Source organism: Lissotriton helveticus, chromosome 11 (genome assembly GCF_964261635.1).
Source record: "Lissotriton helveticus chromosome 11, aLisHel1.1, whole genome shotgun sequence".
Classification (NCBI taxonomy): domain Eukaryota; kingdom Metazoa; phylum Chordata; class Amphibia; order Caudata; family Salamandridae; genus Lissotriton; species Lissotriton helveticus.
The window spans coordinates 112,674,270-113,250,985 of record NC_136072.1 but is presented as its reverse complement, the minus strand read 5'-3'; the positions used below and the strand labels follow the sequence as shown (position 1 = coordinate 113,250,985).

Genomic DNA, 576,716 nt, shown 5'->3' with positions numbered 1-576,716 from the left:
GACTCCGGACCACAGCGTTCACGATTCGATCCCCGGCTCTGGCAGCAAGTTAGCCCAGCACCATGTGACTCTGGACAATAGCTTGTTTAATCTTCCAGACGGCCCCCATCGCCAGGACACCTCCGTCGGAGGTAGCTGTGTACTTTACAAATGCTGACATTTAGAAGCATGCACTTCATTGGCTGTGGGTATGTTGCCCCGAACATGTGAGAACAGAGAGCAATAGTGGGACCACACTTCAGGACAGCGCAATGGGCAGAGTAGACAGAGCTTGACTGGAACACAAAGTTTGATCCAAAAGGTTGACCAGATTGCTGCTTTTCCTATTTAATGCTGCATTCTTCCTGATTAATGAGAAAACATCCTTATGCACATTTATTTGCTAAGGGACTGGGTAGGCCTTTGATCCTGGAGAGGTGCTAAGTAAAGTGAGAATTGGAGCAAAATGACTCTGCATCATTGATAAAGTATTCAATTTACTTGGGTTACATTATACTTTGAAATGAGTTAGAGCAGTCAGTTCATGTTTTGCCCAATATGGCTACTGGCCCAGGGCTTTTTCAAGGCTTTGATGGAGAATATCGGATTTAGTTGTCAACAATAAGAATAATATTAGTTCAAGGAACAGCGTTGAACGCGGTTTGCAAATGTCAACTCTGCAGTGCATCTGAGTGATGTACTCAGGTCTGCATTGAAGCCATGGCTGCTCTGAGTCGCTCATTCATTAAAATTGATTTTGCTTTTCTTGACATCTGTTGTTTTGTAATATCTAACATTAACTGTGTATAATACACAGTGGCCCAGCACACTAAAGCATTCCAATATTTCAACAAAAATAACAATGACGATTTTCAGAATGATGGAGGCAGCAGTTCAGTGGAGTTCGTTTGTAGTTCGTTCTTTATTTCTTCAATTAAAAAAACACTGTAGCCAACGCATTTCGTCCTTCATGGACTTCTTCAGGGCTACAAATAACATATACATATATATTACATTACAAATACTGTACATAAATTTACACTATTTACAAATACAATCAGTTCTATGCATGAATACGTGTATTGTAGCACATCTTTAGCTAGATGTGTGCTGGGCCACTGTGTATTATAGAGTTGTGAGCAAGGCATCTGTCTTGGGAGATTTAGGGGCTTGTGAATCTCCGGTGTGTGGCACCTAAAAAAATTAATTCACTATACAGTACTTAGGATAGGTGCAATTGTGCTTGACCCCATTCCCTGCTCTCTTTTTTCAATAACATTAACTGTGTGTTTGTGTCTCATTACCCCACTATAACCTTACCTACAGGTGATCCCCAACATCTGATACTGTTTTATGTCCTGCCTTGTTGCTATGTACAACACCTACAACAAATATACATTCCAGCCTGCTCCATACACAGGGAGTCTCAGACATATCTCAGGATTGAATCCACTTAAATACATATCTATACCTTATATATATGTAACGGATGTTCCTCAGAGGCGCTGGTGATACCACTATAAATTGTTAAGTTTCTAACTTGTACCTTTCCCATTTTTCAAAGCTCAAATAAAAAAAAATATGGATTTTTATCTTCCTTCAAAGTAAAAGCAGGAGCATTTAATGAGAATAAACCTGTAACATGCTAAACCCTTTTGACAAAAAGAGTAGTTTCCACATCACCTTTTGAGAAAATATATACTGCATTTGACCTCCATCTTTCTTCAGATCTACTTCAGAGGAGTTGACACATTGATGTATTCCCCAAGTGAATTAGAAAATGGTTTGGACTAGTAGGTTCTGCTGAGCATTGTGGCCCTTCATTTAAAACTGAATGCTGCAGGCCAGAATTAACCTAATTGCAAATGAGATAGATTAAAAATCAATAGTAGAAAATGCAGAGGGGAGTGATCCGTACACAAAAAGTCATTATAGTGTGTGGAGTAGTAGAAAAAAATCCCTCTATAGCAAACCATATATCAGAGATAAACCAGAGTCAGCATGGCCTATAAACAGCAAATGGCTGAGACTGGTGCAACAACCTTCCCACTCTCCCCCTTTGTCACTATGTCTGGTAGATTTAGAAAGGGGATGTGTCTGTCATCTTGTAAGCTGCTAAAGAGGGTATTGACGCGCCTGTTGCAGTGCATTCTACAGGCCTCAAGTTTATAGTGCAGATAGAGGGCCAACTCTACCTCTCACCCATTCAAGGTTGATATAGAGAATATGAGTGAAATTAAATGAAAAATTGCACTTATATAGCGCGTAACTACCCGGAGGCTTACAATGCAGTTTTTACATCGCGACATCCTTTACATCGCATGATTTTACATCGCATGTCACTACAATGCATACCATTACATCACATGTAAGGTAAATGTTGAATAGTGTAGGTGTAATAATTACTAGTCTAACTCCAGTGAGTGCAACAGGAGGGTAAGTGTTGGATAGTGTAGGGGTAATAATTACTTTTCTAACTCCCGTGAGTGCAACAGTAGGGTAAGTGTTGGATAGTGTAAGGGTACTAGGCGTTGTGATGGTATGCGTTGTAATGTTTTTAGATGTAATGCCTGCGTTGTAGTGACATGCATTGTAATGGTATGCGTTGTAGTGACATGAGATGTAATGCCTGCGTTGTAATGACATGCGATGTAAAGGATGATGCGATGTAATAACTGTGTTGTAATGGTAGTGCGATGTAAAAGTTGCGTTATGAAGGTTGTTTCCCCTGCCGTTATGTCTTGCTGGGGGAAATGTTTGGAATATATAATAACCTGTCTCTATTTCTTGTATTGCATATTACCATCCATTTGTGACATCTCTACTTGTGCTTAATAATAAAATTGCACTAGTACTCTACTCCAATAATTTAATAAAGTCCGCAAAGCGCACTCTGCCTTATGTGGGCCAGGACAAACTATGTACAGGAAGCATTTGATTCACATAGTCCCGACCTAAGAATACTTCCTGTTGCATCACAATACAAACCTCAAGGGCACTGTGACAATTCTACAACCTTTAAAAAAGTTAATTTATATGTGTGAAATAGTGCAAAGGTTATTTTCACCACACAACTCAACTTTCAGAATGCTTCTCTGTATGTCTATGGTTCTGCTAATATCTCCAAAGGAAGCAACAGCTTTTAGAAAAGGAAATCCTGTTAACCAGGTTCTGGCTGCAGCAACATTGTAACATGATTGCCTAGTAAATATTCTGTAACCCATGAGGGATTTAATATGCAGATTCCCAAGATATATGTTCTGTCTCTAAACTATGTGTGAGTTCATCGCCTACTAGGAAATGTAGTTCGACGTCGGGGCACTGTTCTCTAGTATGTTCTGCACATGATGCCTCAGTCCAGACAGCGCCGACGCTCTTCTAGGGCTGATAGACATTCTTTACCCAAAATGCACTCTGAACTAGCAAATTTAGAGTATCTCTCCACTGTATTTGCTGTTTGAGACAAAACAGAACACATGCAAAAATGTGTCAATACTTCTTCAATAGCATACTCTGCAGGAGCATTACAGAAACCGAAAGGTATGACCTAATATTCAAACAACCCAAATTTAGGGCAGAATATCATTTTCCATTCATTACCATCTCAGACTCTGACCGCATGGTCAGCTGCCTGTACATATATTTGTATTTGTATTTCAAATCTGATTACTGAAAACAGAAAGTGAGGGTAAACTGCAATCATTCTTCACTGTGATTCTCTTGAGGATTCTGTAGTGTACACATATACATATATACCCTTTTTTAAAGTAACAAGTATTAACGGAGAAGAACCCAGGTCTGTCTGCAGCAACATTGTATCATGATTGCCTAGCAAATCTGGTGTGGCCTATTAGGAAAGTTAACCCAAATATCTAAAATGGCAGCTGCCTCTCAAACTATGCACAAGTTTATGGCCCACTTGTGAATGTTGTTCGTTGTTACTGTACTGTTGTATAGTGTGGTCTCCTTTGCTGAGATGCTGAGATGAACTCAGTGTGAGCAGTTTTAGAGTATTGCTATTCCGTACTTTCAGCCATGCGCTATGACACCGTCAAATCGGCATTTTACTACACATTTTGTCTTCATCTTTTCAACCATAGAATCTCTCCCATACAAAGGCACAGCATATCATGTATTTCAACTAGGGATAGGGGAGGAGTGCTAAAGTAACCATGCCGGGACTGGGAACCCTGGCAAACAGCTCAACAGGCCCCCCGGGAAGGAGGTGCTAGTAGGAAGTACCACTCCCTTCTCACAGGGGCGCTTTTGTTACAGGGGGCAGATATGCTAGAAACCAGCCCCCGCTAACAGAAACGGCCCCCCAGGGGTGCAAAACCGTCCCCCACCCTGCCAGCTCACCGGGTGAAATCCCAGGTGCCCGCTATGGCCAATCCGGCCCTGCGAGTAACAGTATATTCCAAAGACATAATATAACCTCTGCTTTATTTTATTATTAATGTTGCCTTGGAGTTTTGTGACTTTGAAAAAGAAATCAACTTTTGTCCTCCATGTCCCCATATCGCTCCCTGCTGACTAGCAATCTCCTTACAATGTACAATGGGGGAATTTTATCAAGTATAATTTTCAGTTTCAATTACTGGCTGGGTGTTATGAAGCAAATTACTTTCCCCAGTACCTTTTGTTGCAAGAGCCATGTGTGGACAATGCCTACTAATTGCAGACTTATCATCATTAGAATACATGCTAATTTAATGTCAGATTTTTTTATATGATTTTTGGGAAATCTTTATGAAATGCTATATTTGTACTGTTTGTGTGAAATCAGCAGGGAACAGAATTTAATGCATGTGAAAAATTCACAATTTTGTTTAGTCATCTGCCACGCTTTTGAGATGCCTCCTTCATCCTCTAGATTCTTGTCACAGAGAAAGATGCTGTTCTCCTTTGTGTCGCAGCCCCATGCCCTCCACTCACAGCAGCTCTTCCCTGCTGCACATTGCAAGCTTATCATGTTCCTCAATAGAAACACATTGCAGGCAGACACGAGAGATAACAGTCAAACAGCATCCACAGGTCATTGACAACTGTCCTACCTTCAAAGGAATTTTGTCTTTTTATTTTTTGACTGGATGTTAAATATGTGTTCGAACCTTGTATTTTTCATCCTCCACAGATGAGTTTCCCTTTATGGCCTGTAGGCAGTTTTTCTATTTCTAGATCTGCTTTATTTTCAGAATTCTAAGGCTGTCTAGAGGTGCTAATTTAGAGGTGTACTTGAAAGAAGTCAGTTTTTACCACACAACACCTTTTTGAAGCACAATTATGTGCAAACTGACAGAATCTAGAATACAGTGCTTGCTGCTGTTACCAACCATGACATTTCTCTATACATAATTTCTTTAGTGGTCTAACCACAATAACACAATGATTGAACTCTTGCAAATAGGTGCTGTCATTCCATGGTTGAATCTTTTATTTTTTTACTAAGATTGTATATATTATTTTGAATGATAGTCATACTAAAGAAGCTAGAATTGACTAAGAAATTTAAACTCACACATTTATTAGCTTGTTTATAGTGTATGATGTTTTCATTAGGACCCACAATGGAATACCAGCCATTCACAATGATAAAAAATAGAATAAGAGGTGGAGATTGGACTAATTGACTTCTAAAGGAACTAAGATTTGATAATGTATTGAAAAGGTAATTAAAATTATGTTAAACAACCGAATGGAAGCAGAGAAGATAGAAATTACATTAAAAGGGTGACTGTATATTAAACATTTTATTTTTACAGGCAGCAGAACATTACTGTTGGTGTATGATTATACTTCCCGCTTTGAAAAATCACAATATGTGTGCGAAACACGTGTCAGTTGATTTGTTTCATGCAACATTAGCTTCACAAAGTACATGAGGTTTCTTTTTTCACTGTGTGTGATCCTATTAGGATTACAGCTATATCAGCTGTGCAGAAACAACATTCAAAGCATTCAACAGAAACACCTGTTTATTAGATCTGTCTGACTACAAAGTTTTTGCTGCCACAGTTCAGATGCTGGTTTTCAAGGTTGTTATATTGATATGTGTTCCATTGAAAAAAACATAATTCCTGTTTGGCAGAATAATACGTAGGCTTTCCTTTGATTGCAATAGGTATCTTATGTGTAATTCACATCGTATTGGTTCTGCAAAAATGTGTTTCACACACCGATGGTTAGCTTGCCTGAGCCTATTTTAAGGCTTTGTGTGAAAGATAAAAGAAAGCACAAATAAAGGAAAAAGAAACATGTATTCAGTATGTACACCTGCAGCATTTCTATGGCCAAATAATCAGTGAGGCAAGCAAGCTGGTTTCACACCGCAAACTCTACGGGCTATGAAACAGTGACACACATGGAGTTGAAAGAAACTCAAAAACATCTTCTGAAAATCACATGAAAGAGTAACTTAGTAAAAAGGTAGCATACATGCCATGTTGCACTAACTGGATAGAGATAGTATATAAGATCCCATATATATATATATATAAAAAAAGTCAGAGGTGTAGATATTATTTAACAAATTTGGAAGAATAATTCTCAGACCTAATGGTGATCTAATGGTGTCCTCTGAGTTAAACCATGTAAGGGTAGACTTTAAAAAAAAACACTCTGGGAAAAAGGAAGGCAACAATCAGCATTTAACAAAATATAGAAATAGCATAGGGAGCATGCCTCATGTGGTCTTTCACATAGCACCCCTGATGAAGTTTATCTTGGAATCTTCTGAAAGGAATACAATTAGGTTTACTTTATAAGTGCCAGATGGCTTGGCTACATGTATGTTATCAGGCGACAATGCATCACGTTGGGTTACTTCACATCATGTTGGATCAAGTAACTCATGACTAACTATAAGGCACATTCTTGTGATGGAAACAGATCAGTGGTGGCCATCTTAGTGTTAGCAAAAAGTATTTTTTCACAGTATGAGACATATGACTAGGTCATCTTACAATTAGTTCGGAAACATGAACAATTACGGAAATATACCACAGATATGTCTATCAAAAGAGTATATTATTTTCGGAGTGGGTTAATGTATTCATATCCTGCACAAAAGGGCATAGTTTGTAAAGTGTCTGCACTAATATGTGACCAAATATATCTTTATAGGATTTCAAATCTAAACGCCATTGCATATCAATGGGATATGAGTATGCGAGGTGAAAAGATAGGGCGTCCAAGTTAGGAAAGCCAAGAGATTATAAAGGGTCAATTGTGTTGGGATAGACACCAAATGCAAGGATCTATGTCTACAGCATTCATTTAGATCCAGGCAGGCAGTCCACCAGGCTAGCTGATGGTGCTTCTCCTCTGACTTGACCCTCGCTGCTTCATACCACAGACCTTTTGTATCCTTTCCGTTAGCGCCAAGATACTCCTTGGAGTGAATGTTGCGCTTTATACATATACTCATTCATTCATTAATTCATCCACTCCCCTGGCAGAAAACAGCCTGCCATAGTTAGAGCTCCCCACATTCTGGTAAAGTGTCTAAAGCATACAGCTCAACAGCTCTTACAATGGTTCAAGTGAAGGCTGTGATCAGAGAGGGCGTCATATGTTGTTGCACCGGCTAAGCAAAATATTTTGTTTTCCAGCAACAAATTCACAATTCCAAGAAAACCTTGAAGTTGTGATTTGCTGATTGAAACCAAAACTCTAAGGACCGTGACCTGCAGAGATTTTTCCATTCATTCATCACAGGTTCCCTGTTACACAATATGGTGCATTTAAGATTGGATGCCTCAGTTTTAAATCCCTTCACGGCACATGCCGGAATTTGTTTCCACTCTTATCCAGAGGTACCCCCAGCCTGGAACCTGAGGTCATCACAACCTTTTGGTTATCCACACTTCGAAACGGAAGAGACCAGGCGGGTCTTGATTTGCGGCCTTGTCCCCTCATTTCTCGAACTCACTTTCCTTTCACATCAGATCCTCTACAAGTTACCCTCATTTCAGGAGACTATTAAAAACTTCTCTCAGGCACATGAATCATCCAACGGGCAGCAGACTACCTCGTACACTTAGCGCCAAGACCCCATATGGTGAATGTGCGCTCTATAAATATTTTTAACATAACATCACAGTCCTTCATTCATTTTCTTGGGCATGGTAATCCTGGACAGGGTAATTAAGTCATGGTCACCCTACCCAAAATTGGGTGTTATGACAATCAATATGACAGAGTGGTCTGGTGACTGATCAAAGACTTGCACCTGTGTAACCAGCTGATACTCTGCTGATTAAATCTGATACTTCCACCATCTTTAAATGAGGGTACCCATGGGTTTGATGGAGCAGGAGAAGTGCCAATTTACAGTGGTTCTCCCGCTCCACCAAACTCTAAATGACCCCTCAGGCTTCCCTTACCGCCACCTCATTGAACCTTCATATGCCTTGAAATAATGGCTAAACACTAGGATGCAAGTCTGACTCCAAAGGCTATGACAGGAAATTATTCTAGTCTAGTTACTCAAACATGCATATGTGTCAACAGCAGACACATTGGCACACTGAGTTCCCTTGCATCTGAATAATTATTAAATATCAGGTCAAACCCTGAAGCCATGGAGTTGAGCCTGCATGGCATAATTCATGATATATATCTTTAAGATGCAGTGGCAAAAACAACAGACCAAAACTACTGTCTAGGATAAGTTTGCTTACATGTCCCAGAGACCAAGTGAACAACTTTATAGCCACAGATTTCTTCACCAAGCTAAGGGGCTGATTACGATGGCCGGCGGACAAAGTCCGACCGCCATTGCAGCTGCAAAAGGGACGGCCCGCCTTAGGTGCGGCGGTCCCGCCATATGAATTAGGATGTGCCCGCCACACTGGCGGGCGCATCCTGTATTTTAACATTGCGGCGGTTGGCATCACCCGCCACAATGTTAAAAAACATGTATTACATATGTATGTACAACGTGACAGGCACCATGCGGTGCCTGCCACCTTGTACATGCATATGTAGGGGGTACCATAGGTACCCCCACGTGCAGCAACTCACCCCCCCACCCGGGGGCCTGCAATGGGCCCCCAAAGGCATTCACCACCTGTCTTTTTGCGGCGGCATCGCCGCCAAAAAAGACAGGCATCCTAATACCCACCTACCCACCTAATAATACCTACCTGCACGGCACCGCTGCCATAGTCCCATTGTACCTGGTCCCGCAAGGCGGGCAAAAAAGGCCCGCCTTGCGGGACCATGGCGGACCGTCTTTCCGTCCACCGCGGTACCTTTCCCAAACCTACCGCCATCTAAATTTGGCGGTGGGAATATTCAGGGTGATGGTGGGAAGTCTGCCACCACTGGTCCGGTGGTCCTCACCGCCGGACCAGCGGTGGAGGACTTCCCGCCATCGCAATCGGCCCCTAAGGCCCATGTGTTCTAAAACTGAGGTTGCAAAAATCAGTCTCAATTAACGTACCAACTATTTTTGACCACTAAATTAATTTGCGAACTGATATAGGTTCAAATAGGCCATTTAATAAAATAACGATTCAAAGGGGGTCGCAAAAAGACCTGCCTAATAAATATTCATTAGGCAAGTCACAAGTTGTCCTCTTCTGATTGGCTTAAAATACAGGGATGGTGTACTGCAGGGGACAGCAGAAATCAATGTTTGTCTTTGCATTTCATAACTTAAAATGTATTTTAAAAAAACACATCCTGATTTCCTTAAAGGAAATGCTGAAAACAAATATTCAGCTTGAAAAACCTGAGAGTGGGCAGGTGTTCCCTGAATTTCAGAGTCTGTAACTTATCGCCGACGCCTTGACTCCTTTGGGCAAAGTTTGCGCTTTATAAGACTAATATTCATTCATTCATTCACGTGTGACCAGATTCACGGTTGCAAATCATTGATACATAGGGAAGCGATTCGGTATTTGGATGGAACGCCTAAAATCCAAATCGGTAACCATGTTTAAACACATTTTACAATGCAGACTCCTAAGATGTTTTTAGTATGTTTATAAAAGCTTTTTTTTACTGATTGGAAACCGTTTGATTTACCGAATCTTAGGGTTCCCAACCTGCAAAAGCGTTAGTCCCTCGGGCCATTCATTACATATATGGGATAATTGAGCAGAATTTGTCTTTGATTGCTTGACACGATGTTGAATAGAGCTGGAGGGTGTATTGAACACCTACTGTACCACCAGGAATAGAAAATTACACAATGGGTTTTGAAATAAAAATAGAAATACTAATATAGAAGCGAAATAGAAAAAAGAAACACTTTAGCCAAAGAAGTGGAAGCCAGAAAAAAAGTGTGTATAGGACCTTTTTTTTAACTTTATGAGAATAATGTGAGAGCTACTCAGATTCAATGTGACTCATAATTAGCTGTAGAACTCCTGTTGTGCTGTGTGTATTTTTGCTCATTGGCATTTTCTCAGACTCAAAAGTAACCCCACTTAAAGGTTTCCCTTGATAGATTGCATTATGTATGCGCTGGTGGTTGGTCCTTGTAAATGGAAGAAAATAAATCCAAGTTGTTAGAGGCCATTACGGTGTCATTGTTTTCTATGTTCGGCGTTTAAAGATATTTTTTTTTTATACAGAATTACATTTTTACATAAAAAGGAAAATTGTGGCTATTATGCACTGCTGGGCCAGCCGACAGTAGGATTAATGACTGCTTACCAAGGGCTCGGAAATGGGAAATGTTCTCAGCCCCTTTGCAGTCAAGTCAAGCACGCCTCTTCAAGGGCATTGTGGCTACAATAGAATTTAATAAGACAAAAGACAATGCACATTTTTAAAGGTATTTGTAAGCGTCTACTTATGAAACTCCGACAGAGTTTTTAATGAGGTCGTTCTTAGGAACACAATAGTTCTGAGATTAAGTGGCAACGGGGTTTGCGCCTTCGACGTAGAGTGTTCGACATTGGGTGTGCACGTCCAGTGGCGGCTCCTTAACAATGGCGGAGAAGCGGTGCCCCACTGGCTTCACTCCGTGCCTCACCACTTTCTGTTTGTGTCGGTTGCCGCTGTGTGCACCTAGTTTCATGTTCTCAGTTGAGCACACATTTCAACTGACCTGGAGTGTTTCCCTGCATGCGTTTCTCCAGGTCCTGTCTGAAGGAATTGTTGGGGGACCATGCAAAAGTAGGTTAGTCTGCAGTATGCACTCCCAGTGGGACTTAGAATGTAGGGCATAGAAGACTCCATTAGTTCTACCTCCTCTTGATTCCTGGCCCTCACAATTTGCACCTGAAGCTGGCGATTTGTCCTGCCTCCTAAGCTGCAGAATGCCCTGCCTCTTGCAATCTATACTACATAAAATATATTTTTTAACCCCTTGCCTGCTCATGACGAGCTCAGCTCGTCATGAGTTGTGCCGCTCGCACGCTGATGACGAGCTGAGCTCGTCATGTAACGCGGCTTTTAGAAAAAAGCTGCACAGCGCAAAAATAACCGCCGCACGCATGCGGTTAATGTATTATTGACATATAACTAATAAAATCACACTGGCAAATTCTTCCACAAACTCCAGAAAACACTCCATTCGCTCCTACTGAAGCCCAGGAGTGCATAGATGTATGTGAACTCTCTGAAAGACACTGAGGGCCTCATTTAGAGGAGGAGGGTATCAAGAGATCCCCCCAAAAACTACAAGATGCCCCGCTCAAAGTCCTTGTGGCTTTCCATCTCATTTAGAGATAGTGTATCAATGTTTGTTAGACAATTGAGGTATTGCTGGCTCCACCATCAGCAACACAGTGAACATTGCCAAATGATATTGTCTCAGTGGGGTAACAATAGCCCCTCGGCCCCTTCTGGCCCTGTGCATGGGTGGTGGTTCCCCTGGCCTTAAAGCTCCTGACTGAGTCCAGAGCATGGGGGGTCTTGAACTGTGCAGGGGGGCCCCCTCAAGTTTCGCAACGCCACTGCATCGTCTAAGACCTCTGATATATTGTCTGCCATGTTTGCCTTGTCTGGGTATTACTACCATTCCCAAAAGGTGGTCCCTCCTTTTCTCGGCCGTGAACACACTTACTCCTACCTTTATGAAAAATGTTTGCAGTGTTTGTACCCACAAAGCTCGCTCTAACTTCGCGACTGTGTTCACAATATTTTTCATGGCCACCACCCCTGGCACTACCCCATTCCAGTAGCGGTCGGTGGTGGAAGTAGCTGCCGGGCGGTGACGTGGGGAGGGGGAGGGGCAGGGTGGGGGGTAGTAATCTATGGATTACGGAGGATTACAGGTAAGTAAACATATAAATAAATAAAACTAATTTCGTTGCGCGTACTTCATCCCCAAATTCGATGCAGTGCACGCTACGAAATTTGTTTTATTTATTTATATGTTTACTTACCTGTAATCCTCCGTAATCAATAGATTACTACCCCCCCACCCTGCCACTCCCCCTCCCCACTTCACCGCCCGGCAGCTATTCCAACCACCGACCGCTACTGTCCCATTCCCAGCACAGTAGCCTGACTGCCTCTGGTCGAAAAGTCTCCATAGACAGAAATAAGTGTTTTCCCACTATCTACTAATCCAATTTTCAGGTGTTAGCAAAAAAGCCTTGTACATCAGGCCCTGCGCTTAGAAAGATTATATTCCCAGCAGTACTTTATGTTCTTCATAGAGCCTATCACAAACATCTGAAGTTACTGAAAAAAGATCCAAAAACAGAAATGAACAACTTGCCAGCAAACAGTACCTTATTATCAGGTCTAACAGCAAGCAAGTAATCCTGAGAATTTAATAGACTACAGTGGTGCCAGTCAAGGAAGACGCTGTGTTTTTCAGGCGGTCTATCATCAGCAATGTGTTAAAGCAGTGAGTAAACAATGTTTAAGTTCAAAATTTGTAAATCTGCAGAGTCAATAACACACTTACAGACGGCCCCTTTAAATCGTGATTTTTGTTTCAAAAGATGTGTAAAAAATAGTCGAAGATAAATTGGGGCTGTGATATTCATTTATTTCCTCCAGTTGTGGTCTTTGGTAGCAATAATTGGGAGTAAAGGGAATTTATTTTGTTTTTTAACCCCATTGGTCCCTCTGCTATTTATCCTAATGTAGTGGGTTCTGGCGTGGCCTCTAAAGGCAAACTGGAGTCTTTTCAATAAAACTTGTTGAACTTCCAGCAGCACCCCCAGGCCCAATTAACAAAGCTACATATGCAAATAGCATTTTTTATGAGTGTAAAGCCACTTTTGGGAATCACAAAACTTGGTTTTATGCTTGTGAAATAATTTACTCACTCAAAGATGTTCACATGATTATATTTACTGACTTGGGTGAGGAAGGGCCGTTCCAGAGCATGAATGCCCTAAAAATGTTGCTCTCCCAGAAACATATATTGAGAAACTCGTCTCGTTCTTCCCCTTATCCGCGTCTGTCGACTCCACCCCAACCCTCCCCACCGCTCTTACCTGCATGGGACGCTCCTGCATGGAGAAGCGGAGACATACAAAAGAGTACAGACAAATGGAGAGGCAGTCTCAACATCTGGAGGCACACCTGCACAGATACCGGCACATATACACAATAACAACCACTGCCTTCCATCTAGCTTTCTCATATTTGAGTATATGCAGATGGCAGGTCAAGATGGTAGACTTATTTTCTTTTAATTACAGCTGGAGCTCCTCCCTTTTGCATGGATGTGTATTGGTGGTGGTCTAGATGGGTTGGTGGTGAGAGTCTGCCATGGCCATGGGACTCACAGCATATCTGTATCTCAACCATGTTATGTTATGTTATGTTAACGATATTTATATAGCGCACAGCTGCCCCAGCAAAGGGGCGTCCTGGCGCTTACTCAATGGTGTCCATCTGTATACTTGGCTTTACATATGCCTGCTCTGGGACCACCCCACAAACAGCAGTGCACTCCCACTCACATACATCAGAAAAGGACTGAGGAATGTGTGTAAAGCAATCACACAGGCCCAGCTAATGTAATTGGGGTGCACAGGCAGACCTGCCCCAAGGCAGCATCCACTATCACATGCCAACAAAGGAGGGTATTCAATCTCAATTACATTTGGGCTCATTTCACATTGTTATGGCTTGAATACCACACAGAGTATTTATTCCTGCCAGCCTTTTTATGGTGGATATATATTTTTTTAATATCAGGTTTAACAAATCACTGTGCATGACAAGAAACGCTCGGTTCCAATGCACATGAAAAATTGCTCCTGAAATGTTTGCACATGTTCCAGTGGTGTATGCAACATGAAGACAGCACATTTCCCATCTTGCAAAGTGAGTCTATTGCGAAGCATATTTAATAGAAATTACTGAATTGCTATTTGATTGTGGAAATGAAGCGAAACATTGTTTACTTAAATTAATTCCGTTTTCATTTTTGAGCACCTAAAACTCAATTTAATTTTTTGTAATAGACATCTCAATACATTATAAATTATTATCTTTTTTCTGGAAAAATGAATTTGTTAATTTTTTTAAGCTTGGGCAGAGTTCACGGAGTCACAGAACTCCGCAAAGCGACAAAAAAACTCCGCCAAGCTACGCAGAGATTTTTACTGCCAGGTGTTTTTACTGTGCTGTAAAATCAGCACGCACAGCATTTCCTTGCACAATGCAAAAGGGCCCTGCTTCATTCTGAGCGAGCGGTAGAGACCATCCGCGACGGCCCGCGTTGAGAAATCACACTGCGAAGTGGTCTAGCACTGGATTTTCCTCACACGCGCTCGACAACTTACCATTGGTGAGCGCGAGCAAGGAAAAATCTCCGCTCTGCGTAGTTTTTCGGAACTCCATGAGCTACGGGTGTTTACCACCCAGGTTTACTTTTTATGGGTGAAGTCACGTAATCAAAAGTAAAATTAGTACCTTCACTTCTTTTGACACTTCGTGAAGAAGAACATCTGGGCATAGCACATATGATGGTTTGAAAGACACATACCGTGGGCTCTTACTTTCGTTTGAAAAATTTAACAAGTATCGCATTTTGGTCCGGTGCATAATGTGAAAACATTGCAACAAGTACAAGTATTGTAATGGCACAAAAAAGGGCTTTTGAAGTCTTTGAGCTCATTTAGGAATTTCTAGTATTTTTGCATCCTTTGCACAAACATATTTTCCACAGAGGTTTTCCACAGAGGTTACAATTATCAACAAGGGCACCAATCGACAGTCATATGATTGGGATCGCGGCAGTAATAAATACTAAATACCTGAATGTCAAAGTACTAGTTGACAGTGCTTAATTTGAGCCCGTGGTTTTCGGTGCTCAGCACTAGTGCGTAATTGTCAGCACTGGTAACTATGACAGTCTGCCACATGGTGGCGCTGTTTTTTTTTTTTTATTCAAAGATGAGCATAGCAGCTGTTGTTTATTAATTCAGTGTACATGAAGAATGACTAATACTTGCTGACAAATCCATTCTTTTAAATATTGGGTCCAGAAATTGTCAGAATTGTCAGACTTGTAGGAGTGTGACTCAGTTATGCTGTTACTGTAATTGACTCAAAAAAGAACAAGGAGAACCCTACTCACATAGGAACCAGGGCGTTAAATTATATCATAGAACAACGGCTCATAGCTTAATAGCAGATTATAAAGACACAAAAGGCCTAGCAGGGATGTCAAAAAGAAATACACCAACAACTTGGGAGAAATCTCAATAATGTTTATATACTTCAAAACATTAGTTGCATAATTATGCAATTGTATTCAGTTTGTCACATGGTCATGTGAACACAAAAAACAGGGGGGTGCACAGTGTCCCAAGTGTACATGTGAAACCAAAAAATAACTATAAAAACGACATAAAATAATACAGGCACAATGGTTTCTCATAGAATGACCAAAAAGAAGGAAAATGAACAAGGTATTGATAAATAGTTATTTTAGTGTCTATACATAATCCTAACGATTCAGAAAAGGGGGTGGTGATGAACAGAGTGTCTGAATTAAGCAGACCACTCTTACCCAGTCCAAAGATCAGGGCTTGATCCATCACCGTTATTTATCTCACTGCCCCATCCCAGCTCAGAACCTGGCTATATGCAAATTAGTCTGTCCCTGGCCCAGTGCATCATGGGAACAGGGCAGACCAAACTACCAAGCCAATTCTTCACCAGAAAGGAGACAAGCTACCGGGGACCGGTTTCTGGCATTTCAGCCTCTTCGGCCCGGCTTGCCTGAATCCTGATGGAGCAGTGAGAAAGGGACTCATGTCTGAGTATACCCTGCCACACCTATAGTGGCCAAAAACGATTCAGAAAAGGGGGTGGTGATGAACAGAGTGTCTGAATTAAGCAGACCACTCTTACCCAGTCCAAAGATCAGGGCTTGATCCATCACCGTTATTTATCTCACTGCCCCATCCCAGCTCAGAACCTGGCTATATGCAAATTAGTCTGTCCCTGGCCCAGTGCATCATGGGAACAGGGCAGACCAAACTACCAAGCCAATTCTTCACCAGAAAGGAGACAAGCTACCGGGGACCGGTTTCTGGCATTTCAGCCTCTTCGGCCCGGCTTGCCTGAATCCTGATGGAGCAGTGAGAAAGGGACTCATGTCTGAGTATACCCTGCCACACCTATAGTGGCCAAAAACGATTCAGAAAAGGGGTTGGTGATGAACAGAGTGTCTGAATTAAGCAGACCACTCTTACCCAGTCCAAAGATCAGGGCTTGATCCATCACCGTTATTTATCTCACTGCCCCATCCCAGCTCAGAACCTGGCTATATGCAAATTAGTCTGTCCCTGGCCCAGTGCATCATGGGAACAGGGCAGACCAAACTACCAAGCCAATTCTTCACCAGAAAGGACACAAGCTACCGGGGACCGGTTTCTGGCATTTCAGCCTCTTCGGCCCGGCTTGCCTGAATCCTGATGGAGCAGTGAGAAAGGGACTCATGTCTGAGTATACCCTGCCACACCTATAGTGGCCAAAAACGATTCAGAAAAGGGGGTGGTGATGAACAGAGTGTCTGAATTAAGCAGACCACTCTTACCCAGTCCAAAGATCAGGGCTTGATCCATCACCGTTATTTATCTCACTGCCCCATCCCAGCTCAGAACCTGGCTATATGCAAATTAGTCTGTCCCTGGCCCAGTGCATCATGGGAACAGGGCAGACCAAACTACCAAGCCAATTCTTCACCAGAAAGGAGACAAGCTACCGGGGACCGGTTTCTGGCATTTCAGCCTCTTCAGCCCGGCTTGCCTGAATCCTGATGGAGCAGTGAGAAAGGGACTCATGTCTGAGTATACCCTGCCACACCTATAGTGGCCAAAAACGATTCAGAAAAGGGGGTGGTGATGAACAGAGTGTCTGAATTAAGCAGACCACTCTTACCCAGTCCAAAGATCAGGGCTTGATCCATCACCGTTATTTATCTCACTGCCCCATCCCAGCTCAGAACCTGGCTATATGCAAATTAGTCTGTCCCTGGCCCAGTGCATCATGGGAACAGGGCAGACCAAACTACCAAGCCAATTCTTCACCAGAAAGGAGACAAGCTACCGGGGACCGGTTTCTGGCATTTCAGCCTCTTCGGCCCGGCTTGCCTGAATCCTGATGGAGCAGTGAGAAAGGGACTCATGTCTGAGTATACCCTGCCACACCTATAGTGGCCAAAAACGATTCAGAAAAGGGGGTGGTGATGAACAGAGTGTCTGAATTAAGCAGACCACTCTTACCCAGTCCAAAGATCAGGGCTTGATCCATCACCGTTATTTATCTCACTGCCCCATCCCAGCTCAGAACCTGGCTATATGCAAATTAGTCTGTCCCTGGCCCAGTGCATCATGGGAACAGGGCAGACCAAACTACCAAGCCAATTCTTCACCAGAAAGGAGACAAGCTACCGGGGACCGGTTTCTGGCATTTCAGCCTCTTCGGCCTGGCTTGCCTGAATCCTGATGGAGCAGTGAGAAAGGGACTCATGTCTGAGTATACCCTGCCACACCTATAGTGGCCAAAAACGATTCAGAAAAGGGGGTGGTGATGAACAGAGTGTCTGAATTAAGCAGACCACTCTTACCCAGTCCAAAGATCAGGGCTTGATCCATCACCGTTATTTATCTCACTGCCCCATCCCAGCTCAGAACCTGGCTATATGCAAATTAGTCTGTCCCTGGCCCAGTGCATCATGGGAACAGGGCAGACCAAACTACCAAGCCAATTCTTCACCAGAAAGGAGACAAGCTACCGGGGACCGGTTTCTGGCATTTCAGCCTCTTCGGCCCGGCTTGCCTGAATCCTGATGGAGCAGTGAGAAAGGGACTCATGTCTGAGTATACCCTGCCACACCTATAGTGGCCAAAAACGATTCAGAAAAGGGGGTGGTGATGAACAGAGTGTCTGAATTAAGCAGACCACTCTTACCCAGTCCAAAGATCAGGGCTTGATCCATCACCGTTATTTATCTCACTGCCCCATCCCAGCTCAGAACCTGGCTATATGCAAATTAGTCTGTCCCTGGCCCAGTGCATCATGGGAACAGGGCAGACCAAACTACCAAGCCAATTCTTCACCAGAAAGGAGACAAGCTACCGGGGACCGGTTTCTGGCATTTCAGCCTCTTCGGCCCGGCTTGCCTGAATCCTGATGGAGCAGTGAGAAAGGGACTCATGTCTGAGTATACCCTGCCACACCTATAGTGGCCAAAAACGATTCAGAAAAGGGGGTGGTGATGAACAGAGTGTCTGAATTAAGCAGACCACTCTTACCCAGTCCAAAGATCAGGGCTTGATCCATCACCGTTATTTATCTCACTGCCCCATCCCAGCTCCATGGAACGACAGGAACAGACTAATTTGCATATAGCCAAGTTCTGAGCTGGGATGGTGCAGTGAGCTAAAAAACGGTGATGGATCAAGCCCTGATCTTTGGACTGGGTAAGAGTGGTCTGCTTAATTCAGGCACTCTGTTCATCACCACCCCCTTTTCTGAATCATTTTGTCCACCATAAGCGTGGAAGGGTATACTCAGATGTGAGTCCCTTGCTCATTGCACCATCAGGATTCAAGCAAGCCGGGCCGAAGACGCCTGAAATGGCAGAAACCGGTCCCCGGAAGCTTGTTTCCTTCCCAGTACAAGAATTGGCTTGGTAGTTTGGTTTGCCCTGTTCCCATCATGCACTGGGACAGGAACAGACTAATTTGCATATAGCCAAGTTCTGAGCTGGGATGGTGCAGTGAGCTAAAAAACGGTGATGGATCAAGCCCTGATCTTTGGACTGGGTAAGAGTGGTCTGCTTAATTCAGGCACTCTGTTCATCACCACCCCCTTTTCTGAATCATTTTGTCCACCATAAGCGTGGAAGGGTATACTCAGATGTGAGTCCCTTGCTCATTGCACCATTAGGATTCAAGCAAGCCGGGCCGAAGACGCCTGAAATGGCAGAAACCGGTCCCCGGAAGCTTGTTTCCTTCCCAGTACAAGAATTGGCTTGGTAGTTTGGTTTGCCCTGTTCCCATCATGCACTGGGACAGGAACAGACTAATTTGCATATAGCCAAGTTCTGAGCTGGGATGGTGCAGTGAGCTAAAAAACGGTGATGGATCAAGCCCTGATCTTTGGACTGGGTAAGAGTGGTCTGCTTAATTCAGGCACTCTGTTCATCACCACCCCCTTTTCTGAATCATTTTGTCCACCATAAGCGTGGAAGGGTATACTCAGATGTGAGTCCCTTGCTCATTGCACCATCAGGATTCAAGCAAGCCGGGCCGAAGACGCCTGAAATGGCAGAAACCGGTCCCCGGAAGCTTGTTTCCTTCCCAGTACAAGAATTGGCTTGGTAGTTTGGTTTGCCCTGTTCCCATCATGCACTGGGACAGGAACAGACTAATTTGCAAATAGCCAAGTTCTGAGCTGGGATGGTGCAGTGAGCTAAAAAACGGTGATGGATCAAGCCCTGATCTTTGGACTGGGTAAGAGTGGTCTGCTTAATTCAGGCACTCTGTTCATCACCACCCCCTTTTCTGAATCATTTTGTCCACCATAAGCGTGGAAGGGTATACTCAGATGTGAGTCCCTTGCTCATTGCACCATCAGGATTCAAGCAAGCCGGGCCGAAGACGCCTGAAATGGCAGAAACTGGTCCCCGGAAGCTTGTTTCCTTCCCAGTACAAGAATTGGCTTGGTAGTTTGGTTTGCCCTGTTCCCATCATGCACTGGGACAGGAACAGACTAATTTGCATATAGCCAAGTTCTGAGCTGGGATGGTGCAGTGAGCTAAAAAACGGTGATGGATCAAGCCCTGATCTTTGGACTGGGTAAGAGTGGTCTGCTTAATTCAGGCACTCTGTTCATCACCACCCCCTTTTCTATACATAATCCTAGGCACTAATTGTTGGTTCTATTCCTTGTGGCGTCGACGGCGTTTCGACCCTCAGGGATACGGGTCTCATCAGGACAGGGCATTGAGGGACATCTACAATTAAAAAGGATGGAGTGGGAGTGAGTATGGTATGTGACATTTTAAATATACTATGTATATGGACAAGGGACCAAGGTACCTGAGTAATAACTTGTTCTCACCCATGCATGGTAAAGAATTGAAATTGACTTACAGGTAGCCCAGCCGGGTACTGTTGTCATATGTAGAAAAAAAATGAAAAGTAAGTTAGGGAACAACAGATTTGCTCATTTTCACACTGGCACTTTGTGTTAAAAAAATAGGATATGGGCAGGTAAAGTACTCACCACTGTAGTGGTCAGAGACTCAAAGATGTAATGCTAATTTTTTCATTCGTGAATATGTACCGAGTCAACCTAGTTATGTTCGAGACACTATGCATATGATAAATTTGGTTGACACTGTGTCATTTAATGAGGATACTGACTGGTTGGCTACTCTAGATATTTCAGCATTATATACAAACATCCCAAAGGATGACAGTATCAAAAGTATTGAATATCTCCTTGATACTAGAGTTAGGCCCATGACTGTTCCTACCTCATTTATAATCTCTCTACTATGTGTTGCCCTCCAAAAGAACTATTTTGTGCACAATGGTGTATATTATCAACAATGCTGCGGGACGAGCATGGGAGCAATTTTTGCTCCCAACCTGGCGAATATTTATATGGACCAGGTTGAACGAACCTTTGCCATTAATGATTCGAATCCGTATCGTACCAACATTAAATGTTGGTATCGATATATCGATGATATTTTTTTAGTTTGGAGTGGCACCAGTGAAAATTTCAATGCTTTTGTGTTATATCTAAATGGTATTCAACAACATCTTACATTTACATCCACAATTCAAAAAGACACCATTGCCTTTCTGGATCTTAACATCATGAACGAGGGTGATAAGTTGATCACCTCGTTAAACAGAAAGGACACAGAAAGAAATACATTACTTTCGTATAAAAGTCACCATCCAAGAGCTCTGAAAGATGGCCTTCCCTTCGGGCAGTTTTTGCGCATCCGTCGCAACTGTGCCCGTAGGGATGACTATATGAGGGAAGCAGGAATTTTGAAATCAAAGCTACTTAGTAGAGGCTACCCTAATAAATTGGTAAAGAGATCACTAAAACGCGCGTGGTATTGTCCGCGTGAAGAACTTTTAGTGACACGACCGAAAAAAGAGATGCAGAAATTGTATGTGTTACCACTTTCGGTACACATACGAACAAGATCCGCAGTCTAATAATCAGAAACTGGCACATCATTAAGAGTATTGATTCATCATTTGAGGTCCCATTGTTTGCTTACAAAAGAGCCAAGAATCTGAAAGACCATTTGGTGAATTCCTCGAATAAAAAGACAAGAGATGCAACAGTGACATTGGAGTCGGTATGGCGCCTGTCACCTGTAGTGGGTCACCACCCATGTGGCAATTGTGTGGCCTGCCCCTTTACGTCTAAGACTACCACGATCCAGCATGGGGAAATCCCACATACACTGAGAGCATTTTCAAATTGCAACACACGCAATGTTGTGTATTGCATATGGTGTCCCTGCGGGCTGCCCTACATTGGTCAGACGCAACAGCCCATTAAAGCGAGGATAGGCCAACATCGTAGCCGGATCAGAAAACTAGTCTTGACAGCACCACTAGTGGCACATTATAAAGACCACAACCATACTGCGGACCAAATAAAATGGCAGGTTATTGACAACATAACCATACCTGATAGAGGAGGTGACATCTCCCAGATTCTACAACGTAGGGAATGCCATTGGATCGAGAGACTTGACTCCATTAGCCATGGGTTAAATTCTGCTGATGAATGGAGAGGATATGTGTCCAATATTACAAATTAGCCTCCCCGACATGGGTCCTAGACTAATGTGCTGCTGCTAAACATCAGTATAGAGGTATATTCACAATTGCCATAGATATGTAGGATAATGAGGCAATTGAATATATGTGCCTAAAATTGATGTTTCTGTTTGAATCATTTCAAATTTAATGCATAACTGTGTATTACCATTGTCTTTTCATATATTATGAATAGCAGAATTGTAAATAGAATGTAAATATGGAGCTTTCAAGATATTCGAAATTTGTATAACTTTTCTTAAAAATTTAGGAATGTGGTAATTTCATATTGTCATTCGATCACCAATATGTGTTTCTAATATGTTTCCTTGTGGCTTTGTACTACCTCACTTTTTTTCCAAGAGCCGGCAACAGAATTAACTCGCGCTCACTCACTCGGCAATCCATTGGTGGTCCTTAAGAGGATCGAGTTCCCGTAACTCTCCCCGTCGGGTCTGCCAATGTTTTTAACCGGAAGGGCAGGCAGACTCCTCCAAACAAACCGGCTGAGAGTCACTGCGGAACGTTATCAAGCGGCACACATTTTTTTCAGGTAAACTTCCACACCAAAGCTATTTGTTGACATAGCTTAAAACGTGCATGCGGTTAAATCATTAACAACACGTTTCCCTTACTCTTTCTTTCACAGGCATCGTCCTGTAAATAATATCGAATTCATCCCTGTAAAGCCAGACTACGACGTGGGTGTATCGTGCGCTATTAGGCGCCACTCCCATGTTTCAAGGTAAACCTTATCATTATATTAGCTCCAGACACCAGATGTGCATGGATGCAATTATTAACGGCGTATCCTCTTGATTTGTGTCCTCTACAGGCTTCGTCCTGTATATATTGAAAACACTACCACGTGTGAGCATTACATCTTTGAGTCTCTGACCACTACAGTGGTGAGTACTTTACCTGCCCATATCCTATTTTTTGTACACAAAGTGCCAGTGTGAAAATGAGCAAATCTGTTGTTCCCTAACTTACTTTTCAATTTTTTCTACATATGACAACAGTACCCGGCTGGGCTACTTGTAAGTCAATTTCAATTCTTTACCATGCATGGGTGAGAACAAGTTATTACTCAGGTACCTTGGTCCCTTGTCCATATACATAGTATATTTAAAATGTCACATACCATACTCACTCCCACTCCGTCCTTTTTAATTGTAGATGTCCCTCAATGCCCTGTCCTGATGAGACCCGTATCCCTGAGGGTCGAAATGCCGTCGACGCCACAAGGAATTGAACCAACAATTAATGCCTAGGATTATGTATAGACACTAAAATAACTATTTATCAATACCTTGGTCATTTTCCTTCTTTTTGGTCATTCTATGAGAAACCATTGTGCCTGTATTTATTTTATGTCGTTTGTATAGTTATTTTTTGGTTTCACATGTACACTTGGGACACTGTGCACCCCCCTGTTTTTTGTGTTCACATGACCATGTGACAAACTGAATACAATTGCATAATTATGCAACTAATGTTTTGAAGTATATAAACATTATTGAGATTTCTCCCAAATTGTTGGTGTATTTCTTTTTGACATCCCTGCTAGCCCTTTTGTGTCTTTATAATCTGCTATTAAGCTATACATTGAATATATATTATATAGTACTATACCACAGGAGCCGTTGTTCTATGTTACTGTAATTGACAGCAGCAATGGGCAGTGTGAGCAGAAGTGGCCTGCTGACCAGAGCTCTGACACTTATTTTTGACAAATTAAACACTGGTAGTTGCTTTCCTTTTGCTTTTGTCTATATACTCATGGTAAGAAAACCTGTCAAGCAGGGAACAGCCTATAGAATGTATTATGTTATCAACATTTGCCAAACACTTTGGGGGCAGATGTATAGGAGACTAACGCACGGTGGTGCTGCAAGTCATTTGCTGCGCCGTGCTGCGTTAGTTCTGAAGCACAGGGATGCAACATATTTACAATAATATGTCGCATCTCTGTGCTTCCCCCTGCGCTGGTGCACAAACTGCTGCCATGCACCGGCGCAGGCACCCTTGCACCATGGTGCAAGGATGACTGCATCGTGAGGAGATTGTTTTTGATAAAGTTATGAGGTTGGCGCACAGGCTTCAGTGCGAGTAGTTGAGTTTTTGTGGCGTGCTCCCAAGGTATCACTCTCTACCTCTTAGAGTGTTGTGAACTCAAGTAATTAAAGTATCTTCTGGTTAGGGGATAACCCTCTAGGCACAGCTCTCAATCCGCTATGTAGCGTTCGAATCTTAAGAAAAATAATCCAATAGGAATCTTGTGTTAGATTGCTTATTTTTATTTATTTAGAAGAAAATTGTATTCATTGACTTCTTCTTATTTCCTTTTGTTGTAAGGTGAGTTAATCTTTACATTTTTCAACTTTCATTTTTAAAAAGGCATTCCCAATGCATTTCGTGCACTAAGTGCACTTCATCAGGGGAAATCTAAACAAAAGAATAAATGAACTCATTTTGAGGATAACATCCTACTTACACGTAGGTATACAATGTTAAAGCATGACTATATCATCTGACTATCGAAAATATCGGTAAAAAGAGGTGAGATTAGTTCGCTGCTATATTCAACGATGGTGAGAAGGACTCAATAATGATGAGTGGCAGGATGTTAAAAAATTCTGAATAATTACTCTGGGTAGTTAGTGAATAATCCGAGGTGTGTCTATAAGTTAAAAGTGGTTGTTAATATTGAAAAAGTGAAACGAGCATTGTTAACCAATATATGTGCTGAAAAAAAATGTGCAAAAAAGGTTCGAAATAAACTTCTTGTAACGCGATAGGTTCGAAGTTTTATCCGAACGTGAGAGCTAAATGCCTCTTACCTGCCGTCGTATGGGTGAACTATTTAGTGTGGAAATATCTTCCGCGGTCAAGCCGGAATTGAAAATGACCCGGTTTTCACTCCACTTAGTATGTTTGGAGATCAAAATAGGACTAGTGATTAACCGGGGGTTAGTATGGGGGCCATCTTGGAAAGGTAAATAGGATGGTGTTATTAAGTATTATGATTAAATAAAGAAATCATTCTCTAAGTACAGTAAAAGAAGTCTAAATATCCCAGATTAAATGTGTTCAATGATAATAAATCTGAACATTCTGAATAGTGTCTAAACCATAAATATTGAGTGAAAAAACGATGAAATGAAAACTGTGTTATGGATAACAGAGTTACAAGAAATTATTTTAAAGATGGCACGCGAATTCCAATCTGTCATTGAGTCCGTTCGGTTTCAGTGAATTGAGAAAATATATCCAATGATTTTCTCTCTGTAGTAGGGTTCTGTTTATGTCTCTACCTGGAATTTTCGTGATGGTTTCAAGTATAGCTTATTTCAATTGACTTATGTTGTGGTGTCTTTCATTAAAATGTGTGGCAACTGTAGATCGAATATTGTTCAGTCTGATATTGCTCTTGTGTTCTGATACACGAATCTTGATTTTCCTGATGGTTTTGCCCACATATATCAGTCCGCATGGACATTTCAAATAGTATATCACATTTTGTGAATCACAAGTGGCTGAGGTTTTTAATTTTATAGTTGTTCCTTTCATAGGGTGTGTCATGGTGTTGCCCTTGATTATGTTGTTACAACAACTACAGTTGAAGCACGGCACCGTGCCTTTATAGTTCTCTGTCCCTGTGTCTTCAGTATTCTTCAATATGTCCTGTATGTTTTTACTGCGTATGTAGCCAAATGTGGGTTGCTGGGCTACAATAGTTTGGAAATCCGGTTCGTTCGTGAGGAGTGGCCAATGATTTTTTATAATTTTCTTGTATTGATGACTATGAGTGGAGAATTTTGATATGATCACAGTCTTTAATGATTTACTTTTTTCCGATGGTTTCTGGAGATCAGTTCTGGTTTTTGATGTACACTTTTGTAAGGCTTTATCCAAAATTGGTTTAGGGTACCCTCTGTTTTCAAACCTCGATATCATATTTTTCATTTAAATCTGTAATTCTTGTTCCTCAGATACTATTCTCTTTACTCTGTATAGCTGAGATGTAGGAAGATTTTTTTTGAGTGGTGTTTGGTGGAAACTCCTGTAATGAAGTAGGTTATTCCGATCTGTTGATTTTTTGTACAAGGTAGTTTCTATCCTGTCACCTTTGCGCATTAGTAGAACATCCAAATATGCAATGGACTTATTGTCAGTGGTGTAAGTGAATTGAATCCGTTCATTAATTGAGTTAAGTTGATTGAGTGCTGTTTGTAACTCTTGAAAAGTACCTTGCCATAGTACAAAGATGTCATCGATGAATCTCATGAATAATAGTGCATTTTTCTTCCAGGATTCTTGATTGAGGATGTACTTGTTTTCGAAAATGTTCATAAAGCTATTAGCGTATACTTGGGCGGCACAATTGCCCATGGATGTTCCTGTGAGTTGTAAATAATGCTCGTTCTCCCATGTAAAGTAGCTCTGGTAAAGAGTGAATGTTAGTAATTCCATGAGGAATATTTGAAATTTTTGTTCAAGGTCTGAAGACAAGAGGATCTCCTCTATTGCTTCTAAGCCCAGGTTGTGCGGTATCGAAGTGTAGAGGGACTTAACGTCAATGGTACACATCCAAATCTCTTGTACTTCTTGTAGGTGAATAGTTGACATTTTCTTAATGAAGTCTGTCGTATATTTAATGTACGTGTTCATCTTGGTTGCAAATCTTTGTAAATGTGTATCCAAAAATTTGCCGATTGGCTCGTGTATACTCACTTTAGTCGAAACAATGGGTCGAAAGGGTGGGTTGGTAGCGTGCTTATGCATCTTGGGAAGCATATAGATGATTGGTGTTTTAGGGTTGTCTTGTGTAAGATATTTTTTGTTTTTTTCCCATTATGGTTCCTTCCTCATGGGCTTTCTGTAAGATTTGTTGTAACTGTTCTTGGAATCTCGAAGTTGGATTGTGGCCCAATGCCATGTAAGTTTCTTCATCACGTACATGTAATTGTTCTTGGGAATTGTAGAACGTAGAGTTCATCACTACTAGAGCTCCTCCCTTGTCTGCACGTTGGCATACGATGTTAGGATTTTTGCCCAGCTGCACCTTCCTGCACCAAAACAATCAATTGAGGTGATTTCCTCTTCCAATGCGTGCTGTAGAATGCAGCACACATTGAAAGAGAAAAAAAGAGGAGGAATGAAAACATTTCTCCTCGTTGCACCTCACTGCGCCACCCCTAGGGCGACGCAGCATTCTGACGTATTTCCAGATTTACGATTGCTCATAAATCTGGAAATGCATCAGTGGACATTGTTGTAGCATGGGAACACCCACAGCAACATCCATGTCACACCCCTAATACGAAAGTGTTGTGTGAAAAGGGGGGATATTAACAAGCACTTGTAAAGTCACTCAGGTTGGCTTCACGTGTGCTTGTAAATATCACCCTGCAGGTTGCGCCGCCAGTGCGTCACGCAACCTGATGCACAGGCGGCGCAAGGGGCTTGTAAATCTGCCCCAGGTTAGTTGGTATTTAAGAGGAGAACGAGAGAAAGAGAGAGATTGACTGTGTGTGTGCTTGTGTGTATATGTGTGTGTGTGTGTGTGTGCATGTATGTAAATTTCATGTAAGTTACATATATCAGTTACATTGTTCTCCAAAGTGCAAGTCTCATTTCAACATAAATAAATGTAATGTTTTATTAATCAGAGGCGAATTGAAAATTATTGGCTATTCCCTCGTAGGTATATTCCCTCTAGAAAGTAACAGCTCTCGAAATTGTAAAAAAAGAAAGTCCTGTTTAATAAAGAAGGGAATTGTGATGAAATATAGGTGCAGTACTGTGTTTATGAAGACTTGTTCTAAGAGGTTTCTCTAGTCATTGAAAAGGCTCTTGAGCTGCATCGATTGTATACATTTATAGAATCTCGAAGACTTGAGGGGATGAAATTTCATATAGGTCCCACAGGCGTGCATTGCACAGAACCATTAGGCAGACTCACACACTTGGCTTTTAAAAGGTAAGCTCAGAGGCCCAGGAGAGTCCACAGAACACCTGAGTCTCCCAGATTCCTGCTTCCTGGAAAGGAATCTGACCAGAGTCAAAAAGCACGTAGTACCAAGAGACCCAATTAGCTTAGATGGAGCATCCTCTGATGTGGCACAGTGAAGGAGGTCGAGCCAAGCACTTCTTTGTTATAAATAAGATGGCATTTTGGGTGGCACTAAGTAGCACAGTTATATAATGCTCTTTCTCGAAGCGCTGTCCATTGTACCTGAGCCAGAAAGGATGCAAGGATTTTCAGCGTTCCAAGCAAAATGACATTTTACCCGCTGGGGCACTCACTGTTCATTTAAAAAAAGGCTCATTTTAGGGGCTTTTTTCTGTAATTTGGCATCATCACTGTGCAGCGCTATAACTGTATGGAAGTGTCAGCAGGACCTAGTCTTTGTTGACGCCACTCTTAAAACCTCCTCCACGAATTCCCTCACTACCACACTCCACCAGTGCCCCTCATCTCGTCATAGCCCCTCTCTCACATGCATTTCATTTGCTTTATAGTGCTATTCATGCCAGTGTACGGCGTCAGGGCACTTTACATCCCACAGACATTATACAGAGCCAGTGAATCATATATGTGTAGATCAGTCTAATAGGAAATATTACTTAAGACAACAAGGATTACAAGGTGTAGGAGTCATATGTCACCTATAGTAGTACACAGTATATTTTAAGAGTGCTTGGCCTTGAGAAGCACAAAATCAGGATTTAAAACTCACCACTGGTTGAGTTTGGCTTCTGATAAAAATGTCCTTCTACCCAAAGGAAACATATTTAGCAGGATTAAGATATTGAAAGACTAGGGGGGGCATGACGTTCTAACTTATACCATGCAGTCTGCATGCAGCTCTTTGATGACAGTTCATAGCTCACGGCGCTATACCAAGATTGTAACTTCTGAACTGCAAGTAACAAAAGGATTTCTGTGACAAAAGCAGTAACCTACTGAGCTATCCACATAAAATACAGTTTGGTGGTTTGATTTGTACATGTTCCTTCAGCAGACATATTAGCCCTCTGTGCTACTTTATTATGAGTCAAAACTGCAGCTAGACAAAAATCTGATCTCTCTCTCCAGCAGGAATATTAAAACTTGACATTTTTATTGTTGCCTGAAAACTGTCCTCACACAAGTAACTCTGCAACGGGCGCTCTTTAAACCTGTGTTATTTCTAAAGATGGTGCCCCCTCCAGGTCTGCACTGGTCGCACAATCCTAGAGCCGGGCCTGGGTGTCAGTTCCACCAATATCCAAAGAGAGAAAGCCATTTCAACATGGGGTTGCGGACCTGTGATTAGCTACATACAAAGGGAACCTAGGGTAAATAGCATTTTCCTATGGTCTAGGATGGCTATACCTGTTTTGTATTTAAGCTATCTCTTGTTCGTTTCTCATTTTGTGTGTGTGTGACTGACTGGCTTAATCATAATCCTGTCCCTCCAAACATCTGCTGCGTGTATGGTTCTGGATGTTTCCACAGAAAGCTGCTGCTTCAACATTTTATTTTAATTATGTAGCCTTCTGTGGCCTGATTACACCGCGCACCATGCCCATGCGTACTCCGAGGAGTGGGAAAGTATAAACTGGGTCGAATGTGGTTCACCAATCACTCCATTAGTTGGCATGGAAACACGTGCACCAGTTCAGTTAAAATGCTCTCTCTGAAGTGGTATGTTTTTTTTCAAGTTGGTTCAGAGATGCATGCCCTGGAACGCTATTCATATTTTATTGTGATTAAAAGTGCCACATCATATGGAGCTATGCATCTCAACAACCCCCTCTCCACACTATTTTAAGGCTTAGAAAAGATATTGAGAAACGTGAACTTCGTTCACCAAAATGCTAGGGGAAGCGGAAGTGACATCACGCACACTTCACCGCTCAGTAACATTCACAGGGTTGACACCATGTGCTAAGCTTAGCACCTTACAAGGCCGCTTTTTGCGTCTAATTGGGTAGGATAAAGCCAATGCGTGGCAACTCCGGAAAGTAAGCAGGGCTTTAACCCCTTGGGCGCGGCCGCGATTCTGCGCCTGTGCGGCACTTCTAAAGAGTGGACGGGATCATGACGGCCCCCAGCTGTCATCAGCACAGGCCCACCGTGTTGCATGATGGACGGGGGCCGTCATCAGCATGGAAGGGGTTAAGAGCTCTTTTTTATTACTTTCGGTTGCTGTATTCATTATCGCTGAAATCAAGGGTAGCATTATAGTTCAACTTGTATTAAGGCACAAGCCAGGGTTAGCAAGCTACCACTTCTACCCCTAATTGCCATTGTTGATTAAGACTTGTATGTACACATATCCAATAAAAATGCATCTCAAATCAACCATTTAACTGCAAATCTTGCTGATGAGCATAAAACTTTAGCAAACATATTACAAACATTTTTTAAAGACACATACACATTGTTATCCATATAGAGCCAAATGCTGAAGGGCCATTTCTTTGTTAAAGACATATTTTTTACTTACAGGTTATTTAAATTGTGGTGCAGTGGGATATCTGACAAGAAGGGGAGGAAGCCCCATCCGTTATATTTAAAGTCCCAGTGTCATCAATGCAATTATATACAGAGGATGAGAGATGCAACTTTTTGATAGAAGTCCCCGCCTTCCAAAATCAATCCTCGAAGACCCTCACTACATATCGTCTCTTGATCCCAAATTGGATGTTGTTGACTTGGTCCTTTTTGCAGAGGCATCCCCAAAGGTTTTGCCTTCCCCCTCCTGTTTTCCTTACCCGTTGGGTTTTTTGCATTAAGACTCTGCATGTTACTACTGCTAACCAGTGCTAAGGGCTTGTGCTCTCTCATTAAAACATGGTAGAATTGGCTTACCCCCAATTGGCCAATTTAATTTACTTGTACGTCCCTAGTGAGGCGGTACTACTGATACCCAAGGCCTGTAAATGAAATGCTACTGCTAGTGAGCCTGCAGCACTGATTGTGCCACCCACTTAAGTAGCCCTTCAAGCACATCTCAGGTCTGCCATTGGAGCTTGTGTGTACTTTTAAACTGACAATTTGGCAAAATAAACCTTTGATCAGGCCCATCCCTTCCTTTTTAATACATATAAGACACCCCTAGGGTAGGCCCTAATAACCCACAGGGCAAGGTGCAATGTAAATAAAATGTAGGAAATGTAGTTTTGATTTTTTCATGTCCTGGTAGTGCAAACATCGTAAATTATGTTTTTACTACTGCAAAGCTTGCCTCTCCCATAGGATAACATTGAAGTTACTTTATTACATTTAATAAGCTGTAAATTCCAAATGGGACCAGGTAACCAATTCCTGTTTGGTGTCTTTGGCATTGTAATGAAAAATCCTCTTTTACAGTAAAGTCAACTTTTAATTTACAATTTTGAAAATGCCACTGTTGCAAAGTTGCCATTTTCTTCTTTTAGTCATTTAGTGCCTGAGGCCTGTCTCCAGGTCACATTACTGAGTGTAGCTTACAGTTGGGCTTTGTGTATTCCTCCTAGACAGCCACACACAATAGAAAGCTTAGGTCTGCCTGATGGACCATCACTGGCAGGATGGGATGGTGGCCCTACTTACACTGGAATAGGCTGTGACTGGCCTCCACACAAATGGCTGCAAACTCCCTGCCGTTAGCATGGAGCCAGGACAGAGAAAGCAGAAAGCCTGTGGACTTGAGAGGGAAACCTATAGAAGCTTCTCCACTTCAAAGAAAGAACCAGGTATAAATATTGGACCTCAGACACAAACTCTTCAGTACACTTATGGACCTGTGGAAAGTCTGCAAGAAAGAAGGACTGCTGTACTCCTGATAGGACTGCCACTCCACTGGACTGCTGCCCTTCTGGACTACTGCCTTGCTGGACTGCTGAATTGCTGGATTTCTGCCCTTGTACCCGCCTGCCTGAGTTAGAGGGATTTGGACCTGCAACTGAACCCAAGGACTCCTGTAGTGACTCCAAGGGCTAGTCTGCTGTCCTCCTGTTCGGAGCCACAGGCACATAACTACCTCACGACCACCTCAACCTGCACCAGGGTCCAGCTGGAGCAACTCCCTGACCCCCAAATAATAATAATAATACTGTCATTTGTAGAGCGTGACAGCTACCTCCCTAGAGGTGTCCCGGCGCTATAGTAACTGGTGGTGCGCCAGGCATCCTGCGTTACACAGAGAGTCCACAGGGCTACTCCTGGTTAAAAAGCCAGGTTTTGGCTGCCCTCCTAAAAATGGTTTCAAATAGTGCCCCTTAGGTCCAGGACCCTTGCTGTGGGCTCAGATAGGCTGAAATAAAGTTTATTTGGCTGAAATAAAGTTTCCTTGGCGCCAAAACCTTGTCACTCACACAACCCACCAATGCAAAGTTCTGTCAGCCTGACCCTTCACATTACAGCATCGACCACTCACAGAGAGCGCCGGACTGATCGTTCATGATGACAACAGGATGTTCGTACTGCAGCAACGCCCGTCCACCATGCCAGCCATGCTTTTCGTGATACATTGACTACTGTCAGCAATGCTTCCCTGCTCCTCGCAGTCCCCCTCCACCGGGAACAGGCCTCTTTACCCTGGACTGAGATTGTAACCTTTCAGTGGAACTACCCTGTGCTCCATCGAGATCAGCCTGAACTTGTGACGTTCTCCTGGTCTAGCATGACACGAGATAGCTGCGAGTGGCACATTGGCTTTTTGGCAGTATTTTCACTTAAATCTTTAAAATTGCATCTCTGGATCTACTGATTGGACTTTTGTTGTTTTGGTCTTGTTGTATTTGTTAAAATAAACTCTATGTTTCTAGTTTGGGATCCTTTAGTGGTGTGCTTTCACTGTGTTACTGTTTGAAGTGTTGCCTAAATATGTTACACATTGCCTCTAAGCTATCCCTGACTGCTCTGTGCCAAGCTACCAGAGGGTGAGCACATGTTAATTTGGGGTTTGCTTGTGCCTCACCCTGACAAGAAGTGTGGTTGATGCTTGAGTAGGGTTTCACCCCCCTCATCCAGTTGCCCAATGTCTTACACTGTACCTGAAGAAGAACCAAGGTAAATTGTGCTCTCCTGCAGTGAGTTGACCAACGAAATGACAGTCATGCTTGTTGACTCCCAGCATACAAGATAGCAATCTTGAAGACAACGCACACTACTGTAATAAATTGCAGTTTTTTCAAGTAGTAATTTTCCTAAAACACTTCAAAGTCAGAGATGTGAAGTGCAGACTCATCATGGCTGGAACTCTGATAGATTTCCCAGATATGCTTTGACTATGTATATGAGTTGCAGCTAGATTAATTGTGTGCAAAGCACCTGTGCTACTAAACGCTTCATTCCCCTTGTGCATGGATTTGTCCCAATGTTTCACCTATAAGTCTGAAAGAATATGTGGTGATAACAAAGAAGTTCTAATTCTTACCTCTTGTTGGCCTGCATTTTTTGGTGCCAGACTGACAAAACGTTCATTTTCTCAATTTCAAATTCTGGCAGATTTTCACAAACTTTTTCCCACTAGTGGCTGTCGTGGGTTCTACTGCCTTCATGTTCAGTAGATCATGTAAGGAACATTATTAATGTGCACCACATGATTAATTATTAACCTAGCCTCATTCTAATTTCTCAGAATTTGAAACTAACACTTGGAACATCCTTTGCTAAAAAGCTATCCACTTAGACCATTGATCTGTCCACCTATTCCCATCACTTACAAATTATTGGAAATGGAAGACATGGCACACATGCAAGCTGTGCCTGTCCCTGCAGTGTTTAAGACCCTATTCAGGTTGGCTCTAGACAAGCAGTGAGGAATGAGAAGGTGACAGTGTCTGTCCTACATGTTCTTGTTGGAACATCAAGAAGTCTTCAGTACTATGTACCAGCCACTGCTTTTACAACAGCCCCAAACCTCTGGAACTTTGAGGATGTTTTTTTATCTATATGAGAACTTTTTTTAATTAGACAGAAATTTAGTTTAGTTGTTGTAATACTTTATTCGATAAAAAATATCATAAAAGTACAGACGTAAAAATACATAAGACAAATTACCAAGTATTACTACAATTTCATTACAAATGGTCACTACAAACAATTTAAGAAGTAGAAAGGGGGCTACACAGAGTTAAAAATACATTCTTGATATGGATCTGATCAGACATTGGATAGCAGCCTTGACCGAATAAACCAAGCACTGGCCACATACTTAGCGACCCCGCAAACAATGTACATAGAGGTAGTATTGGTTAAAATAATACGCAGAGCTGATCTATGGTCCCTAACTCCCAACTCCCTACACACTGGTTTCAACCATTTTGCTCTAACCTGCTTATAGGCTTTACATGCAAACAAAAAGTGGCCAAGGGATTCTTCTAGGCATGGGCAACCTGGGCAATTTAAATCATTTACCCTCCTAACATTCCACCCTTCCATACATTTTTTGAGGGGGAGGGTACCGTATCTTAGTTTCAGAAACAGAGTTCTATTGACAGAAATGTTTCTGTTTACCTACTCAAGCAAAGTATTCTTGTTGTTTTGATTTGCATCTCTCAGTCCTGCCATGTACCACGCATGAGGACACACGTACACAGCGCTGGTGACAATACGAAGGGCCAGCAACCGCGCTGCCAGACAGTTAGCCACCCTTCAAAGGGGTGTGCTCAGAGCAACTTGTCAGCCACATTCGTGTGGAATAGCTGGCACAGAAACAATTAATCAATCAATCAAGCATTTGTAGAGCGTACTTGTAGAGCGCGCTACTCTCCCGCAAAGCCTGGCCCCGGAAGACTCTGGTGCCACGAGGTCAGCGGAGCCTCAATAATCTTAGATGTAATGATTTTTTTTTATCTAAAGAGTGAACACAAAAGCCTGGCTCATGCGTGATCGGCACACTGGGCACAGCCTCGTGCTGGCCTCACTGACTTTGTTGACAGCACAGCACTGGATGCTGACACTGCTGGGGGTGCATTCAATCAGGGCTGCTGGGGGTGCATTTAATCAGGACACTACTTAGCTTTTCTTCGAGAGTTGAGTGCAAGAAGCTTCCATGTGTAGAATATTCTGGTGCCCCCCCAGAACACCGGGCAGCTGCAGATTGAAAGCAAGACTGAGTGAATATGATAATTCATTAGCAAGCAACTGAGATCACGCGGGCAGGGACCTCTCACATCCTGTTTAGGACAGTCAGGTCTCACAGTGCCCTTCCATTTCTGGTGCTTTGCAGCAGTTTTAAGATGATCTTGTAGTTTCTCATTGCTCAAATAGGTGTAATTTATGATATTTATGTTTCCCTCGTCTTCATTGCTTGATTTTGCTATTGAGAACGTTTGACTCATAGTCGTTGAATGTCACTCATAATTACATTGAAATTATGAAAATGTCACACATAGCCCTCTATGACCTCTGTAAGTATAGAGATGCCACACAGATTCTCCTTGGATTCTGGTGGGGTCTGGGTCAAATCAGTTTCCCACTTAGCTTCTGTCTTTCCATGATCGGATGAAGGATGCCTGTAAATTTCCTTAAATTAAAGCATAGCGTGAGTGGCATTGTTAACCGCTGTGGACCCCCTCTCTGGAGTGCACATATTTACTCGGCCTCAGTGTCCTTCGGCATCCTGTCCCAAAACAGAGGTTTTAATCACCATTCTGTGAAGGTTTAACCACCCTCTGTGACGGTATACTACAGGTGGTCTTCACTATTGAGGGGTGTCTGAAAACCGCATTCACCTGTGTGAGAGCATTCAAGTCCCCGTCACAGATTTTGTGCTGGTGCATATTTAAAATCCCTTTAAGAAGGATTGTCAGAATGTTGAGTGAAAACGGGCAATGTTCCCCGAGCCCCATGCTTTTTCAGGGTCCCACTTTTGTGCTGAAGCATCTATTTATAGATATTCAAGCAGAACCCTCCCTGATTATTTAAGGCAACTAACATGGCTTAAACCACTAGAAAGTGACAGATACTGATATGTGGGGTCAACAAGGTTTTTATCCCAGGCACCACAAACTTTTCTAGTATTCCCAGTTTGCCCTGTTGGAGCTCTGAGTATCAAAGGTTTTTCAAGTATATATTGTAGATGGTCTCCAAACATAATTAACCATCTATTGGTCACAGCCAAGGTCCAACCTTCCAATGGCAACAAAATGCCCTATTTTACCAGCATCCTCTTTAACTATTCACTGAGATACCATGTTCCATCTATCTACTCTCCGCCTTGTTGTAAGAAGCAGTTTGGCCAAAAATGGCAATATTGGAAATAGACAATGCGGCTTTTCGAACTCAGTAGTTAATGCTGACTTCTGGTGCCAAATTCGAACCTCAAATGGCTCAATTCTTCATCCCTAGGTGGGCAGCAAATTCAGTACCATTAAGCTATGTAACAGCAAAAACTGTATAACGATCAAAATGCGTACTCCGAGGATGAATAGTAGTTTTTTTCCCCTAACATAACAAAGAGGTTCACTCGCCTGCTAGGTCCGTCACCCGTCTCCTGCCGCGGTCGTCTTAAGCTCACATTGAATGCTGAGCTTCACATTCGATGTGTCCTATGACAGCAGCACCACGAGACAGTCATTAGGAGCGGTGTGACAGCAATAACATATCTATAAGTCACAACTTATCACCTTACTATATAAACAAAAGATGAAAGTAACCCAGAAAGAGAAAAATAATGCAGTGAAACAAAAGCAATAACTGTGTAACACCCAAAACAATTAAAGATTACAAGGTGAATTATATGCCATGCAGTACTGTCAACACATTAAATTCCTGTAAATGTTCATTTAAATTGGAAAAAATCACACAACTGTTTCATTACATAATCAGCAAATTTGTTAGGCAAGCGATGTGAATGATAATGCCTACCCAAAGTTCTAACCAAAGGTCCATATTCACCTCTTTTCCCCCATTGACCATTTGAAAGCCTTCTTGTACCCATATCTCTTCCTGCTTTTCCCCCATCACCAGCAATCACCCTCTCTCCCATCGACATGTACTCACCATCTTGCATCTCTGCACCCACGTTTTCACCCGATTAATCTCCAACAATTTTTTTTTTTACAGTTCAACACTACCCTTCTTTTGTTCCATTTTTGCCCATTTTCCAATACCACATGCCATCCATGCACCTCTTTCACTTCTACAGAGTCACAAAACGTATTCACCCCATTCTCCTTCTTTCCAAATGTTATTTTAACCAAGTCTCCCACATCTATCCTTCACACATTTACATTTGTTCTTACTTTCTTGTCCATTTTACATTCAATTAACCATTGAGGGGTCAACTTTGTTTTCGACAGTGACTGCATTCACAGCTGTATTGTATGCAGAGCCATTTGTATGGTACCCTTTAGTACTCTACTCATGCTCTCCACCATTCCATTTCCTTGAGGATTGCATAGAGAGGTGCATACATGTTTTATACCATTTCACTTCAAGAAACTTTGCATGGTGTGAGACTTCAATTGTGTACCATTATCAGTTATCAATACACCTGGACAACTTTCTCTCATAAAAATAAGTCTCACATTTCTAAATACACTTCCAGTTGTGATGTTCCGTAGGAATTTTTACAATGACCCACCTTGAATGAACATCCTTTACCCCCATCGCAAATTTTCTATTCTCAGACAAGAAATCCATGGGATCAATAAAGTCCAGAAACAAACTTACGGAGAAGGAGGGTCTAAGGGAACATTTAGAGACTTAGCATGGACCAATTCCCCATCTATAACATAATAAACACCAAGAGAAGTCCACAGGTCTTATAAGTCCAGGTAACCTTACAAAGGCGCAATGATCTCACAGATAAAGTAGCTAATGGAGGAAAAGTATTTCTTCTATTAATGAAAAACAAAACAAACCCTCTGAAGGAAAATCCTTTAAGGAGGAACGGATTCCCATCACTCACCTAGGTGACATTGCTTCATCATCTGGGATCTCCTCCTGGTTACACTCTAAGGTAACCAAGGGCTAAACCTTCCATCTACCAGAAGGGAGGTCGCAGATGTTTACAAATGAGCGCTTTCTAGTTCTTTAGTATCTAACCAGTATGATGAACAAGAATTATTATCAGAGTGACAGGCGCAGTGCTAAATCAAAAATGTGTGAAAAGTGATTTTTAAAATTGAATGCCTAGAGAAAAAGTTATTTAATGAGTATCTCTCGGTATCCAAACTAAAAACAGTGCAAGAGCAGTTTTAACAAAATAACTGCTGAAAATGTGTCTACCTGTTTCAGCCAACTGGACATACAATCGTCCAAGGCTTTCTTCAGGACCACTGCATGAACTTTTGCTACTGCGTGTGTGAAAGAACTGGTAGTGTTATAAATCAAAATTTCAAGAGGGGTTGGAATAAATACAGCCAATAAACCTGAGCTCCAGGTGTATTAATCCTCCCCAGATCACTGGATGCTGATGGCACCCGTGATTCAGAAAGATCTGACCTCACCTTATCTGGCCACGGCTCAGGAGTAGAGGCCCGCTCTGTCCGTCGGTACCCCGAGCCTCCCCGAAGAGATCAGCCGTGGCCAGGTGAGGTGAGGTCTGATAATAAGGTGTGCACATCACTGTATTGCGACCTGCAAAAGTATAAGGTGTGCAGATCACCGTGAATTAATTGCTAGTAACGGTGCACACTCGAGATTCCAATACGCAGCAAAAGGTGTGCAAATCACCATAGTGTGATCTGCATCTGTTTGAGGTGTGCAGATCACAGTGCATCAATCTCCCATAGCAGTAGACGCTAATGTATTGCAGCACGCACTAAATGCATAGGCAGCGTAGCCGTAGATGTCGACATGTAAAATTCTGATCCAAGAATGGCATCATGTTAAGCACGCTGCGTGTAGCATTTCACGCAAAACTCAGAGGAGGTTGTACATGCTCGAGGAGGAGGTTCTATGCGCGCGAACAGAACTATGTGTGAGGTCCCAACTGCTGCCAGTAAGTTCACATAAATTAAATCAGTACCTTTTAATAAGGACTGCAGTATGCCGGGGTACAATCGTCCAGAAAATAACACCAACCGTCATGTGATGCAAAAATCTTTGCATCGGGCCATATCTCTTCAAACGTAGGTAAGTGTGGTGTCGGGCCTCAGGCCCACATTATGGAAATGATTGACACAGACACCTGGTGAATGTGGTATAGTAACTGGCCACGAGCACATGCACCTGGGTCCTTTTATTGGCGGGGCTACATCACTCGTGACACCCGTGATGGATGGGTGTGGGGATGCATGTGTGTCCAGCCCTCAAGAGAGTGGCTGGAAGTACAGTTTCCTGCGGAACACTAGAACGTGTCCCGCAGGACATTACAGTTAGTACCTCGCTATAATGGGGGAGCAGGCAAGCGTTGCCAAATTGTAATGATTAAAATGCGTACTCTGAGGATGAAGTTGAGTAGTATTTTATGTTCCGCAACATTGCACAGAGGTTCCCTTGCCTGCTCGGTCCATCAGCTGTCTCCTGCCGTGGTCTTTCTTAGCTCACCCAGAATGCCGAGCTTCACATTTGATGTGCCCCACAACAAGAGCACTACAAGACAGTCAAGAGGAGTGGTGTGACAGCAAGATAACATTTTTTTATAAGTCACAACAAACTGTTATTCATAATGCTTAAAAGTGTAAACTGTGTCATGGAGCACTATAGTAAATGAAACACACTGATAGATATGAGAAACCACCAACGAAATATGACAATTTGCCATAGGTGGTGTGCATTTTCAGTATATTAAGTAGTAGCTAAGCTGTCTGACTTACAATGACATTTCCCTGGTCTAAAATATCTCATATGAATCTTTGTGCAGTCGGTCCATTAATTTACTGGTAATTTTAAGCAATAATTTTAAGCAACTTGAGGAGAGGAGTTGGCCTAATGGCTAGGGCGGTCGACCTCGAATCTGTGGAACTGGGTTGAGTCTGGGCACTGACGCTGAACATCCTGTGATTCTGGGCAAATCACTTAATCTCCCTGTGCCTAACAAAAATGAATGTGTTTCCTCATGTAATGCAACTGGTGCTATGTAAAGTGCTCTGATACCCAATACCGGGTCAAGTTTGCGCTACATAAAGCTCCGTAAAAAAAAAATAATAATCATATACTCCTATATATAGAAATTGCAATCTGAACAAAAATAATCATAGCATTAAAAAAAACAGCTTCAGCAGTTAGGCTTTTTAACCATTCACACTTTGGGTTGATGAATAAACCATTTTCTGAATGGATAATAACTTCAGAAAGTGTTATATATTTCCATTGGAAGCGACATGGATGTTGGAGTCAATTTTTAATGGAGCCTGTGCGTGTCTAAAACGAATCTGCAGCTGAAGCACATTCCCGGCCCCGTTGTGTTATCCCCGTACAGTCAGCTTTTCTGCTGGCTCACTGCAGAGGAACCGCGGAGCCTAAGCCAGATAATTCATTTTTAGCACTTTAATTCTCCGGATAATGATTGCTAAGCCCCCGCAAACAGGCGGTGTGCACAAGCAGCAGCTGACTCTTGATGTCTCCTAATGGGAACCTCCTAATTGTTCAATCATAATTTAGTGTTATCTGCAGACCACTATAAATGAGATGCATATTGTGCCCATGTCTCATCCTAAAGTTTTCTCCCTTGTTTATTCTAGGGCTGGATGATAATTGTCCATGTTTCTCTTTTGCATACAAGATGATGTTAAGTACTAATGAGTTTGGCATATTTCCTATGCGATCAGTATGATCTATGTGGCAGTGAAATGTGGGTGGTCCCCTGCATCTACTGTGCGATGCCTACATGCACTGATGAGAGAGAAAGGTGTGCTGGAAAAAGATGTACTGGTCCTCTCTCCATGGATGTTGATTCGCCAAAATGCCTGGGGTTGCGGAAGTGACATTGCATACCCTTTGACCTTATTGGCATCAAAGGAATGGACATCATATGACCTTTGACCCTGAATCTTCCCAGGAAGTGATGTGACCTGACCTTTACCCGGATGACATCACAATAATTGACATCACTAAAGTTACATTATATCTATGTCATTATTATAAAAATGCATCACAAATGTCTCTTATGGATCCACCTATGTTTTTTCGCACAGGTCAGTTCAGTTCAAGTTTATTTGTTTTGGCTTTTCAACCAATCTTAATGGACACCGAAACGGCGACCAGCACCGGGAAATCCTCAGCTGAGGTAGCTGTGTGCCCTACAAGTTGCATTTATTATTATTTTATTATCATGGCTTTAAAACATAAATACATAATATTTTGACATTAGCAGCAATTTAAAAAAGATTTTTGGGAGACAACAACATTTTCAAAATGTCAAATCCGGCCGAATCACCACCCTATCATCCCTTCTAGAGCTCAATCTATTAGTCCTACCTCTGCACACATTACCCTTGCTTGCCGGACATCAGTCCATATCCCTTCTTCCTTTTGGCCCCTGGACTTTAGAATATCAAGTTTAATAATCTTGAGCTAGGCGCCTTACATCACTTTTCCTTGCATTTCGAGGTGATCGAAAAAAAGGGTACAGCTCTGTTACATGCATTCAACAGTATTTCCAAACAGCTAAAAGGCCCTCTGTTTAATCCACTTCTGACAGTCATCAAGGTCAAGCTACTCCCTACAATAGCCTACGGCAGCGTGTTACACCATGGGAGACGTGCGCAGCTTCTAGACAAAATTCAAACCAGAGTCTATAAGCGTATATTCTGTTTACCATACAACGCCTCTCCGGCTCAGGTCCGACTCGAGTTTGGACTACAATCACAAGAACTGCAAAAAAAGTATGAGACCATTAAGTTTTGGTATGACATCTGGATGAACAGGGAAACGGAGATCAATTCTGCCACATGGGAGGCAATGCAAAATAGTCCAAACTCCCAATATACCAAGTTCCTAAACCAAAAGCTGGTCGATGTAGTGAATTTCAATCTGACATTCTATGAATTTAAATACTTTTTAATGTTTTTTTTAATGAATTTTAAACTAATTACCTTCACTTTTGTAAAGGTTTTTATTAACCATACAATAAAATCTTCTTCTTCTAGTCCAAGCATATTTTTAAAAATGTTGCCAATACACGCAACATCTAAAAATTCCACATTTAGCAAGAGTGTAAGTGCTTTATCGCAATGTCTTAAATCATATTTTATATAAAGTGGTTTTAAAATCTGGCAATAAATCCTATAAAAATGACGACAATCAATTAAAAAATGAACATTACAATTCTGGAACCTCAACCCACATGTGCGGTTAGTCACTTTTTCCAGAAAAGCATTACATTTCTCAGCCCTTATGTACCGGACATTCTAAGCTACACCACATTTTAACAATAATGAGTGTAAGAGGGCATCGGGGAAATCTTATATGTATGGTAACACCCTCTTATTTCACCATGATTCCAGCATTTAATTTGCTGAGGGTTTGGTCCCTAAAAACTCCATATCAACCAATCTTGACTCCCTTCTGTAGGCCATATTTAGTTCGCCTTTCGACAGGAGGGATGCCTCAGCCAACTTAAATTTCTCTATTTTTGGGGCCACCTATGTTAGGGTGATGACATAACCATCGAAATTAGATGGGGTGGATGTAATACAATACTTGCCCTAAATTGTACTGAGCAAAGCAAATGAACCAGAGTTCTTCTGAGTGGGCTTAGGGGTAAGCAAGAATACAAAAATATTTTGAAAAATATATTTCTTTAAATGCATTTTAAAGCATATAGATTTGTTACGTAAAATTGCATAGAAGCCATGGGCTATGGAAGGGCATCTGTTAATTATATGAGCCTTTTTATGGTGTGCCAAGCCAATAAAACCTAACACACCACAAGAGTTGACCCCCTTTTTTTCAAAATGTGCTATGATGCCCTCAAATGCCTCAAATAACATCCATTGTGCTGTGGCCAGCATTGTGCCATGGGTGCCCCATAAAAGCCATTAGTGCCCCATACAAGCCTGGGTGCCATCTTATGCCAACATTTTCAGATAATATGCCAGTTCTGGAAGTTTGCTATTAATGTCGTCCATGTATCATGGGTGAACCTTATGTAAAAATTTACCTCTAGGATGATAGGGCCAGCATTTTCTCATGTTTGTGTCCCTCCTATATGCCACATCTGTCATTCTTTCTGCCAAGACTCGCCTTCAGCGTGCTAGCATCATCATTTTGCCAGGAGTGCCCCATACCAGGAATTACCTCCAGTATGCCTGTTCCAGACGTTTGACATGGGTGTCCTACATATCAAGCTCTAGTATGCCAGGTCCAAGTCTGTTAACAATTTCCCTCACTATGCCAACATCAGCATTTTGCAAGGGCCAAAAGCAGACATACCAAAAATACCACATTCTCACTTGTGCTAATTTACATTCACTAACTCACACTCATTCTCGCCTACTCACTCTTACTCAACCATTGTCACCCACTAGCACTGTTTCATTCTCACCCTCTTGCACTCAATCTTACACTCACTCCCACATTGTCCCTCATTCTTACACTGACCAACTCACAGCTAACTCACACTGACTTGCACTCACCGCTACCATCACTCCATCATTCTTACTCATCCGGACTCACTCACACTCACTTACTGACATTTAATCTAATTTATTGCCACTCCTATCACTGACTGCCACTTTCACTTCCACACATGCTCACATACACACACGCTTGTGTATAAACACTCCCTCTCTCACACAAACATACTCTACAAGCACGCACACAACATACATTAAAACATTTTTTTACCTAGCTAATGATTTCGTTTTTATTACACTAATAGTTAATACTATACAATTTTTCACTGTTAGCATCATTACAAATGAGCTATAAACAAGGAGGGCAAAGCCACCCCTTCCATCTTGGCACTGATTTTATCACCTCTTAGGCCAGGGGTCGCAAAGACAGTGACAGGGGTCGCAGTGAACAAGCCAGGGGTTGCAGCTGTGACCTCTGGCGACCCCTAAATGACATCCATACTCTCACCTTTCATTGCTAAATATTGTGATAGGCAAAGTGAAATACTAGGCCCAAAAAGCCTTACTTTCACCTTACCTGACCTGTTTGGGCAGCCGGATGGATCTCCTGCTAAAAAGTACAGGACATTAGGCACCAGGGAATTGTATTTTTCTTCTGCCACCTGGGATTGTACTAACCCTGAGTGCAGTGGGGAAACGAAATAGACACCTCTTCTCAATAAAGCTGTCATAAGGTACTGTGGCAGAGGGGTATTATACCCCAGACCACTTGATTTACAGTGCATTGCTTTCCTTCAGCAACAATCCTTTATTGATTTTTGAACTTGCCTTCTTCAATGTTAATAAGTCAGCTTTAGTGGCCAGACCACTAAATAATGGCAGGCAGCATGGTGTCACTTTCCTTGGGGTACATTGTCTTATGCCACCTCACAAAAATAAAATAAAGCATCCAGAGGGCCCGCATTAAGTTTGGGCTCCAGGACTCCCAAAAACTTCTGACAAGCTTGCTAGTACACTGTGTTGTCTTTCCCCTCTGCTAGACTTGAGGGCTAAGCTCTAGAGCACCAGCTATGGTAGGCAGCTGCTGAGTGGTTAGCTGAAGCCTCTGCACAACTGTGTTGACGTTCAACGCAAGGACCCATTAATACCCATTTTTTTAACTTCACCAGTTTTGTGATTCATAAAACTGGTGAAATGTAAAAAAGAAATTTGCGAAGAAGCAAGCGCTAAAACTTCGCCATTTTGCACACTCCGACCTAAAAACTGGAAGCTAACACTTGGTGCTCACACAAATTAGTAACACAAAAAAGGGAAGTGAGGGTTTAAGGGAGAAAGTTTAGAGACCTGCAAGGAAGGTATCCCCTATTCAAATACAATAATAACACAAAGAATCCTCTGGTCTGTGCTTGTGCGCAAGATGCCGAAAGATAACGGACTAGTGTCTCACAAAATCTCCACTTGGGAGAGATCCCTCTTAGGACGAATACCCTCACCCACCATAGGTGGCATGCTTCATCATATGGGTTTCTCCGTTTCCCACTGAGGGCTACAACCTCCTCAATATGAGGAAGGAACTTGGGATGTTTTTTCAGGTATTTTTACACTTACAATGATGATAAACTCCCATAGATGGATGATAGTGTAGTAAGGACGCAGCGCAAAAGAAATGTGCATCAAAAAGTGGTGAGATTAAAACTACCTAGTGGATGCAAAACAGAACACCTTATTTACTTGCTCACACTGATGGGGTTAAAAACAGTGCAGGGAGCAATATGGATTTGAACTGCTCGGTGTCAAAAAAAGGTCGACATGTTTCAGCCTAAGTGATCCCAAAAAGTATCTAGGCTTTCATCAGGACCAAAAGGTTTTAGAGCTGCTGCTGTGTAAAAGTGAAAAATACAGATTTAAAGATAGTGATACCAAACCAGTAATCCTATGTATCATTTGTCAGATTCCACTGGATGTACCTAAAAGTGTTGGATAGGCGGCCTCACCTCAACCTGGCCACAGCTCAGGGAAGGGGGCCCGCTCTCTCCGTCGGTACCCTGTTGTGGTGCATAAGCTGTCACCACTTTTTGATGCACATTTCTTTTGCGCTGCGTCCTCACTACACTATCATCCATCTTTGGGATTTTAGCATCCTTGTGAGTGAAACAATACCTGAAAAAACATCCCGAGCTCCTTCCTCATATTGAGTAGGTTGTAGCCCTCAGTGGGACCAGGTTTCCCACTGGGAGGAGAAACCCATATGATGAAGCATGCCACCTATGGAGGGTGAGGGTATTCGTCCTAAGAGGGATCTCTCCCAAGTGAAGATTTTGTGAGACACTAGCCGTTATCTTTCAGCATCTTGCGCGCTTGCACAGACCCGAGGATTATTTGTGTTATTATTGTTCTCACGAATTGCCATTCATGCATTCAAGCCCCAGCCTGTAACCAATCCTCGAGGAGGCGGTATGCCATTTAAGCAGCCAATAAGATAAAGCTTGCCATCTGCAACGAACTGGGCAAGGCTACAGTGCTGCCAGATGGCACTAGTGGCAGAGATGTGCTCTACAAAGTGCAATTAATAGTAGCAGTAGAAAATATGAAGGGAATCCTGCACACATCAAAGACATGATTAACTTACTATTTATTTCAGTACTCAACACTCACATGGATTCTGATGCTTTTGGATCAATCAATCAATCAAGTGTCTTTTATAGCGTGACTACTCACTCGTAAGGGTCTCAAGACACTGGGGGGGGGGGAGCTGCTGGTACGTCGAAGGCGCTGTGGTTCAGTCGAAGATAGGATTAGAAACCAAAAGCAGTGCTAGCAAAAATATTCAAACCAGCCACGCCACCTACCCCCTTTCTCTCTGTCTCTTGCTCTTTCCATCCTTCCATTTTCTATCTATCTCTGTCTCCTCTCCTCTCTAATCTCTCTCTCTGGTCCTTAAAGTCCCTGTTGTGCCTGTGGCAATCAACTTTGGGGTGCTGGAGAAAGTGACAGAGGTGTAGTAGTGTCCATGTGCCTTCCATACCGGCGTCCAGTGACTCCAGCCCACAAGGAAACACCCAATAAAAAAAATTGCCACTCTGGCCCTGATGATAGCAATTCCACCCTGTCACACAGGACATCACCAAATACTCTCTTCATCCCCGAGACAGTACCTTCCATGCTAGGAGAAACAACCTAGAAAGTGTAGTCATTTTCCTGCATAAGGCTCCCAGCTTTTAATTTTTACTGATAAATAAAAACAGGAATCAAATGGTTTACATGTCTGTATTTCAGTGGCGGCTGGTATGGAATAGGAGTGGTGAGGCAGGAAGGTGAAAGAAGAAAGAACCTTTCATTTACCTCTGCACGGCCACCGTCTCTCCTCCGCTTCTCTTCCCGGAAGCAAGAAGCACACAGGCTTCCCTAAGCCAAACACAACGCTGCTGTCACCAGCATGACAGCAGCGTCATGATTGGTCTGAGCAGCCTGGTTCGGCGCTCAGAGAGGGAGTGGGAGCCTGTGCATGTTCTACTCCGAGGCTGTGCAATACAACTAGGTGGAGAACATGCTAAGTGTGCATGACTGTTTGGCCGGCCCAAGACAGCCGGCCAAACTGTCATGCGCAGTGAAGTGCACCAGTCACTCCTCATCCTGCTGGCTGTGATGACAGCCAAGTCCCGCCCCAAAACTGGCTTCAGCACGGAAACATAAAATGATAATAACATTGCATTATTATAATTTTATTTTTCCATTTTTGCGCTGCTGAACAGCAGTGGGGCGACGCTCCTCTGCCTTAGCGGAGAAGACACCACTGCTGTATTTATTGTTAAATACAGAAAACATTGGAAATTTGCGTTCTGTACTTTACAGGATTCTCAGTACTGTCTGTCATGACTACCAGACCAAAAGAAGTACAGAGTGGCAAATTAGGAATGTATGAGGTTTACTAATGCAGTTTAAAACTGCTGATATGCACTTATATTTGTACTACAATGCTAATGTTTCATACACATTTATTGATGTGTCAGCTCTGACTATTTATTGGGAAAAAAAACTTTTAGGTATCCAACTGCAAATATACATTTATTGGTTACAAAAATATGAAATTGTACTAGTTGTGCTTCATTTTTTCATAAACATTACAATAAACATGGATAAACATGGAGAACATATGCCCAAAAAAAATACAAAATTACAGATGGAAAAAGAAACTATAAAACTGAGACCACTACTCATTTATATTTATTCATTACTAGATATATTTGATTAATATTTATTTTAATATTATATTTTGGTTGGGGAGCTCTTCAAACCCCCCATGATATTAATTTACTCCTAACCACTCTTTCCTACTACCCACCCTTAAACGCTAAATTACCCCTACCTCAACTTACCACTACCCATCCCTAAACCCTACAATTACCCTTAACACTCTTTCCCACTACCCAGCTTTGAACCCTAAAAGGACATTTATCTTCTTTTTTCACGACCCACCCCATAACCCTAAAATGATACTTACTTCCCTTTAGCACTACCCACCCCAAACCTCAAAATTGCCTGTATCTCCCTTTACCTCTACCCACCCTAAACCCTATAATAACCTGCACCTCCCTTCACCACTGCCCACCCCTAAACCCTAAAATGACCCTTATCTCCCTTTACCCCTACCCGCACCTAGGAACTTTTTTCTTTAAATAACATAATAGTTATATTATTTAAAAATAATACGTACCTGCCTGTTAAGGAATGCGTGGTAAAGGCACAATACTTATCTGCATGGTAAAGGCTTGGTGGTGAAGGCATTGTGTGGTAAAGACTTTGGGGTTTATTTACAAGCCCCTTGCGCTGCCACTGTGTCACTTTTTGTGATGCATCGGCGGCGCAACCTGCAGCCCTATATTTACAAGGACACGTAAAGCCACCCAGTGTGGCTTTTCCTGTCCTTGTAAAAATTGCACCTTTACACACAACAGCATGCCATGGAGTGTTTCTGTGGGTGTTCCATGCAACACTCATGGCTTCTGCTGCATTTCCAGATTTATGAGAAATCATAAACCTGGAAATGCGTCAGAATGCTACACCTTCCCAGGGGAGACGTAGGGAGGCACAACGAGGAGAAATGTTTTCATTTCTCCTTGTTTTTTTCCTCTTTCTATGTGTGCTGCATTCTGTAGCACACATAGGAATAGGAAATCAACTCTTGTGATTGTTTTTGTGCAGGAAGGTGTCCCTTCCTGCACAAAACAATCATCCCCGTGACGAAGGCACCCTTGCATCATGGTGCAATGGTGCCTGCGTCAGCGCATGGCAGCTAATTTTGAGCTAGCACAGGGGGGCAGCAAAAGGATCTGTGATATCGTTGTAGATATGACACACCCCTTCCACGAGAAAGGGCAATATTAAATGCCCAACCTTTACTGGTCGGAATGCGGATAGTAATATAGATCATATTTTAATTTCAAGTAATAGTTTTTATTCAAATTTATGGATTTCTGAACAGGTGGTTAGTGACCATAATAGTATCTCCATCTCACTGTTAAGCTGGGTAAATAAAGTACACAACACTGATGAATGTATCTCAGATATAACCCCAGTAAGGCCTAATGGCATGAGAATCAAATGGCATGGAGTGGACCCCGCAAAGATACAAAGGGCGGTGGTAACCAAATGTCGGAATGAAATTGACCACTGCCTTAGCGAAGAGGTCTACCCACATACACTGCCTAACGTGTTTACAGAGATAAATAAGACAATTAAAAGTATTTTAACAAGGAATATTAAAGGCCCCAAACAAGTAAAAGTAAGCTGGTTTGATAAAAAGTGTACACAGGCACTACGAAACTTGAAACTAGCCTTAGGTATTAAACCCCGTAATCAACCTCACATTCATGACTTACGCCTCAGATATAGGCAAGTTATTGAAGCACGGAAAAGGGAGCTGCAAATGAAGGCATGGGTCAACCTAAGTCAGGCAGCTAATACGAAGAACAGCAAATTGTTCTGGGAATTTGTAAACAGTCCCTTTTTACAAAATGATTGTATGCCAGAACTGACTTCATACGTAAATTGTACTGCATGGATTGAACATTTCTCCAATATTTTTAATCCCGATTGGGAGGTTTTATCTTTAACTTTGAATGATGATTTTACATGGCCTACATTACCCTTGCTGATTAGTGTAGAAGAAGTACAGGAGGGACTAGCTGAAAGCAAGGGGGGCAAAGCACCTGGCCCTGATGGGGTGCCAATAGATTTATATAAAAATGAAATGGATTTGTGGGCCCCAATTTTAACAAGAATGTTAATGCAGCTGCATCAGGAGACTTCCCTATGTCTTGGAGACAGTCATTAATTATTCCCCTCTTTAAAAAAGGTTCTCGCTCCAAAGCTTGTAATTACCGCCCAATATCCTTGCTAGATTCGTCTATAAAGGTTATGAGCAGGATTTTATTAAAAAGATTGGAAACCCCGGCCTCCGACAATAAGATTTTATCCCTCGTTCAATATGGATTTAGGAAGGGCCTAAGAACATTAGAACAATGTGTGAATCTTGACCTGCTCATTAACAAATACACAACAGTGAAGGCGGGCAATCTGTTTTTATGTTTTGCAGACTTGAGCAGTGCTTTTGATTTAGTGGACCATACACTCCTGTGGTCCACGCTGCTCGAATCTGGGGCCCCAAGAGAGATTGTGTATTTCCTGGCACGAGTATACGAGAGATTGTCGAGCAGTGTAAGATACGGGCCAACTGGTGAACGAACCCCCTTTATTGATGTAAGGAGGGGCATTCGGCAGGGATGTATTTAGGCCCCTCTTTTATTTTCGCTATTTATCAATCAAATAGATGTGGTTTTAAGACAGATTCCAGCGGATGCCCCGACAATAGACAGGAAGGTTGTACCAATTTTGTTATACGCTGATGATGCCGTTTTAATTTCACGCACCCCCATAGGCCTCCAGCGGCTTATTAACAATTTTACAGATTTTATTAATGGCAGAAAACTTTTAATTAATAAATCAAAAACATTTATTATGTCATGTGGTAAGAAAACTAACTCAACAAGGTCCTTCTATTTGGATGGAACTAAAATACTTACGATTAAGTCTTTTTGCTATTTAGGCATAACAATTGCAGGTGACGGGAAATGGACTAGTGAACACGAAAATGTACGACATAAGATGACCAGGAATACTAATAGCATATTTAGATTCACCACTAAACTTGGGGACCGTAGATTAAAATATATGGTAACTATATATAATGCCAGGTGTGTTTCCTCTGCCCTGTATGGGGCTGGAGTATGGGGTCACTGTTCTGATAAATTAACTCAGCAAGACGAAAACTATTTCTTAAGCGGCTGCTGAGTGTACCAGCGTCAGCTTCCACTGAACTAACTAACCAGGAAGTTGGCATCAATTATATTTCTGACCTGGCTGCTCTACGTCCCCTGCTTTTATGGCGCTCCATCTGGTCCAAAAATGAGACAGAGTTTACTCAGTCCATAATTAAGGACTGTATAAAGCTAGACCATTGTTCCCGTATCCCTTGGTTAAGTTATATCAACCATTGGTTTAAACTTTTATTTAATTTTAATACTTATACGGAGCCAGAATACGTAGTTCAAATACCTACAAAAGAGTTAAAGGGTACTTTACTGGCCTATAAAAGGGAGGCCCGCAGAATATTGATTGCAGCTCAACCTACACTAGTGTTTTATCAGCAATTGGGTCTTAATGGAGGATTTCAGGCTTATCTGGCAGAAGTGACGAGACGTTCTCACCGTTTTGTTTTGACACATCTCAGGCTAGGGATTGCTCACCATCTTGTAGCTTTTCCCATCATGAAAAAAAGTTCCAAATTGAAATGCCCGTGTGACAACATATCCAAACAAAGTAACTGCCATTTTATATTATTTTGAAAATTTTATATATTTTTAAGAAAGTTTTACCTGAAGCCTATCCTTTTAAAGTATAATATTCGATCCACTACAAATGCCATGAAGTTGATATGTTCATTGGAAAGCCCAGACATTTGCTTCCATGTAGCAATATATATATTAAAATGCATATCCGCCAGAAAATCTATAATATTATGAAGTATCTTCTGTTGGTTTTATTATAGGCACAATAGCACTTTAGGAGTTTTCTTCATTGTATTATATAAGATGACTGTATTCTTCTAGGTTTGGAATGTTACCCCCCGTAAACATTTCAATGCACTTGACACTTTTTCTTTAAGAAATGTTATGAATTACAAAATTGTTGGCACAAGACACTTTATTGCAAATTTGCACTGTCCAGTTTAGATCATTTGTTACCATATGCAATCTGTAATAAATGCAAACTTTGTACTGTAGACGTTAAATGGCGATATTGCACATTATGTATAGTTGACTACATAGGGCCCTTTATTGCGAAAATTTGCACATATTATATATTTAGAGCACTAGCCACTTTGAAACCTGTATAATAAATGTATATAACAGTGACTGTTGCATATTGTGTAGCTTAGTTTAAAGTCTGACAAATAGTAATGATGTTGATGTCTTGTTTTTGTTTTGCTTATATGGTTGTGCCATACAAACCGAATAAAGCTTTTGAAACTGAAACTGAAACTGACACATCCCTTTGCTTCAGAATTAACGCAGCACGGCATAGCCACATGTCTTGCGGCACCACGCTGATTTAATTCCCTGTAAATAAGGCCCTATGTTGTAAAGGCGATTTCCCCCAAAAGATAGCTTCAATTTACTTGGACTATGTGTCGCAGTGCTAAAAAGTGTTGTGTAAATTCCTGCACAAATTTTGCTAAATGAGGGCCGTTGTATATAAGAAGTCCATCATTCAGAAACAAGCCTTGCATCCTGTAATTGTGGTCATTCAAATATCTGTATTCAATAAAATTCTCAATCCTGAGTCTTAGGGGTCCATTAGGATGACAGGCGGACTTTGTCTGCCCGTCATCCTAGCGGGGATTGGGACAGCCCGCCATAAGGGCGGGGGTCCCATGGGGGGCATTAGGATGTGCCCGCCACAGTGGCGGGCACATCCTGCATTTCTAGCATTGTGGCGGGCGGTGCTCTCAGCACCCACCGCCACAATGCTAGAAATGCATTTCAGCATTTGCATAAAGAAAGCGGCAGGCACCCCGTGGGGTGCCTGCCGCTTTTTTTATGCAAATGTGGTGGGGGTACCACAGGTACCCGCCGTGTGCAGCCCCCACCCCTCCTTCACACTGGGGGCCCACAGGGGCCAATGCCGCCACGGAAAGGCATGACTGACAGCCCATACTAATATGGCTGGCGGTGTCTATGAGACACCGCCACCATATTAAACATTCTCCGCCCCGGCCGCAAGGCGACCGGGGCGGAAAAGCGGCGGACAGCCTTTCCGTCCGCCGCGGTCCCCCCCGCCATACTAATATGGCGGGGGGAATTCGGGAATGGATGTCGGGCGGATTGCCTCTGCCAGGCCGGCGGTGGCTACCGCCAGACTGGCGGAGGCAATACGCCCGACATCGTATTGGGCCCCTTAGTATCTCAGACTTTGAGAGTTTTCACAGTGAAATTGTGCTATAGGTTTCAGAGGGCTCAATTTTAACATCTCTTAATTTTGATAAATATTTCAGTACATACATTAATATTTACTACATTCAGGTAAAGAATTAATTTTACTATACAAGCATTATGGCAGAGGTGTGTGAAAAATTACTGTCCATTACTGGAAAAGACTTCAGATACAAAGAGCACTTGGGAAGCAGTAATAACCCTGTGAAGCATTCCACCACCAATCACTGGCAAACAAGATAAATGAAAACACAAAGGTTACAACACACTTGCCTACAGACAACATTAGGAAAAAGCAACTAAATAAAATGTGTGTTCAAAACACACAAAGCTGGTAAACAGTTTTCATGCGCTGTGTTTTAATTGCTAGCATCTGTGCATCTGTGGAAGGATAAAATGTCCCACCAGATACCTAACTAGGGCACAAAGCCCTGCTTGTGCTGCCTGTACATGATCTGCAAACAACAGCTGTGCATAAATGACTCCCCCAGGTGGAAATAGAAGCATATCTGTATTTGGCCCATGTATGCAAATATAAAGTTTAAACTTATCTACATATGCCCAGGGAATGAATGGGAGAATATTTTCAAGCTGGGCAGGAAACAGTGTTGTTAAATAACTTATCGTTTCGACTTGTGAATATTTTATTATAGACATATAACGTTTGTCCATGGGGCGAAAATAAGCAGAAGTAAGTAGTAATCAGTTTTATGGGAACGATAGCACTTTATGCTGTGCTGTGGGGGGTACATATCAGATCGTGATAAATGACTGTGATAATTCGTATTCATAGGTTGTGGGTACATTGTGCAAACTTTGAGAAAGTCTTGTAGCCGAAACGCGTCAGGCGGGGACCGAATAAAGTCATGGTGGAAATTAAATGCAATAGAGTGCTATTTTCTATATTTTGTTGGCTCTGCATTTGAGACTGGACTCACAGCCTGCCTACCTGCACCGGCACAGATAGTGCAGATGAGATCGCTCTACAGTGGGATGTTGGCTTTTAAAAAATACATATTAAGATTAACTTATTTAAAATGTAAAAATGATATATACTTACCATGGATAGTAAAAGCATGCATGATAAAGGCATGACTGGTAAATACATGTGCTTGGAAAAGGCTTGCCCCAAGCCAGTGTTTATAGAGAACACACATAGCATGGGGGTTGTGTGCAAGGAAATAGAAATTGTTTCCTATGATTGGACCTGACCATTTTTGGACATTCATTTTTAGTCTCCTGTATTAATAGGAATTTGGGGTCTGTGCACTTTACCACTTTTAACTAGTACTAAAGTGCAGGTGCTCTCTCCTTGAAAAATGGTAACATTGGCTTACACCTAATTGGCACATTAAATGTAATAGATCCTAGTAAAGTGGTACAGGCCCTGCAAATAAAATGCTACTAGTGGGCCTGCAGCACTGAGTGCCACCCACTTAAGCAACCCTGTAAAACAAGACTCAGGCTGCCATTGCAACATGTGTAGCAATTGGTCTTTGTGTGTTGCTCCAGACAGTGAGCCAAAGGAGCATACGTGTTGACAGGATGGGCCATCTCTGTCTTGATAAGGGAGAGGAGCTGTCACCTACCACACTTTCACATCACAAAGTCTCTGCCTGAGCAAACTCACAGAGGGTCTGACACTTGTCTATTGTTTCCCCAGACAATATGAAGCCAGGGCAGGGAGGCAGGAAATTCCAAACACCTCTGGGGGTGGTAACCTCCAGAACCTTCTACTTCAAAGTGGGCACCAAGTATAAATATTGGACCCTCAGACTGTAAACCACTAGATTTGTGGAAGACTCAGAAGGACTGCTCTGCAAGAAGGACTGCTACTCTGTTGCCCTGCTGTCTGTGTTCAAGGATTGGACCTGCATCTTGAACAAATTACCTCCAGAGTGACTCCAAGGGCTAGTTGGCTGGCCTCCTGATCAGAACCTCATTGACGGAAAAGGCTCCATCCACTTTGAACACAACACTTGGACTCAGCCTGCTGTGAGTTTTGTCCCCCAAGTGGTGCCATACTCAGTCCTTGACCCTTGGATGTAGGCCTGAAGATGCTCTACCAGCCCAGCTGTGGTCCTGTGGGTCGAACTGATGCAGCGCGATGCATCTCCTCACAGTAAAGCTTCGGAATCGCTGCTGCAGGATTCTGCCCCGCTGCCAGACTTTTCATCATAGCCCACAGTCTCCTCTGAACCACCATTATGTGACGCATCCTCGGCGCAGACCTTCGCATCGTAAGCCACTTTCAACAGCATCCTCGACGATGGCGCAGGATTCCACACAACAGCCTTGCAGCTTCTCCAGAAGAACCAGTGAGTGACTCATCTTTGAGAACTTCGTATCACAAGGGCGTCATCTACAGCATCCTTGACGATGATACAATAACTCCCATTGCAGGCTTGCAGCTGCTCGGAATCGCAGATGCGTGACACACCCTTGAAGTGGGATCTTGCAATGCTCCGCAAACAGAATTTAAGGTACTTTGTTCAGGGGACCTAACTCGGTCCCTGTATACGGCCCAAGCTCCATCGTGATAGGCTTGGCCTGAGCTTGTGACTTTGTCCTGGTCCTGTGCGATACAGATAACCACAATTGGCTTTTAAGCGCAATTTTTACTTACGTCATTAAAATTGCATATCACCAGTTATACCGATTGAATTTTGTCGGTTTGGTGTCAAATCATTTTTTACATTTTACTCTATTTTTCAAAATTGGTTGGATTTATTTTTGGGGCGTTTACACTTAATTACTGTTTGTATGCTGCATAACTACTTTACACATTGCCTCCAAGTTAAGCCTGACTGAAGGTCAAGAACAGGTTTGGGGGTTGGCTTGTGTTTCACCCTGACAGAGAATGGTTGCTTCTTAAGTAGGGCTTCACCTCCTCAACCAGTAACCTAATTTACAAGTGCTTTGATATAGCCTAACAAACATAAGAAATGGGAAGGGAAAACCAACTATTGTGAAAATGGGTTTTCAAAGGCATTATTAATTTGGGGGGGGGTCCCTTGAGTGTTTTCTCAGCTTTTCCCACTTAAATTTAAAATTATGTCTTAAAAATATTGATATTTATAACTTCTTGAAACTGAAAGTCATTATAGCTACACTAGTTAAAATTCACACTCCAGATGTCACACTGACCATTGGAAGACTCTCCATCTCTGGTTATCTCATGTTCCCCCATATCTTAGGAACACAACAGAAATGAAATGATTCTTGGCTTGCCATGGGCCTACCAAATCCATTATCAAAAATGCAATTGAACCATTTTTGGAAATACTTGTGCTTAGTTATGAATACTTCCATACTACTACAGTGCTCTTGGACACCCTACAGGGGGTTAAGCAGTTTGCACTTTTGCTATCACCATGAATCTAAATTGAAATGAGATTATTGTATCATGTCTTCTTGGAAAATACATGTGTTTTTCCTATATGGACTTGGATCCAATCATACCTTGGAAAAATTGGATACCTAGATAGACATGGCACCTTTTAAGAAAGTGCTGGGTATATCTGTGACACAATTCTACATGACCGAAAGACAGCAAATCACCATTTTGTCCATACTTAATGGGAATAGATTTGCTTTACTAAAGCCTTTGACAACATACCCCTCAATGAATGAAAACCTAAAAGTCACTGGAGACCCATATAGGGTAATTTAGACTGCTTGCTAAAAAAAATCCAAATCTCCATGTACTAAGTAAGGTCCCTGATACTCTCATTGTGAAAAGAATGACCAACTCTTCCATGTTCAACACTTCTCGAGAAATGATACAACAGCCAACCTCTTGCCGGGAGCGTGTGGCAAGATATATATATAGGAACATATAATAACGCTGCAAAGTGTAATTTTCAGTCCTTTGCAAGCATATCAAGCAAGCAAATGCACTTTTTCGACAGGGCGAACCTCATTCCTAGCCCATCTGACTTTATAGGAATCCAAAACTGGCAGAAGCTCCCGGCAGGGGGGTTAGGCACCTATCGTGGAATGTGAAAGTAGCCACCAATTCAAGTGGTTTTTTTTTTAAGTGGAAAGAAACTTTTATTACCTTACGTTCAGTACTTGCAACGTTTTGCTATGGAAATTAAACCCATTAGAAAAATGGCGAAAAATGTGGCCAGCTGATCCATTTGTGGAAATTATCTGCTTTAGCATAAAATATGAAATTGTTCTGCTCTTAACTCAGTCGACCTCCGTTTGCACACGGCGCTGGGGAAGAGCGAGCAGGAATGGTCCAAATTTGAAGCAAATTGACTTCTGAATGTTGTGTAAAAGCAGGGCGTCGATATTAAAGCACTTGTGTGGGCTTTTCACGTTTAGGCCCCTGCAATGGGTTCTTTGCTGCATGTCTTAAGTGGCAAGGAGGATGATGGGTATTTCTGTTTATTGTCAGCAGGTGAAAGGAAGAAACAGAGAGAATATCTGGTGAGACAGAAAATTGCTGTGTACTCAGTGAAGTCATGTACAAACTGAATGTCACACCTACTTTTCTCTCTCCTTTCTCTCCTCTCCTAATTGTATTGACTATTTTGTGATGCATTGTGTAATTGTCGATCTTTTTCTGTAACATTGTTGATTCTCATGTAAAGCGCTCTGATACCTTCGGGTCTAGCCAGCGCTATATAAAACTCTTTAAATAAAAAAATAAATTTCAATCCTAGCTCTACTGACTCCATCTTTCATCATTGTGAGGTTGATACCCACCACTACAGTCGAGAATCGCTTTGATTTGTGGCGTGCACAGAGCAAAGGTTCGTTATTAGTACAGGGGCTTAGAACTCGAGTGGAGAGGTGAGATGCAGCGGCCAGGGCAGCTGACTTAGGAGCACAGGGTTCATGGTTCGATCCCCCTCTCTGGTGGCAGCTCAGCTCAGCACCATGTGACTCTGGGTAATAGCTCACTTAGGGGCATATGTAGGTAGCCGTTTGCGATTTGCAAATGCCGAATTTCGGCGTTTGCGAATCGCAAACGGCGTTTTGATATGTAGGTGCCACTTAGCAAAATAAGGAATCGAAAAAATTGCGATTCCTTATTTTGCTTATAGCATTTAAGGAATCGCAATTTTGCGATTCCTTAAATGCTATATAGGGGTGCTTTAAAAATTGCGATTCTTGCATAAGGAATAGCAAAATACCACCTACTTCAAGTAGATGGTATTTTGCGATTTCCTTCAAAAATGCATTTTTTTAAAAAATTCAAAGTGCCATGTGGCGCACAGACATGCCCTTAGGGCATGTTTGTGTGCCACATGTACTTACAGGCACATTCCAGGGGTGCAACAGGTGTCCTTTGGAAACCCTGGCACCCTTGGAATTGCGATTCTCAAATAGCGATTTTCACACAGAAAATCGCAATTTGAGAATGTATCCCCATTCATTCCTATGGGCCTTTTGGCCCATAGAAATGAATGGGACACTCATTCCTTAATTCCGATTCGCAATTTGCTAATCGCAAATAAGGAATGTTAGAGATTCGCAAAAAAATTGCGAATTTTTACCTACATTCCATTTTGCTATTCTCAAATAGTGATTCCCTAAAAATCGCTATTTGGGATTCGCTAAATGGAAATTACCTACATATGCCCCCAAATTTCCACGATGGCCCCCAGAACCTTGAGACCTGTAAGGGTGAGTAGTTTGTGCATTACAAATACGGATTTACATTTACTAAGAAGCCCTTAATCTAAATCAGGGTAGTAAGTTTTCTTTTCCTTGTACCGAATGAATTCTTTCTGTCACATAACAAACATGCATCACTGGGGAAACGCCCCTTAACTCTGAAATTTTCCCTCCTAGGTGACAATCTCTGGAGCACATAGGGGTTCCAGAAATGCCCAATTCCTGCTCCTTGAACCCCCCACCTTCAGTCGAGAAAGGTACATGAGACAGTCATTTTCTGGTAGCGCCACCATACCCAAGTACTCAATCCAGGAGACAAACTACCTTCGTTGTGTCTCCACCATCTTAATCAATGCTTGAACCGTGTATGTCCCTGTCCAATGGCTGCTTATTTCCTGGTCACAGCTACCGATGCAATATCTCAGAACGTAATTATTGTAACTGTAACTTGCGGTAACCTTGCGCTCCGATGCCATCTGGCCATGTTCGTGCTATATAAAATTGCAAAAATAAACAAACAAAACACAGCCAGGTGCAGAGCGACCGAGCTGAAATAAAAACAAGCACAGCAGGTACAAAACGCGCCTGTCCCTTCCTTCCGTGAACAGTGGGGGCATTTGTAATACATGAAATGCTGGGACAATGGATGAGTCCAGCGGTAGTCCCCCGGGATGCTCTCTGAAGCACAGTGAAATGGGAACACACTGCCCCACATGTAAACCTGTTGCTTTTCTCTTCCCAAATTGACCTGGATTCAAGCACCTGCGCGCGGCTGCTCCACGTAGAAAGCGGTTGCTGAACAATGGCACCTTTTTCACACAGGAAATACACCACAGAGAGACTTGTTTGTACCAAGCAAACCTATAAAGAGCATTTTTCCTGAAAAGAACAAACTAATTAACTTCCACAATAGAATTGTTGTTGTGCATTCTTTTGTACAGCCTCAAGTCACCCATTGGCTATTGTAATGGTATATCGATTCTAAAACACTTTTTCCCAACGACTGAGCGGTGGGGGTAGCATTTAGTGTTCCAGTTGTTAAAAGGATTAGCGGTTCATAATCTTAAAATGTGTTTAATTCCAACTCTGAGGTCTAATTTCAACAGTGTTAATGCGGAGTCAAACAATAGGGTAAGTATGGTTTTAAAGTGCACATTGTGGTATATTCACTCGTTGTTGTCGAGAAATCAGCACTGAATAGACTGACATTCTCCTCCACGCCATCCCTATCAACATATCTACCTCACATTCTGACACTAAGGGGAAGATTTATTTAGATTTTACATCATTTTTTACGCATATCGGCGCAAAATCTTTTTGTCGGATTGTCTTTCCAGCACTAAACTTGCTTAGTGTTGGAAATAATGTGAAAATAATGCTAAGCAGCGCATAGCGCTGCTTTGCAATACTTAGCGCCAAGGGGGCATACCATGGGTGGCGAACGGGCGTCCCCATTAAACCACCGAACATTTCTGATGCTCAACCTAATTTAGCAAATAAAGTAGACATGGTTTAGCGTCAGAAAATAGCTCACCCCTCAACCAGGCTCTATGAAGGAGAAATGCTTTTAATCTCCTTTATTTTCTGACTCCGCTTGTGTGCTGCACAGTGGGAAAATGTTTCAAATTAGTCTAAGCATAGTATTTTGTACTGGAAGGATATCCTTCCAGTACAAAACCTATGCTGGACTCAAGGAGACACCCTTGCCCTATGGTGCAAAGGTGTATCTTTAGCACACAGCAGCTAATTTCAGTGCCAACGCTAGGGAGCGGGGAGGAGAGTACCATATTTCAGTATATTTGTCACTCTCCTTCTCTCGCCTTCTCACGCAGCACCGCATTTGCGGCTGCTGCACTGCGCTGCGTGTGAAGTTGGTAAATCTGGCCCCTATTTTCTTGATGCCACAACTGATGGCCTTCACAACATTTTAACTAGTAATCTCTAGATAGATAGATGGATAGACAGACAGACAGTCAGAGGGAAGAACAGGTGGATCACACAGTAGCATTATGAAGTTAAAAACAATATGAGTAGGAAAGGTAAATTCTTTAGATACTAGAGGACGGAATGGATTCTATTTAGGTACTCATTATGGGTTCACCAATCATACTGATGGGCCTGGTATATCGTCTTACCCGTCCAACCAGACTTACAAGGTCTGTGGATTTACCACCGACCCTGAGGTTGCTTACCCATGATTTTGCTTGCTCCAAACAGGCGTAATCACCTGCAGGAAAACAAAGGAGAAATGAGAAACGACTTTGGCAATCGGATGTGGAATTGCCAGTTCTCATGGTAATTCCTCATTTATCACAGGAACCTTAAGGCCCCACTAGTAATACCCTCTTAAATCACCCCTGGAGTTTCTGTATCCTGGTTATCAGTAACTGAGGGCAGAGTTAATGAGGATGTGGCTAGGGGGAACTCCTTTGAGGACAGTAGAATCCTGTGGTAATTCCAGTGGTAATTACTTCACAGTTTTACCTTATGATTTCCGGTATAGTGCAAATAAAGGTTTATTAACCTCCAGTACAGCAAGTACCACATTTTAAATACATTTTTTGCCCTTAGTTGCCATCATACATTCCCAAGTGGTAACCTGTCTCCAAATAATTAATATACAATCTGGAATTACCACAGATCTCAAAATTTCCATCCAAGCAGAAATGTGTGGTAATTAGATTTCTTTACGTTTCCACATTAATCCATGCCACTAAAAGAGACATTTGGTACTGAGTGAAACATTGCAGCATGTTCAACACTCTTACAATAGATTTAAACATTATTGGGTTCTTTTGAATAATGTAGATGTTTTGTTCATGGCACAAGGATATAGTCGTAATCATCAAGTTAATTTGATGTTTCAGATCAGACCATCATGTGAAATAAATTAGCTGTAGAGGATCATTAACACTTTATAATCATCTTGGTGGTGAAACAGGTAGATTCAAACAGTTTGTCTTTGGGTGAGGGTATATCAAGCCATTTGATTCCAGTTATGGACGTAGCACTTTGGATTTTGTTAAGGACATACCAAGTCATTTGTCTTAGGATAAGGATGTTTTAGCCCGTTTGGTTCTGGGTAAAGACGTATTATGCTGCTTGGTTGGTGTAAGGCTGTATCAAGCCGTTTGGCTCTGGATATGGATGTATCAACCCGTTTGGCTCTGGTTATGGACGTATCAAGCCATTTGGTTGTGGGCATGGACGTATTAAACTGTTTGGCTATTGTAAGGATGTATCAAGCCGTTTGCCTCTGGGTAAGATCATAGTAAGGGGTTTGTCTCTAGGTAAGGATGTATACGGCCATTTGGTTCTGGGTATGGACATATTAAGGGTGTATCAAGCTGTTTGGCTCTGGGTAAAGACTTATTAAGCCATTTGGCTCTGGGTATGACGTATCAAGTTGTTTGGCTCTGGCTATGGATATATCAAGCTGTTTGGTCTCTTGGCTGTCTCGCCTCTTTCCTCACAGGTCGCACACAAAGCATCCCGCTCCCTCCCTTCACCTGCAAACCAAAGGACATCATATGCAGCATACCCCAAGGATCTTCCCTCAGCCCCACCCTGTTTAACACCTATATGACCCCCCTCGCAGATGTCATAGATCTCACAGACTCAATATAATCTCCTATACTAATCTTCTTGCTCATTGAGGACCCCTCCAGCGCCAAACTCAACTTCTGCGACGCTATGACCAACATAGCCACCTGGATGAGAGGCAAATGCTTCAAACTAACCTCCGACAAAACAGAAGTACTGGTCCTCGGGAAGAGCACCTCTGTCTGGGACCACTGCTGGTGGCCAGCAGAAATCAGACCATCCTCCACACCTCAGACCATGCACACAACCTTGGCATCATCGTCAACAGTAAACTGACCATGAAACGACAAGTCAACACAGTTGCCTCCTCCTGCTTTCACATCCTTTGCATACTCCGCCAAATCTTCAGATGGATCACAGTCTACCCCAGGAAAACCAACATCCAGGCCATAGTCACCAGCCGCCTCGAATCCGGCAACACTCTCTTTGCAGGCATTTTCTTCCAGCTCCTAAAAGTCTCCAATCCAAACAGAATGTGGCAGCTAGACTCATCCTGGAACTACCCAAACGGACCCACATCACCCCCACCTCAGAAACCTCCACTGGCTCTCCATCCAGGAGAGATGTCAGTTCAAGATCCTCATGCACGCCTACAAAGCTCTACGCAATCAAGGACTATCCTACATCAACCATGAACGGAACTTTCAGTTACCCACAAGGCACCTGCGTGCCTTCTCTCTTGCCCTCATGCATCCCCCCTTATCTGTCACAGCTGCAGCCAGCCAGCTCCTTCTCATACATCGCCGCCAATACCTGAAAGGACCTGCCACTCCACCTCCGAACAGCACTCTCTGTGGTGGAATTCAGAAAGAAACTCAAGACCTGGCTTTCCGACTAAGATGTCGCACCTTCAGCACTCAGATACCCCTAGGGGTGACAGTGCTGCGCTATACAAATGCTGCTTGACTGATTGATTTGGTATTGACATATCAGGTCTTTTGGCCCATGGATGTTTCCAGAATCTATCGGGTGTCAAGAGATTATTTGTTTGCTATTCTGTCACCTTTGTCACCACCCCTTATTATTGGCACTTCCACAATGGTTGATATTGAACTTATATACCACTATTAACACTTCAAAAGGCACTGTGGAAGAAACATGCTCTATTTAGCATAGCTAACGTATTTGTGGACTGGAAAGTCAGGTAGGGATTGGTGGGAGGAGCAGAGGTTGATTTGAGCCAGTGCTTTCCGATGCTAGGCACCAGCACTTAACTGTCAACACCAGAGCTTGCGACAGTCTGTCACAAGATGGTGCTGCCTTAGAGAATCTTCCAATACTGAAGTTTTAATTTAATATACATTAAAAATGATTATTACCTGCCTCTCAAGCCAACCATATAGCTTTGGGGGCCTGACATAGTTCGAACTGTCACACTTGAAGGAGTGTGGTGGTTAGTAGTTGTCTTGTTACTATCACTGGCAGCATGGCACAGGGCAATATGTAGTGCAAGCAGCAGTGCCCTCATGACGAGAATCCTGGTACTTATTAATTTACAAATTAAGCACTGGGGAGGGGAGTGGTGGGTGGGTAACTCTTTATTGAGGCTAGAAAGTAATGTTCATGGTCACGAGATTTGTATATTCCGATGTTGACTGCCAGCAGGCCTTGTATTTCAGCGTGGATGTTCAATCCAGAGCCATAGGCCAGGCATTAAATTCGATCTCTAAATATGTTTCCCTGATTTCAACTTTGTTCTCTGTATGGATAGCGGTGGTGCCCATGCTGATTTAAAGTTGTTGACCAACTTATTTCTCTAAGCTCAGGTGATGAACGGTATGGTACTCAATAAAAAAAAATCCAAAATAAAGTAAGTGAATTCAGCCCTAACTGCCTAACAAAGCCAGTCCTGCCAAGTATCACGCATCAGGCGTGATACTAACGCATTTCAGTGTGGTGATCCGCATCACCGCACTGAAATGCTTTGTCACGCATAATAGGCTGATAGCGCCTTGGCTGTCAAACCGGCTGCTATACTGACTAGACTAAGCTGGAGTCGAGTGGCTGGCAGCGCATCACAACGTGGTGTGCTCGCAGCTCACAAAACAGGGCTTCATGTGGGATGGCTTAGTTAGAAGCTGCTAGTGCTAAAATGTATCAATATAGAGACGTTGCAATTTGACTGACTTCATAGGCGCCGGCCGGTCGGCGCGATGTTACGTTCAACTGCAAACTCCCGGGCTTGCAGTTAAGTCTGTGGGAGGCTGCCCTAAGGCCTAGGCTATGGCAAATCATAGCGCATCATGGTGGCAAATTAAAATCAGTCATCATGACCCCCGGACCCAGCCCCACGGGACCGCTGTGCATGTAGAGCCCACTGTGCAGCAGGGGCGCCTGCTGCTAAGCCGAACACCGTGCAAGTTTGCCGAGGGGAGTGACCAGTGTTGTAAAAGGCCAGCGCAGAGGCTCTTGTGATGAATGAGATCGCTGCGCCGCAGTAAATCCAGCGGCCGGCCCCGTCGGGAAATGCAGCTCTCGCTGGCTGCAGTTAGCCGTTTCTGCAAATCATCTTCAAGCAAGTAAGCAGAGGCATACATTAAAAATATTCAGTTAAAGTTGCAGGTATTTTCTTGCTTTCCTCCTTCCACGCACATATGACACTTGCACGTGCAGCCACATATTTCACTTCAGGCACCACGATACCTGACTAAGGTTGTCTGAAAATTGAGCGGTAGAGAGGCGGACTCAAAGGGCTTCATCCTGCCCCCCCCCCCCCCCGCCCTTGGGTGTGTAAGCCTGGGATGACACGGCTTCCCGGGCACACACACAGCTGCAGCTGAGCAATTCACAGGTCTTTTAAAGACCCTTTCCTTGTTAATGAAGCTTTAATGTTTTTCACCCCATTCTAAGAACTCCTGCAGCTCGACTCTGCCTTTTGCTAGAAGCATCAGCCCCCCCCACCCGACATTTTTTCTTACCGCCCCTCCTCCCCCGAAATTTGGCTCTAGTTACGCCTCTGGCGGTAGATGTACATTTGACTCCCCTGTAGCTGGCCTAAACGCTGTCACTCATACGTCTTCTGCTAATGCCACATATTAATTCACGGTCCGGACACCCACGTGCTCGCTGTCACACACTACTGCAGGTGCTTCACAAGACGAGACCTTCACCCTGCACCATTCCCCGCCCCCACCACCCCCCACCACACACAGACACGCGTCCAGGTTAGGCTGAGTTATGGGCGCATTTGGGTGGCACATGATTTGTGGCAAGAGAGTACACAAAGCCTCTGTTTGCTATTAATTACAGCGCTGTTAATGAATGAGCACTGAGTGCAGCTTATTACAACGTACAATAGATTATAACCGGCTTGTCATTTCTGCCTGCTTTTTATCTACAAGTTTTGGGCGTGAATCTTTTCTCAGTTTACCTCGTTGCTTTCTGGGACATTAAGTCCAAGCTTTCCTAGATTCCTTTGGAGAATGAAAATGGAAGAGCTACAAGCCCCAGAAAGGCCCTCGCTGTGAATCACACTTTCCTGTGCACAGAGCCTCGAAGTAAGGTCAGTACGATCAGCTGTTCCAAAGTGAGTGGAGCTGAGGGTCACAGCAGGAGGCGTAGGACGGGCAAAGAGGAGCAAGGCTTCAAGCTACCCTAGACCCTGCTGGTAAGGAGAATTCCTGGGAGGGAGAGGAGCGCAGGCAGGGAAGGCCAAACAGCAAAAGGCAGTCAAGACGGTGAACAATAGACAGACCCCTGGTCTCCAGTGTACACCTTACAGTGTCATTCTATAACCCCTATCCATTCTGTGTGCACTTGCACTGGCTGTAGAGTCCGTGGACGTCTTTTGTACACCAAGCAGGCCCAGGCCTCCCCGGTATCTTGTACAGAACCCACAGGAAAGCCATTGGCCCCATGTAAACACCGTAACTTTCAATACTTAGTCTATTGACATCCTGTATAACCGTTAAATGTCCGTTCCTTCTCTGTGCACACTGCTCTCCTATATAAACCCAAGCCATCGTTAATCTCTGGGCCTCCTTTGTACACTGTGACTTGCAAACCCCGAGCCTCCTGTACTGTACACAGTTACACTGTGACTGGCCTCCTCAGTAAGCAGTAGCTGGATCTCCGGGGCCCCACGATACCCCTCCATTTCTGGTGATTACAGCAATTTAAAGATCTTCTTAGAGTTTCTTTTTTGCTCAAATGGGTGTAATTTCTGATATTTGTATGTTTCTCTTGTCTTCATTGATTGATTTAACTTCCGAGAAAGTGTCACTCATAATCGTTGAATGTCACTCATAATTTCACTGAAATTAGAAAATTGTCACACATAGGAATCTGAAACCTTGGCAGCTATGCAAAGCACTACTGCGCCTGAGCTCTAGGCCTCTTGGCACACATTGGTTTTAAAAAACTGGATTAGTCGAACTGAAAGAAACCATTCTTGCTCTGCCTGGTGTTTTTAGCTGGAGACAGAGCTCCAGCCATCTTAAACTGACTCTTCAATGGACAGCGCCACCTTTTCCAGGGGGTTGATTTGCTGGAAAATCAAGTCTAAACAAACGTCGCTCTCTGATTGGCTCGGGCCGTGAGTTCAGCGCGTGCATGGTAAACACTGGCTGCAAGGCCCCCGGGCGCCGCGTGAGCTGGTGACGTTTAATAACTGTGACAGAAGCTGTCGTGCAGTTTAACCTCCGCAGCTGCAGGGTGGCCGTGATTTGAAATGCGGCGATGCGTTCCTCGCTCTTGACTCAACGGCACAAAGCGCGCGGGACCCGACTCCAACTGAAGAGAGGGATGGATATGCTAATGAGGGCTTCAGCAAAATGCCAGGGGCTCTGCAAAACAACAACAGTGCCTTGGAAGAAAGGCCACGATAGAAGAGAGGGTGTTTATTGCGCATTTTCTAACGTGATATCAGTTCAAAGCGAAAAAAATCCTTTACAAAGCCAACTGGCATAACATTAGTGTGCCAACACACATTTTCATCCTTTGGCTGCAGGAATGCTGTTTAGCATTTAAAAAAAACCCTGTTGGCTTTCACGATATTTGAAATAACGAAAAAAGGATTGTTTCCTGTAGAGAAGTTAAAGGGACATATAACATGCAGATTGATAGGAATTTTCAGGTGTAAAGTAGTTCCTCATTCCTTCTAATAGAAGCATTTCCTTGAATGAGGAATGTTACACCTAATAGCTAGTAGCAAGAGGTGAGAGGGTTAGCCTCTTCTGGGTGTGTGCCAAAACTTACTAAAGTATATTTTAAAGGATTGGTAACAATGCTTTTTGCAAATTGCTGCACTGTCAAGTCAGCTAAAAAAAGTGTGCTACTCAAAATATTTATTCAAATATCTAATAACAGTGGGGTTGGTTAACAAAAGTATTTATGAGTACATGAAGTATTACCTCAGTAGTGGAATGTGTTCTTGACCAATTGTCTAAACTAATTCCAGACAATTTAGCCGTGAAGAAGTTCCTAAACATATTTTGAACATATGTATTTATTTATATGTTTGGATATATTCTTGAATTTAAATTATTGTTGGCATATTGCTTTAATCGTGGAATGTAATATAATTATTTGATAATATATTTTTGCATAATCACCATAGACGTTTATGTTCTGTAGTTAAACTTACTCTTTGTGAGAATCTGGTCAAGAACCATATTATTATAAATTCGGTAAAGGTTTTTGAACCCAGGTAATGTATTACAGAGCAGAATGTGTTTTGGTACTTTGTAGTGGTATATCGACGTGAGGGGGCACAGCATATAGACGTACGCAAATTATGGAAAAATTGCATGCTTTACAGTGTATCTATACATGTATATTTACCTTTGTGAATCAGACTATTAAACTTTAGAGCCTGGTTACTAAAAGCCTTTTTGAAATTTTATGTGTAAAATGCCCAGTTTGCACATGGACGTGTTCATAAAGAGCCTTGGTTGAAAAACGTGTGCTGCATGTATACAACTGATGCTGTGCACTCCCTTAGTGGCAATGCGCATATTCTGTGCAAAGGGCATAGACAAAGTGGGGGGGAGGGGAGTCTGGCAGCGGAGGCTAATCCAAGATGCATAAAGTGACAACTCTTGTAGTGGGCCTACACAAGGACTATTGGAACCCACTCCTGATGCAGTCAAATGTGTTGGTGGTATAACACCAACTGAGGGGCAAGGGTATATACCCGACTGATCACTTGCAGCCTATCATCACATAATATGGGTAAGGTAGTGGGGTGAAGTGATGGGTAGAGAGTTCTTTGGGTGCTGGGTTGAAGGGATCCACATCAACCCCTTAATGGTAGACATAATGACAGGCAACCTTGGAGAGGAAATTGTGCTTCGTCTCAGTGATTCTGAGTTGATGACAGCAGCTGTGGTATGAGTCAGGATGCTCTGTGCCACTGGATTCAAGCTGTCCTGGCTGATATGTGTTGAAACCCTAAAACCGGTCCTAGCATGCTTGTTTCCGGTCCAGGGAGGACCTTGCTTGGCAGTTCGGGCTGGACTGTTCACATGAGACACAGGGTCACAACTGATTTGCATATGGCCAGGTCTAAACTGGGGTGGTATGGTGAGCAAAAGAATGATGGATTTAACCCAGATCTCTTGACTGGGGGTGAATGTTTTGATTTCTTCTGCATTCCGTCCATCAATTTTGTGTATTTTGCTTTCTCGCCCTAGGTGCACCAGGTATGCCCAGACCTGGGTCCCAGGCTCACTGTGCCATTGGATTCAAGCTATCCAGGCTGATGAGGGGTAAAACCCCAAAATTGGTCCTAGGATGCTTGTTTCCGGTCCAGGGAGGTCCAGGCTTGGCAGTTCGTGCTGGATTGTTCCCATGAGGTACAGGGTCAAGACTGATTTTCATATGGCCAGGTCTAAACTGGGGTGGCATGGTTAGCAAAAGAATGATGGATTTAACCCAGATCTCTTGACTGGGGGTGAATGTTTTCATTTCTTCTGCATTCCGTCCATCAATTGTGTGTCTTTTGCTAAAGAACAAGGCAGCATGGAAAGTTATCCTGGGCCAAGAGCGAAACAGATGCCTGGATTCATGAAAGCCAGTGTGAAGCTGACCGTTCACTCGGTTTGGACACAGAGCCCACTACAGCATGGGACCAACCGTAAGCGCACATAATAAAAAAAAAAGAGCCAGACTACCTTCAATTTCTCCTGCTGCTCATGTAACAGCATCGCTGATGCCCACAAAGTGTCCAACAAAAGAGAAAAATGCAAACAGCTGAGGTATAACATTTCGGACCCTCCCTACATTCTGCCCCAGTAACGAGATGTTCTCACTCATCCCTTTTAGCCGCTGGGTTCGCCTCTGCAATTATTGGGGTGCGAAAGTAGAAAGGGTGGCTTACTTGGCATGATGAGTCCACTCTAAGGCTTCCACTTTCAAATTGTCACCCATGCAGCTACAAAACCACAAGGAGCATTTGTAGGAGTTGTGTGCATCTGTGCAACTGTGCACACCATGACTGACCATGCACAGAATCTGTGCAAAGGGAATTGGCAAAGGGGGATGGCATGTCTCAAGCAAATGCAGATTCATTCAAGATTCAAACAGGGATGATCCATCTAGTGTTTTCCCAAACACTTGAATTATCCTAATCCAGATCTGACCACTCGACAAGGAAGACGTGTTACAGAAGGGGACAAATATGTCCATTATGTGGCTAATTATTGTATAATTGTGGATTTGGCTTGCATAGTTTGCTGACTTGCTTGAGATCTTCTATTTCATCTGAATTTAATTCATAATTACCAGGAGCCTTGCTATATCCCGACGGTTTATCTGGTATTTACCCACAAAGTTTGCATGCTGTCTTCAGAAGGTTGAGTTTCAAGGAGTGTTTGTTAATCAGTGAACAACTAGCATTTACAGAATTAAGGACAAGTCAGAACAATAAAAGACAAAACAAATACTGGCTGGCTTTGTTTGGAAGTCAAGGACCCACCCAATTGAGGCTGTTTCCGACTTGTTGGACCCGGCCTCGTGGCGTGGTCCTACCCCTCCCGCATGGCGGGCCCCGGACGACATCGGCCCTCCATCCAGCCCGGGTCGGCCTCGGGCACACCTCTGAACGCCCTCCAAACCACCAGATCCGCCACCCGGCGGCCCACAACCACTGACACGGCACCCTCGGGCCGCCCCAGCATTACCGGTCCGGTGCCCACCCCGGACCCTCATTCCAGGCCCGACGCCATCTTGGGACCATCACGTCACAGACACGTGGTCCCGGACCAGCCGCGGCCACGGCCCCAGCGAGCCCGCCATCGAGGCACCAAGAACCCTCCGGGTGGTAGAGTGGCCACTCAACCAGAGACAAGGAGAGGGGAGTTTTGATGGCTCTCCAACCGTCCCCGGATGCCTGGTTTCGATCGGCCTCCGGCCTCCCTGAGCGCTGGCTCCACCCCCTGCTGGGTGTCTGGACACCATCATCCCGGCCCCTCTGACCCCCAGGCGAGAGGGTCCGGACATCAAAGGACTCCAGACCTATATCTGGGCCAGCCCCGGAGTAGGACGGCAGTTGTATCCCGGAGTCGAGAAGCCCTGCTGACGCTGTCGCGGCTGACCCTGAGACGAACTCCCCTTGCTGTTCTACCTGGAACCTGCTGGCGCTGCCGCGGTCCATCTGTGCTGTAACCATCTTGGAGCCTGCTGGCGCTGCCGCGGTCCACCCTCGCTGAACCATCTTGGAACCTGCTGGCGCTGCCGCGGTCCACACTCGCTGAACCATCTTGGAACCTGCTGGCGCTGCCGCGGTCCACACTCGCTGGACCATCTAGGGACCTGCTGGCGCTGCCGCGGTCCACACTCGCTGGACCATCTTGGAACCTGCTGGCGCTGCCACGGTCCACACTCGCTGAACCATCTTGGGGCCTGCTGGCGCTGCCGCGGCCCAACCTCCCGGAACTCCCCAGCTCGAGGATTGAGAGCTGTGCGTAGAGTCACCTTGCAACCGACCATCTATAAGACTGTCCCGCTACCTTGCCCTTTGTCACAAGACTTTCCAGATCTCGGGATCTGCTGTATATCTTGAAACGATACTTATTGCCAGATAAAGATTGAAAACTCTATCTACGTGTGGTGTATATTTGTAGTGGTGTGGTTACTCTGCTGTACGATTCTAGGTGAGGGCCCTCCCGTCGGAGGCCTCTCGACATCGCTCGGTCCCTTCTCTGAAGAAAGGGTAGACTTAGGGGTGGTCAGTCAGACACCTTCTGCCTCCCCCGGGTTCGCCTTTCTAACATTGGTGGCAGGCGCTGCGATCCGAGCCAACGCAAAATCATACAGAGAGTGATCTACCCGCTACGACGGAAAAACACACAGAGACCATGACGACCCAAGGAACCAACCTACCTGCGGAATTCCTTAAAGAGAAGATAGAAGAATACAGCCACAAAGAACTAAAACAATTCTGTAAAGACATGGGTATCGCTACCACTGGCCTGAGCACAAAAGAGGACTTCAAATTGGCCCCACAAGCCTGGGTGGAAACCCGAGACAGACCACCCCAAGAGGAGAATAGCCCGAACGGGCAACAGGAAACCAGCGCACCCCCGACGGGGGAAAGAACCGCAACACTAAACGCGGACCTCATCTATGAAGACGCTCGAGAACGAGAGCGCAACCGGCTACACGAATTGGAGCTTGCATGACTCCGGCTAGACGGAGAACTCCAGCTAGCGGAGAGAAAGATAGCCCTCGAGCAACTACGGCTGGAGGGGGATCTAGAAGAGAAACGGAGACAACATGACCTCGAAGAAAAACGACTAGCATATGAACACGAATGAGGCCTGAAAGAACTAGAAATCAAGGCCAAGAGCAACGAAGATAGCGCGGCCGGGGCCAAGACCTCGGCCCCTCCCGTGGACACCAAGGTTCACCTACCGAAAGATGTAGTCAAAGAATACTACAAGAACGATGATATCCAGCAATGGTTCAAAGCCTACGAGGTGGCCATGACCGCCCATCGGGTGCCCCTGAAGGATTGGGGCGCCGGCCTGTGGGGAAAGTTCGTCAACGAAGGGAGGGACGCCCTGCTGGAACTCCCTGACACCGAAATGACCTCCTATGAACACATGAAAACGGCCTTACTCACGCGCTACGGACTCACCCCCGAAATGTACCGGCAGAGGTTCCGAGACTGTAAAAAAATCCCCGGTACCACTTGGGTGGAATATGTGAACTTTTTTAGCAGAGCCTTCGAGGGGTGGGTCAAAGGCAGTCAGGTCACTACCTACCAGCAGTTGGTCGACCTCTTGTTATGGGAGCACCTCTCCAACAACTGCTTCATTGAACTACGACAGCACCTCCTCGACAGCAAGTTGACCGAGCCGCGAAAACTAGCGGTCGAAGCAGATCGGTGGGCGAGCAACCGCGTCCACCGGAACACCACCGGAGAATACGGACGAGGGTCCCCAGGGAACCACCGGCCTCGAGGCGGCGGGTCTGGCATCAGCCGAGGCCGAGACCTTCTGCCTGGGTCTTCGCCCGCCTCCTCTACACCAGCCTCCAGCCCGAGGGGGGCCCATCCAGCCCGACCGGGGCCACGCCCCAACGTTATGTGCCACAGATGCCAGCGGCTGGGTAACTATGCCAATGATCCTCTCTGCCCCATGAACCAGCGGCCCGGCACCACCGGGCCCCCGGTCGACAAATCACTGCAGCTGCTCTGAGCGAAGAAAAGGAAGAAGAAGAAGAGGTCCCTATGGAACCAGAAGAATGGGAGTCCACGGCCATGTGCCTCACCTCCCTGGGCGACAAAGACATGATCCCCCGAGACCAGATTCCGATCAACACCCAGAAGTACCGCCAGTGGGTCACCATCAACGGACGCCAGGCCGAGGCTCTCCGTGACACGGGGGCCAGCATAACCGCCGTCCGCTGCCATCTGGTGACCACAGAACAAATCTTGCCCCACGTTCTGTGCCCTGTCCGGTCAGCGGACAATTCCGAGAGCCTGTGCCAGATGGCCCGCATCCCCTTCGAGTGGGGAGGAGTGTCCGGCATGCTGAAAGTCACCGTCCGAGACGATGCCCCGGTGGACTGCCTCCTAGGGAACGACCTGGAAAGTTCCCCCTGGGCACAGATCGAGCGAAGAGAGCATCTGGGGATGCTAGGCCTTCCTGAATGAGTTTGCGTAACGACCCGATCCATGTCCACCCGGGACGCCGTCCCAACCGAAGACAATCTGCCCGAAGAACCTGAATGGCCGGCACCTCCGCCACCCGCCACTGCCACGGCCGAACCCGAACTGAGGCCGCAGGGCCCCAGCCATGAAGAACTTCCCGAGCTCGGGCCCCTTCCCGAACTAGCCCAGTGGCGCCAAGAAGGGGGCCCCACCCGCAAGCAGTTCCGTCGGGAACAAAAGACATGTCCTTCCCTTGAGGGACTCCGACAACAAGCCGCCACGCAAGCCACAGGAGACTCCTCGGGGTCCCACTGGATCTATTGGGACCAGGACCTCCTGTACAGTGAACAAAAGATCGCCGAGCTGGGGGCCGGCCGAGTGCTAGTCGTCCCCCTCCACTTCAGAGACTTTCTCTTAAACCTGGCACATGACGTGCTCCTCGCCGGGCACCTGGGGCAGGACAAAACCTACAGCCGCTTGGTGACCCACTTTTATTGGCCGGAGATGCGCCGCGATGTGTACAACCACTGCCGAACCTGTCCGACCTGCCAAGCCAGCGGAAAGAGTGGGGGGAAAATCAAGGCCCCACTCCAACCGTTTCCCGTGGTGACCACTCCCTTCGAGCGAGTAGGGATCGACATCGTGGGGCCCCTGGATCCTCCAACCTCTCAGGGGCACCGCTTCATCCTCGTCCTGGTGGACCATGCCACCCGCTACCCAGAAGCTATCCCCCTCCGGACTATCACAGCCCCCGTAGTGGGTCGGGCGCTAATGGGGATCTTCTCCAGAGTCGGCTTTCCCCGAGAGGTCGTCAGTGATCGGGGCACAAACTTTATATCGAAATATATGCGGTCCCTGTGGCAACAGTGCGGGGTCGCGTATAAGTTCACCACCCCGTATCACCCTCAAGAGAATGGACTAGTGGAGCGATTTAATAGGACCCTGAAAGGAATGATCAAGGGCCTAGAAGAGCCCCTCCGGCGCAAATGGGACGTTCTGCTGCCATGCCTCCTGTTCGCCTACCGGGAGGTACCCCAGAAGTCCCTGGGGTTCAGCCCCTTTGAACTATTATATGGACACCCGGTGCGAGGCCCCCTCAGCCTGGTCAAGGAAGGCTGGGAGCTGGCCGCCTCCGATACTCCGCCCGATGTTTTCCGATACCTCTTGACTCTCCGCAACCAGACTCGGAAGTTCCGGGAACTGGCCAAAACCAACCTGAAGGCCAGTCAAGAGGAGATGAAGCGCTGGTATGATGAAAATGCCTCGTCCATTGAATTCGAGCCGGGCCAGCAGGTCTGGGTCATGTCCCCGGTCGACCCCGGCGCCCTCCAGGACAAATGGACGGGGCCCTTCAACGTGGTGGAGCGCAAGAGCCCCGTCACCTACCTAGTGGACATGGAGTCCCCCCGGAACCCCCTCCGGGTCCTACACGCCAACCGGCTCAAGCCCCACTTTGTCCGCACCGAACTGAGCCTGTTGTTGGCTACCGATGACGGAGCAGAGGACGACTCCGAGCCTCTACCAGACCTCCTGAGCACCTCCGAGAAAGATGGCTCCGTCGAGGGAGTCTCCCTCTCTCCCGCGCTGACACCCAAACAGCGCCAGGACTGCCAGAAACTGCTGGGTCAATTTGCGAACTTATTTTCCCTCACCCCCGGAGTCACCCAGTGGTGTGTTCACGACGTCGACACCAGGGACAGTCCGCCCGTGCGGCACCGAGCTTACCGAGTCCCCGACCGAGTCCGGGCCTGCATCCAAGCCGAAGTTTCCAAGATGCTAGCCCTAGGGGTAGTCGAGCCCTCGGACAGTCCATGGGCCAGTCCCGTCGTCCTGGTCCCTAAGGCCGCCGCCCCCGGGGTGCCCCCGGAGCTGCGGTTCTGTGTCGACTACCGGGGACTGAATGCCGTCACCAGGACCGACGCCCATCCCAAATTCCCGAGCGGATGAACTGATGGATCGCCTGGGAGCCGCCAGGTACCTCAGCACCTTCGACCTCACGGCCGGATACTGGCAAATCGGCCTCACGCCAGGGGAACAAGAACGATCCGCTTTCTCGACCCCCGATGGCCACTTCCACTTCAACGTGATGCCCTTCGGCATGAAGAATGCGCCGGCCACCTTCCAGAGACTAGTGAATCGGGTGCTGGCAGGGCTGGAAGAGTTCAGTGCCGCCTATCTGGACGATATTGCGGTGTACAGCCTCTGTTGGGACGAGCACCTGACCCACCTCTGGAAGGTCCTGACGGCCCTCCAACGGGCCGGACTAACAATAAAAGCCAGCAAGTGCCAGATCGGTCAAGGGTCCGTGACCTATCTGGGACACCAAGTGGGGAGCGGCCAAGTGGCTCCCCTTCAACCCAAGATCGACGCCATCCAGGCCTGGGAGCCCCCCGTCACCCAGACCGCCGTCCGAGACTTCCTGGGGCTCACTGGATACTATCAGCGGTTCATAAAGGACTATGGGAGCATTGTGGGGCCCCTCACAGAACTAACCTCCAAGAGACTACCCCCGAAGGTGCACTGGACCCCCGAGTGCCAAGTAGCCTTTGAGACACTAAAGACTGCCATGTGCACCGCCCCGGTGCTCCAGGCCCCCGACTACAGCCGAGAGTTCATCGTCCAAACTGACGCCTCGGAACACGGCATTGGGGCCGTACTGTCCCAAATGAACTCTGACGGAGTTGACCTTCCTGTGGCCTTCATCAGCCGGCGCCTGCTGGCCGAGAGCAACGATGGAGCACCATCGAGAGGGAAGCATTCGCCGTCGTATGGGCCCTAAAGAAGCTCCGGCCCTACCTCTTCGGCACCCACTTCCGAGTACAGACCGACCACCGGCCCCTGCGGTGGTTGATGCAGATGTGGGGCGAGAACCCGAAGTTGCTACGTTGGTCCATCTCCCTCCAAGGGATGAACTTCACCGTGGAGCATCGCCCTGGCAACGACCACGCCAACGCTGACGGCCTCTCCAGATTCTTCGGCCTTGGCGAGGAGAATCCCCAAGAAGATGGGTGACTCTCCCCTGCCTTCAACTGGGGGGTACTCGTGTTGGACCCGGCCTCGTGGCGTGGTCCTACCCCTCCCGCATGGCGGGCCCCGGACGACATCGGCCCTCCATCCAGCCCGGGTCGGCCTCGGGCACACCTCTGAACGCCCTCCAAACCACCAGATTCGCCACCCGGCGGCCCACAACCACTGACACGGCACCCTCGGGCCGCCCCAGCATTACCGGTCCGGTGCCCACCCCGGACCCTCATTCCACGCCCGACGCCATCTTGGGCCCATCACGTCACAGACACGTGGTCCTGGACCAGCCGCGGCCACGGCCCCAGCGAGCCCGCCATCGAGGCACCAAGAACCCTCCGGGTGGTAGAGTGGCCACTCAACCAGAGACAAGGAGAGGGGAGTTTCGATGGCTCTCCAACCGTCCCCGGATGCCTGGTTTCGATCGGCCTCCGGCCTCCCTGAGCGCTGGCTCCACCCCCTGCTGGGTGTCTGGACCATCATCCCGGCCCCTCTGACCCCCAGGCGAGAGGGTCCGGACATCAAAGGACTCCAGACCTATATCTGGGCCAGCCCCGGAGTAGGACGGCAGTTGTATCCCGGAGTCGAGAAGCCCTGCTGACGCTGTCGCGGCTGACCCTGAGACGAACTCCCCTTGCTGTTCTACCTGGAACCTGCTGGCGCTGCCGCGGTCCATCTGTGCTGTAACCATCTTGGAGCCTGCTGGTGCTGCCGCGGTCCACCCTCGCTGAACCATCTTGGAACCTGCTGGCGCTGCCGCGGTCCACACTCGCTGAACCATCTTGGAACCTGCTGGCGCTGCCGCGGTCCACACTCGCTGAACCATCTTGGGACCTGCTGGCGCTGCCGCGGTCCACACTCGCTGGACCATCTTGGAACCTGCTGGCGCTGCCGCGGTCCACACTCGCTGAACCATCTTGGAGCCTGCTGGCGCTGCCGCGGCCCAACCTCCCGGAACTCCCCAGCTCGAGGATTGAGAGCTGTGCGTAGAGTCTCCTTGCAACCGACCATCTATAAGACTGTCCCGCTACCTTGCCCTTTGTCACGAGACTTTCCAGATCTCGGGATCTGCTGTATATCTTGAAACGATACTTATTGCCAGATAAAGATTGAAAACTCTATCTATGTGTGGTGTATATTTGTAGTGGTGTGGTTACTCTGCTGTACGATTCTAGGAGAGGGCCCTCCCGTCGGAGGCCTCTCGACATCGCTCGGTCCCTTCTCTGAAGGAGGGGTAGACCTAGGGGTGGTCAGTCAGACACCTTCTGCCTCCCCCGGGTTCGCCTTTCTAACATGACTCCACCACTAATGTTGGTGCTACTAGATTATTACTTTCCAGCTATTCTGTCTGTAATTGAAAAATGTATATCAGTGACATGCATTTAAATCCTCCACATCTGTGGTGTTAGAACATCAACTTCGACGCTGTAGCACTGAATATGTCAGTAGATGACCCTTTCCAGATGTGGCTCTGTCTTGCACACATATGAAACACACTAGCCCTCTTGTACTGGCACACAAAGTGCCACACTTCTTCAGTATAGCAGGGTCTTCCATCTTTTTACTATTCGCATGCACTATGGGACCGACCACTGTTACGGCTGGATTCTTAAACAGATTTTCTCTTACCAACCTTAAGAATCCTTGGTCGACTGGACCGTCTGGTCTGCTAAGAAGTGTGAAGGGAAGAACAACAGGGTCATAATAACTTTAAAATCAACAAACTAAATCCAATTCAAGAACCACTGACTACTAAATAAAATTTTGGGGTTTTATTACAAAGCCAAAAATAGATGAACACACAGACACCTCAGCAAGAGGTTGAGAAAATACACGGGCACCAATACAAACATAATCCCACGCAAACGTCTCATACGACTCAGAATAATCAGCAAAGTTATTTCTAAAAGCATTAAGCAAATGACGACAGTCCCTGCTTGAAGCTTTGACTGCATTCGTTCAAAGGGAAGGAAAAATTTAGTCTGTCCCTACACTAACACTAAAAGGGCATCCCTACTTAGCATTATTCCCAGGTAAGAGAATAAGTTGTCAGCTGTGAAGACTTCCTAAGAAGTACATTCACCTTTCACGGGTAAGTAGCCTAAACCAGTGAGCTCGTTCTAAGATGCTCCTTCTATTCTCCTGCCTAGTTCCCACTAAACCCAAGACCCCTACTCTAAATGCATCTCCAACTGGACTGACTCTTCATCCTCGGGGCACTTGTATGGCCAAAGACACTGTGGCTTATGCGAGCCATGCAATGGTGATTGACCATTTCTCTCCGCTCTCGTTACGTCACCGCGCCAGGCGCGCCAGTGCCACATGAGTAGTCAGTCACTAGACTAGAGTCCAGGAGTATGTTGACAACCTCGTGCCACCCGGTGTGTGTCAGAGTCTTCTCTCGCGTCAGTCGAGTCACTGTTAGTGACACAGTCTGACTGTGCATGACCGTGACTAATCTACTCACTTTTTCCTCAACAGTATGAGATAACGTAAGTTTTTATTTTTCAGTTAACACATTCAGTTGTTTATGTTTCGAACATGGCGGCGCCGGCGGCGCTGGCGCATGATCGTTCTTCATACGATGGCAGGCAGTGGCAGCACAGCGGCTCTTCTAGCCTTTGAATAATCTGGGTCCGGTCCGGGTGGGAGCCTTTGAAGGAATGCATTTGGCATTCTCTGCAGCTCGTCTAGGGACATGATTTGGCCTGTTCAATTAAACTGATGAAATGCGGGAAATCTTCAAAATGTTCCACCTACATCATATTAAGTAGGAAGTTAAAACTGCATATAGTAGGCGAGAAAATATGCATGTTGTACGCCCATGCATTGTCAAACACGCATGGATCCGGCCCGTATTAAGCGTTTCTTCTCAAATGGTCTTGAACGCCAATTTGGGTAGTGTTATGCCTTCGGTGAAGCAAACTAAAAACCTGTACACCCATGTCAAAAACGCATGGATACGGCCCGTATTAGGCTGTCCCACTTAAGTGGTCTTGAATGCCAACTCGGGTAGTATGTTGGCTCAGGCATGGTGTTACCCATTGTAACTCTATTTAACGGCCCTCCTGCTCGAATACGGTTTATGCAAGATAGATCCGTTACCCTCCCATGTCTCCCTGATGCCGATCACATCAGAATCAGGAGCAAAAAAATTTGGAAAATGTTTTCAAACGTACTTGTTTCACTGCGTAGACCAACGGTCTCTTCCTCTAAGCCCTATCGGTGTAAAAAATGCAAATTGAATTTCAAACTAGGGGCGAGCTGCCAGCTCTGAAAGCCTGTGGAAGACAGTTCCTTCAGTAATGATTTCGAGCCTTCTAACACAATGTGTACCTCTTATTCATTAACTCATTGCAATTGGGAACCTCTGCTCTGCTTGACACGGTTTCAAGAGAACTGTGACCTTACACATCCTTCTACAAAAGGTGTCCAGCACTTAGTGCTTTTTCTTGAGCCTCCGTTTTACATTGAGTCGTGTGCTACATGTATACATATTTATGTACAGACTATAGCTCCATACAGTGAAAATATTATACATGTAACACACGAGGCGAACTGGAGGTTCGTGAAAAAAAATAATCAGTGAGCGCTGTTTGAGTCTCGGCCTCACTCTCTGTTCATTAGGATAATTACAGACAAAATGTGCTTGAGCTGGCAACGTCTTTATCTAATATTTTTCATAACAATTTCGAAGGAGTGTAGATGTCACTGGAATTCAATAGTAATCTCTCGAAGCTGGAACAATGTTTCTCAGTGCCTGGATTGTGTGTATGTAACAGGACTGCACCATCTATCTTCTGCATGGCATAAAAGAGCTCTGCATATGGCGCACAGACAGCATAAATATTGAAGGCTGCAGAGAAGCTAAGAGATTTTATTATATGAATGCTTGGGAAGGTGCTTGGTATTTGTCCAAATCAGTGAACCCTTGATTGTCGCAACCAAAAACTCTGTAAATTGCTGGTTTTATTGTTGGGAAGTCATAAATTGAGAGCTGGATGTGTTCTCCCTGGTCAATGCCGCCTGCTGGAGTGTGTAGACTAGAGTAAAAATAAAGAGGGGAAAGGTGAAAGCTGGTCTGAGGTGACATTCACATTTGGAGCAATTAAGTTGCTTTTTGTGAGCTTTTAAGCCTTTTAATTGCCAATTGGTGATCTGACAGTCATAGTGTTTATTTACAGCAGCCAAGTCTTCAGATTGCTTACGTGTGACAGTTCAAGTTTTGGTGTACTAATGTCCACTTGTACAAGTGGCTCACTACAGAAACTGTTGAATGTTTTTAATGCAGTAAGATATGGGTCAGTTCTGATATGTTTAAATATTTTAACACCACACGTTCACAATTGCTATATAAACTTTCTTCCATTCTCAAATTTGCTTTCAAATGTACTATTTGCCACTGTTTTCTTCAAACTTTTCTCTGGGGAAGAACCCCCAAACACCCTTTCTGTTGGTTGGGCTTCTGTGCTTCGCATGCTTGCGACATAACACTTCTTACCCAGCTTTTACACCTCACCACTTTCAAATGTCACCAGCCGCCACTGCGTGGCAGTAGGAGTTACCGCACTTATTGGTATTTTGCGTGGCACTTGCATGGAGGGTCTTAATGAACTTGTATGGTCTTTCCTAGGATAATCCAAGGAGTGTGAACTACAATTATTCTCCTCTGACAGCTCATTTGCATATATTAAAATGTATTACAGCATCTCAAGAAAGAACAAGACAGCTGAGCAGCAGATTAAATATATTCAAAGGCCAGTTTAATTTGTAATTAACATTATATAACCTTTTAAAATTAAAATGTAGAAATATCATATCATAAGATTTATCTGAAACATGTGAGTTTTAATGTAATTTGCATTTACCTTGCGATTTACTATTAGCATTGTAGGCCCCATTCTACCGGAATGAATGTAACTATTTAATTCAAAGGGGTTAGGTTTCATGAAATGGTCTAACCAATGTGTAACCATGTTTTTTAGAACTAACACAAGTGTGGCTACAAGGCAGCAGTAAAAAACATTTCTTTTTAGGGATTGTTTTGATTGTCACCCTCCTCTCGTTTCCCTTCCCGGTTCTTCTGCTAACCGAAGAATCAGTACCAGTACAAGACACATGCTTTCTACAATCAGCCAAGCATTAGAGGTTTAACTATAGAACATCAGAGGAGATTTTTTGTAAAAGGAATAATAATATTGTTAGCTTATGTTCAGGAAGCATGTACTTCAGATTCATATGAATGCTCTGATGTGACTCCTGTAGGGTCACCATGTAGGCCCTGTAGGAATCGGTTGTATGACAGAGGCATGCATGGCTACACCACGCGTGCTTCTACAATGCTGCCCGAACATGGTATGCATCTTAACAATGCGTTCCTTTACATTGCATGCCTTTACCATGTAATTTTGTGGTAACAAGATGACTGGTAAATAGTAAAGATCACACCCCAGCCCCCCTACCCTGAGCCCTAACAACAACCACGACCCCCCCTGAGCTTTAAAAACACTCCTGACACCCCCTGAGACCTAAAAACAAACCTGACCCCCATAAACCCTAAAAACAACCCGTCCCCCTTGAGCTGCAAGAATTTTCCTAGCCTGCATAAGGACAACACTAGTCACAGAGGTTTGCACTTCCAAAGCCTGAGCCACTATAGACCAGTGGCATGTGCTCTATTCTGCTAAGAGCCGAACTCATCACACAAATTAGCAAAAAATCATTTTCATTTGTGTGAATAGGCAGTCAGGTAGAGAACCTGCAAAAGGCTTTATAGATCGACTGCTGCAAATGGATCTGAAATGCATATTTTACTGTGTCATAAAAACTTTAAGCATTTCAAATGCCGGATCTGGCATATTTACTCAAAATACAGCATGATGTAGATGCTACTTAATCACTGTAATGTAGACAAAGTCTTATCATAAATAATCAAAACAGGATTGGATGAGTCTGGTGGGATTGGTCTTGGCTGCCATCTGTCTAGCCTATTTGGTATGATTTTGTCCAGTGTAAAATCCATGAAATTCTAAGCTTTGGCCCCAGCTGTTCATATTCGTTTCAAAGGCAGATTTTATTTATCTCTGTTGCGCCAATGGATATTAATTTCTCACCAGAATTAAAGAATTTTGATCAAAATGATTGCTTTCTCATTTTCTAGACTGTTAAACAAAGTGGATGTTTAAAAGAACCTGAACATACCAACTTCCATCTTACATCTAAATCACAAAGTAAATACAAACTGTAGACAAAAAATTGTGATTAACTTTCTGAATACTTGCAATTACGTTAATTAAAACAAGCCCCGGATTTACTAAGGGCTTGGGTTGCCATTGCATCACGCAAGGTGACGCATGCCCCAGTCAGTGCAGGTAACAGCGGTGGGGCAGTGGGGTCAGGTGGGGAGGATTTCGAGGGACGATGCAGAGGAAAAATGAAATAAATAATTAATGTTCCCTCTGCATCGTCCCTCGAAATCCATACGCCCCCCGCGCAGCCCCACAGCTGTTACCTGCACGGACCGCGGCTGGCATGTCCATAAGTCAGATTTACTGAACCACTCAAAGCCACCTTCCATGGCTCTTCGTAGCACACCACAAAAATCGACTCCACAGAAGGTTATACAAAAATATCCTTTGTATTGTACTTAAAACACCTTAGACCACACTTACATAAATCACATTGCCAACTTGGCAATTGTCATGGATCACAGAGACCATAAATCACTTTGTAGTATGTAAAGCACATTAGGCCACAATCACATAATCACAAATCGCTTTGCCATAAGGCAATTGTCATAATATCACAAGTAGTGCACTGAAGTAAATACTCATAAGTGGCACGTCATCAAAATCATCCTGAAAACATTTATGCATAACATCTCCATGGGGGGCGATAAAGCAATCACTTATAGTTTGCACCTGTCATAAAAACAACAAGTCATGAAACAAACATTCAGTAGTTAGGCTCACATACGCCACTACATATCACTGTGCAGACATCTGCAAAATATCACCCCTCAGAATATCTCCTGAATTACCAGCATGCCCCCCAACCATGAGGCCACAGCACTCCTGCACTGGTTTTATGGTATATATGGTACTTCTGGGCCATCTGCATGGCACGGGAGTTCCTGCCCGTCCACTGCTGTTAGTTTGGTAACTCTCTGCAGTCACCCGACACCTCAACTGCACCCTGGGGATCCTCCGTCGTAGATGCCCTCTGCAATCACCAGGAAAGAATGCCCCGAAGGTGTTTGTTAGGATGCGGCGGCAGGGCAGATACGCCCTGCCGCTGTCTGTGGGGAGACCTCACGGGGTCCCCACAGGCAGAAATCAGCAATGGGGACTACCCGCGAACACGCAGTGCAGCCACTGCCACCTGATGTTCGTCAGCCCTCAGTGACTGAGGGCATCGATGTAGGAGACCTCCTCAGATCTCAAGCGGCATCTCAAGGTGGCACACGGGGCCGCTGTCTGCCAACCTGGAGTGGATGCTAGGTTCCAGCTCCCTTTTCTTCAGGGAACGCCTCGCTGGGGTCTATCTTCGCTGAAGGGATGGAGATGAGATGTGCAGCCAATCTTCTTAAGGCTGCTACTTCTGCTTCTGCAGCTGGGGGCCAGGCAGCGCCTGGTACTCCTGCGGCACTCGCTCGGCTGATGAGCGGCCCCGTTGGATTTTAGCAAACCTCTTTGGCCTGGGCTGGTCACGCAGCGGGTAGGGGTCAGCCCTGAGACAGGTAGTGAGCTTGACAATAACGCATGGCCAGAAAACCCACCAGAGGACTTCCTGAATGTGCATAGATGAACTCACAGGATTATAAAGCAACCCTCACACACTTTCTGCAGACAGAAAGTGCTTCTGCCAGGTTTCCTATTCGGCCAGAATGGATGAAGGGGGATGCACTGTTCAGGCTATAACCAGCGCTCCTGACGCACTTGAAAAATAACAAGTTGAAGAACAATCCAGTCCTTCTCTTGCCCCAGACAGGCACAGCAACTGCAGCCCTATCCTACCCCACACATTCATCAGGGGCAGCGCTCCTCACAAGGTTTTTTCCGCTCTCCTCCCAGGCAGGTTACTTGGTTTGAAGTATTTGATTTCTCTGAGACTTCCAACAGGAGGCCAGCACACACAAGCCCTTGGAGATTTCCTTTCCAAGCAGGATACTACAGCAGGGCAGAAAGAGTCAGTCCTTTTGCTCCACCACAGGCAGAAGCAGCAACTGCAGCCCAACCTACCCCTCACACAGAAAAGGCAGCGCTCCTCACGCAGTCCATCTGCTCTTATTCTTGCCAGGGTCCTATTGTTCCTGGAAGTAATATGAGGTTCTGGGGTTTTATAGCCCATTTTGTCATTGTTCTCTTTGCTGTAAGGGTCTCAGAACCTAGTCCAAACCAGTCCTGTCCTCCCTGGTGCAACATGACCACAGGGTGCGGAGACAGCATTGTGAAAAAGGAGACACAGCCTATTCAGGTGCACGTGAAACTCCTCCTATCACTCCAAATGCAGACCAGGTCTATTCAGCCCAGCAATGAGTCACCCAGGCAAGGCAGGGCAGACCTCAACCCCCCTAGTGACTGCCTAGAGTGAATGCACATCCCCAGCTCCTGTCGCTCAAACACCAGATACTGAATACACAAATAGCCAGAGGCACAAAGAATGATAAAGTAAGAAAATGCGCACTTTCTAAAAGTGGCATTTTCAAACACAGAATTTAGAAACCACCTTTACTAAAAGGTTCAGAGAGCCTAAACTCCATTTTGCTATCTGGTTCCTATTGAAAGTTACACATGTAAAAATAGGTTTCAATGCAGCCCCAATGCTACGCCTATAGGAAAGATAACTTTTCAACAGTGAAAAACTAACAGTATTTCACGAACAGGACATGTCACACACCAGTACTTGTACTACCTTTCACATACAATGCACCCTGCACATGGGAGTACCTTGGGCCTACCTTAGGAGGGCCTTATATGTTAGGAAAGGGAAGGTTTGGGCCTGGCAAGTGGGTGCACTTGCCAGGACAACATGGCAGTTTGCAACTGCGTGCGCAGACACTACAGTGGTAGGTCTGAGTCACATTTACAGGGCTACTCATGTGGGTGGCACAACCAGTGCTGCAAGCCCACTAGTACTATTTGATTTACAGGCCTTGGCACACAGCATGCACCTTACTTGGGACTTACTAGTGAATCAAATATACCAATCATGGATAACCAATCATATCATAATTTATACAGAGAGCATATGCACTATACCACTGATCAGCAGTGGTAAAGTGCCCAGAATCCTATAGCCAACCAAAACAGAGTCAGAAAAATGGGAATTAAAAGACAAAAAGATTGTGGATGACCCTGCAAACAGGGCCAATTCGAACAGCTGGGGCAAGCTGCCTCCTGACGAGACCCCTGGTTCCTATTTTTCTACAAAATAACCACTGAGAGAGACAAAAAAGATCTGGAAGTGAGACGAAAGACAATACACAAATTTGTAAAAGCGAGAGACATGGAGAAAGAATGATTTGGAAAAACAAAGGCGGAAAGGTTGAGAGAAGAAGAGAAAGATCTAGGAAGGTAGAGAAAGCTAAATAAAGAGAGAGAAATACACACACACAGGGCGCGAAAGAGAGCAGCTTATAGACAGAAAGAATCGTTGTCAGTCTCTGTCAGTGTACCTCTCGTGTGTCTGTCCCTGCCCCTCTTTGTGCCTCTCTTTGCAGGAGTCATTGTCAGTCTCTGTCAATACTTCTCCATGTCGCTGTCCCTCTTCGTCTCTCTCTGTCATCAGTATCCGTCATTGTACCTCTCCGTGCCTCTGTCCCTACCTCTCTTTGTGTCTCTTTATGCAGCAGTCTTCGTCAGTCTCCGTCATTGTACCTCTCCGTGCCTCTGTCCCTACCTCTATTTTTGTCTCTTTATGCAGGAGTTTTTGTCAGTCTCCGTTAGTGTACCTCTCTGTGCCTCTGTTTGTGCTCCTCTTTCTCCCTCTCTATGCAGGAGTCATTGTCAGCCTCCGTCAGTGTACCTCTCTGTGTCAATGTCACTGTCCCTGTCCCTCTTTGTGTTTCTCTATGCAGAAACCATTCTCAGTCTCTGTCTGCTCTTTGTGTCACTGTCACTGTCCGTGTCCCTCTTTGTGTCTCACTATGCAGGAGTCATAGTCACTTTCAGACAGTGTACCTGTCCATGTCCGTGTCCCTGTCCTTTTCTGTCCCTCTCTATGCAAGAGTGATTGTCAGTATCTGTCATTGTACCTCTCCGTGCCTCTGTCTCTGCACCTCTTTGTGTCTTTTTATGCAGAAACCTTTTGTCAGTCTCTGTCAGTATACCTCTCCGTGTCACTGTCCCTCTTTGTGTCTCTCTATGCAGGAGTTATCATCAGTCTCCTTCAATGTACCTCTCTGCGTCGTTTTCTCTGTCCCTCTTCGTCTCTCTCTATGCAGGAGTCATCGTCAGTATCCGTCATTGTACCTCTCCATGCCTCTGTCCCTGCCTCTCTTTGTATCTCTTTATGCAGCAGTCTTCGTCAGTCTCCGTCAGTGTACCTCTCTGTGTCTCTGCCGCTGCCTCTCTTTGGGTCTCTCTATGCAGGAGTCATCATCAGTCTCCTTCAGTTGACCTCTCTGTGTCACTGTCCCTTTTTGTGTCTCTCTATGCCGAAACCATTGTCAGTCTCTGTCAGTGTACCTCTTTGTGTCACTGTCCGTGCCCCTCTTTGTGTCTCACTATGCAGGAGTCATTGTCTCTTTCAGTCAGTGTACCTGTCCATGTCTGTGTCCCTCTCTATGCATGAGTCATCATCAATATCCATCATTGTACCTCTTCGTGCCTCTGTCCCTGCACCTCTTTGTGTCTCTCTATGCAGAAACCTTTGTCAGTGTCTGTCAGTATACCTCTCCGTGTCACTGTCCCTCTTTGTGTCTCTCTATGCAGGGGTCATCATCAGTCCCCGTCAGTGTATCTGGTCGTGTCGCTGTCTCTACTCCTCTTTGTGCCTCTCTATGCAGGAGTCATGGTCAGTCCCTCTCAGTGTACCTCTCTGTATCTCTGTTCTTCTTTGTGTCTCTCTCTATGCAGGAGTCCTCATCAGTCTCCATCAATGTGCTGTCCGTGTCTCTGTCCCTTTTTGTCTCTCTCTCTGTGCAGGAGTCATCATCGGTATCCGTCAGTGTATCTGTCCGTGTCGCTGTCGCTGTCCCTGTCCCTCTTTATGCCTCTCTATGCAGGATTGCGCTGTGCACCGCTGGGACAGTAGCTTCGGCCACAAAAATCATATCTATATAAATAAAAACCAAAGTATATCAGTTTGTCCTTTATGCATTACTACACCGTTCATCCGATCAGCACGAAACTTTGGGAAGTTGTTGAGTACACTCCCGCAAAGGTTTCTGGCAAAAATAAATTGTTAATTATTGGCCCCCCGACAACCAGGGCCCTCATAATCTTTCCAATACTGAACGTTTACAGTTTACTGTGCAACTCGCTTTTGCAATGACCGTCAACAAATCACAAGGACAATCGCTGCAAGTGTGTGGACTAGATATGGAGAATCCGTGCTTCCCACATGAACAACTGTATGTGGCCAGCTCATGCGTTGGAAAACTTTCTGATTTATTCGTGTACACAACATTTACAGTTTCCGGTGCGACTCGCATTTGGAATGACCATCAACAAAGCACAAGGACAATCGCTGCAAGTGTGTGGACTAGATTTGGAGAATCCGTGCTTCTCACATGGACAACTGTATGTGGCCAGCTCACACATCGGAAAACCTTCTGATTTATTCGTGTACGCACCAGACGGAAAAACAAAAAATAACGTGTATCCACAAGCACTCGAATAAATAAACAGAATTAAAACAATACTTTAAAAAGTATTCCATATTAAAATGAATAAGTTTCAATAAAAATGACACAATGTAAATTGAATGTTATCATAACAAGTTTCCTTAAATTTCCTTTCTTCTGAGATCGCAGCAACGCGCGACGGGTAAGCTAGTCATAAATATAATTTGCTTTGATATTTTTTAATATTAATCGTTGCAATCGAAAAATTTTATTGAAAGGGAACCAGCCAACTGTGCAGTGGTCGTGTCGGGCCTTTTTAACGAAAACAGTCGGGAACAATATTCGGACGAGTTAAACTAACGTATGCGTACTCTGCAGGGAAGAGAAGAACAGTCTTGCAGATTCGAGGAGCTTTTATTGAGGTATTTGGCTATTTGTTGAATTTGGGTATTTCTATGGTGCGGACATTACCAACTCTACGGTATGTAGATTCGCTCTGATTATGGGATCCCTAGCTCATTGTGGTGCTAGGAAGCTGCAGCACAATAGATAAGGCGCTCAGGAAGAATATGTAATATTGGGATTATTGTACCTGGGCCAGGTTCATTATGCGCGCAAAGCACAACTAGGTGATAGAATGTCTTTAGACAGATGCACGCGCATGTACATACGTCTTTTGCGGTGCATACTTTTATGATACACCCATACCTTGGTGCCGCGCTATGGGAGTGACAAAATAGCAGTTACACCCGGCGCTTGCTTCATGCCCTCTTGCTAGCACAGCTTTTGCTCAGCAGTCGGAGCTGAGGCCTGATTTTGTCTCCATGCTATGTCAATGTTGTTGCACTGGTAAAAGCAGCACAGTGCAGCATAGGCAAGAAGGAAATTGGTATCTAACATTTTGTTTCCGTGGGGCACCCCCGCAGGAAGGTGCCATAGGATGCTGATCACTTATGCTTATAGCGCCTTACATTTGGACACAGGAGGCACTTTGTAGAACTTCCTGCCACTTATCTTTATCTGTCACATCCTGACAGATATCTATTTCCAAGGTTGTAATCACCTTAGGATAACGTACTATGGTCAGCAGTCCCACCCCTCATGATTTGTGCATAAGTAGGCATAACTAAGGGGTCTACCTAGTAGAATGACCCATCATTTGTTCTTTTATTTATTTACTGATCTTTTATTTATGTTATTTTTATGCAGTCATTTATTTTTGTTTTTTGTATAGCACTCAACACGTTGCAGTTATTTCAAAGCTGTTCCAGGCCTAGGCTGGGGGGGTCTCCTCCCTACCCCTGTCCCCCATTATCAAGTCATTCTGCACATTTGCTGGTGTTAAACTCTTGGCAGCTTGCCAGTGCTTAATTTGTAAAAAAAATAAGTGCCAGTGTTCTCGTCAGGACGTCACTGTAGCTAGCAAAACGCATTACTCGTACTTGGCGCTGCCAGTGATAGTAACAACACAACTACTAACCATCACAGTCCTACAAGTGTGACAATTCAGACTATTTCAGCCCCCGAAAGCTATGGCTTGGGCAGCAGGTAGTAGTCATTTTTAGTGTATATTGAATTAATAATTGACTGTTGTTGTGGTCATCTCAAAATTATCCACACAGCGTCACCTTGTGACGGACTGTCACAAATGCTGTTGTTGACAATTAAGTGCGAGTGCCCAGCACCGGAAACCACCAGGACTAATTAAGCACTGACTCACAACATGTCCAACTGCAGATGTCAGCAAAGCCAAAATCTCCCTGGATCAAACTATCTCTTCTTCTCCTGTTAGTCAGTGCTGCAGCCTGAACCGCATGTTGCGATTGTCCTGCACAATATATTTGTGGAGATCCGAGTCGTAAAGGCCTGCCTGTTGCATGGTCTTCTTAAAGTATTTTTAGATTGACTCTGGCTGTTTTTCAGTCAGTGCTTTATTTGAGCAGGTGGTGCCCACTGGCACTCATTTTTGCAGACTGCACTTATTTTTCCTCATTAGACTTTGTCCGAGGGAAAGAGAGAGACAAAAAAACATAAAGGAGAAAGAAAGAGAAAGAGAAAGCTAGAAACACTATGACAAAAGGGAGATAGCAGAGATGAAAAGAGCCTGTAAGTGTGAGATAAAGGGGAGGGGCTGCCTGGTGGTGGAATAAAGAGACATGTGGTGGAATTATAACAACGCAACACTGGTGTTCGACATGCCAGCATTCAGTAGCATGTCTGTCTTAAGACAGATGGGTTGAGAGGTTTAAGGTGCGCATGTCTGGCTGGCCATCGCAAGACTTCCGGCCAAAGAGACATGCGCACTTTAAACAGTGCACAGGCAGCCCACCACTGTTGCCACTCAGCAGACCCTGCCCTGTCCTGACACTCGGCTCAGGACGGGATGATGAAAGTGGGGCGACGCTACTCCGCTCTAACGGAGGAGCCACTCCTGATATTGTCAGGTACGCTCCACAGGATCCGAGTGATGAATATAAAGCCCACCTCCAAACGTCACAAACACTCTGATATTGAGTCAACAGAGGATTTGAGCCATTAGGTGAGGGGAAAAGTAAAATAATAAACAGGGAAGGGAAGGAAGGGAACAGCTGGGAAAGGGATGTACCTGAAACGACAGAACATACAGGGGTAAGATCACCTATCGTGCAACACCGTAACATCTAATGTACTGATAAGTAGACTGAATACCTGTGGGGAAAAGGCAGGACTTTTCTACTGGTTGTTTCTCTGTTCTCCCTTTAGGTATACAAGCTTGAGACCTATGATCACAGCCTATGCCTGCACAATAAGGGATTCCGTGTGGATTTCGCCACCATGAAAGAAGAACATAATAGAGAGAGAACAATGCAGCTGTGTAAATGTCTACATCCAGGACACGGTAATGCGTGGGAAGCAAAAATCACTGCACTCCGCTCCCTCGAGAAAAGTACCCTTTGAACACCAGGCAGTCCCCAGGTACCAATAAAGAAAGAGAGCAAAGTAAATAATAAAGGTTCTTGAATAGAAAGCAGAAATGTTCCACTATGAAACAACACAACCTCCTAGTCGTTTCTACTCCTTATGGCAACGCGTAGCTGCGACCGCCACAGCGCTCCTCGAGTACTTTGAGACTGATTGTCCCATAAACAAAGAACAAAACATACAAGCGCTTGTACTGGCTGCGTGGAGCTGCGACCGCCACCACGCACCGCCTACTTCAAGAGTAGCACACAAGTATGGCCATAATAGAAAACACAAGATAGAAGACACGGCAACGTGTGGCGCCCTACCACTCCGCTCCGCTCCTCTGAAAGTCCAAAAACAAAAGGCAAACGCTGCAGTTCCTTCACTGCGCGTTTCCACAACAAACGGCAACGCGTGGATCCCCACAGCGCTCCGCTCAATGACGGGGATGTTAGCGGCGAGGGGCCGCTCCTACCTGACACGCTGATTGTATCACAGCAGCCGTCCAGGACGAGCCCCTCAGCCAGCAGCAAGACGCGACCTCCTTCCTCCAAAACGAATAGCAGGAAACGGAATAACACGCAACAGGATGCGTGTCAACCGGACTGATGTAGCCTCAGCCGAGGCCTCTGGGTAATGTAGTTTTTCCTCAATGAAAAGTGTAGGCAGTCTATCGTATAGCATTGCGCTGTACTGTAGGCGCCCAGCTGGGATCTGACAGATATAGTCTCCAATTTGTTGGTTTTACTCACTTAAGGGATGCCAACTCTGCACCCATTAGTACCAAGACTGAGGAAATCAGCAATTCCAGATTGGGATATCACTACGTGGTTACAACCCACCTTTGTAGGCCCTTTGAAATGGGGAAGAACGCAGGGAAATGTAGCCCTGTGAAATGGGGAAGAACGCAGGGAGATTTATGTAACAGCTCGAATTTGCATTTATTTTGTAATTCTGGTCACTTTTTTCCTGCAAAACTTCCTCCAGGTCTGGCCTGGGGCATTTGTCCCTGGATAACATTGCCAGAGTGAGATTAGTGGTATTACCATGAGACAGATAGAGCCATTTGGACATGAAGGAGCTAGCTTTGCCCTTTTGTTTCATGAGAGGAGGTGGTCCAGATGCAAATAAAACCAATCTCAGACCACTCTATATTAGTGGCTAGTAAAATACTTTTTAATCTAATTGTGCTAATTCACAGCAACAGTGAATGATGGCACTAAAACTCGCTCGTTTTGCTGTTATCAATATTTAGCCTGGGCATCATCTCAATATTTAATCCAGCTATGGCATGACATTTCAAACTGCTTTACAACTAATGCGAGATTCCAAATCCCCTCAGATTGCATTTAATCCAGATTGGTTTTAGCAGTTCTAACTGGTTTAGCGTTTTCTGTGGATTAGCGTGTGTATGTGTACATGCACATGTCTGTCTGGTCTGGAGGGGTAAAAATAACTTTGACCTGTGACTGAGTTAATAAAAGCTGGGTGAGTCAGGATAAATGTAATGCTTCCAGGAAATGAGTGGTGTTCCCTGTATTCCAGTAATACCAGAGAAAACTAGCCGACTGAAATATCTATGCTGTCTGAGTACACCGTCAACTACATAATATTAAGCACGCCATCTCCTTCACATAGGGATAATGGCATACAATGTCTTTGTATGCAGAACTGTACATAGGTGGGTTTCAAGAACACCATCAGGTTATTAAGTGATATTAGGAAGCGGCTCAGGCAAATCGTGGTGATTACGCTAAATTTACTCCTTGCCTTCCCTACTAAATTCAGTATAGATGGTCTTTTATTTGCCTGCTGAAAGTGGTTGAGGGGAGCAAAACAATTCTAGATTATACTTACAATCTAGTCATGCATCAAAGACCACAGAGTCCGAGCTCCAATTTTGTAGATTTATTATAAGGCCAAAAATAATTGAATATAAACACACCTTAATATCAGAGTATATAGGTGCATAAAAATCAATACAAGCAGAGTCTACGAATATAATTCATTCGGCATAAAAGGCATAATGTGATGAACTCTAAAATCAAAATGCAACACAGAATAGAAACGGAGTCCAATTCTCTTTTCATTGAGAAGAAAAACAAACATTATCTTTCCCTACACTGCTCTCTATGAGGGCCCTGTCTATCACCCTTATATCATACCCCAAAGGTGTCAGCAGGTGTTGACTTCCTAAGAAGTACTCACGTCAAATGGGTCTGATAGCCTAAGGCTATGGAGCTCGCTCTAAAATGCTGCTTCTCCTCCGAAAAATGCGGAAGTCTGTTTCTCTGACCCTGCGCTTCATACAAAAAGACAATCTTTCGCCTATAATACGTCACATGATGAACTTTTTTCACTTGCAACATTTCTGTAGGTTTCCACAGGAGCTGTGCATGTTCAGCTCCTTCTCAGTGGCCTTGGTTTCCAGATCGCCTGGACACGAAAGGCGTCCTCCCTTTTCGCCTTCCAGTCTTCTTCAAAGACATTCCGGGTATCTCCTTATATCTAAGAACAACGAGGTCGAATTCCTGCACCTGCAGTAGGATGGGAACATGCTGTCCACAAGTACAAAAAGGATTCATTTAATTATTTCTTGAGGAGATTCAAAACTAAAAACAATCTGCTGTTTTGGGCCTACAGTGCAGACAACCTAAACAACACATAATTACATTTGTATGAGTATAATTTCATCCTGCATAATACACATACAGGAATTATAAGTATCTCTAATACATGTAAAATCCTGCTTGAATGTGCACACTACCTTTCAGTACTTATATAACGTGAATAAATGCATCTTAATAAGCATAAGACACTGCAAACCATAAAAATACATGTGAGTGCGTTTGAACCATGAGTATAATGCACCCATACAATTTAGAGTGCTGTAAGCACTCTATCAGGGACATGTGAGCGGGCTACTTGAAGCGGCTCCAGTCCCTTTAATGGTGTATCAGCAACGCCCTGCATTATTTTCTGAATGAATTCTGTTTCACAAATTAATTGCAACAACCAATCACTGTAGGGTGCCGACATTGGGAACACTAAAAAGCAGCTTCTGGACTCCCAAATGAATTACAATATATATTTATTAATTGCAATATTCAACATGTATTAACAAACAGTATATTCAAGTGTGAAAAAGTGAATAGCACAGTGAAGGCGACGCAGCGCTCACATTTAAATACATAAAAACAAAGAAGCCATATAATACTCTGTACAATTTGTAATGGTATCGTTTCATTCTAAATTCTTGAACCGTATGGGAAAGTATGTTGACGTTTTGACCTCTAAATCACTTGTGAGTTCTCCTCAGGACTTCATCATCTACCATTCACACATCTCCTCAAAAACAGCTTGAAGGGATCGCACCTCCATATATGAGCTGTCTCAATTCAAAACGTCACAAACGTATCCATCTGCTCCAGATAGAATAATCACCACTAATGGAAACAGCACAGGGAAAAAATACTCCCTCTATGCCGAGGGTCTGCAATCCTCTCAGGTTGCTTTTGAAGAGATGTGTGTATGGTTCAAGAATTTTGAATGAACAACGATATCATTGGGAATTATACAGTGTACAGAGCTTATATATATATATACATATATGTCTTGCTTGTATTTATGTATTCAAATGGAGAAACAACCTTTACAATGCAGTCATTACATCGCACTACCTTTACATAGCAGTCATTACATCGCAACGTCCTTTACATAGCATGCCATTACAACGCAACCATTACATTGCATGTCACTACAACGCATGTCATTACCACGCATGTCACTACAACGCAGGCATTACATCGCAAGTCATTACAATGCATACCATTACAATGCATAGTACCCTTACACTATCCAACACTTACACTACTGTTGCACTCATTGGAGTTAGAATAGTAATTATTACCCCTATACCATCCAACATTTACCTTAAATGCAATGTAATGGTATACATTGTAATGGTATGCGTTGTAAAGGTATAATGTGATGTAATGGAATGCGTTATAAAGGTAGTTTCTGAAAATACGATGTAATGGCATGCAATGTAAAAGAATGCGTTGTAAAGGATGTTGCGATGTAAAAACTGCGTTGTAAAGGCATGCATTGTAAATCTATGCGTTGTAACATCATACATTCCTCGAGCACTGCATCGCATGCCCTGTTCTATTCACTTTTCACACTTGAATATACTGTATGTTAATACATGCTGAATATTACAGTTAATAGATATATATTGTCATTCATCTGGGAGTTCAGAAGCTTCTTTTCAGTGTTCCCAACATCAGGCATCCTACAGTATTAGATTGTTGCAATTACTTTGCGGAACAGAATTCATTCAAAAATAAAACAGGGCTTTCAGATTTTTTTGTGTAAAGGTCTACACAAGTGAGTCCCATGTGATATTTGTGATGAATGTATGTGGTGTCACTCAGAACCTGAAAGTGAAAAACACCCTATTTGTTGATATCTTGTACAACTATATTCTGTGTAAGCTCCAATACCGAACTCCTCCCGCTCCAAGATGACCCTACAAACCAGCTGTGGTGAGGAGATGAGTGTTGAAGATCCATTCAATTCCACACCCAGTTTTTTCTTACCCCTGCTCAATAATCTAAGAAAACATATGTTCAGCGCCCAGATACCCCTAGGGGTGACAGTGTTGTGCTTTACCAATGCTGATTGATTGACTGATATGTGCCACCGGTCGCCCTTCCCAACCTCTCTAATGGCTTTTTCCATCCTTCTATTCAAACCTATTTATAAAAAACCTGGTGTTCAACCCTACACCCCACTTACTCTTAAACTCCCTCTTGTTTCAACTTTCCCATATATTTATGTATTACCTACCTTCTTCACCTTCCTGGCCTTTATTCAACATCAATCCTGGAATGTGATGCTTTGCTCTTTCTGTAGAACAGACAGCAGGAAATGTACTCCCAGCAGCCGCTTTCTGCCAGAGTTATTACCGGGCATGACAGATATCTGCTGACTGCTGAGAGTCGGTACAAACTAGCAGAAAGAAGGTGAGCTTCTGGATGGAGATGCAGCATCTTGGTCCCACATTCCACTGCTTCTCTGGCGCATGAGTTTGTTTTTTCACTTGCATCATATCATATCTGTGAATAATGTAGAAGAGAAAACCAATTCACAATAATATCTTTCATTGGAAGCCTTTTGCAACACATAGAACTACAGATGGGTAGCTGTCAGTAATAGAGATATTTTTCAGCTAGTGATTCTGGGTAAGGTTCATGGTGTCACCTTGAGAGTTGGTCCCTGTAACCCCCAGCTTCATTTAGTGATGGCAAGAGGCCAAGACAAGATCATAGGACAACCAGTGTCCACTCTACAGTTGATGGAAACTATTAATCCAAAATGTAAGCAAGCCAAATTGCAGAATCAAATATCTTCATACTGGGTCTAGTTCTATTTCAGTATTATGGGTTAAAAACATATGATCGTGGTATGTCATACAGAAATATATATGAGTAGCTGTCAGTAACACACATCTGAGAGACAATAATGGCAACCCGAGGTGGAAATTAGCATTGGTACTTCTTTATGCTTTGTGTGTAGCTATCACATTCTCTTCCCTTCCCCATCTAATCCAATGGATCTGCTGCAAAGGGGTAGGAAATCATGGGAGGGTCATGCAGAACATGACCTCATCTCTCCCATGTCCCTATCCCCAGCAGTGCAACAAAACTAGTAAATACTTGGGGTGCTGCCTCCCACTCCTGCCTAAATAGTTAATAAAAAACCTGTCATCATGCCACCCTTAGTAGACATAGTTATTGGTACCCTCTCCTCCTTCACCCAAATGTACAAAAGTACCTGCCATCCTGTCAACGTCTCCCATCACCCTAGGTTCTAGAGTAATATTTCTACTTTTCTAAAAAGCAAATACCTGGTGATCTGACCACTCCTCACATATCACCCTCTGCAAGTATCGCACAAAGAAAATCTATAAATGGTGTCCGGCCAACTTCCCCCCATCAACTTCAGCATCACCCCCCTGCACTCCATTCCTCTGTTTAAATCAATAATAACTGGCCTCCTGCTGCCCTCCCACAGCAACCTTGGTAACTCTCACCGCCTCCCAATATGTGAAGACTTTGTATAGGGGATCCTGCTACCCTACTCCTACCCCTCCACACTCTGCAGTATACCTCCCACTTACCACCTGAACCCAGCTGTGCTCCCTGATTGGAGCACCAGCACCTCCCTGGCAGCAGCGGCGATAGAGCAGCTGTCACTGATACCTCAAATCCCCTGCCAACGGTGGGTTGATCCAGGTCTTTGTCTGACAGAGTGGCAGGGGCTGACTTTCCCACAGCTTGTCTTGTGTCTGCAAACACTATAGAAGGATGAGCAGATGGTGGTCTGCAAACCGCCATTCCACCGCCTCCCTCAGGTCTCTAAAGGCCTGTGGAATTTGGCAGATCATCATGTCCTGGAGAGCAAAAATCAGAACTTAGAAAAATAAAAAGCAATCTTTCACTGCTGACATCAGAGTAAAGAAAACTTGATTTTGAAAACCATGTTCATGATAATGGCTGCCAGTAGAAGATATACACAATCTGTCTTCCACATATCAAGGAACAGATGTCCTAGTTGGCCTTCAAGGGTCCAAGAGTTTGTGTTTGCCTACAAGAACATATTAAAACCTTAGGAGCTAAAGACCAGTTTAAGCCGGGGGATTTTGCTAATGATTATGCAGGACGGGGAGTCTGTTTCTGACTATCTATCATGGAACACACCATGTCTGTCACAGTCCCAGCCCATATCCTGGCCAGTGCATGGTTTATCCAACTGAGGTTCAACCATGTTTCCTGATGGCTGCCATCTGTCCTTTAGGCTTTCCTACGTGGAGTCACAGGGAAAGCAAGGCAGGCTATGGGAGCCGGAGTGATGGTTAACCCATGCCTAAAGGGCACCTTCGCAGCTCATATCTGATTGATTGTATCTGTTGGAAATCATTTATTAATTTATTGTTGCTGCCAACTGGTCACACGAAAGAACTACATGTTTGTCTTTGAATAATTATCTAGAACAAAGCACTTCCATTTACCCTACACATCTCCCTACACACTCTTCATTCACAATCACTAACTTTCTAGATCATGGGGCACATGCATAAAGCAAAATACTGGTCGCAAACGGGCCGATTCACAGAATTGGCCCCTTTGCGACTGGTATTTTGCCATTTGGGAAGCATCAAGCCCAAAGTAAATCGCAAAATAGGGAATTGCAATTTTTTTAATGACTTATTTTGCGAATGCATTTAGGGAATCGCAATTTGCAATTCCCTAAATGCAATGCAGGAAGCATGAAAAAACTGTGACCCTGCATTAAGGAATCACAATTTACCTTCAACTTCAAGTTGGTGGTAAATTGCAAATCCTTAGAAAAATGCACCTTTTTCAATTTTTCTAAGTGCCATGTGGCGCACACACATGCCCTTACGGCATGTATGTGCGCCACATGTGCAGACTTACCTGTTTTGGAGGTGCATCATGGTGGCATTTTGGCCCCCTATCACCCTTGAAATTGCATTCGCAATTTGCGAGTACCTATTTGGTACTCGCAAATTGTGAATGCCTTCCCATTCATTCCTATGGGCCTAGAGGATGCGAAGATATTCCTTAATACCGAATCACAATTTACGATTCGCTATTAAGTAATATGTGAAATCACAATTTTATTTGCGAAACCTACACGCTTAGGTAATTGCGATTCCCTAATAGCGACTCCTTAATAATCGATATTAAGGATTCACAATTCCCTACTTTGATGCATGTGCCCCCATATTCCTTTATGTCCACACTGATAGAAACCCAAATAGTGTTCAATTTTTTTTAGCTGAATTAGAGAGACAACTTTAACAAAAAATGTTATGTGCCTTTAAATTAGGTATTAATGGAAGTGAAAATGTTAGCACCTTTGAAGATGAATAGTACCTATACATTTTAAGTTACTGCAAAAAAAGTTTTAAAACACTTTGATTTTTTTAAATTGGTCTGCTTGAGTTGGCTAAATGCAAGCTAAACTATTAAGTCAAGCATTCTTATGTTATTTGTTTACCTGCATTTATACTGTCTGATTATCAAATGCAGAAACGTCTCAAACATTTAGACCTTTTTATAAGAATAATTGACTATACTCTACTTCCGGATATCATTGAAATGCTTCAAAATGTGGGATTGTGATGAAGTGAATTTGATGACTGAGTGGCCATTGTAACCGCATATAGAGCAGTCCTTGACTTTAATAGAAATGCTGAGCAAAGAGTGTATCAAAAGGACTTTCTGCTTTGAATGTAGATTCCCAGTTTAAGCACATTGCTTGTATGGCTTAATTACAATTGCAATAATTGAGTTTGCCCCAGAGCTTTAAGCAATGGCTATTTCTAGAATTGTGATTGCAGTTTTGTCACACATTGCTTTTCTTAAGTCAGAGTAAAACTTTAAGATTCATGTTGAAGATTATTCTCAATAGCTGAAAATTGTGCCATGAATAGTTTCAAAGATTATTCATTTTGGCATGCTGTGTTTGCTTCATTATCACAATAAAGGGATTTATTTGTAAAGTTTAGGGCCTGGTTTAGAGTTTGGTGAATGCAGAACATCTTCCAAAAAGCAATGGACACACTGTTCACTCCATTAAAGTCCTGAATATGAGTTAGGCATAGATTCCGAGTGGCCAGAATAATGGTTACCGGACGGTGTTTCCACATGGGATACCACCTATTACGAGTTAGGACCTCTGAACGGGGGCTATGTATGTGGACACAGAATTACCATGCTTAATTCTGCACAGTATTTCAGATTTAACACAAATATTTTATTAATAAATACACTCATAGCTGACCTTGTTGTAAGCCTTCAGGTATACTTTCCATCACTCATACCACACTAACCAGTACCATAGCGGAAATCAGTTGCAGCTCCTCCACTAAGGCAGAGGAGCATCGCCCCACTGCTCAGTGAGCAGTAGTTAAAGAAAAACTAAAATGATAATAACCAGCGTTATTATCATTTTAGTTTTCAGTTTCCTGGTACGGGCGGGACTGGCCTGCAAGAGCAGGGGCCAGGAATAGGAGTGGTTGCTCCACTTTAAAGTGTGCATAACTGTTTGGCCGGTATTCTTGGGCCAGCCAAACAGTCATGCGCACTTTGCATGTTTTGCACCAAGACTGCATTACAGCCTGGGTGCAGAACATGCCCAGGCCCCAATTCCTCATCTGAGCGCCGATCCACGGCGCTCAGAACAATCACAACGTTGCATTGCAGCATTGTGATTGGGTAGGGGAGTCAGGAGCCTGGGTGCTTCCTGATTATCCAGTATTAGGGTATCTTTCATAGATTCACATGCCTGAGTCCCCGTCGTCGGGATGGGAATCCCCGGTACATAAATAAAGTAATATCTCATAGACATATATACATAGTAATGGGCCAGAGGCCTCTCATTAGTAACATATCCATGTCCTTTTGTGAAAAGGACCAAACTTTGGCGAAGAGCCAATCAGCTATCACCACCCTCTGGAACTTTCCTGGAAGGAGCTCTAGTCCCTCAGATTTTCTACCGCACGTCATGCTAAGGGAGTCTCCACTGAGCTCGGCTCAGCTTTCCTTAGTTTCTGGATTTCAAGTACTTATTTCTTCAAAATCTCTTCCTCTGTGGGGAGTTTTCAGGTTACCCATGGCTGATACTCCTAAAAAAGGACTTTTTAGGTCCTGTGCTTCATGTGGTAAAAAGAGACTTCATGTGGATGACCAGCACAAGACTGTCTCTATTGCCTCTACCCGGATCATTCTTCAAAGGACTGTAAGGTATGTTGTACCTTTTCTACAAAGACCCTCAAGGACAGGGAGGGACGCCTCTTAATTTGGCTGCAGAGGCTAAAAGATAAAGACCAAGCAGTATCTTCTGAAGAGAGTGAATGTTCTTCAGGACTTCACATTCTTCTCAAAAGAGACCTGGGATGGCCTCTCCTAGGTCCTTCATCGCAGCCACCTCAAAAGAAGACACATAAAATGTCTACAGAGGCGCATTCCAAGGTTTTATCGGCGAAGGTTTCTCCTCAGGAGACTGTTGCAACCTTCAAGAAACCGGTTTCCACCTCGTCGACTTTGAATGTTACCTCGTCAACGACGACCATATCTACTTCTGTGGCATCTTCTGCATTATGCACGTCGACGTCGACGTCGACTACTTCATCGTTGGTGGCCGGTAGGTCTATCTCGTTGACGATTAAAATAAAGAAATCGTCGACGTCAAAACTGTCGGCGTCCATACGATCGCCGTCGACGAGCAGGCCCACGTCGACTAAGATTACCTCGTCGACATCTACTTCGTCATCGACAAAGGCTCGGTCGATGACGACGAAGACACCGCCGACGTCAAAATCGTCGACAACAGCTTAGACGACGATACCACCGTCGACGCCACAACCGTCGACGCCGACTCCGTCGACGACGGCACCGTCGATGATACCACCGGTGACACCCGTCGACGTCCCACCGTCGACGACCACTCCGTCAACGGGCTCGTCAACAGCACCTGAACCTACCTTGCAAAGTGCGTATGTACACCTTAAAATTACAAAACGCATGCTGACACCAGCCTTGACTTCTCCAAGCAGAGTCCAGCCTTTACCACCTGCCCACCTCCTGGCGGAGGAAGACTCTGATGGCAGCAGTATGTTCAGAACTGCTACCAGCCCATCCGAACTTCATGTCAAACATCACGAAAGCTCAGACTATGATGAACATGAGCAGGAGGACCAGCTGGATTACCAGGAGGAGTACCATCCCCTCAACCTCCTATGGTTTGCCTGCCAGCGACTCTGGTTTCTGACCTCCAATTCCTAATTTCTGATTACAAACAAAGGTTTCCATCTTCGGTTACGCCTCCACCTCCTCCAGAGGTCTCTCCACCACCTAGACCTCGGCCTTCACCTCTGGTAATACAGCCTGGCCCTTCTACTTCACAACCTCCACCTTCCTCAGATGATGATGAGGAGGAACAACATGAAGAAGGGGAACTTCAAGATTCTCAATCAAAACACAATGAATGGGACGATTATGTAATTCCCTGTCCGGCATCCCCTGTGCCTACTCAGGCTGATTCACCCCCTGAGGATATCGGGGGCTACCACAATATCCTTGAGAGGGCGACTCAGCGTTTCCAAATACCTATGCCTTCTCACCAACAAGACTGTTTCCTTTATGAATTTAAGGAACTGTTCAAGAAGTCCATCAGGTCTATACCTATCATCGACTACATTTGGGACCAGGGTGTTAAGATTATGCAAAACCCTTCTTCTTTACCCCCGGTGCTGCCTAGGCTGGACAAGAAATATAGGGCTCCGGACACATCTCCAGCTTGCCTGACCGGCCATCCCAAGCCTGACTCTGTTATCACACAGGCTGCGCAGCGGAAATCTAAAATTCCTTCTGCAACGCTAACTGCCCCTCCAGATAAAGACGGGAGACGGCTAGATAATATTGGGAAACGTGTCTCATCTATGTCCACGTTAACAGTGCGTGCTTCCAACTCTTTGGTACTGTTAGGACATTATAACCGACAAATGTGGGCATACATTGCCCCATATCTTGGATCCTTGCCGCAGGAGGCAAAGGAAGAGGCAAAAAAGATCCTACTAGAAGGCGAAAGCTCGGCCTCTGAGATCATCGATTGTGCAATGGATATCGCATCTACTGTTTTTCGCCAACTGGCGGGGTCTGCGGTGTTAAGACGCCAGGGTTGGCTGAAAGCAACAGCATTCCATCCGGAGATACAAACTAAAGTCCTTGACATGCCTTATGACGGCCAGCTTCTCTTCGGCACACACATTGATGATGCTCTTCAGGGCATTAAAAAGGATACTGATACGGCTAAGGCTTTGGGTACCCTTCAGTTCAAAACCCTTCCTTTCGTGGCTCAAGAGGGAGAGGACAATCTTCTACGAGAGGAGATTATCAACACTACCGTTCCTCTTACTCTTCCAATCAACAATATCGACCGCAATACCAGCAGCGTCAACAACAACAACAGTCGTCTTACACTAAGTCCTCCTTTCAAGGGAAAGAAGGTAGGCAAAAGGACGCAGCTCGACGACAATGACTTCTTTCTGCCACAGGTCTCCACTTCCTTTCCACCATCCAGGATTGGAGGAAGAATTTCTCATTTCCTACACAATTGGAAAAATATAACTACAGATCGATGGGTCCTGCAACTAGTTCAGTTTGGACACTCACTGGAGTTCATAGAATTTCCTCCCAGACCCCTCCTCGTCCAATGCTCCACAAGAATTTACATCTTCTGCTCTTGGATCTCTCACTAATGCTCCGGAAGGGAGCTATAGAAAGAGTTCCTCCTGGTCAACGGGGTAAGGGATTCTACTCCCGTTTTTTTCCTGGTCTGAAAAAAGGAGAAGAAATGGAGACCTATACTGGACTTGAGGAGTCTCAACAAATATCTAAAGAAACAGTTGTTTCGCATGGTTTCTATTCAAGAGGTGCTACAACTTCTCAACGCAAATGACTACATGGTATCTTTAGACCTTCAGGACGCCTATTTTCACGTCCCAATCCACCGGAATCACAAAAAGTTCCTCAGATTCGCTGTGGCGGGCAGACACTACCAATTTCGGGTCCTGCCTTTTGGCCTAAAATCAGCGCCGTACATCTTTACGAAATGCCTGTCTCCAGTGGCCGCATATCTCCGGAAGCGACATCACCAAGCCTTCTCTAGCAGGCGTGACCGGGTCCTCCAACGCCTGTCTTCAGCTTTTCAACCGCTTAGGTCTCACTCTCAATCCAGTCAAGTCTGTCCTTCAACCTTCCCAGCGTATAACTTTCCTGGGTGCTATTCTTGACACAACCCAGAGAAAAGCTTTTCCATCAAAGGAGTGGCAAAACAAGCTAATTTCTTTAGTAACTCGCATACAATCCAAAAAGTCCCTCACAGTACGCCTTTTCAAATCTCTGCTTGGGATGATGTCTTCCTGCATCCTGTTAGTTCCGCACTGCCGCCTTCACATGCGCCCTCTCGAGGAAGGGCTGTCGGCTCAATGGCTCCAGTGTACAGGATCGTTCAACTATGTCATCCGCATTACCTCTCACATGGTCCAAGCTCTACAGTGGTGGACTCACCCTCAAAACCTTTTGCTAGGCTTGCCTTTCTTGCTTTCAGCTTCTCCGCATATAATTACAACAGATGCGTCCCTGGAAGGTGGGGGAGCGTTCCTCCAGGAGCTCCGGATAAGCGGACGGTGGTCCCCTTCCGAGCAGAAGCTACACATAAATCTCCTCGAGCTGCGAGCTGTCTACCTAGCCATTCTGGCTTTCCTTCCACGGATCAAAAATTCTCTAGTGCTCGTGCAGACAGACAATACCACAACAATGCACTATCTAAACAAACAGGGTGGGACCCGTTCCCTGACGTTATCTCACGAATCGCAGCAAATCTGGCACTGGTTGCTTCTTCACAACATTTCCCTTCGTGCAGAGTACGTCAGGAATGGACAATGTCCTTGCAGATTCACTGAGCAGACAGCGAACAGTTTGCCACAAGTGGGAGTTGGATCAGCAGATTCTCAATCGCATTTTCTCCTAATGGGGCACTCCTCACCTGTACCTTTTCGCAACCAAACAGAACACCAAATGCCAACACTACGCAAGCTGGAGTCCCCAGAAGGGGTCTCTAGGGAATGCCTTTTCGATCGCATGGTTCAACGTCTTTGCGTACGCACTTCCTCCATTTCCCCTGATTCCCAGGGTCCTCAGGAAAATGAAGGCGGAACATTGCACTCTTATCTTGATAGCTCCAGCATGGCCGCGCCAGCACTGGTTCATGGAGCTTCATCTCCTGTCACTGGAACCACCGATCCCGTTGAGGCCGTTTCCCTCTCTCCTCACAATGAACCAGCAGCAAGTCCAACATCCGGATCCAGCATCACTCAAATTATCGGCTTGGTTCCTGAGTTCAAAGAATTCCATGGCCTAGACAACCCACCGGATTGAAGGGCTGTTCTAGCTCGGGCTCGGGCTGACAGTACCAACAAAACATATTCCCTGAAATGGAAGAGGTTCTGCATCTGGTGCAAATCTAAAAAGATACACCCTCTCTCTTCTTCTCCGGAGCAAATATTGCCTTATCTTCTTCATCTGGCAAACTCAGGTCTTACACATGCTTCCATTAAAGTTCACGTTTCAGAAGATCCTCTGCAGGACCTTTTCTTTGGTCTAGTAGACTAATTAAACAATTTCTTAAAGGCTTATTCAGAATGTTCCCTCCAGTGAAGACTTTACCTCCTACCTGGCAACTTAACACAGTTCTTGCTCAGCTTATGAAACATCCCTTTGAGCCGATACACAGAGCTGATCTTAAATATCTTTCCTGGAAAACGGCACTTCTACTGGCTCTTACTTCTATAAGGCGAGTGAGTGAGCTTCAGGCATTCTCAATTCAGGACCCTTTCCTTCAGTTCAAACATGACAGAGTGATCCTGAGGACCAATCCTAAATTTATACCCAAGGTCTCATCGGACTTCCACCTTAATGAGCCCATAGTCTTGCGCTCTTTCTTCCCAAATCCTCAAACGGCAGGAGAGAGGACTCTCTACTCCCTCGATCTCAAACGCTGCCTTAAATTCTACATTGACAAAACGAAGACATTTCGTAAACCTAACCAACTCTTCATCGCTTTCGTCTTCCATTACCTAAGCAGAGTATTTCACGGTGGATCTCTGCAGCTATTACCTTTTGTCTCCAGCAAGCAGGGCAACCCCTGCATTTCAAGGTTCGGGCTCATTCCACTAGAGCTATCTCAATTTCCTTGGCGCTCTTTGCTGGAGTGCCCATTACAGACATTTGCAGAGCGGCAACATGGAAAATGCCGAATACGTTCACCAGGTATTACTGCTTGGATACAGAACTCATGAAAGATGCAGCAGTGGGACAAGCTGTGGTCCATCATCTATTTCACTAGAGTTGAGCCTTCTCTCTTCATCCCACCTTCCTCTTGTATACACGCACATTTCTCTCTGATATTGCATTTTGGTACCTTTTGCATTTCACATTGATGTGTTATTATCTGGTGATCTTTCATATTGTACCATTCGAAATGTGCTTATCATTGCTTGCTACTCTGATTCAGGCATGTGAATCTATGAAAGATACCCTAATACTGGATAAGGAATGCGTTACTTACCAGTAACTGCAGTTATCCATTATTGGTATCTTTCATAGATTCACATGCAACCCACCCACCTCCCCTGGAAGGACTCACTTTAGTTCTCTCAGTAATACATCTACTTAGCACTGTGCTTACGAAAATCTGAGGGACTACAGCTCCTTCCTGGAAGGTTCCAGAGGGTGGTGATAGCTGATTGGCTCTTCGCCAAAGTTTGGTCCTTTTCACAAAAGACATGGATATGTTACTAATGAGAGGCCTCTGGCCCATTACTATGTATATATGTCTATGAGACATTACTTTATTTATGTACCGGGGACTCCCATCCCGACGACGGGGAATGATTCAGGCATGTGAATCAATGAAAGATACCAATACTGGATAACTGCAGTTACAGGTAAGTAACGCATTCCTTCCTGCTTCCATAGATCGAGAGGCGAGCGGAGCGAGTAGCAGCAGCCGAGACAGGTGGCTGACATGAAGGGAAGTGTCTTTTTTTTATTTATTCATTTTCATTTACACCCCCAATCCCCCACAAAGCCACCTCCAGTCAATAGCAGCCGTCGTTTGACTGGAAACACACATATATCTATACTTTTGTAAATCCCCTTCTCTGTGATTGCAGACTTAATCCTGTGGAAGCATCCTCTCACATAATCATCCATTCCTCATTATAACTGTCCATATAAATCACTCACCAGTACTTTAATGATTCGTGTTTGCTCTAAAAAAAGACCACACGTTTTCTGACTAGACCACAAACTGAGGGTGCAGCGAAAATTTGAAGAGCAGTATCCCACCCTTATTTGTATACGACATCTGCAATGGTACCTTAGAACAGATCTTACTGTGTGACAAACACAATGAGAGTTGATGCTAGGTATGGAAATGTCATCCGTGATCAGCCTTTTTCATAGTACATTGCTTCTGCCGTTAGACTAGCACATTCATTTTCTAGATTCACTCCCAGGGGTAGATTGGACACCAAGTCATGCGACACCTGGAAGGAATTTGTGTATGCCATTCTGGGTCAAATGATTAAATGTAGAAGTTAAGAGTAAAAAAGTGGTATATATAAAAGTCTGGAACCCCTTTTGTAATACAAAAGTGCCCCAGGGTGCAAAGCATTTTCAACCGCCCATTGTACACTCAGGACATTAGGTAATATGGTCCAAAAAAGTGAGCTAAAATATACCCCAGAATATGTGAATGACCTAATCACCCAAAATATCTTCCAGTGGTGGTTCATTTCCAGCCAAGGAAAACATAGGAGAGGATGTGACCTAATGGCTAGAGCGGTTGACCTCAAGATAAGGAACTGGGTTTGAGTCTCGGCAGGGGTGGTCAATGTCCTGGTATTCTGAGTAAATCAAGTAATCTCCTTGTGCAGAACTAAATTTCATGTGTCTGTCTGTAACGCACTGGTGCTCATGTAAAGTGCTCTGATACCTTTGGGCCAAGTTTGCGCTTTATAACCGTCCCCCCCCCATAAAAAAATAGTTAAGATTTGCACCACTGTCCCTTAATTTTGAATATTTTGTATCCATGTGTGAAAAATTCATTACATAGCTATCAATATTGTTGATTGGCTCCTGAGGCGAAAAGCCGGGAGCAGGGTTTTATAATTTTTAAAGCATTTGTGATCTAATACTGTGTCTTTTAACTGTTACCCTCACCTACCTGCATCTTTGGCTTCCCAGAAACAGCGCTTCTCGCTGCAACGACTCCCTTCCTTCAGCCGCCATTCCCGAGGGCGAGGCGAGACACGCCCCCTCGGCTGGCCACGCCCCCCCGCCAAACCTACAAATAGAGCGCGCCAATTCTAGGCGCTGCATTGTTGATTGGCTCCTGAGGCGAAAAGCCGGGAGCAGGGTTTTATAATTTTTAAAGCATTTGTGATCTAATACTGTGTCTTTTAACTGTTACCCTCACCTACCTGCATCTTTGGCTTCCCAGAAACAGCGCTTCTCGCTGCAACGACTCCCTTCCTTCAGCCGCCATTCCCGAGGGCGAGGCGAGACACGCCCCCTCGGCTGGCCACGCCCCCCCGCCAAACCTACAAATAGAGCGCGCCAATTCTAGGCGCTGCATTGTTGATTGGCTCCTGAGGCGAAAAGCCGGGAGCAGGGTTTTATAATTTTTAAAGCATTTGTGATCTAATACTGTGTCTTTTAACTGTTACCCTCACCTACCTGCATCTTTGGCTTCCCAGAAACAGCGCTTCTCGCTGCAACGACTCCCTTCCTTCAGCCGCCATTCCCGAGGGCGAGGCGAGACACGCCCCCTCGGCTGGCCACGCCCCCCCGCCAAACCTACAAATAGAGCGCGCCAATTCTAGGCGCTGCATTGTTGATTGGCTCCTGAGGCGAAAAGCCGGGAGCAGGGTTTTATAATTTTTAAAGCATTTGTGATCTAATACTGTGTCTTTTAACTGTTACCCTCACCTACCTGCATCTTTGGCTTCCCAGAAACAGCGCTTCTCGCTGCAACGACTCCCTTCCTTCAGCCGCCATTCCCGAGGGCGAGGCGAGACACGCCCCCTCGGCTGGCCACACCCCCCCAACCTTCCCACCCACTGGCATAAAGTATGTGTCTTGGCAGGAAGCGCAGCGGACGAGCGCAGCGGGCGCGACTTTTGCGCGCCGAAGGCGCGCCTAAGGCAAGCCCGTCTGCGCCCGTCCGCGGCCGGACGGGGCTAGGGGCACAACTCCATGCCAATCCTTTATTCTACTCTTCCAAGGATCTTATTGCCCTTCAAGGTAAATGGCCACTTCCAGATCCCACCCGCAGACTGATCTCCTCTTTAGGCCTTACCTCCTCTTCCTCCATAGGCCCTCATCCCCCGCTACATGCTCCCTTGTCACCCTGCCCCCTTCCTCCCGACCTCCCCCCCCGTTCGCCGGCATTGTCTGTTTTTCTACTCAATACCAGGTCAGCGGTCAAGCACCACCATGAGCTGTTCGTCTTACTCGACTCTGAGAAACCTGACCTACTGCTCCTGACCGAAACTTGGTACTGTGACACTTCCCTCCCCGTTCTCCTGGCCACCTTACCCCCCTCCTATGTGGCCCTCCGAGCTGACCGGCCGGCGGGAAAGGCAGGCGGTGGGGTTGCCCTGATTGCTCGGTCGGAGCTGAACTTCCAATCACTTCCCTCACCCCCCATTCCCCCTGCTGATTTCCTGGTGGCCCGCTCTCTCTCATTTTCCCCCCCCATCACCTGCCTATTAATGTACCGGCCTCCCCAGCCCTCGCCTGCATTTTTGCCGGCCTTTCAAGACCTATTGGCCAACTTAGCGGTCAACTACGCCTCGGTCCTGGTGCTAGGGGACTTCAATTACTGGCCCTCTGACCCACACGAGTGCTCAGCCTCAAGAGAGTTTACAGACTGCCTCTTAACCCTTAATTTCGCGTCGCACATATCCGTTCCCACTCACTCCCATGGGCACACATTGGACCAGGTCTGGTCACTCAACCTCCCCGTGGCCTCGGCCACTGTCTCGCCGTGCCCTTGGTCCGACCATGCCCTCATTTCCTTCTCTATTCCCCGCAACATGATGCTTAAAACTCCGCATGCCAAAAACACCTGGGCACGGAACTGGAATAGATTGGATTACCCCTCCTTGACCTCCATGCTCCGCTACTCTACTCCTACTCTTACTGGCTTAACATCTACCTCTCAAGCCACGGCCATTAACACCTGGCTGGCGGATGGCTGCGACTCGGTGGCGCCCCTACGCCGCATCTCCATCCGCCGACCAAAGGACTCCAATAGATGGTTCAATGACCACCTAAAAGATCTCAAACTGAGCGCCCGACAGGCAGAAAGGAAATGGAGGAAAAATTACGATCCCCTATTAAAAACCCACTTCTTATCAGCACTGGACAAATATAAAACAGCAATCCTGGCTGCTAAGTCCACCTACTTTTCGTCCAAAATTACTTCTGCCGAAAACAAACCCAGGGAAATCTTCGGGATAGTGAATGACCTGGCATTCTCTGACCGAACCTCGACCAATATCCCTCCCTCCCAACCTCTCTGCGACCAGCTCAATACCTATTTTTTAGATAAAATAGCAACCATCAAGCTTAATATCCCCCCACCCTCCTCTGCCTTCGTCGATCCCGCCCCTCCTTCCCTCCCCTACACTCTTACCTCTATCCCCCCCCTCACGCAGGACTCTTTTCTGGAGATACTCCCTAAAGTGAAGTCGGGATCTCCCGCGGACGTCTGCCCAGCACGAGTCCTGCAGCAAATCTACTCCAGCTGCCCTGACCCCCCCATTGCCTTCCTCAACAGTTCCCTGGCTCAGGGTGTAGTGCCCTACTCGCTTAAGGCAGCTACCATAGTGCCCATCCTGAAGAAATCTGGCGCTGACTCCTCTATCTCGGCCAACTATCGCCCCATCTCCCTGCTACCCTTCCTGGGCAAGGTGATGGAACGCCATGTTACCGCGGTGCTCAGCGCCCATGTCGAGACAAATGGGGGACTGGCTTCTCGCCAAGCCGGGTTTCGTCCCAGGCATTCGACCGAGTCAGTCGTGGTCTCAGTCTTGGACAAACTCAGAAAGGGTATGGACGAAAACAAACACCAGGCACTGGTCCTCCTTGATCTTTCCGCCGCCTTTGACACGGTGGACCACACCATCCTACTCACCCGTGTCAAGGCGGCCGGCATCGGGGGATCAGCTCTGATCTGGCTCTCCTCCTTTCTGAGGGAACGCACTCAGGCGGTCCGGTTAGGCGACTTCACGGCCACTCCCCTCCCTGTCACTTGCGGTGTTCCCCAGGGATCCTCGCTCTCCCCCTTACTTTTCAACCTTTATATCTTTCCTCTCATTTTTGCACTACAGCAGCTGGAGGTCACCGTCTTTAACTACGCGGATGACCTCCAGCTCATCTTTGATCTGTCCCTTTCTCCTCTCTCGGTCTCCAATTTCCAGTCAACTATGACATTCATCAGGGACTGGATGAACCACAACCACCTCAAGTTGAACCCGGATAAAACCGAGTTGGTTCTCACTGGTGGTTCATCCAGTCCCTGGAACTCTCGCTTCTGGCCCTCTTCTCTTGGCTCTGCACCGACCCCCTCCACCACGGTCAAAACACTTGGTGTCAAAATAAACAGCCAACTCACTCTTCATTCACAAATCAGCTTTGTGGTGTCCTCCTGCTTCCTTTCTCTCCGCACTATCCGCACTGTCTCCCGCTTCTTTTCTCCCCAGGCACTTAAGATCATTATGGCCGCACTCGTGATATCAAAATTGGACTACGCTAACGCTCTTTATCACGGTATCCCCGCTTACAGTTTGCGTAGACTCCAGACCGTCCAGAATCAAGCAGCCCGGCTTGTGTACGGCCTCCCTCGTTACCACCACTCCACCCCCCTTCTCAGGGAGCTTCACTGGCTCCCCATAAAGGAACGGGCCCTATTCAAGATCGGGTGCATGGTCTTCCAGGCCCGCCAGGGCTCTGCCCCTGCCTTCATCTCCTCATTAATCAAGTCCTATGTACCTACTAGACAACTTCGGTCTTCCTCCAGGGCCCTCCTCCAGATCCCTCGCTTCACTCGCAAAAAGTGGGGCGGGGCTAATTTCTCCACCCTAGCTCCAACCTTCTGGAACTCACTTCCTGACCACCTCCGCTTTGCCACTCAGTACCTCCCCTTTCGCAGAGATCTGAAAACGTTCCTTTTCAGCCAGGCTTTCCCCACTTAGACTTCCTTATACATCCCTTTCATCTCTCCCTGGTCTTTTTTTCTTTTTTCACCTCAGTTGCCGATCCCCCTAGCGCCAAGAAACCGCAAGGTGGACGCTGCGCTCTACAAGTATTTTAAATTAGAAATTAGAAATTAGAAATTACAATATAAGGCCTGTCTTACCAAATCAGCCCCACAATTTTCTCCATGTAAAATATGCCCTTAAGAAACCCTAGGTAGATAGGTGCTGTGGTCTAAAGTTAAGCGTTCACGTTACGTAAAAGCTCACCCTTTTCAGGATCATCTATGTTCTTTATAAAAAATATCTAATATTCAAAACCTAATTGGGTGATAAACAACAACTGAAATTCAACAGTGATTCTATGACATTGGAGCTATGCTCTCTGCTTCATTTAAGGTCTGGCATAAGTAAAACCTTTTGTTTTCAAAAATATGTAATAGACACGTGTAGTGAGCTTTGAGGCAGCCACAGGATTCCTTGTCCCAGGACCCTTCGGCCACAGGCTTGAGACATTGCCAGTCACAACTAGGATCAACCCTCACAAGCATTTTAGTTTTACCATTCTGTATTGATTGTTCTGATGTATCCTGTCTTCATTGGAATGAATAAGAAACTATTTTACTTTTAAAAGATACATTCTGTAATCAGCAGTGTATGTTTTTATTTTATAAAAGAATTTCATTTTCAACAGAAATAGCCTTCATTGGAGTGTAGATTTTATATTGTTTATTCACCTCTCAAGAGAATGCTGACCGTATCATGTCTGCCCAGATTTTCTGTCTGCATGGTTTCCATATCTTTCCCACCCCCTCTCTCCCACTACTCTAAGGGTTCTCTTTCCATCCCAGGTATCCCCCAAATTGCAGCTTTTTCTCCTGTTTGCAGTGCGGCTCCATGGCCCCTCCCCCAACCACTGGGGGGCTTCCCCAGCCCATCTGGCTTTCAGTGCAGCTTCCTTTCTGTCACTCCCCCACTAATACGCCCACCCCCAAAATTCCTCTATCTTTCCCACTGCTCCTGTCATCCTCCAGGAAGCTTCACTGACCACTCCCTGTGTGGGAGACAAAACACAAGGTTACCTTCATAAACCAAACAAGAGCCTGGCGTATGTTCAATATCATAGACAATGGCTTCTGATGTAGGATTTAGGGATACAATCTACTTAATTCAATAAATGGGCCCCAGTGGCGGGTCCCAATAAATACTTGATATAAGTTCAGTATTTGATGAAGAGACCGAATCATTGGCGTCAAAGTTGTATATTCACTTTCCATCCACTAAATACATTTAGAAATATAGTGCAGCAAGTGCAGTGCACATTAAACAGCCAGTGGAAAACAAAGTGTAATTGCAGAAATTCCCTGTGCCTACAAGATATTACAAAATGTACTTTTAAGGGTGGTCCCGGAAAAAGGTTTGACGTTTCAACCCTTGGCAGAAGAACTCCACAGACTTCATCAGATCAAAAGCTGTCTGCCTGGAGCAACAAAAGGTGGAGTTATCTCCTTGACACAATGCCTCAAAACAACTCCAGTTGGCCTCATTAGGGGCTAAAATAAAATCATTGAGATGAATATATATATCCACAATGAGGTGCACTTGAGGTGGTCTTTGGAGTTTAAATGTAGTTAAAATAAATTTCAAAAGACAGCCCAGGAATTCAGGATCTTAAAGTTTACAGAGATAAGGAGTAGTGCAAATGGATCAGTAGATCCGCTGTGCGCAGGCAATGGCAGGAGCTGTTTGGTAAAAGCTGCGTGGAATGAATCAGTGTGTGTACTAAAACCAACACATTCTACACAATCAGTTACAAGCTGATCAAGATATAAGATATAGGTGATATGAAGCAACCACAGCATCGAAACCGCCCTCATCGCCATCACCGATGACATCAGGACCCTGCTTGACAACAGAGAAACCGCGGCCCTCATCCTCCTGGACCTGTCAGCCGCCTTCGACACGGTTTGCCACCGCATCCTACGCACACGCCTCCATGACGCCGGGATCTAAGAGAAGGCCCCGGACTGGACCACCTCCTTCCTCTCCAGCAGAACACAGGGCATCTGCCTCCCCCCCTTCCGCTCTGAAGGCACCGACATCATCTGCAGCGTATCCCAGGGCTCATCCCTCAGCCATAGCTGTTTAATATCTACAAGGCACCGCTCGCCCACATCGCCCGACTGCACGACCTCAACATCATCTCCAACGCCGCTGACACTCAGCTGATCCTCTCCCTGACCAAGAACCCACACATCACCAAAACCAACCTCCACGAAGGAATGAAGACCGTCGCCGAATGGATGAGGAACAGCCGGCTGAAACTGAACTCAGACAAGATTGAGGTCCTCATCCTCGGATCCACCACCTCGGCCTGGGACGACTCCTGGTGGCCGACCGCACTGGGAACAGGTCCAACGCCCACTAACCACGCACGCAACCTAGGGCTCATCCTCGACTCCACCCTCTTCATGACTAAGCAGGTCAACGCCGTCTCTTCCTCCTGCTTCAACACCCTCCGCATGCTCCGCAAGATCTACAAGTGGATCCCCACCAAAACGAGAAGAACGGTCACCCAGGCCTTTGTCAGCAAAAGGCCTCGTCCAAACTCCTGAAACGGCTCCAACGCATCCAGAACGCCTCCGCATGCCTGATCATCAACATCCCTAGGATGTATGACGTTACATCGCGCACATTGAGATCGCGCGCTTTTACCCCGCATCTATTACATCGCACAGACCATGATATCGTCTGTTTTTACCTCGTTATCTGTTGCAACGCGATTCCGTTGCTTTCTATTGGCCAGAACATTACCCCGCAGTACACGAAGTCGCATGCCAAAACAACGCGGTGTTTGTTATCTGCAGCGTGAACCCGCCTCTAAGCCCTGGCCCCCACTTCCCCCGATGCCAATTCCTCACTTTTTATTGCATGGTTTTTTTTTGGGGGGGGGGGTGTAAATTCATTTGTAAATTTATTGTATAGGAGGCTCGAACCTTAATTTACATCACCAAAGTCTGCAGCGCTAGCCGTCAGACCATATCCTCTCCAAGTCACCGAAGCTGTAATTATAAGATATATAGCCTGTTATTTACCAAAAACATACATTGAACTCGTTGGCATCCCTTTAAATATTTAAATTTACATTTAGTATACGAGGCTGAGCTATTTATTTGTTCCTTCACACGTTGTCACGCTGCAAGGCTGTAATGAAACCTGTTCCAAAGCAGTGAGTATGTCATCCAACGCCCTTTATTAAATATTGAGTAAAAGAAAAAATCTATTGAATGCAGACGTTGTCACCGCTAGTGATAGCCACTGTTTATGCAAAAATCATCTCTTCACAAGTATAAGCTGATGTCGCCCATCACTCTTTTTGAAATATTGACATATGCTAGGCTGAGCTATTTATTGTATAGGAGGTTCGAACCTTCGTTTACATCACCAAAGTCGGCAGCGCTAGCAGTCAGACCATATCCTCTCCATGTCATCGAAGCTGTCATTATGAGATATATAGCCTGTTATGGCATCCCTGTAAATATTTACACAACGTTATTCAAAAATGTGGACTTGTAGGCTTGTTGTCCTAAAATGGTATGTGAATTCCATGTAAAACAGAAACTTTCAAGCTGTAAATCCATCCATCATGCATCCACCACACACACATCCACCCATCATCCATCCACCCACCCATCCATCCATCCACCCATCATGCATCCACCACACACACATACATACACTCATCCATCCACCCATCTACCCATCATACATCCACCCACACATCATGCATCCACACACACACAACACCCATCACCCATCCACCACCCAGCCATGCATCCATGAGTGGAGTACATAAAAAGCATCACTGGAAATATTTACATTTACTATAGGCATCGCTAGCTCTGCGAGGCTAAGCTATTAATGAAATCATCTCTTCACACGTTTAAGCTGATGTCACCCATCATTCTTTTTGAAATATTGACATCTGAGAGGCTGAGCTATTTATTGTATAGGAGGCTCGAACCTTCGTTTACATTACCAAAGTCGGCAGCGATAGCCGTCAGACCATATCCTCTCCATGTCATCGAAGCTGTAATTATCAGATATATAGCCTGTTATTTACCAAAAACATACATTGAACTCGTTGGCATCCCTGTAAATATTTACACAACTTAATTAAAAAATGGCGACTTGTAGGCTTGTTGTCCTAAAATGGTACGTGAATTCCATGTAAAACAGAAACTTTCAAGCTGTAAAAGTGGACGGAATGTAATTTCGGCACATGAATGCACATGGACTCGTTGTCCTAAAATGGTACGTGAATGCCATGTAAAGCAGCAACTTTATTAAAAAATGTGTGACTTTCAAGCTGTAAAAGGGGACGGAATGTAATTTCGGCACATGAATGCACATGGACTTCTTGTCCTGTCATCCATCACTCTCTTTTATGAAAAGATGTCATATTTACACCAAAGATGTCATCCAACATGGACTTGTCGGATTGTTGTCCTTAAATGGTGCGTGAATTCCATGTGAAACCGAGCATCTATTTACACGTTGGCATGGATTGTTGTCCTAAAATGGTGCGTGAATTCCATGTCAAACCGAGCATCTATTTACACGTTGGCCTCGCTAGTCACCCATCACTCTTATGCTAGCGCGATGTAATCGCTAGCTATGTACATGTGAATGCGATGTAGTAGCATGCGTCTGGATAGCATGCGTTGTGAAGCCGGCCGCGATGTAATAGCCGCGTTGCGCTGGCTTCACGATGCGATACATCCGTTGTAACTGGTGTTTCCCACATCCCTAGCCATAGCCACATCACACCCCACCTGAGAGACCTGCACTGGCCCCCGTCAACAAGAAGATAACCTTCAAGCTCCTCACCCACGCGCACAAGGCACTCCACAATACCAGACCAGCGTACCTCAACAGAAGGCTCTGCTGCTACACCCCCACCCGCCAGCTCCGCTCCGCCAACCTCGCCCTCGCCACAGTCCCACGCTTCCCAAGAGCGACCTCCGGCGGCAGATCGTTCTCCCACCTCGCCGCCAAGTCCTGGAACACCCTCCGTACCCACCTTTGACTGACCCAAGACCTGCTGACCTTCAGAAAACTCCTCAAGACCTGGCTTTTTGAGCAGTAGCAGCCCCCCCCTAGCGCCGAGACCCTCACGGTTGAGTAGTGCACTTTATAAATGCTATGATTGATTGAAGTACCTATAACAGGTAATACTTATGAATATTACAGCACCTTCACTGATTTGTCCAGGGAATATATCAGAGTTGAACTGATAGCGTAATAATGAGTATCACCATCGATACCCAACATTCACATATATGTTGAGCCCATGTAGAGCAAAAAATAAATCCTAGTAATCGTGATATGTAGATTTATATGTTCAAGCCACACCATCTCTTTGATCTACTCCCCCCAAAACAAAGCGGTTTTTTCCACTCTACCATTCTACATTTAAAAAACAAAAGACACAGGGTGTGCTCTCTTCATAAAATTCTCTAGCATCCTTAGTTTTAGTGGAGGCCTCTGGTACATCTATTAATTTCCTAAGGTACTGCAGCCTGCCTCAGCAGGGATTTGTGTTGGGCTCAATGGACTTCTAGCAATGGCCTAAGGTAATACATCCCACAACAGACTCGGGGTACGTCGAATAACGACCGAATGTACTGCATCCTGGTATAACAAGCACTTGTGTTCGATTCAAGAGGGATATCTAATAATGAATAATAATTTGTGAAACATTCATCAAGCACTAGTGCCTGACCCAAAAGGGCATTTAGTAATACAGGGGCGGCTGCTCCAATTTTGGGGTTGTGAGGCAACACGGTGGGAGGGGAGATGGGGAGGGTAAAATATATATTTTTTAAAACTTAGCTGCTTCTGTGGCCACCGCCTCGGTGCTCCTCTTCTGATGCGGGTCACGCTGCACAGATTTTCAGGGGGGTAATCACAGCGCTGCTCTCATGCTGGTAACACCAGCATGAGAGCAGGGCTGTGACTGGCCAGAGCAGGCCAACTTCAAACTCGCTCAGGCACAGGGAGCCTGGGGCTTTTCTCCAACCTGGCTGCACAACACAGCTGGGTTGGAAAAACATGAGTGCGCATGTCTGGCCAGTCTGAGACAGACATCAAAACAGACATGCGCACTTAAAAGTGCCCAAAAACTCCTCCCTGACTGTGACGCTTGGCAGAATGGCCCCGCCTACGCCCTAACCTCGGCTGGTAGTAATGAAAAATAAAATGATAATAAAGTGGTTTTATTGTCATTTTATTTTTTCAGTGGGGAGACGTTCCTCCGCCATTACGAAGGAGCCGCCCCTGTAGTAACGGCTGACAGTACTGCACTGCTTTAAAGACTTGTACCTCACGTAAGGGAGCTATCTCATAACGGCTTGCGTTTCTGCACATTAACGAAAAATGTTTCAAGCACTTACGTTTAGCTCAAATGGGACATTGAATACTACTAGGTCTACTACGCCTTTGTGTAAGAATCTTCAAATGTAAATGTGGGATACTTGTAAAGCGCACTGTTACTCTACCCGAGTGTCCTGGCGCTGTAGACCGCTGGGGAACCCGTCCTGGTTTTCCCTGTGAGATGGTCCCTTTCTGGGTATCTCCAGGGTGAAACCAGGCATCCCCGGCGTCTGTGGGGGGCTGTTGTAGAGATAAGGCAAGCTTAATGCCCAGAGTTACCGAGTGTGTTCCCTGGTTAGAGTAGGCACTGAGGCGAGAATTATCAAATTATCGAGTCCGTTGACCCTGGTCCAAGACCCGTTGACCCTGGTCCAAGACCCTGCCGCATCGGGAATTGAACCCTGGTCCCGGGCTGTTCTCGGTTTACAGGTCTGCCGCCTCTAACCAGTGAGCCACACCTCTCCACTCAAGAACTTGTGTCAACTAAATCGCCTCATTTAGTACGGACTTGCTTAAACAACAACCCAATAGGTCTGACGTTAACCTGAAAATGCAAACCAGAACCTTTAGAGTTGCTAGTGCCTGTTCCTAAGTATGATCTGCAATGAGGCTTTTATGTCAAGTGTTCTCTAATCCATAAAACAGGCAATCAATTCCCTAGAACTACTACCTGTAGAAAAGGCATGATGAACTATCCCATTTAAACAGAAATGTATTAAAATGCCTGCTTTGTTAGAAAAACAATCAGCCATAAATATAACTTCAGATTCTATATCCTAGTAAAATTGATGTCAAAATGGCTGCAGAATTGTTTAGTTATGCCTGCATTAGTTCTGGCTACTCGAATAGTGTTATGTAAACATAAACATAAATTGTCTTTTTTAACATTGGTGTGACCTCAGAGGCGTTGATCTGCACGATGGATGACTCCTGGGAATTGAACAGTCTATTTATTGCAGCAGGGTTATCTGCTTCAGGCCAGCTTGATAGGAAAGGCATGTACATATGAAACCAGAGGCAATTATCAAACTGGCGTCTGAATTGTAAGCAGAGTGGGTACTATACAGGCCTTTTCTTCCATATTTTCTGACCTTGCTGACTGATACTAGTACCTCTGAGTTCCAGGCATCCATTCCTAGCCCTGGAAAGAGCTCTCTTTGAAGAATTAAAAAAAAAAAAACCAATAAGAAACATAAAAGTATGAGTGATTACTGTTATCTGGGATACAAATATTGGAAAAGGCGTTGCATGTTGCATTGTCATATTTCAACTGAGTTGACCTCTCCTTTTATTCTTAACATCTAATAATGACTTTACAATATTTTACCAGCATGTTAGTTTTGTTTTACAAGTGTATTAAGAACTGTCTAAAAAACTTACAATGAGATCTAATCTAAACATAATACAACATTCGGTTTTGTTCAAGGATTTCGAGTTATAAAAACCCCCCACTTTTTACAAACATGTGAATTGCACTTTCATGCATAGGAAGCTTGTGGAAACGGTGGCTATTTATAGCACACTGCAAGTGTAAACTATTAAATTTAGAAATTCAGTAAATCTGCTCTAAATTCCTGGAATGCTCTGGTAAATGCGTCAGGCTTTTTAACAAGCATCAAAGTGTTCAGGTGCTCAATTGGAATTTCAGTCTTATCTGAAAATTACCTCTAAAGACACTGCCTGTATTTCATCTTTTAAAATTTCAATTTCGTGTTATCTGTCTTTCTGAAGTCATGCTGTACCCAGCAAGATTACTTACTATAAAATGAATTATGTAGTCTCTCAGTCGGTTTGGTTCGAAAAACTTTATTCAGCAGTAAAAACAGCCACAAAAGTATATATAACTGTAACATCCACATAAAACATTATAAAAATCGATTCAGTTAATCCGCATAATACATACATAATAAAAAACCATACATCGATAAATATATAAAAACGGTTGCAGCTAATACATCACGTTTTTCCTCAGATTCATAGATTTCAAAATAAATGGTTGTATGATGTTACAACGCGATCAAAATGATTGCGGTACCTCACAACGCATCTTTTACAACGCAAGTCGTTACCACGACTTGCGCTGTAGGGTGCTGGACTTAGGAATAGTAAGATTTACTATTCCAACTCCAGCCTACGTACAGTAGGGAAGCTGTTGGAATAGTAAATCTACTCTTCCTTAGTCTAGAGCGCCCTCCAGCGCAAGTCGTGGTAACGACTTGCGTTGTAAAAGATGCGTCGTAATAGCACCGCGGTGTTTTCACCGCGTTGTGATGGATGTTTACCAAATAAATAGTGATCGTTCAGTGCGAGTAAAATCACAAGGATATCTTTATGAGTTCTGATATTCTGTGCATTAAAAATTGGTTTAACATAATATCGCCTACACTGGGAATATTGGTTGCAGAACAACATAAAGTGCATCATGCTTTGTTTACTAACATCGCGGTACAAAAGGGGGTGGTGATGGACGGAGCATCCGAACCAATCAAACACTCACACCCAGTCAAAAGATCTGGGTTTAATCCATCACCGTTCTTTAGCCCACTCTGCCACCCCAGTTCAGACATGGCTACATGCAAAACAGTCTGACCCTGTGCCTCATGGGAACAGTCCAGCCCGAACTGCCAAGCCATGCCTTCCCTGGACCGGAAACAAGCTTCCGAGGACCGGTTTCTGGCATTACAGCCGTCTTCAGCCCGGCTTGCTTGAATCCAGTGGCAAAGTGAGCAAGGGACTCACGTCTGAGCATACCCTGCCACACTTATGGCGGCCAAAAGCGGTACAAAAGGGGGTGGTGATGGACGGAGCATCCGAACCAATCAAACACTCACACCCAGTCAAAAAATCTGGGTTTAAACCATCACCGTTCTTTAGCCCACTCTGCCACCCCAGTTCAGACATGGCTATATGCAAAACAGTCTGACCCTGTGCCTCATGGGAACAGTCCAGCCCGAACTGCCAAGCCATGCCTTCCCTGGACCGGAAACAAGCTTCCGAGGACCGGTTTCTGGCATTACAGCCATCTTCAGCCCGGCTTGCTTGAATCCAGTGGCAAAGTGAGCAAGGGACTCACGTCTGTGCATACCCTGCCACACTTATGGCGGCCAAAAGCAGTACAAAAGGGGGTGGTGATGGACGGAGCATCCGAACCAATCAAACACTCACACCCAGTCAAAAGATCTGGGTTTAATCCATCACCGTTCTTTAGCCCACTCTGCCACCCCAGTTCAGACATGGCTATATGCAAAACAGTCTGACCCTGTGCCTCATGGGAACAGTCCAGCCCGAACTGCCAAGCCAGGCCTTCCCTGGACTGGAAACAAGCTTCCGAGGACCGGTTTCTGGCATTACAGCCGTCTTCAGCCCGGCTTGCTTGAATCCAGTGGCAAAGTGAGCAAGGGACTCACGTCTGAGCATACCCTGCCACACTTATGGCGGCCAAAAGCGGTACAAAAGGGGGTGGTGATGGATGGAGCATCCGAACCAATCAAACACAGCTCAACGAGATGAGGTGCAAGAGGAGCAGGGAGGCCGAATATAAATAGAAAGAGTTGGTGAATTGAAAAAGACCGCTCCTATTAATAAATTGAGGGAGACATCGCAAGCATTGACTAATCCAGTCACGCGCAGTCCCTTAGGCTGAATCCCTGCTTTTAAGGAGAGCTTCAAAATCTTCACAATACGGTGGCTCCCTTGCCCTCTAAATAGAAAACAGAATACACCGAAACTTGAGGTATCTGTGTCGGAAGACGAAACCAGAATCCTTTTAACGAAAAAATACACCCAAATAGAAGGAGGTGTCCTGGAGGATTAAGAAAAGTCCCTCGAATTGATAACAGAGGAATATAATTTTAATTAAACCTTTTCTATCCTATAAGAACCTTGTCCTGATGAAGGTGTTATTACAAAAATCGAAATGCTGCGTCGACAACTTGTTTTTTATTGTCCCTTGACAAACTGTATTTTATTGTTCTTGATGTGTGTGGACACATTTTTTAAAGTTTATATTGTGGCACTGTATTCTGCAAATTATATATTGTACTGTATGGAATAAATTGTATAAATGTTATAATATTGTTTTGCTTATTTGTCTATTTTGGATCTAGAATGTGGTTGACTCTCTAAGGGGTTCTTGAGTTATGGAGGTATATAAATAATGTTCCATTGTGTGGTACAAATAGGGAATTGTTTAGTTTTTCTGCAGTACAGGGATACACATTGTTTGAAGTAGTTTGTGGTTCTCTGTGTTCATTATGTGCTCCTGTAAGTGGGCATCAACAACACATACCTCTATCCATTTGCCTCTTCCACCTGTGGCTGCTTGGTAATACTGAGGAGATTCATGTTCAGTGTGCCCCTTTTGCCAACAGTAGCCAAGCACCGCCATTTTCTATCCAATGCTTACTTCCTTTCTCCCAGTCCATGGTGCTAATTTTGGGCACTCCAATTCTGCTCCCTCAGTGAAACTCTGTATGTCTCTTACCTCTCCTTGGCCCAGTGAATCCCTGTTTGTGCCTTTTAGACATACCTTGAGCGTCTTAATCAAGTCTTGTTGACACATTCCTTTTTTTCTCCTTCTTCAAAGCTAATTTGTGCATCCTCGAGGCACTTCTAATGAAGTTATACATGAAGTGTATTACCCTCCCCAGTAATTTGAAGGATATATCAAGATCAAAGAACCATAGAGTCACCTGCTTTAAGGAAAACCGTCCTTGAAAATAAGTCAGGGCTGCTTTCTGAACCCAACAACCTGGTTGGAGCACTGCTACACAGGGTCTGTGTGAGACATTCCCAGGCACATAACACAAGTCCCTCAGGAAACCCAACTCCATAACCAGCTTACTCAAAAGTACTCATGGGGTGGATGCCCTCCATTTTTATCTGGCCTTCTCGGTGGACCTCCGAAGATAGTCATTGCAGACTCCCTCAAGTTCTCCACAGTTGTCTAAAAGAAATAGATTATTTCTATAATGTTTCACATATTCTTTTATTTACTTTTAACTTGAGCATCTATAGAGCAGATTGTTATATAAAAGCATCTACAGAGACATGGTTCCTATATGGCTGTTAAGGCTAAGTATCATTCACTGAAAGAGGAAGGGTACACAAGAAGAAAATGCTGAGTATACAGCAATTGTAAGTGCACTTAAGCGAGGCAAAAAGGATGCCCCAGTTTTGGCACTACTAAGAAACTGATGCCTTGATTCTTGTTGATACAAACTAGTATTATAGTTTTTGTCTAATCAGACTTTGCTTCAAATTGATTTAATTTGTTTCTTTTATATAGTGTATTCAGGTTTAAGAACTTTGGGCCTGATTCTCAAGAGTAATTTTAGACAAAATCCTTACTTTATGGCTTTCGGTATTCACAAAAGGCATTTAGGAGTAGTAAAGTTAGGATTCCTAACTTTACTACTCCTAAACTGAGACAAAATCCTAACTTTACAACTTTCAGTATTCACAAAAGGCGTTTAGGAGTTGTAAAGTTAGGATTCCTTTTTTACTACTCCTAAACTGAGACCAAATCGGGAAACAGCCTTTACACTACAACCGTTACAACGCATGCCATTACATTGCATGCCGTTGCAACGAAAAAGGTGTGCAGCAGTGGGTAGAAGGTGTTGGGTTTAACTCCAACACCTTCCCTACTGTGGCACACACTGGACTTCCAGCTCACCCCCGACAGAAAGTCGGGGTAAAGTTTGGCGTTGCAATGGAATGTGATATAATGGCTTGTGATGTAACGTCACATATTCAACAAAATCCTAACTTTATGACATTCGGTATTCACAAAAGGCATTTAGGAGTAGTAAAGTTAGAATTCCTAACTTTACTACTCCTAAACTGAGACAAAATCCTAACTTTACAACTTTTGGTATTCAGAAGCATTTAGGAGTAGTAAAGTTAGGATTCCTAATTTTACTACTCCTAAATGCCTTTCGTGAATACCAAAAGTCGTAAAGTTAGGATTTTGTCTTAGATTACTTTTGTGAATCGGGCCCTTTACAATCAATAGAAAACAATACACATATTACCAAATATAACAAGTAATCTCTGATAAAAAAATATGATTGAATCTCATGCATCAAAGTTTGCATTATATGTAAATATAATATAAAACCCCGTCACAAGAAGGGCTAATGCAAAATGTTGAATGCTGAACTAACTTTCACATAGTGTAGTGTTGAAGATGTTTTCTTGCATTCAAAAGGAAATATTAGAGATTGACTAATTATTCAACTGTGTTAATCCTTTTTTAACACAAATATTAAATACAGTTTCCCTAAAATACTCACAAATAAATGTACAATACCACATTCACTAGAAGTACCCACATTTTTTATTCGTACCAATTGTTCAAAGTTAACTTATTTTGTCTATGAAGAAATATATACAGACAATTGTTTGCTGCCACGAAACAACATTGATGGTTAAATGATATGACATTAATATGGTTTTTGTTTTGCATTCTAGAGCCATTAGTATGGGTTTGTAGGACTTTTATTTGTGTATGTTTGGTGTGATTGCAAAACAAATGATATGGTGAAAAATAGAATCCACAAACCTATTAGCAACACCTGAACGTTTTGTATAATCCTTCCCAAAGGACAACTTTTTTGTACAATCACTTAAACTAGCTGCACCAGCTAACTCTGTAAAAATAACCTAACCTTTCTAAGTTACAGAGAGTTTCTATGAAAAAAACTGTTTTGCCACGCTTGAACTCCCCTCGAAAAAGGCCTTAAGCATCCAGATACAAAGGGAGTCAGTTTATTCAAGATGCTGATGTGAGAAAAATTATTTTGGAGTTCAGCAAACTCAGGCAAAACCCTCCAGCGGATGCATCTCAGGGGAGCTGAAAAAGTACATCATCCTTTCACACCTGCCAGACATCTGTGAGCATTGCTTGGATTACAGTATTGTGAGCTTAGAGTTCAGTTTCCTCTGATACTCACACTGGTGCTTGCTGGGTGACACCTTTGCAAATTTCTTTTTTCAATTTCTAAATGACAGGCAAGCTGTACTCACAACAACCTTTTGCACTTGATGGCACCCTTGTTTATGGGGCAGGTTTTTAGTAGAAAAAGAAAGGCAGATATTTGTGTTCTGGAAAATATATAGGATTTGTCAAATGCAAGACTGATAAGTCATTGAAAAATCAAATTGTCATAAATATATACACATTACAATATCATTCCGTACAATGATTGTGCATTTGGATCACAAGGTAAAAAAAAAATCAGCAATTGAAGTACAGTGCTGAACAATATTGGCAGTACACTGAAACACAATAAGTGATTCTTGTAAAAAATGTAGAAAAGCATGAACACTGGGGACCGTCGAGAAATCTAGGATCAGGGCATTGTTAGACTGACTTTGCTGCATGGATTTCAAGACTATAAGCAAATCTCACTTCAGGGGTAACAAAGTGTTCTGACTGCTGCTTGCATTGCACAGTCGTCTATGGTCAACAAAAACTGTTCAATCTCTCTGGGCATATTCAGGGAGCAGTACTGGTACAAGCAGTGCTTAATTTGAGCCAGTGGTTTCCGGAGCTCAGCAATGGCACTTAATCATCAACACCGGCGCTTTTCGTGAGCACCCGTTAAGACACATTCATTTACAGGTAGATTAGTTGATTTGCCCAGAATCACCGGATATTGAGCTGATGCCAAGACTTGAGCCAGGTTCCTCAGCTCTGAACTTGGCAGCTCTGGCCACTGTGCCACATCCTCCCCCCACTTTCATGGTTAGTAGTTGGCTCTGTTTTAGGTGGCGCTAACAGGAGAATCGGGTGGGACAAGCTCCCTCCTGACGCGAGCCCCGGCACTTATGTTTTTTACAAGTTAACCACTGGGTTCAAGGCGGACTTTTAAATGTTCATCAACTAACACATCAGGCAAAAGTTTCATTCATGCCAGCAGCTGAATGTCAAAATATCACAGTCAAAGATATTAACCTGCAAAAATATGAATTCTGCAGTATTACCCAGCACTATATACGCAGGCATAGATTTACTAATCCCAAATCCACATTAATGCACCTTGACATCATAAAGGTGCATAGATGTGGTTTTTGGAATAGTCAATTCATTTTTTATATATGTTCTTACTTTGACGATAAAGTGGTAGTCAATATTCTGGAGTCGATATTTTTGTAGATCGAAATGAAAAACTCGATATTCTGTTAGTGTGCCTAAAAGAAGTTTGTGGTAATAGAAAACTGTTCAAAATCCAAAGCATACTTACAGTTTCTGAAGCAACAGTCCCAAGGTTAGCAACACACTGCAGTTTTGATTTGATAGCATTTTTTGATAAAAAAGTATTAATCTATTTTCATATACATTATATATTACAGTTAATGTGTACAGCAGTAGAAGCTTTTAGGAAAACATCATTTGGAGGCAGGTGGTCCGACATTTCTTACCTTTACTGCAATTATGGAGAGTCCCTTTTTCGGGTGATAAGGATGGTAATTTGGAGTTAAAATGCCAATCAATCCTTTCAAATGTAGTCCCTGGGTCTGTTTATCAGGCCTCAGAGGCTGCAGATGTCAAAACTCCTGACGATGAGATCAGAAAAAAGCTAAACATGGCAAAAAAAAATGGATTTTCTAAGACTGCTGCCATCAGTGTGTGGTTGCAACTTCAGCACCACACCTCTGCCTTCCATCCTTCTGAAGTCAACAAGTTAAATACCATTAGATTGGGACGCATAAGTCCATTACTGCCCATTCTTTACATAAATACACAAATTGGCAACCCTGCAAATACTCATCTACAAGGTATTCTCCTGCACTGCTGAGAGAGTGTCAGCTGATGTCAAGTTCTGTGATCCCTTCCAGTTTTGACCCAGAAGCCATGAGTGTGCTCACTGGCACTGACAAATGATGTTCCCTCTTACTTTAGTCTATCTGCAAAGCTCATTAATCTGTAAAGGGATGTTTCTATTGTATCTTCTCCTTTTCAGGGTTTATGTTATAACCTTTATTTCATCTTAACCTCACAGTGGCTTCTAGTTGCTTCCATGGGGCTTCTCTGGAGGCAGACAGATAATGCTAACCTGGCAGCTTCATCTGAACTATTGTTCACCTTTCCACATGAGAAGTCAGTTCCATTTTTAGCTTACTGGCTGTATTTATTTTTACCATCAGTCATGTAAAGTGTAAAGTTTCCTTCAAAACCTGCTTTCTGCACATTCCTCTATGATTGGCAGGTTCGTTCTTCCCACGAATAATTCCTTATTCATTTTTTCTACATTTTACGTTTGCATTTTATTACTTAATCTCCAAAACTAAATCAATAACTTTTATCAGAAAACATGTGAGCTGAAATATAATTTTAAACTGGATAGTTAGTGGATTCCTTCGAATATTTGTTTAAATATATAACTCCTCCAACTATTATAGCCTTATAGGCACTGCTGAGGGCTATGCTGGTTGTTAATGGCCCTGAACCCGAGTTATAAGACCGAGCCTCAGGTGAGGGCCTATAACGAGGGGAGGGCCTTTAACAGCCAGTATAGCACGAGGCAAAAAGGCTATGAGGCGTTTAGAACATTCCACCCTCTAAGGGTAGAATGTTCTCAATTAACAGGGAGAAACAGATACACAAACATTGAAGTGTTTGAGAAGAAGGCTTATAACAGTCATTAGAACATTGGAATGTTGGGAGCTCCATTGAAAACAATGGAGTGCTCCAGGCTTATAATGGCTGGTATAAGCCTGGAGCTCCAACATTCCAATGTTTCTTTGTTCACAGCTCTGGCTGTGAACAAAGGCTTCAAGGGCCCTGAGGGGATTCCAATACCCCCACGCTCCTATAAGGCTTTGTTCTTTTTTGTTAGAACATTATGCCCTCTAGTGGCAGAATGTTCTAATAGCCTTATAGCCCTTCGTAGCTGGGCTATACCGGCTATTAAAGTCCCTCTCCCTTGTTAAAGGCCCTCGCCGAACGCTGGAGAGGGCCTTTTATAGCCGGTATAGCCCTCTACGACAGGCTATATTATAAACCCGGAGCCATTCTGTGGTCTTCAGTGGAGCGCTCAACATTCCAGTGTTAAAATGAATGTTAATGCATTGTCAGATTGCAGTGGGAGCCTTCCCGTGAAGTGACATTACATTAGACAAATGCATATAACAAAAAATAAAAGAATGCAGCAAATAAAAGGTATAGCCTTATCTGCATGGATATGACGTGTTAATCAAGCCTGGCATGATTTATCAACCTAACAATTAAATCGCATTTAAAGTTTATTGTAACTTGATGTGAAGTTAAGAATAGTAAATACACAATCACTTTGGAGTGTAGCAGTAGGCAATGAAGTCAGACTCCTGGGCCCTGGTGCCACTGCACCTGCTGCACTATCAATAGCTACATCCGTGTAGGAGGCATGTTTATAAAAAAAATGGGCCCTCACAGCACAGGTATTTTCGTCTGTAGACTTGAGTGTATGGCTGGAAATACCTCATTTCAAAAATAGATTCTTAGCAGGCGGTAAATGGATTTGCTACTGCAGTTTTTCCCACCACGTGTTCTGAGAAATTCGCAATAGTAAATCCCATTAAAGAGCTTTCTCCGTTGCTGCAGCTTCCAGGTGGAAGTTGTTACCCGTCCATCTCCATCAAGATCTAATCTGTGTGAATTTAGGAAATTATTGAAGACAGGGCTGTTTCCATCTTGCCTTTAGCCATTGATGAAGTCTTACTAGCCTTTTCATACCACTTTATAATGTAACTTAAAGTTGGTTGAAGCTTGGTTTCTTGGCGCACCTTGATACCCTTTCTTGGGTTAGAGTTGTGCTATACAAAAATAGTAGCCTAACCTTAGAGGTGGGTAGTAGACATAATAAGCCAATATGTTTGTGAGCGCACATCAACATTTATTTGTGCCTGTTCTCAATCTATAATCGAATCTTTTCTGACCCGAAATAAGTGTCATCACCACCTTTCCAGGATGGGAAAGGGAATAATTCACCCCTAGATTTGCTGGGGGTTATCCGCCTGGCACAGCCTTCAAGACTGATTTGCGTATACCGGGTCCCAAACTGAGATGGCATGGTGTGCGAAATAACGATGGAATGGGATGTGTCCCGCGTGATTACCAGTGGCTGAGATTAATACAAGCATTCCATCCATCACTGTTTTGTATACTTATTGTGTCGCCCTATGTGGGATGGGTATGCCTAGATGTGGGCCCCATGCTCACTGTCACTGGAACCAGGCTGTACCCAGCTGATGAGCTCATAACTAGGACAAAACTGGCCCTGGGTTACTTGTGTTTCTGTTGAGGGTGGACCTGGCCTGGCAGTTCGGGCTGGACTGTTCGCATGAGGAACATGGTCACGACTGATTACATATGACTGGGTCCAAACTGAGATGGCGTGGTGAGCAAAAGAACAATGGGTTGGAGTGCTACCCCAAACTATTGCCAGTTTTTAGACCTACTGCAAGCAGCCTTCCATCCCCTTTTGTGTGTTTCATATCAAATTAACATGGCAGTTCTGCACTGGACTACCCATGCCACGTGCCCTGGAGCCCATTTACTTCCACATAAAGCCTCAAAACATGGTTTTATATTATATGGCAGTAAATCTGCTTACAAGCATGAATTCACATTTTGGTGAATATCAAATTTGTACTTGCACTTTTAATTCATGGAACTTGTCCACAAAAACGGAGCTTAGGTGATCAAATGGCTTTTAAAAGCGAACCAAGGGGCATATTAGCAAGAACTTTGATAAAATTATCGCCTTTTTAGCGGCAGGAAACTGCAGCTAAAACGGCGATAATGAGCTTGCTAATATGCGTTATAGAGTTCCAATAGGAGCCCAGGTTAGATGTGCAGGACATCTAACCTGGGCTTCTATTGGAACTCTATGACGCATATTAGCAAGCCCATTATCGACGTTTTATCGGCAGTTTCCTGCCGCTAAAACTGCGATAATTTTAACGAGGTTCTTGCTAATATGCCCTCGTGTTCTTTATTCGGAACAGAGTACACCGATTGTTTGGTATATCCAATAAGGTCCTATTAGGGGAACATCTTATTTAGGAATACAGTTTACTACTATATTTCCCAAACAATATGTCACAATATCAGACAAAAAGAAGCTTTGTAAAAGCCAATAGGCCTGGCTTGCATTTTTGAGCCAGACTAAAACATATAAAAATACTACACTTGATGCAATGGAAAATAAAACAAAAAGCGAATTGCTTTGTGTGACAATTCAGATGTAAAAAAGTTCCCTGCACATTGCAAAGCCATCACTCCAAAGGAGATGGAAGCTGGTCGTCATGGAAACAGTCCATCCCAAACGTTGGTCATCTCACCCCTCCACCCTGAAGCCCCCTGCTTTTTTAGTCGGGAAATTTCAGATTCACACCCCACGAATGTTACTGATTAAGCTACGCCCCTGCGCTTAAGGGGCTTTCTCCCCTTCAGGAATTTTGCCAGGAAAAAACTAGTGAAAAGTGAACAAGCAAAACTGCTAGGAAATATGCAAAACAAGCGCCAATTAGTGTGCAGAACACACCGTCCGCATGGCAACTTTCACCACAAGCAGAAAAAATCAAGAATAGTAAATACTGCACCCTGTGGCATCGGTATTTACTGAGTGCATTACTATGCCAAAAAAAACAGGCAATTCAATAATGTACAGTAAATCAAAGATATGTGATATAGGGTAAAAATTGTATGTAGGGTAGGCGCATCACTTCAAAAATATTTGTTAATATTAACAAGTATTGTATTTTTCATGGTAATTGTGCATTTTTTAGTTGCTACATTCATTACGTTTGTGAACATCAAAACAGTTTCAGAAAAACAACATACTTTTGCACTATACGTGCAAAAAAGCCTTCTTGGTAAATTAAGTGGCAACATCTAAGTTGCAAAGAGGCTTTTGTGAAGTGGAATTTACGAAAAGTGCTAAAAAGGAGAAGAAAGTGTTAGCCTGTGATAACACCTACAGTCTAAAAGTGTTGGGTCTCTCCAAGGGCCTCAGCCATGCTTCTTATACCCTAGAGAAATGCAAGGCTTTCTCACTGACAAGTCATAGTGCAAGCTTCAGTCACATTTCTTTACATTCATTACACACTGGTATCAGTTAACCATATAATGCAGTGCCACATAATAGTTACCGAGCATAAGCATTGCCTCTGACAGTCTCCCCAAAGGGTTCACTCTGTTATCTTTACAATCCATCCGAGGTAAGGACATGGCCTTTGAAAAAGTCAAAATATTAGTAAAATATGTACAATAATTTCGGAAAGAAAAGATCCCTAATATTCCAAATGCTAAATATCACCTTCCTGAGTATAACTGCAACTGTAGGAAAGATATGGTCTTGTTATGTGGTACCATACAAAAGTTGTGTCGTGATTCACACAGGGTAGAATTTCACAACACAGAAGACACGAGAGTGCTTCTTGATTTACATTAAAACAATCAACACATGTAAGTGTCTGTGGGTGCAGATGGCGATAGTTATCACCCACTACACCAGTATTTCTCAAAGTCTACTTTGCCCATTAAAAACCTGCGTAAATAGCCTACACACACCTTATGCTGCAAAGAATAGCTCACCTGACGCAGATCACAGGGTGTATCAGCTCACACTGTAGCTGACCCAGGAGATAGGATGTATCATTCTCAGATACTTGGTCATTCTCCAATAAAATATTTCAATGTGTGAGATGTTAATCTAACCAAAATGAAAACTACAGTATTCAGTGAAGCCCTCCCTTAAATATAGAACGCATAACCTTAATTATAACCTTAATATAATTTCTCAAAGTATTTTTATAGAAATGTGGGTGGTTTAAAGAAAAGTAGCTCAAAGTTCACAGTGAATATATGTATTTAAAGCCAATCAGTAAAAATAATAATGTGTTTTGTTGTAGATTAGTAAAGGTTAGGAAGCACATTAAGTGTGTCCCATGTTAGGGGATACTGCTCCGGTTAATATAAGTTCTACAGGCTGAAATAACATTCAAATTCATGTTTTACGTCAGTGCCTTTTAACCAATGGCGGCTGGCGTCTACCGGGAAGGGGAGTGGCGGCGCGCACAAATTCACAAATTATATATTAAAAAACTGTGCAATAAGACTGTCTCTCATATTTTCAAAACTCTGCATCGGGCTTGTTGCCAGGCCAGTGTATTTCTGTCGTTTACAATTTGCCACCCGACCTCCGGGTTGTGGGCTGAATGGCCGTGTATCTGTTCTGCAATAAAAAAAAATTAAAAAAAAATAAAAAACTGTGCAATAATATATTTTAAAATTTTTACCAGACGCGAACACGAAGTCCTCCGGTCCGAACCTCTTTTCTGACAGGAACTGGAACCGAATGCAGCAACTCTCCTGTCAATCCTAGGGTAGCTCTTACCAGCATAAGAGCTGCCCTAGGATTGGTGGGAGCGGCCTCACTCGGCACGCGACAGCACTCTGGAGGCTTTCGTTTGCTCTAACCCATCTGTTTTAAGACAGGTGGGTTAGAGATGTTTAAAGTGGGCAAAAATACATGTGGACTGTAACCCGTTCCGTGCTCGCGTCGGCCAACGGTTGGCACTACCTTCCGGGTGCTGCGCACAACCAACGGCCGACCCAGCCCCGCCCACTGTGTCGAACGCCCACACCGCGGCGGAATGTCCACCGCAGTAAATGGGTTAAACAATGCTTTGAAAGCCCACTCTAATCCCTGCTGAGTGACATGCTGCTGTCACTCAGCAGCGGCCCTGCCACCGTCCTGACGCTCTGTTCGGGGCGGGGCATGAAAACCAAACCGGGTAAAAAATTGCCATTTTATTTTTCAACTAAGGGGCTTTGGCAGGAGGTGGTTTAAGTGGAGCGACGCTCCTCCGCTCCAACAGAGGAGCCGGCCCTGCCTTTACCTCCAGCAGTTAAGAAGTCAGTGTGAACATTTCTAGGTCATCCTCAAATTTGAAATGCCATTGCAAAAAATGAAGGCCAAGTCATGAACTAAAAGATACTGCACAAGAACAGAAGTGCATTTCTGGTTTGAGGACATATGCAAAGGCCTGATTCACAAAGGCCGGGTTTTAAAAGTCCTGTAGCCTCTCCTCAAGGTTTACCCTACCTTTGATTTACTTCATTGCACAAAACCTTAACTTTGCACACAGAATTCCGCAATTGTGATTCACTGACTCTGAGTAAGTAAAATATCTGTAAATGCAGATCTTTCACCAGTATAGTGGAACACCCGCTATAACAAATTTATCGTAAGTTGTTTGTGTGTAGGTTTCTGTTAGACCTGGCATCCTTGGCGTGGTTTCCCAAGTCGTTTTGATCCTACCTCCTGTCGTTTTGACTATGTACTGGACTTCAGTTTTGCTGATTTATATACTCTGGGCACTTTACCACTGCTGATCAGTGCTAAAGTGTAAGTGCTCCCTGTTAAAATTATGATTGTGATTGGTTATCCACGAGGGCATATTTGATTTACTGGCAAGTCCCTAGTAAAGTGCATTGTGTGTGCCCAGGGCCTGTAAATCAAATGCTACTAGTGGGCCTGCAGCACTGATTTTGCCACCCACATGAGTAGACCTGAAAACATGTCTCTGACCTGCCATTGCAGTGTCTGTGAGCGCAGTTGTAAACTACCATATCGACTGGCAAGTGCACCCACTTGCTATGCCCTAACCTTCTCTTTTACTACATGTAGGGCACCCCTAAGGTAGGCCCAAGGTAGGCCAATGGTCAGGTTGCAGTACACATGAAAGGTAGGACATGTGCTGGTGTGTTTTATATGCCCTTATAGTGAAATACTGCCAATTTAGTTTTTCACTACTGCAAGGCTTGTGTCCCCAATAGGTTATCATTGGAGCTGTAACTTTCAATTCGGACGAGATAGAGATTTGGAGTTTGGGCTCCCTGAGCTCAGAATAAAAAAAATACATCTTTTAGTGAAGTTGTTTTTTAAATTATGTGTTTAAAAATGCCACTTTTATAAAGTGGGCATTTTCTTGTACATCCTGTGCCTCTGCCTGCCTGTAGAATCAACATCTGGTTTTAGACTGACAGGGGCTGGTTTGTACATTCACTCTAGACAGCCACACAAAGGGAGTTGAGGTGTGCCCTGCATATCCTGATGGGTTTCCTGAGCTGGAGTGGTGGGAGGAGTTATCGCTAACCATGAATGGGCTGTGGCTGCCTTTCACAATGCTGTCTACACCTCCTGAACTGTGCCTGGCCAGGGCACGACAGAACTGGATATTTGTAAGCAAAAAAGACTCTCTTTGAAGTATGCCTACTCAAAGGTCAAAAGGGTATAAGTATTGGACCTATAACCCCATGTTTGTAGAACACATCTGGATCAAGAGGAAACTCTGTCAAGCAGAAGAGCTTAAGAGCTGTGAGGAGGAGTACTGCCCGTTTGCTGTGTATTGCTTTGCTGGGTTGGCATGCAGTTGCTGCTTCTGCTTTGGAGAGGAAAAGGACCGGACTTTTCTGTGTATCCTGCTTGTGTAGTTTCTCCAAGTGCTTTATGTAGAGCTTGCCGCCTTTTAAGAAGTCTCAGGGAGGTATACAAAGACTTCATCTGCAGCATCCCTGCACTCCACTGCTGGGAGTTCTGACCTACCTTGTGGTGCCAATTCCCATTCTGGGCCTTTGAGGTTGTTCCTGCTGAACGGATCTGCTTAAAACCATAAAAATCGATGCATTGCCCTTCCAACACCTGTTCTTCTAACACAGCACAGCCGTGCAGGAGAAATTTGAACACACCACCGCCGTGCGGCCAAAGAAACAGATGCAGCCAAGTCAGTGCATAGTGTCTCCAAAGTCTGAGACCACCTGCTGTGCGGCTGAAAGAATCGACACATCGTGAGACCACAGCTGAGGAAATCAATGCAGCGCCTGTTTGAAGCCCCATCGACCTCCAGTTTGTTCAGATTTTCACAATTCGCACCTGTGTGCCAAGTTTTTCCGATGCATCACCCACAGGCTAGAACCATCTTAGATTTCAAAGCCTCTCTTCCCCCTACAGTCCGGTTTCGACACAACACTTCTCCTGCATGCAGCAGAACTGAAGCATTGCCTACCCAAGTACTCGGTACCTGGAGCATCCCTGTGTTTTCCGATGCTTTCATCCTCTGCGTTTGTTTTGCCTTGTGAATTTTGATGCAGTTGGAGGTATTTTGTGTAACATCACCGCATCCATGATTTTCAAAGGACAGAATTGCTAAAACATTCTAAGAGTAATATTTTGAGTTGTGTATGTTGGATTGTTGTTGTTTTGGGCTTGTTTGGTTTAGATAAAGATACTGTAGTTTTCTAAACAGATGAAGTGTCCATTTGTAGTGTTTTCACAGTATTACTGTCTGTTTTGTAGAAATGCTTTGCACATTGCTTCTGAGATAGGCCTAACTGCTCGTGCCAAGCTACCAAAGGGTGTTAGAAGGGTTATTTTGAGTGTGTAACTATCTTACTCTGACTAGAAAGGAGGGTCCCAACTTCGACAGGGTACATACCACTGGCAAATAGAGAGCCCCATTTCTAACAGTTTCCTGTTTGAGTTCACCTATAAATGTTGATGAACATATACATAGATTCATAATTTTGTGGCTAGTCAGAAACAATATACAGCTACTTAACCACAGTGGAAACACTTTTTAAATGTATTTCTGTGAAGGGCAGGTGTAATGCATTTTGAAATGTGGGACTGGAGAGAGGGTACCCCCATGTTTAAAATTCTGATTAGAAGACGTGGATTGCACCTAAATTAACAAGAAGGTCATGTAGTGTAAGAAGAGACAAAACTTATATGAATTGCAAAACCATATTATAAGTAGCTTTAGGAAATTGGGTTACTGGTTGAGGGGAGAGGGAGATTCTACTTGAGCAGCAACCACAATATCTGTCAAGGTGAAACACAAGCAAACCCCAAATTAACCTGTGCTCAACCCTCTAGTAGCTTGGCACAAAGCAGTCAGGCTTAACTTAGAGGCATTGTGTAAAGTATTTATGAAGCCTTTTAAACAATAACAAAGCAGAAACACAACGCAAGGAAAATCCCATACCAACATAAAAATAAATAGAGGACAATTTAATACATTATTTGAGACCAAAACGACAACAATCCAATCTGTAGAACCATATATCTTCAATTTAAAAGTTTTAGGTAAAAATAGTGCCTAGAAGCACAAAGCACCAACTGTGATTATCTGTTTTTGCTGGACCGGGACAAAGTAACAAGTTCAGGCCAACATCGATGGAGCGCACGCTGGATACAGGGACCAAGTTAGGCCAGTTGAACAAAGTATGTTACATCCTGGTTGTGGAGCGTTGCAAGACTCTATGTTGAGGATGCTTGTCACAGTGGCAGCTAGGAAGAAGTTGGGAGTTGTGTGACCAATGTGGAATCCTGCATCGTCATTGAGAATGCCATCAATGAAGGGCTTACAATGCGAAGTCCGGCACTAAGAATGCATTGCGCAGCAGCGGGTCCGGAAAACTGAGACGCAAGCTCTGGCATTGTCATCAAGGATGACATCAATGAGGGGCTTGGGATGCAAAGGCATGCATCGCAGATGATTCGCACATTGGCGGCTCAAAGGAAGATGTGGGCTGCGATAGGAGACCCTGCTTTGGGGATTCGTCACACAATGGTGATTCTGAAGCTGGGCTGTATGGAGATCGTCGCGCTGCATCGAATCTGGCCATAGGACCACGGATGGGCTGGCAGTGCACCTTCAGGCTAACTTCCAAAGACTGGGGTGGCACCACTTGAGGGCAAGACTCACAGCAGACAGCAGAGTCCAGGTGCAGGGTTCAAGGTGGTTGGAGTTTTTTCTGTCCCTCAAACTCTGATCAGTAGTCCAGCAAACTAGCCCTTGGACTCACTCTGGGGGTCTGGGTTCAAGATGCAGGTCCAGTTCTTCTCACTCAGGCGGCTTGGCAACAGATTAGCAGTTTCACTGGCTGAGCAACACAGCAGTCTTTCTAAGTCTTCCACATGCCCAGAGGTGTACTGAAGAGTTGGGTCTGAGCGCCTATTATTCATTCCTTGTTTCCACTTTGAAGTAGGAGAAGGTTCTGGAGGTTTCCACTCCCAGGGGTGCTTGTAAATTCCACCCTCACTTCCCTGGCCTCAGCTTATCTGTGGTCATAGAAAACTAGTATCAAACCCTTTGTGAGTGTGCTCAGGCAGAGCCTTTGTGATGTGTGACAGCTCCTCCCCATCAGCATGTCAGAGATGGCCCATCCTGTCAACACATATTCTTTGTTGCCTCACTGTCTGGAAGCAATACACAAAGTCCAATAGCCATCTACAACGAGTCATGTGACGCAGGATACAAGCTGCAGGAGCCACATGATTAGGACAAGAGTTTTAAATTACAATTCTTTAGACATCAAACTCGACATTCCTACTTCTCAATTGTAAGTTTACACTTATTAATGTAATAAGCTAACCCAGTTTTACCTTATGGGAAAGGTAGGCCATGCTGTAGTGAAAAAACTATTCAAGAGTTTTGTCACTACCAAGACATGTAAAACTTAAAAGTATACATCCAACTTTATAAAAACACTGCAGGCTGCCCTATTGGCTGTTTATGGCCTCCCCTCGGGCTGAATTATATGTATTTATAAAATGGAAGGTTTTGGCCTGGCAACAAAGTATGTTGCCAGGTCAAAATAGCAGTTTAAACAGGAGGCTATCTAACCATGTGGGTGGTCAAGAGAGGAGAGCAGGGACAGTGTGTCAGCCTTTTGAGGAAAAGAATCAACAAAGCACAAAGGACGAACGAGGTGTACCCAACATTTGTTACATATTGGTAGGTGTCCTAATCTTCACAAGTTCTCTGGGAGAGTGAAAATATAGGCAAGATGGTGTACAATGATAGCTAGGCTCTGGCTATTTGATCACAAGTAGCATGATGGACTAGAATGTGGCCTAGAGTAATTACCAGTGGCTCAGATTAATTCAGCATTTAATCAGAAATTGTTTTTATTAAAGTGTAGCAATGCCCTTCCTTTACAGTACTTTCTAGGAATGTAGGCATCTTTCCTCACTGTTCCATGCAATACACTGACATTTTAGGAAGATGTTTAGTGTAAATGGAGGTAAAAAACAGTGGGTCATAATGCAATCATACCTGGTAGTTTTTGTTTGCAAGGTACCAGTGTATATCCCTAAATATCCCCTGTACCTTCTCCAGGTTGCAGTGGAGGAGAAATGATGAATGACTTTTCAAGGAGGCATAGTTCTTGAGAACCATCAGAGGACCAGATGGTAATGCAGATGTTGGTATTTTACCCCCCCCCCACCTTTATAAAATTATGCTTAATGTAGGATATAATTACTGCACGCTGGTAAGATATGTGTATTTTTTCATTTAAACTCCCACTCTCATATGCGTTTATCTCTTAATTATATATTTTCTAGCATCTGGCTGATTTTCTTTAATTGCTTCCAGCCTAGCTGGAGGAAGATGGGCTGTCTTTACTGACATTCATAAGTACTGTAAGCGCTGAATTAATTTGTCTCAGTGGTAGTTCTCACTAAAGATTAAGGTGAGATTTAGGCAGACGACTGAAGGAAAAGGAAGGTGAGTAGTAGTTTCCAGCCAGCATGCAAATGCTTATTTTTTTAATAAAAGGCACCAAGTACAGGGAAAGTTTAACAAATTATAAGACACCAGTGGAGTTTATATTCCAAGTAGCTGTTACTGTAATTGTTTATATTAAGCATTCACTATAGGATGATGAAATATTTATAGTGTCCTGACAGAATATTGATTCCCATAATATTATGAAGTAGCATCATATAGGTATGCATAGATTTATTTTTCTACTCCATTTTTACAATCACTGTAAAAAAAAATTAAAAATATATATATATATATCCAACCAAAGACCCCTTCGTGAAGAAAGCCAGAGGACACAGCAGGGAGCTTTCGGGAACGCTTTAATGACAGCTTGGTGTGGCATAATGCATTTCGGCGTTAGCCTTCCTCAGATGCCGATAGCTTGACCGGGAACACACCTCCTTGCACTCTTGATATTCTCAGGTCCTCCCAATCAGGGGATGTCAGCTCGCTCCGCCTATTGATCACCTTCAGCTGCAGTTTGATATTGAAAGAATCACAGCTCCCATGGTACACTGTTCTGGTAAGTACCATGTGGGGATGAACGCTGTAAATACTGGCAAGGAGTAGAGATATTGTTAATGTTTAAAGCTCCCACAAATGACAGTCCAGCATTCCCTTGGGTCCCCAACGTTCCAGCCGCATTACCAAAGTCAAAACGGGGCCATGAAACTGGGATACAGTCACGGGCTGTGCCTCACAGTGGCCGCTCGCCTGTCTTGATTCTGTGGCGGTCCTGCGATATCCGACCCCTCGGGTGAACAACTGCAACAATGCCAACATTCGTAGGACACTTCATGGAACGGGTCCTCTTAATGTGTTGATATATATATATATATATATATATATATATATATATATATATATATATATATTCACTGAAAAAACCATAGGTTATAGACCATATATAGTTAGGAATTAGCATTTACAAAACCTTGAAAATTCACTGAAAAAACCATAGGTTATAGACCATATATAGTTAGGAATTAGCATTTACAAAACCAATGAAATTCACTGAAAAAACCATAGGTTATAGACCATATATAGTTAGGAATTAGCATTTACAAAACCTTGAAAATTCACTGAAAAAACCATAGGTTATAGACCATATATAGTTAGGAATTAGCATTTACAAAACCTTATTTTACTCACACAAAACCATTGAAATTCCATATATAGCTAGTTGCACTAACTATATATCGCGCACCCGCAATCCACTGCTGATGATGTCACATATTACATCATTCATGACATGGTCAGTGACATCACTGATGACATCACTGATGACATCTCAAATGACATCACTGATGACATCACTGATGACAACATCCAGTGACTGTATGTTTCTGTAAAGTTAAAATATGTCTTACATATTGAAGAATGAGTGGATGTATAAGTGTCTGGATGAAGGATTTAGTAGGTGCATGACTGACTGTATAAGTGAGTGATTAAATGTGTCTCACTGAGTGCATGGGTTAGTGACTAAACTGTTTTAAATTGTGCATCATTGTGTCTGTTGTTTTGTAATCTGATGCATGTGTTGATCATTAGCTATATGACTAACTATATGGGTTATTGATTAGTTGGCCAAGTATTTGTATGGGAGACTGAGTGTGTGTGTGGGTGTCTTGGAGGTGTATGACTCTGTGCATAGATGTGTGAGCAGTTGATTCACTAGATGTATGGTTTCAAAAGTGCATGTGGAAACAGCTGTATGGGCGGTTGACTGTGTGCATGAGTGTATTGGTGAGTGAATGGATATCTCAGTGCTACATGTCAAAGTAAGTACATATGTAAAACACAGTACATGTGATAGTTGACATATATAAATAACTGTGCATAAGAGCCAGTGAATGTGTGAGTGGCTGTATGGATTATTGTGAACTTGTATCAGGGATTGTATAACAGAGTAAATATGTGTTATTATATGTTTCAATAAGTAAGGTGTGTATAACTATATAGTTGAGGAAATGGAGGTGTGATTGATTCTTTGCAAGACTGACTAGGTGTGTGAGTAACTCCATGGATGAGTGACAGTCTGTGTACTTTCTGTTTACACTGAGTGTATCTAAGGTTATATTAGAGTCTGAAGAGGTTCATCGTATCATCACATGAATGATGTCATCAGTGATGTGATGGGGCGTGGCTAAGGCGCCGATGGTGGAGGTCGCCTGAGTGCTCGGCTCCGCGATCGAGCCGAATCCATCCTGCATAAACGGCTCCAAGGGCTCCCCAACCCCACACCGGGGATCTGACCGAGGGCGCTCCACGGGGTGCCGCGAGTGGAGAGCTGCGGCGACGCGAGGGATACAGGATCGGCCTCTGGCTGAGCGGACGGGGGTGAGCGGCGCCGAATCCAACATGGCGCCCGCTCCGGCCCGGAGGTTCTAGAGTGCCCGGCGGCCCTCGGTGGTCGCGCCTTTGCTGGATCTCTGCTTCCGCCCCCTGTTCCTGGCAGGGCGCACCGGGAGCCGGCCGCCTGGATCACCGGCGGCTCCGGGCGCCCTGTAGACATTGCGGTGGCCTGCCGGCGGGTCCCCCGGGGGCACTGCAGATTGTCGGGGCTACGGAGGCCCTCCTGTGCCCCATTTAGACCGGGGTGAGCCCTGATTTCTGTTGCCGGCGTCCCTGTGCCCGCTGCTGACCTGCGGACCGTCGCGGCTTTGCTGGATCTCTGCTTCCGCCCCCTGTTCCTGGCAGGGCGCACCGGGAGCCGGCCGCCTGGATCACCGGCGGCTCCGGGCGCCCTGTAGACATTGCGGTGGCCTGCCGGCGGGTCCCCCGGGGGCACTGCGGATTGTCGGGGCTACGGGGGCCCTCCTGTGCCCCATTTAGACCGGGGTGAGCCCTGATTTCTGTTGCCGGCGACCCTGTGCCCGCTGCTGACCTGCGGACCGCATCCAGCCCGCAAGACAGTGGGGGGGAGCGTGGTGGGCCCGAGTGGGCTGTCGGGGTGCGCGGGCCGGCCGAGCCGGAGTGAGAGACCTGTGCAATAAGATGGCGGCGGAGGTGGCTTGAAACGGAGGAAGCCGCTAACGTCTCCCCTCCCCGCCTGCATTTTGCCTCAACGAGGGCGAGCTCCTGACCCTTCCAAGTCAGGACGTGGCTCAGACAATCACGCACACGGACGCAGAAAGCCCTGAACCACGTGAACGTGGACGAGACCTCGCTCTCGGCGTTTATGGAGATCGGTTACTGCTGAGCCCCTTATCCTGGCTGTTGGGACCCGGTCAGGAGGTCCACAGACTGCTAGACCCGAGCCTGGACACGACCATGCTGCTCCTGAACGCGATGTGAGACACTGGCTGGAGATTTGCGCCGGGGGCTGGTCCGAGGTCGTGAACCAGCAGGGAGCCATCTGCGTGCTGGCCGGCGCCTAGTCTGGGATACCAACCTATCTTGAGGCTGACACTTGCGACCACCATGGGTAAACCGAGGGGCGCCAAGGGGAGTGCGCAGGCCACCTCCGACACGGAACTGCCGGACAAGAGTGACCAGCTGGACCTGGAAACGCCAACTGACCCGAGTCTTCAGCGGCAACTCGACAAGATCTTGGCGGCCATTACGGACACGAGGTCAGCACTCCAGCGAGACATCGCCCAGGTGGTCACGGGCTTGGGCTTACTCAGAGCTGACCATGGCAAGCTATCGGACAGGGTCAAGGAGGTAGAGGACACGGTTGGAACCCTAGAACCGGCGCAAAAGACACTGGCAGTCGTCATGAAGGATGCACTAACAAGAATTGATGTTCTGGAGCGGAGGGCGGAGGAAGCGGAGGGGCGCAACAGACGGAACAACATTCGCGTGGTGGGCCTGCCGGAAAAAGTCGAAGATGGCGACATGGTGTCCTACCTGGAAAACTGGCTCAGGGCGGAGGTGGCGCCCGAGGGGCTTTCCTCCTTCTACACTCTGGAGCGGGCCCACCGAGTTCCGTCCAGACCACCTCAACAGGGACGCCCGCCGCGCCCTGTGGTGGCGAGATTGTTGCATTTCCGCGACAGGGACCTGCTCCTCAATACCGCCAGGAAAAATGGGCCATACCAGGTGGACAACAGCAAGGTGAATATATTTCCGGACTACACCTACGAGACTCAGCGCCAGCGGACCTCCTTCTTGGCGATTAAACGTGAACTGCGCACTGAGGGTGTTCAATATTCATTGCTCTTCCCGGCCCGGCTCCGTATCATCCTTGATGGCAAGACCAAATTCTTCGACACCCCCGATGAGGCGTGTAGCCGGCTGGAACTTTATAGGGCTGGCAAGGATGGTCCTGGTTCTTCTTTCCAAGCTACTTCAGAGGCGGGACTGCCACAGAGATCTGGGAGGGTCCTCAACCGTCGTGGTGGTTTTGGCCGTCCTTCCACGATGGTGACTACGGCGGAACGAAGGGGAGTGCTCGAGATGCTATCCAGCATATCGGGTTCCCAGGGTGAACCTGTGACCGAGGAACCGGAGCCTGGAGGTGGCGGAGAACACTCAGACACGGAGGACTCTCAGACTGATAGTGTAACCCTCCCTGTGGTCACCCCAAATACGGCGGAGGAACTGCTTGATGGCCGAGGGTGAACTTGGGTGAGTCGTCCCTGACGGAGCTGTGAGTGCTGTACTATATAGAATTGCACGTCCCTTGTTGAGACTGTTAAATGACTGGTTGTACCATGGGTTGGGGATGAGCCCGGGACTTGTACATTCATCTTATGGCTCGATCGCAACTAGGTGGCCTGAGTGCGGGAGGGCCCCTCTGTCGGTGCTAGACCCCCTCCTTTGCCCCTAAGGCACACCTGCGGTGACTACCGTCAGGTTGGATTTCTAGTTTTGGGACATGGTTTGGATGGGAACTGAGGGGCAATCTCTGGGTCCTGTTCTGGGGGGGAGGGGGTGATGTCCTGGTTGGGGGTTAGTTTGTTCTGGTTAAGGGGGAGGGTCACCATCGGTGCAATGCGATCATTGTATTTTCTCCTATCTGTGGGAGCTGCGGGGGGACATGCTGGAATGCACTGGGATAATGGCTGATCTATCCAACCTGAAATGCATTACTTGGAATGTACGCGGGCTGCACACCATGTCCAGACGTCACAAAATACATGCATACCTGAAGCGTAGGGGTGTTCAGATCGCGTTGTTACAGGAAACGCACCTCACGAAGGCGGAGGGTTTAGCCCTACAACGTAGATGGAGGGGGCAGATATTTAACACCACATATTCGGCTTATGCTAGGGGCGCGCTAATTTGGGTGCGAGCTGGGGTCCCCCTGCAGGTGACGAAACATACAATTGACCCAGAGGGGAGGTTTGTTGCTATTGCGGGTAAATTAGGGGGGAGAGAAATGTAAATGTAAATGTACAGGAATTTATATAGCGCAAATCACCGAGCGGTTTCTAAGCGCTTGCTTAGGGAACCCGTCCTGGTATTCCCCTGTGAGATAACCCCAGCAGGGAATCCGCAAGGTGAAAGCCAGGCATCCCACCGCGAGGGGCCGTTGTGGAGACTAAGCAAGCTATTGCCCAGAGTCGCAGAGTGTGAACCCGTGAATCGAGTAGGCACCGGAGCGAGAATTGTCAAGTCCATGGACATTTTAAGACTCAAGACACCGCCGAGCCGGGAATTGAACCCTGGTCCCGGGCTGACCTCTGCTTCCAGGTCTGCCTCCTCTAACCAGTGAGCCACACTTCTCCACTGAACTGAACATTTGTAGTATCTATGCGCCCAACGTGGACCAACTGGCCTTCCTCGAGACGCTTTCGGGTTCGCTGGCCCACTACATGACGGGGCCGCTTTTGATTGGGGGCGACTTCAATTCGGTGGTGGATGTGGATCTCGATAGATCTCATCCTCCCCTGATGAATTCGCCCACGCACCGGGTAGCTAAGGGTAGGTTAGACTGGCAGACAAAGTGGGGACTGACCGACGTATGGCGCGCCCAACACCCACACACCCGGGACTACTCCCATTTCTCTGGACTGCACGAGCTACACGTGCGGCTGGATGCCCTGTTGGGGTCGGTAGACGTGGTGTCCGCGGCTGTGCGATCCGAGTACTTAACAAGGACTATATCCGACCACAACCCTTTACTGGTCGACCTTCGGTGGCTCCCGAGTGCCCCATGCGTCCCGATGTGGAGGTTGCGGCCCGAGCTGTTAGACGATCAGGTATTTAAGACTGAACTGGAGGACAGGATCGCTACCTATTTCGTGGAAAATGAGGAATCGACTGGGGCTAGGGCCACCGAGTGGGACGCCTTCAAGGTGGTTATAAGGGGCTACTGCATAGCTAAGAAAGTGGGGGTACGCCGAGTCCTATTGGGGGACCTAGACAGAGCGGACCGGACGCTTCGTGACCTGGAGATAAGGCGCCCCGGCAGGCCGGAACTTCGGGAGCAGATGGCGGCCGCGAGAGAGGCGGTGGCAGTGGAGGTTGAACGGCTGCGCAGCTTTGATTACAAGGCCTTCCTCACGAGATCGCTGGCGGAGGGTGATAAATCGGGGGCGCTCTTGGCCTGGCTGTCTAGCCCTGCGAGGCAGACCTCTCCCACGGTGGCCATGCGCGATGCGGCGGGTGTGGAGGTCTATACCCAGCCGGAGATCCTGGACTGCCTCACGAACTACTATGAGGAACTGTACCAGAGCAGGGCGGGAGGGGACGCTGACCCCATCGGCGCCTTCCTGCAAGATCTGCCTATTCCTACCCTGGAACCCGAATACGCCAAGGCGTTGGGGGGAGAGGTGGAGCTGGGGGAGATCCGCAGCGCCATCAAGCGGATGGCACGCAACAAAACCCCGGGTCTCGATGGCCTCCCGGTTGAGTTTTATGCCACCTACATGGACCTCCTGGCCCCGCGCCTACTACTGATCTATAAAGAGGCAAAGCGCTTAGGGTACCTCCCGGGATCGATGCGGGAAGCTTTGGTAGTGCCCCTTCTCAAACCGGGTAGGGAGGCTACTGATCCGGCGTCCTACAGACCGCTGTCGATGCTCACAGTGGACTATAAGATACTGAGCAGCATCCTGGCATCGAGGTTGCTGGAACACATGGGTTCTTTGGTCCACGAAGACCAGGCGGGGTTCATCCCCAGGCGTAACACCACCATGAACATCCGCAGATTGCTTCGTCTGCTGGAGGATAGTCATGAAGAGGCCTCCCAGCCCATGATACTGTCGATCGACCTGGAGAAGGCTTTTGATAGCCTGGAATGGAACCACCTCCATGGAGTACTTGTTGCGTTTGGACTGGGGGAAGGTTTCGCGCGCTGGACCGCAGTGCTTTATGCCTCGGCGGTGGCGAGAGTGAAATCAGGCCCGTTGATATCCCGGCGATACTCGGTGGAGCGCGGCACGCGACAGGGTTGTTCACTATCTCCTCTGTTGTTTGCGCTGGCGGTGGAGCCCCTGGCGCTGTCGCTTCGCACCGGTGCCCACTATGGGGGGCTACGCACCGTTGGGGGGCAGCAGTTCATTTCCCTCTACGCGGATGACCTGCTGTTGTTTCTGGAAGATGCAGAGGAAGCACTGGCCGCCGCCGATGCAGTACTTACGTCTTTTGGCGCGTTGTCGGGCCTGCGGGTGAACTGGTCGAAAACCTGCTTGTTCCCGGTTCGTCACGGGGCACCCCGGTTTGACACATCCAGGGGGATTCGGTGGGCGCCCAGCTGCTTCAAATACTTGGGAGTCCATATTTACCATTCCCCCGCCGATGTCCTTGAGGGCAACATATCTCGTTGTGTCCGGGCATTGAAGGGCAGCATGTTGTTCTGGGCTACTCTGCCGCTGTCAGTGGCGGGACGAATAGCGCTACTCAAGATGGTGGCGCTCCCCCGACTCCTTTATTATTTCAGAACGTTACCGATATGGATTCCACCAGCTGAATTCAGGCGTTTGAGGTCACTCATGGTTGCATTCCTTTGGGGACCGGGCCGCCGCCGGGTTGCGCTTCAGACCCTTATGAGACCAAAAGCGGAGGGGGGACTAGCGGTCCCGGATTTTGAGACGTATTACCTGGCCGCCCAACTGCAGACTTACACTCAGGAGGTGGCGAGGGAATTCCGGGGCCCGGAGGAGGGGAGAGGCCTGGGTGTTCCCCGGCACGTTCTCTCCTACATCGCGCTCCGGCAGAGGATAGCAGTGAGGGATCTCACGCAGGAGGAACGTACTATTAGACTGTGCTGGAATCGTGCTCAGCGCAAGCTGGGAGTGGGCCACCCATACGCCCCCGAGATCCCACTGGGAATGCTTACTGCGCTCCCCCATGGCGGCGATTGGTCCCAGTTGCGTGCATGGGAGGAGGCGGGTATTCAGGTCTTAGGTGACCTGTATGAGGATGGAGTACTCCTACCCTTTCAGACACTATTGGATCGCTACGATATCTCCAGGGGGGACTTCCTATTGCACGCGGCGGTCACGAGAGCGCTGCAATCACATTGGCGGACTGGCCTGGAGGAACCTCCGTTGTCCTCGACGTGCCAATACGTGATGATGGCAGCTGGCACGGTTAAAGCCGTGACATGCTTGTACACTAGGATGACCCAGGAGCAGCTGACTCCCCTAGAGGCGCTCAAGACCAAATGGGAGGCGGACATAGGAAAACACATCCCGGAGACCACATGGGCTCAGCTGCTGCGCCGTGCTTGGAAGAGTACGCGCAACGCTAGATTCCAGTTGGTTCACTTTTACATTCTGCACCGTGCATATCTCACCCCGGAGAAGATACGGAATTACTTTGCCGCTGACACTGCGGCTTGCCCGAGATGTCAGACAATTGGAGCGGACCTGACCCACATGCTATGGTCTTGCTCTGCCTTGTCCTCTTACTGGACGACGGTTGGGGACACCCTTAATGAGGTCACGGGGCGGACCCTCCAGTTCGACATGGCAGTGACGCTTTTGCACTGGTTCCCGCACACCCCCAAGACGCGAGTGACCAGCAAGTTTATAGATATGGGACTTATCCTGGCCAAACGTGAATTGACGCGGCGCTGGAAGGCACGAGTTGGTCCGACGAGCACTAAATGGCGCACTGAATTACTCAAATGGGCAGAGGGGGAGAGCACCCTGCGTTACCAATTGGCGAGGCGACAGCAGAATGATAAAGCGCTGGAATCTGCACAGGCGTGGGAGACACTGGTGCAAGCCCTGCGAGATCATAATTCCTCCAGCGACACGGACAGTGACGCCGCTGAGCTCCCCGCGTCCCTGTAATGCGATAGACTTTTAATATACTCCTGCATGCTCCAGTTAGTCTTCTCCTACACGCTCACAGTTGAACTATTATTGCTACTGCACTGATGGTGAGGGGGGGGGGGTTGCTGGGCGGACTACGCATACTGCTCATACCACAAACCTTTGCTCCTATATCACTGTTGTTCTGCCTTCGGAATGGTGGGTGGGCCTTGCTACGTTCGGGGCGGAGGGTAGGGGGGCTTTCTTTTTGAGTCTCTGGGATTGTTACTTCTCAAGTTTTTATCATTTCCTTCAAAATTAAAAGCGGAACTGAACTACATGGCGATGATTATCCGCATCGGCCTTTGCTGGGCTGCAGTGTCTATGTTGTACCTACTTTGCCGCCCGACCTCCGGGTTGTGGGCTGAATGGCCGTGTAACAGTTCCGCAATAAAAAAATGTTTAAAAAAAAAAAAAAAAAAAAATCAGTGATGTGATCAGTAATGTCAAATGAGATGTCATCAGTGATTTCATCAGTGATGTCATTTGAGATGTCATCAGTGATGTCATCAGTGATGTCACTGACCATGTCATGAATGATGTAATATGTGACATCATCAGCAGTGGATTGCGGGTGCGCGATATATAGTTAGTGCAACTAACTATATATGGAATTTCAATGGTTTTGTGTGAGTAAAATAAGGTTTTGTAAATGCTAATTCCTAACTATATATGGTCTATAACCTATGGTTTTTTCAGTGAATTTTCAAGGTTTTGTAAATGCTAATTCCTAACTATATATGGTCTATAACCTATGGTTTTTTCAGTGAATTTCATTGGTTTTGTAAATGCTAATTCCTAACTATATATGGTCTATAACCTATGGTTTTTTCAGTGAATTTTCAAGGTTTTGTAAATGCTAATTCCTAACTATATATGGTCTATAACCTATGGTTTTTTCAGTGAATTTCATAGGTTTTTTAATAGCAAATCTTTATAAAAATAATACATTTTAAATCAAATTTTATATTTTATAATTCTGTCATTTTTTAAAAAAATTCTTTTGGGTGCGCTCCCGGGGCGCGGACAGGTGAACGCACGGGTAAGCACACTCTTGCGGCGTGCCCCGGGGCGCGTACTGATGAGCGTCCCGATAGCGCTATTGCCGCGAACGAAAACAACATCGTGACGTATCGCGTAGCCGCCACGCCTTGCGTCATAAGACACGTATCGCGTAGCCGCGAGATGCGTCTTATGACGCACCGCGTAAGCGCACCCGGAAGCGCATACGATCGCGCAACGTAAGCGCCCCGATGCGCTTACGATACGCGCCCCGGGGCGCGTAGCGTAAGCGCGTCAAACCATGTGACTTTAAAATAACACTTTTCATTGGTTCAGAACTTTTTTTTTCTCCAAATTGTGTGAAACCCACCCATTTCTCTCACTATTGCTTTGTACTTGGAGAGAGGAAGAGCTGTTCTGTGTACTGTGTTCATCTCCTACTTTCCTGATCTACAGCAATGGCTGCAAGAGAGTCATCCAGCAGTGATTCAGATGGATTTTTAGATGAGGACCCTCCTCAGCAGAAGAAAAAAACCCATTTCATCTGGAAATTTTATGACATCCCTGAAGGACAAAAAAAAGTCAACGCTCCCAAAGTAACCTGCAAAATATGTGGGAGTAGTTTATCCAGAGGCAATCCTCTGAAAAAATATAGCTTTGGAAATGCTATTTAATCAGGCATGTGAAAAGAAGACACCCTAACAACTTTGCCAGGGAGAGTGTCAGAGAGCTGGCACGGAATGTACCCACAGATGGCGGCAGCACCTCCACTGGTGGAGCAACACCTTCGGGACCACCCCGTGGAAGAATGGTCCCTAACATTCAGCCGGTGTTTGCAGGCATCAAATTTCTGTGCACGGAGTGTGACGAACTGCTCTGCTATGGGGAGCAGAGTGTTGAACTCATTGCCCTAAAGAAACAGCAACACCGCTGCTCTGCCAGTCCCTAAATTTTCAATTTTTTTTGCTCCTGTTGAGCAGTTTTGGAATCCCTGTTTTTGTTTTTCCCTTGACAAAAATACAAAAAAAATATAAAATTGTTTAAAAAAGTCTAAAAAAATATAAAACAACAAAAACCAAAAAAAATATATATAAAACAACAAAATCAAAAAAAAGTTCTTTTCAGAACTACCTCCAATTTATAAAAAAATGGTTTAAAAAAAAAAAAAAAAGTCTGTCATTTTTTATCTCCTGGTACGCTCCCCCGTAAGCTCCCCGGTGCGCGTACCGGGCGCTCCCCCCCCGCGAAAATGGTTTTTTTTTTTTCTTTTTACCCGCGGGAGCCTTTTATGGCCCCCACATCAAAACTAGGGGGTCAGGGGGGTGTACCCTGCCCCCTTTTGCTCATTTCCCCCCTTTGATTTTTGCCACCTCTTGTGTCTCAATCCTACCGAGACACAAGATGGCGGCCGCTGCGGACTGTTTGGAATGTTGACAGACACCCGAGAACCAATCAGCTTTCCGCTCGCGTACTCGCGTGGCGCGCCCGAAGCGCTCCCCGGTACGCGTACCGGGCGCGGCTCTAGATATATATCTTTTTTTTAACCTAATTTACTCAAAATTCACAGGACCACATATCTTGAGACCTAGCAAAGGCACATCGGGCAAACAATATCTACAATTTTGCCAAGTTTCGTGGAAATCCATTCAGCCGTTCGAGCTAAAAGTGAGGCCAACCGCCCTATGGAAAATTGCATTGTAAAAACTCGTTTTGGGACCCCCCTTTTTTCTCGGCCCCCCTTGACGACCCCCCCCCAAATTTTCAGGGGCTGCTCAGAAACAAAATGTTCCATTTTCCTGAAAATTTCAGCCAATTCCGTCCACAAACGCCAAAGTTATTAGACATAGAATTTTCAAAAATCCCATAGAGAAAAAATCCTAACTATATATACCTACTGGCGACCGCCAGTAGGTAATATATATATATATATATATATATATATATATATATATATATATATATATATTTATGTGTATATCAAAGCAATACCCTTGTAGTCTTAGAGTGGTGCATAAATTATGCAAAAAAGAAGCAGAGAACTCTGGGTAGTTCTCAAGTTTAGGTGGAAAACAGCTTCAATATAGAGCACCCTCAAACCAGCTACACTCTAAATTTGCTCACCTCAAATGTCTGCTTTTCCATCAAAGTCTTTTGCCATTTCTAAAGCAAAGTTTTTAAGCATAGGACTAGCACAGTGCTATCCATGCTGAGCTGTAAAATAAGAAAAGCCTTTTACCACTCCAGGGAGCCATACATAACATGGCTTCTGTTGTGTATCTGTATCCTAAAAGTAAAAAAAAAGTCTTAAATGCCACTCTTGATCAAACCCCACCCCGTTCACTGCCTTCCTTCTCCCTCCTACAGCTGTGCTACCTGCTTTGACGAGCAGAACTGCACTGGCATGCTCTCAAAGAGTTCTGCCAGCCTAGCCTGGAAGGCCTTTATAACATCGCAACACTGGGTAACCAGTTCAGTTATCAACTGTTGCTACGTCATAGAAGTGGGTTGTGGGATCCAGAAACTAAAATAGAGGCTCTCTACGAGAGCCATACATAACAATGCACTGTCTTTTTGCTTATTTGAAAATTAAAATGCAGGTAGCACGTTTTGGTGGGGCCGGAGTGCCAGGGAGGGGATTAGTATTGCCATCCTGTAGTCCTGAAAAGGTCTGTACAGTTTCAACAGTTAATGGCCAAACTTCTGAATATGAGTCTCTCCTATGTTGGATTGTAAAATGGTATGTTTCACTATGTAATCATGAGCACACATTTTTGTATTTTTTTGTATCTGCAGATTATTGTTTTTAAGACTTTTTGTTTGCAAAAAGTCATCTTTACTAGATTTTGTAGAAAAACTGCAACATAGCATCCATCATGTCACAAAATCTTAGGGCATTCTGGCACTGCCTGGCAGAAATTCTTGGTTTGTTATAAAATGTATACATACCCCTCCTCCTCCAGGAATATGGTGAAATGTCACTACATTTGCATGACATAAGAATGAATGTAATAGAAAGTCGTACATTATTAAAATTAGAATTGATGCCACAGACCCTTGAAGCCAGAATGCTGCATTGTCTTTTGTGATAAGAACTGGAAATGGCTATGTGGATTTGTCTCCAAAAATTGATGGGGAGTTTGTATATTTTTGTTAAGGGTGATATTACAATTTTTAAGAATTCATCACTGAACAGTGGTTCCCCCTTCTATTCACTCATTCCTGGTTGAAAACTTTGTGCCACTCTAAAAGTGTTGTTTAGAACTTGGAGGTCAGACGTGCGACAGAAAATCAATTGTTCTCCAACCCTGTCAACTTTGCGATACCCCTGTCATTTGGAGGTGAGGAAACCCTGACTCACCACCGGAGACGCATTCGTCATCTATGCCGGTGGTCAAAAAGGAGGTGACCCATCCGTCATAGGGTCACCGCCTTTCAAACATCAGCAGGTCCTCCATAATTTGAGGTGTCTTCCCAATTCATAATTTCCCTGCCAGTGACAACCCACAGCAGAGAAAACAAGCATAGCAACCCCATGCATGGAGAAAACTACATAAGCATGAGGGGCATTTTTTTTTGTTTTATTACACAAACTTGCGCTTTACAAGTTTAATTGTGAAAACCAAAAGAAAGATGGGCCTAAAGAACATGACACCCACTTACCATTCATTTTTGACTAAAGTGCATAAATGCAAACATTTTAAAAGAGGAAAGTGGGAGATCTTAAAACAGTAATCGGGAAAATCTATTTCTCCCATTGACTTCTATTGCAGCCTGCATTAGGTCTATTGGCATGTATGGGACTTGCCAGAGTGCTGCTGCAGGATCAAGTATCAGAAATACAGAAATACAGATATACGTGTTTTTTCATTGTCTGTCAGGAGCACAGAGAAAGCGCTATGACAGGCGGAGAGAGTGTGACAAAAATGTGGTGCACTGGCCTGCAGGAGCAGTTTCCCGGCTGGGCATACTAGGAGTCTCACACGACCAGCCTAAGTGGAGACTTAGGAAGTCTTCAGTAGCTGTGATTTTAAAGGGGCCATTTGGTGAATTATGTCACAAGAAACCTCAAAAACCCAGCTGACATCATCAAACAAAGAAACATTCTAGTAAGCCTGTTGTTGGTGATTGTTTTCTACACTTGAAAGCCCCTTTGATTGTGGGCAACTGACCAGAGGCTGGCCTAACTATAGCAAAGAATGATGGATAGCCTTCGATGGAGGGTCTCGGACAAGTGGTTGGGGACTGGCTTTAGGGATCTCTCATTTCGAACCCATTCACCTTCTGGTAAGGCTAAAATTATTGTAGTTATTAAGTAGTCAATATTGGAGGCAAATCCCTTCTCACTAATTTACAAGCGTGATATATTTCCACTTTTAACTATTTTAAGATTAGGTTCCATCATATATTTTAATACAGTACTTTCCTTTGCCCCTGCCAAGAAGGGACAGCATGTTTTTTTTACTTCCTCCGCCAGGCGGGTGCACAGTTGAGTTCCCTGCGCGGGAGAGTGCAGGCAGGGTATGCGTTCTGCTTGATATTGCTCTAACTAACTAGAACCTTGAAAGTGGTGATTGCTGCATCCTATGAAATGTGAAATGTGAGTTCTAACTCTATACAATCTCCTTGAGTAAGTCTTCTTAAGTAGGACTTGAGTGCTTGATAAGATATATATATATATATATATATATATATATATATATATATATATATATATATATATATATATATATATATATATATATAATTGCTCGATTCTCCACGCAATTCCACAGGCACAAAGAAAAGCACTCTCGGGGGCAAGTCCAAATGATTTATTTAAGGACTCACGGTGAACAAACCAGACGCGTTTCGCCAACCGCCTTTGTCGATGGTAATGCGGAAAGCACGAAACGGCCCTCTTTAATGTCTATAACATTTCATTGAAGTCGAAAACGGCATTCGAAAACAACATGGCAGACATATTGGAATGTGTTATTTCTTTGTCAACAATACTTTTTGTCATAAATTCAATACATAAATTGCATTGTACTCGTTTGCTAATATTCCACATCTATGCCTTTGCCCTTTGTGCCTAGTTGTATGAATTTACACAGTTCATTGTATTGCAAGCATTTCTAATGCCCGGGTCTATAAGGAACTACAATTCCCAAGATTCCCCCGATCATGCGTCACAGCTCATTATCACATATCGAGCCCACTGATGGGCCTAGTTTTATAGCACTAGTTGATATAGCCCTGTATGGGCTAATGCAAATCTTGAACACATGTATTCAAATGAAATGCCTAAATCAAACAACAGAAACCCACTGGCAATTTCATTACAGTTCTACAGAGACCCACCCAACATAAGACCAAACGGTTATCAAATATCATTATGGTTAAAAAAAAAGAATATATATATATATATATATACCAGATCTAGAATTATTCATCAGAGCTCTCAAATTAAAGTTCGTTTGCACATAACTACAGCTCAATAAAGCATGATTGCGAAAAAGTTCATTCCTACTACCGTAACAGTTACTCTCCCAAATGTACAGCCAGTTCCTCGTGAGAATTTAGACCTCCGGGTGCTTTCGTCTGCAAATCAATGATAAATCTTGATTCTAATCTCCTCAGACTACTCCACCTATCACCACCTTGTGGATTTATTGGTACATGGTCTAATGCGAAAAATCTTAACTGTGTTCTATCCCCTATGTGTTCTGTCTTAAAATGGCGAGCTACCAGGTAAGTCATATCACCATTCATGATCACTCTAGAGTGTTCTAACACTCGTACCTTGGTTTGGTGAATAATGCTCCTGATATACTTAAGTCCACACGGGCAGACAAGACAATAAACTGTGTACGGTGTACTGCAGGTTAGAAATTTACTGATATTTCTCGGCGTCTTCATCCCTGGTACTTGGTATGTCAGGACCCTTTTACTTCCCGTGCAGGCCTTACATTTCCCACAGGGGTAGAATCCCTTCAAACCACTATGTAATGCATTAGGTGTCTTTTTCCGCATACAGCTGCTGGTTAGGGAGTCTCTGAAAGATCTGGCTTTCCGAAATGTCAACCATGGTTGATTGGGGATATCTGTCCCAATCACTGGATCCATTTTAAGAAGGTCCCAATGCCTTCTAAAAATGCTCCTAAGTTTTCCAGCATCCTGTGAAAAGGTAGTTATCATACGAAAACCACTAACCTTATCAATCTTTTTCTCCTTATCCTCCAGAAGATCCCTTCTGGCTATAAGGTTCACTCTCCTCAGGGCTTCATCCAAAACCCGTCCACCATGACCCCTGCCTCAAATCTCTCTATACACTCCCCTGCAACTTCTGGAAATCCTCCTCCGTACTGTCGTTCCTCCGTATTTGTAATGAATGTATGACGTTACAACACATGCTTTTACCACGCATGCTTTTACAACGCGGTTTTTACATCGCATACCATTACAACGCATAGCGCTTTGGGGTGCTGGATAGTGAATAGTTTAATTTACTATTCCAACTCCAGTCCCCGTGGACACTAGGGAAGGTGTTGGATAGTAAATTAAATCAATTCCCTATCCTAGAGCGCCCCCCAGCGCAATGTGTTGTAATGGTTTGCGTTGTAAAAGTTGCATCGTAAAGGCACTGCGTGGTAAAAGTTGCGTTGTAAAGGATGTTTCCCATTCGTAATAGTTTTTAAAAAAAATATATTTTTATTGCAGAATCATGAATAGAACCATCCAACACGTCAACCCATACACCGACGGCACCCAGCATACAGTGCGATATGAATACAATACACAGCCGATTAGCCCACATCCCGGAGGCTGGGCGGCGCTTCAATGAGTCAGTTCACTGGAGATACCTCGGTGCACACCCTAACCGGGACACAGGTCAAATGTAGTGCTTCGTTTCTGCTTTTATCCCAAAACAACCTACCCACCCTCCCCATCCAATCTTAGGCCACTCCAATGTCAAATCACGAAGTCACCACAACTACCTCCCTGGGCCATCCGGTTCCGGGAGGCTGCCGCTAGCCGGCAAACCACCCCCACCTACGATCCCTTCTCAGTACCCTCCCCCCAACTGCTGCTAATGCGGGTTCCACCATCCCCCTCCTGCTCCATAGGTACAACTATCAGGAAGTGTTGGCTAGCAAGTAGTCACACGGAATCCCTGCCTATAACTGGTCAGTTTCTTCGCCTTCAGTCAGGTAGTCCCTTAAAGCCTGCACCACCAGCTCCCAGGACCGCGCCAGGTCCAAGCTCTTCTCATTACTAGTTCTAGTCGCTTGGCGCATTCGTAACACACTCTCACACTTCACCAATTCATTCCTCCACCTCCGTACTGACGGCCCCTCTTTGGACTTCCAATGCCAAGTGATCTCACGCTGCGCCAGTATCAGTCCCAGCCCAATGAATTTGCTCGTAACCTTGGTCTTTTTGGTATGCGGGAACCAAAGAAGCAGGCATGCGGCCATGTCAAAGTCCACCTCCCGATCTGTGACAGCATTCAAGAGGTCCCCTACCTCGGACCAGTAGTCCCCCAATTTCGGGCAACCCCACAGCATGTGGTCAAGATCCACCGCCGGTTCCAAACATCGGGGGCACATGGCACCAAGCACCTGGAAGTGTCGACGTAACCTCTCCGGGGTCAGATATGCCCAATGGATCACAAAATAATGCACCTGTTGGAATCTCGCGTTCCTCGTCCCTTTCCAGGTCCTGTATAGTACCTGACCCCATACGGCATCCGGGATTTGCCTACCGACGCTGGTCTCCCAGCGCGACTTCAACTCAACTAATGGGGCCAGACCTTCATTTAGCATCCTATTGTGGAGGCAGGTCACCGCCTTGACGGTGCCCGCTGCCATCACCACATATTGGCACACCGCCGTCATCTCCGGTTCAGCCAATCCGCCCCCCCAATGCTTCTGCAGAGCCGCGACAACCGCCGCATGCAGCAAGAAGGTTCCACTCGGCAGGCCATACTGCTCCTGTAAGGTCTGGAACGGGGCCAGCGTCCCGTCCACATAGAGGTCTCCTACCATCTGCAAGCCCAGGTCCTCCCACTCTAATAATCTGGACCAATCACCCCCGTGCGGCAAGGCAGTGAGCATTCCCAACGGAATCTCCGGGGCGTATGGCCGGCGCTTCCCAGCCCTCTTCATGTACCTGTTCCAACACAATCTGAATGTCCATTCCTCCACCGTGAGGTCCCTACTGGCCAGCCTCTGCTGCATCACGATAGACGACAAGACATGCCTCTGAACGCCGACCCCCCGGCCTTCTTCAGGCCCCCTGAATTCTCTGGCCACGTTCTGCGTCAGGACCTGGAGCTGCGCTGCCAGATAATACAACTCGTAGTCGGGGACGGCCATCCCTCCCTCACACTTGGGTCTCAGCAGGGTGGACAATGCTACCCGTCTGCGACCGAGGCCCCAGAGAAAGCCAGTCACCAACGTCTTCAGTTCCCTAAAGATACTCTGCGGGATCCATACCGGCAGCGTTCTAAAATAGTAGAGGAGCCTCGGGAGTGCCACCATTTTCAACAGCGCCACACGGCCCAGTACAGACAGTGGAAGAGATGCCCAGAAGTCCATACTGCCTCTCAGCGCCCTAATACAACGCCCCACATTCCCCTCAAGGAGGTTCGCCGCGTCATGGTAGATGCGCACTCCCAAGTAAACAAAACAAGATGGTTCCCACACCACCGGCCTCGTGAGCTGCGGGCAGAGCGTGGTCTTTCGCAGCGGAAACACACAAGTCTTAGTCCAGTTCACCCGGAGGCCTGAGAGCTTCCCGAACCTGCCCAACATGTCCACCGCGCCCTCCAGAGCCCTTCCAGCGTCCGCCAGGTATAGTAACAAGTCGTCGGCATACAACGATATATAATGCGAGTCAATTCCCTGCGCAATGCCGTCGAACACAACTCCTGTTCTCGCCTGTGCCGCTAGTGGCTCCATTGCCAGAGCAAAGAGCAGTGGGGATAGCGAGCAGCCCTGCCTCGTGCCCCTACAGACCGGATAAACCAAGGAGACCAAGGTCCCCAGCCGCACCCGCGCCTTAGCCGAGGAATAAAGCACTCTCGTCCAGCCCCGGAACCCCTCCCCAACCCCGAACTTTAACAGCACGCCATCTAAAAAATCCCATTCCAAGCTATCAAACGCCTTTTCAATATCAACCGTCAGCACTACCGGGCCTGGATCCGCCAAGGCAGCACTATCAATGACCCCAATCAGCCGACGGATATTCATCGAGGTGCTCCTAGAGGGGATAAACCCCGCTTGATCCCTATGCACCAACGCGGTCATCAGTGGTAGGAGCCGGGTGGCTAGGATACGGCTCAAAATCTTATAATCCACAGTCAGCATAGACAACGGACGATAAGAAGAGACATCTAGAGCATCCCTGCCCGGCTTCAGCAGGGGCACAACCAGCGCCTCCGTCATAGAGTCAGGCAACCGCCCCAATTGTTTCGCCTCCGCATACACAACCTGCAGTCTGGGCGCCAGTACTTCCATAAATGTGGCATAAAACTCGATCGGCAACCCATCAACCCCAGGGGTCTTGTTCCGCGCCATATGACTAATCGCCCCTCTGATTTCGGCCAGGGTGACAGGGCCCCCCAGATCCCGGGCTTCCTCCTCACCCAAGACCGGCAAAGGGATCTGATCTAAATAATCGCCAATGTCCGTGGCTTCCACTTCGAGGTGGCTGGTGTACAGACCCGTGTAGTAGGATTGAAAGCGCCCCAGGACCGCTGACTGCGAATAGACCACCTCCCCATCCTCCAGTCGCACACTCATTACCGGGCAACCTCTAGGGTTCGGGTCAGCCAGCTTCGCAAGGAGCGTGCCCACTTTATCGCGCTCCTCATGCACTTTCACCGCATACAACTTATAATCATAGCACCGCAATCTCTCCGTCTCAGTCGCCACCGCCTCCTTAGCACGTAACAAGCTGTTTTGCAGCTCCGGCTTCTCGGGTCGCTGGCGTTCCACCCCTCTCAGCACTTCCTCCGCCTTCGCGAGGTCATTCAGCACCGTCCCTCTCACAGTCAGAAACCGTCCTATACACACCCCCCTCACCACCACTTTCATCGCATCCCATTCACTCGCTCTAGTCGCTGTCGACCCAGCATTGACCGTGAAGTAGTCGTCTATGCCCTGTCGGACCGTGTCACAGAACACCGGGTCCTCCAGCGTCTCCGGACGAAGTCTCCACGTAGGGACCGCCGACCTCGCCAACTGCCATTGTACAGAAATCAGCAGTGGGTTATGGTCCGAGATGGTTCTAGACAAGTACTCAGAGTGAATCACCACCTGCACCAGAGCCTCACAACACAGCACCGAATCCAATCGAACATGCAGATCATGCAGTGCTGAGAAGTAGGAATAATCTCGAGTTTCGGGGTGCTGCGCTCGCCATACATCCACTAAGCCCCACCTCTCCTGCCAGTCCCGCCTATGAGTCGCAAGTCTGCGCACTGGGGAGTCTACCAAAGGCGGGTGTGACCTGTCCAACAGCACATCCGAAATAGAATTAAAATCCCCCGCCAGCAATATAGGGCCCGCCAAATAATACGCCAGTGAGCGCGACAAACCCTCAAAGAAATGCGCCTGATCAGCGTTGGGGGCATAGATGTTGCACAGCACCACTTCCCTACCACACAGCCTTCCTTCCACCACCACATAACGACCTTCCGGATCAATCTTCTGACTCGTGACTTGGAATGGCGTGCCCGCTCTGATCCATATTAACACCCCTCTGGCAAATGCTGAGTAAGTCGTGCCAAACACCTGACCCCGCCACCTCCTCTGTAATGCCCCACATTCCTGCTGCGTCAAATGAGTTTCTTGAAGCATCGCTATCTGAACGCCCCGCCTCACCAAGTAGGCATGTACTTTGTGGCGCTTAACCATAGTTCGAATTCCCCGGACATTCCATGTGACACATTTCAAATTAGGTAACGTCCCCATAGAGCATCAATCCCAACAATGGCGCTCGCCAAGAAATGTGACCCGCATCGCAGCAATTGAACAACCCCTGCAAAACATACCCCATAACTCCCATCCCCCCCCCTCCCCAGGACAGGGCCTAGTAACCCAGCTTCAGCCCCGTTCCAAACCTCAAATACCCAACACATCACACTAATCTGTGGTCGACACCACAGAAGACCTTAAGGGTCTAAAGAGGACTATGGAGCCCCGAACCAGGACGACAGAGCAACCACCCCGCGCCCACAGCCCCACGCTGCTAATGCAGCCCCATACCTGGCAGTCCAAAAGAAATCAGGAGCGTCCAGGCCTGAGACAAAGTTCAGCAGTCCCGAGCTTCACCCATTAAAGATACCATCCGATGTTTGCGGGGTAACCTCCGGCCCCTGCGCTCCCCCCACCTCCGAGTCTTCGTCGCCGGTCTTCTCACCTTCACCGTCGCCCCCCGAAGCCAAGCCCCTGGAGGCGTCATCTCGCTGTGAGCCCGTGATGCTCGCCGTGGCCTCCAACGCACTCTGTTTATCAGCCAGCATTTGCACCTCACGCTCGGCCCGTTGGCGCCTGCTCCGGGAGCGGATGCGCTGGGACTTCCTGACCCTGACCGGTTGCTCTCGAGCCCTGGTGGGCCTGTGTGCCCGATCGGTCCCTGCACGATATAATTCCAGCCAGGACCATGCTTCATCAGGTGTTTGGAAAAAGTGAGATCTTTCATCAACGATGATCCGCAGCTTGGCCGGAAAAAGCAAGGAGTATTGGATCCCTTCCTCTCTCAGCTCTTTTTTCACCGACAGAAAGGAGGCCCTGCTCCGCTGCACCTCCTGCGTGTAGTCCGGAAATATCGTCACCTTACTGTTGTCCACCTGGAAGGGCCCGCGATCTCTCGCCCTTTGGATCAGCAGATCCCGGTCCTTATAGTGCAGCAGTCTGGCCACCATCGGTCGGGGCGGACGGCCCTCCAGGGGAGGCTTCGCAGGCACCCTGTGTGCTCTTTCCAGGGAGAAGAAGGGGGAGAGGCCCTCCGGCGCCACCACTGTGCGGAACCAGTCCTCCAAGTAAGCCACTGCATCGCCCTTCTCAATTTTCTCTGGAAGCCCCACCACCCTCACGTTGTTCCGGCGGTTGCGTCCTTCCGCGTCCTCAGTACGACGCTCCAGGATCGCCAGTCGACGGATAACATCATCGAGTTTATGCTCCGCCGTGACCACCGCTGGTTTCAGCTCCTGGAGCAGTAGTTCGTTGGACTTCACACGGTCAGAGAGCTTGGCGTGGTCTGCTCTCAGCAGGCCCAGCCCGGACGCCACCTGCGCAATATCTTGGTGCAGCTCATCCTTCGTAGCGGTGATCGCGGCCAAGATAGCATCAAGGCGGAGGTTTAGCCTCTGTTCTTGTGTTGAGGCCTCCGTTGGGACCCATTCGTAATAGTTCCCCGTAGGGGATACTATTGATGAGTTTAGGGGGATGTCCACTGCGGGCATGCAAGATCGAATTGCTCGCAGTGGGTTTCCTGTATAGTCTGGTGCAGAGTTTCTTTTCAATGATTTTCACTTCTAAATCCAGGAAGTTTACCACTTCGTCACTAATTTCTGCACAAAATTCCAAGTTTAAATCATTGTCATTAAGAACCTGCACATATTCTCTAGCTGTTTATGAGGTTCCCCTCCATACTAGAAAAAGATCATCGATATACCTGTACCAGGCTATCACCCTTTGGGTCCAGATCACATTGCCCCCTGACCAGGCCACCTGCTCCTCCCACCAGCCTATGAATAAATTCGAATAACTGGGGGCGAAGCAGGTATATATTACCTTCTGGCGTCCATTTTACCTGCCAGATCTCCTATGGAGTCCTCAGCATGGAGACTATTCAAAACAAGCTCTAAAATACTTCCATGAAAGTAAATAACAAGCTGGTACCTTGTTATCATTCCAGGTTATTCATGAGTCTCCTGCAGTAATGAATGTCTGCCCTATAGGAGATAACATTTAATTGAAAAGCAGATAAAAAGATTGAAATTATAGATGTGCCTATCATGTGACTTACCTTTTTAAGATGAGAAAATATCCAATACTCCTGGGTTTGCATTTGTACCAAGATTACTGCTTCAGAGAAATCATTTTGCAGAATAGAAATGTAATCATCTCATTGGGATACTAGTCTATTTTGCAGTCTAATTTATCATTATATGCACTTATTACTGGTCATTTCTTGGGTGTGTTTATGAGACTTATTTTTTGTATACAGTTGGAGAGTCACATAGTGGCAATGGCAGAAGACCACAAGCCCAGTCTCATACTGATCAACTTTCATTACTTTGAACATCGGTGTAATAGACTGACTTACAGTGATCATAAGACCCAGATTTGCTCAGATCGTCCCAGTATTTCAAGGTCTCCTAAATCTTTTTATTAAAATATATAGCTGCCCAAGGTTTGAAGACAGGGACCTGTAAAGGTTTTCAAGCTTTTTTATAGACCCCCCCCCCTTAAATCACCTAAATAACCGACTAGGGTCAGCCTTAATATTTTCAATGCTGAGCTGCTTCATCTCATTCAGTAGAGCAGATGTTTAGCCAGGGTGACTTAGAAGTTAAGACAGTGTTTGAGGAGACACTCCATCAAGTAAAAAGACACCAGCCTATCTTTGGGTTGACCAATGCATTGGGAAGTTAATTTGCTTTCAGGTGCTTTTGCCTGAGAATCGATGTTTGCACAAAGTAAATAGCTTTATTAAGCTGGAAAAAGGTCCTGAATGTTGTGCTTTTTTAAATTTCACATTTAGGAAAAGCAAATGATTCCCATTACTAATTTTATGCACCTCTCCACCATCATCCCAGCTGTGCCAAAAAATAATAAAGCTTATCCAGTACCGGTTTTAGTCTTGCTTTCTGGTACTTATATTTTTCTTCCATTATAAATGGTTGATTTCAAGCCCCAAAAAGGAAAGAAAACTCTACTAAAATTGCGACTCCCATGCAATATTTCACAACTAGATGTGTATGTTATCTCGTTGGCTAGTCAAGCTTTCTAAAATACAACAACGTGCACAATCTCTAAAGCACTAGTCTTTTGTTTTGCCTTTCTTATACCTGATTGGTCACATAATCAATGGAATTTCCCAATCCCTGAAGCCCTCCTTTGTCAGTAGGTAATGTCACAGCAGTCCTTCTATGTGAATGCTGTGGGTCACTATATAGGCCTTCTTCTATGTCTCTGGCCTGTAGTAGATTTCGGTTTGAATGGCTGGTCACCCTACTGACTCCCACCCACAACAAGAAAGTGAGAGTTAACAGCATTATACAACCTGACAACTATTTCCCTAGCCTCTCTGTTTATTCATAACCCAATAGTTTTTTTATAGATATGCCGATTTGTTGCAGTTTTTTTCTTATGCCTGTCAATCCAAGTTCCCTCTGAACAAAGCTGAACCTACTAAAATAGTTTCTCACATTTAAATCATAGATCACATTTATGAGAGGCTAGTTCTCAATCATTTTTGCAAAAGGTGAAAAACAACTTTTTTTAATACAGACATAGATTTCTCATTTTCTGATAGTTATGGAAAAATTCACAGGATTAGCTATAGAAAGTTTCTCAAGTTGTTGAGCTCATGAGTACTCCTTTATGAAATGTCGTCAACAGAAATTCTCATTAGCTCATTTACCGTTTGATCTTTTTTTCTTTTTTTTTGTTTAAAAATGCTTAATTAAAAATTAACCAGAAGGAAATAGAGCAGCATATTTGAGCAAGCGTTATTATTGAGACATGTTATAAAGAAATTGGTAACCATAATGATAAAAAGATAAAATATATATGCAACAAGTTAATATACATTTTATAGAAATAGAACATATCTCAATGGAAACTAAAAAGACAATGTTGCAGTATTATACAGATGGCATTTTATAGGTTTTGTATTCTTATGGAGAGGAAAGAAAAGAAAAGAAAAATGGAGAAAACATGTTTCCTGGAGACCCCTTTATGATACACACGAAATATGGGAGTCAACCATTTCTTTCACATGCATTCATTTTTACACCCCTGAAATAACAGTCAGGTTTGGCTGTGAATGTAGGTCCCTGCAGAACCTGATATTCAAAATCCATTCTGGGCAATGATACATTCATATTTAAATGGAATATTTAAGCAGAATTAAAGGGCCAGATGTACAATGGCCAAAATAGTGCCTCGTAAATTGCGAATCTTTTGCGACTCGCAATTTGCAAGGCACTATTTAGGATGTACAACAGTGTGTAACACAGTTAGGGCCAGATGTAGGTAATTCATATTTACCGACTCTTAAATACCGAATTTTACCGATTCGGTATTTAAGAGTCGGTAAATATGAAGGGGGGAGATGTAGGTATTTCCAGATGTTGAAATACCGAATCGTGAGAAATCGGTATTTACCGATTCGGTAAATACCGAATCGTTATTCCCTATTGATTCCTATGGGCTGTGAAGCCCATAGGAATCAATGGGAAATACCGATTTGGTAATTACCGAATCGGTAAATACCAAATTTTGCAAAGGTGCAGGGGGTGTCACATTGACACCCTCTGGCACCCCAAAAATAGGCATGTGTGCCATGTGGCACACAGACATGCCCTAAGGGCATGTCTGTCTGTCACATGGCTAGGTGTGCATGCACACATGTGCATGCAGACCTGAATTCGGTATTTTAACACCCAATTGGATTGGGTGTTAAAATACCGAATTTGTAGGGCCTTTGGGACTCAGAAGAGTCCCACCTACATCTGGGATTTACCGAATCGGTAAAAATACCGATTCAGTATTTTACAGAATCGGTAAATTTACCGAATCGGTAAATTTACAGATTCTGTAAATTAATGCCCCTACATACCAATTCTCAAATACCGCTCGGTAACAGCCGAAAATACCGATTTTCGGCCGTTACCGACCGACCTACATCTGGCCCTTAGTGATTCCAAATGGGGTCGCAAATAGAGAGGCTCATGAATATTAATGAGCCTCTCTCAATTTGCGACCCCATTGGGAATGGCAGGCCCTCCCAGGTATGGTGGCCTGCTGGGCTCAGAAGACCACCATGTCTGGGACTGGTTTTAAATAAAGAAGGTTTTTTTCCTGTTTTCCTTAAAGAAAACAGGAAACATTAAAAAAAAGAAACGTTTTAGTTTCATTTTATAAGGGCCGGCAGTGGTCCCTGGTACCATTGTCTGCCCTTAAAAAATATTTTCCCCTGCGTTTGCAAACGGGATGGGGTCCCCTGGGGATCCCTTCGCTTTTGCAACCCCATTACCACCCTCTTGAAGAGGGTGGTAATGTGCGAGTGTTTTGCGCCCGCAATTGCGGACACAAAACATTTGTACATAGGGTTGCGCACGCTATAAGGAAGGAAACGCCCCTTCCTAATGCCAGCCACAAAACGCTATTTTGTGAGTCGCAAAAAAATGCGAATCGCAAAATAGGGGTTGTACATACCCCATGTTGATTTTGCATGTGCAAATGGGTTCGCAGACCCATTTGCGCTTGCAAAAACCGTGCATGTCGCCCTAAATGTTTTATAGATCTGTCAGTGTGAATATGGAAGGGTAAGTCTATGTAGCAGAGGGATTAGTCACCAAGGTGTATATACACTCCTCAGTAAACATGTGTGCACATAAGACCATTACCCTTGTAAAAGGGATTTGTGACTTTCGAAATTCTAGAATGCCATCATTCAGAAAGTGGTTAGGAGAAGTTTGGATGCATTTATGAGTGTCCTCCTGCAAAACAGGTGAACACTCATAACAATGCACGTTTTCGGTTATTCAGATGCCCTTTTCAGGTAGTCCGGTATTTTGGAGACCTACATAAATTCATTTTTGTTTAACGTAGTGTGTGAAAGGTGGGGTTGCAAGGATGGAGAAATGAATGCTTATTGCCTTGCATATTCCATCAAAAAATCACTTTAGATATACAGCTAATTACCCAACCTTTCAGCAAGCCAAACACAGGGACCCCATTTTGTGTGTTAAAAGGGCCGCTTCATTGAAAACAGTTGCATATCACAATGTCCAACCTAGGCTCTTGCCTTACAAACTAAAACCTCACAATACATAAATTCACTCAACTTCCATTTCCCCCCCACCCCTACGATCCCCACATAAATCCCCCACCCTGCCGATAACATAACGATACATAATATTCCATAACAATCCCAATACACAGTATTGCAGTTCCCAACTCCTGCCCTCTAATAAAACCTACCCCCTACTGGTCTTGCTGCAACTGTAACTACCTAACCTCTATTCTAAACTTAGCCTACCTGCCTAACCTTTCCCTGGCCCTGCCCACAAAACTTCCAACACTTAACTAAAAACTTCTGCCAATGTGGCCAACTTTTTAACAACCCCGCCACCCAGGAAAAAGCGGTGACGCCGCCTCCCCCTTTTTTTTGCACCCCCTGCCCTGATAGGAGGGTTTCTGAAACCACTTAAACATGCAGCATCCTAGCCAGAAACTCCCTAATCTCTAGCAAATACAAGTCCATCCCCAGACGGGACAAATGGACCCCATCACTCCTAAAAAATTCCACTGTGTCAAACATGATCTCCCGATGTGCAGTCCTGGAAAAACCCAATTCTCTGCAAAACCGCACCATCTCTGTATTCAGCTTCCTCCTAGCCCTGTCCACCGCCCCAGGGTTGACGGCACCCCTCCAAACGCTGTGCGGAACAAACTCTGTCCAAATGACAGAACACCCCGACCACTGGCAGTTCTACAGGGCCAAATCCCTCTTCATGCTTCTCATCATGACCAAACCCTTTTCCAGAACCATGTCATTTTCCCCCAAGCGAATCAACAAAATGTCCGAGCACCTACCAGTCACCATCATACAATTCAGTATACGCAAGAGATCCCTCCAAAGCATGCCCCCATCCCCTCCAAGAAACTTTGAATAAATCTTTATTAAAACCCAAACTTTCCCCAAAATAGCTGGCCGGTGCCTGGACCTGGGCCCACTTCACGAATGAATGTCCGACTATCCATATTGACATCTCCCCGGCGAGGGGGCCCGCAACCGAACCTGAAACAGAACAAAATGAGTGAAAGGAAGAAAAACACATAACCGCGCTATATCTCTCCATAAGCGCCGCACACATGTCTCCGGTAGCAGTCGGAAGACCATCTCCCCAACCTCATAATGTCCCCCCTCCCCCATCCCCTGTTCCTGGCCTCAAATACCGCACCAATCCTGAAACCCTTTGCTGGGCAGCCCAAGTGCATCAAGCGCTTTACGTAAAACCGACAATAACTGAAATGCAGACACTCTGCACCCATCTCTGTGCGTAAAAACCCCACCTTGATGACCCCCCAAAAGCTCCCTCCATCGTGCTTCCCACCTACAAGGACAAGTTAAAGGGGGGTCCGCTGCTTGCAAGGATACCCATTTACCCACGCCGTGCTGGTCAGTCTTAGATTTACAAAGCCATATGCAAACCTTATCCTGCCGCGGAACCACCGGGAAGGCTATTCCCCATGCAGCCCAAACTTACAAAATGGCCGGTGCGACCTCCCCTTCCCCTCCCAAACTTGCCGGGGGGGCAGACCTCATGGGGCTCGGTTGTCCCCCAAACCCCCTTCTGCCCCGCACTCCCACGCTCCTGTGTCCTGTGCTGCTAGAGAGAGCAGAGGTTTCATTTTGCAAGCTGCACTCTGTGGCACCAGACATCCTCCAATTTCACAGTATTCTGCTGAAGACTCTGCAAGGTTACAGACTGTAACAAACTGTGGCTTCCAGCTGTGACAGAGCATATAGCAACAGTCCTGCGCACTCATATAGAATAGTAATACATCCGGTTGAAGCAGTGTAAAAGCAAATGGAACCAACCCAACGTTGAAGTTCTTTCTCCTTTCCTGTCAGCACCATAACCTATCATTGCCTTCCATACACTATCACGTTGATATTTGCAGAGTGCCATCATTTCCTGTCCACGAAAATCCTGTCCTCTTTACCTGTGACAGAGCATAAGGCGTGCAGGTTTTTGGTGACAGCCATATTTGTGACTACTGCAAAAATACGGCAAATGTTGAAGTTTCGGGCTGCATACTTTGCTTCTTTTGGACCTTAAATTTGCCAATCGAAGCCACAAAATCCTGGGATGTCTGATCATGTGCTGTAGGTTCTCATGCTGTTTCTTAGTGAGTGGAGTGGGTAGTGAGTCACCCTTTTGCTCCAGTGGAGCCTGTATAATATCTGATGTACATACTGGAGAGAAACAGAATGAAGTGCAAATTAATCTGCCAGCTTTTGCCTAGATATAATTTTACATCATGCTTTATTTAGATATGACATGTAGCTACATGTTATCTCTTCAGTTTCCCATCCAGTATTGTTGTACAACTCAACAAAATGAACTTATGAGTGAGTGGCAAAAGGAGCCTGAGTGATGCACAAAAGGTCAATCATTTGTACAATCCAAAGTGTACTGACCTGGAAAAAAAAGCAGCCAGATGGCATTTATTTGATCAGGGCTGGCTTTGGGGGGGTGCAGCCAGTGCCACCGCACCAGGTGCTGCCTTCGGGTGGGGGGGCACCCTATTTGCAAGCACATTATGGTTTTAAAAGCACATGCTGCCACATTCCTTGCTTCCAGCAATTTTTAGTCAACAATAAAAATGTCAAGATAACTCCGCTGATCGATGTTCTAGCAGGAGGGATATCAAGTTTTTCCTAGTGGAAATGTTGACTCATCATAAAGTAGCACAGAGGGTTAATATGCCTGCTGCAAAGAACGTGTGCCATGCAGTCATGCAGTTGGTTACTGCTTTTGTCAGAGAGCTACCTTTGTTACTGGCAGTTTACAAGTTAAAATCCTAACATAGAACAGTGAGCTATTGACTGTCATCAAAGAGCTACATGCAAACTGCAAGGGATAGATTAGAGCGTTATGATTTTTTGTGCCCCTCCGGACCAAGCACTCTTTAAACGATACTGCCTACCAGTACGTATGACATGTGACTCTTACACTTTGCAGTTCTCTGTCTTATGTTACATTTCCCATACATTGATTTTCACATGTATGATTGAGTGCCTCTTTGTAATGTGTGTGTGATGGAAAGTGCTCTGACACCCTGAACTGGTATGAGAGGCCCTATAAATAACTAATTGAATTCATCTGGGAGAGATTGGTTCTAAAGACTTGAGGGGCACTGTTAAAGGGTAGTAGTGAGGGAATCCATGTTGGAGGTGGTCTTTAGGCGCCACCAATGCTAAAGCTGGCCCTGTATTCTAATATGCCTTGGAACCCTTTTATAGCAAATGCCATGAAAACTCTTATATCGACATAGCAGTATTGTTTTTGTATAAATAAAATTGCTTCTTAATTTGCCACCATAATTCACACTTAGCTATGTCATGTCAAAGTGTTCAGTATACACAATTTAAATATAATATATCTGGGTGAACTTGCTGATTATCATACGGCCATTGTATCATTTTACTGAGTGGCTTTGACTGAGCAACACAGTAACTGTTTTTTTAGTTTCGCTTTAGGCATATGAAGATGAAGGCAGCAATTGATGGAAACAGTATATTTATTTGCATGTAAGATAGCTCAATGTGTTTGGTGTTTGATACTGATGTTGCTCTGTAATCCTGGTCACATGTTTCATGGTCCTTTAGGGCTTACTCAGACCTTATGCTAAGATTGGCAGGCACACCCTTAAGTTGGCCACTGCTAAATGTTGTTATATTAAGCACTATTAAACAGAAAGATGTGCAACAGCAAGCATTATGTAAAATCCAGCATTATTAAATTAAAAATGACATAATGATTGGCTTTCAAGCTCACACCTGCTAATTTGGTATCTTTATTTATCCATAGTACATAATATCTTATGCAGATCCTGCACATGTAAAATAGAATCAAAACAGTTGTGTTTGTAATTCACGTTTTAAAGAAAGCCCATATTTTTACAACAGGTAAAAATGTAGATGCTACTGTGTTACAGATGATGATGCTGAAAACTCTGTTACTATGAGGTTTTATAAAGTAGAGCACATTGTTCATCTTTGGTTGTACTTTATGAAAATTGAAAAGGTAAGATGGTCATGAGGCATAGACAGCTCCCTATGTAAAGGGATTCATATTACTTACTGAGTCAGGACTTTTCTATATTATTCTTAAAACAAATTGACTCTAGGCAATTAATCCCCCACCAAGATAGCTTTGAGTAGTATGGTACAAATGCAGTCATACTACCAAAACGTTAGTAGCAATGCCAAAGTTGGAAAATTCCTATATTATTAATAATAGCACTCTGCTATCCCATACTATCAGAAGTATTGCAATTTTTGTACTACCACTGGTGGTACAATATTATGTCTCTGAAGTAAGTTGTTAAATAGACATGCTTCAACAGGATGTGGTGTTCTATGTTTAATGACATAAACAGAAGAGAGTTCACTAACAGACTAACTTCCATTAAAGTTTCAAAAACTCGGGACCCACTGCTTGAATAGGGTTACTGGGACAGGGACAACAGTCAATAAAAACAGAAAACTATGTCAAACTTCAAATTTAAATTCAGCTTGTACATCTTCAACCAGAATACAAATATATGTGCCACTCAGCTCAGAGAATGAATCTTCATTTGTATTTTTTATTTTTCCTGCAAAAATATTTTCTCATCTTTGACATCATTCATACATATGACCTTAATACAATAGTCCATTATAGTCAGACAATCTGTCCTGACTATCTTAAATTCAGGTCTCAGTGAAAGCAGACGTTTTATCTTGTAAATAAGGAGAAATGACCTCATCTTCAAACATGCACAACCGATCCACATTCATACTTCCGTACATACATACATAAATACCTATTCTGATATTCATATATTTATATTCAGATACTTTTTAGACAACTTGTTTTCTGCTTTTTGTATTACTGTGGCTTTTGCAGAAATGTGTCAAACGCACTTTTCACCATTCCTCAGGAACACCAAATATTCAAGGCCTCTTTTTCAGCAACCAAGAAGGAAATGGTTAAATCCCGGGCCAGAAGGAAATAACTTTATTCTCAGAATCCTAAGGGGAAACCAGTCGGGGGCACATAGATGATACTCACTGTTGAACTCCTGTGAGACACGGAAAGGACGGGTTGAACATGGCATCCCAAACAGCAAGGATTTATTTACAGAGATATATTGACAAGATTCAAAAGAGAAGTCAACTCTTTCACCTTTTATGAACAGATGGCACACTCTCCTCCTTAACCCTCAAAGGAGATCAACAGTGCGCACCATCTCTGCTACCCGGGTGTTCCTGATGAAGGCATTTAATGCTGAAACACTAATTGAAAAATGTTTTTCAGAAGCCACAGTAATACAAAAAACAAGAAGTTGTATATAAGTATCTGACTATGTTCAGAAATGAAAATACTAGCTTTAGACTAATGCAAAGTTGTATATAAAGTATCTGACTATGTTCAGAAATGAAAATACTAGCTTTAGAATAATGCAATCAATAAATTGATATGTTGAGACATTGTAATTTAAGCAACATGTGTGTTGTCATGAATTTAAAAATATACTAATAGAAAGGTTTTTTCTGTATCTATATTTATGTATGGAAGTATGAATGTGGATGGGTTGCGCATTTTTGAAGATGAGGTAATATGTTGTTTTATACAAAATAAAATGTATCCTTTCACTGAAACCTGGGCTTAAGACAGTCATGCCATACTGACTGACTCTGAAGGGCTATTGTATTAATATTGTAGCTATGAAAGACATCAAAGATGAGAAAATATTTTTGTAGGAAAAATAAAATAAAGAATATAAATAAAGAATACAAATGAAGATTCATTCTCTGTGAGCTAGACTAATATTTCTATTCTGATGGAAAATGTACTAGTTGAATTCAAAATTAAAGGTTAACTTTTTTTTTCTATTTACTTACATTAAAACATGAAAACCATTGTTCATTAACAGAAAATAACAAAGATAAGATTAACATTGTTTAAATATATAACACCAATGAGTTTAAACACTTTAAATGCAACAATGTTTACAATATAACACTCAGTAGTAATATTGAAGTTTTCAAAAATGTGATATGATGCTTCTTCACATCTTAAAATACTTCAAATTCAATATACATACTTGTTCATGCACTAGAATGACCATTTAGTTTAAAGTACTGGGAAGTCCCTAAATAGTACAAGGGGAAAACACAAAAAAGTGTTTTTAAAAGAAAAAAAAGGTATTGTGTCTCACCTTAAGACAATTTCTCCACACCTATGCAAAGTTTCTTCCTTCACTCAAGCCTATTGTACGCCACCTCTGCACCATCTCCCCTGCACAGCTTTAAACAATAAATACGATGAATTACATGGGTGGGCGAGCGATGGTGGTAGAATGGCATCGCAGTGCTGGAGAAAATCATGGATGTGCAATCCATGCTACACTGCCAACCGATTCCTACATGACCGGGTTCTGGCACACGTTGTAGTAAGTAACTGGAGTTCCAGTGGCAGTCCACCTCCTTCTGCCAAGGTCTAAATAGGGGTCACAGTGAATAATATTTGTCCTCTATATCATAATAGCAAACTGGAGAAACCATTCATACGCTCAAGCCAATTTAAACATCTCTGCACATTTAGCTTCAAACTTTACAAACGGATTCTGCAAGAAAATGTTTTACATAATATGCCTTATTTTTCACACTTAATCAAGACTGTGCATAAAACATTCTAAATTCCATATTATATTTTTAGATTCTCTTCGAAAGCTTATAATGTCTATGCACGGTCATAGTCAGTGAAAAGTGCAGACAGATTTGAATATCTAAAACTGAATCCACCCCTAAGTTTCCAGTTACTTTGGTGCTCTACAACAAAGAAGTGCCCCTAGTCCTGATTATGGTGCTTTAGACCATAGGCAACACATGCTTTTGTATAATTTGTGGCCATATAATATTATTGCACTACATATAATGTCATATATGGGCAAGTGCATATATCTTTTTGAACATAAAACACCAATAAGCTGAAAATAACTGTTGCTTTTAGGAAACCACCATATATGTTGTCACTAAGATTCTTGGATACTAACCAATAAACATCTGTTTCAGATAGTGACCCGTCCCCACTTTCCTATTCTTTTAAGTCCCTCCTTGAGCCGTTTCGGAATTTTCAGAAACTATGATACTATGATTTACCTTTGTAAATAGCATGCCTGTCTTTGACTAATGAAGTAACCTGGCATTGTCATTACTCTGCCTAATGTTATAAATTGCTTTATCCATATTCCTTTCCCTAGTTTTAGAACTATTGGTGGATATATAAATTATTTCAGATTTATGTATGGTGGGGTTGTCTTATACTTTTGTCTTAATAAAATATGCTAAATAGCAATGAGTTTATTGATATACTTTTATTTAATAGTATGTGTCTTAGCACATTAATGTCTATATTCCAATTTTTAAGATAGATGTTTTATCTAATGGGTAGCCTGGGATAATCCTGGAGGGCCAATTCTGATGTGTATTAAGAATTTTTGCAATTAAGGTCTAACAGATGTGTTGACATGCTGGTAACCTGAAAGGGAAACCATATTTCTTTATTGTAATGTAAAATGAATGAGATGTGGCCTTGAAGAAAATCAGTAATTTGTTGGGTATCGTTGTGAGGATTAGCAATAAACTCTGCTATTCCTTATCTTGTCCTGGGTATCTTCTTTCTGAGTGTGAGTCAGAGTTTTTCAGCACTGCTATACCAATGAGCAAAATGTGTAATGTGTAGTAGGCAAATGTTGTTCACAGCACAGCTTGCAATAGTCTCAGTGTGTTTCAAATATTGTATTGGCACATTTTATTCTGTACCATTTCAATAATGTTTTACTATAAAATAGGGATCTTAGAAAGTGATAGACACATGTATAGTCAACTACATGATAACCCTATTTGACTAATGCGATATAAATATACATTAAAATCTACAAAATTGTTTAGCTTTTGCACAACAAATAATGCATTTTTTGTCAACAAATTGCATTTTTAAAAGCATTCATAAAATGTAAACCTGTTGATGTAGACCATTTAGTAACTATTTAGTGTGTTTACATTCAAATTTTTATTTTTACAATACTCATATAAAGTTGTTTTGCTTTTTTTAAGTTTGTTTTTTACAAAATAGCATTATGTAGCTGATGCATGATTTGTATTACAATTCACCAGTAATAATGAACATGATGTCCATCTAGGAAGAGGGCCAAATCAATTTTCAAGTGAAAAATGGCAGGTGAACTGTAATTGTAAATCACACATCAAGCATGTTATCATTCTGATTAAAACAAAATCAGCAAATATTAGGGATTGTTCACTAAACAGGCAAACATTTCTAATTGCAAGAATCAAAACATCTTTGCTTTAGGTGAAAATTTCAAAGGAACAGGAAATGAGATGAAAGCATTTTTGAAGAGCCAGATGAAAGGGTGTCTATGTATTATTAAAACAATCATACTGAGTTATGAAGCATTTGGTTAGGAAATAAAACGTAAAATAATTTTTCCTTTTGCACCAGAAACCTTGAGTCAGGTTTCCCATTAATCTTACAAATTGTTTTGCGTGCCAGGTTGGTGTTCTATAAATATCCTGTGTTAGATTGAAACAGAAGCTACTGAGCTTGAGATGTTTAATAACATTATCTAATAAACACAGAGTAGATTCACAAACGTTCTGGAAAATTTGAGTAGCTTAGTCCCTATCTAAATCACATGTAGCACTAATTTAGAAAAAGCTAGATTAAAAACTTTAATGAAACACTAACCATAAGCCTCCATTTTTAAAATAAAAAAATCATGCAGGGACAATTGAATCAATGTTAAAATAGACCATCATTTCCATTCACTATACTTAGTCATTGCTTGACATTCCTTTGTGTTCACTCACTTTTAGTGTGCAATACATATGTATCCCTAAAATATATTAAGCAAATGCAGCTCACACAGTAGACACATAATTTGTTTTTGTGTTTTTTCTCTTTTTTGTGATTGAGATTCATTTTATATAGGTATGCATTGTGCATTCGTGGGGGGCAAAATTGCAGTTTAAAGCAACCTATCTTATTGTGACTTAGCCCCCACAAATCAAGCACGTCATTTTTTAATGTATAGAGTGAACAGGGTTGATAATTTCACCAACCCCAACTTCATAATCGTTTTTTTAAACCTGGCTACCATTCTTAAGTGCATGAAGCTCCAAATGTTTCTAGAAAGGGAGTGGGGAAAATATCTTCTATTGGAAGACTTTATTGGCAGAAAAAATAGCAACATCTACTTTTGTTGGGTAATTATTTTTCAAAAATGTTTTTGTGGAAACATTCTCTGCTAAAAGATTTAACTCTCCATTCAAAAATGTTTCCTACAAGAAATTTCCATTGCAGGAAAATGTGGGCAAAATACAGAATTTTTCGACTTTTCAAAATACATTGTCTCTGGCATAGTATAGTTTGCTGCAAGTGGCCCATCTGATCATTAGTTTGTCTGAAATTCCATTTTATGTAAATTGAAAAAGCAGATAAGATTTATTACAGATAAACCCGCACATGTAGGAAAAGAGAAATCATAATAAAGTTGGTTGTATGTCTGTTAGATGGGAAACAAAAGATTTCTCCATTTTCATGAACACTGAACACCAGCTGTTTTACATCACTCCCTTATTGAGAGCCCTCTTCAACTGCTGATTAGAATTCCTTCAAATGGTTTTAGGGTCAGTCAGCACAATATTGCAATGCTGGCCACTTGGGGCCAGCTCCTCTAAGCTGAATACAACTTCACTCACAATATTTTATCATGTGTTATGTGTAGTTTACTGCTCCCATCAAAGGAGACATAGTTGTGCAATAGGAATACCAGATACAACAGCCCAAAGTAGTATATCAGAATCAACAACAGGGTGCCATGACAAATATACTTGCAATGCTATGTGGAAAAAATTAAAATTGCACAACATATGAAACCATTGAACATTTAATTCAGTTATAAGGGCCAAGGAATCCACATTTCCAGTGTTACATCAGAATTGTTACTACTAGTAACTATTAATAATTTTTTCATATTTCATAATTTCAGAACATCTAAAGTGATCAAAGAATCACTCAATGAGGGAATGATAACATGATGTAGCGCTTCTAAAAACATAGACTGCATATTAAAAACAGGTGACAAAGGCAAATTTCCTGACGCAAACCATTGTTGATTTCACTGTTGTAGGGGAAAGGCTCTAGGGCGGCAGATAAGGCTGTTGCCATGGTGATGAAGGAGATACCAAGAAAGGAGTCCGCTGAAGGGAAGCCCCTCCTTACTATGACATCACAGGTGGGCTGAATGTTAGGAGGACTCTAGGAAGCTGGCATATGTCAATCTGTTGGAGAACCACACGCAATGTTGTGTGATCTGAGTCAAAGGCATGTCATTTCCACAGCATCATTACAGAACTGACAAAATGAACAAATTCAGCCTACTGTGAGCAGTGGTTATTGTTATAGCATTTCAGTTTCAAAACTTTGTTAACATATCCAGAACTGTAGGGTTTGCTAACTTCATGAAGTTACAAACAATTTAATTCCATAAATTTTGAAGTTAATGAACTAATAGTTTTACAGAAAACACAGAATACATATGTCAGTTTCCAAGTGCAGTCTTTATAGTGATACGTGTCAAGCATCTCTATTACTGTACATCTGTGTCTTTGTGTGAATCTATATTTTTACCTTAGTTATACACATTTCATTTTCATTAAACTGACAACCTTGTGACACATTATTTCAGATACATAATTTCTAGTATTTCATCTTGTTTACTACCATAAGTAAACTGATTCAATGTAATCAGATGCAACTTACAATTACAAATGTGGAAATGAAAGAAATGTGTAAGGAAGGTAGTTCTCAAAACTATTGGTTTCTCTTCGGCATGTAAGTATATTATGTTTTTACATAGGATCTCATTGGCTGCCAAACTATTTGAATCGTGTTAACTGGCTTTATTTGCTGTAGACTCACTATTTATTCGCTGAAGACTCATAACTGTTAATTATTACACAAGACAGAGTGTGCGCCCTCAAAGGACCAATATGTGAACATTGTTGAATTGGCTTGAAACCTATGTTTTATGAGTGTTTCGCTAGATCTCAGATATCATGCAAAAATTATATTCAATATGATATATCAAAGTATATTGTTTAACACAGGTTGCCCCTTCCACTTTCATGTAGCACCAGCAATTGCTCTTCAGCTGATGCTCCTGTTTTTTCCCCCAGTGTTTACAAGGGGGGCACTGTAATGGGGTAATGGAATAAGTTATCTGTGATGACAATAAACCCATAGCAGGTCATAAAGTCAAAATGAGCAGAACACTGATAGTTTCTAAAAATTCAATGTTGTGGCCATTGATAAAATCCACAGAGATGGTAGGCAGAGAGGAAATCCACAGAAGTAGATGGCAGTAGCTATTATTCTAATTGAAACAGAATAATATACATCCCCATTCACATCAATCAAGACACCAAGTTTATTGAACTCTAAGTTCACAGTCTATAACAGTCACACTCACATGCTAAATAAACGTCTGCTCACTCACATTCTACTAGGAACTTAAAGCACACTATTCTGCACTCTCATTCTCTCACTCTCTTTCACACAAACATAAGCATTTACTTTCTAACTTACAAAAGCATGACGAAAAAGTAATGTAAATGTAAAGCACCAGAATTATTGTAATTTTTTACTTATAAAGAAGTCACAAAAATGCACCCCTCTTACACCAAGCCCTCATTTACATTATGTATATTTGTATTTCGTTCAGAAAGATTCACAAAGGCGATACATTACATTTTAAAGCATGCTCCTCATTTCCTTTCAATAATGAATTCAACGTTAGCTTCAGATTTATCCAAACCTGTTGGATGGTCTTCATTGTTCTCTAACCTCCATTTGTTTATGTTCCTTATACCACCATACAGAGCAATCATATCCAAAGGCAGTTTTTACCATCTATGGACACAACTCTCACCCCATCCATTTCATTAGCTAAAATTGATTCAAGAAGTTGTATCATGTCTTCAGTTTTTACTTTGATACCATAATTCATCTACTTCCCTACTGTTACCTTTTCTAATTAAATTCATCTTGTTGAGTGTATTCAGCAGGTTAGGCCACACCTTTTATTCCTTCACTTTGACAGCCTCATAAGCAACTACAAAACAGGATTTTAGTGGGAACAATTGTCAACGATTAAAACGGAGTTCAACCATTGACAAACCTTTGTGTTATTTTGTATGACTGCAGTGTGTCATGCACAAGCATATCATATCACATAAAGACTGCCAACTTCAAAACATTTTTTAATGTCTGAGACAGAAATGCGGTGGGAAAGGCCATTGTGAGGGATTGGGGGTTTATGCCGAGCACCCACTAAGGCCCACGCTTACCGGCCCTCAAAACACAAAGAACATCTTCTGATGCTACATCAGATGTTCAGCAGGGATGTATGACATTACCACGCATGCCTTTACATCGCAGTTTTTACAACGCATGCTGTTACAACGCATAGCGCTAAGGGGTGCTGGATAGTGAATAGTTTAATTTACTATTCCAACTCCAGTCCCCGTGGATAGTAGGGAAGGTGTTGGATAGTAAATTAAATCTATTCCCTATCCTAGAGCGCCCCCCAGCGCAATGCGTTGTAATGACATGCGTTGTAATAGTTGCGTCGTAAAGGCACTGCGTTGTAAAAGTTGCGTTGTAAAGGATGTCTCCCGTTCAGCAGACATGACAAAAACCCTGCTGACTTCTTCACAGAGCCACAACACAAGGCCTGGATATACACTGGGGTTTCAAGTTCATCTTTAATTACACTATGTGAAATTCACTGTTCCACAGGGGATTGGTAAAGGGGGACAATATTGTGGAACAAACATGTTGGTAGTATGTTTATTGCCAAGTCTGCATATGGATGATTTAATGGATGTAAACCTGTGTATTATCTTTCAACTACAAAATTTCCATCATGTGCTGCAAAGCAAATTCCACATGATTATCGTTAGCACTGTTTGCTATACCTTTTTCATAATCCTTGCATATGCTTTTGGCGTTTGGTGTAGAAACACATTTAACATCCAACTATATACTAGAATAGTATGGCAGAATGATTGCATGCCTAAACTATGAAGACAAAGCAATTATGTTGTGGTTGTTACACTTTTTTTGGCACAGCCACGATGCACAATGGTATTTGAGATTTACAAAACCACATGAGGACCAATTTGCATTGCCTTACATGGCTTCATGAAAAAAAGTAATCCAACACAGTGCATTGTGCAACACTGTGTCAGGTAGGAGTTGAAACATGGGTGTTCCCATGCTGCACACCACCACATATTTTTTGGTCCTCATTTCACCATGGCATCGGCAACTCTTAGACCATTTGGCAACCTCGGTCCGTCTTGCGGTCCATTACATTCACTTGCCGCAATGCCACCCAGGCTCTGGTCTAATCGGGAGAGGGCAAAAACCCGCCTCCGGGTCCATGGCCTGGTGTAATCATAGGTCTATATTTGGATGTTTTTCCGGCAGCCCTACTTATCGCCATGAATGCTAGCTTGCTCATTTTTTAAATCCTCTCAGATTTCCCCCGACCTTGGTGATTTGCATTTAATGTCCATATTACCAGTCGACTTGAACACCTTTAACCACTCCGTTGGATGTGGGAGAGCTGGATCTAACCAATGTTTACAAATTCCCTGCCCAGCCAGAAATAGCAGGTAAAATTCTAGGCCCCATTGCTATGCTATGCTATGCGGTTTTATATAGCCCACAGCTGCCCCAGCAAAGGGGCGTCCCAGCGCTGAAACAGAAAACAGCAGAACAATAGACAACATACAACAATCTATAGGGGAGGAAAGAAGTGCATTTTAATGGCCTTATGAAAAGCCAGGTCGTTTTCCATACTACGAATAGCGGTGGGGACCGCATTACAAAGTCTGGCTGCCAATACACCAAAGGATCGACCACCAGCACGAACCCTCTTCACTCGTGGAACAACTGCCAAATGCTGGCCCGTAGACCGGAGTTGGTGGGAGGGTGTGTAGGGTGTAAGCAGATTGGCCAAGATGTCTGAGGATTTTAAAAGACAAGCAAAGAGTTTTGAACTCACTACATTTAGCCACAGGCAGCCAATGTAGCCAACGGAAAACACTGGAAGTGGGGCATGTCCTGGGCAGACCTAACAAGGCTCTAGCAGCAGCGTTCTGGACCCTTTGCAGTCTTGTAACTTTTGCTTTGTTACCTCCCAAGTCGAGTGAGTTGGCTTAGTCCAATCTAGACAAACTAGATGCCAGGATAATTACTTGCCTCACGGCCGGGTCAAAGAACCCCAGCACTGGTTTGAGCCCCCGTAAAATGCCAAAACATGTTCCTGCTACTTTCTTTGTTTGTGTCTGAAAGCTAAGGGCGGAATCCACCCACACACCCAGATTTTTTACCACCTGTTTGGGGACTGGTGCACAGCTCAACTTGGCAGGCCACCAATGCTCACTCCACAACTCAGTGTTTCTCCCGACCAGCAGGACCTCGGACTTGTTGACATTTAACTGAAGACAGTTGGCAGTCATCCACTCAGATATGATCTCCAAATCCCTCTGGAACTTGCATGCGCCCTGATCAGAGTCATCTGAGAGAGCAACTACCAACTGTGTGTTGTCCGCATAAGACACTGCTGTGAGCCCTCTGATTTTTGAACTGGTTGCACATACACTTTGAACAACGTAGGGCTCAGGGCTGAGCCCTGCGGTACCCCATATTTGATGGTATGGATCTTGGATGCAAAAGGGGGAACTGCAACCTGGAAGGTCCTGTCAGCTAAAAAGGAGACAAACCACTCAAGGGCAGAATCCCTGATCCCCACCTCCTCCAACCTCTGCAACAGGATCTGGTGGGAAACAGTGTTGAATGCGGCACTCAGATCTAACAAAATCTTGCTTACTACTCAGATAATTGAGCTTTTTGTTGTCCACCCCAAAGTGTAACAAAGTCTCTGTCAAAAATACATGTTCCCCTAAAAATCCCCCATAGTTGTTTGCACCATTTTCCAATATTCTTGCATCTTAGGGCGTGAGAAGAATATATGTACGTTGTTCGCTCTTGGGAGGTTACATCTCTTGCAACGGGCACTTGTGTGTCATGAAAGTAGCCACTTTTTGAGGGGTCCAATACAGCTTATTAATTACAAAGAAGTGGTGCCGCTTAAGGTTCGCAGGCATGACTGTTGAGTATAATAGTTTTGCCTTCCAAATATATTAATTTCAATGCAAATTGTGCACAGTTGCAATGTCTCACGTGTTCCTAAGGTATGTGCTGATTTTTACACACGTTATCAAGTCTTATACTTTTAACAATGGTTCTAAAGTGTATTTGTCCCCAAATATTATAATGTTATGTTATGTTTTAATTGAATTGTACCCTGCCTTGGTCGGACTTTGTGGGTAAAATCCTTCAATTTCAATACCATTTATTCAAATAGGGACAGCCCTGCCAAGCTTCCCAGGTCTATGCTTGACCTGCTTCTCCAGTCCATGTTTTCTCTTTGAATGCAGACTTTTACAAAATAGGACTACAAGACACAGAATTCAAAGAAAAACATGGACTGGAGCAGCACATTTACTCATGGACCTGAGAAATATGGCAGCTATGTATGGATATACATGTGTCTTCTAGCATTTGCTTAACTCTCTTTGCTGTTTCACCATCCACCTGCATAAATATCTTCTTTATACACTCATTTCTTATCAAATTCTCTTTTTGGACTATACACTTTTCCACACAAACATTCCTCTTCTTGTAAGTGATGTATGTCCTGTACCCTTTCTAGAGCTGCCTTACATCACTGTAATCATTCACATGTGTAACTTTTCCTTTTCTGATTTTCAAGTTTCTGTTGACTTCAGAACACATATAACACCACGCCGTTCACGGCCTTTGGCATGAGTGGTGCAGGGTTGGGCCGCGGTGACACCATCCCTTGGGCATTTTTTTTTACAGTGTAGAGGAAATGTCGCCCCCCTCTCTTAGCACTTTCGGCCCCAAAAACCCTATCCCTGAAGCCAAACAGTATTTGTAAAGTGGAGGGTGACACATGGCCCGCTCCCTAGCCAAAAGGGGCCCATGGAACCCTATGTCTTGCGGCCTTTAGGTGGACACTCTAGAGCCAATAGCAGCCCTGCTATCCTATTCCTTGGGGCCAAACTGCATGTGCAAGGGGAACGGAGCACACTGCCCACTGCCCCAACCCAATAGTGGCCAAGGGGACCCAAGAACACAAAATATATATATTAAGGGAAGAAGGGCACACAGCCCCACTTCCTGAGCCCTAATAGACCCCCTTGGATCCCGCCCTCCAAGGCTGAATTCCAGTAAAAAGGGGAGGGGACTGCACTGCCTCCCTCCCCAAGCCATACTAGGCCCTGAAGATCACATCCCCAGTGGCCGCATGTCAATATGAAGGGGAAGGAGGCCACACGCCCCTTATCCCAAAGCCCATTGTGGCCTTAGGGACCCAATCCCTTGGAGCCTCTGTAAATTAGAGGCTGGTGCCCCCAGTGGCCACTTGGGGCATCCATAAAGCATTCCCCTGGGAGCCACAAAAGGTGCCCCAGGGGCCCATGGCCCTTGCCTGCTCCCTGCATACACAGGGGCCTACTTTTCTCCTGCCCAGAGTTAACAGATGCTTATGCTTGTTCCCGCCAGCTGGGAGCAACATCTGTTTCCATGCCGCATCAAGGTAGGCAGGAAACAGAAGTTTGCTCCCACCCTGTGAGAGCACTTTTAAACCACTAGTGAGCAGACATACTTTTCCTGCCCACAATCCTGCAGGCAGGGAAAGCATGTTTGCTCTCGCCTGGCAGGAGATTTAAAAATGCTTGGCAGGGGTGTTAATGACACAAGTTATGTGTCCAAAATGGATTTTTACGATAACGTGCGATATTCGCAATGGCGCCGTGACCGCCAGCGTGGCTCCAAGTGTACCATCTTGGGGACGTCGCAACTATTGTGACATAATCGCGAATATTGGTTGAAATATAAAACACAAATCATCTATATCTATATATACACACTGAACGGTCATAGCCTCAGACTCATGTATGCACTCACAAACTCACTCAGACCCTTATACACCCTTTCACATACACACTCACACACTTATACATCTAGTCACATACCCACTCAGATACTCATGCACCCACTCACATAACTATTCAGGTACTCATGGAGCTACTTACAGATTCACTCAGAGAGTGACTCACCCATGTATAGACCTACACAGAGACTCATGTACCTACTTAGAGACCCACTCCTAGACTTATGCACATAGTTTCCTACCCACTTAGATACTATTACACCCACTCACAGACCCACCTGAGCACTCATGTACCCACTCACAGACCCACTCAGATACTCATGCACCCACTTTCAGACTCACTCAGAGAGTCGAGCACCCATGTACAGACCCACTCAGAGACTCACGTACTCACTTACAGACCCATTCACAAGCTCATGTATGTACTCACAGACCCACTGAGACAGTCACACACCCACTTATAGATCCACTCAGACACGTATACACTTATGTAATCAGTCACTCACTCATACACTCAGAGACTCACACACCCTTCACTGACTTACTCAAATATACATGGACCAACTCACTCACCCACTCAAAGACTCATGCATCAACTCACAGATCCACCCAGACACTCAGCCTCCCAGTCACAGACCCACTAAGACACACATGCATGCACCCAGTCACTAACCCACTCAGAGACTCATGCTCTCAGTCACAGACCCATTGAGACACTCATACACCCACTCACAGATCCACCCATACACTCATACACCCACTCACAGAACCACTCAGACACTCAGACACCCATACAGTCACTCACACACTCACCCAGAGACTTGTTCAATATATAATTATAGAAAAAAAATACAAGGATGTTATAAGCATGAAATAAAATTTAAAAAACTTAGAAATTCACAGAAAAAAAACAAAGGTTACAGGGATGTTATAGTTAGGAAATAGATTTTGAAAAACCATAAAAATTCACTGAAAAAACAAAGGTCACAGGAAGTCTGAAATTTCACTCGTACAAAACCAAAGAAATTCAGTAGTTATAGTACGCTGAGCTAACTATAGCTTGCTCTCCCACAATGCACTGTCTATGACCTCACAAATTACATCACTCATGACATGGTCTGTGACATCACTGATGACATTACTAGTGACATCTCAAATGACATCACAAATTAGCACAGTAATGTTTTCACACCTTTATTCCTGGCATACCAAAGTGTGATACATGGAAAATTACTTCTCATGTCATTTGCACAACTGTCTTTAGACAGCGCCACCAAACATGGGTGTATGAGCACATATTGTCAATTTTTATAGATGTGAGTGAAGAAAATACCTCATTGGAAAAAGATTGGCACTGGGCAAAAGTGCTGTTAATCCATCTGTGCTAACAACTATATCATAGACATACAGACAAATAAATAATTACTCTAGATCCACATGATATACAAAAATATATTCTGTTTATTATTCTTATGAATTTTTTGTTTTCTTCTTTTTATCTTTTTGTATCTTTGATTTTTGATTATATATCAAAAGATATTAAATATCATTACATACAATCAAGCGACAATAAAATTGGTCAGAGACAAAAAATGATTCCATCATTTGATATATCAGCCAATATAATGAGGTATGACCACACACAAAAACAACATTAAAAAGATGAAAAAAAAGAGAAGACCATTTGTAAACATGGACAATAATATGTCAGTAGATCCTGGGATATCAGATAGGAATTAGATGTTAATATCCATAATTGATTTGGAAACACTAGTTAAAAGACATAGATGTCACCAATGCGTTTCAGTCTTGGACCTTCCTCAGGGTGAATCTACTAGTGGCATACTAAAATAAAGAAAAAAATGACATAAGCGTATATCTATGATACAGATGTAAGTTGCACTGCACACTTTACTGTAGAAAATTGGCAACCCCCCCTTCCCCACAATATACAGACTTCCAAAGGACAGTTTCACTGAGGCCTTCCGATCACACCAGAAAGATAAACATAGAAAAGGCTAAAATAAAGAGAAAGACCCCAATTTCCAAATCATTGCATCCAATCACATGACCAATTCAGTACTAAAGGTTAAGTGTATGCTTACCTAACAAATTTGTATATGAAATACTATCATACAAGGAATCTTGTGGACACTGTTTTTGATATCCGCTTTCTCACTTTTTTTGCTCTCAATACAGGATATGATACCTATGATAATGATATAAATGTACAGAGTAGTTCTTAGGGCTGATACCCAATATGAAAAACACACCTTAACTAGTATGTACACTCTGAGTGGTATTTACCTTCAAGATTGCTCGTTATGATACCCTGAAATTGTTGAGCAGCAATATTGCTTCAAGTTAAAATGTATTCAAGCAAGAAGGAAAAACTTAATATAAAGAAAAACTAGAAAATATGCACAACTGAGACTTATGAAGTATGTTTAGAGAAATGAGGGCTGTCTACAAACTGATTTCCACAAAGTCAGCAAAATTCTTACCTGTTAATTTTTTCTTTTTTTCTGCAAATTCACCTATTGATGACCGGCGAATTCCATTAATCTAAAGCCTCAGGATAGGTGAAGTTCATACTATTTGCTTAACGAGCTAGATTAAAAACACTGGTAGGAACCCCATAAATACGAACCGCAAAAACCAATATTAATAAAATGTGTCTACGAACGGGATGGGATAGATACTGATAGAGGCCCACCCCGCGATAAGGAGCAACATTGTATCCAAAGGTCTGGCCGATAAAAACTCACCAATTCCAAAAGAAAGTTGGACGCTGTCCATATAGCCCGGTGTGTTGATGATCCAAATGAGATTCTAAATAGCGCAGACCGGAAATACTCTGTACGGTGCGCCCACGTTACGTGGAAGCGTCATCATAATGTGACCGGAACTTGTGTTTACAAGTGAATGCAGGCTACCATTTTTGTAGTTTATAATGCGGCAAAAAACTACAGAAAGAATCCTACCTGAATAATAAAGTTGCAAAAATTGACGAATCGAAAATGGACTCATGCCAGCGAAATTCTTAACATGTAAATGCCGAATATGATAACTGAATTTACTGATCCCGAGTGTGGAGTTGACAATGATAAATGTACTATAGTCTTATGTAAAAACAGAGCTTTACAACTACAAAACACAATCGTATATGGCTATGGCATGCATGCTAATAATTACAAAAAACTATGTTTTCTATCATAAAGATACTAGCAGATAAATATACTTACATTAATATTCATGTCTATGGCCTCAGTGACTATATTTAGCTGGTAGACCATAGAGGGCAGAGTTTAACTGGAAGTCGCATAACTAAAACAGTAGTTATCAAGATTTAAATTCTGCAAATTACAATTAAGTACTCAAAGGATTTAATTTAATTTTATGGCCTGCTCCCAGGGAATTTCCATATTGTCCCCTTGGTGGCAGTGCCCAATTGGAATATCCAATAAACCTCTCACATTTTGCGTATGGCTTCTGTGGACTTCGCACAACTGTCTTTAGACAGCGACAACAAACATGGGTGTATGAGCACATATTGTCAATTTTTATAGATGTGAGTGAAGATAATATCTCCTTCAAACGTATGTCCCAGATTTGTATTTGGCAGACGTGCAACAAATGGTAAATTCCACACAAAAACAAATCAATCGTTTAGGCAGAAGATGTGCAGCAGAAGGTTGCCCCTGCTGTTCCATAATCCAATTGGCAGATATAAGTCTAAAATCGAAAAGATTTGGGGATTATCCTCCAAAAAAGCTGGATTTTATATAATGCTATCAGTAAACTGGAAAACAACACAAGTGCCAGTACTGTAACTTGTTCTCTATAGTCAACTACAACCCAAATGAATAAAACAAATTGGTCTGTTTCGTATAACGTCGCTAGTTAAATGGTTTATTTAGTCCATCAAGTTTTTTTTGGTTTTCTTTTAAATTTCTCAGAAAAAACCTTTTTTGTGCATATACACAAGTAAATACAATCTTATCACAATAACATAACATACCTATACATATTTACAATTTGGCCACCGGCCAAATAAGGTCCGCCTACCTTATTCCTAACAGGGTTCATCTCCCCGTATGTAACTCGTATGATGAGGGGACCAGAATTCTAAACATAAACAAGACATTAATGTATACATAGGACTTTTACTCACAATTGACATTAGAGACAACTACAACTTTGAGCAAGGACTGACCTTTTTTAACGTAGCCCAATGGCAATAGTCTGCATATTTGGCCGGTGGCGGCATGTTTTTTGTAAACCAGCTATATTTGAATAGGTCATTAAACCTTGTCTTTCACTTTTTGTAGATTGATATTTGGTCCTGAGGAGAACTCCGCATTCAGGGAGTTCGAAACGCGTCGACTGTAGGTGGCTGAGTGTCATTCACTGGGATTAGAAGGAAACTGTTACAAATATTCAGAATAGTTTTCCAACATGTACATTTGTATCTGACATTGTTGTACTGATAAGGCGACTTGGGTACATTAAGTGTTAAGGAACGTTTCTTTAGACACAAAGCCACTTTTGTTTCATTGTGTGTGTGAGGATGGTATGACTGTCGAATGAATGCATTAGATTGTAAATATAGAGAGGATGAATTGTAAATATGTATAGGTATGTTATGTTATTGTGATAAGATTGTATTTACTTGTGTATATGCACAAAAAAGGTTTTTTCTGAGAAATTTAAAAGAAAACCAAAAAAAAACTTGATGGACTAAATAAACCATTTAACTAGCGACGTTATACGAAACAGACCAATTTGTTTTATTCATTTGGGTTGTAGTTGACTATAGAGAACAAGTTACAGTACTGGCACTTGTGTTGTTTTTCGGATTATTCCTGGCTTAGCCTTACTGTGGTAGGAGCCTAGACCCTGTTTTGTTCTACTATCAGTAAACTGGAGGCATACCAGGTTATTCAACTCAATGGGCTCGATTCACAGAAGTAACTTAAGACAAATTCCTAAACTTACTACCATTTTGGTATTCACAGAAGGCACTTACTCATTTTGGTATTCACAGAAGGCACTTACTCATTTCGTTATTCACAGAAGTTAGGAGTCCTAACTTTAGGACTCCTAAATGCCTTCTATGAATACCGAAATTCTTAAAGTTAGGATTTTTCTCAGTTTAGGAGTAGTAAAGTTAGGACTTCTAACTTTAGGACTCCTAAATGTCTTCTGTGAATACCGAAAGTCTTAAAGTTAGAGTTTTACTCAGTTTAGGAGTAGTAAAGTTAGGACTCCTAAATTTAGGACTCCTATGTACTTTCTGTGAATACCGAAAGTCTTAAAGTTAGGATTTTTCTCAGTTTAGGAGTAGTAAAGTTAAGACTCCTAACTTTAACAATTGATTGGTTCTGATGCTCCGTCCATCACCACCCCCTTTTGTACCATGGTGCAGAACACGGCGGCTCGGTTGGTCCTTAATGTTCCACCTCGGACCCCGTCCCTTCCCCTTCTTGTGAAATTGCATTGGCTCCCCATCCATCAACGGCTTAAATTCAAAACATGCTGTATCATTCATAAGGCTCTGGTTAATCTGGACCCTTCATACATTGCCGAAAAATGTTTGCCTTATGTTCCCACCAGATCCCTACGTTCAGGTGTTAAACACCTTTTGGTGGTACCTTGAGTGAAAAGGGCCGGATTAGGAGGGAGAGCTCTCCCTTATCTCAGGCCCCACCTTTGGAATGAGCTTCAGCTCCCCTTAAGACAGTGTTTGAACATTTGCAGTTCAGGAAGATGCTTAAGACCTTCCTATTCTGTCCCTGCTGATCCTGCTGGAATATGTTGCCTCTCCTCACAGTTCTGCTTAAGCGCAGATATACCCCTTCGGGAGTCGATTCTAGCGCTATACAAACAAATACAAATACAAATAAGGGGTAACAAATTTCAATATCGTCCTAGACACCATTTTGATAGAGAAGACAGGGTAAGCAGGACTGTGAATGATATATCTGAATACGCACAATCCTAAGGACATTGCACTGAAAAAACATTTATTTTTGTTTTTATTCCAAATTAACCCAAACTACATTTCTTACATGTGTATCTTTACATGACACCACTGTGAGCCACTTATATTCACCCGGGATATTACACCATCCTCCTCAGGGACACCGCTCCATCTGACTTGTGATGTGAGTCCATAAGGCTGAGTTAAGCACCAAAATATATGAACTGTATGGAAATAAAAGATTGTGCCATGATTTCTTTCGACACCTTGAGTACTGGGAAGGCAAATCATTCTACAAGTATATATAGGTAATAGTTAGATAACTGAGTAAGACATGCAGATTGCCTGCATAGCAATTAGAAATAAAGAGTCCATAAAATAATACTTAATACAAAAGAAAAGTATTTTAGAATTCATTAATATTTAAATGTCAAGTAAAATACATGGAAATCGGCACACGCACCCCCTCCCCCCACCCATTATGTCTTGGATTGAACAAGACAGAAAGGGAGGGTCTGTATGGATAAAAAGAAATATTATCAACAGAAGACATATGTTATCTCAACATTATTGAATTATCTGTCCTCCATAATTACATGAAGGTCTGATATAATGGGGTCATTAGGATTTGTTCTTTGTAATTCAATATTTTGTGAAAGAGGTATTTAAATGCTTATCATTTCAATGCATAACCTGTGTGAGCCATGACCACTGACTTGTACAACGTGCCAGGACCCACCAACCTGCAGAGTAACACAGTAGGGATGTTAATACTCTTTAATGTGGTGCTAGTTTTATTTGATTTTTGAGAACAAATACAGCAGATGCAAAGAAAGGCAACTGTTTCCTACAACAGTGGGTTAATGTTGAAGTAAATCTTAATTATTCCTACTCTTTGGAGAAATCCACTTAATTAGAGACTTGGAGACAGCAGTTGTTGCCATGTTTATGTAAGGAAGAATTGATGAAGGCTTAATCCTTTTATGCCTGCACAAAAATATTAAAGAATCATGGAAACGTGTCAGCTGATGAACAAACCCTTATTAATGCACTGGCTGTTAAATATGATCAAACTCCCTGTGCTCTATGTATTATGTGTCCTAGTTGTGACTGATCTGTTTGGATGCTGCAGCCAATTAATTTTGAATTTGCATTCTACTGAATATTATTAGAAAATGACTCTACCTCTTAAGTAGTCCAGTGTCTGGTAATCAAAAGTTCAAAACGTGACTAGTTTCCAGAATAGAGGCAGACTGGAAATACGTATTAATTTCAATGAAGATAGATGCATTTTAATATGAAAACACTCATAGAAAGTGTTTTGTTGCAATTGTGAACCCGGAGTGTTCTCAGTTTTATAATACACTGCCATACACTGATCTTTTTCATGAAAACTAGTTTATTCCTTTTCACAACGGAATTTGATATAGGAGAGTGAAAAGTTACAAGGTTTTTTCTCTCTCAAACATCCTGTCATTTTTGCGAATAGAGTGATTATTATCCCTGCTTCCTTAAGTTTTCTGTAAGTGAGTTTTCTTGTTAAAACCAGGAATGTTGCTCCTATTTTTTGTTTTTTCCTGAAAAAACAGATTGACAACATCCATCTAGTTTCGAAGTTGCAAGGACAATTTCACATCCATCCATGTTCAGCATTAGTTAGCACTAAACTGGCCAGGGTAAAGACATAGGAAAAGTAAAAATGTGAATAATATGGATACAAGTTAGATTTAGAATATGAAATAAACATTTGTACACCACTCAATTGGAATTGCAGCAGAACATTAAAAAAGTGACTTTATCACTGCGGCGCTCTTGTCCACCACTGCCTTACCACCTCTCGCTACTGCCCTTTCAGCCAACCCAGAGGGACTGTACCAAAAGAAAAGTCACGGCTCTTGAGAGAAGCTATATGACACTTCACCCATGTACAGTCATCATGAACCTCAAAGTAGTGCTCTGACACATCCAAAATGACATGTAATCGGGGGGTGTTTGTGGTGTGACACCCCATTCCCACAATTAAATTTCTTCTTTGGTTGGTAGTTGGGTCTGGGGGCCCTGTGTCAAGTCTGCTATGACTGTGTAGGCTTTTCCTGTCGTGGTCCAAGAATAAAAGCCATAACAATGATCTTTGATGTAAAACAGGGGAAAGAGAGGCACACAAAACTACATCTGGTGGCTGAATTTCAAAATGTGAAACTAGATAACCTGGAATATATATATACATGGTTCCCTGCTTGTCCAAATGGTGTAATCCTGGCAAACATTTTATTTCACAAATCCTCCATTTTGTTTATTATCACTTATGAGAGCAATTTTAGATACTTGAGTTCAGAATGTGAGCTGCACAATAACTTCTTTTGTTTGATTTAATACTCTATAATGTTGCTCCATTAATATTATTAAGAATGTAGACCTTGTTTAGGGTATACATTACTTCAGATTTGAGTCTTAGTTCACTAAAGGCATTGTTGTTGGGGGCAAGCCATAAATGTTTCTGAGTTCATGTTTAAAAACTATAACTTTTAATAAATGTCTGTCTATGCAGTGATATAATCTGATGTACTAAGGTGAAACTTCCACATGTTAAAAGAAGTACACCTTTTTTAATTTTGAAGTGATTGTATCATATTTTACATCAAGTTTGTTGCATGATACACATGCTAAACGTTTTCATGGCTTGGCTTGTGCATGGACCCTTAGAGCCAAACCAGCCCATGGCTCAGCTTTGGATCAGCCAATTGCCCTATTAATCTGCTAGCATTCCCACCTCTATTTGTGACTTGGGCTTAGTACATAGGCCATCAGTCAGTTGATAAAATGATTTGTAAAAAGCACGGACTGGAAACATGCAGCACTGCCTACATGCACCAATTTGACAACTCTATTGTCAAGGCTCATAGTAACAATGCCACATAGGAGAGCATGTGATGAAAATACATTTAGAATAGGCGATTCCCGGGGCAGGAACTCCAGCCTATTGTGCTGTACATGACATGAGTTCCCAGGGAGAACTGCAAGGCCCGGGTGGGATGGGTAGGGGCACAGCTTCCTATGTATGGCATGCGACACCCCCTCAAATGCATTTGTGTCTTGGTAGTTGGGTCTGAAGACCCTGAGTCAGGTCTGCTATGTCAGTTTTTCTCACCATTCTCATTTCATTATGAACTTTTAACTTGTCTTGTTTATTTTCTGTAGCGCAAACCTAAATATATATGGTAATTGGGTTACCAAAAATAGTAGTAAATCTATTCCCATTGAAGTACTTCTTGATAGGTTGCAAATTTGCTACTTTATGGAATTTACAAACATTGCAATAATAGGCTAGGAAAGCTTTTCCAGTCTCTGATTTCCAGACATACTACTGGCAATTAAACACCCAAAAGGTGATGAGATGAATGCTTGGAAATAGCCTAACCAGTGGCAATTGCTCTGGGTAGCATTCCAAATCATTGTTTTTTGCCCACCATGCCACTGTAGACAGAGGCCCACCTAGTTCAAAATAGTACCGACGCTCCTATTGATGAGAGCAACCCAGCCAGAGCCTTGGTCGTCTCACCCCTCCACCCTGCAGTTCACCTCTTTCTTAGTTGGGGAGTTTAAAGGCTCACAACCCCCAAATCTCACTAACTAAACAACTCCCCTGCATGCAATAGTTTATGGTAGGCAGACAAAATATAGAGTTTTAAATATCGACATACAATAATGTCGATGTTTAAATATCGAAGGGACATAATATAGAAGGTAAGTTATATCAATATGTTTAATATCGCTGTTAGTAATATCTATGTTACTAATATCGATGTTAGTAATATCTATGTTACTAATATCGATGTTACTAATATCGATGTTAGTAATATCGATGTTACTAATATCGATTATTGTATGATTTTTATGTATATCATTATGTATTTAATTTTTATTTATGTAATTTAAGTACATTTTGGGGTCGATTCCGATTCGGGAAAAACCACTCCGAACAGCCGTTCAGAGCGTTTTTCTCGTACTAATCGTAACCTGCAATGTCCTCGGTATGTACGACGAAGTACGATTCGCACCAGGAGCTGGACTCCGTACGAATCGTACAGAGACCGTACGACTCTAATCTCCGTACGATTCTCCCTCAGAACCCGATGTACACGACATCTGTACGGTTCGCGGCTGGTTTTTACGACCCAGCAAGTACGATACGTGTCGGGTACGCACCGTACGACCCTTTTTCTACGGCAGCTGAAAACAGCCATAAAAGCAGAGTTCGCGCAGAAACCGGTACGCAACGGCCCCCCCGGGTATGGTGCGTACCCCCCATGATCGCGGGGGTACGCACCGTACCTCTGCGATCATGGGGGGTACGCACCATACCCCGCGATCATGCGGTGTACGCACCGTACCCCATGTTGGCTGGGTGTATGGTGAGTACACCCCATGATCGCGGTGTACGGTGCGTACCCCCCATGATCGCAGAGGTATGGTGCGTACCCCAGCGATCGTGGGGGTACGCACCGTACGGTGTGTATGTGAATGTGTGCTTTTCCGTACGAATCGCACTTACCTGACGTGGACCGTACGAATCACGTCCTAATACCCCGATCCGGATCGTACTCGTCGGGTCGTACGGCATGTGTACGAGTCGTACGGTTCACTGTTTCAGCCTTGCAATACGTACGGATCGTGACGATTCGGACGGATTGACGGAATATGGATCGTACTGCGCGACTCGGACGGACGGGTACGAATCGTACGGCGATGGCTCCGGATGAAAATCGTACGGACGTTTTTTTTCCAGGATAGGAATCGGACCCTTTGTATTTTAGTACTGTAGCGGGTTCTGGGTTTATAGGGGAATAGGGTGGGAAGTAATTTAATTATAGTAAATTAATTATTAATTATTAGGAATTATAAATTAATTGTAATTAATTTTTATTAATTAGTAATTAATTGTAATTAATTGATTAATTGATAATTATGTTCTGTAGCGGGTTATGGGTTTATAGGGGAATAGGGTGGGAAGTAATTTAAATGTAATTAAGTAATAATTTATTTTAATTCATTGTTTTGTAAACTATATTGTTAATTAATTATTAATTTGTAAATTATTATTATTAATTGTTATTTATAATTAATTCATTTTACTTAATTATTTATTGCTAATTATGTTTTTAATAATTATGTATTGGTATTTGTAAATAGTTTATATTTATTTAATAATTAATTTTTGTATTAGTTTAAATTATTCATTTATTTATAAGAATGTTATTTTTACCTTCTACGCTATCCAATACTTTCCCTACTGTTGCACTCACTGGAGTTGGAATAGTAATTTTTACCCCTACGCTATCCAACACTTTCCCTACTGTTGCACTCTCTGGAGTGGGAATAGTAATTTTTACCCCTACGCTATCCAGCACTTTCCCTACTGTTGCACTCTCTGCAGTGGGAATAGTAATTTTTACCCCTACACTATTCAACACTTTTCCTACTGTTGCACTCTCTGGAGTGGGAATAGTAATTTTTAGCTCTACGCTATCCAACACTTTCCCTACTGTTGCAGTCTCTGGAGTAGGAAAAGTAATTTTTACCCCTATGCTATCCAACACTTTCCCTACTGTTGCACTCTCTGGAGTGGGAATAGTAATTTTTACCCCTACGCTATCCAACACTTTCGCTACTGTTGCAGTAACTGGAGTTGGAATAGTAATTTTTACCCCTACGCTATCCAACACTTTCCCTACTGTTGCACTAACTGGAGTTGGAATTTTTATTTTTACCCCTACGCTATCCAATACTTTCCCTACTGTTGCACTCTCTGGAGTGGGAATAGTAATGTTTACCCCTACGCTATCCAACACTTTCCCTACTGTTGCACTCTCTGGAGTGGGAATAGTAATGTTTACCCCTACGCTATCCAACACTTTCCCTACTGTTGCACTAACTGGAGTTGGAATAGTACTTTTTACCCCTACGCTATCCAACACTTTTCCTACTGTTGCACTAACTGGAGTTGGAATAGTAATTTTTACCCCTATGCTATCCAACACTTTCCCTACTGTTGCACTCTCTGGAGTTGGAAAAGTAATTTTTACCCCTAGGCTATCCAACACTTTCCCTACTGTTGCACTCTCTGGAGTGGGAATAGTAATTTTTACCCCTGCGCTATCCAGCACTTTCCCTACTGTTGCACTAACTGGAGTTGGAATATTAATTTTTACCCCTAGGCTATCCAACACTTTCCCTACTGTTTCACTAACTGGAGTTGGAATTGTAATTTGTAACCCTATGCTATCCAACACTTTCCCTACTGTTGCAGTCTCTAGAGTGAGAATAGTAATTGTTACCCCTACGCTATCCAACACTTTCCCTACTGTTGCACTCTCTGGAGTGGGAATACTAATTTTTACCCCTACGCTATCCAAAACTTTCCCTACTGCTGCACTCTCTGGAGTGAGAATAGTAATTTTTACCCCTAAGCTATCCAACATTTTCCTTACTGTTGTTTTTTGGGAGTTGGAATAGTATTTTATTCCCTCTGTTACTTAAAATTTTTGTATTGTTTTAGGTAATGTAGTATATAATTAATTTAAAAAATATTAAAAATGTTTTTTTATTTGTTTTGCATAATTATTTAATTTTTATTTATGTTATTATTTTATGTGTATAGATGAATTTGTAATATATAATATTTTAATTATTTAGAAGTTATTACAATAAATATTACAACTGATTATTAAGTATATATATTATATATTATATTTATATGTTTAATAATGTTTTTATTACATTATGTATATTACTTATTAATTTTAAATAATATAATATATTTTGTACTATGTTTATTACATTTTAAAGTATTTTTTAATTAATTTTTGTAGATAAGATGTCGATATTGTTGACATCGATATTATTGCTCCGATATTTTTGTAGGTCGATATTTTGTCTTTCAATATTTTGTCATAGGTCCATTTTATATAGTATATATATTTTTATTAGTTTTAATTATTTGACTTGGTGGAAGTGGTGAACTGCTTTGAAGGGTATATAGTTATGACTACAGGATGGTCTGAAACAAGGGGCGCTATCCACACTAGGTATTCTACTAATAGAGGCTTTCATGGTAAAAAAAAAGGATGGAAATATTGGCATTCATTAACTCCTTGATATCAAGGTGAGAAATATAGGAGCACACTCAAAATCTAAAGAATGACTCCAACAGCAATAAAGGAAAAAGAATGTTAGGAGTTGTGCTAAATCAAATAATGCAAGAACTGTTCAAATGAAGACTCTTTCAATGTAAACAAAGGGACAGTAATATTTTGGTGTTCTAACTGCTGTTGCACCAAAAAACAGACCCAAACTCCAATTGAAGAATTCTTTATATAATCTTTTGTAGGAACAAATGTTCAAATCGGTATAGATGTTATGTATAATGGTGTATGTTCTTTGACCGAGCACTGGTATTTTTACATTTAACATAATAATAACACATATCCTATTGGAACAACGGCTTATCAGCTTTGTTCTCCAGTAAGTAGTCACTCTAGTTAAGAACATATTGTAGGTGTTTTTTTTTTACTACCCCAGTTCTAATAAGGTTACAGGGTGCTCCTTTGTCTATTGCTAGTTCATGCTGGAGAAATCTGGCTCTCATGGGGAGATGTCAGTAACACATAATTCAAGCCACTAGGTCCAAACATTCTGACCCACTCATTTGCTGTCGACTCCTAACCCTTTTGTAGTTTGGTACAAGCTGCAAGGCCTTCCACAGAGAAAATGTATATTCAATATCTTCACAGATACGAAAATAATATTGTTAAGAACTAAAGAACTTGAAAAGTTCAAACCAAGTCAAAAATCTAAGGATCAAATATAATGAAAACAAAAAACACTCCATAGAAAATCACTGGACAAAAGTGTTCCATGTTCACTTCTAAGAAATGTCAAAAAAGGTGACAAATGACCAAGTGTCTTCGATACTGTTTGCTTTGTGGCCAACTCATGAATGACTGATGGTTGTTTCTGCTGAAAATTCAGACTTGGAGCATTTTTTGATGTCAAAAATCTACAGGAGGTAAGCCTTTAAGCCAGTGGTTCTCAAACTTTTTTGACCCGTGGCTCCCTTGACCAGGTTGGCAGTTGGACGTGGCTCCCCACCATTTTTTTGCCGGTGGGTCAGGCAGAGCACTGTGCTAGGCACGGATTTTTGGCGTGAGTTTTTTAGGCCACGCCCTTTGTTGCATCGACCACGCACTTTGAGACACCCCCCCCCCCCCCCCGGTTTTTTTCATCCCACTTGGGGCCCTGCATTTGCATGGTTGTAGGAGTGCTTCTCCCAACACATTTTACCTAGAATTCATGACTAGTTTTGCAGTACAAAGTGTGGGAAACGTGCAGTATTACCTTGTTAACTCTTTGTTCTTACTATGAAACTCATAAAGGGGAGAGGATGCCACACCCTGGCGCCTCAGTTTACCAGGTGTGAAACACGGGGTGGGGGGGAGATAATTGAGGCTCATAGTGTCCTGCCACTGTGATCTCTTATCAAAGGTGCTCAGGTGCGCATTGTTTCCTTGAACCATAAATTCTATAATCTGATGTAATGCCGAAAAGTACAGGAAGATCTACAGGGCACTTCACTTAACCACATCGATGCTCAGCATATTCCCCTCCTGTGCTGAGATTTGTTGATTCCCATTGTTTCATGACGAGCTGGGCTCGTCATGAGCGTGCGAGGAGGCTACCTCATGACGAGCCCAGCTCGTCATGAGCGTGGAAGGGGTTAAGAATGTGATGGAAGTTACATGTAAAAGGTTACAAGGTTACAAGGGAGTGCCAAGGAATTTGAGGATTATTCCTCAGGTTCTGCGCTCTTGTCTCACATTTATTGATAGATTTTAACCTTATACTTCCCTATTTAACAATCATGATGTAGATAACACGGCTGATGCCACGAGCTGGAGTTATTTTGTTATTTTTACAAACGTTAACATTGTCTGGGAAAAGGGTCCACATTATTAGTACTATTAACACCCAAATGCAGCAATAAACATCTGAAAAGTAACCAGTAAAAATGTGCGACTGACTTTCAGCTGTGTGGCAACACTTGTAGCTGTGTTTTCAGTAACTTTTGACCCTTTGAGCCAGAACCAATTTTTGGGGGTCAAAATTAGCAAATTATGCATCCATAATTATGTACAAAACGCTGCAGCTGCACAATTGCATATTTCAAGTGGCCCTGACTGAAGTTGAAGGAGCATTATTCAGGATAAAGGTCATTCCATCATAAACTCTACTTGAAGATGCATGAGCAAATAACTCTGTGGAAGTAGCGTCGCTGCAGTCGTTACCTACTGCACGTCAATAATGTGTAAAGGAATAAGTGCATAATTACAAAAAAAATTCTTAGGAGCCCCGCTTCCGGTAATGCTGAATGCCAGGGTTTCCATATGCCAAGGCTGCCTAGATTTCACTCCAGTTTGCACCTCTTTCTTCCACCTCCCTATACGCCCTGTCCCTTTGTCTCCCTCCTAAAATAGTTTTTCCATTCCTGCCTTTTCCCCTTTGTCACTGTTTTCCCACCTTTCTCTTTCCTTTTCTTTCTCCCTTTTCTGGCTTTCTCTCTTCCTGTGCCAAAGTTTGCTAACGAGAAGTAGGCTCAGCCCTAAAAATATGTGCCTGACCCACCACCCTCGTCCACATACAAATTAAGCAATTTATTTTCGGCTTCCTAGAGCCAAAGAGCTCCCGCTCTTTAATAACATAATTGCAGGCTATTTCTGACCTTCACCCAATCTCCTTTCTTGCAAGTCATAGTCCGATGTTTTTCCTAAATAGCGGGGGCTCCTAGAGAACCCTTCATACTCCACAGGACATGTTGCATTGGCTGGGATTTGCTGGGACTGCAGCCGGTGACCGAGGGGATGTGTTTGGAGCTGGAAAGGGGGGCGGGGCACAGCTGCCCAGTCCGGTCGGGCGCTCTTGAAGAGTGTGTGTGGTGGGGGTGAGCTTCTCGCAGCCTGAGATTGCAGGAATGGGGGCGGGAGGTGGAGAGAGACCGCTCTGCGCCAATGTTTTGAAGCACGTGCGATGTGGCAGAAGGTGGCATTTCTTTCAAGCCCCCCCACATCCTGCGCGGTGCCGCGGCGCCCCTGGCTTCTCATCACGGTGCACCGGGGTGCCACAGCGCACACTTTGGGAACCACAGCTTTAAGCTATAGCTGAAATAGGCTGCACGAGGAAAGATGCATTAAATACGCCATATCCTTGAACAGTCTGTTAAAAGCATCATCAAGGAAAGAAACTCAAAGAACTCATCAAACCCCTTATTTTTGGTAACTTTGGTGGAATGTTATGGTCCTCCAAGAGTAAATTTATTTCTTTGTCCAAAGTCTTTTGTACATATTCTGGTAGCTCTGTAAACTTGAACTAAAGTTCTTGCTCCTCAGAATCCAGGCCACTGTACCCAAATTGCAGGATGATTTCTACTACTGTGTTTTCAGGTCCAGAGGAAATGGTCGGGTCCTAGTCTGTAATATATATATATATATATTTCTCACCAAAGGAATGATTACTCGCACTCCACCAGGAATATGATTTCTTGCAGGTTTATTATTATGCCATTACAGCAACAGCTTTACCAAATTTATTATTATGCCATTACAGCAACAGCTTTACCTTTGGTAAAGCTGTTGCTGTAATGGCATAATAATAAACCTGCAAGAAATCATATTCCTGGTGGAGTGCCAGCTTTACCTTTGGTAAAGTTGTTGCTGTAATGGCATAATAATAAACCTGCAAGAAATCATATTCCTGGTGGAGTGCGAGTAATCATTCCTTTGGTGAGAAATTGACGAGCAGGGAAAGCCCGTCCCTGGAACTCGCACCGGCTGTTAAATGGTGTGCCTTCAGTAGCGGAGCAACTTGGTGAAGAAAATATATATATATGTGTGTGTGTGTAGATGTAGATAGATAGATAGATAGATAGATAGATAGATAGATAGATAGATAGATAGATAGATAGATAGATAGATAGATAGATAGATAGATAGATAGATAGATAGATAGATAGATAGATAGATAGATAGATAGATACATCCACAATGGCCAAAAAAGGAGAGCACTCACAGGAATTCTTAAGAAAGTGCTTTTAATGTGTAGAGCCTGCCAGAACTGACAGATGGGTTTCGGCACTACGCCTTTATCGATGTCAGTAAATTTACATTTGGAACACCATTATAAAGTAAAAAGGGCATGACATGATAAAATGTCATTGACAACAAAGATGGCTTAAAATCATCCTTCACAAATGTGTCATTGATGGCTGCCATCTTAGAACATGTTTCTGGAACAGAATGACAAAGACAATACGCTATAAAACCTAACCAGAGTTATGATATCATGGACATGTGGGACCCAGATCCAATTACATTACCGGACAGAGATTAAATAATGAAATCATTCATGGTATTTAACAAAGTATATATTTCGTTCTGACATACAAATGAACTTTAATTATAACAATTTTTCTTAATGGATTTCGCAGTCTCCCCAGTTCACATGCAATATAGTTCTGAATGGGCAATTATAAGGTGTAGTCACGGAAAGGCGAGAAGAGGCATAAAGATATCCAATTACAAATGCATATAGTCTCTAATGTATGCACTGTGATTTCATGTACCCCTAATAATTATGTCCTGTATGGGCCATTTGGTACTGGGATTGATGAAAATCAAATATATATGTCACGATCCCCATGGGAAGCATAACAATTACAGTGGGAGGGCGTCATAGTGTAATTCCCAACCGAGGATATAAGCAAGGAATCATATGATCACATTAGTGACAATGTATGTTACTCAAGATGAACCCATAATTCCCCATCGGGGCCTTTGTTCGTAGGTCAATTATATACTTAGATTCTAATGCTCGCAAACTTCTGACCCTGTCTCCCCCTCTTTCATTTTTAGCGATCTGATCAATGCAGAGAAACCTTAAATGGTCAAGATTGCTGTGTGGGTGCTTTCAAAATGATGGGCTCCTGGATAAGTGGCATCATTTTTAGCTATAGCACGCACATGTTCAAGAATGCGTTTATTGGCAGGATTAATGGTACTTCCCACATAGCGCTGAGGACATGGGCATTCCAGACAATAAACAGTAAACTCCGATTTACAATTTGATAGCCAATTGATACTTCTAACCGATTTTGGTCCATTCTCTGTAGTGCTATAGTTAATCACTTTCTGACTATATTTACATGATCCGTTTGAAGGATATGCCACTTCTTTCTAAATATCTGGACTACCTGGGAAGGTTTTACATTATAACGAGAGATCATTCTTGCCGGTCCCCCTTTGTTTTTCTTTTTACAGTCATCAGTTGATTTGGGTACTAAGAGTTCTAACATGGTTATTTTTTCCGCCCTTTTCTTGGCTTCATAGAGGATATTATTAGAATGCCATCATGCTCTAAAACAAATCAAAGCACCCTCTTTAGCTTTTTGATACTCAGACTGTGTAGCACAGTTGCTTTTAATACGCAGGAGCTCTCTATAGGGAATGTTTTTAATCAAGCTCCGGGGTTGGTAACTAGTGGCATGCAAAACAGAATTCTCAGCTGTGGGTTTCCTGTATAATCTTGTGAGAAGTTCAGTATCCTCTACATAGACCTCCAAATCGAGATAACATACCTTGGTGTCACTGATATGTTCAATAAATACCAGATTAAGATCATTGGAGTTAAAATAGGCTATATACTTTTCAGCTGAAGAATGACTACCCTTCCACACAATGAACAAGTCATCGATATATCGGGCCCACATTGTCACACTATCAACCCATTTGTCAGTTACCTCCCTCCAGGCCACGTGCTTCTCCCACCAGCCTACAAAAAGACCCGCATAGGTGAGGGTGCAAGTTACAGTTAGCTCTGCTAACTATAACTGGTGAATTCTTGTGAATTTTTTAGTTCAAAACATTAATGTTGTCACTGACATGTTCACCTATCTATACTTCATCCTTCGTTTTTTTAGTGAATTCCTAAGTATTTTGTTAAACAAAAACGGATCTTTTTATCACACTTAACTTTAACTTCACATTTGTTTTTTTCAGTGAAGGTTTTTTTAAGTAATGGCCCTGTGGCAAACCCTGCACAGGCAGACAATCCTATACTGCACATAGCCTTTGGCCCTGCACAGCAGAGAATTTGCCACTGGGCCTAGCCTGCGGCCAGGCCCTGTGGGCAGCCCACCCAGAGCCAGCAGCATTGCTTACTAGTAACGTGGAAGGGGGGGTCAAACAGGTGGAGCTTGTAGGTGATTTGGTGCCTTTGCATACTCAGCAACAATTAAAAGGGAGAACCTTGGTCTCTGCCCTCAGACCAGAAGATGAGAAGAAAGAACCCACTTGTCTTGGACAGTGACTACAGAAGAGGTTGTGCTCCAGTAAATCAACAATGCATTCACCTCCACCAATTCAAGGATTTCAGATCGTTTTTCTTTGTGCAATTGTAGAAAAAATACTGTTCATCAGCCTAGAAAATAGCGGGAACACCGTTGCATGCTACCAATGTGAAAGGGGCTGGGCCAAATGGGCGGAGCTTGTAGGTGATTTGGCGACTTTTTTAAAGGGGGGGGGCTGCGTGGCTTTCCTCCTTGACCTGTTAACTGGCCCTGAGGACCCCATCCCCCAGGGCCATCATTTGTTTCCGAGCCCACATCAGATCAAACAGATGAAAAGCCTGCTCCTATCTGGTAGGGGCCTTCTTTAAGCTCCCACCTGCTGGGGGCTGACTTTGTGTTTATTCCTGTTTGGCAGGAGTTTTAAAAACGCTCTTGCCAGGTGGGAGCTAACACAAGTTTCCCTGCCCCTGTCGTTGTTTGACAGGGAAACGGCTGTGTTTGGGGGTGAGCTCCCCACGACACAGCAAGTGAGCAGACCCCAGTGGATGGGGTCCCTGGGGCTATTAATGACTCGGGTGGAGGCCGCGTGGCCCCTCCCTTTTTTCTAAATTAGCAGCCCTGCAGTATTGGGTCCCCAGGGCCCGTTAAAGGGTCTCATGGCCCCTCCCCTTTTTAGTACTTGTGGGCCGGTGGTGTGCTCCTCATGGTGCACAATGACTTGTGAAGGGGGTGTTGCACGCACCCCCCTTATGAATGTTGGCACCAGGGGGAGTCCCTCTGGGCTCTCCTCATGGGGCCTGGGAGGCAGGATATGCCCACACTGCCTCCTTACACCTTTATATTTATCAAACTTCATGACAGAGGACTAAGTCCCTGATTCCCGTAATGGCTACCATCAACGTATTTCAGGGGTTGCTGGCAGCCAATCAGAGCGCTTTAAGATGTCTATGTAAAATGCATAGGGATTTTGTGTTTTGTTAGCCCCCTTTTCTCTATGTCCCTGCATGATGGACCACCCCAGATCTTTCCGTGCCAAACTAGTAAAAAAGTAGTACCTTTTTGGAAAGTGTATAAAGATTTGTCTAACGAGGCCAAAGTTGTTAGCAACACATAAAAAGCTTTCCTATGGAACAGCTGACCTAACTATAACTTTGCAGTAGAGTCTGCCACTGTGATATATATGTTACCCTAGGCTGCTGTGCTGTTGTGTCGAGCACTCCATGCTTTATGCTGTGATCTTCGTAGAGAGCAGAGAGTGGTGTGGTGCTGTTGTTGGCCTGGGTTTGAGTGAGTGCGAGATGAAGGCAGGATTTGTGGACACCTTGCATTGCGCAGATACTTTCCCTTTCTGGCAGTTAACCAGTGTTATAGGTATTGCAGTGTGAGCCTTGCCAATCAAGCCTATTTCTCAATATAGCGTCCATAAATTTGACCCTGTGGTTAGCTATGGATACTTGCAGCTCATGGTTTCTGAATAGTCCTATTTGTCAAGATGTGGCAGTATACCCTTGACTAATCTTCTGTTTAGAGCAACACGTCTGGGCATACCCTTCCCACTTAGGGCGACTATAGCAACACAAAAAAATGATGGACGGAATGCTGAACATTGTCAAACCTTCTCCACAGTACAGCGATCCATAGTTTTTTTGCTCCCCATTCCAGTTCGGACCTAGCCACATGCAAATCAGTCTTGACCCTGCTCACAGTCCAGCCCAAACTGCCAGGCCAGGTTCTCCACAGACCAGAAATAAGCATCCCAGGACCAATTTTGGGATATCACCCCTCATCAACCAGGCTAGCTTGAATCCAATCGCATAGTGAGCAAGAAACCCATGTCTGGGCCTACCCTTCCCACTCAGTGCGACTATAGTCCTACCTTCCCCAAGCCAATTTTGTCCCCGGGGCATGACTGAAACTCAATGGGGGACAGGGTCGGCTTTAGGGCGGTGCACTGGTAATGCCACACCTATCGCTGAGTTTGGGGGGGCTCTGTGGTGTTAGGAGACAACTTATAAGTTTAAAAGCACCTACTGCAGAGTTCATTGTGTGTCCACCAGGTTTGAGGCAATAATAACAATGTCAAGATAACACTGGTGATTAATGTTAATGCTGACACGAGATCGGAGTTTTGTCTAGTGGCAGTTTCCGTTCATGATAAAGTAGTTCAGAAAGGTAATATGGCTGCTACAAAGAACGTTTACCATTACAGATCATAGAACTGTTTTTGTGTGGCAAGCTCAGTGAGCTGCTGTTTAGAAGGGGAGGGTGAGGAGAATTGTTGCACCTGGCGCTACCAGTGCCTAACCCGACCCTGATCGGGGGGGGGGGGGCACTCAACCTCCCTCCTGTGCTGATTTCAGCCCCAGGGATCCCATCCCCTGGGAACTGGCCTTAATGCACGGCCCACCTCCACAGTCCAATTTTGGTCCCTGGGACCCTATCCACTGGGGCCCAGCTATGTGCCTCTGGGTGTCCTGGTCCTAGCCAGGGCAACCGATGTGCAGGATGGGGACTGCAGGGGAAGCCTCATGACCCCCGTGGTCCCAGCCTGCTCCCTGCTTCCTACAGGAGCCGACATTGCTGCTGCATGCAGGGAGCTGCTGGAAATGCAGCTCCCTCCGTGCAGGAACAATACTTTCATCTCTTTAGCTGCCAGCATGTCTGTGGGTTGAAAAAGCGATCAAAACTCTGATTTCAGCCGGTGGGAGCACTTTGACAGCTCCCACCCACTGGAATCAGTGTTTGCTTTTGTTTGGCAGGAGCTGACAGCTCCAACCAAACAATAGCAAACAGCTATGTCCCTGGGGTGAGCAACCCAGGACATAGCAGAAGCTGGACCTGGGGGGTAGCGGTCTCCAGGGCAATGTATGGCTCCAGGACAGGGGCCACACTGCCCCGCTCATTTGAATTTCAAGGGCCTCTCTGGGGGAGGCGGTGGTACCCGGGACCGAGAATGGTCTGGGTAGGTGACCAGTATTTTAAGTGATATGGTCCTGGGCTGGGGGTACTCGTGGACCTCCTCCTCAATCTTTATGATAGCCCCAGGGAGGTGGTAGTACCCCTCAGGCTCAGGGAGGTCCTTGTGGCTCCCTCTATTCCTTTTTTTCTAGCCCCAAGGAGGTGGTGGTCCCAGGACCCAGGGAGTGAGAGCCCTTCCCACAATGATTAATTCTTAAGCGAAAAGGAGATGGTGGTCCCCGGGGCATATAAACGCCCTAAAAGGGGAGCACAGTGCACCCCCTCCTTTCGCACATGCCCCTAGGACCTGGAACTTCATGAAGTCACTGCAAAACTTAAAATACAAATGGTCTTTTGCTCTTTCCGGGTCCCTCTAGGACCCCAAGACCAAGGCTTGGGGGTCAGGGTATGCCCCCATTTCTTTTTTTTTTGCATTTTCTTTTGGGACTTAGCTGAAGCCAAGTCCTAAGATGGATGCCTATCAGAGCTCTACCTGAGCTCGTTATTATTCATGAATTAGCCACGATCGCAGATATCTATATTTGGATGTCCTTAAATTTCTCAACAACTATTGAATGGATTTATTCCAAATAACAAAAAGCACAATCCGCAGACAAAACGCTAGCTTTCTACCAAATGGGGTATAATTCTATTCAGTGGTTTAGACTGCAGCTGTGTCTAAAGAGTCTATGGGCATAGACATGGGAAACCCACTTTTTTTAATCCCAACTTTTTTCTTGCTTGGCAGATCACCCTGAAACTTTCCATGGACAGCAAGACTCACTATGACACTTTTTGGGAAAAGTTCATGAAGATTCATCAAAAGGCGCCAAAGATATAGGCACGTCAAAAAAACACTCTTTCTATGGAAACATGGACTTAACCATAACTACCTACTGGCGACCACCAGTAAGATATATATCTATACACTTCAGCTGTTATCTGGAAAGGGGGGTCCCAAAACACATTTTCCCCATGTTAATTCCCATAGGGACTTTAGACATGACTTCAGCTAAATTTGGCAGAAAGGTAGATATTGGTCCAGAGTAGTGCATTTTGGTTGCTTGGTATAAATTCGTTCAGTAGTTTTAAAGACATTAACCAAAATCCAAATTTGTATATCTGCGAACGTGGATCCTCCGCCGATCCGACATTCCCAGTGCTGAAATTTGATTGGCTGCCAACACTTCAACTACGGAGTGTTGGCAGCTATTTTGGGACACGGCTTCAACCTAGTCCCATAAAAAAATGTGTGGTCCCAGAAGGACCCCGCTGGTGTTTAACAAATGTTTTTTCAAATTTGCCATGAAATCATGGGTGGATCGGAAGCAAAATTGGAAAAAAACAAGCAGTCTCCTGTGCTTGTTTTGAAAAGGGTTCCCGGGTGGGCCGGGTCTTGGGTTCATTTTTAAAAAAAGGAGGGGGGCACACGAGCCCCCTACTAAGGGTCTTAGAGACCCGGGGACCACCACCTCTCCGGGGCTTTATTTACATAATGGAGGGGAGCCGCATGGACCCTTCTCCTGGGCATCCTAGTAATTATGGAAAGGGGTGTGCAGACCCCTTTCTTCAGCTTATTACAAGCCCTTTGGATCTCCACCTCCCCGAGGCAAAATATGAAAGGAAAGGGGGGCAGTTCCCCAGGGCCAACTCACTTAAAACCCTGGGAAGAGGCCATGTACAGCCCTCTTCCTGGAGCCAACAATGGCCCTAGGGACCGCCACAGTCAAAGCCAGCTCCTGCTATGTCCGGGGGTGCCCCCCCCCCAGGGATACAGGTGTTTGCTCTGACTTGGAGAGAGTCTAGACATCTCCCGCCAAGTCAGAGCAAACATGAACTCCGTTCTCAGCAAGCAAGAGCTGTGAAACCGCTCATGCTTGCTGAGAGTATAGTTTTTGTCTGTTTCCCTACCAACTGTCAAGCAGGCAGTGAAACAGAGAAAAGGATTGCTCTCACAGACAGAGATCTGCAGTTCCCGCGGAAAAAAAGGAGAAAGAGAAAAAATGAAGGTCAGAAATGATCAGAAAAAGGCAGAATAAAGGTCAGAAACTAGCAGAAAGAGGTTAAATAAATCTCAACAACAAGCAGAAAGAAGCAAAATAAAGGTGAGCAATGAGTAGAAAGAGGCAAAATAAAGGTCTGCAACAAGCAGAAAGAGGCAAAATGAAGGTCAGAAACTCACAGAAAGAGGCAGAATAAAGATCAGCAATCTGAAGAAAGGCGAAAAAAAGTGTAAAACAAGCAGAAAGAGGCAGTAAAAAGATCAGAAACAAGCAGAAAGAGGCAAAATAAAGGTAAGTAACGAGCGGAAAGAGGCAAAATAAAGGAGAGAAACGGGCAGAAAGAGCAGAATAAAGGTCAGCAACGAGTAGAGAGAGGCACGAAAAAGATAAGAAGTGAGCAGAAAGAGGCAGAAAAGAGGTAGGAAATGAGCATATTAAAGGTCAGAAATGAGCAGCAAGAGGCAGAATAAAGATCAGAACTGAGCAGAGAGAGGCACAATGGAGATCAGATATGATTGGAGAGAGGCAAAATAGAGATCAGAAACGAGCAAAAAGATGCAAAGTAAAGGTCAGAAACAAGCATAAAGAGGTAATAAAGAGACCAGAAATTATCAGAAAGTAGCAACACAGAGATCAGAAACAAGCAGATAAAGGTGTCAGAAATTAACAGAAAGAGGCAAAACAGAGATTCGACTAGATCCGAAATGAGGAGAAAGAGGCAAAGTAAAGACCAGAAATGTGCAGGATGAGGAAAAAAAGAGATTAGAAATAAACAGGAAGATGCAAAATGAAGGCCAGAAATGACCAGAAAGAGGCAAAATAGAAATCAGAAATGAGCAGAAAAAGGCAAAATATAAAGCCCAGAAGCGAGAAGAAAGAGGCATAATACAGGTTAAAAACGGGCAAAAAGAAGCAAAATAAAGGCCAGCAACAAGAGGCAAATTGGAGATCAGAAATGAACAGCAAGAGGCGCAATAGAGGTAGGAAACAAGAAGAAAGAGGCATGATGGAGGTCAGAAATGAGCAGCAAGAGGCAGAATAAAGGTCAGAACTGAGCAGAAAGAGGCAAAATAGAGATCAGAAATCATCATAGAGAGGCAAAATAGAGATCAGAAACGAGCAGAAAGAGGCAAAATAAAGGTCAGAAACTAGCAGAAACAGGTAAAATAGAATTAGAAATGAGCAGAAAGAGGCAAAATAAAGCTCAGAAACAAATAGAAAAAGGCAAAATAAAATGCTCAAAAGGGAGCAGTAAGGGGCAAAATAAAGGTCAGAAACAAGCCAAAACAGGCAAAATAGAGATCAGAAACTTGCAGAAAGAGGTAAGATAAAGGTCAGAAACTAGCAGAAAAGCGCAAAATAAAGGTCAGAAACAAGCAGAAAGAGGCAAGTTAAAGGCCAGAAACAAGCGGAAAGAGGCAAAATAAATGCCAAAAACGAATAGGAAGAAGAAAAATAAAGCTTAGCAACAAGCAGAAAGAGGCAAACTAAAGGTCAGAAATGAGCAGTAAAAAGGCAGAAAATGAGCTGAACCCACTCAGCACTCATGCACCCACTCAGAGAACACGCAGACACTCTCACAGCCACTCACAGACCCTTTCACTCATGCACCCACTCACAGATGAACTCAGCCATTTACACCCACTCACAGACACAGACATTTATGCACCCACTTATATAATCACTCATACTCTTTCTCACCCATTCACAGATCTACTCAGGGAGTCACATTGACTAACAGACCCTCTCAAACCCACTCATGAACCCACCTAGAACTCATATACCCACTTACAGCCCCACTCGTACTCTATCACACCCACTTACAAACCTACTCAGACACACACACACTCACTGGGACACTCATGCACTCAGTGTCAAAGGTTAGTGGTTAATGTTAGGAAATAAAATTTTAAAATGCTTACAAATCCACTGAAAAAAACACAGCTGATCGGGACATAAGAGTTAGGAAAAAGAATTTAAAATAACCTTGGAAATTTACTGAAAAAAAATGAACTATAACTATAACTTATGTATCCTGCAATGCACTGCTTATGGCCTCACATGTTACATCACTCATTACATGGTCAGTGAGATCACTGATGACATCTTCTACAGAACTACTCACATACCCACTTACACCCCATACAACCTCCCATACACCTACTCACACACCCACATAATCACTCACATACCCATTCACAAACCCACACAAGTACTTATACAACCACTCACGTATCCATAGAGCCACTCACACCCCTATTCACTCGCTCTTAGAGCCTGATCATATAATCAGTCACTCATCCATACAGCCCAGCCACTCACACAGCCACAAACTCACCCATACAGCTACTGCCACACCCAGCTATTTACCTATACAGCCACTCACAGACCCACTCACTCACCCACACAACCTCTCACCACAGCCACTCACATACCCATACAAGCATTCACTTACATACCCACATAACCACTTACATACCCATTCACACATCCTTACAACCACTCACACAGCCACTCACTCCCCATACAGCCAATCCCACAGACACTCCCTGTTTCATACAGCTGCTCACACACCAACTCACTAAACCAAAAAGTCACTCAAACAGCCACTTACACACCCAGTCACTCACTCATACAACCATTCAGACTCCTACTCACTCACCCATAGTTACTGACATACCCACCCACTCATACAGCCACTCGCACAGCCACTCATTCACTCACCCATACAGCCACTGACACACCCACTCACTCACCAATGCAGTCACTCACACAGCTACTCACACACCTATTTATATACCCATACAGTCACTCAGACACCCACTCACACACGCGAGTAGCCACACAGACACCACTTACACACGGATACACACAGTCAGACAGCAACTCACATACGCTATGTTAATAAAAATGAATCACTCATTAGTAGCACACAAAGTATGCTAATTACATTTTTGTGGTACCTTAGCATATGCATTTAACATAAAAACATTTTGAAAACACCCACAATCACTGGATGATGTCTTCAGTGTTGTAATGAGTGATGTTATCAGTGATGGCACTGACCATGTCATGAGTGATGTAATTTGTGAGGCCATAAGCAGTGTATTGTGGGGAGTAAGTTATAATTAGCTCAGGTAACTATAACTGCTGAGTTTCGCTGATTTTGTACGAGTGAAATATGAGCCTAGCTATAACGTCCCTGTAACCTTTGTTTTTTTCAGTGTATGTGTCTGTGTGTGTGTGTATGTGTGTCTTATAGCTAATAAATATTTACCTTTCAATTGTATTCTGCCATTCAGTCCCCTCTAATTTTGTCCTATACTTCAAAGTTTTTCTCTGTTTCACTACATTCTGCACTCTCCAGCAGTAGCAGGGTATTTCCATATGACCAAGCAGGATTACTGCCCAGTTCTATATGGTTCACTCCAGTTTTATGAGGCATGTAACAGCTTCTGCTGTTTTCAGGCAGATCTGCATGCCGCAGCCAGAGGAGCCAAACTTCTACCTCCCTTTCCTGTAGGTCTGTCATGCTTATCTCACATCTCCGCTAGGATATATCAAATCTCAAATTCCTTATTTAGAGTTTGGGAGACTGGTTACCCCATCAAAACGTTCCAGATATCCGGTATCTGTAATACAAGTGCCATAGGCTAAACTACTTGAACTATGGAGGATGGGCATTCCGCAACATATATGATCTGCCAAAATCTAAATAAGGCCCTTAGTCTGACTGTTTTGCCTACAACGCACACCACACACTTTCTCTTTCCCTCAACCCTTTGCATCTGAATGAAATAAATAGCTGGACACCCACCTTTTGCCCCACTTATGCTACACATAGGGGAAGAAAAGTACCCCCTAATGGCATTAGTACAATCAAATACATCCAATGATTTAGCATCAACCACACCAGCTAAAATTACCATGACCCTTATGGCAGGAAATAAAAATAAAACTCCAACAACTGTGTCTATAGATGGTCTAAAGTAAATGTAATAATTACCTCTGGACATATTTAGTTACAGACCAATTATCTGGTATAATTTGTTCTTTCTGACAATGATTTAATTGCCTAATGTTTTTTTATTTTTAGTACAGTACACATAATTTCTGGAAGTGTATTCTCCTAAGGCCAGTAAATAGGTTTCCTTGACGACAAGATGTCAAATGCATGACTTGGCTGCCTGCCAGAACAAAATAGAATGTTCTGTCACAGAACAATGTGGAGTCTTAATTTGCCAAGGGAGACAGTGAATAATCAAGAATCCTGTGGCTTGTTTTGATAGGTGTCTGCCTTCTGAAGTCACAAATCTGAGCCAGTACTTGGCATGATCAGAGCATTACGTTTAATGCACATCATGGATCAGATTTACAAATGGATGTATGACGGTACAACGCGTACCGTTTCAACGCGTGCCTTTACAACGCGTCTTTAACAACGCAAGTCGTTACAACGACTTGCGTTGTTGGGCGCTGATAGTGAATAGTATAATTTACTATTCTAACACCAGTCCCCGTGGATAGTAGGGAAGGTGTTGGAATAGTAAATATACTATTCTTTATCCTTTAGCGCCCTCCAGCGCAAGTCGTGGTTACGACTTGCGTTGTAAAGGACGCGTCGTAAAAGCACTGCGGGGTAACATCCGCGTTGAAAAGGATGTTCCCCTTTACAAATACATCACACAATGCAACGCAGCAAGTAAAGTTGCCATACTGCATTGCAGGAATGGGAGAGAGCAGAACAGTGGCATATCTACAAGGATGTGGCAGTGTTCTGCTCTCTACCTGTGTTGGCACACTTTATGCTGCCTTGTGCCAACGCTGACACCCTTGTACTATAGTGCAAGTGTGTTTGCGTTGTGGTCAATACTTGTTGTGCAGGAAGGTGTCCCTTCAAGCACAAAAACTATCCTACAATGTTCTCCTTGCAGGGATTCTTGGCACTGCAAAGATTTATTAACTTGAAAAGTAATTTACTCAGACCTAAAACTGGATTTACCACTGTTTCCTGATTTTGTGTTCACTGCTTCATACCAGAGTGTGGTCTTTTAAAACATGGGATTTTCACTGGGCTCATTTTGAATAAGCCTTTATTGAATCATTATCAAGGTATATTGAATTTGCTAAGTTACTGGCAATTGGTGGAAGAATAAGATGGGTGGAAATATTGGACTCCTCTGCCCCAACTTTACTCTCTTCTGTACTGAGCATCCCGTGCTTCTGCTGCCCCTCTCACAGGCCACCCATCCTTATTCCTCACTCTTCCCTTCCTCCCTTGATGCACACATTCGCAGGTCAACTCTCCTGCAAATGACTATTTCTGTGCCATTTTCACTCCCACAATGGTAAACCACTCTACTATTTTGTAGCTATGTTCTCACCATATACATCCACATAGATACAAAATACAAATGGCCCCACTAGTTGAAGCACACAATAACAGAATAAAAAGTATGTCCGGGTAGTGGTCATGCTGAATATGTAATAATAACTAACCAAACACTCTATTTTTTCATGTCATAAACATTAGTAACTACAGAAGAATTACGATACCATCTACAAATTACAAACCTACCAAGAAACTAAGGGCCCCATTACAATGCTGGTTGTCCGACTGACATTGTGTTGGAAACGGGACAATAGGAAATAAGCACTGTTTAAACATCCATGCACTTGCGGCAGGCACCATGCAGTGCCTGCCACATGATGCATGGATGTTTGGGGGGACACTACAGGTGCCCCAGGCCTCATAGCGGAGGATTACAGGCACTGTCAGCCCATCTGACCTCCAGTATCGTAATACCGCGGTCAGACGCAAACCTCTGATGTCAGGCAGAAAGACTCCGACGAGCTGTCAGATGGCTTGCCACCCGACATCATAATAAGGCCCTAATTAAACAAATACCTAGAAAAAAGCACATAAAGAGTAAGTGAATTAAGAACGGTTCTCTATATCAAGTCACCTTAAATGCAAACTATAAAACTAAAATCCCTCAGTCCCTACTACCTACAAACAAATAAACCTTTACAATTAAAATAAAACTTTTTTTCCCCCACCACGTCAAACAAAGACAAAACATTACTCTTGCACATGGATGTATGACGGTACAATGCGTACTTTTACAACGCGTACCGTTACCACGCAACTTTTACAACGCAAGTCGTTACAACGACTTGCGTTGGGGGGCGCTGGATAGTAATTTTTTTAATTTACTATTCCAACTCCAGTCCCCGTGGATAGTAGGGAAGGAGTTGGATAGTAAATTAAATTATTTACTATCCTGGAGCGCCCCCCAGCGCAAGTCGTTGTAACGACTTTCGTTGTAATAGTTGCGTGGTAACAGTACCGCGTTGTAAAAGATTCGTTGTAAAGGATGTTCACCCTTGCACATTTGCTACACTAACAGCCAAGAAAGTACAAGAACTGAAAATATTTATCGGAAATGTACAAAATATTACTCCAAAGAATGATGTTTTCATTAATGGTAGAGAATGCAGCCACCCACTAATTGTCACCGAAATCAAAGTAAGGCATGTACTACAAGATTTAAAAGAGGCAAACACTAGTTTCTAAGAGCCGTCTAGTAACATACTAAAAGATGTACTTCCTAAAGTAACTGAGTACATTACGGGCCGGCTAAAACCACCTTGAAACACTCAAATGCATGAACTAAAAAAGATGCCAGTGGTACTCCTCCTTCCCCTAGAAGGTACCAAGATATCTTAGTTCCCGAACATTTAACCACCACACATAATGAATCACCCGCCCTGCTAAATGACAACATTAACAATAAGAAAAACATTATTTATATTTGCTACAGCAGATAACTCATTAAAACTAAGCCAATGTCGAACATGGATGATAGATGGGACATTCAACATGTGCCCAAACCTATATACTCAGATATACACCATAGATGGTGAATATAAAAACACTATTATACCACACCTAGCTATCTAATAAACAAAGTAGCACTTACTACAAACTACTAAAACAAATTAGAATCACTTTGAACAATGGATGATACAAACAATACTATACCCGCACACAGCCATACAAAGTTATTACGACCATTTTAACCAAAGCACTTGGAAACACTTCCAACAATCTGCACTAATTGTAGCATACCTATTTTGCCTTTAAAATAAAACTAATTATTGCACTAGCCCATGTCCCCGTAACAGAGGTAGCTAACCCAAATTCAAAATATCATTGCAGCATGTCTACAACAGCACCCAGGCCCAAGAAGCTAAAACCAACCACACAGTAGAAGGATGTCACAATGTCTTCCAATCTACACTAGGGAGAACCCAACCTACACTATACAAATTCCTAGAAGCCGTAGAAAAAGAACAAAGATACCACCAACTAAAAATGGAGCAATCATTAAGCCAAATTAAACCTAAAATTAGAAACCAAACCAATAGAATGTAAAACAGGCTACAATGTAATGTAAAACTCTTTATTAACAACAAAGGAGTACACTACTTCAATAGCAAATACCAATTACAAAAAAACAATCAATCAAAACACTAACCAATAAACCTTAACAAAGGTGAACACCTGAATAACTTAAATAGGTTTACTTAAATATTAAATATTAAATATTAAACAAATGTATTTGTATACATTAGTCAAAACAGCATACAAGTAAACTAACAAAAAATACTGAAACATAAAAATATGTTTTTTTAGTTAAAAACCAACAAATCACCAACCACAAAGCTCAAATACAAAATAACACCTAATAATGACCTCAAATACACATACATTATTAAAGGTAACTTTTCTCATGGCAAAATAATTACATAAATAAAACATACTATTCTGTAGCTGTCGATATCCAGTTTGTAAAAATATAATCCATCAAAAATTGGAAAAATAAATGCAGAAAGCCTAAAAAAATACAAAAAGTAAACAGGCCTATTTTACAAACATAAATGCACAAATATATTATTATTCACAAATATTAATAATCTCCTCATCCTTTTCCCCTATAAAACTCAGCATCCGACTCCTATATTAAATATTTATAATTATTCAAAATAACAAAACAATTAACTCTAAATATTAACATTAACATACAACAATAATAAAATACCACAAATAACTTAATAAATAACCCATAAAAAATGATATTATAAACAGCAATATTTTACAAAGCAATATTTTTGACAATGATAATAAAAGCAACACTTGAAACAATATTCTTACCTACAATATTCCTATCCACTATATTTTTTACATCACAATATTCTTGGCACAATATTTATGTTGCAAAATATGGCTCACCACTGCAAGATCATTTTTTGGCAGAATTACCTGAAACATATCAGTCAAACACTTTGTCTCAGATACATTACCTATCCCAACAAGCATTGCAAGCATTTCCAATGCAATAGGCATCACATTCATGGGACATTGAGCTAATGGCACTGTAAATGACAATGCCTTTTATTTATGTTACATAAATAAAAGGCATTGTCATTTACAATGCTAATAGCTTAAACTCTCGGAAATGCAAGACCTATTGCATTGCAATAAAGGGCCTTCTGTACCGCTTGTTAGATTGTAAATATTAGAGGAAGAGACCGGCCGGCAATGTTTTCCAAGTATTCAAGTGTTGATAAATAGTGCAGTGAAGAAGAAGTGTAACTGTTGTAAATTACACGGACACAAAGTGTGAAGTGAGAGTTATATATGATCCGAGCTATAAACACTAACAAAGCTTTCCAACACCTTTTGCTCTGTAATTACACTGTCACGGCTCAGGAGGAAGAACAGGAGGGGGGGGCTATTTTCTACCCTCTCCGTGATTTGAGCGTGCATTGTGGCATTGCATAATGTCATTGCTATCTTTGGCCTAATAAAAAGACACTCCAGCTGTAGTAGGGCCCTGGCAGGCATGGAGGGAACGATGGCCTCAGCTGCAGCTCCGGCCTCGTACAGTGCCCCTTACTAGTGAGCGAGAGGAGCTGAGGTGGTGGCATTGGTATTAGTGGTGGTGGTACTGGTATTGGTGGTGGTGGCATTGGTGGTGGTGGTATTGTTATTGGTGGTATTTGTGGTGGTGGGATTGGTGGTATTGGTGGTGGTATTGGTATTGGTGGTAGTATTGGTATTGGTGGTAGTGGCACTGGTATTGGTAATGGTTCTGGTATTGGTATTGGTGGTGGTGGTGGTATTGGTGCTATTGGTGATGGTATCTGTGGTGGACAGTGGGCACGACTTCTCTCCCTTACTCTACTACAGCAGGCTCGCGGAGCGAGTAGTGCATGTGCGCTGCCGCTAGGCTCGGCCTAAATTTTTTAGTCTAATTATATACAGAAATATCTCCAACCTGACAGACTCCAGAGGTGCCACATGGGGCCATTAACAAGGCCATAATCTGGAAGTAAATTAGATCTTGAAAATCTAGGTCTCCAGTCTGTTAAAATCATATTTGATGAGGGGAGGAAAGGAATAACTGACCACAATCAAATGTTCTGGACTTACAGAAATCCCCCCAACCCCTGCACTGACCAATTCATAATGAGGCACCTAGTCCACAAAATATTGCAAAACATTTTTGCACTGCACATTGTCTATCAAAATGCATTTGAACAAGTATGTTTCAAACAGTTCTAAATATTCTCAATTTAAAAACGTTATGAATATTGCTGGTCTAAGTTGGGGAGACTCTTCTCCTCTGCTAATTTGCTCCAGAACAAATTATATTTGCATTTTTTTCAGCATGGTGTACATCAACTGACTTACATAAGGTGTATATTATGTACTTTTGAATAGCTTTGCATGGCACAACCACTGTATCTCAGTAATATTGCACCCTTTCTTTTTCGGGCCAACTGTAATCGTGATCTCAGTCACCAATCACTGACCTGAGCAGTAACCCTGTTCTATAAGAGTAGGCATGAAGCACATGTTCTGCCCTTGCACGTATTCTGCCCTTACCTGCACTTCCACGATCACAGGTACAAGACAGGAGCACCTCTTAGAACATTATATATCTCATCAACACTTAACTCATAAGTGATATCACATCGACTCGCTACACAAACCCAGACTGTGTTTCAAGCGCAAGCCTACCATCCATGTCATCTTTTTCAGGACTGCAGCAATTGAAAGTATTTCCTTTTATGTGAAAACTTAAAGCACCTCTGTGAACCTCAGGCACCTCACATACGAATCCCAAGTAGGACACACTCGATCCATGCACCCCCACAAGCTAATTATCCTGGCCGTGTCTGCAGCAACCAGTTCAGGCTAGTGGGTGCTGGGGAGCCACACCAGTGGCAACCGTGTGTTATCCAAAAACAAGTGCATAACATACAATATTTTTGCTTATCATATGAATAACAGAGCAGTTATTTCCATATCACCTTCTCAGTGTAACCGTTAACTTCTAACCCTCCAACATCAGAATAAATAGCCATGCAATACTCATTACATTAACTCTGATATGGACTTTTGAGTTGTTAGGCTATGACAATGAGATATAGAGTTAAGTGTTTATAGAACTTGTTTACATGTTTGTGCTGGGAATTTTGCAGTTTTACAAAGTAAAGGAAGAATAAATATGATACAAGAGTTACTGTGTCAGACAAGAGCATACAGTTAACTTCACGTCTCTAATGTGAAATGGTACCAGGATATGCAGTCATTGAGTACAAGGATTGTATGTGTCTCTACTACTTTGCCTAAAGTTGCTTCATACAAGATTGTGAGGGAGGAAACACATGCACATGGAAACAGTTTTGCAATGTCAAGGCTTCTTTTCCACCACACCTCCCATAAAATATGTGGGTGTTGGTCTACATTTCCAAATACTTCTTGAAGGAAATATGGATGACAATAGCGGCTCCATTGAGAGAGCAAGGCCGCAATAAAAATGGCTGCTAATGGGGTTGGTGTGCTTTATAGTGCTTCATCAATTTAAGGGCCTCATAAGGAGTAGCCATTAAAATGGTCAATATTTCCATACCCTCTGAATTACCTGTTCCGTGGATATCAATTACTCTGGGGGTTGGAAAAATCCAGCTCATTATAAGTTGAACCCTGGGGGTTCACTAAGAAATGAGCAATTACTTTCTGTAATTCTGAGTTCAGTTCCCCAGGTAATTCCTCATTTTCCCTTGGACTTTCACCCAGAGATTTCACCTGTTTCAGCATCTCTGGGTATAGGTAAGTGTTAGCATAGATCTCATAGTTCTGATGGGGCTAGTAGCCGCTTTTGCTAGCCCCACCTGAATTAAGAGGTGATTTGTAATAAGGGCCTAAGAGCTGAAAGTTAATTGTGCTCACTTCAGTTTTGGACCTGGTGGTAATAACAATGATAAGCTGATGTTAACACCGAGTATAGCATGATAAAATGACATGGCATTGAAGAACGCAGTGGTTGATAAAACACTTTTTGTGAGTCATTCCCAATGTTTCCAGCACATTTTTACTGTAAACAAATAGTATTTAGACTGGGATGTTTTTTCCCTTCTGAAATCATTATGGCTTCAGGATATTGAAGAAGTGTAAAACCTTTATTTTCTTTGTTACATTTTAATGGAAACAGTTTTCACTGAAAAGCTTTTCCTTCCTCTGCAAAAAGATTATTTAGGTGCACTCTTCATAAACATGCTGCACCATTATTTCTGATTCATCCAAGTGTAAGAAAGATTCTAGTACTGTATATTTGTTTTTCTCAGTGCATTCTAAGTGCAACAGATATGCCCAAACATGGGACCCGTGCTCTCTATGCCACATTTCTTAAGCATCGTCCTACTGATAAGGCCCGAATAGGCTGAAACCAGTCTGAAGTCGCTTGTTTGGAGGAAACATGACCTGGAAGTTTGGGCTGGACGGTTCCCACTGGAGCAAGACCAAAACGTGTTTGCATATGGCTGGTTCTTCTCTGAAGTGGCAGGGTGGGCAAAAAAAAAGATGGACTGGAGGGTGGCCCAGAGTAATTGCCAGTGGCTGAAATTAACTCAAACAATCCATCTATTCATTCAATGAGTAACAATAGCTACAACAAACAGGCTGATTTAGAGTTTGACGGAGAGGGTACTCGGTTTCAGCACCAACAGAGAATCGTGGGGCATATTATCAAGGGGGTTTATCTCCTCTTTTTTGGCTTTAAAAGCCAAGAAAGCGGAGATAAAATTATCTCCCTATTACCTAGCTGTCGCTAACACCAGTTAGCGACAGCTAGTAGGAGATAGCGACCATCTTGGGCCCCACTTTGCATGTCAGTGATATTTATCACTAATGACATGCAAAGTGGGCGTGCCAAGATGTTAGCGACTGGAAACAGTCGCTAACATCGCTATCTCCTATTACCAACTTTTGGAGATATTCGCGCTAAGCGCGAATATCTCCAAAAGCTAACACCTGCCCTGAGCAGTTCTTAGCCATGTTATCCAATGGGAGGTGGATAACATGGCTAAGAGCATTAGCTCGGTAATGCATGAATATCGCTGACTTTTCAGCGATATTCATGCATTGCGGCCGATTTTTATCGTAATACCAAGGTTTATCTGCGATAAAAATCGCCGCAGCTCAGCGGTATATTTTTGTCTCTAACCAAGCAATAGCGATAATTATCGCTATTGCTTGGTAATATGCCCCCTTGTTCACCAGACTTACAGTCTAGTCTGTCCACCCTATTCAGAGGCAGGAGGTCCAAAAGTGTGTCAACGATTAGCCTACTCTAGCTCTGTCACCCACATACTCCTCTGATGACTTGACCGAGTACAGGTCGTCGAAAGCTAGCCATCTGACCACCTGCTCAATTTAGAGTGGGCGATCAGAAGGATTTTACGTCTTTTATCTCTCTGTCATCGCAAGGTAAATCCTGGCTCTGGGATAGTAAAATCAACAAATGACCCCAACACCATGGGAGAAAACTCCCCTGTTGTTAGAGTCAATAGTTATTCGTTTTTCAGAAACAAACTCCAGCTTTGGGAGCTTGTTTTTGGAATGTATGTTGAATTCATTTCTAAAATGCTTCGGAAGCTAATTTCCATTTTTTAATTAACTGTATTAAATACATACAATGTTGTGACTCATCTGGACCTTTTTCTGAAGATAAATTGTTTTATAGATGAAATTAAACTTCTCAATTCCCCCTGGAGAGATTTTGTGTGGATTTAACAAATAATGGGTAATGATGCATTGCAATAAGCATGCTATACAAGTGTGTGAGGGGAGGGTATTGCACACTATAGGAAGCGGACTGATCCTCTTAGTGAAACTTTGTTTGTACCAGACAAACACCATCTTTGAGAGGGCTAGGTGCACTATAGGGACTGGCTTCATAATGTTTTTTCTCATTTTTAAGTATTTTAAAGATGTTGGTTTTCAAATGTTTTAAAGTTGAAACTTTTGCTTCGCTCCTCTGCACAACAGACCTCAGTCTCCAGATGACGTCACACCTAAATCATACATATTTTATATGGCATGCTATGAACCCTTGTGTGAGATATATATAGAAAAGGAATCTTTGTTGAAATTGCAAAAATGGAAGCAATTTTCACCCAGTTTTCTCAATAAAATGTGGCAACCAGGTTGAAATACTCACAAATAATCACACCGGCATGGAAAACATAAGCTTTTTTGCTCTGATTTGGCATTATTAGGATGCTCTAAACCCTGATATGGCATGCACTAATTACAGAACCCGGTATGCCATACTATAGAGAATTATGGTACTTGTAGTACTGTAAATGCTGTAATGAGAAGCTCAAATCCCATATATATGTTTTTTTTTTTTTTAAATGCACCACATAAAAAAAGAATTTCCTAGATGGCCCCACACCGCCGACTCTCCCTATAAAAAAAAATTATAATCTAAATGCAACTATTGCATGTTATAGAGCAATCCTTAAGGTATTACAAATATGGAAATAGATTAGTATATTTGTTTTTAAAAGTATTTAATTTGTTTCCATCTCCTGTAATGACTAGAATTATAGGTTCCACAATCAAACCAATCAATCGAAAAAAAGGTTTTTTCAGCGATATAAAAATGAAATAAAAGTACAACCGACAATCACATCAATAAGCATAACAATATAAGCCACATATCTAAGAATTCTGAAATCAGATGCATCATATACAATTATAAAACAACAGGTTATGGTACCAAACCACACATTTCAAAAATGAGAATTCTCTCCTCGGGATGAATAACATTTGATAATAATACCTCCAGGCTGAATGAGTTCCGCAACCAAATGTACATATGAACTGAAGGTTTAAGAAGCTCAAAAGCCTTGTGTGAGTTGATGTAATTTTTAAAAAAAATGCTGCCTAAGTTAATAGTTTAACTTGATGATGATCTAGGTGTTAGAGAACAGAGACAATCTGTTAAGGTTGCTGGATGAAGATTTAATAAATTTCAACCACAGAATTCTAACTGCTTCAGAAGAGCGAGGACACTCTATAATGATGGCCCTATTAAGAGAGGCTTTAGGGTAAGACCACAGAGACAGCTGAAGGTAAGTCCTCTTCTTGAATAATCATCCCCATTATTTTGAACTGATGCTGCCATTTTTTAACTTTGCACCCTGGGTCTCTGCTAACCCGGCCTCGGTGCATGTGCTCTGTCCCCTAACACATGCGGAAATTCATTATACTCCTAATTGGCATTGTTATCTTACCTCTAAGTCCCTAGTATTTGGTATAAACTGTACCAGGTCCTGTAAGTTAAATTTCACTAGTGCAGAACATGACGGTAGGCATACTACTATAGCTGGTGTGGACAGTGTTAAAACTACAATTTCGACCTGTCAAAATAAACCCTTGTGACAAGCTGACCTGTCAAAATGAACCCTTGTGATCAGCCGAAATCCTTCTTTTAAATATTAATAAGTCATCCCTAAGTAGGCCGCAATGCCCAATAAGGCAGGGCATACAGTATTTAAGAATAGGGCATGTACAAGTTTATTGCAAAATATGTCCTTTTAGTGACAAGGCTCCAAAAGCTGTTTTCACTATATTAGGGTTTAGCTGATCCACAGGAAAGCATTAGGATATAATAATAAAATTAAATAATGTTATATCCTTTTAGAAATCAACTGAAAAATGAATTCTTGGATGTTTTAAAATATCTATTAGGAGCCAAATTCACTGATAAAGTTTGATTGTGATCATTAATTTGGAAAAGGAACTTATAAAAAGTCATCTCCACTTGTACCTGCCTAAAGCTTTGCATGAGCTTTCAACTCTCGCCCAGGAGCTGAATAGTTCCTGGATGACGTGTGAATTTGCTCCCAGGGCTAAGACAGAGTCCTTGGTTGTGGAAATGTGTTTTTTTCCTCTGACAGGATGACCATCTACGCAGTGCCCAGCAACTTAATTAGTTTCATAGAGGCTTTCCCTGTCATAGGCAGATGCAGCTAAAAAAAATGTTTTTTAAGAGTTTTATATAGCGCTAACTAGACCCGAAGATACCAGGTATCTGAGCGTTTTATATAGCACCAGTTTCGTTACATTAGGACACATTAATTTTTGTTATGCACGGGGAGATTAAGGGCTAGATGTAGGTAATTTAAATGTACCGATTCGAAAATTCTAAATGTTACCGATTCGGTATTTTCGAATCGATAAATACTATGTAGATAAAAAATCAGTAAAAATTACCGAATCGTTAAGATTCGGTAATTACCGAATCGGTAATTACCGATTTGGTAATTGCCATTCATTCCTATGGGCGGTAATTACCAATTTGCTAAAATAGGGAAAGAGTCAAGGGTCGCAGGGTGTCACTTTGACACCCTGATGCACCCCTGAATGGTGCTTGTGTGCACATGTGGCACACATACATGCCCTAAGGGCATGTATGTCTGTCACATGGCACAGGTGTAAATGCACAGATTTGCATTTGCAGAGGTATTCGTTATTTACCACCAACTAATAGTTGGTGGTAAATAACGAATCCTGTAAGCACAGAAGCACTCTTCAAAGTGCTTCCTACATTTCATTTACCGATTCGGTAAATACCGAATCGGTAAATGATGATTCTGTGAATACCGAATCGGTAAATACCGATTCGGTATTTACCGAATCGGTTAATTTGCCACCTACATAGGAAAAGCCTTTTACCGGTCGGTAACGGCCGATTTCGTCCGTTACCGACCGGTAATGACCTTCCTACATCTGGCCCTAAGTGATTTGCCCAGAATCACGGGATGTTGAGCGTCGTTACCGAGACTCGAACCTGGTTCCCCAGTTTCGACGTCGACCGTTCTAGCCATAAGGTTACATCCTCTCCCATTGGACCTGCTCCTTCCTTTGCTTTCCTAACCAGCCAGGCTTCAATCCCAGAACAAGAGAAACTGCCCCCAGAACCGGATTTGAGTGATTACATAGGATGGGGTTACTCATTTCCCTGGCCACACCCCTGGGCTTCTGCCACGTTAGATTTAGGTAGAGAGGGGAACAGTGGGGTTGGTTGCTGTAGAGCTTACAATTGCTGACAGAATGGTCAGGGCTACCCCTGGGATAAATCTCCCTATTAGTTAGGGTCAGGCTCTGAATCACCACCACCCACAGGCGAGCGCAAGGCCTAAATGTGACAACCCTGAGCAACCTCTTCAGAACATTACTGGACCTGTGGAAGACAGATGAAGGATTTCACCTGCTGCTGAAACATGTAAGAAGAACCCTAATGGGCTGCACCCGCTCTGATTTGTATAAAGGGCAAAAAATTAACTCCCAGTGTCAGTTGGCTGACGTCCTGCTATTCTACAAGGACACAAAATCTGTCAGCTTTCCTGGAAACGCCAAGCTAACCAGCTTCAAATGGGCCTGCCTAGACTCTGCTGAGGGCTTATGTTGAAGTGAGTCCTGGTCCCTAACTTCTGTTCCTGAGGTCTTAGAGCCCTTGGCTGGTATCAGAGTGTAGTCCTCCTAACATCCTGAAAAAACCTGGGACATACAATCTTTCTACAAACTTTGTACCTGGAGATCCATTGATTGAGAGGCGGGATCAACCTGCCTAGCCGATCCGCCAAGGGTACATCGCCTCCAGGCCACACTTTGTCATAGCTTCCTTAATATTAATCTCTCAGTGGTGGAATCCGTCTATGCCGAGCCCTCTTTGGTGCCAGACCGCACCTCATTGGCATTGCCATCAATGAACAACCAATCAACACCACAGACCTCCAGGTTGAAAACACTGAAACTTTTACTATTAAAGGAATGTTTTGAGGTCTAAGATGCCTCTGATCAGAAATAAATATCACAACTCACTACTCCCTCATTACTAGTCCTGGGCAAAATCGGTGGTATTTCTTTTGGGAAAGTATGCGTAATACTGAAAAGAATTATGCAAAATCACATGTTGTTACACAAAATGCCCATCCAGCATTTGTGCTATTTTTTAATGGAAAATGCAGTCTCGTGTCCATTTTGAATGCGATGATGCATTTTGCCCCACACAGTAGTGTAAAATTGTGTATAACGCGAATACCTGCCACTAGTGTTCGGTTCGTACTCCATACTTCTGTGTTCCAACAATAGAATTTGTACCTATATTAAATGTCAATTTTTCAATGTAGTGTAATGGCATAATCTCAGGCATTTTGGGTAAAAAGTGTAACGAGATTTGGCAGAAATTATATGAAATTACACCAGCATAAGTAGAATTTCTCCTGGGCCTAATTATTACAAGTGAGGTGTGATGCCACAGTGGCCTTTCCTACACCCTGATTAGTCAGCTATAACAGAAGAAACAGTGCATCCCCCCACCAGACTTTCTGGGTTCCGGAAATAGGGAGGAAAAAATGCAAACTCCTTCCTCTAGAGACACACAGAAACTGTGCTCTGGTATTTGCACACTACTTGCCACACATTTTTTGAGGGGAGGGACTATATCCGTCTGCTTCCGCTGTGCCGTGGCTGTAATTCCACCTGCCAGCTTGGACACCACTACCAATATGAGAGAGGTTTCTGACTCTCAAACCTGTCTCTTACTAGCTGCATTTAAAACATGAGTATAGCAGCTGGCTTTCCTACAGAAATATTTTGTTTTTCTTTTCATTCATTCATTCATTCAATATTGCTTTATTTCGATTTTGGTTGCAAATCATAAAAGCATACACTACAAAACATACAAATAATCATTAATAAATACAATCATTTAACCATTTATAAAACATTTAAGAATACAGTATGTACAAGCTAAAAGTGTTATTCGACTGGCAACATGCAAATTGAATTCAGATACCTAAGCATTACTTGTTAGATCTTTAAAATTCAAGTTTCAGTTATTTGTAGAGGGGGCCCATTGGTCAAACGATGGGAAACGACACCTTTGAGGAAGTTTGCCACTAGAAAAACCAATTGCTCACCCTGTAACAATTGTAGGAACAGCAATGCTGGACGATATTGTTTAAAACCGTTACTCCTTAGAATGGGTATAAGCCATTTTTTCCTAAGGTTATAATAAAATGTACAGAACAATAAAATATGGGAAGTAGACTGTATCGAATGGCCATCACAGGGACAAGGAAGGAGTACTTTTGCCCAGTTGTTTCTAGTAGGAAATGCGACCAATCTATGAAATAAGTTCATTCTGAACCTTACCAACAGATATCGTTCATAACTTGTGGTGTTATAAGTGAGATATGGTTGTATTAAAGGTTCCGTTTGTGTAAGCAAGGCATGAGTAACAGATGGTTTCGTTATCTCGCTTGTTAGTCTCAAAGACTCTAAATGGGCCAAACATTTCTTTTTTAGGACCTTTCTCGGTAGCTCACGAATTAGGGAGGGATTAGAATTTCTTTTCAAATGTGCCTTGTTTCATTTGTTCCAACCAGGAACGTGCTTAATCTTCGGGCCAAGTAAGAGTTTTTTTATTGCCTGAAATCCTTCTGTTCTCTAACTGCCAAGAGATCCATGTCAGAGGGGACACCATCAGCCAGTAATGAATTGACAGCCAATTGTGTGCTGCATTCTGGGGCTTGTAGTTTAAAGAACTACACTGTAACATGTCCTACCAGGAACAGTGGTATAGGGTAAAAAGTTATGCCGGGCTGAAGGTGTTCATTTAAATAAGGATCACTTGGCAGCTATGGCAGTGGTGGGGTAAATACAAGCAGGTCGGGGTAAATACAAGCAGGTGAGGCATCAGGCACATTTATTATAAGGAACAAAGTACCCCAACTAAACATGAAAATAATTTTTCAAGTCACCCTTAGAGGTTCATACCTTTAAAACAATACTTCGCATGCAACCTCGTGCCTCTATATCGCTATAATTCTTGTGATTTACAATATCTTTTTATTTATGCTTGAGGGTGCTGTATTGCATGCAGAATGACATAGACCAGTTTATGAGTTAGCCATTACCTTTCAACAAGCTAAAATTAGGTTGGTTAGAAAAACAAAAGATTATATTTGTGGATTTTAGGGATTTTTTTAATGGGAGCCCTGTTAGAAGTCATCAAAAAAAATGTCCCAAATGCATTTTGCATTTGACCAATTTGTCCCTCATTACAATTAATGACAAGGGTAAATGATGGGAATATTTTGATATTTATCAACTACAGCACCATTCTTCTGTCCTACCTTTTATCTGATAAAACATCTCACTCTGTAAGAACTTTGACTATAAGGAGAACAGTGTGTAAATAACTAAAAACTGGTGTGTTTAATAGTTTATGCGTGTTTTAGTAAAGCATTAGCACTAGAAAATATAGAATTTGGTGACTCATTTGATCTTTATGCTGCTCCATATCTATGCAGAACTATACCTTGTCGGGTTCTGCAACACAAAACATGCATTGCCAGTAGCAAACCTTCCGAATGTGGGGCTTAAAACAGTGCTGTTTTCTAGGGCACCTCACAAGCTTTGAATGATATTGATCTTCAGGCAGACACTGTGTTCTGGTTTACAGAACAAAAATAGAAAGCATGCATCTTCCTTTTGTTTCTTTAACGCCATTGATTTGTGGTTTGGAAAAAATGCTACTGTAAGCATATATCTCATCACCAGAAATATACAAATAGGAAATAAATGTGGGTTGGTGAATTGCTAAGACTTGGCGCCTCCAATCTCTCAACAGTTCTTACAAATATTTACACAATTAAAATGTAAAAAAAAAAACAAGGGAAAACGGAGCTGTATAGCATATTCTTTCCTTTTTAAGCCCTTTACTATTTTTGTCACAGTAACACAGCTCACATCATCTTCTATCAGATGATAGACTGTCTCTAGAGAGAAGTCGCAAAGGCAATGCTTCTGTACTTGCTTTCTCTGTATTCCCTTGCTGGCCTTCTTGAAAGAAAGGTAAAAGTTTGGCAACTTGGTATCAAAATATGAATCTCCTTTTCACTATTCAGTTTAGGAAAAAAGATTTGATCTCAATCTAGCAGTATTGTGATACTGAGTTTGGTTTCTAAGGCAGATCTTACTGAATCAATAGTAATCAATAGCAAAGTTTGCAGATCCTGCTTCAATAAAATTGAGATTTCAAAAGAGAAATACTTGCCGCAAAAGTGCAATTGTTGCTGACGAGCTGCAACATCACACACGAGTTAGACCTAGAGGTGTGCATGATTCAATAGTTATGCTGCCATCTTTCACTCAGTTTCAGCCCCTCACTGAAAATCATATGGCTTTGGGCAAACCCCTAAATCTCCCTGCTTCTTGTATCATTTCCCAATCTTGTATAATTTCCCAATCCACACACACACACACGCCCATTTAATGTCCTTTTTAATATATGTAACAAACAGCATTTGTAAAGTACAACACTATCACCCCTAGGGGTATTTGAGTGCTGTGTCTCTGGCAAAGAGCCAGATCTTGTGTCTCTTTCTGAAGTCTGCCAGTGAGGGGGCTGTACAGAGCTGTAGGGGAACGTTGTTCCAGGTCTTGGCAGCGATGTAGGAGAAGGAGCAGCCACCGCTGAGGCGGGTGCGCAGTGTGTATGTGTGTGAGAGAGTGAGTGAAGAGGAGCACAGATGTCTAGCAGGTTAGTGGAAGTTCAGTCAATGGTTGCGGTGCGCAGGTCCTAGCTCGTGGAGTGCTTTGTAGGCGTGCATGAAGATCTTGAACTGGCATCCTTCTGGATGGGGAGCCAGTGGAGATCTCTCAGGTGGGGGGCCATGTCGGTTCTTTTGGAAAAGTCCAGGATGAGTCTTGCTGCAGCGTTCTGTATGATCTAGAGTCTTCTGAGGAACTGGGTGGAGATGACAGCATAGAGGGTGTTGCCGTAGTCGAGGCAGCTGATGATGAGTGTCGAGTGGCGGTCTTTCTGGTGTTGGTTGGGATCCATCTGAGGATTCTGTTGAGCGTGCGAAGTGTGTAGAAGGAGGAGAAGGCGACTGCGTCAACTTGTCATTTCCTGGTTAGTTCGCTGTCGAGGATGATGGCGAGTATGCGTGTGTGGTCAGTCGATAAGGGTGTGGGTCTGAGTTCGGCAGCCCACCAGCTGCAGTCTCATGCGGAGGTGTTCTTACGGGAGATCAGTACTACAGTTTTATTAGAGTTGAGTTGGAGGCAGTCATCTCTCATCTATTTGGCTACATTGGTCATGGCGTTGCAGAAGTTGGTTTTGGTGTTGCAGGGTTCCTTGGTGAGTGAGAAGATCAGTTCAGTGTCGTCTACGTGGGAGATTATGTTGAGTCCGTGGGATCTGACGATGTCTACGAAAGTGGTCATGTAGATGTTGAACAGAGTGGGGCTGAGGGATGATCTTGAACACAATCCACTGCTTAACCCACTCAATGTGATTTTATATTCATCTCAAATGCAACAGCTAAAAGGCTCAAATCCAGCTATTTCTCTAATATCTGGGTTATGGAAGTGCAGTTATGTTTCGGCTCTTAAGGGGTTTGAAGCGGTCAAAGCCAGAGTAAGGTGTAAAACCCTGACTCTGATTTTTAAATGTTTGCTTTTTTGGGGCATATTCATCCTGCCAGACACTTCAGTTTTTCTATATGCTCCTCTTTAAAAAAAATGTTTGTATTGATTTTCAACAATTCATACAACTCTGTTATGTTAATGATAATATGCACGTTATTACACATGCATTTACAGAAGCGGCTATAGTGGGTCGCCAAGCCGTAGTAGTGATAGTGATCGTGAATCATCGTTGGTGCTCTTTCCCGCAAGTCCTCAATCTGCTCCACTTAACTGTTCCCTGTACTAAATGCAAGTCTTAGAGGTGGCGGTGGAGGAAGAAGATTTTAAGTGCTTCACCAAAGATTGTGCACTAAGAATCCACTTCAAACCAAAAAAAAAACAGAAGATGCTGGCTTATAAGAAAGCACTGAAAAGGTTGATCTTTTAATGATCCTTTGATCTTTACTGTATTATATCTTCATGCACTTAAAAGGCTGTCAGTCATTGCAGGGTGCATCACAAATAAATTAACAGCCAAAAGAAAGGACTTTACCCCCACTACTAATCTTGTACTTGGCCAGTCCCCAGCTAGAGCGTTTGGATCCTAAGTGGGGTGAATGGGATTCATTTTTTTGTGCACACTAGCACAGAGAAGTGAATCAATTTTTGAGGTATGCAAAACATGGATGGACAACGTGGTCAAACTCGAACCATTTCGTAAAGTTCTTTTAAATGACTATTGAAAGCCAGCAAGGAAAAATCTCTGCGAAAGCGGATTTAGCTTGAAAATTCTTCCCAAAAATAGATTTTGTAAGAAAACGCTTGTTTTGAATTAAACATTGCCTGCTGCTTAAATTGTGCAAAGTACACCAAGTCAGCAACTTCACAGAGTGCATCTGTTGTAAGTTTTGCTGACGAATGTTATCTTCACACACTTGTATTGTGGAGTTCATAATTTGAATTTTGGTGAGGGTACAAAAAAATATACTAGGTAGTGCAGTGTTTTGGCTCTAAAGAATAAGAATACATATTCAATGAAGCACACATCTAATTCTGCCTCGCCTGTTTAAGCTTTGAATTTAGTTAAAGAGGAAATATCTATAAATTCACAAGAAAAGCGTGAGCATAATTCCCAAATCAGTTGAATATGAGTGACAAGAAGGAGCATTTAGCTGAACTGGGAAAAGGCCCAGAACATTGCATAGTGAAATGCAGTGGCGGCTGTCTTGAAAAAATAAAATAAAATAAACCTACTTGTGAACGCTGCCACCTCTCTTCCATCCTCTTCTCTCAGCAGTGCACTGGCAGAACGGAAGCACCACGGCTCCCAGGCTCTCCCGCCCAATCACGACACTGCTGTACAGCCACTTTGTGATTGGTCTGACCCCCCGTGGTTTTGCCCTCAGAGATGAACTGGAAGCCTGTGTATGTTCTCACCCAGGCTGTGCATTACAGCCTGGTGGAGAACATGCAAAGTATGCATGACTGTTTGGCGGGCCTAAGAGGTCCGGCCAAACTGTCATGCACACTTAAGGAGGGCACACCACTTCTCCCTCTGCTCTGGCCAGCCCCACCCCGCCCTAACCTGGCTTCGAGCCAGCAGTGAAAAATAAAACTATAATAACATGATCCTATTATCATTTTGATTTAACTTTTTTGCACTGCTCAAAGAGCAGTGGGCCGACGCTCCTCCGCCTTGGCAAAGGAGCCGCCACTGGTGAAATGCATTCCAATAATGATAAAACACAGTGCTTCACCTAATGAATGACTACTATAGGAATCAGGCAGATTGTGGACTACATTAGAAGTGGTTGTAGTCCTGAATATCCACACAAACATTATTGTGGTACAAGAATAAAGAACGACAAAATATCAAAAGGTAAAAGCACATATGGAATTAGAACATTGGAATGTTGAGAGCTCCGTTGAAGCTGGTAGAAGCCCGGAGCTGCTACATTCCAATGTTAGTTTTTTGTATCTCCCTTTTTAATTTAGAACATTCTACCATCAGTGGGTGTACCAATGAATATGCAAATTAGTTCCATATACATTAGTTGTATGTGTGTAAATTATCCTTTGGTTATACACTCCCAGTCTGGCTTGGATCTGGGCCTACTGGACCTAGATTGGACACCCTACATTGAAGAAAATACCCACAGTGAGGTAATTGGAGTTTCCACAATATTGCAATGGAGATATGTTAGGTTTTAAAAGATAGTGTGAGACAGTGGATGGTTCAAAACATCATACAATTATCCATCAAGTTAGAGCTAAGCAAGGATAAAATACCAAACTGTACGGGAGCACTCTGTGCAGAATGCTTCTGGGTCTTTATTACCACCATCCTTGGACCAGGTAAGTGTTTGAGCGGAGAGAAGACCTTGAATTGACCTTCTAAGAATTGCCAAAGCATTGTAGGCTGCCAACACCAGCATAGCAGGGGCAAGCATCTACATCTGTGGAAAAAAAGAATAAGGCATACAAGTAAAGGAATGAAAGGTACATTAATAATCTGTGAAAGAAGCGTTGGGAAAGAGGAAAAGCAAGTAGAAGTAGTAAAAGGAATAAAGTTATGGAAAAGAGAATAATGGATGGCAAGTGTCACAGATAGATTAAGGCAGAAAAAAGAGAGGACAGAGAAAGAGGTAAAGGTCAAGGAAGGAAGAGTGGTAGTACATGTGGCTTCACTGATAAAGGTCATGACATGAGTAGTGGTAGTTGTCAATATGTGACATACATTACTTGGTCATTCCTTCTTATTCCCTACAGCCCTTAATTTGCCAGACTTGACCTGGAATAGTTTCTGTGGTATTTTACAACACAACCAAAGCAATTTGAGAAAAGACTGCAATGACCTATTTAGATAATACAAAGAAAATACAAAGCATGAGAAGCAAATAAAACCAGGAATGATCCAAATCAAGCTTTGAACCAGTTAATTCCCTTTCAATGACTGAAGTCCAGTTTGCCATACAATGTAAAGGTTGAGTTTGTAGACCAGCATCAGAAATAAAAATGCATTGGAGTGAAACAATACTCTGCTCAGAGGTTCTGTCCTGATGGCAGATAATCTGAAGGACAGCCACCTGTACAAAGGCCTGAATGTTGCTGGAAAAGAAATGTAACTGTTTTAGGCCTATCTTCGAATAAGAACACCTTGATATAGCCCATACAAATGGCTGTATAGCACTGTATGTCTAGAGTTTAGTTTCTTCTCTATAGCTGTGTAAATATATGTACTGACTGTAGCTGAAAAATGCCCTGTTCGAGATGAAATCTAATATGAAATCAGATGTTGATCTTGGTAAAAATGGGTCTTGGGAACATGGGTCATCACTTATAAAGAGTGATGGCTAAAGCTCTTCAAAGAAAGAGGCTAACATGAAAGCTACTGTGAAGAGAGACTTACCACCAGGGATAGGCGAAATTCATGTAATTAGCTTTCGAGGAATTGCAATAAATGTTGGGAATATTACGCATAATTTCGCATAATTACATGAAATGCATATCCATCATTTAGCACTATGTTTTAGCACAAAATATTTGACTTGAGGATGCAGTTTGCACTAAAAAAGAGAAAAATGGATTTGCTGCTAATAATAGCCATTCCCATTCTTATAGTTTGCATTGTACCTGAGCTCCTATGTTATTATTCTGCCTCTAACAGTGACATACAGGATGTGGCGTAGTGACATACATTTTGAAATTTAGTGTAACATTAAATTCCCAAAATGTTATAATTTATGCCAGTGTAAATTAAATTTCATCTGGACCTACTTACTATAAACATCTTATGTGCACAGAGTTTGAGAATATGCAACGGTTTTAGCGCCCCTAGAAAAGACAGCAATGTACTAACAGAGCTTTCCTTGGAGGCTATTAATTCCACATTGTAACCTAGAAATAATCAGCCCGTTTAGAAACACAAATGCCTGTGCCCCTGTGCATTCCCCAAAGAGTATCGCTAGTATCACTTGAGATTCAAAATTCAAGAAAATATTCCTAAAAAACACCAGCAAAGTATAGAAGCAGCAAAATAACTCTCTTCCAAAACTCTTTATCTATTATCAAAGCAAACCTTTGCACTCAAGGTTTCCTCATTACTGTCTTTCCCTCCATTCCAAATTCACAAACTTTTGGAAACCTGCTCAAATAAGAGGAACTGAAAACCATCTCCAGTTCCAGACAGATTTATAAGATATCTGTTGCCACGCATTAAAAGGAAAAGATTGGGATTACAATAAGTGTGTAATTTTGTATGCATGGCTCCATCTTTTCTCAATCTCCGCAATCCTACATCCTCAATCGCTGAGATATGCTACAGCATGTCGGGAGCACATCTCTTACCCTCACGCACCTCAACCAACATTTCCCAGCTAGGAAAACCTTTCAACCTTATACTCTAAAATGGTACCCATGTACTGATACAAATCAAACTGCCTCACAGTCTCAGCAGAGATAAGAAGCACTAATCAAATGTAACAATACAATTAAGTACAAGATATTTATAAGGCATTCAGAGGAGTCATCATGGCAAGGGCAATTGAATTTCAAGTACTAAAAAATGGTATACACCCGTTACAACGGATCTTTTACTCCGCAGACCCATTACAACGCGACCATTACTCCGCATACCATTACAACGCATTGCGCTGGGGGGCGCTCTAGGATAGGGGATAAGTATAATTTACTATCCAACACCTTCCCTAGGGTCCACGGGGACTGGAGTTAGAATAGTAAATTATACTTACCACTATCCAGCGCCCCAAGGCGCTATGCGTTGTAACGGTATGCGGTGTAAAAGTCGCGTTGTAATGGTCTGCGGAGTAAAAGTATGCGTTATAACGTCATACATCCCTAAAAAGTACAAGCTCTGGAATTCCTATGTGATGGACAAGGCACATCAATCAGCTAGATCAAAGAAAGCATTTAGATGCACAGCAGGTGTCCTGAAATCCATTGAAAAGGCTAAATCCAGTATTGATCATTGATCAACAATCCCTAAATCAATTTTGATTTATAGAGTGCAAACTTAGCTCCAAAGCAAAAGTGTGCTGTACAAGAGGGGATTTTATAATTAAGGGTTCAGGAAAAGCATGCGCTGTCGAGGGGAGAATGGCAAATTCTGATAATCTGGTGGAAGAGTGGGAGTGAGAATTGTAACACTGAACTGGTGACCACCACTGATAGTAGCCCAAAAGCGTGGACTCACATCTGGATGAGCTGAGTAGACTAACTGTCAGAGAGTGAAGGGTGTTCTTTGAAGAGACAGTTCTCTTGCTTCTTTCAGAATTGAAAAAGGAATTGAGTCTGCTGAGTCGAAGCAACTTTAAAGTCTGGTGGAAGAATCTCAGGGTCCCATCACACGGTTATTACAACTAAAGTCTTCTAGTCATTGTATGCCATGATGTGCAGAAACAAGTTATTTGCTTCACAAAGATTCATTCAGGTCTGCTTCGTAAGATGGTCATAGATGTCATGACACTAAGGGGCTTATTACAGTGTCGGTCGGAGTTGCCTCTGACCGACACCGTCTTGAACTCGGGACGACCAACCTCAGGTCGGCGATTCTGACTGCCTGATTGCAATGCGACCGAACACTGTTCTGTCAGATTCCCACTGTTCTCTATGGGAGCTTGTGTTACGACTGTAAACTGGCCATAATACAGGCTCCTATAGAGAAATGGGTGTGTGTGTGTAAAACAATGCACTCTGTGGCAGGCACCCTTTGGTGCCTGCTACGCAGTGCAGGGTTTTACAGGGGGTACCCTGGGTACCCCGTTGACCACAAACCGTAGGCTGTGGAGGCAAAGGGGCCATGCAAGGGCCCCCAAAGTCATTTTCCGACAGCCTTTCCGTGTCGGAAAGGCCGGCACGGAAAGGCTGTTAGAGACCAACATCGTAATCCCAATGGCAGAAATGCTATCCATAGGGGATTGCCGTGTGGTTCCGACCAACAGGAATCCTCCGGGAGCCAGTTGGAACCGAGTTAGAATGACCAGCCAGTTTACATTCTGACCGCCGACATCGTAATCGGGCGGTCGGACTGCAAACCGACCAAGTCGATCGGAAAGTGTCCAACCACGGTCAGAATGCTTCCGACTAGCGGTCGGAGGCTTCTGACCGACATCAGAATAGGCCCCAAAATGAATTAAACATTGAATGAGAAAGGAAAACAACAGAAGAAGTTGAAACTGTAAACGACACACGTGTGTTCATCAATACATCTCTTCTTGCAAGCCCAAAAGGAAATGACTTTAAACTGGTGAGATAAACACAAGCCACTTTTTTACACACCTAGCTATGATGATAAACATCAAATAATAAGTTGAATAAAAGGGAATAAATTAAAGCTGAATATAATTTTGAAGAAGACATGAAACGTTTTACATCTCAATGACAGACATTCATTTGTTATTCCCACAGTGCAAAAAAGAGTGCAGCATTGACCATCAATGACAAACAGTGTTCGGCCCATCTAAGAGCTGAGATGGAGAATTTAATGAAGGAGATTGTTTATATGTTTATTTATTTTATATAGGGTACCTGGACTGTTATTATCTTACACCGCTACACATTATCTGTTTGGATTATATCACAACAAACTGGATAGCATTGAGGATTAAAAAATGAAGTAATGGGGAGGACCAGTTTGGAGAGAATGATAAGAAGTTAACATGGGGCGAATACTTTGCAGGATCTTCATGGGCTGTGAAAGCCACGATTAATTCCTCCACCTGTTTCTATACATTCAAGATGCTCAAGAACATTATCAAGTAGCTTTCCTTCAACTCCTGCAGAACTGTCACCCAGGCCCTCATCGCCAGCAAGTTAGACTACATGAATACACACTACGTAGGAATCGACACGCAACTGACCAGAAGGCTCTGGAGCATACAGAATTTGGCTGTCAGACTCACACTCAGATTTACCCCCCTGACCCACATAACTCCACACTGCAGAGGTCTCCAGGTGCTCTCCATCCACAAATGGGCACTCTTTAAACTCCTCAAGCACACATACACAGCCTTGGCCATCATTGGCCCCCACCTACCTCAACAGTCCCATTAACTTTCACATACCTACCCTACACCTCCGTTCAGCCGAACTCATACTCACACACATCCTCCGCATATGCAGAATCAGGCCTGGTTCGTCTTCTAACTCGCTCCCATACCCTGGAACAACCTACCCCAGCACATCAGAGGCACCTTCTCAGTTCTTGAATTTCCCAAAAAACTGAAGACATGGCTCATCAACTAGTCTCGGCCCTGGCTCGGCACACGTCATTCCTGCTTTTCAGTGCCAGGATATTCTCCCAGGTAAATTGTGTTATCTACAAATATTCATAACCTAACATAACACAACATAACATAACATGAGAATATGGAAGAGATTTGTTTTACGTATTTCCTAATTGCGGTAAATGGTGGGTTTAGCTCTCATTTGAAGGAGTGAAAAGTTCCAAGTGGAGGGCTCAGTACCAAAGAAAGGTGTTTCTTTGCAAGAGAGGTCCTGTTGCCAAAAACCTTGAAATAGAGGGAGTTTAAGCTCCTGGTTCTCATCTTTGCATTCTAACATGGCAAAAAGCTCAGTTAAGTAAGCAGATTTGTTGAAATGTAACAATTTATAGCAGATGTATGCCGTTACAATGCATACTTTTACAACGCATACCTTTACAATGCATTTTTTACAATGCAACATCCATTACAACGCATTCCATTACAACGCATGCTATTACAAATTTAAAAACTACATTTACAACGCATTCCACTACAATGCATACTACCTTTACAACGCATACCATTACAACGCATAACATTACATTGCATGTATGGTAAGTATTGGAGTGTAGTAGTGTAGGGGTAAACATTACTATTCTAACTCCAGGGGGGTGCAACAGTAGGGTAAGTGTTGGATAGTGTAGGGGTAAAAATTACTATTCTAACTCCAGGGGGTGCAACAGTAGGGTAAGTGTTGGATAGTGTAGAGGTAAAAATGACTATTCTAACTCCAGGGGGTGCAACTGTAGGGTAAGTGTTGGATAATGTAAGAGTACTATGCGTTGTAATGTTATGCGTTGTAATGGTATGCGTCGTAATGACATGCGTTGTAGTGCCATGCGTTGTAGTGCCATGCGTTGTAATGGTTGCGTTGTAATGGCATGCGTTGTAATGGATGTTGCGTTGTAAAAGTTGAGTTGTAAAGGTTGTTTCGCATTTATAGCTGAGGCAACTAGTTCAAAGGGATACCAACAGTGCTGGTCACCTGGTGTATGTTGGCGAGATAGGAGAGCATGACTCCATGTCTAATAATTCCTCTATTGATGAGCATCATTAGTGTGGACCGTGCATCATACTCATGCATGACGTAGGAGGTGGCCATGTTGGGTGTGGCAGTGTAGGGCAGGATTGCTGCGGTTTTGGCAAATGTACTACATCTAAGGCATGCAATTTAGTGCATACAAGATTCTCTTCCCCTCTTTTACTAGATTACAAGAAATGGTGACATACTATACATTAATAAAATTGAGGTTACTTTAAAAAACGGTTGCGCTGCCAGAAATATTTGAATAAATTACCACTGAATTCATGCTCATCATCCTGGAAAACTGAAGCTTGAAACCCGAAAGCGAAAATGAAAAATGCCGAATTGAAATTAATGCAATGAAATTAAAAATCAGTGTAATTCTATCGGAAGTAATTAAAAACGCATTTAGGGTTAATGAATGCAAAAAATATCCATTTATTTATAGTGCACTGGTGATAAAATAGAAAAGCTAAGGCATTATTTTAATAGGCCGAGGAGTGGAGATAAACATCCCCTTGGAAGTCTGAGACGGAGTCTTAACGATTTAATTCATTAATATTTCACAACCGTCTCGAGACTGAACATGTTGCAGGTCCTCTGAAAGCTATTAACTCTGAAGTGGGATCCGAGGGTGCCTGAGAAATAAACCAGATGAAGAAAGTGCTCCATCTTAACCTAAGGTAACCCCGTTGTATTTGCCAAAGGAAGTAGACAAATTGAAAAGGTTCAGACTTGGCCGCTTAATGCATTTCCATTAAAGGAGTAAGACATATCAAATCCATATACAGCATCACAATCCTGACACATAAACGCCTTTGCATTTGTAAAGCAAGTGCAACTGACTTAAAATCGCTGTTTGCAATGGATCAAAGTGTATTCCTTTTTTTAATGGACATTACGAATCACTGCAAAGCAAGCATTACACATCATTGGACATCACAAGCAGCATTCCTACCTCTTGTGATACAAAATACAAATGCACAAATAATTTGCAATCATGTTTCAGTCGAAAAGCATGAAATGGTTTGTTCCTTCCTGCTTCAGGGCAGGCAGTATCCATTCCCAAAATGTGAGCTGTCAAATGTAGACAACTCACATTCTGCTTCTAGAGGCTGCAGGCCCCAAACAGTAGTCCCATGAACCACTGTATGTCCTTCCCCAGGTAACATTCACAATGTGCCACTGCTTGCATCATTGTGAACCTTGACCCCTTACAGGAAAGGGTTCACAATGCAGATGCACTGAAAATGCTGGGATGGGGGTCTGCTGTTACTCCATCCCAGCATTAGCACTTTTCAGAATCTTGCCTCATTAATATTAATGAGGTGGATCAATTAGGACTTTTTTGCAAAAGCATCCTTGGTGGTGCAAGGGCTTTGAGCATTGCTTGCACTGCAAAGGATGAGGTTGGGCTCAATGTAATGTAAATAATGAGGGGGTCTGTGCGTGCCACCCCCCCTCCCCAAGCCGGGTATTGGTCCCGGGGAGCCTTTGCACTAAATGTTGGATTGCTCTCACTTTGGGAGGGCCCGTTAAGCGGGAGCACAGACACAATCACTGTGACCAGCTCCCACTGGGACCCGAGGATGAGTGCTGTATGGGGAGCCAGTGGGGCCAAAGGGGCCTTTGGCCATTCCCACCACAAGAGGTTTAGTTGTGGGGGTCCTGGGTGGGACTGAGGCACTCACCAAAAACAAAAGTGTTAAAAAATGTTTTTACTGAATCCTGCACCCAGCATGGGTGCTGGCTGCATAGCCGGCGGAGTTGTGGGGAGCCTTGAGCCTACCCAAGTGCCCCACAACAATATCTTGTGGTGTGGGTGCCCCGGGTGGAACCGGGCACCCATGAAAAATATGAACAAAAAACATGTGGGGATGTCTTCGGGAGATTTTAAGGAATGAACAGATAAGAATATGTAGAACTTCAGTCATCAGGTGTGTTGGAGGGCTATCTATTCCCCTCTCCTGTAATGCAATACAATTCTGGAAAATAGCAGCAAAGGAACTGGAAAAAATTTATCTAAGCTAAGCAGCTAATTAACAACCTGATTGCTGACTTTTCTTAAACATATTGTACTACATGTTAGCCTTTTAACTGTGGTAATGACTCTAAGGTTTTTTCTCCTCTCTCATGTTTTAAAAAAAAATGCTCATTTAATTTTCTGTGTTTTATGATGGTTTGCCATCCTTTTATGGTTTTTGAAGAATCAATAAAAGTATTTTTGACTTGATGTGGGGATGTGCAGAGCAACAAAAACAAATATTCAATGCTCAAAAAAAGAGCACCCGATAATGCCCTACGAGGGCTTTGTTTTTGCATTTTTTGTATGTCATTGTGCCCTTAGGAGGAGCAGGGGACCACCAACGATTGATTTAAACCTTGTGGGGGACTACAGCGAGTGCAGTAGCCCTCCCCAGGAATATTACAAGTAAACATGCAGTAAGTCTTCTCGGTCATTGAATATGTGACCCCAGGAGAGCTTCCCATTATTCTGAAAGCACTTTGAGCTGGATCTGTATGCTCGTCGGATGGACCGTGTGCCCCCTTGTGGTTGGTCTATTGCTGGCTTATTTGTGTAGAAGAGTGTTAAATAAAGACTCAAACATATCCTTCTATCTTTTTTGAAAAAAAGTGCTTGATTCAAAACGTTTAGTGACAAGTTCAATTTTTCAACATTGCAATAAGTGCATTAATAATGAATTTACTGGATTATGGTTAAAGATTCCATTGGTTTTATTGGAAAATTATGACATGTGGTTGATTTAGTGATTTGGTGTCATTTGACAAAGCAAATAGGTTTGCCTTTTTATATGTTGATGTGGTGATCCCCTGCAAAGCCAATAGGCTTGACTATCTTGGTGTTTTGACCTTTTGCCAAAGCCAGTAGGGGTGCCTTTCGTAAAATGACACCCCCTTACGCAGAAATTAATTGAATTGATGACATCACTGTGCATGGCTAAGTTGGTCAACTTCCAGGGCAGATCTTCTATGTTACCCATTTCCCAAATTGCTGCTCATTATAAAGAGCTGAAGTTTCTACCTTGGCTCTGTATATCTTAATTGACGGTGACCCAGACATAATAGCTATAAACATTTTGAGACCAGCAGCATATCTTTGGGGCATTATGGAACTACTCTTCTGGATGTGCGATTCCATGTGATTGACTTGTCGACATTGATGCCCACGAGTCAAATTATTCGGCTTTGACGAAATGGATCCCCAACATCCCAAGACACTCCCAAAGCACTTATGTGGGCTAAGGGTCATGAATTTGGTTATTGAAATTTTTTAATTTGCTCTATAAGGGATTCTCAAGATGAAGAAAGTGTTGTTTGCACACAGAAGTGCTGGGATTGACTTGCTCTGCAGTTTAGAAGAGTCATGAACACACTCATTGAGAGAATTAATTATGTTGTTTATAGATAGAGAAAACAAAGTTGGTGCTACGACGTGCCTTTGGCAAACTCCTCCGTCTATGGGGATGCGACCTGTAAGCTCTACCCGCTAGCTCAATTTACTTGGGCATAGTTCTGTTCATGAAGCCTTATTGAGATGTTCAATATGCAAAATGGTACACTCATTGACTTGAGGGCTTTCCATAGCATACGACTTGGGACCACATTGAATGCAGCCCTCAATTCAACTTGTGTATAAGTGCTTTTTCTCACCTTTAAATATTTCCAAGATATTAGAGCAAATTGGAATTCTTGATCGATTGTACTCTAATTTTTACAATAAATCCTGCTTGCAGGGGAGATACGTTGGAAAGTGGTTTATTAGTAGTGATAAGTAGGGACTTACCACTAGTGATAAGGCCACAGACACAATAAAAGGTTCAGTCAAGGTTTCAATGAATTATTCACTTGCTCAACCCTAGGTGGCTGGCAACAAGCAGACAGGCTTAACTTAGGCAACAGGTGTGTAAAGCATTTAAAAACACCAATACATTACATAAGGAGGACACAATAGAAAATAAAAATCTAACACCAATTTATGAAAATAGGTTACATTTCTATGATCAAATAGACACTATTACTACAAAGAACCAATGTAGGGAACCAGAGGTATGATTTTTTAAAGATTAAAAGTAAAATTAGTGCTTAGAAGCAAATAGCGCTCAAAGGGTTAAAAAAAAGGTGGCGCTGTACCAGGACAAAGTCCAGAGTTCAGGCCACCCACGATGTAACACTTATACACTTACTTCCAAAAGTGTTTCTTTTTTGCAGGAAAGTTGTCCACTCCACAGCACCAGCCAAGGGTTCAGATGCTCTTGTTTGTCTTTTCTAGTCTTCTGAGACTGCAACTCCCACAGTGCACCTGGGCAGCTTATGGAGCTTTTTACAAAAGTTGCCCCAAACTTCTCCAAACTACTGAAACTTCTTCCTGAAGTTCCTCTTGCGGGTTCAAAGTATCCAAAACACCAATCCAGGGGTCTAGAAGCTCTAAGATGGTACTCTGGATGTTGAGACTACAATTTCCACAATGCACTTGGCCAAATTCTTAAAAGTCTACTGGACACACTCCAGGAGGGATGGGTTCTGTTAACCTGTAGTTTTCAGGGAGGCCACTTATTAATTCTTGTGAAGCCAGGCAAAGTCCTTTGGGCTGTGGTACCAGATTGTGCAGCCGGATCAGTCCTTTGGGTACAGTTCCAGCAGGGCAGTCCTTCCCCTTGTTGTCCCAGGCAGTAGATCTGAGTTGCCTGACAGCTCTGCCATATTTATTCAGTGTTCCTGGGCGTCAAGCACGAGGGGCATCCCTGACCAATAGGATGTGGGTGTATGGCCACTTCCTCTAAAGTGTGGCTTATTCTTTTCACAGAAAGTACTAATCCTCTAAAATCCAAAATGGAGAAAGTCTCTCCTGAAGAGTTAGATGTGGCTAAGCCAACCCACTGGTGTGGCTAAGATTCCCTATCACTCCCCTTCCAGCCCCCTCACTAATCTAATTACTGGGGCTTCTTTCTGACTGGGCGTGTAGGATATGGGGGTGAGGCTGTGTCCTGTTCAAACTGTCATCCCCTGTTTGAAGACCAGTTTCACCCTCCACCCACTTCCTGCCATCTGCACTGTCATTATTTTCTACAGGAAATCCTTTGTCTCTCTAGCGGGCCACTTCACACCTCATTAAGAGAGCTTGGCTCAGCCTGCCAGAGGCTGGCCAATCAGAGCAGGTCTGCTGGAAGGCAGGATTTTGGCTCACAGAAAAGACATTTCTATAACTTATTTTCTGTAATAGTTATAACAAATCTATCAATGACAAGTTGTTGGATTTATTACAATTATTAATGAAGTCCTTGAATTCTATTTTTAGCTCCTTTCTGTCAACAATTATACTTTATTACAGTAGTCCCATCATAGCCTAGGAAGCCAATGCATTACAATGAGGAAATGCGAAATTGGCAGATTTTCCCTCACTAGGGCATATGGAACATCTTTTATAATGTCCATAGTTATAGTTACAAGGCACCCTAAGCCTGGGGCACCTAGAGGAGACCTTAGGGGTGATGTAGTGTAGTTCCTATTTTCCCAATAGGCTCTGCGCATTGGAATAGTACCTACAGCAGTAAAGGCCTAGGCCAGACGTTAACTAGGTCTACTACTGTCGATACTAGACTTAATTTTTGGGTTTGCCAGCTAAGCTCAGAGTTCGCTAGAAACTTTCTCGAATGTTCAAGGAAGGATTAACTTCCCTGATTAGACAAGAAGGGATTTAGTTTCTGACAACCATAGAACATGACAACTTTGCTCTCCCCTAATCAAGAGTCAATCTCGAGAGTCGTGTGAGCACAAGGCAATTATTTTACTCAGTCAGTACGTGCATTCTTAGTCTCATCAGAATGTAGAGAAAAGGAAGAGACGGGCGTGTTCAATAAAAGGTGTTATTTATTGATCAGTCTCTTTTCTCGTACAAGAGAAATGGATCGATATTATTGCGATACTTATAGTTAAGTAAAGTGCATACATTAGAAGCAATAGTATAAAATAATACTGTAAAAACATTGATATGGTTTCTGAGCCATATGATGTTTAAAATGATTAAAATATATTTACATACACATATACATTTGACTAAACATACTCAACTGGTGTTTCTAAATACGCCTACCCCGTGTACCTGACCTAAGTCTAATGCGTGGGCGGGAATAGAAAGTTACAGTTTAAGTTAAGTTTGTTTTTGCCAAGTGAATAACTAAAGAATTCTCTAGGAGGGGTTATTCAGTTCTGTACCTGGAATTTAGGATGAATGAGGAATGGTATCTCTTTCTCTGCTCTCGATATTCCAGGCTGCCTGCGAGGGCTACCCGGAAGCGCCGGTGCTGGGTCTCTCGGCTTGAGATAGCAGCGCGTCTCTCAGCGCGTCAGGAAGGCGGGGCTGCTGCCTGCGGGGTCTGCTTCTGCTCTCGGCTTCGGCAAGTATGGCTGCTCCGTCTTGTCACCACGCGTGTGTTTTGCATAGGGCAAGATCGGCAATATTTATACCTTAAAGGTGCCGGGATTGACGTAAGGATGGACATAGGTACGTCAATAAAGATGTCATACGACTTGCTCGTTAGCACATTCTTTACTAAAGTTCTCTGTGAAATCAAAACAATGGCCGCACGGATTATCCAGGTTGTCATAGGTTTGATTTGTTATGAGAACGTCGTATGCCTTATCAGGGGCTGGAGGAATATCGCTTGTCTAATTAGATCTCAAGCGTTATGACCTAATCAGATAACACGTTCCTGTGCCATAGTGTGACTGCGTCAGATAACGGTATCTGCATCATGGGGAATTTCTTGCCTCATGGGCTGACTGTAAGTTAACTAGCTAGGTAGTTTAACCAGAATAGGGTCAGGAATAGGGGGATCGATTCAGAACCTATAGAAATACACGACACCCACTCCACGCTAACTATGGTCATATCTACTAATCTATGCATAGTATAACATAGTACAACATACTATAGAGTATAGTGTATACCTTACCACCCCAAAATACATAAATGCATTTTGAAATTTTCAAATATACTGAAAAATTGCAGTCATATATATCGTATGCACTTAAGCTATGAATCAAATGCAAAAGTAAACACGCATTGTTATGCATTATTGTTTGTTGGTATATGATAAATACACATGAAATGGCTCTTAATATGGCTATACAGAAAAAAAGTCGAAACCATTTCATCACATAAAATATGTTGTGAACATACCAGTGGGCAGCTAAAGTCTATATAAAGACTATAAAGAATCTAAAAAAATAGAAATCTTAGTTCTCTAGGAATAGTTTCTTACTTTAAGCAGAAGATCAGTGTCCCGGGAAAAAATATATAGAAAAATATTTTAGGGGCTTGCTGAAAAAAGTTGCTGTCCGTGAACTGGATTGTAATTGTTCATGTGACTTTATTTTTAAAGTTGAAGGCCGAATTCAGGGAACGCCGTGTGCGAGTTTACTCAAAAGTCTCTATTTCTGTTCCGGAGAGAACATCATATCATTCAGGCTTTCGAAAAAACTGTCAACAGCTTCATGGGAAAGTTCCACTAAGTCGGAAATAGGGGTAACCATGCATTCATGCGCATGATTGTCTCCATTGACATTCTGATTTGCATTGCTGACAGAAGGTCGTACCTGTTCGATGCTGCTTTCATCTTGAACTTCACTACTCTTCAATCGCAGTGGTGAAGATTCCAGGAATGCCGTCATCAGAATTGGCAGCCTTTGAGGGCAGCACAGTGCGTGAACCTTGGTAGGAACCAACAGTGTATCTGCATCCACTGGCGCATCCGATTGTAGCGTCAGACAGGTGTCTAACACGCATTCTTCTCCGCATAGCAGACACCTTAGTACAGGTAAAACACACCTTTGCCACATTGGTCGAAATGATAGAAACCAAGTCATGTTTAGGTCTCTAAGCCGGGAGAGTCCCAGGATTTTTGATATCCGGTCCCGGTATCCAATGGCTAGGATCGTATCTTCCATTGTCGTGAGATTTTGTTCTGTGACATAGGTTGCCATAACGAAAAATAAGGACTAGGAATAGGATTCCTGCAATTAGTCCTAGGATCAGGGGAAGTCCGCCAAAAATCGAATGGACGAAGTCTGGAAAAATACCCAGTATGGCTTTGAATGGTGTTAATGCCATCGAAAATACTGTCTTAAATACCTTTGAGACCCCTGTGGTATCAGAAATATTTAAGATTTCGCTCAGGATTTCCGCGAAATGTACGGGGGAATTGGTTGATAATAATGTATGTATCTCTGCAGTCGTCCTTGCGACTTGTAGATCATACGTTTATTTAGATGACGTGAGCCTTGTAGGCGTCTGAAGAAGCACTGTTTTCATTCTGCTTAAAGTGTCTATTCGAATAGAAGTAATTTTCAGACCGGGCCATGCCCTTGCCTCCCTGTCTGGAAAGGAGCTGGGGAACAAAGAACGTCCACAGCACTTGACCTTCGCCGTCGTAGTGACGAGATAAGGAGTCCCGGGCATAAGACTACAGCATCTGCGGTCTACAATAAGAATGTAACTCCCATTATAGAGTCTTTGAAAGAATGGTTCTATTTCAGTTGCAGGTGCGCCTTGCTGGTGACATGAAAGGTTGTATGAATTCCCTTCACAGGCTCCGTGCAAACTAATACCGTTACACAGAAGAGTGCCGCTCAGTGACATAGCACAATTGTTGCCACTAAGAAACACTTTCTGTCCTTTGTTACTGACACATGCATGTGAATAGGGCAGGTTCCAAGTTGTTTTAAGGTACCCTTTTCCCAATTTCTCGTACATGCCAGCCTGTATATATTTTTGGCAGTATTGAAACCTGAAGGTTGAGATTGGAATATTTATGATTCCGTGTATTATCCATTCACTGACAGGTCGTTCTGACATTGTCATTGGTAATCTTTCTAGTTTTTCAATGCTCAAGATTGTATAATCAGCACCCTTCTGCGCCATACCGATTTGTCTATCAGTAAGGTTAAAGATTTGGAATAGTGACGTTGTGTTGATTAAACGCCAAGGCACATAGCCTGAACGCAGATTTTGTAACGTCCAACCAAGCTGTACAATAGAACGCAATTGTGACTGACCATGTTGTAATAATAGTAAGTCTTGCGATAATATATCGATTGCTGAAGACACAATGCTGTCCAATGAAAAAATTCTGGAGGACAGAGTCATTAACCCATTGTCCACTACAGAAAGTGATTTTTCCAAATTAATACGGTCAATTTCCCGTATTCTTTCTGCTGTCTCAATTTGAGTAACCTTCCAGGCCTCATTGTATGCTGCATATACAGAGGCTGCTATGAAACGCGTATGACGCTGTTTGCGTGGTCCCAGTATGAAATCACGCAAGTCAGCACCATTAGTAAGTAAAGTTAGGTGTTGCTTAATTTCAGGCAGTGTGGAAGTTTGTAGCCATTGAAGGCATAATTTGCCCACACTGTAGGTTGTTATTATCCCTGGGTGATGTCTTTGGGGATATCTAGGGTCTGGCCTGGTCATTTTGAAACCCTGTGTTTTATTCAGGAATCTATCTTGACAGTTATTTGTATCTGTGGGCCAGATCAACCATTGTTTCCAATCAGGATGTGTTCTGTTTTGGTTAAGTATATGGTTTATGTCTATTCCTTCATCTGTATCAGAGTTATTGCTAAACATTGTTGGCTTTGGAATAGATAGGTTATTTAAATCTTTGATTTTTGCTAGGCCAAGACAGGTGGTTTGTTGGACGGTGTCATTTAAAAATATCATTTGTTCTGGGATCATGCAGGCTCTAAACAAAGCTTCTATACCCTGTACTTGCCATTCTTTTGTACCCCAAACACTTTTCAAATCAACATGTTTGTCCCAATAATCAAATCCAAAAGTATTCATTTTTTCAAAGAAAGAATCCGAATATATCAATTTTGTGTTGGTTATCATGGTTTTCATCCCTGTCTTGTTTGACAATTTGTAATAAAATGTTTCAGCATTAGTTATGTTAAAACCTGAAAAATATGAATATTTGTCATATACGGTTCTAGAGCTCCCTTTTGGAGGTGTAGCACAATGTTCCCATTGATTATAATTTAAAACATTTCTAGGTTGTGCAGATTTATGCAAGAAATGGTTACCATAGTGGTTATAGCAATACATACTATCATAATTTGTAGAACCTTGCAAATAATCATGTTTTGTAAATTTAGCAGACATTACTAAGTCAGACATCATATTGTTAATACTTTCAAAGTCCCAATCATCAGCAAATGAGTTTGGTTTTGCAAAGTCACTCAAAGAGATCTTGATTTGGTGTGGATATTTCAGGATCTCGACCGGACCATAAATTTCATAGTCAGTGTTGTCCCAGGCTACCCCACCAGGTATTGGAATTGCTGTGAAGTTGGCTGAAGAAAGTTCTGAAGAAAGTTCTCGTTTCTCGACGTGTGAAGATGTGTGTGGTTTGAGGACCAAGTTGATGTTCTGACTTGCTGTGTCCATTTTAGCATATTTTCCCTCAATGAAGCGTCCCAAAGTAAATACCATGATGAGCCAAAGTATGAGGATAAATGCACCAAAACCCACCCAAAATTCAATCCATGGAGAAATCAGATATGTTTCTTTTAGTTGTTTCAAAAGTTCCTTCGCTTTGTCTTTAAAGGATTTTGATGATGGCTGTGTCTTTTGTTCGCTGAAACCGTCAGAGGAATCATCGAAGTTGATGAAGTAACCGGATGCAGTTCTGTTAATTGTTCCAATCGGTTCAGGATTTTTGTTTCTTGCATTTTCACTTGGTACTTCTGTATAGATTGGTGTGTCTCTACTAAATGTCTTTATTTGGGTTTTCAGAGGTCTAAGTTCTATTGCATTGTTGCATAGTCCTTGTTGTTCTTCTGTAGGCGTTTCGAATGTGATGAGCCTCTTTGATAGGACCTCTGTACTGGTAGCAAACCTTGGTGTTCTGATACTTATTGGGAGTCCACTTGGCCTACTGTTTGTTATCGGCCACATGTTGTGGTTTTACCAGGTCGATGGATACAACTCGGTTCTCCTTTTTTCCAGCAAGTGGCGGTAGTACAACTGATCTTGTCCCGTTGACAGACAAGACAGGAACTGCTTTTCTGTAAGAAGGCCCAAATTCCTTCTTTACCGCGATCTTTTCCCTGACTAGATCCCCGACTTTTGGAATCCAGACAGGTCTTGCTGGGACAGGTGGTGATTCTTCAGTGGTTGTTGGCTGTTGTTTCAACTGTATGTTGCTCAGGTCTTTTCTTGTTTTGTTTAAGTCCTGCAAAATAGCCAAACGGTCTTTGACATCAAAGGTTTTTTCTATTACCACTGAAGTCTGACTATCAAGGTCAGAGATCAACATCCTAGTTCCGAATAATAATTCGTACGGACTGAATCCCTTCAGAGAATTTCTTGGCAAGTTATTTAGACTACGTTGGACACTTATTAGATGTTTGACCCACCCAGCTCCCGAACCTAATACCTTTGCCGTTATAGATTGCTTTATGTCACGGTTTTTTCTTTCAACAATTCCGTTCCCCTCAGGGTGAAATGGACAAGAGTACCGCAATTGCACGCCCATGCTGACCATGGCCTCCTTATAAGCCCGAGAGCTAAAAGCAGGACCATTGTCCGAATGCAGAATGCCAATTGCGTATGTGCCGATAAAGACCCGCAAATCTTTTATAACAGTTCTGGCGTCAGCCGTTCGCTGGGGCCACATCCATATGAATCTCGTTCATGAGTCCACTGCGACCAAGATATATTTATAGTTACCGTCCCTTTGTAAGGGACCGCAGTGGTCTAGATAAACACAGGCTAATGGTTTATCCGAGATTAGAAGGGGCGTCTGTGCTGGACGTCTCACAGTTGATACTTTCATTTTTTGACATATTTCACATGCTAGAACATAGTTCCTTGTTTGTCTTCTCATTTGCGGCCACCAGTATCTCTGTTTTAATAATGATACTGTGGCTGAGACGCCAGCATGGGTAGAAGCAAGCCCTTCGTGTGCCGCTATTATTAGTCCTAATCTGTGTTCCATGTTTGGAATTGCCCTATCCCCCACTCCAGGGATTTGAGCAAAAGGAACATTGTTTTCATCCGTTATGTATGAGTATTTTACTGGAAAGCCTTTAGGGAGTGGTTCTATCGAATCCTTTTCTGAAGCGCTGACAGCTTGTAATATTTCGCTGTCTATTTTTGTTTTTGACCGGGTGATGGCAGCTACGGAAGCCGTTTGCACAGCTGCCTTCGCGGCCTCATCAGCCAATGAATTCCCTGCAACGTGAACGCCATCACGTTGATGACTCAGTGTATGTATCACGTGAGTCTTTGGTAGTTCTTTTTGTAAAAGAGCTACTTGTTCCCATAGCATTTTATGCTTGATTGTGCCTCCTTTCGCATCCTTGAAACCATTTTGAAGCCAGATCTGCAAGTATTCATTGTAAGATTGAACGCAATAATACGAATCGCACACTATGAGTGTGGGGAATTCTCGATCGGTATTTTCAAGCGCCATCTTGAATGCTAGTAATTCAGCTCGCTGAGCTGTGCAATCTCCTAGAGATTGGGTCTTAGTCAGGGTTGGTTTAAATTTCCCTTCGTGCCAACGACCTTTAACAATCGCGCACGCAGCACTGTAAGCTTGTTTACCCCCTACTGCGGGTTGTGCTGATCCGTCTGTATATATTATACAGCCGTATTGGTCTAGAGGCAGAATTTCGGTTGGCAGAGGACATTCGAATTCATATTGTAGAAATTCTTGTGTTTTTAAGTAAGGATCAAATTCGTACACCACGTCTGTTGCAGCAAGAGAGTTAGCCCATTGTATCCATCTTGGATGGAGTGCTTTAGCATTTGGAATGCTTGCCTTTGTTACCGCCTCTAAGGCTGGTATTGGTGTCACGATTATTATTCGTTTACCTTGTGCCAGGGCTCGTTCTTTTGCTATAGCTGTCTGTGTTGCTGTAAGAATTTTTTCCGTTGGGCTAAATTTCATTTCAGCCTTAGTGTACAAGTGCGATTTAAATGCAATTGGTACCTTATCTCCCTCATTAGAGGTTAGGTATGTGAATCCGCATCTCCCTGGGATGACTCGGATCACAAGGTTGCGTGTATTATCACGGGTTTCTAATTTTGTTTTAATTAGCATGTCTGTTTGTAAGGATCTCAAAATTTCTGTGTGAGTTTGAGTCCAACTGGATCTTTTAAAGTCTGGTTTAATTAGATCGTAAAGGGGCTTGACCCTTTCTGCGTAATTAGCAATGTAAGTTCTTCCGAAATTTAGGAAGCCTAGAATTGACTGTAGGTTTTTTAGTGTTTTAGGAGCTTGGATTACGGCACATTTCTCTAGGAAATTGTCTGCCAGGCTTTTGCCTTCACTTGATAACTCATATCCTAAGAATAGGACCGTCAGATGGGCAATTCTGGACTTTTTGAAGTTGAATTTGTAACCCTCTGCAGCGAAACCAAGTATTATGGTGTTCACTCTTTTCAAGTGAGTCTCCAAGTCATCATCTGTTAAATAAATGTCATCGACATAAGATAATGCTTCATCATCATATTGTTGTAGTAATTCTGTTACTCTCGCTGAGAATACCCCCGGGCTATTCTTGTACCCCTGGGCTAACCGACAGAATTGTTTTTGAGTGCCATTTACTGAGAATGCAGTTAAATATCTGCTCTCTGGTGCTATGTTTTGACAAAAGAATCCGTTGGAGATGTCCAAGGTTGTTTTGTATTTTTTGCGCACTATGTTATTCATTAGTGCAGCACTGTGTGAGTTTTGCACTGCAAAAGTTTTGCAACATGTGTTAAGGTGTCGGTAATCCAAAACTAGACGGTACGAATTGTCTGGTTTGGAGACCGGAAACAAAGGATTGTTCATTTGTGAGGTGCAAGTTTCAATCACCCCTTGGTATTCTAGCTGATCTAGTATTTCATTTACTTGTTTTTTAGCTTCTTGCTTAATTGGGTACTGCCTTTGTGCAGTTGGTTGTGATTTTAGCTGGACTTTGTGAGGAGGAGAATCCTCATCCCATCCTACGTGATTTTTATATAAAGCAGGTGCTAAGGCCACTGCCCACTTTCTAGCAAGTGTGTATTTTTTATGAATCGGTATTTGATTCGAGAAGGCAGGCATAATTACTTCTTCGCCATGAGGGCACTCCCTGACAAACTCCGGTGGCCAGTCTTTTTCAGCTAGAAGGATGTCATAGCCCTTGGATAGGTTATCCCAAAATAGTCCCCTTATTTTCCTAGTCTTATCTCCCTCTATACGTAATGTTATCTCGTATATTTTGTGGGGCTTGCTAACTCTGGTATCTGCAGTTTCCACTTGAAGGTATTCATTCGTGTCCACTGTCTCCAGATGATTCATAAGGACTTTGCGAGCTATGCTCACCTCTGCTGCGCTGTCTAGCATTGTCTGAGCCCACTCTCCGTTTTTCAATTGTGTCCTCAGTATTCTCGGCATTGTTAACTACCTTGATACTGGCTACCTTCTTTTTTGGAAATTGTGATTTCTTTTTTAGTTGAGCAGGTTCCTTGTCTTTGGACTTGGCGTGCTCTTCTGATCGTCCTCTTCTTTCCGATTTCTGCGAGGAATTCTGAAAAGATTGAGAGGGACGTGTATCAATGTCTTGATATCTATCAGGTTTTTTAATATTATCCCTATTTCTAAGGTTATATCTATTCCCAGAGGGTTCACTCTGAGGTGACCTTTGTCTCGGGTTTGGAGATTTCTCTCTTCGCCTAGGAGACCTTCCTCTGGACTGGAATTTCTTTTCTTTAGGATTGGATTGTTTGTTCCCATCCCAGTTCTTTTTTGGTGAATTATTATTATTATTAAAAAACATTTTTTCTGGACTTGTAGTCAGTTGCGGTTTTACTGGTATTCCACCTAGACTATCTCTGCCTAGTTCTTCATAGGATTTTTCTATGATTCTGGCAATTTCAGCTGGTTGGTCTGCTATATCTGTCTCTTTTAACCTCTGGCGGATCGCCACGTTTGCTGCTTCACCCTTTATGTTGGCTAGTAATATAGCCGAGACCTGCTTGAAGTCTTTCAGTAATTTCATACCAAGAGTTAAAGCAGGTTCTGGACCATATTCATCTTGAATTTGTTTTAGCACATCTGGTATTACCGAAATGGATGGAACACCGTGCGTTTTTGTGTAGATGGAAGCAAAGACTGTACCCCAAGTGTCACAGTCCTCAATGTGTGGTGCGATTCCCATTGGGAGACATATAGTCAGAATCCTGTGTTTCTCTAGCGGGGTGGTGTCAGGAAACACCGCCTCTATTTGGGTGATTTTCTGTGCCAACCAGAATGGTATCTGTTCCCTTTTAGCTGGAACCTTACCTAGGCAGGATTGGATGTTCTGTGGTGTAATTTTATTTGTGTTCCCCTGGTGAGAGGTCAGCTGTGGTAGTTTAATCGCTGGCTGAATTGTAGAAGTCCGCATTACATACTGAACTAATTGTCTGTGAATTTTTAGTAGTTGTTTTAGCTGTATTAATAGCTCTGGTGCAGTCATCTCGTCGATGTCTGGATGTGGTGTGTATCCGGCTAAGACCGGCCACGTTGCTCCTGGTCTTCCTAAAGGACCGAGCCTTGTAATGTGATTATTATGTTTTAGGGCGCCATCAAATAAGAGCAAATGCTCTTGGAATTTGAGTGGTACTTCCACCTCCTCGAAAGGAGTGTACGTTTCAGGAGGTTCCTCTACTTTGTAATAGTGGAAGTACTTTGTTACAGCATTTGCTGCTGGAAAATGTATCCATGTATAGTATACCTCTGTCTGCCGATATTCGTGTGCCTCAATTACGAATATGACTGTGCCACCTCTAGGTGTCAGTCCATTTTCTATAAGTTTTAAGGTTATAGATCTCCTTTTGGCGACCTGGATGAGTATTATATCCGGGTCTGCTGTTTGCATGGTAGCATCAGCATCTGCTATTTCAGTAGCTAATCTAATTGCCTCTCTTTCTCCATCACTGTCTCCCATTTTACTGACAGGATGGTATTATTTTTATTTGCAGATCAGGTTTCTTTATGGAAACAGAGATTAGATGCACAATATTCTGGAACTGTTTTATCCTTCAACGTTGACTAGACCAAGAACCATACATAGGAGTTCCCTCCTGCGAGGTTTTGGAGGATTTTATAATAACCTTTCACCCACTCCAGACGTCTTTGGAGTATTTGGGAAAAGGGGTCTGAGTGAGAACGCACGACTGAGTTACTCTAAATGTCTTACGTTAGTTTTATCGCCCTTTCCAAACGCGTTGGGCGCCATGTAGTGTAGTTCCTATTTTCCCAATAGGCTCTGCGCATTGGAATAGTACCTACAGCAGTAAAGGCCTAGGCCAGACGTTAACTAGGTCTACTACTGTCGATACTAGACTTAATTTTTGGGTTTGCCAGCTAAGCTCAGAGTTCGCTAGAAACTTTCTCGAATGTTCAAGGAAGGATTAACTTCCCTGATTAGACAAGAAGGGATTTAGTTTCTGACAACCATAGAACATGACAACTTTGCTCTCCCCTAATCAAGAGTCAATCTCGAGAGTCGTGTGAGCACAAGGCAATTATTTTACTCAGTCAGTACGTGCATTCTTAGTCTCATCAGAATGTAGAGAAAAGGAAGAGACGGGCGTGTTCAATAAAAGGTGTTATTTATTGATCAGTCTCTTTTCTCGTACAAGAGAAATGGATCGATATTATTGCGATACTTATAGTTAAGTAAAGTGCATACATTAGAAGCAATAGTATAAAATAATACTGTAAAAACATTGATATGGTTTCTGAGCCATATGATGTTTAAAATGATTAAAATATATTTACATACACATATACATTTGACTAAACGTACTCAACTGGTGTTTCTAAATACGCCTACCCCGTGTACCTGACCTAAGTCTAATGCGTGGGCGGGAATAGAAAGTTACAGTTTAAGTTAAGTTTGTTTTTGCCAAGTGAATAACTAAAGAATTCTCTAGGAGGGGTTATTCAGTTCTGTACCTGGAATTTAGGATGAATGAGGAATGGTATCTCTTTCTCTGCTCTCGATATTCCAGGCTGCCTGCGAGGGCTACCCGGAAGCGCCGGTGCTGGGTCTCTCGGCTTGAGATAGCAGCGCGTCTCTCAGCGCGTCAGGAAGGCGGGGCTGCTGCCTGCGGGGTCTGCTTCTGCTCTCGGCTTCGGCAAGTATGGCTGCTCCGTCTTGTCACCACGCGTGTGTTTTGCATAGGGCAAGATCGGCAATATTTATACCTTAAAGGTGCCGGGATTGACGTAAGGATGGACATAGGTACGTCAATAAAGATGTCATACGACTTGCTCGTTAGCACATTCTTTACTAAAGTTCTCTGTGAAATCAAAACAATGGCCGCACGGATTATCCAGGTTGTCATAGGTTTGATTTGTTATGAGAACGTCGTATGCCTTATCAGGGGCTGGAGGAATATCGCTTGTCTAATTAGATCTCAAGCGTTATGACCTAATCAGATAACACGTTCCTGTGCTGTAGTGTGACTGCGTCAGATAACGGTATCTGCATCATGGGGAATTTCTTGCCTCATGGGCTGACTGTTAGTTAACTAGCTAGGTAGTTTAACCAGAATAGGGTCAGGAATAGGGGGATCGATTCAGAACCTATAGAAATACACGACAGTGACATATATACAAATAAGGTCATTTACTACTTTGGAAGTACCTTTAATTCCAAAGTCAAATTTGCACACAATTCTGCTTAAAAATCAGCCTGCAAGGTAGGGCTGGACTGTTCCCATGAGGCACAGGGTCAAGACTAATTTGCATATGGCCATGTATGAACTGGGGTGGCTTGGTGTGGCTTGGCAGTTCGGGTTAGACTGTTCCCATGAGGCACAGGGTCAAGATTGATTTGCATATGGCCATGTCTGAACTGGGGTGGCTTGGTGAGCAAAATAACAATGGATTAAACCCAGATCTGTGACTGGGGGTGAATGTTTTGCCATTGTGCAACATTCTGTCCATCATCTTGTGTGTTTTGCTGTTCACCCTATGTGGGAAGGGTAGGTATGCCAAGACGTGAGTCCCGTGCTCACTATGCCACTGGAGTCAAGCTATCCCGGCTGATGAAGGTTGATAGCCAGAAACTGGTCCTAGGATGCTTGATTCCGGTCCAGGGAAGACATGGCTTGGCAGTTCGGGCTGGACTGTTCCCATGAGGCACAGGGTCAAGACTGATTTGCACATGGCCATGTCTGAACTGGGGTGGCTTGGTGAGCATAATAACGATGGATTAAACCAAGATATATGACTGGGGGTGAATGTTTTGCCATTGTGCCACATTCCGTCCATCATCTTGTGTGTTTTGCTGTTCACCCTATGTGGGAAGGGTATGCCAAAACGTGAGTCCCGTGCTCACTATGCCACTGGAGTCAAGCTATCCCGGCTGATGAAGGCTGATAGCCAGAAACCGGTCCTAGGATGCTTGATTCCGGTCCAGGGAAGACATGGCTTGGCAGTTCGGGCTGGACTGTTCCCATGAGGCACAGGGTCAAGACTGATTTGCATATGGCCATGTCTGAACTGGGGTGGCTTGGTGAGCAAAATAACGATGGATTAAACCCAGATCTGTGACTGGGGGATGAATATTTTGCCATTGTGCAACATTCCGTCCATCATCTTGTGTGTTTTGCGGCTTTTAAAATGACAGCAGGCACCACAGTAGTGCATACGTAAGTACATTAAGCCTACTGGGTCTCTAAACCTACATGCCCTACCATATACTAGGGAATTACTGGTGGGATATCAGTACCAATTGCAATTATACCTAAGTAACTTGTACTTTTAATCAGAGCACAGGACCTGGGTCTGGTTACCAGCACAGGCCCTGGGTCTGGTTACCAGAGCCCAGGGCACTATCAGAGTCAGAAAACCAACATCTAGTAGTCAAAATGGGGACAAAAAAGTGGGGTGCACTGCAAACAGGACCTGGTTCCTCACAAGATATAACCCGAGTCCCCCCCATCCACCTCTGCAATTTGTCTAATAGCTGCCTGCTGAATACTTTTGTAAGTAATCTATCATGTTAATCAGTCTGTAGTTTCCTAAGGTACTCATAATTTCACTTGCTAACAGATTTATGTAAGAAGCCCAGCCAGTGATCTCATAAAGATATTAGTCCTCAGGAACCTTATCGGGTTGGTGCTTCCCCTTCTTGCAGAGACTCTATCATGTGTGTAGTATCTGTAATTGAAAAAACATTAGTGTAAGAAGCTTGGAGTCAAAATGCTTTATCCAGTGAGTGGTTATATTGAATGTTCAGTGGTGGTACTACCAGCACGTCCACTGTGTGCAATGATATGCTAATAGATGTGGATCTCTTTTTTCAGTCAATTATGAGGTGAGTAGACTGTCAGTCTTTTGACAACAGTGCCCCACTGGCTCTGCCATGAGAAAACATACTGTGAAAGCCCAACAGAGCAGAGAGTGTTGAAGTAAAGTGTAGTATACTCCTATTTCAATTTATCTCTAATGTTATCTTGTCCTTAGCTGCTCAGCCTGTGTGAATGTTCTGAGTGGAATGTTGGTGTGAGGGCTGAGTGTGGAATGCTCGGATGACTGGAGCAGAGCGGCAGTTGGATGGATGGGGCTGAGCAGCTAGCAGGCTGCTCCCGGTGGGACTGTTAATAGACACTTGGTACTTCTGACAGAGATCTTCAATAAAGCTAAGTTGACTTCATCACACCTGTGTTGTCCAGATTTCTACACTTATTTTTGGCGACGAGGATGGGATGCGAACCCACACGTGCATAAGTGTAATAATCAGGACAACACAGGTATGATGAAGTCAATGTAGCTTTATTGTAGAGTAGATAAAGCAGGTAAGAAGGTCTCTGTCCCAAGTCCTAAGTATCCATATACAGTCCCACCGGAAGCAGCCTGTTAGCTGCTCAGCCCCATCCATCCAACTGTCACTCTGATCCAGTCATCCAAGCATTCCACACTCAGCCCTCACACCAACATTCCACGCAGAACATTCACACAGGCTGAGCAGCTAGGGACAAGTAAACATAATAGATAAATAGAAATAGGAGAATACTACATAAAGCCATCAGACCACCCACCCTATTTAGATCAGATTTTCTGTTCATCACTGCCAGGGAAAAACTGTCAATCACAGACATAAAAATATACTATGACCCGCACACACAAGGAAAATTATCCCTGGGGTTGGAGGTCAATAATTATTTGTTGTTCCAAAAGAAAGTCTCATTTTAGGAGGTTGTTTTTGAAAAACAAACGGTGTGGTTGCTGGCCATCAAAATGGACAGCAGCTGTCTACAAAATGTTTGTACCTTCAGATTAATCACTGTGATGGTGGTTCCTTTAAAGGTACAGACTTCATCACTAGGCTGAAGGTGATCTCTAAATTTAACAGGCAATAGTTTGTCAGGGTGGCATATGTAGGGCCTCATTTGTGAGACCTTGCGTCAGTTTTGCGCTTCTGATGCGTCACTTTTTGTGACGCATCGGCGGCGTAAAACATGCCTTCTGTTGCGCACTATTTACAAAGTGACGCATCTAAGCAGATGCCTCACTTTGTGAACCCCTGCGCTACATTATCCCTGCGTCTGGTATAATGTATGCGGGGGGCGTTTCCCCGCAAAAAGCCTCGTAGAAGTGACGCAGTGAAATCTATGAGATTTCACTGCATCACTTCTAGGACGCTGTTGCGTCAAAATCTTGCACCTGCCTCACAGCAGCGTAAGACTGACGCAGGCCCTTTCACATGGAGCTTGTCCCATGTGAAAGGACGCATTGCTGGGGTTGCGTCACTTTTGTGACACACTCCAGCAATGCATCACTTTTGCGCTTACAGATACGTCAGAAATACTGACATATGTGTAACTCCTTGCGACATGATGCGTTATACATTAAATATGACGCATCAGGTGTGTCGCAAGGAGAGCGCACTGACAAGTGACGCTTCGCTGCTTTCACGCAGCCCGTAATGTCCCCACCACCACAACTACGCCCACCAAACTCGTAATAGGATCTTTGTGATTTGTCCAAACCCTAAGGAGTTCAAGCCAAGGCTGGCATTCAAACCTGGTGCCCCAGTTTCAAGGTCAGCAGCTCTAGCTGTAAGACCCTTGTAAGGTCACATCTCTTCTCTGTCCAAACTCCTTTGGAACAAGGGATCTTAGCTGCAGGGCTCAGGTGGGGACTGCTTTGTTCACAATGACTCAAAAAGGCTGGGAACACAGGTGTGAGACTTCACTTCCTCAAGGTGCCCTGTTACCCGGTATTACAAAAAGACAGTATCATACACAAATATATACCACTGTTTGTGGGGATGTCACCCAGTCTTTTAAGTCATTCTAAGTGCAACTTAGCTTTTTATAGGAAAATACTGTCTCTTGTATTGTTAGGTTTTGGTGCCCCTAACTACCTAATAAGCAGTGTTCATAGCATGGCACCTACCCACTGTAGCATTGCAGCAGCATGTCATGAATATCTTATGTAAATTCATTCTTGTGTTTCCCAAATGTCATGCCCAGGGCCAGTGATTTGCAAAATTGTGCCAGCCAGGATTTCTGTCTGATAACTCTTTGAACTTTTGTGCTTTCATGGGGAGTGTTTTTTCTGAGGTTATTGACACAACAGAAGCAAAGCTTCAGGGTGTCACAAGCCTCCACCCCTACCCTTTGTTCTCCAGAGATTAAGAGAAGAGATGCTACTTAACGAAGGGTCCACGGGTGTGGTGCGTTGTGAACCAAGAAACTTATTTTAAACTCCATTATGCTCATTATTAGTTTCTTCAACACCAGGGAGATATGATCACATTTTCTGCTTAAACAAACCAGGTGAGCCATGACATGGAAAACAGGCTTTGTATTATAGTAATATGTAGTAGATATGGCAGTGTTCGGTTCTCTCCATCTTGTGCAATGCAGTGTAGAAACTTTAGTTCCTGCTCTGCATTGCATCTAATATTAGTTAATTTGCCCCTCAGTGCTTTGAGCCTAATTTAGAGATTGGTTGGGATGGCATCTCGAGTGGCTTCCACCCACCAAATTTAGAGTTGGCTGCCAGTCTTGAGGACTGCTTACAGCAGTTCCTGTCAATGGATAAGAGGTTTGAGAGATGTTATTGTCAGCCATGACAGACATCCGGTAAACTTTTCAAAAGATTTTGTTATTAAAAAAAAGAACTCACCCTCCGACCAGGCGACTCTCTTGAACAGCCCGATCCATGTAGATGAGGTGATTTCTGCCATTGCCTGTCTCAAACCCCTTAAAGCTCCAGGACCAGATGGGTTATCGGCCACATTTTACAAAACCTTTTGTAACATCATAGTGCCAATACTAACCAAATTGTATAACGTACTGGGCGACTCCGCGGATGTCCCGTCCATGATGCAGCTGGCTTTCATAGTCGTAATCCCGAAACCTGGTAAGGATAGAATGCATTGCGCCTCCTACCGACCAATATCCCTCCTAAACATGGATCTGAAGCTCTGCACTGGAATCTTGGCGGACAGATTGGGCCCGATGCTGCCGGGACAGGTGGACCCAGATCAGGCGTAGCGATCCGGGTCCACCCAACAGAGTAGCGATAACACAGGAAGACTGATTCATCTCATAGATGAGGCCCAAAACCAAGATCTGAAACTCACACTGCTATCTATTGACGCCGAATAGGCATTCGATATGGTACACTGACCTTACTTAGAAGCGACCCTCAAATACTTTGGAACAGGGGACCTATTTAGGAAATGTATATTCAGCAGCTGCACCCACCCATCAGCAGTGGTGCAGGTCAAAGGGCACATGTCAGCCCCCTTTCCAATCACCAATGGCACAAGGCATGGGGTGTCCACTCTCACCCCTCCTATTCACTCTATATATAGAGCCCAAGGCGCAAATGATACAGGACAACCCCCTGATGAAAGGGGTTCAGTCCGGAGGAGAAAGGCATGCTATCAGCTTATAAGCGGATGATGTCAATCTTGGAAGACCCTCAGGTCTCAATATCAGCATTCATTTTAGTACTGGAGGCCCTATCCCACGCAGTGGGCTTTAAGGTTAGCATACACAAATCACAAGCTCTTGGAATCTCCCTCCGCTCTTCTACGGTAGAGTCCCTGCAACAGTCATACCCGAAACTGTGTGTAGTAGCCTTGATACCTTACTTAGGGCTCCAGCTTACAACTTTCACTCAGGACACCGCTTCTCTCAATTACAAGCGCAACAGGACCTATGCCACTGGAGACCATAAGGCCTCTTATGGCTAGGGCAAATAGCGGCTAATATAATGAATATATTACCGAAGATACTATATCTATTCCAAACACTCCCTGTGGAGCCCATGCTCGGTGTTCTTCAGGCATTTCAGCAAGAGTTTCTCTCTTTCGTCTGGGTGGACAAGAGACCGAGGACCCACAGAGAACTGAGCTATAGACATCCGAAGTAAGGGGACCTTGGGATACCAAATATACACCACTACTATCAAGCTACCCAAGTCCGAAAGCTCCTGGAATGGTCCTGGAGCGCATCATGATCATGAAAGCATTGGCTTTTCATGGATAGAGCCTTAGCTGGCCTGTCGTTGTGGACGATTCCTTTCCTCCACAAGATCCGCAGAGGCTATACCAATCCCCTGTCACAGGTGCCACATTGAAGGCTTGAGACTCAACTGCTACTAGGTGCAGGCTTACCTCCTTCCTGTCGCCCCAGACACCGATTGTAAACAACTTGGATTTCACTCCAGGTCTCGATATAGCAGTCTTCCATCAATGGGACGAGGGAAGTGCAAATCAATTGACCACCTCTTCGATGAGGATGACCCGGTGTCCTTTGAGAGCCTTCTAACTGACATGGCTATGCTGGAATCCAAGTGCAATCGATATCAGCAGGTGCAACACTGATTCACCCATTCCACAATACGACTTAATGCCCAAAGACCCCTTACCCCCTATGAGAAATGGTTGCTCACTAAGACCTCTAGCACATACCTCATTACTGAGCTTAACAACTTCTAATGCCCACCGGAACCGACGACTACAATCCCAGGACAGAGGCGTTGGGAGAAGGAACTAGGATGCACAATAACTCACAAGGAGTGGGAGGATATATTTCATTGTGCCCGGCACACAGCCCGCAACATTTCCAGCACCGAGACAGTGACCAGGATCACAACTTATTGGTACCTCACACCTCCCACACTGCACAAAAGCAACCGAAACCGCAGCCCTGACTGCTGGCGGAAATGTGGGTCCCTAGGCACATCAAAACATATTTTGTGGGACTGCCCCATCATTGCACCTTACTGGACACAAGTCCTTGCCGACCGACATACACACATCAATACGCAATTACCTTGATTTCCAGTGTATGGCATGATGGGCCTCCCCAACGCACTCACTTTCCCACTTAGATCATGCAGAGGTAGGCAAATAGGCTTAGCCTTAGGCACGGCCTTGCAAAACCTACTATCCCATTGGGGCGCAGAGCGGATCCCTACATATCAGGGGTGGTTATATAGATTGTGGCATGTGCTGGGGATGGAACACATATATTTTTCACTACAAGGTAATGGATCCACTTTCTCAGACGTATGGCACCCATTCCTTTCCTTACTGAGCACGGAACTGGGGGAGCTCACCTGTCCGAGATACCTACATCTTCTACGTCTCACAGATCCCCCTTCCTAATACAGTCTGGAGTCACATTGATGTGCCCGAATCAGAGCTAGAGAGAGGGACCAGGTTTTCCCTCCTTTGTTAACAAAAGTCTCCCAGGGGAAAGGGAGGGTTGATTAAGGGAGGGAGGGCTGGGTCTGCGGTTCGGTTAGAGGGGTTTACTGTTTTTCAAATGCACCTAATAATTTGCCTCACTAACAACTGTTTGATTTGATACACTGAATAAAAATATTTAAACCTAAAAATAACTCACACAGTGGGAGTTTGTTCAGAAACAAAAAAACAAATGGCCACCGTACCCTGGGAGTTTTCTCCCTTGGAGTAGGTGGTCATTACTGTTTTTTTCTTATCTCTCACTGTCAGGTTTTTCCTCCAACACGTCCTATTCATTTGGACCGTTGGAGGAAGAATTCAATCAATGGAGCCAATAGGGACTCCATTAATGTAATATTTACTGTCCACTCTAATCTAAATAGGGTGGGTGGACCATCAGTCTGGCCAACCCTGTACTGTGTCGTATTTCACAAGGGGCCTGTAGATTTATTTCAATGGCTCTATAAAAAGAATGTCCTTTAACATGATGAAGTTTTAAAGTATTTTTATAATCGATTAATTTATTAATATTTAACTTACACATTGTATTTTGTAAGTTGCTCCTGTGAAATGTAAACATAATATTATTATGTATATACAGTTATAGGTATCAAAGTCTTTTTTCTATATCAATACAGCAAAAAAGGTATTGTAATTATTGCCAGTCATATTTGAAGAATTCTTCTCATGCAGAGTACAGTAGTCAGTTTTCTTCTACGATTTTCTTCAGTTAAATGGTGGCCCTCATTAGAAACCGCCCGGTTAATTGCAATATGTGTGGTAACTGCTTTTACTGCACATGTCGCAAAAATAAGTAATGTGATAAATATCGGCAAGGTAAATCTACTGATATCTATTGGAAAAATGCCCATTTTTTGGGGGACCACAGAAATTTTTGTTTCTCCAGTACCAAAATCCAAGCTATTCCTCATAAACTCATAAAGGGATAGTATTCAATGCACCAATAAATTCTGACTTCGCGGAATCGGATTTTATCCGGTGCAATAAATATTGCACCTCTGATCATAATGAGGACATGTGTGCTTAAAGCCCTGCACAGCTCATATGTTGAGTCTAGCACAAAGTAAAACACAGTCTTGCTACTGGGAAACCATTGATTAGGTGTGTAGTCTATCATGTTCTTCCTGATCTCAGCATGCAATGAACCAATTTAGGCACTGCAAAAAGGCATAAAAATAAAAGAAATCTTTACTAACCTGCTGTTTACGTACTCACTGAGCATTATGAATGGTTGCGGTGGCAATCATTTCAACTTTCCAAACTGTAGGATAAAGTGTCTAAGTGGGAAAAGTTTATGAACATTTTAAGATTAAGGGCCTGATAGGATACTCCGTCCCAAACGTGATGGACATCCAGTCTGCCCAATTACAATTCCAGTATGTCCTAATTAACTTGTAATTTGGCGGACAGGATATCGGTCACGTTTGTAAAGGATTACCCCATCCGCCAAGATCGTAATCAGGCACTAAGTTTCTCTCTCAATGGAATTCTCAAATAAGCGCCTTTTCATATCTTGCTGTTACTTGCCTTCTTTAATTAAGGGCAAACCTTTTGATTTCCTATGAATGCAATGCTGAGGTAGAGAGTTTAAGAAAATTGAATGAACTGGAACATTTTAATTACCTTCTTTTGCATGTTTAAAGCATTAGCCCACCAGTGAGCACACACAATTATAATCCATGACAGGCATTTTGCTAGAGAGCTGGTAATATTGTGATATATTCCTGCAAGGAGATAAGAAGGCTTAGCAGGCAGTGAGGCGTTTAATCTTTAATTGTATTAATTTGCTTTAGCAATCTCTCCTAAAAGCTCTCCACAATGCAGTTATCGGCCTGAAATATGAATACTTATGGATTTTCAAACTATCTATTTTTGGATTATGCAGGATTAGATGGGACGATTGACCCTCATCTGCTGTAAAATTATCTGTCTTAAATGTACCTTACTGTGCACCTCCTGCTGATTGAAATAGAGTTATCTTAGCTGACTCTGGCATTTATTGCTAGGATAACTCACTACCAGTACTTGAAATAAAAAGCTAAAAGCTCAGAAATTCACTATCCCAAAGTACATGTTTGCCCCTGAGGAGTGCTGATACTCTCTTAGTATTAGTATTACAACCCTGCTAACAAATAGTGAGACTCTCTCTTTCAGAGTAAAGTCATCCATTACAAGAGTGCCTAAGAGCACCTGCTCATTCAAAGCTAATTGACCTACCTTAATCATAGTCCTTACAATTCTGATGTGGGTCTACCTTCAAAGACCAGCAGCTCACAGGCCAACATAAGTTCATACATAAGGCCAATAAAGGGAATTTTGATCACTACCAATAACATGTCAAGAGAGCAGCTAAGTGCCCCAGGGGAAGGAATGTTTTTTGTAGAGGATTTAAGTCAACTAGATGAAGGGAGAATCGTAGTAATGGGATTACCAGGCGGTAAAGGCATGGGGAAGAGAGGATCGGAATAAAAGATTCATTACCTCTTAAGCTTGCTCTTTTCCTAGTGTTTACTGTCACAAAGTACACTCAGGCAACAAGTTACAGCTTTCACCTGACATGTAAAGGACACATCACACTACTGTAATTCAACACACTGGTGAGCTTTAATACCAGTCATAAATTCACACCTATGGAATGGAATCAGAACTCCTCTCCCTCAAATCTCCATCCTCAGTCGATACAGGGAAATGATGGTATAAGCAGAGACCACATTGAAACCCCCAGATATTGGCAAAGTGAGGGTTTTGAGCTTCAAGCACAAACCATAGTCTAGGAGGGTGGTTCCCAAACTTTTTAGAAACATGACCCACTTTTTAGAACTAACTTTTGCAACCTATCTACCTTTAATGGACATGAGGCGGGGCAATTTCTGAATGTAAATAAATTGTGTGGTAGCCCATTGTCAGTTACAGCCAGCACATTTCCATTGAATTGGCCACTAAATTTGGACATACAGTTTTACTGATACACAAATGATAATGTTTGGAAATTGGGTCTCAGAATATTTATCATTTGTGCATCACCAAGTAAGTGTCTTTATTTGTTTTGATCCTATTACAATTTCTCTTTCCAGCAAACTTCCGAATTACAAAAAAACTTCAGTTTTGCTTTCCTAACTGATTGATGCATACAGTACATTTACAAGTATTTACATTTTGCTGTATATTGCAAAAAACATCCTATATTGTCACATAATTCACACAAAAAACTCCTCTCACTTTGCAGTCAGAGAAAGAAAAGTAAACACCAATACCCATTTTAAAAGAATAAAGCAGCCTGACATTGAACCTCTGTCTTTGAATCACAACAAATGTGACAAGTTAGATGTAGAATTTAAACGCCTCTTTACTCATTGCTCCGTCTTTCCCGACCCACCACATAATAGCTTGCGACTCACCAGCGCATCGTGACCCACAGTTTAAGAAACACTGGTCTAGGCGAATACTCAGTGTCACCTGGAAGTTCTTTGTTTGTTTTACAGCCTATAATTCAAAGTCATCATCAACCTAACCCATCGTCCCACCATTTAACTGGACCGCTTGAGACTTGAATTTCTTAAGGCTGCCTAACAGTAGGAAGATAATGTGTTGGTGTTATGTAAGATCTGGTATTTTCCAGGTAAACATATTCTACCATACGCACATTCAAGAATGAAGGGTTGCTGCTGATGATGGCAAAATCCCAGAAAAAATGCCAGAAGTATGAATTCCTGCCTCTTGTGTACCGTAGAGGCAATTTTAGTAGGTGACCAGAGATCCCAACTTCCTAAAATATTTGAGGAGATGATAAGCAGTAGAAAGAAGTTTCTTCAGTGTCATATTTCATAAGGAGAACTCCTGTGATAGCTCAATTGGAGTGCCGTATAGAACAGTCAACAACAAGCTCCAATCTGGTATCACACTTCATCAGTGCACATTCCAATACATATTCTAAGTTCCGAGACAAAGACTCCTCTGCTTCCAGAGTACTCAAGAACTGCATTAATACCTAATGGGTAACCACTATACCATCAGCTAAGGAGTGGTGCAACTCAGCCAAACTCTTTCCTAATAAAACTGAAGAAGCAAGATGTTTACAGTGCCTAAAATAGAGTGACTGCAAGATAACTCTTTGACCTCCTGCTAGATGTGTGCTGATACCTGTGCTACACAAACTATTTGTGTTCAAAATTCCATTAATTGCAGACCAATTCTTTAAGTTTTAATGACTAGAGGTGAAGTTTCCTAAAAGCCATTATCAGGATTTGGGATTCAAGAGATTATGTCAAGATCAGAAAGACACTAGAGTCTTTACAATGCTACAGGGGCAGCAGTTGTGGACAGCAACACTGCTTAGCCGCCACCACCAGACCCTTGCATCAGACAGGGAAGCAAACAGTACACCCCCCAGCCACACATACTTGAACCCTTAATACAGCCTCCCATTCTGCACATGCCCTCTCATTGATATTGTCCATCTGCTCAGGGCAGAGGGAATATGTCAGCAGTTTTATCCCATGAATTGGCAAAAACACATGGTAAAGAACCCAGTATCTCCGTGCCCATGTGATTTTTCCCCATTCAGGGGAGTAAAGTCATAATTACCAGAATTTGGTGTGGGGATACTGGCCGGAACAGAAGATTTTAGCACCCCAATCCCAGTATTCCTACACCAAATTCCATTTGTAATGAGGGCCTTAATATCAAATCAATTTTATTAGATTTCTTCAGAAATCATACACACATATATTTTATAAAAAAAGCGACATATGCTGTATCTCGCCATCATAAGATCAAAACAACTTAAAAAAGTTCTCTCCATCATACAATTAATCTATAAAAGCAATTCTTTCCTGCACAGTAAAACTTTACACAGATAACATGCCATAGTGTAACAAATTGGCTGGGATGGTGGCGTTTGTAAATATAAACAAGATTTTGCGATGCAATAGGTCTCGCATTATTAACCCCTTCCATGCGGGGCTGTTTCCCCCGCTGTGCTAGGGGGCAGGGGGCGTGCACAGCGCCCCCCATGCTCATGACGAGGTCAGCTCGTCATGACGAGGTCAGCTCGTCATGAGCTACGGCGCTCCGGTGCTCATGACGAGCTGAGCTCGTCATGGCCACACCCGTTCCAATGGAACGCTCAGCACTGCAGGGGAATCAGCCCAGCATACGAGCGTTCCACGGAACGGGCGCGGTCATGACGAGAGCACCGGAGCGCCATAGCTCATGACAAGCTGAACTCGTCATGAACGCTGAAGGGGCTGAAGTTTGAGCTATTGGCATGGCTAATAATAATGCAACACCCTAGAAACCAACACTCCCAAAGTATCCAGCCCCACTCAAAAGAAAAAGCACAGACACAACTGCCAGTCATAAGAAGGGCTGGCCTTCTGAACTACTGATCTGGCAGCTCTGTAGTGTCTGCCAGGTCAAAATGTTCTAAAAGCAGAGCAAGCAGAAGCTCTGGCAATAGGAAACCTAGTAGTTCAACCAACTGTAAATAAGGCGTGGAAACAGCAGGTCTAGATAACCAGGATCCATGCTGATTTTCTGCAGGGCTCCTGCTCCACCCCACTGCAATACACCCTCAGATGTGGTTACTGACATACTAACGTACCTCGTCCAAGCTTTAACCAGAATCTCACAGACCCACATCTGAAACTACTGTATACTATACAATACAGTCACAATGCAGAGAGAATGCTACAGGCCTCAAAGAATGTCACACTGACTACCGCTGGTCAGGACGCTAAGACGCCGACAAGAGGAAACAGCGCTTATCTACAGCTCTGCCATGAAAGTCCTTATTATTCTGAAAACCACACACCCATATGTATGAATATTGTTTAAGAAACCTAAAATCCACGAAAGAGAGTTTTTTAAGATTGGAATTTCATTATCTAAGTAATCCCCACATCCATCATTACTGGGATTTCAATTCACAATATTTGTAAGATTTTGACCACAAGTATATTCATTGGACCTTCTTCCACCAGATTATTAACCTCTGATGTAATGATAAAGGTTGAACAAGTTATAGTGATGCCTTCCTGACAAAGACGCAGTTTGCGTCAAAACGCGCGTCGAAGACTACTATATTTTGCTTGCCACAAGAAACGCTGCAATTCATTGGAATTGTTTTTATAATGTATTAGGAACTAGTGATGTTTGTACATATAACTATATGAGATACAAAAATACACTGATACATATCTAGGACATTTTTATTGTGTTTGTATTTTAATAAAATCATGTTTTTAATTTGACAATTTTTTTTTAATGGTTATACTTCAGTAGTCCATTTATCTGTTTCTGCATTTATAATAAGCATTGAGATACAAGGATATTTGACGTATATGTATTTGTAAGATTGCCTAGGGATATACTTGTTGACTTGCTTATTCCCTGCCCTAGGAATTACTCAAACAATTCACCAGGGGGTCCCAGTTAATTTCCAAGGCGGGCATGGCCCCGGTTTTGTGCACACCTAGCATATCCCAAACTGCGTAGTGCCTGCCAGTGACAGGCCCTCCTTTCCTAAGTGTAGTTTAGTGTTTCTGGGACCTGTAGTCCTGGAGTCCCCCAATAAGTGTGTTATCATATGTTCTGGTTGCTAATAAACACCCTATTGTGGACTTTTCTATTTCTTTAATGTTCTTACTTTTTAATCTGATCTTTGCCAAGTTTAAGGGACATGAAGCAACCATGGCTGGATATTAGATAGGTACAATGTACTATATTGAGCCATTTAAAAGTCACATACAAATCATTGTACACATCAATACATGGAGATATTGGATTGCAGAAACCACCAATAAATTACCCTCTTTAATAAATTGACTATAAACGGTCTCCTAGATGTAGCAGACGTATTGTATCTAATATCACATACATTAAACATATTTTCACATACTCCATACATACTTAGCATTTATCCATATAGCTCCTGTATTACTTCTTTGCCCATCTTCGCTTCATTGTCTACCCAATTATTTCATTATACCTAGTGATCATGCCTTTGCTAGTCTTATTAATACCCCTCTTCCTATCCCTCAAGTCTTCTCATCACTCTTCCCCAGTCCCCTGCTTAAAGAAATTTACTTTATCTCATGTTAATTTCTATGACATCTATCACACTGCTCTTTACTGTGCTGCTCTTTATTGCCCCCAAATGGGTTACTGTTGCAGTAAAACATCCAACAGATATTCTGCCACTAGAAAAATTCTTTTGTTTTTGCTAGTTTTTTTTCACTTTACCAAAACACATGTGTTCTGATATATTCAATTTGCTACCGCAATAAGTAATACATTACCACAATGGTTCAACAGTTTTCCAGGTTGAGTTAGCGCCAGGCATGGCCTTTATCTTGTTTCTCTAACCAATATGAGGGTGGATTCCAAAAAGGTATTGAGAATCACAGAATCTGAAACGTACAGACTGAAATTAAAATGTATACATAAGTATTACATATTGAATCTGCTGATATTGGATGTGATCCAGGCCTGAGGGGGTGGCCTGGGTAACTCAGGGATGCCAAGAAGTGCACTGGGGCATTAGAGGTCGTAGTTCAGTTGTTTCAGAATGCCAAAAAGATGGGATATTCAGAGTCGATATCTATTGTATTTGAATATAAGAATCTCAAAGGTAGTGACATACAATATAATACCACCATCTTGGTTTTCTAAATGATGGTATACACAACAGAAAAGAGGTTTTAATAAAACAAGTTCTAAATTATTACTGAACTTCCCTTTTTTACCCAAACTTGTAGGCCCTAGTAACAAAAGTAAATATATACTTGTAGATTTGCTCATGTGTGTATTTACTACTACACCCAGTGGTAACTTTCAACTTTTTTGCTTTTCACACCATATCTGAGTTTAAGGTACACTTACTTGTGAACTTACATGTCTTCAGCCCCCACCCTCTGTGGAGCCTTCCACACTAACATTCTAAGTGTACAGTAACTACTTGTCACTTTTTACACATAGGAGAGACCACCACCATAGTGACAGAGGTCTCCCTACAGTAAAGTATAGGTGAAATTACAAAAGTGTATTCAACTTTTAAAAAATGACTATAAATATTTGAATGAGAAATAGTCATGTACAATATTTTCAAATATGTATTTTAAACCTAGAACTAATAAAATACAATGTTACAGCACATTAACTTAAATTCATATTAAATATTTAATTAGTTTAATAATTAATTAATTCCCGAATCGTATTAAAAAAAAGACTTTTTAAGAAATCCTACCAACACTACAATTTGTTTTTATTTAATAAAACGTTCTACAAATTATGAATAGAATCAATTTAAATTATTTTAATTGTAAGTTTAAAAGTGTAATTAAATAAGAAATTTAAATATGCGTAATATTAAATGTTATACAAATATAAAAATGATTTATAGTTAGATCATAATGTTTGGGCTGAACTTACCTAAGGCAAAAGACATATTGTGGTCTTTCCAAGAACATATCGGGGGTTGCATATCACCCATTCCATCAATCGTATTTGCTTGCCTTTTACTTGTTGGATTTTCTCATTTCAGCCTGTCCATCTTCTATTTGTCTCTCCCATGGAGCATAGCCTTTTTTCCATCTCTGCAATTGGCTGGCTTCTATGCTTCCTCTGCTTGTTTTAAGGGAACTACTTTTTTATTTTTTATTAAAGCACTCCATGAGAGTATGTGTTTTTTCTAGCTGTCAGCATGCTGTGCTGTTCTCCCTCGTTCATATTGCTTTCTATCACCCACTTGCTTCTCTTTGCACATTCCACATTGCTCTTTTTGGCCCATGTTCATGTTATTCCTTCCCTACTTTGGCACACACCCACCGTGTTACTTAACAGCCTGACCACCATGTTGCTTAAGACCCACCCTGCCCCAACCACTACCCTCTCTTCAATTTAATTTTTTGTGATACATTTTAGAAGAGCGCTATTGCAGGATTTGTATTCTTTACATTTACCAGTCCATCTCGGATCAGTAAATAAAAAAGTATATGTGTTATTTTGTAAGTTTGTGCATCATTACAGCTTTTTTTTAGCCATGCTACACAGCAGTTGCGATGCTGTACAGCATTGATAACAAATATCGACACTGGCAATAGGTCTTATAGGTATGACCTATTGGCTTTGCCTCTGTTTATTGAACATGATACTATATATAAATATATGTCTTACTACAGTGGAAGCAGCGCACTCAACAGCTGGTGCCAGCATGTGGGTCAGAGCGAGGCCCCAATCTCAATATGATACAAAAGTATGCTGCATTGCAGGAACTTCAGTTTTCAAAGTCTTTCTTGCCCAAGACAATTGCACCAACACGTTTCGACCCAACTGGTCTTTGTCACAGTTGTGACATGCAGTTTATTTTTGATTTATATATATATATATATATATATATATATATATATATATATATATATATATATATATATATATATATATATATATATATATATATATCTTGCACACGCTCTAAGCTGGAGGACACCGCTGAAGATTACCAGGCGCCGCTGCAACAAGGAACACGAGACCCAAGAGTTCAGGTGAGAAGATTTTAATCTGCACCTTCGTCCAACATAACGTTTCGCCCTCCGAAAGGCCTTGGTCACATGACACACCGAGAGGGCGATCAAAATTTAAAGTGCAAGTGCAAAAATTCGGCCACTAGTGATTGGACACCACCAAGTCTTGAAAGATAACATAAAAGACAGACTTAAAGTACATATAGAATCGCTGGATAATCCAAATTCGTCATTACATATGTACAATTAAAGTGTCATAGTGCATTATTATTTGGCATGGCAAAGTGTGTGTTATTGAAACCAATTGCAAGGAAAATTCATGACAGTCTCATCACAGAGCATCTCTATAATATTTTTCAATATAAAGGATAAATCCTCTTTATATAACCTAGAGAGCAGGTACAAGACCCCTTCCATCTGTTACAGTTGTTAATGAACCCAACAAATAACACAATTATTGTATAAATACCAAACCACCAATATGTGATTTGCAACACCAGCCCGACAAGCAAGTCGAGACTAACATGCCAAAAAAAGCACCACACAAGTGTCCAAACTATTTTTTGGGTCGAAGTGAATAAACAAATTAATAAGTGAATGTGATAACATATGTGTATACATAATTACTCATATGTAACTAAAATCAATGAATTAAGATCCATAGGCTGATCCCAACCTATGATGATGCATTGATTACAACGCTGCTTTCAGGAACAACCACAAGCACAGGTGGTTAGAACATACTCTGTTACTCCAACCTAAAGACATAAATGCTGTAAATGCATTGTGGAACTGGAAAGGAGATAAACATTCAGAAACATACTGGCCCAGAATCAAACCTTGTATAGGTGGTATCACTGTAACACTGATGTAATGTATATACAAAATTTCAAAGACATGTATGAAGGTCTTCAGTGAAATTTAAGCCCCAAGGTGATTTGCTGTTTAATTCAATAATATACTTGGTCTCCAGAGCTCTGAGGAGGCCTTCCCTATTACCACCTCTCCTGAGAGGACCTACTGCATCAATTGCAAAGTATCTAAGGAGTGCATTATTGTTACCGTGACTCTCCTTAAAATGCCTGGCAACCGGGTACGTGGCATCGTTTGTGTTGATAGCCCTAATGTGCTGGAGCACCCTCTTGTGGACCTGCAGTTTGGTGCTACCAACATAACGCAGTCCACACGGGCACTCCAGCACATATACCACATACTCGCTTTTGCATGTGAGCTGCTTCAGGATCTTGCGGGGCGTAGCTGTAAATGGAACGGTGTATTCGGTTTTGCTGACACCATGTAAGCAGGCTTTACAGTTGAAATGAAATGAAATGAAATGAAAAATTGCATTTGTATAGCGCATAACTGCCCTAGGGCCTCGCAGCGCTTGAAGATAAAATGGTTTAGCGCAGGCTCGGGGCAGATCAGCAGGATTTAGCAAACAAATGCGTTTTCAAGGCCTTTCTGAATGAGAGGAGGTTGCTATTTCCTCGGATGGCAAAGGGGAGGGCATTCCAAAGTCTGGTCGCCGAATGGGAAAAAGAGCGGCCACCCCAACGGGCTTTGTTAATTTTAGAGGAGGTGGCCAGCTGCAAGGTACCAGACCGAAGGGGGCGTGCTGGGACATAAGGCGTGACCAAAGGGTGCAGAATCGCTGGGCCTACACGGTGAAAGGATTTGTGCATAATGCACAAAGCTTTAAACTGCACTCTGGCAGCCATTGGGAGCCAGTGGAGGTCTTTCAGAGCCTTCCTCGCCGACTGCCGACGGGAGAGATTGAACAGTAGGCGGGCCGCACTGTTTTGTGTGACCTGAAGCCTCTGCAGTACCGAAGCCGGTGCTCCTAGGTAGAGAGCATTCCCATAATCCAGGCGAGAGAGAATCAGGGCCTGGACCATGGTCCTCCTCGCCTGGAAAGGGAGCAAAGGGAGCACCCGCCGGAGCATCCTCATTAGTCCAAAGCAAGTGGCGGCAGTCTTAGTAGCCTGGACCGAGAAATCAAGGGCGGTGTCAAGCCAGATCCCGAGGCTCTTTATCTGGGACTTGGGGGCAGGAGGAGCGCCAAGACATGGTGGCCAGACGGGTGCAAGAGCAGACGGGGAGGGATTTCCGAGTAGAATGATGTCTGTCTTCTCCCCGTTAAGCTTCAAACAGGAGGCTTGCATCCATCTGGCAACAGCCTCTAGACAGGGGCCTAAGGTGTCGGATGATCCATCTGCGTGGTCTAACGAGACCACAAGCTGCGTGTCATCCGCGTAGGTGACTATACGCACACCAAAGGGATGGACTATCCTGTCCAGAGGTTCCATGTAGGCGTTAAAGAGGGTCGGGCTCAGGGAGGAGCCCTGAGGGACCCCACACCTGAGAGGGTGTTTGGGAGAGACTATCTCACCCTCGAAGACCTGGAAAAAGCGCTCACTCAGAAAGGAGGTAAGCCAGTCTAGAGCCGCGCCCGACACGCCCATGCCCGCCAGTCGGTGTAATAGCGTGGCATGGTTCACCGTGTCGAACGCGGCGCTAAGGTCTAACAGGATAATGGCCACCTTTCCTCCCCGATCCAAAGTCGTTCTTGCTTCCTCTGTAACCGCTAACATAGCGGTTTCTGTGCCATGTTGAGGGCGAAAACCTGTCTGGGAGGCACGCAACAGACAGTTGGACTCCAAATAGTCTGTTAAGATATTGTTGGCGTGCCTCTCCAGCAGTTTACTCAGCCAGGGGAGCAACGAAATGGGGCGATAGTTGGACAAGTTGCTCTGGTCCAGGGAGGGCTTCTTGAGAAGCGCCCTCACCATGGCGCACTTCCAGGGGAGTGGGACCGACCTGGCCACGATGGAGGTGTTTAAGGCTTCCAGGATGACAGGACGAATAACGTCCAGTGCCTTGACAAGGATCCGGGGGGGTGCCGGGTCATTGGGAGACCCGGAAGAAACTTTAGAAATTAATCTATCCAGGCTGCCGGCATCAAGAAGCGGAATTATATCCAGTTTGCAGAGAGCCGGAGAATCAGCTGGCTTAGATGGGACGGAGGGGGCGTTGACCGTAGGATTACTAAAAGAAGAGTATATGGTCGAAATTTTCTTGGAGAAGAAGGCAGCTAGCTCATTACAGCGGTCTTGTGCCCCTTCAGCAGTAGGACGCTCAGCCGGGGGTGAAATAAGGGACTTGGCTATCCTAAAGATTTCCCTAGGCGCGTTGGCTGCAGCACTAATTTTCCCTTCGTAGAAGGAGGTTTGCGCCAATTTAATCTCTGATTTATAGAGCCTTATTGCGGACCTATAATCATCTTTCCTAGACAGAGAATGGTCCTTCCTCCACGCTCTCTCTAGTTTGCGGCAGTCAAGCTTTAATAACCTCAGAGCAGGAGTGTACCAGGGTGCAACTTTAGGTCTTCTGATGAGTTTACAGGGGCGTTTGGGAAGAACTCGGTCTAGGGTGCTGGAGATCCAGTGATCAAAGTTGCTAGAAGCAGAGGCAGGGGTCAAGGCCCTTCTCGGGGGGTCTTGAGTGAGAGCCAATGTCCAGTCGGTGAGGGGAAGTGAGGACCATTTCCTGCCCATGTACTTGGTAGAGGCCTCACGGGGGGAACAGGAGTTAGAAAGCCAGGTGAACGGTATCAAAAAATGATCAGTCCAAGGCAGTGGAACAGGGGACTCTACATTAAGGTTGGTATTACTGTATATGTGATCAAGGAGATGTCCCTTCTTGTGGGTCGCCTGATGGCCTCTCTGGCAGAGGTCTAACGCTTGCATGTTGGCACGCAAGTTATTAGCTGCCATATCCTGGGGGTCATCTGAATGGATGTTAAAATCCCCAAGCAGGGTGAGGTTAGATGAGGTCAAGACTGCGTTGGCAGTGAGATCAGTAATTTGAGTGATAAAATTATTCAGGGAACCCGGTGGGCGGTAGAGTAAAATACCAGAAAAAGTGGTGGTAGGGGAGAGATCAAGTGCAAAGTGTAAGCTCTCGCAAGTCAGCAGGGAATTAGGAGTGACCCGACACTTAAAGCTGTCCCTGTATATAATTGCTAGGCCTCCGCCTCTCCCCGATTGGCGGTCGAGGCGCTTAAGTGTGTAGCCTGGAGGTGTGGCCCATGTTAAGGACGGGTCGTTGTCAATCTGAAGCCAAGTTTCCGTTAAAAATAGGGCGTCAGGATTAAGCTCATCGATCAACAGATGCAGCTCTGTGAAATGTTTGGGTAGCGACCGGCAATTAAGGAGATACATTCTCCAAGTCTCTCCCAAAGGGAGGGAGTCGCTATATGGGCGGGAGGTGCTCCATGTACAATGTTTACAGTGATGGTCGATATTAGCTGGGGAGACAGAATGGCAACAGGAAAGACTGACGGGGGGACGTAAGGAGTGTAACCTCGTGGAGTTATAGGCAATTCGAGTACCCACCATGGTGCCGGTCACCACCCCAGACCCGGGCCAGCGAGAAGCGTCTGGACGCGGACTGGCGCAGACTGGCTTCTCTTTGGCGCCTCTTCGGCGCGTATACGGCGCTACCGCTGCGCGTCACCGCTGCGCGGGGTGGGAAGAGGTCATATAGATTAGGCGAGGGTGGAGACTAGCCCGTCAACCTCCCCAAGATGGCACTTTCTAAAGCCTTTGCTTCCAAGCATCCAATTATCAGACAAAACCACCTCAGGACTAGATTTAACTAATGCGTCCTGAAGAGAAAAGGCTTTGCGATAAGTGATGTACGGTTTCCTAGGCATACGCTCACCAATGACCGGATCAAATCTAACAAGATCCCAGTGTTTGTTAATGATCTTTCTCAAAGCCCCATGCTGTCTATTGTAGGTCCAAATCAGTCTAGTGGGTTGTTCCTTAACCTCAATAGAGGTTGTTAGGGGTTTTCTATGAATGAGGGCAGTGTCTCTAGATATCGCATTAGCTTTGTTAATGGCAGCATCTATGATGTTGACGCTGTAACCTCTCGCAAGGAACCGCTGTTTGCTCGCCTCCTGGGCCAGCTTGCATTGGCTCTCAATGCTGCATACCCTCCTGATTCGAAGCATTTCCCCATAGGGGATGCTTCTTATCAGGTGGGGAGGATGATGGCTCTGCGCATGCAATACCGTATTGCCCGCAGTGGGCTTCCTGTACAAGGTGGTTTGTAACTGACCCTCACTGACTTCGAGAGTAACATCCAGAAAGTGCGCTACATTGGGGCTTATCTCTGAGGTAAATGACAAATTGTATTGATTACAGTTCAATTTGTCAATAAACTGATCAGCTTCCATCTGCGTCCCTTGCCAAATTAAAAAAACATCATCGATGTATCTGTACCATCGGATGATGTTTTTCATGCAGATGTCATGGTGTTCACCAAAGAGGACCTGCTTCTCCCAATAGCCCATGTGCAGACAGGCATAGCTGGGAGAAAAACAGGCCCCCATGGCAACACCTCTCACTTGTTGGTAGTATTGTTTCTGGAACATAAAGTAATTATTATGGAGACAGAAGCTAATCATGGAAGTGACCATTTTGTTGTGTTCCAATAATTCTAATGGTCTTTGCCCCAGATAGTATTGTACCGCCCGTATACCATCCGCATGTACTATGCTGGTATAAAGAGAAGTGACGTCTAGTGTCACCAACAAAAATTCAGGACTCCATTCAACCTCTCGGATTTTTCTTAAGAAATCACTTGAATCCTGAATATAGGACGGTAAGCCACAAACATACTCCTGGAGAAAAGAATCAACATAGATTGTAGTTTTTTCCAACAATCCCCCACATGCTGATATAATGGGTCTCCCCGGAGGCTTGAAAACATCTTTGTGGACTTTTGGAATGAGGTAAAGGACTGGAGTGATGGGGTGATCATTCTTTAGGAATTTCAACTCGTCCATGCTAATAAGGCCAGATGAACGCCAGCCCATTAGCATGGAGTAAAACTCAGATTGAGCTTTCCTGACCACTCCCACATCACAATGTTTGTAACAATTGCTGTCATTTAGCTGCTTAAGCGCTTCTTCCAGGTACAAACTCCTTGGCCACAACACCACATTACCGCCCTTGTCAGCTTGGCGAACAATCATATTCCCATCTTTCTGGATTCTCTTTACCAGGTCAAAATACATTTGATTCTGTCTATTCTTATGTTTCTTAGATGCAAGTGTCTTAACATAAAGATCTTTAATCACCTGGGTAACGGCTTCGTGAAAAATGTCAATATTATCAAAAGTCATTAAAGGTGTGAATGTTGATTTAGGTTTGAAATTAGATTGACATTTAAAACTAGTGATGGGCAAGTCTTGGCTGTTTTGCGAAATAGATTGTTCATATCGCAGTGCCTCCAGATCATCCAAGAGAGGCGCATCAATGACTGTAGGTCCAATAGTAGTAGTAACCTCAGTGGGTTTATCCTGTGTCTTACGTGATTTGCTGCCTGAGAAATGTTTTCTTAATTTCAACTTGCGTGTATATTTAAACAGATCTATACGGGTTTTGGCATAGTTGAAATCATGGGGTGGGCAAAATGACAAGCCCATAGACAAAATACGCAAATCTGAACTCGAAAGTTTGGTAGGAGTGAGGTTTAATACTGAAAGACCACAATCAAGTGCTGGTAAAGTATCCCTTACTTCTTGTTGCTACCTTTCTTGTTGTTTTGTTTTTTCCACTTTGGTTTGGCGTCTTGCGCTGGCTTTCCGTCGTTGCCTGCGCTTGTGGTTGAGGTTTTTGCTTTTGAGTAAGGCTTGCTCCTGGGACGCAGAGTGTCGCGTCGGTCCTGTCGTACACAGTCCAATTCCTGTGCCAGGGTAAGCCGTGTAAACCCCAACTGAGCTCTATTTACGCCAGCTTCTGTTTCGCAGCCACTATCGATGTTAGAGCTCAGATCAGTATTAGATGAACTCTGGGAAACTCTGGAGGAAAAGGTCAGCCCATTGTCGGTGGGAGCTTGGGACAAATTGGGTTTAGCAGCTTTAATTGCATCGTATTTTCGCGCAAACGTGAAAATGCGCCCTTGTAAATAATAATTTTTGTCCCTTTGAAACTTGTACTGTTTCTTTTTGATAATGATATCCTCCTCTTTCTGAACACGCACTAACATTTCATCTCTAAGTTTTGTGCATTCAGCCAACAGATCTTCTCCTAATTTGTCAATTTCCTCATTCAGTTCATCAATTAATGTTTGAAGTTTTTTACGATCTGAGTCTGCATAGCGGATCAAGATTTCAACAAGTCTGCGTGAAGAGTCAAGGTTACACTCAGCCCACTCTCTTAGCATTTCTGGGTCTGGTTGCTCATAGCTAGGAGCCAGTAAAATCCTAAGCCCTCGTGGGATACGATTGACTTCCAAGTACCGGCTAAGAGACCGGTGTTCCCACCACTTGGACTGCTCACGTTTGGTGAGTTTCTCCAATAATTTAAACTTGTCACGCACCGTTGAACCAGCGCTTGCGGTCGGCTCCGTGGAAGCAGCCGTAACCGACCCCCCAGCCGGGGAATCGTCAAATACATCGAGGGCAGTAACCTCCCTCCCTCTCCTTGCGCCAGTTGACATGGTGCTAAGATGTATAGAAAAACGCGAGCTCGCGTACTCACTTGCGGGGCGGTTGTAGTACACAAATGGAAGAGCCGCCGCACACGAACAGAACTCCTCTTCTGGACTTTCCTGTGCACGCCAAACTGCAACGAGCGCGAGAATCGGTGTAGGACAGCAGTCCCACCGCGCCCCGCTCGATTTCAGTCCACGGCGTTACTTCAAGGGTCCAGGGGCTCGAACAGTCTCTCCCCAACGGGAGTTTACAAACGACCTCCGGGTCACCAGGGGTCACAGCTTCCTGCCGTTCTGCCAACTTGAAGAGGAGGGGTCTCGTTACGCCGGAGAAGCAAACAACCGGCAAATAATATCTTGCACACGCTCTAAGCTGGAGGACACCGCTGAAGATTACCAGGCGCCGCTGCAACAAGGAACACGAGACCCAAGAGTTCAGGTGAGAAGATTTTAATCGGCACCTTCGTCCAACATAACGTTTCGGCCTCCGAAAGGCCTTGGTCACATGACACACCGAGAGGGCGATCAAAATTTAAAGTGCAAGTGCAAAAATTCGGCCACTAGTGATTGGACACCACCAAGTCTTGAAAGATAACATAAAAGACAGACTTAAAGTACATATAGAATCGCTGGATAATCCAAATTCGTCATTACATATGTACAATTAAAGTGTCATAGTGCATTATTATTTGGCATGGCAAAGTGTGTGTTATTGAAACCAATTGCAAGGAAAATTCATGACAGTCTCATCACAGAGCATCTCTATAATATTTTTCAATATAAAGGATAAATCCTCTTTATATAACCTAGAGAGCAGGTACAAGACCCCTTCCATCTGTTACAGTTGTTAATGAACCCAACAAATAACACAATTATTGTATAAATACCAAACCACCAATATGTGATTTGCAACACCAGCCCGACAAGCAAGTCGAGACTAACATGCCAAAAAAAGCATCACACAAGTGTCCAAACTATTTTTTGGGTCGAAGTGAATAAACAAATTAATAAGTGAATGTGATAACATATGTGTATACATAATTACTCATATGTAACTAAAATCAATGAATTAAGATCCATAGGCTGATCCCAACCTATGATGATGCATTGATTACAACGCTGCTTTCAGGAACAACCACAAGCACAGGTGGTTAGAACATACTCTGTTACTCCAACCTAAAGACATAAATGCTGTAAATGCATTGTGGAACTGGAAAGGAGATAAACATTCAGAAACATACTGGCCCAGAATCAAACCTTGTATAGGTGGTATCACTGTAACACTGATGTAATGTATATACAAAATTTCAAAGACATGTATGAAGGTCTTCAGTGAAATTTAAGCCCCAAGGTGATTTGCTGTTTAATTCAATAATATACTTGGTCTCCAGAGCTCTGAGGAGGCCTTCCCTATTACCACCTCTCCTGAGAGGACCTACTGCATCAATTGCAAAGTATCTAAGGAGTGCACTATTGTTACCGTGACACTCCTTAAAATGCCTGGCAACCGGGTACGTGGCATCGTTTGTGTTGATAGCCCTAATGTGCTGGAGCACCCTCTTGTGGACCTGCAGTTTGGTGCTACCAACATAACGCAGTCCACACGGGCACTCCAGCACATATACCACATACTCGCTTTTGCATGTGAGCTGCTTCAGGATCTTGCGGGGCGTAGCTGTAAATGGAACGGTGTATTCGGTTTTGCTGACACCATGTAAGCAGGCTTTACAGTTGGAACACTTTCTAAAGCCTTTGCTTCCAAGCATCCAATTATCAGACAAAACCACCTCAGGACTAGATTTAACTAATGCGTCCTGAAGAGAAAAGGCTTTGCGATAAGTGATGTACGGTTTCCTAGGCATACGCTCACCAATGACCGGATCAAATCTAACAAGATCCCAGTGTTTGTTAATGATCTTTCTCAAAGCCCCATGCTGTCTATTGTAGGTCCAAATCAGTCTAGTGGGTTGTTCCTTAACCTCAATAGAGGTTGTTAGGGGTTTTCTATGAATGAGGGCAGTGTCTCTAGATATCGCATTAGCTTTGTTAATGGCAGCATCTATGATGTTGACGCTGTAACCTCTCGCAAGGTCGTGGAAGGAGCACTGCCCGGTGAAGGAGGAGAGAGCCGCTGGAGAAAGGGGGCCGTCGAGGCAGGATTTTCTTGTCAAAGTGACGGCGCAGCAGAGCGTTTTACTAATGAAGGTGAACTTTTATACCGAGGCACACTGGAGTACTTAAATATCACAGTGAACTCACACTAATCACTGTGACCTTTTTAATAATATAATGCAAGTTTGCGGAACCCACTTTGGGTGGAAGTGTTGGCAGAATGGAAAACCACACGTCCCACAATGCATTAATCAGAAAAGTGAGCTACTAAGCGAGAACACCTGAAGTCATGCCTACTAAAGACACATGACTAATGAGCCAGAAAAGACTGCAAACAGCCATTAAGCCCTAAAAGAAAGAGCAGACAGCTCTGAAACGCGTTGGCGTAAGGTTAAATAACGGATGAAATGCGACCTTCATATACGAAAATAAATGGTGTTAACCTACCTGCTGTGAGTGCTTCTTCGTTGCAGAGCGTTTATGTGGAAGATATATATATATATATATATATTATTATTTTTTTGGGAGGGGTAGGGGGGTCTGTAATAAACCCTTTGTAACCACGGAGACCTGCGTGCTTTCCTTTTTTCAACATCTGAATGGATGCTGACTTGTTCTGAAATAAATATATAACAAAACTGTAACCATCAGAAGTTTTATGACCTGTAAAAGTAATTTTGTTGTGTATCTGTTACAATGCTCGTGTCACAAAATATATATAGGTAGTACCACTCTACCTGTTCACCAACGAATCCTTCAACACAGGCGAGCGATTGTCAATCAAGACAGAACGTATCCTATTGCGCGGCATTTTGAGTCCCACCTCAAAGTAACCCTGTGAGCCTGCAATATACATGTATAGCAGAGGTCCCCAAGAAAAAGAGAGGGGGGACAGGGAAAGAGAACTCCGGAAGTTAGAGACATAATTTATTCTGGAATTTAATTGCATGGAACCGCATGGACTCAACGTAGACGAGGACCTTTATACTTGTCTGTCTTGATAAATATGTTGAAGAGTTTATAATAGGAGAATCTGCACTTGAAACCATGAATTGATTGTGTTTTTAAGAAATTCCCTTTTTTTCTACAGTGATAGTATTTTGATATATGTAACAATAGGACCGGTGTTATTAAGTTGGTAAGAATAGTTCTTTCAATTTAGGAATTATTATGCATTTGCACTTTAAGATATTTTTGTACTGAACGGAAACGGATTTTAGAAATTAAAAAGAGTGGTAATGTTTACATAGAGAAATGGTATCTAGTTTACATATGCAGTTGCACTTTATTTCTTATCATAGTTCTGTATTGAAGTTGGTTTACAGTGAAGGGAGTGACATGTTTACATTGAGACGTTATCATTGTTTACATAAGCACAAGCACTTTTCAAGCGTCAGAATTAATTTGAGAATCATACATTGATTCTAGATTTCTGTAAACTTTCTTTTAATTGATATGAATTTTTGATCGGTAGATAGGTCATGGGAAATCATATTGATTTGTGTTTCTGTTTTATAGTGAATTATCTTGAAGTCTTAATTAACAGGGTATGCATAATGTGGAATTGTATTGTTGCACTGGCACTTTGAAATTTGCAAGAACTAATAACCAATGGATATAGGCACTTGCCACCATATTCTAAAACTAGCTGAAAATTCCAAATTCTCGAAAGCACTTGCACTTTTTGAAATTCTAAAATGTAAATTTAAAAAAAAATGCTTTAGAATTAATTTGCGTTAATTTTAAATGTACAAAATTGAGGAAGTGATATTCCCAATCAATAGATGTGAAATATGGTTACAAATTTTAATTGATTTTAACCAAGAATCGATGAAATCGAATAATTGGAAATTGAGCTTGGTTGCGGTATATATATATATATATATATATGTGAATGCTGGTAAAAGTAACACATTTAAATATGGCCGCTCTATTCCACTAGGCAGAGTCCCACAGGTAACACTGTGTCCATTATCGATTTCTACTATCACTGTGGTTTGTATTTTAACTTGAAAGAAATGGTGGCTGAACATCGTGAACAAGGGAGCTTGACTCCCAAAACGCGTTGATGTGAATTCGTCATTAAAAATAAACTGAGTACGTTTTAAACCCTACCCTGGAGTGCCGGATGATTGTCTGCTGCTTTTTGGATGATCCCATATTCTCTCTCTCTCTCTCTCTCTCTCTATATATATATATATATAACGCATGTGTCGGACCCGTTCTTTAGGAAGAGGCGGGACTGGTGGTGGATGTTAGTGCAGCGGTCGGCGCTGCATATCCGACACGCCTCTCGGTCTGGTGCTCCACTGAAGCTGGCATTTCTCTGGGGTGTAACGTGCTGAAAGCACACAGTGGCGCCCCCTCACCCTAGACTGTGTTTTGGTACCGGGGAGAGAGCAGCGTATTCCCGCTGATTGGGACACCACCGGGAGACGATTGCTGCCATAGATTGTTTTCACAGCGGAAAATGGGCAATCTCACATGGCCGACATTTGTCGGGGCATTACTAAGTGCACGGACCGGTCACTGCACCTGAGTCCACGTTGGGGGAATGCCTACATGCCTGGTCTGTGAGAACTGCACGGACTATTTACCAGTGTGGGGACTTTAATTACCAGCATTCATAGCGAGTACTGCAGCAGAGGACTAACAGCGGAGCCTCTGATTGGACCAACTGGACTCCAATGGGAGTATAACAATCAGTACATACCCCACACAAGAACCATCGCATCTGAGAACACAATGCTGGCAATGAGGAAGGCAAACGCCGAAACGCGTCTGCCAGGTGTTTTTATTGGATTCTGATGTCCTGATGGTGGCAATAAAACTTTCCTGGTGTGGCTCCAACGCATGTGTCGGACCCGTTCTTTAGGAAGAGGCGGGACTGGTGGTGGATGTTAGTGCAGCGGTCGCCGCTGCATATCCGACACGCCTCTCGGTCTGGTGCTCCACTGAAGCCGGCATTTCTCTGTGGTGTAATGTGCTGAAAGCACACAGTGGCGCCCCCCGCCCTAGACTGTGTTTTGGTACCGGGGAGAGAGCAGCGTATTCCCGCTGATTGGGACACCACCGGGAGACAATTGCCGCCATGGATTGTTTTCACAGCGTAAAATGGGCAATCTCACACGGCCGACATTTGTCGGGGCATTACTAAGTGCACGGACCGGTCACTGCACCTGAGTCCACGTTGGGGGAATGCCTACATACCCGGTCTGTGAGAACTGCACGGACTATTTACCAGTGTGGGGACTTTAATTACCAGCATTCATAGCAAGTACAGCAGCAGAGGACTAACAGCGGAGCCTCTGATTGGACCAACTGGACTCCAATGGGAGTATAACAAGCAGTATATACCCCACACAAGAACCATCGCATCTAAGAACACAATGCTGGCAATGAGAAGGGCAAACGCCGAAACGCGTCTGCCAGGTGTTTTTATTGGATTCTGATGTCCTGATGTTGGCAATAAAACTTTCCTGGTGTGGCTCCAACGCATGTGTCGGTCCCGTTCTTTAGGAAGAGGCGGGACTGGTGGTGGATGTTAGTGCAGCGGTCGGCGCTGCATATCCGACACGCCTCTCGGTCTGGTGCTCCACTGAAGCCGGCATTTCTCTGTGGTGTAACGTGCTGAAAGCACACAGTGGCGCACCCCGCCCTAGACTGCGTTTTGTACCGGGGAGAGAGCAGCGTATTCCCGCTGATTGGGACACCACCGGGAGACGATTGCCGCCATAGATTGTTTTCACAGCGGAAAATGGGCAATCTCACACGGCCGACTTTTGGCGGGGCATTACTAAGTTGAAGGCACCGGTCACTGCACCTGAGTCCACGTTGGGGGAATGCCTACATGCCCGGTCTGTGAGAACTGCACGGACTATTTACCAGTGTGGGGACTTTAATTACCAGCATTCATAGCGAGTACTGCAGCAGAGGACTAACAGCGGAGCCTCTGATTGGACCAACTGGACTCCAATGGGAGTATAACAAGCAGTACATACCGCACACAAGAACCATTGCATCTAAGAACACAATGCTGGCAATGAGGAAGGCAAACGCCGAAACGCGTCTGCCAGGTGTTTTTATTGGATTATGATGTCCTGATGCTGGCAATTAAACTTTCCTGGTGTGGCTCCAACGCATGTGTGGACTGGTGGTGGATATATATATTTATATGTATATACATATATGTATGTGTATATATATATATATATATATATATATATATATATATATATATATATATATATATATATATAGATAGATATAAATATAGTATTCTTTTTTTATCACCAAACAGTCTGTAGTAGTGCGCACCTTTCACAGTGGGTGCCGGTGTCGAGGGTGGACTGTCACTCGTTTTTATGAAACACCACAAAGATCAAAAAACCACTGCACCCTAGGAGAGCAGGACCCGCTAGGGTTGAAACGCGTTAGTGGTGGTTGTGGTGGAATTTGCACGAATTTAAATAAAATTGCAATTGAGGCAATCCGCTCTCCTGCAGCGCGGTGGTTTTTTGAGAAGGAGAGAACTCTGGGTAGTTCTCAAGTTTAGGTGGAAAGCAGCTCCTGCTAGAGCACTCTCAACACCAGCGACACTCTAGATCTGCTCACCTCTAATGTCTGTTTTTCTATCAAAGTCTTTAAGCATAAGATTAGCACAGTGCCATCCACGCCGAGGTAGAAAAGGACAAAGGGGCATATTATCAAGGACCGGTGTTACAATTATCGCCAGGAAACTGCAGATAAAACGGCGATAATGGGCTTGATAATATGCCCTTGTTAATTCCCATAGAAGCCCATGTTAACATCAGAACATGGGCTTCTATGGGAATTAACAAGGGCGTATTATCAAGCCCTTTATCGCTGTTCTATCTGTAGTTTCCTGCCGAAAAAAATGGCGATAATTTTAACACCGGTCCTTGATAATATGCCCCAAGGTCTTTTGCCATTTCTACAGCAAAATCTTAGCATAGGACTAGCACAGTGCTGTCCTTGCCGAGCTGTAAAATGACAAAAGCCATTTATCACTCCTGGCTCAGTATTACAGCTTTGAATTGGTAAAATACCCACTCAAGCCAACCTGAAATGAGTAAAGCAACCCCTGACACAGTGTTTCGCTCTAATTAGACCTCTTCAGAGAGGTATAGCTTTGTCCAGACACAAGGGAGCACCCAGTATAAGTCAACACAAAACCCTTTCAGGCATAGAGTGACGCATAAATTATGCAAAAAAAGAAGGAGAGAACTCTGGGTAGTTCTCAAGTTTAGGTGGAAAGCAGCTCCTGTTAGAGCACTCTCAACACCAGCGACACTCTAGATCTGCTCACCTCAAATGTCTATATATATCCCGTTAACACTCAAGAGTGGCTCCAGGCACCGACAAGAGAGACGGACAACTTGTTTTTTGCCGATACTGCCGGTTGCAATAGCATTTATTTTTTCATTCCAAAAGTGCAAACTCAAACATGAATGTATCTATCTATCTAGAAGGATAGATAGTTAAATAGACAGACAGCCAGCCAGACAGACAGACAGACAGACAGACAGACAGACAGACAGACAGACAGACAGACAGACAGACAGACAGACAGACAGATAGATAGATAGATAGATAGATAGATAGATAGATAGATAGATAGATAGATAGATAGATAGATAGATAGATAGATAGATAGATAGATAGATAGATAGATTACTTTGTGAATAGCAAACGCCTTACCTCATTTGTGGGTGTGTGTATATATGTGCATGTCCCTCCGTAAACCCCTTCCTTACCCCTCTCTAAACCAAACCTATTTAGGTGTAAATATGCCCACATTTTTAAGGTTGTCCTCATGACCTTTAGTTTTAAAATGTAGACCTACATGTACGGAGTCCTCTGCACTTCTATTCAGAGACCTCCGCACATAGGTTAGTGTATAGCTGTAGTAATATTTCAATTAATAGAAAATGCAGTTTGTGAAAAAGCCCCATAGTATGCCATTGAGAAGCTCATTGGAGATTAAGATTCTGATTAACACCTGCTGCTGTACCTTGGTCTTTGATTAAGACAGTGTTCATTTAGAGGACCCCCCTCTAGTTCCACTGCCCTTGTAATAATTTGTCTTCCTAAGAAGAAAAGCAATTGACATTATCACAACTTAGAATGATCACAAAGGCAGAGTGATCTATTCTTGATGTTATGTCCAGGGATAGGTGTTCCACAATTAAGATCCTAAATAATGTATTTTGCCTCCCTGTTGAACTGTTTAAGTGCCTGGGTCCTACATTTCAGATTGAGTGATATAGAGTATCTCAAACTGATCAGCAGGAATTGCCCCAATTGGTCGTGTGTTTACATGTAATCTACAGCTTCTCTGCAAACAAGCTGCAAAACATCAGGAAAGAGGCAAAAAAAAAATTTCTGATATTCTTTTTGATCTGCTGTAAACAGCATTCTTTGATCACTGTAAATATGAATTATATATTGAACACTGTGCACCACCACTAATTGTCTGAACCTGACGCTATCTGCTGATAAAGGCATGCAGCTCAATATAAAACCAATTAAAATATCAGACTATATTTGCATTTGTTTGGTCCCTGTAGGACATTGAAGCTGTTCAGCAGTTTTATGCCCTTTTATCTTTGGCATAATATAGAGTGTTCCTGGAAGGGAGAACCAATTTGTTGATTTCAGGAAATCTGGACCATGACTAACTCACGATGAATCAATGCAACGGTGAAATGCATTTTTGCACTGAGTAACCAATGCAGAATTAACATTTGAAACAGCAGGTGACCTCCAAAACTAATTTGTACACCAGTTGACCACTAATTATGTAATGTAGCACGCTATGGTACAAATAGAGGTTTATTATTGAATCGAAATGCTGAAAACCTTAGGAAAGACTACACAATTCTGAGAACAGCAACAAGAGAGATCAGAAAAAAGTACACCCTTAGATGTTGTGTGGCAGGCAACATTGAAAACCCCTTTTTCAAGAGTTAGCAATGACATAAATGAAGCATCTATGTATAAAATGGTATGTAAGAGTAAGGTTGCTACTCACAATCAAAATGAAGTACATAGGTTTTACTGAAAAGCATTAGCACATTATTGATGTGCTGAAAAAATACATTTTATATAATACAAGACCTTGCAGATTTGTTAGTATTAAAACAGTTTTTTAGGTTTTTGGATTAAGTTAATAATATGATATATTTTGGTTGTCCACTACATCTCATAACAGGATTAATTCTGTTTCTTTGTAAAAAATTAGAGACTGTTTGAACACCAAAAATCAAATGGATTGCTGCATGCTGCTTTAGACCCTTAGTTAATAAAACGTAATTCCAAATCCCCCTTTCTTCCACTGTCCTTTGGACATGACAATTTCATAATTGTATTCTACTCCCACCTCCACAGCCAGCTTGAAATAGTTTTTCACCTTAAATCGCATTTTCTTGTGTTAGTGTCTGAATTGACTGTACTGGTCCCTTTCCTCCCTGGCTTTAGGTGCAAAAGTTTGCCTTCTACAATGATAACAAAGGCCCATTCCTGAAATATTTTCTCATATGATTTGTAAAAATGTCTGTCTTCACAGTGATCCACCTAAAATTCCAATGACCAGATATGTAAATCTATGCAGATTGCACCATTTCGTGTGTACTTCTCCTCTGCTTCACTGGTGCCTTTGGAGCATGCATGAATGCATTTGGTGAAATATGCATTAGCGCTATAAACTTTACTTTTCTTCTTTTCACCATAGAAAAATATTTATCCTTTAAAGAAACCCTTTCCTCTACATGACAAAAAGGAAGGAAACTTTTTCGACCATACAGCTCCTTTAGCAAGGCTTTTATCCCGGATTCCCTGAAGAGGGAATCATTGTTTCCTTCTTTAAAAAAGAACAGCCATGACTCTGTCATACACTCCCACTTCCGGCCAATGGCATACTGCCTTTTGCAGCTAAGATTTTGTGTAGAGGATTGTGACTACACACCTACACCAGCATCTTGACAATAACAACTGACTGGTACTCCTCCAATGAGGTTTACAACCTAAACAAGACACTAGATTTCCTCTTCTTTCAGGATAGTACTCTCAAATACACAGACAACTGAGCAGGCTGTCTAATGGTTTACACTGCAAAGCGCCAGCTGAGGGTATCTAGTCACACTGGACTGGGACAAAATCACAAGTTCAGGCCGACAACGATGGGGTGAAGGATGAGCACAGGACCAAGTTTGACCTGCTGAGAAATGTACCTTACGTCCTTGGTGCGCGGTCTGCATGGCGTTACTTTGTGAGGCTTTGTGTCGTCCCACGTCAGTCAAATCTATGCGGCAAGGTTTCGAGTCGCTCTGCGTCAGTTCCGATGAGCTGCACTGCAAGGCTTTGCAGAGGTTTGCATTGCTCGGTGTTGATTCTGATAAACCTGGCAGCTGTGCAGCGAGGTATAGACGGATGTGGCTGTGCTTGGCATAAATTCGGATGAGGCACACATTTATTCAGTGCGGCCTTTTGGGGCTTCGCGTGAATCAGCCTCAGTTCCAATTGGGTTTGCAGCTGTGCAACGAGGCATTGCTGGGCTTTGTGGTGCTTTGCAACGGATTAACTCGAACACGTAGTCCAAGAAGGCAAGGAGGAGCTCTCTCTGATGCCAGCAGAGAACCCAGAACCCAGGCCTGGCAAGGCACCACTTGAGGATCAGGAACTTGACCCAGCATAGGCCAGCAGTGGCTCAGGCAGACCCAGTTGCAGGTTCAGTGCAGCAAGTCCACTGGGCAGTTGCAGGGAGGCCTCTGGAGCTTGTTGTGTCCCTGTAGCTCAGAATAGGAGGGCAGTCAGCTGATCTTTGTAGTCACTTAGGCCTGGAATGAAGGAAGCAGGTCCAGATTTCCTTCTCAGACAGCAGGGCAGGTACAGTAGCTGGTCCAGCTAGGTCTAGTGCAGCTTGGCACCCTTCTACTGTTGTACCCACAGGTGCAGGAGTGTACTCAAGAGTGGGCCTGAGGGTCCTATTTTTATACATGGTGCCTGCTTAAGGGTGGAAGAAACGTAGAGTTTTCCCCCACAGAAGTGTCTGGAATTTCCTGCCTCCCTCCCTGCTCCTAGTCGGTCTGCAGGCACAATGTGTGTGAGCTGAAGCAGGGTCTTTGAAGTGCAAGTAGGGCTGTGCACAGCTCCCCCCATCCTGCTTGGATGACCCATACTGTCAACACCCAGTCCACCTGTGACTGTCTGGAAGGAACTCACAAAGGCAAAGTTCCAAGTACACCTATTCATTTGACCTAAGAAACAGGCGGTAGGCTTCAGATGATAAGGACAAGAAAATGCAAACTTTCTAAAAGTAGTATGTTTCAGAATTTTGACGTAAAATCCAACTTTACCATTAAAGAGGATTTTAAATTGCAATCCCTAAAACAGCAAACATGATATTACGATCTGCTCTCAAACAAAAGTATCAGTTAAAAAATATAATAAGGTCACCCGATGTTATGCTATGGAGAGTTAGGCCTCTCTCCAGTGGAAAAAGATGTTTTCACTACCAGGCCGTGTAAAACGTAAAAGTCCAAGACCAACATTTTAAAAACAATGCACGCTGCCCTCTCTGCTGTTTAGGGTATTTATTAGGGGTGACATATTTACAAAAAAATTAGTTTTAGGCCTGGAAAGGAGTTTATTTTGCCAAGTCGAATTGGCAGTTTAATAATATATACACACTACAGTTGCAGTCCTGAGACATGTTTAAGAAGGCTACTTAAGTAGATGGCACAATATGTGCTTCAGACCCACTAGTAGCATTTCATTTACAGGCCCTGGGTACATGCAGTATCCCCTTACTAGACACTTATAAGTAAATTAAATGTGCCAATTGAGTGTAAGCCAGTTTTACCGTGCTTAAAGGAGAGCGTGCAAGCACTTTAACATTAGTTAACAGAGTCCCTAGGCAAGCAAAAACTAGTTCAGCAGAGCAGAAGGGGTGAGGTTAAAAGGTTTGGGGGTGATCCTGAGAGAGAGAGGGTCGAGTCCAACAACCAGGGACATTGAGATTTTGTCGCCGCAGACATTTCTGCCTAATAAAGGATTTGCCACATAATCCATCATCTACTGCATAGTTAGAAAATTTTAACTAAAAAAATGAGTGTCTAGTTCAAGCAGATCAAAAGTTACAAAAAATGTGGCTACCAGTGTTGCCGCAAAGTGGACGATCGTTCACAGAAGGCCATTGGTCACTGTTCTATTCCTTAGTGCAGTATTTGGATGTTTAAATTAGTGCTAATGAGATGAAACATTGCCCACACAGCATGAGCAAAAATAACAAAATCATAATAGTAAACTATTACAAAGTATGCTGCATTACGCCGCATAATTTGTCTGTTTTAGCTGCATAATTTAGCCAACTCTGCTTCATATTTCCAGTGGCCCTGATTAATAATGGTAATTGTGCATGTTACCCATCCCTCATTGCTCAGCGTGCATATGTCTTATTTACCAGCCTGATTTGCACTAGATCTGACGGATGTATGACATTACAACGCATGCATTTACATCGCATGCCTTTACAACGTAAGTATTACAACGCAGTCCATTACAACGCATAGTGCTTTGGGGTGCTGGATAGTGAATAGTTTAATTTACTATTCCAACTCCAGTCCCCGTGGACACTAGGGAATGTTATTGGATAGTAAATTAACCTATTCCCTATCCTAGAGCGCCCCCCAGAGCAATTCGTTGTAATAGTTTGCGTTGTAATGGTTTCGTTGTAAAGGCTCTGCGATGTAAAAGTTGCGTTGTAAGTGTTGTTCACCGATCTGACTAGGGGGAAAATCGCCATGGCAAATGTTCACATTTTGCAATCAGTGGTCAGGTGCAAATAGAATGTTATGCCCAACATGCCTTATTATTCAGGGATTGGGCCTTAGAAGTGAACTACTCCTGAATATTCTGTGGGCAGTTTTATCTTACTCATTAATTTTCAGAAGTAATACATGCTTACTCATTATTCAAAAAACTGTTTTCCTTGAGTAGGTATGCCTCTGCTAAGGATTTGCTGATCTGCTTACTTCAGCTAGGCATGATAACGATGTGAAAGAAGGCGCTAATCTAGCACCAAACCGTAAACTGCCCATTTCACTGGTGGTCTTTGCAGCCCTTGTGGTTCTCCTCCATCATATTTTGCCAAGGAGCTCCCACAATCCACCAGTTTCTCTCGTGTGACTGCTTTTGGGTGGGTAGCGCAGTTTCACTCCCCAAAAAAATTGACAAAAAGGCAGATTTCGACTCCCAGCATCGGCTCTACATCCTGTGATCCTGGGCAAATCACTTAGGGCCAGATGTAGGTAGCCAAATACCGGTCGGTAACGGACGATTTCGTCCGTTACCGACCGGTATTTGGCTTTGAGATGTAGGTGGGTAGTTATTTACAGAATCTGTATATTTACCAAATCGGTAAATTTACCACTTCGGTATTTTACCGAATCGGTAAATATACCGATTCTGTAAATCCATATGTAGGTGGCACTCCTAAGAGTGCCACAGGCCCTTAAGAGTCGGTATTTTACCACCCAATCCTATTGGGTGGTAAAATACCGAATTCAGGTGTGCATGCACATCTGTGCATGCACACCTGTGCAATGTGACACACAGACATGCCCTTAGGGTATGTATGTGTGCCACATGTCACACAAACCTGTACTTGGGGTGCCAGAGGGTGTCAAAGTGACACCCCCTGCACCCTTGCAGGATTCGGTATTTACCGATTCTGTAAATACCGAATCGGTATTTCACATTGATTCCTATGGCCTTCAAGGCCCATAGGAATCAATGTGAAATACCGATTCGGTATTTACAGAATCGGTAAATACCGACTGTTACAGAATCGGTAAATTAGAAATGAGATTTACCTACATATGCGTCCTTCCTATTTACCTTCTCTTAAATACCGATTTGGTATGATTCGTTATTTAAGAGTCGGTAAATAGGAATTACCTACATCTGTCCTTTAATCTCCCTGTGACCAAAAATGTATCTGACATTGTGTAATATTAACTGATGCTCATGGAAAGCGCTCTAATGCCCTTGAGCCAAGTTCCCGCTACATAAAACTGTAATAAAATAAAATAAAATAGGTATCAATGACCAAGGCCAAGTTGCTCTGCCCCTGTGGCAGCCTTCCACCTCAGATTGCAATTGATGATAGTTGAAGCACTGCGATCATGTGATGCGCAAAGTGATAGCCATTGTGATGAGCCAGATGTTTCATTTAGAAGGGATCTGCAACAGGTCAGACCCTGTTAAGTAGGGCCTCACAGACGGAGAGAAGAATAAAGTAATAAACTGGTTATAACTCCCAGTGACTTGCTACATTAAATCCCTCTGCCATCTGCCCCTCAAAGTCCTAACATTGCTGGGGTTTAGTGCCCTTCTATGTGTAATTGAAAGTGACATGGGTGACCTATGAAAATCCCTAGATGATTGCTAAGCACCCATGCCTATCACAGGAGATCATGGAAAATAAAAACAATAGTGTTGCTCCCTTGGCTGCAGGTTACCATCGGATCCTTCCTGCTGGAGGTATAGCTGGTTGAAACCCACACTGAGCAGCTATACTCGTTGTATTGATAAATAAATGCATCCCATTGCATGTGCCTCAAGACAAGTATTGATCAACCAGATACATTGTGGCAATGTGTCTTCAGTGGTGTAACTCAAAATGATGCCCTCACTGCCTTCAGAATGTGGTAAGGGGTCCCTGGGACTCGCATATCTCACCGATATTCATTGGCCTTGGGCTGAATGGGGCCCCTTGGAGGATTGGGGCCCTCCTGCATTGAAGGGCTGGCGGGTCCTCCGTTACGCCCCTGGAACCTTGAAGGTTTCCAATGTATTGTAACGGTGTATGTGACCGAATCAAGCAAATAATGATATCTAATCTTTTTTTTATAGTCTATCAGCCATACTAGAAGCCATTAAGTGTATAATAGGCACTCTAAATAAAAACATTACTTATTTTTTAAAACTGTTTTTCTTTTTTTACTTAATCACAATTAACAAAAGGAACAGTTTTATGCTTCAGATCACAAAAGTAAGAGAGCCACAGTCTATGATGAATTGAAAGATTGTTTTATGAAATTCTGCCCAATTGTTGGTGATAGGAACCTCACCTAAAATGTTCACCTCCATCTTGCAAGAAATCAAGCTGCAGAGTCAACTATAAAGAACTGTTACAGTGTAGATCAAAGTTATTGCTATGTGTGGTGTGCTTCCACCAGTACCGCAAAGTGTTGCTTTCTTCTTTCTTTTTGCTAATTCCTGTTGCTGCAATAAAAGCCGTGGCGTCTGCCTGACCCAAGGAGTTCGTCCCAACTCAGGCCCTCCCAGTGGTGCCCAAACCTGGCCTCACCACAACACCTCGACCTCTGTCTCCCATTTGCCCTCCCTTGTGGCAAACTTCTATATGTTGTTGGGAGAACTTGTACAGTAGTACACTCTCTAACTTAGCAGAGCTTCCAAGTTTCCTCTCCTGCTATTCCACAGCAGAGAGCTTTTACCCAGATGTAATACTAAACTCTCTTTAGCATTCCACTCCATGCAGTATTCCACTCCACTGATCATTCCTCTCTGTGTAAAATTCATTTAATGCATTACTCACTCATTGCTCATTCCTCTCTGTGTAACATTACTCTCAATGCAGTATTCACTCATTGAGCATTCCTCACGGTGTAACATTCCTCTCAATGCAGTATTCATTCATTGATCATTCCTCTCTGTGTAACTTTAATCTCAATGCAGTATTCACTCATTGCTCATTCCTCTCTGTGGAACTTTACTCTCAATGCAGTATTCACTCATTGATCATTCCTCTCTGTGTAACTTTACTCTCAATGCAGTATTTACTCATTGAGCATTCCTCTCGGTGTAACATTTCTCTCTATGCAGTATTCACTCATTGATCATTCCTCTCGGTGTAACATTTCTCTCTATGCAGTATTCACTCATTGATCATTCCTCTCTGTGTAACTTTACTCTCAATGCAGTATTCACTCATTGAGCATTCCTCTCTGTGTAACTTTACTCTCAATGCAGTATTCACTCATTGCTCATTCCTCTCTGTGTAACTTTACTCTCAATGCAGTATTCACTCATTGATCATTCCTCTCTGTGTAACTTTACTCTCAATGCAGTATTCACTCATTGAGCATTCCTCTCTGTGTAACTTTACTCTCAATGCAGTATTCACTCATTGAGCATTCCTCTCTGTGTAACATTCCTCTCAATCCTGTATTCCGCTCCACAGATCATTCCTCGCAATGCAGTAATCACTCATTGATCCTTTCTCTCTCGCGCTGTAACATTCCTCTCGATGCAGTATTCCACTCATTGGTCATTACGCAATACAATATTTACTCATTGCTCACTCATCACTGTAAAATTCCTCTCAATGCATTACTCCACTCTTTTGAACATATACCTGTGTGTAACATTTTAAACATTCCCTGTGAGATTTTGAACATTCCCCTCCATGTACATTTTAAACGTTTCCCTTAATGTAACATTCTGAACATTCCTCTCCATGTAACATTTTGAACATTCCCCTTAATGTAACATTTTGAACATTCCCATGTATGTAACATTTTGAACATTCTCCTCTATTAAACATTTTGAGCTTTCCCCTGCATGTAACATTTTGACATTTTTCCTCTATGTAGCATTTTGAACTTTGCCCTGAATGTAATATTTTGACCATTCCTCTCCATTGTAACATTTTGAACATTCCCATGTATGTAACATTTTGAACATTCCCATGTATGTAACATTTTGAACATTCCCTTGTATGTAACATTTTGACATTTTTCCTCTATGTAGCATTTTGAACTTTGCCCTGAATGTAATATTTTGACCATTCCTCTCCATTGTAACATTTTGAACATTCCCCTTAATGTAACATTTTGAACAGTCCCATGTATGTAACATTTTGAACATTCTCCTCTATTAAACATTTTGAGCTTTCCCCTGCATGTAACATTTTGACATTTTTCCTCTATGTAGCATTTTGAACTTTGCCCTGAATGTAATATTTTGACTATTCCTCTCCATTGTAACATTTTGAACATTCCCATGTATGTAACATTTTGAACATTCTCCTCTATTAAACATTTTGAGCTTTCCCCTGCATGTAACATTTTGACATTTTTCCTCTATGTAGCATTTTGAACTTTGCCCTGAATGTAATATTTTGACCATTCCTCTCCATTGTAACATTTTGAACATTCCCATGTATGTAACATTTTGAACATTCCCATGTATGTAACATTTTGAACATTCCCTTGTATGTAACATTTTGAACATTCCTTGCCATGTAACATTTTGAACATTTCCCTGTATGTAATATTCTGAACATTTAACTCTATGTAACATTTTTTGACGTACAATTTTGCGCTCTGTGCAACTTTCCCATCTGGTCCACTCATTGTAACATCCCTTCATAGAAAACCCAACACTTCATTCTTCTAAAGATGATAAAAGGAGTGCCGTCTTATGCGGAGATAATGACGCCTATTATTTACAGTGCTGAGGAACTGCAAGGCTGCGCTCCACCTAACACATTGATGCTGTAGCTTACAAAACACCCAATGCATTGCTTGTTTTAAGAGTTCATGAAGTCCTTCCTACTTTATTGGAAATACTGGGAATGTAGAGTAAGAACCTGTCAGAGCTACAATGGAGAATTAAAAGTTTGCAAACTGAGGTTGATGTTAAAACGAAATTCTGAATACAAAAAGGCAATGTTTGTATTTCCCACTGTATCCACATCACATCTAAATACCCGAACTTGTAAAATAAGACCAGTGTGATCAATAGTCAAGAGCATGTATGCTTCACACCTGCGGTTCTCAACATTTTGGCTTCTGTAGATCCCCACTTAATCATTAATGGAATCTGAGGACCGCGGCCTGAGCATTTTTGCTGATTAGAAATGCAGAATAATTACACACAAAAATACAGAATCAAACATCCATCAAACAAGCACACAAACTATGAAATATTTTAAATAATTCACAAATATATAGTAAAATCAGCATTCTAAGAGGAAGGTTGGAGCTTTTCTAAAATCAATTGAGGCCGCCCATCATCCATGCTATATTCTGTTTGATGCACTTGCATTGCTCCCACAAATCAACCTGAGGATACTAGCTACATTTTTTGCTTCCAATTTCAAATTCCTTCACATTTACATTTGTTATTGTTTAATTATCTAAGCAGTTGCAGACCTCCAGAGCATGCTTCACGGACCCCCAGAGGGCCACTGCTTACACTCTAGTTTCTGCTGTACCCGCCAAGGACAAGTGGCCAGCATTATAGGCTATATATAGACAAATAGCAGCATGACATTATTTCTATCTGTCTGATGCATTTTTGTGTCTCCCTTTGGCTAACTTTTCTGTCTTCCTGTTTCCAGCTGGTTAATGAGCAACAAGAGAGCAGACCCCTCCTAAGCCCCTCCATTGATGACTTTCTTTGTGAAACGAAATCTGAAGCAACAGCCAGGCCAGTGACATCAAATACAGCAGGTAATGGCCTTTTTATATTTCCTTGTGAAAAAATAACTAGTGATGGAGTGGTGCTTTTAGAAGTACAATACTGCTTTAGGAGAGGCTTTCATTTGTAAGAAATTGTTCTACCAATTACATATATGAAATGCTTTTGACACAACTCATCTTTCACGAGAAATCACACAACAAATAGATAATGGCTCCTCTTATTGTCAAACACACACTCTACCCCCTCTCTCAATAAGGGGTCACACAATGCATTGGTGTAAGATTGCTTTTAGGGCAAGGTTTGCTAATTCACGCAATATCACGCCCGACACCCACACATGATGTCGAGGAGGTGTGGGAGGGGAACATTTCCATTAATATCACTTGAGAATTAAAATATTGAAAAGTTACATACTTACAAGCTGGGGTGGTAACTTATTCACAAAAATGGACCCATTCCATTTTGGGAATGTACAAAAATTTTTTTGAAGGAACTAGGCATTCATCTAGGGAACCAATGACAACTCTCAAACAAAGTTTTTTTTTTTTTTTAAAGTAAACTTTGCTTTTTAAGTGCAGCACGTTTCCTTTAAGAAAAAAAAGTTGCAAAATATTTCCTTTCTTTTAAATGTGATCAAGGACATGGTTGGCTACTTACCTATGGAGGCCACCATGACTATTATCACGTCCAATCGAATTCAGTCTCAATTTGTGACCTATCTTTTGAATATTGAGGAGATTGATCGGATTGCAACCCACTCTGATATGGAGTTTTGGGAAAACCGATATACTAGTACACAGGTCAACTTGCTCAATTCTTTTCCATTCACAAAAAAGTTGATGCATAATTCGCAACTACTTTTTGCAAATGGAAGTTTTGTACATTTGATCCTAAATTTAAAGTTATCAGTGTTTGTAATAAATGTTAATAACTGAGAACATCAAGATGTGCTATAACATCAAGGTTCTTGTTTTGTCCGGTGTGGACAGTAACTGACAATAAATGGTGGCAATCTTGATCACACCCAGTAGACATAATTTGGTCCCCAATAGTATGAGAGCATCAGCTTACCATTTTGAGTGGGGAAAACAGACAAGTGGTGTCTATTTCCTCCTCATCCTTTCCCTCAAGTAAGCACACACGGGAAATCTTGATTAATATTTTATGCAAAGTTGTATTGGCAAACATCGCAAGAATTGCGGCAAGTAAAATTGACAAAACTAAAATAATATTAAAAATGTTTTCAATATTATTCTATAAAAGTTTGATTCCTACTCAGTCTGTGTTAATAGGAATTAGCAAGGACAACTACCTGCTTGGTGTAGGCAGGTTACCTGGCACTCTTTCTATAAGAAATCTTCTTGTTATCTATCTGTGTCTTGTGTAAAAAAAGAGCTCCCTGGCTGCTGTAATGTGCCCCTCTGTCGTGGAGAGCTGAAGACACTGTATTTGCACTGTTTCACAGGCTATTGTGAGAAAATGACTCTGTGATTATTAAAGAATAGAGGGCTGGTGCACAATTTAGTGAGCACCACACAACAATTGTCCCACAACAAATCTCACAGTTCCACTCAGTATAACTACTGGGGGGAAATGTGGCACAAACTCCAACCAGGTCAATACTATCACTGCACTGTTTTGGGTCATTATGGTGCCCTGTTTGCTATTTCGCCTGTGGAATGGGCAATAAGCTGCAGTAACAGTCTTTGCAACCAGTCTAACCACACTATGGGCCAGATATATCAAAGGGTATCACCCATTCTGTGTCAATGGGAAAATGTGTTCATACATGTGGCCCTATATTCCTCTTTTCAACCTATCTTATTTGCAATAATTCCACCAGGTAGTAACCAGGCAAAATGTGGACAGGCAAAATACTGGTTCAAATCGCAATGTTTGTTTTACCTGTAATTGACACAAAGTGTCAAACTGGGTGTAAAATCTCTTTGTGCCCGATTTTTCATATTTGCGCCAGCTTTGTAATGTAGCCATGTTTATTTTGCAGACTATTAAATAGATAACTGGCCAGTGGCGGCTCCTCTGTTAGGGCAGAGGTGCGTTGCCTCACTGCTGAAAGCCAGCAGATTCAAACATGAAAAATAAAATGATAATTAAACAATTTTATTATCATTTTATTTTTCATCCTCACATCCTGCAGGCTGCCAGCCGAGCTGACTGAGTCTAGACTTTTGGCGGGGCCATCCTGACGGATAGCATCTGCAGCAGGGAAGAGGAGTGGTGGGCACTGCAAGTGCACATGATGGTTTGGCTGTCTTTATTAGGATTACCAAAAAAACATGCACACTTAGATCTCTCCAATCCGAGCTGCATTGAATAGCCGGGTGGAGAATAAGCATAGGCTCCCTGTCATTAAGTGAGTGCCAAACCAGCCCGCTCAGACCAGTGCTGCCTAATAGTTTTACCAGCATGAGAGCAGCATCCGGATTTGCGTTGGGGAGTCTTGGAGCCTGTGCACCAGCCCATGGACTGCTGGGACAGGAGCAGAACAGCACTGAGGCAAGTACTCTTTATATTTTTCTGTTACTTTCCCCTGTGCTGGGCCACCACTTTTCTGTGACAGCAGCCGCCACTGTAACTGAAAAAAGAGAAAGCTGGTGCACATGGCAGGGAAGAGGCTTTTTTGAATATAGATCTAGTCATTTGTTTTTGATTTTGCCGTTGAGCGGTCAGCATGCTATATACACCAGATACTGGACCGGAAACGCCCTTCTCTTTTTGTGGCTCCCAATAAGTCGTGTAACTGTCCATGTGCAAAGCAATTTCTATACGTTCACTGTCTTTTCAGTCTGTATGCTTAATCATTTTACTCACAATTTCCTGTCAGAAAAAAATTTACATTCCTTTCAGGGTGACAAAGGAATGTCAATATTGCAACTAATGCACCCTTTCTGCACAAGCCTATACCAGCAGCATCTGACAAGAGGGCCTGATATGGCGCAGCTGTCATTCACTGTTGAATGCTCATGGACAAAGACAAATAAGCCACAACACCAACATTTTAGACAAAATTGAATGCAAATTGTAAATATGTTCAGGTAATTCAAATTAGCAGTTTTGACAACAAATAAGTGAGCCAAAGTCATAATAATAATGAATAGTTAGAATAAAACCTCCAGTTTTGAAAAACAAGTGGTTTAATTTCTTTATGTGTTTTGAACACCAGAGTTTCCATGCTATGTCCATGAGAGAGGCTGGATTTACAAAATTGTTCACCATGATGTGAGCTCCTTTTCTTGTCTATGGTTATTGCCTGCGAGGTCCTAAACATGATTTGCCAAGTTCAAAGAGTACTACAGGTGTAATACATTACAGACTCAATTACAGACTCCAAAATACTTTTGTGAATAGACATGAAAGACATAAAAAACACTGTGTTTATACACAGAAACATATAATCACATAGATAAATCATGGTTTATGGTGCAGATTATATAGTTTTCACCCACTCAAAAAGAAGAGCCTGAAGATAAACACATTTCTCTGACTGCACAAAGCTAGGAATTTGGAACCAGCTATCCTTTAAAAAATACTTGCTATTGCTCAAAAATCCAAAGGACACTAAAAGGCACAAACGCACTGATATATTACACACCCTCAAAGTGACTGACAATGAAAAATTGATAAACGTGCAAACACAAAATTTATTATGGCTCATCAAACACACAATGTATTGTATGAATGTAAAAATATATATATAATTTAAAACACTAGGGCCAACAAATCAAAGTAGTTGTACGCACTAAGTTAACAGATATGCATCATCACAACCATCAGCATTCAATGTTTGACTCACATGAACCTACTTGCACTTAAATGCACCAAAAAAATCCGATGATGGATAATGGCAAAGATAAAAAAAGTTGCATCCCATGAACATGCAACTCCAAACACCAGACATACTCATGCAAGACTTCAGAATCATGGTGTGAATTTATTTAAAAGCCTGTACTCTGAGACTGCGGCGGCCAGGAATGTCTACAGAGATTCAAACTCACTAAGAGCATCCTCAGTGTTCTCTTACAGCATTGATGAAACTGTGGGCCATATTTACTATCCACTTTCACTGCCAGTGGTTCAATTTTTAACATGGAAAAAAGTGATGTACGGGTTCCACAAGGGGCTTTTAAATAAGCCCCGATGTGTCTTATAATTTTTTCTGCCACAAGTTTCCACTCAGAGACACCAGAGACAAAACCACCCAAATTCAAATCAGAATGGTAGTTCTCAGATAGATTATGGTACAGTGTGTCACCTTCCCTCCACCCTCCATTCTTGACTTCAGAAGCAACAAGCAGAGAGGGACTACCAAATCAGTGGCTGTCCCCCTGGCCTTGCAGCTAGGAATTACACACAGCTCACCATCAAACATTCCACATTCAGACATGTGTATTCTACAAACTCAAAAGATCTACCAGTCTCAAAATATAGCTTGCACGCGATGCACACAACTACATGTTATGAAACACAAAAAATGGGCTCCTCATTCTTGATCTTCTGAAGCCATCCTAGATGCCACCATAGTGTCATAATGAATGCAAAGACACTGGGCCCTGCTAAACTTTTGCATAGACAATGCAGCACCTCTAAACTCTAATCCAACCACTCATGACTAATCCTTCCCTACACAGGTGAGAGTAGCTACACCTTGAAGGCACAATTATATCTCTCTGCCATAACCCAAGCATTAAGGACTAGAGAAAACACAATAGTGCATTTGCCCTAATATGGCATAATGCACAATTTAGTGAGACAGTGGAAACCACAAGAAGATATACATATCCCTGCATCAGGATCTATTGTATCCACATCAAGTGCTTCATTGTTCGTCATGCTATACAACATAGTTGTCAACAGAATACCAATCCTCAACAGTCACGTACAACCCATGTCAGGATATATCCCTCAACTGTTTCTGAATAGGGTTGTCAGGCTTCCCACACCATGGAAGCATTAGGAGGCTGTGTTGTGCAGGAAGGTGTCACAAGCCCAGGTCTGCAGCACTCACACATAAATAGGTAACTAGGCGGACTTTGAGACTGGCAGAAAGTGCAACAGAGGCTGCATGATCTCCGTGGATCCTAGACTCCAGATCCACATTACTTGATCCATCAACACTCATTGCAGCTTAAAAAAAGGAAGATGCAAGAGCCAGAGATAGTTGCAGTAGATCACTCTACTGCAATCAAGAGAAACAGACAATGAGGCATACTGTAAGTGGCAGAGGTGGTACCCATAGCAAACGTGACCTGATCATTGTGCACATTCACAATATTAAAGAAGTCATCTTTTCAGTCTAAGATGAGGGTAAGAAGGACTAACCAACAGACTAACCAGAACATGTGCCCTCATTCGCACAATAAAATGTGTTTGGCACATTCATGCTATGTTCATGCTATGTCATCGATGGGTCTCAACATCAGTGCTGCTGCATTATTTAAAGACCCACCAAGATCACCACTACAAATATTTCTGCAGCATAAATACTATGACTTTGCCATGGGTCAGGCTTAATTTAATAATGATTAGAATTCGCTGGCTAAGCCCAAAATTAGATACCAGTCCTTTGACCCTCTAAAAAGCCAAGTTAGTTACTCTGTTGGACAGCTAGAGGGCCAAGTGCCGCCCCACTCAGTAGAGTAATTTGACAGTGGTTGGCACTCTTCCAGAAAGGAAGTGGTGGGGACAGAATCTGCATGTCCTAATTATCTTTCAAACCACACCTGGCCTGAAAAGGCTCACTCCCACAGAACAAAGAAGGACAGCCAGGCCTCTAGAACCCATCACAGAAGGGGCTCCTCTTTGAAGTTTGGGAGGGAAGAGATCAGGCATTTGTGGCAGCTAGAGGCAGGGTTAAGACACTCAGAGAAGATGTTTCAACACCCCACTTCAAGTTGTTATTTTGTAATGTCCCCAAATGGTGTGTTTGAGGGTTGTGGTAAACGTGATAATGTGTCACCCTATGCTTGGAAAGAGGTGTCCACCTTCTAGAACACCCCCCCCCTGAAAACCTCTCTGCAAGGGAGAGACCGTTGGGATGTTTCTGGTCCTGGGGTTGATGAATCCAGATGAGTCCCCAGTTTGAAGACGAATCAATCTGACTCTACTGCAAGGGTGAACTTAAGGACTTTTGGACTCCATCCGGTACTCAGGGACTAGAAATGTTTCGCCAGTGCAGCTGGTGCCTTTGCTCCCGCTGAGGGAGAGTAGAGGGATTGACCTGTTTAGGGGACACCAGAGGGTTACCCTCGATCTTCAATGGACTGATCATGCAACTGGTTGGCCTTCATCAGGAGGGAGTCGCTGGCTCTGGTGCTAACAGACAGATTCCCTGCAAGTCGGCCAAAGCCATGGGGTCTGTGGAGTGAAGCAGGGAGGTTATTCTGCTGAAGGGAGGCAGAGGGGCTACTGAGGATGTCACTGGATGAAAGCATGACAACAGCCCAGTTAGGACAGGTCCAGCATTGGAAGCTAAAAACATGAGGGCAGCCTCATCAGAGGGAGAGCTATGAAACCAAGTTTGCAGAAGAAAAATAAAGTTTAGATGCCAAGAGGCCTGAAGAAAATACTACTAGTGGTTACTGCTTTCCATCAGGTGTATAACACCACCAAGATTGTTAAAATCACCCAACGGGACCAGAAAAAGGAGAATGTGAAGTTTGCCACCCACCTGGAGGGGCCGGGCAGTAAACAGAGCACATCATGCCTGTGAGATTTCTAAATTACCTCAGGAGAGAGCTAAGGCCCTGATCTTCACGCACAGTGATATTGCCACCCACCCCCTAACCATACAAGATGCTTCAGGAGCCACCGTCCCCCCAGGAGGAGTCAACGCAAAAAAATCCTATGAAAATCGGGGTGCCACGGCACACTTGCTAGTCTTGTTCAAAGGACCCTCATTCCCATGGGGGCAGAAGACAGACAAAATAGAAAACTGCTGAATTCCAACTGCATTTTGCTCCCAGGGAGGCCGGATCCTGGGAGCACAGTGGTGTGCCTTCTCCTGCTCCCCATGTCTGGGCGGAGCAATGTGGACACCGATGGATCCGTCCGCCCGCACAGATGTGCAGAAGAATTCAGATGCCAGCTCCCTTGTTGGCAGAGAGAAGTGTCGGCTGGGTGGGGAGCTTGCAGGACCGCATATGAGTGGGCTTCCTGTGCAGCCCAGTATCTTCCAGGACCCGCTTGCTCCACAGAGGGGCAGTGGCACTCAGGTCCCCTTAAATTAAAAAAGTCAAGGAGACAGCATTAGGCTGCTTGATGAAAATAAAAGAATGCAATTTAAAGTCTAATCTTGGGTCAGAATGATCACCACATTAGGCCTAGAAGATGCGTTGCTAAGCAAGGGCTCGCCCATAAGGTCCTGGGGTGGGCCCACAAATCTGCATCTGCATTTTTTGTGGTGCCCCAGAGAGGGCTGGGCCACCACCATCACTTTTATGAAGTATTGTGGGGGCTGCCAGATGTGTACCAGTCCCCACCAAAGCTTCCCCAATGTCAACCCAAGACTCCCAGGGGTTATGTGCATGAACCTGGGGAGGGTTCCTTTATTTTTAAGCTCTTCTGGAGCTTGGCTTTTGCCTAAAGGCTCTGAAATGTGAGGACTCCTGCTTGTTGGCCTCAAACTGGAATTGCACCATGTTAAAGGAAGATAAAAAGATTGTTGCACACATTAACTTGAATGTTTTTGACATGGACAATGAAATATGATATGGTTTAATTAAGTTCATGGAAAGAAATGTATTGACAATCACAAAGTTAACTGTAAATCATTACATGTTTAATGTAAGTCCTTAATGAATAGTGTTACAAGATGGTATATTGATTTTAATGGTGTCTGATTTGTTTTCCAGGGCATGTTTCTGCTTTTATTAATGATGTGACACCCTGACAAAGCCAATAGGTCTGCTTTTTAGATAACAACAGCCCATTATATTGTTTCAACTATAGGTAGAGTTATTGTGTTTTTAGGATGACAGGTTTGTTAAGTTTGTAAACTGTTAGCAGGGTGTGTCCACAGGTATTTCTATTTGTCTACCTGTACATGTTTGTAAGTTAATGCATAGTAGTCAGTAGTGTGGGTGTAATAAAGTGCTTTTCCTTTTTTACAACAAAAAACACCGACTGAACAATGATTTATTTGGTGTTTTTTATGTGCCTAAAGACTAGCACACTAACTCACACCACCTCCACTGAGTAGGCCTTGGACTCCTCTGCTCTGCTACTCTGACAGAGTGAAGTGTAACAACAGGGTACCCAGTAGAGAGAAGATTGCGAAATTATCACTTGTAAAGTACTCATGTACGTTACAACTAATAACCCTCTTTCGTACAACTAGGCTCCAATGGCACTGTTGAAGAGACAGGGTTTAATCATAGCTTTTTGTCAATCTAATTTAAAAGGAGCATTCAACTCTTGGGGAGAACCAACTCTTAGGGAAAACAAATGGAATGCTTTGAAACTCAAAGAGAAATTACAGAAGAACTACCATTTTAAAAAGTATTTTTTCTGAATAATCTATTCTCCAAAGATAGTAAAAGATTATTTATGATTTTGTCATCCCATTGCTTTTAATTTGCATACACAAACATCCAAGGCCAATTGGATTCCAGATAACCAGCAAGTATGATTCTGACACATCAGAAAAAACATGAATGACAGTAAAGATCTCAAATGTATTGTACAACATATTCCCCCAGTCTGGATAATGTGTGCAGGGCTGAACTTAGTGACATATAATATGTTGTCAGCATGATATGTGTTTTACTGGGCCCACATATATAGCGGTCTATGGAAACATGATTGTAGCATGAGAAAAGAGTGGTTCTATTGCCACAGTAAATGTGGCGGCTAAGCATTGGCACGATTCCCCCCATTTTCGCCCTGAGTGCACAGTCATTGGAATTCTATATTGAATCACGCCCCTCCATGACAAAGCTCATAAAAAAGGTCCCAGGCACGGTGGCACCAAATCTACCTCATGTGCCGAATCAAATCCTTCATCACAATGAACCATTTCTGATCCACTTGACAAGTTCATGTCCCCATCACACATTGTTGGGAGAAGCACTATACTCATTGGCTCCTGGTTCCACACTTCTGCACTAAATTGTTCTCCATCTGGTTCGCATCATGTTTACGTTTTTGTGCATCACGTACAGAGGCAACAGTAGCAGTCAGTAATACGATCAGAGTGAAGGTGGCGGGTGAGCCAAACATGCATACGTGCACACTTACTCACACATATGCATTCAAACATATGGACACATTCCCTCACTAATCACAAGCACCTGCACATGCACACCCTTGCACAGCATGCACTAAAAAGTACATATAAATTCATACATACACACATGCACGCATGCTCAAACCAAAAATAAAACAAAATAACACCCACTGGGCTGTAGCAGTGATCTCAGGTGGCTGTGGAGGAAAGCCTCCCTGGTGCCTGAGTATTGGGACTGCTGCCATCTCTCATTGGCAGATATTGTTATGGATTAACCAATGAGAGGAGACAGAAGTCTCTTATTCATCACTGAGTGGGATGGGGTCAGTGAGGTAGCTGCCCCCACCCCACTCTGTGATGATCGTCTCTAATAGACACTTGGCCCTGATCACTTCAGGGCTTAAAACTGTTACGCCCAGGTCCAAGGCTATCAGTGTTGCTTCCCTTTGCCATGAGGCAGAGGACTGCCAAATGTTTTTCTGAGCTTAGGAGGTCATGTCTACAGGGTTGGAACATTTTCAGCAAGTACAGCACCTGGCTGCCTGACCTGAACAAGAAGAGGGTCTGTCTGGCTGACCTTTGTTCAGACTGACAGACACTCTTCACGTCGGGAAAAGTAGGGGCAGGGTCCCACTGCCCTTAAGAGGAGCTGCCGCTGAAAAACAACATCTTGGCTGCACTCACACCACACCACACACATCAACCACTACTCAAACTTGTTTTTACAGGAGATCTAAAAGGAGAAGACAGGAAAAACAAGATTTCGCGTTCATTGCCTCACGTTCTGAATGATTTCTGCTCCTGGCCTCCCATTCCTGCTATTCAGGAAGGAACTTGAGAATATGCTTTTGTCCACCAGCATTCTGAAAGCATCCTATTGTGGTACAGTTTTATTTTACAATTGACAGTCTCTTCTTGGACAGTTCCAATACTTCTAGACTCTTCTAGATGCAGAGCATCCCTAGTTTAATCCTGATGACATTCTGCAGTGCCTTACACCTATCTATCCAGGCAAGCCATGTTTTTTCTTTGCTCATGTGTATGATGTTTGTGCTTCCAATGCCACTCCTTTTGTGGCATTTTCATCTGGAAGCTCTATAGAGAAAAATAGCAGCCTTCCCTCTTTGTACACCTGTCTTCCCTGAAGTTCTCCCTTTGCCTGCAGGAGTTCATTCAGTCATGTCATTTAATCTGCTTTCTTCTTCTTCTCTTTTTGATTGTCTTCCTTTTTCCACTGTGCCAAATACCAGCATACACATTTTCAAATATGACTTAAAACATGCTGCTCATAGTGACACAACTGCTGTAAGAAATGTTGTATAAAAATTAATTATTACCATTATTTCATAACACCCACTGCACTTAGATGCTAGCTTCCATTTACTCTTGTCTGCATTTGATTTGCCAATCTACTTGTACACTTCTAGGAAAAAGTATTGTTCTGCATACATAATTAGCAACAGCTAATAGAATATGCTACATCATTTTCCATCTTTGCTCATTCAGCTTTGTAATTGCATCCTTTTTCCATTAAACTTTGTTAAAATGGATCATACACTGTCAAATGTGTATGCATTAACTGATAGGAGACCACAACCCTGGAAAGATATTGCTTTGACATTAAATGTTTTGCAAATGCATTAGAAACGCCATCAAGGGAAAAGATAGACTTTATATGAGTTTACAATTAGGAATTCAAGATTCATTTAACCCTTGGTCAATATCCATTATTCATGTATATGATTTTCTGCTGATTATTGCATTATCATAAATCATTGATGCATATGTGCTTATGCTTGCCAAAAAAAACACAAATATCCAATCAAGATTTCCAGCGGGTCATTGTGATTGAAGCAATGCTCTGGTTTGTGGGGAGAATGTTCACTTACATATATTGCTTGATCGTGTTCATCTATATAGCCTTCTATATACTATTCAATATCTACCACAAATTCAGGTGGATACTGATGAAGTGTGAACATATTACGCTGCTCCTCCTAAACAAATTCAAATTCTATCTGTCTAACTCAAACTTGTATTTGCTGTAGATTCAATTGCTCTTTGGTACCTTATTAACATCAGACGATTTCATCATACAAATATCTTACAGCCTGTAATGAGCATATTCAATTCAGCATGCCTAGTGGTTGATAGTATTTTGTTTGCTAGTGTGATACCCCTACTCAAAATACTTTGTTTTCTTTAAACTGCACTTCCTCTAAGGCAAGGCACTTCTCCCTAAGAAATCCACTCCCTTGCAGATGAACTAATAATTTTCTCCCAAATCCCACTGACTTGCCCACAAAAGATATTCTTGAAATCACCTGCCAAACCCTTACAAAAGAGAGACAAATTGTTTGTATTGCCTTTCTAAAACTATAAAAAACATTTTGCCAACTTTAAATAATGAGATCAGTCTACTAAAAAGTTCAAATTGCTTCCTAACCTTAAATCTTAATGGAGTTATATAAAGTTATCATCTTATTTGGGCTAAATAAGGCTCTACCCATTTCTTTATTAGTCTAAAGTTAGAACAGCTTCCATGAAAAATTCCCTCTGCATAGAAGTTCACCCAGATTCCTTTGTTTTAAGACATCTTTTTTACTGCTACTGGCATTTGAAGACTTCTGACCAGCTTGAGCCACATATGCTTTGATCAAAATAGTATTCCTTTCAGCTCCCAGTCCATCCCTTGTTTAAGTGGAACTAGTCTAATGTTGTGTAAGGTTACCAGACTCACACTAGGAAGTGGCAATTCATAATATCTAGTTTAATATACACTAGTTATATGAGTACAAGGCCACCTTTCTCCAGTTATCTGTTCGACAGACACACCTTTTACTCTAAAAGGTTTATTTGATTTCAGCTGTCAAAGAATAAGTCTCACAGGATTATCCTTAATCATACAACTGACAACATAGGTGTGGGATACCTTAAGGTACAGTTTTAAGGCTATCAATCATTGAAAAACAAGCTTTTACTTTTAAAAAGGCTATGTTAGGCCCACATGAATGGAACTGAAATTAGAAATAGAGTACGGCTTCAGTGAATTTCTGAAAAGAAGAGTCTTTCTTTCGGCTCAAGAAAACCTAGCCTGATTCTCAAGGATTTGCTTGCAGCCTGAGATATCCAGTATCCAGAATGAGGCTGCTTACCAGTTGAAAAACTGAACAAATGTTGGCAGGACGTTTGAACACCAGTACCGACTGCGGTCTGTTCTCTACAAGTTTATCCAAAAGAAGCGTAAATCAGTCTAACCAGCCCTGAAGCAATATGTTGAAAAATTCTGCTTGGAAATTAGATTAAACTCTACTTGACCACAGGTTTCAAATTCAAGTAAACACTCTGGGCCATGCTCACATGTCATAATTCAGTCACTTGGTCTCTATGTCTCAGTCAGACTTTAAAAAAAGGAATGTTTCATTTAAAAAAAAAACATTTCTAATGTTCCCAAAAACCTACATTGAAAAATAAATCCTTGTTGGAATCCTTTCTCCATTGCTGCAATAGGATATCACTTATTTCTCTAATAAGTCTGGAACCTGTCTAATTACTTTACATTCTTGGCATTTTTCTTATAACTTTTTTCTAATACTGGTTTGGACCGTTTATCTTTATTTCCTCTAACTATGCTGTGTTTTCTTTTTATTACACATATATTCTCATGCCCTTGTATGTTCACTTGAGTTGTGTTGTTTTAACAATGTTAAAGCTAAGTCACAGTACCTATCACACGTGGAATCTCTCTCCACTGTAGCCTGTAAATTGGTTTTCCTACTGCTTGCCTTTCTGACTTATTGTTTCCATTTCAGAATTACATTTTTCTCATTTGTTGCTTTAATATTTCTTTTCTTTTTGAACCTTTGTTTCTTGCCATCTTTTTTGTAGCAAGCTACAAGAGGCTCTCCAGACTAGGTTACATGTATGGACCTGTAACTGTACAAGCATTAACATCTGTGGAGACTCGATATACATTTACATCATTTCTTTCCAGAGTATCATTAATGATGTAGACAACCACATCACCCTAAGTAAACAAGGCATCATTCGTTGGTCTTCCAATGTGCCCACAACAGCCTTGACTTGCTTGACTTGTGGCCCTATAGTGAAGTTTGTAGTTGGTAAAACTGACATGCAGTGTAATAGTAGGCTGGGCTCTTCCACAAGCACAGTTAAGTTGCTGCCCCTTTAAAGTCATTTATTTCTATTGTGCCTTTTTATTTCTGAATATGCCATTGTTCATATGAAATACAGATTTTATGTTAAAGTTAACCAAGTTTGATTTCCTTGCTTCTAGCTAATTAATATCTAAGCAAGACCATATATTTAGGTTTGACTGCCAAAATCACTCTGTAGAACTTCACCATTGTTATATTTTTAACCATTTTCATGGCACTTTAGAGAAAGTGAATTATTAGTTGAAGTGGATGGTGGTCCTTTTCACATAATCTGGCACTATTTCATATTAGGACCTGTTAGGTCTCAATAATTTAAACATCAGCTCAACCTTAGGTGGTTGTAGCACACAGCAGGCAGGCTTAATTTAAAGAAATATGTAAGCATTTACAGTTACAAAACAGTTAAAAGGTAAAAAAGAACACACAATAAAATTCCCACTACAATTTATAAAACTAGAGGGCATTTGAATGAACTAATAGACACCAAAATGGCACAGCATGCATGTAGGGAACCGGCAATATGATTTTTCAAAGTTTCTAGCACCATAAAACGCAAAGCACCAACCACTGGTATCTGGACACACTAGACTGGGTCAAAGTCAAAGGTTAAGTCTGACAGCGATGGAGCTTGGGATAAATACAGAGACCAAGTTCGGCCCGTTGGGACGTTTATCTTTTAACTTCTTTTTCTTACAAAAAGTCTTAGTCAACAAAGTCATGGTGGGCTAGGGATGCCTGCCGGGTTAGAAGCGGGACTCGTCAATGGCAGCTGTCTGCAGTGCTGGATCTCGTTGGCAGCCTCGGTATTGATGAAAGTTTGAGGGGCTCAATGTCGAAGGCGGGAGAACTCAGAGCGAGCAAAGTCCAAAGATCAGGCCTGGGAAGGCGTCGGCAAGGTGCTGCTTGGTGTTGGTCTTGGTGAAGTCCTCTACTTTTAGACTTATACACATTTTCAGAAGTCAGGATCCTTTCAGTGTGACAAACCAGCAAGTTGAGCCTGACTGGCAGTTTGATAAAGGCAGCTGCAGCTCAGTAGCAATCAGTTGGTAGCCTCTGGTTCTTTTGTGAAAACTCCTTGAAAAAGTATTAAAGTCCCAGCTTTTATGTGCAGGCAGGAGGTGTACACTCTGACACTTATCCAATGGCCCCAGGACCTTAGGGGCATCACTAGGGAGTGAGGACTAATGTAAATGTACAGGAATTTATATAGCGCAAATCACCAAGCGGTTTCTAAGCGCTTGCTTAGGGAACCCGTCCTGGTATTCCCCTGTGAGATACCCCGGCAGGGTATCCGCAAGGTGAAAGCCAGGCATCCCGCCGCGAGGGGCCGTTGTGGAGATTAAGCAAGCTATTGCCCAGAGTCGCAGAGTGTGAACCCGTGAATCAAGTAGGCACCGGAGCGAGAATTGTTGAGTCCATGGACATTTTAGGACTCAAGACCCCACTGAGCCGGGAATTGAACCCTGGTCCCTGGCTGACCTCTGCTTCCAGGTCTGCCTCCTCTAACCAGTGAGCCACACTTCTCCACTAACTCCAGGGGAAGCCACCAGCAGGGTCCAAGGCAGGTCCAGTTGGAACTGGTTAGCAGGGATCTTCAGGAAAGTGGACTTCTTGCAGCTTTTGTGACCCTTTAGCTTAACGGGAGGCTGCCCACTAGAATTTGGAGTCCACTGCTCTCTCCTGGGTTCCAGTCGGAGGAAGTCTTACCCTTTGGGTTTGGGGTCACTGTAGGTACAGTCTTCTTTCTGAAGTACAAAGGGTTCAACAGGTGCAGCCATTCTTCTACCTTCCTCATGTCCAGCAGTGTTCTGAAGAAGAAACCCAGGGGTGCCACTTTAATGTCTGACTTTGTCTTGTGGGTGAGGGAGACTCTCTGTCCAAAAGGGAAATAGTTCCCAGGGGTAGCACTTCCCACATTGACATAATATTCTGGAGGTTAGGCCCTAAACAATCCCAGAGTGCCCTCCTCTGTCAGATCCAACATGGCAGAATCGGTCTACCCCTGGCCAGAGTGTGCCTAGGGATATGAGAAACTGCCCTGCAAACTAGTTCTGGAACAAGTTTTCCCACCAGTGGGATTGGTGTCACTCTGACTACTTGGAAAATGGCAGGGGCAATCCTAGGTGTGACTTACATTTGCTTGTGAGAGGATAAGCCCCTTTGAAACATTTTGCAGTTGGTGGATACATACTACAGGCCATCATGTCATGAAGAGGTCGTCCTCCCAGCCGAGGCCCTTTTGTTACCTCTCCTCCGAGAAATGGATACCTCCTAGCAGGCTCCTCCTCCATGAGCTCAACCCTTTTTAATGCCCATTGCTGAGGTCATTGAACACAATGGGTTTACCATCATCTCATATGCCGATGACACTTGGCTCATCATCACTATGTCAAAGAACTCCTGCCATTTGGCCTCCTCTCTTTGCCTTGCAGATTTCGTGAGGTGGATGGACTTGAATTGTCTCAAACTAAACGCTGGCAAGACCTAGGTTCTATCCTTAGGCAATGACCGTAACATCTGGTCCACTGCCTGGTGGCCCAATAATCCTTGCTCATTACTCATGCCCAACAGGGCCGGACTGGGAACCAAAACCGGCCCTGGCAAAGTGCTCGGCTGGCATCCCGGGGCAGTTCGGGGTGCGACCGAGCTCTTTGCCGGGGCCGGTTTTCGACCAATTTTGTTACAGGGCCAATTTTGCAGCTACTGCAAAAACGGCCCTGTAACAAAAACGGCCCCCAGGGGCCCAAAACCGTCCCCCTCCCTTGCAGCGCACCGGGGGATTGTCCGGTGCCCGTAACGGCCAGTCCGGCCCTGATGCCCAAGGTCAAGCATCTTGGCATCTGGTTTGATTAAGAGCTTTCTTTTGACAACCAAATAGCCACACTTGCAGGGAACTGTTTTGGACTGCTCAAGACTCTTAAGAAAATCTTTTGTTTCCTCCCAAGGTCAGCAAAAAATCAGTAGTTAAAGCTTGGCTACTGTAATGATCTGCATCTCGGAGTGACACAGTTTCAGATATAGAGGCTTCAACAAGTGCAGAACACTGCTGCACGTCTCCTATTGAACCTGCTAAAGCGTGCATCTATTGGGGCTGTGCTTGAGAAGCAGAGATGTGATGTTATAGTATTTTTTGTAGTGTGCATAGAGTGTCCCGGCGCAAGCTCAGTGTGAGGAGAAGAATAAGGAAAGACAGCTTAATTAAATCTCAATCACCATGCTGGAGTGCTCCGTTAGCCAAGTTTCGATGAGTAATAGCAAGTCCAAAGACTTCGGAGAAAAGGTCAAAGATATTCTGCGCATGCGTTGCAACCGAGTGTGCATTAATCAGAGCCTCTTTTATCATGAGCTCCCTATGTATATCTCTGGGCAGATTAGTATGGGGGGTGACCAAAGGCCACGGTGATATGCAAAACTTGCATTTACTACATGCAAAGACTGCGTTCACCACAATATTCCACCTGCAAGTTCCCACACATTTCAGGGGATTTAAGGAGAGCAACTCCTCCCTGCTATAAGAAATTTGCAGAGACTCACTGGTAGAGGTGTCACGGGCAGCATGACTGGCCGCTTCCAGGACGCTGACGGGCGCAGATATTCTTGCCTTAGGCGCGTGTCCGTGCAGCTTTAACCCCATCGCTGCTGCCGACGTTCAGCGGACGTCATGTGCACTACCTCTGTAGTGCTGCGCATATCCGTTGAACGTCGCAGCCCCGCCCATGCAATAGAACGTTCTGCACTAGCACGAAATGTTCAGCGCAGGCAAGGGTTTAATTTTTATGTTGAGCCTCCCTTGGACGACTAGAGCACGCATGTACCAGATCCTCTCTTAAAACCCTATTTTCCCGCTATAAGACATTTCCCAACAAAGGTACATGGTACCTCCAACCCTTTATTAAGCCCTATGTACCATGTAGGAACTTAAGATCGGCAGGTGCCATATTGGCTAGTGTTCCCAAAGTAAAGAAAGCTGGCATTGGTGGCAGCTCTTTCAGCTATTTAGCACCTAAACTTTGGAACACTCTCCCCCTTGTAGTCCGTCAGGACCCATCAGAAACTCTTTCTGAAAAAACACATAGCTACATTTTTTACTTCTGGCTGACTTAGAAAACTGCTTCTTTTTTGGCTCATGGGTGCTTGTACCTAGCACTGGGAGACTTACTTTGAAGTAGCCACAAGTTTTTTAAATTGCATTATTTTTTATTATTAGATGACATTTACGGATCAACTCTGAAACGACTACTGGAGGCTTAGGGTCAGCAAAATGCCAACCTTCTAAAAGTGCTACGCAAACAAATGATGGTCAGAATGCTGAATGAATCATACATTCAACCCCCGGTCAAGAGATCTGGGTGAAATCCATCGTTCTTTTGCTCGCCATGCTACCCCAGTGATGAGAGGTAATAATATTCAGAAACTTCCTGTGGAGTGAAATGCTGAATCAAGTTTTTTTGTCACTTTTGTGCTTTAATCCAATGGTGTTGCTACCGCATCTCTGGATGCACTATAGGCATAGTGATCACAAGCAGGAGGGTGGCGTTGTCATTGATTTTTTTTTTCTTTTTTTTTAAAACCTTTATTGACATCAAAAGGATATACAAGTCAAGGCCTACAACCAAACCGGCCGGCCACAATGTGTAAAGCAATCAGAGGTCCCAAGGCAAACATTACAGAATCAATCAGCAAGAAGCAGAGGCAGTACATTCGTAAAAAGGGGAGAAGGGACTTAGGAACCAGAGGGCCAAAACACAGGAGCTAAAAAAGGTTAATTTTATAATATGGGGATAAGGCTTACGACAGGCTCACTTTCAATATAGAGACGTCCGATGTCCCAGAATCAGCCTCAGCGTCAATAAGGGGGTAAGGGGCCGCAGTACAGGAGGGACAACACAATGCACACAAGAAGATCAGGATAATTGAGACATAGTCGACACCTGAGCATAATCATCGTCACATGCCCACCACCCAAACCACAGTTAAGCCAGAACAGAGGGATCGGAGAAACCGCACATCAAAACCAGCCCGTCATAGTGACCTCTAGGAAAAAGGAGGGAGGGGGGGCGGGGACGAGGAAAAGAGGGGGAAGAGGGGGGGAAGGAGGGGGAGGGGGGAGGACAAAATGGAACAATAATAAAAGGAAAAAAAAAAAAAGAAATATGAAAACGAAAGAAAGAAGACACGTCGACACAGGCGTCCCGTGGCGGGAATACAGGAGACAACAGGAGTATCAGCACCAGTGAGGATACAGCGAACGAGAAGAAAAGCAACCGAACCATAAAAGGAGAGTGAACAACGCCACACACCCCACCCAGAACACACCACGGGAGGCCGGGACAGACGCGGCTTTACGAAAAGGAGATACAAAAGGGCCATAGAACCATAAAACAAACAACAAATAGAACCCAACCCACCCATCCCACCCTGCACCCCTGTAGAAGGCTATGGCCTACCCTTCAGACAGTGTGCCTGTCGCCCTAAACCAGAACCCGAAATATAGCAAGAAGGAAAGAGAGAAAAACGAGACAAAAAAGAAACAGAAACGGAAGTAAGAAAACAGGAGGGAGGAGCATAAGAACAGCAATCAATATGGTCGGCCGCCGCCCTCCGCCCAACCAGACAATCACAGCAAAAACGACCAGGACGACACCCCATCAAGCGCCGTAAAACGTACAAAGAAGGGGACCTCCCACCGCTCCACGGGTACAAACAATTGCGCCACTAAGTCGCATACCAGGAATCAACCAAGAGTCGCGCATATCACCCCCATCCCTTCCGAACCACAAAACCCACCCACCACATGACAGTGTAAAATGAGATACTAAATACAAAACCAGCATACAGTCGAAAAGAATGGTGACCACCATAACAACATGGGGGGTAAATCGGTCCGCAAGGGAGCAGAAGTCCAAATAGAGAGTTTAGATGCATCAGCAATCGCAGCACGGATGATGAAAAACAGGAGTTCGGTGTCGCCGCTGGGGAGGGCGAGGGGTTCTCTATGATAGACAAAGGCGAAGCCATCGGAGCAGGTGCAGGCGGCAGTCCACCAATAGTTCCAGGCATCCATGCCGGACAGGGCCGCGGCAAAATGTCCAAGTCCCCGGGGTCAGAACCTTGAAAAACAGGGAGCTCCAGAGTCACCGGCACACAAACCGATCTTCGATCAGCGGCAGCAACATTTGCAGCAATCAAGGGGGGCGAGGCAATGGAGTCACTGAAACAAGAGGGCGGCAAGAAGAAACGGCTGCCCAAAATGGCGGCAGATCGTGGCGGACCCACAGGGACATCGGGGGCCAGGGATGCGCGCAGGGATCTCAGAGCTTCCAGGATATCTCTGACCGTAAGCTCACGCTCACCAGACCAGACCCCCGCGCAATTAGGCAACCCAAGTCCGCCGCAACAGGGCGATTCTCGTTTCAGAGGGTCGGCCGCCATTTCGTGAATTCAGCCCAGTCGCCGCCCTCCACGACCCCCGGAAAAACAGTTCAAAAATGTAGGACTTTGCAGAGCTCCGGGGGTCCCAGCAATGGCAGCCTTGGTGCCGAAAGGATGTCCGCCCAATACGGGTCCCCGCCTACACCAGCACCGGCGCCCCCAACAAGCAGAGTCCGGGCGCAGATGACCAGGGCCGCCGGACAAAGCAGCGGCGGGGGAGGACCCCTTCACAGAATCAGTCCCCGGTGCATCTCACCCACATCAGCCGCGCGGTCACCAGGGCAGACCCGGATCAGGATCGCCAGGATTTTCGCACAACGGCTCTCATCATTGGTTCACGCTCCCGGCCGGGGCCGAGAGCCGTCGGATCCCACAGGCTAGGTCCCGGTCTAGGTTCCACGGAGGCCCCGATCTTGCGGAGGGCACAACTTCGGAGCCGCTGCACGCTGAAATCTCCGGGCCAAACGGTAAGTACAAACAAGGTGTACCGCGTCCAATTCCCCGATAACGTGCCGTCCCCGGACAGGATAGTAGACAGGATAGGCAATCAGGCCGGAGGGCTGCGGGAGCCGAGCTAAAAGGCGACCATTACGCTCGCGAGCTTGGCTCCTCCCCCCCGGCGGTGTCATTGTTGCTGGCAGGCGGTCTAACCAGCAGTGTTTATTTGAGCCCACCAGACAAATGGTGGGTTGAGAAGTTTGGAGACACTTTATTCAAGTTTCAGAATCTATGGTCTGCGAACAAGTCAGCGCTAAATACTCAAGGACCACGGATTAAGAAAAAGGAAAAGTTATAAACAACCTAAGCCTTGACAGAGCCTATAAATAACGGCGGCACTGCTGACCTTGAGATCTTGCAAGTTTCAGGCTTAGGTCCTGATTGCGGGCTAAGGTGCTATTTATCGCACCTGATAAATGATGATACCACGGGGTATGTTATTTGTCGGGTGCTATAAATAACACCTATTATGAGTTGGTGGGAAATAACATGTGGATTTTGGTATTTAATGCACCAAAATCTGCCTTTTTTTAACAATACCTTATGTGTTTCCTCCTATACATTTCAGGTTTGACCCGCTGAAATTGAATGAAGGTTGAGGTATTTAATGCAGCCTACCAACTTGTAATTCCAGCCTGTGTGTAAACAGAAAGTTGTGCAAGGGTCGGAATATAACAACCAAAAACTTGTAATCAGGGCCTAACGCAGTCATTCCCAGGCACCAAGAACACCACATCAGTAGGTCTGTAGCTGGAAATACCATTGCTACAGGAATAAAAAATTATAAAGTGGTATTCCATATTGCAATCCGAGAAATGGAGAATTACCACCCAAATCAGATTACATCCCGACTAAGGTCTCGAGTAGGATGCGGTTTGGAAATCATTCTGACCGAATCGGTTTAGGAATGGTTTCTGACCAACTCCGATTGGGAGAGTCCAACCAACCGATTACGGATACTTCTAGATAAGTTTCGGTCAGACTCCTATTGACTTCAAGCCTATGCATTCGGTCAGAACATAGGCTCCCATTGAAGAAAGGGGTAGCTGGGGAAAATCGGGTAGCCTGTGGAGGGCACCCCTTGGTGCCTGCCACACTGTGCATGGCTGGTAAGGAGGGACTCATGGGTACCCCCACGGGCCCGATTGAGATGGCTCCGGGTGCAGGGATCCCGCTACAGGCCCCCAAAGTCTGATTCTGATTGTGGATTCGAGTCAGAAAGCATGATTCGGAAAGGCTGTCCAAATCCAGCATCGTAATTGGTCGTTCGAAAACGCGGCCCGGAGAGACATATGAGTCTGCTCCATATGGGTTCGGATTAGGAAATTCCTAACGCCTAACTCGCACCGTAATCGGTCAGTCGGAAACCTTTCCGATTTGGTCAGTAAGACACGTTCCCGATCTGATTCTGTCGGAGTAAATGCTGTAAGGTGGAGTAGGAGAGTAGTGTCTGCTTTCCTATGGTCACCCCACTTTTTGCTTTTTGCTTCACTGGTTTTCAATTTTAATGTGGCTGTGGGCCTGCTAATCAGATCCACAGCCCTGCTGTTCTCTCTCTAAAGTCATCCCATGTACTTTAGGTACATCACCATTTGGGAAATGGGTCACTCTTGTGAGTCCCTGTACAGTGTACCATAGGTAACCAGGGCATAGGTGCACCCAAGGCCTACCAGGGGCTGCAGCACATCTTTTGCCACCCCTGGCTGGCCATCCAAACTGACACAACTGGCTGATCACTCACCTGGGGCAAGGTCGTGTAATCACCCCTTGCTTAGGTATAGTATTCCTATACCTACCATTATATAAAGACACATATGCACCTATAAGTCACTCCTATGGCAGGCCTTAACAATCCTGAAGGCAGAGTGCTTTGTTTTATGTGAGATGGTGCTCTAGCATGAGCTTAGCCTGTCTGCAGCTTTCGGAACCATGTCCTTATAGCTGTTCTATGATAAAGCCATACCATATACTCTTAAGTGCATTATAATCCTCGCGGTTATTGCTAACTTTGGTTTGGCTTTATCAAAACATGTCGTGTAAGGTGTCATACACTTTGGAATACTACCCTCTCGCCAGTTCTGGCAACTGGGGTAGCATTCCACCCTTCTAGAGGGAGAAGACATGTTGTTCCTGTTAATCCCGGTTAAAGTTAACCAGAGCCTCAGCATCACAAAATGGATGCTGCTGCTACAGACACAAGTCTGACCTCCTACTGCTGGGAGCCCTTCCAGTGAGGGAGGCTTGGAAAATAGGTTTCCTGTCTTGGGAGGTGCTAGCACCACCCCGGACAGGCCATAGTGTATTGGGGCAGGGAGGGCTGAATGAAATGAGACACTGCCTGGGGCACACAAGGTGTCCCATGCATAGCCCGGTTCAAACCAGTTGCTGGGGCACTACAGACCCAGCTCTGGCGCAAAAATGGACAAAGGGAAAGGGATGTAACCACCCCCTTCCCTGGTCCCACCCATAGGAGGGTAATCCAGCCCACCAGATTAGTATATAGGTAGGAGCTGAGTCTAGAGACTTTAGATTTATCCTGAACTGAAACTTGAAACGAAACTCTGCACCTTCGACGATCTCCTTCACAGAAGACAACTGAAGAATCTCCCTTGTGGTCAAGGAGTGACCACCCTGTGCAAACAGGCACCATCCAACTCAGTATTACAGACATTCCAAGCATTTTTTGCACTTGGCACCAACTGTTTACTGTTGACAAATAATTAAAAATGATTGAGGTAGTTGGCCCTTACCATCAAATGCGTCTACATTTCTAGGTCCTGATTAATGTAACATTTTTTGGGGATTTACTAGTGCACGATTGTTAAAAACTGTGATTCTTAATGGATGCTTATAAGGACCCCAATATGTTTAAAAAGATGCATAGTTGTTCACATCTCTTCATAAAAAATAAAAAAAATGTAGCCAGATGTTGTATTGCGCTAGTAAAAGCTACCCCGCGGTGGATAGAAGTTGTCGCGTTCTCTCTGTAGTGTGTTCACATTTAAGAAACATTTCCATCCTTTGTTGAGCCCCAGCTTTGAATCTTTAGATGTAGTCACCGAAGCAGACCTTAGGAAACATTACTTCTCGGAATCCTGGGCAGAGGTTGCTCATTCATATTAAATATGTATTTCACAGTGTTCAAGCAAAGATCTCTGGTTTGATCAGTCAGCAGGTTTGTCTATGGAAGAAGGCGCCATCTCTTTGAAAACTGTGGCACCACAGGCATAAAGGATTCCTAGAAAGCAGCGACTGTGAGTCATAATGTCTTTTCATCTAAAAGTGTGCAACCTCTTCTAGATCTTCATGGAGTTACAAGCAAGCAATATTCAGGGGGGCGAGGCCTATATAATTATGTGAGGGGATAAATTAGCATCAAAGAATGTGGCATCAAGTGATGTAAACATAAGTGCTATACTGAAAGTGACATCACCGGAAATGGCGTCTGCATTTGCTTTCAAATTAAATTCCAAAATTGTAGCTACATTTAAAGTTGAAGTAAAATAAGCACACTCGTCCAATGCCAGGGGTGGCTGGTACCCTTTGAAAGTGGTGGGTCGAGTGAAGTGCCCCACCACTTCTCAAAAAAACAAAATACCAACTCCCTCAAAAAACCCAAAATAAACCACCTCTTCCTCCAAAAGCTCAAAATAATATAACCGCACCCTCCAAAAGCCCAAAATAAAACACCCCTCCCTCCAAAATTCAAAAAAACCCTAGAATAACATTTTGAATAAATAAAATAAATAGTGCCTCCTCACGGCGGTATGTCTGCTGTCCTCAGTGTTCCACATCTGAATCTGCAGTCGAGTTCCCCTAACCAATCCAGAGCTGCTCTCATGCTGTTTACCAGCATGAGAGAAGGCCTGGATTGGATGGAGTGGGCAGGCTGGACGCTCCTTCAGGCCCTGTAGGCATGTGCTTGGTCTCCACCAAGCTAAGACAGCTGTGTAGAGAGCTTCAAAGTGCGCATTTCACTTTGGCTGGCGCAAAACAGCCAGCCAAAGTGACATGCGCACTTTGAAGCATCCAGTCAGCCACTGCCCCGTATGTCTCTGGGTTCAGCTGGTTGCTGCAGTACACACATCGGAAAAATAAAATGGCAATGGAATCTTTTCCTTTATATTTCTTCCACCGCTGGAAGCAGGCTGGGGAGGGGCACCACCCTCCACCCTCGTGCAGAAACCCCCGCTGTCCAAAACCTCACTGTAGTGAACACACAGCACTTTAAATGTCTCTTAGGGGCCTATTAGGACGGCGGACGGACCTGCGTCTGTCCGCCATCCCCGAGGTGGAGGGACCGTCCGCAGGGGCAGCGGCGGTCCCTCCGGTGCAATTAGGATGTGACCGCCACTCCGGCGGTCACGTCCCGTATCTTTAACCTTGTGGCGGGTGCTGCTTTAAGCAGCACCCGTCGCAAGATTAAAAATGTATGTTTTCCATTTACATGCACAAAGCGGCAGGCACCGCGCGGTGCCTGCCGCTTTGTGCATGTAATTGCTGGGGGGTACTATAGGTACCCCCCATGTGCACCCCCCTACCCCCCGACACCCTGGGGGCCCGTAACGGGCCACCAAACACCAAAGACCACATGCTTTGCCACGGCGGAAAAGCCGCCGTGGAAAAGCATGTTTTGATGCACATCCTAATTTGGCTGACGGTGTCTTGCAGACACCGCTACCAAATAGCCCTCCACACCCCGCAGATCAGCGGCAGACAGACCTGCCGTCCGCCGCTGGTCCCACCGCAATCCCACCGCCATCCTAATCTGGCGGTGGGTGTTTTTCTGTGGCCGCGGCGGTGAATCCGCATCCTCCAGGCCGGCGGTGGCTTCCGCCGGCTCGGATGATGCGGATTCACCGCCATCCTAATCGGCCCCTTAATTAGTAAATACCGCCCCCAATCCCAGAATTTGTATAACCTAAATTTCACCGAAAAGCTCTGGTACACCTGACCTCCACGTATAATTACTGTTCATGTATGTAATAAAATGTGTGGGACCACCTTTTGTTGTCAGTCTAGGCTGAACTTGAACAACACTGGTTAGTGTGACCCATCCGCTGTAAACTGTGGTGGTGGTCTTCCACAGCAATCAAAGTAAATAAATGAAGGTCTTAAAATCCATTGAGCGCAATGACCATCCCAAGGGAGGAGGGGGCAGAAGGGGTATTATTGCCCAGGTCTTGCCCATTTTGGTGCAGATTTACAAGCCCCTTGTGCCACTTTTGCATCACTTTTCCCATGTTCAAAAAATGATGCAAAACTGGCACCGGGGGCTTATAAATCTGCCCCTTTGAATGCCCAGTGGTGCAAAGTGTATTGAGAGATTTTTAACCACTTCCGTGCTGATGACGGAACCGCTCTGTCATCAGCCACGGTGGCACTGTGCTGATGACGGAGCGGTTCCGTCATGGCCTGCCCGACGCGCCTGCGCGGCGATGATTTCGCGCCTGCGAGCGGGCGGGGCCATGACGGAACCGCTCCATCATGAGCACAGCTCAACCGAGGCTGGTGACGGAGCGGTTCCGTCACCAACATGGGCATGCCGCGCGGCCCCCCCGCACCCCCGCCCCCTTAGCGCTGCGGCGGAATAGCCGCCGCAGCGAAGGTGTTAAGTAAGTCTGCAATAATGATGAATGAAGAGGCAGGTTGAACAGGGGCTTTCTGCTGGATGGTGGCAGAAGCTTCTGCTGCTGTGTTTTCTCTTTTCCCTGGAGAATATGTTTTTTAGCTGCAAAACAGGTCCTCCTGCTATGTAGGACCTGCACTAAATGTTTGACCCAGGCCTCACAAAAACCTCTGACATGTATGTTGGACACACACTGCACTGGGCAGACTTGCAGGTTGCAGTGAAGGACTTAAGCTAGCATGCCAAAAATAAGGGGCAAGATTCATTCCCATCACTGTAGAGGTACTTGTATAGCGCACGACTACCCGGAGGCCTCTCGGCACTTGTACGAATACTGCTGAGGAACCCTTCCTGGCCTTTCCCTGTGAAGGGCCCACTCCTGGGCACCCCCAAGGTGAAGCCAGGCATCCTAGTGTTGTTGGGGCCGTTGTGGAGATTAAGCAAGCTATTGCCCAGAGTTGCAGAGTTGGACTCATGATTAGAATAGGCACCGAGGCGAGAATTATCAGGTTCAAGAAAATTGAGCCCAAGACCCGCCGAGGCGGGAATTGAACCCTGGTCCCAGGTCAGACTTCTGCATCAGGGTCTGCTGCTCTAACCATTGAGCCACACTTCTCCACTGTACATGCTCACAAACATGCTGACATTGAAGACACATTCCATCACACAAATAGATTCAACACACCACACCACATCCCCATTGTGACAAACAGACTTTACAAGCGGTTTTCACATTTTTGTGAAAACGAAAGAAAAAGGATTACTTCCTAAATGTTTTTGGCATGTATGAAAAATGTTAACTCAAGCATCAGCACTTACTATTTAAATATCTGTTTCTTTGTTCGACTGACTCCAGAATATAGTGAATTGCCTTAAGCGCTTATTCATATTCACATCTGCTAGGAAATCTTAATATTATTATGGTTGGCAATATTGTAGTGCAGGGAGAAAGGAGGGTGATGTGGGGGAGAGAAGGGCAGAGGGATAGGCGGGTTGAGAAATTGGATATGAGTGAAGGGAGAACGCCATTCCATTTTTAAAGGTGTTTTTACACACTGAGACTTATTTCTGTCTTTAAATTCGCCATGGCAAATTCTTTTCCAGTGTTTTTGGTGCAAGTGCCTGCTTTTCACATAGTAAAACGAGCACCATCGTCTCTGGAATACCCTGTATTTGAAGTTACTAATCTGGAAACGTAAGAACAAAATGGAAACATAATTAGTGAAGTACTGGCGGAAAATGAGATTTCTGTTCAATGCAAATGAAAGGGCCTGGGCCCATTTGTTTAGTACTCCTCCATCATCTATCCTTCGATGGTTCTTTTTATCAGCATGAAAGTGTAAAGGGGATAAAAATACTGTAAATATATTGAATATACAGTGTAACTCATTATGGCTACACAATAACTCAAATCGACAACCAAATGAAGGTTAGTCAAGTTTAATTACAAATTCGAAAAAAATTGGACATATATGAATCCTTACATGAGAGTACAAAAAGAATCAGCAAAAATCTAAATCTTCAGAAAAGATTTACTCGATGCAGCAAGAAAAGAACGACACGTTCTACAATTAGTATGCAAGTAATTAGAAAGCTAGAATTTAGATTTACCTGCATCAGCATTTGTTGGAGAAAATCATTTAATTCTATCTATCTCTAACCTAACTTCTCAAGTGTCATCCCTAAATTGGCATTGAAGTAAAAGGTACGAAAGAGGTAAGGTGTCAGTGGTTAGAGCCTTCCTAAGAAGTCACTCCACCGTTGATGGGTCAAGCAGAATAAAGTCGCAAGCAGGAAAGAAGCAATCTGGCACTCAGGTGACTTCGATGGAAATGGGCATCTGTCTCTCTCCTCCACGCATCATATATTCAAAATTAGAACTTTGGAATGTTGGGAGCTCCATTGCAGACAATGGAGTGCTCGCTGCTTCTACAGGCCGGTAAAGGCCCGCAGAGCAACATTCCAATGTTCTACAAAGGCTTCTCGAAGCTCGAGGGGATTTATATCCCCTCGAGCTTCGAGAACCCTTTGTTTAATTTGTTAGAACATTCTGCCCTCTAGTGGCAGAATGTTCTAATAGCCTTATAGCCCTCCGTAGCAGGGCTATACCGGCTATTAAAGTCCCGCTGTCTCGTTAAAGTCCCTCGCCTTCGGCTCGGGCCTTTAACGATTCAGCGGGCCTTTAATAACCGGTATAGCCCGCTACGGCGGGCTATAAGGCTATATTGTATGCAGCAAATGTCCCATAATGCTTTTCTCACACGTACTCTATAGTAGGCTCAACTACGGAATTTTCCATGACTTTAATTCCTTTCACCGTCTTCTCCACGTACGCCCCTCTGAAACAGTTTGTCCTTGGTGTCTTCTCATTCTCATGTGAACGCACCTCCTTCCACCTTATCTTCAGCAGGCCACACTAACTGTAACTTCTTCATTCCTCAACTATCTAATGAAACAGTACACTTACTCTTCACTAACAATGAGTTTGTTCGCCTGAAATGCAAAGCGTGAAGCAAGTAACATTCTATAAAACTTGCATGGGAATCTAAGCATTAGTTTCAATTCAATTCAATTCAAATTAGCTTTATTCGAGATGTACTCATAAAAGCATAAATAGACATTCCGCAGTATTACAAATATGTGCACAATGAAAGTTTATCAATTATATACATATAAGTGATCCTCATAAAACAATTAAAAACTATTAAAAAAATAAAATTCATCTCAAAGGCTGTATGGAAAAAAGCTATTGTGGCAGATTTACTTATTACAAATTCATGCTGAGTAATTTTTCAGAAACGAGAACAGACAAACATGCTGTAGATACAGGCTTACAACTTAGACTAAATAATAAATGCACCATGTTTTTCGATCTTAGTATTTCCATAAGTCGTTACCATTTTCAGTACACAAGTTCACTGAATCATATTCAAACACCTACTTCAACTACCTCATTTGTCCTAATAAACATTCAAAATACATTTGATGTGTCAATGCATCACGTCACTAATGCCCTATATAAATGTGTTACATCGTTTATATGTATTCAGTACAATTCTACAAATCATTTATTAGCTTTACATTGAATCGTGTTAATCTCACAAGAACATGTTAATTGGCGCACCTTTCTTCTAACATTTAATTACTCTAATAACACCTAATAATATGCAAGTGCATACGATAAATGATTACATTGCACTCCTTACAAGTACCCCATGTAGGATACCAATTTCCACTCGATCACTAACAAGGTGGGCGTTTTTATAGGTGCCAAGTGGGTGTGAACCTGCAGCATGGACTCAAAACATGCTCACTACCCCTTCTCATTATGTGGAGTTCTTTTGGAGTGGGGGCTAATGTCAAAATATATGGGGGGCATTGCAGGTTTTATAGTGCAACTCGGGTTAAGGAGTGCTTTACATAAGTTCCAAGCTCATGAGCCGACGTCGCGATTGGAACGCGGTTCCCCTGTTTCAAAGTCGGCTCCTCTCTCTGTTGGACAATGTCTTTTCCTCATGTGGAACTGGTTGCAGAAGCACCACCTGTCCATCAGCAGTGCTTAATTTAAGCCAGTGGTTGCAGGTGGGGGCCACTGGCACTTGTTTTTGGGGTCCAGCACCTATATTTTCTCTTTCGACATTTCACCGAGAGAAAGAGAGGGAAAACACACAGGGCCCGATTCACAAAGGGCCTCCTAACTTGTGGCGGAGGCTCCACAATCTTGGCGGGGGCCCGCACTCCTGAACAATTGCGGAGGACCCCCCATAAGTACAGGGGCCCATCACCAAGACTTCGTGGCCTACGCCACGAGTGTGGAGGCCCTTTGGGAATCGACCCCACAAAGCAGAAAGAAGGAGAAAGAGAAAGACGAAACAAATATCTCAAATGGGGAAAGCAGGTACATGCCAGAGTGACAGGGAGCATCTGGTAATCAATTGAAGAGGCATGAGGTGGATTCCAGACAACGCAGCCTTAGTGTTTGGCACCAGTGGCCACAGCTGGCCTCAGAGCTTTGGTCACAGGCACTTGTCCTTATACAAGTTAAACACTGCCTCACAGGGTTGGAGACACTGGACTCCGAGGAGTACTAGTCAGTGGGTAGTTGGGTGTCACCTATTTATGCTGCTGGGGATGTGTCAGTGATCATGTGCTGCTAGGGGTATAAATAAGCTCCAGATACCTGCCATTAAAAGATGTACCAAGGTTGGGCAGCAAGTATTGTCTTTTACTCTAGCATATGGGGTGCGCGCATGTAAAGGGCGGACACCCTCTGATGAAGAAGCAAAGTTTACTTTTAAGAGGGGGAATGTCAGAAGCAGGATTGACTATATCATGGTGGATCTTGATCTCTGGCCCCATGTCAACGATATGACTGTCCTAAACCATGAGGACAGCGATCATAACGCTCTCTTTGTGAGGCTACTTGGCCTCCCTATTTTGTATAGCCAAACTCATCAAGCAATGGCCCCTGTTGTTACTACTAATAACAACAGGAGAGTCAAATGGCCCCAGGTCATGGCTGATGAAAAATTGCTCTCCAAGATTTATAAAGCGATGGCTCAGATCCTCACGGTACTGAGGGATCCTGACAAAAGTGTTGGTTTTATTGTGTCTAGCTTTCAACAATTAACAAATAGTATAAAACCCTATTTTAGCAGACAGTGTAACTCTAACATGCCTAAATGTAATATTGCCCCATGGTATAATGAGGAATATAGAATTGCTAGGAATGATCTAACAGTGGCAGTAAAGAAAGGGACACAAAATGACATCCAAAGTAAAAGGAGGATGTATAAGAGGGCACAGGGTGTGGCAAATAGGAGTCGGGAGGCTGAGAACTGGCATACACTAGATGAAGCTTCAAAACCGAAGGATTGCCAGCTTTTCTGGCAACTTCTGTTAAAAGAGTCAGTCAAGCAGGTTAGTGAAGATTACTTCTATATACAATCACATGTCTGGGAAGAGTACTTCCAGAAACGTTATACTGGTACGGCCTTCCAGCCTGAGGGGGAGGCAGCAGTAGCAGTAAGGGAATGCAACTTAGCACCTATACAGAAAGGTCCTGTTAGTTTTTTCTTAGAGGAAACTGTAACAGCAATTAGTTTACTCCAGACTGGGAAAGCTCCTGGGCTAGATAGACTCACAGGAGACCTGTTTAAAGCTGAGCCCATTATCTTGGGATCATTGCTTCAAATAGTTTTCAATGCCATCTTACGAGGGGGGGGATATCCCTTCGACCGGGAAAGGTGCAGAAATATTTTCCATATAATAAAAAAAGGTTATAAAGGGGACCCCTCAAACTACAAGCCAGTAAGTCTCATAGATGTTTCCCAGAAAGTTTGCAGCAAAATATTCCTGTCACGTCTTCAAATCTGAATAGAGGAAAGCAACATTCTCTATCACCTGCAGGCAGGCTTCAGGGCTTCCACCAGCCCCTTAGACCAGGTTCTCCAATTTCTTTTGCTCATCTGGAAAGAAGTGAAGATCAGGAGTGGCCATTTGTATGTCGTATTTGTCGACCTCAAAACCGCGTTTGATTCCATAGATCGCACTAGACTCTGGGCTGCTCTCAGGGACTTAGGCCTCTCCTGTGACTTGCTTCAACTTTTGGTTCTCTTGCCCCAAGATAACAACACCAAAGTTAGGTGAAACTCTGATGGTAGTCTTACCAATAACATATCAGTGTCCAAGAGGGTGCACCATGGTTGTGTTCTTGTCCCAACCCTGTTCACCTTGTATATGAATAAGCTTATAAGCGAACTTTATGACAGTGGAGGTGACCTGCAAAGATTAGCTGGTAACCTTATAACCTCTTTGCTATTTGCAGACGATACGCTACTCATTTCCAAAACTCCAACGGGCATCCAGAATGTGCTATCCAAGTTCGCTGAAGCATGCAAAGACAGGGGCCTTGAAATAAACTGTTCAAAAACAAAGTTTATGGTTTTTATTCCCTATAAATCCACCAAGGGGAAAGTGAGGCTGGGTACCCAATCTTTAGAGCAGGTCAAGGCCTTCGACTACATAGAAGTCAGAATCAGTGGCATATTAGCATGGACTCCCCAAATTCAGAAGAGCGTACTGACACTCCAGCACATGGACTGCACAATAGTTCAGATGGTAAAATGCTCAGCCTTCCGCCCAATTTCCCCTATCCTAGAAATACATTGGGCTAAAAGCTTAGGTGCGGCCCTCTATGTGGCAGAACTGTGGGGGCTGGAGCATTTGAAACAGCTAGAGGTTGCAGAAAATAAATTCTTAAGGGCAATCCTCAACCTCTCAATGAACACGCCCCTATCACCCCTACGCCTTGACCTTGGTCTAAAGCCTATTACCCATTTGCTGTCCTTAAGGTGCTAATGTTTTGGGTAAGACTCTGGACCAGTAGCACCCAGATTCCTGTAAAGGACGCAGTGGAGGAATTATAAATTCTTCAAAGACATACAGGGCGACTGCTCTGGTTTAACAAGGTTAAGGAGTGGCTTTTCAGACTGGGCCTGGATATAACGTGGGAGGACCTGCAATCCATTGCAAAAAAGAATGGTACCCCTGCTAAAAAAGGTATTGGGATTTTGTTGATTCTCTTGGCACTGACATTAGGGCACCTAGCACTTTAACCTCCACTTTTTTAAATGTCAAAAGCTGTTTTAAGTTGGATTTGTATATAAATGATGTTGAACCCCCCAGCCACGAGCACTTTATATACAATTTAGGATTGGGGTTCTTCCACTGAATACAATGAAAAACAGTTGGGTAAATGTTACTGTATACCCTTTGTGCCTGTCTTGTCACTCTACCCCAGAGATTATAGAACATTTTATTTTCTTCTGTACCGCCTATGCAAATTTAAGAAAAACTTGGATTATCCCGGCTTGCTGACTACATTGTTTTTCACGCCTCTCTGATGCTTTACACATATTTAGGTCAGACACAACAAGGTGGCTTGTTTTTACAATATCAAGATATCTGCTTTACGCCCAGTGGCAGAGCCCTAAAGTGGTAAAATAATATCCTGATGTAGGTATATTGAAAAAGCAGGGTAAGCCGGCTCCAAGGTGACTTAGTGGGACAGCAGGGGAATGATGGTGTTGAACTGTTTTTAATGCGTGTGCTTTTAATTGACATCTTTGATTTTACGGTAAAAGCACAAGTTACAACCTTGTGTCATTAAAGTAATTTACTCCAATTATCTTAAACATGGAAAATATGTAGACTCCCCAAAAATTAAAATCCCTTCTAAAATTTTAGGCAAGGTATTTTAAGACTTCCTCTTTAAAAGTACGTGCAGTGAGGCTCTGCTCACCTGCACTTTTTGGAGAGTATGTGTTTGCTGCATGTGCACATACAACATGAGTGGGTCAGTTTTCTTAATCCCATCGATTGACAATCGCCCTATTATAAAACTTTCATCAAAACAGTTTATGAAAGAAAAATCGCAGGAAAAGGACCTCCCGGGCAAGTCAATATGTATAAATGGGCGGTTTGAAGAGAGAATCAGAAACAAAATTTTTTTGGCTAATACAAAATATTTCTTCAGATACAAGCCGGAAGATGGTACAAAATTAAATTGTCTAGTTTTTCTGCACCACTGTAAAACGTCACGAAATTTGCCATGTCCTATGGGTAACAGTTTAGGTAATGAATTTGTTCGAATTTGTTCTTAAGCTCCTCTTCATTTTAGAAGGATTGCTGACTTAATCCAGTATTTTTTTTAAATAATGTATTTACCTTTGGATCTCTGAAGTTCTTTCACTTAAGCACTTTATACACATTTAACAAGATAGTCAAATACTTTTATAAAACCTGGCAAAGGATGCTATATAATAACAGGGAATAATGGAAAAGAATAACAGGGAGTAATAGAAAATAATAGAAAATAGGGCTCAAAATACGAATAGGTACATAAAGCACAACGTAAATAAACATACATCTTTTAATCAGTGATACCTTGCGAACTACAATCATCGCAAACATACTGGTCATTAGATATTGTTAGGCAGGCAGGCAGCCTCTCAACAGGAAAATGGCTGCAACCCATCTGAGATCTTTGAGGAATTCCAGAAGAGGGGCTGGAAGCAACACCAGAAAACAACACGGCACCTGCAAGAGTGATCCATTTGTGGGAAACATCCTTTACAACGCGTTGTTAACACCACGCGACCTTTACGACGCAACCATTACAACGCAAGTCATTACTACGACTTGCGCTGGATGGCGCTCTTGGTTAAGGAATAGTTTGATTTTCTATTCCAACACCTTCCCTACTGTTACTTGGAGTTGGAATAGAATATTAAATTAATCCTCAATCCAGCGCCCTACAACGCAAGTCGTTGTAACGACTTGCGTTGTGAAAACCGCGTTGTAAAGTACCGTGACCAAAAAGATCGCGTTGTACTGACATACATCCTCAATTTGTACAGAGAAACTGAACTCTCCCCCAAATGTCTAAAGATCACTGCTTGCAGCAGGGTTCAGATCAGCTGTCAGCAAAAGGTGGGCAAGTTTACAATCCACCTCCTATCTTTGTTAAACTGAGAGGTTTATGATCTCCTTTTGTGTTCAATAACACTTGTATTATTGTTTGTCAATAACACTTTCAATAAACAGATAAAATTTACCTGCAGTGAAACAAATATATTATCAATCTCATAAAGCAGTTTGCACATAAAACAAGTAATACAACCTTTAGCCATTATGGTTTGAAACAAGAGTAAACAAAACATTCACCCAATCAGAAAAATAAAATTTAATTTGAGGAAACAATATTGAGAATTTTAGAGTTTTTATATCCAGTGATACCCCTGGTCCAAGTTACAAAAATAAAGCACGTTCAATAGATGCATCGACTTCACACCAGATGGGACGTGTTTCCACTGCATTAATGCTAGATTTCGAAGAAAACATGATTTAAAAAACTACAGAAGTCGACCAAAAACTAAAAAAAGTAGGACATAATTATTTTGTCAAGTTTTATGAAACAAAACGCCATAGGATTAGGTCATGTGCCTTGGTATGCATATCTAGTGAGATTTAGTACTGTAAATATAGTACATTCACCTGTAAAGAACGAGGCTTTCATGTGTGCAATGATGGGCCGCCTTGTTTAATGACGCGTGGGATGGTTATTAAATTGTGCAAGTAGCTGAGCAAATCACTTTGGCGACTGAGCCTGAAGGCATATACTGGAAAACAGTATTATGTTCACAAAGTAAAATCAAAGGAAGAGCTACCCACATTTCGCTATGATATATTTACAACAAATCGTGGTCAGATCGACGAAGACTTTTTGCTTTTGCAAACAGCCTGATTCACAGATTCCGTGGTCTGCGATTGCAAAAATGCCTTTTGTAATGTACAAAACACAAAGTGCAACCCAATACTTATTTGGTATTTGGAAGGGGCATGTTTAGGGCATCTTTCCCATATACTGAATTGCAGTGGTATATGTTAATGTTTTGCAACCAAATTCCAGTCGCAAAACATAAATATGTTACCACCACCTCAAAGAAAGTGGTAGGCCTTTCACAAATGGGAAGGTGTCCCCAAGGGTTCTCTTCCACATCATGAATGTTAGCAAAAATATTTTCAATAGTAGGTACATTTACCATTTTTTTTAGACCCATTCAGTTTTTGTTTTACTTAAAAGCAATCACAGACTCTGCTGACCTCAGCAAACCAGCATCCCTGTGATGGCTTCTATTCCATGTGGATCTCAATTTGCCACCTTCCTTATTAATATTCATAAGCCAGGTCGAATTGCGAATCAACCTATTAGAACATTGGTCGGTTCTCCAATTGCCACACTGGTTGCAAAAATACTGGTTGCAATTTGCGACCACTCCTTAGAACATGTGTCCTTGTGTAACACCCTTTTGCTGCTGAAAGTCCACCAGTGTACTTAAGTGGTTGTAAAATAAATTAAAAAATAAAATGCAATACAAATCTACACAAATTTGTGTCAGGCCGCTTTTCCTCCTTTCATTCTGTTTACTGCTGCCATTTATTTTCAGGTCTAGCCTTGCCCTAGGCAAAATTTAAATTACACCTGCATAGTTTGTGTAATTTTTTTAAATATTATTTTGTGCTTTTTATGCAACATACCCGATATCACACCGTTATGCGAGTTGTGTAATTACTTTGCTGCAGGAGAGAGAGAACTAGACAAACAACCAGAACACAAACAGCAGTTGTTCGCTGCAATTGTATTTTACACTGTATTTGTTTAGCGTAAAATGTGTCCCCGCTGTATCTTCATTCTAAAATATAGCATTTCCCATAATAATGCTGAATTTTGTGGAATTTTCTCAAAATCACGCGTAATAGCGCAAAAGCTAATTAAGTTAATTTTGCATACTCCATTCCCAAACTACCTTAATGTTAAATTTAAAGTTGATTCTTGTACTCTGTATGCTACTCCCCTGGTAGTCACATATCGCTCCCTGGCATCCTCCTGATTGTGTCAGAATATCTTATACGGAAATTTCGCCTGAAATAAATATTGTGTCAATATTTAAGACCAAATATTTGTGTCAGACCGTATTCTGATCAGGTTCAGACTGTCCTATAGGGCTATAAGGCAGTACCTGATGGGCTGATCTGACGGGTTAGTGTGTGGCCCGATTGCTCGGCTGTTAGCTGGTTTTTACTCCTGAATTCTCTGATATGAAAGCAGACAATGCCTGAAGCCAGCTCAATCTATACAGTCTTTGTGTGGGGCCTGTGGAACTCCTATCATGGAGATATTTGTCAGCCCCCTCCGACCCCTGCATGGGATGAACCCCTGTCGTCCTAGACCTTCCACCATGCATGATTGTATTGTGTGATATTGCCTGCTGTACCACTGATGCCTATCGATCTGCTCCTTCTGTATTATCATGCTATTGCTGATGTTTGTTTTCTTTTCTTAATAAAAAATGTTTTACAACAAAAAAAATCTATACAGTCTTCCGTACCTTGCAAAGCACTTATACAGGGTGTCAGTACAAAACTGCCCCAATTGCAAACATGGGTCACATTTTTAGCTGTCTAATTCACTAATGGGGCCACATTTATTTTAGTACCAATGACAAATTTGTAATACAGTCTGACCATGATTCTGTAAATGATATTCTGGTACCAATTCAAAGTTTTGTTTAGGTGATTTGTATTTTATTTTGTTACACATGTGGCTCCACATGCCCTCACAAGGTACATTTTGTTGACCATAAAGTCAGTTATGTCTTAAGGTGTCACACATAATATGGTGCCATAGTTTCATCATATTAACAAATACTTATTAAGGCTGACAAGTACCCAAAGCATTGGTAGCTGTTGAGAAATGTTGGTTCTATAAATACTATGCTTTATCGATTTTCCTCCAAAAGTAATCTTGTCTGCTAATGAGTAGGTGAATTGGCATACTTTTCTACAAGTATTCCCATTAACATTTACAGTCTGTCTCTTTTCATCTTAATTAATTGTCCATCACAGGACCAGTCTAGAATGTGACTAGCATTGGGAAATAGCTAATGCCCCATTGTACTGTGGTTTAATTTTCCTTTCAAACTGCAGGTTCAGCACTGAGCAATAAAACAGTCAATGAACCATGAAAGGTTGAGTCAAAATATTTTTTATTGTACCAGAATTCTTGACCTGTTTCCCACTGTAAAGTGATTGGTCCATGGTGAATTTCTAATGTTTTTCTGAATTACTTATTGCTTATCATAGACATTGATATTTTAGTCTTGTGTGAAATTGCAAGTTACTGTGGTTTATTCTCTTGATTGATTTCTATGTTCTGACTTTTTCTGCCCCTGACAGTGATATCCCCAGGGCTGGATCTTCTGGATTTAAGCGAACCAGTCATACTTACCCAAAACAAATCAAAGAAGTTAGAAACAGCATCTAGAGGAGAAAGCTCCAAAGGAACATCTCTTAGGAAAAAAGCTGACAGCATAGACCTCATCAAAGTAGAAGTGGAGAAAACCGGGAAGACTTCCAGAGTTCAAGAAAAGTCATCCTTAGATTTAGGTAAGGTCTTGAGTTATGTTCTACAAGTAATTGTTTAAGGCTTCCCAATGCATTGATTTTGTGGTGGCAGTCCAAAGAGCACATTTGTCACATATATTTTAAGGTAACTATCTGCATTGTCAGGTAGTTGAACAATATACATGATGGACTTCAAGTGTCAAGACAATGATAGTGTATGTCTTCCTCAATTAAATTATCTCATGAACTACAGTGCATATGTGATGTACAAGGTCAAGTGACCCAGGCATAATGTAAATGGGCCATTTGTTGCCATTGGTCCTGTTGTACTTTCTTCACGGTGCATCTCTCCCCTCACCAGGAAAAAAATCATAATTCTAAATAAACATGCTTTGTCTCAGATTAAGAAATTTGATGCTAAGAAACAATCCTCTAATTTTCTAGAGGAAGTGGTAAATCTAGCCACTGGTGGAATTTTCTCTACCATGCTGTCTTTATGGTGAAGGAATCTCCACTGCTGGACTGTGCAATGGATTTTGCAGTTCCACCACAAATTTAAAGAATTTTTGGCTGCCACACCATTACAATAAATTGACATTAATTTGACGTCTTCAGTAGATGTTTCTCCTTCTAATTTTTATTTTTCAGCTTTGCTCCAAAAAGGTTTTCTTCACCTTTATATTAATTTCATCCTGCCTATCTTTATGCGACTCTCTCACGTACGAGCATCAGTTCATTTTTAAAGCTCCGTTTGGCGATCACTTAATTTTGATTCACTTACTGATCTTTACTTCCCCTGTAATTCATCAACATTTCTTATGCCTACATTATATTAGGAAGCCCAATTAGAAGAGAATTCAAATATGTCAGGCATTAAATGTTTGCTTAAAACTATAGATTTTGAATCAGTTACTTCTTTCAAAGATTTAGTGGGGTATGTCCCTAAGGGTATGGAATTACAGTGAGAAAATCTTGTTTGCAATGTCTTTGACATCCCTGATAGTTGTTTGTGCTTAAACTGTTTTAAAATCTAGAATTGTGGTAATCTCAATACTCAGCTCTCAACTTTAGTACATTCATTGTGAAGATTGAGGCTGAAATCATGACACTTCAACCAACACATAGGGGGCGTAATGTTTCATCACTTTGGTAGAAGCTTGAAATGTGGGTTAGTACCTGATAGCTGTCAATATCAAGCCCACAAAACAGGGGGGCATATTACCAAGGGTGGCGATAGGCAATTATCGCCGGTTTAGCGGCCGTTTTCGGCCACTAAGCGGCGATAATTCTATCGCTCTATTAGCAAGCTGTCGCTAACTGATGTTAGCGACAGCTTTTAGGTGATAGCAAGCGGTTTGGGGCCCACTGTGCATGTCAGCGATATTTATCGCTAATGACATGCAAAGTGGGCGTACACTACCTGTTAGCGACTGAAAGCTGTCGCTAACGTCGCTATCGCCTATTAGCAAGGCAGGCGTAGCGATGGAAATATTCCCTCTATCACCAAAAACCAACGCCTGCTCAGACCAGTTCTTAGCCATTTTATCCAATGGGAGGTGGATAACATGGCTAAGAGCATTTCATCGCTAATGCGTGAACATCGCTGTATTCTCAGCGATATTCACGCATTTCGCCGCTATCGCCTGAAAATCTATCGCTTTGGAGATAAACTTTGCTAATAGCAAGTTTTCTCAGTGATAAATTCCGGCGATGCTCAGCGATAAAAAAATCGTCGCTAAGCCTATTTAGCGATAAATATCGCTACTTGTTGGTAATAGGCCCCAAGGTTTTTGGTGGCCTAAGGCTGTCCCTGTCCACTTTTGTGATAATTTTTTCACTTTGTGAGGTCTTCTATTGAAGTTGTCCAAGGCTTTCTGTGCTGGTGTAAGATGATAATGTATGGCTAACAGTGGGACAATCTGCTTCTTTTTTCTACAACATATGTTTCACAACAAGACATGTAGCAGACCAGCGATCAGCTTTCAGTGGACTACCATACCCGTACCTAATGTGACTCAGGAACAACTCGTCAACAAATGGAAATTAATGAACAATTTTGAGAATGGGAATAATGTGAAGAAGTAATGATGTTTAGATACTGCTAATTGGGAGGAAGTACAAGCCACATTAAAATCAAGAATACTTTTTTGCCCTGGGGAAGCTAAATTTAAACCTTTGCAGCAGTGAAGCACATGTTTATATATCTTGCACAAAAAGAAGCCCTGTTCTATGTAAATCAATTTTGACGAAAGCAATCCAGCTTGATGTACTAATATGACTTTGAATGAAATAAAGGAAGAACAATAAAAGTAATAATTTGACTCTAGTAACCAATCATAGAACTAATTGCTTGTACTTTTGTGGGTGTGCTTTTATGTTTGCATGTTCATTCCTATGTCCTTCCTTAATTTTCACTTTTGTTTCTCTCCCCCAACATTGTTGGAGTCCATTTTCCAGTCATTCCCATTTGATGCCCAGGTTTACACCTGAAACAACTACTTAGTTGATGATTGAAAACCTTGGCCAGGATACCTCAAAGGAGTTGTCTCTTTCTGTGTGTATGTGAAAATTCATTAGTATGTATGGACCCTAGACTTTTTTGTGAAGTGTCAGTGATTAGCCCTGGACAGTGACTTTTGTGCTGCCAGGAGAGCAGACCAATGTCCATGTTCATTGATTGTCCTCCCTTCATTCAGATGACATTTTAGCCCTCCCTTGATTAACAGCATTGTGCAAAGAGCCTTCACCTTCTTACCCATGAGTCACAACTGGATAGTGGCACAAGTACTCAGGCATGCTCCCACTGTTTTATAGTGCTAAAGAAGATCCTAATATGATCTTAAAAGTGACAAATAGTTTCAAATGTGTGGACACTGAGCACCACACTTGTCGTCTTCTTTATAAATATGTGTTGCTGATTAAGATCTTGCTTAGCAGCTAGCTCTTCTTAAAGCATTTCTTGCATTGTAGTATATAATGTTGAAACTTGTATGAATGTGCGTCTGAATAAGTCTTCAAGAACCATTGTTTCCGATATACTTGCTGACCCAGGTTTCTTTGATGATGAACAGGCCCGGACTGGCCGTAGCGGGTACCGGGCAATCCCCCGGTGCGCCTAACGGGTGGGGACCGGTTTTGGGCCCCTGGGGGCCGATTTTGTTACAGGGCCGTTTTTGCAGCATAGCTGCAAAATCGGCCCTGTAACAAAATCGGCCGAAAACCGGCCCCGGTAAAGAGCTCGGCGGCACACCTGGGGGTGGGGGGCTGCCAGAGCACTCTGCCAGGGCCGGTTTTGGTTCCCAGTCCGGCCCTGATGATGATATGATAAAAAGGATTTATTTAGCGCTCGTTCACCAACGGTTTCTTGGCGTTGGGGTAAGGAAGCGTGATCAGAGGGAGGGGTGTGGGTTATTGGTCATAGGCATGGGAGAACAGCCAAGTTTTGAGAGATTCCCTGAACATGGGGTAAGACTCCATTTGGCGTAACGTCGGTGGCAGAGAATTCCAGAACTGGGGAGCATTGGACGCAAATCTCAACTCCCCGAGTTTCTTACGTTTAAAGGCGAGGGGAGTCAACAGATTCGCGTTGGCAGAGCGGAGGGTCCAGCGGGGGATGTAGTGCTGGATTCTGTTAGCGATGAAGACTTGCCCATGAGAAGAGAGAGCTCTGTGGGTTAGGCAGCCGATCTTGAAAAGGCAGCGTTGCGCCACGGGGAGCCAGTGGAGGCCCTTAAGGAGAGGTTTGGCTCGATGCGACTTGGGTAGGCCGTGAACAAGTCTGGCCGCCTGGTTCTGGACCACCTGAAGCCTCTGTAGCTGATAAGCCGGGATCCCGGCTTACAGGGAGTTTGAATAGTCAATTTGTGACATTACTAGGGCCAAGGTAACCTGAACCAAGGCCTCAAAGGAGAGGAATTTACAAATTTTGCGAATACTGCGCAAGTGAAAGAAGCAGGAAGAGACTGCAGAATTGACTTGGGTCTTAAGGGTAAGATCGCTACTAATGATGACTCCGAGGCCTTTGACTGCTCCGGCAGGGATAGGTGGGGGGCCCTGAGTGGGTGGCCAGAAGTTAGGGTTCCAGGGGTTGGATGTGGGCCTGGTGAGAACTAGCTCAGTCTTATCTGGGCTTAGTTTAAGTTGACTTGTGTTCATCCATGAATGAATGAATGTTAAGGTGGACTGGAAGGACTCGACTGCAGGGGGAGAGGAGTCGATGGTGAAGACGAGCTGAATATCATCAGCATAGTTGAAGATGGCTACGTCCCTCTTACGTAGATCTGATATTAGTGGACGGATGTAAAGGTTAAAAAGGAGCGGGGAAATGGAGGAGCCCTGGGGGTCCCCACAAGTGAGTTCTTTTTTTTCCGACGTAAGGTCGCATAGGCACTGGGTTGTTCTTGTTTACAATACCAGAGAAAGTGCAATAAGCAGGATTGGATGGAGAACTGTGATGATGAGGATGAAGATGGGAGAGGAAAATAGAACAGTATCTGCGGGTAATGCTCTGAAGAGAGGCTGCATGAGTATTCCACAAACACACATTTTTCTTCATAAATTGTCCAAACAACATTTCAGACCAGAAACAGGAGTTTAGGGCAGTTATGGCTTGGTATCAGAGACATTTTAAAGTATTGAATAAGTGGGCAAGTGCATCGGGTCACCACCTTCCAGCGGGCCACTGAGAAAAGTACGATCTCTCTATTTGATTACTGTCTATTCTATTTGTCTTTATAAATGTACCTTTCTTGCTACCTACTTCTACAACTGATTCTGTCTCACTTGTCATTTTAAGGATTGTTGGAGTCCTGGGCCAGACATATTTCAACAGTTTTTGTGTGACCTTGTTAAAGTTCCACATATAATTTAGTATTGTTTGGCATTATAAAGGCTTGGATTAATAGAGAATGAGTAATAAAATGTAATTTGTTTGGTACTGGTATTACAAAATATGTCTAGCATGGGGCTCCTCAAATCCTTATGATGATACTGTTAGTTATAGCATTGTTGGCTTTGCTGTCCGGTAGGCTATACTCTAATTAGACTTACTTACATTGTTGATGCGCTGTATATTAAAACTGTTTTTGAGCTTTGTAAACATTTTTTTCCACTTTACAGCAAATCAGTCTTTTTTTATATATCTTTTTATTAATTTCAATAACAAAATCACATACATGTTCCACGCAATCTTCCAAAGTATTTCCCTTGTTTCATTACAGTTACCTTGGAGGGAATAGTCACAATCACAGTATTTCCATATCTCTTTCTCTGTTAGGTTGCATTTCCAATTCCACGGATGGGGAGATACATAGATTTCCGCGGTACAACTTCCATTTACCCCATTTCCTATCCCATTTTATCGGGCACCCAAGTGACTTAAAGACTTCCGTCTCTGCAGGCATGCACCTATCGAATTCTTTCAACCACATTCGGGGAGAAAGTGTTTTTGTCGCCCCCCACCTTCTCGCAATTTCTCGCTTGACCATGGTGTAGCCTAGTGTGGTCATTTGTTGCTCTACCTCTGTAAGGTCTGTTGGGGCACAAATATTAAGGAGTCCTAATTGCGGAGCAAGATGTATTTCTTTCCCCAGGGCACTTTGGATATGTGTTGTTGCCCCCTCCCATATTCGCTTTAACCCGGGGCAGTCCCAAATCATGTGATAAAAGGTAGCCCGTCATAGGCAACCTTTAAGGCAAAGCGCGTCTGGTCTTGCCCCCATCTTTACCAGGGTAGCTCCTGTCATGTAAGATCTTTGTAGAATTCGGAGTTGTATTAATCTGAATCGGGAGTTAATTGCTACTTCTTTGGTGGACTTTAATTCTGATTGCCAGTCTTCATCATCAATGGGCCCCACGTCTCCCTGCCATTGCCCTCTAAATTTGTGGAATGTGTCTGGTAGATTATTGCAGAGCTTTCTATGAGTTAGCGATATGGCCTTTGATTGGAGCGGCCCATCTAGCAGCCTATCCTCTAGCGGTGACGATTCTGGTATGTCTGTGAGATCTGGTTGGGCCGTCATGAGGGAATGCCTTACTTGTAGATATCTGAAGATTTCCCTTTGGTTCATATCGTATTTTTCCCTCAGCTCGGCAAACCCGAGGAGTGATCCTTTTTTAATTAAATCCCCAACTGTGGAAATCCCTATTTTATTCCACTTATCAAATCCAGGTAGGTTACATAGGAGCCCAGTCTCTGAGTATACAATAACGGCGTGGCTTTCATTATTATATTGGACCATCGCAGCCGGGAGTTTGCCTGGTGCCATATTGTGACCTTGTGTGAGGTGGGCCTAAAATACCTTTTCCTACTAGTTTTGGAGTATAGTGCCCCCAAGTATCCGGACCATCCCGTCTGATATCTGTCTAATCGATAGGTCGGGTCTACCATGGAGTGATACAACCAGTGGTTTATTACTACTAACTGCGACGCCCAATAGTACAGTCGAAGGTCCGGGAGGGCAATACCCTCATCATACCACCCCTTCGTCAATTTTTTCATTGCTATACAAGGAGCTCCCCCATCCCATAGCAGCGTCTGGATTTCACTTTCCACTCCCGAGAAGTATGTGTCTGGAACCTGATGCGGGCAATTTTGCGTGATGCACAGAAAGCGTGGGAGAGCCAACATTAGCAAATCAGTCTTGGCCGTGTTCTTCATGAGAACAGTCCAGCCCGAACCAGAATCGCAGTTCCGAATGGACTGTTCCCCTGACGAAAAGGCTTAAGTCTGATTTGCATATGGCTGCATCAAAACTGAGATGGCATATTGGGTAAAAAATGAGGAATTAGGATGCGACCCCAAGCGATTGCCAGTGGCTGAGATTAATTCAAGCATTCCATCCATCACCTTGTTGTTTTTGCATTTGACTCCCTGAGTACACCAGGTATGCCCAGACGTTGGTCCCGGGCTCACTGTGCCACTGGAACAAGGTATACCTGGCTGAAGAGACCATAACAAGGGCGAAACCAGTCCTGGGTTGCTTGTGTCCTGGTTCAGGGTGGTTTTGGCCTGGCAGTTCGGGCTGGACTGTTCCCATGAGAAAAAAAGGCTCAAGTCTGATTTGCATAGAGCTGCATCTGAAATGAGGTGGCTTGGTGGGCGAAAAATTATCGAGTGGGATCCGGCCCCAGTGATTTCCAGTGGCTGGGATTAATTCAAGCATTCCATCCATCAGCTTGTTTTTGCATTTGACCCCCTAAGTGTGCCGGGTACACCCAGGCTTGGGTCCAGGGCTAACTGTGCCACTGGAATCAAGCTAGGCCCAGATGAAAAGGCCATAACAAGGGTAAAACTGGTCCTTGGCTGCTTGTGTTCCAGCCCGAGTGGGACTTGGCCTGGCAGTTCGGCTGCACTGTTCCCTTGAGGAACAGGGTCAAGACTGATTTACATATGGCTTCATCTAAACTGAGGAGGTATTGTGTGCAACAAAATGACTTGGGATGGTGCCCCAAGTGATTACCGGTGGCTGAGACTAATTCAAGCATAGTTATTTTTGCATTTGACAACATCAGTGCACCGGGCATGCCCAGACATGGGTCCCAGGCTCACAGTGCCCCTGAAACCAAGCTATACCCAGTTGAAGAGCCCATAACAAGGGTGAAACCAGTCCAGGGTTTCGTGTGGCCTGGTTCTGGGATGATCTGGCCTATCATTTCAGGGTAGACTGTTCAGATGAGGAACAAGGTCAAGACTGATTTCCATACGGTTGTGTCCAAACTGAGCTGGCATGGTGGGCAAAAAACAATGTATTGGGATGCGGCCCAAGCGATTGTCAGTGGCAGAGATTAATTCAAGCATTGCATCCATCACCTTGTTGTTCATGCATTTGGTGCCTCTAAGTGAGCCAGGTATGCCCAGATGTGGGTCCCTGACTCACTGCGCCACTGGAACCAGGCTATATCCAGCTGCAGTGCCTATAACAAGGGCAACATCAGCCCTGGATTGCTTGTATTTTGGTTCAGGGAGGACCGGAGATGGCAGTTCATGCTAGACTGTTCTCATGAGGAACATGGTCAAGCCTGATTTACATATGGATGTGTCCAAACTGCGGTGGCATGGTGTTAGAAAAAAGATGGACTGGGATGCAGCCAGAGTAATTGCTCGTGGCTGAGATTGATTCAAGCATTCCATCCACCATCTTGTTGTTTTTGCATTAGCTGCCACTTAGTAGACCTAATTCTATGTCAGAACCTAATTTATTATCCTCATTCTCTGTTGATGTCTTTTGCCTGTAATCAGCTGTGCAAATATGGTAGGCCTATTCTGGCATCCACGCCGGCTAGAGAGGGAGGAAGAGAGTTGCACTTTCATCCTGATTCCATGCACCATAGGGACTCCAAATGGCTTTTTTCCAGACAGTGCCATCCAGTCTCTTCCACCAGACCTTCTGTTGCTCTATTTGCAAAAATTAGAGAGCAACCAACAACTGGGTCTTCAGAAAAAAGTCTGTCTTAATTCTAGATGTTAAAGAATCACTGCGGAACGGTCAACAGTGAATCATTTTACAAACCTACATGCTTTCTTGTACTCCCACATTTCACTGTAGAAGTTATACCTGGAAGGTAATGGAAAATGGCAAGAGATAAAAGGTACTGCCTAGCGTGATCCAGACATATGAAGGCAAACAATAGCAGAGGAATGTATTCCAGATTTATTAGTTGCAATAGTTTTAGTTTTAAATTGCACACTTGTGCTTGCTTCTGTTTACATGCGCAATGTCTTAAACAGCCAGACCAATTGACATGCCAGTGCTTGTTTCATGTGCAGTAGTTATAAACAAAGGTATGGATGTTTACCTTGATGATTGCAATATCTACATAGGCATGTGAAAATATGCTCTATTACTATATTGCATTCGAAATATCAACCTACAAAAACATCACCACCATCATGTTGACCTTATCTCTATATCACAAGATAAGTATAGGTAAATGGTTGTGGCGTGAGGATGTTAAATATATACTTACCTTGACAATATTTTGGCTGGCAATATTTTGTTTATGACATTTTGCTACCACTAAAAAATGTCTGTGGAGACTTGCCCATAGCCAAGGACTTCTCTCTCGTAGAATAGGATTCTCTATGCAACTATGCTAACACACATTTCAATTTTTTCTGTAGGGAATATATTTTCCACATGGAGAAAGCCCTTCCTGTGCACTCCTAATGAATCTGCCATGATTCATTGCCTTTTCCTCCACTGAAGGAGATATACTTATCCCTGTGTTGAAGTAGTACTACTACCCTTTCAAGGGTGGAAAAGGGTTGGATCATAGTTTGAGAATGCCACAAATGTACAGATTTGTAGTATTCCCAAACTTTCAAAGCAAAACATGTCTTCAAACACCTACTTCCCAACCCTTCAGTGAGATTGAGGGCTGGAATTACCGCAATTGTAGCAGAGATTTCTGTCCTGTATATAGGTTTACATCTGCCAGCAATTCCTGTGCAAATATCTGGCAGGCATAAAAAAGGTAAATACAAGCGTTAAACTACATTTCCAGCTGAGTTTGCCTTTGTAAGTAGGCCCCATGGAGTCCGCAGGCAGTTTAGAAAAGAAAAGTGGCGGCTCCACCGATATGATGGAGGAGTATCTCCCCCTCAAAAACAACATTAAACACTTGTTATATTTTTCATTTCAAATCCTGCCGAGTCTTGGGGGCGGGGCCTTGTGGTGACAGGCACTGAGGGGAGTGGTAGTGCACTTTCTGCAATGCGCATTACGGTTTGGCTGGCCGTCCGAGTTACAACCAATTTAGTAATTCCACCATCTATATACACATCCACTCATTCACCAACAGTTCTACATACTCACTCATCATATGTAGTGATACACCTATACATCCTGTTACACACCGACAGTCATCCAAAAGTTACTCACACACATACTCACACATGCAAATAAACTATTGAACATCCATTTATTTGCATATACAGCTATACACACACTATCACCTTACGTCTAAGGAAACTTACACATACTTACTCTCTTAAACAATCACTTATAGAAACACATACTTATTTAAACAGGAACTCTTACAATCTCTTACTCTCACATATACTCACTTATATACATCAATATTCACATATACTAGATTAAAACATATGTAGTTACTGATAAAGACACTAGTGAGACAGTCATTCACTCACTAACACACACAAATACACACTCATCCACCCATACAGTCCTGCACATATGCTGTCTTCAAAACACATACAAACAGAGAGTCAGTCATTCATGCATCTATGTGCTAAGTAATAGCCCCACCAAACCATACAGACACTCATACTGATACTAAAAAAACATCTAATAACCCATATACATACACATGTAGCTACTCACCAACCCATGCAGCCACTTATACACAAAGTGAAACACTAATACATATATTTAAATATTTAAACATTACTCACTAATATATGTATTCACTAAGATACACTTAATAAGCCAGTTAACCAATCAATTTTTTTTTTAAAAAGCATCCATTTAGACACTTATTTAAACATCTATTCTTCCATAAACTTTTACATATACATATATAAAACATATTTATTTTTCAGAAAGACACACATTCACTGGATGGTGTCATCAGTGATGTCATGAGTGATGTCACTGACCATGTCATGAGTGATGTAATATGTGACGTCATCAGCAGTGCATTGCACGCGCAAGTTATAGTGAGTCCAACTAACTATAATGTGGGAATTTCAATGGTTTTATGTCAGTAAAATTTCCAGCTAACTATAACTGGTGTCAAACCTATGGGTTTTTTCAGTGAATATATGTATATATACATACATATTTTAATGTCAATTAATAATGTTTATATTAGAGTTTAATATTTGTCATCAATTAAATAGGGTATTGAAATATGTAATGTTTTGGAGTGAAGTACTTTGCCTACTGTTGTTTCGACTGGAGTGGGAATAGTAAATATTACCCCTCAGAAGTCCAAAGCTTTCCGTATTATTCCATTGAATGGAGTGGGAATAGTAAAATGTACTCCCCTGCAGTCCTTCACTTTTCCTACTATTGTGCCGTTTGGAGCAGGTATAGTTAATGTAACCCCTACGAAGTCCCACATTTTCCCTACTGGTGTGTTGCTTGGATTGGGAATTGTAACTTTAACCCTTCTGAAATCCAACATTGTGCCTACTGTTACTCTGACTGGAGTGGGAATAGTAAATGTTACCCCACCAAAATCTAATTATTTCCCTACTGTTGCTTAGACTGAAGTGGAAATAGTAAATGTAACCCTTCCGAAGTCCAACGCTTTCCCTACTGTTGCACTTTTTGGTGTGGGAATAGTAAATCTATCTCCTCCTATGTCCATCACTTTCCCTACTGTTGCACTGTTTGGAGTGGTAATAATAAATGTAGTTCCTCCGAAGACCCAAGCTATGTATTTGTGTGTATGTGTGTGTACATATATATAAATATATCCAACAGTGCTCCTTCTCATAAAAAAGAGACCCGGCACTCTTGAGTGGATCCATCAATTTCTTTAATACATGCCGCAAAATTCACCCCATCACTGGAGCCTTCCTCCACACGGCATCTGGCCACCGCTCCTGCCGTGCCCCGCTCTCTTACTCATTGTAATGTTGCTATGGAATACGGGGGCAAACCAACCTTAACTTTCACATCCTCCTTTGCGGTATGTCGGCTTGCTTCTTTACTGCAGGTGGGGCTCGGGAGGACGACCCGGCAGAGCGCTTAAACAGCCTACACTGCTGCTTCTCATAAAAAAAGAGACCTGGCACTCTGGGGTGGGTCCATCAATTTGTTTAATACATGCCACAAAAGTTCATTAAGAGGCGTACTTCGGCATTCCCCATACCTTTCTCAATCTCAAATAGTCCCCAATGTGAATGCACTGTTTAAATACAACAATTATCCATAAACATACTCAGTGTCACGTTTTCATCAACCATTTCATCTTGATAAATGTAATGTCTTTGAGATATCAACAGTTGTATGGTGAGTATGAAAAAGTAAAAAACAATGTTCCAAGGGGAAGTGCAAGCTTTTCCTCAAGTGGGGACAACATGTCAAGTTCTTTTAGAACCTCAATCTTCACCTTCGGCCGATGCCGTGAGGTGCCCTGCTCTGTATTCCTCCTGATTATATCAGCTAGGGTGGGCTTCCTCTTGGAGCCTTGTGGCCCCTGCCACAGGAGCCTTCCTCCACACGGCATCAGGCCACCGCTCGTGCCTTACCCCGCTCTCTTACTCATTTGTACGTTTCTGTGGAATACAGGGGCACCCATCCTTAACTTTCACATCCTCCTTTGCGGCATGTCAACTTGCTTCCTAATGGCAGATGGTGCTCGGGAGGACCCCCCACAGAGCGTTTAAACATCCAGTGCTGCTCCTTCTCATAAAAAAAGAGACCCGTCACTCTGGAGTAGGTCCATCAATTTCTTTAATACATGCCGCAAAAGTTCATTAAGAGACGTGTTTCGGCAATCTCCATGCCTTTCTCAATCTTAAATAGTCGCCATTGCGATTGCGCTGTTTAAATACAAAAATTATCCATAAACATGGAAAACATACTCAGCGTAAAGTTTTCATCAACCATTTCATCTTGATGAACCTAATGTCTTTAAAATGGCAACAGTTGCATGGTGAGTATGAAAAAGTAAAACACTAACCGCCTGATTCATCAAGCTAAATTGCACTCCCAAAGGGCAAGATTCTCAGAATCTTGCCTTTTGCGAGTGCAATTTTTGCATTTGGGATTCATCATCCCAAATGCAAAATTCGCTATTTAAGAATTCGCACATTTGCGAAGAATTGAATGTAAGGAATCTCTATTTGAGATTCCTTAAATGCAATTCATGAAGCATTTTAAAATTGCGAAATTGCAATTTTGGGCCGCTATTTACCGAGAGGTCAGACCTCTCGGTAAATAGCAAAAACTTAGAAAAATGCATTTAAATGCATTTTTCTAAGTTGCATGTTACACACACACATGTCCTTTGGACATGTGTGTGCGCAACACCAATGTAGATTACATTTCAGGGGTGCTACAGGGTGTCCTTTGGACACCCCTGCACCCTTGAAATCGCATCCTTATTTGCGATTAGCTAATTGCTAATCGCAAATAAGGAATAACTCCCCATGCATTCCTATGGGCCTGTAGGCCCATAGGAATGCATGGGGAGTTATTCCTTATTAGCGATTAGCAATTAGCTAATCGCAAATAAGGAACATGTAGGAATCGCAATATTTATTGCAATTCCTACATGAATCCCGTTTTGCAAGTCCTTAATAGCGATTCGTTATGAATCGCTATTAGGTGCTCGCAAAACGGGAGAATGATGAATCAGGCTGAATGTTCCTAGGGCAGTTGCAAGGTTTTCCCCAGGTGGGGTCAACATGTCAAGTTCTTTAGAACCTCAACCGTCACCTTCCGCCTCAGTCCCACATGCCCCTTCCCCAAACAAGCACACCGGGCCAGGGGGATGGAGATCAAAGAGTGGCTTTTGGGGATGTGGTCGTCAAGGACTAACAAGGCTTGGGTAGTGGGACCACACGGCCCACCTCCCCTTTATTTAAATAGGTGGCCCTTGTGTATGGGGTCCCTGGATCTGATAAACACAAGGGGAGGGGGCCACGTGGTCCCCCTCCCCGTTAATTAAAAAAAACAGCTTTGGGGGATGGGGTACCCAGGACCCACCCAAACAGCCATTCCCACACTGCACACGACTAAAGGCTGTGCGGCGTGGATGGTTGGCTATTTTAGGGGGTCTTAGCTGCAGGCTGTGTTGGCTATTGTGAATGGTAATTAAGTATTACTTAACCTTAAAAAAAACTAGAAATTCAATGAAAAAAACAAATGTAAATGTAATGTTATAGTTAAGTGTGATAAAATAAACGGAGAAATTCTCTAAAAAAATCAAAGGTTCAATTAATGTTATAGTTTGGTGAATTTGTCAGTGACAAAATTAATGTTTTGAACTGAAAAAAACACAGAAATTTGTCAGCTATAGTTAGCTGTTCTAACTATAATTTTCTCCCCCTCCATGCACTGCTTATGACATCACTCATGATATGTCGCATGACATCATTTATGACATCACTCATAACATATCGAATGACCTTATTGATCGTTTTTGATCGTCCCTGTTTTCCTATATCCAGAGTTAGCAATCTGCGTGAAGAAGGGTGAACATTGTTCTGTCCAAACCACAGACTATTGCATATTTAAGGCTGTCACAGTTTTTATTCACCATCACCACTAACTTTAGATATCTAGGATAAGTCAGACTGGCTTTGGGGGTCTACCAATGATATTTTAGAGAATAATAACCGTGTTTCGGTAACCCTAATCAATCATATGTTCTCTTTTCAGCTCATATCCAGAAGCAGCTGGAGAAATGGGAAGCAGTCAAATTTCGTGGAGAAAAAGGCAGTGAGGGGCACAAAGCATTGGAAAGAAAATCATCATCAAATGCAACCTCAAAGGAACTTTTGTGGTAAGCCAGCTTTAACACTATGATCTGAAGTAGAATGCAGAGTTTGTAGATTCAGTGTGCTCACCTATAAAGCAAGCACTACTCCGCTCTTAAGGTGCATACATCGGCAAGGGGTGTTGTATTCAATATATTTTACTCAACATTCAAAGTGAATGGACTTTTTATTTTAAAACTAAAAAATATAGGCTGTCAATTTAAGTAAAGAAATAAAAAACATCTGAACTCACCCCTAATCCATACATACCTTCGGCCTTTCCCGGAAGCATTTACCACCTCATCTGTCTTCCTTGTCACAGATCCTTATTCTATTGATGTAAGGCCTCAACCCCTAGAGGGTTGACATTATGGGGCTTATTTACAAGCCCTTGATGTAACCGTTGCGTCACTTTTTCTGATGCTCCAGTGGCATTGCGCAGTTCTCCATATTTACAAGGTGGCGCTACGCTTAACCCCACCTTGTAAATATGCCCCTTTCCGTCACAGTCTGCTGCGGCAAAAGGGCAGGCATTGGGTGTTTCTGTGGGCGTTCCACCGCAACACCCATTGTTTTTTTACGCTGCCCCAGATTTACAAGGCCTGGATCAGCGCCAAACGCTAAGGCCGGGTAATAGCTGGTCTTAGAATGGCGATACAAGGAGACATGATTAATCTATCAGTTTGTGCTGGCTCTAGAGCTAGAGACATTCCATGTTCAGAGGCTGTCACTTTGAAGGGTGGACTCTTTTTTGATCCTCATTTAAGTCTTGCTCTCAAACTGGAACCAGTCTAAAACAATTGTAATCAGAGATTTCCCAATTTTGTTATGTATTACCTGCTTCTAACAGTAACTTAAAAGGTGAAGTTATGAAATGGATGTGTGACATCATTTAAAACGTTTATAATACTGTTGTTTATATCTTAATCCTGCCTAGATTGTCATTCTCTGCTGTGCCTCTTCTCCTTCAACAAAAACCTATTCTATTCTGAGATCTGAACCGTGTCCACATGGACCTACCGCTTTCCTTCGTCCTCTTAATAATTGTGGGCCTTATTTACAAGGATTTAACGCAGCACGGTGCCGATAGCCATTTGGCTGCACCACGCTGCGTTAATTCTGAAGCAAAGGAATGCGTCATATCTACAACGATATGACGGATCCCTTTGCTCTTCCCTGTGCTGGTGCACAATTAGCTGCCATGCACCTGTGCAGGCACCCCTGCACCCTGCGTCATGGGAATTATTGTTTTTGTGCAGGAAGGGACACCTTCCTGCGCAAACACAATCACAAAAGGTGAATTCCTCTCCCTACATGTGCTGCAGAATGCAGCACACATAGAAAGATGAAGAAAATGAAGAGAAATGAAAACATTTCTCCTTGTTGCGCATCCCTATGTCTCCCTGGGGAGGCGTAGCATTCTGACGCATTTCCAGGTGTTCGATTTCTCGTAAATCTGGAAATGCGGCAGAAGCCATGGGTGTTACGTGGGAACACACACAGCGACACCCATGGCATGCCCCATTCACGCAAAGTTTTGCGTGTAAAGAGGCCATATTTACAAGGAGACGAAAAGCCATGCAGTTGGCTTTACGTGTCCTTGTAAATTTGATGCAGCAGGTTGTGCCGCAGGTGCGTCAAAAAAAGTGAAAGACCAGTAGCGCATGGGGCTTGTAAATAAGCCCCAAAATACATTGTCAAAAATCCAATGTATTAATTAATTATAAGATGAAATATATAAACAATGATAGCCACATAAAACGGTGCCCAACTTAACACAAATTAAACCTGAAATTTAAATTGAGGTCACTGTGAAGCTCATATTTAGAATAATTATTTATCAAATTAAATGTCAAAAAATATTATCTGTGGTGATTAGGGATTAGCAGTTCCCAAACTATATACGCCCTATAGATGTAAATTAGTATTTTCCTTCTAAAGTGCAGTGTTGAGCCTGATATTTGTTTGTAATGAATGGCAAAGATAAGAGTTTGAAAAAAAAAACTTTATAATCAAGGTACATGTTAATGCAGTTGGTATATAGAAAACCTAAACTTACCTATATATACATACCTTCCTGATATTATGCTCATCAATATTTAAGCTACAATATTTTGGCACAGCGATATTTCCCACATGATACGCCTCCTAGTAAGTAAAATATCAAGGAAGTAGGCTTGCAGTGACAGCTTTTCGAGGATGGAGCCTAATGTACGAGAGCAGTGAACATGTAAATTAATTTTAAATATTTATTATAAATACATAACTCAATATGGAAAAATGCTGCAGCATAATTAACTTACTTTTGAATTAATTATTTAATTGTAATGATTATTTTAAATTTAATACATTTATTTTATTAAGATCTAAATAAAAAAATCCCACAAAAACAATACACTTTATATTTATTATGCAGCAAAGATTATTCAAAGTTATGTATATAGAATTATTTAAAACATATTTTTAATACATTATGAATTATATATGTTATATATATATATAGATAGATATATAAATTAAATTACATTAATGTATATATTTTGAAATTAAAACAACTTAATTTGATTTAAAATTCGTTAATTTGAACTTTTATTTTAAGTCCCTGGCTCTTTTATTTTCTATAGGAGGGTGTTGCAGCACCGGATTGACATGGGTGGAGGTAGGCATACTGCTCTGGAGTTCATGTACTGTTGCTGAGGGTCTTTTATGGCTGTGGTAACTATGGAACTTACTCAATGGGGCTTTTTCTATTACGGGTGGGTGCTTGTCCCTCCTTAAACCCCTCCTTAAGCCTCCTTAGCCCTTTCACTGCTAGGCCTCTCCCCCCCTCCCAGTGCTAAGCCTATTTTGACTATTTGAGATAGTTTGCGCTTAGACTCCATAACTTTGTTTCCACATAAGGTATGCACGCCAATTGTGCGTCCTTTTTTCCTACCATCCTGGGGATTTCAATGGTACCCGGGTCTGCGGATTCCCCTGGAGGGGACTGAGACATTAGCCAAAATATAGCTACATTTTGTGTTTATGGGGAAAAAAGTGGTGTAGAAGAAAGTGTCTGTTTGTTTTCCTACACATGGCATCAACAAAGGGTGTGCAGTGCTAAAATTACCATCTTCCTAGCTTTCAGGAACAGGCAGACGCTTCAGAAAACCACTTTTTCCCATAGTTAAGCATTTTACTGGTAGATAGCCCATTTTTCTTATTTTTGTGCTTTCAATCTCCTTCCAGTTTGTGGTGGAAACTGGTGTGAAACCCATGGTGGATCCCAGCAAGCTATACATTTCTGAAAACTAGACAGGATTTTGAATTCAGCAAGAGGTGTCACTTGTGTAGATTCTTCAAGGTTTTCCTAATAAAAGTAACAGTTAAAATAAAAAATATTTAAATTGAGTTGAAAAAAACAGCTTTTGTGTCTACGTTTTTATCTATAACTTCTTTTTATTATGGCAGATTTTCAAAAGCAATATGTTAATACATCTGCTGGACTCTTCAGGTTGTGGGGTTTGTAGGTTTTTCAAGAATCCGAGGTGCCCAGAGCCAACAACCGAGCTGAACCTTACAATCGTTTTTCATTATGTACCGACTATACAGCAATTCATATGATAAAATATAACGAATGGAAAAAGGGTATGAAGGAAAACTCTTTAATTCTGAAATGTCCACCAGATACTGAGTTTAGGAGCAGTCGATGTTTGTACATCGCTGAAATTATGGCTACCCATTCTCGCATGTGTTTTAGATGGCATTTTTTAAAATATCTTCTTTGTTACACACTTGCTTCCATTTGAAAGGCCCAAACATAGAGATATTCAAATGGTAATAACAAATATTCTACTATTCTGTATTTCCACATATCTCCCGATAAAAATGGTACCCCACATGTGTGACTTGGCCTTTCACCTGCAACACCAAATACCCCAAAACATGACCTGGAGACATCATATTTCACCCAGCATAATCCATGTATTTTTTCACAAGGTGGCTAGCTTTGGAGTTTGGGCCCCAGCTCAGCCGGCACCTAGGGAAACCTATGAAACCAGCACATCTTTGAAAACTAGATACCTGTGGAAGTCCAGGGTGTGGTGACTTGTGTGACTCTCACCAGGCTTTTTTTACCAAAAAAACCTGTGCAGAGCTCAAACTTTGCCTAAAAAACAAATTTTCATTGCATTTCTGTGTGAAAAAGCCCTAGAATCGGCAGACAGTCACAAATGTACTACCACCCCGCTTTCTTCCAAGTCCCCCGAGAAAAACTGTGCCTTACTTGTGTAGGTGGGCCAAGTGCCAGCAACAGGGAAGGGCCCAAAACATATTGTGGAGGCATCAAAATCATTTATTACAAAACAACCTGGTTTTGCAAGGGAGGGCACCAGCATTTTTGGGCTCAATGACCGTCAAGGGAAACCTACCAAACCCAGACATTTCTGAAAAGCAGACGCCGGGAGGGGTCCAGGGAGGTGTGGCTTGTGTGGAAAATCACAGTCTATATCAATGAGCTCCATTTATGTTAAATATCTTTAAATGTATAACATGCATAACTCAAACCTTTGGATTCTATCCAGCCCTCCTGGACCTATTTTGGACACCCTTGATCTAAACGATATTGTCCTATGCTGTGTTCAGATTTTTTCTTAAGTATTTGTGTTTTAGACTAGTTAATATTGTAATATCTTTTCTCACTGAATTATGTATTCAGGCCCAAACCTCAAAGGAGGAAGTTTTTCCAATCAATCACATATTCAGATTTGGAAAGTGCATAGCTGCCAACCAGTCGTCCTGGCGCTCTAAGCAAAAAATTGAACCAACCAGAGAGAATGATCATTGGCTAAATAGCCAAGTCTTCAATTGTTTCCTAAACTGCTTTTCGTTAGTAGTTTCATGAAGGGAGAGTGGCATCTCATTCCAAGCCTTGGCAGCCACGTAGGGAAAAGAGCAGTCTCCCTGTGTCTTCGTTCGAAACACCAGATCTTTGAGTGTAAAGCTTTCTCTGATCTGAGAGGATGGCTATGCATACTTAGAAGCAATCTTAGAAAAAGAGGGGAAGGTAATAACCAGGGTTTTGAAAATAATATGTTCCATGATAGGGAGTCAGTGATGTTCTTTGAGACAAGATTTTGGTGATTGATTCCATCTAGTGATATACATTTAATTGGAGGTGGTAGCCCTCATAGTAAATTGAGTGCACATCTTATGTGACTCATACTGAACTGATGTTTGGGAAAAATTATGTCTCTTGTTAGATTGCAGGTATAAATAGCTTAGATTAACACCTAAGTAACAATTGTGAGAAATGTAGTTATTGGTTGGGTAAATAATCTTCTCAAGCAACAACCACAATCCTCATCAGGGTGAACCACAATAATCACCAAAATAATCTGCTTAACCCTTTGGTAGGTTGGCACAAAGCATTCAGGCTTAATTTACAGGCAATGTGTAAAGTATTTATGCAGCACATCAACAGTTATATTGTAAAGACACTAGACAAGTAAAATCCCATACGAATTTGGAAAAATAGACTATGTTTTAATAAACAGTTTGCAACCAAAACAACAAACATCCCATCAGTAGAACTGAAGATACTGAATTTTAAAGATGTAAATAAAATGAGCGCCCAAACGGTGCAAAGCAGAGGATTGTACCTCACCTCCTTGGTGCACGGTCTGCGCAGGGTTGCTTTGCATGGCTTTGCATGGCTTGGCATCATCTAGCCTTGGTTCTAAGAAGCTGTGTGGTAAGGCTTTGATTCTGATAAAGGTGTGCAGCTCTGTGTAGAGGCTTTGCTGTGCTTTGAGTCACTTCACACCAGATTTTATGGAACCTTCAGATAGGCCAGGAGGATTATTCTCTTATACAAGCCAAGGGCCCAGTTCCAAGGGAGGCACCTTTTGGGGATCAGGAACTCGCTCAGGCAGGTACAGTTGCCGGTCCAGTGCAGCAGGTCAGCTAGTCAGTTGCAGAGAGACCTCTGGAGCTTGTTATGTCCCTGTAGCTCAGAACAGCAGGTCAGCCATATGGCCTTTGGGGTTACTGTGCCGGGATGAAGTGTGGAGGTCCAGTCTTCATTCTCAGAGTGCACAACAGCCCTCAAGCAGCAGGACAGTCCTCTGGCAGCGGGACAGTCCTTCATCTATAGTATCCACGGGTCCAGCAGTGCACTAAAGAGTGGTTCCAAGGGTCCTATTTTTATATCTGGTGCCAGCTTTGAAGTGGAAGAAGCTTCTAGAGTTTTCCCCACACAAATGATACTTCCACCCTACCCTGATACCAGGATGTCTGGGTACACAAAAGGCTAGAGTGAAGTCCTTTGTGAGTACAGGAGGCAGCACCTATTGAAGTGCAAGTGTGATAGGTGACAGGTCCCCCCCTACCCATCTTGCCAGAATGGCCCATCCTGCCAACATTCAGTCCTCCTTTGTGACATCGTCTGAGAGGAATACACATAGGCCAACCACACCTAGTCATGTGAACCTGGATACAGGCTCCAGGCATTGAATGACAACTTTCTAAAAGTGGCATTTTCTGATTTGTGGCTTAAAGTCCGACTTCATCAATAAAAAGGGTGTTAAATTACAATTTCTTCAGTGTAAACATTACATTCCTATCTGCTCCCAATCACAAGTTATCACTTATTAAATGTAATAAGATAACCGAATGGGAGGGATAGGCCTTAAAGTAGGCCTTACAGTAGTAAAAAACTACCAGTACATATAAAACTTACAAGTACATGTCAAACGTTTTAAATAAACAGCACCCTGTCCTATGGGATGCTTAGGGACCAACCTAGGGGTGACATATGTAATAAAAAGGAAGGTTTAGGCCAAGCAAAAGGTTTATATTGCCAGGTCCAAATGGCAGTTTAATCTGCATAAACAGGATGCACTGGAAGGACTGAGAAATGTTTCAAAGCTATTTAAGAGAGAGGCACAGTAAGTGCTGCAGGCCTACTAGTGCAAAAAGAACAATTGATGGACAGAATGCAGAACAATGTCATACATTAATCCCAGTACAGAGATCTGTTTTTTTTTTGCTCCCCATGCCATTCCAGTTTGAACCCAGCCATATGCAAATCCGTCTCGACCCTGCGCCCAATGGGAACAGTCCAGCCGGAACTGCCAGGCCAGGTCCTCCCTGGACTGGAAACTTGCTTCCTAGGAGCATTTAATTTACAGGGCCTGGGTATATGTAGTACAACTTTACTAGGTACTTATAAGTACATTAAATGTGTCAATTGGGCATAAGCCAGTTCTTCCCCATTTAAAGGAGCGAACACACGCACTGGCTAATAGTGCTAAAGTGCTCAGATTCCAAAAAGCCAATAAACAGGTTCAGAAAACAGGAGGGTTGAAAGCAAATGTTTTGGTGGTGACCCTGCAGAGAGGGCCAAGTCCAACAGCGATGAAGTCAGAAATATGATCCAGTAAATTTGAGATGCGGATGTTCTTTCCCCAAACACCATTCGTGCTGTGTATTATGATTGCAAAGATGCCTCATATGTTTTTTGTTTCATATTCTGAGGCCCTAACCATTGAAGCAGATAGGTTTGAATTGTGTTTTGCAAACCAACAAAATAAGGCTATTAGATGATGCGGCTCGCAAGAAAATATGGTTGAGAACTTTCACTCTGTATTCCTCATGACAGACCAGAGCTTTTAGCATTTTTCAAAGTATGTACTTTCTGCACTTTTCATGATTTATCCCTGCAGGTGTTCACATAGATTTTTGCAGCTGCTTCTGTTTTTACAGATGAGAAAATTAGATTGATGTATTATAATGCCTGTTTTGAAGTTACTGACCCAACTTACTGGCATAGCTATCAATCATGCAGCAGGTGCAGTAGTACCGGGTCTCACGGGAGTGAGGAGTCCTCTGCACTTTGTACTTTGAATCATTATTTATTTAGTCCTCATCAGAGGAGAACAATATAATCACATTTATAAAATAAAATCGAAAAATACTAATGTTCCCTCCTCTGAGCTTTAATTTGCTGGCGATAGTATTGGAGCCAAAATATCATATTAATTACCTATGTTCCCTGTAGGGTGTGCGCGTGCATGTGTACGCACCCTAATATTTCCAGGCACGCAGTGCTCTGCTGGAGCGTGCATCAATCGAAAGGCTTTTTAAATAATTAGTGCTAAAGGAAGCTTTCTTTTGGTGCACACTGTTATAGGAGCAGTACACCTGCTCTTCCATAACTGTTCTGATGGGAATCTCTGGAAGGGGAAAGTATGACTTTAGGGGCAGGCTGCTGTTACCAATGCCATGTGCTCACCTGCTCCCCTGCTCCCCTGCTGGTGTGAATTGCATTCTTATGTAGATGCACTTCAGACCTTTACAAATGCTTTCAAACCTGATTCCTTGTCAGCAAGATTTCATGCAGCTTCTCCTGTATTATGGCCAGAGGTGCTGACTTTGGAGAATTTGAACGAAATATGAGTATCAGCATCGGCTGAACATGCTGTGATTCTAGGCAGATCAATTCATCTCCCCATGTTCACAAAAACAATGTGGCTGGTGCTCATGTTAAATGTTCCAACGCCTTGCCTTGAATAACAACAGCCGAATAATGCCCAGAGCAGTAAAATCAGGGCATTAGCAAAAAAAGTAAAGACAAATGGATACACATTTAGTGGCTGATTTGTGCAAAGTAAATCCTGGTAAAATCACAGCTTCTCTGCTTCTCTGCTTAACTTGTACAATCTTAGGCAAATACATTATTTGACCAAAAACTCATTTTTCTTCATCATTGCATATGAAAGCACATTCAAATGTGTGAATTCAGAATGAATATGTCTCTTTACCCCGCAGTCTTTCTCCCCGCAGGGAATCACAATGCGGTTGTTACCACGACCGCGTTGTGATTCCGCATACCAGTACTTCGCAAGTCAGAACAACAACTTGTGGAGGGGGAGCGCTGGATGTTGGAACAGTATAATTTACTATTCCAACTCCAGTCAGTGCGGACACTAGGGAAGGTGTTGAATTTTAAATCTAACACCTTCCCCCCCCCCGGGAAGACGTTGTTCTGACTTGCGGAGTAATGGTATGCGGAATCACAACGCGGTTGCGGTAACGACCGCATTGTGATTCCATGCGGGGAGATAGTTTTGGGGTAAACGTTGTTTACCGTTCAGAATACCAGTTGTACACAAACCTATTGTGTGTGATTTAATAGACTATAATATTGCTCTTTAACAATTTGGGACACCTACACGATTTACATCACAACTGTCTTGCCTTTTAGTTCACTAGTGGCTCATGTTTAAAAACGATCATTTTTACTTTTTTTTGTCCTCATTCCACCAACTTTCTTGCTGGTATTGCTCTCGTCCCCAAAAGGAAAGGAGGGAAAGATGAGAATATCCACGCAAAGATTACTGCTGTTTCCACATGCATCTCCCTCCCGTTGCAACTTGAGTGGGGGGGGACCTCCAACATTTATGGATTAATCATCTGACCCGTTTTACCCTTATCTCCACTCTACAACCAGTGCTTAAACCTTCTCCAAACTTTTAACGTCACATGCAATATCCATCTGGCTCGTACAATTAATACTTCTGAGGCAGTCAGCAAAAATCGGGGGACTTTTGGATTTCCATAGCCTGCATACCGCCCACCTCGCCAACAAAATCACATAAAAGACAAATTTAGTTGTAGCCAAATTTGTTCTTATACATGGTTCCTGATACAGCCCAAAAAATTTGAGTTGAGGGCTTACCTTGATCTGTTGACCAGTCACTTCTTCTAAAAAGTTACACACCGATAACCAATAGGGAGCGATCTTCGGACACTGCATAAACATATGCAGGTCATCAGCCGATGAAAGCATACACCTTTGATATGCATTTGCATTCCCAGTAACTCTTGCAAGCTTGGCCGGAGAACAGCATACCCTATAAATGGTAAATAAGTGATTTCGCTTCAGTGAGGCGGGTTTCACCACTGCCCGTAGAGCGGAAAAAGAAGCATGCCATACTTGCTTTAGGTTTCCTTCCCCCAACCCATCTACCCACAGGTTTGAGATGTCCGACACGCTCTTATCGTCTGCCTCCATTAAGGCCCAGTACCAGAATGAGACTTCCTTTTTTTGTGGGCCAATTCTCATCACCTGCTCTAACGAAGGCTCATCTTCCTCTCCGACCCACTCTTGAGTAGCCCACCCAGAACGTAACTGGTAATATTTAAATCTTGTTTGTTTTCCCTTGGTACAATTACTTAAAATTTCCCAGCTCACTAAACTTGGTCTCATTCTGAGGTCTGCCGGGTAACGTAACCCTGCAGATTTTAAAGGCTGACTTAGATGATCGATCAGACAATCAGGAGTAACCGGGGAGTTCAAAATCGGTGCCCAACACGAGTAGTATAGTACTCCCAACCTCCTCCAAAAATATATCCATGATCTTAGAGCAGTTTTCAAGATCTTCAATCTCACCTTTTTAAATTTTTCGGGTCTCTATACTTAGACAGGAAGTGACACTGACCTTGACTAAAATCACGAGCATTGCCTCAAAAAGTGACCCCATAGGTGACCTATCTGGCTTGTTTGTTAACATTCGCAAGTTCTTAAAATAGAAACCATGACAATATATGAGCAGATCCGGTAGAGCCAAAATTCCTGCCTCCAACCTCCACCTCAGTTTTTGTCCATGCTATCCTGGGTCCCTTTGATGCCCAAATAAAACTACCTATTCTTCCCTGGAGTTTAGCTATTTCCTCTCTCCGAAATGTTAAAGGTACAGATATTAAAAAGAAAAAAAGTAATTTTGTGAAGGACAATCATCCTAATGAGATTGTATTTGCCATATATATTTAGAGGTAAGTTGGTCCATCCAACAAACTCCCAACCTCCTGGCTCACTTTTTTCCAGTTAACTCTAGGAATTTCTCTGAGTTTCGGTGTAATTAAGATGCCAAAGTATCTCATTTTGGGATTTAGCCCCCCAACTACTAATGCTCTGGTTCCAATCCATATATTTGGTTTTATCTGCGTTCACCTTATACCCAGATATCTTGCCAAAGCTCTGTGCCTTTGCCATCAGGTTAGGGATTGCAGCCTGCGGGTTGGTTGTGTAGAGGATCAGATAATCCGCATATAAAGCCAATTTCGCCACTAACCCATCTGACTGAAAGGGGATAATAGTGGCATCTGCTGAATCTGATTTGCAATGGGCTCAATATATAGATTAAAGAGAAGTGGAGACAGGGATCATCCCTGTCTCGTACCCCTGGGTATGTCAAACCAGTCTGAAAGCTCTCCATTAACCAGCACACTGGCTTTAGGGAGGCGGTGAAGGTTTTACACGGGCCCTCATCATATTCTGTGGAAAACCAAAGCTTTTTAGAGTTTCCCAGCTATATACCCAGTGTACTTGATTGAAGGCCTTTGCTGCGTCTAAAGCCACTACCGTCAAAGGCAAATTCTGGGCCTCCGCCATATTGATAACCCCCATCATCAAATGCGTAAGCTTGTTAAGCTGCCTCCCCGGAATAATACCCCTTTGGTCATAGTGTACAACTCCCCTAATGATATGTGCTGCTCTTAAAGCTACGATCCCTAAAAAGATCTTATAATCAGTGTTCAAGAGCAATATTTGTCTATACGAGTCTGCTCTCAACGGGTCTTTGTTTGGTTTCAAAATTAGGGCTTCCGTTGCCTCTGGCCAAGATTGAGGTGCTCCCTCACCCTCTATATATATTCCATTAAAAGCATCTTTCAAAGGTGGAATTAATTAATCTATAATTTGGGTGTAGATCTCAACTGGAAGGCCATCTGGCCTGGCCGCTTTCCTTGACATAATTTCCTACATTATGCCCTGATCTCCTCCGCTGTAAAAATAAACATGGCGGCAGGTTGATGCCCGTCGAGGGAGCTCCCAGATTGAAGAGAGAGGCGCAGGCTGGAAAAATTAGGAATTTACCAGAATAAGTGTTGCGATTATGAAGTCGGCGTTTGATGTTTGTTCTTGGGGCAGTGAGTGCGGTGGCTGGGGAGACTTCCATCTATCCCACGTGCTCGAGCTGCAGTGTGCATGGGACTCGACTCAAGGAAGCATGGGTTGTTGGTGCTGGGTGGTGGCTCTCTGGCAGAGATCCCGTGTGGCAGCAGCACTTGCCGGCTTCCGGGGGGAACTCAGCAGAGACAGCACTGGGCAGCAACATGCAAGAAAACTGCAGCACCTCAAGGAGGAGACAGATGTGGTATGGGGGCCCAGAAATGGCTTCTGGCAGGCTGAGAATTCTGGTGGTTGCTGTCAGAGGAAGGTAGGGGAAAAGGGCGTTGGCAAGAGTGTGAAACTCAGCAATCTCAGCTGGTACACCTGGCACTGATGGAAAAGAAGCCTTCTCCACAAGTACTTTTCACTTCTAAGGGGAATGTGAAGGGGGTGGAAAGTGTGTGTACTAGAGCAAGGGGTATTGGGGAGAGAAATGCCCCAGCAGATACACCACGAATATTACAAACAAGGAATAGATATCAGCTAAGGTCTGATCCTGAGAAAAAAGCTAAAGAAGTGAGAGCAAGAGAGCAGAAGGCTTATGAGGTAATTACTGTGTCACTCATCAGGAAATCCGGGAAAGCTGCAGGGAGACTAAAGCGGTGTGGTTTGAAAGAGGTGCACTCACTTCCTAAACCCCCCCACTGGAAGAGAGAATATCGGCAGTCATTCTTAGTAACCACTTCCCTCCATTAGTAAATTTGGCGGATGGTGGACAAGATGAAGGTGGCCCAAGTCTGACCCAAGGTACTACAGGGATTCTTACAGTGGGAATCCCAAATCAGGGTGAGGCTAGTCCCCGGATTAAGGTGGGGGGCTCAAAACCAGTTGGTAAACATACTGAATTTGAGGCAGGACATTCTCAGGAAATTTGAGATTTCAGTGATCAACCAAATGTGTATCCAAGAAAAATTTCTGGTGCTAGAGGAAAAGCTAGACAGTATTGCAAAACGCACTGCAACCCTTGAAGGAGAGGTGAAGGTTCTGTCAGCAGGAATGACTCAAGATTCCGGGGATATAGAGGTCTTGAAAACAACAAAACATAACTTTGCAAGATGACTTGGAACGGCTTGAAACTCAATCTAGGCGTAATAATTTGAGAGTTCTCAGTATGCCGGAAGGTACAGAAAAAGGCGATATAAAAGGCTTTATTTGTAAACTTTTTAGAGAAGGGATATTGCAAGACATGCCAGATTTAGATCTCGAGAACGAAATTCAAAGACTGCACAGAAACCCTTTTCAATTAAACCATAACAGGAAGACTCAGCAAGAAAATCCTGATTACTTTTCTCACCTATGCAGTCAAAGAGCTGGTGTTGGGACATGCTTTGAAGGAGAGAACCCTGAAGTTCGAGGACTTTAATTTTCAAGTGAGATCGGACATAGGGAAGATAACTGCACAGAGGCAATGGGAGGTGGGTACTAGGATGAATGACGTGTGGTAAAGGCACCCAGGTCCAGATGAAGTATCCAGCTATGCTAAAAATCATGTGGAGAAACAAGAGGCACAATGTCAGCAACCCTGAGCTCAGATGGAGGGAACCGGAGCCACTACTTCTAGCTCTGGCTTTTAATGGTCCCCATGAAGCATGGTAGTTTCGCAATAGTATGTATTAAATGAAGGTTATATAGAGTGGCCAGTTTGATTAGGTTTTTTGTTTAAATTTTGTGCACTTTGATTATCTCTCCTTGGGAGGGGGGGGGTCACGAAAGGTAGATTCTATCGCCTAGGGATAGGAAAGGCAGTTTCCCAGGAGGGGGGGTAAGGGGGGGGGTGAAGGGGTGCACAGCGTGGTGGGAGCATGGGAAAAGATGTGTCCTTGTCAAGCCAATTTCTAATTAGTTCAATGCAGTTTCTGGGTTTAATCAGCCTAGGTTGCCTAGACAGGAGCCCCTGCAGAGAGAGGTAAAATGGCACTGGGTGTGGGGATTTAAACATAAATAAGTTAAATACAGTTCAGTTTATTTCCTGGAACAGAAATGGTCTGAGGTCTAGGAAGAAGCTAGCTTGAGTGACAGAATACCTCAAGAATAGTGGGGCACATATAATTTTGCTCCAGGAGACCCATTTGGAACGGAAGGTGGACCCTGGATAGGACTTTCCTGTTAGATGAGGGGGTGGTACTCGATTTATCGGATAAGACAGATTACTTTTTCGATCTCAATAGGGACTCGCAAGGATTACAAATAGTCTGGGATGCTTTTAAAGCATATTTAAGGACAGTAATAAGCTCCATAATGATTGGCATGAGGCATGCTGCACTGCAGAGAGATGAGGAGGGAATCGTAGAAATTAAGGCAAGAGAATGTGAACTCCAGAAGGTCTCGCTTGAGAGTTCAGTCAGGGTACCAGTGCTTCGGAGGGAACTAGAAGATTTACAGGCAGAATAGCAAGCTCAGTTAGATAAAAGGATAGATGGAAAGCCATCTAGCTCCAGCACTTCCCTTATTGCGAAAAGTGTAGTTTGCTTTTGGCATGGAAGGTTAAAATTGATAAGGCCAGAAACTCAATATTGAATCTGATGAATGCAGAGACTGGGGTGCCTTTAAATACTAATGCAGATATAAGGGGAGAAGCCCGGAGGTATATGAGTAGGCTATATAGAGAAGTAATACAACCAAGAAAAGAATGTGTAGAGGCTTGGTTAAAGGGGATCGAGCTTCCGCAATTAACAAGTGAGCAAAAGAGGGTCTTAGAGGCAGAGATTACGGAGAAGGAGATCATGGCACTATGTAGGATTATTAATAAGTACGGTGCACATTTAATTTTTAGTCTATGAAGCCGATGGAGTCTGAGGCCTAGTGTGCTTTAAAGTTAGCAAAAGTATGAATTTTCATTACTGCAAAGCAATACATTCAGCAACACAGCTATTTCAGACACGCACTGTCTCCCATGCATGTATACTGTTGTTGAGCTGAGAAGGATCATATGATCAGAGTTATGAACATATGATATCTGTGACTTTAAATGAATGCACATTTAGGGGCTGATGTGATTATTGGTCTTCTTTGAAAATAAAAATGTATCCTCTTTAAGCTGGCATGGAAGATTAGTATATTAATTTCCTTGCTGTGAATGTCACAAGTTAAAATACTCCCACTACCTAATCTCCATTCCATCCTTCCAAGATCTACACTTTGAGTACTATTCTCGTGGTTAATCATGACACAATTTTTCAGTATATCAAGGGGCATCATGGCAAGTGACTGAGATAAAGTCTTTGTAGGCTTCAGAAAGGCTGTTGCAAACCTCTCTTGCACAGTGAGAGCATCTCTTGGCTTCTATGCTAAGCCCAGAGTTATCTACTGAGGCAGATCTAACCTCACATGCAAGGCCTTGTTAAGCAACAGATGTGCATGTTGGTCTGTGTCCTGGGACAAATGCTCAGGTCCTGCAGCTCCATCATCTGTTGCTTACTAGATTGTCTACACTGCTCATTGTATTGTCTACATTACATTGGTTGCATTAGTATTCTGGTCAACTAGGGGCTGATTTACCAGGTTTTGGCACAGGCCAGTGCCTCAAGGAATCTTCCTGGACTGTCCTGTGTCAAAAGAAAAGGGTAGGAATGCATTGAATCTGTGAGATACGGCACATTCCTGTCCTTTTCCCCAGCACTTGCGCACAATGGGCCGCCATGCGCCAATGGAGGCACCCTTGCGCCATGGTGCAAGGGTGCCCGCGTTGTAGGGGTGATTGCTTTTGTGCAAAAAGTAATACCTTCCAGCCCTAAAAACATCACAAGAGTTTTTTCCTGCTTTGCACGAAGAGAAAGAGGAAAAGAAAGGATAAATAAGGATATTCAGCCAGATTCATCAACGGAAAATCAGCTCGCAAAGGGCCAGATTCTGAGAATCTGGCCCTTTGCGAGCGCAATTTTTGCATTTGGGATTCATCACCCCAAATGCAAAAATCGCAAATTGTGAAATCGCCAAATTGCGAGGAATTGCATTTAAGGACTCTCTATTTGAGATTCCTTAAATGCAATTCATGAACCATTTTTGAATTGCGAAATCGCTATTTTTGGCCGCTATTTACAGCGAAGTCTGACTTCGTGGTAAATAGCGAAAACTTAGAAAAATGCACTTTAGTGTTTTATGTTACACACACACATGTCCTTTGGACATGTGTGTGTGCAACATCAGTCTACATTTACATTTCAGGGGTGCTTGAAATCGCATCCTTATATGCGATTAGCAATTTGCTAATCGCAAATAAGGAAGCTGTAGAAATCGCAAATAATGTTGCGATTTCTACATGAATCCCGTTTTGCGAGTCATTAATAGCGATTCCTTAATAATCGCTATTAAGTACTCGCAAATCGGGACATTGATGAATCTGGCTGATAGTTCCTTGTTGCGCCTCCCTAAATCTTACGCATTCCCAGGTTTGCCATTCCTTGTAATTCCGGGCATGCTTCAGATTTCGTGGGTGTTCCGTGGGCACACCCACAGCAACCCCCATGGAACGCTCCTTTCATGCAGTGTTCTGCGTGAAACGGGCACTTATTTACAAGGCCATGAAAAGCCATGTAAAGAGGCTGTGTGTGGCCTTGTAAATATGCTGCCACCCGAGCGTCAAAAAAGTGACACTCCGGCGGCGCAAAAGTGACACTAGGGGCCTCGTTAATGAGGCCTCTAGTGTCTGGCACATGAAATAGGTAAATGCCATGCACAATAAAAATCACTCAAATAGAGTAGCCAGTAGGGTTAACGTTGCTAAACAAAAAGGCATTTCCTACTAATTTCAGTGAGTCTGTGCGTATGTATGTATTTAGGAGACCTACACAGAAGATATATAGCTATAAGGCAAAAGAGGGTTCAAGGTCTGGTAGAGTTATGAGGAGGATCCAGTCAGGAATAACAGGGTGCATGTTAGGATCGCGCTGTACTGACAGTACTGTGTGACTGTTCCCCTACTAAAATACCAGGGTGTGCAGCCCTGCCTGGTATCACGCATCAGGTGTGAGACTGACGCATTTTAGTGTGGTGGATCGCATCACCGCACTCATATGCATTGTCACGCATTCATAGCGCCCTCGGACACCATTGGCACTGGTGGCACGAGTGAGACAGATTTAGGAGCTGTGCTCCATTAGCTAAAGCAGCGCAAGCCTGGAGCGTGCAGTGCACACACTGTGCTGCCTGACCACAACCTACTGTGCTGCATGTCAAGATTGAGGTACACATCAGCACTTTTGTAAGCGACTAGTACAGGTAAATGAATGGGCGGTGTTCTTTGCCGGTAAGGAGCATGAAGACTGTGTGATATCACTTCCTATGATTTCCAGTGGCACTTCCCCGAAGACTGTGCGATATTACTTCCTGTGGGACATGTTTCAGGGTCAAAGGCCATGCTATGTCACTTCCGCCATTTTGGTGAATTAACTTTCAAAGACCCAGTGCAATAGAACTCTTCGGGTTTCTCGAATTGGATAGCAGAAATCACTCACAATGTGAAAACCAAAAAGTGCACAAAAAAGCAATTGTATTCAGCATGTATTAGTTACTAAGCCACATGTTTTAGAAATGATTCTAGATGAAGGCCCTAGAAATAATCACTTCAGGTTATGCTGCCAAAGTAACAAGAAGTATTTTTCCTCCCTAACAGAAATACATGTGTTTATCCGTCAGCATATGTTGTTGCTCACAATAGAAATTCTAAATCCCCACAGAACAATACTTGTACTGTAGAAGAAATAGGGGCCAATGTGACATATTTTGCTTCTGTGAAAAATGTGATCATTAATCATGTGTCATCACAAATCAAAACCATGAACGTTTTTTAATGTACTTTTTATTTCAGCCATAACCAACATAAATCATCTATAAATAACGCAGTCAGTCACAAAAGCATTCTCAGGGTATTCCCCCTACAGCAGTAATCCAAACATCAACATACACAGATAGAAAAACATTTTACAAGTAGTTCTCCAATAGCTCAGTGGCATAAGGGGGGGACACTATACCCTTTTGCTTTAATAATGGTCAGCTTCACTGAGCCTTAAACCCTTCCAAGGCTGATAATAATGACTGCCAATTCCTTGGCAAATACAGACTGTGCATACCTATATTTCTTTAAGCAAAAAGAACAAATGATGAACAGAAAGCCGGGTTTAATCAGTCGTATCTTTGTTCACCACGACACCCCACTTTGGACCCTACCAGCACCTCATGAAACCAATCCAGCCCAAACAGCCAAGCCGAAACCGGTCCTAGGATGCTTGTTTCCAGTCCAGGGAGGACCTGGCTTGGCAGTTTAGGCCGGACTGTTCCCATGAGGAGCAGGGCCAATGCTGATTTGCATATGGCTGGGTCCGAACTGGGGTGGCATGGTGAGCAAAGGAACGATGGATTAAGCCCAGATCTTTGTGACTGGGGTGAAAGTTTGCATTGTTCAGCATTTCGTCCATCATTTGTTCTTTTTGCTTTTGTCGCCCTAAGTGGGAAGGGTATGCCCAGACGTGGGTCCTGTTCTCACTGCGCCACTGGATCCAAGCTAGCCTGGCTGATGAGGAGTGATACCCCGAAACTGGTCCCAGAATGCCTATTTCCGGGCCAGGGAGGACCTGTCTTGGCAGTTTGGGCTGTTCCCATTGGGAGCAGGATCAAGGCTGATTTGAATAGGACTGGGTCCAAACAGGGGTGGCGTGGTGAGCAAAAGAGCACTGGATTAATCCCAGATCTTTGTGACTAGGGTGAATGTTTGCATTGTTCAGCATTCCGTCCATCATTTGTTCTTTTTGCTTTTTTTTTTTTAACCTGAAGTGCTTAGACACCTACACTACAACCTATAAAAACAAAAGACAATGAAGCGATATGGTTATGCCCTCTCTATTGTGCAACTTGCCCATCCCAAGGTAGTACTCATGTGATTTTTGTGGGGGAGGGTGATATCATCTGTAGGAAGTTGGCTCTGTATAAGATATTTTCACTAGGTAGTAATACCATGCACAGATCCCAGGGGTTCCCCAAAAGTGTATAGGGCTCAATGTAAAACCCAAAGTGCTCTATTAGTGGTAGTGTGGGTGAGCATCCTTAGGCCTGACACAGAGGAGTGTGAGACATTAATTGCACAACAGTGATCAATAATGGACAGACGACTCAAGAAGGAGATCCAGATCAATTTTATAAATTTATACTTTGTACTTTATTTTAAGAACCAGGTCTTCATAATCAGGTAAGTACGTTTTTATTTAAAATTACTTTTCACTTTTTAAAATCAACACTTAGAAACTTTTCACACTGTCCAGTGTTATCCTATGGGGAAAACAATATCGCGGTTAAACAGGTAAGTATTTACCTTACAATCTCAGTCTTCGGTGCTGTAAATCAGCAAAGGCCAGGGGTCAGATAAGTACCAAGACAGCACCGCCATCGGCACAGGGGCAGCTGGATGCAGAGGTCAAAATCGGAGTTCGCCCAATGCTTTTCAATGGAGATAGGGGTGCCTGGAGCCAAACTTCTTGCAGGTAAGTAAATCGGCTGCAGGGGCCAAGCTTTGGGGGTAAGGTTAAGCACAGGGTGGGGGCATAAAGCAGCACCACCACCAGCAGCACAGGGGGGGGCGGGGTTCATGGTGCAATTTCAACTTTGGGCACCCAATGCTTTTTAATGGAGATTCTTCTGACAGCAAAGAGGCTGCACTTGTGGCACCGGCGGCTGCAAGAGGAAGACCAACGTCAACAAAGGTAAGTTGGGATGTAGGGTGTCATAGGGACACCATCAGGTCAGCTCAGCAAGGCCCAGGGGCTTCGGGTGGAGGGGTGCCATTAGACTTCGGAGTCTTCTTACCAGAGCCGGTCAGAGTCAGGGAGAGCCTCTGGATTCAAACTGCAGGCAGCGGTGGCACCTCCCGTAAGGTGAAGGAGCATCGCCCCGCTGCTCTCAGGGCAGTGTGAAAGCAAAAATAAAATTATAATAACAGAAGTTGTTTCTGTTATTATCATTTTATTTTTAGTATCAACCAGGTGGGAGGGCAGGGCTCCCGTGACGTCCAGGAGGAGGAGTGGTTGCAGCACTCCAATGTGGGCATGACTGCTTGGACGGCCCCCTCGGGCCGGCTAAGCAGTCATGCGCACATTGTATTTTCCAATTGTAATGCGTGGATGTGCACTGCCGTTTAAATTGTGGGTTGCTTACTTTTTCCGTACTCCTAGGTATCACCCACTACTCTCGAGTGATTGTGTATTTTCCCCACCAGGCTGCATTACACAGCCTGGTGGGGAACATGCTCAGCCTCCCATTCCCTATCTGAGTGCCGAGCCATGGCACTCAGACCAATCACAACGCTGCGTTGCAGCGTTGTGAATGGCTTAGGTGAGGGAGCCTGTGTGCCTCCTGGTTCCGGCTGCAGAGAGACGACAAGGGACAATGGAGGAGAGATGACTGAGGACTCGAGATGCAGCGAGTAGGTAAGTATATTCTTTTATTTTGTACCCCTGTGACCACCTAGTCCCTCCATTCTCGTTCCCTGTCAGCCACTACGGACTGCAGGTGCTGTCTTGGAAGGCAGAAGTGGTCAACCAATGTTGGACACAGGGCCAGGATCGTTGGGGAGACTTCATTGCACAGGTGATCCATTCAGACTCGGGCTGTGGGTGTCGGGAGCAGGGTGGGTGGGAGATGCAGATCCGCCTGGATCCGAAGTCTTTGGTGTAGGTTTCTTCTGGACAGGTGTACTCTCCGTGGGAGATTGGAGTCTTTGTTGCAGGCAGCAGTCCTCCCAGGGGTTTCAGAGGTCACTGGCTGCAAGACAGGTCGCAGGATCGGAGGGGTGAGGCCAAGGCAGTTGTCGTCTTCTGGCTTCTGCTGCAGGGTGTCTTCTTTCTTCTTAGGTAATCGCAGGCCTGAGTGCCGGGTTAGGGGGGGGTCACGTAAATACTACATTTAGGAGGCATTTTGGGTTGGTGGCGTGTAGAGCCAGTGGGCACCTTGCCTGGGGTGACTACACCCTCTATTATGTCACCCACCTGTGGGAGGGGGCATAGAGCTAGCCCTGATTGGAGGGGTCCCCCCATCTTCAAGATGGCGGGTACTGAAAGTTGTGATTGACTTCGCTTCCCCCACCTTTGGGATGGGGTTGGCAGAGGTGGGCACACCTCCTATCTTTTTTAATTTTCCCGCCGGTTTTCCACCCAAGGTGTGGGTGTAGGGGCTGCCATCTGCTGCTAGCGGCAGAGGCTCAGTGTTGCATTACAAAGGCGGCAGGCCTTTGAAGCTTCCCTCTTCAAGCAATGGCCCATCCTGGGGGAGGAGGCATGGCACCTCTGCCCAGGATGTGCATTGTTTTTGGTCCCAGAGAGCCAGGGGCCAGAAACATGCCTGGTTTGCGGCTGGCTGCCTACAGCCAGTCAGAGACCACACCCGGGTTGACAGGGATTCAAGGGGAATTTCTGAGGTGCCCTCTGTGTACATGATACAATAAGTTCCACACTGGCAACAATGTGGATGTATTGAAAGGAGTAGTTTGGTACCAAACAATACCGTATTCAGTGAACCCATCATGGTTCTGTGGAACTCCAGTTGTCGAGTTCCCAGTCCATGTACTCTTTATGGCTTCACTGGCACTTACAATATTAGGAAATGGTGCCCAATATTGTAGGGGTATATCTGCTCCTGCAGATATGCTCTCACCTGTTGTATTGTGTTTCCTGGCTTAGGGCCGCAAGGCCTGCCGGATGGGTGACACACCTATGCCGCCAGGCAGCGCCAGCCAGCACGGCACTCAGGCAGGGTAATTTTCTCCCTGATAGGGGCATGCAGGCTGCAGGCTGTAAGGGCAGTGGCATTGTCCCAGTGACGGAAATCTCAAGGGGCACTCTTTAGCTTCCGGGCCCTAGATATCCAGGGCCTGGACTAGGGACATAAAGGGGGCAGAAGTACCAATTGGGCTTTGTTTTAGGGAAGGAGTACTGACACAGGGGATCTGGTTGGCAGAGACCCTGTGCACTACATTTGAAACCACATCAAAGCCAGGCAAAAAGTGTGGAGCTAACTATACAAAAGAGGCACCTTCCTACACCATCAAGATCTAGATCTATAGAGATAGTATAGTTTCTCCAAAGGTAATGTCCTCATCTGTTTTGGGACAGTCCTTACCTGTACTATGTTGCTCTTAAGCATCTGAACATTCAAGAGAGTACGTGATTTATGTATATACGTGACTTCACTCCTTATATACGAGTATAGCAAGTCTATGTCTAGCTTGTAAAAAACATAGTGAATTTGCATATCGCTTTTGTTTTCTTTGTGTTTATTCACATAATCTAAGCAGGCAAAGACCAACACAGAGCCCCATGAACAAACCAGCCACCCCTTAAGCTACATACATCACTTGTTTTCAATAATTCTGAATTACAGGACACATCCATGCTATGGGCCCGATTCCGGTCTCATTCGGAAAGCATTCTGACTGACTCTGTTCCGGAATGCTTACCGGACGACTCAGATCGAGGGAGTCTGACCGACCGAATACGATGCATCCGGATGCTTCCGGATAAGATTCGGTTGGACTCCCATTGACTTCAATGAGAGTCTGTGTTCTGAACAAGAACACAGGCTCCCATTAAAGAAAGGGGTGGTGGAGAAAAATTGTGCACCCTGTGGCGGGCACCCCATGGTGCCTGCCACACTGTGCATGGTTTGAAAGGGTGTACCTTGGGTACGCCTATGTGCCTGATTTGGAAGGCCCCGTGTGAAGGGGGCCTGCTACGGGCCCCCAAAGACAGATTCCCGCAGCCGATTTGTTCCAGAGAAACCGATTCGGAGCGGCTGTCCAATCGGTCATCGTACTCGCTTGTTCCATTAGAAAAAGGCTGAAGCAAAAAAAAAACGATGTTGGCTAATAAAACTAAAGATTGAAAACAGGCCAAGAAATTAAAATATAGAATTTTATTGTTAAGAATATTTTAACATTTATAAATAGTGTGTAAGGCTCCTTAATACGTCCATCTTTGCACCCTTGGAGATTTCACACTTCGCTTCACCAAACCTTCCCTCCTCAATGTTCCACATGCACCTTCCATCTCCTGGCAAGCTGACTTACTTTTTAAAAAGAAATTCCGGCTGCGGATCTTTGAGTGCATGTGTGTACGTCCTTTCCTTTCAAGGTGCTCTTCTGCATGCAGCTTGGCATCAGAGTAGCTGAGTGAGACAACACTGTTTGTGGGCGATGCATAGCTGGCAATGACGCGGGTGGCAAGGTGAGGCTGAGGGTAGATAAGACAGGATGTCTGTGCTGGGAAAGAAACACAGCAACCTGGGCGCCCTTTTTAAAAGCCTTTTCTTCTACAACTGCCCAAAGAAGTAATGTCACAGAGGCAGATGAGGGCGGTGGTGCAGGTGAGCAGGTGAGACACTGATTGCCACGCCTGCATCTTTGATACTTTTCCCAGCAAATGCATCCAGAGGAATCCCAACCGACAGAAATGGCACTGAATCTGTGACTGCTTTTGTTTTCCAGTGTGGCTGCATGGAAAGGGCTGGCGGGCTGAAAGTGGACCACGGAACGTAGTCTGAGTGCCACCATTTTAGAACAAACAGCGAAGCGGGAGGGGTTTGGGGCTTGAAACAGGTACACTGTGAAAATAGCGTCTGACATTTGATCTCAGTCTTTGAATGCTCAGCAAATGTGACGGGATAAGAACATGATTTACAGCCCTGTTTAAAACGGCGCTTGGAGCAAGTGAAAACACGAGCACTCCTGACTAAGGCTCTTAAACAAACTGAAATGGCTATTAAATAGGAGCAGTGGATGGATAGTAGTAATTGGTCCATGCTCTCACAGAGGGCTAAACACAGGAAGAGGCATGATGCATGCATGCCATACACAAATGTGGAGAAAGAATAGAATAGAGACAATAGAGCCAGCAAATGGGAAGCCTATGGGCGGGCTGAACCTCACTAATTATATACAGCATGTCTCTTTCAAGTGAGCGCATGCGCTGTCTACAGCTGAGACCTAAAACTGGATTCTGTAATTGCTATATGAGAAGTAATGTGCAGCAATAATAAAAGGTCTCAGGTCTCCAGGCCCTGTTATCACTGCACAATTGATAGTTACACCCCTGAATTGCACTGATGCAAGTGTATTCTTTCGCAAACACAGTAGAGCACTGGCTACACTTATGTATACAAAGCTACATGCATATAAATATACTTAGGAATTCCCAAAAACGTATTAGGAGTCCACCTGGAAACCTGTAACTGTCACCGAAAAACACTTGCAAAAGCAGAATGTACGTTAATCCATACACCATAGCCCTCATTATGAGAGGTCCAGTGATAGGTGCGATAATTATCGCACCGCAAAAAATCAGACTCCTCTGTGGGAGAATTTGCCGGTGTGATAAATACTACACGATTATGAACTTTTGGAGAATAACACGGAATTTGGTGCGTACCACCCTAAATATGTCATGTTTTGGTATAGGCAGGGCATTTTCCACTGATAAAAATCGTTGATCTGACAATATTCTATCACAAAAAGTATAATTGCTATATGCATATCCTAATGACCTGGGCAAATAGTAATGAAGGCCTATTTGTTCAGATTTTTGGCAGTGTTTTTCAATCAGGCTCACAGTGTACTGGTTGCCATTGATAGCCTGTTGCTAAAATGATAGATTCTGGTTATAGGTTGTAGTGTAGTTCCTATCTTCCCAATAGGCTCTGCGCATTGGAATAATACCTACAGCAGTAAAGGCCTAGGCCAGACGTTAACTAGGTCTACTACTGTCGATACTAGACTTAAGTTTTGGGTTTGCCAGCGTAGCTCAGAGTTCGCTAGAAACTTTCTTGAATGTTCAGGAAAGAATTAACTCCCCTGATTAGACAAGAAGGGATTTAGTTTCTGACAACCATAGAACATGACAACTTTGCTCTCCCCTAATCAAGAGTCAATCTCGAGAGTCGTGTGAGCACAAGGCAATTATTTTACTCAGTCAGTACGTGCATTCTTAGTCTCATCAGATTGTAGAGAAAAGGAAGAGACGGGCGTGTTCAATAAAAAGGTGTTATTTATTGATCAGTCTCTTTTCTCGTACAAGAGAAATGGATCGATATTATTGCAATACTTATAGTTAAGTAAAGTGCATACATTAAAAGCAATAGTATAAAATAATACTGTAAAAACATTGATATGGTTTCTGAGCCATATGATGTTTAAAATGATTAAAATATATTTACATACACATATACATTTGACTAAACGTACTCAACTGGTGTTTCTAAATACGCCTACCCCGTGTACCTGACCTAAGTCTAATGCGTGGGCGGGAATAGAAAGTTACAGTTTAAGTTAAGTTGGTTTTTGCCAAGTGAATAACTAAAGAATTCTCTGTGAGGGGTTATTCAGTTCTGTACCTGGAAGTTAGGATGAATGAGGAATGGTATCTCTTTCTCTGCTCTCGATATTCCAGGCTGCCTGCGAGGGCTGCCCGAAAGCGCCGGTGCTGGGTCTCTCGGCAGGAGATAGCAGCGCGTCTCTCAGCGCGTCAGGAAGGCGGGGCTGCTGCCAGCGGGGTCTGCTCTGCTTCTGGGCTTCGGCAAGTATGGCTGCTCCGTCTCGTCACCACGCGTGTGTTTGCATAGGGCAAGATCGGCAATATTTATACCTTAAAGGTGCCGAGATTGACGTAAGGATGGACATAGATACGTCAATAAAGATGTCATACGACTTGCTCGTTAGCACATTCTTTTACTGAAGTTCTCTGTGAAATCAAAACAATGGCCGCACGGATTTTCCAGGTTGTCATAGGTTTGATTTGTTATGAGAACGTCGTATGCCTTATCAGGGGCTGGAGGAATGTCGCTTGTCTAATTAGATCTCAAGCGTTATGACCTAATCAGATAACACGTTCCTGTGCCGTAGTGTGACTGCGTCAGATAACGGTATCTGCATCATGGGGGCTTTTCTTGCCTCATGGGCTGACTGTTAGTTAACTTGATAGTTAGTTTAACCAGAATAGGGTCAGGAATAGGGGGATCGATTCAGAACCTATAGGAATACATGACACCCACTCCACGCTAACTATGGTCATATTTACTAATCTATGCATAGTATAACATAGTACAACATACTATAGAGTATAGTGTATACCTTACCACCCCAAAATACATAAATGCATTTTGAAATTTTCAAATATACTGAAAAATTGCAGTCATATATATTATATGCACTCAAGCAATGAATTAAACGCTAAAGTAAACACGCATTTGTATACATTATTGCTTATTTGGTATATGAGAAATACACATGAAATGGCTCTTAATATGGCTATACAGAAAGAAAGTTCGAGACCATTTCATCACATAATAAAATATTTGTGAACATACCAGCGGGCAACTAAAGTTTATAAAGTATCTAAAAATAGAAATATTAGTTCTCTAGGAATAGTTTCTTACTTTAAGCAGAAGATAAGTGTCCCGAAAATTTTGTAAAAAATAATTTGGGGCTGCTAAAAAATTGCTGTCCGTGAACTGGTGGGAAAAATTGTTCATGTGACTTTATTTTTAAAGTTGAAGGCCGAATTCAGGGAACGCCGTGTGCGAGCTTGCTCAAAAGTCTCTATTTCTGTTCTGGAGAGAACATCATATCATTAAGGCTTTCGAAAAAACTGTCAACAGCTTCATGGGAAAGTTCCACTAAGTCGGTAATAGGTGTAACCATGCATTCGTGCGCATGATTGTCTCCATTGACATTCTGATTTGCATTGCTGACAGAAGGTCGTACCTGATCGATGCTGCTTTCATCTTGAACTTCACTACTCTTCAATCGTAGTGGTGAAGATTCCACGAATGCCGTCATCAGGATTGGCAGCCTTTGAGGGCAGCACAAAGCGTGAACCTTGGTAGGAACCAACAATGTATCTGCATCCACTGGCGCATCCGATTGTAGCGTCAGACAGGTGTCTAACACGCATTCTTCTCCGCATAGCAGACACCTTAATACAGGTAAAACACACCTTTGCCACATTGGTCGAAATGATAGAAACCAAGTCATGTTCAGGTCTCTAAGCCGGGAGAGTCCCAGGATTTTTGATATCCGGTCCCGGTATCCAATGGCTAGGATTGTATCTTCCATTGTCGCGAGAGTTTGATCTGTGACATGGGTTGCCATAACGAAAAATAAGGACTAAGAATAGGATTCCTGCAATTAGTCCCAGGATCAGGGGAAGTCCGCCAAAAATCGAATGGACGAAATCTGGAAAAATACCCAGTATGGCTTTGAATAGTGTTAATGCCATCGAAAATACTGTCTTAAATACCTTTGAGACCCCTGTGGTATCAGAAATATTTAAGATTTCGCTCAGGATTTCCGCGAAATGTACGGGGGAATTAGTTGATAATAATGTATGTATCTCTGCAGTCGTCCTTGCGACTTGTAGATCATACGTTTCTTTTGATGACGTGAGCCTTGTAGGCGTCTGAAGAAGCACTGTTTTCATTCTGCTTAAAGTATCTATTCGAATAGAAGTAATTTTCAAATTGGGCCATGCCCTTGCCTCCCTGTCTGGAAAGGAGCTGGGGAACAAAGAACGTCCACAGCACTTGACCTTCGCAGTCGTAGTGACTAGATAAGGAGTCCCGGGCATAAGACTACAACATCTGCGGTCTACAATAAGAATGTAACTCCCATTATAGAGTCTTTGAAAGAATGGTTCTATTTCAGTTGCAGGTGCGCCTTGCTGGTGACATGAAAGGTTGTATGAATTCCCTTCACAGGCTCCATGCAAACTAATTCCGTTACACAGAAGCGTGCCGCTTAGTGACATAGCACAATTGTTGCCACTAAGAAACACTTTCTGTCCTTTATTACTGACACATGCATGTGAATAGGGCAGGTTCCAAGTTGTTTTAAGGTACCCCTTCCCCAATTTCTCGTACATGCCAGCCTGTATATATTTTTGGCAGTATTGAAACCTGAAGGTTGAGATTGGAATATTTATGATTCCGTGGATTATCCATTCACTGACAGGTCGTTCTGACATTGTCATTGGTAATCTTTCTAGTTTTTCAATGCTCAAGATTGTATAATCAGCACCCTTTTGCGCCATACCGATTTGTCTATCAGTAAGGTTAAAGATTTGGAATAGTGACGTTGTGTTGATTTAACGCCAAGGCACATAGCCTGAACGCAGATTTTGTAACGTCCAGCCAAGCTGTACAATAGAACGCAATTGTGACTGACCATGTTGTAATAACAGTAAGTCTTGCGATAATATATCGATTGCTGAAGACACAAGGCTGTCCAATGAAAAAATTCTGGAGGACAGAGTCATTAACCCATTGTCCACTACAGAAAGTGATTTTTCCAAATTGATACGGTCAATTTCCCGTATTCTCTCTGCTGTTTCAATTTGATTAACCTTCCAGGCCTCATTTTATGCTGCATATACAGAGGCTGCTATGAAACGCTTTTGACGCTGTTTGCGTGGTCCCATTATGAAATCACGCAAGTCAGCACCATCAGTAAGTAAAGTTAGGTGTTGCTTAATTTCTGCCAGTGTGGAAGTTTGTAGCCATTGAAGGCATAATTTGCCCACACTGTAGGTTGTTATTATCCCTGGGTGATGTCTTTGGGGATATCTAGGGTCTGGCCTGGTCATTTTGAAACCTTGTGTTTTGTTCAGGAATCTGTCTTGACAGCTATTAGTATCTGTGGGCCAGATCAACCACTGTTTCCAATCAGGATGTGTTCTGTTTTGGTTTAATATATGGTTTACGTCTATCTCTTCATCTGTATCAGAGTTATTGCTAAACATTGTTGGCTTTGGAATAGACGGTTTAATAAAATCTTTGATTTTGGCTAAGCCAAGACAGGTGGTTTGTTGAACAGTGTCATTTAAAAATATCATTTGTTCTGGGATCATGCAAGCTCTAAACAAAGCTTCTAAACCCTGTACTTGCCATTCTTTTGTACCCCAAACACTTTTCAAATCAACATTTTTGTCCCAATAATCAAATCCAAAGGTATTCATTTCTTCGAAGAATTAATCTGAATATATCAACTTTGTGTTGGTTATCATGGTTTTCATCCCTTGTTTGACAATTTAAAATAAAATGTTTCAGTATTACTTGTGTTAAAACCTGAAAAATATGAATATTTGTCATAAACGGTTCTGGAGCTCCCTTTTGGAGGTGTTGCACAATGTTCCCATTGATTATAATTTAAAACATTTCTAGGTTGTGCAGATTTATGCAAAAAATGGTTACCATAGTGGTTATAGCAATACATACTATCATAATTTGTAGAACCTTGCAAATAATCATGTTTTGTAAATTTAGCAGACATTACTAAATCAGACATCATGTTATTAATGCTTTCGAAGTCCCAATCATCAGCAAATGAGTTTGGTTTTACAAAGTCACTCAATGAGATCTTAATTTGGTGTGGATATTTCAGGATCTCGACCGGACCATAAATTTCATAGTCAGTGTTGTCCCAGGCTACCCCACCAGGTATCGGATTGGCTGTGAAGTTGGCTGAAGAAAGTTCTCTTTTCTCGACGTGTGAAGATGTATGTGGTTTGAGGATCAAGTTGATGTTCTGACTTGCTGTGTCCATTTTAGCATATTTTCCCTCAATGAAGCGTCCCAAAGTTAATACCATGATGAGCCAAAGTATGAGGATAAATGCACCAAAACCCACCCAAAATTCAATCCATGGAGAAATCAGATATGTTTCTTTCAGTTGGTTCAAAAGTTCCTTAGCTTTGTCTTTAAAGGATTTCGATGATGGCTGTGTCTTTGATTCACTGAGGCTTTCAGAGGAATCATTGAAGTTGATGAAGTAGCCGGATGCAGTTCTGTCAATTGTTCCAATTGCTTCAGGATTTTTGTTTCTTGAATTGTCACTTGGTACTTCATTGTAGATTGGTGTGTCTCTGCTAAATGTTTTTATTTGGGTTTTCAGAGGTCTGAGTTCTATTGCATTGTTGCATAGTCCTTGTTGTTCTTCTGTAGGCGTTTCGAATGTGATGAGCCTCTTTGTTAGGACCTCTGTACTGGTAGCAAACCTTGGTGTTCTGCTACTTATTGGGAGTCCACTTGGCCTACTGTTTGTTATCGGCCACATGTTGTGGTTTTACCAGGTCGATGGATACAACTCGGTTCTCCTTTTTACCAGCAAGTGGCGGTAGTACAACTGATCTTGTCCCGTTGACAGACAAGACAGGAACTGCTTTTCTGTAAGAAGGCCCAAATTCCTTCTTTACCGCGATCTTCTCCCTGACTAGATCCCCGACTTTTGGAATCCAGACAGGTCTTGCTGGGACAGGTGGTGATTCTTCAGTGGTTGTTGGCTGTTGTTTCAACTGTATGTTGCTCAGGTCTTTTCTTGTTTTGTTTAAGTCCTGCAAAATAGCCAAACGGTCTTTGACATCAAAGCTTTTTTCTTTAACCACTGAAGTCTGACTGTCGAGGTCAGAGATAATCATTCTAGTTCCAAATAATAATTCGTACGGACTGAATCCCTTCAGAGAATTTCTTGGCAAGTTATTTAGACTACGTTGGACACTTATTAGATGTTTGACCCACCCAGCTCCCGAACCTAATATCCTTTCCATTATAGATTGCTTTCTGCCTTGGTTTTTTCTTTACACCATCCCGTACCCTCAGGAAGGAAGTGAGAAGATTCCCGCTGGACTGTGCTCATTTGGCCATGTTTCCCCCCAGGCTGGTGTGCCTGAGTGAAAACAATGGTCGAACGTAGCATGCTCTTAGCGTATATGCCATTTAGACTCGCAAATCTTTGTATAACAGTCCGGACGTCAGCCGAGTGCTGAGGATCTACATTATAAGTGGAAACTAGCCTGTATATGTTAATCGCAAGCCATTCTTTTTACTGGTGATATTATCTGCAGTCAGATTCCACCGTATTATATTTTTTCTCTCCCCACTGCGATTTCTGTTGCAGTTTGGGCAGTTTTTTACAAACATGGTATGATGTAGGCTCATGCCTGGCCACCAGTACCGTGATTGTAATTCTTCCAGAGAATCTTTTAGTTTGAGGTGTCTGAGACCCTCGCCCATATGTGCGTCTGCGATTAACAAGTTTCTCCTGTCCATGTTTGGAATCACTCTATCCCCCACTCCAGGGATTCGAGCAAAAGGGACGGAGTTTGCATCGATTATGTATGTGTAATTGAGTGGATAGTTGATCGGTAACGCTGAGCAGTCGCCTTTTGATGACGTTTTCACCGCCAGCACTGTTTCACCGTCAATGTATTTTAATGTACGCTTTTTTCGAACTACGGGAGCCGATTTAGTGGCTGCCGCTGCGGCTGTTTCAGCCAATGAATTCCCTACAACGTGAACGCCATCACGCTGATGACTCAGTGAGTGAGTCACGTGAGTCTTTGGTAGTTCTTTTTGTAAAAGAATTATTTGTTCACAGAGCAGTTTCTGCTTTATTGGTGCATCTGTGTCATCTTTGTAACCGTTTTGAATCCATGTCTGCAAATCCTTGTTGTATGATCTGACGCAGTAATATGAATCTGACACTATAAGTGTCGGGAATTCGCGATCCGCATTATCTAGCGCCATTTTTAATGCTATTATTTCAGTTTGTTGTTCTGAATTAGTTTCAACTGAGTGTGTTTTTGTTAATAGAGGTCTTAGTTTACCTCCGCGCCACACTTCTTTTGTAATCTCACATGTGGGGTTGTATGCTTGTTCTCCCCAAACGGAGGGTTGAGCATGTCCGTCTGTATAGATTACACAGGCGTAATGTCGTAGAGGCAGAATGTCGATAGGCAGAGGATACGTCTTTTCATATTTTAGATTTTTTAATTCTTCTAGTTCTGGATCAAAGTAGTAGTATACTTTGTCGGTTGTGACTGAATTCACCCATTGTATCCATTCCGGATTCAATGTTGTTGTTGGTAAATTACACGGTGTTGTTAGTGCCTCAAAGGCTGATTCTGCTGTTCTGACTGTGATATGTCTACCGTCAGCTATGTCTTTTTCTCTAGCTATTGCGGTTTGAACTGCGCGAATGATTTTTTCTGTATTACTGAATTTCTGTTCAGCTTCTGTGTACAAGTGTGATTTGAATGCAATTGGTACCTTTTCTCCCTCATTAGAGGTCAGGTATGTGAATCCGCATCTCCCTGGGATGACTCGAATCACAAGATTGCGTGTGTTATCACGTGTTTCTAATTTTGTTTTAATTAGCATGTCTGTTTGTAAGGATCTCAAAATTTCTGTGTGTGTTTGAGTCCAATTGGATCTTTTAAAGTCTGGTTTAATTAGATCATAAAGGGGTTTGACCCTTTCTGCGTAATTTGCAATGTATGTTCTTCCGAAATTTAGGAAGCCTAGAATTGACTGTAGGTTTTTTAGTGTTTTAGGAGCTTGGATTACGGCACATTTCTCTAGGAAATTGTCTGCCAGGCTTTTACCTTCACTTGATAACTCATATCCTAAGAATAGGACTGTCAGATGGGCAATTCTGGATTTTTTAAAGTTGAATTTGTAACCCGCTGTTGCGAACCCAAGTATTATGGTGTTCACTCTTTTCAAGTGAGTATCCAAGTCATCGTCTGTTAAGTAAATGTCATCGACATAAGATAATGCTTCATCATCATATAGTTGTAGTAATTCTGTTACTCTCGCTGAGAATACCCCCGGGCTGTTCTTGTACCCCTGGGCTAACCGACAGAATTGTTTTTGAGTGCCATTTACTGACAATGCAGTTAAATATCTGCTCTCTGGTGCTATGTTTTGACAAAAGAATCCATTGGAGATGTCCAAGGTTGTTTTTTATTTTTTGCGCACTATGTTATTCATTAGTGCAGCACTGTGTGAGTTTTGCACTGCAAAAGTTTTGCAACATGTGTTAAGGTGTCGGTAATCCAAAACTAGACGATATGAATTGTCTGGTTTGGAGACCGGAAACAAAGGATTGTTCATTTGTGAGGTGCAAGTTTCAATCACCCCCTGGTATTCTAGCTGATCTAGTATTTCATTAACTTGTTTTTTAGCTTCTTGCTTAATTGGGTACTGCCTTTGTGCAGTAGGTTGTGATTTTAACTGGATTTTGTGAGGAGGAGAATCCTCATCCCATCCTACATGATTTTTATATAAAGCAGGTGCTAAGGCCACTGCCCACTTTCTAGCAAGTGTGTATTTTTTATGAATCGGGATTTGATTCGAGAAGGCAGGCATAATTACTTCTTCGCCATGAGGGCACTCCCTGACAAACTCTGGTGGCCAGTCTTTTTCAGCTAGAAGGATGTCATAACCCTTGGAGAGGTTATCCCAAAATAGTCCCCTTATTTTCCTAGTCTTATCTCCCTCTATACGTAATGTTATCTCGTATATCTTGTGGGGTTTGCTAACTCTGGTGTCTGCAGTTTCCACTTGAAGATATTCATTCGTGTCCACTGTCTCCAGATGATTCATAAGGACTTTGCGAGCTATGCTCACTTCTGCTGCGCTGTCTAGCATTGTCTGAGCCCACTCTCCGTTTTTCAGTTGTGTCCTCAGTATTCTCGGCATTGTTAACTACCTTGATACTGGCTACCTTCTTTTTTGGAAATTGTAATTTCTTTTTTTGTTGAGCAGGTTCCTTGTCTTTGGACTTGGCGTGCTCTTCTCTTTGTTCTGATCGTCCTCTTCTTTCCGATTTCTGCGAGGAATTCTGAAAAGATTGAGAGGGACGTGTATCAATGTCTTGATATCTATCAGGTTTTTTAATATTATCCCTATTTCTAAGGTTATATCTTTTCCCAGAGGGGTCACTCTGGGGTGACCTGTGTCTCTGGTTCGGAGATTTCTCCCTTCGCCTAGGAGACCTTCCTCGGGACTGGAATTTCTTTTCTTTTGGATTGGATTGTTTGTTTCCATCCCAGTTCTTTTTTGGTGAATTATTATTAAAAAATATTTTTTCTGGACCTTCAGTCAGTTGCGGTTTTACTGGTATCCCACCTAAACTATCTCTACCTAGTTCTTCATAGGATTTTTCTATGATTCTGGCAATTTCAGCTGGTTGGTCTGCTATATCTGTCTCTTTTAACCTCTGGCGGATCGCCACGTTTGCTGCTTCACCTTTTATATTGGCTAATAATATAGCCGAGACCTGCTTGAAGTCTTTCAGTAATTTCATACCAAGAGTTAAAGCAGGTTCAGGACCATATTCATCTTGAATTTGTTTTAGCACATCTGGTATTACCGAAATGGATGGAACACCGTGCGTTTTTGTGTAGATGGAAGCAAAGACTGTACCCCAAGTGTCACAGTCTTCTATGTGTGGTGCGATTCCCATTGGGAGACATATAGTCAGAATCCTGTGTTTTTCTAGCGGGGTGGTGTCAGGAAACACCGCCTCTATTTGGGTGATTTTCTGTGCCAACCAGAATGGTATCTGTTCCCGTTTAGCCGGAACTTTACCTAGGCAGGATTGGATGTTCTGTGGTGTGATTTTATTTGTGTTCCCCTGGTCAGGGGTCAGCTGTGGAAGTTTAATCGCTGGCTGAATTGTTGAAGTCCGCATTACATACTGAACTAATTGTCTATGAATTTTTAGTAATTGTTTTAGCTGTATTAACAGCTCTCCTGTCGACATCCCTTCGATGTCTGGATGTGGTGTGTATCCGGCTAGTACCGGCCACGTTGCTCCTGGTCTACCTAAAGGACCGAGCCTGGTAATGTGATTATTGTGTTTTAGGGCGCCATCAAATAAGAGCAAATGCTCTTGGAATTTGAGTGGTACTTCCACCTCCTCGAAAGGAGTGTACATTTCAGGAGGTTCCTCTATTTTGTAATAGTGGAAGTACTTTGTTACAGCATTTGCTGCTGGAAAATGTATCCATGAATAGTATACCTCTGTCTGCCGATATTCGTGTGCCTCAATTACGAATATGACTGTGCCACCTCTAGGTGTCAGTCCATTTTCTATAAGTTTTAGAGTTATAGATCTCCTTTTGATGACCGGAATGAGTATTATATCCGCGTCTGCTGCTTGCATGGTAGCATCAGCATCTGCGAGTTCAGTTGCTAATCTAACTGCCTCTCTTTCTTCATCACTGTCTCCCATTTTACTGACAGGATGGTATTATGTTTGTTTGCAGATCAGGTTTCTTATGGAAACAAAGATTAGATGCACAATATTTTGGAACTGTTTATCCTTCAACGTTGACTAAAACAAGAACCATACATAGGAGTTCCCTCCTGCGAGGTTTTGGAGGATATTACCTTTCACCCACTCCAGACGTCTTTGGAGTATTTGGGAAAAGGGGTCTGAGTGAGAAAGCACGACTGAGTTACTCTAAATGTCTTACGTTAGTTTTATCGCCCTTTCCAAACGCGTTGGGCGCCATGTAGTGTAGTTCCTATCTTGCCAATAGGCTCTGCGCATTGGAATAATACCTACAGCAGTAAAGGCCTAGGCCAGACGTTAACTAGGTCTACTACTGTCGATACTAGACTTAAGTTTTGGGTTTGCCAGCGTAGCTCAGAGTTCGCTAGAAACTTTCTCGAATGTTCAGGAAAGAATTAACTCCCCTGATTAGACAAGAAGGGATTTAGTTTCTGACAACCACAGAACATGACAACTTTGCTCTCCCCTAATCAAGAGTCAATCTCGAGAGTCGTGTGAGCACAAGGCAATTATTTTACTCAGTCAGTACGTGCATTCTTAGTCTCATCAGATTGTAGAGAAAAGGAAGAGACGGGCGTGTTCAATAAAAAGGTGTTATTTATTGATCAGTCTCTTTTCTCGTACAAGAGAAATGGATCGATATTATTGCAATACTTATAGTTAAGTAAAGTGCATACATTAAAAGCAATAGTATAAAATAATACTGTAAAAACATTGATATGGTTTCTGAGCCATATGATGTTTAAAATGATTAAAATATATTTACATACACATATACATTTGACTAAACGTACTCAACTGGTGTTTCTAAATACGCCTACCCCGTGTACCTGACCTAAGTCTAATGCGTGGGCGGGAATAGAAAGTTACAGTTTAAGTTAAGTTTGTTTTTGCCAAGTGAATAACTAAAGAATTCTCTGTGAGGGGTTATTCAGTTCTGTACCTGGAAGTTAGGATGAATGAGGAATGGTATCTCTTTCTCTGCTCTCGATATTCCAGGCTGCCTGCGAGGGCTGCCCAAAAGCGCCGGTGCTGGGTCTCTCGGCAGGAGATAGCAGCGCGTCTCTCAGCGCGTCAGGAAGGCGGGGCTGCTGCCAGCGGGGTCTGCTCTGCTTCTGGGCTTCGGCAAGTATGGCTGCTCCGTCTCGTCACCACGCGTGTGTTTGCATAGGGCAAGATCGGCAATATTTATACCTTAAAGGTGCTGAGATTGACGTAAGGATGGACATAGATACGTCAATAAAGATGTCATACGACTTGCTCGTTAGCACATTCTTTTACTGAAGTTCTCTGTGAAATCAAAACAATGGCCGCACGGATTTTCCAGGTTGTCATAGGTTTGATTTGTTATGAGAACGTCGTATGCCTTATCAGGGGCTGGAGGAATGTCGCTTGTCTAATTAGATCTCAAGCGTTATGACCTAATCAGATAACACGTTCCTGTGCCGTAGTGTGACTGCGTCAGATAACGGTATCTGCATCATGGGGGCTTTTCTTGCCTCATGGGCTGACTGTTAGTTAACTTGATAGTTAGTTTAACCAGAATAGGGTCAGGAATAGGGGGATCGATTCAGAACCTATAGGAATACATGACAAGGTATGAGTGTTCACACATACATTGAGAGTGCAGCATGCACCTTACTGCATATTTGATGCATACTGCTTATTCAACTTTACATTTCTAATGAATACATAGTAATGAAGAACAGTAATCTATACTTGCCAACGTGTTTTAATTTCTTAATGATTACCAATTTGCATGTTGATTTATGTGTACAAAACACTTTAGGTTCTAATCTACAAAGACATTAAGCAGTCACAAAGGCTGTGATTCACAAAATCGCAGGGTTTTGTGACCGCAAAATGGCTTTTTGTTATGTACTAAATCTATTTTGCGATTCAGTAAAAGAAACCCATTACAAATTACTATTTGACAGGAGCATGTTTAGGGCATTGCACCCAATTTGCAATTTATTAAGCCATTGTATCAATGCTTAACAACTGAAATCTGGTTACAAACATTGAATTTGAAACACTGAAATCCTGCAAATCATTGAGATTTTACCAACATCTCAAAGTAGTTGGTAACACATTCACAAATGGCAAGAGTTCCCCTTGGGATTCCTTTGAATTTGTGCAGTAAAAAACGTTTGTTGGGGACTGACTAGTGGGCCATGGGACCACTGCTTACTCTCAAATAAACAAATAAAAAAGGTTACTTTTTAAATGCAGCTCTGTTTCCACATTCCATTTGAATCATAGCTACTTATTTAGAATGTAATCACAGATATGGTGGTCTGCAAACCTCAGTAGGCCACCATCACTGTGATGGAATCCGGTCCTAGTGAGTCTCAATTTGCGACCTACCTCTTGAATATTGATAAGATATATTTTAAAGGGCACGGACGCTCTACAGAAATCCGATACAGGCACCCACCAGGATCGGACTATGGGGGAAGGGAGGCTTTTGAAGGCTATCTTGCTAAACATCAGGTCGTTAAAAAAACATGAGCTTCAGCTCTTCGACCTTTTAACAGACCTAAAGCCCGACATTATGTTTGTTACTGAAACTTGGTTAAATGACAGCTCCAACCCCACTATTACTAGCGCAATTCCCCCGGGGTACCGGATCCCTAGAAAGGACAGGCCGAGGGGCAGGGGTGGGGGAGTGGCCATCATTTATAAAAACCTTTTATTCCTGCTTGCTACTCCCTATTGCAGAGATAGAGGGAGCATAGGGACTCATTTTTTTCCTAACTGTGTCGGCACACCATTCTATCACCGGGTTGTAATCTAGCGACCCCCGGGAGCGGCCAGAACACTTTTAGAATCAATTGGTCATGCTATAGCCCTTATTGCTGCCAAATACAAGCATTGCCTTGTACTTGGAGATTTTAATATCCATATGGATGAACCTGGAGAAACTGAGCCTTCCAGGTTGTGTGAATCACTGGGTATCTTCAGCCTGGCCCCCCTATGTCTTCTTGCCTACTCATGAAAAAGGCCACATCTTAGATCAGATTTTTTCAGTATAGAAATGGAAGCGCCTCTCCCCATAATATGGTCGGATAATTTTTTGCTTACTTTCAGAGATCCCTAAAGAATCTAGCTGGCCTCTATTGTATTGCAGGCCCTGTCCAAATAGTCTTAGGCCTTTTAATAAGTTCACGGCAGAGGCACTGGATAGTGCACTCAGGCTACACCCTATTCTGTTCAATGGAATGTTGGAGAGCGATGTACTTTCCTTGGAGAACTGGTTACAGCTCCGCTTGTTGGAGCTGGCCCCTTCCGACGACCCAGGCAGATAATGCCAGTAGGGCCTCAGCACCATGGTTTACGGAGGCCCTTCGAAAAATTAAAAGTTCATGTAAATGTCTTGAGAGAATATGGCAGAAGAATTTTAATCCCTCTGACAAAGCCACCTATAAACAGGCCTTGAAAGTTCATTACTCCAAGGTCCGCGACAAAAATAAACTATTCCTATCCACCAAAGTTGAACAGGCGGGTACAAGAGTAAGGAATTGTTTACAAATGTTAAAGACTTTACATCCCCGAATGCTATGAACAGCCCATTTTCCCCGACCAGCAACTGGACTAACGGTTTAGCGCACTATTTCTTTGAGAAGTTTAAAAATATTCAAGATTCTTTTAAGGAGCTGCCTCGGCTGAGGTGCTAAATACAGCTGCTCCCCCCAGAGTTAACTCTACTCTAGGTGCGTCCCTCTTACAATTCCCACCTAACCCACTAGTTAAATCTCTCAAGATAATGAAGGCTTTAAAATCCAGTTCCCCCGTGGACCCTTGTCCGCGTGAGTACTGGCGTCAATCGCTGAAGTGATTAATCCAGCAGTGAACCGAGTTCTGAATTCCTCCTTGTTGGAGGGTATAATGCCTGAGAGCTGGAAACACACTAGAATTCTCCCACTGTTAAAAAAATCTACAGCAGACCCCCTGATAGTATGTATCTATGGGCCAATTTCACTGCTGCCTTTCTTTTCCAAAGTTTTGGAGAAATATGTAAATATAGTTACTACGGAGTATTACATCTGATTCAGTCAGGGTTCAGAGCAAACTTCAGTACTGAGACGGCCTTACTTGAAGTCTCTGAAACTATCGAAAGTACTTTGGATAGTAGGGGCAATGCGGTACTGGTGCTATTAGACCTGTCTGTGGCCTTTGATACCGTGCCCCATGACCAACTCCTGGAAAGACTTAAGGACGGCGGTATTGGCGGCATGGTTCTCAAATGGTACACTTCCTTTTTAAGCGGCCGCCAGCAAACTGTATGGTCCCCCCCTTTCTCAGCCTCTATCACCCCCATGAAAGTAGGAGTTCCCCAGGGCTCAATTCTAAATCCGGCCCTGTTTAATATGTATATGGCTCCCCATGCACTCTTAGCGGAGAAATACAGCGCTAAAATGGTATCTTATGCCGATGACACGCAACTTCTGTTCACCAGCGAGAAGGGTACCGTGTTCAGAGGCAGTGAGATAAACACCTGTCTAACGGAGGTGTTTTCCTGGCTCAGAGAGAACCAATTAAAGTGTAATCCCGAAAAGTCTGAGATTATTTTTTGGGTTCTAATTCGAGTGAGGAGGGGCACCGGTGGGTTCCCCTCCGAAGTCCTCTGTTACCACATTAAAAAACCTCAGGGTGAGGTCGGATTTGGACATGTCCATGAAGACCCAGATTCAAACTGCTTTGGGCTTTTAAAAATGCTGAAGAATTTCATCCCCCTGCTTTCGGTTCTCCTCAGAAACACGGTAGTGCAGGCCCTGATTGCATCAAGGCTGGACTACGCAAATGGTCTATATCTAGGCTTACCGGAATATCTTCTAGGTCGCCTGCAGTTGATTCAGACTACGGCGGCCAGAGCTATTCTGATGGTAGGACTCAGGGCTCACATGACCCCCCACTTAAAATCTCTTCATTGGCTTCCAGTGCGTAAGGGCATCCAGTTTAAGGCTCTTACCCTGGCCTTTAAGCCTTTAAGGCCCTACACAACTCAGGGCCCATTACATTAGGAAAATGATCCAGCACTACGCCCCTCAACGAACGTTAAGGTCCTCCATGCAGTTTCTGGTGACCATTCCTTGGTTTTCCCATTCCCGCAAGGGCGGCCGCTCTTTTCATGTGGTGGCATCCCGCTTGTGGACTGAACATTAATGAGGTAGGTTGCAAATTGTGGCTCACAATGAGTGGAGGGTGTCACTAACCCCGGGCGGGTAACTCCGCTCCAATAGCGGAGTTTGCGGATTTTTGCCTACTCCGCGCACTGTTGCAAACGCGGAGTTTAGGCAAAACTACCCTCCGAGGCGGAGCGGAGTTATCCGGTCCCTTCACCCTCTAAAATTAATTCAAAATTAAAAAAGAAGGCACTTACTTTCATGGCTGCCTCCTCCTCTGCCTGGCCACTTTCCTTCCTGCTCCTCGCCGTCCTTCTTCTATGAAAAAGCCCTACGTTGTACATCATGCGCCTGAGCACACGCAAGACGTACAACGTAGGAGTTTATTTCATAGAAGAAGGACGGTGAGAAGCAGGAAGGAGAGCAGCCAGGCAGAGGAGGAGGCAGCCACGCAGGTAAGTGCCTTCTTTTTTAATTTTTGATTAATTTGGGAGGGGGAGGGATTGGAGCGGAGTTCCACTGAGTTATTTTCAAACTCCGTGGAGCTCCGAGTAGAGGCACTACGCCAGCTACGCCCGCCCTTAGCTGTCACATGGATGGTGGCCTGCTGGACCCAATAGATCACAATATCGGTGTTTGGTATTAAATGAAGAAAACATTTTTTGAAAATTTCTTTAAGATGTGGGAGTGTTTCCCTGGACCATTGCCTACTCTCAGCAAACTTTAATACACATTAACAAAGGGGGTCACAAGGGGAAGGAGTGCCACCGCCTTTGAGGTCTTGGTAACAATAAATGTTTTAGAACTAGATTTCAGTCCAGGGCAGGACTGGGAACCGAAACCTGCCCAGGCAAACTGCTCGGTCGGCCCCCCCCGGGAAGGGGGGAGGGGAGACCGGCAAGTTGTTTTTTAGGGCCGGTTTCAGACGATTTTGTTACGGGGTCTGAAATTGCCAACCCCAGGTATCACAAACTGCCCCCCAGGGGCCCAAAAACGGCCTGACCATGGCGACCCATGGGGGAAATGCCTGGTGCCCGCTATGGTCAGTCCGGCCTTGTTTCAGTCACAAAATATTGCAACATAGAATACGTATTCTGTATTTGTAAGGAAGCCAACAACAGGTCACTTCGAGGTACCAGATCGGAATCTGTTTGCAATCCCATTTTAAGAGTCAGAAAAACATTTCTTACTCTTAAATGGGATTAGTAGATCTGAAAGAAAAATGTTACGGTCGAAAATGCTTATCCAGATCATTTGCAACCATAATAATACCTAGTACAAGTGGCCCTAAGTTATATTGTCAAGAAACTTAAACATGTTTTAGGCATCTGTTACAGAACACATATAATAGTAGACAGCTACTGATCATACTAGAATTGCCAATGATTAAAAGCAAATCAGAGGGAAATAAGTCACTTTGACTAATGCATATCTCAGCCTGTAAGTTTTTCAGTGTCTGTTAAATTAAGGTTTCATATTGTTCATTGGTATTTAGAGCACATTGTTATCTCAGCCATTCTGCATCAAATAATAAATGTCTCACTACCCTTTTTACAGGTCTTCAGGGAATAAGTTGCAGTCTGAACTAACTAGTTGCAAGAGTGCCTTTGAAACTGAACCGGCCCCAGAGTTAGAATTAGTGCCTGCATCTAAGGTAAATGAAAACAATATTGTGGAATGGAATATTCAAGTGAAAAGATAATTGTACTCCAAATTAGCAAAACTTATTTAAAAATGACTCTAAGTCATCTATTGCCTACTGTATGTTCTTTGTTTTTCTTATATTTGGCATGACAAGGGTGTTTTTACAAGATTAGAGTTTCATTTAGGACCCTTAACAACGTTGATGTGTTGCCCCTATTAATGGTTGATAACTACAACAATGGGTTCTGTTGGATTTTTTTAGAAAGAGATCCACCAGTTACTCAATAAAGTATATTCAAACAATTTATAATTCAAGTTGGAATATGATGAACCATAAAAATGGGGTTGCTTCATACGTGAAGAACGAGCAACAGTGCTTGTGTAGTGATTTAACCCCTTCGACGCTGATGACGAGCTGGGCTCGTCATGAGGTAGCCTCCTCGCACGCTCATGACGAGCCCAGCTCGTCATGAAACATGGGAATGAGTAAATCTCAGCGTACGGGCGGAATTCCGCCCGCACGCATGCGGTTAAGTGTAAGTGCAGTGGTGCAAAAGAATAAATGTATTTAATATATATACTTCACAGAGTCAGCCCTTTGTAGATTGAGAAGAATTCAATCAGGATACTGTTTCCAACCTGCCTTTAGGGTACTCCCCCTTCCCAGTCCTGATGAAGCCCCTGTAGGATATTTTCATGAACACCATACACATTTCGGGTCGAAACGTCGTCGGCATAATTTTACAGCCTGTACCCAGCTAACCAATTCCAGGCATTAGAACAATTAAAGATATCCCATTGCCTCTTATGAATTAAGTTGTATTGGACAGGCCCAACGTGCCGTATACAAAAAGTGACTGTGAAGTATATATATATTGTATATCTTTCTTCCCTTGCACTTTTGCACTAAAGTCACAGCACAAGCAATGTTGCACTTTCTTCACGTATGAAGCAAGCACATTTTTATGGTTCATCATGTTCCAATCTGATAAATTGTTTGAATATACTTTATGTTGAAAACTGACCCATGTGTACGTCTGTTATTTCCATTTGTATGTTTTACATAGCTATGTACAGTATAGCATTTAATGCAGCATCCAGATAGGTATTGAGTACCTATTCAATGAGTTGTTACACCAATTCGACAAAACTAGTTGCTGCATTTATTAATATATACCCAGGTTCTGAGGAACACAGGGGGTCACCCCATTGTATTTTGATGTGCTATTAATGGTTGAAAGCAATTGTGTTGGCACTGGGATTTAAAGTTGCACAACAGGCTCATGCAAGGTATAGGCTGGCCAGGTAGAACAATAACATTGTCAAAAACAGGCATAATAAAAGCATAGCAATCATTTGCACCTGTGACAGGCTTGTCAGAGGTTAGCACGAGGCCCGGGGCCAAACCTAAATGTGGGACCCCGCTGGATGCTTCTTCTATTTTTGCCAGGTTCAATAAGCTTCGCCTGAGTATTACTAGGTATTAAAAACATGTAGCTCAGGGAAAGATACACCACAGCATCTGGCGCCATCTAGTACCAGGCCACCTAATCTGCTTCATTATTAATGAAGCAGGCAGGCCTAATCACAATTGAAAATATATAAATTGGAAAACGCAAACCTGGGGAATAATACCCTGGGCCACAAACCCTCACCCCATAATGGCCCTCTGACCTGTGATTCCTTAATACTAGGGAAAAGTAGGATGTCCACAAAGTTTACACCTGATATACCACTCAGGGCTATAAGTGGCCCTGTAACGCTAACAAAACTGTGATGCATCTTCTAGTCCGATGATTAGGTAGAGACAAAGCAAGTTAAATAATAAAAAACACATTTTGCATTAGACAACATTTAATTTGATTAAAAACAAAATTCAATTTTCACTGTCAGAATCCCATTCTGAGACCTGCATGAGCAAGTCTGGTAAATGTAAATAAAAAAAATGTGAGCTGGCACATTCTGCCTCCTGTGAATAAACTCCGTGTAGTTCTTAGCAATAGCATTTGTTTGATTTTAGCTCCTAAAACTAATTTGAAATAGCCATGAACTTTAACACAGGTACTTTTTGGCTAATGTGGATCATATTTGAAGGGGAACTCTCAAGGCAAGATTTTTTTTTCATAATACTGGCGATTTGATGATCACAGAGAGGAGAGAGCTGTCAAATTCATAACAGGTGTTTGTTAAGCGCGACTACTCACCCGTAAGGGTCTCAAGGCGCTGGGAGTGTGGTGGGGGGTTCGCAGGTTCCAGTCCATCAAGAAGGGAGTCTATCGAAGAGCCAGGTTTTGAGGTTTCTTGCGAAGATGGGATGCGATGTTATCTGTCTGAGGTGGAGTGGAAGGTCGTTCCAGGCACTGAACAATGAATGAGTAACATGACCACTACAGGTAGAATGGAGGAAGTCTACATTGTTTAAATATGCTGTAAAAATTAAGGTTCAGAACAGATTATGCATCTCTCATTTTCATGCCATTTTTTCTTTGTGCCTGAAGTTCTCATATTTTCTTTTTGACTAAGTTTAAAGGGTTCTAATTCCAAAGGTCCACCAAACAGCGAAACTGGTACACCAAAGGGACACATTTAGTGCACCCTAAGTAATGGGAAACCCTACATTGGCCTCCTCTTCTGGTAGACTTGTGGGAGTTCCTTGCGTGAGCATTGTGCTCCGGTCGCGTCATTACTTTTCGAGGTGTGGTAGCTTCACCTAAGGCTGAGGCTACTGGTCCTCTTGCACATAATCAATCTGGTAACCACAAGCCTGTCAAAATCCTCATTCAGCAGCGGCACAGTAAGGCCATGGAAAGAGGGGTACCTGGTGCAACCAGCAATAATGACTGTGAGCATACAAGAAGTGTGGATGTAAGATGGGTGACCCTGAATACCATTTTCAATATAAAAGTTGACAGTAAGGTCTCTGCTGCCCATTGAGAAATGGCAAGGACAGACCTATCTCTCACTTCTTCCTTATCTCTCCTCTCTGCTTCCTATGTGCCCAGGGCCTTTCTGAAGGCACAAGGTTTCCTGCCAGAGCAGAGAGCTAGAGAGATGAAGACGTAGGATCTTTTATTCCACTTTATGACTATTTGTTCCTCTAGACAGTGAGTATTTTGACTTTGAGTGGAGGAGGGTGTCTACTTTTCGGTCTCCAGCCACACATTCTGCCTTCAAGCTGAAATTTGTTTTATCTTTACATTTTTAGATTTAGGACTTTATTATGTACAATAATGTTTGACAGAGCTGAGCAAAGGTCAAATCTAAGGTCTGAATTTAGAGGAAATATTTAATTGTTTTTGTAATTAACTTGTTGGGTTTTACATTATAGGAAGGTGGGAGCGCACAAGTCTAAACATCTGCATATAGTTCAGATCTGAGTTGCAAGCTTGAAGGAGATATACTCCCTTTAAAAAAAAAAAATGTGTCCTCATAGCTCCAAAGCTACTGCGAATTCAGGCTATACTATATTCGAGGACCGGTCGTCATCCTGCTGCACTTGCGTTGGCCCCAAGCAAAAAAATGGGTATGGGCTTTGGCCAATACACCCTTGTATTGGTCAAAGCCCATACCCATTTTATTGCTTGGGTGTAATCATAGGGCCACCCAGCATTCTGTAACCAATATGCCCTTCCACTTTATATAGTTGGCCCATACTGTATTCGCCCTATATAAAGTGCGTCTTTTGTCCAGCCTGCAGGTCCGGCGTAATGCTTTTTAACCAACTCTCCGGTGAGGGAGGAGATGGATCCAGCCAACGTATACAAATCTCCCTTCCATCTAACAGTACTAAATAGAACAACAAACGCTGCTGAAGTCTACTGAGAAGACTTCTTGTTGTGATATTAACCCCTAACAGAACCAACACAGAGGTCATCATGATGTTTGCCCCCAACATTTCCGAAATGGTGTTGCTCACAATCTCCCAAAATCTTCAGATCATTTGGCAAGTCCCAATTGCATGTCATGTTCATGGTTTGCTTCAAGACAGCCACATCTTCTACACTTGGGGGTCGGGTCCTTTATGAATCTATCGACTCTTTGAGGTGTCCAACATAGTCTGTTAAGAGTGAAATAGTGATTTCTTTTTAATTTGGTACGTTGGGCCATAGAGTATAGAAATTTTAACGATGTATGCCACAAATTTAGAAGACCAGATCCTGGAATCATATCCTCCCATATCATCTGTGGTGCCACCAAGCGAATCTCTTCGGCATCTAAAAACTTTCAGTATGTATGTATGTATTGGATTTATAAAGCGCAGGAATCACCCCTGAAGGGGTATCTCCGTACTATCTTAGCAGAAAAGTCAGACGACCATGTGCAGATAGAAATTACACTCTGAATAGTACCGTTTTCAGGAGTTTCCTAAAGGGTAAAAGATTGGAGCATTTATGCAGGTCCACAGGTAGGGTGTTCCAAAATTTCGAGGCCAGATGTGCAACAGTTTTACCGCCTGTCCTAAGCTTCTTGAATCGTGGAACCACTAACAGCCTTTTCCCTTCTGACCTAAGATAACGATTGGGACAGTAGACTTTGAATTTTTCCGCCGATAGCTGGGGCTCGTGCCATACAGAGCTCTATGGGTGAGGCAGCCAAGCTTGAAATTAATTATTTGGAGGATAGGGAGCCAGTGAAGCTGTTTTAATAAAGGACCTGCCGAGGTACGAGGTGGTTTTTTTAGAGCCAGGCACGCAGCCACGTTCAGAACAATCTGAAGTCTGCTGAGAAGGGACTCATTAGCGATGCCAGCAGAGCATTGCAGTAGTCCAAGCAGCCAATAATCATTGCCTGAATCAAGGTTTTTTGCACAGAGAGTGGCAACCAGTGAAACACTCTTCACAGGAGGCTTAAGGTATGGTAACAGGTCCCCCCTTGTGGTCATAACTTGGTCCTTCTTGGATAGCTGAACATCCACGCGAACCCCTAGATTTTTTGCCACAGAGGTTGGAGCAGGGGCTGGACCTAATGTAGCAGGCCACCACCTGAGGGACCAGACAGCCTGAGCTGTACCAAACAGCAGGATTTCCATCTTAGACGCATTTAACTGGAGAAATGGTCCGTCATCCATTCTGATATAGCTAACATACCCTTAGCAAAACGCTGCTCAATATCCTCAGAGTCCTTATCAAAGGTCAGAAGCAGCTGGGCATCGTCAGCATTAGAGAAAGGGGTAAAACCATGCTTCCTGATAACCTTGGCCAGGGGGGCCGCATAGATATTAAATGAAGTCGGGCTTAGACAAGAGCCCTGGTGCACCCCTGTAGTAAGTTTCAAGGTTTGGGAACAGAAAGGGCCCAAGCTGATGGTCTGAGTGCGCTGGTCAAGGAATCTGATGAGCCAGTTGAGTGCCCGTCCTTGCAGCCCGGCCTCTCTCAGTTGAAAAATCAGTTTCTGATGGGAGACCGTGTCAAAGGCTGCTGTTAGATCCAATAAGATCAGTATCACTGCTTTATTGCCATTCAGAGCCATTTTGATATGATCCGTGACCCCAATAAGGGTTGTCTGTGGAATGGTAGGATCTAAACCCAGATTGTGAAGGGTATAAAATAGTGTGGTTATCATGATAATCCATTAGCTGAGTGTTGACATAGCTCTCCACCATTTTACTCATCAACGGGAGGAACAAGATGGGGCGATAATAATTTTAGAGCGTGTCATCAGATAGCTGATCTTTTTTCTTGATGGGAATCACTTGAGCGGATTTCCAGCCAATGGTTAAATACCTTCATGTAAGGAGGTATTCAAGATCTCCATAATAGGGGCGGCTAGAAGAGTGGCAAGCTGGGCATATATGTATGCTGGCATAACATCTAGGGGGAGCCCTATTTTGCCGTGCTAAGCACAGCTTCCACCTGAGAGATCTGAATAGCTTTGAAACAATCCAGGCCTACTTTTAAGTCCTCAGCTACTTAAGAACTCAGGTCAGTGGGCTCAGCATAATCAGATTTCACTATAAATCTGATTAATATATTCTCTTCAAGGAACACAGCTATGCTGTCACAGAGGCTCTGAGAGGGGGTGATCTGTTGGGCGCAAGCTGTGGGCTTAGTGAAAGAGTTGAGGAATTTATATAATTCCTTTGCAGCGTTACCTGCCTGGTTCAATTTTAAAATAACATGATTTTTGTGTGCACTTTTTAAGTTCTTGTGGTAAGCAGAAAGGGTCAGTTTAAAACAAGCTGATATTTCCGCCATCTTTTTTCCAGCACCTTACATCTGAATTTTTCCCTGCGTAACTCTACAGTATACAATTCTTCATGTTTCTTTCTAGATTTATTTGTACAGTGTTTCAGTTGGGCTAACATGTCAATTATTGTACTAACCTGTTCATTAAAGACCCTCAGCTTTATTGCACTGTCCATGTCTTCCTCGAATATCATGGGTGTATATAATTTACTAAAAGAGTCAAGCGTGACTCTTTGCCATCGTCTTTGAGGGAAAGTCTGAGCGCCTTCAACCAAATTCTGTTTGATTTAGCTTGTGATCCGGAAAGGGATCATGGAATGATCTGACCACGTCAGTGGGCAGGGGTGATCAGAGTTTATGAGAGGAGAATTAATTAATATAATATCCAGCGTGTGGCCGGCCAAATGTGAGGGGCCAACATTAATCTTTCCCAGTTCCAGGGTGGCCATGTCAGCTAAAAAGCTAGCAGCCTCATAATTATTTTTAAAATCTCCTAGCAGTAGAAAATGATTAGAGGTCACAAGGTGAGTGGCAATTTTCTCAATTAATTTTAAATTAAAATCTTTAAGTGGCCCCGAGGGCGATAAATAAGCTCGCCTTTGCAAAATTTTCAGGGAAGATAGTTCAATTTTTAAAATACACATTTCCATCAGGCTATCCAAGATGGATTTGACAACTGTAACTTTCAGCTCTTTTTTAAAGATAATGACCACTCCACCGCCCACTTTCCCTACGGTAGTTCTCAGGGAGCGCAAGGGAAATATCAGGCGTGGAAGTCGGTTTTGGCCAGGTCTCTGTTAAAAAGGCAAGATCTGGAGAATCTAAACTAACCAAGTCCCAGGTAGTAACTTCTTTGCTCTTAGGCCTCACATACTGCATAAGTGATTCATCTTCCTAAGTATTATTCAACTCCGTATTAACTCTTGCATACCAGGAAGACGGCTGAATATATTTGAATCTTGATAGGGCCCCCCGTCCTAACCTTAAGTATTTTCTAAGGTGTTAGACCATGTGCTGTAAGTATCTCTCCCCAAGTATATAACCCTGACCAGGCATTATGGGGTACCAGGGGAGTCCCAAATTGGTCAAAAGTCTGAATAATAGCCTATACCCAATATCTTCCTAACTCTAACCCAAAGAGTGAGTGCAGCCCTTAAAACTTTTCATCAAACTTTTTTTTTTATTTGGTGCAAAAACGTATACCGAAACCCAGTGGCTCCCCATTCTACAGTCATTTCTGCCAACATCTTCCCTCAAGCAGAACTATCAGGAGTCCCCAAAAGCATTCTGCAATTTTCAAATTGAAAGGCCATGCAGTTCAAATTCAGATCTGAAAGGGCCAGGCCACCTTTCTTTAATCTTTGCCTCAATTTCATCCATGACAAGCCTAGCCCCACCCGAGCTCCAAATAAAACTTGTGATCTTCCACTGTAATTTAACTAGAGCCAGTCTGGAGCATAGGGAGTATTGATATTTTGATCAGGTTCACTCACCCATATACTGTTAATGAGAAGTTCCTCCATTTCGAAAGCAGCGACTCAACCTCTTTTGCTACCCTCCCTAGATTAGTTGCCAGAAGAGCCTCCAGGGAATGGATTATAGATATATTTAATCTCCGATTTAACCTCCCCATCTCAATTCATAATATTCCAATACATAATCTCTGACTTTGATGCATTCACAGAGTATCCTGATAAAGGCCCAACCTCCTTCGCCAACTTCTCTACTCTTGGGATAGTCTGAGCGGGATCCGAAGTATACCATATACGGTCATCAGCATACAACGCTATCTTATTTTTGGGATTAATAATCAACTCTTTGGTGTTGTTCCTGGTCCTTTCTGCCCTCGCCTTCCATGCTAAAAGTGATCCTGATCATTCCCCATATTCAAAATCGTTCTGATACGTGACACTTCATCTCAAGCTTAATTTTTAAATTCAGCTTCACCTCTTCCAGACGTTTCAGTATTTGTTCTTTATCCTGACCTACCGTTGTCTGCAAATTAGCCTCCAAAACTACAATTTCCTGCTCCAGGGAATAAACTCCAATCTTTCCATTTTATTCCTAAAATGTGCTTAACTTCTCAAGACACCCCTAATAAAAGCCTTAAATGTGTCCCATACTATAGCAAGGGAAGCAGATCCCATATTATTAATAAAGAAATCATCACTAGCTCTTTTCAGGGTGGCTGCAATATCTGCGTCTAAAAGGAGGGCGCTGTTGACCTTCTAACTTGAGTTCTGGGCCCTTCCGGGGCATTGAACAAGCATAGTTATGGGTGAATTATCAGGTATGTGCCCTGGGAGGTGGTTAACCTCTTTAATATTTTCAGCTAAAACACCATCTGTAAAGAAACAATCCAGCCTTTGAGACATGCCCATATTATTTATATGGAATGTATACCCCAATGCCGAGCCCATTTGATGTCTCCATGCTGCCACCCATCCAAAGCCCGGTGTCATTCTTCTTGAACCTTGTCTGGTCTTGGGTGTGTGTATATATTCCTTTTTGGTAGATCTATCCAGATTAACAACGAATAGGGTATTAAAATACCCCCAAGAGCCACCAGGAGTTTGGCCTCTACAGATTCCACTCCAAAGATGATAAAAAGGAAGGATCATCCAAGTTTGGTCCATAAAAACCTGTGCATGTAAATTCAAATCCCTCACACCTTAAAGATACCATAATCCATCTACCAGAGTTGTCCATTTTTGAGGTCAAAACCTCCGTTCCCACAACTTTCCTCAGAAGGATAGCGACTCCTTTACAACAAACATCCTGATCTGAGACTACATAGCTCTCAATTCACCAACACTTGAAAAATATTCTATTCTCAGTTGCTATCAGATGGGTTTCTTGTAAAATCGTAACATGAGCGTTACTCCCCTCAAGGTACCTAAGCACCAGTCTCTGCCTCCCCCTTGTCCTGAGGCCATTGACATTCCAAGCCATAAATAGTATCCCTTTGCCTATCTCCATGTATTCTCTAACCATCTCCGCCTCGACTTCCCTTTGCCATAGTTAATGCCGACATTAATACCATAGTTTGGCGAGTTTGAAGACTTTTTTTTTCTTCTTATCCCACTGGTCCCTACCCAGTACCCCTTCCCAACCCCTGCCGTGAGGAACCCTCCCATTACTGATAGACATTGTACATGCTCTAGAGCCACCCTAGGAGGGAGAAAAGAAAGTGAAAAAAAGAAAGAAGAACATGGAAAAAGAAACTTTCTCTTAACCACAGTTACCCCCCCTTGCCTCTTCCATAACTTATACAAACATTATTTTAAAGATTGGTGGCCTGTTTGATGGAATCAATCAGTGTATCCACCAATCAGTACTTATACATATTATTATTCTACATAATATGAGTTAATAGACCCAAACTGAAATCTCAATATGGGACAGGCCACAGAAAACCTGTCCCCTTGTCGTTGCTGACCTACCTGTGATGTATCTTCATTGAGGAGGTGGCTACATGGCCACCATAGAACTGGGTCCAACCTGATGTGGCATAGTTGCTGAAAAATGATAGATTGGGATGAGGCCCGAGCGATTGAGAGATTAATTCAAGTGTTCCATCCATCACCTTGTCGTTTTTGTTTTTGATGCCCTAAGTGCACCAGGTATGCCCAGATGTGGGTCTCCGACTCACTGTGCCACTGAAACCAAATTATAACCAACTGAAGAGCCCATAACTAAGGTAAAACTGGTCCTGGGTTCCTTGTGTTACGGTTCAGGGAGGACTTTGCCTGGTAGTTTGGTCTTGACTGTTTCCATGAGGAACAGGGTCAAGACTGAGTTCTGCATGACTGGGTCCAAACTGAGGTGGCATGGTGACCAACAAATGAGTCGGAACTGGTCCGACCGCTGGTCGAAGGCTTTCCGACAGGCATTGTAGGATTAAACTCCGACCGTCGTATTAAAATGACAGTGGTCGGAGTTTAAACTGGCCGGGGAATCCGACTCAGTTCCGACAGGCTCAAGGAGCCCGTCGGCCAGTAGGAAAAGGCCTCATAATCAACAGTGATTAACTATGAGTTTTCAATTTGGGTCCATTACCTCATATGTTCCCAAGTATTTAGTCCACTGTGCCAGACAAGGGAACTTTATACAGATGGGGATTAAATACTTGGGAGCTTATTTACAAGAGGCCTGCCCACCAGAGCGTCCCTTTTTTTGGCACTCAGGTGGCGCAGGCCTCTCAATCATATCTATGAGACCCCGTAAAGCCACCCTGCGTGACTTTGGATGGCCTCATAGAGATGGAGTAAGGCTGGGCAATGCGAAGTACTACGTTGCCTTACTCTATGTCAAGGAGGCATTCCATGTGCATTGCTGTGGGCGTTCCCACGCACATCCATGTATTGTGGCTCGCCCTAGATTTACAAAATCGCATAACACTAGGACAGTGCCAAAACCTGCGCCTCCGCAGAGCAGGCGTTACGAGGAGCAATATTTTCATTTCTCCTCATTTTTTCCTCTTTCTATTTGTGCTGCATTTTGCAGCAACATAGAACGAGTAAAACACCTCCATGGACTGTTTTTGTGCAAGAAGATGCCCCTTCCTGCACCAAAAAAATCCTGCCAACAATGCAGACACCCTTGCACGGAGGTGCAAGGGTGCATGTATTGGCGATAGGCACCAATTTGCCCCCTGGCGCTTGCTAAAAGGACAGGAATTAACTGATCTCGTAAATGCGGTGGATTCCTACCCTTTGAAATTAGCATAGCAGTGCAAAGTCAAATGACTTGCGGTGCTGACCTATGCCAATTGTTTGTAAAAATGCCCCTTGGTTTCCAACTATTCAACCGGAAGTGTGCCTGATTGTGTTGATTCTCTGGTGGATGCGGATGTGCATGTGAGTCTGGGAAATATAGTTTTATGGCTACACGTGTGTAATTTCCACTGTACCAGACCCGGTCTTCTGCATCCTACTGTGTCTTGTGACCTGAAAGAGAACATCTTGCAGGAATAAAACATCACACCACTGGTGGACTGCTGACGTTGTAACTTTACTTCAGGAAAATTGAGCATAGTCAGAAAACTTCACCCATCTCTGCCGATGTAGAATTATCAAATGTGTGTGAGAATTTTTACATTCATTTACTTCTAATGGTAAAAGTGCCAAAATATAATTAGTCAAACATGCTTTGAAAGGGTTATCCCCCATCTATTTTTCAGATTTATACTGAAGTCTAACACATTGACAAATTATACATATGATTGTTATTGTAGTTCTGAAACAAAAAACTTTTTTTACAGTGTCTATTGGGAAATGCACCGATACATCAAGTGAAAGAAATGGGGTGAGACAGAGAGAAAGAGAGAGAGAGTGTCTGTGTGTTTTTGTGCGTGTGTGGGCTTGTATAAACCACACTGTAAGGACCAGATTGGTCCTCATAGCATGGGTAAACCCTGACAGAGGCAGACAAACACTGTCTTTGTGAGGACTGGTGTAGTAGGAGGACCGGTCCCGGTAGTGTGTTGAGGTACTTTCGAGTGAGTGTATCAAAAAACTAAAAGTGCAGTTATATTTGGCTCAGTCTGTTTTATAACCATCCCTATACTCAAAGAGCGCATGGAGTTAGAATAGTAAATGCACACTTCATTACGATCAATGGCCGTTCCTCATAATAATAGGTATAGGGTAGGTGTTTGTGTGTAAGTGTTTACATCACTAATTTATGATAAAACTGCAGTAAATCTGTTTCTGCAGTCACGTATGTGCCGCACTGAAATATGGGCTGAATAAACACTTTTTAATTTGTTCTGAATATAGGAGCTTTCAACAAAGTTATAGAAAAACCACTTTAAGTCTAAGTGTGGACAGTGAATGATGCCTCATTGATATTGAAATGGCCTTTAGTTGAAAAGCAATTATTTTGCCTTGGAGGACTATTAACATAAGATTACTTTATCAGAATTCTTCATGCAGCAGTTTTCCCATCAACACTGTCTGGCACCGCACTCTCATCTATAGTGGCGACTAAGCCTCTGAATAACCAACAGCATGACCTCCTGAAAATGCACAGCAATATTTTAATTGAGGGAAATTTGAATTAAATAGTCAGGCTTTGTTTGAAATCCTTGTTATTAACCTTTTGAGGAAGTAAATTTCTAAATGTTTTACCAATACTGGATACTTCGACTCAAAGGACAAAAGTACGAAAGCGGCGCCTTCTAAGCAGGAGCAGCCCGTGCAGGTAAGAGCGGTGGGGCAGGGAATTTCAACAGATGATGAGGGTACATTTTTCATTTATTTAATTTTCCCTTGTGGCCGTCTGTCGTTGTCGAAACCAGCCCCCCATCTCCCCCCCTAGCCCCCCCACCACCCCAACCCGGCCTCATAGCAAAAAAACATTCAGGAATACTATCTGGCATCATTAAAAAGAAAATTGGCCCAACAACTATAATGGGATTTAAGATCTCTACGGAAAGATGTGATTATCTATCACATTACTTTACATAGAGTCGTTGGACAATCATTGCATTGTTTCTTACGTTAAAGTGTACAGTTAACAAGGAGATATGCAAAAGCAAATTTATCATAACAATAGTCAATACTAAATTACCTTTGCCTATTGCTGACCTGATTCCCTTCAGGCTATGTAAAAAGATCTTCATTTATATCACCCACTAATGGACTCACCATGGCCCTGAGGAAAGTTCCATGTGGTACGAAGGCAGATCAGGTTACCCGCGTAAAACCCTTATATGGACCGAGATGACCTGAATAAGTTCCGCCATGACAACAATCTCCCATTTCTGGCTAAACGTCCATAAAGCTGTGCCCTATCTTAGCCGAAATAATTAACACTACGGCCTACTAGGCAATTTATCATCGAAGTTTTCGATCGATGGTAGCACAGAAACAGAAATGTTACAGATCATGGACAGTGTTCTTCATCTCCTGGTCTCTTGTCTAGTTATACTCCCTGACTTATTGACGGCATTTCATGAGTAAATCATAATGTTCTGCTCTACACTTTCAAAGAAATAATGGGGATGACAGAAACATTTCTTTACAGGCTCTGTTCTTACTTGGATAACCACTCCCAACAAATCTACCTAAATAGATCACTATCTCATGTAGCTCAGTCTTTCAAAGGCCTCAACAGACTCAGTAGTATCTCCTTGTCTTTTCAGTTTGTATATGATACCTCTGACATCTGTTCTGAATCAAGCCAATGTGCTGATGATAGTCAGCTATAACTGAGAGTTCCATCAAAAGAAGACATGCTCCTCCTTGACAAGCCCTAAAAAAATATAAACAGAGCCATCATTCAACCAATTAACGCTGAATCCATTAACTTCATAGTTTCTCATTGGTGCAAGAATGGCCAGTATCTCTCGCTGTTCTTAACAGCAAACGAAAATCATTGACTGCTCCAAATCACTTAAGATAATGCTTGACAGGAATCTGAACCCACAATCTCATATAAATACATCTGTAAAAAGCACTCCATACTATCTCAAACTTCTCAGAAATGTTAAAATCTGTCATTAAAGATCTAGACTTTAAACCTGCAGTACAATCACTAGTTATCTCTGGAATTGACTATGAGAATGCAAAACTCACAGGAAACCATAAAACACACCTGGTTCCAATGAAACCTACTCTCTAGTTGTTATGTCTACGAAATAGACAATTCAAAAGAGGATTCAGAGGGAGAAGCAGTCTACAAGACTGATTTTGATATGTGTGTTTAGACAGATTACTCTTTAGAAGAACTGATGTATTACTACTGGAAACAACTACTCTTGGGTAACAAGAATAATGCTACTTCTAAGTGATAAAGTTATGATTATGAGTGTCATTTGAAGCCTCTCATGTGTGTTTATGTGAATCCACTTTTTTATGTATTTGATATAATGCACTATACGACCAAGTGTATGTCCAGGCGTGGGTCCCCTGCATGCTGTGCCATAGGATGCAAGCTATACCTCGGTGATGAGGACTTACAAGGCTGAACCGGTCTATGGATTCATGAGGTCTCATATGGAGGGGGCTTTGCCTGGCAATTCAGGATGGATTGTTTCTATGAGAAGCAGGGTCTGTACTGATTTGCATAAAGCGGGATTCTGTCTAAAGTGGTACAGTGAGTGAAAAATGATGGGTGGAATGCTACCCAAAGCAATTTTTTGTGGTTTGGATCATTTGCAAGCAGTCCTTCCATCACCTTTTGCATGTTTGATAAGACACCCTAAGTGGCCAAGGGTATTACCGGACGTGGGTCCCTTACTCAGTGGACCATAGGATCCAAGCTATATATCACTGATGAGGCCATAACTGGTCTGCGGCTGCTTCTGTTCCCTTCTGGAGGAGACCTTGTTGGAAGTACACAATGGTCTACACCCATGAGAAGCAGGGTCAGTATTAATTTGCATAAGGTGGGACTTTGTCTAGAGTGACACAGTAGAAGAAAAATGGTGGTCTGTTGGTTTGGATGCAGAGCCACTGCCTGTGGTTTAGACTATATGCAATTATTCCTTCCTTCACCGTTTCTGTGTTTGACATACTGCTGAAAGTCGCCAAGTGTATGCCCAGGAGAGAGTCCCTTGCTTGCTGTGCCACAGGATGTCAAAGCTATACCTCACAGATGAGGGCTAAAAAGGCTGAACCTGGTCTAGGGATACTTGTGTTCCTTTCTGGAGAAGTCCTTGCCTGGCAGTTTCGAATGGACTGTTCTCATGAGGACAAGGGTCAGTACTAACTTACATAACACAGCCCTCTGTCTAGACTGACACAGTGGGTGAAAAAATGCTCAGCTGGAATGCTATCCAGAGTGATTGCTAGAGGTTTAAACTATGTGTAAGAATTCTTCCCATCATCTTTAGGGTGTTTTATGTAATGCCATAAGTGATAGCCCAGATGTGGGACCCTTTCTCGCTGTGCCACAGGATCCAAAGTATACCGCCGATGAGTAATATTGGTGCTCAAACCGCAGTTACGTAGCTTGTATTCCCTTCTGGAAGGAGCCTCACCTGATAGTTCAGGACAAAGTGTTCCCAAGAGAAACAGGGCTACAACTGATTTGCATAAGACGAGCTTCTCTCTAGGGTGTCAAAGTGGGTCAGAAACAACTGGGTAAACTGCTACACAGAGTTATTGCTAGTGGTTTAGACTATTTGCAAGCAACCTCAACATCGCCTTTTGTGTGTTGGATGTAACACCCCAAGGGCCATATTTATGAAAAGTGGTGCAGCACCGCATGTCTCCTTGCTGTGCTTTGTCGCATCACTGGAAAAGGGCAGGAATGCGTAGTTTTTAATGCAATACAGAGCATTCCTGCCGCTTTCCCTGCACTGGCGCATAATGAGTTACCTAGCGCCAATTCAGGCTTCTTCGTCAAGGGTGCCAGTGGTGCTGTCAGGATTGTGCAGGAAAGAGCTCCTTCCTACACAAAAAAAATCCTGAGATGCTTTTTTCCTCTTTCTATGTATGCTGCAGAATGCAACACACATAAACAGAAGAAGAAATGAGGGGAATTAAAGATATTTCTCCTCATTACGTCTCCCTTGGGGAGGTTTACCGTTTGCCTGCATTCCCAAGTTTACCTGTTCTTATGAATCTGGGAATGCGTAGAAATCCATGGAAGCTGCATGGGAACACCCATGCAAAAGAGATGGAAAAGCCTCCCTGCTGCAGAGTAATGCAATGCAGCAATTTGCGCGTGTTACATAACTTTTTTGTCGCCCTACGTTGGCTGGGTAGGCCCAGACATGGGTCCCTTGCTCATTTTGCCACTGGGTGCAAGCTAGCCTGGCTGATATGGGGTGTTACCCTGAAACTGGTCCCAGGATGCTTGTTTTCGGTTCAAGGAAGACTTGGCTTGGCAGTTTAGGCTGGACAGTTCCAATGAGGCACAGGGTCAAGAATGATTTGCATATAGCCATGTCTGAACTGAGGTGGCCACGTGGACTACAGAACGATGATGGATTCAACCCAGATCTGTGAATGGGAGTAAGTGTCTGAATAGCTTCAGCGCTCCGTCCATCATCTTCTTGTGTTTGCTTTGTTTGCCCTAAGTTGGCAGGGTATGCCCAGACGTGGGTCCCTTGCTCACTGGATTCAAGCTAGCCTGGCTGATATGGGGTGTTACCCGGAAACCGGTCCCATGATGCTTGTTTCTGGTTCAGGGAAGACCTGGCTTGGCAGTTCGGGCTGAACTGTTCCCATGAGGCACATGGTCAAGACTGATTTGCATATAGCTGGGTCTGAACTGAGGTGGTGAAGTGAGCTAAAGAACGATGATGGATTCAACATAGATCTGTGACTGGGGGTGAGTGTCTGAAAAGTTTCAGCTCTCCGACCATCATCTCCTTGTGTTTGCTTGATGTTAGTATGCCACAATATTATTGGGGTCGGTATTCAGTAGTACAATCATTTGCTTTGACATCACTTGCCTAACTTGAAATGCCTATTGCATAATATGTATTGTAGTCCCTGCAGCACTGCCTCCCTGTAACTTGCAACTGGAAGTTTGAGAGGGGTGACTAACAGCTATTCACGTTGTTGCTAAACTGTCCATCTTCTCAGGGATGACTCTTCCGCAATGGCTGCTCCTAGCCAGCGCTGTAGGGAGAGGCAGGGCCTAGGCATGGGATGGGGGAGGAGGAGTGCTACGTGCACTCCATTCCCCAAGTGCTCATGTGTGTTTGCCGTCCATCTCCGGCCGGCCAAAACACACATACGCACTTACGTTTTTGCCAGCCCAGCTGCATTGAGCACTGCTGGCTAAATAACAGGATTGGTTGAAGGTGTCGCACATGACATAGAGCACCTTGAAGGCACTGTAGCCACCTTCAAAGATGACCTTTGAAAGGTGTGCAAGGTTGGGGAGAGGCAATCACACAGCAGGATCAGGCTTGTGAGGCTGATCCGACTGTGGAAGTCTATCACATGTCAAGTCTGACAGTCGAAGGTTGTCACATCAGAGACTTAGCCCTTCAAATGGTTGGATCACTTCCAAAAGGCATGTAGAGCTGGGTTACTGTCAATCACCTCACATAGTCCATTCAGTCCCTGTCCAGGGTCAGCGCTGGCTTGATTTATTACTCATACTTTTTGCAACCATTCTACTTCATTTTAAACATAGCACACAACAGAAGTTCTTGAGCGTTAGCAACATCTTTCTAACACAGTGAAAGCATTTAAACTCTTGGTCATGAATGTTTGGTGAATTTGCAGCTAATGTTGGTTTATGTTGTTCAGTCCTTCGGGTCTCATTGCGGTCTTCTAATTTCTTTGCTCAAATGTTTCAGCTCCTTTCTCTGCATCTCCGCTGTTCTCATAACTATCTGGCCTGCCTCTGATTGACTGCCTAGCTTCTGGTATCTGGTCTGACTTCTGACTCCCAAGCATTTGCTTGCTCGTCTTACTGCTGATGGGCCCCGATCCGGCCTGGCCAGCCGCAGCACTACAGACTGGTGGACCACCCCATGGCTCCTGAGCCCTCAATGAGCCAAGGGAAGAGTCTGTCTCATGATGAGTGACCCAGCAGCAGACGCTAGACAGTGGCAGATGGACAAGTAGTATCAGCAGAGAAGCGCGGTGGAAAAAATGGCAGAAGACATGCTGAGCACTTATTGCACACGCATTGCCGAATCCAAGACCGTTCTGTACAAGCACATAGCCGAGGCATAGTCTGCAAGGTTAACTAATGGGAGGAGTCAACCAAGATGCAATTGAGCCATTTTATTGTAATGAATACCTGAACCTGGGCACGAGGTCATGGGGGACAGGCAGCAAGCACATGTGGATGGATCAGATGGATCTATAGTCCTGTCCCATTAAATCAGTGCCTGGTTTGACTTTGCGGCCACCGGTACAAATTAAGCAGAGCGCTTGAACAGTTTCTTCTAAAAATTACTAGACTCTTATGATGATTTCATTGAGTAAATTAGTGCTTGTAGAATGGTTCATTAGGGGAAAAATGTGATGAATCCCCTAAAAATAGGTTCATCATTTATTCTCCATCAGGAAAGGTGATAATTGTGTGATGATCAGAACCCAACCACTTCCTAGATTTGGAAGAAATACTGGTCCAGCATAAGATTCCAGATGCATAGCAAATGCATAAAAATATGAGGTGTAATCATCCTAAACTAAAACAGGATGCCTTCTCGGGTGATGTATTGGCTATGGTCCCTTGCGAGTATAGAAGGAAGTGTGTACAATTTTCAAAGGCAGTGGCAAGTGTTGAGCCATCTTTAGTCGCGCCAAGGGCCCTCGCGAGTAGTGTCTGCTTTAGCTGTTATCCTTCATTCATCATTCATTCAACTGTGAAAACTGAATCTACATAATCCCAAATACTGCCTCTAAATGTATGTCAGCCTGAGGAAGAATTCAAGGTAAAATAAGGGCATTTATTTCATATTTTGTTTCAAAGGTTTATCTATTCTAGTTCAAAAGATAACATGAAAGTGAATGATGTGCCTTGGGTCCAAATGCTGACCTTTACTTAAAAGTGTGAGAACATCTCTGCAAATAAATCGAATAACATCACTACCTGTGAGAAAAATTGAGCTCTTTGCCGACCTTTCAGAATCTCAGATGATCCCTTGGGAACAGGATAGCAGACAGAAGAATCTGAACAGATGTGTACCTCGCTGGTTAGGAACATTTCCCTTTTAGTTTATTTAACACTTTTCAAAAGAGGAATGCTTCAGGATTTAGACTGATGTATGAGGTACTTTCACAAAAGAAAGGGCCCACCATATTTTGTTCTTTCTATGTTTATTTCTTCCCTCTTTCTATGTATTTTGCCCATATTTAATTACTTGTTTTCGTATTGTAGAGTATGTTATTAAGTAAAGTTCAAGTTGCAAGGCAGCACATTGTGCGCCAGCGCAAGGAAAGGATAGGAATGAGCCATACAATGTTGTTATGTTATGTTAAATGAACTTATATAGCACACGTACACCAATCGGGTTCATGGCGCTGTTAAATGTTAAATACAGTACATTCCTGCCCATTCCCTATCACGCAGTGCAGCAGGCTGGCTTTTCTGCACAGCACGAAAGTTTCATAAATATGCCCCTTAATGTCTCTGGTAGTCAACAAAGGCTGCACAGAGTAGGTTCTATTCTCAAAAAGCCATCCACATTAAAAAATGAGCATTACCTGAAGCAATATTTTTTGGGCAGGACTACCAACAGTGCCCGAGAGCAAGAGTTTGGAAAACACTCAAAGGGGAAAGAAGTAGGAATACAAAAAAAGGTAAAAAATGTCTCTGAAGGAGAAAATAGGTGCCTCCACGAGTGAGATAAAGGGGCATGGGGTGTCTGGCAGTGGATGAAAGAGGCATGAGTTGAATTTAAGACTTGGTCTTCAGCGTGCTGACATTTAATTGCACTGGCAATGGGCTCTCGACCAAAGCTTTGTGCACTCATTCTTTTACAAACTAAGCACTGGCTACCAGAAACTAGAATTCTCTCCCATTCGCACTTCATACAATGTTCTGTTTGATAACCGTCTAAAAAGGAACTCAAATGCCTAAAGATCCAAAGACACTTTGGTTGTTTGAATCTTGTTCTGCAGTACAACCTCTACTATTTCCTTTCTTACTGCCCTCCCACACTATCTTTAAGAGTTACAACCAATGATGATAATACTTCCCACCACTGCTGACGATTCCAACTCCTCTCAATGAGCAGCCTCACCTCCACTGATTGGATGTTCAATCATCCCATTTCTGGTGGTTATAGCACAGTTTCCTTGTGTCATGTGGCAAAGCTGTATCTTATTGTTGCCTAATGTAACAACTGTTCAAATCACACAGAATATTTGTTAATGATTATGCCTTGTTAAGTGCTCTGTTGCCCTTGGGCCAAGTTCACACTATACAACCCTTTAAAAAACATAAATAAATACATTAGTAAATACATGTAGTTGGACTTCTATATTTCACAGTCAGTTGACCAATGTGGGTATATATAAATTAGTAATATAGTATGTAAAAACTTTGTGGTACCCTGGAATATTCACCCATACTTCAAAGATAGTTTAAGTAATATTTTGATGGGAATGGGTCTCATTATATCAGGATGATTAAATACAAAATGGAAACTTATGTTGTTCTGCAGTCTCTTTCAATTAGTGCATGTGTAGCTTTAGTGTCGCTGAATCCATGGTGTCCATGAACAAAATACAGTTCTCAGTGATTTATGCATTGTCAAATATGGATGACATGATCTAACTTTGAAAATGACTGCACGTTTAACTGTGTTCTCTGCTGTTTAGATCATTGGCAACAACATAAAAATTAACAGTGTTTTAGTCAAAGACAACATTAACAAAAAAGTTGCAATTTTTCCATACATTCCTCTTGAGTGCATATAAACCAAAAACATTATATACTATATTAGATTCCTTCTATTCACCATTTGAACAATCAAAATAGCTGTCTTCACAGTTGTTTAGGCGGTCAGGATCCTTAATAGATTTCCTTGCTTTCTATGTAAGATAGAGTATCCAGCAATGAATATACATAGAACTCACGTATATAGTGGGTGGTTATCTGGCGTAGATGTTGCTCTTGTGATCCTGGGTCCAGTTCCCAAAAGCATTTATGAGTACAGAAAGGAGGAGTACTCTTTTATGTAATCTTACATGCATTTGTCAGTTGGCCTCAACACGTCCAACTCACTAATACTAAAAAAGAGCAAAGTAATTTCTATTTGTACTAATTGTATGCAAATATTACCGGAATCGTTCCATTTCAATCCACCATTAGATGTGTAATGGGCTAATTCACAAAGGTATGTAAGAGTACCAGGCCAGGACTCGGTACCCTGACCAATCTATCTGCATTAACCCTCCTTGTTAACAAAGCTATCAATAACTCCACCCCGCTGTATTCTTGTTTTCTGGACCTAAAAGCGGCCTTTGATAAAGTGCCTAGATGTAATCTTTGGGCCAAAATGAAAGCCTGGGGCGTGCCGCCAAAGTTGCTGGGAGCAATTATCGAGCTCTATACAGATACTTGGGTCCAAGTGAAAAAAGGAGACGGGCGACGCCTGACAAGGAAATTCCACACAACCAACGGTTTAAAGCAAGGCTGCGTTCTGGCCCCCAGCCTCTTTAACATCTACACCGCAGACCTAGAAAGTGATCTAAGCACCATCCAGGGAGACCCACCAAAACCTGTAACAAGTCTCCAATACGCAGACGACATTGTGCTCCTATCAAAAACCCCCATCGGATTACAACGCTTGGTCTCCAAACTGTCGCAGTACCTCGCGAATGCACAACTGATTACAAACCTAAAGAAAACTAACATCATGTGCTTCGGTGGTTCCGGAAAAAAAAAAAAAACTTTCGTCTGGAGGATAAATTCTACCCCTTTAATCCAGGTAGATCATTATAAATACTTGGGAATCTTGCTGGACCACCGTTTAAAGTTTAAACAGCATCTAGAACAGGGGGAATCCAAAGCACAGCAGCTTCAATTTGCTTTCAAAACAGTTCAAAAGCAATTAAAAGGTCACTCCACCGGCCACATCCTTAACATCGTAGCCGCTAAATTTCTGCCATCATTGATATACGGCTCTGAACTACTGGCAATCCGGGACGCCACAGCGTTAAATCTCGCCCAATCTAGGCTGTTCAAAACTCTTTTCTCAATCCCGAGATATATTTCGCAAGCCCAAATTCGTTTGGAGTTCGGTCTCACTAACCAGCTCCCAGCAAGACAAGGAGCATTCAGAAGACGAATCCCTGGCTCACCTATGCTGGTTAGAAGTCGAAAAACAGGCCGGGCTACCAGACTCAACATACAAAATCTTGAGGAAAGCTTTGGAGACATTAAAATTAGAAGAATCTTGGCGTCTGCCCATGTCATACTCCGCCTTCAAACTGATAATCAAGAAAGCAGTTAAACAATCATCACTATTCATGGACAAAGCAGCAGTGGCTGGAAAAAGCCATGCCTGGATCGTTTTGCCGTCATATAACTACATAAAACCACAGGATTATCTGAAAGAATGCTTCAGGGACCACTATAAAAGGAAATTAAGCCTTTTAAGGCTGGGTTGCTTCTCGTCCAAAGACCTCACTCCCAAATGGCTACGGCTGTGGGCAACCCCCGAGTGTCGCCTTTGTGGCATCGGCGCAGAGTCTTTACTGCATCTTATATGCATATGCCCGGCACTTCAAAATCCAAGAAACACGCTTCTTCGACCTCTCGTAAGAGAAGCCCAGGTGAGAACTTGCAGGGCGGCGGTGATAAGATGCCTAAGCGGTTCTTGGATAGAACTCTCATGTAAAACCATAAAATTTTTGAACCTCGCCGCCATAGAGTTGGAAAAAAGGGTACCACCCAAAAAGGTCTCTGGACAATAGACCATGCTTTGGCAGACCACAGACTTTTCCACTCCCCTCCTTTTTATCCAAACGGTTGTCTCTTTGTATCATACGTAAAAAATAACGAGCATTTTTGTTTGTATAATCATCACTTTTTTAACTTTCTCCTTTTATCATGAGTCAAAATTAATGTGTTCCGAGCAAGAACTCACATCACTTGTTTATTCTTTTCCTTTTAGACCTTTTTTCTGCTACTTTCGTAGAGCACGATATCAATTTTTAACTTGATTTAAAGTTTTTCTTGTGTTGTTTTCATGATGTAAATACCGCTTGCATGGTGGTAAGCCCACCCTTTTAGGATTTTTTTAAAATCAAATAAAGTACTTTACCCGGTAAGAGTACATAAAGGAGTACTAAAGTAATACTACTTTGCCTTTGTAAACAATCTCCCATGGGTTGACATGATCTGGCTAATTCTCCATCAGAGTGTACTGTGCATGATGTAGGTATAACTTACAAGTAGGAATGGTGGATGGTATGGTCAATATCTCTACTAAGGTGTTTATTTCTGTTGTTGACAAGTACTTTGATGAAGTTTGCCTTTTGTGCTTATTCCTTATCCTTTTTAATGTGTCCTCAGATGTGCACTGCCTTTATAGGTACATGAAAAACAAGTCAGGGGGGGCGTGGCCAAGATGGCGTCGGAGTAGGACGCTTTTCCGTGCCTCTCCAGCGCCGATCCAGCACAGCTCCTGATAGCTCGGTGCTGCCTGTGCGGACTGACCCCAAAGGGGAGGCGGAGGTCTGCGACTTGAGGCGGAGTGGTCCGGTGCCGCCGGCGGGAAGCTGGGACGCTCGTAGCGGCTGCAGGAGCGGCGAAGAAGTGCGGCCTGGAGATCCCCGGCCTCGCGTACCCTGGGGGCCGGCCGGAGGCTCGGGGTGGCCGCGGCTGTGAGGAGGGGCCGCCCGCTACCCACCCGGGGGTTCCCCCCTGCGCCGGCCGCCTGGGACGGACCGCATTGTCAGCGGGTGGAGGCGTAACAGCCCGGAGAGCGTAGGAGGTGACGGGCGCTTTGAGCGGTGGAGCGGAGAGGGCCCGGGCCCAGGGGAACGCGAAGGCTCCGCAGAGCAGGCCGAAGGGCTGGTGGGGGCTCCGGCGCCTCCCGGACACTGCACGGACGGGGGATGCACTGTTGGGCTTGGGACCCCGGCATGGCCTGATCTCTTGACGTGGAGGAGGAACGTCTGAGGCGCCCTGATGGCCCGGGCCTGGTAGGGGGGCACAGCTGCCTGCGGAGTTGAGGCGCTTGGAGTCGATTGCGGCTCCCCCCCCCCCCCCCCGGCTGACCCCGGCGGGCCGCCTACGCGGGCCTGGGTGAGTGGCTGACACCGGCGTTGCTGAGCTAGGGCGTCTGGGTGGACTGGTGGCGCCCCGCGCCCTTCCCGGAGGCTGAGGGACGCGGGCCTCGACCCCTTGCTGCGGCCTGGGCACGTCTGGGGAGCGACTGTGGAGCGGTGCCTGGAGGGCTGGAAGTGAATTGGACGGAGCACGTGAGGGGGCCGGTTTGGTCGGCTCTCCTGCTGGATTTGGGTGGCCATCGCCTGCACCTGACTGCGTTGCCCTGCTGCGCTCCCCCATCAGGAACTGCTCTAGGGGGGCGGCAAGCTCCCTGTACCTTGGCTTTGGTGAAGCCTGTCGGCTGGACTCTCGGGCTGTGGGACTCGGAATGACGCCTGGTGTCCTGGAGGAGGTCGGGTTTGCAGACGTGCTGCCGCCATTTTGCTTGCCGCGTCCGGCCATCTAGGTGAGTCATCCCCACGCCTACCTCCCTGGTGCCTGGGTTGCCCGCCGCACCCTTCCTCGGGGGCTTTTCAGCTGTCCCCTGGGGCTGCGACGCACGGGGGCCCTCGGGGTACTGACGACCGGGTGCAGAGTGGTTGGTACAGAGTCGTGCTGCCCGGCTGGGCCTTGGAGGTGACTGAGGACTCGTCCGCCCTGGTGTGGGGTTCCTGGCAGTATGGCGAACCAGGCCCGCAAGGGGCGAGTGGTGAAAGACGGAGCATCTAAATCTTCGCAACAGCCGGCTTCCCCGGGGGCGAGTGGGTCACCGAGAATGTCCGATGACGAGGCCCCGGCCACCAAGGCATTCATGACCGAACTTTTTGCTTCTATTAAGGAGGACATCTCCGAGCTGCGGGCGCAGCTGGCCTCTGATCTCCGTGAAGTGCGGAGGGATGTTGATGGGATTGGGGAACGAGTGGCGACCCTGGAAGACCATGATTTGAACACGGCCAATGATGTCCACTTACCGCAACAGGATGTCCTTCGTCTTACAGAACAGAACTTGGACCTACAGGCGCACACGGAGGACCTTGAGAACCGTTCCCGTCGGAATAACATTCGTATTAAAGCGGTGCCTTGGGACGGCGAGGCTGGGGACCTCCGTGGCTATGTGACGGACCTGTTTCTACAGATCTTGGCCGAAGACGATGTGAAGGAAATCCAGATGGATAGGGTTCATCGCGTTGGCTTGCCCAGGCGAGGGGGGGGGCCGCCCCCCGATATCCTGGTCTGTGTTCATGACTTTCAGGTGAAAGAGCGTATCCTCCGTAAAGCCAGGGCCATCACTTCGCTGCAGTTTCGGGATCACCGCCCTCAACTCTTTCAAGACTTGGCGGCCTCTACACTCCAAAAACGGAGGGATTTCAGGCCGGTGACCGCTTTTCTGCGGGAGCGCAGCATCGCGTATTCTTGGGGACATCCCTTCAGGATCATCTTCAGGTGGCAGAACAGATTAGTGCAGATACGCTCCCTCCAGGAAGCAAAGGACCTCTTGGGCTTGGAGGATACTACGCCGTCACAGAGGTCGAATGCGTCTCCGTCCCGGCGGCGTCGACGGTCCTCCTCATGGCACAGAGTGGGTTCTTCTCCGGTTCGGGGGCGCCCGGACCGCAGTTCCAGCCAGCAGGAGAGGGGGAGCGCGGTGGCCTCTGTGGCCTCTGCAACGATGCCGGCGTCTCAGGCCAGCTCTGGGGCAGCGTGAGATGATTTACTCCGCGTGGATCGGCGCTGGAGGGGGCACGGACCCCCCCGGTCTGGGTGAATGGATGTACTTTTGGAGAAGACTCCCCAGACCGTGAACTTGGGAGGAACCGGAGAGGTCTCCCTGTCCTGTCCCAGGAGTGGCCGGAGCTCCGCGAACTATGGACCACTGGGACTGTTGAGTATTGTTTTCAGTTTGTTAATGTGTGGGGTGGTTGGGGACTTGAGGGATAGTAGAGGGGTGGGGGTGGGGGGGGGTGCTGGGAAGGGGGTGGCGACCGGGTGCTGTGTTTGCGTGATATGGTCTGCGTTTAGTGTGTCCTCCTCTACGGCCCATTACATGGGGTTGCCTTCTGGAACGTTCTTTGCCTCATATGGGCCTCTTGGCCCCCTGATAGATTTTGGATACATGCGGGTGGGAATGCTGCGCCTCTTAGACGGGTGGGTCCTTGTACCTCTGGGTTGGACACTAACCTGGCTAATGGTGGCGAGGTGCCTCGCTGTTTGGCCCCTGGGTTGTCTGTTTGGAGGGCCGCCTGGTGTGCTTCGTTCTGGGGGAACTGATTATGCTGTTCTGCTGGGGTGGGGGGGGAGTGGGGGTGACTGGAGGGGAATGCTTGGAGTTTGGCCTGGTTCAGATGAGTGTGGAATGGCGATGTCCCTGGTGGGGGTTGGGGCGGGGTCCTTGCTGCTACGCTCCCAGAGCGATGTCTCCCAACTTCATCATGCCTATTGCTGTAGGGACTTGGAATGTTAAAGGTCTCAACTCCCCGCAAAAGCGTCAAAAGCTCTGGAAGTACCTGTTAGATCATCATCTGGATGTAGTGGCCCTCCAGGAAACCCACCTTGCTAGGAGGGACGAACTTCGGCTTCGTCACCGACAATTTCCCCTCATTTACAGGGCATCTGCGTCCACTAAGCATAGAGGTGTGGCCCTAATGTTCAAGGCGTCCCTCCATTTTCAGCCTCTGGGTGTAAGTAGCGATAAGGAGGGCCGTTGGCTCATGGTGAAGGGGTCCCTGTATGGTCGACAATGTACCTTTGTAGTTGTGTATGTCCCTAATGCTGGCCAAAACGGGTTCCTGCAGGAGCTGTTGGAGAGGGTGGGGAATTTTGTGGAAGGGCACCTATTCCTCCTGGGAGATTTTAATATGGTCTGGGACAAGAGCATGGACAGTTCAGGTGCGCGGCGGGTGGAGTCAGGGGTTTTTTCAGTAGAGACGCAGCGACAAATGGGGGCTATGGGTCTCGTGGACAGCTGGCGCTTCCTACATCCACAGACTAAGGACTATACGTTCTTTTCCTCAGTACATCAGTCTTACTCCCGTATTGATCACATTTTTATTAGCCAGGCGCCTAGGGGAGATGCTCAATTCTCTGATAACTTTTCGATCTCCCTCTCTGATCATGGCTTGGTGACTCTTGGCTGGCAATGGCGTGTGGGTGGGGACGGCTGGCGGAAATGGTACTTCCCGGCGGCACTCACTCGAGATGAGGAATCTTGTAAAGCACTTCGGAAGGCAATCGGAGATTTCATGGCGCTTAACCCGCCCTCAGATACCTCGGTTTATGTGACCTGGGACGCGTGCAAGGCTTCCTTGCGGGGCACCTGCCTCGCTCTCAACGCACACCTCAACAAACTTAGGAGGACGGAGAGGGAGGCCCTGGAAGTGGAGCTTGCCCTTTTAGAACAGGCGCACAAGTCCAATCCCTCCAGGGTGACTCTCCGCCCACTGACGGCGGTGAGAGGGAAATTGAAGGCCCACTATAATAACAGGGCTGAATTCACTCTCCTCCGCCTCCGCCGCATCTCCTACTCCCAGGGGAATAAGGTTGGGCGGCACTTGGCGCGGCAGCTCCACGATAAGCGCGAAAAAGACTACATTGGGGGAATCCGCGACCAGGCAGGCTCTGTACACCATGGTGATGCGGACAAAGCTGGCATCTTTGGCCGTTTTTACGCCACTCTTTATGCAGGTGACGCCCCCGACTCGGAGGCTCAATCTGCATTCCTGAGGGATCTCCCTTTGCCACAGGTCTCCGCGGAGTGGAACGACATGTTGAGTTCCCCGATTACCAGGGAGGAAGTTCTGACCGCCATTAAGGCGTTGAAACTCCACAAGGCCCCGGGCCCGGACGGCTACACCGCTCTGTTCTATAAGACATTTGCATCTGAGCTCTGCGACTTCCTGGTCTCCCTCTTTAATTCCATGGCATCGGAGGGCAGGACTTCTGACACGATGGCCGAAGCGTTGATCACGGTTCTCCCCAAACCCGGGAAGGACCGTGCTGAGTGCGCCTCCTACCGGCCGATAGCGCTCCTCAACCTAGACGCTAAACTGTACTCTTCTATTCTTGCGGGGAGGTTACGGGACTTGATGCCGGCTTTGGTGCAGCCGGACCAGTCCGGCTTCATCAAAGGGCGACAAACCCATGACAACTTGCGGCGTGTGGTCCACCTGATCGAAAAGGCTACTAGATTCCGTATTCCGGCGGTCTTAATAGGTCTTGACGCGGAGAAAGCCTTTGATCGCGTCGACTGGGGCTTCCTGCGTCATACTCTCGCTGCTTTTGGGTTTGACCCTCGCTTCCTTCAGATGCTTGAGGCCAATTTTAGCAACCCTATGTCGAGGGTGTTGGTGAATGGCCACAGGTCTGGCAGTTTCCGTCACTCACGGGGTACGCGTCAGGGATGTCCTCTCTCGCCACTCCTCTTCGCTTTAAGTATTGAGCCCTTGGCGCTTGCGATCAGGGAACACGACGGCATCTTGGGCATCCCCTTCGCCGGGGAACAGCATAAAATCTCGCTGTTTGCTGACGACGTGCTACTCTCTCTTAAGGATCCGGAACTGTCATTACCCCATGTTCATACAGTGCTTTCTGTCTTTGAGAAGGTTGCAGGCTTTAAAGTTAATCTTACCAAATCATATATATTGAACTTGACTCTCCCGCCCGCAGGGGTGCAACGGTTGCGGGCACTTACCCCCTTGTCCTGGTCGACTTCCTCGCTGATGTATCTCGGAGTGCACCTGACGTCTACTATAGGTGCCTTATTTTCGGCCAATTTTACACCCATGTTGAGTGTGCTTCGCACTGAACTCGAGAGGTGGAAACCCAAGTTCATTTCATGGTTGGGCAGGGTTCATGCCCTCAAGATGGTCCTCCTTCCTAAGCTTCTTTACCTCTTCCAGGCATTACCTATTCCGGTGGAGTCAGACTATTTTCGTCGACTAAAATCTATGATGCTGAAATATGTGTGGCAGGGTGGCAGGGCGCGAATCTCCTATGCTGTGCTCCGCCGTCCGTGTTCGGAGGGGGGGTGGGGTTTCCGGATATGGTCCTGTATTATAAGGCGGCGCAGTTGAGGGTCCTTGTTGAATGGTCGCAACGGCTCTCGGAAAAGCATTGGCTTCATATGGACCGGTGTGTGGCCGGCAGATCCATCTGGGACCTGGCGTGGAAACCCAAGGCTGACCGCCCCAGGAATGCGTACATTAGCACCCCTACCAGCACGGTGTTGAAGGTCTGGGATACACTTAGCGGAGACGACCGGTGGATCACCTTCCCTTCTCCCTTTACTCCTATTCATTTTAATCCAGCCTTCCCCCCGGCATTGTCGGGCGGAACGTTTGAGGTTTGGAGGGAGGGCGGCTGCCGAGCTCTTACTCACCTGTTCCATGGGACAGCGCCACTCACTTTTCATAACTGTATGCGAGATTATGGGGTACCGCCCGCGGAACGCTTTCGTCATCTTCAACTTTTGCATTGGGCGACTTCAACTACAGTTGGGGACGCCGCTGTAAGACCGCTGACGAAATTTGAGGCTTTCATTCTCCGCACGTCTGAGATGAAAGGGACGATTTCCTTCTTATATCGGATGTTACTTGATACTACGGATTCCCCCCGTCCTCGCTACATGGCCCACTGGGAGGCTACCCTGGGTAGGGATGTTTCTGACACCGAGTGGAGGACCCTCTGGCGGGATGTGACGAAGCATAACCACTCCACATCCCTCCGCGAGGCTCATTTTAAACTGATGTTTGACTGGTATCTGTATCCTTCTAGGCTGCATCGGATCTTTCCGACTACTTCAGATAGGTGTTGGCGGGGCTGTGGTGGCTTAGGGGACTTTCGCCACATTTGGTGGGACTGCCCCAGCATTCGTCCCTTCTGGTCCGAGATTCTGTCCCATATTAAAGACGTATTGGGCTATCCCATTCCGAATTCCATGGAGTATGTCCTGCTGGGGCTAAGGGATCCTTTACTGGAACATCAAACGAGGGCTGATAAACGCATGGTATGGCTGTGTTTAGGGGCGGCCAAGTTGACGCTAGCGACCGCCTGGAAGAGCCCATCTGCTCCGGCTATTTCATTGTGGCATGCACGGCTGTGGCGCCTTTTGAGTATTGAGAGATTGTCGGATATATTTATGGGGAACTTCAAGAACTTCATATTTACCTGGGGTCCCTTGGTGAGGTTCCTCTCTCGGGGTCTCTCTTCTGCAGTTTGTCCCCCGGCACTTCGTGCACTACACCTATTTCAAGTTTAACCATTCGGTGTGGGTGGTTGTGATGTGTGGATGTTGGTCGCCACCTCCAGGGGAAGGGTGTGGGTGGGGGGGGGGACTGGGGGGACGTTGGGGGGTTGTTGTTACTCTTGTTGCGACATGCTTCTATGTGGGAGTGTCCAAGCGGCGCTCCTATTTGACACCAGCTTGCCTTGGGGACGCCTTCTCGAGCCCGATGGACACTCGTTACGGACTTGCCGCACTCATTGCTTTAGTGACCACGAACATTGATATGTGAGGCAACATATCTTATTTGTATGGGGGGCGCTATGGCCGGGTTCCTGGCATCCCTTATGCGGGAAATGTGGCGTTATGTCGCCTGTTATGTGGTTCATCTCCTTCTTTCTCCCCTTTACTTTTCTACCTTTTCTTTCACTCTTGAGCAAAATACCAAAATAAAACTTTTATAAAAAAAAAAAAAAAAAGTCAGGCATTTTCTATATTTATTGTGTTTGATGCTGTGGCACTCTTTGCTAAAGATGTGCAATAGCCTTTTCTTCCACTTGATGTAAAGTACAAATCCATTATACCATCCACTTATAATAGAGATTGTAAGGTAAATTATAGATTGTGTGTTATATATTGTGTGACAATTTGCTTTTATGACCAACTTTATTTTGTTTTGAAACAACAGTACAACGAGCTTCAGCCATACATTGAGAGCATTACAGCGAAAAGAAGGAAAAGTATGGCCTTTCAGACCCACAGTTATGGATATAGCAATCCACAAGCAATTCCACTCACTCATAATGAAAGACTATGATAAGCTCACCTCTTACCCCACACCTTCTCATGCTGTGAGGACAGCTGAGGCACACGTATATGGGCTTTTCTTGCTGTGCATACCAATCGACCCCAGCATGACCTGTGGACAGTGAGAAGGGTCTCAGCTGCTACCAGAGATGGGCCATGTCTCGCTTGACCAATAAACAAGCCACCCCGAAGAAGATTCTCTCTCTGCGTGGGGGGCCACCAAGTTGTGTGACAATTAATGCACTTTCATTCCTTCCTTTGTCATAGATTCCTTTTTGGAGCTTTTGGTGCGTATCGTGTCACCAGTGTGACGATCAATCACTTTAGACCTTTAGATAAGTTACAACAACTTTCATGTTTTAATTAGTTTTGGACAAAATCCTGTCTTTTCAAAAATTGATTACCTAAGACAATGACTGATGCTATCACTTCTTGTCATGCTAAAGACAGCCACTGCAATGAATGATCAACCAAAGATAGCCAGAGCAATACATTTAAATATTCACTGCAAGGTTGATAAATGAATCTACAAAGTTTTATCATAATAGTGCATGTTAGCATACATTTTAAACAGGTCAAAATTAACTATACTCTCATAATTAACATAGTATTTGACAGTCCTACATACAAACCACGTTAACAATTGCTATTTAAGACCTTAAAGTACATCAGTAAATGTATATAGATTAACCCCTGTGACGGTAATATGATTTTGGCTTACATTTAAATAACCCCAGTAATGCATGAAAAAAACAAAGATTAAAGTGGTTTTGTAGTTAAGTATTGTTATGATATAAAAACTAATGTTACAAAACCAAAATAAAACACTGAAATTGACAAGTTGTAGTTTACTGAACTAAATGTAACTTGCGCCCCCGCAATGCACTGCTTATGATCAAACACATATTACACATCATTCATGATGTTACATAAAATCATTGATGCCATCACTGATTACATCTCAGATGACATCATTGATGATATTACTGATCACATCATCCAACAGATATATCAACGCATATGGGATTTTGCTATAAGCTTTTCATACAGGAAAATTATTCAGCAAGGTACACGTAGACATAACATTTGTAGTACTAACAAGCAGAATATAAAGCATCTCTGTGAAATCACTCACAATAAGTAGATATTCAGCTTCTTTACTGTATTGAGCTGCATAAAAATATAATGGTTCTATAGGCATTAATGGGATCATCAACATATTAAACCTTAAATACCGTTCAAAAACAGTGTTTGCTTATTATTTACCTTAATGATATGTGCCTTTTAACCCCGTTGATGCTTGTGACGGAACCATTCCGTCATGCCTCACGGTTGAGCTGTGCGGATGACGGAATGGTTCCGTCACGACCACACCCAGTTATGGAATGTCCAGCACTCGGGGGAAATCGGCGCCGCACGCAAGGTGTTAAATACCTCATCTGCCGTAGAATTTTAAGAGAACTGCTTCACTTCTATACATTAATCAATTAAAAGGCATTCATTACCAGGCCAAACGTCTGGGGCTCCCCCGGGCGATAGAGGGCTCAGGGAGGGGGGCTGCATGTCCCCCTCCCTTTTTATTGAGTAACAGCCATGGAGGATGGGGACCCCAGGGCCTAAGTCCTGGATCCTAAGATGGCTGCCACCACTTCCTGGTTGAGGCGGCGGCAGCCAATCAGATCTCACTTCAAGATTTGTTGGCTCCGCGGATCCTCCGTGACGTAAAATATACAATTATTTTGAATTTTTATTTCTCCAAAACTACTAAACGGGTTTACACCAAAACACAAAAAGCACTCTTTCGGATCAAGATCTAGCTTTCTGTCGAATTTGGTGTAAATCTGTCTAGTGGTTTGGGCTCTAGTGGTGTCTAAAGTTCCTATGGAAAAATGAATGGAGAAAACTCGGTTTGAGACCCCTCCTTTTTCTCAGCCCCTGCTTGACAGATCACCCCAAAACATTCCATGAGCAAACTAGTCAAAAAGTAGCACTTCTTCGGAAAAATTCATAGAGATTCGTCAAACTGGGCCAAAGTTATTAGTGATACAAAAAAATGCATTTAGTTTTTAAATACAATCCTAACTATAACTACTCAGTGGCGACCACTGGGTAATATATTGGCCAGAAAGAGTGCTTTTTGTAATTTGGTGTAAATCTGTTCAGTAGTTTTGGAGTTATTAAAGAAAAAGAATAAACTCTCTCCATAAAGTTAATACTGTTTACAGTATCCACTTCTCTACTTGTAGCAACTTAATTTCTCAATGTAGGTTTGGTGGGGTTTGATACAGATAAAAGCTGTCCATAGTAAGGCATTTCTTTTGGAACACACTGTCAATATTTTTAGGAATTTGGCTTTCTCTGAATAGTTGTATACAGATTGAACACCGTATGCAATAAAGGTTTCCCATATAAACCTTCACTAAATTAATATAACTGTATTTATTCTTTAGTTGCAAACAAAAGTTAAAGTTCAGTAATTTTTTAATTTCTAAACTGATACTTATAGCTTTTATTTATTATTCACGCAACACCTTCAAATTATTTTAACTCATACATCTCCATACACACTGTATTCAACTTGTTCACCACTGTACATTTATAACTCACCAAAGAGAGAAGGACTAAGAAAAGAAGAGAAACTAAAGAGCAAGACCAAGAGTTCTATTCCTGCTCCCACTTCTCACTATATACTAATACTGCTTAAAAAAGGAAACGGGACAAAATAAAGAAGGAAAGAGATTTATTTTCTTAATACTGCCCTCACACACTTTGCAGTGTCATGCTGCATCATAAGGCTGCATCAGACGTCCAGGCGCAAACCAACACTCTGGACGAAGCGCAAAAGATTTTTTTTTAGAATATATAGTGTGATAAGGGAAACAAAATGTTTTTTTTTTTACAATATTAGCATCACTGTTACTGTGCTTTTTTCAGTGAATTTCATAAGTTTTTAAATACACATTATAGTGTTATGAGCATATCTAATCATAACTTCACGGTCTGTAGCAAATGTCTATGGTCTTTTGATCATAGTCAACATAGAAGTGTGTTTTTACACCTCAACCTATGTTAAATTCTAACCAGTTAAATACACACATTTTGGGTGTGACTAGTAGGGAATGTCTACAGTCTCTGAAAAAGCTTTTGTGGACAACTTAAGCATTACATGACATTGCTTGTAGATAAAACGTAAGAAGCATGGTTTGACTGCATATAATATTTATATAGTAATCCACTGTACCCTAACTAAAGCATTGATTTCATACACAGAAGGTGTTGTTCTCAAACCCACAGCTAATCGGCTGTGGGGCCTTCCTTTGACTTTACACACTAGGGGTGGAGCATCAACATCAATGTGTGCAGCAGTGGGTGGGTGCAGCATGTGACTTTTGGCCAGATCCTGCAACTCCTTTGTTGCTGGCATCTATTGTCCCCAGTGGTGGCCTTTCAATGGCTACATTGGGGGATAAACCAAGGTTCTCAAAGTTGTACACTGCGTGTCAGGCCATGCGATCCACAACTCACAGTGTCTGACCTCTGCTGTTGCCGACCTTCAACCGTACACATTGGGAATCAGCTGCACGGCCAGTCTCCTCCAGTCTATCAAACTTGCCTTATTGTTGTAATGCTAGGTGGGAGGTAGCTTGGTGGTGCTACCTCATATCATGCCTGCAAGCCATGTGATGCGTTGAGGCTTGTATTTTGTGGTTGTGTACCAACCATCGACCATACCCGCCCCCCCCCCCCCCTTAGCTGGGCCCCTTTAGAATCTGTTAAGCTTACACTCTGCAGTGGTTGTATTGACACTTTATAGTCAGGGAAGTGTGCAACCAGCGGTGGTGTATCACCCAAATGGCACTAGCCACTCTGCAGCTGGGCACTTTTAAGTCTGTGATGTTTGCATGCGTAATGCTGTACTGTCCTGGCAACTCTAGCCCTTCTGCAGCTTGGCCCATTTAGTCCTTGAATTGTGCACCTCGTTGTGGTGCACCAGCAGGATGGTACTAGCCCTCTGCAGGTGGAGCCCTGACCATGAAGCTTGCACTGCTTGTACTGGCCAGGCGGCACTAGCCCCTCTGAAGTTGGGCCTCAGAAGTCCATGAAACTTGTAACCAGTAGTTTTGTCCAAGGCAGGTGTCATTTGTCCCTCCTTAGCAGGCCCCTTGAGTCCATGAGGCTTGCATACGGTGGTGGTGTACCAGGCAGACAGCACTAGACCGTCTGCAGCTGGGTCCTTGGAGTCCATGAAGCTGCACCTGGTGGTGGAGTACTGACTGGGCAGTACTAACACCTTCATTTAAAAAAAATTAAATAAATTATCTCTGGATCCAAAACAGGATCTTTAAGTTCACAATGGAGAGCCGCATTGGGTTTCACGAATGGCGGTAACAACATTTTAATTCTATTTTTAATTTTAAGCATAGGACAGGGGGTCAGAGTGTGCTCATCCTGCCCCCTTATGTGCCCTTTAATCTTTTTTTAGGACTAGGGCACCAAGTCCCAGAAGACTCTAATGGCTGTCACACCATTTTCTTTCAATGACGTTGTAGCCAATTGAATTCTTTCAGATCTGTGGACTGTTTCCTGGCACCGCGGGTCCCAAATCAGCAATGCAGAGAAGAAGGTCCATCGCCAAAAAGGAGCTGAGTATCCTTTGAATTTTTGGATCTGGGGTTGTTCACTGATCCCCAACTATCAAAGTGTACTTTTTCTAAAATGTAACACTGTCTTGCCCAACCCAAGCCACTTTTTCAATCCTTATATCTCTAAAACCACAGGGTAGATTTTACACCGAACCAAAAAAGGCACTTCCTTGAGTAAAGTCCTAACTTCTTCGCCAAATATAGAATTTGGTGTAATTCCGTTCAACTGTTCTTCCAGCATCAAAAAGCAAAACTTCATATGGGAATTAAAATGCGAAACAGCGCTGCTTGATGGACCTACATGAAACTTGCCATTAAGGACCCAAAGTAGATGAGCTTGTTTTCTAAATGTTTTTTGCAGATGTGTCAAATGGCTATTAAGAAAATAAAAAATATTCTTCCTTATGGGAACTCTGACCTAACTATTATTAAACTGGTGCTACCACCATCATTGTAATATACTTCCCTGCCCAATATTTTAGTAGTTGATATTCTGTCCACACAATTTTTGTGGCACAATATTTTTGTGCTAAATATTCCGACATCCAGCCGCAGAAAAATTGTGTGACAACCACTTTATTGGTCTTAGAGTTGAGGATATCTTCTGGGTAATTGTGGGTTGGAATTTAAAGATATTCATACATCCTGAATGATCCATAGCTATGTAGTTGTGGGCTTCATGAGAGCGTTGGGTGCAATAGTCACTATTGCACCACTTGAGACCTATACCCAATTTTTTGTCTGTTTCTCATAAACAGCATCTTTAAGTATTTTATCTCCAATGTTCTTCAGTATAAAGTTTGCATAACCTGATTCATAGATAAACTGATGTTTCCGGCTTTGGGCCTTACTTTTTTATGAAGCTATATTTGGCCCCTGTACTTCATTGTTTTTATTTAATTTGTTTTACAAATGAAGCACTGGTAAAAAAACGAGAGGGATATTTACAAGGGAATATCGCCACCAGAACGTACTTTTAATGACGTTCTGGTTGCGATATTCCCGTCTCCTTTTTACAAAGCAGCGTTAAGCCACTTAACTTGTAAATAAGACCCCTTTTCACTCTTCACTTAGCATGAAATGGGTGTTGCCATGGACGTTCCACCACAACTTTCATTTCTTTTTGACACTGCCCCATACTTACAAGGCTGGTGCAGCGCCAAAAACCAAGGCAGGTAAAACCTGGTCTTAGGAAGGCCATACGAGGATAAATTATTCTTTTCTCCTAGTATTTTGCTCTTTCTTTGAGTGCTGCATTCAGCAGCACACATAGATACAGCAAATCACCTTTAAAGATTGTTTATGTGCAGGAACGTCTCCCTTCCGGCACTTAAACAATCACCCCTGCAGCGCAGGCCCCTTGCACCATGGCGCATGGGTGCCTGTGCTGTGCTAGGCAGCTTTCTTAGCGCCCCGCTAGGGGAAACACAGGGGTGCGCCATATTTTTGTAAATACTGCGCATCCCTGCATTTAAAAAATGTCAGAGCGCTGCGATACCAATTTTGGTGGCATATTATCAACGGCCAGCGATTATTATCGCTGGCCGTGCTTAGCGATAATTTTGTTATCGCAGGCTATCTCTGGAATTTATCGCCCTGGTAGCACGTTATTAACAACACGTTTCTCCAGGGTGATAAAAATTCCAGAGATAGCGAGGTTATCGCCGTTTTGCAGGGAACATCGCAGGTTTTCCAGCGATGTTCTCTGCAAAACGGCGATAACCTTGCTGATACGACCCACAGGGTCGTATCAGAATAATCCACCCCAATGTTAGGGATAGGTAAGTCTGCATTTTAGTAGACGTTAGTTTTGGGGGAAAACATCTGTTTTCTCCAAAAACTGGTGTGTGCTAAAATGCTGGGGCAGCCTTGTAAATATCGCGATGTGAACATCAGCGATATTTGCAAGGTAGTCCATCCGGGGTACGCCCAGTGATGCTCACTTTGCATCTCATTAGAGATGCAAAGGGAGGTGTTGGGAAAAAGGGTGCTAACATGCGATTATGCATGTTAGCACCCTCTTGTAAATAAGGCGAGAGTTTTATCTCCACTTTTTTGGCTTTTTAAGCCAAAAAATGCGGGGATAAGCCCTTGTAAATATGCCCCTTGGAGTAACACCGCTCTCCGACATGTTATTGTAAATATCCCCCTATTCTTTATAGCATTGTTCTGCTCATCGCCTACTTTGTAGCGGAGGGCAGTGGCTCCTACGCATGCAGGCTTTGTCCAACTCTGTTTACGCTTGTTGCATGCAAAGAGATTCTAAATTTAGCTTACCTCCCACTATTTGTAGGAGAAAATGAGTCTTTCTGCTTTTGTGCAGATGCAGAAATTAGCCGCGTTTCTCACTGTCCATTATTCAGGGCCCAGGTAATTAGTAATTTAGTAGAATTGTTCAGTGCAATTCCGGGAAAAACATTAGAAAGGTTAGTACTGCCGCCAGCCGGCCCAGGGCCAGCTTTTACATTAGTGATGTCTGTGCACCGGAAATATGCTTTTCCCAACTCAGTAAATGTCTGACAGTCATACTTTTTATGTTCCTTTGCTGCATCATCAACTTCAACATTTTTTTGCAAAAAAAGAAAAATAAAACCTATTTGAAATCTGCTTTTCTCTTATTCTCGCTAAATCTTGTCTAGCGGCCAGATTCATGAAACGAAAATCGGCTCGCAAAGGGCCAGATTCTGAGAATCTGGCCCTTTGCGAGCGCAATTATTGCATTTGGGATTCATCATCCCAAATGCCATAATCGCTATTATAGAACTCGCCATTGTGCGAGGAATTGCATTTAAGGAATAAATGCAATTCATTAACCAATTTTAAATTGCGAGCGAATTCGCAATATTTGGCCGCTATTTACCACGAAATCTGACTTCGTGGTAAATAGCGAAAAAATAGAAAAATGCACTTTAGTGCATTTTTCTCAGTTGCATGTTACACACACACACATGTCCTTTGGACATGTGTGTGCGGAACACTTGTGTAAATTTGCATTTCAGGGGTGCTACAGGGTGTCCTTTGTACACCCCTGGCACCCTTGAAATCGCATCCTTATTTGTGATTAGCAAATTGCTAATCGCAAATAAGGAATAACTCAATTGCTAATCGCAAATAAGGAATAACTCCCCATTCATTCCTATGGGCCTGTAGGCCCATAGGAATGAATGGGAAGTTATTCCTTATTTGCGATTAGCAATTTGCTAATCGCAAATAAGGAAGATGTAGGAATAGCACTATTTTTTGCAATTCCTACATGAATCCCGTTTTGCAAGTCCTTAATAGTGATTCCTTATGAATCGCTATTACAGACTGGCAAAACGGGACTATGATGAATCTAGCTGTATTTTCCTTTGTGAAAATATTCAGTTAATTTCGGATTAATGCACATAGAATTCTCGTGCATGTTGAGCCCGGTTTCTTAATTAATGAACATTGGTAACTGTATTCTCTTGTTATGGAATATGATGAAGTAATACATGGTTCGATCAAGCATTATATGACCACTAGTGGCATCTTGTAACAGCAAACAGGGTAGGAGTGAGTCAGAGAAACTGGAGTGCAATATGGACAGAGAGATAGAGAGAAAGTGAATGAGCATGGACAGAATGGAGTTGCTTTGAGTGAGTAAGAGATGGGGTAAAAGAAAGAAAGAAAGGCAAAACGAGAGTGACAGATAGGGTGATAAACAGAGAGAGGGACAGCCACATATATCATTGTTAGAAATAGTGATTATCTAATTGCGATTTTTTTTGTGAACGCTATTAAGTAATTGCTATTCCAAATTTATGAAACTCCATGAGTTTCGATTAGCAATTCCTAGTGGGTCGCAAATCGACCTACCTCATGCATATCAATGAGGCAGGTCGCAATTTGCGAATCGCTAACATCACAGGGATGTTGGCCTGCTGGGGTCAGAAGACCACCATGTCCGTGATTGCTTTTAAATAAAGCAATAATTTGTTTTTGAACACAGCCCATGTTCCCTAAAGGAAAACGGGTTGCGTTTAAAAAGTAAACACAAAAAGTTTTCTTTTCATTGTTTAGGAGCAGGCACCAGTCCGTGGGACCACTGCCTGTTCTGAAAAAAACGTTTTCGCTACCAATCCCAATAAGGGAAGAGATTCCCTGGGGACCCCTTCCCATTTGCGAATGGGTTACCACCTACTTGAACTAGGTGGTAAAATGTGACTGTTTTGCAACCGCATTTCAGTCACAAAACATTCTGACATACCGCTGCGATTCAGTATTAGGGACGCCCTAAACACGCCTCTTTCTAATACCGAGTCAGTATGTATTCTGAATTCCAAATTGCGATTCAGTCACATGTTACCGAATTGCAAATTGGACTCCATACATGCCAAAATATATTTTACTAGTCGCATATAGCCTGATTCTGCAAATCACGCCGTTTGCGACCAGTAAAATGCATGATACATGTGGCCCGTAGTGAGAGAAAGTCTGGAACTTGACATCTCTTTTCCGATTTGTCCTGGGCCCACCCGGTGTCCACCTTCCAGACATCTTCCAGAGAGTATCTTTATGAATAACCCCCTTATACCACACAGAATAGCAGGAATCTTAACTATAGAACTATATAAATAATCTGAAAAGACTGAGATCAAAACTCATAAACCCTGACCCAGCCTGCCCTCATTCCTAACTTTTCAAGCCTTTGTACCATGAGGATTCCAAAGCCACACCCCAAAGACCTACAGCTAACACTTCCTCCCAGCAATTAAGACTGCCTCTAAATGGGTCTCCAACAACATTGCGAGTGACACAGAATGACTTCTTGTGCCAAACAGCAATCCCTGAAGATTTTGATGCTAAAGCGCAAAAGAGGTAGTAAGGGGCACATTGCGGCGGACACTCCTGCGGCATGGAACTGATGAGTGCACACTAGAAAACATTCATGTTTTGCTGCCCAACAAGGGAAGAGTTGACTTAAGGAAACAACTGCAGGTAGCACAAATATTAGGCAGAGGATAGAATGCTGCCACCCGTGTGTAGACATTATCCTAATTTATTTACATCCCCTTTTGTAGGCAAATGTTATTTCCCATTTTAAACAAGAAAACAACATGCCAGTCACCAGGGAAACAGAAAACAGTGGAAGATAGCCAATGAGAATTAGAATCATTCCAACATGCCATAGCTCTAGCTATGCAAAGAGAGAGTGTACTCACATAGCCCTGACTTGAGCCCCGATTTAATCATGGACAGTCGGAATAGTCACCATTGGCATGGCGGAGAAATATGTCTGCCAGGCCGAGGCTACTCCACCTGACAAATTTATAAATAATCACCTAGTAGGCAGTCCTTTATAAAAGCATTGCCTAATGGCTTTTCCTGTCATTGCATTTTACTGTTTGTTACAGACGCAGCCCTGCAACAAACAGTAATCTTTTTTTAATTTCTTTAAAAAACGAAAATCCAGTAACTGTATTTTCTTTTTGGTAGAAAACAAGTAATGCTTTTCACGAAGGGGGAGAGCATTAAAATGTTTTTACTCTTCCTTCCCACCAGGTTTTATCTGGCAGTAAGAAATAGTAAAATGTGACTCCATGTCCGCCCATCCAAATTGTCTGGGTGGACATGTAGTCATTTCTTCGACGGCCCTTACTCGCCAGAGCCATCAGAGGGGGTTAATCACGACGGAGCCAGAGTAGTCTGCCGTGATTAACCCGAAGGTCCACCCTCATCAAAATGCAGTGGGCAGACAGCGATCTTGGCAGTAAGAATACTTCGTCGCTATTGCAACAGAGTATCCATACCACCAAGAATTAAACGGGCCCTTAATCCACAATAAATTTACTATTAGGGATATAAAACCTTAGGAATTAAAATTCAAAAGCCCAACTCACCAAAGTTAAACCTACCATGAATAATACTATTAACACATAGTATGTAGATCAGATGCATATATGAATTTGTAAAAACAAACACAAAAATACTTACAAGGCATGAAACAAATCACAGGTATTAATATGGCAGAAGGAATTTCCAAACTGCAAGCTTAACATATGTTAGCAGCTATTTGTATACTTGCAGCATTGACAATACCATCACCTTTCTAGAGATCAAGGGAACCATACAGGGAAAAGCCACACAAATTTGAGGGGTGTAAGAAAGATGGAGAAATTACATCCAACAGTTCACGCCTCCTCCATTTGACTAGAGTAATTGATTATACTGGGAATATATTTATAATCTATTGCAAAAGACACACGGTGTGAGAGCGAGAGAAAGACATAAACCCTTGGCACACCCCGCTTAAAATGAAACACTAGAGACATATCTATGAGATAAACAGATTGAACAACATTGCCCTAAGATGAGGGTTCCTGCTTGCAATAAGTGAAAAAACAACCAGAAGGACCATCTGTCACTCTGCTGAACTCTGGGGCTAGGGCTGTGTAGATCCTTGACTGTCTTGTAGGGACTGAGCCATTTTAGCTCTGTGCAAGTCTGCAGACCCGGTCAAAAGATTCCATGTCATTGTTTGATTTTCTTTTAAAAAAGGATATAGAGTTAAGTCAAAAGTGGTGGTCGCCATGCTTCTAATTTGACAATTTGACAAATGTTACACATGCATTTTATTGTGCTTTTTTAAAGGTAAAAACAATAAAGAAAATGTTGCCCTTTGCATTGGTGTTATAATTGTGGTATTGGAAAAAAAGTGTTCTTGGATCCCACAAATAAGTGGCGATTCATCAACATTAGTGACAGCCACTAGATGTTGAAAGCATGGCTTGTTAGATTATGCCTTCCTATAAACTTTTTGCAGCATATTCTGTAGTGACTGTTACAACCAGTCCTTAATTTGTAAAAGAATAAGTGCCAGGCCCAAATATTTCCTAAGAAACTCTCGGCTGGTGCTATAGAATGTCAGGGTAACAAATACCAAAGCTCTGTTGTCTTGATTCTACCTCAAGCTTCTTTCATCCACTACTAGACTTTCGGAGCCCATTTCTCTCACTCTTACACATTGTTTTTCTGTCTTTCTCTTCCTTCTTATTTCCCGCTTTTGTTTTTTTCTCTCTGTCTTGCTCTGGGTCAAAGTTGGGTGAGGAAAAATAACTGCTGGTCCCCAAAAATAAGTGCCGGTTGACCTCACTTGCAACCACCGGCTTACATTAAGCACTGGGTACAACATTTATTGAGCTTTACAAAAAATTGTGAATCAATGAATGAATGCATTCCTTCTCCCAATTCTACACAATCCTAAAAACTCAAATCCCTCCGACAAACATCTGATTTAATTGTCCCTGCCCTGTGTCACCCAACCTTTATTCTCTCCTCTCTTCATCTGCCTGCTCTCCCTGGGTCTCTGAACAAAAGAACACTTAGCTTCACTGCTGAGAAGATTGCCACATAACAACACAAATGGAAAAAGCTGTAATAAAGTTGAGATAAAGTACAAGTAGTCATTAAATTAAACAGCAAGAGGATGCTGAGCAGCCATTGAAAAAATAAGATTGACAGCTTGAATTCCAATATATGCCACAATCTTATTTATAAAAGCACTTCTTGATCATTAGCTGATGCTCCATTTTCTAATTTAGTCATATTTGGTGCAATCAAGTTTTAATGGGATAAAAGCCAGAATGCGCCTATTATTAACTTACAGAGCTCTGAGGTTTAACCAGCAATATTCATTAGGCATTTAAAATAGAGTGTGTCCTTAAATTACCTGTCTGCAATGGAAGAGAACTTCACACCCAAAAACATATTGTGGTGAGACAAAATATCAACCCCATAAATATTGTGAACCAAAATATCGAGAAAACATAAAATATGAATATATTCATTATTCAACAAAAAGTTAATTTTATGTAACCAATATACAAATTGCAATTTAAAACATATTATTTAAACAGTAATATCTACTTATTGAAACAAAGGCAAACAATCAAATATAATTACTAAACCAATCACATTGAAAACTGCGACAATTAACAAATTGAAAACCTCAATTCATTATTGAGGGGTATTCATAAAAGAATCCAAAAACAATCAAAGCTGGTGCAAAACCTGAAAAGAGGAGAATGTTACTGCATGACAGAAGCCTCTCTAAATCAAACTGTAGTAAGTCCATATTTATTGTTTTCAATGTTAAAACGTGCCCCAGGAGCGCCGACACTACGCCCCAGCGCAGCGACTCGCTCCCCGCTCCCCCCCTAGACTTCCCCCCCACCCCACCAAGTTTGCCCCTGAAGTTTTTGAAAGAGTTAGAAAGTTTAGCTTGGAGGGAGTATCCCCCCCCCCCCCCCCCACCACCACGGGTTCATTGGGAAGACCTATAGATGACGATGTCACGACAACACATGCAGCTATGGATTGCGCCGACTCTGTCGGTGCTCCCTATGACAACCAAATCACAGTTGCTACACCACGAGGCCACTTCCTTGCCGAGAATAGTAGATCACTCGCCACGGACAGTCTTCGCTCTGCTCAGGGGTGAACAACCGACCCTATAGGGGATCATGAGGTAAACGCTACTGGATCACACGGTTAGGTGTGGTCGATGGACACAGGACCGCCGAAGGGGGTAGACCACTGAGCGCTTTCTCTGGAACAATGTACCTAAGGTCATGCATTACTGTACCGTATAATCACGGCTATGTTGGCTGTAAAATGCAAACAAAAACCCAATAAACTAATTTAAACAAAAAAAAACCATAGAGGGCCAGATGTACGACCCTTTTTTGCGGCCGCAAACGGGAGATCCTCTCCTTCCTGGATGCAAAAGAGGGTAATATAGCAAAATAGCATGTACAAATGCTATTTGGCGAGTCCCCGACTCGCAAAATAGAAGTTGCGACTTTCGCTACTAGGAAGGGGCATCCCTTCCTAATAGAGAGTCAACATGCTATGTACTAATGTTTTGCAACTGCATTTACGGCTGCAAAACACTCGCCATTTACCACCTACTTCAAGGAGGTAGTAAGCCACTCACAAAGGGGAAGGGGTTCCCAAAGGACCTCTTCCCCTTCGTGAGTATGTGGGAAAATATTTATTAGGAGCAGGCAGTGGTCCCAGAGATTACTGACTGCCCTTAAAAAAATGAAACTGAAAAGTTAAATTTTTCTTTTTTTAAATGCATCCCGTTTTCCTTTAAGGAAAACGGAATGCATTTAAAAAAAAAAATGAACTGCCTTATTAAAAAAGCAGTCACAGACATGGTGGTCTGCTGACCCCAGCAAGCCACCATCCCTGTGAGTGCTAGCCATTCCTAATGGGGTAGTAAATTGCGCCTGCCTCATTAATATTAATGAGGCACGCAATTTGCGACCCCATTAGGAATCGCAAACAGTGCCTGAGACACTGTTGTGCATTCCAATTAACGCGTCGCAAATTGCGAGTCGCAAATGTGATGCAATTTGCGTTTCACTAATTGGCAGGTCGTACATCTGGCCCAGAATGTTCTAGAAATGTCAACAAGAACATACATTTAATATATGTATATATTAAAATACCCGTAATATATACTGACTAGAGGAACATCCGTTGAAAATATATGAGACTGAGTATACAACAATAGAAGGCATCTTCAAACCGTTGCTGAAAACTGAAGTTTTATAATCCAGTAAGGAATACAACTAGCAAATGTTAAATATATTTTCTGTTCTAAGTATTATACAACATTAACGGTAACATCTCCAAAAATATAAACCTATACCAATTAGTCTATTTTATTTAAATGTATGTCATTGACTGATCTCACAATTTCACCTGCACCAACAAATATCATATCACAAACATATCAAAGTATAATCAATATTACTCCAGGAGTTGCGGTGGGTGTGCTACACAATTGATGAAGCACAGACAATATTTGTGAGTACAACTATCTACCTTCAATATCCGAAACAGATATACCCCTAAATCCTGTAAGGCAATGTCAACAGGATGTGCTAGCACAATAATAAAAACCTGTGTCACCAAAATCTCAGGTTGTCTAATTACTCAAACATCACTACATCAAAAATCTAAAGAAATATTAATGGAAAACACCCAGTTGGAATCATCCCACACCAGCACTAAAGATATACCACCCTTTCTTCAATCCATAGTAATGAAGTGTTCATGCTCTGTGATAACAGTGAGAAAATAATAATAATTGCCAGCACTCCAAATAAAATATGAACATTAACTCAATCACCAACTTGGGTAATTCATAGGAATAATTTTAAGTGTTTTGCCTTAGCAATATCTACATTATATTCAGACAGTATCACAGCAACATCTTAGGCATTACACTTCTGCCAAACAAACAAGCCTTACCCTACCAAGAATTGACCACACTACTGTAGCAAACATGCAATAAATGTGTGTTTCAAAATAATGATAGATTTTGGATATGCTATGATAAAACCATAATAAAAGCTTGCAGTTAAACCCACATTCAAGGCTGCTACTTTCATTTCAGTCAAGCTATTTGGAGAATTTTACAAAACCCACACCAAGTGGGGATACACTACAACCAGCACATTTTCACTTGAGGTAAAAAAGTTTCTCTATCCAGCTTTTTGCCTCCTGTGGTGATATTTGAACATTATGACATACGAATGAGTCTGACTGCTACAAAGAAATTAAAACACATTTGCCCATTTTCCAGACTATTGGAAAGGCATTTTGGTTGGTCCTGTGCACTATTTAGGTCACAGACATCAGACAGACATTACAGAATGGAATTAACAAAACAAACCGCCAGTGCTGCACCTTTCGTTAACCATTTCATTGATGGGAAAAGAATCAAACAGATACCATCATAACCACTTTTTCAGTTTGATTTAATCAAAACTTTACTTACACAAATTAACAGTTATTTATTCAAAACATGTCAATTTATAAAAGCTTCAATATCCTAACCAAGACAACTTTCATCCCTCTAAATTGCCCTTTGGAAACCCATTTGGAATTCCCCTTTACACACACTCATATCATCAATCTCCCTATAATTCACACACTCTGGTGTCGATTCCGATCCGGTAAAATCCCCGTCCGTACGATTCGTATCCGGATCCGTTTCCGTACGACTCGTACGGACGCCGTACGACCGGACGATTCCGATCCCGATCGGCCGACCCGGACGCGATTCGTACGGTACACGTCGATTCGTACGGAAAAGCGCACGATCACCTACACACCGTACGGCGCGTACCCCCCATGATCGCAGGGGTACGGCGCGTACCCCTGTGATCATGCGGGGTACGTGCCGTACACCCAGCGTACATGTGGTACGTGCCGTACACCCACCGTACATGGGGTATGGTGCGTACCCCATGTACGCTGGGTGTACGGCACGTACCCCGTATGATCACAGGGGTACGGCGTGTACCCCTGCGATCATGGGGGGTACGTGCCGTACCCGGGGGGGGGGGGCGTTCCGTACCTGTTTCGGCGCGAACTCTGCGTTTATGACTGTTTTCGGCTCCCGTAGGAAAAGGGTCGTACGGTGCGTACCTGACACGAATCGTACTTGCTGGGTCGTAAAAACCAGCCGCGAGCAGTAGTGATGTCGTGTACAGCGGGTTCCGAGTGAGACTCGTACGGAGATTTGAGTCGTACGGAGTCCTGTACGACTCGTACGGAGTTCGGCTCCTGGTACGGATCATACTTCGTCGTACGTACGGGACGTTTACGGGTACGATTCGTACGGGGAAAAAACGCTCCGTACGACGATTCGGAGCGCATTTTACCGGATCGGAATCGACCCCTCTGTGTCTGACTCATACTCGTTTTCTACTAATCACCACATTCATATCACCATACTTCCTTCATTCACACCAACAGAAAAAAACAAAAAGCGGAATAGCAAAAGCCCACCCTGGGGTCCCTAACCAGATTCTTTCCCTGGAACGACACAACAATTCAACAAATCAGCGTAAAAAAACAGTGATATAAACAAAAGGCCATCAGCAGCTACAAAAACAAGCTCAAGTGTATAAACAGATTTTTCACTTTTGATTGGCCTACAATCTAGAATCTAGAACTGCTCTGCTCCTAAGTCTCCCATGTCAAGGTGGTGTACTTTGTAGGATGTGGGCAGGCAAGGGCCCTGGCACACAGCCCCTCCCCCCAATTACAATTCATCATTGATATATGTGTACTCACTGCCCTCCATGGGAAATGAGATTTTAACTTCCAACAGAACCAAGAGGAATTCTGTACTGTTCCTAAACAAGGGACCAGGCACTGTAAGTATCTAAGGAGCCCAGTGACACCGATTAAAAATAACCACGCCCATCAGGGATGGTCAACTTTCTTCAGGCTCAGGTTTAATTCAGGGGCGTAGCTATCAATAGTGCAGCAGGTTTGGTAGCATCGGTCCCAGGGATCTGGGGTGGTCCACCGCACTGCAACCATAGCTGTTTTGTTAATATAAAACCAGGCGATAGCTGGCCCAATTTCCTTGCTTGCATTAGGGTCCATGGCACTCTTACTTCACCACTAGTTTCATTTTTGGCCATAAACCTTCCTGGTTCACTTAAGGCCGCGAACCTGTCTCAGTGATACAGACAGTCAAGCAGGGGTTTTGGAGCGCATCATCTACCATTATGACTTCTACGCAGAAAGGGGAGGGGCCTCTGCAAGTGGGGAGTTTTACTGGAGAGCATGGGGATTTTTTGGAATGGGATACCTCTCTGGTGAGGTGAACCCACCCCTGAGACACAGAGACTAAGAAAGGGATGAGGGAGTAAAGTCCATTCTTGGTAGGAATAAGCCACTCCCAACCCCCTTAGTGGGGCAGTCAAAAGTAAATATACTGGCTACATTCTGCAATGCACTGTTTCATTTCATGAACACGTTTTGACATGTTGGTAGTTTATACTTTTAATATATTAAGCACATTATTTGATTGTAGAAACAAACATTGTTGCCACATATTTCTAAATTTCACATATTTCTAAATTCTGAACATATTTATGCAAATACTGGTAAATTTCCATCGAAAGAGAGGTCATGCTTTTCATTTCTGCTCTGCTGGTGTCAAGAGCCCCCTGCTGAGGGCCCTCTGCCTTTTTGTTCCCATGAGAAACCCCTCTGACAGGTAGGCTGCCTCTGCCACTTGCATAAATGTGCACTGAAGATGTTGATACGCTGCCTGATCAGAAAATCTATAAATAAACACTTCTTCCCGTTTACAGAGTTGGTTGCTTGAAAGAGGTGTCAAGGGTGACCTTGGAGGGATCTCTTAAGCTGTCTAAGGAATTGAAAATAAGAAATGCTTGTCACACAAATCTCAATTATAAAGTGACAAGTACTAATTCTACAATGCTGGTACCATATTTTTCAAAATGCACTTAAGTGTTTGGTCTTTATAAAAGCTAAATACAGTTACATCCCTTTTCATTTTGCATGTTAGGATTATGTCAATGTTCTTCCTTAGAATTGGTTGTGGGTAGGGTGTTCACCATTTTCAGGCAGGGACAAAGGTGGGGTGGGGGCCCCACCCCATTAGAAAAGAGAAGAGACAGGGACAAGGATGGGGTGGGGGCCCTACAAGAGAAGAGACAGGGACAAGGATGGGGTGGGGGCCCCACAAGAGAAGAGAAGAGACAGGGACAAGGATGGCGGTGGGGGTTGGGGTGGGGGCCCCACCCCACAAGAGAAGAGACAGGGACAAGGATGGGGTGGGGGCCCCAGAGACAGCAGTCTCCACTGCTCCTCTGAGGCTGCTCAGAGACCGGCCGCCACTCTCTTCTCCCCATAAGCAAAGCCTACCCCACAAGAGAAGAGAAGAGACGGGGACAAGCATGGGGTGGGGACCCCAGAGAGTAGGAGGCAGCACAGAGCACTGCTCAGAGTCAGGACCCCGATAAGGGTGGGGGTGGGGGCCCCCAGAGAGAGCATTCTCAAGGGCAAAGCTCATATGAGAAGGGATGAGGCAGCAAAATGGGGCCCTCAGGTAAGCACTCTTGTTAGAAGCACCATGGGCGTCCGCGGGGAGGGGGGGGCAAGGCAGAGGGGAGAAGGGTGCAAGGCAGAGAGGAGAAGGGTGCAAGGCAGAGAAGAGACGGGCGCAAGGCAGTGAAGAGAAGGGTGCAAGGCAGAGAGGAGAAGGTTGCATGGCAGAGAGGAGAAGGGCGCAAGGTATAGGGGAGAAGGGTGCAAGGCAGAGAAGAGAAAGGTGCAAGGGGGAAAAGGGGGAGAAGGCTGCAAGGCAGAGGGGAGAAGGGTGCAAGGCAGAGGGGAGTAGGGTGAAAGGCAGAGGGGAGAAGGGTGCAAGGCAGAGAAGAGAAAGGTGCAAGGCAGAGGGGCGAAGGGTACAAGGCAGAGCGGAGAAGGGCATAAGGCAGAGAGGAGAAGGGTGCAAGGTAGAGAAGGGTGCAAGGCAGAGAGGCGAAGGCTACAAGGCAGAGCGGAGACGGGCGTAAGGCAGAGAGGAGAAGGGTGCAAGGTAGAGAAGGGTGCAAGGCGGAGGGGAGAAGGGTGCAAGGCAGAGGGGAGAAGGGTGCAAGGCAGAGAGGAGAAGGGTGCAAGGCAGAGAGGAGAAGGGTGCAAGGCGGAGGGGAGAAAGGTGCAAGGTAGGGAAGGATGAAAGGCGGAGGGGAGAAAGGTACAAGGCAGAGGGGAGAATGGTGCAAGGTAGAAAAGGGTGCAAGGCGGAGGTGGAGTAGGGTGCAAGGCAGAGAGGAGAAGGGTGCAAGGGGGAGGGGAGAATGGTGCAAGGCAGAGGGGAGACTGGTGCAAGGTAGAAAAGGGTGCAAGGCGGAGGTGGAGTAGGGTGCAAGGCAGAGAGGAGAAGGGTGCAAGGGGGAGGGGAGAATGGTGCAAGGCAGAGGGGAGACTGGTGCAAGGTAGAAAAGGGTGCAAGGCGGAGGTGGAGTAGGGTGCAAGGCAGAGAGGAGAAGGGTGCAAGGCAGAGAGGAGAAGGGTGCAAGGCAGAGGGGAGAAGGGTGCAAGGCAAAGGGGTGAAGGGTACAAGGCAGAGGGGAGAATGCTGCAAGGCAGAGGGGAGAATGCTGCAAGGTAGAAAAGGATGCAAGGCGGAGTAGGGAGGGGGAGAGAGTGGAGAGTGGAGAGAGGGAGAGTGGAGAGAGAGAGTGGAGAGAGTGGAGAGAGAGAGTGGAGAGAGAGTGGGAGAGAGTGGAGAGAGGGAGAGTGGAGAGAGGGTGAGTGGAGAGAGGGTGAGTGGAGAGAGGGAGTGGAGAGAGAGAGTGGAGAGAGGTAGAGTGGAGAGAGGGAGTGGAGAGAGAGAGAGAGGAGAGAGAGAGTGGAGAGAGAGAGTGAAGAGAGAGTGGAGAGAGAGAGAGAGTGGAGAGAGAGCGGAGAGAGACAGTGGGGGGAGAGAGAGAGAGTGGAGAGAGACAGTGGAGAGAGAGTGGAGAGAGAGAGTGGGAGAGAGAGAGTGAGAGAGTTGAGAGAGACAGTGGAGAGAGAGTAGAGAGAGAGAGTGGAGATAGACAGTGGAGAGAGAGAGAGAGTGGAGAGAGCGTGGAGAGACAGTGGAGAGAGTTAGTGAGAGAGAGAGAGTGGAGAGAGAGAGACAGTGGAGAGAGTTTGGAGAGAGAGAGTGGAAAGATTGGAGAGAGAGTAGAGAGAGAGAGTGGAGGGAGAGAGTGGAGGGAGAGAGTGGAGGGAGAGAGTGGAGAGAGACAGTGGAGAGAGACAGTGGAGTGAGACAGAGAGTGGAGAGACAGTAGAGAGAGGGTGGAGAGAGAGAGTGGAGAGAGAGTGGAGGGAGACAGTGGAGGGAGACAGTGGAGGGAGAGAGAGAGATAGTGAGAGAGTGGAGAGAGAGTAGAGAGAGAAAGTGGAGAGAGACAGTGGAGAGACAATGGAGAGAGAGTAGAGACAGAGTGGAGAGAGACAGAGTGGAGCGAGACATGGTGGAGAGATACAGAGTGGAGAGAGATAGAGTGGAGAGAGAGTAGAGAGAGAAGGGAGAGAGGGTGGAGAGAGAGAGTGGAAAGAGAGTGGAGGGAGACAGTGGAGGGAGACAGTGGAGGGAGACAGTGAAGAGAGAGATATAGTGGGAGAGTGGAGAGAGAGTAGAGAGAGAAAGTGGAGACAGTGGAGAGAGAGTGGAGAGAGATTGGAGAGAGAGAGTGGAGAGAGTGGAGAGAGAGAGTGGAGAGAGTGGAGAGAGAGAGAGAGACTGGCTGACTGAGAGAGTGACTGACTGACTGAGAGAGTGACTGACTGACAGAGAGAGAGACTGATTGAGAGTGAGACTGACTGACAGAGATAGAGAGAGACTGACTGGCGTAGAGAGATACTGACTGACAGAGAGAGAAATTGACTGACAGAGAGACTGACAGAGAGAGACTGACAGAGAGAGAGAGAGACTGACTGACTGAGAGAGGCTGACTGACTGGGAAAGAGAGAGACTGACTGGGAGAGAGAGAGACTGACTGACAGAGAGAGACTGACTGACAGAGAGAGAGAGAGACGAAGAGAGAGAGACTGACTGAAAGAGAGAGACTGACAGAGAAAGAGAGACTGACCGACAGAGAGAGAGAGAGACTGACTGACAGAGAGAAACTGACTGAGAGAGAGAGAGACTCACAGAGAGAGACTGACTAACAGAGAGAGAGAGACTGACTGACAGAGAGAGAGAGACTTACTGACAGAGAGAGAGACTGACTGACAGAGAGAGTCACTGACTGACAGAGAGAGAGAGACTGACTGACAGAGACTAGCTCACTGAGAGAGAGAGAGAATGACTGACTGAGAGAGACTGACAGAGGGAGAGACAGACTGTCTGGAAGACTGACTGACAGAGAGAGAGAGACTGAGAGAGAGAGGCTGAGAGCGAGAGCCTGACAGAGAGACTGAGAGAGAGAGGGACTGACAGAGAGAGGGACTGACAGGGAGAGGGACTGACTGAGAGAGAGACTGACTTAGAGAGAGACTGACAGAGAGAGACTGCCAGAGAGAGGGACTAAAAGAGAGAGAGACTGACTAAGAGAGAGACTGACTGACTGAGAGAGACTGATTGAGAGAGAGAGAGACTGACTGAGAGAGAGACTGGCTGAGAGAGAGACTGACTGAGAGAGAGAGACTGGCAGAGAGAGACTGAGACTCTGACAGAGAGAGAGAGACTGACTGACAGAGAAAGAGACTGGCTGACAGAGAGAGAGAGACTGACTGATAGAGAGAGACTGGCTGACTGAAAGAGAGAGACTGACTGACTGAAAGAGAGAGACTGACTGACTGGGAGAAACTGACAGAGAGAGACTGTGGGAGACTGACTGACAGAAAGGGAGAGACTGACTGAGAGAGAGACTGACTAACTGAGAGAGACTGACTAACTGAGAGAGACTGACAGAAAAAGAGAGATAGAGAGACTGATAGAGAGAGGGACTGATAGAGAGACTGACAAACAGAAGGACTGACAGACAGAGGGACTGACAGACAGAGGGACTGACAGACAGAGGGACTGACAGGGAGAGAGACTGACTGAGAGAGACTGACTGAGAGAGAGACTGACTGAGAGAGAGGGACTGACTGAGAGAGACTGATAGAGCGAGAGAGACCGACTGACTGACAGAGAGAGAGAGAGAGAGACTGCCTGACTGACAGACTGACTGACTGAGAGAGACTGACTGAATGAGAGAGACTAAATGACAGAGAGAGATAGACTGACTGACTGAGAGAGACCGACTGACAGAGAGAGACTGACTGACAGACTGACTGACAGAGAGACTGAATGACAGAGATAGACTAAGAGAGAGACTGACTAAGAGAGAGACTAAGAGAGAGAGACTGACAGACTGACTGACTGACAGAGAGACTGAATGACAGAGAGAGAGAGAGACTGACTCACTGAGAGAGAGAGAGAGTCTGTGATGGAATTGGGGTCAAAGTGTGTATGAAGCTATGCAATGCCTCTTAAGATTGCAATTGTCTACTAATAAAAATGTATTATGAAAATTTGCTCTTTGTAGTTACATCTGCTTTTGAAATACTGCATTGTCGCATTGTCTAATGTTTTAAAACGGAAACGAGAAGGAGCAGTCGATGCACTTTTGTCAAAATGAGTGGGCCCGATGTTGTATATCATGACAGGAGTCTGCATCAGGAAACCCACCTAACATTGGGCAAACTTCCCCGGCCTACTGATGGCAGGGACCCTGTAATGAATGGACCACCACCTATGATAGCCTGCTGGCAGACTAAGCCCAACCTTTGACTCCACCATCCAGTGTTACTTATAACGGGTGCATTGGTGACAGTGGCGTAACAATCGCCCCGCACCCCCTGCAGTATGGCAGGTCGCTGGCCTGTGAGCTCTAGACTCGCACGGAGGATGGGAGGGGGGCCCCGTCCATGTAGTTTGCAGGGGGGTTCCCTCAAGTTTCGTTACGCCACTGTTCAGGCACACACATGTAATAGTCGACAACATAATCAAGTCCTCTGATTTGATGTGATCAACAGTCAAAGAGCTTACAGAAGTACTACTGACCAATGGGCTTAGGCTAAAACAGTTTTTCTGTGTTTTCTTCAATTTATTCCAGATTTCCACTGTCATTAGCGACCTAAGGGGCATATTCACAACAGAATGGAAAATCGTGGAGTTAAGCAAACATTGCTAATGCCACGCATCTCCATTCTGGAAACGCAGGGATGTGCCATATTCACAAGAATGCAGTGCACCCCTGCGTTTCCCCTCGCGCTGGCACTGAGGTCAGCTGCCTAGCGCCAGCGCAGGCTTCCTTGCACCATTGTGCAAGGATGTCTGCATTGGGGAAAATTATTGTTTATGTGCAGGGAAGTCTCCCTTCCTGCACATAAACAATCATTCACGTCGTTTTGAAACTTCTATGTGTGCTGCTTAATGCAACACACATAGGAGTTTCAAAACTTCATTTATTATTTGATTGTTTATGTGCAGGAAGGGAGACCTTCCTGCACATAAACAATCATAGGCAATTTGCTGTTTCTATGTGTGCTGCACATGGCAACACACATGGAAACAGCAAAAACGAGGAGAAATAAAGCATTTCTCCTTGTTTCGCCTGTTTAAGACCAGGTTTTCCTATTACATCTCTCTTGTACATAGGAACCAGCATCAAAATCAATCAAAATCAAAATCAGTGGGTGTAGCTAAGTGTAGCGTGAAAGGGTGCCTTATTTACAAGGCAGCGTTAAGCCACGTGAAGTGGCTTAACACTGCCTTGTAAATAAGGCGAAGGCCCTGTTGCCATCACGTCACTGAAAGTGACGTTGTGGTGGTGATAGGGGCTTGTAAATATGCCAGACGCAGTCCGTGCAGGTAACAGCGGTGGGGCGTTGGGGCCACGTGGGGGGTGATTTTGAGGGATGATGCAGAGGGGAAAGTAATTATTTATTTCATTCTTCCTCTGCATCGTCCCTCGCAATACCCCCCACGCGGCCCCACCGCTGTTACCTGCACGGACCACGGCTGAAATTTGCTCCTAAGTTTGGTGGAACTCAGCACTTTATTTGTAATGAATAAGTACAGGGGTCCAAAGTTTTTCTATCTAGAAATAGAAACACCAGGAAGCACTGAAGCGGAACGTGCATAAAATAAAAATCATTAAACACACAGTTAACTCCAGGAGCCATCATCTTTTCAGGCTGCTAGACAAGTGCATAGCTCATGTCATGCCTTCCTCTCCAGGAATACAAATTAACAACACAGGGTTTGGCTTATGCGCAGCAAGGCCACGTCACAATAACAATTAACAGATCAAAAATGCCAGTACTGCACATTTCTTTCACCTTTTCTTTTTGACGAGCAATGAATCCAACAACTGCCCCCATCAACCACTTTTTCAGTTTGAATTAATCAAAAACTTTATTTATACCAGTTTACATCAATTTACTCAAAACCTCTCAAGTTAACCCCTTCGCTGCGGCGGCAATTCCGCCGCAGCACTAGGGGGGCAGGGGGGGGGGGGCTGAGCGGCGCTCGCATGCTTTTGACGGAGCCGCTCCGTCGCGAGCCGCGGTTGAGCTGTGCTCATGACAGAGCGGTTCCGTCATGGCCCCGCCCGCTCAATGGAACGTCCAGCGCAGGCGCGGAATTCGCGCCGCGCAGGCGCGCCGAGCGGGCCTTGACGGAACCGCTCCGTCATGAGCACAGCTCAACCGATGCTCATGACGGAGCGGCTCCGTCATGAGCATGGAAGTGGTTAAAAATACTTCATTGTTGGTGGATTATGTCGTAAATATGGTAAACTCATACATATGCAAACGTTACAGTGACCCTGCCAACATGTCTGTGAATGCTCACAAGCCTGTTTATGCAATGCAAATAGCAGATGCTATGGCCTCAATGCTATGGCCTCAAAACAGGCCCCTGGTCACCTAATTCCACCTTACCCAAGTGGCCTGTGCTGCAATGCAGAGGAAGGAACAACACCACAAGATGGTGACCCAGTAATCCTCTCGGGGCAGATGTAGGGTGTGAATGGTCCCGCCTTCCTCAGTGCATTATAAGCTGGCCTTTAAAACTGGTACCTCAGTATTCCTATGATGGCGCCTTTATGGTTCTTGCACACTTTTGCTTTAGGGAACCAGTTGTGATTCCGGCTCGTGAAAATCAGCAATTTAGTGCTTACATTTTTTTTTTTTTAAATGGAAGTGGAGGCAGTGGCGCAGCGTAGCGTTGGCGGTTGTCCCAGGCACATGGGGCCCGATTCACAAAACTAACTTAAGACAAAATCCTAAACTTACTGCCATTTTGCTTTCACAGAAGGCATTTACTCATTTTGGTATTCACAGAAGGCACTTACTCATTGATGAGCAAGTGCCTTCTGTGAATACCAAAACCACTTTGGTATTTTCAGAAGGCTTTACTCATCAATGAGTAAGAGCCTTCTGTGAATACCAAAATGGTAGTACGTTTAGGATTTTGTCTTAAGTTAGTTCTGTGAATCAGACCCAAAATTCTTATGGGGGCAAAATGTTAACATTTTCTTAAAATCTAATAGATGTGCTCGGGGGTAGGAGTCTCAATACTGGACTGGTGGAAGGGACTCAGTCCGCCCCGGCAACCCATGCTACGCCCCCGGCTGGAGGGGCCCAAGTTTTTGTAGGGGCCCCACTATACCACAGGGACTGCAGAGGCCTGCATTATGCCTATGGGAATAGTCGGGGCTTCCACTGAGTAGGACACATTTACCAAATAAATATATGCCTCCATCATTTATAGATGAATATCAATCATAACTAAACTTTACAAGTCTTGGTACCACCACTAACAATGGTCAGGATGGATTTACTTTAAGGCAAATTGCCTAGAATGACCACCGAAGCGATCGAGGTGAAGAGTAGATTAAATTATAGGGAGGGCCACCACGACTCTCCTCACTTCCCTGTGAAGAGTCATGCTTCCAGCAGCCAACAAATATTGTTAAAGTCGGAGTCATTACCAAACACACTAAAGTTTTAACTCTAATGCATTTCTGTACACATCCACTAACCCTCTTTATATACATGCATATTATTTTACTATATTTACCTTCATGATTTTTTCTGGCATAAAGTGCATTTCAATAGAAATGAGAAATTGCATAATTTATCTGAACAAATATTTATTAGGCTGAATTGAATACTAATGATGGATCCTGGAAGATGGCAAAAAGTGAATTTGCATCGCCGGGAGTAGTGCTTCTGGACAAGGTTGTCTGTAGCTGATTGCCAAATCATTAATTTAGTTATTTTGATTCTAATTTATTCTAGTGAGGTCTGAACTATTTGTTCAGCTCAGACCTATGATAATAATTTGATTTAATGAACTTTAAAAATGTAGAGAATTGACATCTAGTCAGCTTCCAGCAGCTTCTTTTCTTTCCCTCTAGCTACAGAATTATGATATTAGTGGGACCCAGAGGAGGTTGATCTCAGTAAGAATCTGGCCCACAGGTAGAACCCACTGCGCATACCCCAGACAGCGGAACAGGATTCAAAATGTCATCCATCTGCATTAGCGCGCCTTCGTGATCCTGCCAATACCTGGCACTGAGACGTCCCTTTGTGCAAGGCCAGCTTGTACTGCAGACACCACACACCATGAATTAGCAATGAAGACAGATGCTCCACTAATGGGTGTTTGTATGCCACTGCCGCCTGCTTCAAAATGCTAATAATCCAATTTTTCCAGCATTAGCCACACTCCAAGCCTTTGTTTTGTTGGATTTTACCGCATAAGAACAGCTGAAAAGAAAGTTCAGCTAACCAACTGAGTTTTGGAATGAAAGTGCAATATGCTTAGTTTGACCATATGAGGTATGGCGCTAAAATTATGTGGATAATATACGTACTTCAAGTGGCTTTCAGCCATGTCTCTTCATCCATTGGTCTGTCGTTGTTTCGTTCACGTTTGCTTTTAATCCAATGCAGCATAGAGCATGGGGCAATGGGTCAGCATTCTACTAGCTAGCATCACTTTGAGCAACGACATTTTGCTCTTTCACTAAGAGCACATCCGGCTGCAATGAAGTTTCCTCCAGTGCCACTGTTTTTAAAAAAAAACGTTATTATTGCTTTAGTTTTGCCTTTACGTTCAGAACCTGGGGGCATATTACCAAGCAATAGCGATAATTATCGCTATTGCTTGGTTAGAGACAAAATTTTACCGCTAAGCTGCGGCGATTTTTATCGCAGATAAACCTTGGTATTACCAAGGTTTATCTCAAATGCGATAAAAAACGGCCGCAATGCATGAATATCGCTGAAAAGTCAGCGATATTCATGCATTACCGAGCTAATGCTCTTAGCCATGTTATCCACCTCCCATTGGCTAACATGGCTAAGAACTGCTCAGGGCAGGTGTTAGCTTTTGGAGATATTCGCGCTTAGCGCGAATATCTCCAAAAGTTGGTAATAGGAGATAGCGATGTTAGCGACTGTTTCCAGTCGCTAACATCTTGGCACGCCCACTTTGCATATCATTAGTGATAAATATCACTGACATGCAAAGTGGGGCCCAAGATGGTCGCTATCTCCTACAAGCTGTCGCTAACTGGTGTTAGCGACAGCTAGGTAATAGGGAGATACTTTTATCTCCGCTTTCTTGGCTTTTAAAGCCAAAAAAGCGGAGATAAACCCCCTTGATAATATGCCCCTCATTTCATAGCACGCGCTTTCTACCAGAGCTCCATGTTTTTGAAGTGAGCAGAGGGCATATTCCAGGTTTATCTGTTCCTGCCTTTTAATGCTGTTGTAATTTCCTTTTGGAGGGGCTTTTGTTTATCTCACAGCTACCATTTCACAGCATACCAGATTGTATACATCAATCAATCAATCAGGAATGTAGAGCGCGGCTACGTCACCCATGAGGGTCTCAAGGAACTGTCAGATAGTTCTGCCTATTCTCCTATTGGTTGAACATCCTTGTCTTGAGGTCCTTCTTGAATTGCTGGAGCGATGGTGAGGCTCTGAGCTGCAGGGGGAGGGTGTTACAGGTCTTGGCCGCCAGATGAGAGAAGGCGTGGCCTCCGCTGTTTCTCTGGTTAATACGACGGGTGGCACCTAGGACAAGGTTTCCGGATCCAAGATTCCTGGTTGGCTGGTGAAAGGTCACACGTTGGTTGAGGTACACGGGTCCATCATTGGGTAGTACCTTGTATGCGGGGGTGAGTATCTTGTACTGGCATCTCTTCATGACTGGAAGCCAGTGGAGTTTCCTGAGGTGAGGGGTTGGTGCGTCTTTCTGAGGCGGTCGAGGCTGAGCCTGGCCGATGTGTTCTGGATCGTCTGGTGTATCTTCATGAGTTGGACTGGTATTCCTTCATAGATGGAGTTGCCATAGTCGAGTCTGCTGGTGACAAGAGCCTGCGTGACAGTGCACCTGGTGTTGGTCGGGAGCCATCTGAAAACCTTCCTGGGCACGTGGAGCATGAGGAACCAGACAGTGGAGAGGGTGCATACTTGCTTCTCTTATTAGATAACAGTCTGTCAAGGATAATGCTGAGGTTGTTGGCATGTTCAGTGGGTATTGGGGTTGGTCCCGGCTCTGGGGACCACCTTTCAATGTTCCAGTGTGTCCTTGCCTTTCCCAAAGATGAGTACTTCTGTCCTGTCGGTGTTGCGTTTGAGACAAATGTTCATCCAGTCGGCAACATCTTTCATGCATCTTTGGAACTTGTCTTCGATGGTTCTTGGATTGTTAGTCAGAGAGAGGATGAGTTTGGTGTTGTTAGCATAGGAGATGATGTTGAGTCTGTGGTTTTTGACGATGGTAGCCAGGGGGGTAATGTATGTGCTGGAGAGGGTTGGGCTGAGGGATGAGCCTTAATGTACCCCACATATGGTGTTCTTGGGGATGGAGGAGAAGGGAGGGAGGATGATTTTCTGCGTTCTTCCTGTGAGGTATGATGCAATCCACTTGAGGGCTGCTCCTTGGATTCCGGTCTGGTGGAGCCTGTTGATCAGAGTGTGGTGGGATACAGTGTCAAAAGCTGCTGAGAGGGCGAGAAGGATGAGGGTCACTGTTTCTTCCTGGTCTAGCAGCATTCGGATGTCATCTGTGGCTGCAACAAGAGCTGTCTTGGTGCTATGGTTTGTTCTGAAGCCGGATTGGCAGGGGTCCAGGAGGTCCTGGGTCTCCAGATGTCTGTTGAGCTGGATGTTGATTGCTTTCTCGATGACCTTGGCTGGAAAGGGGAGCAAAGAGTTGGTACTGTAGTTCTTCAGTACTTCTGGGTCCGCGAATGGCTTCTTCAGCATGAACTTCACGTTGGTGTGTTTCCACTTCTTGGGAAAGTGGGCAGTGGTGATCAAGGAGTTAAGGACCTTGGTAAGCTCTTTGCCGATGGCTTGAGTGCCGGGGTTGAAAGCGTGGTGGGGACAGGGGTCTGCAGGGGCGCCAGAGTGAATGGATCTCATGATGGTCGCCGTTCCTTCTCGGTGAGGGGGTCCACAAAATAAGCTTGTGTGGGTGGGCGTCAGTCGCTGTGAGGAAGTTGATGCTGTTTGCGGCAGCGGCAGGGGGTCGGGGTGTGAAGTCTTGGTAGATGGTGTTAACTTTGTTGTGGAAAAAGTCCGCCAGGGCATCGCAGAGATCTTGAGAGGGAGTGATGTTGTTTTCTGTTGCTGGGAAGGGGGGGGGTGAATTCCTTGACTATGTTGAAAAGTTCCTTGAAGTTGTTAAATCTGTCATTGAGGCTGGTGGCTAGGGTGGTCTTCTTGGAGTTTCTGGCATGCTTTACAAGCGAGCATGCGTTGATCAGTATGCAGTTGATCTCTCCAGTGGTGTTGATGCAGGTCTTGCTTACATCTGCATCTGTTCTTTATAAAAAAAAAATCCAAAAATTAAAATTACACAATTAAGTGCATTTAGAACCGCAGTCCTGTAAGTCAAGCTGGTAATCTTTTTAATAGGGAAGTACAGTTATACTTGTAAACCAATTTAGTCAGTATGTCCTGCTTGCATGGCATTCTATCTTGGTTTCAGTGCTCCTGAATCTCGTGCTGATAAAGACATTTAACAATGGCCTTCCTTACTCAGCAGGGTTTTGGGAACCTTGTTCTAGACATTAATACTATCACTTGCTGCCTCTCCATCAGAACAAACACTCTTTTATTTAGTGTTTTGCTTCTCGTGCCATGTTGGCAAATGCAATTCACATTGTCACATTTGTTTGAATGCATGATTTCCTTTAAAGGCATGTACCACAACATATTCTCCCATAGCCACAGAATGCTTCAAAATCCACTCACATGTCATTCGGAAAAAAGCAGCAACAGGCAAATTCAGTTCAAATAAGACCACACCAATACTCTGTACACCAGCCTGATGAATGAACAACCACACCACCAGCCAAATGTCAAGAATCTAATGGCTAGTCTTATCATAAGGCCAGAGAGGTGAAATTACTTAGCGAAATACTCAGGCCAGTGCTTTAACTTTCTGCAACAGAGAATGAACAACAAACTAACGAAAAGTTTGGGGTTTAATTGTGTGATTTACCCCCCTATTCAGACACTAAGGGGTCCATTACAAGTGGCTCATGATTCCCTAACCAACTGGTGGAGAGATTTACAAAATCCTATATGGATTTCAGGTTGAGCAGAAACATTGCCAGTCTGAAGGGTTTTACCTGAGCATTTCGAAATGCCTAGGTAAAATAAATCACCGTAACTTGAAAAAAACATGCAGGAATGAGCGAGCAAGTACTGAGTTCACCATGTCATTCCCCATTATTCTGTGACTAGCAGTAATCCCACTCTCCAAGAATACAAATACCCACGGGATTGGGGGAGGCATGGAGAGGACACCAGCATGGAACCCTACAATGATCCTTTATTCCTGGTTAAGCACTTTTACAAATGCTCTTATGAGAATCAAAGTGAATTAGACCTTCTTGTCTTAAATTTCATAACCCTCTCTATTTGTTCCCATTTCTGTCAGGCTCGATTGACCAGAGAACACCGAATGGGCAGTGCGCATCTCTCCAGGAACCATTCGTTGGAGGAAGAATTTGAAAGAGCAAAGGCAGCGGTTGAGGTATTGTCTCTTAATAATGCTGCACACATCCAATCATTTTATTTACCAGATATACATGTGTCAAAAATTGCTAATCTAGGTGCATAATATATCAGATTATAGTGATTTGAAGCAATTGAGTTTTAATGCATTGCAATAGTGTATGGATCACATACAATCATTATGAAACTACTCCAGGTTTAAGAGCACTTGTTACAATATGATTCATCCTAATTCAGAGCTACAATCATTTCTCATCCCCCGGTGATGGTAACCTATTTGTGGAATGACCAATGGACCACACTCCTCATTGTCGATTAAATCGTCTGTTGGTGATAAGGATTTCGATCAGTAGCGCTATAAATCTAAGCACCAAAGAGTCTCATCATCTCCTGATATAGCAGATTACTGGTAGAGGATTCTCTTGAAACCACCTTTGCCATCAAATTGACAAAATAAGAACAGGTCAAGATGATTTGTCATTTCAAGGTACCAAAAAAAAGAAGACATCTCTGAGCTAATCTCGAATTATCCTTATGCCTTACTTCCCAAGAATAACAATGTGAATGACAAATTCTGTCATAACCCATCACATGATATGATACTATGTCTGATATTTCGTACGACATTGCCCACATTACCCTTGAAAGACAAATCCTAAATCCACCTTATATTTCCCATTCAAAACAACCAACACAGGTGGCCATCTAGGCGCGCCTTAGATTTGTGCAACTTAAAATCCTGCATAGAGTGTATGTCACTGGTCCCCGTTTGGTACACATGGGCTTCTCTGTGGATGGTTTGTGTCGGCGTGGATGCGGTCTCCTGGGCACCTTTTTACATATCATCTGGGAGTGCCCTGAGATAGTGCGATTCTGGACCCGTGTGCACGAGGTGATGAGTGAGGTTACGGGGGTGCGATCGATGCCGGAAGCTAGGAGATGCCAGCTGAACGTATGGGAACCGAATGATTACTCCGTGTCGCAGCTTCGGTGGGTGACCTTGGGCAATATGATTGCCAAAAGAGACATTGCGCAACTGTGGGGCGCTCAGGGCCCGCCCGGGATTCGGAAATGGAAACAAAACATGGACTGGTGCATGTTCAGAGAAAAAACTGTATATATTTCTCGAGGTACCCCCCGAAAATGGGGGAAGATATGGACTCAGTGGAACACTTACCGTGGCGATATATGTGCCCCTCCTCTTCCTGACCCAGATGTTGCACCTACGTCCCCGTAACCCGAGGGTTCCTCCACATACTATTGTATACTGGTTGCAATTTGTTTCTTCTGCCCCCCCCCCCTGTGAGACTCTTTCTCGATAGAACAAACGCTCATTGGATTGCCCTTCCCGCTCCAACACCATGTACTGCAACGTTGTGTATACTGATGTCTCTTTTTCTTCTCTCCTTGCAAGTTGTTTGTGTTTGTGTTATAAAATCAATAAAAAGTTTTCAAAAAAAAAAAAAACAACCAACACAGCCACCAGGGGTGTAGCTTAAGGGGAATGTTTGAGGGGTACACCAACCTAGTAAATATATTTTATGGTAAATAGTTGGGTCCATGTGTTTCTTTCCACTGCCCCTTAGGCCTCTCTCATGCACCCTGCTTTTCATACACTTTATTTAAACATTATATGCCAGCCTGATTGTTGGAAGATCTGAAGCTCAAGCACCCCCCCTCCCCTCAAATCTTACTGACCAAGCGACACCCCTGAAAACCATTCCTAGCTTGGTTTTGTCCTTACTTCTGTTCATACTGAACACTAAAACCACTGTGTATATCAAACTGTAAAACTATGTCTCTGAACCCTCCCTATCCCCATCCCAAGTCTCTTGTGTAGGCTGGTTCTCACCACCTTTGCCCATATCAGGTCAACCTTTTTAGCTCCTTCCGCTCTCAAGGCAAACTCTCAGTCCCTCTTAAAAACCTAGCAGGTCAACCCTCACCTCAAAAAAGTCTGATCCTTGTGCCCAAATCTTTTCCAACCTATTACAACCCCCTCTCTCCTGGCCAAAAATATTGACAGCTGTTTATCCAAATAAGTGAAAAATACTCAATCTCTTTTGTGGTCTCTACTCTGGGTTCAGAGAAGGTTGCAACTTTGAGTTAGTTCCCTTTATCGTTGTTGATGATGCCCTGCACATACTAGACACACCACATAAACAACTAAGCCATCTCACCAATGAACTTGACTTCAAGTCAGTGGTACTATCAAGGTTGAATTATGGAAGGTTGATACCGGTTGGGCTCCCTTACTCAGTCTAGCCCCCTCTAACATCTGCAATACATACAGAAGAAAGATTGGTCTGTGGAACCTGCCATCATGACCTTGTTATTCCTACATTGCATTTGAGAAATTGGCTTCTGGCTGAGAATAGATGTATTCCAAATCCAACCACCTTAGCTCTCCAAAATACATAGCCCTAACCTGACCATTTCAGGTAGGGAATGTTCGGTATGTAGGAAAGGTTGCCCCAAACCTCTTTGCTTAAAATAACAAAGATTGTGCCCCCTCTACCTGGAACTCATTTCTTCTTATGTACAAAAAGTTCCTACTTCCTCTTTTTCAAGAAAGAGCTAAAGGTCTTTCTGTTTAACGTGTAAGCCACATATAGTGCATAACCTTGGAGTCTGCGTTCTTCTCGCCATACAGGTTTTGCTTCAAGATTCCTTTGAACATCTTTGTTTGATGTCGCTGTATCTCTTTTGCTAATTCCTTTTTATTGTTAACACTTTTCATTCATGTGTATAGAATTGTTATTATTTTACTTTGTTAATTGTTATTTTGTTATTGTTGCTATGTTTTTGTTAACAATACACTCAGCTGCCCTATTTCAGCCACGTTTGCACTATACAAAACTGCAAATAAAATAATTAAATCCGATGTTTGAAGTATTTGTGTCCCATGTTTTAGACATTGATAAAGATACAGCATTCAGCACACTAGGCCATCTCACTGTTAGCAACTGATCAAAACTGATTATCATGAATGCACTTCAAGACAGCTCAATACAATCAAGGCTTCCAACTCTACACAACAGGTGATTTACAAAAGATGCAAATTCAGTTATTATTTCTAAAATGGAGGAAAACATCCACTAACTTGTGATAAAAGGTCTCTGGAATTGTTACAAATAAAAACAGAATATGCCTTCTTCACATTAAGTAGTCAGAGAGGTGATTAAAAGTCAAAAGGCTGATTTCTGAAGAATGCTTTGCATAAGAAGCCAATCAGAGTAATGTATCTCTTTGAAAGGTATTTGAAATCCTCTCTCTTTATCACGCATTTCATATACTCAAGTTGATGTGCAATATTATGCGAGCCAGCATCTGCATTATTTTGTCTTGATTTGTCTAGTGTTTGCATAGAATTATGAAACACTTGAGAGGTTTCCTTCATAGCTGACTGGCGGTTTGTTGCAAGAACTATTGTCAAAGACCACTAAATAATGTTTTACAAGAGCATCAAATAAAAATATTAGCATACACCCTTTATTTCCTGAATGTACTTCTGCTTATAATGAAAAATAATACTTTTGAACCTTTATAGTCATTTATTGTACTGTAAAATAATCCATCTACGTTCAGTATTTCCCCAGCTGCCTGCTGGTTACAATTATGTATTGTTCACCTCTGCTGAGGACTGAGACCCATTGCTAGAGTCAAACGTGCTCTACAAAATGACCCCGCTTTTATCAACCAAAATCCAGCTCCTTCTATTGTGTGCCTGAATTGACGTGGTTAGAGTACCAGGATGCCTCTCACATCAGCAATAAGAATACAAGGCATCTATTATAGCGTTATAGCCGGTGTAGCGGGCTCTAACAGCCATTTGAGGCCAGCTCCAGCATTAAATGTCAGAGCCCAAGGCAAGGGCCTTTAACAAGGGAGCGGGCCTGTAATGGCCGGTAGGGCCTTCTACTTACGGCTCTAAGGCTATTAAAATGTACGCCCCTAGAGGACAGAATGTTGTAATTTATCAAAAGAAAGGCCTCCCAGAGCCTAGGGGGATGAAATCCCCTCAGGCTCCATGAGACCTTTGTTAAACATTGGAATGCTGATGCTCCAGGCTTCTACCGGCCATTAGAAACCCAGAGTATTCCATTGTTTTCAATGGGGCGCTCAACATTCCAATGTTCTAATCCTGCTTCTGAGCTGTTGATTACGACTACTGTGCTTCACGATAAGTCACACTCAGAGTTTCACACATTTATTCAGCTTAGAGGTTGCTCTATAAATCTGCCTGTTTTTGCCACAGATTGAATGACTTATTTTAAACTGGGAACCTTAAAGAAGATGCGCTGCTGAACTGGCAACCAGTAATGTTCTCGCCATGTCTGAGAAACAGGATCACATTTCTTAAGGCCAGGTTTCAGACAGACAAGAAAGTTCTGAATTAATGGTAGTTTGTTGAGCAACACTGCCGATATACCTAAATGGAGGGATAACTTTGGATGACATAAATGGAAGGCTATTTTGAGAAGCATCGCCTGAAAAAAAAATTGACAGAAACTGCCAAAATAATCTGGACAAACAGAGACATATCATTTACTGGTCTAAATCTCTGCTTTTTTGAAAGATGATTTTAACTGAGGCAGAGCCCATAACAAGCAGTCATACTAAAGCGTACCAGAGGCTTTCAGTACTGCTCATCTTTAGTGTCACATTCTTTTTGTATTACATTCAGGAAAATGTCACTCATCCATTCGTTCATGGCCTGGAGACAGTTTCTAAATTGTGAAAAAGAGGCCACCTCCGATTGATCCAAGGGTTTACAACCATTACAACGAAACTTTTACCACGCAGTGCTGTTACAACGCAGGTTTTACCACGCATACCATTACAACGCATTACACTGGGGGGCGCTCTAGGATAGGGAATAAGTTTAATTTACTATCCAACACCTTCCCTACTATCCACGGGGACTGGAGTTGGAATAGTAAATTAAACCATTCACTATCCAGCACCCCCAAGTGTAATGCGTTGTAATGGTATGCGTGGTAAAACCTGCGTTGTAACAGCATGTGTGCTAAAAGCATGCGTTGTAACGTCATACATTCAAACTAAATGGCAAACAACCTCGCTTTGTACTGCTACTTTGTCACTAACTGACACTCAGCATAGCAATGTAATATCTAAGCACAGACATAACATCTGTATATAAGCTACATGGACTTTTTAAGCAAAGACATGTCACTTGTTTCCAAAGAAACTGAGCCACACTTAAATTGTGTTCCTCTTGGATCGAATGTATGACGTTACAACGCATGCTTTTACCACGCATGCTGTTACAACGCAGGTTTTACCACGCATACCGAGGTTGTTTGCATTTTAGTTTTAACTTAGGCCATGTCTTCATCCATCAAACCAACACTGAGATTCATGCCATGCTCAAAAAAGTTGATGGCTGACTCACACCTGTGGGTTGACCCAGATTGTGTAGCCATGTAGTTTAGCTGGTGATGATTCTGAATATCATACCCAATAATAGCCTAGGCGAATTTTGTTTGCCCACTCTCTGATATTCCTGCTATTCTTGGTTGGTCACATTCATCCAACCTTTTGGTAGTTGGGGAAATTGTCTACTTTTCCCTTGCCGATGAGCCCTAAAATATGCAGTGATGTTCCCCATAGAAATCCAGGACATGTACCTGATAATGCAGCTAATCTCTTACCAATTTTGTAAGATTCTTAAGGTAATGGTCAGTCCACAGTGATCAAGCCATCCAGCTTCAGAAGACCTGATGACAGTCTAGATTTTGTCTGGTCCATATATTGAAAACTAGCTTGGAGGACATTAGAGAAATAGAACCCTTAGCCTGTGATCAGGGGTAGTTAGCAGTCCTGGTATATTATTGGCTATCTGATCAACCTTCACACTGTGGGATTTGAGACTGTCCTGGAGAGAAGTTTACAATGTCTAGGACTCAGGGGGGCTGTTAACAAGTCAAACTTCACATTTGGGGTTTTTCCAGGGTCATCTTTGTCCTTGCTCTTCTTTAATTGAAGTGAGCTCGCTTAGGTGCTGTGGTCAAGGCGTATGGACCAGGCTACCAAATATATGATATATCTCGACATATGTCGTATACCCCAATTGGTTGGACATTTGGGGTAAGAACAGAGAGGGGCAGATCCATTATTCATCCATGATTGGCTAGCAGAAATCTTTTATTGAATAATGGAGGTTTAAGGTTCTTATGGGATGAGGTTCTGAAATTCTCTTGTTGGCTGTTGTAGTTTTGTACCGGATTCCTTTTTTGTGACCTAAAGTTCTTGATGACTCCCTTTTTAACAACTTTCGTAGAAGATCTTTCGGTTCAGTTTCGGCCAGACCTTATTAGGTACACATTTGGAGCTAAGGGGTCCTACTGATAAAAAAAATCTTCATTAGAGACCCACATAGAATTGAGAGCCATGGTCATGTCTAGGCTGGACTACATGAATTTAGTGGCACTCCTTAATGCCAACACACAGAGACATAGAACAGAATAAATAGGGGCATTACCCGAATTTCTGTTGATTTCTCCTACACTGCAGAGAGTGCACTGCATGGAGATTCCGCCTGGAGTACAGGGTTTCCCCACTGATTGCAGAGATTCCACCTCGAGTGCGGACACTTCACACTCGTAACTTTATTACACTGAAGTACCTTTGTGAATTGTTCCCCACCTTTGGCATGAGGCATAATGCCATGCACTTCAGTATTTTGTTCAATAGACTTTTCGATTGCATGTTACCAACAACATCCTCCATTTAGCTTGCACCTGATTCCATCCCAATATTTGTGAAGCCTGATAATGTTTGGAGACTATAAGTGTAGGCAGGTTGTTTAGTGTTTGATGTACCACTTCCTGCTTTGGAATTATATCCACGCGCTTCCCACCCTACCAAAAAATCTGCGCTCTCCATTTTGTTAATTCTTAATTTCTCTGAGCCTTATGGGAAACATGGCATTGTTTGGTGGTTGAAGCAGGTTGATTGGTTGACTGCCTTGAGATTTTGCACCAGGTTTTTTAATCATCAGAGGTCACAAAAATCTCGCTACATTATGCAGGCTCAGGAATTCACCATGGCTTTTGGGATCATGTATTTGTTGGTGGGTGTAATCAGGGTGTCGGGTGATTGTGGCTTAATAGCACCTGCAGCATTTTGACCTGGGCCAGATGTACGACCGTTCTTAGTGGTCGCAAACGGAAAATCAGGCCATTTGCGACCACCCACAAGGGTTGTAGCATGTACAAACTCTAATTTGTGAGTCAGTAACCTCTTACTGACTTGTAAAATAGGGTTTGCGAGTTGATATTAGGAAGGGGCGTGGCAAGGGCGTCCCTTCCTAATAGCGAGTTGCTTGGGATGTACAATTATTTTGCGGCTGCAAATGCGATTGCAAAACAATCGCAGTTTACCACCTACTCCAAGTAGATGGTAAGCCAGTCCCCAGGGAACCCCTTCCCTTTTGTGAATGTGTGCGAAAATATTTTTTAAGAGCAGGCAGGGGTCCCATCGACCTTAAAAAATTAAAGAAAACTTCTCATTTGTTTTCTTTTAAACGCATCCCTTTTTCCTTTTAGGAAAACGGGCTGCATTTGAAAAAAAAGTTGCTTTTTCAAAAAACAAACACACATTGTAGTCTGCTGTCCCTGTGATTGTAGCTCAATCCCAATGGGTCGCAAATTACGACCTAACTCATGACTATTGATGAGGCAGGTCATTTGCAACCCCGTTAGGAATCACTAAATCTGTCTGAGACGGTTGTATGACGTTACTACGCATACTTTTACAACGCATACCTTTACAACGCATTTTTTACAATGCAACATCCATTACAACGCATGCCATTACAACGCATGCCATTACAATGAATTTTTAAAAACTACCTTTACAACGCATTCCATTACAACGCATACTACCTTTACAACGCATACCATTACAACGCATAACATTACATTGCATGTATGGTAAGTATTGGATAGTGTAGGGGTAAAAATTACTATTCTAACTCCAGGGGGGTGCAACAGTAGGGTAAGTGTTGGCTAATTGTAGGGGTAAAAATTACTATTCTAACTCCAGGGGGTGCAACAGTAGGGTAAGTGTTGGCTAGTGTAGGGGTAAAAATTACTATTCTAACTCCAGGGGGGTGCAACAGTAGGGTAAGTGTTGGATAGGGTAGGGGTAAAAATTACTATTCTAACTCCAGGGGGTGCAACAGTAGGGTAAGTGTTGGATAGTGTACGGGTACTATGCGTTGTAATATTATGCGTTGTAATGGTATGCGTTGTAATGACATGTATTGTAGTGGTATGCATTGTAGTGCCATGCGTTGTAATGGTTGCGTTGTAATGGCATGCGATGTAATGGATGTTGCGTTGTAAAAGTTTCGTTGTAATGGTAGTGCATTGTAAAAGTTGCATTGTAAAGGTTGTTTCCCATCTGAGACCCATTAGTACATTCAGTTTTGCACGCCTTAAAATGGAACGGTCGTTCATCTGGCCCTGTGCTTTACAGAGCATACATTACAGAGTCGTTGTTACATTTTACTCATATTTGATTTTACTTTTACTTGCAGGATGTGTGATATTGTTTGGAGGTATGTTTGTAAAGAAGCTGCTTGGAGTGTAATTGTACACTGCCTGCTTCAGAATTTTGTCCAAGTTTTTAATTGGCTCCACATTGCAGAGATTACAGATTTTTAGCTATTTGGTGTATGACGTAACCCTGCCTGCTTCAGGATTTTTCAACAGGTTAATTATTTATTACACTTTTGAGAGAACGCACTAACTTTTATCTTGAACCTCTCTCATCTCGACTTTTAAGGAGCATTAAAGTGTTACGAGGAAGTGGATGTAAACAGACATTACACAGATGGCTTCACGGTTTTATGGCATGTTTTTTATTAATTACATATTGCACAGAGCACTCTATGTTACCCTTGCGTCCATTTTTATCGAAAGCATTTAGGGAGAGTGTAGATATCTTGCTAGGTGAGTGAGTCTGTTTTCAGGATCTTCTGAGATCTGCCTTGTTGTTTATACATTACATAGCTTGCACGCTAACATTTCCTTGCTGTTTATTTCGTTATAAATCAACATTTAGGGATCACTTCACTGCTGTCGGCAGATAGAAGCCAGGCTTGTCCAGTGTGATGTTGTCTGATATGCCTGGAGCTAAATCCTCAAACATGTTTTGTCACATTTATTAAAACGATTCAGAAAAGGGGGTGGTGATGAACAGAGTGTCTGAATTAAGCAGACCACTCTTACCCAGTCCAAAGATCAGGGCTTGATCCATCACCGTTATTTAGCTCACTGCCCCATCCCAGCTCAGAACCTGGCTATATGCAAATTAGTCTGTCCCTGGCCCAGTGCATCATGGGAACAGGGCTGACCAAACTACCAAGCCAATTCTTCACCAGAAAGGAAACAAGCTTCCGGGGACCGGTTTCTGCCATTTCAGGCGTCGTCGGCCCGGCTTGCTTGAATCCTGATGGAGCAGTGAGCAAGGGACTCATGTCTGAGTATACCCTGCCACACCTATAGTGGCCAAAAACGATTCAGAAAAGGGGGTGGTGATGAACAGAGTGTCTGAATTAAGCAGACCACTCTTACCCAGTCCAAAGATCAGGGCTTGATCCATCACCGTTATTTAGCTCACTGCCCCATCCCAGCTCAGAACCTGGCTATATGCAAATTAGTCTGTCCCTGGCCCAGTGCATCATGGGAACAGGGCAGACCAAACTACCAAGCCAATTCTTCACCAGAAAGGAAACAAGCTTCCGGGAACCGGTTTCTGCCATTTCAGGCGTCGTCGGCCCGGCTTGCTTGAATCCTGATGGAGCAGTGAGCAAGGGACTCATGTCTGAGTATACCCTGCCACACCTATAGTGGCCAAAAACGATTCAGAAAAGGGGGTGGTGATGAACAGAGTGTCTGAATTAAGCAGACCACTCTTACCCAGTCCAAAGATCAGGGCTTGATCCATCACCTTTATTTAGCTCACTGCCCCATCCCAGCTCAGAACCTGGCTATATGCAAATTAGTCTGTCCCTGGCCCAGTGCATCATGGGAACAGGGCAGACCAAACTACCAAGCCAATTCTTCACCAGAAAGGAAACAAGCTTCCGGGGACCGGTTTCTGCCATTTCAGGCGTCGTCGGCCCGGCTTGCTTGAATCCTGATGGAGCAGTGAGCAAGGGACTCATGTCTGAGTATACCCTGCCACACCTATAGTGGCCAAAAACGATTCAGTTAACCCTAAGCGTGGAAGGGTATACTCAGATGTGAGTCCCTTGCTCATTGCACCATCAGGATTCAAGCAAGCCGGGCCGACGACGCCTGAAATGCCAGAAACCGGTCCCCGGAAGCTTGTTTCCTTCCCAGTGTAAGAATTGGCTTGGTAGTTTGGTTTGCCCTGTTCCCATCATGCACTGGGGCAGGAACAGACTAATTTGCATAAAGCCAGGTTCTGAACTGGGATGGTGCAGTGAGCTAAAAAACGGTGTTGGATCTAGCCCTGATCTCTTGACTGGGTGAGAGTATTCTGCTTAATTCAGAAACTCTGTCCATCACCACCCCTTGTTGTTAAATATTTTGTCCACCCTAAGCGTGGAAGGGTATACTCAGATGTGAGTCCCTTGCTCATTGCACCATCAGGTTTCAAGCAAGCCGGGCCGACGACGGCTGAAATGCCAGAAACCGGTCCCCGGAAGCTTGTTTCCTTCCCAGTGTAAGAATTGGCTTGGTAGTTTGGTTTGCCCTGTTCCTATCATGCACTGGGACAGGAACAGACTAATTTGCATATAGCCAGGTTCTGAACTGGGATGGTGCAGTGAGCTAAAAAACGGTGTTGGATCTAGCCCTGATCTCTTGACTGGGTGAGAGTATTCTGCTTAATTCAGAAACTCTGTCCATCACCATCCCTTGTTGTTAAATATTTTGTCCACCCTAAGCGTGGAAGGGTATACTCAGATGTGAGTCCCTTGCTCATTGCACCATCAGGATTCAAGCAAGCCGGGCCGACGACGGCTGAAATGCCAGAAACCGGTCCCCGGAAGCTTGTTTCCTTCCCAGTGTAAGAATTGGCTTGGTAGTTTGGTTTGCCCTGTTCCCATCATGCACTGGGACAGGAACAGACTAATTTGCATATAGCCAGGTTCTGAACTGGGATGGTGCAGTGAGCTAAAAAACGGTGTTGGATCTAGCCCTGATCTCTTGACTGGGTGAGAGTATTCTGCTTAATTCAGAAACTCTGTCCATCACCACCCCTTGTTGTTAAACATTTATTAAAACAGCTCTTCCAGGACCCTAAAGGGGATATTTACAATAAAATGTCAGAGCGCTGTGTTACTCCAAAATTGATATCGTCAACCTCCCACCTGTTATTAAACGCAGGGATGCACCGAATTTTCAAAAATATGTGCACCCCTGCGTTTCCCCTAGTGCTGGCTTAAAAAAAGCTGCCTAGCGCAGGCACCCTTGCGTCATGTTGCAAGGGTGCCTGCGCTTCAGGAACGATTGTGTATGTGCAGGAAAGGCCCCCTGCTGCACATAAACAATCTTTAAAGGCCATTTGGTGTATCTAAGTGTGCTGTCGAATGAAGCACACATAAAAAGAGCAAAATACGAGGAGCAATTAATAATTTCTAACCGTATAACCATCCTAAAACCAGGTTTATCCTGGCCTTCGTTTTTGGCACTGAACCATCCTTGTAAATCTGGGGCAGAGGAAAAAAGCAATGGGTGTTGTGGTGGGGCGCCCACAGCAACACCCATTGCCCGCCCCTTTGCTGCAACGGACTGCTGCGATAAGGAACATATTTGCAGGGTGGCGTTAAGCCACGTTATGTGGCTTAACCCCACCCTGTAAATATGATATAGAAAGTAAAGACACAGAGCTTCAGAAAAGTGACGCTCCAGTGGTGCTAGGGCTTTGTAAATATGCCCTAAGCATCTTGCCCACTCTTACAAGTTTCCAGATGGGGTTACCGGAATTACACAACCCTTCAGAATTACAGATTTCCAAGTTTTACCTGGGAAATCTGGCAGCAGCTGAAAGAAGCCAAAATCTCCTGGTTTAACTCCAGGAGAGAATGACATTTCCCTTGATAAATATAAGTAGCTTATCACAAAACTCATAATTGCGACATGTGCGCTAACTTGAGTTACCGGCCATATCGTAATTAACCAGCGCTGCTAAAGAACCGAATATATATTATAATATATTATTTGTGGCTAAATATAGAAGGGTTCAGGAAGGCGTGGAGGTGTGGGTGTTTTACTGCAGATATGGCTGGTCCTCAGTGTGCTGGTCATTCACATACTGTGCCTGGTACATTCAGCTACCACAAGTGGCATACTGAACAAGGCTGTTTGCTTCTTAAGTAGCTACTACATCAGTTGCAGCCACCACTGATCATACTCCATTAGCATTTCAGTGAAGGTAGTGTAAACCCCTTCTGTCCCATGATAAGGGTGTGGCACAAGTGGACAAAAAGGCATACTAAGTAACATGTCCTTTATGTCCAAATATAGGGCAGCAGAAGAAGTCTTGAACAAAAAAACAGGTATAACAGGCATTAAAAGTGTTGCCTAGTACAGTGTGTCAGCTACTACAAGCAGGACATCGAACAACCCCATTACAACTCTGAGCAGCTATTACAGCAGTGGGGGCAGCTGCTACACTGAATGTCTGAAATTTTATTAGAGCTGTTGCTGGGTATATGTAGGTCCAATGTTTTTTTGGTCTCTCAGTATCTCCTGTGGCTCACGCCTCTGTGCAAGAGCACTTCTCAGGTGGCCCCCCTCTCTGTGAACACAACAACAATATCTAACTTTTGGTTTTCAGTTTTAACTCCTCTTGGGGTGGCCGGAGCTTTGTCACTTGAACAACTATGAATTGGAACTGTTTGCCCCTGGACATTAAAGCTGCTACTTCACTCTTAGGTTGTAGGAAATCCTTAAAAACCTGGCTTTTTACACCACAGAAATTTCTGGGCCTCACTGATCTTGTTCACTTTAGCGCCAAGATGCCCCTGGGTACACATTGCACTTAATAAGTTATTTCATTAATTTATTTATTCAACACGTTTCTGCCCACCCAGTTACGGACCACCACCACAAAGCATTTACATTTTGTTCTCATAATGTTCAGATCTCTTCTGCCACTTCACCTGGAGATTTCAAAGGATATTGGTGGCATCAACATACATCTTGAATCAGAAGACACAGAACTGCATAAAGAAAGCCGATGAGTCAAGAGAGTTGATGAATGATGGAAGAGAGGACAAACCGCAGATGTAACCCATACCTACCTCCGTAGAAATCAGACAAAAAAGGAAACTGAGAAATTGCCTGGCTCCTGTCAATCAGAAATGAATGAGACCAGCCAAGGACTGTTGAGCCAGCCTGATCTTCTAGAGTCAGCTGATGAAGATCTCTCTAGTGAATTACAAAAGACTAAAAACAATTCAAAGAGTTTACTTTCATACAAAAATCATACACAGCATTCTGAGTATATATACATTGGTACAAGAAACCTTTTGTTCTGCGAAGAAGTATCACCATGTGACCAAATAGGGGCCATAGGTCAGTGACCAATCAAATCATTTTATCTTTCAAAATCTTTTGCTTTCAATTGAACAGTGATATCACTCCACCGTCAGTGCAATGTACTGTGCTAATGTTTCGGAGCGTTATTGTTTGCAACCTCCTTCATCAGGGCAACAAGAGCTTCATTATTCTGAAGTTCAACTACAGGGGCCTCATTTATGAGGTTGTGCGTCACTTTTACGCCGCCGGTGCGTCACTTTTTGTGACGCACCAGCAGCGTAAAAAATGTGCCTTGTTGTACCATATTTACAAAGCGACGGATCTAGGTAGATGCGTCACTTTGTAAACCGCTGCGCTACATTATACCTATGCCAGGTATAATGTATGCAGGGGGGGCGTTCTGACGCAAGACAGGGTCATAGCAGTGACGCAGTGAAATATATAAGATTTCACTGTGCCACTTCTAGGACACAAATGCGTCAATTTCTTACGCCTGCCTCACAGCATGCGTAAGACTGACGCAGGTCCTTTCACATGGGGCTTGCCCCATGTGAAAGGACACATTGCTGGAGTTGCGTCACTTTTGTGACACACTCCAGCAATGCGTCACTTTTGTGCCATACAGATACGTCAGAAATACTGACGTATCTGTAACTCCTTGCACCATGATGCATCATACTGTAAATATGACGCATCATTGGTCTCGCAAGGAGGGCGCAGTGAAAAGTGACGCATTGCTGTTTTCACGCAGCGATGCGTCACTTTTCATAAATGAGGCCCCTGGTGTTTACTCACTATGTTTCAGATATAAGATAGCAGAGCAGAAATATTGTGCCCTGTACACAAGTAGACAGAGGAAGTGCTAATTCATTTCAGGCACTAATTCAGTCTTTCAGGCTCAAAAGTAGGTTCCTGGTCCTCTTTGCCTTAGGTATTATAAAAAAAATGAATGCCCCTTTCAAAAGTACTACAAAAATCGACACTCAAAATTGCTGTCTTTTTTGCTGATTCATTTATGAGAACATCAAAATGCACTCTGTTTCCTCTGCAACATTTGATAGCGAGCCGTAAGCCGGGCTTGTAACCACTGACTGACAAATTACAGAAGTCGCCGGAGACAAAGCCCTGCACGCCATACACAAGTGACCGGATCATAATCCTGTGTCCTGCACTGTGCAGGCACAGGAGGGATCCGTGTGTTGCATTAGCTTGAAATATATACATGTTAGTGTATGGTTGTTTGCTGACAACAAAACTCAGAAACACTGGGCAGTAATTGCCTTTTTGTGTTTCCAAACTCTACTGTCAGTAAAAAACATACACTAACACAGATCTATGCCAAGAGCTGACTCCACTTAGCCACAACAAAAGCACTAAAGGAGATTGCATTTCTTTTTTAAAATAGCCTACATATACCTTGGTTCATTACACAAACTGGAGTCATAAACCGTCTAAACACATAGGGCCATATTCTCAAGGAAGTGGCGGAGAGAGGCGTTAGCCTTCTTGGTTTAACGCCTGTCTCCGCCACTTCGGAAACGCGAGGATGCACCCTATTCTCAAGGATATGGTGCAGCTTCGCGTTTCCCCCTGCGATGGCGCTAAGTTTCACAACTTAGCACCAACAGAGGCACCCTTGCACCAGAGTGCAAGGGTGTCTGCAAGCAGGGAGGTTTGTTTATGTACAGGAAGGTGTCCCTTCCTGCACATAAACAAACCTTAAATACCAGTTTGTAACTCACATGTGTGCTGCTTCATGTGTGCCGTTACAAAATGGCATTTTTAAAAAAAAGTTGTTTTTTGTGCAGGAAGGGACACCTTCCTGTACATAAACAAACCATGGCATTTTGCATTTTCCATGTGTGCTGCACAAGGCAGCACACATGAAAAAAACGAAAACGAGGAGAAATAAAGCATTTCTCTTTGTTTCACCACCTTAAGACCAGATTTTTCCTGGTTTTATGTTTGGCGCTACCTCCTATTTACGCTGCCCTTGTGAATAGGAGGTAGCGTCAAACTCAATGGGTGTTGCGGTGGAACGTCCACTGCAACACCCACTGCACGCCCCTTTCGCGCTAAAAACAGAGTGAAGGGGGCCCTATTCACAAGGCAGCGTTAGGCCACTTAACGTGGCGTACCGCTGCCCTGTGAATAGGGCTAAGCCCCTGTCGGCACAACAACGTCACTGAAGGTGACGTTGTGGTGGTGGTGGGGCTTGAGAATATGCCCCATAATGTTCAAAGCATCTTCTGGGTTCCAAGGCCACTGTTCCAGATTCATAGCCAGACAATCCTTGTTTGAGACTCCTCTTTTTAGAAAAAGCCTGGGGACTAAAATGTAAATGTTTTGTTGTTATATTGGTTCACATAGAAATTACTGCCATACAAATATTTAAATTGATCACTTAACATAAACATTTAGGGATCTATTTCTCAGAAAAGTACGGAGGTATCTGAAAAAATCTTGCCAATATGGATTGCTGGATGTTTTTTTTTATTCTGACCAACTTGTAGTGTGGAAAACTCAGAACATTGTATTTTCTGGAAACCTGAGCAGTGCTTAATTTGTAAAACAAAAATAAGTGCCATGGCTCTGGTCAGGAGGCCAATGCAGCTTGCACCACATATCACCCCTGGCATGTTGCCAGTGAGAGTAACAACACTATGTTAACCATCACACTCCTACTAGTGTGGCAATTGGAATATTTCAGGCCCCCCAAAAGTTATTCCAATGGCTTGGATGGCAAGTAATAGGCATTTTTTAATGAATATTGAATTAATAATTAACTGTTGAAGGGATCATCTTTAAATTAGCCAGACAGTGCCTCCTTGTGGCAGACTGTCACAAGCCCCAGTGATGCCAGTGGTGAGCACTGGAAAACACTGGCTCAAATTAAGCACTGGACCTGAGTAAGGTGTCCAGCTAATGACTCAATCATTTTAGGGCGAATCTAATAAAAACATTTGTAGCACAATGTTTCCTTCGGTTTCTTCTGGGAGAACATGTGTACAGTAAATTTCTTGTGATTCCGAAGGAAAGCAACGTTGAGCCGGCCTTCATGTTCTTCTTGGCTTATGATTGTGCCAGTATCTCTGTGCTCCCTGAAAGCCACTGCCACATGCCACTGGTCACAGGATAAGAGGGACACTAATATGAGTGACAGGTGCCATAGGGTGAGCAGTGTGCTTAGAGATGGGGGGAGCACATGAATGACAGGGACCCTGCTCTCTCTGTGACCGGTGCCTCCCTGTGGTCCCTGGTCTCTTTGGATAGTTTGGGATGCTACACGGGTTGAGTAGTAGCTTATGCCCGGTGGCAACAGCACCCATGCCGACTCTGTATCCTCTGTGTTGAGGTCTAGCCCTGTCACCCCTTTTCCTATGCAGTCCTGAGGGCCCCAAAAGTCAGAGAAGTGTGCTGCAACTCTGAGCCTGCCTCCTTCTGGGGAGGGCCTCTGTATACTTGGAACCAGGTTGTGACATCTTTCACGTGACATCTTTTACGTGACCTGCTCTCACTCGCTATACGCTACGCCCACGCTATAGAGTGTGGTATTGGCATGCATTGCTTCTAAGCGCTCCAGTCCCCTCTGCTGCACTCCTCTGGGGATACTTAAAATTGAAGTGAAAGAGCAGTGAGCCCCAAACAAACTCTGTGAGGAAACATTGCATGACCAGAGCTGATGTGTGACTCTGTTAAGCACATTCAATTTTCTCAGACCAAATAATCACTTTCAGGTTCATCACAATTGGATAATCTCAGGAGCAAAAATCTATTTTCCTATCAATTACTTTGAACTCAATTATCAGAACTTCTTAATATATTGATTTCACATTTTTTAAGAAGAGCCAATCCACTGCCCCCAGAACTAACTCGCACCATATATATTTCCTTAGTACTAAACCTAACACGCACACACACTAACACTAATTCCTTTAGTATCCTCAAATTTGTTCTAATATGCTTCTCCTCGTCTCCATCTTTCAAATAGCTCGAAGACTTTGACTGGTCAAAGGATGCAGGTGGTACCCAGGTTGGGTCAGAAAGAGTGATGTTATTTTTCAATGCTGATTCAAAATGTAATAAAAACACAGAGGTTTGGGGTTTCAGGGTAAGGTCAGATAGGAGATGGAGAGGTGAGATAATAGATGGGGAATACAATGGGTATCCCCAGCAAGTGTCATACAGCCTATTTTAAACTAATTCATTTTTGGGACATGTCTTTATCATCCCGATGTGCAGTGTTTCTCACACAATCAGCAGAGGTAAACTGGTAGTGTGTGTCATGAGAGAACCTGGGGACGTATTGACTGTGGTCATTCCGGGCCATCAATTGTGTGTCTTTTGCTTTCTCTTCCTAAGTGCGGCAGGTATGTCCAGAAGTGGGTCCCGGCTCACTTTGCCACTGGAATCAAGCTATCCTGGCTGAAGAGGGGTGAAACCCTGAAACCGGTCCTAGGATGCTTGTTTCCGGTCCAGGGAGGACCTGGCTTGGCAGTTGGGGCTGGACTGTTCCCATGAGGCACAGGGTCAAGACTGATTTGCATATGGCCAGGTGTAAACTGGGGTGGCATGGTGAGCAAAAGAATTATGGATTTAACCCAAATCTCTTGACTGGGGGTGAATGTTTTGATTTGTTCTGCATTCCGTCCATCAATTGTGTGTCTTTTGCTTTCCAGCCCAGCCTCAGTGACTACCAATCCAATGATCGATTGTTTACTCTTTAGCTTCCACCTCCGGCACTGCACTGGTGGCACCTAGATGTCTGAGTCAGTGTTACTACAATTTCACATACACTGACTTTTTTACAAATGGCCTGCACCGCCGAAGTATCACTTTTTTTTTAAGCTCCGGTGGTGCAGGCCTCTGAATTATATTTATGAGGTGACGTAAAGCCACCCTGCGAAGCTTTGCATGGCCTCGTAGATATGGAGCTAGGCAAGGTAACGCACAGCACTGTATTACCTTACTCTACATGAAGGAGGCATACCGTGGGCATTGCTGTGGGTTTTCCCAGGCAAAACACCCATGAGTTATTGACACATTCACAAATTTACAAGGGTATGTTATCCTGGAAATGCTACAGTACTGTGCACCTCCCCAGGGGAGACGTACAAGAAGAAATAACTTTATTTCTCCTTGTTTTTTCCTCTTTCTATGTGTGTTGCACTCCTTTGATTGTTTTTGTGTAGGAAGGTATCCCATCCTGCACCAAAACACTTGTGCCAACAACGCAGACACCATTGCACCATGGTGCAAGGGTGCCTTCGTTGGCACTGGGCACCAATTTGTGTGCAGGCAGAATGGACAGGAATGTGCCGTATTTCAGTAATACAGCACAATTTCTAGCCATTACTTTTGACGCAGCGCTGCAAAAGCCTTGCAGTGCTGCCCTACACCAAAACGTTGTAAATGACGCCCACAGTGTGCAGAACTTCCGCTGCCCAACCAGGATGAGTTTGTTTTGTCTCTCATAATGTGACAAAGTGGAAAGGTGACTAACTTCTCATTTCAGGCGCTACACATCTGAGCGTGAGCTGTGTGCTACCGCAGCTGACTGAGCACAGTCATTCCCAATACTTGACCAGCTTGCCAAGACTGTGGGCCATGATGTGGTAACTCCTGACACTGGTGCAAGTGGTCCAGTTCAACCAGCTACTGCTCAGGTCTGAGTGCCCATAGTCTTGATAAACCCGATAGACGTCAGCAGCAGCAAGGGGAAGCGCTGTCTTTTAGTGCAGTGGAGGTAAAGGAAGTACTGTGCATAAATTCCTGAAAAGCCAGGAGACACCAATGAGCAGTCAACAACAGTCGTCAGATATCAAAATTAACCTTTTCGAATAAACGAAGAGATAAAAATATGAATGGTGAATCAAAAGTCTACTTGTTGTTGTTGTAGATTGATATATTTTTCTTTTGCATAGTAAACTAAAATGTCATATGCAGAATGTTATCATATATCCTATGTATGGGTCCGCTGAAATATCAAGTGAGTGCCTGAAATTTATAACCAAATGTAAATTAATTACTTAGTGTTGGTGACAAACTAGTCACATCCTCTAAAGTTTAAAGAATAAAAATATATACAGTGATTTTAGCACACCCTACTGTGCATTCTTGTCCTTTCCTTGCGCTGGTACACAAACTGCTGCCTAGCTCAAACGCAGGGCCCCTTGCGCAGTGGTGCAAGGATGTCTGTGTTGCAGACAGGACCACCTTCCTGCACAAAAACTTCCTGAGAGGCTTTTTCCTCTTTCTATGTGTGAAGAGAAAAAGAGGAGAAATAAACATGTTTATCCTCGTTATTCTCTCCTGGAAAGGCGTATCTTTTTAGTGCATTCTCAGATTTAAAAGTTCTTGTAGATCTGGGAATGTGTCAAAATCCAGGGATGTTGCATGGGAACACCCACGCAACACCCGTGGAAACGCCTCCCTGACCAAGAGTAATGCAACGCAGCGATTTGCGTTGCATTACATTCCTCGAGTTTTGTGATCTGTGTAGCTTCATAAATATGTTTTTCATTTGTGTCTCTCTTTTACCACATTGAGTGTCTCAAACAGGTTCATAAATATGCCTATTTGCCTATGCACCTGTGTCTCATTAAGGAGCACAGAGGCAAAGAAGCCATCAGAGATGCACTGACTCTGCACCCAGTCGCGGCCGGCATGACCCGCTTGGTCGCGCAGGGAGGGGGGTTTAATTAAAAAAAAAGAAAAAAGTTAACTTACCTTCACCAGCCTGGCCCCGTGTCGTCTCTGCTTCCCAGCTCCTCTCCTAAACAGGAAGCAGGCAGCCTCCCTCCCCTCCCCTAAGCCAATCACAACACTGCCATGGTAGCGTTGTGATTGGTCGGGACGCCGACCAGTCTGGCGTATATGGGGAGCCCATTTTCTCCATGTAGGTTCCACCTGCACTATGAAAGACATAGGGGTCCATTAGGTTAGCGGCGGATCGCCACCGCCCCTATGGCGGTGGCGATCCGCCCGCTAAAAACCACCGCCCGCTCTGCATTCCCCCCACCACATTACCATGGCAGGGGGACCCCGGCAGACGGAAAGACCGTCTGCCGATTTTCCGCCCGGTCGACTCTGCAGCTGGGAGACACCGCCATCCATATTAGCATAGATGCCTTTCCGTGGCGGCAACGCTGTCACAGAAAGGTATGCGGTTTTTGCCATTGGGAGCCCGTAACGGGCCCACAGGGATTCTGGGGTGTGGGGGCGCACTTGGATATGGTACCCCCCTGCAGTTCCATGCCCAAAATGGCAGGCACCGCGAAGTGCCTGCCACGTTGTGCATGGAAGTGCACAACATGCCTTCCTAGCATTGCGGCAGGCATTGCTGAGAGCACTGCCCGCCGCAATGTCAGGAAATCAGCATGCGCCCGCCAGTGTGGCGGGCGCATCCTAATGTCTGCAACGGTACCCCCGCACCAATGGCGGGCGGTCCCAATCTCCGAAAGGATCCGCCTGCCATGCTAATGACCCCCATAGTGTCTGTTTTTAAGAGACGCTCCGCTTTTCACAAATGAGCTGCACAAAGGGAAGGCATGAGTTTGGGGGTGCCCTGTAGTCAATGCATTATCTGTAATAGGGCGTTGAGTCCTGTATGCACCTGGCCCTCCTAGTTAAAAGAGCACTACAGCACAGATAGGGAAGTGCACCCCTTTACATAATGCAGCACCTGTTATGCTAAAAACAAAAATAATCTTTGAACCTGTTATATAAAAGTGCAGCATGTTAAACAATGGACTATATCACTAGTTTGAAAGTGCATTTGTCTTTTTCCTGGTATAATAAGGGCTGTGTCTTCTGCACACCAAAGAGTGTGAGAGACATTTAGTAAGAGGAAAACCATCAGTTTTGCTAGATGGAGGTGCATGGTTTTGCCATCAAGCATTGACCTGAAGGTTGGAGGGAATAGAGAAAAACCAAAGGAAATGATGGACGGAGCGTTGACAATACAAGCACTCACCCCCAGTCAACTGATCTGGGTTTAATCCATCACCGTTCTTTAGCCCACTCTGCCACCCCAGTTCAGACATGGCCATATACAAATCAGTCTGACCCTGTGTCTCATGGGAACAGTCCAGCTCGAACTGCCAAGCCATGCCTTCCCTGGACCGGAAACAAGCTACCGAGGACCGGTTTCTGGCATTTCAGCCGTCTTCAGCCCGGCTTGCTTGAATCCAGTGGCAAAGTGAGCAAGGGACTCACGTCTGAGCATACCCTGCCAACTTATGGTGAACAAAGAAAAACCAAAGGAAATGATGGACGGAGCGTTGACAATACAAGCACTCACCCCCAGTCAACTGATCTGGGTTTAATCCATCACCGTTCTTTAGCCCACTCCGCCACCCCAGTTCAGACATGGCCATATGCAAATCAGTCTGACCCTGTGCCTCATGGGAACAGTCCAGCCCGAACTGCCAAGCCATGCCTTCCCTGGACCGGAAACAAGCTACCGAGGACCGGTTTCTGGCATTTCAGCCGTCTTCAGCCCGGCTTGCTTGAATCCAGTGGCAAAGTGAGCAAGAGACTCACGTCTGAGCATACCCTGCCAACTTATGGCGAACAAAGAAAAACCAAAGGAAATGATGGACGGAGCGTTGACAATACAAGCACTCACCCCCAGTCAACTGATCTGGGTTTAATCCATCACCGTTCTTTAGCCCACTCTGCCACCCCAGTTCAGACATGGCCATATGCAAATCCGTCTGACCCTGTGCCTCATGGGAACAGTCCAGCCCGAACTGCCAAGCCATGCCTTCCCTGGCACCGGAAACAAGCTACCGAGGACCGGTTTCTGGCATTTCAGCCGGCTTGCTTGAATCCAGTGGCAAAGTGAGCAAGGGAATGGTAGATGGGAGGAGCACTCGAGAATTTTCAAAAAGTACATATTTAAACTTATTTTTCAGATTATTATTCTTTTTCCTCCAAGCGTGCTGCCGGGGTGGCACGTTTGTCCTGTCCGTGCCTGAACTAGAGAACCTATCTTAAGTGTCTGTGACACTTAACCTCAGCGCACTGTGGCTGTGCGCGGTTGTCTATGCGACACTCCGCTTAAAATTATTAACACATATAATGCTCAACTTAGGACTTTCAAGATTCAAGTTTTATCAAATGGTAAACAAAAAATCATTCAAAACATTATACAGATTTGCTCTGAAACAGTATTATTCATTCAGTACATTATTTTTCAAAATTCACAAATTTAAACATTCAAAATTCTTTTGCGTAGATGACTTTTCTTTAGCGCCCAATGCATTTCAAGCTCTTGGAGCTCTTCCTCAGGGGCCTGTGAACTAAATCGTAATTTTAAATTACTACCAACAGTATTTATGGAAACAGAAGACCAAAACATCATTATGTACAGGGTATATTTACAACATGTCACTCGAAAAACATGTTTGAGTAGTGAAACCACGTGTCAGGTCCGTTCTGGATGCTCCTCAGGATTGGGTCGATGCTATAAGGGGGCCCACCTCTAGATCAACCCAAGTCTGACTGAAATAGTGCCCAGACTATTAAGGTGATCAAGCGGGGGAAAAGTTGGGTCCGGAGGAGAACAGCTGGGCTCTTGGCACCGAAAACCTGTAACCACAAAAGCAATGGATAAGGACTACAGAACCCTAAACTGGGACATATGCTATGTAACAACACTCCTGTTACCTCACCTGGATAACCCACAGGTCTGCCTGTATGCAGGAAGGATCTAAGGGCGGCTTCTATATCCCCTGGTATAGTACTGGAAAATATAATATAGAGAGCATTAGCAACCCCCTGGTTCCCTCCCTTCCTTTGTTCTGTAAGATGTAGACAGCAATGAACACCTACCCTTATGTAGGAAATAGACAACCTAGAATTGCCCCAGAGCATCAATCGATGAAAACAAATAGCGATCACATTCCTGGTCACAGTGGTAAACAACAAAAGGTTTTCTCCTCCGAGGAAATAATTAGAAGAACGACCTCCGGGTGTGCAAGACGCGACAACCCCAGGATCTCTCCTCCCAATATTCCCTAAAAGTAATAGTTAAGAAAGTAAATCATAAGCCCAGCATAAAGTATATGTATAGCGTCTCTACAGATCCTGCTCTGTAAGCGCTTCCAAGTGGATATTGAGTAATGTACAGGTAAGGCGGCACCTATGCCAAGGAGCAAGACGCTCTCTGTCAAAACACAACAAATGGTTATAGCGTCTCTACAGATCCTGCTCTGTAAGCGCTTCGAATATGGACAAAGAGTACAGAACAGGTAAGGCGGCACCTATGCCCAGGTGTCCTGCACTAACCGGAGCAAGACGCTCCCTGCAAGTATTCAACAAACGGACCCTGTAATGCACTATGAATTGTATGTGCCCCTCTCGATTCCAAGAAAAACCTGTTGCAGGACTGAAGGACGAACACGGGCGCTTCCTAAGCCCCTCCTGGTTAATCCAAACACGAGAGGCACCACACCAAGGAACACCACGTTGCAGGCGCTTCCGAAGCCTCACCAGTAATCCACACGCAGATAGCGGCGTGACTTTTCTGCAAGACCCAAAAGTTTGCCTCCGCCGATAACCACAAGTCTCCACAGAGCACGAACCAAGACAACAAGCAGGAATAATCGGCGGCGCGTCTTCCGCCCGTCTTCCTGTTAATCCCTAGGAGCGTCGCGTCATAGGAGCGCGCGGCTCAAAGGATCATGGGATTTGTAGTTTCCCATTCCGTTTCTCAGTACCGGGCAGACAGTGATTTCCCAGAGGTCGGGGAGGGTAAAACGTGACACCACGAATAACCCACACCACTGTGAAGTGCAACATAATCACCAAAAATTGCGGAAAAACTAACTCACTGATGTCGCTGTCACCAAAGTATTCAATCTACACCGGAAATAAGCAGAAAACATATCGTTTGCACCTCACAACTATATTCAACTCGTTGTGCCTGAATGAAGCTGAACCCTCACAATGTTTTCCCTTACCTTACTGCAAAACTCTCAGTGGCAAAAAGCGGAATGTTCTACTCATATGAGGCTCTTGTTGGTTCTGAAAAAATAATGATAAACAGCTCTCTCACTACCGGGTTCACAACCCTCCAAACCATGATTATTCTATCAAGCAGTTCTGTCTATCAGCCTCTTACCTTAACTCGGTACGCTGAACTTCCAAATTCCAAACTCTGTCATCCGTCTCTGCTCTCTAGCTGCCACTCGGAACTCCGACCAGCTACACTAAACCGCCATTAATCACGCTCCATACTTAGCATGGCAACTTCGAAAAGACACTAAAAAAGGACTACAACAAGTGACTGTTGGTCCCGAAACTGCGGGCGCCATTTTAAAGAGGTAAAAAACGGTTCACTAAACAACACAAAACAACCTCAAAGTGAAATATAAACACCCAAAAATCATGTTTAAAAGGAGAATAACGGAAAAGAAAAATAGTGGAAAAGAAAAATAGTGATGTGGTTTGTAACTGCTCCTACTCATACATTTTCAAGATGTTTCAAATATTCAAAACCTTGTTTATGGATGCAAGCATCTTGCTGATGCAGACTCAGCGGGCAAAAAGCCTTATATAAAACACGATAAATCTACCTTCTCGTTTAACCCTTTGGGTTCTTGTGTTGACAAAAGCCTGATCCAATGTATCTCTCTTTGGAGGAGGGACCTGGTGAGATCAACCCCCTCGTATGTCTTTACAACTTCCAATATGGAGTACCTGATTTGAGCTATGCTATGATTATTGTCATTCCAATGTTTTGCCAAATTGCTTTTTACATTTTTATTCCTAATTGTGCTCTTGTGTTCTGTTATTCTTTTTTTTATCTTTCTCTCTGTAATCCCTACGTAAATTTTGCCGCAGGGACACTTGATGTAATAAATTAGATTTTTGGAATTGCAATCTCCATTGTAATGAAGTTCAATTTCTTTGCCAGTTTGTGGATGATGCAACTTGTTACCTACAATCACATTTGAACAATGCACACAATTCTGACATTTCTTCATTCCTCTGTTGGACACTTCTGTCTCTCTTGTCGGGGTCATCAGCAGTTCTTTTAGGTTCTTTGACCTAGTGTCCCTTGAGACATATAGCAGGGACAACTTATTAACTCAGAAGCCTAAAAAAACTATGGATAGGCATGTGTTTGTGTCAAAATTTTCTACTTCTTCACAAAGAATGAAATCAATCATCAATAAACATTGGGATCTTTTAAAGAATGAAGACGATTTCAATGGAATTTTTGACAATAAACCAATATTTGCGTACACTAGGTCAAAGAACCTAAAAGAACTGCTGATGACCCCGACAAGAGAGACAGAAGTGTCCAACAGAGGAATGAAGAAATGTCAGAATTGTGTGCATTGTTCAAATGTGATTGTAGGTAACAAGTTGCATCATCCACAAACTGGCAAAGAAATTGAACTTCATTACAATGGAGATTGCAATTCCAAAAATCAAATTTATTACATCAAGTGTCCCTGCGGCAAAATTTACGTAGGGAAAACAGAGAGAAAGATAAAAAAAAAGAATAACAGAACACAAAAGCACAATTAGGAATAAAAATGTAAAAAGCAATTTGGCAAAACATTGGAATGACAATAATCATAGCATAGCTCAAATCAGGTACTCCATATTGGAAGTTGTAAAGACATACGAGGGGGTTGATCTCACCAGGTCCCTCCTCCAAAGAGAGATACATTGGATCAGGCTTTTGTCAACACAAGAACCCAAAGGGTTAAACGAGAAGGTAGATTTATCGTGTTTTATATAAGGCTTTTTGCCCGCTGAGTCTGCATCAGCAAGATGCTTGCATCCATAAACAAGGTTTTGAATATTTGAAACATCTTGAAAATGTATGAGTAGGAGCAGTTACAAACCACATCACTATTTTTCTTTTCCACTATTTTTCTTTTCCGTTATTCTCCTTTTAAACATGATTTTTGGGTGTTTATATTTCACTTTGAGGTTGTTTTGTGTTGTTTAGTGAACCGTTTTTTACCTCTTTAAAATGGCGCCCGCAGTTTCGGGACCAACAGTCACTTGTTGTAGTCCTTTTTTAGTGTCTATTCGAAGTTGCCACGCTAAGTATGGAGCGTGATTAATGGCGGTTTAGTGTAGCTGGTCGGAGTTCCGAGTGGCAGCTAGAGAGCAGAGACGGATGACAGAGTTTGGAATTTGGAAGTTCAGCGTACCGAGTTAAGGTAAGAGGCTGATAGACAGAACTGCTTGATAGAATAATCATGGTTTGGAGGGTTGTGAACCCGGTAGTGAGAGAGCTGTTTATCATTATTTTTTCAGAACCAACAAGAGCCTCATATGAGTAGAACATTCCGCTTTTTGCCACTGAGAGTTTTGCAGTAAGGTAAGGGAAAACATTGTGAGGGTTCAGCTTCATTCAGGCACAACGAGTTGAATATAGTTGTGAGGTGCAAACGATATGTTTTCTGCTTATTTCCGGTGTAGATTGAATACTTTGGTGACAGCGACATCAGTGAGTTAGTTTTTCCGCAATTTTTGGTGATTATGTTGCACTTCACAGTGGTGTGGGTTATTCGTGGTTTCACTACTCAAACATGTTTTTCGAGTGACATGTTGTAAATATACCCTGTACATAATGATGTTTTGGTCTTCTGTTTCCATAAATACTGTTGGTAGTAATTTAAATTACGATTTAGTTCACAGGCCCCTGAGGAAGAGCTCCAAGAGCTTGAAATGCATTGGGCGCTAAAGAAAAGGCATCTACGCAAAAGAATTTTGAATGTTTAAATTTGTGAATTTTGAAAAATAATGTATTGAATGAATAATACTGTTTCAGAGCAAATCTGTATAATGTTTTGAATGATTTTTTGTTTACCATTTGATAAAACTTGAATCTTGAAAGTCCTAAGTTGAGCATTATATGTGTTAATAATTTTAAGCGGAGTGTCGCATAGACAACCGCGCACAGCCACAGTGCGCTGAGGTTAAGTGTCACAGACACTTAAGATAAAGTGAGCAAGGGACTCACGTCTGAGCATACCCTGCCAACTTATGGCGAACAAAGAAAAACCAAAGGAAATGATGGACGGAGCGTTAACAATACAAGCACTCACCCCCAGTCAACTGATCTGGGTTTAATCTTTTAATCCTGAATACTTAATGCGGGGGTAGGAAGTTTGGAACAGTTGTTGCCTCTCAGGCAGATTTGTCCTCAGTTAAGCAACAGCAAAAATATTTAATTCTTGGCATTCTCTTTTAAGAGATATTAGTTTTCGGTTTAATTAGGTGAGGGTAACTTGTAAATAACTCAACATTTCTTGCTGTTGGTTTGTTAAACAGTCTGTATTGTAGTAACCCTTTCTTGAAAGAGAATTCCAATATCAGATCTTATGATTGATGAATCCCATAATAAATTTAATGTTGACATTTTTGTCATTCACTTTGCCATATTTTTGTAAGTCATCAATTCTGCAGATCCAGACCACCAATATATCATCAGTAAAACTGAACCAATTTTGTTTTAATATAATGTGGAGCCTTCCTGCTGCAGCATGAACCAACCGTAAAGAGGTTGTCATAAAAAGAAACAAACTTAAAACCCATTATTGTTACCTGCAATTATTGGTAACACTTGTCATTGAACTTGCAAAAGGTTGTTTTGCTACATAAACTGGGTCATTTTGAGTCTGTGTTATGGAGGATGTATTGTTTGACTGGCAGCTTTGTTGACTTACAAATATATAATATATGGCTGAATGCCAACAATTTTAATAATAGACTGACTGTGAAATTTAGCAAATTTAAGCTATCACTTTTAGATCTAAAATTATTTTCCAAGAATGAAACACTACAAAGTAGAATAGTTTGCAAGCCATCTGCATCAATTTCAGCTTTGTGTGTGAGCTGTCATCCAAGTAAAATATATACTGCAAACCACATGGGATATGCTGAGACTTTGAAGCAATTGTAGTTTTGAATATGTCTTTGAGAAACAATTGACTGAACCTGAAAACAGGTTTATTGTGAGGAACTACTTTGTTAAATACTTAAAGGAACACACAGTATGAACTAATAAGAGTAGCTATTTTCTCTCAGACAAAATAGATACAAAATCAACATAAATAAATGTTGACATTGTGAGATTGGTTACTCTAAGCTCCACACAAAGCTGTCACCGATGTAGCATACTGAAAGAAAATTGGCATTTTTGGTGAACACCCCCACTACATTTTGTTCACTACATTGTCTGAGCACGACTTCCGCTTGCAAGACATTATCAAAATTAGGTTATATAAAAATAGGTTATTGGTGGGGGTTATTTAATTAAAAATAGTATGAGGATGACTTAAGTGAAAAGAAGCATTGGCAAACCCAGTAGGCCAGGCTTTAATATGTTATGCACACAGACTGTATTACTTCATTAAATCAAAGCCTGTTGGTTTTGCTCACACTTGTTTTGGTTTAAGTAACTGGATCTGGTGCTTTTATGTATGTGTGTGGGCGCACAAGCACATAAGTACGTCCGTTTGTGGCTCACACACACAATTAAAAAAGCCTGGCGTATTGGAACAAAAACAAAACTAAACAGATTGCTTTCTGTGTATTTTTGAAATTTAAAATAGTTTAATGAATCAAACAGGTAGCGCTGAACCTCCACACTGGTATTACCCAGGAGCACAGAATAAGCGAGCCATGAACTATACCCTCTGGGAAAAAGAGGGAGTAGGGAGAAGACAACAAATGTGTGACAGAATCCCACATGCGTTTAGTACACATGCCTTCAGCACGCCGACATTAGAACAAACTCGTCGTTGCAACGGGCGCCATTAGCACACAAGTCATTACAATGACTTGCCTTAGGGGGTTGCTGGACTTTGGAATAGTATCATTTTCTATTCCAACTCTAGTCTGCACAACAGTAGGGACGGTGTTGGACTTAAAATCCGTTGGCTGGATAAAGGCTTCATATACACAATAGGAGTTGCATGAAACGGCTTAGCACAATGAGATGGGTTTCCGCAGCAGCGTAACCAAGTTGAGTAGAAGAACCAGTAAGTTAGTGACTGTGTTAAAGCAGACAATATGAATCGTAAAGGTAAATACAGTGGCATATATCGCTGTACTCCTCTGACGTCCTTGAATGGCTAGTCCAACCTACTAGTGTACTCCAGCAGCCACCCTTCAGATCTCTGCACTCTCCATTTGCATCTAAAGCAAGGAAATCTATGCCGTCCCCAATCTGGGTTCGATTTTCCCTGTGCAGAGTGTGTGCTCTTCAAGAGTTTCTTGAGAAACAGTTCCTCATGCATTCCTATGCAAGGACTTTATGCATCAAACAGCCAATAACAAGAGGTGACAGAGAACTACTCCTCTGGGCGGAGCCAAAGCCCACTATGTGTACATTTTATAGGACTGGTTACAGTATATCTTGCAGACAGCTGCCCTGTCAAGGAAGACCTTATAGGAGAATGGTTGGGGGTCTCCACCTCCAGGGTGATGCAATGTGAGGTGACGTAGTGGTGGGTTGTATTGGCAGGTGATGTAGTAACAGGCGGGGTTTGACCAATTGATGTCACCGTCATTACTGCATTACATTCAGCAAAGATTATTGCCTTCATCAAGAGGCATTTCACAAAGCTGTAGTTTGGTCACATAGCAGGACTGTGGAAACTGGATTTTCCAGCTAAAGGGCACAATGTCACAGTGTTGGTATGAGCTGTCCCAGTGCAGGATGACTCTTAAAAAGGTGAGCTGATTTCTTTGAGCTTTCTCTGGCTCATCCTTGGTAGCTTGGGTCATGCACCATCGCCGTCCTCAAATAAATATACATGGTATATATGAGGTTATAGAGAACCGCACCTGACAGATGAACAAGTGTCTATATGTATTATGGTAGTGCAAAGAACCAAGGAGCACTCCCTTCTATGCTCCTTAACTAAGAAAGAAATCCTATACCAATATTGCAAACAAAAGGGTTCAGAACTATTCAACAATTGTAACAACCAATGTCAGTATCAAAGAAGCAGTAAGCATTTTTCTTTCTTCAGGGCTTTTTGAAATGATAGAAAAATGTATTAAAAAAACTTACTAGACTTTAAGCAATTGTCAGAAGGTCCAATTTTCCACGACTTTTATGTAGTCATTATTATCAGCATAGCTCAGTGTCCTGCAGCGCGTGTGCTCGTCAGTTTCAAGTGTTTTTTTAATAAATGTTTCTATAATTCACAAAGCCCTGCAGAAGTCTCTTCGTGAGACGAAACGCGTCGGCTATGGTCCTCTGATTTTAAAAAGTACTCAATAAAGAAAAATCATTTTAAGAAAACAACATCTGGAATCTGGACATTTTCTTGTGTGCTTACTGCTTCTTTGATACTGACATTGGTTGTTACAATTGTTGAATAGTGCTGAACCCTTTTGTTTGAAATATACGTTGTATGTCTAAATAAATGCATTTAGGATAATAAAAGGTCCACAGACCTTTATTTGTGAAGATAAATAATTTACCATACGAAAATCATCTGATGTAGCAAGAAAACTTTATAGCCTAAACAAACTGAGATTATTTTGGATAAAGGCTAGTCGCCACCAGGGAACAACAGTGAATGTGTTTTTGTTACTTACAGAAGCAATGACCATCACTGGTTGATCAGAAACCAAAAGGTTTTATGGAACGTCCATTTTAAAATATAAAAGTAAATATTGTGCTTGAATGTACCTTGAAAAAATAGTTTCCAAATCTTTAAGGCTGTTTCCCAGTGGCGTAACAGTAGCCCCCAAGCTCTAGGGGGCCCCCTCTGGCAACGTGCGTGGGCGGCGGGCCCCTGGCCTGAGAACTCCTTCTTGGTCCGGGGTAGGGGGAGCACCATGTACTTTGTAAGGAGGCCCCCTCAAGTTCTGCTATGTCAATGTCAATGTCAAAAGTTTTTATAGAGCGCCATTATCACCGCAAGGTCTCAAGGCGCTAGCAGCACAAGAACCGGGGGGAAGAGAACAAACACTGAAAGGGCAACATAACAGAGAGAGACAGGCCGCATGCTAGGGAAAAAGCCAGGTTTTCAAGGCTTTACGAAATTGCTGATGCTCCTTAATGGAAAGAAGGTGGGGAGGTAACTTATTCCAAAGGGCAGGTGCGAGGAATGAAAAAGAGCGTTGCCCGTACCTGGAAGTTCACACCCGAGGTTGCATTAGCAGAGACTTGAGGCTAGATCTTAAGGCTCTCTTGGGGGCATACCAGTTCAGTTTTTTTTTTAGATACCGGGGCCCCTTTTTATACAATGCGTTATGGGTCAAACATAGGATCTTAAATTGACTTCTTTGCCGTATGGGCAGCCAATGTAGTTGTTTCAAACATGGAGCTGACGCTGTTCTAGGTGGCAGATCCAGCACCAATCTTGCCGCCGTGTTCTGCAAAGTTTGTAATTTTGACAACTGGTCCTCATTCAAGCCGTGGTACATGGCATTGCCATAATCAAGATGGCTAATGATCAGGCCCAGAACCAATGGCTTTCTGGCTTCAAGCGAGAGCCATCTAAAGATCTTTCTAAGGCCACGCATTATACCATAGCAGGTGCCCGTCACCTTGGCTACATGATTTTTCAAGGACAGAGCACTGTCCATAATGATTCCAAGGTTCCGGACTACCGGCTTAGGGGCCGGACAAGCTCCCAGCTCGGATGGCCACCATTCTGTCGTCCAATATCTGTCGGCTTTACCAAACAAAATAATTTCGGTCTTGCCCGCATTGATTTGGAGTTTATTCGCTCGCATCCAGCTACTGATCTCAACCATGCATTTTTTAAAGCGCAAGCAGGTGTCAGCAGGAATGAACGCCGCATGTGATCAGCAGCTACGTATCATCTGCATATGACACCGTTCCGAAGCCATAAGATTTAATTATTTTAGCCAAGGGTGTCAAGTACAGATTAAAAAGCAGCAGGCTCAAAATCGAACCTTGAGGCACGCCTACCATAGCCGAACGGCTCCGGGCCGCCAGGGAGTCGACCCGAACGGTGGAGATGCGGCCAGTGAGATAATCCTCAATCCAGCCCAATGCCCCTCCACGGACACCAATCTCCCACAGCCGATGTTTCAAAATACCGTGGGAGATGGTGTCAAATGCTGCGGAGAGGTCAAGGAGGATGAGTACAGCTGAATCGCCCCTATCCTACACCACTGCTGTTTCCTCAGTGTGTGGTTTACAGTTGTGGGGGCTCCTCGCGGCTGTAGTTCGGGTCCACAGCAAAATGTCCAGTTCCAGCTGGATCCTAAGATACTCTTAAGCAGCCCCACAGGACATAGAGTCTCACTGAGCTGTTGATGGTTTCAATTAGGACATTTCTAGGAGATGATATATCTGTTGTGAGTATTGCAGACTGGTGAGTGGACAAAGGTAATTGTGGGTGGCAGGAGAGCAAAGCAAACGAAATTTAGATCTGTAGTGGCCTAAACAAGGGCTGTGTCATGTCCCCATGATAGTTAGTCTCATTCCTATCTGATTTGCTATTTACTTTGAAATGTGCAACATGCTTTACCCATACAAAATTCATAATGTGATGTATGTACACTGCTATATGCAGACAACCATGTGGTACTAGATAAGACCCTGTTTGGCTTGTAAAGGCAGTTTATTGAGTTCGCCATATAATGTGAAAACAATTATCTAACTATAAATACATAAAAAATTCAGGTAATGATATTTGAAGAGCCAAATAGATTTTTTTATAATAGTTTTTGGGGGTGGAGTAATTTGGAGGTGATTAAGCACTGCAAATAACATGGGCCTCTTGTAATGAGGTCCTTGGTGTTGTTTTTAATAGTAACCTTGTTGCACCTGGCCCTTTTGGCAGGTTCACCCCGAAACTTTTTGCTTTTTCCTAGCCTGTTTCTAGAACCTGGTGTTGGTGATTTTAGGCCTCTGCGCACTTTTTCACTGTGGTACAGTGTAAAGTGCGTGAGCTCTCTGTGTATGTATGGTGAGTGACCTGCCCTCCCATAGGAATGAATGGGGAATATGTATGCCCATGGTAGTTCCTGATGTGTGGGGAGTGCAGGGTCGAGTTTGAGATGTGCGAACTCGTGAGATTGAATGCTGCGTAATGGTGTACGTGGCATGGTTGTGTCTAGTCTAGAAGTGCCACTTTAAGAAGTTGGCATATTTGTGTAATCTGTGGCTGACGTGTGATTGGCTGGTGAGCCTGGCCCAGAGTGCCTGGGCCTGCTTGTGGATTGACTGTCTGGTTTGAGTGTGACAGGGGCTGCAGAGCCCCCAGTAGGTTGTCTGAGTCAGCCCGTGGATGAAAGGGAGCATCTGCTGCCAGGGAAGTGGGAGGAGATCGCACCTGATAGTGAATGAGGCTGTGCCTGCCTGCCACAATGCTGGCTCCACCTCCCCGCTGGGCGACTGTCACCTCTGTCCCTGATACTGAAAGGACTTCCCTATAACCAGTTCTAGCTGGTTCTCACACTGCCTGCACAAAAACTTCAAAGACTTTTCTGTGTATAAGAAGGGGCTGTGTCCCCTTCCAAAATGTTCTTGTTTTTGGACTTGAATCTGCCAGGGTCGTGCTGCTGCTTGGGCTCAGGGGAATCCCTGGGCCCTGCCCAGCCCCTGGACATCTGATGGACTTTCCTGTCCTGGGAGCTGCTGGGCTCCACCTTATGCCCTGGACTATTGAGGTCCTGGACCCCTGAAGGACTTTGCAGGACTTTGTGTGCCTTTAACGCTGGGAGCGCTTTATCCCTGCACTAAGCGCCTGGGAGCGCTTTTATTTCCACTGGGACCTTGTTTGTCCTCTAGCGCTTGGTAGCGCTTTTATTTTCGTTTATTTAGTTAATTTATGGGTGCCACCCTGTTTTTATTTAATTATTTGAAGCCGGTGCCCACCCGGCATTGCCTCGTGTTGATTTCACCGCCGCTGGCCCGGAGATCGAGAGAGAGGAGCTGCGCCCGCCTCCCTGCCAAGGACCGCGCTGCCATTGGCGGCTCTCAGCGCAGGAAGCCAGGCAGATTCTTCGGTGACGTGGGCGGGGCCTCGAGGCAGTCACTTCCGCTTCCCCCTGCCCGCGGGAAGCCTGCTTTGGTGTTCGTTGCCGGTCTCCCGTGTGGAGAGGGAGACCGGAAAGGCTGGCCGCGTCACGTGGAAGGAAGGCTGGTGGTGCTTGCGGGGCTCCCGTGTGCTGAGGGAGCCCTGAGAACAAAGGAGAGCCACCGCCCAGCAGAGAGGCCGCCGCCAGGAGGAGCCCCGCCCAGGAGACAGCCCGGTGAGTCGGAAGGGCTGGGGGGGGCTCGGTGCAGCTGTAGTTGGTGCCGGAGAGTGGCACATGGGGCGAGAGCAGAGGTAGGGCGGCCCCAGCTGGCAGTGGGCCGCCCCAACGTTTCAGCGGAGCCTGAGGCTCCAATGCCCACATCTATGTACGCGAGTCCTGAGAGGGCTCCGGGGGCATTTCTGTGTTCATGAGTCCGAGAGGGACTCTAACGACGGGGCCATATCTGTTTTGAGAGCCTCTCAAAATCCATTAACTCTATTCTTAGCCTCCCACGGCCTAGGAAAGCAGACGCTACAAAAGCTATTTAAAATTTTTTTTAAATCACAATGTGTACCAGTAGCTACTTACGGGGCAGAGATCTGGGTCCTGGGAAAAACTCCGAGCATCCAGACAGAGGAAAACCGCTTCTGTAGAAAAATCCTCGGAGCACCCATTTCCTCCTCGGAATATATTTGCCACTGTGAACTGAATTTGTATTACATATCAGATTTTATTGCCTCCAGACCGGCAATGTTCTGGCTTGCTATATGGAAAAATGACATGGCTGGCCTAATCCAGGACATCATAAGAGACTGCCTTTACTGTGATAAAGGGATGTTAATCCCTTGGCTCTCTGGAGTGTTCAAAAAATTAAGTAGCGTAGGCAAAGGACACCTTTTTCATGACCCTAGTAAAATTAATCCCAAGGATAAAAATGATTTAAAATCTGCACTGTACGCACTTTATAGAGAAGAAAGATTGGCAAGGGAACTAATTAAACCCACAAACCAGACTTATGTGAGCAAAGATCTGTATACACAACCAATCCATCTGTACCTCACGCTCCCGATGACTAAGTGGGAAAGATCTTTGCTTTTTCGCCTCAGGGCAGGAACTGTGAGATTTTTATTATGTTTCCCACTAGGCTATACTTTTTTGAAATCTGGAAACAATTTGTGCCCATGCGATGATACCAGCCCGCAAACTGATTTACATTTCTTTTTCTTTTCTAAATTTTATCAAAAATATTTTAAATGGTTTTTAGCACCCTATTTTAAAAAGCACAGACCACTTTCTCTGAAGGAATCAAATTTGATGTTGTTGACTCTGAATAGTGAAGAGTTGATATTCCGCACTAGCACTTTTCTTAGAGTTATTACCCATGTTCGTAAAACAATGGAGAACCCTTAGTAAATCTGAGAATTACATTCATAATTGTTTTTATATTGCCTTTTTTTAACTATTGTAAATATGTTATTTGATCTGGGATTGTCTGTATTGCTTTTATGAATTTGCAAAAATTCGAATAAAGTTTTTGAATTGAATTGAATTGAGAGCCTGAGAGGCTCGTGGCACCATTATAGTTTCGAGTCCCCAGAGAGGGGGACTCCAACGGAGGAGCATACTATAGTGTGGTGCAATTAGGGCGGCCCCAGTTGGCAGCGGGTCGCCCCAATGCAGTCCAGAGCCCCGAGAGGCTCCCTAAAGGCATGTTTTGTGCCAATGCCTGAGAGCTCCAACGTTTGGGGCACATGTTTTAAGAGCCTGTGTGGCTCCAACGTTTGGCTATTTGGAGTGTCAGAGCCTGTGTGGCTCCAACGTCTGGGGCATGTGAGATGCCCAGAGCCTGTGTGGATCCAGCAGTGGGCGCAGTTTGCGCCTAAGGGTCAGCGAGGACCCTGTTGACGTTTTGAAGTTCCCAGCTGCCCAGCAATTAGTGGGCAGCTGCACCGTTTAGGTCTTGTGTGGTTCCCAGGTGCCCAGCAAGTAGTGGGCACCTGCAACGTTTAGGTTTTGCGCCGTTGGCGCACCCCTAACTGGCGCTGCATGGCAGCGCGCCCTGACATTCTGGACACAGGGCTCTGTAGGCCCTTTATTGGATGGGGGCTGGTATGTAAGTTAGGCTCAATGTGGTTACCTGCTATGTTTAGGATGGTAATTGTCTACTGTGTGTTTTTGCGCTATTGAGTTGGGTTTGGGGCACCCCTGAATGTTTTTAATGCATCATGTGTTTCCCTTTACTACTCCTCTGAATGTATATTTATGCATTATGGGTAATGTGTTCTTTCCTAGACCCCTAAATGCTGTGTGATACTTAGGTGGTTGTCCGTACACCTCTGAATGTTTTATGCATCATGTGTTTCCCTTTACTACACCGCTGAATGTGTTTTCATGCATCATGTGTAATGTGTTGTGTTTATACCCCTAAATGCTGTGTGATACTTAGGTGGTTGTTCTTTTTAGTACAGGTGGTCCTAGTAAGGTCCTGGTTCCCTGCGTGACCTTCTCCTAAGGTGGTTAGGGTTGCGTAGGTGGTACTTACCTGTTCCCAGTATTTACTGGATGTGATTTATAACTAATATTTTGTTTTATATCTTATTTTCTATGATCTACAAAGTACTATTTCTAAAAGTGTTGATGCTGACAGTGGCCCATGTGGCCCTGTCCTGTAAATAATCCCTTATGAATGTTGCCCGTGCCAGTTGGCTCAATGAACATGTGTGATTTCTATCTGATGTGTGTTTACAATACAAATGTTATTTTAATATAACCTTGTGTGGAGTTCCTTTTGTGGTGTGCCTAGTATGTTGTCGCTGTTGTGCGCTGGCGCAAATGCTTTACACATTGCCTCCGAGTTTAGCCTCACTGCTCTTACCAAGCTACCAAGGGGGTGAGCAGGGGTTATCTTGCCATGTGACTCCCTCGCCCTGACTAGAAGGGTGGTTTCTGCCTGGCTTTGGCGTCAGCCTTAGCCTACCAGAAATAGCCAGTTCTAACATTGTTGGTCAGCGGTGCGGATTTGGACTTGTGTTTGCACAGTGCCACAGCGACAACTGGCTACATTACAAAACTCTGCATTTTTCAGATAGTCACATGTTTGGGATTATTGTTTATGATTTTGTTTTTCCTCAAGAGTGTCATTTTCAGATGGTGTTCCTGCGCTTTATGTTTAGTGGCAGATGAGAGAAAATGACAGGGCGGGACGCCAGTAGAGGGGGGGGTTCCCATAGATTAGGAATCCCTTGCTGGGTCCAGTGTCCAATTCCTGTCCCTGTGTGGGTAGATGGAAGAGAGAAAGTGTGGAGGAGAAATGACTAGCTCAGGAGGGTGGTTATTCCCTGAGTGTAGTGTGTGTGTCTGGATTCCCCAGTATGGTAGGATCCAGTGGTGGCAGCTAAAATGTGTCCAGTGCGTGAAGTCCCATTCCCAGTTCCCAGAGTATGGTGCCTGGTGCTCAGTAAGAGGGTACAGGTTGAGAGTCAGGGGCAGTGAGTAACTGTCTCACCAGTCTGGAGGGGGAGTGTGTGGATGAGTGGTGTCTTGAACTGGAGGAGTTGGTGTGAGTTGTTTTTTTTTAGGCGCTTGCACATGAGGTGTACCTCTGGTGGTGTGCAGGAGGTCCTGCAGAGGAACTGGACAAGAAGGTGGACGTCTGGCGGTGTGCTAGGTGTCTTGCAGAGGCTTTAGGGAGTGATTCTAAAAGTAGTGGCTTGTGTATCTGATGATCCTGTGTAGGTGAAGAGGTTCATGTGTAGCCCAGCTAGGTCCCATTAGGATGGTAGGGGTGTAGGGGCTCACGTCCTGTCTCAGTGGAGGCGGAGTGAGTGTGGGACGGTGTGTCCCACGTTGGCCTGAAACCCTGTCTCTGGGCCTGGAGGGTTCCCCCGGGAGCGCCAGGTCAGGGGCCTAGGCTGTACATACAGGTCATTTGAGGAGGATCTTCCTGTGTCTAGAGGACGGGAAATGTCTGTAACCAGAACTCCGGCGGTCCTGGTGTTGAGGGGTACCGCTCCTAAGTGGGTGTGCAGAACTCTGGAAGGGGGTGCAGAGGGACGGTGGACTTCTGACCCCGGTGCAACCTGAGGGTTTAGATCCTAGGTTGGGAGATTTGGAAGCTTCCAGGTCAAGAGGAATCTCTACCAAAGTGGATCAGCTGAGAAGACTGAGGGGGCTGCCCTTGCTGTGTGTTCTGGGGCTCACCTGCAGTTTGTTGTTTCCACTAAGGTAGAGGAAAGGGGGCTTTGCTGTGTGCTGTGTCCCCCCACCTGCTTGAAGAGGAACTGTGCTGTGTGCTTTGTACCTCAGAAGTGAAATAGTTTCCAGGTGGTAGACCAGTGATGGAGTGAGGTCCTGATCTGGTAGGAGAATTGTGTTCTGATGAGTGCTTCCCTGTGAGGGTGCGGAAACCCAGAAGTAGAGGTAGGGTGGGGCATTCTTGCCCGTGACCTCTGGTCAGCCTGGGGGTGTGGACCCTAGGTTGTTGGATCAGTGGTAGTTGTAGCTACCCTGAGAGGGAGAGTGGAGAGTGGCTATTGTGTGCCAGGGGTTACGGCCCCCCACTCTGTGGTTTGGACAGGACCTGTGAGATTTGGATGGCCTAGGGCCTGGTCCTGGCTGTGGACGACTAGTGTGTACCAGTGGGGTATCCTAGTTGGGTCAGAGAGTTATTGTTTGGAAGTAACCATGTAGGTTCAGAGTGGCGAAAAACTGGAGGGTGTCCCTGCCGTGCGGGCCCGTGTCCGTGTTTTGTCGCCCAAAGCAGTGAAGCCCATCGGTGGAGTGATTGGTCTACCCTGCGTTTTGGCTGGAAGGGGGTTGTGTTGGACCTGGCCCTTTTGGCAGGTTCACCCCGAAACTTTTTGCTTTTTCCTAGCCTGTTTCTAGAACCTAGTGTTGGTGAATTTAGGCCTCTGCGCACTTTTTCACTGTGGTACAGTGTAAAGTGCGTGAGCTCTCTGTGTATGTATGGTGAGTGACCTGCCCTCCCATAGGAATGAATGGTGAATATGTATGCCTATGGTAGTTCCTGATGTGTGGGGAGTGCAGGGTCGAGTTTGATATGTGCGAACTCGTGAGATTGAATGCTGCGTAATGGTGTATGCGGCATGGTTGTGTCTAGTCTAGAAGTGCCACTTTAAGAAGTTGGCATATTTGTGTAATCTGTGGCTGACGTGTGATTGGCTGGTGAGCCTGGCCCAGAGTGCCTGGGCCTGCTTGTGGATTGACTGTCTGGTTTGAGTGTGACAGGGGCTGCAGAGCCCCCAGGAGGTTGTCTGAGTCAGCCCGTGGATGAAAGGCAGCATCTGCTGCCAGGGAAGTGGGAGGAGATCGCACCTGATAGTGAATGAGGCTGTGCCTGCCTGCCACAATGCTGGCTCCACCTCCCCGCTGGGCGACTGTCACCTCTGTCCCTGATACTGAAAGGACTTCCCTATAACCAGTTCTAGCTGGTTCTCAAACTGCCTGCACAAAGACTTCAAAGACTTTTCTGTGTATAAGAAGGGGCTGTGTCCCCTTCCAAAATGTTCTTGTTTTTGGACTTGAATCTGTCAGGGGCGTGCTGCTGCTTGGGCTCAGGGGAATCCCTGGGCCCTGCCCAGCCCCTGGACATCTGATGGACTTTCCTGTCCTGGGAGCTGCTGGGCTCCATCTTATGCCCTGGACTATTGAGGTCCTGGAACCCTGAAGGACTTTGCAGGACTTTGTGTGCCTTTAGCGCTGGGAGCGCTTTATCCCTGCACTAAGCGCCTGGGAGCGCTTTTATTTCCACTGGGACCTTGTTGGTCCTCTAGCGCTTGGTAGTGCTTTTATTTTTGTTTATTTAGTTAATTTACGGGTGCCACCCCGTTTTTATTTAATTATTTGAAGCCGGTGCCCACCTGGCATTGCCTCGTGTTGATTTCACCGCCGCTGGCCCGGAGATCTAGAGAGAGGAGCTGCGCCCGCCTCCCTGCCAAGGGCCGCGCTGCCTTTGGCGGCCCTCAGCGCAGGAAGCCAGGCAGATTCTTCGGTGACGTGGGCGGGGCCTTGAGGCGGTCACTTCCGCTTCCCCCTGCCCGGGGGTAGCCTGCTTTGGTGTTCGTTGCCGGTCTCCCGTGTGGAGAGGGAGACCAGAAAGGCTGGCCGCGTCACGAGGAAGGAAGGCTGGTGGTGCTTGCGGGGCTCCCGTGTGCTGAGGGAGCCCCGAGAACGAAGGAAAGCCGCCGCCCAGCAAAGAGGCCGCCGCCCGGAGGAGCCCTGCCCAGGAGACAGCCCGGTGAGTCGGAAGGGCTGGGGAGGGGGCTCGGTGCGGCTGCAGTTGGTGCCGGAGAGTGGCACATGGGGCGAGAGCAGAGGTAGGGCGGCCCCAGCTGGCAGTGGGCCGCCCCAACGTTTCAGCGGAGCCTGAGGCTCCAATGGCCACATCGATGTACGCGAGTCCTGAGAGGGCTCCGGAGGCATTTCTGTGTTCATGAGTCCGAGAGGGACTCGAACAACGGGGCCATATCTGGTTTGAGAGCCTGAGAGGCTCGTGGCACCATTATAGTTTCGAGTCCCCAGAGAGGGGGACTCCAACGGAGGAGCATACTATAGTGTGGTGCAATTAGGGCGGCCCCAGTTGGCAGCGGGTCCCCCAACGCAGTCCAGAGCCCCGAGAGGCTCCCTGAGGGCATGTTTTGTGCCAATGCCTGAGAGCTCCAACGTTTGGGGCACATGTTTTAAGAGCCTGTGTGGCTCCAACGTTGGGCACGTGTTATGCCAGAGCCTGTGTGGCTCCAACGTTTGGCTATTTGGAGTGTCAGAGCCTGTGTGGCTCCAACGTCTGGGGCATGTGAGATGCCCAGAGCCTGTGTGGATCCAGCAGTGGGCGCAGTTTGCGCCTAAGGGTCAGCGAGGACCCTGTTGACGTTTTGAAGTTCCCAGCTGCCCAGCAATTAGTGGACAGCTGCACTGTTTAGGTCTTGTGTGGTTCCCAGGTGCCCAGCAAGTAGTGGGCACCTGCAACGTTTAGGTTTTGCGCCGTTGGCGCACCCCTGACTGGCGCTGCATGGCAGCGCGCCCTGACATTCTGGACACAGGGCTCTGTAGACCCTTTATTGGATGGGGGCTGGTATGTAAGTTCTGCGCAATGTGGTTACCTGCTATGTTTAGGATGGTAATTGTCTACTGTGTGTTTTTGCGCTATTGAGTTGGGTTGGGGCCCCCCTGAATGTTTTTAATGCATCATGTGTTTCCCTTTACTACTCCTCTGAATGTATATTTATGCATCATGGGTAATGTGTTCTTTTCTAGACCCCTAAATGCTGTGTGATACTTAGGTGGTTTTCCGTACACCTCTGAATGTTTTATGCATCATGTGTTTCCCTTTACTACACCGCTGAATGTGTTTTCATGCATCATGTGTAATGTGTTGTGTTTATACCCCTAAATGCTTTTAGTACAGGTGGTCCTAGTAAGGTCCTGGTTCCCTGCGTGACATTCTCCTAAGGTGGTTAGGGTTGCGTAGGTGGTACTTACCTGTTCCCAGTATTTACTGGATGTGATTTATAACTGTTATTTTGTTTTATATCTTATTTTCTATGATCTACAAAGTACTATTTCTAAAAGTGTTGATGCTTACAGTGGCCCATGTGGCCCTGTCCTGTAAATAATCCCTTATGAATGTTGCCCGTGCCAGTTGGCACAATGTACATGTGTGATTTCTATCTGATGTGTGTTTACAATACAAAAGTTATTTTAATATAACCTTGTGTGGAGTTCCTTTTGTGGTGTGCCTAATATGTTGTTGCTGTTGTGCGCTGGCGCAAATGCTTTACACATTGCCTCGGAGTATAGCCTCACTGCTCGTGCCAAGCTACCAAGGGGGTGAGCAGGGGTTATCTTGGCGTGTGACTCCCTCGCCCTGACTAGAAGGGTTTTTTCTGCCTGGCTTTGACGTCAGCCTTAGCCTACCAGAAATAGCCAGTTCTAACAAACCTCATTTAGAAGCCATAGTCTTTGCAACTTCCCAAGAAATATGGGGGCATATTTACAAGCCCTTATCGCCACCACACTTTTCAGGACGTTGTAGTGGTGATAAGGGCTTCGCCTTATTCACAAGGCAGCGTTAAGCCAATTAACGTGGCTTAAGGCTGCCTTGTGAATAAGGCCTCCTTTCGCGATAGTGTGAAAGGGGCGGGCAATGGGTGTTGCCGTGGGCGTTCCACCTCAACACCCATTGATTTTGACGCTGCCCTATATTTACAAGGGCAACGTAAATATGGGGCAGCGCCACAATTAAGACCAGTGAAAACCTGGTCTTAAACAGGCGCAACGAGGAAAAATGTTTCATTTCTCCTCATTTTTGCTGTTTCTAACAGCAAAAAGGACATTGATTGTTTATGTGCAGGGAGGTGACCCCTTCCTGCACATAAACAATTTTTTTTAAATGACGTTTTGCAACTTCTAAGTGTGCTGCATTAAGCTGCATACATAGAAGTTACTAAACGCCATTTAGGGAGACCTTCGTGCACATAAACAAACTTCACCTCTATGGTGCAAGGGTGCCTGTGTTGGCGCTAGGCTGCTAAATTTAGCACCAGCGCATGGGGAAATGCAAGGCTGCGTCATATTGTTGTAAATATGGTGCAGCCCTGCGTTTCAGAAGTGGCGGAGTGCAGCGTTAAGCCAAGGAGGCTACCACCGTGCTCCGCCACTTCGTTGTAAATATGCTCTCTATTTCAAATAACAAACAGTATAAGAAGGTATTGCAGTACTACAAGTAGAGCACAGATCAGAGAAGATACACAGAGGTTTACACCTGTTTATTTCTAAGGTAGTGCAGCACTAATTCTAATTCCATACTTCACAGGTCTCTGCGAAATACAGGTTTTTTTTTACATCTGCCACCCTCCAAACCTAAATGCATTTATGGCAGTGCATTGAAAAGAAATTGGCCAAATAACACCTATTATTTAAGCCAGTGTACTAATAAATGCATATTCACTGTTCACACATGCATTACTACAGTGCAAATATCTATTTGCATTTTCTTACAGCAGCAGAGTGAAATGATGTGAGAAAACATTGCCTGCTACAGTAGCATGACAGAGATAAATTACTTTGGTATGAGTCAAGTGTGATTTTATTTCAATGTATGGAATTAACCCCTTGTAACCTGGCTTTTATTAACTATCTATGTTTATTCCCACCTAAAAAGACAAAGCAGCAAGGTATAACCCATATATGCATATCCTCATCTAATAACATGCTATTTATTACCATTTGTGAGTGACCCATTCGAGGTTTGGCCTCTTATGGGAGATGGCCCCTCACCTCACTCAGAACTGTAATAAACTGTGCATCTAAATAAACCCTAATCCCCGTTTAGGACCCTGATTACCTGAACACAGATGTGTCCAATAACACCCTGCCCTGGTGATCATTGCTTAAAATGGCCGTGCATAAAGCACCATATGCACATAAATAAAATTGAACTTGTCTTGTGTTCCTTCACTTTCTTTTCAATCTTTGACCAATTTACCTCTGGTGTTTCGAAGGCAAGAGAAAAATATATCATTTGTTTAGAAAAACAGATTTTCGAGAAACTATATTTTAAAATCGTGTTGCCTTTTTCTAGTCAGACACAGAGTTTTGGGACAAGATGGAAGCCGAGTGGGAAGAGATGGCGAGAAGAAACTGGATTTCAGACAATCCAGAAGCGGCAAATCAAATCACCGGTGCACCCGGAGAGACGGTAATGGAAAAATATGGATGCCATTAGCAATAATACGTTTCTCAGCCACTGACACTTGACAGCCTCCATTTTCTATTTTTGGGTCTTTGTAGTAGTTTTAAAATTTGTATGTCAGGACTTTTTCTTAAAACAGTTTGCAACAGTGCTGTTTTGTGCAACTTGTGCTGTGGTTACAGGCAACCCTTTGCTCAAGGTGAACCTAAGAGAACTGCAAGAAAATGCAGTGATTTTAGGTCTGGCTTTGACAGCGGGCAGTCGAAGTTTGACCATATATGATCAGCAGAAAAAGTGTTTTCAGAAGCACTACTGAGAGAATAGTTTTGGCAGCCGCGGCCCATGCAGGTAAGTGGTGGGGCCGGGTGGGGGTATTTCAACAGACAACGACGAAGGAAAATTAATTAATTAATTTAATTTTCCCTCATTGTCGTCTGTCGAATTCCCCCCAACCCCGCCCTACCGCTCTTACCTGAACGGGCCGCTGCTGGATTTGGCTCTGCCCACATGTTGATTTCCTTGAGTACAGCATTTGATTGGACAGACTTTGTATTTTTCCACTCAAAAAGGATGCTTGGTGGGCTCCCTGCTGCTTTGTGGGAAAGCATGTGTTGAGTACAGCGGGGCTGAGTTGGTTATGGTGACAAGACTTTGATCAAGGCTATAGACCTGATTTGTGTTCCATGAAGAGTTATGAGAAAGGCTGTAGGGCTTACATATTTATTATGAAAAGCATATATTTACAACCCATATACACTATGTTAAAGGCTGTAGACGGGTATTTTGTTATGTGAAATGTCACACATACCCATAGGAGGCAAGGATTCTGGTGTTGGTTACCCCCTTAGACAAATGCTTTGGTTGAAATTTTGCAATGTGATAATCCTTCTTTGGCCTTATAAGAAAGGCTGTTCATTTTTTTGTTCACTGTCATTATACACGTAGTCGTAATTTATGGCTGCATGCCTGATGGGAAACATCCATTACAACGCAGTCATTACAACGCACTACCTTTACAATGCAATTGTTACAATGCAACTTCCTTTACATTGCATGCCATTACAATGCATGTCACTACAACGCATGCCATTACAATGCATACCATTACAACGCATGCCATTACAATGCATTATAAGGTAAGTAATGGAGATTTTTTCGTTTTAGGGTGGGTATGGGTTTTTGGGTACATGAGAATAGTAATTTTTACCCCTACACTATTCAACACTTTCCCTACTGTTGCACTCACTGGAGTGGGAATACTCATTTTTACCCCTATACCATCCAACACTTACCCTACTGTTGCACTCACTGGAGTGGGAATATTAATTTTTACCCCTTCACTATCCAACACTTACCCTACTGTTGCCCGAAAAGTTATATGCGTTGTAATGGTGTGCGTTGTAATGGAATGCGTTGTAATGGTAGTTTTTTAAAATGCATTGTAATGGCATGAGTTGTAAAATCATGCGATGTAATGGTAGTTGTGATGTAAAAACTGCATTGTAAAAGTATGTGTTGTAATTGTTTACATTGTAACGTCATATATTCCATGCCTGATAGGTGCCAACTTGTGCACAATAAATTAAGTGTTTGTCGGTTATAAAGACTTTATTAATTCAATAATTCAAAAAAGTGGAATTGACTTTATTAGTTCAATTCCACATGTCCTAGCTCTGATCTCTTCATTATTGAGAGGTACATCAAGGGGAGAAGCCTGGCTTATTTATTGGGAAAAGCACCTATTGAAGCCAACACACCTTTAACCCTTTCGTTGTGCCCGTTGGCCAACGGCCCTCGCGAGCACTACCTCCGTAGTGCTGCGCACGTCCGTTGGCCGACACGGCCCTGCCCACTCAATGGAATGCCGCAGTAGTTAAGGTTTTAAGGAGTGTTACTAGACCACGCTAAAGGCTGTTGACAGGTAGTATGTTACAGGCAATCACACAGATTACCATAGTTGATTTAGGTTTTAGTGTTGGTCACAACCAAACACTTAGGATAGAACATTTTTACTGCGATAATGCTTGTTAACTCCTCTTAGGAGTGGCTGTATATAATTTACAGACTATAATTTTGAACATATTTTTAATTTTAAGATTGTTTGCCCATGGAAGTCAATTCAGCCAAATGCCTGGGGTAGCAAAGGAGACATCACACACCATATGATCTTAATGACATCATATGAAGTGACATCATATGACCCCTATTCTTCCCAGGAAATGATGAAAAAAACTTGTATGTGATGTCAGCAGTGGTGTAGGAAGGGGGGTGCGGTGGGTGCGGGCCGCCCCAGGCTTCAGCACCGAGGGGGGTGACAAAATGGGAAAAATATGTGTTTTGAACACATATTTTTGCCATTTTGTCAAGCCGGGGGTGACAAGAAATGTTCCGCACCGGGTACCACCTGACCTTGCTACACCACTGGATGTGAGCCCAAATCTGCCCAGCAACAGAGATTAGGGTAAGTCATGTTGACTTGTATTGAGTGACTAATTCCTCATCCAACTATTCATTCTTTTGGTGATACAGGGCTACACGTTTCACGTGGAGAACCCCTTCAGAGACTGCCCCGGGGCATTTGCTGAGGGGTTGAAGAGGCTGAAGGAAGGGGATTTGCCCGTCGCGGTGCTGTACTTGGAAGCCGCCATTCTCCAAGACCCTTGTGACTCGGAGGTATGTTTTGTTCTCATTCAAAGCAAAAATAAATAGGATTTAGAAACACAGCTGGTGCTGAAGTCAATGTGTAGGCTGCGCAATCAAGCAAGCAGTGATGGTGAAAATAAAAGAATGAAACAAGATTTCTATAAATGCTAGGAAAATGCCAAACTCATGCCAGCTTCGGAATTTATCAAGCAGAGCGTGACTAATACTAAAAGCATACACATAAAACTAACGCATAATGAGCAAGAAATGCCCCACAGCTTTTGGGTGCATAATATGATGATTTATAATTTGGGAGAAAACGCAAAATGACGCTTTACACTAAATAGTGAAGATGTAAGTATACGCTCTTTCTCTGATACACATTTGGGCGTCTGCAGATCAAGACACTTCCTACAGCTAATATATGTAGTAGCTATCTGTGGTGAGTGAATTTATTTTGCCTAAAGTGAATTGGGAATTCTAGCTCAAAGGTCATTTCACCATAAACTGTGAGTCGCCTTTAGTTCATCTCCAAAATCTTCCCCAACAAAACGACAATACTAAATTAATTTGTTAGAAAAAAATATATAAAAAGGCAATTCTTTAAAAAAAGTTTAAAGCGTTTAAAGAGATTTTTTTTAAATAAAACATGAGTTGCTAGTGGGAGTTTCACTAGCAGACGGGCACACCCCAGCCCCCATCTGGACCCTCGCTTCCTTGTGAGTCAGCAAGAGGTCAGATTCCCTGGCTCTTATGCCAGCTTTTCAAAGTTCAGGCATTCCTTGAAAAGCATTTCAAAGTTCAGGCATTCCTAGCAAGGCATTTCAAAGTTCAGACATTCCTGGCAAGGCATTTCAAAGTACAGACATTCCTGGCAAGGCATTTCAAAGTTCAGGAATTCCTAGCAAAGCATTTCAAAGTTCAGACATTCCTGGCAAGGCATTTCAAAAATTCAGGCATGCCTAGCAAAGCATTTCAAAGTTCAGACATTCCTGGCAAGGCATTTCAAAGTTCAGACATTCCTTGCAAGGCATTTCAAAGTTCAGGCATTCCTTGCAAGGCATTTCAAAGTTCAGGCATTCCTAGCAAAGCATTTCAAAGTTCAGACATTCCTTGCAAGGCATTTCAAAGTTCAGGCATTCCTTGCAAGGCATTTCAAAGTTCAGGCATTCCTAGCAAAGCATTTCAAAGTTCAGACATTCCTGGCAGAGCAGTTCAAAGTTCAGACAATCCTGGCAAAGCATTTCAAAATGCAGACATTCCTGGCAAAGCAGTTCAAAGTTCAGACATTCCTGGCAAAGCATTTCAAAGTTCAGACATTCCTGGCTAAGCAAGAGACACCACTCCTCTTTCCATGTCTTTGCTAATTCAACTCATGACACTTCTCTTCTTTGAGGAGAAGAGGTGTTGCACATCTGAAGGAACCTTTATCAGTACGCAGGGAAAGCACGTGCGCCAAGAAGAGGTAAGACTTTTGTTTAATCCAGGCAGGAGCCAAAATGATTTTTTTAAGGGGTTCAAATTCAGAAGAATCTCAGGATAAATTCTGTTTCGAGGAGTTTGAATTGAGAAGGAAATACATCTCAGTGAGGCTAAGATATACCATTTTAGATTTTGTAGCACACGGAAAGCTGGAACATATTTTACAATAATGTGTCAGGCTGGGTCAGGCAGTGGATAATAGTGTTTTGAAAGAAAAAGGGAAAATGTTTGGGAAATCTAGCCGTAATACCCCAGAGAATTTCACAAAATACAGGAGAGTTCATACTACAATAACTGCGGCAACTGCCCTCAAAACAGAGAGCTACACTGAGCTATGAAGGGAACTTGGGAGAGAAGAATTCCCATCTTCCTTGAGAGGTACCACTTGGCGTTCCTCTTTCCCATATGCCGAAACCTTGTGTTTTATCTTCTTCCCGTGTATTCTTTTTGAAGCATCTTACCACCTCCTTGTTTGTCAACGTTCAGCTATTTCCTTTAAAACTTTAAAAACAAATGTAAAGGTATATGTTTTAGAGCACCTGGTCTTCGGTACTCTGCTGTAATCCATTATCTTGTAAACATTTGCATTTGAAGTGAAAGTTTGTATAAATGTTTTGACAGTTCTCTTAGAAACAGGTTCATTTCTTTTTATAAAAAAGGGATGCCTATTTCCAGACTGATATTAGCACTACCACCTTGGTGGTACTGGTGGCAAAGCTAGTAAACCGGTCAGGATTATGGAATTACACTTTCAGCAGTATGATATCACTAAAATCCACAACAATATCATTCAATATCACCATCATGTGTCAGCACATTCTGAAAAGTATTCCTAATTCATCCTAGCAGAAAGGGTTGAGTGAAAATTCTATAATTAAGGATTGATATATTCTCACACTAAGTATGATCGGCAATAAGTCATAACCAATTATTGATGTTTGTATTGTAAGTTTTCAGAGAATGTATCACTCTATATTAAATCAATTGGATCTCCATGCAAATCCATAGTTTTGTAAATCTTTGTGTTTCATTGTTGTGTCATAAGAATTTATTTTGAATTGTACAATTCTTAATTCTCAATTCACAATGCATTTTGGACAATCAGTCCTACATCAGGGGAAATTTCAAGGGGTGGGCAGTAAACTCCGCTCCTCCGGTGGAATTTGTGGAATTTTGCCCACTCCGAGCTTTGCTTGGAGCACGGATTTCTGGAAAAACTCTGCCAACTGCCGGGTGGTGGAGTTTTTTCTCGCACGTGGCTCGTCAACATTCACTTGTCGAGTACAAGCGATAAAATCGAGCACTAGACCGCCTTCCGGCGAGATTTCTCAACACGGGCAGTCACAGCAAGTCGCTACCGCTTGCATTGAGAAAACTGCTGCTAGGGTAGAAAATCTTCTTGAGTGGCAGAAAGAAGCACCGCCCTCTGGCGAACCACGTGGTGCCAAGTTTTTAGGTAAGTGCACGGAATTTCATATCAAGTCTGTAATGTAAATCTGATTGCTCTTAAATTACATTATAGACTTCATGCGAAATTTCCCCAGATGAAGGACAGATGGTTAAAACTGTGAATTGTTACATTCTTATGATCCAACATTAAAACACAAAGATGTCTGATTTAATAATAGACAAAATTCTCTGAAAACCTCCGATACAAGCGGCTTAAATGGATTAAGGGCTTATTGCCCATGATACACAGTGTGGATTAGGACTAGAATTATCCTTAATTATAGTAACTTCAATTGTAAGGTGACCTGAGGACGGAGGACAACCAAGCTAGCACTTTTGTACATCTTAAGCGTTTAAAAATTACATTGACATACGAGTGCTTCTGGAACCTTCAATATTCTTCATAGCAGAAAGGGTTCAGGCTTCACTCAGGCATAAAGAATATGGGGAAAACCCAATGAGGCCAACCATCATAAGCTACAATCACCACAAGGAGCTGCTGGTTCTGGAAATGTAGTCTGGTCGTGAGGTGACATGACAATATGACTGTCTTTGTCATCGTTAGTGATACTGCTAGCGGTGTCCTACTCAGATAATGGCTACCTGGTTCCTTGGAGGCATATCTAGTACCCCAAAGGTGATAGCAAAGTCGGCATCAGGGTCAAAACCACCAAGACTAGCCACTGGCGTAACGAAAATTGAGGGGGCCTCCCCGCAAGGACCGTGAAGGGGCCCCCTCCGGGATCAATCAAGAGCTCTCCGGCCAGAGTGCTGTGTTTAGGGGTCCCCCTGGAGATTGGGGCCCCCCCGCACCGCAGGGGCTGCGGGGGCCTGTGTTATGCCCCTGAGCCTAGCGTGCATTCTCACTATCTGAAGGTCCAAGAAGAAGAATTAGTTTGTGTGTTAATGTAGCACAAAGTAACCATTGAGATATAGATGGTAATGTACACATAAAAGTAACTTGGACTTAAGTATACCAACACACTCATAAATCAGGCCCTAAAGAATTCTTAGGGCATGCTGGAACAACCTTATTTAATGTAATCCCAAAATAAAGCTTTTTCACCAACAAGTCCAGAGGTGTCGATTTTTGGAATCTTTTCTGTGGACCAGTCTCTTGGAAATAATCTGACCAGTCTCGCGGAAATAATCTGGCTTATAATTCTTAGTTTAGAGAGTGCTTTGTTGGCATGGCCCAGCTAGATAGCTCTTAATTATCCGAAAATTAGAACAGGGTATTTTAAATGCTGAGGGAAATACTGGGCGCACAGCTCATTGGTGAACCGCAGTGGCTATGTTGAAGCAAAGGTGCAAATGGGTTAGAGGTAAGACCCTAGACCTCTCAAAGTCGTGTCAGAACACAACGTAAACAATCCAAACAGGACCCACTGCACACTTCTAATGCAAGTAAGAGCAAATCAGATGTCACATTGGACATTAAAGTTCGTATTTATCAGAGGACATAAAAGTTCGTATTCAGCATTCAAAAAAGGGACACCAATGTTCCGGCTCCTCTTTTATTCTTCAATAAGTGCCCCTGCCAGGGGCACTTATTGAAGAATAAAAGAGGAGCCGGAACATTGGTGTCCCTTTTTTGAATGCTGAATACGAACTTTTATGTCCTCTGATAAATACGAACTTTAATGTCCAATGTGACATCTGATTTGCTCTTACTTGCATTAGAAGTGTGCAGTGGGTCCTGTTTGGATAGCTCTTAATTATCCCTTTAACAGTCTTGAAAGGAAGAGCCTAGAATAGAATTTCATAATGTTGTTTTTAAAAGGTATTACAATGTCCAAATTAATACACATTGAAAACAAAACCAGTATAATACATTTGTATGTCTTTTGTTATTATTGTCATCATTATTCAGGCCTGGCTGTATCTTGGTACAACACAAGCAGAGAATGAAAACGAGCAGGCAGCCATTGTCTCCCTCCAGAGGTAATTGATGCTCCTGTACTAAGTCTGTTATTGTTTGTCATTGAGGTACTTGATAGAGATGTGGTTCCCACTGGGTAGCATTGGCTTTCATCTTCTTATCTATGCAAACTCAGTTGCCATGTTAAAATTCAATGGAAATATGAGGATGTTGTGGCTTGGAACAGTAATAAACCACTTGTAAGACAACCCAAATCAATTACAACTGAAGGGAGTCTTCTGCTAAATTCTTATTGAGACCTGAGCCACTTCTAGATACGAAACATGCATTTTTAAGGACAACTAATTCAGTTCTGAGCCAGTACACTCTTCCTATCCTCTGCTTTTAGAAAAATCTGTCTTGCCACTGTAAATTCAATGAGCTTTAGGGAGCACTAAAGAAGCTATTTTTGATCTGTGAACCCCTGGAAATGTCTTTGAGAATTCATTTTGTCATGCACAAATGTGGGGCTAAACAAGTCCTCCAAACCTTTAATGATGAGCTTTAATGCATCAAAATATAAGCTTCCTCCTTAAACCATAGGCCGTGGGCAGTACATTTTTCTTTGGAAGAGGGGTAGGAAGGTGAAGGTGGCGGGCTGCAGGGATAGCGTCAAATAAGGTTTGTGGAGCTCGGTATCATTACTACAGGCACCAATAGGCATAGTATCAATGCCTAGGTAAGATGATTGTTCTAAATCTTATTCAGCATGAGCATATCTCTGTTTATGGGGAGATGGTGTTAGAAATGAGGACTACAGAGTGCATAGTGCAAGTTATCCATCAGTCAGCGCCACCGTTATGCCACACAAAGTATCACTCACAGATAGCGAGCCATCCTCATCTTATCTGGAATATATTTTGTTAAAGTACTCTTCTTCCCATGCATATATAAGACATTGTGAAGCATTGTTTCAGGTTTTAAGAATGCAGAAAAGAGGGACAATGAACTTAGATCTAGTGTTCCTCCCACGATCATCACCTCCACCACACTTAATTGAGCCAGTATTGTCACTATTCGATAGCGAGGAATTGGATAAAAGCAGGAAACGACCCTGCTGATCATGTGTTGCAGAGTGAGGAATAGGTCTATAATGGGTTTGTTAATTTCCCTTCAAATGGATGGGAAATATGTTCATGATAAAGGTGCACTTAGACTTGAGAGCTCACTTGTAATACGAAAATTGCATAACTACACACCTTGTAATGTACATCAAGCATCACTATTGCCATTACTGTGCTTGTAAATCTGCTTCTGCTGGGTAAAGGGCTCTCATGCGCCATTTCTATAACCCCAGTTTTGGGAGATGGGAACCATGTGCGATTTTCTCTCTCACTCCAATGTGGACAAAGTCCACCTTCTGAGGCTTCTCTCAGTGACAGGAGTGCGCGCAAATGCTGCCTCTCCCAATTACATTTTCAAAAAGGGGGTGGTGATGGACAGAGTATCTGAGTTAATCAGAACACTCCTACCCAGTCAACAGATCAGGGCTTGATCCATCACCGTTTTTTAGCTCACTGCACCATCCCAGTTCAGAACCTGGCTATATGCAAATTAGTCTGTCCCTGGCCCAGTGCATCATGGGAACAGGGCAGACCAAACTACCAAGCCAATTCTTCACTGGAAAGGAAACAAGCTTCCGGGGACCGGTTTCTGGCATTACAGCCGTCTTCGGCCCGGCTTGCTTGAATCCTGATGGTGCAATGAGCAAGGGACTCACGTCTGAGCATACCCTTCCACACTCATGGTGGCCAAAATAATTTCAAAAAGGGGGTGGTGATGGACAGAGTATCTGAGTTAATCAGAACACTCCTACCCAGTCAACAGATCAGTGCTTGATCCATCACCGTTTTTTAGCTCACTGCACCATCCCAGTTCAGAACCTGGCTATATGCAAATTAGTCTCTCCCTGGCCCAGTGCATCATGGGAACAGGGCAGACCAAACTACCAAGCCAATTCTTCACTGGAAAGGAAACAAGCTTCCGGGGACCGGTTTCTGGCATTACAGCCGTCTTCGGCCCGGCTTGCTTGAATCCTGATGGTGCAATGAGCAAGGGACTCACGTCTGAGCATACCCTTCCACACTCATGGTGGCCAAAATAATTTCAAAAAGGGGGTGGTGATGGACAGAGTATCTGAGTTAATCAGAACACTCCTACCCAGTCAACAGATCAGGGCTTGATCCATCACCGTTTTTTAGCTCACTGCACCATCCCAGTTCAGAACCTGGCTATATGCAAATTAGTCTGTCCCTGGCCCAGTGCATCATGGGAACAGGGCAGACCAAACTACCAAGCCAATTCTTCACTGGAAAGGAAACAAGCTTCCGGGGACCGGTTTCTGGCATTACAGCCGTCTTCGGCCCGGCTTGCTTGAATCCTGATTGTGCAATGAGCAAGGGACTCACGTCTGAGCATACCCTTCCACACTCATGGTGGCCAAAATAATTTCAAAAAGGGGGTGGTGATGGACAGAGTATCTGAGTTAATCAGAACACTCCTACCCAGTCAACAGATCAGGGCTTGATCCATCACCGTTTTTTAGCTCACTGCACCATCCCAGTTCAGAACCTGGCATTATGCAAATTAGTCTGTCCCTGGCCCAGTGCATCATGGGAACAGGGCAGACCAAACTACCAAGCCAATTCTTCACTGGAAAGGAAACAAGCTTCCGGGGACCGGTTTCTGGCATTACAGCCGTCTTCGGCCCAGCTTGCTTGAATCCTGATGGTGCAATGAGCAAGGGACTCACGTCTGAGCATACCCTTCCACACTCATGGTGGCCAAAATAATTTCAAAAAGGGGGTGGTGATGGACAGAGTATCTGAGTTAATCAGAACACTCCTACCCAGTCAACAGATCAGGGCTTGATCCATCACCGTTTTTTAGCTCACTGCACCATCCCAGTTCAGAACCTGGCTATATGCAAATTAGTCTGTCCCTGGCCCAGTGCATCATGGGAACAGGGCAGACCAAACTACCAAGCCAATTCTTCACTGGAAAGGAAACAAGCTTCCGGGGACCGGTTTCTGGCATTACAGCCGTCTTCGGCCCGGCTTGCTTGAATCCTGATGGTGCAATGAGCAAGGGACTCACGTCTGAGCATACCCTTCCACACTCATGGTGGCCAAAATAATTTCAAAAAGGGGGTGGTGATGGACAGAGTATCTGAGTTAATCAGAACACTCCTACCCAGTCAACAGATCAGGGCTTGATTCATCACCGTTTTTTAGCTCACTGCACCATCCCAGTTCAGAACCTGGCTATATGCAAATTAGTCTGTCCCTGGCCCAGTGCATCATGGGAACAGGGCAGACCAAACTACCAAGCCAATTCTTCACTGGAAAGGAAACAAGCTTCCGGGGACCGGTTTCTGGCATTACAGCGTCTTCGGCCCGGCTTGCTTGAATCCTGATGGTGCAATGAGCAAGGGACTCACGTCTGAGCATACCCTTCCACACTCATGGTGGCCAAAATAATTTCAAAAAGGGGGTGGTGATGGACAGAGTATCTGAGTTAATCAGAACACTCCTACCCAGTCAACAGATCAGGGCTTGATCCATCACCGTTTTTTAGCTCACTGCACCATCCCAGTTCAGAACCTGGCTATATGCAAATTAGTCTGTCCCTGGCCCAGTGCATCATGGGAACAGGGCAGACCAAACTACCAAGCCAATTCTTCACTGGAAAGGAAACAAGCTTCCGGGGACCGGTTTCTGGCATTACAGCCGTCTTCGGCCCGGCTTGCTTGAATCCTGATGGTGCAATGAGCAAGGGACTCACGTCTGAGCATACCCTTCCACACTCATGGTGGCCAAAATAATTTCAAAAAGGGGGTGGTGATGGACAGAGTATCTGAGTTAATCAGAACACTCCTACCCAGTCAACAGATCAGGGCTTGATCCATCACCGTTTTTTAGCTCACTGCACCATCCCAGTTCAGAACCTGGCTATATGCAAATTAGTCTGTCCCTGGCCCAATGCATCATGGGAACAGGGCAGACCAAACTACCAAGCCAATTCTTCACTGGAAAGGAAACAAGCTTCCGGGGACCGGTTTCTGGCATTACAGCCGTCTTCGGCCCGGCTTGCTTGAATCCTGATGGTGCAATGAGCAAGGGACTCACGTCTGAGCATACCCTTCCACACTCATGGTGGCCAAAATAATTTCAAAAGGGGGTGGTGATGGACAGAGTATCTGAGTTAATCAGAACACTCCTACCCAGTCAACAGATCAGGGCTTGATCCATCACCGTTTTTTAGCTCACTGCACCATCCCAGTTCAGAACCTGGCTATATGCAAATTAGTCTGTCGGGCTGGACTGTTCCATGAGGCACAGGGTCAGACTGATTTGCATATAGCCACGTCTGAACTGGGGTGGCAGAGTGGGCTAAAGAACGGTGATGGATCAAACCCAGATCTTTTGACTGGGTGTGAGTGTTTGATTGGTTTGGATGCTCCGTCCATCACCACCCCCTTTTGTACCGCTTTGGCCGCCATAAGTGTGGCAGGGTATGCTCAGACGTGAGTCCCTTGCTCACTTTGCCACTGGATTCAAGCAAGCCGGGCTGAAGACGGCTGGAATGCCAGAAACCGGTCCTCGGAAGCTTGTTTCCGGTCCAGGGAAGGCATGGCTTGGCAGTTCGGGCTGGACTGTTCCATGAGGCACAGGGTCAGACTGATTTGCATATAGCCATGTCTGAACTGGGGTGGCAGAGTGGGCTAAAGAACGGTGATGGATCAAACCCAGATCTTTTGACTGGGTGTGAGTGTTTGATTGGTTTGGATGCTCCGTCCATCACCACCCCCTTTTGTACCGCTTTGGCCGCCATAAGTGTGGCAGGGTATGCTCAGACGTGAGTCCCTTGCTCACTTTGCCACTGGATTCAAGCAAGCCGGGCTGAAGACGGCTGGAATGCCAGAAACCGGTCCTCGGAAGCTTGTTTCCGGTCCAGGGAAGGCATGGCTTGGCAGTTCGGGCTGGACTGTTCCATGAGGCACAGGGTCAGACTGATTTGCATATAGCCATGTCTGAACTGGGGTGGCAGAGTGGGCTAAAGAACGGTGATGGATCAAACCCAGATCTTTTGACTGGGTGTGAGTGTTTGATTGGTTTGGATGCTCCGTCCATCACCACCCCCTTTTGTACCGCTTTGGCCGCCATAAGTGTGGCAGGGTATGCTCAGACGTGAGTCCCTTGCTCACTTTGCCACTGGATTCAAGCAAGCCGGGCTGAAGACGGCTGGAATGCCAGAAACCGGTCCTCGGAAGCTTGTTTCCGGTCCAGGGAAGGCATGGCTTGGCAGTTCGGGCTGGACTGTTCCATGAGGCACAGGGTCAGACTGATTTGCATATAGCCATGTCTGAACTGGGGTGGCAGAGTGGGCTAAAGAACGGTGATGGATCAAACCCAGATATTTTGACTGGGTGTGAGTGTTTGATTGGTTTGGATGCTCCGTCCATCACCACCCCCTTTTGTACCGCTTTGGCCGCCATAAGTGTGGCAGGGTATGCTCAGACGTGAGTCCCTTGCTCACTTTGCCACTGGATTCAATCAAGCTGGGCTGAAGACGGCTGGAATGCCAGAAACCGGTCCTCGGAAGCTTGTTTCCGGTCCAGGGAAGGCATGGCTTGGCAGTTCGGGCTGGACTGTTCCATGAGGCACAGGGTCACACTGATTTGCATATAGCCATGTCTGAACTGGGGTGGCAGAGTGGGCTAAAGAACGGTGATGGATCAAACCCAGATCTTTTGACTGGGTGTGAGTGTTTGATTGGTTTGGATGCTCCGTCCATCACCACCCCCTTTTGTACCGCTTTGGGCGCCATAAGTGTGGCAGGGTATGCTCAGACGTGAGTCCCTTGCTCACTTTGCCACTGGATTCAAGCAAGCCGGGCTGAAGACGGCTGGAATGCCAGAAACCGGTCCTCGGAAGCTTGTTTCCGGTCCAGGGAAGGCATGGCTTGGCAGTTCGGGCTGGACTGTTCCATGAGGCACAGGGTCAGACTGATTTGCATATAGCCATGTCTGAACTGGGGTGGCAGAGTGGGCTAAAGAACGGTGATGGATCAAACCCAGATCTTTTGACTGGGTGTGAGTGTTTGATTGGTTTGGATGCTCCGTCCATCACCACCCCCTTTTGTACCGCTTTGGCCTCCATAAGTGTGGCAGGGTATGCTCAGACGTGAGTCCCTTGCTCACTTTGCCACTGGATTCAAGCAAGCCGGGCTGAAGACGGCTGGAATGCCAGAAACCGGTCCTCGGAAGCTTGTTTCCGGTCCAGGGAAGGCATGGCTTGGCAGTTCGGGCTGGACTGTTCCATGAGGCACAGGGTCAGACTGATTTGCATATAGCCATGTCTGAACTGGGGTGGCAGAGTGGGCTAAAGAACGGCGATGGATCAAACCCAGATCTTTTGACTGGGTGTGAGTGTTTGATTGGTTTGGATGCTCCGTCCATCACCACCCCCTTTTGTACCGCCTCTCCCAATTACAGCATCTGGACACCATATGTGGGCCTGCACCTCCCAACTCCCACACTAACGCCTAGTAACAGGAGTTGGCCACACACTCCAGTGCTGGCCCAGCCTTTCCCACAGCCTCTTCCAATAAGATGAGCCAGCCATACACTCCAGCACCTGCCCACATCACCTAATGCACTCTCTTCCACTAATGGCCACCAACCATGAATGTGGCCAATTGTCCAGCCCTCCTCCTACAGCTCATCTCAGTTACAGAAGTGTGCTGTACATTATGGTACCTGCCCAGTTAAGCACCCTCTGCTGCTGTCAGTGACAGATGAGTCTGCTAGCAAGCCAACCAATCCAGAAAGAGCACCCACCACTTCAAACTCCAACATGCCCAAACCTATCCTTTGACCTACCTGTGGGCCACACCTGGCCCAAAGGTAGGCTGCTAAACTGTGATGGTAGGTCCTGGGTTGGGGTACGTCGCACAGCAGAGTACGGAGGAGCTGCGGGGCTGTGGGGCTGCGGGGCTGCGGGGCTTCGATGTGACATTTTGTGTCGAGATGGTTCATGTAGCAGTAGTTTCAAAGGATGTATGACGTTACAACGCATACTTTTACCATGCATACCATTACAACGCGGTTTTTACCACGCATACCATTACAACGCATAGAGCTTTGGGGTGCTGGATAGTGAATAGTTTAATTTACTATTCCAACTCCAGTCCCCGTGGACACTAGGGAAGGTTATTGGATAGTAAATTAAACTATTCACTATCCTAGAGCACCCCCCAGCGCAATGCGTTGTAATGGTATGCGTTGTAATGACCGCGTTGTAAGGGTCCTGCGTGGTAAAAAATTCGTTGTAAACGTTGCATACCGTTCCAAATAGATGCATTGTGCTGCAACTCGTCTGCTAGGACCACAGCTGGCCTGGCAGAGCACCTTCAGGCCCAATTCCAAGGGTGCTGGACAGGGGTGGCCCCACTTGGGGGCAAGACTCACAGCAGGCAGAGTCAAGGTGGGTGGTTGAAGTCCTTTCTGTCCCTGAGGCTCTGATCTTGATGCCAGCCACCTAGCCCTTGGAGTCATTCTGGTAGTTCTGCTTTCACGATGCAGGTCAAGTCCGTCTCAATCAGGAAGCAGGGCAGCAGAGTAGCAGTCTGTCTTGCAGAGTAATCCAGCAGTCCTTCTGAGTCTTCCACAGGTTGAGGGGAAGAGTTGGGTCTAAGTGTCCAATATTTATTCCTGGTGCCCACTTTGAAGTAGTAGTAGTGTCTTAAGGCCTGCACCCCCAGAAGAGCTTGGAATTTCCTGCCTCCCTGCCCTGGCCCCAGCTTGTCTGGGGTCACAAATGACTAGTCCAAACCCTTTGTGAGTGTACTGGGAGTGTACCACTCTCCCCCAGCAAGGTGACGTCGCTGCAGTCTTGATGGCAGGAGAAGACTGGAAAATAAATGTACAACAATACTAACCTGACCAGTACTTTACAGGGCTGATACATAAGTGTTCAACATAGCATTCCACTTACCTCACCAAGTGAGCGTCAGGGCTATATGCTAGTAGTCAAGGCGTGAATCAGGAGATACAGGAGGGAACCTGGGTGATTACTAGCAAGGATATCTCCAAGGCAGAATGCATACAAATCCAGTCCTGCTCATAAACTGAAGACAGAGCAGGACTGGGGCCACAAGCGCAGCTGATGACAAACTGGTATCACTTATAAAGCTAAAGACAAAGTGATACAGAAATTCCCACTTCCAGCGCATAAACTTAAGACAGCGCGGAGTGAGAAACAGACATACAACACAGACAATCCTCACTACCGGCTCATAAGCTTAAGACAGAGCGGAGAGAGGACAAACAACATAGAACAGGGACAATAAACAAACCACGTCCGACTCTTAAACTTAGAACAGAGCGGAGCGGGCGTACATGTAACAATACGAGATAGACCAGCAGTGCTCCACTCGTAATCTAAAGAAGGAGTGGAGCGCAGAAACACACATAAACAGAAACCCTTCAATCACAGAAATGACCGCTGAGAAAGACAGAGCGGAATCGCCAGCAAGACACTGACAAACACGAGGAGAGAAGGGCAGACGGGGAATCAATGCGGAAGGGAGAGCTAGGCACAAGGGAAGGGCGTGCCGCAATGGCGAAAGATAGCGGAGCAGAGCGGGAGGTACAAACAATGAATAGGACCCAAATCAGGAATAGAAATACCGTGACTCAAGGACAAAAACCACAGGAACATGAAAAGAGCACAAACGGGATCGTTAGGGTAAAGCAGGATCACAGAACGCTAAGGGAACCTCACGGAGCAGAACGCTGAGTAGAGGGGGCGTGGTCACTAACCAAACAGTAAGCCAAGCAAGGATTCGCGGGTGAGCTTCCCTATTCTGTTACCTAGGGAGCGTCTCAAAATACCGTAGCTTCAGTCTGTAAGAGGTTTAGGGAAGGTCACAAAAGGGTCACAGGGGCACATTAAGGTTTGCATTTTGCGCAGCTCTGAGGAATCTACATTGAACACTCATGAAAGGGGTCAAATCCGACCACCCCTAACAATCAAGTCAGAAAGGGCTCATCCTGTCACACCAATTCCCCCTTTGTTTCACTGTCTAGGAGCAATACACAAAGACCAACTGCCAGCTGCATCTAGGCATGTGACCCAGGATACAGGTTGCAGGCACCAAATGACAAGAAAATGGCAACTTTCTAAAAATAGGCATTTTTAGAATTGACACCTAAAATGTGACTTCACCATTAAAGGGGGGGGAGGTTAAATTACAATTCTGGAGTCACCAATCTCGACATCACTATCTGCTGCAAACTGAAAGTTACCACTTATTAAATTTAATAAGGGAACCCTATGGAAGAGGTAGGCCTCACACTAGTGAAAAGTAAATTTTAGGAATTTTTCAATACCAGCATATGTAAAACTTAAAAGTACATGTCATCCTTTTTAAATACACTGCACCCCATCCTTCGGGTTGTGTAAGGCCTACCCTTGGGGTGACTTTATGTATTAACCCCTTCAGTGCTAATGACAAGGGTAACTCGTCATGGAGTTTCCATTGATTTCAATGGAAAGTCAATGGGAAGAGGTGGATGTACCTTAGCATCCAAGTGGTTAAAAAAGAAGGTTTGGCGTTGGCAAGAGTTTATCTTGCCAGGACGAAATGATAGTTTGAAACTGCATACACAGGCCTCATCAATAGGCCTGAGACATGTTTAAAAGGCTACTTAAGTGGGTGGCACGAGTAGTGGCACGAGTAGTGCTCCAGTTTCACCAGTTACATTTAATTTACAGGCTCTGAATACACGTTGTACTATTTTACTAGGGATTTATAAGTAAATTAAAAGTGCCAATCGGATGTAAGCCAGTTTCATTATGTTTAAAGGAGAGAGCACTTTAGTACTGATTAGCTAAAGCCACCAAAAATGAATTCAGCAAAAACAGGAGGAGTAAGGAAAAAGGTTTGGGGGAAGACCACCCTAAGGCTGACAGGTCTAACATCACGCATTAACCGAACCAGTTCAGGAGGAGGTGTGTTTCTCTTACATCGCTCTAAAGCGTGGATCTGTGTCCCACTCTACATCAGAGCCTCCTCCCCCTCCTTGAATTCTGCAAGAATCTGAAAACCTGGCTTTTCAATGAACCAACCTACCATAGGCAGTTCTAAGCACACACACCTGCTCAGCACCAAAATACCCTTGTGGGTTACAGTGGCCATTTGTAAAAACAAAAAAACTGCTGGGTCTATCATCAGGAGGCAGCTTGCACCAGCCCATTTGTCCTGTAATAATTAGTAAGGAGGTGCCTACAAGGGATTTTGTTTGAGAATTCCTACTCTAATGTGATATACAAGTAGTTACTTTTTTGTTCAACCCCAATTGGTCTTGAACCCTTGAACAATCTATACATACATGAAGCTACTTAAGACATGCACATTCAATGAGTGAAAAAGAAATTTCATAAGCATAAGAATATCTTTTTTTCTAAAAAATACAAAAATGTTAATATAGATAACGTTTTAAAGGGTACATTCGGCTATAACAAAACACCATGATAGAGGATGTGCAAATCCATCTGCAAATCATGAATGTATACATCTACTCCATATAAAAGTAATCAAGAAAGTAACGAATCTGAAAATACAGAACACAGCCACTCAAGTTAAACAAATTTTGGGGAAATAGATGAGAAAGTCGACGTTTCATTCTGTTGTGGCACAATTGAACATCAGACCATCTTCAGGACGTAAAGTCAATTGTACAAAACCATGATTGATTGATTGAGTTCCGGAAGAAATTGAAAACATGGCTTTTTTATGCAAGATTAATGTTACTTCTCTCAGCCACATCTCACTGGAGGTGTAGAGCGCCAGGACACTCCTCGGAGTAGCAGTTCACTTTACAAATGCCTTTTACATTACGTTACATTAACTCTGGGCTTAGGTGGACAAGCGAATAGTTGTGTATCATTCTTAAAAAATAATTTACCATTATTTTGGAAGTGACATCTTGCCTGCCTGGAGGGACTGATTCTGCACTCGCTGCCTCTATATCAACCATCTATTCTCAATGACTATGGCCTTGTTCTGTGACCTTACCAGGTGTTAAACCACAAGGGACAACAACAGCCCCCAACTGTTTTTATAAGTACTCTTTATGAAGTTGTACAACTTAGACCAAGCTAACTTTTTTTTGTTACTAACAAAAATAGATTGCTAGGTTCTTTTTAATTATTTAGAGATTAACTTTATTTTTTAATTCACCGTGATGATACAAACGGACTAAAACGGAGATTCATAGGAAGTTTTTTAAAGGCAAAATAATACTTTTTTGAGATTAGACACGTGTTTTTCGTACCATGTGTAAATATTTCAGTAATACTGATACACGTTTTTATTATCACTGATGCATGTTTACCATTGTAATGATTTTTATTAATCAAACAATAAAGTTCTTACGCCTCTTTATGTTTTTAACCCAACCAGATCACATGCACATGAGAGTTGTCAAATGATATGAAATTCGTGAGGGTTGATTAAAACAAAAGTCTTAGCTGGAGTGAAGCAATGGCGGTAACGGATGAGCCAGAAGGAGCTTCTATTCTAAGATATACGGGAAGCTGTTATCAACTATCGGGGGGGGGGGGGTTACTTCCTGGTTGCCCTCGAAATTTTAAGTATTTATGCATGTTCGTCTGCTCGCTCTTCTTTTTTTTTTACTTGAGAAGGTGAAAGCCAACAATTTTTTATTTGGCCACTTTGCAACAGTACATGTTTGCCATGGACAACTGCAAATGGAAATAAAATATTAAGGGGCCAAGCTCATGCTATTTGCACATTAGGCAGCACAACACAGAAAGAGGTGCATCTGAAGCAAATGTTTCAATCCCTCTGTATCTAAATTACATCAAAGTGTGTCCCTGGCATTTTTCCACAGATAAAATCCTCGACAAAAATCTTTCTTGACTGCACCACAGCCAAATGTTTAGAGACAGAGTATGTCAATATTGAAAGCATTACATGGCATCAAAATGGAAGTGCATTGCACTTAATGCAATATTTATAGCAGAGCGAGCTTTCTCAGGGTGTCAGCTTGCATCCAGATGCTACTTTGCATGTCCAGCCAGCCAAATGTTTAACAAGAGGCTGCAAAGGCAGAAAGAGTGGAAAGGCTATGCTTTTTATTCCATATTTTTTTTTTAATTCTGAAAAAATCTATTGAATGTATGATTAAATACATCAAATTCTTAACAACCTTCTTTGCATGAGCTAATAAAATGGTAAATGTTTAGAGACGGCATTGAGATGAACTTAATATTTCAAAATGATAAAGCTGAGCAATTTTCAGGCCAACAGCAAAATGACCAGGCCCGTGAGAATAATTGGAATATTTCATATTCCAAAATGGTAGGCCCCGGAGCTAAAATGTTAATGTGGCTCCAGTGAGGCTGAGGCAGACCTGCGTGAGCATAGCGAGGGTTTGCAAAAAATAGGCCCGGGAACCAAAATAAATTGAGCGAATCATTCAGCTAAAAAGTGGCCAATATTCTGCAAATTGGGACAGTTTTTAACTTTTAAAAACATGCAGTGTAGGTGTTTTGCAAGATGCAAGCATTTGTGGTTGCAGGGGGCGATCTCTGTGGTATTATCAGAAAGATCAACAGTGAAACAGGCCCACCAGACCATAAAACAGGCCCCAAAAAGCCAAAACACGGTCCACATTCTTAACTGTCAAAGCAGCCCTTCTAGCACTCCTAGGTAGGAGTAAAGGCCATTCCTACCCTGCTCGGGGCAAAATGGAAATTTGCCTGCTGTAGCGTTCCAAATCACATAATTTTGGGCTTCTTGTCATAGTATGCTGGCACCACTGTAAGGGCGCTGCCTTACCTCGCCTTACGGTAAGGTCATGGCTTGGCAGTTCTGGCTGGACTGTTCCCATGAGGCACAGGGTCAGACTGATTTGCATATGGCCTTGTCTGAACTGGGGTGGCGGAGTGGGCTAAAGAATGATGATGGAATTAACCCAGATCAGTTGAATGGGGGTGAGTGTTTGATTTGCTCAGAACACTCCGTCCATCATCCCCTTGGGTATCGCTTTGTTCGCTCTAAGTTGGCAGGGTATGCCCAGATGTGGGTCCCTTGCTCACTTTTCCCACTGGATTCAAAATAGCCTGGCTGATGAGGGTTATGAACCCGAAACCGGTCCCTGGATGCTTGTTTCCGGTCCAGGGAAGACATGGCTTGGCAGTTCGTGCTGGACTGTTCCCATGAGGCATAGGGTCAGACTGATTTGCATATGGCCATGTCTGAACTGGGGTGGAGGAGTGAGCTAAAGAATGATGATGGATTTAACCCAGATCAGTTGACTGGGGGTGAGTGTTTGATTTGCTCAAACGCTCCGTCCATCATCCCCTTTGGTATCGTTATGGTAAGGTCAGGCATTGCTAAAATCTGATTGGCCAAATGTAGTGCTGTATGTAGTAGAGGCACTACAATGCTGTATGTAGTAGGGGAACACTGGAAGATAAGATACAGCAGAGGGTGTACAGAGGGAGTGAGGGAATGATGAGCGTGCCTAGTGGTGCAGGGCAGAACAACAAAGCTTTGTAGTTGGTGGGAATATTAGGGAGGGTGAGTGGCCGGGGGATAATAGGGAATGGGACGAACCGCAGGGTGAGTAGTTGGGGCTGAGAGAGGGGTTAGCACTGGGAAAATATGATTGTGAATCGGCCCACCGTTTATTAGTGGTATCATGTTCATGGTTTCCCATTTGTGATGGCACTTTCCTATCCTTTTATTTATTTTTTATATATGGAGTTCTCTGCCCCCACTGCCGAGGCTCCGCAGTCGTAAACTTACTATTAAATTACAGGTTTGTAAATACTGAAAAAGAGTAAACCTACACAAACGTCTACATTTACCTTTGTGAATCAAGTCCCTAATGTTTTCATCTATTTCATGAAACCTTGACTAATACTTTTACTCAGTAAATATAGCTCCAAATATTAACATGCAAGCCGTTACTTCCAGTCTAAACCCCAAATCTGATTAATTCTGTAGCGCTCCTAGAACACCCGTGAAGCATTTACCTAATCAGAAGCAACTAATGCCATCTGTTTCATTTTTAAATTCATAATTTAATTAATTTTGATTAATAGCCATGTCTTTTTGTGCTCTAAGGGAAAAAAGAAACTCCAAAACGTAGTTACAGCGCCTCAGTGAGTCAACAAAGACTTTCAGCACACCTTGACTTCATGTTCCCTCGAGCAGAGGTGGGCGTTGTGAAAAAGCTGCTCCAGCCTGTTAAATGCCTTTTACATGAATTCACTTTAACATCTGCTGATGAACTTACTATGGTAATAACAATGAATATACAAACACTAATAAATCAGTGGCGGCTCCTCTGCTCAGGCGGAGGAGCGTAGCCCCACTGTTATTTAAGCAGTGCACAAAATAAAAATAAAATGATAATAACAGGGCTTTATTATCATTTTATTTTTCAAGGCGGCACTCGGAGCCGGGTGGGGGTGGGGCGAGGCTAGTCTCCGTGACGCCAAGCAGAGTGAGAAGTGGTTTGCACTCCTCTAAGTACAGTGTGGCAGGCCCTCTAGGGCCAGCCAAAGCGTCATGCGCACTCGGCATGTTCTCCATTGAGCTGTGTTGCACAGCCCACTGAGAACTTGCCCAGCCTCCCCAGGCGGTGCCTGAGCGGCCAAACAGGACGCTCAGACCAATCAGGAAGCTGTCTCTGCAGCATCATGATTGGCTAGGAGAGCCCGAAAGCCTGAGTGCTTCCGGTGTTTTAGCAGACCTGAAGAGGACAGAGGAGAGGCGGCAGTGGTGCAGCGGCGAAGGAAATTTATTTTTATCACTCTTTTTTTTATCTCCATTTCCAAAAGAATGTAAATCTTTTTTTTTGTTTAAGAATTTTTATTAAGCATTAAATAGTGATACAAGAAACATGTCATGAAAAATTAGGAAAAAGTACATATGAGTGTAATAATAATTAAAAGACATCAATCTACAGGAATTTATATAGAGAAAAGAAAGGTAAGAAAAGATAGAAAGGAGAAAGAAGAAAGGAAAGGATTGGAAAGGAAAAAAGAAAAGAAAGAAAGCAGAGGACAGGGAAAGATGAGAGGGGAGAGAGAGGAGAAGAAGGAAGTAAATTTAAGGGATCATGAGGGGCAAGGAGCACGCGGTAAGGGAGAAGGATTGGAAGAGAGATATGAAGTAAAGGGAAGCCATAATAAGTCAGATTTAATTTTCAAAGGAATAGAGGTAGAAGAGGCAATAGAAATTCTATGTTCGTCACATATATAATTCCACCATGTGTGGACCGAGAGTTTCGAATTATCTTTCCAACACGATAAAATAACTTTAAATGCAAGTGCAATAAAAAGGTCTAACAACTTAGCAGAAGAGGGTGTAGTAATATCAATATCATCAGATAAAGAACCTAAAAATATGTGTATAAAAGACAATTGTGAAGGAAAAGATAACATTTTCATACATAAATTCCAAACAGCAGTCCAGAAAGATAAAACTGGGGAACAATAGTAAAGTTGGTGTTGTAGAGTACCAGGAACTTTAGAACAGGACCAACATAAAGGAGAGGAGGTTGGAGAAAATTTATGTATAGTAACCGGGGTAATAACAACTCTGTGGTAAATAAAAAGTAAGGATTGGGTAATGCGTGCAGCAACAGAAACTTTGAAGAGTCGAGACCATAAACGATCCCACAATGCAGTATCAAAAGAGACAGCCAGATCAGTTTCCCAAGCAGTCTCCACTGTAGACTTAGATCGAACAGAACAATTAGATAATAAGATTGAATATACAAGAGCAGCTTTAGGTTGTTGGGTAGAGAAGAGAGGGTAAAGTGGAGTGACAGGAGTGAAAGAGGAAAAAGAATCAGAGGAAGAGGATAACGAGGATAAATGAGATTGAATAGCAGAGATTATAATAGAATATTCAGCAAGAAAAGAGGAGGGTAAGTTAAACTTATTTTGTAGATCTACAAAAGAAAGTAGAGTAGAGTCAAGAAAAAATTGATGTACAAACATTATATCCTTTTCTTTCCAGTGTTTAAAGTAGAATGATTTACCTTTATATCTAAGAAATTTGTTGTACCAAACTACAGATGATAAAAAACACTGAAGAGGGGAAAGGGATGAGGAAAAAACATTTTGCAAGGTAGATTGGCAATATTTAAAAATAGGATACTTGGATATAAAGGTACAATTTGACATGAAAGGAACATGTTGAAATGAGAAATCTTTTAAAAAAGAGCGTTCCAGGAGCACCCACTTAGGAACAGGAGTATCAAGGAAATCATATGCCAAGGAGAAGGATTGTTTGATAAGAAAGGCAGAATGATAAGAGCCAAAATCAGGGAAACGAACACCACCCTCATTTTTAGGACGAACCAGCTTATGTAATCCAATGCGGGGATGTTTATTGTTCCACAAAAATTTTGTGCATATTGAATTGATACGGGAAAAATAGGATTTAGGGATTTTGAAGGGGAGCATAGAGACTGTATATAAAACATGAGGGGTAATCATCATTTTGATGGTATCTAATCTACCCCACCAAGAAAGAAATAGGGGAGACCAAATCTGCAGAAGTGATTGAATTTTCTTAAGTAACGAATCAAATGTTATTTTAAGGGTATCTTTTAGAGAGGAGGAAAACCATATTCCGAGATACTTAATTTTAGATGGACACCATGCAAAATCCGTATTATTAAACATATATTGAAAACACAAAGAGTTAAGGGGAAGTACTTCTGTTTTGGATAAATTGAGCTTATAACCTGATATTGAGGAATATAACTGAACTTCATCTAAAAAGGGTGGGAGGGAAGATTCAGGATTGGACATGTAAATGAGGACATCATCAGCGTACGCTGAAAGTTTAGTTTCAACAGAGGAGAATTTTAAACCAGTGATATGAGGGTTAGAACGAATACGTTGTAAAAAGGGTTCAAGGCATAAGATAAATAATAAAGGAGAAAGGGGACAACCTTGTCTTGTGCCTCTTGTTAAAGAAAAAAATCTGGAAAATTGATTGTTAACAAAAATACTGGCACGAGGGGAGGAATAAAGGAGTTTGACTAACGCTATAAAATTGGGACCAAAACCAAACCAAGAAAGGGTTCGAAACATGTACTGCCAATTAATACGATCAAAAGCTTTTTCAGCATCAAGGGAGAGGGCTGCTAATGGGGTTTTGACAGTTTTACTGTGAGAGAGGACATTGGAAAAAAGACGGGCATTATCAGCAGCAAGTCTGCCCTTAACAAACCCTACCTGGTCTGTGTTGATTAAGCGAGGGATAATAGAATCAAGGCGAGAGGCAAGAATTTTAGCAAAAATTTTACAATCATAATTAATTAAAGATATGGGGCGGAAATTTTTACATTGGGAATGATCCTTATCGGGTTTCGGGATGATGACAATGAGGGCATCCATGAATGACCCAGAGGCCTTAGCTTCAAAAATAAAAGAATTAAATAATTGAAGGAGTTTGGGAGCAAAAAACGAATGAAAGGAGGAGTAAAATTCAATCGGTAGGCCGTCAGGGCCAGGGGCTTTTGATTTCTTAAGGGAATGAACAGCTGAGGTAATCTCTTGGAGAGTAATTTCACGTTCTAGGTGTGAAAATTCAACAGGAAGGCTGGTGGGGAGGGAAGGCCTTCAAAAAAAGTTGTTAAGTTAGCATCAGAAGGGTGAGTATCATCAGTATATAAGGCTTGATAGTAGTTGTGAAAAACTGCAGCAATGTCCTCATCGGAGGTGACCAGCTTGTTGAGTGAGTCATTAAAAATTGGGCCGACAGCTTTGCGTTCAGATTTGATTTTCAAGTAGTTGGCCAACATTTTACCTGCTTTGTTCTGACCCCCATGATATTTAGATTTTATTTTAAGGAGGGTATGACAAGCTTCATTAGTTATAATTTTATTGAGAGCTGTTTTGGCATGAATCAGGTCCTGAAGGGCAGATGGGGATTTGGAGGAGAAATATGTATGTTCAAGGGTTTTAATATGTTTAAGTTGATCTTCATATTTTTGCTTGTTAAGCTTCTTTTTGACAGAAACATAGGAAATCGTAAAAGCACGAAAAGAAGCCTTAAAAGCATCCCAAGTGTTAGGAATGGAAGTATCAACAGGGTCATTTAAAGAAAAATATTCATTAAAAAACTCAGTACATTTTTTCATAAAAGTGACATCAGATAAAAGAAAAGAGTTAAATTTCCAACGACTAAAATTGGATGGACTAATGGATAGATCCAGGGTAGTGTAGACCGGTGCATGGTCAGAAATAAAAATAGAACCAATAACAGATTTTTGAAGGGAGGGAAGGAGAGACTTACTAATCATAATATAATCAATCCTTGAACGTGTATGGTGGACATTAGAAAAAAAAGTATATTCTAGTAAATCAGGATTACACACTTTCCACGAGTCATACATAGGACGAGAGGCAATGGCAGATTGAAAAGCCTTATGGGTTTTATCAGGTTGAAATTTACTCGAAGACAAGCGATCTGAAAAAGGGTCCAACCATTGATTAAAATCACCAGCAACGATGAAGTTAGGACAGTCAATGGATGCAATAAGCAATTTAATGTCTTTCCAAAATTTGGGGTCTGGACGAACAGGGCCATAAATATTCAATAAGACCATAGTCTTGTTGTGAATAACAACCTTTGCCATTGCCCAGCGACCTTCATCATCATTTTGAGAGGAGATAATTTGTGCATTTAAAGCCTTGTGAAATAATATAGCAACCCCTCCTTTTTTGTTGACCGCAGGAGAAAACACAACCTGACCCACCCATTGTCTCTTTAATTTAAGGGAATCAATGTCTGAGCAATGAGTTTCCTGAAGAAAGACAACCTGTGAATGAAATTTGGTTAAGTGAGACAATACCTTCTGACGCTTGACAGGATGACCAAGACCACGAACATTCCAAGAGACAAAATTACACATGTCGGAATGAGGGAGGAATGGGCGAAGAGTGGAGGCAACACACAGCAAGGAGATCACTACATAGGGGAAGACAAAAAATAACGGTTAAACATTGGAGTAGGAGAGCGCTCATGTCAAGAAGGGAGAGAAAAATCAAGTAGCAAAAAAAGAAGAAACGAAGAAAGAAAGAAAACAGCAGAGGTAGCTTGAGAAGAAGGAAGCGAGGAAAGAGAGAGAGGAGAAAGAAAGAGGGAAGATACATAAAAAAGGAGAGAGAATAAGAAAACAGGTCAAGGCACAAAGGCTTGATCTGAGAAGAGAACAGTAACCAAAACATGTGAGACGCGGGTACACCAGAGAGAGGACATGACCCACGAGCAAACCAGATACGGACATATGAGAAAGGATAAACACAAGGATGTGAGAAGAGAGTCGAGAACAAAGTCAAGAACAAAATAGAAAAGGGAGATAAGTTAAGAGAAATTATATAGAGATTGGAGCAGTAATTTTAGAAGAGGAAAAACATTGAAAGACGAAAAGGCATTAGCTGGCAGTTTCCATGGTGGAAGGTGTGATACTCATCAAATAGTCTCGAAGTTTCTGGGGATCATCATACGACTTGGTACGCCCATTATGTGTGATCTTGCAGAAACAGGGATGAAGAATTCCATACTGAATGTTGAGTTGTCTCATCGTGGGACGAAGGTTCAGGAATTCCTTACGTCTAGCATTGGTAGCAGAAGAGAGGTCTTGGGAAATGAAGATGTTGTGACTAGACCACTGGAGACGACGTTTGGCCCTGGCGGCTTTTAGAACAGTCATGAGTTCTGTGAACTCCAAGAATAACATGATGATTCCACGTGGTTTGGTTGCGTTGGAGTTGAGACGGCCAAGACGATGCGCTCTTTGGATGTTGAGAGGATGAGTCGATGGGGAGAGTTCCAAAAGTTCCTGAAGAAGTTTCCGAATAAAAGAGACCATGTCGGACCCCTCCAAATTTTCCGGAACACCATAAACGCGTAGGTTGTTGCGTCTATTTCTATTTTCCAAATCTTCGGTGTGTAATTTGAGTTTTTGGATTTCTTGTTCCAAGAGTGGAATCCGGGTTGAGAGGTCTTGGACATCGCTGACACGTTGTTCTAAGTTCAAAACCTTATTTTCCATGACCACCCAGCGCTCCTCGATCTGCTGAAGCTTAGCGTTGGTAGCAGTCATAAAAGGTTGGAGACCACGCACCTCCTCAAGGATGGAATCCAGAACAGGATTAGTCGAAGAGTTAATGGGGGAGGGTGGGCCATTGTTTGGTCTTTTAGGTTTTGTTCCTGTTTGCGAGAACTTTGGCGATGCAGAGATATTTGCCATGATGCGGGATGACGAAAGGGAGCTATGCTCAATAATGCTGTGGAATATGAAATAGAGTGTGGACGCCCAAATGTGATAGGGGCACACCTTGTGGCAAAAAAGAGGACACTGAGACGCACTATTAGTCAGTGCGAGGATGAAGTAACAGCCACACGGGGACAAACAAGAGGCATCCACTAAATCAAAGGCTCGACATTATGACGGACCGTCATGTCATTATGAAATGTCAGATTAAATGAAATAGAGCGCCAAGACATTCACAAGGAAGCATAGACAGTGCATGAAGGCAGTGGAGGAGCCTGATGGTCATTAGAGGTCAGAAGAACAAGAAATCTGAAGTAACGCGGTATTCATCACAGTCCTTGGGCATAGCAATAGTAGAAAGTTAGGCATCCAAAGGCACAAAATGGCGGTCGTTTCACCACATAGAAAAAACTGCGCATTTAAATTGAAAATCGGGAGCAGCGTCAAAAGTGAAAAAGAGTCCACAGCAACTCATGAATGTCGTGGGGTCATAAGTAGTAACAGTGCCAAGCTAGCGCCAGAGCGAAGGGTGATGGAGCAGGAACAGCGCAGAGAAAACATACGAACCGGCGGCATACAAAATGGCGGCCGTTCGTATTGTGAAGTGAAGAGATAATTACCAATACAAATTGTCCTTGAAAATGCGCTCTTTTCGGTCGGCAAAGTACTGCATTGTGGAGTCCCCACCTTCCGACACTGAAATCCGGCAAGAAAAACCGTCCGAAAGGCGGTTTTGATGATTTCTCACGGCATCCGCGGGTTGTCCGAGACGGAGCTCACGGGAGAGACGTCCTCTATCGCCGGCGCGCAAGCCACGCCCCAAAAAGAATGTAAATCTATACCTATCTTTATGCTCTCAATATTCACAATATTTTGGTTGTTGATATTCTGGTCATATTCATGTTGTAGGGTAATATTTCTGTCCGGGATCTAACCACTGGAAATGCCTTCCAAAATATTAGTCAGTAGCCATACAGTTGAAGTGGGGGTGTTCACCTCTTTAACAAAGTGTTGCCCAGACCACTCCTGAGATGCTACCCTGCAAAAGTCCACCATCCTAACCTAAGTGTCAATCTACATCTATGTGCTATGCAGGAGTGTGTTTATACATATTTCATGCTTTGTGGCCCAAGTGTCACCTATTATTGCATAAAATATAACTTTTTTCGAGACATAGGTCTGACATGCTTCTGGGAACTGCATTCTGAAGCAGGGTCTGGATGTTGTGTCCAATGGTGTTAGATTCCCAATCCACAATTGATTAACTTACAAAAGTTACCAACAGTACCAGAGATGTGGGACCTAGTAGATGATATTTGCTTCAATATCATAGTAAAATATGAATCATTTGATGCAGACGTTTCCAGGTTACATGATCTGCATGGGTGCTGGTGCAATCTTGCCCCAGTATTTAGACATTACAGGGATTTCTCTGAGGCCGGTGAGATTTTTGTACTGACATTTGCTTCCCAGGGCAGATACAAGTATAGTGACAAATTGAACAGTCAGGGCCTGATTCACAAAGGGCCTCCGCAGTCGTGGCGGAGGCCCCACAGTCATGGGAAGTCTCCGCACTCGGGCGGAATCTCTGCTATGAGAATTCTCATTGCGAAGATTCCGCTTTGAATGTGGAGACTCTCCCACGACTTTGAGTCTCCGCCACAAGTGCTGAGGTCCTTTGTGAATCAGGCCCAACTTTTGTACAAGTCGATTAGTCCAAATGGTGGTACATTGTCGGAGTATGCTTTCCCCTGCACTGGTGAAATATGTGTAAACTTCCCACCACTGCCAAAGTTGAAGACACCAAACTCAAAATTTGCCCATATTGCTTAAGACTGACGTCCAAGATGAAGATAATTGAGCATGGAGATGGAGGACATGGCTAATAAATAAATCAATTTGCATGCCCTTTTTGTTTTTTTTCTTTCATCAGTGCTTTATTCTTCTGATTTGCAGTGGAATTGGTTCTTGCTGAGTAACTGTAATTAGTGCTTTCTATTTTCTGTTCAGATGCCTGGAGCTGCAGCCGCACAACTTAAAAGCATTGATGTCACTGGCTGTCAGCTACACGAACACGGGCCAGCAACAAGAAGCCTGCGATGCGCTGAAAAACTGGATAAAACAAAACTCACGATACAAACATCTAACGAAGACCAAAAGCAGATCTCCAGCACTGACCAGGAAAATGTCTAAAAGTTTAGTTGCCAGGTACATTAGGAACCACGGTGTCTCAACTGGTAGATATTAGGAATAAGAATTGCACATGCTTCCTCTTTCATCAAAGCTCTCCTTCCAAGTAGCCAAGATATCCTAATTTGAGTGTTGTGCTAGTTACTTACCAAAGACACACAGGCAGATTTATCATTCAGTTGTGTCGCCCTTGCTTCAGGCAGTGGGTTGCAGGGGAGGTGTTAACCCCATTGCTGCTGGCGACGTCCAACGGACGTCGCGTGCTCTACCTCAGTAGTGCTGCACACGTCCGTTGGACGTCGCGGCCCCGCCCGCACAATAGAACGTTCCGCACTAGCACGAAACGTTCAGCGCAGGTAACGGGTTAATCACTGTCTACTGAAGATTGGGTATCCACTGTAGGTTCAGGAAGACTAGATCCATCTCAGAGTTTCAGTATATCCATATTAGACACATTTTCATAAAATGCTTCATTTGTAAAATAATAAGTGCCGGTGCACAACATTGTTCTTAAAACCCCTAAACCAGTGCTGACCAATATCTCCCTTTGTCACAGTTTTTCCGTCTTTCCCTTCCTCCTCCTTTTGTGTTTTTCTCCCACTCGCTCTATGTCAAAGTCTGATGCGGAAAAGTCAATGCAGGTCCCCAAAAATAAGTCCTGGTGGATCCCTCCTGCAACCACAGGCTCAAATGAAGCACCATTTACATACAGATAATCTAATACAGTGGTTCTTCATTTACATAGACAGTCTTTAACTTGAACATCTTGCTTCAATTTGGCTCTGCTGAACCTACATTGATCAGTCTACAAGTCTGACGCTTTAATGGTTTGCATCTATAAGTGCTGCCAAAGTAGAGAAAGATGTTGAGCCACAGTTTTCACACTTGTTGACTCAAAAGTTTAATACAAATCTTCAAAACACGTATACATATGTATATGGTATTTCTATTGCACACACCCAGCCAAAAGGTGGAAATGCTATTTTCACTACAAAACATAGGATTAGTAGGTCTAATACAAGGCTTTTGAATTGCAAAGCATGCCTAATGCCACTATCTGTATGAATCTCAGTTCTGGGTGGCTAGAACATGTCATCCATGGCAGCAAATTCCTGCACTGTTGCTAGACACTAAACCGAATTCACTATATCATTACTTGTCTGGTCTTTAGATGTCTCACAATCTTGCCCTATCATAATTATCTAGTAGGATTGTTCCCTATCTCCCCACCCACAAGATATGTAGACAAGTCAAAAACACCATAGCTTTAAACCAACCTCTAACTCATAGACCATGGAACTCTGGTACGATCTTTAATACGTGGACCTCAAAAAAAGTCTGAAGACCTATCAGTTCTGGGCCATAACGTGTTAGACTTGCACCAAGACACTTCTTCTGGTTGTGTGCAAGTTATAATCCCTCTCAATGGTCTTATTGGCTAATAGTCCTTGTGTATTTGAGGCACAATTAGTTTATTCACTGGAATAAGATCCAGGCTAAAGATCAGTTGCATCTGACTAAGGCTCAGATGTATCAAGCCTTTTGGGAATCGCAAAAGGCCTTTTTGCATGTTTTGGCATGCATCAAAAATTCGCAAAATAAGTAACAGCAAAAATTTGCGATTCCTTATTTTGCCATAGCATTTAAGGAATCGCAATTTTGCCATTCCTTAAATGCTATGTATGTAGCATTTTTGAAATGCGATTTTTGTTTAAAAATTCGCAAATTACCACCAACTTGTAGTTGATGGTAATTTGCGAAGTCTTTAAAAAATGCACAATTTGGCATTTTTCATGGTGGCATGTGATGCACACACATGCCCATAGGGCATGTATGTGCGCCATATGTACGCACATGTACATTTCAGGGGTGCAGCAGGGTGTCTTTCAGACACCCCTGCACCCTTGAAATAATTCCCAAATTGCGATTAGCAAATTGCGAATTCGCAATTTGAGAATTACTTCACAATCATTCCTATGGGCTTCCTGGCCCATAGGAATGTATGGGAAATTATTCCTTATTTGCGAATTCGCAAAATGCGAATTCGCAAATAAGGAAGATTAAGGAATCGCAAATAAATAGCGATTTTTTTTCATACATTCCATTTTGCTATTTCTAAATAGCGATTCCTTAAAAATCGCTATTTAGGAATCGCAAAATGGAATCTTGATACATCTGCCCCATAGTCTAGTCCTTTTCACTTGGATAGGATGGCAAGTAAACTGTGACTCAAAGTGTATTCCCTAGAATGATATGCACAGTATGTTAGTAAATGAAAAACAAGTACATTAGTAGATCATTTTCTTTTTAGGTTTTTTAAAGGATTTTGTGGCAATCTAGCTCCTTAAAGCTACTGAGAAATCTATAGAATTTGCATTATTGCAATAGGACATCTGTACTATCAGATGTTGATATGGTTCAATATGGCCTGCATAGCCAGAACTCATTATGGGATTTAGAGGGACTCCGAGGGTATGGTCATGACAGTGCAATTTTCAGTTATTTTTTTCATATTTACATTAAACATTGAAAGGGATATAGCCTCACAGGCTATAGAAAAGAAGCCACCGTTTTTATGTGAGCTGTGACTGACCCTCCTCACAGCTTCTAAAAAAAGGGACCCAAAAGGTCAGTCAGTATCCCAAAAGTATCCTTTATTCACCTTTTGGTAGCTTGGTCTGAGCAGCAAGACAATCCTTCAGAAAAATGTGCATAGTGCTGTATGATGTAACAACACAACAAACAACACATTCAGTAACCAAATCCGGCGAGTCAGAGGACTATCAGTTACAAGGGAAAATTGAAGGTGGAGAAAACAGTCAAATTCTCCTTTAACCAGCTTCAGAGAAAGTTACATCATTGAATTTCCTAGGAGCCAACTGTTCAGAAGGACATGACTTCCTTCCTTCAACCTCCTCCAGTAACTTCTATTAGTGATCCACCATGATGGCAGCATCAACAAGGGGCGAACAACAAGAAGTGCATTGCCTGTTTGGGCATGTTAGGGAAAGGGCCCTTGGGCCAGAATTTCCTCCGGCTACAATCTACAAGATAAGATATAATCATATGCCTCACCCAGTGGCCTAAGTGCCCATCACCACAATCACACCCAGACCTAAACCACACAAACACTCACATAGCATCTTCACAACAAATAGATCCAACTTCATTTACCTTCCACCAACCACCACACAGCTTCAAACTACCAAATATACATTTCAAATCATACTCATTTTGCATATTCCGCACTCCTTCATGCTCCATACATTGCAGACCTCATCACCTATCACTGTTAACAAACATGGTTGACCCCTACACCCTTGCACATTGTAGATGTCCTTGTTCCTACAGTCTAGACATTCTATTCTGCAGGAAGCCCACATTAGAATAGAGGAGATTCACTGTCACCCACAAGTCCTCATGGCCCTGCTCCTTTAGCATGAAAGAGAGACTCAAATCCATGGAGCTTTTCACAAGTCTCGTCCCATTCTCTGAAACCAAGTCTTCCTCCTTCCATCTCATCGACAAGCCTCCCGGGAAGAACAAGGACTTCATTGACAACTGCTTGGATTGCTTCACCACCTCATCGTCAATATAGCAACCACTAATACACTCCAAAGGCTACTTCTTCGACCTCAATTTCTCAACATCATAAAGAGTCCAGTGCAAACCACCCATACCCCCTGGACTGGACTGAGCACCTTGCCATCATTATCTCACTATTCATCGTCCAAACAATAAATTGAAGAAATCAAGGATGACCCAAAAGAGAACTGTTAGAAATGGGGTTTCTGGTTGGCTAGGGCATTCACCTAAGCCAGGCAAAAAACACCACACTAGTCAGGGTAAGGGAGTTACACACCTACGATAACCCCTGCTCACCCCCTTGGTAGCTTGGCAGAGCGGTCAGGCTTATCCCAGAGCCAATGTGTAAAGAGTTTGCACAACAAACACATACACCAGTGACACACTAGGCACACCACGAAAAAGAGGCTGCACACAAGGCTTTATAAAAAACAGCCTTTGTATTATATACACATAAAACACATTAGATCACAATCACATATTACTGTGCCACTAGGCACTTGTCATGATATCACAGAGATTACACAAACAACTTTGACAATCGGGCAATTGTCATAAACTTCACAGTTGGGCTGACCAGTAACTACTGGTAGGATTACACTATGCATAAACATCATCAGCAGTGCACTATAGTACACACTTTTTTAGTGCACACATTACAAAAATAGCATAGAAACCTTATGCGTAAACACCAGCACTGAACATAATAAGCAGTATGAAAAAATGCTGTAGTCACAATTTACCTGGGAGGCATATAAATTACCACACCCTCCTCTATGGCAATAGGGCACCTCACTCTTGTGCCTCTATTAGGGAACACGGTACTTTATCCAAAAATAATGCCCCCGAAGGTGGAGAGACCTCACTCAGTCTCCCTCCACCTGAGAAACGGCCACAGGCAGCCCCGCAGGCATGCGGTGTAGCTACCGACAACAAATGCGTCAGTCCAATAACTGTGGGGACCAACGGTGGGCCCAAGCGGGCTCAGCAAAGGGGAGACCTTGCCCGGTCTTGTGCAGTCGACTGGGGAGGGAAGCCGGCACCTTGCTTCCCCTCCTCTGCACCGACTCAAAATTGACAATGCCCCCCTTCCCTGCAAAGACTGGAGCAGGTGCCAGGTAACGTGGTCGCAGTGACAATCCGGCTCACCCGTTGTCCGGGCAAGTTGAAGTCGTCTAACCCCCGCGGGGTCGAATAGCACGGCTTCAGGAGTTTCTCGCCTGTGCTCCTGTGCCGGGGATCGAGCCTTCCTCATCGGCTCCACCTCCCACCGCATTACCAATGTAGCTCCTCCGCAGTTCCTATGCGATCTGCCAGCTCCCAAGCAGCTGGACTTGCACTTCCAGAGTGTCGGGGGTTGCCACAGAAACCGAGAGGGGTGCTCTGCTACCCACAGCTCCGGCTGTGCTATGCACAGATTTCTTTTTGTGGCTTCCTCGCCGCTACAGCGACCTGCTGGGTCACGCATGAGGTAATGAGACCACTGCAGAATGAAGGCAGGGCTCATCCTGTGCTAGGTTGTATACCAAAATGGACTGACCCAATGTAGCGCTTACCCGCATCAAAGAGCTCTCCACACGCTCTCTGTTTACACGAGGCCAAACAAAGCGATTCACTATGCGCTCTGGTAAGTAGACAGGGCTCCACAGACCCTAGGAGATCACTGGGGCACACACCCAGCAGGAAGCAGGCTCAGCCAGCACAAAGGACTCTGGCAGGCAAAGAGGCAGCCTTTTCAGCCGGCCAGCACAACAAGGTAAGGAGTCCTCTGGTGGTTCCTCCTGGCAGTCCCCTGGTCATGTGTAGTCTGGAGAGCCAGCAGCAGCTGGTTCCAAGTCCAAGTAGCGTCTTCTCATCTTTCATGGGGTCGCAGCCCCTGTACTTAGAGTGCCAATGAATTTGTTCTGGGGGCACTTCAAACATTATATTGGAGTGCACAACACCCCATTCACATTTCCGGCCCAGGCCCCAGACACACCACAGGGGGGTGGAGCCAGCATTGTGGAAGGCAGGCACAGCCCTATTCAGGTGCAGGTGCAACTTCTCCCACCATTCCAAATGCAGACAGGCCTGTTCAGGTGTAAGGGAAACTCCTCCCGCTACTCTAAATTCAGCCAAGGGCTATTCAGCCTAGCGCTGAGTCACCCAGGAAAGGCAGGACACACCTCAACCCCCCTTGTGACTGGCCGGAGTGAATGTACATGAAATGAAATGAAAACAACATTTGTTAAGTGCATAGCTACCCAGGGGCATCCCAGCGCCATGGCAGTAACAGAAAAACACATCGCAGCACACTAAGGGAAGAACCAAGTCCCCTCTCCCCTGTCAGTCAGAACCAGGTGGTCAATACACATCCAGCAGGGCACAAAGACACATAAGCACACAGAAATTCCCACTTCTGAAAGTGCCATTTCTAAAATAGTAATAATAAATATGCTTTCACCAATAAGGAGGATGTATCACTACTATTCCAAACATACCAAACATGGTCCCACCACCCCTCTCAGATCAGAAATTACCACTGAAGCACATATCAGGAAATCCCCAATGCAACTCTATGAGAGGGCAGCCTCACAGCAGTGAGAAACCAAATAAGCTGTTTGTCACTCCCAGGACATTCCACACAGTTAAAGCACATGTCTTACCTTTTACCTACACAGCACCCTGTCCGTAGGGCTAGTTAGGGCCTACCTTAGGGGTGACTTATATGTAGTAAAAGGGAAGTTGCAGACACGGCAAACACTTTACATGCCACGTCACGGCGGCAGTAAACTGTGCGTGCAGGCCCTGCAGTGACAGAGGTCTGAGACAGGTTTGAAAGGCTACTTCGGTGGGTGGCACTAGTAGCATTTAATTTACAGGCCCTGGGTATATGGGATACCACTGTACAAGGGACAAACAGGTGCAGACCAATCTTATTAAGTTTATAAGAGAGAGCACATGCACTTTAGCTCTGATCAGCAGTGATAAAGTGCCCAGAGTCATAAAACCGCCAACAACAGGTCGGAAAAAATACAGGAGGAAGGCAAACAGTTCTGGGATGACAAAACGTTCAGATTTTTCAACAAATTGCCCTCCATCGACAATTTAAAGTTAGTACTCATCCTCCAACAGGTCAGCTCAACATCCAACATCAACACCTTTTTAAAGGACTACAACACTTTTCTGGAAACCCAAGTGAAAAAATATACATCCAATTTAAAACACACAAGGGCAAACAGAAACATTCAGCACCCTGGTACTTAAAAGACCTGGTGAAAGGAAACACGCCATCTGCAAACAGGAAAGGAAATGGCAGAAAGAACCTCTTACTACCACATGACACTGAGGACCTCACTGTGAAACACACAAACAAATGATCAAATCAACCAAAGCAAAGGTACTATACTGACACCATCGATGTAGAAGAATGCTTTTCAAGACAATCAAGCACTTCATCATCCCTCTGCTTGACCCGCCTATCCAACACTTCACACACTAGTACAATGTCATCAACCACTTCTTTAGTGAAAAAATACAGAAGATGGGACAGCACATTGACAACACCAAACCTGCTTCTCCTCTTAGATCTCGAAACAGGCTACATCTTCACACTAAAACATGACATTGACATTAAAACATTCACAATGTGTACCAATCACTTGTTTCATAATCACCATTAGAACACCACCACAAATACATTACAACATCATTATACCCCGGCACTCTAAATATTATATAGCTCCAAATATGGAACCTTGATAAGTTTGTTTCACAAAAACAAATATCAAATGTATCACAGGCAAACAACAGAGATGAGTTTGGAGAAAAAAAAATGTTTTCCTTTTCTTTAATTCATGCAGGTATTTTAAGACATAACAATTTCTGTCAAGACTGTGCATACCCCTATTTCTAGGCAGATACAAATGGGAAGATATTATACATGGATCTTAATATTACACTGTCTTGATTGGTGTGCACGAGAACAGCCGACACGTGTTTCGGAGTGAGAGTGAGAACTAAATCTACCCGTTCAACCAGAAAAATCATTAACAACTATCTTGAGCCTCCAACAAATTAGGCAGATGGTCAATCACACATTTACAGAAATAGAACTGTCTCCCAGAATCAACATCGGCCCCCACTGGTGCTACCTCAGTCACAGGACCCTGAAATCTAGGACAGCTCAGCCAACCAAGCTGGATGATAATGTAATAAACAACCACTTCCAGCTTATTTGAGGGCAAAAGTCATGTCATTTATCAAAGACACCAAGGCACAATAGAAAACAATACCACGTTAGGTTACACTGGTCAAGTGGAGGGTCTTAAGACCCAGATCACTGTGATCTTATTTATTTTATTTTATTTATTTTTGTATGTCTTATAAAGCGCCTGAATCACCCCACATGGGGTATCTCGGCGCTGTAGACTGGAAAACCTGAGATCGTGATGATTAGAACAAAAATGTTTTCAAATTTTTCCTGAAACTAAGATAATTATGTGAGAAGCGGAGGACAGTGGGCAATTGATTCCACATTTTGGGTGCCAAGTAAGAGAAAGCTTTTCCTCCCCATCTGGCTTTCCTGATACGCGGGATAACTAAAAGGCCTTTACTTTCAGAGCGGAGAGTACGCAAAGGGGTGTAGGTGATCAGTTTGTTGGCCAAATATGCTGGTCCTAACTGATGTAGGCATTTATAGACAATACAGCAAATGTTAAAATGAATTCTTTTACGAATGGGGAGCCAGTGAAGTTTTTGCAGGAGCGGGAGGGACGGGGTGCGGTAGGGCGCGCCGGTGACAAGGCGGGCTGCCGTGTTCTGTACCACCTGTAGAGACTGCAGGGAAGAATCTTTAGCCGAAATGAGGAGGGCATTACTAAAGTCCAAGCGGCTAAGCACCAGAGCATGTATGAGGGTCTTCCGGGTGGAGGAGGGGAGAAAATGGAAGACTTTACGTAATAGGCTGAGGGCGTGAAAACAAGCATGTTTGGTGGACGCTATGTGCTCATCCATATTCAGTTTGTTGTCCACTAGGACACCTAAATTCTTTACCACTGGTTTGGGAGAGGGTGCCGTTCCTAGTTCTTCCGGCCACCAACTTGGAGACCAGCTGGTGACTGCCTCGGTAAACAACATGATTTCAGTTTTACCTGTGTTAAGTTGGAGAAAGTTCTGACTCATCCATGAGGTTATCCTGAGCATAACTTTGGGAAAAAAAATCCTGAATAATAGGTGAATTGATGTCATATGTCAGGAGCAATTGAGTATCGTCTGCATAGGAGATCAGAGTAAATCCGATCCTCCTAAGCAGTGCTGCCAAAGGGGCGATGTAAACATTAAAAAGGGTAGGACTAAGGCAGGAGCCCTGCGGGACTCCTTTAGTGACAGTGGTAGTTTTAGCTTTGAAAGGACCTAGGTTAACAGTCTGGGTTCTGTCCTTGAGGAAGTCAGTCATCCAGACTAAGGCAGTGTCCTGAATGCCTATGGTGCGTAATCTATCCAGGAGAATCTGGTGTGAAATAGTATCGAATGCCGCAGATAGGTCGAGCAGTATTAGGATTATTGCTCGGCCCGCGTCCGCCTGCATTCTGATATCATCCAGTACATTAACCACGGCTGACTCTGTACTGTGGTGGGGGCGAAAGCCCGACTGGGAGTGGTCCAGACAGTTGGAGGTTTCAACAAACTCCGAGAGGTGTTTGTTAATATGTTTTTCCAGGATTTTGCTGTATAACGGTAGCAATGAAATAGGGCGATAGTTGGTAACATCGTCCGGTGGGAGTTTGGGATTTTTCCTGATAGGCATCACTTGTGCATCTTTCCACTCTCTCGGGAGTTTTCCCTCCGATATTGATCTGTTAAGAATGACATTGAGGGGTTGTGCCAACTCCACTGAAAGGTTATTTGCAATTTTTGCTGGGATAAGATCTTTTGGAGACCCTGATTTAACCATTCTGAGGAGTACTTCAGTTTCTGATGTAGTGAGAGAAGGAAATTCCATCAGAGAGGACTGGGGGTACGGATGAGGACTATCAAACTCCGGATCTAACTCCGGGATGCAAAGGGTGCAAGGGGGACCACAACCCACCACCTCCCACAACAAGTTCCCCGCAGGAACTGGAACAAGATCACGACCGACCAGCTCACTACATCACTGAACCAGAACCCTCCCGCCAGATCAACGGACCCCAACCAAGCAGCCCACAACCTGGCACAGTGGATCACCAACTGTGCCGACAACCTCGCACCCCTGAAAACCTATCCCAACAGGCCCGGAAGCAAGAAAGCCCCGTGGTTCAACGACGACCTCAAGAACTCCAAGAAGAACTGCCGCACCCTCGAGAAAGCCTGGCGAAAGAACCCGACCACAGACAACATGACCGCCCTCAAGCAAGCCACCCGCAAACACCACCAGCTGATCCACACCACCAAGAAGACAGCATTCAAGGAACGATTAGACAACAACGCACACAACAGCAAGGAGCTCTTCAGCATCGTCAAAGAGCTCTCCAACCCCAGCGCCGGTAACAATGACATCACTCCCTCATAGGACCTCTGCGACTCACTCGCCACGTTCTTCCACAGCAAGATCGCAGACATACACAATAGCTTCGGCGAACAGTCCACGCACCCAACCGCAGAACCGACGCCCCCCACCACCACCCTCCGCGACTGGACCCCAGTCAACACAGAAGACACCATCCGGACGATGAACACTATCCACTCCGGTTCACCAACCGACCCATACCCTCACCACGTCTTCAACAAGGCCGACTCCGTCATCGCACCCCAAATCCGGGACATCATCAACTACTCCTTCAACACCGCCACCTTCCCGGAGAGCTGGAAGCACGCCGAACTCAGCGCCCTCCTGAAAAAAACATTGGCAGACCCCACCGACCTCAAGAAATACCGCCCCATCTCGCTCCTCCCGTTTCCTGCCAAAGTCATCGAGAACACCGTCAACAGACAGCTGACCGCCTTCCTCGAGACGAACGGATCCCTCGACCACTCACAGTCCGGCTTCCGAGTCAATCACAGCACCAAGACCGCCCTCATCGCAGCCACTGACGACATCCGAACCCTGCTCGACAACGGGGAAACAGTGGCCCTCATCCTCCTGGATCTCTCCGCAGCGTTCGATACTGTGTGCCACCGCACCCTAGTACAACGCCTCAGCAACGTCGGAATCCAAGGGAAGGCCCTGGAGTGGATCATCTCGTTCCTCGCCGGAAGAACCCAGAGAGTCCACCTCCCCCCGTTCAGATCTGAGGCCTCCGAAGTCATCTGCGGCGTGCCACAAGGATCATCGCTCAGCCCCACCCTCTTCAACGTGTACATGAGCCCCCTCGCAGCCATTGTACGCCAACACAGCCTCAACATCATCTCCTACGCTGACGACACCCAGCTGATCCTCTCCCTCACCAACGACCCCGCCACCGCCAGATCCAACCTACACGAAGGGATGAAAGAGGTATCCGAATGGATGAAGAACAGCCGCTTGAAACTGAACTCAGACAAGACGGAAGTCCTCATCCTTGGACCATCACCGTCGGCCTGGGACGACTCCTGGTGGCCCCCGGCCCTAGTCAGTGCACCCAAACCAACGGATCACGCACGCAACCTGGGCTTCATCCTGGACCCCTCCCTGTCGATGACCAGACAAGTCAACGCTGTCTCGGCTTCATGCTTCAACATCCTACGCATGCTCCAAAAGATCTTCCAATGGATCCCCACCAAAACCAGGAAGACGGTCACCCAGGCACTTGTCACCAGCTGACTAGATTACGGAAACACCTTCTACACCGGAACCACAGCCAAACTGCAGAAAAAACTCCAACGCATCCAGAACGCCTCCGCACGACTCATCCTGGACATCCCACGCCACAGCCACATCTCCGGACACCTGAAAGACCTGCACTGGCTCCCCGTCAGCAAAAGAATCACTTTCCGCCTCCTCACCCACGCACACAAAGCCCTCCACAACCTAGGCCCCAGGTACCTCAACGACCGCCTGACCTTCTACACTCCCACCCGCCAACTACGATCGACCAGCCACGCACTCGCTGCCGTTCCACGCATCCGAAGAGCCATCATGGGAGGAAGATCCTTCTCCTACCTGGCAGCCAAGACCTGGAATTCACTCCCCATCCACCTTCGTCTTACCCAAGACCACCTCTCCTTCAGGAAGCAACTCAAGACCTGGCTGTTCGAGCAGTAGCGGACCCCCCCCCCCCCCAAGCGCCTTGAGACCCTCCGGGTGAGTAGCGCGCTATACAAATATCTTGATTGATTGATTGATTGATTGAAGGGGTGGAAATCTTGGTGTAAATGTCCTCAATCTTCTGGGTCAGATGATTAGCAATTTTATCACATAGTGCTTGGGACAGTTCATCCATAGGGTTGCAAGCTTTGGGATTGACGAAGGATTTTAGAATCTGAAATAAGGTTTTTGAAGTGTTCTCAGCTTGCTCAAGCTGCAATGCGATATGTTTTTTATGGGTACTTTTTAGGTTCTTGTGATATAGGCCCAAGAGCTCTTTGAAATTGTCCCTATCCACTTGCTCTTTGGTACGGCACCAAGTGCGTTCCAGAGCCTTGCATTTGCTTTTTTCAGCTTTCAGTTCTAAAGAGTACCATGGCACTTGAGGGCGTCGTGCTAAGGTAAGAGGCTATTTTTATAGGAATGGTCACGTCTAAGGTATGCTTAATGGAGTCGTGAAAAGTGATGAGATGATCCTCAACGGTGCTATCAGGCAGCAGAGGGGAAATGCAAAAGGATTGTTGGAAAACCGATGGCGTAAGTTTATGCCATTGTCTGAACCTTCGCGTGGCGGGGATTTTGGTGGATTTTGATCCACCATGTAAACACAAGGCATAATCCATACAGTACTCACATATGGGTTTGGCAGGTAGGATGCAACTTCCATCCACCCCCATAACACCTCTAGAGCTGTAGGTAAGCTTCACACCTACAAGATCACAGTACACACTCGTAGTTGAGGTACGGCTGGCCCTCAGATGCTGCCATGGAAGGCTTTTAATAGATACATCTACAACCACCAACCTAGACACTGCAGCAAGAAGCGCTAACAAGCCAGGAAAATGGTGAATGTGCACTATATAAAAACGCATAAGAGAATAGGCCCACAAAAATCATTGCTGTGCTGCTATAGCCCAACTTATCACTGCTATAGCCCAATGTACCTACTTACTAGCCCAATTAACACTGTTTTTTCTGTTGGTTTCAGTACATCCCTCGAGGAGGTTAGGGACCTGTACTTGGAGGGAGCCCACCAGAATGGTGAGCTGATAGACCCGGACTTGCAGACTGGACTTGGGGTGCTTTTTCATCTCAGCAGGGAATTCGATCGAGCAGTGGACGCCTTCAATGCTGCCTTAACGGTCCGACCTGAGGTAAGCAGCCACCAGACTGGCTCTAAAATTCTTCTTGATAATTATTGTCCAGTTGTCATGCCAGACATCAAGGTTCTACTAACACCTTTCAAAAAATATGCACATTAATTGGACTGTGTAACGTAACAGGAGAACATGTTCTGGTATTTTTTTTTTATGGTTGTTTTTTTTTTTTACAATCAATTTTATTGAGTTTTGAATGTAACAACAAACAGCACCATACAGAGCTACATTGAACATTGTCAGAGTAGGGAGAAAAACACATCACAGTGACAGCAAGGCTACACAAGTAAATCAATAATGTACCTGAAGAGCGGATCACTCCATATCAGTCGTCTATTATCCCGACCCATTTGCCCCACATGCGGCGAAATATCCCAGGACATCCCCTGGCTGTTTTTAAGGTTGCATAAAATAACTATTGCCTTTGTGTTTGCTGTGGCGCTCATCCTATGAGTGAGTTAGAAGCATTCTTTTATGTAGCTTAATTTACCTGCCATTTTATTAGAAATCTTCTGCTTAGTCACCACACTCTCTGAGCAAATTGAGAACAATGGGCGACATGTACGACAGTTTTTAGCAGTCACAAAAAGAAATTTGGGCTGCTTGCCTTTGCTAAAAAGGGTTGTTTCATGTATCAACTCTATTGTGCGAGTCGGTAACCTGTTACTGACTCTCAAAAGAGGGTTAGAGAGTCGCTATTTTGAAGGGGTGTGCCAAGGGCATTCCTTCTTAATAGCGAGTCGCAGGGGGGGTGTACGACTTATTTTGCAACCGGAATGTGGTCGCAAAACAATCACAGTTTAAAGCCTACTACAAGTAGGTGGTATGCAAATCGCAAACTTCCCCTCTGTGATTAGCAGTGAAAAATATGGCAGGTGTCCCACAGACCACTGCCTGCAAGTGTGAAAAGGGTTGTATTTGACCCAGTTAGCAGAACCATAGTAAGGTGGACATCAGGACACCAGTGGAAAATGACCTATTCCACCGCAGTTGGGACCTAGTAGGCCATGTCTGTCTTGCGGCTTAACATAAGGGGACTGACACTTTTCTTTAAACTGACCTTTCTTTTGCACCCAGCTTGTATCATTAACAAGTAACTCTGCTCCTACATTTTCCAAAGCACAAATGCTGCTCCATAAGCTGCTCCTCACCAGCCCTCAAAGAGCTATAAAGCTCAGGAGGCAGTGAGAGAAGAGATCTCATACATGGGTGACCTCTACTCACACTGTGAGACGCAGCAGGTGCGCTGGAAACCATTACTGTTGTTGGACCCTATTTGTAGGGCTCTAATGTCCAACTCTCTGAGGCTAAGCTCATGGGCGTTCTTTTTCTCTTCCATGGCTAGTCTCTTTTCATCCAGGCCTTGCTCTGTTTCCATTCCTGCAAGAGCCTACTCCTTTTCTAATTTGGCAAGGGCTAGTGCCTGCTCCTTGACCGTTTCATGTCATTTCTTCTCCTCTGACCTCCAGCTCTTCAGAGGACATGCCCTGGGACAACACACTGTTGACTGTGGCCACAAAGACCCCACCCGAAACCAAGGGTTCCCCCCCCATCCACAGGCAGTCAATCTGGAAACCCCCGCATCAGCTCTTATCCCTCCAGACACTCATTTTTTTTTTTGCAAGTACATTTTTATTGTTGCACTAGGCACATCGTCTGAGAATATACGAGAACACGGGCTGGCTTCAACATTCAGCCAGTATCCGTCTGTTCCACAACTTTTCTTTTGCCCATGGGGATTACCCCCCCCCCCCATCAACCGCAACAGTGCAATTCAAATCAAAGCATGTTACAATTGTAGTTAAATGAGAAAAAACAACCCCTAAAAACAGCTCCTGCGTGCCCGCCCCCCACCCCCACCCCAGAGTTCGTCCATCCTTTCCCGATGAAATTAACCCCCTCGAACCAACACAGGGCACCACAGTGATACAGTTTAACAGGCCCAATCTCTTCCCCCTCTATTATGTATGAATCAATCATCAGGTGTGGCAGCGCTCTCCTTTAGAGCCCCTGTGAGTTCACTCTAGTCCGTGGTAGTGCCTCCACTTTGTCCATACTCTCCGGAACTTCTTTGGGCAACCTCTGGCCTTGTACGTCACTCTTTCCGCCGCCATGTAGAGGTCGAGCCCCCTCCTCCACTCCTCTAATTCTGGCGGCTCGGCCGCACCCCAGCGCCGAGCAATGTCTCTGTTGGCCACCACTAGGGCCAGCACTAGAAATATGGTCAAAGGGCGGGCCAAGTCGACTTCGGTCGTCAACCCCAACAGCGCTAGCTTGGGGTCACGTGGTAAAGTAGTCTCCAGGACCTCCTCTAATTCCCCAAATATGTCCTCCCAGTATGTCTGTATGAGGTTACAGCCCCAAAGTGTGTGGTAGAAAGTTCCCTCTGGCTGGTGGCACCTAAGGCATGTCGTATCCATGACCTTCCCCATTTTGTACAGTCGCACCCTGTCGTAGTACGCTCTATGTAGGACTTTCAGCTGTATGAGACGGAGTCTGGACTTAATCGCAACCTCACGAGGGTGCATGAGAACCAGCTCCCAGTCCAGGTCTTCCATTTCCCCTACGTCTGCCTCCCATCTATTACGCAAGTCTTGTAGTGTTCCTAATGTATTGTTGGTCAGTGTTCTGTACGTTAGGGACACCGCCCCCCTCCCAATTTGCTCCTGCAGCAACCTACCCTCCAACGGGGCGTATTCTGGGACGTCTGTCAGATCGATGTTCTGTGCCCTCCAGGCGTGTCTGAGCTGAGAGTATCTGTAGTACTGAGTGTTTTGTAGGTCAAAGTCCTCCTGTAAAGCGCGGAATGTTTTCAGTTCTCCCCTGGCAATCACGTCCCCTATGGTCGATATGCCGATCTTGTCCCACTGTCTAAAGCCTGTCAGTTTGTGGAGCTCACCCAGCCACCTACAGTGCCATAATGGGGTCTGTCGGGTGGGCCGTTTGTCCCATTCCATGCGTTTGGTTGCCCTGTTCCACGCGGCCAGCGTGATCTTGGTAGCCGGCAGAAAGTGTCTCCCCGCTGGACCACCGTATAGGTAGTACAGAACGTTCGTGTGAGACCATTTTGATCTTTCTAGCGCATATGTAGGGTGGTCCATTGCTGCATGCAACCATTCATTTATCGGGTGAGGTGTTCTGCCCAATAGTATGCCTCTAGATTGGGAAGGGAGATCCCACCGCTGTACTGGTGGCGTTGCAGTGTGGCTAAGGCCACTCTCTGGTGTTTCCCCAACCATAAGAATGTTCGCAAATCACCGTGAATATTAGACAAGGTTGTGGGAGGGAGCGGGTAGTATTAATTTTGCAGGGCATAGAGGAACTTTGGCAGCAGAACCATCTTATACAGTGCTGCGCGCCCCAAGAGGGTGAGCGGAAGCTGCCTCCACCGGTCCATTTCTAAGTTTGCACTTGCCACGATGCGTGTCACATTGTTGTTAAGGGAGAGTGTTTCGTCTAGCGTTATGAATACCCCCAGATACTGAAATCCCTCTGTGGTGTGAATGAGGAGTTCCGGTAGGCACTCCCTTTGCTCTCGGCCTTGTGGGTCATATAGAATCGATTTATGCCAATTAATAGTATGACCAGCACTCGCCCCGAAGTCATCCAACTCTTTGAACAGGACCGGGATCGTGACATCCGGGTCCGTCACAAACAGCAGGACGTCGTCCGCATATAATGAGATTTTTTCCTGGGTAGATTCCGAGTCGCCCCAGGTAAACCCCCTAATCCCTTGATTCTGTCGGATCCGGATCGCTAGTATTTCTATCGTCAAAGTGAACAGGAGGGGGGACAGTGGGCACCCTTGACGTGTTCCCCTGTTAATGCGGAATTCGCGCGACAGTCGTCCATTCACTCGCACTCGTGCCTTTGGGGCCGAGTACAGGAGCCTAATCCACTGCAGAAAGTTAGGGCCAAAGCCGAACCTCCGCAACGTCTCAAACAAGAAGGGCCAGTGGACCGCATCGAAGGCCTTCTCGGCATCTAACGAGAGGAACCAGTGGGGCTCGTTCCTCTCTCGGACTTCCTGCAGCCAGTTATGGGTGCGGCGGAGGTTTAGTTTGGTCGCCCTGTCTGGAAGGAACCCAGACTGATCTGCATGCACTAAATCAGAAATTACCCCCCGCAGGCGCCTAGCTAGTATCGTAGCCAGAATCTTCGTCTCCATATTAAGGAGAGAGATCGGGCGGTAGGAGGCACACCTGTCTCTGGGCTTACCCTCCTTGTGTATAGGGACAATTGTGGCCGTGGCCAGATCAGGTGGCAAGCTCGCCTTTTGGAGTGCCTCGACAAATAGCTTTCTAATATGGCGTTGCAGCAGGTCCGCTGTACGTTTGAAGAATTCCGCCGGGAAGCCGTTAGGTCCCGGTGTCTTCCCCGGCTTCAGGGACGCTATTGCCTCTCCTATTTCTTCTAGTGTAATCTCTGCTTCCAGGTCCGTAGCGTCCTCCTGGGACAGTTGTGGGACCTCCATGTCACACAGATAGTGGTTGGCATCCGTCTCGTCCCCCAAGTCCCTAGCTCTATAAAAGTCCTCGTAGTACGCTGCAAAGGCCTCTGCTATAGCCTCGTCTGTACAGGCTGATCTGGTCCCTGTCACTTCAATCCTGTCAACCCATCGTGCCGCCCTTTCTCTCTTGCTCAGCCACGCTAGGAGTTTTCCCGATTTGTCACCCACGTCGTATAGGCGGTGGAGTGTTGCCAGAGCCTGTGTGCGCGCCTCCCCCGTGACAAGGTCTCTATAGTGCCTTTGTGTGTCTAGTAGTTTCCTAAGTATCCTTTTTTCCTTTCCCTGGTGATATTCTGTTTCGAGGGCTAAGATCGAGGCTTCCCCAGTCGTAACCGCATGTTGTAATTCCCTCCTTGTCGCTCCCAACCTGCTATTTACACGATCCCTAAGGACTGGCTTCAATGCTTCCCATAGCGTGATCCCTGATTCTACTGAACCCTCATTCTCCGCCACATAGACCTTTATGTCCGCTCTAATTCCCTTCAGTAGATCTGGTGTTTGCAGGTCCCATGCCGCGAGGCGCCATTCCATGGTCTTTTCCCTCCTCCCTCGTCCCAAGTGTACATACAGGGGGGAGTGGTCCGAGATTCCCAGCGCTTTATAATCCGCTAAGTCATTAACCGTGATTTCTTGCCTAGAAGTAAATAGATAATCTAACCTGGAAAAGACCCTGTGAGCCCCGGAGTAAAAGGAGTAGGCCTCCTGTGTCGGGTGGAGCCATCTCCATACATCAGTGAGGCCCAAAGTGTGCATCTGTCTAGCCAATGCCGTACCATGTCCTGCAGCACGTGGGGACCCCGATCTGTCTCTTGTGGCACACATTACATCGTTGAAGTCCCCCCCCACTATCTGAATCGTATCCGCCGTGTCTAGAAGGATAGCAGTGACTGCAGTGAGGGTGCGTGCCTGTAATTTTGGTGGGGCATAAACTGAGACAATAGTGTATCTGCGCCTCCTCCATGTTCCCTGTACTCCTGCATATGTCCCCTGAGGGTCCAACCATGTGCGAGTGACAGCAAACAGTGTGGATTTTTTAACGAGGACTGCCGCCCCCCTAGAATCTGCCGTGTAACCTGCGTGCGCTAGCAGCACGTGCCTGCCTCTTGCTATAAAAGCGCACTGAGTGCCTCTTAGATGGGTCTCCTGGAGTAATATAATGTCAGGCGTTAGCCTCTTAAGATATGCATTCACTAGACCCCTTTTGATCTTTGACCCAAGGCCATTCACATTCCAAGAGAGTATTGTGACGCCTGAGTCACCAGTGTGGTTGTGATCTAGTGGGTCCGCCAGTGTGAGTTTCTTCCGTATTTCCAGGAATGGCACCCGCTGTGGTGTAGTGTAGGGTGTGTATTGGCACGCAGTCGCTGTTTCTCAACATCTCCCCTCCCCCAACTCAAGATAACTCCGGTCCCCCAGGAACTCACCCCCTCCCCACCGCCCTCCCCTTCCAGACTCATCCCAATAGAGGACCGAGCTTTCAGCAGGAGATGGTCTGTCGCCCACCCACTCCACCCCTTAACTCAACTAACCCTCACCTTTCACCCCAACTCGAAAGGCTGTGAGAGCACTAGGTCCGGTGTCGTTTCTAGCCCAAAGTCTCAACCAATTCAAGGAAAGAAGACATATACACTGGACAGGGGAAAGGGAACAAACACAAGGGAGGACTGGCAACTTGCGTTTCCTCGTGCCTCCCGGCCGTCTTCTTCAGTATGCCACACTGTAGTTTTCAGGAGTGTGAGTCCTGCGTGGCGGAGTCAGTCCCGCTCTGTTTGCCGGATGAGTCCAGTTCCAGATGGTGGATCTCCTTCTCCAGCGGGTGCATCGAGCCCCCTTCCTCACTGGGGTCTACTTCCTCAGGTTCCGATTCTCCATCGTCCGCCCGATCCTCATTGTCTCCTTCCGAGAGTGCCGAATGGCGTGGGATTTGTCTTCGTGCGCCCGCCGTGGAGGACTCTCCCGGCGATTCCGAGCGCCCTCTTCTGGCCCCCGCGGGTGTGCGTGCTTGATATGGTGTCCCAGGAGCGCGGGAGTGGAGTCTCCTCGATGTGCGCCTTTGTGGCTTTGGGAACCCCCAGCTGACTCTCTCTCTCAGTGACCTGTCCAATTCCTCGCGTCCTGCCGCCTCTCTGCTGTTGAGGACAGGCCTCTCCTCAGCCACTGCCAAGCGTCGTCAGGGTGTGTAAAGAAGATTGATTTATCCTTGTATAGAACCTTAAGTTTCGCTGGGAAGAGCAGCATGTAGGTGATCTTTAGTGTTCTCAATTTTGCTTTCACCAGGTCGAAGGAGCGGCGCTGTTTCTGGACCTCCTGGCTATAATCCGGGAAAATCATGACGTTGGTGTTCTCTAGCCAAATCTCCCCCATTTTCCTGGCCTCACGCAGAATTAGATCTCGATCCGCAAAGTTCAGGAAACATGCTATCACTGGTCTAGGTCTTGCACCTTCCGGGGGCTTCGCCAGCACTGCCCTATGGGCTCTTTCGATTACGAAGCACGCCGAGAAGCGTGCCGTAGGGAAGGTCGTGGTCAGCCACGTGTGGAGGAAGGCCGCCATATCGTTCCCCTCGATTCCCTCCCTAAAGCCCACAAAGTGGAGGTTATTGCGGCGTGCCCTATTTTCCGCATCATCCACCTTCCAAAGGAGCTGTCTGTGAGATGCTTGGAGTTCCACCATTTCTTTGCGGAGCATGGTAATGGAGCCCTCCGCTTCTCCAATTACTGTCTCAGTTTCAGTGACTCGCGCCGAAAGGTTCCTGAAGTCCTGCCGGAGGAGGGTGACCTCAGACCCCACCTCGCCTATTTTAACTTCCAACGCCGCTCTCGACTCCTGAATGTCGGATCTTGAGACTTGAATGGCTGCTAGAAGCCTATCGGTGTCCGGCGAGCCTTCCTGAGCTGCGTTGGGGTGTTCCCTCCCCGGGCGGGAGGTCGCGAAATTGTCCATAGGGCCTTGCTTCAGGGTTTTAGGGGCAGGATTTTTCTACCCCATGGTTGCCCACCGACGAGGTGTATGTCTTTGGGGCTAGTGAGGTCCACTCCCCCCCCCGCGCACTGACGGGTGTAGTTTGTATGGTTCTAGAGCTTGCGATTGTCAGCCGCTAGAGCCCACTCCGCGCTCCGGGAGAGCTCCACGCGTGCCCGTTCCCTGTCTGTTAGGTTTCCTCCACTCCGTAGGCTGATGATCAATCGCCACTGCTGCGTCACGGTATCGGTATTGCCACTCAAGTCTCAAGGGTCGCTTGGGTGCCCCCCTGGAGGATCTCGCTCGCCTCCCGATCGCTCGTAGATGGTAGTGGGCGGGCAGTGGGTCATGAGGGATAAAGTCCACGGTGATGGGGGGGGACGGACAGGACCCCAGGCCAGCGATCTGATGCAATCCAGGCCGGGGGGCAGCACCGTTGTCTTCTGGGCCTGCCACCCCAGCAACACAGGGCCGTCACTCCAGTGATCGCCGGCGTATGCGTGCGCCGCCTCCCCTGGACCGGCACCAACTATCTCCAGGGGCTGCCCGCACCTCCGTCTGTTGCTGTCCGCCCCCCCTCCGTGCCAGCACCGATGTTTTCTCCCAGGCGCTTCGCAGTCAGGCGCGGGGTTGCCTAATTCGGGCGCCATGTTGGTAAAGGGCGGTCTCGTGCGAGTAAGGTGTGCGGGGCCGCTCACCGCTGCGCCAGATCTACTGCGGGTAGATGGGGAGTTTCCTCCGGCAGCGCACCCTTGTCCCAGGCAGGCCAAGCCGCCCCCAGGCAATCCCGGGCCCCGGACCGCAAGTCAGGCCGCCATGTTGGTAAAGGGCGTCGCAGCCGAGGAGCAGTGCGAGGGGGCGGGGGGGACTCCCTCCTCCTACCTGGGGCAGTCCGTGGGTCGCCGCCGCGGGGGGTCTCAGGCTCCGGCCGGGGTCCGCTATGCCGTGCGGTGTGTTCCCCCGGTACAGTCTGCCGGATTCCTCGCCGCCCGCACCTCCTCCGACAGCCGCTGCTCCAGCGTCACTCGGGACAGTCCGTGTGGGCAGTCGGGCCGCAGCCCCCTTTTCTCTTGTCTCGCGCCCTGCAGCGCCAATGCGAGCACCTCCCGGTAGCCTCGCTCCGCTCCCTGTCGTCCGGTGTCCGGCAGGGGCTAGCGCCGAGCCCGGGCGCCATCTTGTTTTTGCCGCCTCCTCCGTCTCCGAACAGGGGAATCACAAATTACAGGCTTCCTGCAATTCAGCGGACCTCTCGCAGCAGCGTCGCAGCTTCAGCGTCTCTTCAGGAGATCCGTACGGTGATTTTTTACTCTGTGGCATTGAATTTATGGCGGATTAGGGTATCGACGGCCGGGAGCTCCCGAGCCCTGCGTCTAGCTCGGCATGCTGCTAAGCCACCCCCTCCACACACTCATGATCTCCCCCACCATTCACTAACCCATCTGTGTTGGGCCCTCTGAAGATCCGCCTTCGTGGCACTTGCCCTGGGAAGCACCCCCTCTCCGACAGAACCTCTCGAGCTGTGTCACCGTATACTGGTCCAGATGAGCTAACTCAAACAAGTCCCTTTAAGTGGTACCCCAGGTATGGTGGCAAACTAGCGGAAATAGAAATAGGGATCTATAAGGAACAAAAAATCACAGAGCCAGAGGTCAATCCATCCTTCAAGAACACCTTAAAAAGGAACACTTTGCTTATGCAAAGTCGTGGCACACTAGTTACTCTACAATGCTGTGCAAATGCAAGTCCTATTCTACAGCTGCTACCAAATGTTGGAACTGGTACTTTCTGGTTGGCTTAGGCGGCGCCCAACACAGGCAGAACCTGCCACTCCTGTCAGGGTTAGGTGATGACACTCACTGTATAATCTGTGCTCACCCTTGTGTAGCTTGGCACTGAGCAGCCAGACTTATCACAGAGGCAATATGTAAGGCACTGGCCCAGCGCTCTCACACAACGATAACACTGAGCATCACAAAAAAGACTTCCCACAAGGTGTATGTAAATAAAGATTGTGCTCAATGCACACATTAATTAACACATGAACATCATGTATTTTTGGGCATAAATCACACTTAGAATTATTACTAGCAGTTCTAGGCCCAACAGTGTTAAAATGACATCAGTAATATGCACACTTGGGGAAAATCCATTTTTTACCCCAGCACGCTTATACAAAAGATTTTGTACCACTTTGTTCACCATAAGTTGGCAGGGTATGCTCAGACGTGAGTCCCTTGCTCACTTTGCCACTGGATTCAAGCAAGCCGGGCTGAAGACGGCTGAAATGCCAGAAACCGGTCCTCAGAAGCTTGTTTCCGGTCCAGGGAAGGCATGGCTTGGCAGTTCGGGCTGGACTGTTCCCATGAGGCACAGGGTCAGACTGATTTGCATATGGCCATGTCAGAACTGGGGTGGCAGAGTGGGCTAAAGAATGGTGATGGATTAAACCCAGATCTGTTGACTGGGTGTGAGTGCTTGATTGGTTCAGATGCTCCGTCCATTACCACCCCCTTTTGTACCACTTTGTTCGCCATAAGTTGGCAGGGTATGCTCAGACGTGAGTCCCTTGCTCACTTTGCCACTGGATTCAAGCAAGCCGGGCTGAAGACGGCTGAAATGCCAGAAACCGGTCCTCGGAAGCTTGTTTCCGGTCCAGGGAAGGCATGGCTTGGCAGTCCGGGCTGGACTGTTCCCATGAGGCACAGGGTCAGACTGATTTGCATATAGCCATGTCTGAACTGGGGTGGCAGAGTGGGCTAAAGAACGGTGATGGATTAAACCCAGATCTGTTGACTGGGTGTGAGTGTTTGATTGGTTTAGATGCTCCGTCCATTACCACCCCCTTTTTTACCACTTTGTTCGCCATAAGTTGGCAGGGTATGCTCAGACGTGAGTCCCTTGCTCACTTTGCCACTGGATTCAAGCAAGCCGGGCTGAAGACGGCTGAAATGCCAGAAACCGGTCCTCGGAAGCTTGTTTCCGGTCTAGGGAAGGCATGGCTTGGCAGTCCGGGCTGGACTGTTCCCATGAGGCACAGGGTCAGACTGATTTGCATATGGCCATGTCTGAACTGGGGTGGCAGAGTGGGCTAAAGAACGGTGATGGATTAAACCCAGATCTGTTGACTGAGTGTGAGTGTTTGATTGGTTCAGATGCTCCGTCCATTACCACCCCCTTTTGTATCAAAATAGGGAATGGGGCACATTTTCTATGGTTCATCACAGATCCCCAATTCATAAACCAGATCAGCAAATCTGAAATTCTGTAGAATCTACCTAATGGTATCCTTTCCTTAAGTAACTTATTTACAGATGCTGAGAGTCTTTTTCCAAGATACACAGAAGCTCACCCACCTAGTGGCATGATTTATCATTGTGCCCTGCTTCACGTTGAGTGGGGTCTGCTATATCCAATGGGGTCTTTAAAGGAGTTATTGACAACTGGCCCTCTCTGAAGGGTCACCCCAAACTTGTTGCCTTCCTCCTCCCCTTTTTTCTGACCTTGTTTTTGTCAGCTTTAGGACTCTGGGCACTCTAGCACTGCTAACCAGGGCTAAAGTTCATGTGCTCTCTCTCTAATATATGGTAAAATTGGCATATTTAATTTACCTATTAGTTCCTTGTAAAGTTCACTACATTTGACCAGGGCACTGATTGTACCACCCAGACAAGTAGTCCTTCAAACACGTCTCAGGTCTGCCAATGCAGAGCCTGTGTGTGCAGTTTTACGGCCACTTCGACTTGGCCTTTAAAACTCTTTGCCAAGCCCTAAAAACTCTCCTCTTATTATACATAGTTAGGTACATATGTAGCTCAAAGGCAGGGGGCTGTGTAAGTAAAAGGTATGACATTTACTTTTACATTTTGCATGTCCTGGTAGTAAATAACACCACATTCACTGTTCACTCCTGTGAGGCCTTCTCCTTTCATAGGTTAACATTGAGAATTTCTCAATACACTTTTGAGCTGTAATTCCTGATGTTTAAGGACTAGCTGTTTCATTTTTCATATCTTTGGAATGGTAATGATACATTTGCTTTACTGGTAACTTTGGATTTAGCATTACTATTTTAGAAATGCCACATTTAGAAAGTGATTCAGAAAAGGGGGTGGTGATGGACAGAGCATCTGAATTAAGCAGAACACTCATACCCATTCAAAAGATCAGGGCTTGATCCATCACCGTTTTTTAGCTCACTGCACCATCCCAGTTCAGAACCTGGCTACATGCAAATTAGTCTGTCCCTGGCCCAGTGCATCATGGGAACAGGGCAGACCAAACTACCAAGCCAATTCTTTACTGGAAAGGAAACAAGCTTCCGGGGACCGGTTTCTGGCATTGCAGCCGTCTTCGGCCCGGCTTGCTTGAATCCTGATGGTGCAGTGAGCAAGGGACTCATGTCTGAGCATACCCTTCCACTCCTATAGTGGCCAAAACGATTCAGAAAAGGGGGTGGTGATGGACAGAGCATCTGAATTAAGCAGAACACTCATACCCAGTCAAAAGATCAGGGCTTGATCCATCACCGTTTTTTAGCTCACTGCACCATCCCAGTTCAGAACCTGGCTACATGCAAATTAGTCTGTCCCTGGCCCAGTGCATCATGGGAACAGGGCAGACCAAACTACCAAGCCAATTCTTTACTGGAAAGGAAACAAGCTTCCGGGGACCGGTTTCTGGCATTGCAGCCGTCTTCGGCCCGGCTTGCTTGAATCCTGATGGTGCAGTGAGCAAGGGACTCATGTCTGAGCATACCCTTCCACTTCCACAGTGGCCAAAACGATTCAGAAAAGGGGGTGGTGATGGACAGAGCATCTGAATTAAGCAGAACGCTCATACCCAGTCAAAAGATCAGGGCTTGATCATCACCATTTTTTAGCTCACTGCACCATCCCAGTTCAAGACCTGGCTACATGCAAATTAGTCTGTCCCTGGCCCAGTGCATCATGGGAACAGGGCAGACCAAACTACCAAGCCAATTCTTTACTGGAAAGGAAACAAGCTTCCGGGAACCGGTTTCTGGCATTGCAGCCGTCTTCGGCCCGGCTTGCTTGAATCCTGATGGTGCAGTGAGCAAGGGACTCATGTCTGAGCATACCCTTCCACTCCTATAGTGGCCAAAACGATTCAGAAAAGGGGGTGGTGATGGACAGAGCATCTGAATTAAGCAGAACACTCATACCCAGTCAAAAGATCAGGGCTTGATCCATCACCGTTTTTTAGCTAACTGCACCATCCCAGTTCAGAACCTGGCTACATGCAAATTAGTCTGTCCCTGGCCCAGTGCATCATGGGAACAGGGCAGACCAAACTACCAAGCCAATTCTTTACTGGAAAGGAAACAAGCTTCCGGGGACCGGTTTCTGGCATTGCAGCCCTCTTCGGCCCGGCTTGCTTGAATCCTGATGGTGCAGTGAGCAAGGGACTCATGTCTGAGCATACCCTTCCACTCCTATAGTGGCCAAAACGATTCAGAAAAGGGGGTGGTGATGGACAGAGCATCTGAATTAAGCAGAACACTCATACCCAGTCAAAAGATCAGGGCTTGATCCATCACCGTTTTTTAGCTCACTGCACCATCCCAGTTCAGAACCTGGCTACATGCAAATTAGTCTGTCCCTGGCCCAGTGCATCATGGGAACAGGGCAGACCAAACTACCAAGCCAATTCTTTACTGGAAAGGAAACAAGCTTCCGGGGACCGGTTTCTGGCATTGCAGCCGTCTTCGGCCCGGCTTGCTTGAACCCTGATGGTGCAGTGAGCAAGGGACTCATGTCTGAGCATACCCTTCCACTCCCACAGTGGCCAAAACGATTCAGAAAAGGGGGTGGTGATGGACAGAGCATCTGAATTAAGCAGAACGCTCATACCCAGTCAAAAGATCAGGGCTTGATCCATCACCACTTTTTAGCTCACTGCACCATCCCAGTTCAGAACCTGGCTACATGCAAATTAGTCTGTCCCTGGCCCAGTGCATCATGGGAACAGGGCAGACCAAACTACCAAGCCAATTCTTTACTGGAAAGGAAACAAGCTTCCGGGGACCGGTTTCTGGCATTGCAGCCGTCTTCGGCCCGGCTTGCTTGAACCCTGATGGTGCAGTGAGCAAGGGACTCATGTCTGAGCATACCCTTCCACTCCTATAGTGGCCAAAACGATTCAGAAAAGGGGGTGGTGATGGACAGAGCATCTTAATTAAGCAGAACACTCATACCCAGTCAAAAGATCAGGGCTTGATCCATCACCGTTTTTTAGCTCATTGCACCATCCCAGTTCAGAACCTGGCTACATGCAAATTAGTCCAGACCGTTGGTTGGAAAAACTATGGTACCCTCAAAAGACCCAATGTGAATAGGTATAGCGGTATATATCGTTCCTCCGCCCCTACATTGTGGTTCGTTGGCAGTTATCATTGGGTACCATAGATAGTGTGGGTGCCTGCCTCAACCAGAGGCTCCTCTGGTCTGGGTTGCAGTGGCCAGAGAAAAAAATATTTTTGTGCAAAGAAAGATCAAAAAAAAAATTCAAAAAAAGACTGTTAAAAATTAGATCAGCACCTAGGGAAATTTTAATGAAATGGTGAAGATCTTATAATAAAACCAATGGGTACTTGTCCTAGATCGAATTATGTGATCCAGAAGTATTCAATTACAAGGGTGTCGACATGTTTCAGCCCCCCTTGGCTCAAAGGAGTCTACGGGGCTTTCGTCAGGACGGAAAAGGACAGACAAACATGAATGTTCTACTCACACTTATTATGTGGAGTTCAATGGAAACAGCGAGGGTCAGTGTTTAAACCGCTCGAGTTTGAAAAGCCTGCAAAAGAAATTACATACAGACATATTGTGCAAGGTAATGAAACATTTATACCATATTGCATGAATGAGAAAGGCACAGTAGTAAGCATTAGTCTTAACTACTACCACAGAGCCTAATTTAAGCTAGACACATTGTATTTCATTTCTAAACAGTAGGAGCATTCCCTGGTAGAGTAGAGGAAAGAGGGATGAGTTGAGAGCGGTTGAGAAAGCTGTAAGGATGTATGATACAGCGCCATTAAGTGCGTGCGTTATGCCCGTGATGGAATGTGGCCCATCATGCGTGCTGATTGTTGGAGAGTCTATCACCCCTATAAACTCGATGGAGACCAATACAACGAGGATATTTACGTTGCTGGTGAGGGATACGCCCTGCTTATGAGGAACGCGGAGTGCCTGACTCTAATGCGGTAAAATAGTGAAAGCGCGCTCAAACAAACGTTCTAGATGAGGCACTTACCCCCTAATGCGGAGATTGTTGCTTTCATCGGGGAGGTTCAGAGCTGTAGGGAACAAGTATAAGTAGTTCAAAAATCTCTTACCTACTCGGAGAAGAATTTGGAAATACCGAGAGAGATGCGCGTTTCGCCATTACCCGCGTGTCTGCGATCCTACGCTGCTTGTGCTGACTCTGCCCCCGGACGTCAGGATAGCGTCTGTGGGAGGGTTTAAGACTACGTTTCTTTGAAGAAACTTTATTGAGTCGTTACACAGTCACCTGGATGTTAGGATCAGCGAGTGTGTGTATAACTCCTCAGAAAGAGTGTGATATTAGATTATAAGATTATAATGTTACATTATAATGCAGTACAAAATGTGGTATGTTTTGCGAGTGGGTTACTTGACCACAATCGGATGAGAGTAAATGTAGCGACCCCTTATGGGAAGTTGTAAGATTCCACACTGGACAGATTCAGTACTGAACTTGAGATTTCTTTAGATTTATAAAGCGGTGTACAGACCTCTATTTGAAAAGATGTAAAGTAACTTCAAATTTCAGGGTGTCTTTAGTGAACCGCAAATTGGTGCCAGGGCACGTTATCATTCATCCCAGTGATGTTGGTCTTCAAACGGTCCACCCACCGTTGCTCTTTTTCGTGCAGAATTCTTTCTGCGTTATGGGTTTTATCGGTCAACATCTCTATGACCGTCCATCTTATGTCATCACAGGAATGTCCTTTCTCTAGAAAGTGGGCACACAGTTTAGTAGTGGTTTTCTTCAGGCGAATGTTGCTGCGATGTTCCCCTATTCTGATTTTGATTTTGCGGCACGTCATACCTATGTATAGTTTTTTACATGGACAAATGACCAAGTAGATGACACAGGAAGAATTACAGTTCGTGTGCTGTTTTTGGGTCCAGGCTGTGCAGTTACCACAAGGATAGTGACCACTGACCGGGGACATTGAGACGCTCCTGATGGTTTCTTGACTGTATGTCCCCGGTCAGTGGTCACTATCCTTGTGGTAACTGCACAGCCTGTCAATTCACCACCCACTCAAAACAACTTCAACTATCTGAGACTCTAAACTGGACCCAAAAACAGCACACGAACTGTAATTCTTCCTGTGTCATCTACTTGGTCATTTGTCCATGTAAAAAACTATACATAGGTATGACGTGCCGCAAAATCAAAATCAGAATAGGGGAAACATCGCAGCAACATTCGCCTGAAGAAAACCACTACTAAACTGTGTGCCCACTTTCTAGAGAAAGGACATTCCTGTGATGACATAAGATGGACGGTCATAGAGATGTTGACCGATAAAACCCATAACGCAGAAAGAATTCTGCACGAAAAAGAGCAACGGTGGGTGGACCGTTTGAAGACCAACATCACTGGGATGAATGATAACGTGCCCTGGCACCAATTTGCGGTTCACTAAAGACACCCTGAAATTTGAAGTTACTTTACATCTTTTCAAATAGAGGTCTGTACACCGCTTTATAAATCTAAAGAAATCTCAAGTTCAGTACTGAATCTGTCCAGTGTGGAATCTTACAACTTCCCATAAGGGGTCGCTACATTTACTCTCATCCGATTGTGGTCAAGTAACCCACTCGCAAAACATACCACATTTTGTACTGCATTATAATGTAACATTATAATCTTATAATCTAATATCACACTCTTTCTGAGGAGTTATACACACACTCGCTGATCCTAACATCCAGGTGACTGTGTAACGACTCAATAAAGTTTCTTCAAAGAAACGTAGTCTTAAACCCTCCCACAGACGCTATCCTGACGTCCGGGGGCAGAGTCAGCACAAGCAGCGTAGGATCGCAGACACGCGGGTAATGGCGAAACGCGCATCTCTCTCGGTATTTCCAAATTCTTCTCCGAGTAGGTAAGAGATTTTTGAACTACTTATACTTGTTCCCTACAGCTCTGAACCTCCCCGATGAAAGCAACAATCTCCGCATTAGGGGGTAAGTGCCTCATCTAGAACGTTTGTTTGAGCGCGCTTTCACTATTTTACCGCATTAGAGTCAGGCACTCCGCGTTCCTCATAAGCAGGGCGTATCCCTCACCAGCAACGTAAATATCCTCGTTGTATTGGTCTCCATCGAGTTTATAGGGGTGATAGACTCTCCAACAATCAGCACGCATGATGGGCCACATTCCATCACGGGCATAACGCACGCACTTAATGGCGCTGTATCATACATCCTTACAGCTTTCTCAACCGCTCTCAACTCATCCCTCTTTCCTCTACTCTACCAGGGAATGCTCCTACTGTTTAGAAATGAAATACAATGTGTCTAGCTTAAATTAGGCTCTGTGGTAGTAGTTAAGACTAATGCTTACTACTGTGCCTTTCTCATCCATGCAATATGGTATAAATGTTTCATTACCTTGCACAATATGTCTGTATGTAATTTCTTTTGCAGGCTTTTCAAACTCGAGCGGTTTAAACACTGACCCTCGCTGTTTCCATTGAACTCCACATAATAAGTGTGAGTAGAACATTCATGTTTGTCTGTCCTTTTCCGTCCTGACGAAAGCCCCGTAGACTCCTTTGAGCCAAGGGGGGCTGAAACATGTCGACACCCTTGTAATTGAATACTTCTGGATCACATAATTCGATCTAGGACAAGTACCCATTGGTTTTATTATAAGATCTTCACCATTTCATTAAAATTTCCCTAGGTGCTGATCTCATTTTTAACAGTCTTTTTTTGAATTTTTTTTGATCTTTCTTTGCACAAAAAAAATTTTTCTCTGGCCACTGCAACCCAGACCAGAGGAGCCTCTGGTTGAGGCAGGCACCCACACTATCTATGTTACCCAATGATAACTGCCAACGAACCACAATGTAGGGGCGGAGGAACGATATATACCGCTATACCTATTCACATTGGGTCTTTTGAGGGTACCATAGTTTTTCCAACCAACGGTCTGGACTTGTTACAAGTGTCCATTTTTCACTTGATTAACTCTGATACTGTTTGGGGAAATAAATGGACACGTTTTCCTCGTCCCTCCTCTGATTATCCTTACATGCAAATTAGTCTGTCCCTGGCCCAGTGCATCATGGGAACAGGGCAGACCAAACTACCAAGCCAATTCTTTACTGGAAAGGAAACAAGCTTCCGGGGACCGGTTTCTGGCATTGCAGCCGCCTTCGGCCCGGCTTGCTTGAATCCTGATGGTGCAGTGAGCAAGGGACTCATGTCTGAGCATACCCTTCCACTCCTATAGTGGCCAAAACGATTCAGAAAAGGGGGTGGTGATGGACAGAGCATCTGAATTAAGCAGAACACTCATACCCAGTCAAATGATCAGGGCTTGATCCATCACCGTTTTTTAGCTCACTGCACCATCCCAGTTCAGAACCTGGCTACATGCAAATTAGTCTGTCCCTGGCCCAGTGCATCATGGGAACAGGGAAGACCAAACTACCAAGCCAATTCTTTACTGGAAAGAAAACAAGCTTCCGGGGACTGGATTCTGGCATTGCAGCCGTCTTCGGCCCGGCTTGCTTGAATCCTGATGGTGCAGTGAGCAAGGGACTCATGTCTGAGCATACCCTTCCACTCCTATAGTGGCCAAACGATTCAGAAAAGGGGGTGGTGATGGACAGAGCATCTGAATTAAGCAGAACACTCATACCCAGTCAAAAGATCAGGGCTTGATCCATCACCGTTTTTTAGCTCACTGCACCATCCCAGTTCAGAACCTGGCTACATGCAAATTAGTCTGTCCCTGGCCCAGTGCATCATGGGAACAGGGCCGACCAAACTACCAAGCCAATTCTTTACTGGAAAGGAAACAAGCTTCCGGGGACCGGTTTCTGGCATTGCAGCCGTCTTCGGCCCGGCTTGCTTGAATCCTGATGGTGCAGTGAGCAAGGGACTCATGTCTGAGCATACCCTTCCACTCCTATAGTGGCCAAAACGATTCAGAAAAGGGGGTGGTGATGGACAGAGCATCTGAATTAAGCAGAACACTCATACCCAGTCAAAAGATCAGGGCTTGATCCATCACCGTTTTTTAGCTCACTGCACCATCCCAGTTCAGAACCTGGCTACATGCAAATTAGTCTGTCCCTGGCCCAGTGCATCATGGGAACAGGGCAGACCAAACTACCAAGCCAATTCTTTACTGGAAAGGAAACAAGCTTCCGGGGACCGGTTTCTGGCATTGCAGCCGTCTTCGGCCCGGCTTGCTTGAATCCTGATGGTGCAGTGAGCAAGGGAATCATGTCTGAGCATACCCTTCCACTCCTATAGTGGCCAAAACGATTCAGAAAAGGGGGTGGTGATGGACAGAGCATCTGAATTAAGCAGAACACTCATACCCAGTCTAAAGATCAGGGCTTGATCCATCACCGTTTTTTTAGCTCACTGCACCATCCCAGTTCAGAACCTGGCTACATGCAAATTAGTCTGTCCCTGGCCCAGTGCATCATGGGAACAGGGCAGACCAAACTACCAAGCCAATTCTTTACTGGAAAGGAAACAAGCTTCCGGGGACCGGTTTCTGGCATTGCAGCCGTCTTCGGCCCGGCTTGCTTGAATCCTGATGGTGCAGTGAGCAAGGGACTCATGTCTGAGCATACCCTTCCACTCCTATAGTGGCCAAAACGATTCAGAAAAGGGGGTGGTGATGGACAGAGCATCTGAATTAAGCAGAACACTCATACCCAGTCTAAAGATCAGGGCTTGATCCATCACCGTTTTTTTAGCTCACTGCACCATCCCAGTTCAGAACCTGGCTACATGCAAATTAGTCTGTCCCTGGCCCAGTGCATCATGGGAACAGGGCAGACCAAACTACCAAGCCAATTCTTTACTGGAAAGGAAACAAGTTTCCAGGGACCGGTTTCTGGCATTGCAGCCGTCTTCGGCCCGGCCCGGCTTGCTTGAATCCTGATGGTGCAGTGAGCAAGGGACATTTAGAAAATGGACATTTTTCTGCTCTTACAGCTCTGTTTGCGTGCAGCCTCTCTTCAATATACGTCTGGGGTGGGTAACAGCTATACTTTATTCATTCCCTCTAGACAGCCACAAACACCGGAAGGTTAGGTGTGTCTACGTACTTATCAGCCCAGTGGTAGCCAGTGTGGTACCTGCCCTGGGTATGTGGTATATCTCTTTACAGGGTGCTCACAGGTACAGCACCTAAACCAATCAGGTAAGCACCACTTACTAGCATGTGGAGGAAGGGGGCTCTTCCTCAGCGCAAAGGGAAGGAGAGGCTGACACTCACATCTGAATAGGTAGTGACCTGATCCCACACAAAGGGCTGATTATGTCCCACAGATAATCTGAAGCCAGGACTGAGGAAGAAATTATACTTGTGCAATTCAAAGTCCCTTCTTTGAAGTCACCCCCACTTCAAAGGCACATTTGGGTATAAGTACTGGGTCCTTGACACTTCTGGACCTACAACTTGACTCTGTCAGAAGAATTACTGTGCAGCATCAAAGACTGATACTTTGCTGGACTGCTGACCGGCTTTTCTGCTGTGCTGCCCTGCTGCGTGCGGCTCTCTGACCATGCTGAGAAGAGGGGGACTTTGCAAATGAAGTGATCTCGAAGAACTTCTTGGCGTGCCTCCTGTTGCTTGAGACTCAGGGATATCAAAGTCTCTACCCCAGCTCCTGTGTCTGGTTCCCTGGAAGTCGACCCATATACTTGCACCAGAGAAATCAACACATCTCCAGTCTGCATATTGCAGAACCTGTGCATCGACCCTGTTATGGGAGTAGAACCCAGTGCATTGCACTCGGAACCACCGCTTTGTGTCTGGAACCTCCGATGCGGGACCAACGCATCACCGCCACTGCATGGAGAAGATTGACGCAGCGCCCCTCTAATGTGGATTATTCAGGTGCATCGTCTTCAAAGCCACTGCACTCGGAACCGGTGCTTTGCTCAATGGCTCCTACGCATCACTGCCACTGCATGAAAAATATCGACACATCATCTCGACCGTCAACGCATTACTTGTCCACACCCCATATCTCGTTGCTTGCAACCAGGATCAAGGTACTCTGTTAACCTGGCCTGCGTGGCTCTTGTCTTTGACCTGTGCTTTAATGCGGTCAGCTTGAACTGTTGCGGTCCAACCTAGATAACCCCCATTGAGGCTTATTGCTTCTAAGTGCTAGACCTCTTTTTATTCTTTAAAAATTCATAATACAACGTCTACTTCTGTATTTCTGTAGTTTTGGTCTTGAATTTTTTTATAAAATCTTAATCTATGTTCCTAAACCTGTGTAGGAGGAGATGGGCAGGTGGTGGTGGTTTGTGTGTGTGTGTATGTGTGTTACACATTGCCTCTTTAGATAAGCCTGACTGCTCTGTGCTAAGCTACCAGAGGGTGGGCACAGGTTATCTTTTAGTGTGTAGCTAGCTTTCTCTGATTAAAACTGTGGTTCCTGCTTGGACAAGGTGCATAACTCGGCCAACCAGAGAATCCAGTTCTAGCGGGAGCTCTTTTGGGAGATCTATTTTTTAGATCAAAGAACCTCAGCTAATGCAGTGTTTTCAGATCTTTTTAGAAGGGGCATGATTGGTGGTTGCAATTACTTGTGGTTTAGTTAAATTGATTTTTAATCATTTCAGTTATACTAGCCACTGTAAAGAAAAACCAAAGAGGGTGACTTCTGGGAAGCAATAACCCTAAACCACGTGTTTATTGGATGACTGCAATGCAAGTTTTCTTCTTGGGCGTGGTGAACAAAGGCTTTAGTCTCCCACTTGTTTATAATGTGTCAGATTCTGTGCAGTTTGCTGATTGTGTACTTGACTTTCTGTTGGCAAAGACTTGGACTTTTACTGTTATCTCCAACATCCTGAATCCATCCAAAAGTCTTGGGATTGACATTGCACATTTATAACTGAATGCAAAGTTTGGAAACAATGATATCTGATTAGTATAGAAAGTAAAACAGCTAAATGACTGATTGCACTTTCAATTATGGCCTAGTGCAGGTGTGGCAAAAGATGTTTCTATGTTTGTTTCCCCAAATATTTCAAAACCTTTCTAATAGACAGAAGATCACAATTCAAGATAACTCATCTTTGGTTATTGGTCAATAGATTACTGCCTATCAAATTAAAATATCTTTTTATTTTAATCTCAGGACTACTCATTATGGAATCGTCTTGGTGCTACCTTAGCCAATGGAGATCGGAGTGAAGAAGCGGTGGAGGCCTACACGAGAGCCCTGGAGATACAGCCCGGCTTCATCCGCTCCAGATACAATTTAGGAATCAGCTGTGTCAACCTTGGAGCTTACAGGTGGGAACTGTGAAGAGGCAACACATCAGTCAAGTTAGGAATAGAATTAAGCCTAGAAGAGCACTTTGAGATCGGATGTATGTGTACAGTGTGTCATTGTCTGTGAACTAAACCAGGGTTACAAAGTCAGTCCTGGAGGGCCGGATCCATGCCAGATTTTTTGCATTTCCCCATATAGATAAAAGTAGTGATCTTAAATAAGTGGCAGGGATCTGGCCCTTCAAGACAGACTTTGGAGAACCCTGGTCTAAACCATCTCTAAACCGGTTTTGACTTTAGTACCTGTGAAGGATGCAGATGGACAAAGTAGTGAATTAAACGGGTGTCACTGCCCTCATTCTTCAAATTCAATCTATTCTCAAAACAAATATGTAGTTTAGGGCTCAATTAGTGAATAGTGGTGATCATGGATACATGCCTGAACATTGTGTACTTTTGGTATTTTTGTTGAACCACACTAATCCTCAGAAATAGGCCTGGAAATGAACAAATAGGGTCGATTTTATTGTTTCCCTACATTGAGTGTTAAACATTGTTCACATTGTATTTTTTCCCCTTACTCCACAAGAACATTATTTTCCCCTCAACCTTCTGAAGATTTGGGAAAGTTTAGGGAACTTTCCCACCACTTTTGCATGCTTACTCCAAACTACTGTAAGATAGGAAATGCTTATTACTGGAAATGCCCCAAAAGAAATAGTCCATGCCAAGAATTATCCATTCCAGTACCTAGCTCTGAGACTGTAGAGCAGTTTTAGCAATAATCTACGATGCAATACCAGCTTGTTATCCTTACAAAAGTCTAAAAAGCACACCCACTCAAAATTGTACTTTAATACTTAACCTGATTAACCATCTTTTGGATAATCCAGGGCACAGCACCAACCAGCTGTACCTCAAAAAAGACTCAGGCCCTGATTTAGAGTTGGAGGTCATCCACCAAAAATAGCTAGCTGTCCATCTCTTTAGCGTGATTTCACAAACATGAGATATCCTGTCCAGCATGGACAGGAAATCATATGTTTGAAATAAATGTATATGCTGCCATTACTACGGCAGCCATACATCAGAAGTCATTACATCAGGAGTCATTATATCGAATGGTAAGTTTTACTGCCTTTAGTTTGGGAGTCTTTTACATTCCATGTATATTATATTACATCATATTATATTATATTATTTTTGTGTTTGTATATATGTAGAGATTAATAAATTAAATGTTACTGATAAAAAATAATTTAAATTGATAGAAATTATGAACTAATTTAATAGCCAGACATGCATTAATATAAAAATATTTTGAAAATAATTAGGGAATTAATATGTTAATTAATTGGAAATGGAGAACAATTTTGATTCAAGTACATTTAATGATAATATAATACTAAACGAATGTAATTAGCTTGTTTAAGGTGCATTTTAAAGCTAATTATTTTGAAAATGTACTCCTTCAACATCTATATATAATTGGAAATAGTTATATGAGTCTATTTTGATAAATACATATATTTGTTTAGGAAACAAGTATATACTTTTTATGAATACATTGTGTGTATGTGTGTGTGTGTGTGTGTGTGTGAGTGCAAGCGCCCACGTGTAAAATGTTAGGGGGGGTCTATAAAATGACAAATAAATAATTAACCCTCAAAACAAAACGGCCCTCATAACACCACACACAGACACATATACATAACATCAATATATATATAAATATATATATATATATATATATATATATATATATATATATATATATATATATATATATATATTTCTTTTTTTAACGATATAAACAGTTAGGTAATGGAGCATTTAAAATACATTTGGAGAAAAATATATTAAATAATTGAATTAACAAAAAATAAGTGAAATTCTTGACCTTTTAAAAGCCATGCAGAAACTCGTATTATGTAAGGATTCCACCTAGAAAGTAGTATCTAGAAGCACTTGAAGGAAATAGCCCCAAAGCTATTAAAGCATTCGAGTGGTAGCCAGTTGAGCAACCATTACACTGGGCCAGCTATAGTAGTCTGGAAGATGGTACACTGAAATCTCGATGGAATGGACCAATTGTTGCAGTAGAATTTTAATACGTGTAAGCACCGACTGGAATAGCCCCATAGAAGAATGATCTTCAGGCTTTTAAATTTTGCCGGGTTTATCAGATGAGAGGTTTTATCCTAAGGCTCCTGGAGCTGTGAACTAGTGGTCTGATTACCAAGCACATCACTGCTGGTCTGGAGCAGCTGGACTGCAGCTGGGTCTTCTGAAATGTAGAACAAGAGTCCAAAAGATGGGAATAAAAGGAGCACCCAGCAGCAAATAACAGGAGCAAGCCAGAAGGGATTTAGGACAATGTGTCACAAGTCACTACTGTAAACCTGTTTATAAAGGCCTAAGTCAGGAAGTACCTGACCTGAACAGGAAGGCTTAGAAGAAACCATGATGGACTGGGTTAGCTCCAGTTTAAAAGCCACTAACCTTTCATTATAGTATGGGAACATGCAATGGCTTCTGCAAGAAACAAATTACATCCAGCAGGTTTCATCAAAATCTAAAAGTTACTGAAGTGAAAGTAACTGGAACAAAGAATTAAACCCACCAAACAACTGTCATCTTGTGTAAACACATAATACTCCCTACAACTGCCTCGGTGGTAGGACATGAAGCAAAAACCTAATGCTGTGGAACTGGTGCACATCATTAAAAAGAAAGGGGTGCCTTTATAAACGTTGACATTGGAGAGGGGTGTATTAGGGAAAGTCACAGGATGAATAGTAAAAAGTCACCTCCACACCAGGCACCTGCTTCAACTGATCCCAAATTACATCAATGCAAGACTAGGGCTAAAGTACCTTCTTGCATCCCTACTGCGCCAGCTACCCCTGCACAGTGCCCCGAAGCTATCACATCCGCAGTGGTGTAACAAAGGCGCCCGCAGCCCCCAGCAGTACGGGGGCTCGAGCTTCAGGTGGCCCCCCTCAACACAGTACGCTGGCATTAGAGCTCCTGAGGGAGTACGGAGGGGGGCCTCTACATGTACTTTGCAGGGGACCCCGCTAAAGTTTTGTTACGCCAGTGCGCATCCGGTATGTAGAACTTTAAAAAAGTAAATAAATATTGTGCATTGCGCGTTAGAGTGTAAGCAAACATACTTTTGACCATCACATTGAAGTAGAGAAGAACATCATCTATTTGCTGATGCCAACGTACTAAAACGAGGTGCGGACGCTAACCAGGCTTTGGGGTGAACACATTGAAAATCTACAGACATTCTTATACTCTAATAAGAGATAAATGTGTGTTTTTCACTCTTCCATTGCTGCCATGGTTCTTGCATAAAAAAGCTAAGTTTCTCCCATGAAAAGATTTTGTCAACAGGTGTGTCTAACGTAGTTTCAGACCACAAGATCTGTGTTATATTTTCAGGATAATCCTGTAAAATAGATGTGTGTGCAATGAAATTAAATTATTTATATAAAGTTATATAAAGTTATTTACATTATCTGGCTACAACGCGTCTGTCCGGCAGCTGCTACAAACGTTGCCAGATCACGTAAATAACTTGAATGGCTAATTCACAAGACTCTAACCGACCGTTGGAAGTCAAGTGAAGAAACAATTGAGGCTCCAACCGGCTGGTGGAGACCTGACTTTATACTAACTAAGAGGAATTATACTAGTTGATACCTGCAGATTTTATCTACTGAAGCATCTACTCATTGGCTGTCAAACCCCCCTTCCAGTCCTGAAGAAGACCCGTCTTGATGCTTTTTACATTTGCGCCACTTACAGGGTCGAAACGTCGACTTGCTACATATGTCCGCACAGCGCTCATGATCACAGTTTAACTTATCAATGTATCCTGTAGAAGCTGTGCAAAAATAATAAGGACAAACAAAACCCCGTTTTCTTACCCGCCCAGTATCACGTCTATTTGTCTATATAGTGTACTGTCAATATCACCAATCACTACATGTCACTTTTTTCACCACAGTCACATATTTCTTACCACAATTAAAATTGTAAATTGTGACAGCTCTGAATATTTGATAATTTTGAATACATTATTGAATTCTAATTTTGGTGTGTGGCATTTTATTTCTTTTCACCATTTATTGATACATTTGTTATAAATAAGTCTTTTCTCCTTGAGTATTCTAAGCATGACAGAACCAATTGTTTTACTTAATAAGAAAATAAAACTTGGATCTTGGACCTAAAATGGACACCTAGTCCTTAAAAAAGTAGTACTTTAAGTAGATTTCATGGTGGCACTCCCTTTTATATTTAGCTATAATTATAATGAATATTTCGTGAATTTTCTAGGTTTTTTATAAAATGTAAGCTTTATCCCAAAACTCCTCCAAAACCCCCTGGTGAGGTCTGGGCTCTGTAGGGCAAAACACCATGTTTAACTCATCCATTCTATGTTTATTTTATATATTTTTAGGGAGGCTGCAAGCAATTTCCTCACTGCTCTCAGCTTACAGAGGAAGAGCAGAATTCAGCAACAAGTCCCACATCCCGCAATTTCTGGCAACATATGGGCGGCTCTCAGGATCGCCCTCTCGATGATGGACCAGCCAGAACTTTTTCAAGCAGCCAATGTTGGGGATTTGGACCTGTTACTAAGAGCCTTCAAACTGGAACCTTGAGGGGGAAAAATTAAACTGAATATAGAATTGCATTTGAAAATGCTGGACTATTTTGCTACATGCAGTAATTTTAATTAGATAGCTGAAAAATTGATTTTTTTGGCACTGGATGACACGTTTTTTCTTTTTTAATTGATCGAAAAGCACAAAACAATGACGTTGAAGATCAAGCTAAATATTCAGGCAAAACTGGACATCAGCTAGACTCGACAAGACAAAGATGTTTGATCCAAAGGTTCATTCCATGGCATGTTTATTCATTGTGATATGTTGTCACTGATCCTGTGGGAGACATAGAAGAAAGACTCAGTAGCACCTCAAGGAACACACTGCAAAGAAGTACTCTCTCCAAAAATGAAACAGACCTTCCTTTGATGGTTTGCTTCTTCCAGGTCCTTCTACACCAACTCGTATGGAGCCACTCTTGAAACATCTGAACTCAGGCAATACATGCACGTAAATATGCTCCCGGGTCACTTTATTAACTATTTATCATCAAGGATTCCTATTATAAAAAAGGACATGCCTCGAACTTTGCCAATGTCCAAAAAAGGTTTTCTTTTTAAATGCTAGTTTTTGCATATGAAAGCAGGAAATTGCACTAGCCTTTCTGCTATACATTCTCCTAGTTGATGGGACTGTAAATATGCACTTTAGAAATCCCTCAGTTATGCAATGCTTTTTAGGTAGGAATATATGGGTGAAGAATTTAGCCTTGTTGGCATCATGGACCAAATATTTGCTCCTTGGCCTGATATGGTAGCTTTTCATATTCTGTAGAGTAAAACGGGAATGCTATTTTTTTTAATGCAATATAGTTATTTGAAAAAAGTTCTAATTTTTTAGCACTTGTATAGCTCTATTAATGATTCTCTTTACTTTTTAACATTTTATTATAAGAACAAAATGTACTGGGATGTCAGGAAAGTGAAAGCAAATGTAAAGGAGCCACTGCATAAATGGGACCAAACTTTGACGATTAATGGTGAAAGAGTGTCTTACTGCTCTGTCGGGCTCTTGCAGTATGGGCAATGCCTAATCTACCCACATATGGGGCCTACAGATGTACGAGTAAGGGAATACACTAAGGGCCTGATTCTGATGCGGTTAGGAAGGCCTCCTAACGGTATTTACTCTGGTCCAAACAGGATCGGGAACATGTCTTTCCGACCGGCTCGCAAAGGTTTCCGATCAGCCGAGTACAATGCGAGTTAGGTTTTAGGAATATCCCAATCCCAACCTGATAGCATTTGGAATGACCGAGCCATATGGAGCAGAATTGTACGTCTCTACGGTCCGCGTTTCCGAACGACCAAGTACGATGCTGGATTTAGAAAGCCTTTCCTAATCGTGCCATCTGACTCGAATCAGCGGTTGGGATCAGAATTTAGGGGCCCCGTAGTGGGCACCCCTGTACCCAGATCCTTCCTAATTCGGCCCGTGGGGGTTCCCATGGGCCCCTTCTTACCAGCCATGCACCGTGTGGCAGGCCCCTGGGGGAGCCCGCCACAGGGTGCCCGATTTTTCCCAGGCACCCCTTTCTTCAATGAGAGCCTATGCATTCGGTAGGAACAAAGGCTCCCATTAAAAGTCAATGGGAGTCCAACCAAACCGTATCTGGAAGCATCCAGATGCATCGTACTCGGTCAATTGGACTCTCCCGACCTGATTCGCTCGGAAACCATTCCCAAACCCATTCGGCCAGGAAGCTATCCATCAGAATCGGGCGCTGAATAGAATGGGCAGCCTAGTGACCCTGAGACCTGGGCAAGACAATCTATTAAGAAGAACAATGGCTCCTTGGGGGGGGTGAGTCTAAGCGTTAAATTCCGGGCCACTATACAACACCATCATTTAGATTGGTTTAAACAGGAATCTAGGGCCAGATTTAGATCTTGGCAGATGGGTTACTCCGTCACAACAGAGAGGGATATCCCGTCTGCCGAAATATAAATTCCATTATAGCCTATGGATTTAATATCAGCAGACAGAATATCCGTCACTGTTGTGGAGAAGTAACCCGTCCACCAAGATCTAAATCAGCCCCAATCTGATTTATTGAACACATTAGAAAATATCAAGAAAAAAATATTTCTAAGCATACATTGTATCACAGTAAGGTGTTCCAAAAGGAACACAGCGCAGTGAAAGTAAAATAAGTGAACTAAAGTGTGTGCGTGCTATATGCAAAGCATATGTACACGTCTCCTGGCTGTGCCAGATGCAAACTTCATCAACATCACTCTATGTCAGAGTATAATGTTATACATCATATTTAGGAACCAGTCCACTAGCTTCATTGTCGCGGTTTCGACCTTACGAAGTTACTTAAATGTCTGTCCTCATCAGGACTGACAAGATATTTGGTAGCGCCAATCTGTTGTGATGAACCCTGAGGCATGATGTCTAAGCCCGCCCTTCCAGGCTGCTCTAGTGAAGTCGTCTTTGCTGGAGTTCCGTATACACCGATGGCTTGATGGTGGTATTTCAAGTCATTTTTCTTCCTGGATTATACTACAATATAGATCCTACTAGTGTGAGATTTATCCTTCCTGCTGGGTGATACACCGATCTTTTGATGGGGTTTTTTCAAGTAATTGTGCTTCTTTGATTTTTTTTCCAGAATACATGAATGTAGAGCCTACTGGCGTTAGATTTGTTGGGTGGTGGAGCAAAGCACCAAGAAAGATAAAATAACATCACACCTCAGAAGTCACCACAACAGATTGGTGCTACCAAACATCATATCAGTCCTGATGATGTCCCTCATTTAAGTAGTTCAGTAGGGTCGAAACGTTGACAATGATACTAGTGGACTGGGTCTTAAGTAATAGAGTGATGTTGATGAAGATTGCCTCTGGAACAGCCATGAGACTTGTATATAGGCTTTGTTTATGTTTATAACACATGCACACTTTAGTTCACTATTCTTTTGAAGCACTCTAATTGTGATACAAGGTATGCTTAGAAATAAATGTCGATGTTTTCTTGACATTTTCTAATGTGTTAAATAAATCGGATTAGATTCCTGTTTAAACCAATCAAAATGATGGTGTTGTATAGTGGCGGTAGAAGTTGAGGCTTACACTCCCCCCTCCCCTCGCCCCAAGGGCCCAATGTTTTTCTTTATTCTATGAGAAAGAAAAGCACAGCTTTTGCTCTTCATGCAGAGGGAGTGACATGGGTTTTGCATTGTAGTGGAAAATAGGCAGGCTCAGTGCTTTAAAATAAAACAGTGGGGCCTAGCCACAAACAATCTGAGCATGAGCATGCATGAACGTCCTCACGCTGAGATGTACAAATCAAAGAGAGGAATGGAACATTCCTAGGGGTGACTTTTGTTTTCTCCAAGCAAAAACATGCCTCCACAGTTTAGGGCATTGATTCACAAAGAGCCTCCCCACTCATGGCGGTGGCTCCACACTAGGGGCAGAGGCTTTGCACTCGGTGCAGCGGCTCTGCACACAGTGAAGCGGCTCTGCACTTGTGTGGCAGCTTCGCACTCGGAGCTGTGGCTCTGCACTCGGTTCAGCGGCTCTGCACACGGTGCAGCGACTCTGCACTCGGGGCGGCGGCTCTGCACCCGGTGTGGCGGCTTCACACTCAGGGTGGCTCTGCACTCTTGGGGGTGGCTCCACTCGGTGCGGCGGCTCTGCGCGCGGTGCAGCAACTCTGCACTCGGGGCGGCAGCTTTGCATTTGGAGGCGGCGGCTCTGCACTCGGTGCGGCAGATCTGCACTCAGGGCAGCGGCTCAACACTCGGGGCGGCGGCTCTGCACTCGGGCGGTGGCTCTGCACTCGGGGCGGCGGCTCTGCACTCGGGCGGTGGCTCTGCACTCGGGGCAGCGGCTCTACACTCGGGGCGGCGGCTCTGCACTCGGGCGGTGGCTCTGCACTCGGGGCAGCGGCTCTACACTCAGGGCGGCGGCTCTGCACTCGGGCAGTGGCTCTGCACTCGGGCGGTGGCTCTGCACTTGGGGCAGCGGCTCTACACTCGGGGCGGCGGCTCTGCACTCGGGCGGTGGCTCTGCACTCGGGGCAGCGGCTCTAGACTCGGGGCGGTGGCTCTGCACTCGGGCGGTGGCTCTGCACTCTGGGCAGCGGCTCTACACTTGGGGCGGAGGCTCTGCACTCGGTGCGGCAGATTTGCACTCGGGGCATCGGCTCTACACTCGGGGCGGCGGCTCTGCACTCGGGTGGTGGCTCTGCACTCGGTGCGGCAGCCTCGCACTCAGTGGTAGCTCCGCACTCGAGGTGGGATCTCTGAAACTGGAAACAGCAGCTTGGCGATCCCGCCACAGGTGTTGCGATCCCGCTACGACTGCGGAGACTCTGCCAGAGTGTGGAGGCTCTTTGTGAATCAGGGCCTGACTTTTAATAGCTAGACTTGTATAACATGCCCTAATGTGAGTAAAGTGCATGGGCCAGACTCACAAAGATGTTACTAAAAGGATTTGTGGCTTACTCTTGTATTACTCATGGCCTACACCTGAAATCCAGGCATCAGCTGCGAGTATTCCTGGCCTACGTCTGGATTACTCCTGTCATTCAGGAGTAAGCCAGGAGTACCACAGGAGTAAGTCACAATATATCTATTTGAATCAGGCCCCAGGCGTTCAAGAGTATGCTCATGCCACAAAACCACAATTTAGTAAAGGATAAAGTCGAAAACAATATATTTGAGGTTTGGAAATGCATAATTCATATTTTTCTGAAGAAGCAAAACCGAAACCTTCTTCTGCAGTGGTGCATTACCTTGAAACAGTGTGCGCAGGGACGCATGCAGCAGCACGTGAATGCATGCAAGATGTGTAGATGTGGCCGAGTGGACAGAAAAGGCGTGCCTATGGATTTCCGCAAACATTCCTGAATATATTTTATTCCTCCACTTTTATTCTAATCTACTGATGCGAGCTGGCTGCGAGGCTGGTGAGATCAGCTGGGCATCTTGTTGCCAGGGCTCTTCGCCCGCCCACACCAGCTGACATTGGCCAGATTTGTTAATTGGCTTTTTGGGCCCAGCTTGGAAAGGGCCTGGTTTTCTTTGGCAGGGTCTGCAACGTGGTGAAACATGGGTGAGGCAGGAGCATGCAGGGAGCTAAGCAGGAACATTAGTGCTGTCCTGCCACTGGGCTATGTCACCTTGGACCTGTACAAACAGGCTGTTTGTCACCCTCCCTTTGGCTCTAGCAATAACAATAAAGCTCTCCAGGCCAGCCAGATGCTAGCTTTAGATGTGAATCTATCAGCAGGTTTCTGGCACAACAGCTTTTAAATCTAACACAACGTGTAGCTCACATTGGAAATACCTGTGTCAACCTACTCAGCTTATCGTGGTACTGCCAGGGGGCGGGGTTTGTGGTGGAGGGTCAGGCTGGCCTCGAACCACTAGATCCTTGCTAGAGAACCATTTGACACAAATATAGACTCTTGATTTCATCAACAGCTCAACATTCTGTGACTCTAGGCAAATCTGGTAATCTCCCTGTGCCTAAAAAGGAAAACATTGTCTAATTCTGTTCTAAAGCACTTTAATGTTTTAGGGTCACCTTCGTTCTATAAAGTCATTGCAAAAAAAACAAAATGTGGGTCCTGCATTGAAAGTTTGGTTTCGATAAGGACAGAATTATGCTGTCTATCATAATTCACAGAACTGCTTGATCAATAAACTTCTTTGGTTATATTTGACCACTGATGACCATTTCAGGTACTTGCACTCCATCAGTTGCAGTTGTGTGTCAGTACTTAAGGAGTCTGCGCCTTCTACAGTACCTTAAATTCCCGAGCTAGCCAGCGAGTCTGTGAATCAAGCCTGCCCTCGTGTGGCCACTCAGAGTATCGACTGCTGTTTAAAAATGTCATACAAGTGGGCCGGTGATAATTAATACATAAATCGCACAAGGTGTTGGGATTTATCAGGTGGAATCATTGTCAAGCTTTATACACTTTGAGGAGTAACATGCAGAATGTGTTGCTTTGGCACCAAACTCTCAATGTCCCGGAAAGTACTGGCCATCTTTTCTCAAGGGACATTATCTGAAGTTCCAGAAATCTGGTAATGCTTTTGCAATTAGTAAATGTGACTAACAAGCTATATAACCACCGTAGACCACCAGTGAGATAGTCAAGTGAGTGCTGCCCTCTGCAGTGAACTGAAAGTCATTCGTTTCAATTCGGGCAAGGAAAACTCAGGCTTCCATCCTTCAGAGGTAGATAAATTGATTACCAATACATATTTGAACAAAGACATCTGTTTTCACAGCGCTTAGAAACAAAGGTATGTCATAGAGCTCTAATTAAAAGCATGTTTTATTATTGTTAGACAAGACAGACGTTACTATCTGTTAAGTAGTGAGCCTGAAAAGAAATTAGTACAAAAGTAATCAGTTAAAACCAAAAGTGTAATTGCCATACCCGGAGCTTGTATAACTAAAGAGATAAAAACAAAAGTGGTTCCTTTAGAATCATTAGAGAAAAATGATGTCACTTCCATACTTCAAAGGGCTCTACAAACATTTTACTCACTACACACTTAGGGCCGGATTTATCAAGATTTAACGCGGCACAACGCACAAGACAAGTTACTGCGCAGCATCAAATGGAGAGGGGGGAATGAGTCCATATTTACTAGTATATGGCGCATTCCTGCTTGCTCACTCCGCTGGCCCATTATGTGCTGCCTAGCGCCAACGTAAGCAGGATTGTTTGTATGCATGGAGGGGCACCTTCCTGCACAAAAAATAATCCTTAACCCCATCCATGCTGGTGACGGAACCGCTCCGTCACCAGCCACGGACGCGCTGTGCTGATGACGGAGCGGTTCCGTCACGGCCCGCTCGCCGTGCCTGCGCGGCGCGGATTCCGCGCCTGCGCTGGACGTTCCAGTGAGCGGGCGGGGCCGTGACGGAACCGCTCCGTCATTAGCACAGCGCACCTGAGGCTCGTGACGGAGCCGTTCCGTCACGAGCATGGGAGCGCCACGCGGCCGCCCCACCCCCCTAGCGCTGCAGCGGAATTGCCGCCGCAGCGAAGGGGTTAAAGGTTGTTTCCTCTTTCTAAATGTGCCGCAGAAAGAGGAAAAAAACAAGCGGAAATAAGGATATTTCTCCTTATTGCACCTTTGTCGGGAAGGCACATCATTTTGACGCATTCCCAAATTTACTTGTGTTGGTTAACCTACGAAAGCACTAGAATACAAGGCTGGCTGCGTGGGAATACCCACTCTCCGCCCTTGTGAGGCTTTCCCGGCACAGAGAAACGCTCTGTAGCTACTTGCACTGCCTTGTGTTACTCTAGATTTACCAAGCCATGCAGGGCCACGCAAGGTGCGTGTCTTGGTAGATTTGATATAAAGGGTTGCGTTGCCTTTGCGTCACCCTTGCAAGGGCAACGCAGTCCTTTGATTCTTCCTGGCCTAAATCCACAAGCAGCTTACTAATGTACAGGGTTACTCACAGTCAAGGGATACATAGAGAGAAATAATGTATCCGCTATCCACAAGTAAAAATATACCGTATTTTCTGGCGTATAAGGTGACTGGGCGTATAAGACGACCCCCTACTTTTCCTTTAAAATATAGGGTTTGGGCTATATTTGCTTGCTCATAAAATGACCCCGGCGTATAAGACGACCCCTGACTTTTGAAAAGATTTTCAAGGGTTAAAAAGTCGTCTTATACGCCAGAAAATACGGTATATAGGAAGGTGCTATAAATGGTGCTTATCGGTGCACTGTAAGGGATACATAAATATATGGACAAACGTGCACAAAAAACGAAATCCTATAAACAAGAGTGATGGCAAATGATACTCAATTTTTGGGCGTTATATCTTTGTAAATTAGTTTTTGTTTTTTGTGCACACATTTGTTTCACATATTCACATATTTCACGCTCTGCACCGATATACACACCTGTGAGGTGCAAAAAAAATATCAGTTTCCTGAATGTAAATTGTCAGGAAATACTCTCAAAATTGGTGCAAATTGTAAAGAAGGGAGG

General features: G+C 43.9%; 1 protein-coding gene across 2 annotated transcripts; it reads left to right on the top strand.

Annotated features, from left to right (window-relative positions):
* Positions 1-176,705: 176,705 nt before the first annotated feature.
* PEX5L (peroxisomal biogenesis factor 5 like) lies at positions 176,706-568,717 on the top strand. Of its 2 annotated transcripts, none has more exons than XM_078668173.1 (13): positions 176,706-176,804; positions 298,490-298,601; positions 336,353-336,562; positions 350,878-351,001; positions 392,755-392,851; positions 454,675-454,770; positions 498,888-499,004; positions 501,528-501,671; positions 506,446-506,516; positions 528,848-529,045; positions 541,846-542,011; positions 563,902-564,059; positions 568,513-568,717. In XM_078668173.1, the coding sequence occupies exons 1-13, from the start codon at positions 176,736-176,738 to the stop codon at positions 568,715-568,717; spliced, it is 1,767 nt and encodes a 588-aa protein (XP_078524299.1). In that variant the 5' UTR covers positions 176,706-176,735. The 2 variants fall into 2 exon arrangements, with proteins under 2 accessions (XP_078524299.1, XP_078524300.1); XM_078668174.1 differs by lacking the exon at positions 336,353-336,562 and adding an exon at positions 324,760-324,767 and having other exon boundaries at positions 350,889-351,001.
* The last annotated feature ends 7,999 nt before the right edge of the window (positions 568,718-576,716 follow it).

What these genes read in the sequence shown, in the direction of transcription:
- PEX5L (XM_078668173.1), top strand. Translation starts at nt 176,736, where the DNA reads ATGGTGATGAAGGAGATACCAAGAAAGGAGTCCGCTGAAGGGAAGCCC. An exon ending in AAAGTCATCCTTAGATTTAG is followed by an intron (nt 336,563 to 350,877) that starts GTAAGGTCTTGA and finishes TTCTCTTTTCAG; the next exon opens with CTCATATCCAGAAGCAGCTG. An exon ending in CCTTAACGGTCCGACCTGAG is followed by an intron (nt 542,012 to 563,901) that starts GTAAGCAGCCAC and finishes TTTTAATCTCAG; the next exon opens with GACTACTCATTATGGAATCG.